Source organism: Macrotis lagotis, chromosome 2 (assembly GCF_037893015.1).
Source record: "Macrotis lagotis isolate mMagLag1 chromosome 2, bilby.v1.9.chrom.fasta, whole genome shotgun sequence".
Taxonomy (NCBI): Eukaryota; Metazoa; Chordata; class Mammalia; order Peramelemorphia; family Peramelidae; genus Macrotis; species Macrotis lagotis.
Window position 1 is genome coordinate 257,799,366 of NC_133659.1, and position 576,716 is coordinate 258,376,081.

At 38.6% G+C, this 576,716-nt stretch overlaps 10 protein-coding genes, 2 long non-coding RNA genes and 2 pseudogenes across 21 annotated transcripts; 3 read left to right on the forward strand and 11 right to left on the reverse strand.

Moving 5' to 3' along the window:
* Positions 1 to 94,127: 94,127 nt before the first annotated feature.
* Positions 94,128 to 94,914, reverse strand: LOC141511637 (insulin-induced gene 2 protein-like; annotated as a pseudogene).
* A 16,730-nt stretch (positions 94,915 to 111,644) lies between these two features.
* LIMA1 (LIM domain and actin binding 1) lies at positions 111,645 to 237,265 on the forward strand. Of its 4 annotated transcripts, XM_074225938.1 has the most exons (13): positions 111,645 to 111,777; positions 123,959 to 124,070; positions 139,601 to 139,710; positions 156,118 to 156,261; positions 172,664 to 172,709; positions 184,937 to 185,398; positions 210,649 to 210,733; positions 211,918 to 212,066; positions 217,628 to 217,735; positions 222,661 to 222,718; positions 224,837 to 224,946; positions 233,341 to 233,474; positions 234,977 to 237,265. In XM_074225938.1, the coding sequence occupies exons 4-13, from the start codon at positions 156,143 to 156,145 to the stop codon at positions 236,031 to 236,033; spliced, it is 2,328 nt and encodes a 775-aa protein (XP_074082039.1). In that variant the 5' UTR covers positions 111,645 to 111,777; positions 123,959 to 124,070; positions 139,601 to 139,710; positions 156,118 to 156,142; the 3' UTR covers positions 236,034 to 237,265. The 4 variants fall into 4 exon arrangements, with proteins under 4 accessions (XP_074082039.1, XP_074082037.1, XP_074082038.1 ...); XM_074225936.1 differs by lacking the exons at positions 123,959 to 124,070; positions 139,601 to 139,710; XM_074225937.1 differs by lacking the exons at positions 111,645 to 111,777; positions 139,601 to 139,710.
* Positions 118,941 to 123,838, reverse strand: LOC141514828 (uncharacterized). Its single transcript, XR_012476124.1, has 3 exons — positions 123,704 to 123,838; positions 122,234 to 122,306; positions 118,941 to 118,998 (listed from the first exon to the last, which is right to left on the reverse strand). It is a non-coding gene; the product is annotated as an uncharacterized LOC141514828 (long non-coding RNA).
* LOC141514827 (uncharacterized) lies at positions 219,167 to 241,969 on the reverse strand. The gene is made up of 2 exons (XR_012476123.1): positions 241,275 to 241,969; positions 219,167 to 219,713 (listed from the first exon to the last, which is right to left on the reverse strand). It is a non-coding gene; the product is annotated as an uncharacterized LOC141514827 (long non-coding RNA).
* Positions 241,970 to 242,252: 283 nt separating this feature from the next.
* On the forward strand, positions 242,253 to 271,238 carry CERS5 (ceramide synthase 5). Of its 2 annotated transcripts, XR_012476126.1 has the most exons (11): positions 242,253 to 242,481; positions 263,378 to 263,483; positions 263,841 to 263,971; positions 264,590 to 264,647; positions 265,197 to 265,247; positions 265,818 to 265,910; positions 267,337 to 267,465; positions 267,558 to 267,664; positions 268,051 to 268,207; positions 269,148 to 269,256; positions 270,390 to 270,476. XR_012476126.1 is itself a non-coding variant. In XM_074225941.1 (10 exons), the coding sequence occupies exons 1-10, from the start codon at positions 242,285 to 242,287 to the stop codon at positions 270,540 to 270,542; spliced, it is 1,182 nt and encodes a 393-aa protein (XP_074082042.1). In that variant the 5' UTR covers positions 242,257 to 242,284; the 3' UTR covers positions 270,543 to 271,238. The 2 variants fall into 2 exon arrangements, 1 of the variants encoding a protein (XP_074082042.1); XM_074225941.1 differs by lacking the exon at positions 269,148 to 269,256 and having other exon boundaries at positions 242,257 to 242,481; positions 270,390 to 271,238.
* Positions 271,239 to 275,690: 4,452 nt separating this feature from the next.
* On the reverse strand, positions 275,691 to 294,805 carry COX14 (cytochrome c oxidase assembly factor COX14). 2 transcript variants are annotated; one of them, XM_074225943.1, is made up of 3 exons: positions 294,706 to 294,804; positions 282,009 to 282,082; positions 275,691 to 276,058 (listed from the first exon to the last, which is right to left on the reverse strand). In XM_074225943.1, exon 3 carries the CDS (start codon positions 276,048 to 276,050, stop codon positions 275,871 to 275,873), a length of 180 nt encoding a protein of 59 aa, XP_074082044.1. In that variant the 5' UTR covers positions 276,051 to 276,058; positions 282,009 to 282,082; positions 294,706 to 294,804; the 3' UTR covers positions 275,691 to 275,870. The 2 variants fall into 2 exon arrangements, with proteins under 2 accessions (XP_074082044.1, XP_074082045.1); XM_074225944.1 differs by lacking the exon at positions 282,009 to 282,082 and having other exon boundaries at positions 294,706 to 294,805.
* Positions 294,806 to 295,993: 1,188 nt separating this feature from the next.
* GPD1 (glycerol-3-phosphate dehydrogenase 1) lies at positions 295,994 to 303,056 on the reverse strand. Its single transcript, XM_074225942.1, has 8 exons — positions 302,948 to 303,056; positions 302,223 to 302,400; positions 301,293 to 301,433; positions 300,813 to 300,951; positions 300,522 to 300,634; positions 299,109 to 299,342; positions 298,706 to 298,812; positions 295,994 to 298,184 (listed from the first exon to the last, which is right to left on the reverse strand). The coding sequence occupies exons 1-8, from the start codon at positions 302,986 to 302,988 to the stop codon at positions 298,088 to 298,090; spliced, it is 1,050 nt and encodes a 349-aa protein (XP_074082043.1). The 5' UTR covers positions 302,989 to 303,056; the 3' UTR covers positions 295,994 to 298,087.
* Positions 303,057 to 305,859: 2,803 nt separating this feature from the next.
* Positions 305,860 to 316,064, reverse strand: SMARCD1 (SWI/SNF related BAF chromatin remodeling complex subunit D1). The gene is made up of 13 exons (XM_074225940.1): positions 315,669 to 316,064; positions 314,752 to 314,939; positions 314,474 to 314,516; positions 314,243 to 314,365; positions 313,657 to 313,779; positions 312,429 to 312,545; positions 310,726 to 310,827; positions 310,403 to 310,564; positions 310,214 to 310,311; positions 309,211 to 309,346; positions 308,527 to 308,649; positions 307,650 to 307,751; positions 305,860 to 307,506 (listed from the first exon to the last, which is right to left on the reverse strand). Exons 1-13 carry the CDS (start codon positions 315,843 to 315,845, stop codon positions 307,453 to 307,455), a joined length of 1,548 nt encoding a protein of 515 aa, XP_074082041.1. The 5' UTR covers positions 315,846 to 316,064; the 3' UTR covers positions 305,860 to 307,452.
* Positions 316,065 to 317,829: 1,765 nt separating this feature from the next.
* ASIC1 (acid sensing ion channel subunit 1) lies at positions 317,830 to 345,904 on the reverse strand. 2 transcript variants are annotated; one of them, XM_074225946.1, is made up of 11 exons: positions 345,535 to 345,904; positions 344,160 to 344,355; positions 324,162 to 324,312; positions 323,129 to 323,256; positions 322,495 to 322,645; positions 321,906 to 321,962; positions 321,040 to 321,193; positions 320,580 to 320,714; positions 320,033 to 320,210; positions 319,779 to 319,883; positions 317,830 to 319,247 (listed from the first exon to the last, which is right to left on the reverse strand). In XM_074225946.1, the coding sequence occupies exons 1-11, from the start codon at positions 345,894 to 345,896 to the stop codon at positions 319,143 to 319,145; spliced, it is 1,722 nt and encodes a 573-aa protein (XP_074082047.1). In that variant the 5' UTR covers positions 345,897 to 345,904; the 3' UTR covers positions 317,830 to 319,142. The 2 variants fall into 2 exon arrangements, with proteins under 2 accessions (XP_074082047.1, XP_074082046.1); XM_074225945.1 differs by lacking the exons at positions 344,160 to 344,355; positions 345,535 to 345,904 and adding an exon at positions 328,536 to 329,348 and having other exon boundaries at positions 320,033 to 320,112; positions 320,623 to 320,714.
* Positions 345,905 to 384,380: 38,476 nt separating this feature from the next.
* RACGAP1 (Rac GTPase activating protein 1) lies at positions 384,381 to 424,242 on the forward strand. 4 transcript variants are annotated; one of them, XM_074225948.1, is made up of 17 exons: positions 384,381 to 384,473; positions 395,045 to 395,133; positions 409,512 to 409,714; positions 410,618 to 410,754; positions 411,608 to 411,677; positions 413,503 to 413,556; positions 414,211 to 414,291; positions 414,711 to 414,828; positions 415,227 to 415,357; positions 416,268 to 416,432; positions 417,638 to 417,733; positions 417,815 to 418,013; positions 418,460 to 418,565; positions 418,748 to 418,880; positions 419,098 to 419,233; positions 419,616 to 419,724; positions 421,801 to 424,242. In XM_074225948.1, the coding sequence occupies exons 2-17, from the start codon at positions 395,049 to 395,051 to the stop codon at positions 421,874 to 421,876; spliced, it is 1,899 nt and encodes a 632-aa protein (XP_074082049.1). In that variant the 5' UTR covers positions 384,381 to 384,473; positions 395,045 to 395,048; the 3' UTR covers positions 421,877 to 424,242. The 4 variants fall into 4 exon arrangements, with proteins under 4 accessions (XP_074082049.1, XP_074082050.1, XP_074082051.1 ...); XM_074225949.1 differs by having other exon boundaries at positions 395,049 to 395,133; XM_074225950.1 differs by lacking the exon at positions 384,381 to 384,473 and adding an exon at positions 384,507 to 384,529.
* Positions 424,243 to 444,304: 20,062 nt separating this feature from the next.
* On the reverse strand, positions 444,305 to 448,804 carry AQP6 (aquaporin 6). The gene is made up of 4 exons (XM_074220753.1): positions 448,001 to 448,804; positions 446,351 to 446,509; positions 445,875 to 445,955; positions 444,305 to 445,138 (listed from the first exon to the last, which is right to left on the reverse strand). The coding sequence occupies exons 1-4, from the start codon at positions 448,361 to 448,363 to the stop codon at positions 444,944 to 444,946; spliced, it is 798 nt and encodes a 265-aa protein (XP_074076854.1). The 5' UTR covers positions 448,364 to 448,804; the 3' UTR covers positions 444,305 to 444,943.
* A 13,769-nt stretch (positions 448,805 to 462,573) lies between these two features.
* Positions 462,574 to 468,908, reverse strand: AQP5 (aquaporin 5). The gene is made up of 4 exons (XM_074225952.1): positions 468,424 to 468,908; positions 467,127 to 467,291; positions 465,899 to 465,982; positions 462,574 to 465,509 (listed from the first exon to the last, which is right to left on the reverse strand). The coding sequence occupies exons 1-4, from the start codon at positions 468,784 to 468,786 to the stop codon at positions 465,324 to 465,326; spliced, it is 798 nt and encodes a 265-aa protein (XP_074082053.1). The 5' UTR covers positions 468,787 to 468,908; the 3' UTR covers positions 462,574 to 465,323.
* AQP2 (aquaporin 2) lies at positions 468,834 to 489,779 on the reverse strand. Its single transcript, XM_074225951.1, has 5 exons — positions 489,361 to 489,779; positions 479,835 to 479,999; positions 479,141 to 479,221; positions 476,363 to 478,560; positions 468,834 to 468,919 (listed from the first exon to the last, which is right to left on the reverse strand). The coding sequence occupies exons 1-4, from the start codon at positions 489,718 to 489,720 to the stop codon at positions 478,351 to 478,353; spliced, it is 816 nt and encodes a 271-aa protein (XP_074082052.1). The 5' UTR covers positions 489,721 to 489,779; the 3' UTR covers positions 468,834 to 468,919; positions 476,363 to 478,350.
* Positions 489,780 to 558,628: 68,849 nt separating this feature from the next.
* Positions 558,629 to 559,356, reverse strand: LOC141512194 (gamma-glutamylcyclotransferase pseudogene; annotated as a pseudogene).
* Positions 559,357 to 576,716: the final 17,360 nt, after the last annotated feature.

Below are 576,716 nucleotides of genomic sequence, written 5' to 3' on the forward strand. Positions count from 1 at the left end.
TTTTTCCAAATTAAATAAATTTTTTAAAAACAAGAATATTTTATTAATGTATAAAAAAGCATTATTTGTACAAAATGAGAATAAATATTAAAAACATTCTTTTTTTGTGAGAGTGGGGTAGGGTCAGATGTCCAAGAGGCAGAGGAGTAGAGTTGGGAGAGTGGGATGCATGAAGGCTCTCTTGATCCAATGGAATGGTATGGGAGGGGGAAATGGGAACTGTGAGTCTTAGCAAATTCACAACTTGGATCACTTTTAGTATCCCAAAATGCATGACAATGTCTCCCCAGTTCCCCAGACCAGGAGTAGGAGAGTACACAACCCAAATCAAAATGCAGAGGGGCAACTGAATTAACCAACATAACAGAGACATAGTAGATTTTCCCAATCCCTCGGGTCAGAAAGGAAAAAGGGAAAGTATACAACATTGATAGAAAAACAAGGCAGATGAATCAGTCAACATGACACAGAGTGAGCAGCTGCACCAGTTTATCAAGACAGAGAAAAAGAGACACAACAAAATGCTGGGTTGGGATTTAGATCTTGCAACCTAGAGAACCAGACAAAAAGAATTTAAGCTACCCCTTTTCTCAAGCTTTAAATTTACTCATGATGTTACAGCCTTAGAAAGGAAAAGATATGCCTATAACTCTGACACAAGTGATAGAGACCTCCTATAATGTACAGGGCAAGTTCACCATAAACACAAAGCCTCTCCAGCATCCCAGAAGAAGAAAGAAGGCTGATTATTTCAGTAAGATGTGCCTCAGATAAGCCGCACTGTCCTGAGTGAGATCTCTGGGATGTCCCACCCAATGGGGGGGGGGGGGGGAAGACCCAAAAGCTACCAGGCAAACTATTGGAAATCCAGAAGAATGTGAACCCAGCCAGGAATTAGCCTCCCTCCACCCCCAAAGGTCAGAAAATGAAAGAATTCATGTAAAAGACCAAATCTGAGCCAGAAGAAATTTTCAGGACAAAAAGGTTTAAGTATTACTGTGATTAACACAAACTAATGGGAAAGAAAGATGAAAAAGCCGATGGTCCAGTGGATAGAGTACTCTGGAGTCAAGAAGATCTGAGTTCAAATTCAGCCTCAGACACTTAATAATTGCATAGCTGTGTGACCTTGGGTGAGTCACTTAACCCCATTGCCTTAAATAAATACAATTGTAAGGAAAAGTTTAAAGTGTTGACCAAAAAAAAAAAAAGGGAGGCAGGGGGGACAGCAAAATAAGAAGTATAGAAGCAAGAAAGGTTACATCTCTTTGATAAAAACTGTTGGGAAAATTGGAAGTTGGTAAGGCAGAAACTAATACCTCACATCTTATATTAAGAAGATCAGGGGTGGCTAGGTGGCACAGTGGATAGAGTACTGGCTCTAGAGTCAGGAGTTCCTGAGTTCAAATACCGCCTCAGACACTTAAAATTACCCAGCTTTGTGGCCTTGGGGAAGCCACTTAACCCCATTGCCTCGAAAAAAACTAAAAAAGAAAAAGATAAGATCAAAGTGGATACAGGATTTTGACATAAAAGACAATATTATAAGCAAACTAGGAGATGAAGGAATAGTTTACCTATCAGATCTATGGAAGCAGTTTATGACCAAAGAAGAGATGGAGAACATCATCATTAAAGACAAACTAGATAATTTTGATTACATCAAATTAAAAAGCTTTTGCACAGACAAAACCACAATAATCAAGATCAAAAGAAAAGCAGTAAATTGGGAAACAGTTTTTACAACTAGCATTTCTGACAAAGGACTCATTTCTAAAATATATAGAGAACAGAGTCAAGTTTATAAAAAAAAAGCTATTCCCCAATTGACAAATCATCAAAGATATGCAGAAGCAATTTACAGATGAGGAAATCAAATTGATCCATAGTTATACAAAAAATTGCTCTAAATCATTACTCATAAGAGAAATGCAAATTAAAGCATCTCTGAGGTACCACCTCATACCTCTCAGACTGGCCAATATAACCAGAAAGGTCAATGACCAATGTTGGAAGGGATGTGGGAAATCTGGGACACTGATACATTCCAACAATGATCATTGTCCTTTGGGGTTAGTGGAGTTGTGAACTCATCCAACCTTTCTGGAGCACAGTCTGGAACTATGCCCAAAGGGTAACAAAAATGTGCATACCCTTTGATCCAGCAATACAACTACCGAGTCCCTCAAGGGATCATGAAAAAGGGTATAAACATCCCTTGTACAAAAATATGCATAGCAGCTCTATTTGTGGTAGCAAAGAGTTGGAAATTGAGTGAATGTCCTTCAATTGGGGAATGGCTGAACAAATTGTGGCATATGTAAGTTATGGAACACTACTGTCTATTAGAAACCAGGAGGGATGGTAATTCAGAGAAGCCTGGAAGGATTTACATGAACTGATGCTGAGTGAGATGAGCAGAACCAGAAGAACAGCAACATGGGGTTGATGATCAACTTTAATGGACTTGCTCATTTCATAAGTGCAACAATCAGGGACAATTTTGGGATATCTGTGATGGAGAATAACATCTGTATCCAGAGAAAAAATTGTGGAGTTTGAACAAAAACCAAAGACTATTACCTGTAAATAATAAAAAAAAAAGCATTATCTTATTGTGCAATCTTGCTATCTCTTATATTTTATTTTTTTTTAAGGATATGATTTCTCTCTCAACACATTCAATTTAGATCAATGTATAGCATGGAAACAAAGTAAAAACAGACTGCCCTCTGTGGGGGGTGGGGGGAGGGAATCCAGATTAGGGGAAAAAATTGTAAAATTCAAAAATAAAGTTATTTTAAACATTAAAAAAAAGAGAGAGGTTACATAGGGAATCATGCTCCTCAGAGCAGGCTGCCTTCCCAAAAGAAGATGAGTAATTCAACTGAGGAGTGAGTTAGCTTTTAAAGGGACAGGTATATGTTGATGGGGGCAGTAACTCACAGAGCTGAGATGAGTTAATCAGCAATCTGTAGATGGATTCATCTCAAGAGAAAGCTCTAATGAATACAGGAAGCTCAGAGGAAGTCATTGCAGCAATAGAACCCCAAGATGTAATAGATTTAAGATTCCATGAGATTACAACAGAATCTGGCACAGAAGCTGGAGGAGGAGAAATCCTAGGAGTCAGTGTACCAGAAGGGGAAGGACTACAAGAGTCCTAAATCCCCCCCCTTTCCAAATAAATGGCTGAAGCTAGTCACTTTCATGCATGGGCTAATTTGTCCTTCAGACAGGAAGATGTGTGAGTGTGACCCTCACTTTAGTGGATCTGTTTTTGAGGTGCAAAATAATGTGTAATAATGCATCAGCTAGTGACCCTATCTCCAATGCATGTGACTACTTATGAATAGTAGTGTCCTCTATTGGCATGTAATGGATTACATGTAATGTTATCTAATAGCATCAAGTGAAATTTGATAGTGAGCAATCAGCAATCACAGCATAACACTTAAACTTCATGTACTTTTTCAGAGGGCAAAAGTTAATGTTAAAGGTGAATCATAATTATGTTTTCAGTTTGTAAAGCTTAGCCTTCTGAGGGAAATAAATCTGATTTCTTCAAAATGGTAGTTATTTCTATTGGCATAATGATCATCTGCTATATGTTGTTATCATAAAACTGTTTAAATGTTTTTTTATTCCTATATAAAAACTGTTTACAAGAAGATAGCAAATAGATGTACAGTATATGCAAAAACATTTCATAAATTCTGGTAAGAAATTGAAGCATTACTTTCAAGGGCCATGAAGCTATATGCTCCTCCAATTTATGTTGTGAATGCCTTACTATATCTTGAACTGTATATATACTATATTACTAATAACCAAAAAACTCTTTCATAGAATTCTGCCATTTCATTATTCTGGGAAATTTTTTGGGTTGGTCCCTATTCCCTTCTGAACCCTCACTTTCTCTTTCATAGGAATTCTTTTGAAGAAAAACTCTTTAGAAGGTGATGAGAATTGGACCTGTGTAGTTAAAAGTAACCTGATCCTTGTCACTTTTTCAAGATATAATTATACCTGTCCAGTAGTTTATAAAACTATGTAGTATAAAACTATAGTTTTATAGTGTAAAACTATAAAACTAATTTTTATGAATAAAATCTGTAATTACCAAGTTTTCAATACTTTGAAAAATCTTCCAAGGCTGAATCTTATGAAAGTAGTTTTCCAAAATAACTTATCAACTTTACTTTAGCTTAGGAAACTTTTGCCATTAAAAGTCATTTTGTTAAACAAATATAATGTTTATGAGCTATAGTATCTTCAGCATAGATACTTTGTGTGTTTTTGTGCTCCAAATAATAGTTCCTGAATTTCACAACAAAGTATTTTTAAAGTGTCTATGTTAGGAAAATGTAACAATAATGTATTATTTTACTTCTTTATTGAAACATTGATCTTAAATTTGAGAATTGAGATCCCAGTTTCCTTTTATTTTGATTGTTTTTATTTGAAAATAAAGTTTTTTGGGTTTAATAGTACATTTTTTATTTTTAACATAGTCCCCATAGAAATCAGACTAATAAACATATGTATAATTTAAGTTCAAATTAAATTTTATATCAAGTCAAATGCAAAAAAAAAAGGAAAGTAATTCTGGGGTGGCTAGGTGGCACAGTGGATAAAGCACTGGCCCTGGAGTCAGGAGTACCTGGGTTCAAATCTGGTCTCAGACACTTAATAATTACCTAGCTGTGTGGCCTTGGGCAAGCCTTGCAAAAAAAAAAAAACCCCTAAAAAAGAAAAAAAAAAGAAAGTAATGCTGAGGCAGCTAGGTGGCACAGTGAGTAGACCACCAGCCCTGGAGTCAGGAGGACCTTAATTCAAATGGGATCTCAGACACTAGATACTAGCTGTGTGGTCTTGGGCAAGTCACTTAAGCCCATTGCCCCACAAAAACAAACAAACAAAAAGTAAAGCTACCTGTTGTTTGTTTTACATTACTATGTAACACTCCCTCCCTCAAGTTTATACCAACACTGACAATTTGGGTCCCCAAGTGATATGTTGCAGTTTTAAGGACTCTGGGGGGAATCCTGTAGTGGCTAATGCTCCCAATGCCAGTTTATGAGCCTTCACTGGTGTTTTTCATCTTATATCAGACAGTTCAATAAAAGTATTTACTCAAATGTCATAACAATTATTAAAAAGCATTTTCCCCAAATCAGGTGAGAGCCCTCCCACCCTCACTCATAGAGCTCATGGAGTAAATGGGGAGAGAAGAATGATCACAAATTTAAAGGATAATATTAATGAGGCAAGAGGAAGGACTAAGGCAATTCACAACTCTGACACTTCAAGGCTTCAATGCCCTTTCTCTCCTTAGAAGTGGTACAAGAGGCTCAGCTGGGTCAGTTTCTTGAAGAGAACATCTCTTAACTGGGACAGGGTGCTGGGTACAGTTTGTAGGATATAATTTCTTGGCTAAATGGGTCAATCAGCTACTCTACTGAGTCAAGTAGATTCCTCAAGTGCTCAGTTCATTCCTTTGGAGGGCCAGCAAGAGCTGCTCTGGACTGGGTACCCTGGCCACCAGAGTGGCTGATGAGGAGCCAGGCTAAGTCAGTCTGCTAGGCCAGGCAGGAGGGCACACTGCCTTTGGGTAATATGGAGGTTGAAGGTTCCTGGGCCCCTGGGCTCTTCTCAACATCCACCATCTCTACTGGATGGATAAATCTACTGAATTCACTGGGCTCACCTTTCGATGAACAGCTCCAAGCATTTCCCCACATGGTTAGGTAGCTGCACTGCACTATTTTCTGTTAGAGGTTCCAGTGATTTTGCTGTTTTTGTTTGCAGTTGGAGAGCTACTGTGCTCTTTCAGTTCCAGTAATGACCTTTAGCTGATTGGTAGAAACTTTTCCTCTCAGACTCCTTTAAAGGCTCATCTGTTTGTTATCTCCAGAAATGAAATGAAAGAGTTACAGCCTAACCTATTCAATAATCTTTCTTGGGTCAGCCACCTGGATTTAATGGTAACCTGTCCGAGTTACACTTCTCAGATTTCTTCTATGACTTTAAGCAGATGACTAGCTAAGTAGAAAGGCTCTAAAGGCAAGAGTTCTTTGATACTTTCTATAAATAGGTGGGGTAGCTGAAAAACTCTGCATTTGGAGTTAGGAAGATCTGAGTTCAAATCCAACCTTACACACTTACTAGCTGTGTGACTCAAGGCAAATATTTAACATCTGCCTGCCTCAGTTCCCTCATTTGCAAAAAGGAAGATATTAATAGCTCCTATTTCATAGGGATATTTTTTGGGGGGAGGTTTTTTCAAGGCAAATGGGGTTAAGTGGCTTGCCCAAGGTCACACAGCTAGGTAATTACTAAGTGTCTGGGGCCAGATTTGAACCCAGGTACTCCTGACTCCAGGGCCGGTGCTCTATTCACTGTGCCACCTAACCACAATCCTCAAATAAGATCATTTCTGTAGAGTGCATAGCACATAGCAGATGCTTGATAAATGTTTTTTGTTTTGTCAGACCCTTCCTAAGGTGTGGAAAATTTAGATTGCACCTAAAGGCTTTCCCTTTTATATTTTAGTGAGTTTTTTTTAATCTCTTAGACCTTCAACATTTGAAGTCTCATTTAGGCACTCTGTTACATCAGTAATGCTCCACTCTATGCACCAGGTTCAAAAGTTCTTAGATAGGGCCTGTCTCTCCTTTGGGTGGATAAGGAGAGAAAGTATGAAACAGTGGTGTTTGATGCTCAAGAGAGAAAAAAGTTTTGAAAGAGCTGGTGACTGTGATGGAGAATCAACCAGAAATTAATAAAAAAAAAAAGCTTTCTCCTTATAGTGAGGACAAAGATTAATTTTAGGAAAAATGAGGTAGGGGAAAAGATGAAAGAGATTGATGAAGATTGTTTTCAGAGAAGGGAATTTCAGTATTCAAGTTTATGGAAGGCAAATGATTTTGAATAATGCATAGCAGTCTAAGATGTTATCATCCTTTGATGTAGGAGAGGGGGAGTAAGAGAATTAATAATAAGGTATGAGTTAATAATGGTCATAAATATGATATCTTTATGTTTTTCGTATTTGTCATTCATAATATTGATATAGCACTTTATTACATCTATACACAACAGTTTGTTCTTCTAGTTATTCCTCTACCTTAGGTTGTTTCTAACTTTTTGATATTAAAAAGTAACTATAAAGCTCTTCACACATAAAGACTAAGCATTTTTCTCATACCCTTTGGCTAGATACCTCAATAGTGGGAATTCTATGATCAGTTTTATGACTTTTGTTATGGATGGCCAAATCATACCAGTTTGTAGTATCAACAGCAATGAATGAGCTATTTGTTTTCCTGCAGCCAGCATTGTTTTATTGATCTTATTTATTTCTGCCAGCTTGATAAATGTGAGGGGAATCTCATAGTTGTTTTTAACTTTAATTTCTTTTGTTATTAATATAGTTGAACATTTTTCAGATTAATATTTTATTTCCTCTTTTGTGATTTGTCTGTTCATCTGTTCATTTCTTCCATTTGTTCAATAAATAATAATTTATCTACTCTCTATATTTGGATTAAATAAATTCTTTCATTTTCCTTTAAGATTTTGTGGTCCTTTAATGTTTGAATTCATTGATTTAGCTGAAGTTTATTATGGTGTATGATAGATCCAAATCTATTTGTGACCATTTTGCTAGTCATTTTCCCTAACAGTAGTTATTAAATAATGATTGCTTCCCTCATTGCTTGATATCTGTATCCATATCAACACAAAGTTATATTTCATTCTAGTTTGGGAATGCATATTCTCTTCTGTTGATATATTTTCCTATATTTTATCCAATGCCAGATACATTTTAAAATCTTACAGACCAAATCCCCCTTCTTCAGGAACCAATTATTTTTATATAAATTACATTATCATTTTATCCAATTTTGAAGTATAAATCATTGATTACATCAATTAAATGATTTGGGGAATATTGGCATTTTTTTCTATATCCTCCTTTCCTGTCCATGTGGAAAGTGCCTGGAATTGTTTAGGAATTTTCTTCTGTCAATTTCTGTAAAGAAAGTTTTATAATTTTCTTTATAATGATCTCACACATAAACCTGGGTAGAATAACACCAAATAATTTATCTTTTTTTTTAATTACTGTATAACCCCCAGTCAGGATGCCCCAAGATAGCAGCTTGAAACTAGGAAACTCCTGTAGCTTTTTATAAAACAACTTTAAAATCAAGTGACAGAAACCACAAAAAAAAAAAAAAACCAACCAGAGAGAGCAAAATAAGTTCTCAATTCAAGATATCAAAGGCAAGCATAGGCAGGAGCTGGAAAGTCAACCAGAGGTTTAGCCATGACAGACCTCAGGTATAGGCTCAAACAAGCCAGCAATGTAGCAGATCAGAAGGGAGGGTCCCAACCCCAGCTAGGAAGACAAAGTGTGAGCCCCAGGAATACTGAGGCAACAGGTGGGATTCTGTTAGTCTACCCTAACAGGGAACAAACATTAAGAACTGAAACAGCATAGGCAACAGCAATAGACAAGTGGTAAGCCAAAGACTAGACCCTTGGCCTCAGCACAAAAAATTTGGGATTACCCTTTGATCTAATTTAGCCTGGGTTCTAAATCCTGAATCCCTAAGTCTCTCTCCATATCCTTGATACTCTCTTCAATAAGATGTAAACAAAAGAATGAAAAGGCCATGGAGGTCCAATTTCTTGAAGAACATGTGGTCTCAAAGGGGAGGGCCCTAAGGTTCTTATCCTTGCCACATGGTTTCCCACTGGACACTAAGAGAAAGTCACCAAGCCCACATAGACTTCAATAAAGCAAAGAGCCATCTAAACATTTGTTGAACTGTTTCTGTTGTAGCATCAGCATATATTTTTGTAACTTTTTTTATACTGCTGATTTTTAAAATGAGATTGAAATTTATCTTCAATTTGCTCATTATCTTTCAGATTAATTTTAATTCTAAGTTTTTGATTTTCTCTTTTTAAAAATTTCTGTCTTAGTTATGAGATCAGCAGAACCCAGATATATTCAGTACTGATGAACAAATGTCCAACCAACCCATCTTTCATAGCATATACAGCATATGAGAAAGTAGAGGAGTGCACAACCATATAAAGATCCAAGAAGTTTATAAAATCTCAACTTGGGCAGACTGGGATTTATTTCCCCATTTGCCTTGTGTTTCTTTTGTGTGGCCTTGGTTGCTAATCTTCTGTATGGAGATCTACATTTTCCTATGTGACTATATTAGTTAACAAACTGGGCCTTGCATTTTAGATAGGGTGGATCAATTCTGGTCTATACAATAAGCAATAATAATTCCAGAAGACTAGTAATTAATTAATCATACAACCTCTTCAAAAGAGTTGATGGTTTAAAATTGCAGAATAGAGCAAACATTTTCTTATTTTATTTATTTTTTGATTACATCTTGAATTCCAAATTGTCTCCTTCTCTCTCTCCTAACTCTGAATTAGGGAAGGCCAATACTTATATCAGTTCTTTGGAAAAGGATAGCATTTTCCTTCATAAGTACTTTGTAGTTGATTTAAATGGTCATATTGCACAAAAAGCTTAATTTTTCAGTTATTCCAACAATATTACTGTTACTGCATACAATTTTCTCATGGTTCTACTCATTTCACTCTGCATTATTTCATGTTTTTCTAAAACCAACCTGTTCATCATTTGTTACAGCATAGTATAATTCCATCAGCTTCATATACTATAAGTTATTCAGTCATTCTATTAATTAATGAGCATTCCCTCCCTTTCCAGTTCTTTGCCAAAAGAGAGAGAACTGTTATTTTTAGAACATATAGGTTCTTTTCCTTTATCCTTAACAATCTTAAGGAAAAGACCTAATAGTGTTATTTCTAGGTTAAAGGATATATACAGTTTTTATAACTCTTTGCTCTCTAAGAGATACACATTTTAAGACATAACCAATATGTAGTATGTCTATTCTGTATTTGTGTCTGTGGTGTCATAACAAGCTGAAACATTTATTTTCAGAGGAAAATTTGGGAGAGGGAGCTGATGAATCATTTAAAAAACAGAGAACTGAACACAGATAAGTTTGGTGTTAGAACTGATTTGATAAATTTGAAATACTAAAAATAAAACCCAAGATGTACATATTAGTTTTCTGTTATTCTTTGTATAAGGAAAGGTTTATGATTGTCAATATTTAGCTCATAGCAATAAAAAAATTAAAATAATTTTTAAAAGAAAAAAGCCTCAGTAGAAGATGCTGACTATGTCTAAAGAACATTTTTTTATGTTCAGAATAAGAGGAAATAAATATAATGGGAATAATCAAGTGAACAATCATTTCCTGTTTCATCTGTATGATCCTGGGCAAATTCCAGTAGGGCAGATTACAGAGCAGTCCTTTGACTTTTGTGGTGGCAGCAAGAAGTCAGGTTAGGAGTCAGGTTAGGAAGAAGTGCCACTAAGTCAATTAGAGCTACCTGCTTAGCAGACTTTAAATCGAGACAACTACTACTCCCTTTTTCTTCTCTCTCTGGAGCATGTGTCCTCTCAAAGCAGGTCCTATCAGGGCTTCTCTCCCCTCTCCTGAGAGTGATATCATTTACAGCTCTTCAGACAAATCAACTGAGGCATTTGCTTCCTAGGCAAGCATGAGCCTAAGTCTTAGGTCTCTAACTATCAAGCTTTATGTTTTGGAGTTCTTCCCCTTCTAAGCATAGATGAACAAATAACAATCCTAAGATGGATGTTTCTATCCTGGGAAATAACCTTGTAAGCCTTAGACAGTGGGAACTCCATTAATCAGTGCTGATTGCCTTGCAGAAGGTTCATTCTCTAATACTTTTCTTGGAGAAGATGACAACAAAGAAATGATTAGCTCAAATATGACCTGGCTGGCCAGGAGACATGTTCCCAAGGTGAATGGGAAATGTTTATTAAACAATCACATTAGCACCCTATATTTAATATCTCAAAGATCAACTTCCTATGAGAAAATAATAAATAATATAGGTTGCTCTATGAAAAACTTAGTCTGATCAAGACAGGGATCCAAGACAATTCCATAAGCCCCATAATGAAAAATTTTATGCACCTTCAGATGGAGAACTAATATACTCTGAGTATAGATTGAAGCATACTTTTTTTTTTTAACTTTATTTCTCCTGGGGTTTTTTGTATATGTGTTTTTTTATGCAACATATTTAATATGGAAATTTATTTCATCAGTATTTATCAGTATATATCAGTATATCAGTATATATCAGTATATCAGTATATATCAGTATTTAGATTAATTTATGGTATTAAAAATCAACTGGAAGAAAGAGTTATATATATAGATCTAAGGGACAATACTGGAGATAGCTCATATAGAGTATATCTTGCATCCAACTGCATATGTTTATTTCTTTATATTCATTACTGCATTTGAATCATGGTCTGTTTCATTATTTTGTTATATTTATTTACTTAAATTATTATTTATGATTGTATGAGAGCAACATCTGCCTATCCATTGCTTTGCTTATCTTTTTCAGCATTGCATTTGTGTGGAGGAAATAATAGTTGTCATATACCTGAACAAAGGTGGCATGGTAGATATTCTGTGTTATATACTATTTGGCTCTTTTTTTTTTTCATATACACTAATAATTACACTTGTGTTGGCTCTATAGGCCTATTGGTACTGTTAAAGCTAACTAGCTTGGTATTTTTCTTTGCTACTAATGATTATTTCCTTGGGTACCATGGATCTGCTTGTACTTTTGGAGTGTTGGATGTCCTCCAAGTAACTTAGAATTTGATTGCCGTCAATTGATGCTGTGTATAATTCTATAGTATATTTGATGCATTTACTGTTAATGCACATTTGTTTCAATGCTACAGTGGGGAAAATTGTTTGATAGGCCAGAATAGCTATTCTTGTTAAAGTGTTGGTGTTTACTTTTATGCTCATCCTGTATAATTATAATTATAAATATACCCCAGCTGATTTTTGCAAAGTACTACAAATTTATAGATTAGGGATGAATATATAGCCCTAGTTTTCTAGACTTCTCATCAGGAAAACAAGACTACGGAGAAAAGATATTAAAAGTTATCAAAAAGTTCACAAGTTTGTAACATGTTTGAAACATTGATTTCTGGAGCTATTTTTGAAGGTTCTGTGAGAGAAAAGATGGAAGCCAAGACAAGCAGCCATTTTTTTTTTTTATTCACCACTCCACCAGAGAAAGCATAGACAGGGAATCAAACTGGGAATTTAATATCTGTCTACCAGCTCCCCTGTCTCTTCCTCTGGAACCCACTGAATTCTGGTGGCAAATAAAGGAAACCAGTTAAGAAGCAACTTCTGAACAGGTGAGGAATTACTGGTGAGAAGGCTGAACAGCTGAAGGGAATTTGACTTTTCCCCTCACTTACTTGTTAAAGAGGGTTTAACTCAAAATTAATGTCTCCATTGAACTAGAAGATGATTTCTTTTCCCTTTGGGAGAGGATCGTATTTCCCTTAACTCTGGCAGCTGTTTCCTTACAAAAACATTTGTTCTTCAGTTGTCTACCATCATCACTATCATTTCTGAACCTGTTCTGTCCTATATTAAAAAAAATCAGTAGGAGATAATTTGAGAAGATATTTTTAGATGCCTAGCTCACTGAACAAGGCTGAAGGTAAAAGGGAAGGAAAAACAGAAACTGACTCCATTTGGAAATTCTTTTTTTTTTAACATGGTACAAAAGACAACTTTATTTGGATTGAAGGTAATAATATTTGGTTTTTGTTTAAACTCCACAGTTCTTTCTTTTTTATACAGAGGATATTCTACATAGCAGATACCCTAAAATTGTCCTTGATTATCTCATGGATGAAATGAGCAAGTCCATCAAGGTTGATCATTGCCCCCATGTTGCTGTTATGGTGTACAATATTCTTCTGGTTCTTCTCATCTCACTCAGCATCAGTTCATGCTAGTCTTCCCAGGTTTCTCTGAATTCCCATTCCTCATGGTTTCTAATAGAACAATAGTGTTACATCAGGTACATATACCATAATTTGTTCAGCCATTCACCAATTGATGGACATTCACTTGATTTTCAATTCTTTTCTACCACAAACAGCTGCTACCAATATTTTTGTTTTTACCTTTGATGTTTTTACCCTTTTTCATGATTTCTTCAGGATATAGAACCAGAAGAGATATTGCTGAATGAAAGGATATGCACATTTTTATTGCCCTTTGCACATAATTCCAAATTGCTCTCCAGAAAGGTTGGATCAGTCAGGCTTATCTTTTGACAGAGCAATCCAACAACTAGGTCTGTATCACAAAATATATTTTATAAAAGGAAAAGGGCCTAGAGATAAACAAATATTAATAGCAACTCTTTTCTTTTTTTTTAAATTTTTTTTAATTTAAATTTATTTTTATTAAAGATATTATTTGAGTTTTACATTTTTCCCCCAATCTTGCTTCCCTCCCCCCTCCCCCTCACAGAAAGCACTCTGTCAGTCTTTACTTTGTTTCCATGTTGTACCTTGATCCAAATTGGGTGTGATGAGAGAGAAATCATAGCCTTAAAGAGAAGAGAATTCTAAGAGGTAACAAGATCAGACAATAAGCTATCTGATTTTTTTCTAAATTAAAGGGAATAGTCCTTGTACTTTGTTCAAACTCCACAGCTCCTTATCTGGATACAGATGGCACTCTCCTTTGGAGACAGCCCAAAATTGTTCCCAATTGTTGCACTGATGGAATGAGCAAGTCCTTCAAGGTTGAACATCACTCCCATGTTGCTGTTAGGGTGTACAGTGTTTTTCTGGTTCTGCTCATCTCACTCAACATCAGTCCATGCAAATCCCTCCAGGTTTCCCTGAAATCCTGTCCCTCCTGGTTTCTAATAGAACAATAGTGTTCCATGACATACATACACCACAGTTTGCTAAGCCATTCCCCAATTGAAGGACATTTACTGAATTTCCAATTCTTTGCCACCACAAACAGGGCTGCTATAGATATTTTTGTACAAGTAATGTTTTTACCCTTTTTCCTCATCTCTTTAGGGTATAGACCAGGTAGTGGTATTGCTGGGTCAAAGGGTATGCACATTTTTGTTGCCCTTTGGGCATAGTTCCATCCATTTGGAAATTCTAAACACAATAGAGGCATGTTAAATTCAGGCCTCTGGACACGAGCAACTTTGTACAAATGCAGTTCTATATGCAAAGGAGAATTACTCATATTCATGCCTCATCCAGTGTTCTTTCCCTTTTTGTGGCATGGATCAAATTCTTTGGCAGTCTGGAAAAGTCTATAGATCCCTTCTTAGAATGTTTTTTAAAATCCATAGAGTTGCAAGGAAGTCATAGAAAGAGCTGTCAAGTAGGGGCGGCTAGGTGGCACAGTGGATAGAGCACCGGCCTTGGAGTCAGGAGTACCTGGGTTCAAATCCATCCTCAGACACTTAATAATTACCTAGCTGTGTGGCCTTGGGCAAGCTGCTTAATCCCATTGCCTTGAAAAATCAAAAAAAAAAAGAGCTGTTAAAATATTTTTAAAACAAGTTTATGCATCACAGGTTAAGAACTCCTGTCAAAGATAAGTCTCTGAGGGGAACAGGAGAAGAGCCAGACCCAGGAAAGGGAAATTTGTGAAACCCGTAGGAAATCTAGATACTAAGCTTACAGCTGTAAAAGAAACATTTCTTTAATTCCACAAATTTCCTAAATACTTTACAAATGAGATCAGCCTATGCCTATGGTTGGAACTCAGGTCTCCAATCCTCCTCCTGCTTACCACCCCTTTTATCTTTGATAACAATGGAATCACTCCTTAAAAGTAAATACATTATCTAAAATAGGGCTTCTTAAGTTGAGGTCTAAGAGTTTGCAAAAAAAATAATTTTATAACAGTATTTCAAGTTTCCTTTGTAATTCTGTATTTTATTTTAACATTTTAAAACATTATTCTAAAATGGGTTTCATAGGCTTCAACAGATTGCCAAAGGAGTCCATGACACAAAAAAAATTGTGAACTTCTACCCTAAATTCTAAGTAAGAACCAACCTCATCATATCCCTTATGATATTACATATGAAGACTTCAACTGTTAAAAATAAATTCTAAAATTAAATTGTAAGCTAGTGATGGCTTTGAGTTTGAGCTGTCCTCTAGCTCAGATTTTGTTGATGGAGGAAATTTTGTCTTATTCACTTTTCTTGTAATTTTATGACTCAAATGTATAATTTTAAATATTTCTGTTCTTATTCATTTACATTTTTCTTTTCTGATATTTTTAAATATATTTTTTATTTTGCTTCATATTTTGTTTTGAGTCTTGACAATTTGAACATATGCCTCAAGGCAGTTAAGAGGTTATACTTATTAGGGACTGTTATGTATGGGATTACTGTAAAATTATCATCACCAGGTATGTTTGAACATCAGTCTTGTTTTACTAAGTGCCACAGGAGTGGGAGTGGATCAAAGGACTGGTGATGATATTTAAGCACTTGTATTCTGGTGAACAAACGGAGCACTTGGAAATTTTGATGGATGGATTACTTGTCTCCTTTGTTTTCTTTGTCTCCCACACCTCCAATGCTCACCTAGGGAATATTGAAAGAGTCCAAAAGTGGGATTCAACATAAGAGTCCAGAAAAGGGACTCAAGATATGGCATCCAACAGGGACTAAACATATGGTGCAGAAACCCAGGACAATAAAGGCAAAGTTATCTTAGTAAAGTCCAGAATAAGGACACAGCTGATACAAGCAAGAGAACCAGGTGACATCCCAGTATTCCCAGAGTGGAGAACTCTGGAGAAAGTAACAGGTTGATTTGTTACTTAGTGGCTGATTTTAAACAAAGAAGAACCAGCGAAAATGAAAAAACAATTAAGTATTTAACTTTGACTATTGTTTACAAAATGCAACAACTCCAAATTGTACAGTCAACATCTCAAGTAATTTCAAATGCTTTCTCTCATTCTCTGCCATTCCCACCCTCTGCAGAGGGAGGGGGGAAGGAGAAGGGAAATCTTCCTTTTTGGAACTTCGAAACTCAAGCCAATGTCTCAAAAAGCTTATTTTAGAAATCAAAGGGGGGGGGGTGAAGCTAGGTGGTGCAGTGGATAGAGCACCGGCCCTGGAGTCAGGAGTACAAATCTGGCCTCAGACACTTAGTAATTACCTAGCTGTGTGGCCTTGGGCAAGCCACTTAACCCAATTTGCCTTGCAAATATCTATATCTACATCTACATCTTTATCATCTATATCTATATCTATATCTATATCATCTATATCTATATCATCTATATGGAGAGAGAGAGAAAGAGAGAGAGAAAGAGAGAGAGAGAGAGAGAAATTAAGGGACCCCCATACCTTCTTCCTGGTTTGGGGAGGAGAGGGGGGTTGGGCAATGATTGTTTTTCAATAGGTTATTTATGTGGAAGCTTTGTGGTTCAATTAGTTAAGAAAAAAGGGGAAGATTTTTTTCTGGGATTGGAAAATGTGGATTTTGTCTTTCATATGAAGTCTGTGGCTATGGCTTATATTTCTGTTGACTGGTCTTGATTGGTTATGTGTGTATGTGTGTATTTGAACACCAATAGGACATTTTTACATCTCTCCACTGGCCTAGAGAGGTGGGAAAATGTTTCTCTATTTTGAAATTTTGGTGCTGGCTAAGGTGTCCAACAATCTCACTATGATAAGTTTGAAATACAAAAGAATTGTTTTCTGTGTTGAGAGTGTGTTAGTATCTAAACTCTGAAATAGGTAAATTTAAGTGTTACTCCTTTTAGTTTGAATTTTGAATTTGATTGCTTTGAAAGGTTTCTGGTGGCAAAAGAAAAACTTTGTAATCTTTGTCCGTTTGTAAGTTGGGGATAAAATGTATTTCAAGGAATTTGGGAATATTGGTTTTACTATTGTTTAATTGACATTTGTGGTACTATTTTTGAACTTTTGTTTACAATTTATGTGGCAATTCATTATGTAATAATTTTGTTTCAGAAACAAGAAGGGGGATATGTTAGGCACTGTTGTGTGTGGGATTACTGTAAATTATCATCACCTGGTATCTTTGACCATCAGAGCCTTGTTTTACTAAGTGCCATGGGAGTGGAAGTGGATCAAGGGACTGGAGAGGATATTTAAGCACTTGTATTCTGGAGCACTTGGAGATCTTGATGGAGTATTTGTCTCCTTAGTCTTCTTTGTCTACTGCCCCTCCAATGCTCACCTGGGGAAGATTGAAAGAGTCCAGAAGTGGGACTCAGCAGAAGAGTCCAGGAACGGGAGTCAACATATGGTGTCCAACAGGGATTAAACATATACCTACATTTTCCCAATGGAAAATGGAGCAAGTAGTATTAGGATTGAAGTATTATGAAATATTCATTAAACTTGAAAGACTTTTTAACACTTTAAAATGTTAAGAACTCTGAAACCCAAATAAAAATTTCAGTGGAGTAAACATGTGGCACTTTTGGTACATGTGTATATATCTCCATGAGAAATTAAGTCTCAGGCATGTCATGAGTGATTATGATTAGGTAAGAGACACATGTAGTTCTCTATTTGTCTTTTGAAGTTTCAAAGAATGAAGATTATGTTGATATATGCAGAATAGCTATTGGCTAAAAGAGGCCAATAGATCCCTATCAATAAGCCACAACTTGGCAAGTCAGAAGAGCTTTGATTTAAATAAATGACAGTATGATGGCTAAGTGTGTTGCCAAAATTTCCAACAAGATGATAGAATCTTGTTGAGAAAACACATGGTCAGAGTTAACAGACTGATAGAAAAACCAATCCTTACAAAGTTGCTGAAAAACAACAACTTACCTATCTGCAGAATAGTCACAGCAAGTGGAGGGAGTCCTAGCAAGATAAATGATAGCAATGAAGAGGTAACTAGCCTTTCTGATGAGCAGGTAGAGAGAAGTGATGGATAGAGTCTGTACTATGGCTATGTAGAACTTCATTTTTTATATACAGTCTAATACCTCTTCTTTATTTTGGAGCCTTCCAAATGCTGATCTAGCTCTGGCAATATCTGTATAAACCCAATCATCTTTGTGTACATCCCTGGCAAGTAGACTGCCAGGGAAAGCAGACTCCACAGCATTGAAATTTTCCCCATTTCCTGTGACCAATATATACTGATGGTGCAGTGCTGGCTGGTTCTCTAAGAGGTCTGGAGGACCTCTATTTTCTCCATGGTGATTGTCAAGTCAAAATTAACACAAGTGGCAATGAATCAATCCCTACTCTGTTGCATCTCAGCCTCAGGACTGAGTGAACAATCATCTACAAACAAAAAGTCACATACCAACCATCTATGTTCATCTTGGCTTGCAACCTTTTCAAGTTAAAAAGTTTATTATCAGTGTGGTTAGCTGATCTTGATGCCATTTTTGTCCTCATTGAAGTTGTCTGATAATATTATGGAAAACATCATGCTAAAAAACATAGGAGCAAGCATACGACTCTGCTTCACTCTACTGGTGACTGGGAAAGTGTAGGAACATTGTTCTTCATCCAGAGCTCATGAGAGAATGCCATCATGAAACTAGTAAACTTCTCCAGAAAACCAAATTTTGCCATGCTCTTTCTTAAGCCCTCACTACTGACAGTACCAAAGACTTTGATCAGGTCAATGAACATTGAGTACAAACCTCTGCTCTGTTTCTGGCATTTCTCCTGGAGTTGTTGAGTAGCAAATACCATATAGATTATTCCTCAACCCTTTCTGAAGGAGATGACCATCTTCCATGTGAAGAATCAGTTGATTAAGGAGGACTCTGGCAAGAATCTTGCCAGCAATGATTAAGGGGACATTCCTATGATTGTCACAGAACAGTCTGTTTTTTTTTCTTTATTAGAGAAGAACAATGGAGGCATCCTTGATCTCCTAAGAAATAACTTCCTCTTGCTATATAAGCCAGAAATTTTCAGTCAAATTCTGTAAAAGCAATAAACCCTCTGTCTTGTAGATCTCTGGGGAATAGAATCAGTGCAAGATGTTTTGCCTCTTGAGAGGAGCCTGATGACATTCAATCCCTCCTCTTCAGTTGAAGCTGAGAGGGCAGCTAGAGAGGGCAACAGGAGGCATATGGTCATTTACTTTGCGTTGGTTGATGACTGTGTATAAAACACCATTTCTTCAGGATCATGTCCTTATCATTGTTCAGTGTGACTTTGTTGGTCCTGAGTAGCTGAGATGAACCAGAAGTGCTTGGTCCAAAAGAGTCTTCAGGCATTCATAGAAATGTTTTGGATTGTTGCTATCAGCATAAAATTGAATCTCATCTGCCTACTTACTGAGCCAAGAGTCTTACATCTCTCTAAGCTTCATTGGTATTTTACTTTTTTTTTTTAGGTTTTTGCAAGGCAATGGGGTTAAGTGGCTTGCCCAAGGCCACACAGCTAGGTAATTATCGAGACCGGATTTGAACCCAGGTACTCCTGACTCCAGGGCCGATGCTTTATCCACTGTGCCACCTAGCCACCCGGTATTTTACTTTTAATGAAGTTAAATACTGCCTTCTTGGAGAGAAATGAGCCATCCAACTGGTAAACTCTTATTCCTCATTAGCAGCTTCTGAATTTCCCCATTATTTCCATCAAATCAGTCCTGATGTTTGCTATGGTTCTGGCATATGCAGACGCTGTACATCAAATCTCTGAATGTTACTCATCCCTTTTATGTTCCTCTGTTGCTAACTGGGTGCTGTCTCAGTTTTCTCTGCAGGTCAGCAATGACCTGTTCACATGAGGATAAGTGCTCTAATATGTTAACACTGAGTCTCCTGACAGTCTTGCTTTAAGGCTACCACTTTTTTTGTTTTTAGGATTTTTGCAAGGCAAATGGGATTAAGTGGCTTGCCTAAGGCCACACAGCTAGGTAATTATTAAGTGTCTGAGACTGGATTTGAACCCAGGTACTCCTGACTCCAGGGCCAGTGCTTTATCCACTTTGCCACCTAGCTGCCCCTGAGGCTACCACTTTTATTCAATGAGACAACACAAAATCCAGTAATTGTTGCAATTTAGTAGGCACTACATCCAAATAGAAGCCCTAGGTGAAACAAGACTAGCAAATGAAGGCTATCTTACTGAAGTTGGAGTTGTATATACATTTTTCTGGAGTAGCCACTGTGATGAGGAGCATTGTAAAGCTGGCATAGGTTTTACAAATAAATCTAATTTAGTCAGCAAGCTAGTATATGCCTCTCAAAAGGAGTGAGTGACATTTTCATGACAAAGCAATTGCCACTTGCAAGAAATTGCCAAGTCATCATCCTTGGTGCCTATGCTTCCACCATAATAAACCCGATGAGGTCAAAGCAAAACTTTGTGAAGAACTAGAGACCCTCATCATCAGAATGTTGAAAGAGAACAAGCTTGTGGTTCTGAGTGACTTTAAAACATCAGAGTATATGGAAGGAATCCATGGGAGGAAAGGAGTCCAAAAAGTCACTTATTGCTAAAGATTTCTGTGTCTCATGAGTTTCTCATCTCCAACACTCTGTCTCCTACTTATCTAACTATAAGACAACATTATGGATGTACCCTGAAAGCAAATACTGCAACTTAGACTGCGTCATTGTAATGAGAAGAGACAGGAAGGATGTGAGAGTGACAAAGGCAATGTGTTGGACTGATCACAAACTCAGCTTTTCCAAGTTAAACATAAAGTTAATAGACTTTAGTAAAAGGGATTGCCCACCATTTATACAAATGCTGGTACCTGTGAAAAGTAAAGGATATGATTTATACTATGATCTGACAACCTAGACTCAAAGAAGAAGTGCACTTAAGAAATTTAAGCCCAGTTAAGCCCAGGTAAGAAAAAGTGAGCCGGAAGTTATCTACCTCTTTAAGGCCAATTGAGTGAGAGAAACTTTTCCTGATATGATGGTAAATAATTTTGATGCATCTTCCTCCCCAATTCTTACTGTCAAAGGGACTAAGGAATTGCAGTGGAATCCCAAAGCACTTTGTTTTCCAGTGCACATATTATCCACCTGAAGTCTTTTCAGTTCTTATAGTTTGGAGAGAGGGAGTTCCAAGTATAATTAGAGACTCCTCTGCTGAGCTAGACTTATGTCTAAGTCCTCTGCAAAAAGTAATAGGAAATTACTCAATATCCAATGTAAATCAAGTATAAATTAGCTACTAATTTCCTCTTCTCAAAAGAAATAGTGGTTGAGATACTCAGAAAACTAGAAAATATGCATTGACAAAAGCTTAAAACTTAAAACCATAGCTTCTATTTTACTATATCAGTTCATAAATACTTAAAATATTAAAATGTATGATACTTATTAGGACTTTAAAAAGTTATTTCACCTTTACCTCTTCTCTGTGTTTTCTGATCCTCAAGATCCATATCTTCTGGTAACCAGGGTAGGGCTAGAGTTTGCCATCTCATTATCATCTTCTTTTGTGAGAAGGATATAGTTTCAGAAAGTATCTCCCACAGTGCAGCCAGTATTGACTGAGGGATCTAGGAATCCTCAACCATTTGAATTCACAAACCTGTCTCTCAGGCCAAGAAACTTTCATTTCTATTTAAATTTTTTCAACTATGCTTGGAAGAAAGAAAATCCAAAATCATCCAGGGGTCTAAGTTCCAATTGCAGGCTTGCCTAAACAATCAGGTATGCTAGTTGCTAGGAACAAACAGCTGCTATTGCTATTATTTTCAGAGAGAGAGAGGAGTGAAAAGAACCCTCTCCCACCCTTAGAGGAGTTTCCAAAGAGAATTCTATGCTACAAGTACTGGAAAGACTAAAAAAAATGAGAGTAGAAGGGATTTTCCCCCCTTCTTTTTAAAGTATATTAACTGGTGAACTCTTCTTGGTTCAGTAATCACTTCCCTTGATGCACCTCTTTCCTCTTTACTACCATCAGAAGTAAGCAATTATTGCACCATCTGGAAGCTCAAAGTCCTTTAGTTATGTACCTCATGGAAATGACTTGGGGAATCATAGTGTGTGAGAATTGGGAGGAGGACAGTGTCAGTTGATTACCTTCATTATATGAAAACAAAAGTTCCCTACCTCAGCTAAGAGTGACAGGTCTGGACTATTAAGTGGTATAGGCAAGTCAGAAGGTCTTCATAGCTATATATAAAGGACCATTTTAAAATATTTGCTGAGTGGAATAAAAGCCTGATTAAGATGAAAGTGTTAGGCAGCTAGGTGGTACAGTGGATAGAACACTGGTCCTGGAATCAGGAGGACCTGAGTTCAAATTTGACCTCAGATACTTAATATTTGCCTAGTTGTGTGACCTTGGGCAAGTCATTTAACCTCATTGCCTTAAGTAAATAAAAATTTTTAAAAAAGAGATAAAAGTGTTAAAAATGTGTTGTGTGATCTGATGGCCTCTTGGTCCTGGGTCTCTTTCAAAGAATTATAATATTGACTTGAGGTAGGGAAAAATTAAAAAAAAACAAACTAAAAAAGGACAGCTAGGTGGCACAGTGAGTGGATAGAGGTACCAGCCCTGAAATCAGGAGGACTTAAATTCAAATCTGACCTCAGATACTTAATACTTATCTGTGTGATCTTGAGCAAGTCACTTAACCCTACTGCCTTGCAAAAACAACAAAAGAATTGAAGTGGCAGAAGTAGTATAAAGAAATGGAGCTTCAAGCCTCATGGAAAGTGATATAAGGGCACTATGAAACCATAAATAGACTGAAGAGAGAACAAACAAGGCATCAGCCACAAAGAAAAAGAGTTCTAAAAGGGAAAAAACTAGGGATGGCCAAGGGAATTCCACACCTAAGAACAGACAATACAAAATAGCACACTCAGATTTGCTGTTTTTTGCTACTCTGAGTCAAATGAACCCTACAGGTCTAAAGAGGGACACTGACTATCTGGAAATCCTAAATTCCTTGCTAGCTTAGGCAGGACTCAGCCCCAAGATGGCACTGCGTCTTTGGTGGAATTCTATAGATGCTTTGAGGAGGAAAATTTTCTTGACTATTGTATACCTTATCAGCAAGGAGGATGATGGAAAATGATTTTTTTCTTAGCATGAAGGAGGGACTAAAAGATGATGGGAGAATGAAGTTTTGGTAGAAGGGGTAAAGCACAATCACTTTGGAGCTCCTTAGGGAAAGGAGAGAGGACATGCAGATGCACACCAGTACCAGCAGTCAGTCAAGTACAAATTAAGGGCACAGAAACTCTAATCTGACTGTAATCATGAGTAGTTGGACTCTTGTCTGGCTCCCAACTAGCTTAAGGAGTGATCTATTAAAGCAGAATTTGGTTGTTCCTGCTGCTACTAGTAACTGCTGAATTTATCTCATTTACCCTCCCCTTCTCCTATCTCATGTGGCTCAGTAAACTGGCATTTTTTTACCCTTAAATCTTACTAGTATTTTTATGATATGTTTTGTCTCCAGAAAAAAAAAAATGATTGAGTATTGTCATAATTGAGTGAACCACATACACTGGAGTTCCCAATGGGGAACTAGATTGAACCATGACCCTATATTGCTCCTACTCAAGTTATAAAGATGGATTTTACTATCTATTGAATTGAGTACAAATGTTCCATACCTTGTTTAGTTTCATGCTTATCTAGAAATTGATAATACCTAGATAATGCTTAGAAGTTGAATAGGAAAAACATGAGCTTTATTAATTATTGAGAAACTTCCAAGATTGAACTTGGTCCATATGAGTTCATAATTTAGTAATAAACCACAGAATAGATTAAAGGTAAAATATTCAATTGAACTATCCTCTCCTTACTGGCATTCTTTCTTTTCTTCCATAACTCTTCACTTTCATGGTTCTCTTCTTATGCTCTTATTTCTTCTTCATTCCTTTTTTCTGTTTGTTTTGTTTTAGTTAACTTCTTCCTTCTGCCCTTATCAAGGACAGGTACTTTTTTTTTTCCTGTGGCAGCAGGAATGCTGATCAGCAAGTTTCCTTCCCCACGCCCCCACCCCACCCCAGGCCAGTGTTAGAGTAAGGGCTTCCTTGAGATTTATGAAAGCTTCAAGACATTTGCCTTGCTTGAACATTAGGTGCTAAAGATATAACAAAAGTTGAAAGGGCAAAGGAAAAATTGCACATGCATTGATCTTTAGCCTCAAAAAGTCTCCCTGAGATTTTTCAGTCACATGCCAAAGTAGAGAAGAAGCAAAAGGAATTTACTCATCCTAAACCTGTCTACAGATTAGAGTGGGGAAGAGATGAAAATATATTCATCTTGCTGCACCCAGTAGTGAAGATTTTGGTCCTTCTATAATGGTTATTAATTAGTACAAAAGTCTTAAAAAATCACCCAGGTTACCCTTTTCCATGTTGGTAAAGTATGGAAGAACTGAAAAGGTTTTGATGTGTGCACAAGTCATTATTGGCTCAGGGCAATCTTACAAAAGAGCAAATATTAAGATAGAAGTTACAGTACTATATAACAGTTCTAGATGATGACATCAGAAGCAGAGAATGCCAAAGGGGAACCATGGGTAGAATACAGTAGCTGTAAGACACAGCCAGTTTCTAGAAGATGGAGTTACACAAGGTTTTCTAGCCATGACACAACCCTTCCTTATCTCAAAGAATGATCATGAAGTGTTCCTTTTCTTATAAACATGGGAGTCTGGTTTAGGTTCATTGTGGAGATAAAATGAGGCACTTATAAATCACTGATCATTTAACGAAGGAGGTTTACATGGTCCTAACAAAGCAAGAATATACAAGAATCATATACAATTATTCTTAGTTTCTCTGGACACCTCCTTCCCACCTCCATCTGGAAAAGCCCCTGATCAATAGATCATCAGAGTATGGAGGCTTGTGTAGTCTTAGCACCTATCAAGTCTGAGAGCCAGTAGATGGATAAGGGAGGACCAATCAGGTTCCAAGGACAACTTTGTTCTGAACCTAAACCATGTTGGCTATGGGTGGGGAACTATTGAGAAAGAGGCTACGTTAGGGAATCTGAGGCTAATCAGGCCACTTGATCTTTTAGGTAATAAAGGTTGTGAGTAGGAAGAAAGAAGTTTCATTAGGGAAATTCTGGTCCCATCACACCTCCACTGTCTAGAGGTCAAGTCTGTTATAGTTTTATCCCTCTCCAAGATCCTCTGGTAGCTTTAGGGGGTTGAAAGGGTCTAATTTCCCTGCCACTGGCTCTAGCCTCCACCAATTATATTCCTCAATTCTGGGGGTCCCCTGGCATCCCAGTTCCATTTAGACATTTAATAGTCAGATTCATTTTTATAAAGGATTATTTACTTTAAAGGCATAATGAAAGCAAACATACAAACATTTCCACCTACTCCCAGTACCTGTAAAAGAGTGAATAATTCTACCTTACATCACCTTATTGGGGGGAAGGGGAAATGAAGGGGGAATAAAGGGAAAATAAGTTCACAACTTTAGTTACTACACAGCATTACCCCCTCCAAGTTCTAAATCCAAAGTCCCCTTAAGCTTGACTTCCAGAATCTTGAGTTCAAAAGGCTTTCTTGCTGGGTTTGAAGTAAGAATTCCTGCTTCCAAAGTCACCACAGCATGAGCCCCTTGTGCCTAAAACAAAAAAAAAGGACAAATAAAAACAGACCCAAACCCCAAAAATCAATTCTTATGCCTAAAAGGGCTTTATGATACCATGCTGTGTTTACACAGGCCCCTCAGACCTCTGTTTGGCAGAGAATGTATTGAATGATGACTTGATTTATATTTTCATAATGTTGAAAACCCCTAAATACAGAATCTGGAGGGAGATGCAGGGGATACCAAAAGTGAGCGGGGTCCATACTGAGTATTCCCTAGGTTGTATACTTTTCTTTCTCTTTTTCCTCTCTCATATTAATCTCATCTATCACCATGTTATCATCTATTACATGGGTGATTCTCAAATCTGTATCTCCATCCATGATCTCTCTCCTGAGCTCTCAGAATTCATTGAAATCAGTTTGCCAGCTGCCTCTAAGAAATCAACATGCATAATACTGCAAGCTCAATATGTATAAAGTTAAATTTATTGTCTTCACTCCTAAACTTGTTCTCTCTGTTCTCTTTACTACTCCTTTTGAGGCAATCTTATTCTCCCAATTATTTAGGCTTAAAATCTTAGAATCAACTCTGACTCTTGTCTCTTGTTCTCCATAAATGACCAGTGGTGAGAGCTAAGTGAGGGGAAAATGAGGAAAATTTTTTAAATGGTGACATTTTGAGCTAAACTTTCAAAGAAGGCAGTGAGTAAATAAAGGCAGTGAGAGAGTGCATTTCAGCCAAGGAGAGACAGAGTCATAGCTTACTGGGCAGTTTTTCTGGAAAAGTATATAAAAATAACATGAAATAAAATTAGAAAGATAAATGACCCCTTTCTACCTTTTCAGTCTTCTTATACCTTATACTTCTCCCCCAGCTCTGCAATCCAGTAACATTAACCCTGGATATTTTCACTGGCTGTACAAATTGCCTAGAATTTTCTCTGTCCTTGTCTAAGTTTCTTGGCCTTCCTTCACTTCTCAGCGAAAAGTCCCACCTTCCAAATTAAGTCTTTCCCATTTCTCCTTAATCCTGGTTCCATACTTTTAACTTATCTCTAATTTATTATGCATAGATCTTACTTGTCCATGACCATTTTCTTGACATCTTCCTGATTTGACTGAACTGAGTTGTCACTAGTGCTCTAGGTACATGTCTCCATGCTTGGTACATGGATGCTTAATAAATGTTGATTTGACTTGGAACTAGATTGTAGAGGACTTTAAATATCAGATTGAGTAAATTTGAGCTTTATCCTAGTGACTACTGAAGATTTCTTCACTCTTCCTCTTACCATTTCTGCCTATCATCATGGTGGACTTTGAGAAGAGGGAGGAATCATTTAAGTTTCCCCTCTTATCAAATTGGAAAGGAAAGGGAGAGGCAAGAATCTCAACATTTACTATCACTAACATAAAAGGTCCTTTATGTAGTTAAACTAACTTGTGTCCCTACTTAACCAATCCATTTTGCCTTATCTCCCATTGTTCCCAGTATCTATTATAAACCTTAAAAATATAGGGTTAAAATATACCTTACACATGAAGTTTAGTTCTCTAGAATTTACCATAAAACTAGATTCCTGTAAAAGGGGGGGTGGGGGGAAGGAAGAGATGGGGAGAGAGAGGGAGGAAGGGAGAGAGGGGAGAGGGAAAGGGAGGAATATCCAAATACAAAGGATGGGGGAAATCATTGGGAGACCTGTCTTTGAAGGTAACACCAGATTAAGTTGCCCAATTGCTCCTCAAAGATTATCATCATCCTTATATAGTACTATCAAATAATTTGTTATTTCTTCCTAGACTTAAAGAATCATGAAAGCAGGACATGGCTTCCAGCTTCCTGATGATTTGTCTTCCAGAGTTTGTTATTAACATAATCTTGATTTACCTACTGGTAGATGAAGGCTGAGTATTGTCTAAAGAAATCATCTATTTACCAGAAATCTAGATTGAGAAATTCATTATATTTTGCCACTATATTTCAGACAAAATGAACTAGCAGTTTCCTGAACAGCTTTTGTTTATGCAGTGTTCTCTGACTAAATTGTCTTTTTCTTATAATTCCCTATAATAATAATACAATAATACAAGGTTCAAATCAAAAGCTACCTTTTCCATGCTAAGCTTTCCATGAGTCTCCTTGGGGATAAAAAAAAAAGACTCCTTCCTTTTCCTGATTGCACTTTTACTCATTCTCCTGACTCATTGATTGACTCACTCCTGGAGATGGGGGAGTTGATTTATGTCTTGCTCTCCATTGTCACTTCTGAGTTCTTCCTCTATCACCATCAGGTAGTAATCTCTCCATTTCTATCAGTCTACAAGATGCTCCTCTTCTTTCTTCAAAGACCTTGTACTGGGGTAACTAGGTGGCACAGTGGATAGAGCACCAGCCCTGGAGTACCTGAGTTCAAATTGGGCCTCAGACACTGAATAATTACCTAGCTGTGTGATCTTGGGCAAGTCACTTACCCCCCCCCCCCCATTGCCTTGCAAAAACAAAGAAAAAAACAAAGACCTTGTACTTGGTGGTTCATATTGTCTACTCTGTAAATTGTCTCTCATGCTGAGGGACTTCACTTATATATTGATACTCCCTCAAATACCAAATACCATAATCTCATAGTTTCTCAATTTATTTCCTCCTGAGAAGTACCTCTCGGGGTGTGTTGGAGTCAGCTCAAATAGCTCTGGAGAGCCAATGGATAAGTTTTCTATGTGATCAATTACGTACATCTCAGAAATAAGCAAATGTTACAAAATTAGAGCTTGATTTATTTTTTGTTGTTGTCTAGATTTCAAGTGATGGAGAAAATGTTAATAATGCAAATTAAACTTAAAAGTGTGTCTCAGGAGAGGCTAGGTGGTGCAGTAGATGGAGCACTGGCCCTGGAGTCAGGAGTACCTGAGTTTAAATCTGACCTCAGACACTTAATAACTACCTAGCTGTGTGGCCTTGGGCAAGCCACTTAACCCCATTTACCTTGCAAAAACCTAAAAAAAAAGTGTCACAAGTACTTTTTTTCCTGAACACTGGTTATTAAATATTTATTAGCCAATGGCTAACTCCATCCCATCTCAGCTACACAGAGAATAATCTATTGTCATTCTTCCTCTCCTTTAACCTTGAAACCTTAATATCTGTTTTTACTTCTTTTTTTAACACTAGGGAGATCTAGCCAAAGAAAAATCAGGAGGAATCTGATAGTAAGGAGGAGAAAACCCAGGAAAGAGAGAGAGAATCGAGAAGAAGGGGTTAACAATGCCCAAGACTGCATAAAGGTCAAGATGAGACATGATGAAAAGACCATCAGATTTAGCAATTAAGGGATCACAAGTGTGTGTATGTGGGGGGGGGGAGATGGAGGGAGGGAGGATCAGGAGTAGCAGAGCAATTTCAGATGGGTGATAAAGTTAGAAGGAAAATTACCAAGGGTTGAGAAATAAGTGAGAGAAAAGTAAATGAAGCAACTCAAATATACAAATTTTTTTCCCCTAGGAATTTGGTTATAAAAGAGAAGAAATATAGGACAATACCTTGAGGACATTATAAGTCAAATGAAGGTTGATTTTGTTGTTTTTAAGAATGAGGGGAAACTGGCATATTTGTAGACAGCAAAAAAGGAACCTAGAAGATAAAGACTGAAAGAAAGAGAGAAGATATTAGTGAAGGAAATCTGCTGGAGAAGATAAAGATAAGGATTGTGAATAAGAGCTGACCCTGAGGAGAAAAGCCAACTTCATCATCAGAGACAGGAGCAAAGACAAATTGAATGGGAAATGAAGCCAAAGAGTTTTGAAATATGGAAAAGTGAGAGTGGACAGTCAAAAACCTCAGTTTTCTTAGTCAAGTATGAAGTGAGATATTAAAGCATGCTACCCATCTCTCAATAGAAAGCTATTAGACTGAAGTTACAGAAACATATACACATACAAGTATATCTATACCTATGTGTATAGATGTGTACATAGATAATAATTATTTTCATATATTGTGTTTGTGTGTGAATATATATATATATATATATATGTATATACATATATTTAGATAGATCTACATATACACAAAAACACATACAACCAGTTTGGGGAATTTGTTTTTCTTGACTATGCATATTTATCAGCCAATGGCTTTGTTTATTTTTTTGCCCAAAGATGTGGTGGGGAAAGAGAAAATCTATTTTTGTTCACTAAAAAATAAAATCTTTTAAAAAGACCTTTATAGATTATTAGTTCATATTAATAAGTTGAAACTATACGCAAATTTCTCTCCCCTTCCAACTCTCCTACTTCTTTCACAAATTTGTTTTTCTTATCAATTTGTAAACATTTTACAAATTAAATTTTACCAATTTTAAAAACTTATTTACTTGCCTTTTCTAACCTCTTGCCTTGACAACTACTTTCTTTCTCTTTGAGACTCTTGGGTCCTTATGTTGCCAGAGTATTTGGGGTGGGGGAAATTTGAGGGGGTAGCTATGGTCCATTTGAGTAAAGAACTCACCAACACTCTGATTCAGGGAGGTAAGACTTTAATTAACAAGTACTGCAAAAATTTCTCAGATTACTAAAAAGTGCTCACAAATTACCAAAAAAATTCACAAACGTTAACAGCAAAGACAGTTAAGAAAGGGAAAAGAGGGAGTGGAAAGGAAATAGCCACAAGACTTAACTAGGCTCAGATCCAGGTGGATCCAGTTTGGAGGAGGTTGGCCAATCCTTTATAGGGAGCTTAGCATCACTTCCTGTGAAGGGAGGAGTCGGGGGAGGGGGATCAAGGGGTAACTCACTTGGATGACTTGTAATGCTAAGTGCGAGACAGGTGAAGGAGGGATATGGGGGAAGGGGCTAAAACTGTTTTCTATTATCTTGGTGAGATCACATTTGAAAAGAGATTAAGGTGTGGCTAGGTTGTGCAGTGGATAGAGCACTGACCTTGGAGTCAGGAGTATCTGGGTTCAAATCCGGTCTCAGACACTTAATAATTACCTAGCCGTGTGGCCTTGGGCAAGCCACTTAACCACAGTGCCTTGAAAAACCTAAAAAAAAAAAAAGAGAGAGAGAGATTAAATAGAAAATATCAGATAAGCACAGAGTTCCTCAACAGTACAGGGACAAATATTTCTCTAATATTTCTCCCTCAACACCTATTCTTTAAGACTCCTTTATCTGCCTTGATCCAGCTCATCTCCAACCTTTTCTCTCGAAATAAAACTTGGACCTTTAAATTTCTCCTTCAAGTTTTCCCAAATTTCTCCCAAACTTTTCCTTCCTAGTTTCAAGTCCAAATTCCTCCAAATCACCTTCACAATTTCCTCCTCTTTATTCAACTCTAATCCTTTTCTCTTTCTCTATTCCTACAACTTTCTTATTGTAGGAGAAAAATCTACTGTTCTCCTCACTAGAAGTTTTCAAGCAAAAGTTGGATAGCCAATTGAAGGGGATCTTGTAGGAAATATTTCTATTTAGTTAGAATGGCTTCTCAGGTCCCTTCCAATTTGGGGATCTAAAATTCAATGCAAATTTTACTTTGTTGTAGCTTGAGTATATATGCTTTTTAATGGTGTGCAGAATAAAGAGTGAAAGCTTAGAGAGCAGGAGAACTAGCTATACTTTTTTTGACTTATGCTTCCAATTCCTTACTTTCTCTGTAAGTCACCACCCTACACTCTACCTCTCAGGGAAAAGAGTTTCCCTAAACCTGATTGGAAAACACAAAGAGCCTTGAATTACCTGAAACAGTTGACTTCAGATGAGTTAACAACAACCTTTTCCCCAAGTCTAGAGTCTGGTATAGGCTCAGGCATTTTCTAGGTTTCTTTTGGTCCAGATTTACTTGTTCTTTGTTCTTAGGAAGTTATAAAATATAAATGAGTTATATCTCTTTTTGATCTAACTTAAAACTTCCAAACTGGGAATGTTCTAAAAGTTATAAAAACCCATTTCTTTCCTTGAGTACAGCACCACCATCATTCACCTGTCTTAGGGCTCTGACTAAGAGGAATAAATCTAGAGCTAGAAGTTTCTTCAGAGGTCACCTACTTCCACATTTTACATGCAAGGAAACCCAGAGAGATGAAGGGACTTGCTTAAGGTCTTTGTGGCCTACCAAGTGAACAGACAGAAAGTGTGCAGAACTAAATTCAAATCTGACTCCAAATCCAGTACTCTTTTTCTTCACAATGGCCACTTATCACAGAACCTGAAACAAAAGTAGGTGTTTAATAAATGCTCTTTATATCTATCCATCCATCCATTTCTGTTTACATCTTTGACAGTCCCAACCAACTCAGCAAAGTTGTTTTTTTTTTTTAGGTTTGGTTTTTTTTTTTTGCAAGGCAAATGGGGTTAAGTGGCTTGCCCAAGGCCACACGGCTAGGTAATTATTAAGTGTCTGAGACCGGATTTGAACCCAGGTACTCCTGACTCCAGGGCCAGTGCTTTATCCACTGTGCCACCTAGACACCCCTAAAGTTGTTTTTTTATAACAAAAATAAACATTTAAGCAAAACTAGATTGCACAGTGACTACAATGACTGGATTTTACCCCTACTCAAACAAATACAAATCATTACAGTAATAACAAGGTATTGGATAAGCCAGTTTCTTTGAGAAGAAAATGGAAAGAGTTTATTAATGAACAGGAATTAGAAAAATTCCCCAAAGAGAGAATAAAAGGTTTGAGGAAAGAAGCAAAAGACAGAGATATAGAATTCACAGACTTGTGCCTGTCTTCCCACAGCTCTACCTGACTTGCACTTATCCCCAGTTACATGGTCCTAATATAGAGTGACATCATTTTCCTCTCCTTGTACCAGTGGCTTCATAATTGCATTGCTTGAGCATGAAGCCTGAGAGGGACACCCTCCCACTATTGAGGCTCCACTGGTCTCCCCATATCCTTTTTGGCATCAAGACTTTGTTGAAGTTTATGATATCATCTCATTCTCACAAGACTTCAGTTTTCCTTTTTCTTTGTATCATTGACCCTATTTGAGAACAAAGGACACACAACAAGATAAAAAAGACAGACTGTCCTTTCAGATAGTCACAACTTTTTTAGTCCTTGACTTACAGTGCCCTAAAGATTTCTGCCCTGAATCTCAAGGATCCAATGTTCATTCCAAATCTTTGACCAAGGAAGTCCTACAAGTTCATTATGTCTTGACTTACTTTGCCTTTTTTTTTTTTTAAAGCTTAATGATAGAGGCAGCTAGGTGGTACAGTGGACAGAGCACTGGCTCTGGAGTCAGAAGGACCTGAGTTCAAATGTCATGTCAGACACTTAATAATTACTAAGTTGTATGACCTTGGGCAAATCCCATTGCCTTACCAAAAAAAAGTTTAATGATACCTTTTGTCTTTATCATATAATCTGAATCCTTTCCATATGTTTTCTTCTGGACTTTCTTTTAGATTATTTGCGTTCCCAACACAGTACTAGGTCATATAGTAAGTGCCTAATAAATGTCTATCCATCTATATACTTACCTAACCTACTTAATATGTATTCTATTTATACTGAAAAAGGTTAACTAGAGTTTGACTTTAATAAGAGACACAAGGGATAGTAGCATATGTTTATTTGTTCACTAGGACCCCAGTCAATCAAGCATGAAAGGGAGCTCAGTAGAACTGGGTTGAAAAAAGACTTTTGATGGGAGCATATTTATACATTGGCAGAGACAGAAGGTGGGGTCTTTAGTAGATGGAACTTTCATTACTTGTCCACCAAAGAAGTTCCCAGAAGTGTTTCTAGTCATGTCCATCAAGGGCAGAAGGATATTTATCAATAATATAATTTCAGAATAGGTCCCTCCTTACTCCTAGGCCTTGAGGTTTTTCATTTATGCTAAAAGATCTTCACTATGTTGGGGGAAGGTCTTATTTTGATGCGATCTAGGGAGACTGGAAGGCTAGCTTTTTTTTTTTAAACTTCACCTATACAAATGATAATTTGTTAATAAAGGCTCTCTAAAAACTGAGTTCACCTCTTCTTTTATTTAATGTTATTTTATTTTTTCAAATACATGGAAAGATAGTTTTCAACATTCATCTTTTTATAAGCTTTTGAGTTCCATATTTTTCTACCTCCCTCACCTCCCTACTCATGATAACAAGTAATATGATATGTTATGTATAAATAATCATGTTTAACATATACATTTCCATATTAGTCTTGTAGTAAAAGAAGAATCAGAACTAAAGAGGGAAAAACTAAAACAAAAAAAATTGTTTTAAAAAGTAAGTTCATGGGTGGCTAGGTGGTGCAGTGGATAGAGCACTGGCCCTGGAGTCAGGAAGCCATTTAACCTCATTGCCTTGCAAAAAAAAAAAAATCTAAATCTAAAAATAGTAAGTTCACGTTTTCTAATTTAACCTAAATAGGTGAATTTCCAGTCATTTGTGTTCTTATTTTAAAAGGGCAAAACTCAATCTTCATACTGTACATATTTTCAACAACTTCAAGCCTTCTCTTGTAACAAAATTAGTAAGTAAAACTATATCACACAGTGATCTGTGGAACATTTCATACCTATACCTTTCTACCTCTGTCCTAAAAGATAGAATATTTCAAATTGTGATGCAAGGGAGCACTGGATTTGGAATCAAATCTGAATTTGATTTTGTCACTTATAATTTTTAGATCCCATAGACCTTCGATATGTCCCTTAACTTCTCCAGGTTTTCTTATATGTAAAATTCTCATTCTCTCTCCATATTCTCATTCGCATTAGACTAGGTAACCTTTGAGATAGAGCTTAAGGATTACAAAATGTATATTAGATATATTTGTTTAAAATGAAATATTTTGGGGCAGCTAGGTAGCACAGTGGATAGAGCACCAGCCCTGAAGTCAGAAGGACCTGAGTTCAAAGCTGGACTCAGTCACTTAATAATTACCTAGCTATGTGACCTTGGGCAAGTCACTTAACCCCATTGCTTTATAAAAAAAAACTTAAAAAAAATGAAATTTTTTTTGTCTACCCTTTGACTTAGCAGTGCCACAGCTAGGTCTATATTATGGAAGAAAAGAACATATATGGATAGGGTCATTTATAACAGCTCTTTTCTGATGGTGAGGAGCTGGAGACTGAGGGATGCCCATCAGCTGGGCAATGGTTGAACAAACTGTGGTATGTGATTGAGATGAAATGCCGTTCAGATATGGGAAATGATGAACAGGATGCTCTCAGTAAACAACTTACATGAGCAGATACAATGGGAATGTATTGTACACAAAGTATCAGGCTTATCAGCTGTGAATGACCCATCTTTTCTCAGCAATACTGTGACCTAAGAGAATTCTGAAGGACTTATAATAAAGATATTATCCAACCCAAAGAGCCGATGGTATCTGAATACAGACTGAAGCATACTTTTTTTTCCACTTTATTTTTCCTGGTTTCTCTTTTGTTTGGGGAAAGTGGGGGTGATTATGTTTACTTTTACAACATAACTGTTGTAATTTTTTTTATGTCTACACATTTTTAACCTATATCAAGTAACTTGCTTTCTCAATGAGGAGGCGTGGCGTGGGAGCAAGGGAGAGAATTTGAAACTCAAGATTTTGGAAGTGAATTCTGAAACTTGATTTTGCATGTAACTTGGGGAAAAAATAAAATAAAACTAAAAAAAAAAAAAGAAATGTATTGCCCCTGTCTATAGGCAGAGGCTGGTATGTTTTAAAAGTGAATTCAGAATTACCTAGGAACAACTTTGAAAAGCCCTTTATCAATCTAATGTTCTATGGTTCTTTTATCCCAAATGTTAAGTATTCTTTCCCTTCTCTAAATTCTTATTATACTTATAGTCTTGTACCACTCTGAAAGAACTCTCTTTCCTAGTGTTTTGTTATTTGTTTGTCTTATCTTCACAATTACTTTGTAAATTCTAAGAGGAGGAAATGTCCTTGGCCCTAGTCTCCTCTCTCTACATTCTTTCCCTTGTAGATCTCATAGACTTCTCAAACCTAAATAGTACTTTTCCCAGTTCCTAGAATATATTCCCTCTTCAAATCCTTACTCCCTTCCAAAGCTCCTGCCCAGCATTTGTGACTGCACAGACCTCAGCTCAAGTCAGTCTTTCCTATTCTCACCTAGCCACTAATACCCTATATTTCTGTATATTAAGAACAATTTCCCTAAAGGGAGGGAAAGAATATGAGACTTAGAACAGTGCCTGGTCCAAAATAATAACTTAATATTTGCATACTGATTGACTTACATATATCTTCACCTTGAGTATCTTCCAATACTTGGTAATTACTGATTTCTGTATAAATCATACCTGGACACATTGGTGGTACCTCAAACTCTATATGTACAAGACTGAAATACTGATTTTCCTCTCAAATATTTGCCTCTGCTCTTTCTCATATCTTCTCTATTTCTAATTATCTTCCCAGCTATGATTCTCAAAATTATCTTGGAATCTTCTTTCCACTTTATCCTTTATCCAAGTGTTGATCCTGTCTTCTCAATAGACTTCCCACTCTTTGTTTCCACTTCAACCTGTTTAATTCAGGCTAGAACTTATCTCCATATAGATTATGTCAATAGTTGCTATGTACTTTTTCCCTGCTATCATTCTATGTCCTCTCTAATTACTGCTGCCTTAGCTATCTTCCTAATATAGTACTTTGATCTCCTCACTGGTGAGTCAGTCAGTCAGTAAACATTTATTAAATACCTTCTACATAGTAGGCACGGTGCTAAGAGCTGAGGATATAGAGAAAGGCAAAAAATGGTCCCTGCTTTCAAGGAGTACATGAGTTTAATAAGGGAAAAAATATCCAAACAACTATGTACAAACAAGCTATGTATATAGGAAAGCACTCCAGAAATGTGAGATGTTGTTGGATGGTTAGCTGTGAATGACATACCTTTTCTCAGCAATGTTGTGAACCAAGAGAACTCTGAAGGACTTATGGTAAAGAATACTATTGGGGGCAGCTAGATGATGTAATAGATAGAACACCAACCCTGGAGTCAGGAGGACCTGAGTTCAAATCCTACCTCAGATACTTATCATTTAGCTGTCTTTACTTGGGCAAGTCACTTTACCCTATTGTTTTGCAAAAAAAAAAATACTATCCACCCCAAAGAGAGAACTGATGGTGTCTGAATACAGATCGATGCATACTTTTTTTTTTACAGCATTTTTCTTAAGGTTTCTTTTTTCTTGGGGGAAGGGGGATGCGTGATTATTGTGGTAATTTTTTCATGACTACATGAAAGGTAAGTTTATTTGAATGAATAACCTATATCAAATAACTTGCTTTCTCTGTGAGGGGGATTGTTGGGGTAGGAGGAAGGGAGAGAATTTGAAATTCAAGGTTTTAAAAGTGAGTGTTGAAACTTGTTTTTGCATGAGATGGGGAAAAATAAAGTAGAATTAAATTAAATTGTTTAAAAAGACAGAAATCTGAGCTGTTACTATCATTCTTTTTTATTTTTATTTATTTATTATTTTTGCAAGACAATGGGGTTAAGTGGCTTGCCCAGGGACACACAGCTAGGTAATTATTAAGTGTCTGAGGTTGGATTTGAACTCAGGTACTCCTGACTCCAGGGCTGGTGCTCTATCCACTGTACCACCTAGCTGCCCCTGTTATGATCATTCAAAATCTTTAGCTCCTCCCTTGATCAACCAAATATAGTCTAAACATTGATCTTGTCATTCAATGTGCTCTATAATCTAGAGCTAACCTACATTGCCAACCTTCCTAAATATCTCTTCACCTAACATACTAACCATACTTGACGACTTTGTGACAGACCATTTCCTGTTCTAGTTCTTGTCCTGCTCTCTTCACTCTTAGTATATTTGTTTACCTTATCCCCAGTGCTTTGAATGGTTTACCTTGTCTTCAGTGCCTTGAATGGACTATACCCTTTTTCCTTATTTTTCCCTTTTGAAGTCTCTTCCTGCTTTCAATGGTGACATCTCTTTTCCTGTGAGAGGACTCCAACCCTCTGATGAAACATATTCTCTCTCTCCTCAAATTTTTAAAAATTTTAAACATAAAGAAGAAAAACATTTCTATGTATACAATTCAAAAAGAGAATTGTATGTGAAACTGTGGATCTCAGTTTCATTTCACTTTATTTTTTAAAACTATATAATAAATTCCAGACATTCTCCAAACTGTCCTACTTGTCTGTGCTGCCTCCTGAGTTTCTATTTGTTTTTTTTTCTTTTTTCTTCTTTTATTTGTTTTAAGAAAATGTTATGAGTTGTACGTGTATAACCTATATCAGATTACTCACTGTCAAGGGGAGGGAAGAGGGAAGGGAAGGAGGGAAAGAGAAAAATTTGGAACTCAAAATCTTACCAAAAATTAGTATTGAAAACTCTCTTGGAAACTAATTGGAAAAAATAAAGAAAAATTTAAAAATAGTAACAATAAAAGAAGGAAAATATTATAATAGTCTTTTTTTTTTGAGGGGACATCTGTATTATAATCTTTATCTCCACACTCAATCCAATGGGGAAAATGAGAGAAAGAAAAAAAACCCTCTTGCAACAAGTATCATAATCAAGCAAAATGAATCCATATAGTGGTCATATTCAAAAATCCATCAGAATATTATGCTTCATCATGGGTCCTATGCAGACATAGTTGATCATTTTATCAAACAAAATTTTAAATCTTTTAAGTTTTGCTATACAATACCACTTTGTTTTTAATATTAAACCATTCTGACACTGGTCACTTCACCCTAATAGTTCATACAAATGGGATTCTCTACAGTACTTTTTTGGAATTTCTTATGGCATAATACTATTCAATTACATTCATAAAACTTTTTTTTCAACTGCTCAGTCATTTCACAATTATTTAAGAGAAAAACTCTTTAAATATTTAAGAGACCAGGCACTTCACCCTCCCTCCTCCCCTTAAATCCAAGGTCTTTTCTTTCCCTTTTAATCTCCTTTAAGAATCAGGAAGTTTATTCTGCTTGAGACTATTCTCTCCCTGGTATTATCCTCTCTCTTAATACCCTCTGATTCTCCACTTATTTCCTTGTTCAATTTGATCTATACATGCATATATGCTCAATATGTTTTTAGTCCATTTCAGATAATGAAGTTCATCTACTGCTGATACCCCTATCTCTTTTTCTGTGATTATATACTTTTCTTCTCACACAATCTAATGTTGAGAAACATGAGTTCCTCCAGATCTTCCTCTTTTCTACCTTAGAGTATTTCTTTTATTTTCCCTTTTCTTTCCCCTCTTAAATTTTTAGACCAGATCCAATACACTCCAGGTTCTAAATTCCATCAATACTCTTTGAAGTTTTTAAGGTCTAAAAGGGAAAGTTTTTTCTTTTTTCCCTATTAGAATGCTGGCACTACACTCTTCTAAACATTCAAATAAACTTAACTTTCTATTGTTCTTTTGACTCTTGTGTTTATATATCAGAGTTTGCATTCAGCTCAGGTGATTTCATGAGAAAGCTTAAAAATCCTCTATTTCACTAAAGCTATATTTCTTCCCCATACTCACCATATCATGGTAATGCTTAGTTGTTAAACCATAATTTTTGTCTTCTGTGATATCTCATTCCACATACTCCTCTTATTTTAGGTAGAAAGAAGACCTTCTACGGTTCTGATTGTGGTTCCTTGTTACTTAAACTCATTTCTTTATAGATATTTGCATAGTATTTTTTCTGGATTTTATCTTGAAATTCTTAAATTTGGGGGGAACTTGGAAATCAGTGAATTCTTTTTATCTTATTTTTTGCCCTCTGGTTCTATAGGTTTAGGATGTTTTTATTTATAATTTTTTTTAATTATAATGACCTTACTTTAAAAAATCATGGGTTTCAATAATTCTTAAATTTTTTCTTTTTGATTTGTTTTTGAAGCCAATTTTTGATATTAGATATTTCATATTTTCTTCTATTTTTCAATCTTTGTATTTTATTCTACTACTTCTTTCTGTTTCAACGAGTCATTGATTTCTGTTTTTCTATTCTAGTTTTCAGGAGTTTGTTACTTTAGTAAGTTTTATCCTTTTTCTATTCTAATCTACTTATTCTCCTAATTCTTTCCTCCAGAATTTTTGTTTCATTTTATAACTCTTGCTTCATTCCTTCTAAGTATTCATGTAATACTTATGGAAAATCCAATTTTTTTCTCCCTGGTCTCTAAATATAATTATAATCAACCTCTTTTTCCTTCTAGTCTGGATTTTGGGGTTTTTCTAGATCTGTAGTAGTCAGACTCTTGTTCATTTTACTTATCTCATATTTATGCCAGAACCAGACTCTTCCCCAGGCTGCATTTTTGGGTGGGATAGAATTTCTTGGTAGGACTCTAGTTTCTTTCTTGTCTTTTTTCTTTTCTTTTTTTTTTTTAGGTTTTTGCAAGGCTTTGCAAGGGTTAAGTGACACACAGCTAGGTAATTAGTGTCTGAGACTGAATTTGAACTCAGGACTTCCTGACTCCAGGTGCTCAATTCACTGCACCACCTAGCTGCCCCTTTTTCTTTTTCTTTTTGACAGGCAATAGGGTGAAGTGACTTTCCCAAGGTCACACAGCTAGGTAATTAAGTGTTTGAAGTCAAATTTGAACTCAGGTCCTCCTGACTCCAGGGCTGATATTTTATCCACTGAGTCACCTAGCTGCCCCCAACCCTTGGTTCTTACACTGACCTCTTCCTTCCCTGATTTCTGGATTTTTCTCATATGCTTATGCTTTATTAATATATAATGAAAAGCTTAATGAATCTGACTGGCTGTACAGTCATTAATTTCATTGTCACTTTTGACTTTTAAAAAACAACTACATCATACACAAACTGGTGTTTTTATAATTCTACCCCACTTTAGTCTTCAGTTTCTAAACATTTCTTTATATGCAATTGAAGGCAGCTGTCTTATTGATCTATGTATACTGAGTAGGAAGAAATCGAGACTGCCAAATGATTTGTATACAATGGCTCAGTTAATATGCCATGACTTAAAGGAATAGGTCCTGTAAAAAGAAAGTGTTCGTGGTTGTAGACCACATTCCAAACCTGGTTCAATCATATGGAAAATGCTTGCTTATATGATAGAGGGTCTCAGGTGTAGAAATGTGGAAATATTGCCACCAGACGCAATACCATACCTGAGTCAGCAACTCAATAACATATCTTATTGATAGTGTTCCCTTTAAAGTCATCATTGTATTAAGGACCTCTCCTCATTTTATACAATGCACATTTGTGATTAAAGTATGCAGGCTTTGGGGGCAACAAAGATAGATAATCCACAAGTCTCTGTCTCTTTCTTGTGAACAAAACATAACCAATTAGAGTCAGAGTTCCCAGCCCACCAAATCTCAGTGACACATTTAAGGTCAAGTTTGTTGTCATTAAGATCTCTGCTTACTTCTGTTTTTCTGTGTAAACTCTGTGTACAGATGTTTGAGGCTTAGGAGTTTTACTACTAATTTCTTTCAAGGATTTTGTGCCCTTGAAAAACAAATGTAAGGGGCGACTAGGTGGCACAGTGGATAAAGCACCGGCCCTGAAGTCAGGAGTACCTGGGTTCAAATCTGGTCTCAGACACTTGATAATAATTACCTAGCTGTGTGGCCTTGGGCAAGCCACTTAACCCCATTTACCCTACAAAAACCTAAAAAACAAAACAAATGTAACTTTTTCTTACTTCATTGTAATGATTCTCTATGGTATAAAGCTTGGGGAATATATGCAACAGCTTCTGTCAGGTGTACTCTATTTCTAACTAGGAATCTGTCATCTCTCTATTCCAAATCCCATTTTCAGATACCACCTTCTTGGCTAACTGGTCATTTCAGAAAATAATTTTTCTCTTCTGTATTCCTTGCCTTTAATGAACAGCAGTGAGGAAAACACAACCTGTGCCCATATAATCATAGGTTTCTTGGCAAGAATTTTAAAAATCAGCAATCCTTTTTAGATGTTTTCTGGCAATATAATTTGTACCTACACAAATCACCAGAAGTAGCTAATTGTCATCCATTTTGATAAGTCTTAAGAGGTTTTATTTTATATCTTGAATACATTCTATAGAAAAACCTATGACCTCTCTATTGTTCTTATAAAGAGCTGCAGCAGTACATTGGATTATCATCAACTAATGACTATATTGTTTTGTTTCTGTCAAAACTCCTCTGGTCTGATATAATAGGTAGTTGGTAAACTTTCTTCAATTTCTCCCTCAAAGTTCTCTCTCTCTACTGACACCAAAGAGTAAGTCAATAGGTTGGTACAGAAGTAGTTATCACCCAAATACCAACAAGTTTAATGGATAGTCTGTGTCATTCCTAGTGTACCCATGTACTAGAAATGCAACATTTTGATTCTCCTAAGACTTTTGTTCATGTCTTAGGGCAGCTAACATGTCATTGTAATAATAAAACTCCCCTTTAGGGACTGCAAGGTGGTGTTCTTCATTTCTTAATTCCATTCAAAGCTAATACTTCCTTGGGCAACTTATTCTCTAAGTCTCCATCTTAGGACTAGATACTGGAATTGACAAATATTTTACTCACAACACAAGTAGCCATAGAAACTTTCTGGTTCCTGGTTGGGTAAGCCTGGCATGACTGGTGAAATGATCAGTCATCACTAATGTATGATTTATGTTTTTACAATCTTTTTCTACAGATAGTGCAGACAAGTTCCAAATGGTAGTTAGTGCTTAGAGTCTCCAAATATGTTTCATGATTTAGTACCATTTTTCTTGGAACCTTTGAGTTCATCTCACACTTCTTAGTGACTTTTACTGCTATGCAGGACCAAATGTATTTGTTATTTGATTTAATATTCTTTCTTGTCTCAAGTATCCAAAGTCATCATATAATGCTTTTGTATTCATAGAATGAAATGTATTGCATAGTACCAAATACTTCCTAGAACTATATTGGGATCATTTTATAATTTAGTTCAGTATTCCATGATGCCATTGTCTCAAAAGTAAAATGCCTTCTATAGAAAGGAATGTGATATCTGCAATTTTGTTTCTTTGTTTCTTGACTTAGCTGTCTCAATCCTTCATCAATCTTCTCTTGCTGCCAGTTATCTACAGACAACTGAGACAGAGGATTAGTTTAAGGAAGCAAGGTTCACCTATCCTACTGGTGTTCTGGGTATTAGAACTCTCATATTTTCAGTTGCACTTTCCTTTGATAGCCTGAAGACATCACAAATAGCTTTCACTCCTTCCCTAGTTTTTATGTCATGTGTTATAAGTAGTTGAGTTCACATTAGTCTTCCCTTAAAGGTATCAAATATTCAATTAATTAGTGGTTGACTAGTATTGTTTCCCATCCCTGATAAAATATGCCCTGGTCAGGGCACCAGCCCTGGAGTCAGGAGGTCCTGAGTTCAAATCCAGTCTCAGACACTTAATAATTACTTAAATGTCTGACCTTGAACAAGTCACTTAACCCCATTGCCTTGCAAAAACAAAATTAAAAAAAATTTTAAAAATATGTCCTAGTCAAGATTTGTCAGGGGAGAACTTTTGGTAAAGATGGCAATGTGATGGAGTCTTTAGGGACTGAAATTTTCCATATTTTAGTAAGATTCTTAAAAATGTACCAGAAATAATAATGATAAATAAAAAGAAAAGAAAAGAAAAAGTGGTCCAGGACAATATGAAGAGGGATCCAGAAGCCAGTGGAAATTCTAAGCAAAAACAAGCCAGGTGAGGCAGAAATGGCAGTGCCCAGGCAGGAGACAGACCTACTACTCAGGACCATCACCCAGGCTGGTTGCCCAGTCAGCACCTAATCATCAAAGCACCTGGGGTCTTGAAGAAGGATCCCTATGAACCAATCAGCAAATCCAGTTGGGGCTTATCAGGACTATAGTAAAGAATGATGTAAGCTCTTTGTTCAGGATTTGTGCAAGAAGGAAAAGAAGAAGGAAGTGAAGCCAAAACCTGAGTCATAACAATAGGAAACAGCTGAAAGTAAGGTAGTTCTACAGACAGTAGGACTCAGACATAGCCACCACATGCAGAAATCAGACTAAAGAGGACCAGGCACTATCTCATCCTTTATACAGGAAGTTCAAAGAGCAGACTCTTGGGTCAGAACCCAAGTGTTTGCATGTAGAAATCTTAGAGCATGTAGCTTGGGGTTTAGGCCTGCATCTAGGTCTGTCAGGGCAAGGAGCATGTGCAAGGAGCAAATCTGCAAAGTATTACTCTAGTACACAGACCCCAGCTGGGAAGTGCAGCTGTGGAGTGATTGGGAAGTGGAACAGAGGCAAGTCTTCCATCACTCTGAACTAACATAGACTTTCAGCACATTAACAATAGTGGAAGTCAATATTTCTTTGCTAGAGCTTCAGCCAAGGCTGAGCCTGAAGCTGTTGCCTAGATGCTAAACCAGCACTGGGAGCCTGGAAAATTCAGATTGGGAGGGTAGCAATCTTATCATACCATAGATCAGACTGCTTAGGGCACAGAAGGTTAGCAGGCCTGAGCCAACACTAAGGTCAATGAAGAACATAAAACTCAATAACTAGAGAAAACAGGGGCAGGATCTTAGATAATACAGATAAGGACTAAGCAGAGTCCCAACATTCAGAAGTATATAGAATCCAACACTGACACACAGTCATATTACTGAAAATAAGACCAAAAATGAGTACATAAAAGAAAAGCAGCGAGAAACCGTATGTCTCCAGGGATACCTCAAGACAAAACCAGAGAATAACTACAATATGTATAGGGAGAACCTTTAGCAAAAACACAGCTCAGTCAAATGGACAATTCATGAAAGATAGGAGGCAAAAGTTTAAAAATGATATTATAAATGAAATGAAAAAATGCAGAAGTATTAATTAGAAAAATATGGGAGTGTTAGAAGTAGAATAGACTAGAAGAATAAGTGGTGCTCAGAAGTAAAATAAACAACTTAGAACAAATGGTGCAGAAACTTCCTGAAAATTATAAACAGCCAAGCAGAAATCAATGGCCATGAGACAAGACATATGAGAACAAAAATCAAAGGACTAAAAAATAAAAGAAAATGTAAAATATCTTTGATCAAAATCAACTGACCTGGAAAACAGGTCAAGAGAGAAAATCTAAGAAGCATTAGACTGCTTGAAAACCACAAGTCTTCACCCAAAAGTTTGAAAACTATATTTTAAGAAATCATAAAGTTGCCTGTACCCAGAGAACAAAGTTGAAAAGGAAAGTATCTACTGATCACTTCCTAAAAAAATAAAATGAGAAGAACCAGAAGTATCAGAGTCAAAATCTAGACCTTCCAGATAGAAGAAATAATACAATAAGCTGTTAGAAATAGAGTTTAAAATACCAAGTCACAGTCAGAATCATATAAGACTTAACAACCACTACTAAAAAGAACAGGAGAACTTAGAATATAATTTTTTAAAAGGCAAAAGATAAAGGCTTATGATGGAATAATTTACCCAGAAAAAAATTGATTATAATCTTATAGGGAAGGAAATGAATTAGAGAATTTCCAAGTGTTTCCAATGAAAAGACCAGTACTTGATATCAACTCTGGAAAAAAATGTAAATACATTGGTGATTGCTGTTTGTCTCTTTTTCTGGAAGTGGATTATGATGTTAAGAAGGTAACACCATGACTTGCAAGTGAATTGGATTTAAGTGAGCAAGGCCTATGCAAAGTCAACAGCCTCATTTTCTCCTCCAGAACCATCTGCCTCCAGTGGCCAGATATAGATCAGGATGACTGAAGATAGTCCCCAAATACATTGGAAAGTAATATACAAGAATAAAATGTTTACATTTTAATAGAAAGAAACCTCTCAAAACCTTGGTGTCATTAAGAGTGATTAAGGGAGGGGGGCGGAGCCAAGATGGTGACAAGAGAGGAAAGTCTCTTAGGTGCGCTCTCATAAAACTTATAAACTAAGGACTCTAACTAAATTTTTGAGAGACAGAACTCACAGAGGGACCCAGTGAGGCAGTTCTCCTACTCAAGGTAACCTGGAAAAGAGCAGAAAGGCTCTGCTCCCCAGGGTTGAAGGGGTGGCCCACCAGAGGGGTGGCCTGCCAGAGCGAAAGAACTCCAGCCTCCCGGAGGCATCCCCAGGGCACTGGGAGCCACAGCTGACAGCAGCGGGGGAGTTTCCTGAGTTACACCCCGGGGAGCAACGAGCACAACCTGGGGGAACAGCTGGGGGACCTCTGCCAGAGTGAGCACATGAAGCCCAGCCCTCAGGGCCTACAGCAAGCAGCAGCCCAGATCCAGGAAACAGAAGCAGGCAGAGCTGGTAAGCAGGAGCCCCCAGGGCATGAGCCCATTGAGCTGAGGGAGGGGAGTGAAGAGAGAGAGACTGCACAGCTCTGTCCTCTGTCCCTGGAACAGGACTCTGGGGTTCTGACCACATTCAGATCCTGATTGCAGTCTAGGCCCCCCCACAGAACAGCAGGGCCCCCCCACCTCAGCCCCGTGGCAGAGGGGGGTGCTTATGGTCATTCACAGACCAGAAGGGAGGACAGAGCCTCACACACTGAGACCCTTGTGGGAATGTCCCCAAAGCTCAAGAAGCACCCCAAAACCAGACTTAGGCTGGGAAAATGAGCAAGCAGAGAAAAAAGAGAAACACCATTGATAAATATTTTGCCTGTGAGCCCAAGAAGGAGCAAAACACTCAGTCTGAAGATGAGAAGTACAAGCTCCTGCATCTAAAGACTCCAAGAAAAACAGAAATTGGGCTCAGGCTATGACAGAGCTCAAAAAAGAATTTGAAAATCAAATGAGGGAGTTAGAAGAAAAACTGGGAAAAGAAATGAGAGAGATGCAGGAAAAACATGAAAATGAAGTCAGCAGGTTAGCCAAGGAAATCCAAAAAAATGCTGAAGAAAATAGCATGTTAAAAACCAGCTTAGGTCAAATGGATAAAACAATTCAAAAAGTTATTGAGGAGAAGAATGCTTTAAAAATCAAAATTGCCAGATGGAAAAAGAGATAAGAAAGCTCTCTGAGGAAAACAAATCCTTCAGACAAAGAATAGAACTCAGGAAGATTGCTGAATTTATGAGAAATCAGGACTCAATACTTCAAAACCAAAAGAATGAAAAATTAGAAGAAAATGTGAAACTCTCATTGAAAAAACAACTGATATAGAAAACAAATTTAGAAAAGATAATTTAAAAATTATTGGAATGCCTGAAACTCATGATCAGGAAAAGAGCCTTGACATCATCTTCAAAGAATTATTACAAGAAAATTGCCCTGATATTCTAGAAGCAGAGGGCAAAAGAGAAATAGAAAGAATCCAACGATCCCCCCCGAGAAAGAGATCCCAAAAAACTAACCCCCAGGAATATTATAGCCAAGTTCCAGAACTCCCAAGTCAAAGAAAAAATATTACAAGCAGCCAGAAGGACACAATTCAAATAGCGTGCAGCTGCAATCAGGATCTCACAGTACTTAGCAGAAACTACATTAAAAGTTCGTAGGGCTTGGAATATAATATACCAGAAGGCAAAAGAGCTTAGAATGCAACTGAGAATCAACTACCCAGCAAAAATGAATGACCTCTTCCAGGGAAAAAGATGGACTTTCAATGAACCAGGGGAATTTCACATGTTCCTGTTGGAATGACCAGAGCTGAACAGAAGGTTTGATCTTCAAATACAGGACTCAGGTGAACATAGAGATTGGAGGAGAAGGGGAAAATATGAGGGACTTAATGATGATGAACTGCATATATTCCTGTATAGAAAAATGACACTGATAATACTCATATGAACCTTCTCAGTTAATAGAGCAAGTAGAAGGAGCTTTTATAGTTGAAACACAGGAGAAAGTTGAATTTGAAGATAAAATATGGTGTAAAAATGGAGTCAATAGAAAAAAGAGAAATGTAATGGGAGAAAAAAAAAGGAGAGGGGGAAATAGGCCAAGATATTTCATATAATAATATTTTTCTTTATTACAATGAGCTATTGCAATGATATGGAAGGGGGGGAAGGCAAGGGTGAATGAGGGAATCTTCGCTCTCATCAGAGGTGGCTAGGAGAGGAAACAGCATATGTACTCAATGGGGTATAGACATCTGGAGTAAGAAGGAGAGAGGGGGGACAGGGGGAAGAGATGAGATGTGAATGAAGGAGGATGTACCATGGCAGGAGAGTGGTCAGATATAACACATTTTCCTTTTTATTTCTTGCAAGGGGCTAGGATTGGATGGCCTGTCTGGGACCATAGGGCCAGGTGAATGCTGGGCCTAAGGGGTGGTAGGGGGGCTCGGGGTCTCTTGGCCCCAGGACCAGGGATCTGTCTGCTGTGCCACTCAGCTACCCTACACAACAGTCAGAGTGAAAGGAGAGAGAAAATATAGTACATGGTAGTGGAGAAATACGAAAGGAGAGAGTTGCGATCAGTAATGGCAACAGTGGAAAAATAAGGAAGTAACTTTTGTGATGGACTTATCATAAAGAGTGTGATCCACTCCTGACAGAGCTGGTGGTGTTGGAACACAGACTGAAGCACATTTTTTATTATTATTATTATTTTTTTGGGGGGTGCAGAGCAAATGGGGCTGGGTTGCCTGCCTGGGGCCGCATAGCAGGGTGATCTTTGGGTGTCTGAGGCTAGATTCGGACCTGGGTGCTCCTGGTTCAAGGGCAACTCTGGGTGAGGGGCATGAGAGAATCTTAATCTTTGAAATCAAGCCTGAAGAATTAAAGCTAGTCTTTTTGAGCCTAAGAGAACCCTAGACAGTTCCTGGGTCATAAGAAACAATTCTTAATTTGGCATGTAAGTGTTGAGTCCCTTTCTGGACTCCCTTAAACCTTTACCCTGGCGAACATTGAAGGGGTGGGAGACAAGAGAGACAAGTTCTCCCTGTACATCAAGATCTCCATTTATTTCCCAAAATACAAGTACTTAAATATCCTCTCCAGTCCCTGGTCCACTCCCACTCCTATGGCACTTAGTTAAACAAGGCTCTAGTGCTCAAGGACACCAGGTAATAAAGGCTCACAGCACTCCCACAGATAACAGTCCCTAACATATAAGGCTCTTCATAATCTGGTTCCAATACACCTTCCCATGGACACTTTTTCAACATACCATGATGAGCCACTTAAAGTCAGACCTGGGTTCAGATCCTTCCACTGAACAGTTTATTTGTACAAAATTTCCCTCCTCTTAAATTTACTTGCTCTTGGGTAAATTGCCCAGAGCCTTAGTGTCCTAATCTACAAAATGAGGGGATTGGATTAAGTAACCTAAAAAAGCAGCCCTTTCTAACTCTAAATCTGTGATCCCATGATCCATCATCATTTCACATTATTCATAACAGACTGTATGATTCAGTCAAATTGAATTCTTAATTATTCCCTGATCTTATCCTGTTGTCATCTCTCTCTGAATTTTTGTGTACTCTCTCACCTCTGGGGACCCCTAACTCCCTCCATGGTTTAATTCAAGTTCTACCCCCTATATGAAAGATGATTTTCCTTATTACCAAAATTGTTAATGCTCCTTATCTTCAAGCCCAATGAAATGATTTTGTATTTATTTTCCCGTTAATTGTTTTTTAAAATTAATATTGAATTAGACTTGAGAGATCCTAAGTTTTGGTTCCAGCAAAGTATGTGCCACTACCGTAATAGTAGTAATTATAACAATTCCTAGCAACATCATAGGGTACAAGAATATTAATGATTAAGGATAAAAGATAACAAATGAGACCAAATAGCAGTTGCAGTCAGATGTAGTGCCAACTAATGACTTCCTTGTTTCTCTCTTCTTCACAGAGCTTCATACTGGGTCCCAAGAATAACAGGCAAAAAGAGAGAGAGAGAAGAAGAGCAATAATCCCCTCTAAGAAATTGCTTCTATATTAAAAATGCTAAATCCTAAGTCAGCCTGTGGGCCATCTAGGCAATTCTTAAAAGAGCTTACTGACTCACCCCTCCCACTTTTTGCAATTTTGTTTTTCAAATGGTTGATTTTTAACTGTGTTGTGAAGCAGCCAGAATGATGAAAGGGGATTGGTATCCTTTCTAAGGAAAACCTGCTTCATATCTACTTCTCTGGGGCAAGGGAGGGGAAAGAAGAACAAGTTTAGTACCACCCTTGGGCCCTGAGCAAGGAAGGGCCATTCAAAAAGGACTCTTGAAAAAGACATAGACATAATATCTTTATATCATTATATAGAAGATCAATGTCAGGTGTCTGAGCTTGGATTAAAAGTTTTGCTCTGACTCCAAGGCCAGTGCTCTCTCCACTGTACCCCCTAGCTTACCAGTTTGCATCAGCTAACTGAAGAAAGAGAAAGAAATCTTTTCTTATAATAAAGAATCAATAGGGATTTAAAGAATTCCAAGATAAATTGGGGCAGCTAGGTGGCATAGCAGATAGAGTTCCAGGCTTGGAATGGAAGACCTATATAACACTGTTTGCCTTAGTTCTCTGATCTTTAAAATAAGCTGTGAAAGGAAATGGAAAACCACTCTTAGCATATTTGTCAAGAAGACCCCAAAAGGGCTTACAAAGAGTCAGATACATCTAAACAATAACAGATTTGCTTTTGGAATTGAATAAATCCAAAGAATAATTCCAAAATAAATCCAAGAGAATGTAAATAAGTCCATTGGCACCTTATTGAAAGGAACAAGAATAGTTGAATATGTCTAAGTGGCTGAGTTTGTCCCAATATGAATTCCTTGCTTTGGATCTGCTTATTGGATGTCTCCAAAGGTTAACTTTCACTGATGGGGTCTGCTCCTAAGACAAACTGGTTAAATGGATGGATTATTTTGGAAGAAGCCACTTATTTGCAATGACATAAAAGGAAATTATCTCATCTTCCTGGCTCTTTCACCTTCTTCCTTTTTCACCTTTCTTCTGGAGCTATGCTAAGAGTAAAGTATAGTAGTTTAAGGAAGAGAAGGTTCTCCCACTTCACAGGACTATTTAATGTCAACTTTGAAAAGCACGTGGCAGAGGTGGACCAAATGAGAGTTCCTGAACAATTCAAGTTCCTGAATCCCAGTTTTCTGGGGATTTTCTGAGTTTCCCCCTCTAGGAGCCCAAAGTTAAAAAAAATCTAATAATCTAATCTTCTAGTCAAAGAATGGGGAGTTTCCCTGAAGCAGTCAAATTCAAGAAGTTGGAAATCTGGCCTCCTCTCAAGGGGAATTTCCTAAGTGGTATGCCTCTTGGAAGAAGAAGGTTGCACACTTCCTCCTACTCCACCCTTACTCTGTGCTGGAAGACACATAAATAGCACTCTTAAATAAAGCTGGGTTAATGAAGAACAATGGACTTAGACTTTGCACTCCAGAGTTAGAATAATTCAGATAATGCAGGTTCAATGGTTAGGGGCTATCTGTCTAGCAGTACCAAAATGAATTATCTTTCTGCACAGACTAAGCCTTCATGAAAGAAATGCTCCCTGGAAGTCAAGGTGTTGTTTGTTTGGCAGTTAAATGTGTTTTCCTTCTGGGAAAAACACAGAATAGAAATGAGGACCCTAGAATAAAGGCTACAGAGACAAATGGAGAAGTAGAGGCACACAAAGAGATAGAAAGGAAAAGAAGGAAAAAAAGGGGGGGGAGAGCAGGGAGGATCACCAGCAACAGTAGTATTTATGACCTTCTGTGAATTGCATTTGTTATGTTGCATACTTGTTTAAGAATTGATGAGCCTATTACCCGCATCTGTTTAGATCTAGACAGACAAAAACTATATTCAGAAATTTTCTTAGAGTAACCTCTCCATGGGACCACAATAAACCAAATATATTAGACTGGAGGGTCAGCTGCCATGATCAGAGCAGTCAATATGGGCTTGGACTTTAAGGCTCTGGAGAACAAAATACATTTATTTGTGTAAAAGCAGAGTCCCCTCGGTGATGGGATATTTGTTCTTCATTCGCAAAGAAGACCATGACATTAGGGGACATGATGCCATGACAAGCATGCAAACTGGATTTGAGTGAGGGGGATGCTGTACTAAGTCATCAGCCTTACTTTCTCATCAGAACTATCTGGGTCCAGTGGTCGAATACAAATCAGGGGACCTGGAGAAGGTTGTGTATGCTAGGCAATCAGGGTTAAGTGACTTGCCCAAGATCACAAAGCTAGTAGGTATCAATGTCAGGTGTCTGAGGTTGGATTAAAGGTCTTGTCTCCTGACTCCAAGGCCAGTGCTCTCTCCACTGTACCCCCTAGCTTCCCAGCATTGGGCCAGGAGTCAGGAGTCAGGAGTCAGTTCAAATGTGGCCTCAGACACTTACTAGCTGTATGACTCTGGGCAGATCACTAAAACCTATTGGACTCAATCTTCACTGTAAATTTTCTGAGGCCAGAGACTATTCCAGTGTTATTATTATTGATGGATTTTTTTTTTACTTGTCTGCTTTTATTTTTTTTATTTTTTTGTCTTTTAATTAGATGTTTGTTGATTTGAATGGTTCCTAGGTGGGGTTGCTTGTCCAAAAGATAAGACAAAAAGGTTCTTTTGCAGACTTCAATTTGAAACCTTCCCAGCTAAAGTTACCACCATCCACTAACAAAAAACACCTTCCCTCAAACACTATTTACTTAAGCTGTGACTCAGGATAATTTTGTAATCACTTTATTTCTCTGGCAGGAAACTCCACCTCTAAGGAGTGCCAAGGACATCATCATTCTAGTTTAAATACTAAAAAATCAAAACCCAAGGTATAGAAATCAATGACTAATTATGAAGCCAGAGGACAGAAAGGAGCTGAATTAGTGTGAAATTAAATCACACTGATGATTCTGCATTCAAGAATCTCAGGAGAAAATCATATCATTATTAGTCATTTCAAATTCTTTGTTGAACCCATTTTGAGATTTTCTTGGCCAAGATATTGAAGTGGTTTGCCATTACTTCTCCAGCTCATTTTACTGATGACAAAATTGAGGCGAACAAGGTTAAGTGACTTTGCATAGGGACCCAGAGTTATTAAGTGAGTTGGATTTGATTTCAGGTCTTTTATAACTCCAGGCCCAGCACTATATCTACATTTGCTATTGGGTAGCTAGGTGGCCTAGTGGATACATTTTGTGATAGCAATAATCATCATAATCATGTATATGCTTCTATTGATATTAGACTGCTTCCAAATATCTGACTGAAATAACTGGATTGAGTGAATTCCTAATATTTAGCTAGTTTTCTGTCAGTTAAATATTGGATGTTGTGCCATGCTCTTTGTATATTTAATTCTGCATTTTTTAAAATGGATATTACTTCAAGAAAATATTATAGCTCTAAAAGATACTCTTCAATGACTCTTAAAGATGTTGTAGCAGCTGCTGATTAGAAACATCTTCAAGCTCATAGTAAAATAGCATTAGTCCACCTGAAGAGTAAAGAAAGTTTGGCTGAAAATTAAAAAACAAAACCAAAAAACCCCACAAATACCAAGAACTAATAGAGTATTGCTCCAAATCAGCCTAATTAATCCCCCAAAACAAAAATAAAAACCAAAAAAACCAAAGACTTGCAGAGGGATCTGGCAACTGGAAGAATTGTTTCAATTCTTCTACCTTCATAATATTTCTCATATCTGCCCCTTTCTCTCCTCTTTCCCTTTGCCCTGTCTGCCACCACCCTGGGGCTCACTCTCACCAGAACTTTTACAATAGCCTACTGGTGAATCTACCTTCTCAAGTCTGTCCCCATTCCAGTCTATCCCCCCAGTAACTAAAATGATTTTCTTAAAGTACTGGTGATGATAATTGTCTTTCATTCTTGAAGATCATGGCTTCAAGGATGCAATGCCATGGCAAGTACATGAACTGGATTTGAGTGAGGAGTTGCTGTATTAGACACCAGCCTCACTTCTCCTCAGAGTCATCTGGGTTCAGTGGTCAGATATGAATCAGGATGACTGGAGATAGCACTGGATGTGGGGCAATCAGGATTAAGTGACTTGCTCAAGGTCACACAGCTAGTACGTGGCAAGTGTCTGAGGTTGAATTTGAACTCCAGTTGTCCTGACTCCAAATCCAGTGTTCTATCCACTGCATCCCCCTAGCTTCCCCTAAAGTGCAAGTAAGTCTATGGTTATCCCCTGCCCCACTCAGTAAACTCTAGTTCTTTATCACTTTTAGGATCAGATTTTAAATCCTCTATTAAATATTCAAATCCTTTTATAATCTGCTCCAACCATGTACAACTTTTTCCAGTTTTTCTATACTTTATACCTATTGCACACTCTGTGATTTATTGTCCCCAGACTCTTGTTTTTCCTCAAGCAAATCACTACCTCTTGATTTGGGGCATTTTACCTACTCACTTCCTTTAAATTCCAGTTAAAATCCTACCTTCTATTACAAGAAGCCTTTCCAGAGCATTCTTAATTATAGTGCCTTCCTTCTGTTGGTTATTTCAAAAAGTCCTCTGTAGAGTTTATCTGCCAAAACCTATTTTTTGCATGTTATCTCCCCTATAGGGTAAGAAAATAGGAATTGTCTTTTGCCTTTATTTGTATCCTTATCATAGTGCCTGGAACATAGTAGGATTTTAATAAATTCACTGACTGGTTGACTCTGTCAGGTTTATTTGAGACCAGAAAAAAAAAAGTTGCTAACCAGTTCAACAAATAAAACATACTTGTCATGGCAAGGCAATACAAAGTCTGGAGTAATAAATATTAGGCAAAAAAAAGTTAATTTTTACTCTTGAAACTTTTTTTTTATTTGAAACCATACCAAAACAATTGTCAGAAGTCCTGGTAAGACTATAAAATCTGGGTATCTTCATCATGCTCTAATACAACTTCCTCCAATGTTTTGGGGATATTTTCACTTCTAATAGTTCTCAAAGTTTTGTTTTCATTGAGAGAATGATGAATTCTGAGAAACATATTGATATACAAAGAAGCAAATTTCTCAGAATTATACAAATTTCCAAATAAATATGAGATACTATAATTCAATCTTGCACCATGTTACACTTCACAAAAGGTTAAGAAATGTGTCTTAGGGGGCGACTAGGTGGCCCAGTGGATACAGTATGGGCCCTGGAGTCAGGAGTACCTGAGTTCAAATCCAGCCTCAGACAATAATTACCTAGCTGTGTGGCCTTGGGCAAGCCACTTAACCCCATTGCCTAGCAAAAAACAAAAACAAAAAACAACAACAACAACAAACAACAACAAACCAAACAAACAAAAAAGAAATGTGTCATGAGGATGGAGATAAACATGCTTCAATGTCCCAGGGAGCTAACTGATTTAAACCCCACAGAAAATTTACTCTTCAATATTATACTTAATATTCAAAGTGATATATGATTTCATGATGATGAATTAAATAAATGTCAAAATTCTATGAACTCAATGCCAAATCATATAAAAACAAATGATTACAACATAAAGACAGTCCTGTCAAAAATTGTTTTCCATTAAAAATGCTAAAAATGGATAATCTAATTTTTACTTTATCCCAGGTAATTTGTTCATCTCTGGTTTTGTTTAATTGATTAACTTCTAGCCTGCAACTCCAATCTTTTCCCTATTTCCTCTCTCTGGGAAGGTTGCTAATGGCACAGTGGATAGAGGATTGAGTCAGGAGTCAAAAAGATCTGAGTTCAAGTTCTGCTTTAGACAGCTGTGTGACCCTGGGCAAATCATTTAATCTCTATTTGCCTCAGTTTCCTCAACTTTAAAATGGAGATCATGATAGCACCTACGTTCTAGCATTGTTGTGAGATATTTGTTTTTAAAAAAGTCATTTACTACAGTAGCTGCCCCTGTATACAAATGCTTTTTTCTCTCTCCTTCCCCACTGCCCTCTACAGACCTTTGCAAAAATTATCTCTGTCTCATAGACTGTCTTTCTTCAAAGCTTACCTGATCCCACTTGATAGTTACTAAGCAGAAAATATTATGCATAGGTCATATTTTTATGTGATATACATACAACATATGTAAATATAAAAATCTAATTTTTTTAGGTCCATGCCTTCTTCATGCCACCACCACCACCACATCACTACTACCATCCATATCATAGACTATAAGCTACTTAAAGAGAAAGACAATTTCATTTTTTGCCTTTATACCCCAGTACTTAGGATCATCCCTGGAATATTTAATAGATACTTAATAGTGATATTGATTATGCTGTACATTCATTTATGCTTTTTTCCTTATTGGGTAAACGTTTTCAAAGCAGGAACTGGGTAGTCTCTACTGTCTGCCTCCAAGCACTGAAAATCACCTGCTTCCTGACTCTAGAGTGAAGTTTGGGTCATCCCATATCATATTTCACCTTCCTAAGCATAATTTCTGGTATTGTCATGATGCTATGACTTATCATCAACCTCTGCTTCCAATAATTTTGCTCCAAGCCATATCTGATTAGGAGAAATATTTTTCTTTCTCTCTTAGGGGAGGAGACAAATGACAATAGCTGATGGAATGGTGAGTGGGGAAGTACTTGTTTTCATCACATTGCAAAGAGTGAGAGGTCATGGAAAAAACAGGGCTGAGCTGTCTTGCAAACCAAGACTTGTCCCTAAACAGTTGTAACTTGCACTTACCCCACCTCTCTTTCTTGGCTTACTCTGTTCCTTTTTCCTTCAGAATTATTCTATCTTCTAGGTTTTGGGTCCTGATTGTGCCCTTTAACTGTCTTATATAATAATAGAAAAATTAAAGAATCCAAACTTTGGAACTCTCCTCCTCTATTGTTTGCTTTTGCTAGAACCATAATATAATGTAAATCTGAATTATATGCTGGAGAAGTTACTAATTCAGTCATTTTTTTTGTTTTTTATGCCAATATATCCTTCAATATAGTACCTGCATCCCTTCTCATTTCTAAAGTGGCTCTAGAGACAGCCACTCTACTGACTATCAAGTACAAGGAGGGAAAGGACTTGGTGCCTTTGTTTTAATAACCTCCATTGCTAACAGTGCATTATACACACAATCCTTCAGGACATCTGGGATCTATGGGTATCATTTAGGAAATACAGGAAAGTCCTCCATGTATATCACCAACTGTGACTTATGATCTAAAGAAAGAGTCCTTAGTCTCACATAGTAGTAACTTGCCCAATGTCACAAAGCTAATGAATGTCAGATTCAAACTGAAGTAGGCCTGATTCCAAATCCCTGTTCACCATATCTGCATCTTTGTTATTTTTCTATCATTTCAGTCATGTCCAAGTCACTATGACCCTATTTGGGGTTTTCTTGGTAAAGATATGAGTGGTTTACCATTTCCTTCTCCAATTCATTTTACAGATGAGGAACTGAGGCAAATGGATTAAGTGACTGCCCAACATCACACAACTTGAAAGTATCTGAGGTCAGATTTGAACTCAGGTTTTCCTGACTCCAACCTGGAGTATCAGACAGAGGGCCAGATTCCTGACTCCAGGTCTGGTACTCTATGCATTGTACCATCCAGGTGCCCTTCTGTATCTGCACTTATAAGGTATTAGTAATTAAGATACTTAAATAATTAAAGGTTTATTGAGCTGAATTTTTTTAAATATTCTCTCTTCTTGGTACTTATTAAACCCACCCTTAAAAGGAATATTTGGTTAACAGGGTCAAAATACTAGAACTAAGAGTCCAGGTTTCCCTTTTCATCATGGCCTTTGAATCTTTGTGTGACCTCAGTTCACACTCATTTCAATCCAAGTAATATCTTTCTCTGTATCCCTAAGTAAACAAAATCATTAACTCATAGCATCTGAGAATTGGAAGAGACCATAGGGATATCCTAATCCAACTGCCCATCCCAATGAAGTAATCCTCTCTCTACACAATATCTCTGACAGATGGTCACTCAGTCTGTAAATCCAAAAAAAGAAAATGCCTCTCTCTTTTAAAAAAATACTTTTATGTGCAAACAATTTTATTATTCTGTCCCTCTATCCCTTTCCCCTTCCCCCAACAATACACACATTGAGGATTATTTTTTTTTAAGTTTTTGCTAGGCAATGGGGTTAAGTGGCTTGCCCAAGGCCACACAGCTAGGTAATTATTAAATGTCTGAGACTGGATTTGAACCCAGGTACTCCTGACTCCAGGGCCAATGCTTTATCCACTATGCCACCTAGCCGCCCTGAGGATTATTTTTTAAAAAATAAGAATTCTTAATACAGAGTTGAATCATTTAGCCAAATAAGTTCCCTCTTTAACCATATGTGAAAATGTACATCTCTTTTATCATCGTGTTAAGAGTTGAATGGTAAAAAAATAAAAAAAAAAGAGTTGACTGGTGGGTCTATACACTGAAGAGATGATGAAAAGGGTAAAAACATTACTGATACAAAAATATTTATAGCAGCCCTGTTTGTGGTGGCAAAGAATTGGAAATCAAGTAAATGTCCTTCAATTGGGGAATGGCTTAGCAAACTGTGGTGTATGTATGTCATGGAACACTATTGTTCTATTAGAAACCAGGAGGGACGGAATTTCAGGGAAGCCTGGAGGTATTTGCATGAACTGATGCTGAGTGAGATGAGCAGAACCAGAAAAACACTGTACACCCTAACAGCAACATGGGGGTGATGATCAACCTTGAAGGACCTGCTCATTCCATCAGTACAACAATCGGAAACAATTTTGGGCTGTCTTCAAAGGAGAGTGCCATCTGTATCCAGATAAGGAGCTGTGAAGTTTGAACAAAGTGCAAGGACTATTCCCTTTAATTTAGAAAAAAATAGATATCTTATTGTCTGATCTTGTTACTTCTTAGACTTCTCTAAGGATATGATTTCTCTCTCATCACACCCAATTTGGATCAAGGTACAATATGGAAACAAAATAAAGACTGACAGAGTGCTTTCCATGGGGGGTGGGGGGTGGGGGGAGGGAAGCAAGATTAGGGGGAAATTGTAAAACTCAAATAATATCTTTAATAAAAATAAATTTAAAAAAAGAGTTGAATGGTGAATTTCCTCTTTAGTCTTTAGGACTTGTGATTTGCCATTTCAATGATTGGAGTTCTAAAATATTTCAAGTTTTTCTCTGTATTGTCTTTATCATTGTATAATAATATATCATTGTTGTATTTCAGCTCACTCTGTTCTGTATCATTTCCTAGAGGTTGTCCTATTTTCCTCCAAAATTGTCCATTTTATCATTTCTTATGGTATAATGATATTTCATCATATTTATATACCATAACTTGTTTAGCCATTTCCCATTAGAAAGATACTGCTTTAGTATCAATTTTTTTGCTACTGTGAAATTTGTTTTAGACTTATAGATCCTTTCCCTCTTGTTTTTTGGAGGTGTAAGTATTTAGTGCTATATCTGGGGAAAAGGGTATGTACAATTTGGTAGCTTTCTGGGCTTACTTCCAGATTGCTTTCCAGAGTTCATTCCTTTTTTAACAGCACTGTTAGAAAGTTATGAAAAAAATGACAAAATAAGAAATATGTACTGTATTAAAGCCAAAGATGAATAGATAACCTTCAGTGTCTCATACTCAGAAACCAAAACAAATAAGTCAAGCAACTCTATAAAGATAAGCCAAACATTTTCTTAAGAAGAGATCTACCTCCACCAAAAAACTTTATACCAACAAAAGACAATCCAATGAGCTTTGGAATTGGTTTTCAACTGGCCATAATTTAAGGGCAAAGAATTGACACACACACCCCCCCCAGATAGAGTCTGTAAATTAGAGCTTGGTTCTGGCTATTCTATTGAATCTTCAGAATCTCCCATAACATCTAAAATTTTGGAATAAATAATTTGTCTTCCAGATGAAATTGGTTCCTATGGGACTCCATAGGGTCAGGTGCAATTGTGGACCTTCTCTCACTTCTTAAACAAACTTCATACAAGTTCTCATTTCAGAATGGTTTAGCACAACCCAAATAGAACACAATTCATCTAACAATCTTGGTTTTAGTTTTTAGAATCTGTCAGCTGCAAATTTTTGACCATTATAATTTCAAGAACTTTCTGTTCCTTTGTACTTCATTTGTTCCAGAATCATTTTTCAACAATCTAGAAAAAAAATCTAGCAAATGTTCTTTTTTAGAGTACATTTTAAAGCAGACCTAAAATGAAATTAGGGACAATCAAATCCCAACTCCACCAATAACTAGTTTTTGTCACTTTAAACTTCTCTGACCTCCAATTTTCTAGCCTGAAAAATGAAGAAAATTCTTACCCTATCTTGTTGAATTGCTGAGAGGATGAAAGATGATGAATGTGATAGCACAAAATTTTCCTTTAAAATTTCATCATATTTCATTGGATTTAAAGCTGGAAAGAATTTTAGAGATTATCTACTCCAGAGACTCTGGCCTGGAGTCTGCAAGGGAATTGTGTGAATTGATATTGCATGAATTTGGGTTTCTTAAATTTAGATAACTGTTTCATTATAACTGGTTTTCTTTGCATTTCCATGTATTTCATGCCATTTAAAAGTATTATTCTGAGAAGGGGCCGATAGGTTTTACCAGTCAGCAGATATGGAAGAGTCACCATGATATGGAAAAGGTTTTACCAGTCACCATGATATGGAAAAGGTTTAGGACCCTAATCTAATCTACCCTTTTCCTTTTATAGCAGAAGAAACAGAGGCCTAGAGAGGTTTGAACACTTGCTGAAAGTCAAACTTATATTTGGCATATTAGTTATATTTTAGTATGTCATATAGAAGTGGTACAATTAGAATTCAAGTCCAGATTCACTGACCTGGAGTTTATTGCTGCTTGAATCATAGTTATATATTCTGGGTGATACAAGTAAAATCTCATTTTAAAATGACTCAAGGAACTTTCATGACAGTTGTAATGGAATTTTACCCAAAGTGAATATTTTATTAGAAATCACATTTTCAACTGTATACAAATCAAACTGAGTTAATGCCTAGTGTCACTCTAATACAGGTTTGTGTAGCTTTTCTTTCCATGGAGTAAGAAGTGGGGGGTGACTCTTCACTCAAAAAAAAAAATAGTTAGACAGAGGGCCACAGTAGTAAGAAATTACTTAAAATGTTGATACTATTGCTAAGATTCTAATACAAACAAACAAATAAAAAGCCATCAAAGTGAAGTTGAATGCCATCATTTACTTTCTGAAAGCTCTTTCATCTTGGACAATGGTGAGATCAAAGCAATCCATAGTCATATGAAAAATTGCTCTAAATCATTACTTATTAGAGGAAATGCAAATTAAACTTCTCTGAGGTACCACCTCACACCTCTTAGATTGGTCAATATGACCAGAAAGGATAATGATCATTGTTGGAAGGGTTGTTGCCCAACATCACAGAACTTGAAAGTATCTGAAGGACACTATTACATTGTTGGTGGAGCTGTGAACTCATCCAACCTTTCTGGAGAGCAATTTGGAACTACGCCCAAAGGGCAACAAAGATGTGTATACCCTTTGATCCAGCAATACCACTACTTGGTCTATACCCTGAAGAGATTATGAAAAAGGATAAAAACATCACTTGTACAAAAATATTCATAGCAGCCCTGTTTATGGTGGCAAAGAATTGGAAATCAAGTAAATGTCCTTCAATTGGAGAATGGCTTAGCAAACTGTGGTATATCTATGTCATGGAATACTATTGTTCTATTAGAAACCAGAAGGGATGGGAATTCAGGGAAGCCTGGAGGGATTTGCATGAACAAGATGAACAGAACCAGAAAAACACTGTACACCCTAACAATCTTGATGGACTCACTCATTCTGTCAATGCAACAGTTAGGGACAATTTGGGGCTGTCTGCAGTGGAGAGTGCCATCTGTATCCAGAGAAAGAAATGTGGAGTTTGAACAAAGACCAAGGACTATTAACTTTAACTTAGAAAAAAAACTGATATCTTATTGTCTGATCTTGCTATCTCTTATACTTTATGTTTCTTCCTTCAGGATATGATTTCTCTCTCATCACATTCAATTTGGATCAATGTATACCATGGAAACAATGTAAAGACTGGCAAATTGCCTTCTGTGGGGGGGGTGGGAGGAGGGAAGTAAGATTAGGGGAAAAATTGTAAAACTCAGAATAAATAAAATCTTTAAGTAATATATATATATATATATATATATATATATATATATATATATATATATACTATAGTAGATAAGAATGCAAAGTTTCACCTGATATAAGGGTTGAAAATGTAACATCTAAGTATTTAAAGAATCCTTTGAGAAGGGAACAATCTGACCAAAAAAAATAAAATAAAATAAAGGGACAGCTAAGTGGCACAGTGGATAGAGCATCAGCCCTGGAGTCAGGAGGACTTGATTTCAAATTTCATCTCAGACACTTAATACTTACTTAGCTGGCATGATATTTGACCCCATTGCCTTGGAAAAAATTAGAAAAAAGAACCCAAAGTTGAATGAAGCCAAGATTGACTAAGGCTCTTCCTTAAAATGAAGGTTTGGGGAGGAACCAAACTATCAAAGAAATGAGTTACAGGAATAGAATGAACTTCCAGGTTTCAATGAACATTTGGACTGCTACACTGTGAGATAAGCTTTGTAGCTGATGTGGACAGTTGAGTGGGAATGTAAGAAGCAAGTTCAGACTATTAGAAGCAAAACAGTACAGTATTCTAGGGTGATAATGGGGATGTGGGTGGGGAATATTTTAACAAGCTCTATTGGGACAAAACCAAACTTAACAGTTTTAACAAATGAATTTCAAATAGCTTAATTCACTGGTAAGAGACTAAAATGCAGAAGCAGTCAATTGACAAGCATCATTGAAACACTAGGCATCAGAGAGACAGAGAAGAAGCCAAAAGCCCCAAATAAAACATTTTCAGACCCGGCCAATGTGTGGATTTGTTTAATGCAACTATGTTTATTTGTTACAATGGAGGGCTTTGATTATTTAGGGGAAGGAGGAAGAAACATTAAGGGAGGGAAGGAAGGATTCAGTGATAGTGACACACACAAAAATAAGGAAAATGAATGTCAGTGACTCATTTTAAAATAAACAGAAGAGAGCAGAAGTAAATTCAGAAGGGAACAAAGACAAGCAGGGAATGAACTATCAAGTTAAATTCAAAATATAATTTTAGAAAGCAACTCATATATAATAGAAATACCTGATTTTATATGCAGTCCTCATTTTCTGTCCTAGAAATATGTTCATAACAAATAAAAATGGTAAAGAAAAAAAGGAATCTATGTTCTATGTTATCCTCCAGATTTACAACACTACTTTTGGTAGTTTTTTTTTCCCTAACAGGGAAAAAAACCCACTTAGGATTGATGGGGAATTGCTCTCCCAATCCCACTCCTTGACTAGGTAGTCCAGATAATTTACCCAGTACTAGAGAGGTTTGAGGTCCAGGTATATTCAACTACATCATGACTCTGAACCCTTGCAAATCTTCCACTTCCAACTAGACCCAGAAACTCTTTTCTGCATCCATAACCTCATCCAGGAAATCCTGAGTGGTTCTCTTCAAATACCACTGGCTCTTTAAGACACTTTGTGCCTGGATGCATATGTAGGCTCCTTCCCCCCACCCCCAACCTTCAGGGGATTGTCTGTTTCTCTCTGCAGTCTTTCCATTCCTGTTTTTCTGTAGTCTTCTCTCTATGCCCCTTTAATCTTTCTGCAGGGGAACCTTGTAAGGTTTATGCTCCAGGATGGTAGCTTGAATGTAGTATGAACTAACTATGAATCAGTAATTGTCAATCTTCATCAATTTGATGTCAAAGGGACCTGGAGCATGAAAATAATGAAATATTATCATATCATAAGAAACAATGAGAAACAGAAAGATAAGCTTCCTATGCACCAAAATATTCAGACAAGGTAAACTGGAGTCTATGAATAAAATGGAATATAATTGTGCCCTAAGAAATTCAAATAAATACAGAAAGATTTGATGGCTCTTTATGAACTGATGCAGAATGAACAGGAATATGAGAATAGTATAAGATCAACCTTAATGGATTTGTTCATACCAACAGGCCAACAATCAGGCACAATTTGGGGATATCTGCAATAGAGAATGCCATCTGTATCCTGAGAAAGAATTGTGGAATTTGAACAAAGACCAAAGACCTTTAATTAAAAAAAATGTTATCTATTATGTAATTCTAATTCTAAACATACTATATGTTTCTCCCTTAAGGATATGATTTCTCTCTCATCTCATTCAACTTAGATCAATGCATGCTATGGGAATGATGTAAAGACTAACAAACTGTCTTCTGTGGGGGGGGTGGGGGGAGAGAAACAAGATTGGGGGGAAAATTGTAAAATTCAAAATAAATACAATTCTAAAATTAAAAAAAAGACTACAATATTATAAAGGAAACATTAAAAGCCAAACTCTGGATGATCATAATGTCCAAATCTTGGACCCAGACATTAAGTAATAAAACATATCTCCATCTTTTTGATAGCAAGGTGCTAAATTCAGTAATTGTCTATTGAGTTAGCTTTAATAGTTTTTCTTTTTCATAGGATAGTGGTTATTGAAATTAGGGTTTGTGTGTGAATGAGAAGGACTATGAGATAAACACTGAAGACTTAGTAATCGTATTTTTTGTTTTGTTTGGTTTTGGTTTTGGAACTTCCATTAGTTGAATAATCCACTCCTTTGTAACACTCACTTAGAATGCCATAAAAATCAACTTGTTTGGGGACAAAACTCTTATAAAAGTATAAACAGCAAATAATAGAGCAAAGTAGTTATGCTAGTTGACTAGGCAACAATGAAGCAAGGAAGAAACAGTGGAGAGTGGAATCATGTCTTAAGGAGGTAGTAAGCCAGTCAATGCTCTCTCTCTTCATAATTATATTTAGTTGGAATGATAAGACCTTTCCTTGCCATGTGCTGGTGAGATCCTCTCCTTTCTGCTGAGATAAAAGATGCTCCAGTTTTCCTTGTCCCACAAAATTCCCACCTCTCAGATCCTTTAGTTTTGAATTCTAGCTAGAAATTTTAGAAAAATGTATTTCCCATTAGACTCTTTGCTAATAAGGAGCAATTTTTTTTAAAAAGGGATGGGGGAGAGGGATGAATATGAGGAACTCAGAGAAACATGAGAGGTATGTAGTAATTTATACAAAAGAAATAAAACAGAATCAAGAACACAACATATACAATGATTACAATAATTTAAAAGAAAACAACACTAATATCAGTTGGTCAATAAATATTTATTAAGTTCTATGGGACAGGCACTATGATAAGCTCTGAGGATGCGAAAAAGAGCCAAAAGACAGTCCCTGCCTTTAAGAAGTCCACAATCAAATGAGAGGAAGGTGGGAATAATAAAATACAGCTGAAATCAAAATGTACGGACCATTATTGTTTCTTGAGTTGATATGATGAAGCACAAAACCGTCCTCTGCTAAATGTTGCATACATTAATGGGAATTGTTTTCACATGACTTATTTTTCCTTTGTTGCAAGAGAGGATTTTGTGGTGGAGGTTGTGGTAGGGTGTTTACTTGGGAAATGATTGTTCTGTAAAAACAAAGGCCATCAATAGAATTTTGGTCTTTTTCAGTATTTAACACAGTAGTTCCTGTCCTACTTGTCTATGTTCCTCCTTTTCCTTCTGCTCTCTTTTGTGACTTTAAAAAATGTTTCATTTCTACTCTTTTCTTTCTTGTTTGTTTTTTGAAGAGAGATTCATTGCTTTTAGCACAGTACCTGGAACATTAGTAAGGCACTTAATAAATATTGATTGATTAATTGATTTGCTAACTCTACTCTCTTAAGTCTCACAAATCTCCCCCTCCTATAAAAATAAGATAAAATGAACACCCTGACTTATAATAAACATATGTAGTCAAACAAAACAAATCTATATGTTGGCTGTGACTTGAGAATGTAAAGTTTATTCTAGTCTAGTCTATGATCTTTCTGCCAAAAGATGGCTAACATGATTCATCTTCATTCTTCTGGAGTCATGATTAGTCTTTGCATTGATCAGAGTTCTTAAGTCTTTCAAAGTTATTTTCCTTTACAATATTATAGCCATTGTATAAATTGTCCTCCTAGTTCTACTCACTTTACTCAGCATCAGTTTATATAAACCCTTCTGGGTATCTATGAATCTCTGTCTTTTGTCATATATTGTTGCTGTTGTGTCATTTTTTTAGTCATGTCTGACTCTTCATGAATCCATTTGAGTTATCTTGGCAGAAATACTTGCTGTGGTTTGCCATTTCCTTTTCCAGCTCATTTAAAGATGAAGAAACTAAAGCAAATAAAGGTAAATGACTTGCCCAGGGTTCCATAGATAGTAACTGTTTGAGACCCAATTTGAACTCAGGAAGATGTCTTCCTAACTCTAGGCTTGGCACGATATCCATTGTGCCACTCACCTATCCTTTATCATATGTTACAGGAAAATAATATTCCATTACCTTCAAATACCATAATTTCTTTAAGCACTCTCCATAATAAGCTAGAGTTCTAAGCTTTGAACTATTTGAACTATTACTATGAAATCAAAAGATGACATATATGGAGCAAAGTTGCAAGTTTGAACTGATAACAGTCCATTGACATATTCAGTCCAGTGCCAAGTTAGACAATGCTTGCCAGAAATTGGCAACTAAGTAGCCAACTATGAATTAATCATTAGATACCAGTCAGGGAAGAGTGGAGTGAATATAGAAGCCCTGTCCCAGAGGTCACATAACACCAAAGCTATGGTGAGTGAAGAAGGTGTGAAAGCTATCTATATAACATCCTGAGAACCTTGGCTGTAGGAAAAAAGATAGGACAATGGAAAGTTTGTGACTTCCAGCAGACAGCATGCCAGCTGGACCTCATTTTAATGAACTGGCTTTCTTTGTTTCAGTTGTCTGTAGATAACTATCAGGGAGATCTGATTCAATTCAATAAACATATAAATGCCTACTATGTGCTAAGCACTTAAGACTCCAAAAAGAGGCAAAAGACAATCCCTGGCCTAGAGGAGATTACAATCTAATGGGGGAAATAATGTGTAATATGCATATATATATATATATATATATACACATATATATACACACACATATACACACACACACATATACTTGCATATGTATATGTGTATGTGCAAAGAAACTAGATATAGAAAATAAAGCTATACACAGGAAATTATTATAAGAGGCAAAACACTGGTGTTCAGAGAAGCTTCTTGTTAAAGGTAAAATTATATTTGGAATTTAAAGGAAACCTGGAAGGTCAGTATTTAGAGCAGAGGAGGAAGAGTCAGAGTTAAATCTATAACTGTGCAATGGAATATGTGTATTCGTATATCATTAATTTAATATATGATACTAGGAAGAAAATTAATACTACCCAAACCAAAATGCTCTATGGTCATTTTCCCTTATGGCTTTAGACATTTGAATTGTGATAAGACCCTAGAGCTAGTAAAAAAAGCCCCTAAAAAAACAGATTTCAGGAAAGGGCAGAGCCAAGATGGTGACTTGGAGTAGAAAGTCCCAGGAAACTCTCTTCCAAAATGCTCTAAATCCCTCAAAATTAGGACTCTATCCAATTCTAGAGCAGTAGAACCCACAGAAAGACAGAGTGAAACAATTTTCCAGTCCAAGATATCTTGGAAGATCCGAGGGAAAGGCCCATTCTGCTGGGGTCAGAAGGGACCACAGTGTAGCCAGGGCTGTGCTATGCTGGAGCAATGAACTCCAGCATTCCAGGAACAGCTTAGGTTCCTGGAGGTGCCTAGGTTTGTGGCAACAGGAATGGTCTCCAGATCTTTCAACCTAGGAATCACCAAGGACAATTTGGAATTGGAATTGAACAATTGGAAAAATTCTTCAGCACCATAGTGAGCTCGGGGTCCAGGCCAGCCAGCTCTCAGCACAGAATGGCCCTGGGAACCAGAAGCAGGCCTGCAGAGCCACAGAGCAGGGAGTCACCCAACAGCTGCTTCCACAGTACTCAGCCCATGGATGATAAGAGGTGAGGGGATACTGTTGAGGTCTCTCCTCTGTCTCTGGGATAGGACTCTTTTGCTTTGTCCATATTCAGACCCTGATCACAGTCTGGGGCTCCCTATTGCCATAGCAGATCAGGGACCCTATGCACAACTCTAGAGCAGGAAAACAGTCTGAGACTCTCATAAGACACTGAAGGAATTGAGGTCATCGGGGACTGTCACAAAAACACTCAAAAGCTTGGGAAGTATGTTAGAACCAGGACATAGACTGGGGAAATGAGTGAACAGAAAAAAAAAGAATCTGCCAATAATTACTTTGGTCCCATGGAGGATCAAAATACACTCAGAAGATGGCAAAGTCAAAGCTTCTACATCCAAAACCTCTAAGAAAATTAGGAATTGGTCTCAATCTCTGGAAGAGCTCAAAAAGATTTTGAAAAATATTTTTCATTTTTCATTTCAGATGACTACAGATATAATTGAGGAATGTGAGGCACGCAAAGAAAAATACTAATAACATGCCAGTCTAAGTATTGGCAAACCTTTTAAATTTGTTGGGATTTTCTGTCTTTGAAAGGAGATAAAAGCAAAAGCCACATTTTTGTCTTGAGAAACCACTTCACAAGGATATATCCAATCAAGAATCATAAACTTTCAATGGTTATTAAAATATTATTGTAACAGATAATGATAGACAATTCCTTCAGTGGGTGATAAGCAAAAGAGATTGCTTACTTGTAGTGTAAATTCTATCTGAGTTAGAGATTGACACAGAAAGACATTTCAAATGGAAAAAAGACTGTCTAAATTCTTTAATCCAGTAATACCACTATATCTTAAAAAGATTTAAAAAGGAAGGGGGGAAGGATCTTCCTCCATAAAAAATATTTAAAGCAACTCCTTTTGTGGTAATTGAGAATTGGAGACTTAGGGGATGTCCATCAATTGAGGAATGGCTAAACAAGCTGTGTTTTGGTGGAACTTTATTGGCTATAACAAATGACAAAACAGCATGATTTCAGAAAAACCTGGAAAAACTTACATTAACTAATGCAAAATAAAAGTGAGCAGAACTGATGCAAAATAAAGTGAGAATGTTGTAATAACAGCAATATTGTACAATAAAGAGTTGTGAATGACAACTATTCTCAGCAATACAATGTTCCAGTATTTGTATAAACTATCAGATTGCTTGCTGTCTCAGGGGAGGGGGAAACAGTAAGGGATGGGGGAAGGGAGGCAGGGAGGGATAAAATTTGGAACTCAGAACTTAAAAAAAATCAATAATAATTTTTTAAAACTGTTTTAATATGTAATTGGGGAAAATATTATTTGAAAAAATGCTGTAACCCAATGACCAATTCAAGTATGGAAAGAAGACTAAACCCAGAGGCAACAGTTTTTGAACTTCAGTCATAACCCATAGAGCATAGTAAAGATGCTTGTCAGTCCAAGACCTTCACAGATTCAGATTTAAGGGTACAGTACAATAGGTTTGATGAGGACTAGGACCAACTCATACCATCAATTAGTTGAAAGCAGGTCACAAGAGATTTAGGTCTATGTGCTTAGTGACCAGATAAATGTATGATGTTATTGGGGAACCTGGGGAAAAAATGACCCTCCTTGTAGTGAGATGATAATGCTAATTTGTGCTAATTGATGTGACTTGCATACTCATTAATATCAACTAATTACTGCCTAATGCTTTTGTTTTAGTATTTTCTTGTTCATGTTTATTTTTTTAAATATTAGTATCATATATTTATTGTAAACAAGGCAGCATGGTGTAGTGTCTAGAGAATTAGCTCCAGAACCAGGAAGACCTGGGTTTAAATCCCAGCTCTAAAACATTCTGGCTGTGTGACATTGAACAGGTCCCTAAACCTTTCAGACCTTTTCTTTTTCTTTTTTTCTTTTTTGCATGGCAATGGAATTAAGTGACTTGCTCAAGGTCACACTGCTAGGTAATTATTACATGTCTGAGACAGGCTTTGAACTCAGGTCCTCATGACTCCAGGGCCAGTGCTCTATTCACTTTACCACCTAGCTGCCCCCCTTCCAAAGAGATCATAAAAAAAACTATGCATATCCTTTGATCAATCAATATCACTACTAGGTCTATATCCCAAAAAGATCATAAGAAAGGTGAAAAAACACTAATGTACAAAAATATTTATAGCAGCTTTTTTTGCAGTGGCAAAGAATTGGAAATTGAAGGTCTGCCCAATAATTGGGGAATGACTGAACAAATTGTGGTACATGAATGTGATAGGACACTAGTATTCTATAAGAAATCATGAGGAATAGAATTTCTGGAAAGATTTAAATGAAGGGAGGGGTAGCCAAGATGGCTACAAGAGAGGATCCTGTCTTAGGCGCTTTTTTTATGAGAATAAAACTTCTAACTAAAATTTCCAGAGACAGAACCCACAGAGGGACCCAGTGAGGCAGTTCTCCTACTCAAGGTAACCTGGAAAAGAGCAGAAAGGCCCTACTCCCCAGGGTTGCAGGGGCAGCCCACCAGAGGGGTGGCCCGCAAGAGCGAAAGAACTTCAGCCTCCCAGAGGCAGTCCCAGGGCACTGGGAGCAGCAGCTCACAGCAGCAGGGGAGTTTCCTGACCTACACCCCAAGGAGTACAGGCACAAATTGGGGGAACAGCTGGGGGAACCTTTGCCAGAGTGAGCACATGAAGCCCAGCCCTCAGAACACACAACAAGCAGTGTGACCAAGGCAGTCCAGATCCAGGAAACAGAAGCAGGCAGAGCTGGAAAGCAGGTGCCCCAAGGGCATGAGTGCAGAGCCTAGGGAGGGAGCAGAGAGAGATTGCAGAGCTCTGTCCTCTGTCCCTGGAACAGGACTCTGGGGCTCTAACCCCATTCAGATCCTGATTGCAGTCTAGGCCCCCCCATAGAACAGTAGGGCCCCCCCACCTCTGCCCTGTGGCAGAGGGGGGCACATATGGTCATTCACAGACCAGCAGGGAGGACAGAGCCTCACACACTGAGACCCTTGAGGGAATGTCCCAAAAGCTCAGGAAGCACCCCCAAAACAGGGTAAGGCTGGGAAAATGAGCAAGCAGAGAAACAAGAGGAACCCCATTGAGAAATATTTTGCCTGTGAGCCCAAGAAGGAACCCAATCGAAGATGAGGAAACACAAGCTCCTGCATCTAAAGACTCCAGGAACAGAAATTGGGCTCAGGCTATGACAGAGCTCAGAAAAGACTTTGAAAATCAAATAAGGGAGATAGAAGGAAAACTGGGAAAAGAAATGAGAGATGCAGGACAAACATGAAAATGAAGTCAGCAGCTTAGTCAAGGAAATCCAAAAAAAAAGCTGAAGAAAATAGTATGCTAAAAACCAGCTTAGGTCAAATGGATAAAACAGTTCAAAAAGTTATGGAGGAGAAGAATGGGCCAGATGGAAAAGGAGATAAGAAAGCTCTCTCTCTGAGGAAAAAAAATCCTTCAGACAAAGAATAGAACTCAGGGAGATTGAGGAATTTACGAGAAATCAGGACTCAATACTTCAAAACCAAAAGAATGAAAAATTAGAAGAAAATGTGATACATATTGAAAAAACAACTGATATGGAAAACAGATTTAGGAAAGATAATTTAAAAATTATTGGAATACCTGAAAGTCATGATCAGGAAAAGAGCTTTGACATCATTTTCAAAGAATTACTACAGGAAAATTGCCCTGATATCCTAGAAGCAGAGAACAAAATAGAAATGGAGAGAATGCACAGATCCCCCAGAGAAAGAGATCCCAAAAAACCAACCCCTAGGAATATTATAGCCAAGTTCCAGAACTCCCAAGTCAAAGAGAAAATATTACAAGCAACCAGAAAGACACAATTCAAATACTGTGGAGCTGCAATCAGGATCTCACAGGACTTAGCAGAAACTACATTAACAGCTTGTAGGGCTTGGAATATAATATACCGGAAGGCAAAAGAGCTTAGAATGCAACTGAGAATCAACTACCCAGCAAAACTGAATATCCTCTTCCAGGGAAAAAGATGGACTTTCAGTGAACCAGGGGAATTTCAAATGTTCCTGTTGGAATGGCCAGAAGGTTTGATCTTCAAATACAGAACTCAGGTGAAGCATAGAGATTGGAGGAGAAGGGGAAAATATGAGGGACTTAATGATGATGAACTGCAAGTATTCCTGCATAGAAAAATGACACTAATAATACTCATATGAACCTTCTCAATTAACAGAGCAGGTAGAAAGAGCTTTTATAGATGAGGCACAGGAGAAAGCTGAATTTGAAGATAAAATATGGTATAAAAATGGAGTCAATAGCAAAAAAGGGAAATGCAATGGGAGAAAGAAAAAGAAGAGCGGGAATAGCCCAAGATACTTCATATAATAATATTTTTCTTTATTACAATGAGCTATTGCAATGATATGGAAGGGGGAGGCAAGGGGGAATGAGGGAATCTTCATTCTCATTAGAGGTGGCTAAGAGAGGAAACAGCATATATACTCAATGGGGTATAGACATCTGGAGTAAGAAGGAGGGGAGGGGATGGGGGAAGGGGTGGGACGTGAATCACGGAGGAGAGGATGGACCATGCGGGGGAGAGTGGTCAGATATAACATTTTTCTTTTTTACTTCTTGCAAGGGACTGGGATTGGATAGGAGGGAGTTGCTATCAGCACTGGCAACAGTGGAAAAATATGGAAGTAACTTTTGTGATGGACTTATCATAAAGAATGTGATCCACCCATGACAGAGTTGGTGGTGTTGGAACACAGACTGAAGCACATTTTTTATTACTATTATTTGGGGGGTGGGTACAGGGCAAATGGGGCTGAGTGGCCTGCCTGGGGCTGCATAGCAGGTGCTCATTGGGTGTCTGAGGCTGGATTTGGACCTGGGTGCTCCTGGCTCAAGGGCCAGTGCTCTGTCCATCACCCAGCTGTCCCTACTATTTGCATGTCACACAGATGGGTGGTTGTTGGGTGTATGGGGCTGGATATGGGCTTGGGTGCCCCTGGCTCCAGGGCTGGTGCTCTGTCCACTGCACCACCTGGCCATACCTACAATTATTACTATTATTTTTTTTATTTTAATTTCTTTTGTCTCCCCTTTATCGCTCAAGTAAGTCTATATTTTTTGGGGGAAGGGGTATTTTGTTTACTCTTAAACAAGAATATTTTATTAATATATAAAAAACATTATTTATATAAAATGAGAATAAATAAATATTAAATAATCAAAAAAAAGATTTACATGCACTGATGCTGAGTGAAGGGAGCAGAACCAGGAGAACATTGTCTTCTTAAAAAATGAAGAGCAAATTACATCGTGATGATCAACTATGATAGACTTAGCATTCAACAGCAGAACATTGCTCAAAGATAATTCTAAAGGACTTGTGATAGAAAATACCATCTAAAATCAAGTGAATGTCCATCAAGTGAGGAATGGCTTAATAAACTGTGGAATATGTATATTATGGAACATTATTCTTTTATTAGAAAATAGGAGGGATGGGAATTCAGGGAAGCCTGGAAGAATTTGCATGAACTGATGCTAAGTGAGATGAGCAGAACCAGAAAAACACTGTATACCCTAACAGCAACATGGGGGCGATGATCAACCTTAATGGATTTACTCATTCCATCAGTGCAAGTCAGGCACTGAGATGGGGTACCTGTGATGGAGAATACCATCTGTATCTAGAGAAAGAATTGTGGAGTTTAAACAAAGACCTTTAATTTAAAAAATTATCTTATTATATAATTTTGCTATTTCTTATACTTGATTTTTTTCCTTAAGGATATAATTTCTCTCTCATCACATTCAACTTAGATCAATGTATACCATGAAAATAATGTAAAAATTAACAGAGTGCCTTCTGTGGGGAGTGGGGAGAGGGAAGGGGAAAAATTGTAAAATTCAAAATTAACTAATGAATGAAAAAAAAGAAAATACCATCTACATTCAGAGGAAAGAACTATGGAGTCTGAATGCAGATATGATATTTTCAAATTTAAAATTTGTTTCAGGCTTTATGTTTTTTTCCCCCCTCTGGTGGTTTTTTTCTCCCTTTTGTTCTGATTCTTCTCTTGTAGCATGACCAATATGGAAATATGTTTAATATAGTTATAGCCTATATCTGATTGTTTGCTGTCAAGAGAAAAGGGGAAGGGAGAGAGGTGTGAAACTCAGGATCTTGGAGGAAGATGTATGTTGAGGATTATTTTTGCATGTAGTAAGAAAATTAAATAAATAATTTTATTTAAAAAAAAGAAATGAGAAGCAAGCTAAATGATCAGAAAGGGAAGAGATCTATGGTACAAACAAGAGGGGAGGAGATAAGGAAAGAATTGTTGTCCTTCCATTAGCTTCCCCATTGCTGTTACTGCTATGTAGATTGCCATATACACAATTTGTAGATTAAAAGCTAAGATAAAGAGAGAAAAGACAAATAACATGAGGTTACTAAAAATCACTCCAGAATGGAAATGGCTGTTTTGTTTGCTAATGATAATAATGAAATCTGTACTTCCTTGTATCTTACCTAGTTCTGACTCATCACTGTGCTAGATTACATTTCTCATTCTTTCTTCTTTTTTTTTTTATTTTTGGCAAGGCAATCAAGGTTAAGTGACTTGTCCAGAGTCACACAGCTAATAAGTGTCAAGTGTCTGATGCCAGATTTGACCTCAGATCTTGCTGAACTCTGATGCAGGAAGTTATAGACATAGAAGATTTGTAACTGGAAACAGATTTTGTAATCCTATAAAGGATTGACAGTATAAACTGTTAAATTTTGTAAAAATATTATCTGCTCCTGTGATATAAATGGACTATTATTGTTCCATTAAATGTAAATGTAAATGTAAGTATAAAGTCTCCTCATTCTCACCCCCCCACACACTTCCAACCTTTTATCTGGTTTCAATCACATAGAAGGGGAGGGATTTACCCTTTGCCCACAGTCTCCTGACCCTTCTATAACAAGAGAGTGGGCAAGATAATAAAAGCTTGGACTGGACTCCCCTCAAGGTGGGCAGACTCTCCCAGTCTCAGCCCAGTCAGCATCTCTCCCTGGCTATCTCTTTCTTTCTCTGTCTCTGTCTCTCTCTCCTCAAACAAACCTCACCTAGCCTTTTGTAAGTCACTCCTGTCCTCAAAGTGTGTGCAGCTTCTCCAGGAGGAGAAAAGATTTTAATTTATACACTTTGCAGGCTTGAATAATGATCATGAACAGTTTTAAAATCCCAGGGCTACATGTGAATTCTTTCACCATTCAAGGTCTCTCAATCTTAATTTGGTGACACCAACTCCCAGCAACTACTTCAGGGCCAGTTTCTAACCCCTGTACCATCTGTCTTTCAAAAAGCATTTATTTTCTCTATTTGTTTTCTTTAAAATATCTCTTTTTGTATGTGTTTGTATCTGTCCTAGAGAGAATTAAGTGTAGTTGAATAAGGACATAGCTGAAATTTTAAGATGAACTAAAAAAATGTTATTGATACAAACTATTATGGCTCCCCCAAAGTAGGGGAAAATTCAATTAATCTGGACCATCTTGGGTTTCCTTGGGCACAAAATAAGCAAATAGTGTTCTGGTAAAAGAGGCATAATAAGTAGAATCAGGAGGAAGTCAATTTGTGAAAGTACCTTAATGTAAATTCCCTTCTCCACCACCTTTCCCAGGAAGGTTTAAAGAGCTTTGTTCCTCACTTTAATCTCCCACAAAAGGCCTCTGAGTTACCCCCCCCCAAAAAAAATTATAAAGCCAAAAAGGGAAGAACTGGGAAAGTGAGGCCCTCACAAGGGTGGGGTCATCAAATGCTTAGGGATTCTCTTAAGGCAAATTTCTACTCTTAATCGATGTGAGAATTCCTCAGAGAATGGAGGCAATTAGTCATGTTTCATCTCCTCCCTTTCTCTTCATCTCCAAACCCCTTGACATCACCCCTTTGTCTTTCCTTCTTTCTCTCAGTCTCTGATAATGATTGCTCTCACTTCTGCCAAGACCAATTTCTCAACTTCTCTAAGTGATTACCCCATTCAATGATTTCCCTCTTCCTAATCTTTAACCTCTCACTCTACTTCTTTCTTCCCTTGCCTTGCCAGTCTCCCCTGTCTTTAAAAAAAACAAACAACAATATTTCACTAGACCCTACCATCCTATATTTCTATCATTCTATACTTCTCTTTCTTCCTTAATTAGTAAAGAAGTTGCCTGTATTTCATCCCCTCTCACTCCTTATTCCAATGTAGTCTGGCCTGGTTTCTGCCCTCATTACTCAACTAAATCTGCTCTTTCAAAGTTATCAGTACTCTCTTAATTATAAAATTTTATGGTCTTTTCTCAGTCCTCATTCTTCTTCACCTAGTATTTTATTTTTTTTTTTTTTATTTAAGGCAATGGGATTAGGTGACTTGCTAGGAAATTAAGTGTCTGAGGCAGGATTTGAACTTACTGTGCCACCAAGCTGCCTCTTCACCTAGTATTTTAAACTATTGACCATACTCTCCTCCCTTCTCTGGTCCTATGCCTTTTTCTCTCTCTCTTCCTATATTTTATATTGTGTTTATCTTATCAATTCTCATTGGTTTCATTGTCACTTCTGTGCAAATTTATATATCCACTCCAGTCTTTCTCTGGAGCCTTGGTTCTTCATCATCAACTGCCTATTGTTCATTTCACATTGGATGTCCCAGAGATATTTCAGTCTGAACATGTCTAAAATAATCAATAAGCATTTATCAGGTATCTACTAGGTGCTAGGTACTATGCTGGGGATATAAAAAAAAAGACAAAAGACAGTTCCTCAAGGATCTCACAGTCTAATGGGAGAGATAACATGAAAATAACTATATACCAAAAAGGTGAATTATACATAGGATAAATTGGAGATAATCAATAGGAGGGCATTAGTATTAAGGAGGATCAGGAAGAAGTTCTTGTAAGTGAGAACTTAGCTGAGACTTGAAACTCTGAAAGCCAGGAAGCAGAGAAGGGGAAAGAATGTAACATCTTCCCCCCAAAAAAACCTTTCTACTTTCAAATTTCTCTATTTATCTGTTGATGAATTGTTCTTCCAATCTCTGAGCTTCATAATCTCCTTAATTTTTCAATTTTCCCTATATCACATATCCAGTCAGCTGCCAAAGCTTGTCATTTCCACCTTGACAACATCTCTTGCATTCATCCCTTTCTTTATTCATACAGTTTCCACCTCAGTTCAGATCTCTCACTATCTCATCTCCTTGACACAGCTGCCAAAAGCAACCATTTCACCCCTTTGTTCAAAAAACCCAAGTGGCTCCTATATTGCCTATAGGATAAAAAATAAATTCCCCCGTTCAACTTTTAAGACCTTTCCCTACATAACCCCAGACTATCACTCTACCCTTATTATAAATTAATCTCCTCATACTCTAAGATCCAGCCAAACTGGCTTTCTCTCTATCTTATTATGCTATCTCCTTTCTTGGAATCTTGGCTTGAACTGTTCTCCTCCCTTATCACTACCTCCTTGTGACACTCTTTTCCTTCAGGAAACAGTTAAAGTACCACCCTATCTTAAAATTCATTCTCTTTATATTTATTCTTTACATGTTTGTAATAGGGATGGAGCACACGCAATGTTCTCCCTCCCATTAGAATATAAATTTCTTAAGAGCAGAAATTCTTTCATTCTTTGTCTAGGGATGTTTTCAGGACAGCCAAGGCAGAGGGTACAATGAATAGAGCACCAATTCGGGAGTCAGGAGGACTTGAGTTCAAATCTGCCTTCAGATATGTGACATGGTCTAGCTGTGTGACCTTGGGCAAGTCACTTAACTCCATTATCTCACATCCAGGGCCATCTCCAGTCATCCTGATTCATATCTGACCATTGAACCCAGAGAAAAGGAGCATCCCCTCACCCAAATCCAATGCACTTGCTTGTTATGGCATGTCTCTAATATCATGGTCTTCTTCAAGGACAAACAACAAAAAGGGAGGTTTTCATTTTTTTCTCCTTATATCTTCAGAGCCCAGTACTCAGTGATTGTCCTATAGTAGGTGCTTAATAAATACTTGTTGATTAATTGATTTTAACACTGTGTTTGACAAAAACTTTAAATTGTTTTGAGCAGAGTATGAGAAAACTTTTTAAAAGTTAGTCAAGAAAAATAGCTTTTTAGTGTTTTAAAAGAAGTGTTGATCTGGCTTTTAATTTTTTATATAAATGGGGCAGTTTATTTTATATCAGTTGATTTCTATCAATGATATCATCCTTACATGAACAGATGACAGATCCCCATTCCACACAGATGCTGTGCAAAGAGTTCTGCCAAGAAAATTGATCTGCAAAGTCATCAGTGAGGTCATCCAAATTCTTTGCCTGATCCCTGACTACCATGAATGATCCATGAAAGGCAAGGAAACAGCAAGTAAATAGATAAAAGAGATCTTGAGAACTGTGTGCTAGAAGGGACAGAAGATCCTCACCTAAGCCTCCAATTATCTAAATGATTTAAAAAGCCAGAGTTAAACTGACACAGTCCACCTCTCCTAGGTCCTTTCTTTCTGAAAGTCTCCTTACTCCTACCCCCTTACTAAATTAACCAAGTCTCTCCCACCTCACATTTAAAACCCAATCACATGATTGAGAGCTAGATCACACCTGGAGTCCTACTCACCAGCTGCTCTGTTTATCCAACATGCACAGAGGAGGAAGAGAAAGGTAGGTGGGGCAGAGACAAAGAACAACAAGGAAAACTTTTCCTAGTCTCAGGTCATTTTTTTTTTCTGCCTTTAAAGAGAATTCAATGAAAGGTAACTGGGTTCTAAGGACTAAGAAAGATTAGAGAAGCAAGAAATTTTGGAATTTTTGTGCTAAAAGAAAACTTAGGGATCAGATCCTATTGTTTAAAGCAATTCTTTTGGAAGCCTTAATCCTAATCAAAAGATCTTCAATGGTTCTGTAAAAAAAAAAAAAGAGTGCCTCTTGTATTTTCCCCCCTTTTTAATTATTTCCTTTTTATCCTATATTTGACTTGTTTGTACATTTGTATTAATTGGTGTTCTCCCTCATTAGGTTGTGAATTCTTTGGGGGCAAGGACTGTCTTTTGCCTCTTTTTTGTCTCTCTCTCTCTCTCCCCCCCTCCCCCTCCCCCTCCCCCCAGCACATAATAGGCACTAAATTAATGTTTATTGACTGACTGGTGTGAATTTTTAAGGTGATCAGTGTTACTGAGTTTAAATCTAGGAGAAAATTATGAAATTCAAAACCTTACCAAAAAAAATGATTGTTGAGTTTAAATCTAACTTTGAGGTGATAGGTACTGTTTGCACTCCCCTTGCCTCTTGTATTACTAGAACAACAACTCTTGATACACAATTGGCTCTTAATAAATGTTTATTCTTTCATTAAAAAAGGTTCAATCTTAAGTCTGCAATTTTGACCTTCCCTTCCTTGTGTTGTCCATTTCATTATCACCAACAAATTAACTTTTCTTTATCTGGAGACAAAATTTAGGCCTCTGTCAAATTATAGCTCCCAGAAATTTTACCTCAAATGGCAAAATTTCACTACTCCCAGTTTAGGACTAGGTTATTATTGTTTTTCTTATATCACACTGTTAACAAGGAGAACATAAGTACATTTTATTTATCCTTCATTTATAAATTAAGTATAAACACAGTTTGGAGTTTTACACATATAGTGAATATATGACAATTGACTGAAGACCTTAGACTGCAAGTAAATCTCCAGATCAACATATTCCTATTGCTCATTAACCCCTAAAGCAAAATGAAATCTTTAAATCTAATATCTATTGTTACTAAGTTGGTTCAACAATGTAACTTTAATGAATCCTATTTATTAACAGGAATAATTTCATAATTTTCATAAGTGCTAATCAAATAATCTCAGGTGAAATTCATTCTTCAAATAAATTAGTAAGTTTCCATACTTTGGCTGGTAGTGATTCTAGTTTCTCAGACTTTAATAATTTAGAATTTTAAAACAAGCTATCAGCAGGGTTGATAGGATCTTAGGGCCTTAGTAGAAAGTCCCAGGATAAGGATAAATTAAAAGGGTCTTTGCTATCTTTTCTCCCAACCAAAAGTTATTCTATTATTGTCAATTTTGGAACAAAATATACCCTATTAAATATTTAACATTTTTCAAATATTTGGTCACTTACTTTTTAACAAATCAATTCATAATCTAACAGCATACTGATTAAAAGAGAAGTTACTGAGGAAGCTAGGTGACTTAGTGGATAGAGCACCAGCCCTGGAGTCGGGAAGACCTGAGTTAAAATGCAGCCTCAGACACTTAATAATTATCTAAGTGACCTTGGGCAAATCAATTAACCTCACTATCTTGCAAAACCAGAAAAAAAAAGAGAAGTTACTTTTCTGACACAATGATATGTTAATGGTATAAATAACAAATAAACAGGGTTTAAATAGAAATGGAAATTCCCAATGGTAGATGCCAGTTGGCTAGGCAGTGATGAGAAACAGTAGAGCTGAAACATCTAAGCAAAAGATAAATTTTGTACAGGTAGAGATCATTCTCTAAGTGGGTCAGTGAGACAGACAAGGCTCTTGACATTCATGATTGTATTTAGTTGGGTGTAGTATAGGATAGCCTATTCTTGCCATCAGATCACTACTGTTTGGTGTCTACCCTGATCCTTCTTTTCTTTGTGAGCAAATGTTCCTGGATTTACCCTGTAATTCATGGCTTCCACCTCCCAACATCATTTAGTCCCTCCTTCCATCCAAGAATAACTTCACTTCCCTTTGCTAATACAAGAGTTTTTTTCTTTGTAACCCGAGCTACTTAAAACAGTCTTACACTGAGCAAGCATTTAATAATTCTTCTTAATTTCCAGATGAGGGGCTATGATTTAGAATTAACAGGGACCTTAAAGGTCATGTTAAGCATAACATCCTCAATCTACATGTGAAGAAACTGAGATGAACACAAGTCCTATGAAATGATATCCAGGAAACTTTTCATTGTATACCATGGCATGCTGCATTTCTACCTTTTTGTTTTTTTATGGCTCTTTGAACATGGGCAAGTTACTTTTCTTTCTCTGGAGGCAATCAGGATTAAATAACTTGCCTAGGGTCATGCAGCTCGTAGGTGTCTGAGGCTGGATTTGAACTCAGGTTCTCCTGACTCCAGAGCTGCTGCTCTATTTACAATGCCACCTAACTGCCGTGGCAAGTCACTCTCCAAGTCACTCCAGAGGTGTCAAATTTTTTTACTCTCTGAGCCCACAAAATTCTTAGCACAAGCAAATTAAAATTTAATTGGAGAGGCAGCTAGATGGCACAATGGACAGAGCATTAGTCCTGGAGATAGGCAGACGTGAGTTCAGATCCAGCCTCAGATACTTAATAATTACCTAGCTGTGTGAACTAGGACAAGTCACTTAACCCCATTGCCAAAAAAAAAAAAGAAACAAAAAATGCAATTGGGAAATGTTTGATACAATAAATGAAAAAAAAACACAAAAATATAGATATATTAGTCTGCATATTTGTATTTTTAAAATTAATATGCTTCTGGAGGGTCCATTTATATTTGAGTTTGATATCTCTACTCAAGGCAACTCTCTGACTATACAATCCAAAGAAAATAGAGAGAATTTGCTTATCTAAGAGTTCTCTGTGGTTGTTCAGTTGTGTCCAACTTTTCCTGATCCCATAGGCCATAAGACACCAGGACTTTCTTTGTATTATCCTGTACTATCTCTCCAAGTCCTGTACATGCTCATGTCCATTTTTCCAAGATACTCTCTATCCCTTTTTCTTTTGCCTTCAATGTTTCCTAACATTAAGGGTCTTTTCCAGTGAGTCTTGCCTTCTCATTATATGGTTAAAATATTTAAACTTCTCAGTTGTTCAGTCATTTTCATCACATCTGATTCTTCTTGACCCATTAGGGTCACACAACCAGTAAGTGTAACTTAGGTCTTCCTGACTCCAGATCTAACACTATGGCACCACCCAGGCCTCAGTGTCCTCTTCTCTAAAATGGAGGAGTTTGAAATAGGTCCTCTTGTTTAAAAATTAATTTATTTTCAGTTCCAAGTTCTCCCCCTCTTTCCATTCTCTTCCTTCACCCAATGAAAAAAGGAAGAAACATGATACCCCTTATACTTATGAAATCATGCAAAACATATTTCTGCATTAGTCATATTCTAGGGGGAAAAGCAAAAAATTATGTTTCAGTCTGTAATCTGAGTTAATCAGTTCTCTATGTAGAGGCGGATAACATTTTTCCTTTTCTTTTCCTTTTTAAATTTAAATTTATTTTTTAATCCGGCTACATGCAAAGATAGTTTTCAATATTCATTTTTTGGTAAGATTCAGAGTTTCACATTTTTCTCCCTCTTTTCCTTCCTTCCTTCCCTTGACAGCAAATAGTCTGATATAGATTATAAACATTTTATGTTTATATGTTATATATTATATATAAAAATATTTATGTTTATATGTTTAACAGGTTTAACTAAGTTAAGTATATTTCCATATTAGTCATGTTGTGAAAGACAAATCAGAAGAAAAGAGAACTAAAATATCATGAGAAATTAAAATAACTATAAAGCATAAAACAAATGTTTTAAATGGAAAATAGAGTGCTTTGGTCTGCATTCAAATGCCATAGTTCTTTTTTTGGTTGTGGATGATATTTTCCAACGCAAGTCCTTTTGAAATGTCTTTGATTATTGTACTGCTGATCAGAGTGAAGTTTATTATATCTGATCATCACACAATGTTGCTGCTAATGTGTACAATGTTCTTCTGGTTCTGCTTACTTCACTCAGCATCAGTTCATGTAAGTCTTTCTAGATTTTTCTGAAGTCCACGCATTCATGATTTCTTTTAGAACAATAATACTCCATCACATTCACATACCACAATTTGTTCAGCCATGCTCCCATTCATGGGCATTCCTTCATTTCCAATTCTTTGCTACTATAAAGAGAACTGCTATATATATTTTTGCACATGTGAGTCTTTCCTCCTTTGCTGATAGCATTTTTCATCATGAATCCTTTGATGTTGTGGTGAATCATTGTCTTGATCCAAGTTACTATTGTATCAGTCAAAGTAACTAAGTCTTTCACAGTTGATTATCATTACAATATTGATGATACTGTGTTCTCCTGCTCACTTCATTCTCATCTGTTCTTCCCAGGATTTTCTGAAACAATCCCCTTGAACATTTTTTATGGTATAATAGTATTCCATTATATTCATATACCATAACTTGTTCAATTATTCCTCAACTGAATTCCCCTCAATGTCCAATTCTTTGCCATCAAAGTGGCATTTGGATCCTTTTCCTTTTTTTCTCTCTGATCTCCTTGAAATAGATGGGTTTTGGGATTATAGAAATATAGACCTTGAAATAGATGGGTTTCAGAATTATTTAAGTGACACAATGAGTCAAGAAGTTCAAATTTGATCTCAGACAGTTGTATGATTCTGGGCAAATCACTTAACCCTTTTTGCCTTAGTTCCTCCTCTGTAAAAGGAAATGGCAAACTACTCCAGTATCTTTGCCAAGAAAACTCCAAATGGGGTCATAAAGAATTGGACAGGTCTGAAAAACAACTGAAAAAAAAATCCTTTTCACCTCGAAAATTTTATGACCTTGGATCAGTCTTTCAAGACTAGGGGAATTGGAGGGGATAAGGAGGATAGTGATATAAGTAAAGATTAGTGGGTCAAAAAGCCCAGAGCAAGATTACAGTGTCCTTTATTTTCTTACTAAAGTGCTTACTAAAAAATAAAGTCTAAAGTCTTTAGTCTAACATTCAAAAATCCTTCATCTAACGCCAATATTCTTTTACAACTTTCATCATGGACCCACCTCATCTAACACTGTAGTTAATTAGTTCCATAAAAAGGAAAAGATCACTTTATTTCCCTGTAACTTTGTTTCTCCAAAGTTCATAGCAGGGAGGGAGAGTGAAGGGGCCAAAGTGAGCTGAGGCAAAGAGGGCATTCATAGGAGGTAGGGAGTAAACTGGCAGGAGAGAATCATGCAGGGAAGGACAATGGAAGTAGGTAGTAAAACTTAGACAAGGCTGAATTGTTTGGAACATTGGGATAGTTATTGAAATGAATAAGGGTGGGTGGGGGAGGGGTGCAGCACTTTTTGACTAAGCAGCGGCCAGCCTAATCTCAGGTGATCAGATTAAGGGTGGTGGGTGGTAGTGGGGGCAGTTTGAAGCAGAGAAGGGGGAATTGTTGAGATGTATCAGTGATATTATTGTGAAGCATTACATTGTTAGAATTGCATGCTCTGTCTTTCTTTGCCTTTCTTCACATACACAGAGTCCCGCCAAACTGAAGACCAGTCACTGTCTCCTGTGGGCTGCTTGCCCACTGTCTCATAGTAAGTGGCAGTGTTGAGACTATTCCATTCAAACCAATTCAAAGAGCATTGAAGAGAACCCAAATCTTGTGTAGGCAGTATATTTAAACACTAGCTGAGTCATCTCCTTTCATGCTGACTACCTCTAGTTCCAACTAGGAAGTCTCCATACTTCAGGTTAGCGTCCTCTAAAGGCAGTGATCAGGGCAACCAGATGATTAAGTAGATTGAACACCTGGCCTAGAGTCAGGAAGACTCAAATCCAGCCTCAGACACTTACACTGGGTAAGTCATTCGATTCTGTTCCCTCTGTTTCCTCCCCTATAAATGGAAAGAAGAAAAATGGCAAACCACTCTAGTGATTCTTAGTCACGAAAACCCCAAATAGGATCACAGAGAGTTGGATACACTGAAAACAACAGTACAACTATAGGAAACACTGTTTGGAGAACTCTACCAAAAAACAAAAATGATAGTGAAGTAATCTTTAAAACCAAACCACAGCATAAGGTAAATAAATTCTTAAAAAACAAAACAAAATAAAACAAATGAACAACAATAGTTGGACCAGGATAAAGGAGTAAGCAAAGGCTCCAGGGCCATAGCCACTAGCCAATGTATTGGAGTGTTTTGCTTGACTGTACTATTTATTACAAAAGTGAGTTCTAGGGACGGCTAGGTGGCGCAGTGGATAGAGCACTAGCCTTGGAGTCAGAAGTACCTGAGTTCAGGTCCTGCCTCAGACACTTAATAATTATCTAATTACCTAGCTGTGTGGCCTTGGGCAAGCCACTTAACCCCATTTGCCTTGCAAAAACCTAAAAAAAAAAGTGAGTTCTAGGGGTGGCTAGGTGGTGCATCGGATAGAGCATTGGCCCTGGAGTCAGGAGTACCTGAGTTCAAGTGCCCCCTCAGACACTTAATAATTGCCAACTGTGTGGCCTTGGGCAAGTCACTTAGCTCCATTTGCCTTGCAAAAACCTAAAAAAAGTGAGTTCTATTTAAGAGGAGCTAAAGGGAGATAGGGAGGGTCATAGGGAAGTGACAATAGTATAAACAAAGAAAAGAACATCTAGTGAACATTTTAAAAGAGAAAAAATTAAAAGAAATAATCTGAACATAGGGTTCTCCTGATTTCAACCTATTGCAAGAAGAGGTATTTACCATTACTTTTAGAGGTTGCCCACCAGGACAGTACTTTTAGATTAGGGTTAGCCACATCATTATTCAGTCATTTTTGAAGTTTCACCTTTAAACACAAGGAACTGAGAATGACATTAATATTTAACTTTGTTACATTAGTAAAGGGAAAGGAAGTCCAGGTGGCTCTGGTTGTTTAGCTTTATCTGGGAGATAGAGGAGCAAACCTTTTCCAAGAGTAATAAACAGCACAACTAACTGAAATCTCTTCCTGGTCTTTGGGCTACAAAGAGGGCCAAAGGACTGATGCATGCAATAAGGTAACATCCATTAGGACTTTACAGAAAGGATAAAAGCATACTTAATTAGAACCTGGAGTATGTGGAGGACGGGGTAGATTTTCCAATCTAAAACCCATGGAGGGATAAAGTTTCAAGTAAGAAAAATGAAAAAAAAATAGGTAAAAGCAACTCAAAATAAAAATGTATTTATAGATGGACTGAAAATTCAGTAACTTGCCTTTCTGTTTTAGGCTGGTCCTGGCAAACTCATTAAGATTCCAAAGAACACAAAAAGTATCATGAGTTTCAATCCTGCTCTGAATTTGACTAATGGAATCATCCATTTAACCTCTTAAATCAGAAATGACCCCTTTAGCAGACTGGAAAACCCTATGTTTTGATTCTCAGAATAATCTTTTTTAAACACATAAAATAAAATATATAGGATTACAGAGGAAATCAATTATAATGAAATACAGTTATCAAAACATTTTTTAAAAAACGTTCAGGATCCCAGGTTAAGAATCTCTGTTCTTAAGCAGAAACTGTCTCTTCATCTGTGAATTGGGGATAATATTGCCAGGATTACCTACCTCCCAGGTCATGTTGAGAATTAGATGAGATAATTAAGTGTTTTGCAATCTTTTAACATAGACTGGGTACATGTCACCATTATTATTGTACTATTGTTCCAGAGAGTTCAAGAAAGAGATCATAGCTTCAACAAAGAGTCATTCACACAGTTTGTAATCATCCTTGGCACCTCCACAGATACATCAACACATTGACTCACTTGTACACCTTCACCTAATCTCAAATGGAAGCAATAGTTTTAAGGATCCTTAGAGAGCAATCTACCATAGTCAAAATAAGGTGCCTCTGGTAAAGTCATTTGGGAGAAAAAGCTCAAAAGTGCAGGGTGTCCCAAGATACTCTCTACTTTTGTCTCTGGGCACTACTATAAGGTGACCTCATTCTTAATCCCTTATCTGCCTCAGTACCCACTTTATGAATGAGTCATTTCACGAATGGTAATAATAATGTCTGGTATTTGTATAGCACTCCTGTCATTTTTTAAAATTCAGTTTTATTTTATTTTTAGTAACAAATTCCTCCTCCTTTTCTCCCCCCACCTATTAAGGATACAAGAAAAACAAAATCCACTACAAATATATATAGTAAAGCAAAACAAATTCCCAATTTAGTCCAGTCTAAAATAAAATAAAATAAAATTGCTTTAAGCTGCAGTTTAAATTCATAATTTCTCTATCTGGAGGTGAATAGCCTATTATTGTCATAAGTCCTTTGAATCTGTGGTTTGTCATTGTACTGGCATGAAAATTTCAATTCCTCATCTAATAATACAGGTCTAACAATTGATTTGTAGTTTATAGCCTTAGAGGACACTAAGAGGTTAATGACTTACCCTTCATGGAATGTGTTAAGGGACAGGACTTTCACTCAGATTGCTGACATTAGCCTTACATCCAACATGCCAGTTTACTTCTTGTTAGGCACATGGTAAATAACATAAGACTATCTATGCAACAATTATCTTTGTAAATAAGGTACACCCATCTTATTATCTCTTGCCAGCTGTAAAATGGGAGCATTAATGTTCATCTAATTCAAACAGGTGAGATAAGGTTTAAGAATGGTGATCATTCAATGTTTGTACTGTGCTTTGAAAGTCTAGATAGGTCATTCTTTGGAAATAGGGGGCTTAGGAATATCTCCAATCAAATCACACCTTGGACATGAGTCCCTTAACTTCTATGATCCTACAACTTATTATATCTCCTAATCATTAAGCATCTACATGAAGCAAAGGGAAAAGAAATTTATTACACTTAGAAAATCACATTCTTCTGAAGTATCATCTTCAAAGTACAAAAGAAAAGAGAATAACTGGTAAATGATAGGCACAAAGTTCACTATATATCAGGAGTATGCAGAGGAAGAGTGCTGAATTTGGGATTGGAGGACCTGGATTCAAATTCACGCTTTGTCATTTATTATCTCGACCTCTTTGAGCCTTAGTTTCCTCATCTGTAAACTGAGCAGATTGATCCAGATGGCTTATGAGCATCAAAGATTCATAGCACTTTCTTATAAATTGCAAGAGGAAACCAAAGGAAAAATTTTTGCCTTGTTTAGGGGGGAAAGCATACTCACTCTAGTTGGACAGAACTATTGTCCCAGCAAATAGAGGGAAAGGAGTTGGTAAAGGGTACCATCCCCCTCTCCTCTTCCCCTCTCTCCTTTCTGGTAATTTAAGATGACAGACACTGATAATAAAGTGTCTTTGAATGAAAAAGTCACAGTTAGGCAGTGAGTAGTTAAAATTACCTGAGCACAAAGAAGGATAGAGAAAGACTGAAGGGTGCTATCAGGTCAACCTTCCGGCTACAGCAACCTACTGTTCTTAATTACTTTCCCTAGAGAGCCTTTTACCATCAAGTGACATTTGCTGTATAAACATCTGAGGTGGGATTGGACACTCTGACCACATGATCCTTAGCAGGCCTAGGATGCCCACTTCCTGCTGAACTAGTTTCTTATCCTTGAGTGTGACCCTTGCCTCTGCTTCTGCTTGTACCTCAGATGCTCCCTTGAGTTCTATGTATCTCTAAGCTTCTCCCTGCTTTAGCACAGAAAAGAAAGCAAGGAAGCAGAACAGTGAGACATTTCCTAGAGAGGTGTGTTGCCAGAAAGCTCATGTTTCATGGAGGATGACTGGATGTGACAGGAAAGTGTACCCAGATACTTCAATATTCTTCCTTTGTACTATTATATTTTTAAAACTTGTTTGTTGCTGCAAAAAAAGTATTTTATCTGAATTAATACATTAGAAATTAATTAGAATGGGGCAGCTAGGTAGCGCAGTGGATAGAACACTGGCCCTGTATTCAGGAGGATCTGAGTTCAAATCCAGCCTCAGACACTTAATAATTACCTAGCTGTGTGACCTTGGGCAAGTCAGTTAACCCCATTGCCTTGCAAAAAAAAAAAAATGAAAGAAAGAAATCAATTAATCTAACCAGAACCAGAAGGATTTGTGAAGTTTAGGAGGACTGGAGCCTGTGTGTCCAAGTAAGATCCTCAAAGGGATCAGAAGAGAAATACAGCCAGCTCTGACTCTAAGATCCCATGACTTATGCCAACAACAAGGAGGGGTAGAGGGTGTGGAACAAAAGCACTTCCCTTTTTTTTTTTAAAGAATCAAAAGTCGGAAATTTCATTCCTTGATTTATGGTATTTGTCAGGCAGATTGTTTTTTTTTTCCCAAAGAACAATGGGATTTATTTTGGTTTACTTCTAAGGACCTTTTAAAAATGTTTTCTCTAACAGGATAGAATTTGGATTATCCTAAAGACCTCACATGCCAACCCTGATTTTCCTCTCCCCTTATATTTTGAGAGTATGGAATAATAATCAAATATAAGTGTGACTGATTCCTGGTAAAAGCACAAAATCCTTTACAATACTTTATAATCTAAAAATATTATCAAAAACAGGTTAAGGCTATATTTTTTTAATACATGGGAAGAACATCTTACTTAGAACATAAATTCCCTTGGGTATTAGAAGTATCAGTAAGATTTTTTTCTACCTGTGTGAAATTGTAGCTTTCAAAAGATTTTTATTACAGAATAAGGAAATAATCTTGACTGAAAATTATCAGTATGGTCAGTGTTAAAAGTTTGAGGGCTCTCCCCCAGCCTTTTCATAAAAAGAACCTGGGATCCCCCCCCCCCCTTTTAAGTCAAGTTATTCTTCTGTGTAAAAGTCCAAATAGGGAATATTTAGGTTAGGAAAAAAGTTAGGGGCAGCTAGGTAGTGCAGTGGATAGAACACCAGCCCTGTAATCAGAAGAACCTGAGTTTAAATACTATCTCAGCCACTTAACAATTACTTAGCTGTGTGACCTTGAGCAAGTCACTTAACCCCATTGCCTTGCAAAAAAAGGAAAAAAGCTGATTAACTTCAATAGCTAAGTCAAGAACTTACTCTATTTCAGTCATGTGCCATTATCAGAATGCTTCCTTCCTAAGATCAACTTCTTTGAAAAGTATTATGTACCATAGACCCTCATCATTTTTTACTCTCACCTAGATATATTCTCCTAATTGACCTCCTAGTTTCAAGTTTCTTACCGCTCCAATCCATCCAACACATTGTTGTTTGTACCTGTATATTGTTTTTCCCATTACATTTCATGCTCCTCAAGGGCAGGGAAAAATCTTTTGCCTTTCTTTGGATCCCTAGAGCTTAACACAGTACTTCACAACAGTAGGCTTTTAATAAATGCTTTTTGACTGACTTTTTTCCAAAGCAATTTTTTTAAAGAACATATCTAACCATATGCCTCTCCCACTCAGCCAATCCTAGGGATGACTTTTTGCCTGTCTCCTAAAATATAAATTACTTTGCTTAGCTTTTAAAGTCCCACTTGATCTGGCTTCAATCTAACATTCCAGTCTCATTGGACATTAGTCCTTTTCCTGTACTCTGCAATCCAGTCAAAACTAGCCTTCTGTTTCTTTCACACAGAACACTTGTCTTTGCACTGACCCTCCTCCACTCCTGGAGTTACTCTCCTCTTTCCTATTCCTTCTCTTTTTAAAGAGACTTCTTTTTAAGAGATTTCTCAGGCTCTTTCTTCTACAGGAATACTTTTCTAATCCTGCAACTGCTAGGGCCCTCTCTTCCAAACTATCTCTCAGTTAACCTCTTTCTATTTATTTGTATTTATTCATTCTATATTTATTCTTTATATATTTATATATGTATTTGCTGTCTTCAATCTGAGAATGAAAGCTGTTGGGAAACAGGAATCATTTCATTTTTTATATTTTTATTCCCAAGGTCAGTGCACAGGCCTGCCACACAGTAAGCCCTTGTTTATTTGAACTAACAATTTACCAGGTTCCCCAGGCAATAATGTGAGACTACTGATCTGCTTCATTAGAAAAAAATTTTTTTTAAATGATGGGGTCTAAACTACTCCATTTGACTTTGGTACCTTGAATAGTGAAAATACTCTTGATTAAATAAAAAATCAAGAGTGAGTGTGAAAGGGGCCTATATACTTCCATGAATCAATCAAAGCCATCATGTGAGAGGATGAGTTAGGCTGATGTAATTTGTATAAAAGGGAGAAGCTATCTCAAAATCTGGGAGTCTTGTTTCAAGGGGGTTGGAGGAAACATGGGGCAAAAAGAGGACTGAGTAGTGACAGAAAGGTGATATATCAAGAGTTATTGACTCAACAGGCATCTCAGAAAAGAGGGATTAGGTTGTAGGAAATTTCCTAAAAAGATGAGTTCCTCTCCCTAACAATCTCTTCCCGTTCATATCTATTCACAGACATTTTATATAATCCAGTTTCCTATATGTCCCAATTACCTAAGTGTTTCTGGTAAATGGAATTTTATTTCAACCACAAAAAGGACAGAGGTTAACTAGAAAAAAAAAGTATAAATTTAAGTTTAGGCAAAGAGCCCAACCTTTGCTTGGGTCTTTAAGACTGAACTCAGAGATTATGATTGAACTCAGAACTTGTCATCTAAACTGAGCTCCCTAGATCAAAGAAGAGGAAACTAAATGCATCTTATAGGACATTATGGTTCCCCTAAGTTTAAAATAAGTTGCCTTTAATTTATACCTTTAATTTAATTGTCATATTACATTTGTTTGTGAATATATCTTCCCCACCTAGAACTCATAACCTAAGAGTAATGATTGCTAGGATATATAGAGTGTCTGCAATGTGCCAATCACTTTACAAATATAATCTCTTTTTTAAAAATATTTTTAATTGATATTTTATTTTTCCAAATTCATGTTATGAAAATTTTTCAACATTCATCCATAAGCCTATGCATATTTTTAAGTTACAAAATTTCTTTGCACCCTCCCTTCATATCCTCTTCTCCTCAGTGGAGAAAAGTCAGTTCTCTCTCTGTCTCTGTCTCTGTCTGTCTCTCTCTCTGATATTGTACAAACTGTGTTACATATAGTCCATATTGTGTTAAACATGTTTATAGATTAATCATTTTCAGTATGAGGAATTAGGATTAAGGGAAAGAAATACATAAGAGATATTTTTTTTAAAGTGAATGTAGTGTTCATCAGATTCTGAAGGATTTTTTTTGTTTTTTTTTCTTCCTCTGGATGGGGATAGCATAGCCCATAGGTAGTCTAATAGGCTTGTCCTAGCTCTCTGAACTGCTGATTACAGCTGCATCCATCAGAGTTGATCAACTCACAATGTCATTGTTAATGTGTACATTGTTCTCTTGGTTCAGTTCCCTTCAATCAGCATCTGATCCTGTAAGTCATTCCATGCTTCTCTAGAGTCCAACCATTTATAGTTTCTTATAGAAAAATAATATTCTATAATATTCATATACCATACTTGTTTAGCCATTCCCCAACTGATGGGTATCCCCTCAATTTCCAATTCTTTGCCACTACAAAAAGAGCTGCTATGAATATTTTGTGGACTATTCTCATTTTTTAATGATTTCTTCTGGATTCAGGCCTAGAATTAGAATTTTTGGGTCAAAGGGTATTAACAGTTTTATTACTGTTTGGGCATAGTTCCATATTGTTTACCAGAATCCATTCACAACTCCACCAGCAATGCATTGATGTCCTAATTCTCTCACAATTTCTCCAACATTGTCATTTATTCTATTATATCTCCAACGTTTGTCATCTTATCCAATTTGACAGGTATGAAGTGATAGCTCAGTTGTTTTAATTAGCATTTTTCTGATCAATAATTATTTGGAGCATTTTTATATGATTATATATAGCTTTAATTTCACCATTTGAAAACTGTCTAGTCATATCCTCTGACCATTTATCAATTGGCAAATGTCTTTCAACCTTATACATTTGATGCAGTTCTCTATTTTAGAAATGAAACCTTTAGTAGAACTATTATGAAAATTGTTTCCCAGCTTTCTGCTTTCCTTCTAATTGTGGCAACATTGATTTTATTAGTGTAAAAACTTCTTAATTTAATATAGTCAAAATCATTCATTTTGCAGTTTATAATGTACTCTATTTCTTGTCCCCTTTCTATAGATCTGATAGGTATTTCTTGCTCTATTAATTTATCCAAGGTGTTACCCTTTATGTCTAAATCCTGTATCCATTTTGACTTTATTTTCATATAGGGTGTGAGATGTGGGTCTATGCCTAATTTTTTTTATATTTAATATGTATTGCTTTTAAATGCAAGCTTTAAAATACATCAGAGATCTTATAACTTATTAGCAAAGATTTTATAGTGCTTACAAAATTGTATGTAAAATATATATTTCTTTATTCTAAATTAACAACAGCTTCTTGAAGATAGAATAGTAATTTATAGTAGCCTAGACATGCTACTGTAGCAAAGGCTGAGTCCACATGTTCAGTATGAGTTCTATTTTTTAGGATATCATAACTACCAGCCTTAAAATGTGAAAGCAGATTAAAATTAGGCATAAAAGGTCTCAGTCTGGTAATAAGTTCTTTAAACTAAAGTTTATTTTTAAAAATCTATTTAATATCAGGGAAGAATGTGGGTATATGTGTATCTATATACATACACACACACACACATATATATACACACATCTATACATACATATGTATACTATTTTGAAATAAATCTCCTCATGTAGCAAAAAATTATCAAATTTAAATATGAAATTTGGAAATAAATTAACTGATAATATGCTTAAAACTATTCTTAAGTGACTATAATCTTAAAAAGCATATTTAAAATGCATAGAACTTTTAAACAAGACCTTTAATATGCATAAAACTCTCAATACATATTAACCAATATAATGGAATTCTTCACTATTGGGTATATTAGCACATAAAAAAACTACATGCCCCAATTACATATAATGAGGCTACAAATCCAAGGGTTCCAATGACTAGTCAACTAAGCCAAAGTGGTTTGTTACCTAAAATTTCCAGAACCCCAAAATATCATTAGAATCTTCATTTCTACAGATTTTGGGGGGGGGGTTGTTATGTATGCAAAAGAATTAAGAAGTGCTAAATTCCTTGTGACTATTAAAAAGTCACTATAAACATTGCGCAGTTGTAGGAAGCCATTTCTCCCCAAAATTCACATTCATTTATTCTAATTTTGCTCATTCATGACCCTTATTTTTACCTACTCTTAAACTCTCCTAAACCTCAACTGAAAAACAGTAATGCTGATAATCTCTCATGAACTTCACATACAATACTAGTAACATTTGTCTGAATTGGTGTTTGTTTTTTGGATCCTCTCCAGTATTGCAGGTAGATACATATATTTTAAAACATTTCACAAAAAAGTTCATTTTTGTCACAAAAGACAAAAAATTCAAATACTCTAGGCTTTTGTTTACAAATTAAACTAGAACCCAACCACAAAGTAGGGTATCCATAACTCACACTGCTGTTCATAGAAAAATAAAGGGCAAGAAAATAAAAAATAAAAGAGAAAATATCAGTTGTTCAAGTGAATTCCTGGCTTTCTTCTTTATGTTATGTAATTTTGATAATTTTTTTAAAAAATGAACATACTAATTTTCTGCATGACAATAATAGAATGTTTTGGCACATAAACATTGTGATACAATATATGTTTAAAAAAATTTAAATTCATCTATTAACCAAAATTCTTGCTTGTGGTGCATCATCATTTTTTACAGTTACTTAAATCAAATACACAAAGGTTTGTAACTGATTTACACAAGTAGCAATCACAGATTGCAGAAATGTATACCACTGAAGGGATAAACTGCATCTTAGCAATTTTACAGTCCAAAGTTTTCTTGGTATCTCTATCATTTTACATGCTTCTTTAAATCTTGTGGAGGGGAGGTTCTGTACAAAAACATACTTTTCCTTTCTTCATTCTTGATGAGATTTTTCAGCAGTGACTTTACATTCATACATAGCCAGTTGTAGACCAATATTTCCCATTGTAATGCCACCAGCAAAAAATATACATGGTAAGAACGAACATAAAGAAAATCTGGAGATGTATATTGATAAACCCCATTATAGACTAGTAGTTGAGTGACCAAAGTTTCCAAGAAAGCAATTCCTACTCCAAGGCCAAAACCACTTGGTGACCTATCAAAAGTCCACCACAGACCAATGGATAGTGCAGCTAGTGTGAGAGACAACTGTATATTGTTGTCAAAATCTACTTTAGCGCTGGCATGATTTATACCAACAAAGACTGCTACATATCGCATTACACTGGACCACTCTTTTAAATTTATGTGGCTCTCCCAGATGCCTGTCAATGCAGGGGTATAATAACCCAATCACAGCTGAAGCTGTGCCACAGCATGGTGGTACCCACCATGCTGAAGAAAAGATGCTTGCAATCACATCAGGTGGAAAGAGTGTGACATTTCTCTGAATCTGAAGTAGATTTAATACTAATGCAAGGAACACTCCAGTCAAAAACAAAACTATTCCACGAATCACCAAGTTCATACTCCGAGTAGTTAAAGAAGCAATGTAAGGCCCACACTTTGGAAGCACAGATGATGTTGTCTCTCGCTCTGCCATGGTTTCATAAGTTCAATAACTTCAAACAATCACAGTAGTCAAAAGACTCTTCATCAGTACTTAATCTCATTTTAAATTAGAATCTACCAAAAGTCCTCAGCTTCCGCCATCTTCCCTGGCCGCACCACCCCCCATCGCCACTACCAGTCGCCACTCCCACCCGCCGCCGGGCTCCCCTGAGCTCCTCCCCCTTCTCCTCAATGCCTAGTTTTTAACCATACTATTTTCTAGTTTTCCCAACAATTTTTATCAAATACTGAATTCTTATCCCAGAGGTTGATGTCTTTGGGGTTTGTTAAATATTAAATTGCTGTAGTCATTTACTGCAGTTTCTTTTAAACCTATACTAATCCACTGATTCATTACTCTTTTTCTTAACTAGTACCAGGCAGTTTTGATAACTGTCACTTTATAGTATAGTTTTTTAGAGCTAGTAGAGCTAGGCCACCTTCCTTTACATTTTTTTTTCATCAGTTCTCTTGCTGTTCTGGACCTTTTGTTACCCCAGATGAATTTTGTTACTATTTTTTCTAGCTCAGTAAAATAATTATTTGTTAGTTTGATTGGTATGGAACTGAATAAGTAATTTAATTTTGGCAGAATTGTCATTTTTATTATATTAGCTCTACCTAACCTTGAGCAATTGACATTTTTTAATTATTTAGATCTGATTTTATTTGGGTGAGAAGTATTTTATAATTGTGTTCATATAGTTTTTGTGTTTCTTTTGGGAGGTAGATTCCCAACTATTTAATGTTGTCTACAGTTACTTTAAATGGAATTTCTTGCTCTTGGACTTTGTTGTTCATATATAGAATGCTGATGATTTATGCAGGTTTATTTTATATCTTTCTACTTTACTGAATTTGTTGATTGTTTCAAATTTTTTAGATGATTTACTCAGGTTCTCTAAGTATACCATCATATCATCTTCAAAGAGTAAAAGCATTGCTTCCTCATTGCCAATTCCGATTCCTTCAATTTCTTTTTCTTCTCTTATTGCTAAAGCTAATATTTCTAATATTTTATTGAATTGTAATGGTGATAATGGGCATCCTTGTTTCACCCCTGATCTTATTGGAAATGCTCTGAGTTTATCTCTCTCTTTTTTTAAGGTTTTTGCAAGGCAAATGGGATTAAGTGGCAGCTAGGTAAATTTTTAAGTGTCTCAGGTCAGATTTGAACCCAGGCACTCCCCACTCCAGGGCTGGTGCTTTATCCACTGTGCCACCTAGCCGCCTCCAGTTTATCTCAATTACATATAATTGTTGATGGTTTTAGATAGATTCTATTTATTATTTTGAGGAAAACTCCATTTATTCTTAAACTTTCTAGTATTTTTAATAGAAATGGATGCTATATTTTATCAAAGACTTTTTGAGATAATCATATGATTTCTATTGGGTTTGCTATTGAGATGTTCAATTATGATGAGCGTTTTTCCTAATATTAACCCATCCTTGCCTACCTGGTATAAATCCTACATGATACAAATCCTACTTAATCATGGCATGTTATCTAGTAATAACTTGCTATGATCTCATTGCTAAAATTTTATTTAAGATTGTTACATCAATGTCCATTAGGGAGATTGGTCTATAATTTTCTTTTTCTGTTTTGGTTCTTCCTGGTTTAGTCATCAGCACCATGTTGTGTCATAAAAGGAATCAGGCAGAACTCCTTCTTCTCCTATTTCTTTAAATAGTATGTTAATTGATCCTTAAATGTTTGGTAGAATTCACTTATAAATCCATCTGGACCCAGAGGTGTTTTCTTAGGGGGTTTATTGATGGAGTCTTCAATTTATTTTTCTCAAATGGGGTTATTTAAGTATGCTATTTCTTCTGTTGATCTGGATAGTTTGTATTTTTGTAAATATTTATCCATTTCATTCAGGTTATCAAATTTTTTGGCATACAGTTCAACAAAGGAGCTTTGAATTATCTCTTTAATTTCCTTCTCATTGTTGGTTAGTTCACCTTTTTCATTTTTGATATTGGTAATTTGGTTATTTTCTTTTTTAAACCAAATTAAACAAAGGTTTATCTATTTTATTGGCCTTTTCACAAAACTAACTCTTAGTTTATTAGATCAATGATTTTCTTTCTTCAATTTTTATTAATCTCTCCCTTGATTTTCAGAATTTCTAATTTGATATTTAATTAGGGTTCTTTTATTTGCTCTTTTTCTAGCTATTTTAGTTGTACACCCAATTCATTGATCTCCTCTTTCTCTATTTTAATCATGTAAGCATTTAGAGATATAAAGTTTCCCCCTCAAAACTACCTTGGCTTCATCCCATAAATTTTGGTATAATGACTCATTATTATCATTTTCTTGGATCAAATTATTGATTATTCTATGATTTGCTGTTTGATCCACTCATTATTTAAAATTAAGTTATTTAGTTTCCAATTAGTTTTTGGTTTATCTTCCCATGACTCTTTATTATGTGTAATTTTTATAAATATTTTATAAGTAATTTATAAATTATTTGAGAAATATGCATTTATTATTTCTTTCTTTCTGTATTTGATTATAAGGTTTTTATGCCCATGGTCAGTTTTGGTATTGGTGTTATGTACTGCTGAGAAAAAGGTATATTCTTTTTTATCCTCATTAAATTTTCTCCAGAGGTCTATCATATCTAAGCTTTCTAAGATTTCATTCACCTTCTTAACTTTCTTTTTTTTTTTTAAATTTTGTGGTTAGATTTTTCTAGGTCTGAGAGAGGGAAGTTGAGATCCTGCATTATTAAAGTTTTGCTGTCTATATTTCCTTGTAATTCACCCAGCTTTTCCTCTAGGAATTTGGATGCTATATCACCAGGTGCATGCATGTTTTTATAATCATATAGCTTCATTAACTTTGGGGCCTATTAAGAAGATGTTTTCTTCCTTATCCCTTTTAATGATTTATATTTTTGCTTTTGCTTTATCTGAGATCAGGATTGCTACCTGTTTTTTTACTTCAGCTGAAGCATAATACATTTTGCTCCATCCTTTTACCTTTACCCTGTGTGTATCTCTCTGTTTCAAATGTGTTTCTTGTAAACAACACATTGCAGAATTCTGGTTTTTAATCCATTCTGCTATCCACTTATGTTTTATGGGACAATTCATCCCATTCATATTTACAGTTAAAATTACTAATTCTTTATTTCCTTCAATGCTATATTTCCCCATTTATACTTTTATCTTTCCTTTCCTCTTATTCCTCCTCACCAAATGTTCACTCCCTTTCCCCTTTAACTTTTCTTTTAAAATTTAACTTTTAATTTATTTTCACTTATACTTTCACCTTCCCTTTTATCACCCCCTCCCCTTCCCTGTAGAGTAGGATGGATTTTTAAACCCAATTTAGAATATATCTTATCTCTGGGCCAAATCTATTAAATAGAATTTACTCAGTGTTCACATCTTCCCTTCTTTCCCTCTAAAATTATAAATCTTTGTGCCTCTTCACTTGGTATTATTTATCTCTCAACTATTAATCAGTTACCATCAATCACAGCTTTATTAATTGATTAGTTAATAAGCTCAATGTGTTATCAAAGTACCATCACAGATTAATTGCTTGCTTGATTGTTTGATAAGCAGTATTGCCTCAGAGTCACTAAGTACCCTCCCCTCTTCTGTTTCATGAGAAGTATACTTTTCAAGGTCTTCATTTACTTCAAATTATAATCATTTTTTTACCCCTTTTTAAATACCCTCCAAGGACACATAATTCTCCTGAACCAAATTATCATCCAAAGTCAAATCATTTCATGAACTATTTGTACCCCTCCCCCCAAGCATTTTTTCCCACAATTCTCACCCAACCCCCCCTTCCTACCCAGGGTACTTAACCCTTTGTTAAGTAAAGTATGGACTAAATTCAACCTTGATTTAATTAACTATAAGAATCCCAAAGGGTTCTAAGTATAGGGAATCTCTTAATGTCTCATTTAAGAACTTTAGAATTGATTGTAGGTTATAGGAGACACTAACTCAGGACCACCTATGAAGCCTTCATCAGGGAAAGTGCTAAATTTTGCAAGCTCAGCAGAATTAGAATAGGTCAAAGGAAACTGAGACACTTAAGGTTAAAGTAAACACCCTTGCTTTTCATCAGGTCTTTTTGTCTCAAATATAGTGTCATCTTGCACCTCTTCAATGGAGAGACAAGATCCAACCATACCCATATCCTCTAAGTCTAGTCTCTTCAATTATATTCGACCCTTTAATTATCCTAAGAGAACTACAATTCTCAAGAGTCATAAATGTTATATCTTCTATTTTAGGGTTGTGTACAATTTGATGGTCTTGACTAACATTTGTTATGTTTTATTTTGTTTTGTTCTTCCCCTTTTCATTTACCTTTTTTATATATCTCTTGAGTTGTGTATTTGGCAATTGAATTCTCTGTTTAGTTCTGGTCTTTTTGTCAGTAAATTTTGGAAGTCCTCTATTTCATTGAACATCCTTCTTTTACCCTGACAATATTTGCTGAATTTTGCAGGCTAGTAAATTCTTGGTTGTAATCCCAGGTCCTTTATCCTTTGATATAATGTATTCCAGGTCCTCCATCCTTCAATGTTGAGACTGTAAGTCATGTGTAAGTCTGATTGTATTTCTTTTGTATTTAAATTGTTTCCTTTTTTGGTGGCTTGAAGAATTTCCTCCTTTATTTGAGAATTCTGGAATTTGACCATAATAGCCCTTGGAGTTTTTTATCCAGGGGTCTCTTTCTGCAGGGGTTCTGTGTATTCTTTCAATGGCTATATTGTCTTCTTTTTTTCTAGTAAATTTGGCTAGTTTTCCCTGATAATTTCCTACATGATGTTTTCCAGGTTCTTTTTTTTTTGATCTGGTAGTCTGATGATTCATAAATTATCTCTTCTGGATCTATTTTGCAGGTTATTTGTTTTTTCTAAAGGGTACTTTACATTTTCTTCAATTTTTTTTTCAGCCTTTTTATTTTGTTTTATGGAATCTTGTAGTTTCATGGATTCATTGGTTTCTATTTGCTCAATTCTAATTGGGGGGGGGGGGATTATTTTCTTCAATTAGCTTTTGTGTTTCCTTTTCCAGTTGGTTATTTTTACATTTAATGAAGTTGATTTCTTTGATCAATTTTTCATAATTTTCCCACATGACTTTCATTTCTTTTTTCCCATTTTTCTTCTTCCTCTCTTCTTTATTTTTAAAATTCTTTTTTAAGCTCTTCTATGAGCTTTTATATTTGATTCTAATTCCATTGCCTCTTTTGAGACTTCACCTGTGAGTAATTTTTCACTGATTTCTTCTTCCAACATGGTATTGTTATCACCTTTATCTGCATATTAGCTTTCTATGGTGAGCATTCTTTTAGCTTTTTTGCTCATCATTGTTGTTTGAGTTCTGCTCCTGAGTATAGGGAATATAGATCTAAACTTTTTTATTCTGGATTTGGGGTCTGATTCCCAGCTTGTTGTTGTTAAAGATGTTGCCTATGTAGTCTAGGCCTTATCCTTGCAGAGGTTTATTCCCTCCTTTATGTCTGGTTTGTTCCCAACCTAGTCCTGTCTTTTGCCCTGGTCTTTCCAGGGTTTAGACTTTGTTTGGTGTTGGGACCCTCCCTGTTGGCTTGCTATCTAGCTGCCCGGACCTATGCTATTGTCATACTGTCAGGACCTGGACTGCACTGTGGTTTAAAGCATCCTGCTGGCTTTCTCCCTCTCCAGGTTCACTTGGCTTTACTTTCCCCCTTTTCCCTCAAAGAGGTGGACCTTCACTGAAGATCCTCCACAATGTCTACTATTGAAACCTTTGGATCTTCCCTTTTTCTTAGTGGGATCTGTAGCTTTAATGTCAGGGTAAAGGCTTCATTTATCTTTGGTAGGAAAAGCTCTGGGAGCATGTTAGCTTCATGCCAACACCTTGGCTCCATCCCAGAAGTCTACTAATATAGTTTCATTTGGTCCTCTCAACTATGATGGTAGATAAGTGCTATGATCACCTTCACTTCACAGTTGAGGAAATTCAGAACAGAGATTAAGTGACTTACCTTGATCACACAGCTAGTGATAGAGGCTGTATTTGAATTTGGTTCTTCCTGTGTCTAGGCCAAGTATTTTATCTACTGTGCTACCTAGCAACCTAATATCTAGCAAGTATCCCCTGTTAACAAAGAATTTAAAAGGAAAAAAAAGGAGTCATTTAGCAAATTGATTATCCTTGATGCCTTTTTCATATGAGAACACATCTGAAGCAATCACAGAGTGGGAGGTGTGTGTTTTGTGAACTACATGTGAACAAGGTCATATATCAATAAAAAAAAAACCAGTGTAACCAGGTGCAACATTTAACTTATACTGATTATTTGGAAAATTGAAGATTTCAAGTTTCTAGTGAATAGAAGCCTTCTATCCAAGGTTCTAAGAAAAATAACTTGGGAACTCAAACCCAATTTCAGTGACAGTTTGGGCCTCCTACAAAAACGAGCATGTGCGTACCCACACATCCTCACCATTACTACCAACAGCAGATGCTCACAAACTTTGAAGGACCAGAGAATTTGGCATTTCATTGGCATTCTAACCATGTATACAAGATAACAATAGCCATCCAATTGATAGTAATGTCTACATGGGATCTGAGGACATATTGGACAAAATAAGGAAAACTTGAACCAGTGCAGCAGAAAAGCCTATCCACACCACAACTAAACAGTAATTTTGAGGACTTCAGTTCTAGGAATTCTGAGAACCATGAGGTACCTTTTTTTTTTTTTTTTTTTTTTTTTTTTAGGTTTTTGCAAGGCAAACAGTGTTAAGTGGCTTGCCCAAGGCCACACAGCTAGGTAGTTATTAAGTGTCTGAGACCGGATTTGAACCCAGGTACTCCTGACTCCAAGGCTGCTGCTTTATCCACTACGCCACCTAGCCACCTAGCCACCCCCATGAGTTACCTTTTAAACAGCAAGAATGTATGTATTGGTAGGAGATTGTGTCACAGACTTTTGTATTGTTACTATGCCACCTTAGTGGTATAAAATCTAATTTCATCTGTGATTACAATGGGAAGAACACTAGTTCATGAACTGAAGAATTAGAAAGCTACACTAACCCCTCAGGGATACTAGGAACCTGAGGGGAGATAGCAGCCATTCTCCTAGGGACCTGACATGCCCGTGGAAGTGAATGTAGGAAAAAGAGCTCCAAAGAAACTAGAGGATGTTAGCAAAATTAACTAATATACAGATATATCTGATAGTATATTCTAAATTCATACTCTCTCACCTTTGCAGTAGAGGATATTTTCTCTTTTCTGAGATAAGTTTAGTTATTATCATTTTATGTAATTAAGTTTTGGGTCTTGTCATTTCACAATCCTTAATTGCAAACTGCCATTCATCCTAGCTGAAGGCTATAGTTATAATTAATAATACAATTAATAGTACTTAGTAACCCAAGAGATTTTTGTACTTTTGCAACAGAACTTTGATTACATGCCCAGAGATGAAATTTCCTTTACCAATGTGGATTGCCATCTCTTTTGTAACAGTCTTAGAGAGGTAACTGGAACTCTGAGGTTAAATGATTTGTCCAGGGGTCATATAACCAGTAAGTGTTGGAGGTGGGCCATGAACCCAGTTCTTACTGGTTCCAGGACCAACTTCCCATACACTGTGATATGTTTTCATACACAATTCAATTCAATTCAATGCCTTTTTTCTTTCTCAAACTTTTATCAAAGGTGTCCTCAATGCAACTGTGTTAAGCAATGGGGACAAAGAGGCAAAAGACCATCTTTACCCTCAAAGAGCTTGCAGTGTAATGGAGAAGGTGACATATAAGAGGAAGCTGAGGGTCAGCTAAGTGGCACAGTGGATAGAGCACCAGCTCTGGAGTCAGGGTACCTGAGCTCAAATCCAGCCTCAGACACTTAATAATTACCTAGCTGTGTGGCCTTGGGCAAGCCACTTAACCCCATTGCCTTGCAAAAAAACCCAAAACCTAAAAAAAAAAGAGGAAGCTGAAAATGGAGGTGGAGATGGGGAGGGTGGGACATAGTACCGGGGAATATGATGTTCAAATCAAACATAGCCAAGTGCACATCCAGTTAACTAGTGTCATTTATGGGGTTGCTCATCAAGTACAGTTTTATTTATTTATTTTGTGGATGGGGGAGAGATGAGGTCCACTTCAGTAAAAATATGCTTGGGAGAAAACTCAAGAAAATTTTTTTTGCTATTTTGAATTTTGAACTGAATTTTAATTTGACTTTGCTTTTCATGCTGGAAATTTTTTCTTTTTTATTCTAATTTTGAATTTTGTTTCTTCACTGGAATTTTTTTCCAGTTCATATTTTGATGCATTTAAAAAATTAATGTAAAATTTTCCCATTGGCTTTTGCCCCATGATATTAACTTCACTCCTAATCTATCCATTATATTTCATGGTAATATGAATGCATATATACTTGGTTTGTATTTTATTAGTTTGTTCTATAAATGTGTCTCTTCAGTGGCTTCCTTTTGGATTTCCTATCACTTAATTAGGGCAGAGACTTAAGGAGTGTATCCCCCCCCAAAAAACAGAGAGGACAACAAATAATGTAGACTGACTGGTTATCTCAAGAATTACTAGGCTGCTATACCTGTTTGGGGTCATCTCCATGTTAGACATGTAAAAACTTGACCAAATATATTGATTTTGTTTTAAAGTGTGATGAACACAAAGAGTACAGAAAGAAAAACATTAAGGCATAGTAGAAAGTTAACTGAATTATGAATAAGGAGACTTGGGCTTCTGCTCCAATTCCACTACTAAATAGTTGTGTGACCTAAGTCACTAAATAGCTGTGTGACCCTGGGCAAGTCACTTAACCCTGATTGCCTTAGTTTCCTCATCTATAAAAAAGGAAATGACAAATTACTTTAGTATCTTTGCTAAGAAAACCCCATATCCATGTGATGGTTGTTTTTTTTTAATTAACCCAATTATCTTCTGGAAGATTAGTAGTTGTAATAAATATTACCTATCAGCTTTGCCCTCTCCTTCTACTTTCCTCCATCTTCTATTGAGGGTTTTCAAAAAAAAAAAGCTATGTTATTTTTTAGGAATAAGTTCCCCTCTCTCAATCTCAAGACTCTCATTCAAAAATTTTTATAAAAGTCATGACAAATAACCATTGTTTGTTTGCAGCATTTACAAAGCTTACACAAAAATAAACTTTTAAAGGAAGTCTTTTAATTGCATATTGTGGCATGGCAAAGTTACTAGATTTCCTTTTATTTTTCCCCCCTGCCCATCCCTGGGATCTCAGAACCATAATGAAAAGGAAATCATATGTTCAATGGGAAATAGGTGTGGGCTCAAAAAACCAAGTGCTCAGTAAAGGGGAAGAGGGAGAAAAGAAATAAGTATATTCATTCATGTGGATCCTCATCCCCTTTTCTTTAATCTCTTTGGGGTATAAGCCTTTCTCAGGTCCGTTCCTTGATAGGTTAGGTTCTAGTCTGTCTGAAAATGAGACACTTGGAGATCATTCAACAGTTAACAAAAGTAGATTTACTAAGCCTCTATAGAAGTAGGATATACATCAAGAATAGGCATTAAGAAGTCATTGAGTTAATTGAGCTCTTCTAAGCTTCTATCCACATTCACCAGAAAAGCATCTAAAGGGCCCCTCCACCTCCAGGGCTCCTTTGTATTCAAAGATGAAGAAGTGACATCAGCTATCTGAGGATTAGTTCCCTGAGCCAACCAAATCTCCAAGAATGTCTCTGTACTTTTAACAGAAGAAGGGGTTAGGATATTGTTCCTACCAGAGGCTAATAGTGGTATCATTGGATCAAAGGTTATATATAGTTTAGTAATTTTTTTGCACAAAGTTCCAAATTGTTTTCCAGAATGATTGAACCAATTCACAACCTCATCACTAAGAAGTCTGCAAAATAGGCTTTCAACCAACCTTAGATATCTCATCACACATGTCTGTCCCTCCACCTTCTCTTCAGTCCCCAGTTCATTAATTATCACACACTGCTCTCTCAGACTTGCTTTTCTTGGTTCCCAATTTTCAGCAACATCACATGGCTTTTTGTTGAGAAATAAAAATCTACCAAATCCTCTTTCCTCTGACAAAATGTAATCTTCAGGCCTCTGTTAGCTCCCTTCCAGAAGCTGCTGTCTCTCCCAAAATGCTGAGGACCTGAAGAGCTTGAAGTTTAGGAGTGATAGCATTCCCTAGCCTACCTCCCCACTCCCACCCCAGTCCTCCAACTCTCTCTGCCCTATCTCTTAAGGGAGTCAGAACATTTATGGTCTCTTCCAATGTCCACAACTTCTGTGGCCTTGGGTCTCTGAGTCTCAGTTTCTTTATCTGTAAAAAGAGGACAATAAACTATCTTGCCTACCTCACAAGCATGTTCCAATGATCAGATGAAAAGATTCCATCTCAACTCCTTCCCTCCCCAAGGCTCAAGCTCTGAAATTCTTTACATTCCTAAACTTCCCTTCAGTTTAGATTTTTTTCTCTTAAATTCTTTTCATCTTCTGGTATTCATTGAGACTCAGCTCCCCACTCCCTCTCTCTCAAACCCCAGATAACAGTGTAACCCTTGCCTTCCTGTTAATACTGAATTTACTTACTTTCATGCCCTGGGATCCAAGAAAGAGGAGTAAGCATATTTATTACTTGAAACCAATATTTCTATTCCTTTCCCATGCTGCCTTCATTTAGTTATCTCTCCTTTGAGATTCTTATCATCCACATTTATTACCCTTTGCTAGTCCCATTGGTCTCTAGGTCATTCTCTCTCCTTTTTCATGGAGTTCTGTACTTGTCTCTCTTCACTCTAACCCCCACCCTTATAGTAAAGGTCTTAGATATATTTATATTCCCACAAATACTCTGACCTCTCAGATCAGTGATGCCCTCAACTCCTATGACAATTACCTAAGCCATTATCCATAACAGTTCATGATTGCATATACTTTCACCATTACTTAGTCCTCTTAAGCCTATTCTTCAACTTTGCAATGACCTCAAGTCCTTCCATCCCTTAGTGTTTTTCCAGGTCATTATTATTGTTTTTTTATTCACTTTCCTCCCTTCCCAATCTTTACCCCATACTATAGTTAATCAGTGTAATTTTGATACTGTCCTATGGTCTAGAATTACTTGCCCTATTATTTATGCTTTGCTAAATCATTTACCTCCTCTAACCCTATTTACAAACTGATAAATAATATTACAAGAAGTTACATATGGCATACCCTCTGGGACTACTTACCCTTCATTAGTTGTATCCTTCCTGGGATAACTACCCCAGGTTCAATGGACTCTGTGACTCTCTACTCCTAAAACTATAGCTCACAATCCCCATCACTGTGATTACTTTCAATGATTTAAAACAATGACAACATAGTATGAAAAGTAGTAATACATAGCTCCAAATCTGGGGTTTAGCCTCCTACAAATATAGTCACTGAGGAAAATGGACACATATAGAGTATACTAGTAGAGAGAGAAATCCATTTAGCGAATTCATATGAAAGAGGCAATTCAAACTCCACACTTCAAGGCACTGATTTTTTCTTTCTTTCTTGTGTCATCCTTAAGCTGTTCCCTCTAGACAAAGGATATCTACTGTTCAGTTTGTTCTCCTGGGCTCCCTGATCCTGTTCTTTTTTTTTTCTGGGGGGGGGAAACAGGGCAAGGGGGTTAAGTGACTTGCCCAAGGTCACACAGCTAAGTAAGTATTAAGTATCTGAGGATGGATTCCTCCTGACTCCAGGACCTGTGCTCTGTCCACTATTCCTCTTCACAATTCAATTTGAGGTCCAAACTAGGTTCTCTGGTCCTCTTATCCATTGGGTGCAATGTCTCCTTCTAGGTGAATTGCTCTTCTACAAGATTGAAATGGAGAAGATAAAAATATGTTTCCACTATCCCATGATGTTCTCTGGAAAAGGATGAATACTGAGAAAACACCATCATATTTGGGAATTATGAGATCACCGTTTACTTTGGAAAGAACAATTTCAGTTGAATAAGAGGAGAAGCCACATTACAAGGTGCTCAGGAGCAGAAGAGGCCAAGAAATAGACAGCCCTCCCCCCCAGGAATTTGGTCTTAAAGGAGAAAAATAGGATGCTAACTTGAGGGAATGCTAGTGTATCAAGGTTCTGCTGTCAACCATACTTACTTGTAGCTACTGTGTGGTTAATTCACCCCTGAGATAATGAACATGATCTATCATATTCATTCTCATCAAGCAAATATAAAATGTGTGCCACCTTTTAAAGATGTGTATATATCATAGGTACTCATATAGTTTCCAATATTTATGTTTGCTTATTTCCCAAATATTCTTCAAAGTATAGCAATTCTCTTTTTGACAGCAATCTGAATTCAAATCTCTCTTCAAGATTTCTCTTCATAGAGGTGGCTAGGTGGCACAGTGGACAGGAGGACCAGCCCTGGATTCAGGAGGACCTGAGTTTAAATACAGCCTCAGACACTGAATAATTACCTAGCTGTGTGGCCTTGGGCAAGATATTTAACCCCATTGCCTTGGGAAAAAAAACCACACACACAAAAAAGATTTCTCTTCATCTTCCTCACTACATAAAGGTAAAAGTGATTCTCTCCAGAAAATAAGTTCTCTTTATCTTTTTCTGTCTTCTCCATAACTGCTATAGTCTTTCTATAATCGACTCCTTATCGGACAGTTAATTTGCTAACCATTCTGAAGCCTCTTAAAGATACAGTATTTATAGTGGCTATGGGAAAGGTTACTGAAGCTTTGGTTACACTAGGATTGAATCAAGGTTCTTTAAGGAATTATGTGAAAATGTTTCTAAGCAGTAAGAGAAAGGAGAGAAAAGGGAGTGACTGAAGGACCAAGCTTAAAGAGGAGACAAAAAGAGTTGGGGATCAAGGGTTCAAAGAAAGGAACTGGATTTGAAGGAAAAGGGCTACCTCTTTTTAAAAAAAAAAGATTTATTGGGGTGGCTAGCTAGGTGGGGCAGTGGATAGAGCACTGGCCTTGGAGTCAGGAGTACCTGAGTTCAAATCCAGCCTCAGACACTTAATTACCTAGCCTTGCAAAAACAAACAAACAAAAAGATTTATCTGTTTTATTCAGTCAGTATTCACCCTCTTGTTCTTCTTGTCCTCATATCCCAGCCTCTTCACCTTCCATTGAGAACTTAAGAAAAACAAAATCTTTTGCAAATAGGTACAGTCAGTCAAAACAAATTTTTGGCCAAGTTCCCTTTCCCTGCAAAATATTTATCTCATTCTGCATTTTGAATACTTTACTTCTGGTTGGTTATTGTGCTGATAAGAGTTCAGCTCAATTGTATTTCATCACGTTTATATACCATAATGAGTTTCATTTTTCCATATTGTGAGGCCAAACCCCTTAGTCTCCCATTCTTTGACATTTCCAAAAGAGCTATAAATAATTTTATACATCTTCCAAGCTTGTTTTGTTTGGGACTAATCTTTCCCTTAATCTACCCTCACTCTAATTTCCCCTCCTCCATATCCCTTTTTCCTCCTGTCATTTTTTTATGTATGTGAATATGTGTTCTGTTTTTTTATTAATTCAGAAGGAATTAGGCTAAAGTGTTAGCCACTCCCTCTCATCTCCTACTTCTTGTTTGTTTAGATGTTTACTTGTTCATCCATGACTATGTAATTTTCCCCTAACCTTCCTTTCCCTTTCCTACTCCCACCCTGGTGTATTCCTCTTCCCCCTCTCCATTTTTCCCCCCTTAAGATCATCAAGATATAACAGAACACTCCCATGTTGTTGTTCAGTCATGTCTGACTCTTTATGACCCCATTTTGGGGTTTTCTTGGCAAAGATACTGTAGTAGTTCCCCATTTCCTTCTCCAGCTAATTTTACAGATGAGAAAATGGAGGCAAAAAAAGGGGGTGTAAGTGATCTACCCAAGAGCTGAGACCAGATTTAAACTCAAGACGAGGAATCTTCTTGACTGCAGGATCCAAGCTCTATCCACTCCACTACTTCGTTGCCCTAATACTCATTGACCTTGTCTAATACAACTCCTCTTTATGCCTTGAGAGTGATGACATATATCAAGTCTCCATATCTGAACTTAAGAAGTTTATTCTTGTTTTGTTCTTTATTATTTTTTTATTTTTATCTTTTATTTCTTTTTGTTTCTTTTAACTCCTGTGTTTGAATTTCAGAGTTTCTCTGCTCATCAGGAATGCTTGAGTCCTCTAATGGGTCTTTAGGTCCACTCACCACTCCACTCCACCTCATCCCACCCAAACACACAGAAACATACACATACTCTCCCTGACTCTCTCTCTCTCTCTCTCTCTCTCTCTCTCTCTCTCTCTCTCTCTCTCCCCAATAGTATTGCACTTAGTTTTCCTGAGTAGGTTATTTTTGACTGGAAGCCTAATATATTCTTGGCTTTATGAAATATCACGTTCCAACTTCTTTGCTTTTTTATTGCAGTGACTGCTAAAGCATAGGTGATCCCAACTGTGGCTTTTTGGTATTCGAATTCTTTCTTTCTGACAGCTTGAAGTATTTTTTTTTTCCTTTGAGCTAGAAGTTCTGGATTTTGGCTACAATGTTCCTGGGAGTTTCATTTTGGAATTTCTTTCAGGAAGTGACCTGTGGAGAGACCTCTTGTTCCATGGGATCAAATATTTGACCCCTTTTTTTTCTTTATGCAATATTCAGGAAATTATATTAACAGTGTTGTTTGCTTTAGATTATTATTTATGACATTCTGCCTATTTCTCAAGTTTTTATCAAAGATGTACTTCATGCATGTGTAGATTATTTTCTATTCATAGAGATGGGAAGGAAAAACATATAAATTGATAATTTCTCATTTTTTCTGTGTTACTTTTATTGGAGTGGTCTTCCAAGTCATTATTTTTACATGGTCACACATATGTATATATTCATACTATACATGTATATACAGTGTATCCATAGTATTTATTACATATGTGCATATATGTGTAAACACATATATACAGAGTAACTTTGCTAACAATGAATCATTTCTTTTGGATAGAGTTCCAGGGAGAAGAAACATAGATTAGGTATTTGGAAGATAGAGGAAATAAATTAACCTTCACTAATTACAACTTGTCTCAGCTCTCCCTATATACCCCTTTTGACCACTGCTTTCCTATAAACTGCAACAGTTCTTTTTTCCTCCTTTACTATAAAAACTTCTTTCCCCATACCTACAACAAAAATCTGTGGCAAATGAGAGTTGCAAAAGTAGGAGGTCCTGGAGAGAAAAGCTCTTCCAACTTCCTGTCAGAACTTCCACACAAGAACTTGGCGCATTAAAAGGAAGGTAGAAAGGGAAAGAAGCAAAATAAAATTAAAGTCATTCAAAAAAAAATCTGAAACCTGTTCTAACTCATTTGGTGCCCTTCTCTCCACCATTACACTGCAAGCTCTTAAAGAGTAGGGCCCCTGTTCATCTCTTTCTTCCAGCACAGCACACAGAGGGCTCTGTTAGATGTCAGTGTTCAACAAACAAGTCTAACAGCTGCTGGGAGTAGCTGCTGTCAACCTGTGGTAGGCAATCTGGGAAGTTTCACAAGCTCTTTGTAGGCCAAAATCCAACTGCACCTGGTGTAGGGAAAAGCCAGGAGCCTATTATGGGCCAAAAGAGGCAATATTTTTTGTTCCTTCTAGAGATGAGATAATAGACTATCAGGGACTAGAAAAAGGCTTAAACATAACAATGTGATGGAGAGAGTATTGGATGGAGAGGGAGAAGTCTTGGGTTCAAATGCAGACAGTGAGGTACAATGGAGAAAGCAGAACTCTGACAGATTTCCCTATACCTTGTGTGACCTGGGTTGATCAATTAAACTATTTAAGACCTCAGCTTCTTCATCTGTAAAATGAAGAGGTTTGGATCAGGAGACTCTCCGTTATTCCTAACACTGATACATTACTATTTGTGTGACTTTGGGCAAGTCTTTTGACCTTCCTGAATCTCAATTTCCTCATCCAAAAAGTGGCCAGAGTAGATGTCTCACGATGTCAACTCTGGGATTTTGTCATAAAGTCCAGCCCTGTTGGTTTCCAGATGATGAAACCGAGCTGGAGACCTGCCCTAGGTCATTCAGCGAGATAATGGAGAAGCGCTTCAAATCGCAAACTATGGTTTTTAGAGGCAGCTAGGATGCACAGTGGGAAAAATGCGGAATTCAATCTAGCCTGGGCTCCTAGCAGTGCGACCCTGTTCTGCTTCCTCCCCCCCCCCCCACCCCGGGGATTTGCAGGGCAGGAACTGGTTCCAGAATACCCCTACTATCTCTATCCACACACACACATCATGCATTTAATGCACACATTTTCTCTCTATATATGTAAAATTGAATCAGGGCAGTCGGGGGAGGGGGAGGCAGAGATGCGCCTCAGCCTTCTGATGGTGAACAGGTGAGGCGCAGGTGAGGCGCAGCTCTGCCTCCCCCTCCCCCACGCCCCTGATTCTATATATAGATGGATAGAGAATAAAGATTTAATGTAAAACGGTGACTTTGTCCCCCTCCCCACGCGCATCACTTAATTAGACACCATTTGCCACAGGAGCCAGAATGTGAGGTTGGACGGGTCCTCTGGGCCCGTGGACAGCTCTGGATAACCAACTGCATGGGGGGTACCGGAGGGGAGCTCCAGGGGCCTGCGGGCGCGCTCGTGCCCGGCCGGGGAGGCGCGGCCCCGGACGCAGCCCCGGGCGTGCGCGCGCGCGCCCGCGCCGGGCAACGTCAAGGGCGCGGGGGGGAGGGCGGCGCGCGCGCGCCCTCGGGCGATGGGCGGGGCCGGGGGCGCGGCCGGGAGCCTGGCTGGGGCGGGGCTGCCGGCGCCGTAGGTGCGGCCGGCCGGGTCGCTACAGGTGCGTCGCGGGAGCCCGAGCTCGGAGGACCCGTAGCGGGGCGGACGGCAGCGCCGAGTCTGAGGCAGCCGGTGGGCCAGGTACACGTCGCTGCTCTCGGAGCCTTTCTCCCCTTAAGCCGAGGGTCGAGGGGGGTCTCTCCTCCTGGGGAGGCCTCGGGGCGGGAGAGGTGCGGGCGAGGCAGGTGCGCCCCTGCTGACTGCGCATGCCCCCCAGGGGGCTGCGGGGAGAGGTGGCCGCTGGATGGGCACTACTGAGGGGAATGGGGGTGGGGAGACTAGGCCAAGCATTCCGTTGTTTGGGGGAGGGGGTTAGGGCCAGAATGACCCGCCCTCATCCTCCACGGATGCCCATTTCCTCCCTCTTCCCTACCTGGAGGGGTTTCAGAAGGAAAGTAGAAGCCGGCCTTGGTAGAATTTTTGAGTTTTGGAATGAGAAGCCGAAGCTTTCCCTCTGACCCCCACCACTCCGTTCCCCCCAGTTTTCTTTACCTACCTCTGTCTTTCTTGTATACCGAATTATCTGGATTTCTCTCTCAGCCTCTCAATGGGGAGGTCTCTAGATGTTTGAGACATCACACCCAGGAAGAGGACGTATATGTGCTAATGTGTGTGTCTTATATGTATATTATATATATAATACTGTGTGTCTTATATATATATTATATATATATATATATATAATACTGAGCATTTCAGAAACATCTATTTAGATATTTAGGTGTTAATATAAGCTAACAGTATACTTTTGGCTACACCTACTAAGCTCAAAGATGTTAGGAGTAAATCATCTGGCACTGTGCTTTTGTCATCTTATCGGTAATAATGCTATAATAAAAAGATACTTATTTTCCTATTCCCCCATTCTTAACTTCCCTAATCTAATAAATTCTCGTTGGTCTCACTTTAAAAAAAAATATGCTTAAGGCAGCAGTGCCTTAAGAGAATGCTATTTTTACCAAAGAAAGGCTTTCTTTGTACGGAACGTATTCCTCATTTCTTTCATTCACTGCATAGTGTTGAAACCAAAAGAGAGACACGTGTAACTTATCATCATTTTATTTACCTTTGGATATTGGTATTAGGTCACTGCTGCTTTAGTGAAGAAGAGAGGTGATGTTTTACTTCCTCTTAGAACATTATTTTCACCTTGTGAATAATAATGGCTATCAAGTCTATTGTCATTTCTATATTTCTTAATTTAACTCTAAATCTGCAAACCTTTTGAGTACAAGAATCTGCTTAATTTGTCTCCATCTCCATCCTTCTGTTGAGCCTATGAGGATTTAGTAAAAGTACAGCAGTACTCATTTTCTTAATTATGCCCTGGAAGTACATGTTACCTGTTGGTCCCAGAATTGTAAACTATCTCTCCCAGAGGAAATGGACTGACAACATTAGTAACTGAAAGGTGGCCGGTGCCATTTTGTGAAAAGGAATTGTTGCCTATTGGTTGCTTCCATTTATGATTTTAACTTTGTATATTTCTGATTTTGATTGAGACTAAATTAAAACTTCTAATCTCATGTCTTAAAAGGAAAACTTTAGAACTGAAATTTAACTAGAAGCTCCATTGAAATTCAATTTTTGACTTGTAGAGAATATCTTTCTTATTGTGACTTAAGTTTCTTCCTTGCTTTATATACTTGTGTTTGTTGGAGTTGCTTTTACAGTTAAAGTTTTGGGGATACCACAATGAACTGTTGACCCTGTTATAGTTGAGAAAATGCTGCTTTCAAGGAAAAGGGCTTTTTTTTTTTAGGTATGCAAAGAATTAATTACTTTCCTGTATGAATGTAATACAGAAAATACATACATGCGTCTTACCAGCTTGCATGAATATTTTGTATTAATAATAAAGTTTAAAGTTGATATAATGAACCTATAGGTTATAAAAATTTAGATAATTTTTTATTTTATAATTTGAACTATGATACTCTTAATTCCATTTCTTCTCTCCCATTTTCTTTTCTAGAAGGAATGTATTTCTACAGAATTTGCATATATGTTAACGATCCTATTTTTTCCAAACACTTTTTAAGTTAAATTCGAATTGTAGTCCTTCTTTTTGTTCTTTCATCAATCTACAATAATGAGCATAGATACTCTGTCAGAAAAAGTACTTTATAAAGACAAGAAAAGATTCAAGTATGATGAATATGATGAGAGATGGAAAGAAAGTATGATGTAGTGAAAAGATGATATATTTGTAACCTGAAGACTTGAGTTTGAATCCCAGTATTTTGTTTATCAGTAAATTGAAATTGTTGGCTGAGATGACTCTTCAGATAACTTTTCAACTCCAAATCTGTAATTCTCTGGTGACAACTACTTAGTTAAATGACCTTCGGGTCACAAGTTAAAAAAAAAAATTTAGCAAGCATGAACATTTTCATATACAAAGTTCTGACTTTCACAAGACCAAGTGACCTTGGATAAATCATTTAAATTCCCAGGGGCCCAGGCAAATCTGTTAGATTATAAACTGCAAAACAATTGCTAATCTGCATTGTTAGAAGTTTGCAATAAAATCACAGATCCAGCAAAAAGGATGTTAGCATTGACACCTACTATCCTGCTTAATTAACATTGTCCCTATCTGAAATTCCTTTTGTTCTTTTGCATATTTTTAGATGTTTCATTGTTGCTCTTTTCTTTCTTTTTCTTATATATTATTATTTCTGTCTCTGCTTTCTTTTCTCTCCTCAAATAATAAATATAATCAAGCAAAAAAAAAATAGGACATTAGTTGTGTCTGAAAATGTTTCATCTCAGAATCCTGTACCCAGAGCCCCTCACTTGTTTCAAGATGTGGGAAGCATTATACATCGTTAGTTTAGAGGTGTGATTGGGCTTTACATTATCAAAGTTTTTAAGATTTTTGAATTTCTTTTCCTTTGCTATATTATTATAGTCATATATATTTTTCTCCTGGTCCTGCTCACTTCACATCAATTCATGTAAATCTTCCCAGGTTTCTCTGACACCATTTCCTCCATCTTTTCTTTCAAGCACAATAATATCATGTTACATTTGTTTTTGATATTTTGTTCAGACATTCCCCAGTTGATGGGCACCCACTTAATTTCCAGTTCTTTGCTACAACAAAAGTACTACTCTAAATATTTTTGTATGTATAGAGTCTTTCCCCTTATCTTTGAAATCTTTGGAGTATATGCCTGATAGTCATATTGCTGGATCAAAAAAAATTTGGAGAATATTGTTATCAACCAGATAATCAGTTGACTGAGAAATATTTCATGATTTCATACTTAAATGCATAAATACTCTGAAATATATCATATAGATGGATTAAAACTATCTCTTTAATGGAATATTTAGTTTTTCTTGATAAACATTTAGTTTTTCTGGATAAAAACATTTTCTTGAGATAATAATTTGAATGTATTAATATGTCAAAAGAGCTATAATTTCATTAATGTAGATACTCCTTACACCATACCTTACATAATATTTGTAAGTTACAGTGACTTAAAAAAATTAATTACTCAATGATCAATCTTCTAGTGATGAACTTCTGGGAACTTAGGAAGATGGGAGTTCATAGTTAAAACCTTTTTCTTCAGAGAGGTAAGACCTGCCAGAGCTTGTGCTGCCTATTGTCATAGCCTGACATGTATGACATAGTAATACTTTGAAAATTCAGAGTAATTTGCAGGATAATAAGAGGCTTCAAGAGGAGTATTTCATTTAGGACTTGGTATCATGTGAAGTTAAAATACTTAATACTTGGTTATTTTTTAAACTCTTAAACTTTATAATTATATAATGAATTATATTAAACTTTTAAAGTCTAAACCCTTTACTTTGAACCAGTTTTGTGGATACATACTTAATAACTATGATCAAATAAATGTAATGGTGTGGTTCAATGGCCAATGGTACTCTTAGTACTGTGACACTGGCACAGTTACTCTGTAATTGGACTCTGAGTCCTCAAGACTCAAGCCAGTGATTGTATTATTGAAGATCTCTATTCCTTTCACAAAAAGGTCATGGTTTAACCAACAAAAAATGCATTATTCTGGTTATTTATATGCTCTCTTTACATTTAAAATCTGTAGACTATTCATTATACGTTGTCATAGTTAGTATGTACCATGATACCAAAACATTTTTTCTTTATCTCTCAAATAATTTGTTTAATCATACTATAAAATGATGAAAATCTAGGCTCAAAAAAGTGCTTTTAGGGGGAAAGAGGAGAAATATAACATTTCTGTTAGCTTTTGTCCCCTCCCTTTGACTCCACACTTTTAAGAGCAAATATGGAATTGTTTATTTTCCTTTTCAGGAGCAAATCTAAAGTTTAGAAAACTTTTCAATCACTGTAATAGTTCTTTTCTTGTAATATAATCTTGGTTTTAGATTTCCAAAATAATTTATACTTTTTCCCCTCCAAAATTGAAGAATAATGTAGTGTAAGACCATGATAATCTAACAGGAACACTTTAAGGATTATATATTACAATTCCATTTGCACTTTTAAAAAATGTATCTTGGAGTTAAAAAATTTGTACAATGGGGAAGAGCTACAGTGAATTCCGGAAAAGCAACATAATACACCATCTACCACAATAAGCCCCAAATGAGTGCATGAAATAAATATGAACTGTCTCTTCACTTTAAAAAGAAAATAATGGAAGGTCTCTTGTGCAATATTGGCTAAGGGATGAGTTCTTTACAAAGATAAAAGTGATTATAGAAGATAGAGATAGTTTCAGTTTTATAAAAGCTTTTGCATTTGTAAAATTGAATATTCCAGGTCGGGGGAAATCTTTATAGCAAATATCTGAAAAACGCTTGATTTACAAGATATTCATGGATTTGATAAAACATACATAAGAACACAGTAAAATTTGCAATATTTCTAAATTCATTGAGTTTGCTTTTACAAAAGATTTTCAATTTTGTGTAATCAAAATTGACCATTTCTTTTATCTCCATCTTTATCTTTATCCCTTGTTTTGAAAAGAATTCTTCTGGTCACAATTGTCCAAAAATATTTCCTTCCATTATCCTTTTTTAAAATGATGCATGACCTTTTTCATTTGGAGTTTATTAGGACATATGGTATAAGATATTGCTCTTTCCATAACACAGTGCTATGCAAATTTTTTTACCTCAAAATGAGACTCGTAAAAGTACAAATGACATTATCCTGAGAATATACTGCTTTTATGGTGATTATAAAGTGCACTTCATGCTCATACTAAGTTTCTTGCATTCTGTGTATATTATTCAATTATAGGAATAAGTAAAAATGAATACCAACCCTGGAGTCAGGAAGATCTGAATCAAATCTAGCCTCAGACACTTACTAGCTGTGTAATCCTGTGCAAGTCACTACTTCCTCACCAAATGATACTTTTAGTACCATGACAGTGGCACCAAAAAAAAAAAAAGGCATAAGCAAAAAGTATTGTGGAAATCTAAAGTGTTCAGAGCATATTAATGATCAGTTTTCAAAAGAGAAGTTTAATTTATCAACAACTTTGAGGGAATACTCAAAAAAACAGGAGAAATGCAAATTAAACAACTCCAAGGTTTTATGTTACATCTATTAGGTTCACAAAGTATCTAAAAAGTAAAAAATGGTCAATTGGCAGGACTATGTGCAAACAGAGACACTATTAAATTATTTTTGATGAAAATATAATTTGGACCAACTATTCTGGAAAATAAATTGGATTTTACCTAAAAAGTCATGAAACTCTTTAAATCCTTTGAATCAACAACACTAGGCTCATATTCTAAGGGGATAAAGTATAGAGGAAAATGTTCCGTAGATACAAAAATATAAGTCCTTTTTTGTTTTTTTTGTAAATACATTTCATTCCTATGTATAGCTTTAACATCACCTAGATTTCCCCTGAATCTCTCTTCCTTTCTTCTTACAGGAGACTTTACTTGTAACAAAGAATTTCCTTTAAAAAAGAAAAGAGGAAGAAACTAAAAAAGTGAAAAATTAGACAAGTACATTCATTCTTTCCACACATGTGGATACTTGCCCCACTTCTGCAAAGGTGTGTTTGGGACTTGTCTTCTATTTCTTCTCTGTGACCACTCTTGGTTTTTGTCATTTACAACATACACTTTTTTTTCTTTGTAAGGGCTTCATATAAGTTTTATTTTTATTGTTGAGATAAATATTTTCTCCCTCCAACCCTTCCCTCTCCCTACCCTAGGTTAGCAAATAATCTGATATAGGTTGTACATGTACAAACATACCACATTAACTTTTGTTTGTTTTTTTTGGTTGCTCTTTGCATTTATGTGTAGTCATTGTGTATTTCTTGGTTCTGTTTACTTCACTGTTTATCAATTCATGCAAATCTTTCCATATTTTTCTATTCATGATATTTATGATTCTTGCAGCACAGTAATATTCCTTAACATTAATATACCCTATAGTTTAGCCATTCCCCCAGTTGATGGGCATTTTACTCATTTATTTTTAGACCTTTGAAATTACAAAAAGCATTTGTATAAAAGATTTTGGTATATTTGGAATTTTTGTTTTGTCACTGACATCCTTGGGGTATATATGCCAAGCCAATGGAATCTCTAGGTTAAAAATAATGATCATTTAATACACTTTTCTACATAATTCCAAATTACTTTCCAGAATGTCTGTACTAATTCATAGCTTCCCCAGCAAAGCATCAGTATTTCTGTCTTCTCTTCCAACATTGACCATTTTTTTTGACATCTTTACTAATTGACTGGAAAAACTTCATAGATGCTTTAATGTGTTTTTCTCCTATTATTAGTGGGTATTTCTCTTATACTGGGGGAACATTCTTTGATAATTGGCTAAGGGAATGCAACTTTTTTTGAGGGCACCTTTATGGGGGAAATAGCTTTTGGATGTATACCTTTCTGGTGAGGGTGCTTGTGTGTGTGTGTGTCTGTGTAAGAGGATGCATATATTTATTAATATATATATATATTTTGAATGAACAGTTGTTTTGTAGTAGCAAAGAAGGGAAAACAAAGGAGCTGCCTATCAATTGAGGAATAACTGATAAAAATGATTTATAAATATAATGGAATATTATTGTTCAATAAAAATAGTGATTATGAAGAAAAGCTTGGGAAGACTTGTATGAACTCACATAGAGAAGTGAGCAGAACTATATGAGTAATTTACATGGTGAACATAATAATAATAATAATATTGAAAAACTTCAAAACTTTGATTAGTGCAGTGACTGACCAGTCATGGCTTCAGATGAATTATGGTGAAACATGGCTCTTCTTTGGTAGAGAAGTGGTGAACTAGAGACATGAAATGAGGCATTAAGTTTTCACATGTGACTAAGGTATTAATTTGTTTTGCTTGACTGAATTTTTTTTTTTTTTTTAGATTTTTCAAGGCAATGAATGGGGTTAAGTGGCTTGCTCAAGGCCACACGGCTAGGTAATTATTAAGTGTCTGAGGTCGGATTTGAACCCAGGTACTCCTGACTCCGAGGCCGGTGCTCTATCCATTGTGCCACCTAGCTGCCCCCAACTGAATTTATTTCTTACAAGGGAGGAAAGTTCTCTGGGACTCAGGAAAAGTGACAGTGATATTAAACTACAAAAAAAGGTGGGGGAAGGCAATTAATAATTTTTAAAAGAACACTTGATTTAGAATGAGAATACTAGTGTTTCTACAACTTACTATTTCTGAGAACTGGAACCTATTTGACTCAATTTAATTGTCAAATAAGGAATGGACAAAGATGGTCTCTCAAGTCCCATTAGATCTTACAGCAGGAAAAAAATTTTTTTATGGAATATTTGATCAGTAACATAATGAAGTCTGGGTCTCCTGATTTGAATCATTTCAGTGAGGTATAAATTTTTTGTTACTTTTAAAGTCTGAGGAATTAAGGGTCAGGTTCAGGTTTGCTGCTACTTTCAGTTGGACTTAAGTCATTCTTGTTACATGTTACAGCCTCTGAGCAGCACTTCACTGATAGAGGGTTACTGTTGGGCAGCACATCTAGTAACCATGCATTTTTTGGTGGATGCTCCAAGAATGTTTGAAGGAGACAAAGGGAAGATGGATTATAAGAAAGGAAGGAGACAAAGCCTGGCACTGCTAAGGGCTTTACAATTATCTCATTTCATTAGAAGTTACTCATCCAAGTTCCCCATTTATACTTTATTTTAGTGAACATGATCAGAAGAGGCTGGTAAATGAACCCATGAGTCTTATTTGAATCAGAGAGATATGAGGGTTTTCCCTCATTACTTAATAGTGTCCCTTTTCTCCCTCAAAAAAGTTTTCATTTAAATATCTTAGGTGTTTGTTGTGTAGTCTTCTAAAATATTTTTTTCTTGAAATTGTTTTCCTAATTTGTGTGATTTATGTTTTCTCCTAATTAATTAACAAATATTTAGCATTGACTGTTCAACAACTTAAACATTTACTAGGATAGGAATATAAAGATACAAAAATAAAGATACATTAATGCAGTGTTTAAATTGTTGATGACTTAAAAAGGAAAAACAAGATATTTTTAAATATGCAAAAGGCATTAAGGGACTAGACTAGGATAGTGATAGTGGTTTTAATAGAGAGATGAATGCAAGAAGATAGAAGTAAACTTGGCAAATGATTGGATATGATTGAAGTAAATGCAAGCTTAAATAAAAAGTCAAATATGGAAAATTTAAAATATTTATTTTCCATTTACATGCAAAGATAGTTTTTAACATTCATCCTTTTGCAGGCTGTTGAGTTCTACATTTTTCTGCCATCTCCCCCTCTTCCCATGGCAGCAAACAATTTGATATAGGTTGTATATTTACATTTTTAACATATGGATTAGTCATTTTGTGAAAGAAGAATTGGAACTGATGAGAAGAAACCGAAAAAGAAAAAATATGACAAATATTAAGGAAAGGTATAGAAAATGTCATATTTGAAGAGGGGAGAACTTTTTTTTTGCCTACAGCGGTCATGAAAAGCTTTCATGGAGGTGATGGTATCCCTGAATTAGACCTTGAAGTAAGGGAGGAATTTTAAGAGGCAGAGAGGACCTATAGGAATCATAGAGGATGAATTGAGCAAAGGCATGGAGACAAAGTCAGTGAGTAGTCTGGTCTGACCGGAACATAGAATTTTTAAAAGATAATTTGCAAGAGACAGTTTTCTAGGTTGGTGGGAACCAGATTGTGGATAGCCTTGAATATTGGGCTAAATTTATACTCCTATTTAGCTGGCACTGCTGAGCTTCCGAAGATTTTTTGAACAGAGGAATGCATTAGATTACTGTTGTGTTTTTTTTTATGGTGAAGAAGAATGTAAGAGACTGTAATTACTATTGTAATAGTAAGTAGGCCTAGAGCAGTGAAGGATGCAGTTGAATAATAAGATTTGATCTTATTCAAGCAACCAGAATTAACACATGTGAAACAAACAGTGTAGTCCCAGCAGAAGACATTTATATATGGTGTGTTAGGAATACTATAGGGGACAGGCATCTCAAATTCTAAATTTGAACTTCATCAGTACTCCATTCCAGATCCCCCATGTTATATAGGGCCTTTAAGTCAGATAAATATACAACAGGATTTTTGCTTGTTTTGTAAGTAACCAGAGTAACTAGTTTTTCAGTAACTAGAGCTAGAAATAAAAAGGATTTTCTAGTTAATCAGAAGATGTGATTACAATTTCTTAGTATTCTACTTGATTTAAATGTTACTGGAACTAGGTTCACATAATCGTTTTTCAATTGTATTTACTCTGATTTGAAAAATGTGTAGGAAAAATGAATACTTTTAAAGATATTTTTAGTACCATTTTTTTGTCTAGCATTTAGGAGATGAAATATCAAATTGTTTTAAGATAGTAATTTTAGAACTAGAAAGGATCATTAGAGATAATCAAGTACAATCCTTTGATTTTAAAAATAAACTGATTTTTTCATAGCTGTCAGTCCTTACAAAATATATGACCACAATGCTGACTTTTTTAAAAAAAGTAATGCTTCTGTACTGTGGATCTTTTCTGAGGTTGTTATATAATACTTTTGTTTCAAGCCCTGTTTTGAACTTTTAACTACATTTGTCTTCAATTGGAGCAATTATTGTATATTTACTACTAACATTATTATTATGTTCACCCTTGTGTTAAACTTAACAGGTAAACATTTTCTTTTGTTTAAAGGGGTGATTAAGTTTGTGCAAGCTCTGAAACCAACAAGTGAGCTAAAATTTCAGACAGCAGTTGAAGCCAGTCCTTTCCTGGAAATGGTCTGAAGTGAAACTAAGAAGCCTTATACTTGGAGAGAACTTAATTATTAATCAGAAAGACCTGTATAGAAAGGTGACAGTATCATTAGGGAAGTAGCTTGTTAATCTATCCTTTGTGCTTTTGAAATTGTAAGTTTAAGAATCTAAGCTAGTTACCCTGTCAGTCTACCAATAGACATTTCTATAACTGTGACTGATGAACTTGACAAGTGAGAATTCTAGATTAATGCTTCAAAATTTCTTCAAATATTTGTTGAGTACTTACTGTGCCCAGAGCGTTTTCTATCTGACACATTGTTTTTTTGCAGGACATGGTGCAAAGGTTAAGAGAACTGGTCCTGCAAATTTACATGTGGTTTGTGTCATGACTTCAGTAATTTGTAAATTACCTGCCATTCTTTTCTTGGAGACCTCAATTTTCTTTTTTAATCCATTATCCTTACTCCTAAATAAGTATAGTTATTTATCTTGCTATGTTGTCTGTATTGAAAGACATTCATTAAAGCCTAAAAACTATTTGAATTGTCCTTGCCCTAACAGTAAATTTTTAGTTAATTATCAACTCTCAGGAAAAACACCTAAGTCACCTTTACAAATAGCATTATTTAAAAGTGAGGTGGAGTTAAAATTAATTTCTAGATAACTTGGATTGCCCTTGATATTTCTTAGTATTAAATGGACTAGAAAGATTTAGTTAATTCCTAGGTTCTGGGATGTCTTAGGCAGTAATCTTAAATTTAGTATTTTAGGTAATTAAGTGTTTCACTTGTGCAAATGATATGAATACTAATTATAAAATAGTAATGCAAAATCTGATTTTTTTTTTAAGCAGAAAAGATATAAGAAGTTACAAGGTAGGGGCAGCTAGGTGGCGTAGTGGATAAAACACCAGCCTTGGAGTCAGGAGTACCTGGGTTCAAATGTGGTCTCAGACACTTAATAATTACCTAGCTGTGTGGCCTTGGGCAAGCCACTTAACCCTATTTGCCTTGCAAAAACCTAAAAAACAAAACAAAACAAAAAAGAAGTTACAAGGTAGACTGTAAGTAGAGTTGTAATAAGAAATTTTCAATTTGGAAGTTTTTACAAAGAGATTGGGTTATACTTTTTTATTTATCTCTTATAAGCTACAATTTGAGGTAGATTTAAGCTTTTTTTGATCCAGAGTCACATTAACATTTTGTGACCCAAAAAATTTATCAAATATGGTAAATTATTTACATCTACTGGAAATTAGGTTGCATGTGTACACATGCATACAAACACACACACATAGCATATGTAATCACACACTCTTCAGCTGCCTAGGAATGTACCCCTGGCCTAAGATGGGCATGGGGGCTTGTTTGTCCTGAGTCTACAAGAGTTCTGGATGCCCTAGTTCTAAGTCCTTGATATTTTGGGACCTTTGAGAAGTTAGTGCAATTTTTTTTTTAAATTTAAGGTGATGGAGTTAAGTGACTTGCCCAAGGTCACATAGCTAGGCAATTAGTAAGTGTCTGAGGCTGGGTTTGAACTCAATTCCTCCTGCCTCCAGGGCTCTATCCACTGCCTTACTTAGCTGCCCCCAAAGATAAGATACTCCTAAGCCAACTCTAGCTTTTTGCAACTCTAGTTGCAACCAGGAGCTTGTTTTGGAATATGAAGCCCAAAACCTGTATTCATGAGATTTTGGACCCCCTAATTGATTCTTTTTGGGGGGGGGTTGCAAGGCAAATGAGGTTAAGTGACTTACCCAAGGTCACACAGCTAGGTAATAAGTGAGGCTAGATTTGAACTCAGGTACTCCTGATTCCAGGGCCAGTGCTCTATCCAGTGTGCCACCTAGCCACTTCCCTAATTGATTCCTAAATGGTTCACTCCTCTAGACATGGATGTCTAGAGTCTGGACTGGCAGCAAATAACATGATTCATCTTTATATAGCATTTCACAGTTTACCTCACAATGACCCTATTAGGTAGATACTTACACTTATTATTATCATCATAGGATCATGAATACTGGAAAGGACTTTTAGTGATCATGTTATCCTGATGTCTCATTTTTAAATATGAGGAAATGGAGGCCTAAGAGAGGAAGTGACCGATCCAATCCCACATAGGTCAGTAAGTAGCAAAACTGGGATTTGAATGTGGGCCTACTTGTGTCAAATTTGGTGCTCTTTCCACAACCATGTTGCCTTTTGTTTATACACATGAAAACTAAGGATCATGCAATCACATAATTTGAATACTGGAAGTGATCTCAGTGTCATCTGGTCTAACCCATACATAAAAAAAAATCTTTACTACAAAATACCCAACAAATGAGGTGGGCCACTCCATTTTCATACATTTCTAATTTGGGGGAAGTTTCTCCTGATGTTAGGCCTAAATTGGCTTCTTTACAATTTCCATCCACTACTCCTGGTTCTGATTCTGGAACCAAACAGAAGAAATTTAATCTCTTCTCCAGGCTAAAACATCCTCAGTTTCTTCACCTAGTTCTTATATTAAATACATTTGCCATCTTGGTTGTTCTCCTCTGAGTAACTCTTTAGCTTATGAACTCCTTTAATCAGAACTAAATATAATATTCCAGATGAGGTCTGATGACAGCAGAATACAGTGGGAATTTCATTTCCCTATACCTAGAAATTATACTTCTTTCTAGAGCCTAAGGTTGTGTTAGCTGTTTTGGCTAATGAATCACTCTACTAACTCATTGATCTTACAATTCATTAATCCTTTTGATCTTTTTTTCAGAACTGTTAGTTGACTTGGCTTCCATCATCCTTTTAATTTGTGAAGCTTTTTGTATCCAGGTGTGAGATTTTACATTTACTCTTATTGAATTTCATCTTTTTATATTCAGCTCAGTGCTTTAACCAGTCAGGCATGCTTTTGAATTTTGCCATCCAGTACTTTAGCTATACTTCCTAATTTGTCCTCATCTGCATATTTTGACGAGCATGCAATCACTTCATCCAGTTTATTGATAAAAATGTTAAATAGGGGGGCAGAGCCAAGATGGCTACAAGAAAGGATCAAGTCTTAGGTGCTCTTTGATAAAACTTCTAAACTAAGGACTCTAACTAAACTTTCGAGAGACAGAACCCACAGAGGGACCCAGAGAGGCAGTTCTCCTACTCAAGGTAACCTGGAAAAGAGCAGAAAGGCTCTGCTCCCCAGGGTCAGAGGGGTGGCCTGCCAGAGGGGCGGCCCACCAGAGCAAAAGAACTTCAGCTTCCTGGAGGCAGCCCCAGGGAGCTGGGAGCCCTGGCTCACAGCATGGGGGAGTCTCCTGAGCTACACCCTGGTGAGCACTGGGCACAAATTGGGTAAACAGCAGGGGACCTCTGCCAGAGCAAGCACGTGGAGCCCAGCCCTCAGGGCACACAGCTAACAAGTGGTCTTTTTGGCAGCCCAGATCCAGGAACAGAAGGAGGCCAACCCGGTAAGCAGGAGCCTCCAGGGCATGAGCCCATTGAGCTGAGGGAGGGGAGTGAAGAGAGACTGCAGAGCTCTGTCCTCTGCCCCTGGAACAGGACTCTGGGGCTTTGAACACATTCAGATCCTGATTGCAGTCTAGGCCCCCACACAGAACAGCAGCTGCCCCCTCCACCTCAGGCCCGTGGCAGACTGGAGTGCATATGGTTATTCACACACCAGGAGGGAGGATAGAGCCTCACACACTGAGACCCTTGTGGGAGTGCCCCCAAAAGCTCAGGAAGCACCCCCAAAACAGGCTTAGGCTGGGAAAATGAGCAAGCAGAGAAAAAAAGAGGAACACCATTGAGAAATACATTATCTATGATCCCAAGAAGGATCAATATACTCACTCTGAAGATGAGGAAACACAAGCTCCTGAATCTAAAGACTCCCAGAAAAACAGAAACTGGGATCAGGCTATGACAGAGCTCAAAAAAGACTTTGAAAATCAAATGAGGGAGTTAGAAGAAAAACTGGGAAAAGAAATGAGAGAGATGCAGGAAAAACATGAAAATGAAGTCAGCAGCTTAGTCAAGAAAATCCAAAAAAATGCTGAAGAAAACAGCATGCTAAAAACCAGCTTAGGTCGAATGGATAAAACAGTTCAAAAAGTTATTGAGGAGAAAAAATGCCTTAAAAAGCAAAATTGGCCAGATGGAAAAAGAGATAATAAAATTCTCTGGCCAATCTTTCAGACAAAGAATTGAATTCAGGGAGATTGATGAATTTACCAGAAATCAGGAATCAATACTTCAAAACCAAAAAAATGAAAAATTAGAAGAAAATGTGAAATATCTCATTGAAAAAACAACTGATATGGAAAACAGACTTAGGAAAGATAATTTAAAAATTATTGGAATATCTGAAAGCCATGATCAGGAAAAGAGCCTTGACATCATTTTCAAAGAATTACTACAGGAAAATTTCCCTGATATTCTAGAAGCAGAGGGCAAAAGAGAAATAGAAAGAATCCAACGATCCCCCCCGAGAAAGAGATCCCAAAAAACCAACCCCTAGGAATATTATAGCCAAGTTCCAGAACTCCCAAGTCAAAGAGAAAATATTACAAGCAGGCAGAAGGACAGAGTTCAAATATCGTGGAGCTGCAGTCAGGATCACACAGGACTTAGCAGCAACCACACTGGAAATTCGTAGGGCTTGGAATATAATATAGCAGAAGGCAAAAGAGCTTAGAATGCAGCCAAGAATAAACTACCCAGCAAGGTTGAATGTCCTCTTCCAGGGAAAAAGATGGACTTTCAATGAACCAGGGGGATTTCAAATGTTCCTTTTGGAATGGCCAGAGCTGAACAGAAGGTTTGATCTTCAGATACAGGACTCAGGTGAAGCATGGAGATTGGAGGAGAGGGGGAAAATATGAGGGACTTAATGATGATGAACTGCATGTATTCCTGCATAGAAAAATGACACTGATAATACTCATATGAACCTTCTCAGCTAATAGAGCAGGTAGAGGGAGCTTTTATAGTTGAATCACAGGAGAAAGCTGAATTCGAAGATAAAATATGGTGTAAAAATGGAGTCAATAGAAAAAAAAGGGAAATGTAATGGGAGAAAGAAAAAGGAGAGGGGGAATAGGCCAAGATATTTCATATAATAAGATTTTTCTTTTATTACAATGAGCTATTGCAATTATATGGAAGGGGAGAGGCAAGGGGGAATGAGGGAACCTTTGCTCTCATCAGAGGTGGCTAGGAGAGAAAACAGCATGCATACTCAATGGGGTATAGGCATCTGGAGCAAGAAGGAGGGGGGAGCAGGGGGGAGGGGTGGGGATGTGAATAAAGGAGGAGAGGATGGACCATGGGGGAGAGTGGTCAGATATAACACATTTTCTTTTTTACTTCTTGCAAGGGGCTGGGATTGGAAGGCCTGTCCAGGACCATAAGGCCAGGTGGATTCTGGGCCTAAGGGGTGGTATGGGGGCTCAGGGCCTTTTGGCCCCAGGCCAGGGATCTGTCTGCTGCACCACTCAGCTACCCTACAGCAGAGTCAGAGTGAAAGGAGAGAGAAAATATAGTACATGGTAGTGGAGAAATAAGAAAAGAGGGAGTTGCGATCAGCAATGGCAATGTTGGAAAAATATGGAAGTAACTTTTGCGATGGACTTACCATAAAGAATGCGATCCACCCATGACAGAGTTGTTGGTGTTGGAACAAAGACTGAAGCACATTTTTATTATTATTATTATTTGGGGGAGGGTGCAGGGCAAATGGGGCTGGGTGGCCTGCCTGGGGCCACATAGCAGGGTGATCTTTGGGTGTCTGAGGCCGGATTTGGACCTGGGTGCCCCTGGCTCAAGGGCCAATGCTCTGTCTGCCACCCAGCCACCCCTACTATTATAACTTTTATTTTATTTTGGGTCTTTTTTTTTCTTCTTTTTGGTTTTTGCAGGGCAGTGGGGATCAGGTGGCTTGCATGTTACACGGCTGGGTGATTGTTGGGTCTATGGGGCTGGATGTGGGCTCGGGTGCTCGTGGCTCCAGGGCTGGTGCTTTGTCCATTGCGCCACCTGGCCATACCTACAATTATTACTATTTTTTATTTTAATTTTTTTTCCTCTCCCCTTTACTTTATCGCTCAAGCAAGTCTATATTCATGGGGGGAGGGGGTATTTCATTTACTCTTAAACAAGAATATTTTGTTAATGTAAAAGAAAATTTGTACAAAATGAGAATAAAAAAATTTAAAAAAACTCAAAAAAATGTTAAATAATTCTGATTTCTGGGACCCATCACCGAATCCCTCCCGCCATCATGACCTTGAAACATTTCTTTTCTGAATTCATCCAGTTGTCTGTCCATCTAATTTATATTTATCTTCTCTATGAGAATAGTATGAGAACCTTTATCAAAAGCTTTGCTTAATTTCTAAATAAACTATATTCATAGCATACTATTCAAATACAATTATATAATTCATTCAAAAAAGAAAACGACTTATAATCTTTACTGGTTCTTTCTTTTTTGTCTTTTTAAAATGTATTTTTTTATTGTCATGAACTTGACAAACATTAATTTTTCCCCATAGAAAAAAGGAGCAGAAAGGGTGCTGTCTGTGAAACTGAGTGTTTATCACAAAAATAGCATGGAAATTTTTTTTAAAACTATTCTTTTAGTTCCACAATATTAATAACATTTTATTTAGCCTAAGAAAAGTCTTTTCTAGACAGTTTTCTTAGAAACTGATTAAAAGATTAAGATCAAAGACCAAAAACCTAGGAATTAGAATGGATCTCCAAATGTAGAATTAAGTAAGAGTAGCTTAGTCTTTTTGATCTCCATTTCCTTGCAGAATTAGGGGTTTGATCAGTGGAGGAGGTACTTTTGATTACTTCAATTTCTTGTGACGAATTAAAAAGGAATGGATAGCACCTGAAGGGAATGGTCAAAGAGGGATGATTGTAGCTGGATGATTCTCTCTGGATGTTCTAAAATGTTTAATCTACTATTGTTATTGTTTTATTAGATAAAATAGAATGTGAACACAGTTCTGCATGTTTTATCATTTTGTGACTTTCTCGATGTTCAACAAGCCAATAAATTGTCCTGTGTTAGGGAAAGTACTGGGGGCATTCAAAGTGTGGCAGATTATATCAGTTTGGACATTTTTTAAAGTTCTAAATATGTGGATTTATAATAATATTAATTTAAAAATTTTTTATTTATATATTTTAAATTAAATTTTTAAAAAAATCTGCTTATTGGGGTAGCTAGGTGGCACAGTGGATATAGTACAGGCCCTGGAGTCAGGAGTACCTGAATTCAAATCCAGCCTCAGACACTTAATAATTACCTAGCTGTGTGGCCTTGGTCATGCCACTTAACCCCATTTGCCTTGCAAAAACTTAAAAAAAAAATCTGCTTATTCTTCCTATTCCACCCCCCCACACACACACATACACCTTGAGAAAGGGGAGAAAAGTCCTATTAAAATATGTAGACATGTAGAATCAAATCAAATAAAACAAATCCCTGAATTGACCGTGTTACAAATACATATACACATACATACATACATACATACATAAATATATACATATCTCAATCTTTACTCTGAATTTATCACCTTTCTGTAGAAGGTAAGTAGCATGTTTCTTTATGAGGTGTCTGGAATGGTGGTTGGTCATTGCATTACTAAGAATTTCTAAGTCTTTCAAAGTTGTTTTTACAGTATTGTTACAAAATTGAATTATTCTCCTGGTTCTGCTCATTTCATTCTACATAAGTTCATATAAGTCTTTATGGTTTCCTGAAATCATCCACTTCATTTCTTCTAATATAAATGAATTCCACCATAGAATAATGTTGAATTAATTTTTACAATTTCCTAGCATATTTGTGTCTAAAAGTACAATAGTGCTATTTTTCTTTGACAAGATTAGCATTTTTTAATATTTCAAATTTTGCATGGTAATTTCAGTACTATCCCATGTGTCTGTCACCTTCTGAGCTTCTTTTTGCTCTCTTTGTTAATTATTTATTAGTAATTCTTGAACAATATTTTCTTGCAGTACAACTATCTTTACTCCCTCCCACCAAAAAAGCTCTCTGCCTTGTAACAAGTATAAGCACATGAAACAAAGTTTTATATTGGCCTTATCTAAAAATGCATATCTCATTCTGCATCTCTAGTTCATAATATTTCTACCATGAAGTAGAAAATGTGATTCATCATATGGATTCATTCTGGACTTATTATTAATTGTTGTTGTGTTAATCATAGTCTTTCACCATTATTTCACTATTACATACAATTTCACAGTGTTTCATAGTTAACAGTATTGCTATCATTGTATAAATTGTTCTCCTGCATCTGCTTTTGCTTTTTTGACTTTTCATCAATTTATATATATTCTCTCAGGTTTCTTTGAATCTATCCTTTTCATCATTTCCTCATACCAGTAAGATTTTTGAAATCACACCTTCCCTTTTTAGATTTTTTTAAAGTGATTCCTTTAATGATCCATTCTAGAATTTTCCCTGGAACAAAGAAATCAAACTTATGGGTCTATAGTTTGCAGGTGCTTCTCTCTTTTGAAAATTGGGACACTTCTGTCTTTTCCCCATCTTATGGTGTCTCTTCCCATTTTCCATGATCTTTCAGATGTCATTGAGACTGACCTAGCAGTTACATCTATAAATTCTTTTAGGACACAAGGATATATAGTTCATCTGGACCAGATGACTTGAATTTATTAAGGACAGTTAGATGTGCTTTTACTATTTTATTTTGAATATCATTTTTATCTTAAATTTCTATTAGTCACTTTGTTCTCTTCATTTCCAGTGCATAGTTACCTTTCTTGACAGAGGAACTAGAAGTAAAATAATAATTGGGCAGCAATGCCTTCTGTATCATCCCAAGTAAAGGTCTTGTACTTTTTCTGGGCCTCCTTTTTTTCTCCAAATAACAAAAACAAATCCTACAAAAGTTAAAAAAAATTTTTTTTAAGTCCCTCACTAGTCTCATTGTTATCTTTAGCATTCCTGATGGATTCAACAAAGAGTTGTCAAGTGCCAGTGTATAAGTTTACTTACTTAGTATTTCTGTTCTGGTAAGTACTAATAGGAAATATATGCATAGTTAAACTAGTCCATGGCAGGAATAGATTCAGAAACCATCTCTCGATTCTCTCATGTAATTATAATTTTTGAAGCCTTATAATTCATAATTACCTCTTTATCAGAGTAAAAATTTTATGCCATTAGATGTAATTTTTGTCAGTATGAGTAGTTTGTTTCCTGGGAGAAATTTCTTCTGTCAGTCCTGATCAGTTATTTCTCTGCTATTTATAGTTTTAGAAAGTTGCTCAGGGATTCCAAGAAGCTAAGTGGTTTGCCTAGGATTTGTAGCAGGAATTTGAAGCTGGATCTCCCTGACCCAGAGTCAATTCTGTGCACCAGGCCATGCAACCTCTGTATATGCTTTGCTAGTAATGGATAAAATGCCAAATTTTTTAGGGTTGAAACACAATTTCTCATTGGATACTTTTTGATACATTTACATATTTTCATGCAGTGTCTTGAAACTATTGAGCCTGGGAACAATAAGAATGAAGTGAATGTGGCTTTGTTCATTATGACTCATCTGTACCTCAATGTTTCGCAGCTGTGATTTGAGAAACATTAGGTAAACCTACATGTCAAACAATTTAACAAAATTTTCTAGCTCACTGTCACAGGTTTATTAATGTTTCACATTCCAGCTACTTTCTATAGTTATTCATAACTTGGATATATTGATTTGGGCCATCTAACAAAATTAGAATTTTATTGGTATCTTTTGTTTTTATATAACCTCCCAGAGATATTAAAACTGTTGTTGTAGATGGAATTTTTAAAGCTAGCATTTTCAGAGTTCAGACTCAGTGTTGGGATGAATTGACTTAAATCACTGAACATTTAACAAAAGAGATTTACTGTAGGGGCGGCTAGGTGGCATAGTGGATAAAGCACTGGCCCTGGAGTCAGGAGTACCTGGGTTCAAATCCGGTCTCAGACACTTAAAAATTACCTAGCTGTGTGGCCTTGGGCAAGCCACTTAACCCCGTCTACCTTACAAAAAAAAAAAACCTAAAAAAAAAAGATTTACTGTACCTGAACACAGCAATGATAATAAAGCAAGTTCATAACTTATCTTCAGTTTTGGTAGAAATGACCTCCTCACATCTTCATGGAAACATCTGATCAACAGGTCTTTGGAATATGATGACTTCATATAGTCTTACCTTAGTTATCAAATCTCAGATGTCCTGTTTAAATTTGATTGGCACCTTTTGTCCTTCAAACATGAAGTTCCATTAGGGAATGTGAGGTCAGTCAAAAGTTGTATGAAAGAATTCAGGGAAGCTGTGGTAAGAAGACACTGATCCTAGCATTCAGGTGAAGCATAAAGAGTGTGGACAGGAAGGGCAAATCCTGAGGGACTTAGTAATGTTGAACTGCTTATATTCCTGCATGGGAAGATGATGGTGATAACTCTCATGAACCTCCTCATTTATTAGTGAAATTAGAAGGAACATATATAGACAAGGCACAAGTAGGAATGAATTTCAAGGTAATAATATATTGAAAGTAATTGAATTAATGGGGGTAGAAAGGAATGTTCTGGGAGAAAGGGAAAGGAGAGGTAGAATGGAATAAGTTATTTCACATAAAAGAGGCAAGGAAAGTTTTTGTAGTGGAGTGGAAGAGGGGGGAGGTGAGAGGGAGGGAGTGAGCCTTACACTCTTTAGAAGTGGCTCAGAGAGGCAATAGCACACACTCAATTGGGTATAGAAATTGTATCTTACCCTAGGGGAAAATAGGAGAGGAAAGGGATGGGAAAGAGGGGACAGGGGAAAGGAGTGGAGTGTAGGTGATAGAAGAGAGGGGAAATTGTGGGAGAGGGTAGTCAGATACAACACACTTGAGGAGGGACAGGGTGAAAGGAGAGAAAGAATAGTATAAATGAGGGTGGGGAGAATAGGAGGGAAGAGAATACAGCTAGCAGTAGCAACTGTGGGGAAAAAATATTGAAGCACTTTCTCTGATGGACTTAGGGTAAAGAATGCTACCCATTTCATAGACAAAGCTGGTGGTGAATGAATACAGATTGAAGCATACTTTTTTCCTCTCACTTTATTTTTCTCAATGTTTCTCTTTGTCAGATGGGGTTATGTTTACTTTTACAACATGACTATTGAAGTAATGTTTTTCATGGCTACACTTTTTAAAAAAAATTTATTTGTTTAAGGCAATGGGGTTATGTGACTTGTCCAAGGTCACACAGCTAGGCAATTATTAAGTGTCTTCAGGTCACATTTGAACTCAGGTCCTCCCGACTCCAGGGCAGGCGCTCTATCCACTGCGCCACCCAGCTACCCCCCATAGCTACACATTTTTTAACGTATACCAAGTAACTTGTTTTCTCAATGGGGGAGTGGGGTTTGGGGAAGGAAGAGGATTTGGAATTCAAGGTTTTGGAAGCAAATGTAGTTGGGGGGAATTTAAAATTAAAATAAAATAAGAAAGATATCACTCCTATCACAACTATGCTCTTTGGGTTACCATGAATAACAAGCCTATTTTCATCTTAAACCATTTTTTTCCCTGTACCTTCCATCTTCTTGCATTTATTAAAACCTGACTCCTGAAGACAGCTTCCCTTGTCACCCTTTTCAGCACTGGTTATGTTTTTCATAGCCCCAAACTCACTATTAAGGTGAAAGAGTTTGAATACTAGACTTTCCTAGCTCCATCATTTTGTAATTTTGCTACCATTTAGAGTCACTCAATTCATAGTTATCACCCAATCAAGATTCTGGTGGCTGCTATCTACTGAGCACCTGAATACTCTCCATCTTTTCTCAGTTCATTTCCTGACTCAAATTCTTTGTGTCCTCCCAATTCCTGCCCTCATGCTGAATTATTTCAGAATACATGTTGATGTTTATTTGACACCCTGGTTTCTCAGCTTACTCGTTTTATATGAATTATCCTTCTACCCTTTCTCAGTTGTCATATCCTTGATCTTGTTATTACTTAGAAATGATCCTCTTAGGGGAAGCTCGGTGGCACAGTGGATAGAGCACCGGCCCTGGAGTCGGGAGTACCTGGGTTCATATCTGGTCTCAGACACTTGATAATAATTACCTAGCTGTGTGGCCTTGGGCAAACCACTTAACCCCATGCAAAAACCTAAAAAAAATGATCCTCTTCTATGGTCATGAATTGAGAAAATCCTATTTCTAAACATAATTTGTTGTTAGTCCACTATTTCTCTCTCTCTCTCTGAACTATATATAAACCTCGTTCTTCATTCTCCCCATGACCTCCATTCCATTTAGTCCTCAGTTCTTTTCTATATTCTCACCTCTGCACTGACTACACACGCCTCTTTTACCAGTTCAACTCAACACTGTTCTCTTCAGTGCCTTGCCCCCCTCTTGCCAGTCTTGCCCTGACAAATCTCCCTCTTGGATTATTCTACTGCTGAATGAATCTGGAAAAAAATTAAAACCTTGTTGAGTCAGGGTCCACTACAAGTTTGTTACATAATCTCAATTGGGCCCTCACTTTGGCAAGGCAGTAGTTTTATACCTCTCTAATCAATTCACTCTCCTACTCACCAGAATGCCTTATGCACGCTTTGTCATCTCTCCTCAAACATTCCACAGTGTTCTCCCCATCCCATATTTTCAACTGAGAACCTTTGCTTATATTTCACTGAAATACTTGAGTTCACTCTTCAAAAATATTCCCTCTTGTATCCTATTGTCTTATATCACTTAGATGTCACCTCTCCTCTGTCACATATGAAGAGGTGGGCCCTTCTTACCAAGGCTATCCATTCCTCATTGTTCTTTGCTGCATCTTCATCTAGGTCCTTCTCATGGTGCAGGAGTTTCAGTGAAGGAGCAGAGTGACCCTGAATTCAGATAATTACAAGAGGAAAAGAACAAATGCTTATAAAGACTGGTGTGGGGCCCCAGTTGCTCTTAGTTGAGGGCAGCACACAATGGGATAGCTTCCAGATGTGGAACCATGCAATGACCTACAGGTTCTTAGGTCTCAGACATCTATAGCATTATACTCATTAGACAGACCCCAACTAGCAGCCACATGTGAATTGAGAAATGAGGGGTCAGGACTTATGGAACTCAACTCTAGCTGCCATACAGCAAGGGGAAGATTGGTAATGCCCATTATCTTAGTTAATTAGCCTTAGCATACATACGTTTTGAGAAGTTGGGACCCATGAGTCAAAAAAGTTTGTATTGATTTATACCCATAGGTGACATTATAATGTCCATCCTCAAATACAAAATCCTCTGTTTGACATTCAGAGCCTTTCATGAATTGCCCCCCTTTTCTTTGATTCAGTGACATTAGCCACCTTACTGTTTTTCCTCACAAGATGTTTCCATCTCCCCTGCATTTTCTCCAGTTGTCCCCATTCCTAGAATTCTCTTTTCCCTTGTGTCTGTCTGCCTTTTGGACTCCCTGGTTTTCTTCAAGACCCAATTCAAATCTCCCCTGATCTCTTTTTGCAAGTGCTTTCCCTCTGTTAATTGCCTACAATTTATCTTGGATATGTCTTGTTTGCACACACTTTGCATAGTATTTCCTCCCTTCCACTGGGGAGTTCTTTTGAGAGCTGTCTTTGTTTAGTGTTGCCTGCCCCATAGGAGACACTTAATAAATATTGACTAACAAAGAGTAAAAAACCTTTCCGTTTAATAAAACTAAACATCACACTGAGACAGTCTGATATCATCTGCCATCCATATGAGTAAGGAAGGTAGATGAATAAACAGAGCCCTTGTAAGGGAGTTCAGAGAAAAGTCAAATGCCTCCACTCCCAAGGAGCTCCCATTCTAACAGGGGAAACAACCCAGGGGAAACGAAAAAGGCCCATGAATCAGTTGACAGCACCAGAAGCTTGGGTTATTGGTTATTCAGTAGCTTTAACTTTATTTAGCACTTAGAGGAAAAGTGCTCAGGCAGCATCTCCACAAAGATTACAGAAAATTATTGTGCTGAGTCATGGCTATTTTGGGGCTCTTGGGATCCTATGCCTGTCTTTTTTTTATACTTAAAAATTTTATTTATTTTGAGTTTTATAATTTTTTCCCTAATCTTCCCTCCCCCACTTCCCACAGAAGGCAATTTGCCAATCTTTACATTGTTTCCATGGTATACATTGCTCCAAATTGAATGTTGATGAGAGAGAAATCCTATCCTTAAGGAAGAAACAAAGTATAAGAGATAGCAAGATCAGACGATAAAATATCAGTTTTGTTTTCTAAATTGAAGTTAATAATCCTTGTTCTTTGTTCAAATTCCATAGTTCTTTTTCTGGATACAGATGGCACTCCATTGCAGACAGCCTCAAATTGTCCCTGATTATTGTACTGATGGAATGAGTGAGTCCATCAAGGTTGATCATCGCCCCCATGTTGCTGTTAGGATGTACAGTGTTTTTCTGGTTCTGCTCATCTCACTCAGCATCAGTTCATGCAAATCCCTCCAGGCTTCCCTGAATTTCCATCCCTCCTGGTTGCTAATAGAAAAATAGTGTTTCATGACATACATATGTCACAGTTTGCTAAGTCATTCCCCTATTGAAGGACTTTTACTTGATTTCCAATTCTTTACCATCACAAACAGGGCTGCTATGAATATTTTTGTACAAGTGATGTTTTTACCCTTTTTCATCATCTCTTTAGGGTATAGACCCAGTAGTAGTATTGCTGAATCAAAGGGTATGCTGTGCCTTTCTATTAATGGCATTTGGTGAGCAGTCATTGCTAGTGATATTGAAGAAGGTAGTTCCCCTCTCCACAATTCTTTCTCCCCTCTCCACAATTCTTTCTCCCCTCAATGATGACTGCACTGGAAGCAAGGGTGGTGATTGAAGAGGGCATGTGGGTGCCCATGCTAGTCCTAAGGCTTGTGGCTTCTGGGTCCCTAGCTTACTCTTATCAGGGTCCATCAGAGATACCTTCTCATGTCTCTTCTTTGGCTTCAAGCTTGACTATTATAATTTCATATCATGTTTCAGTTGTTGTTCTTTCCATCTTTCTAAGAATAGTCTTTGTGGGCGTGGGGGGGATGTTTTGGTTACTTTGTTTTTCATTACTTCATATAAGACTCATCATGTCAAACAACACAGTAAATAATATTCCATTACATTTATGTATGCAGTTAATGTAACTATTCCCCAATCAATGGGCATCTGCTTGAGTTTTTTTGATGTTAGAGTATTGCCATAAATGTTTTGGTATATATGGGAACCTTTATTTTGTCATAAATTTCCTCAGGACATATTCCCAGCTATAAAATCTCTGGGTCACAGGTTTCAGATTTTTTAATCACTTTCCTTTTTTTTTACTTTTTTTTTTTAGGTTTTTGCAAGGCAAATGGAGTTAAGTGGCTTGCCCAAGGCCACACAGCTAGGTGATTATTAAGTGTCTAAGACTGGATTTGAACCCAGGTACTCCTGACTCCAAGGCTGGTGCTTTATCCATTATGCCACCTAGCCGCCCCTTTAATCACTTTCTTTCAGTAATTCCAAATTGTTTTCCAGCAGTGCCCATTTTCTCACAACTCTTTCACTATTGACTTTTCCATATCTTGTCATCTTTGCCAAAGTATTCTTTGATATACTTAGGGTAGCTGGGTAGCCCACTGGATAGAGTGTTGGGCATGGAGTCAGTAAAATCCAAGTTCAGATTCATCTTCAGATACTTACTAGTTGAATGACCTAGGCAAGTCATTTAGCATCTGTTAGTCAGTTTCCTCATCTGCAAAATGAACGTATTTAATGGCATCTACAATCCTAGGGCTATTGTGAGTCTCAAATAAAATAATCAATATTAAGTGCTTATCACTGCTTGACACATAGCAAGCACCATATAAATGTTAAGTTGTTGGGGGGTTTTTTCAAGTCAATGGATTTGAGTGACTTGCCCAAGGTCACCCAGCTAAGTAATTATAAAGTGTCTGAAGTCAGATTTGAACTCAAGTCCTCCTGACTCCAGGGCTGTTCCTCTATCCACTGTGTCATCTAGCAGCCCTCTTATTATTATTCTGTTATTGAGAATATGTGAGCTATTTATTGATATCCTTGGTCTAAATTTTTTTGTTCCCTATGTGTCTTAGCCTTATCAGCAATATTTAATAAAAAAAAATTTCCCCAGTGACATGGACGATTTTTATACTAGGAAAAGCTATTGGTGTATAGGATTATATTGATATCAACTGGTATAAAATTATAATTTAATTGATTTAGTAGTTAAGTTTTTTTAATAACTTTCATTAATTTGAAGCCCTGTGAATTTAAATGATTAAATTCAAATGAAGCTAATGCTTTTCTTTTACCTCTGCTTACCATTTAGCTCTACTACCAATGGAACCAAAGGAAATTATTAGTGTTTGTAAGAAATACCTCCGTAAAGGTTCAGAGGGAGTCTATTAATCCAGTCTAGATTGATGGGATTCAATTTAATTCCACTTGTTTTTGTTCCTATTGTTACTTTTCCCACAAATGAGCTTACTTTGGCACTATAAGCAAACCAGGCCTGCTTTGTATTCTGGAGCTCCTTTGGTTTGTGAGTGCCTATTGTTTTGAAGACCAATGCTTTCAAAAACATAGGAGAGGCAAACAGGTAAGTTCAGAAACCCAGAAGTGAGTGTTGGCCATGAAAAAAAATGTTAGGAAGAAGACTTGCAAATGAAACTAAAAGTTTCATGAAGTTTCTAGCTTGCTAGGATAAGTTGTCTAGTCAAGGAAAAATTATCTTCTCAGTGCTGTATTTGACAAGAAAATCATTCTAATTGATCAGTCACTTAAACCTGATTTACTAGGTAAACATTGGTGAAAAGTCACTTACCTTCATTTTTTTTGTTTGTTTTTTGAAGGCATTGGGGTTAAGTGACTTGTCCAATGTCACAATGTCACACAGCTAGGTAATTATTAAGTGTCTGAGGTCAAATTTGAACTCAGGTCCTCCTGACTCCAGGGCTGGTGCTCTCTCCACTGCGCCACCTAGCTACCCTACATTGTTCTTGTAAGAACTAGCAAAAAATAGGGTTAATATGCCAAGTTTCCCATTCCAGTAATTTATGTTGATTTCTGGAAGACTTGGAATCTGAAAGAGCAGTAGTTGAGGAATATTGGATATGTTGCTTTCTTCTTTAACCTCTTGTCTCTTTAGTTGGAGATTATTGGAGATAGTTGAAAATTAAACATTCAAAAGATGGAAATTAGTCAAAGTTGGGATTGTGGAAAGAGGAGTATGCTAATAAACTGAATTGGTCAACTATTCTGGAAAACAGTTTGGAGTTAAGAAAATAACAGAGAAAAGGTCTAGCCTTTAAAGTTCCCACTGTTAGAGATACATCCCAAGGAGATCAGTGACCTAAAAAAAAAAATCATGCATCAAAGTAATATAGCATGCTTTCTTTAGTTGCAAATAATTGGAAACAAAGAAGTTATTGTGGTACATGAATAAAAGGTGATCAGGTGGTGTGATGGATGTAATGCCAGACCTGTAGGAAGAAAGTCTCATCTTTCTGAGTTAAAATCTGACCTGAGATACTTCGTAGCTGTGTGACCCTGGGCAAGTCACTTACTTAATTCCATTTGCTTCAGGTTCCTCATCTGTCAAAGGAATTAGAGAAGGAAGTGGCAAATGACTCCTCTATCTTTGTCCAAAATGGAAGCACGGAGTGTCAGACATGACTGGAAGCGTTCAACACCAGGTAGCATGGTAGATAGAGCCCCTGCATGTAAATGAGGTTTCAGACACTTCCTAGCCATGTGATGTTGGGCAAGTCCTTTAACCTCTGTTTGCCTCAATTTTTTCAACTGTAAAATGGGGATGATAAAAGCACCTTCCTCCAGAGTTTTTTTGTAAGGAACACAGGGTCTCTTATATAGTACTAGGTGCTCAATAAATAATCCATCCTTCCTTCTTCCTTCCTCTCATTAAATCCAAATTCTTCTGCTTCACTTTTAAGGTTGTTTCCTCTTCCACTTCCATTTTAATGGCCCTATTTCTCCCTTTTGTCTGTCTAATTTGTATTGCTTCCTCAAAATCGAAGTTAAAACACTTGTTTCATGAAGCCTTTTCCTGGTTATTTCAATTCATGTGTTTCTCTTTGAAAGTAAAGACCTTGGGGGCAGCTAGGTGGCACAGTGGATGGAGCACCTTCCCTGGAATCAGGAGTACCTGAGTTCAAATATGGCCTCATCCAGTTAATAACTTCCTAGCTGTGTGACCTTGGTCAAGTCACTTTATCCCATTGCCTTGCAAGCAAACAATAACAACAACAAAAAGTAAAGACCTTGGGATAAGATTTCTATTTCATGTTTTTTTTCTCTCCTTTCACTCTGACTGTGCTGTAGGGTAGCTGAGTGGCACAGCAGACAGATCCCTGGTCCTGGGGACAAGAGACCCCGAGACCCCCTACCACCCCTTAGGCCCAGCATCCACCTGGCATTATGGTCCTGGACAGTCCATCCAATCCCAGCCCCTTGCAAGAAGTAAAAAAGAAAATGTGTTATATCTGACCACTCTCCCCCCCATGGTCCATCCTCTCCTCCATCACTTACATCCCCCCCTTCCCCCTCTCTCCCCTTTTCTTCTTACTCCAGATGCCTATACCCCATTGAGTATATATGCTGTTTCCTCTCTTAGCCACCTCTAATGAGAGTGAAGATTCCCTCATTCCCCTTGCCTTCCCCTGCCATATCATTGGAATAGCTCATTGTAATAAAGAAAAATCTTATTATATGAGATATCTTGTGGCCTATTCCCCCCCCTCCTTTTTTTCTTCCATTACATTTCCCTTTTTTCTATTGACTCCATTTTTACACCACATTTTATCTTCAGCTTTCTTCTGTGCTTCAACTATAAAAGCTCCTTCTACCTGCTCTATTAACTGAGAAGGTTCATATGAGTATTGTCAGTGTCATTTTTCTATGCAGGAATACATGCAGTTCATCATCATTAAGTCCTTAATATTTTCCCCTTCTCCTCCAATCTCTGTGCTTCACCTGAGTCCTGTATTTGGAGATCAAACCTTCTGTTCAACTCTGGCCATTCTAACAGGAACATTTGAAATTCCCCTGGTTCATTGAAAGTCCATCTTTTTCCCTGGAAGAGGACATTCAGTTTTGCTGGGTAGTTGATTCTTGGTTGCATTCCAAGCTCTTTTTGCCTTCTGGTATATTACATTCCAAGCCCTATGAGCTTCCAATGTAGTTGCTGCTAAGTCCTGTGTGATCCTGACTGATATTTGACATGACATCCTGACATGATATTTGAATTGTGTCCTTCTGGCTGCTTGTAATGTTTTCTCTTTGACTTGGGAGTTCTGGAACTTGGCTGTAATATTCCTAGGGGGTTGGTTTTTTGGGATCTCTTTCTCAGGGGGATCAGTGGATTCTCTCCGTTTCTGTTTTGCCCTCTGCTTCTAGGATATCAGGGCAATTTCCTTGTAGTAATTCTTTGAAAATAGTGTCAAGGCTCTTTTCCTGATCATGACTTTCAGGTAATCCAATAATTTTTAAATTATCTTTTCTAAATCTGTTTTCCATATCAGTTGTTTTTTTCAATGAGATGTTTCACATTTTCTTCTAATTTTTCATTTTTTTGATTTTGAAGTAATGAGTCCTGATTTCTTGTAAATTTATCAATCTCCCTGAGTTCTATTCTTTGTCTGAAGTATTTGTTTTCCTCAGAGAGTTTTCTTATCTCTTTCTTCCATCTGGCCAATTTTGCTTTTTAAAGCATTCTTCTCCTCAATAACTTTTTGAACTGTTTTATCCATTTGACCTAAGCTGGTTTTTAGCATGCTATTTTCTTCAGCATTTTTTTGGATTTTTCTTGACTAAGTTGCTGACTTCATTTTCATATTTTTCCTGCATCTCTCTCCTTTCTTTTCCCAGTTTTTCTTCTAACTCCCTCATTTGATTTTCAAAGTCTTTTTTGAGCTCTGTCATAGCCTGAGCCCAATTTCTATTTTTCTTGGAGTCTTTTAGATGCAGGAGCTTGTGCTTCCTCATCTTCAGACTGAGTATATTGATCCTTCTTGGGATCATAGATAATGTATTTCACAATGGTGTTCCTCTTGTTTCTCTGCTTGCTCATTTTCCCAGCCTAAGCCTGTTTTGGGGTGCTTCCTGAGCTTTTGGGACACTCCCACAAGGGTTTCAGTGTGTGTGTGAGCCTCTGTCCTCCCTTCTGGTCTTTGAATGACCATACGCACCCCCCTCTGCTACTGGGCTGAGGTGGAGGGAGCCCCTGCTCTTCTATGGGGGGGCCTAGACTGCGATCAGAGTCTGAATGTGTTCAGAGCCCCAGAGTCCTGTTCCAGAGACAGAGGACAGCTCTGCAGTCTCTCTTCACTCCCCTCCCTCAGGTCAATGGGCTCATGTCCTGGGGGCTCCTGCTTACCGGCTCCACCTGCTTCTGTTTCTGGATCTGGGCTGCCTAAAGACCAAGCTGCTCGCTGTGTGCCCTGAAGGCTGGGCTCCACGTGCTCACTCTGGCAGAGGTCCCCCTGCTGTTTGCCCAATTTGTGCCCAGTGCCCCCCAGGGCTCAGGAAACTCCCCAACTGCTGTGAGCTACGCCTCCCAGTGCCCTGGGGCTGCCTCTGTGAGGCTGAAGTTCTTTTGCTCTGGTGGGCCGCTCCTCTGAACCCGGGGAGCAGAACCTTTCTGCTCTCTTCCAGGTTATCTTGAGTAGGAGAACTACCTCACTGGGTCCCTCTGTGGGTTCTGTCTCTTGGAAATTTAGTTAGAGTCCTTAGTTTTGAAGATTTATGAGAGAACACCTAAGACATGGTCTGCTCTTGTCGCCATCTTGGCTCCGCCCTCTATTTCATATTTTGCCTTTCATACTGTGAGGGAAGTTAATTCAAACCAGATCAACAGATATTTATTAAAGGCCAATACTATTCTTGGCATTGTGCTAAATTCTGAAGGTAGAAGGAAGTCAAGTCCCTGCCTTCAAGGTGTTCATAGTTTAAATGGGGAGCCAAATGAAATAAAGGTATAATAATATATAATATAACATAACATAACATAACATAACATAACATAATATAAGATCCCATTTTGTTCCTTCTCCAGAAGATTGTTCTTTCCATCATCTCTACTCTCTTTCTCTAATCTTCTGTCTCTCCCTGTCTTCTGACTGTTTACAGTTTACAAATAATACTTGTGTCTCCCCCCATACTTAAAAATCTCTTTTCAGCTAAATTTTCTAAGAAAGATAAACTCTAAACTCTAGAGTTAAGAGGGATTCGGAAAGGCTTCTTGAGAAGGTAAGATTTTAGCTAAGACTTATAGGAAACCAGGAAACAATAGGAGTGAGAGAATACTAGGCATTGAGAAAACCAATGAAAATGCCCTGATGGGGGAGAAAGGAGCTTGTGTCAGGAACTGCAAGAAAGCCAATGTCATTGTATCAGGAAGTATGAATAAGAGATTTGAGTAGGAGAAGACTGGAAAGATGGGAAGAACTTTAAAACTAAACAGAGAATTTTTGCTTCTAGAGGTAAAAAAAGGGCATTACTGAAGTTTTTTTGAATGGGGGAGTTAATAGTAACGTGATCAGATGTGCATTTTTAAAAAAACATTTTGGTAGCTTAGCGGTAGATAGACTGATATGAGGCTTTCTCTCCTGAGTCAGGAAAACAAACCAGAAGGCTATTGTCCATATATGTGACATGATGAATGCTAGTACTGGTTTTGGTAGCAGATTCAAAGGAGAGAAGGGCTATATATACATATACATACATACATATATATATACATATATATATATATATATATATGAAATATTACACAGGAAGAATCAATAGGGCTTGATTGGACATAGGGGTGGAGACATGAAAATGAGGAGACAACACCTAGGGATTCTGAACCTTAGTGTCTGAGAGGATGGGTGATATTCTGACAGAATTAGGGAATTTAGGAAGAGAGGAGATTTTGTGAGGGAATTTGATTTTAGTTTTAGACATGTTGGGTGTAAGATGTCTATAAGACATCTCAGTTTGCAATGTCCAGGAGATGTGAGACTGGAGGTCAGGAAAGAGGTTAGGATTGGATAAATAGATCTGAGACTCATTTGCATAGAAATAAAGAAATATAGATGATTTTTTTTATATTTTATTTTTTCAAATAATGTAGAAACAATTTTTCACAATCATTTAAAAAAAAAATTTGAGTCCCAAATTCTCTCCTTCCCTTCTTTTCCCCCTTCTTGAGAAGGCAAGCAATTTAATATAGACTATATGTGTATAGTCATGCAAAACATTACTCAGCAAACCCTTCCTCCTTTGGGTTCATATTATTCAGATTTGTTGCCCATACCAGATTCTGATATCTATTAATACCCATGATATACATTCTTCTCCAACACGTGCCCTCATACAAGTGAACTTATACATATATTTGTGTGTGTGTGTATGTGTAGAGAGAGAGATTCCCCTCTTATACCCTAACTTCACAGTTCCTTATTCAATTCCCTTGACTTACTCCTCTTCCCCCTCAGCTACATATTGATTTGGTCAAACTTTTGAGCTTCCCATCACCCAAGTGTCGTATTTTCATATTCATAAACTCAATTATTTTATCTGATCATAACCATTTATCATTTGTTTTTTCTCTCTGCTTTATGACCTTTAAGCTCTTTTCTTTGTTCTCACCATGATCTCCAGTCCCGCTGACCCTCAACTTTTTCTCTCCATAATCCCTATACTGACTAGAATTTCTTCTCTTCCCTAACTCAACTTCTTGTAGAGTCAGTTCAGTGCTATGTTATCCTCTTGCTTGCCTCTTTGTTCTATAACTGGTCACACATTTTGCTAAACTAGTATCTGCTTATCTGCAACATCTGTTGCTTTTATTCCTATTCAATTTCTGATGAATTTAGTTGGAAAAAGTTACAAAACCTTGCTGACTGAATCCACTACAAATTTATGTCACATAATTTCAACTGGGCCATCATTGCAACAATGAACTCACTTTATACTTTCCCAATCTGAATTGATATTCCCATTACCCACAGCTGTTATTCCACACTTTTTCATCTCTCTTTAAAGCTCCTGTTCATTTTTGTCCTACCCCTGAGGATATCACCAGATATTTCACTGAAAAAATGGAGGTCATTTGAGTTTCATCTCACTTTACTTGGTCATCTCTCCTTACTCTTTCCTCCATACTTGTCTCATGAAGAGGTGGACCTTCTTAGGAAAGCAAACTTCTCTACATGAGAAATGATCCCATTCTGTTCCTTCTCCAGAAGATTGTTCTTTCCATCATCTCTACTCTCTTTCTCTAATCTTCTGTCTCTCCCTGTCTTCTGACTGTTTACAGTTTACAAATAATACTTGTGTCTCCCCCATACTTAAAAATCTCTTTTCAGCTAAATGTTCTAAGAAAGATATTGGCTGCTTCCATTGCCTTTCCTTTCTCTTCTAAACTGAAATCTGGCTTCTGATCTCATCATTTGACTGAAACTGCTTTTCCAGTCTCACCATTAATATAATTATCAAATGCAAAGGAATTTTCTCAAGCCCCATCTTCCTTTATATCCCTGAAACTTTTTTTAAGTTGTTTTTTTTTTTTTGCAAGGCAATGGGGTCAAGTGGCTTGCCCAAGGCTGAAGGCTAGGTAATTGTTAAGTGTCTGAGGCTGGATTTGAACTCCTGACTCCAGGGCCGGTGCTCTATCCACTGCACCACCTAGCCTTCCCATCCTTGAAACTTTTAATGCTGTATATGCTCTTCTCTAGTTTTTCGTGATAATTGTTCTCTCCTTTTCTGCTAACTGTCCAATTATTCTTTCTCATTTCCTTTGATTATTCTTCTTTTAAGTTAGACTCATTAAACAGGGATGTTCTCCAAGTTTATGCCTTATGCCTTCTTTTCTTCTTCCTCTGCATCATATCATTTGGTACAAATTATTAGCTCCAATGAATGCAGTTGTCATTTCTATCCAGATTTAGTTCCTAGTTTATATATCAGCTCTAATCTCTCACTTGAGGTCTAGTCTCATATCATCTGCCTTTTGAATGTCACAAATTGATGTCCTAGAGGCATGTCAAACTTAAAACAGAGCTCATTATATTTCCTCTTGCATCCTTTCTTCCCAATTTCACTTTTATTATTCATAAGAATCACTACTCTCCCAGACACCCATCAGTTTTCTTATACTTTACTTCTTAATATACTGGCCTTCTGGTAGTCCATCTCTCATCTCCAGGCCTTTTCTCTGGTGTGCTCTCCCTCTTTCACCTCAACTACTGACCTTCAAGTCCCAGCTAAATCTTCACCTTCTACAACAGGGGCAGGGAACTGTCTGACCCTTGGGCCATTATAAGGCCCTTAAAATCATTTGATCTGACACTACCAAGGTCAGATCAAATGGGACTGTAAATTCAATAAATCCAGGAGATTTGGGGGTGAATTAATCAAATGTTTGACCATCTATAGCCCTAGATTATAAATATCCAAATTGCCCTTGACAGAAAAAAGATTCCCCACCTGTTGTAAGGAAGCCTTCCTTAGCCCTTCTTAATTTGTTAATATTTCCTATTTACCCATTATCTAAGCTTGCTTTGTGTCCATTTGTTTGCACAAAGTCTCTTCCTTTAGATGGCATACTCTTTGAGGGCAGGGACTTGATTCTCTTTGTGTGTGTGTGTGTGTGTGTGTGTGTGTGTCCATTGTGCCTGGGACAAAGTAGATGCTTAATCAATATTTATTGTTTACTTGATTGGTTCATGATCACCCACACTCAACTCACTTGTCTAATCTGTAACCAAGACTTGTTTTTAATTTCAGTGTTTCTCATCTTATGTCCCCATCACCCTTCACTTACCCACCATTCAAGGCTCTTATTGCCCCCTTATTCCTCCCTACTTTTGTTCACCCTTCATTCAGCTGCTCAAGTGAAAGCTGTAGATCTGACCTGTTTACCTCCAAGATCCAACAGAAAACAATGTTTTGCATTTCAAACCCTTTCCAACCTTACCCCCTTATACCTAAAAACCTTGTACTTTTCTCCCCCTCCCACTTCTACACTGGCCTGGCCTGCTTTCTGTTTTTCTCCCATTGTTGCCAGAGAGCCATCTCTGTTATTCATTTGGGTGAAGAAATTATTGAACCCTTGACTCAGGGAGGTAGGAAAGGCTTAAATTTTAATGTGTACATAAAGAGATAATTTATTATAATGAAAAGGGACTAATAATACTTTGGAAAATATTCAAGAATTAGAAGAACTAGATTCAAATTCTGCCTCTGGATTCTGGAAGAGTAGCAGGAAAAGTACTAAGAACTGTTCACCAAAACTCATGCAAACTTTTTCTATTATATACCAGATTAAATCCCCAAGGAAAAAAATCACAGTGAATCACTCTTCTATCCTAGGTTAGTATAGGGAGACAAAGAGGTCTGTGGGTACTGTTTGGGTACTTGACTGGAAGCATGCCTTGGAACTGGGTCTAAGGGCAAGATGACATCCCAGATTCAAACCATGGTATGCAGGGTTTAAGAAAAGATGCCAAATGACAGTTGTGTCAAGCTCTGTATAGTTTTGGGTCAAAAAAACTCAACTGTGGGTGAACTGAAATAGAGACCTGTATGGATAGCCAATAGGAATGGTTACAGTCCCTAGTCTGTGTGTTAAGCAAGGAGGAAGTTCAGAAACAAGAAACAGCAATATGGCTTGCTGAACAGGTTCTTTCTCAGATCTAGTTACTAGCTCAATCTACATCTGGCAGAAGGAATAAGGAAAGCAAGAATCCTAGACTAAAGGAAAGCCTAAAAATCCTGTCATTTTGAACCAAGAGAGTTTTCTAGCTGACTGATAATGATACAATATAGTAGCTGTCTACTCTTGTTCAGACCCAAATCTAAGTAAGGAACTTGATTAGGGAAAGGTAATCAGTAATCAAGAATTTACCCTGGACCAAACCATTTTGGGAACAGTAAAAGCTTGTAGGTCCCTAGCCTAAAACTGTCCCTGAGTTCCTAAAATAACCTAATACTAATAACCAGAACTCCCAAGTGATTAGCATTGTGATCAATCCCAGACCATCCCTCCAGAAGTTCATAGGCCCTAGCCCTTAAATGCAAAGTCAGAAAATATACTGGATGAGAAAATGAAAAAGAATCTCACCATAAAGGACTATTATATACCAAAAGGGCAATAAAAATGTGCATACCCTTTGATCCAGCAATATCTCTACTGGATCTGAATCTTGAAGAGATCATGGAAAGGGGGGAAATTCTCACATGTTCAAAAATAGTCATAGCAGCCCTTTTTGTAGTAGCAAAGAATTGAAAATTGAAGGGTCGCCCATCAATTTGGGAGTTGCTGAACAAATTGTGTTATGGATATGTGATGGAACACTATTGTTCTATAAGAAATCAGGAGGGATGGGATTTCAGAAAAGCCTGGAAAGACTTGCGTGAATTGATGCTGAGTGAGATGTGCAGAACCACAAGAACATTATATACCTTTACAGCAACATGGGGTGATCAACTGTGATGGACTTACTTGTTCACTTCAGCACTCCAATAATCAAAGACAATTTTAAAAGACTTGTGTTGTAAAATATGGCATCTGCCTCATAGTTTGTTTCCCACATGAGAATTACCCCCACTCAATCCTGCCTACAATACTGGCATTTTGGGCTCAAACTTTGCCTTTCAAGTTGGGATTGGGACCCTCACTGCTGACCTGTTGGCCTGCTGATCTGGGACTTGAGTTGCAGTATGGTGAAAAGCCTCTCCCTGGCTTTCCAGTTCTCCCACCTATGTGGGATATATATATATATATATATATATATATATATATATATATATATATATATATATATGTATATATACTCTTTTTTGTCTATGTGAGATAAGACTTTTTTCTGAGGTTCCTCCAATTCTCTTGAGTTGTGAAATTGCTTCACTTTTTTTTGTGGGTTCTGTCGCTTTAGGGTATATTTAGAGGCTTCAGCCAAAGTTGTTTTGGGAAAAGCTCTGGGAGCTTACTGTCTTCACACCATCATTTTGGTGTGAAGTCTAGTCCATACTGGCTACTTGATGCTTAATTTTTCTGTACTCCAGACAACTTTCTTAAGATTAAAAGTGGAAGAAGAACAAATATTAATTTGCATTGGTAGTGGGAGTCCCTTCATTGGGAGTTCATTTGCCAGTGAAATCTCCAAACCAAAAGGAAATGTTAAATTAGCTCTTTAAACTGTCACTTTACATCCCTTTATAATGAGCTTGAAATACCAATAAAACCCCTGTTATTCCCTCCCCCCATATTAACTGCATCCCAGTCACAACTTTTATAAACCCTGTTTCTATACAGTTCACTATTTTTTTGTAAGACAATGGGGTTAAATGACTTGCCTAAGGTTACATAGCTAGGTAATTATTAAGTGTCTGATGCCAGATTTGAACTTGGGACCTCCCAACTCCAGGGCGGGTGCTCTATCTACTGCACCACCTAGCCGCCCCTATACAGTTTACTTTTTAACCCAAATGTAGCATAGACATAGCTCATGATTGTTGAGTTTTTTTTTGAAAAATCTATTTATGCCATTCAGTAAAAGTAACTCATTCATATAGCACAGAAAAAATTTATAAAAGTTTTTCCTCACATCAACTCTGTCACGTATGTACAAGTATATTATCTTCTTTTTTCCAGATGAAGAAACCTCAGTTCAAGTTAAATTACCTACTCAGGATCACATAGCTATTGTCAAAGTGAGGCTTTCAAGACTATATTTCTCCTAACAATGTTTTTTTTTTCACTGAACCATGTTGCTTCTTAATGAAGATTTATGAAAATTCAATATCTTTTTCCTTTAATCTGAAAATTTGGTAAACTTGCTACCTATTAACTTCATTCAAGTCTTTCATAAATATGTTAAATAGACCATTAAAGAGAACATACCCTAATATTTTTTTGTTCCAGATGTTCAACCCGTTCTAAACTTAACACTATCATCTAGTCCATTTCTGTCTATCTTTTACATGAATATAAATTTGAGACTTTGTCCTCATTATCCTTGAGAGACTTGGTTAAATATTCTATCCTCCAGAAGGCAGCATGAGTGTTGGAGTCAGGAAGACCTGGATTCACAGCTGTCTTTGTCATATGCTATGTTCATGGACAGATCACTTGATCTTTCTAAACTTCAGTTTTGTCATCTTTAAAGTATGGATGATAAATACTAATTCCTGTGTTATGTACCCCACAGTTTTTGTGAACTTCATGTGAGATACTTTATGTAAAACCTTAAGGTGTTACAAAATCAGATATAGCATGTCAATTGACTGATCTCTGCTAGTAATCCTATCAAAAAAAATAACAATAACATAAATTATCCTTAATCTACCTTGACTTTTAGTGATAACTTTTTAAATATTTGAAAATCATTTCCTGATAAAATTCTAATATGTATTATTAAAAGGAGAAAGTCAAGTTCACTACTCATATTTTGATTTATCTGCCTGCTAACCTTTTGGAAAGTGGAACATTTTCCTATTTCTACATTCAAAATATCTATCACTACAGGTTATTATGCTGGACTAAATCATTCAGTACTCCAAAATATGTGTACAATCAGTTTAGGCATAGTGACTTAAGATCTTGGAGGTAACTGGGTGCTCTTTTATTATCTCATTTATCTTGCCTTTTATTTTGTTGTCATTAGCCCTCAGGGTATTCTCTTTGGTTGAGAAAACAAGTTCATTACCTCTACCTTTTCTCCAAGTAAATAGCCTGGTTACTTAACATCACTCAGATTTATGTAGGTGAATTACTGTGAGAAAGTCAGTTAACCCCTCAGTGCCTCAGTTTCTTTATCTATAAAATGAAATTAATACTTGAACCATTTAAATCAGGTACATAGGTGTACCATTTAAGGTAAATATCAATAAAAAGCTTTATAAATATAAGTAATTGCTGTTGGGTTTTTTCTTTGTTTCATTCTTATGCCCTACCCTCAATATAATCTTAAAAAGTTTTCTAATCCTTAGCCTTTAAGACAAGTCTCATACAACATTTTAGATCACTTACTATTAATGCTCAAAAATATCACTGGTCTTCTATTTCTTTCAAGTTAAGCAATTCCATCTCTTTCATGTATCCTTTTAAGACTTGAGCTCCTCAGAATTATCTTCCTATTCATATACTCTGTTTTCTTTAGATATAGCTCTTTTTTTTCTTTTTAAAATAATTTGTATTTCTATTACCAGAATTTTGGTTTTAAGAGTTTTCTATTCCTTTAGCTTATTGGTTTAAATTGAGTTGAATTCCCTTTTACAGTCTCAGAACAGGGGATTTAAGCCTGTTTCCTCATTGGTAAAGTGTGTGATATAATGAATCATACTGTGTAGTTCATAGATTTGTGATAGGGTAAATTATCAAATGTTACTGAATGAGCTATTATTATTTGTAAAGTCTATTGCCCTCTAATATAAGAAATAATAATGCAGAGTTCATGGCATAGCACTTGAAGAGAGAATTTTATATTAGAAGTCATAATTACATTTTACATAATTATATAATTACATACTAATTTGCACATTTTTTTAGAAAATTAATTGAACTGGCAAGTTAAGTTGTAGAAGACTTGATTTTGATGCTCTACTACTTGCTACCCTGCTGAACTTGGGCAAGTTAGTCACGTAATCCCTCTGAGCTTCAACTTCCTAAACAGTAAAAAAGGATCAACAATATTCATACCTACTCTCCTTTGTTAGGATCAAATGAGAAATGTATGTGAAATTGCTTTGAATATCATGAGTATCATATCAAGTGCCATATAAATATAAGCTCTTCACATTTTAATACTGGTCTCCTTTAAACAAAATATTTCTCAGTATGTCATGAATACAGATTGAAGCATATTTTTATATTTTTCTTTATTTCTTTTGCAACATGGCTAATATAGAAATGTTTGCTTGACTGCACATGTATAAGCTATATCAAATTGTTTGCCTTCTTAAGGAGGGAAAAGGCAGAGAAAGAGAGAAAGTTTGGAACTCAAAATTTTTTAAAAACTAAAGTTTTATTACATGTAATTGAGAAAAAATAAAAAAAATAGTAAAAAAAAAATTAAGGTCATTCTTATGAGTTTCCTGTTAAGATGACTGCTTGAATGAAGACAGGCACCTCTGTTCTCATATACCTACTCCAGCAAAATACTAAAAGTTGTGCTAGATTAAATAATAATCAAAAAATTAAAAGAGAAACTACAATAAATGCCTTATCAGTACAGAATTTTACCAAATTACAGGTAGAAGCAAAAAGACAATCAGAAAGGAGGCAGGCCACAGAAGGTTCCATCGTACATCTTTTTTCCTCTTGGACTCATGTCTGTGGGATCATTCTTTTTATTTTGTTTGTTTTTGTATTTTTTCAAGGCAATGGGGTTAAAGTGACTTACCCAAGGTCACACAGCTAAGCAAGTATTAAGTGTTTGAGATCACATTTGAACTCGTGTCCTGACTCCAGGGCTCTATCCACTCTACCACCTAGCTACTAAGGGTCATTCTTCTTTTGGGTTGGACTTTGGGGTGTTTCTGATCTCTAGTATTTCTCAAAGTGGTCAGTATCATCTTCTGTTTGCTCATATCTCCAACTTTCATTTCTGAATTGGAGCTTTGTACACATTTCTTCTCTTTTGTCACCTTTTTAAATGGAGTGAGGGGCCTGCAGAGTAGAGGAAGGGTGGCATTGTCATAGTTCAGTCATTTCAAACACCTCAGACTCTTTGTTGACCATTTCCTTTTTCAGTTCATTTTACAGATGAGGAAACTGAGGCAAACAGTTTTAAGTGACTTGAACAGTTTCACACAACGTGTCTGAGGTCAATTTTGAACCTAGGAAGATGTGTCTTCCTGACTTCCAGGCCAGGCACACTATCTTTATTCTCTGCACCACCTAGCTGCCTCATTTGATGGACGAAAATAAATAATTAACAACCACGAACACAAATGGAGTGAATTCTTTTTTTTAATTTTAATTAAAGATTTTATTTTGAATTTTACAGTTTTTCCCCTAATCTTACTTCCCTCCCCCTACCCCCCCCCCCACAGGAAACAATTTGTCAGTCTTTACATGTTTCCATGTTGTACATTGATCCAAATTGAGTATCATGAGAGAGAAATCATACCATGAAGGAAGAAACAAAGTATAAGAAATAACAAGATCAGACAATAAGATATCAGTTTTTTTCCTAAATTAAAGGGAATAGTCCTTTGATTTTGTCCAAACTCCACAGTTCTTTACAGATGGTATTCTCCATTGCAGATAGCCCCAAATTGTCCCTGATTGTTGCACTGATGGAATGAGCAAGTCCATCAAGGTTGATCATCACCCCCTTGTTGCTGTTAGGTATACATTGTTTTTCTGGTTCTGCTCATCTCACTCAGTATCAGTTCATGCAAATCCCTCCAGGCTTCCCTGAAATACCATCCCTCCTGGTTTCTAATAGAACAATAGTGTTCCATGACATACATATACCACAGTTTACTAAGCCATTCCCCAATTGAAGGACATTTACTTAATTTCCAATTCTTTGCTACAAAAAACAGGGGTGCTATGAATATTTTTGTATGAGTGATGTTTTTACCCCTTTTCATCATCTCTTCGGGGTATAGACCCAGTAGTGGTATTGCTGGATCAAAGGGTATGCACATTTTTGTTGCCTTCTGGGAGTAGATCTAAATTTCTCTCCAGAAAGGTTGGATGACTTCACAGCTCCACCAACAGTGTAATAGTGTCCCAGATTTCCCACAACCCTTCCAACAATGATCATTATCCTTTCCTGGTCTTATTGGCCAGTTTGAGAGGTGTGAGGTGGTACCCCAGAGAAGCTTTAATTTGCATTTTTCTAATAAGTAATGATTTAGAGCAATTTTTCATATAACTGTGGCTTGCTTTGATCTCCTCATCTGTAAATTGCCTTTGCATATCCTTTGACCATTTGTCAATTGGGGAATGGCTTTTTTTTTTGAAATATGACTCAGTTCTCTGTATATTTTAGAAATGAGTCCTTTGTCAGGAACATTAGTTGTAAAAATAGTTTCTCAGTTTACTACATTTCTTTTGATCTTGTTTACAGTGGTTTTATCTGTGCAAAAGCTTTTTAATTTAATGTAATCAAAATCATCGTTTGTTTTTAGTGATATTCTCCATCTTATAAACTGCTCCCCTTTCCATAGATCTGACAGGTAAACTAGTCCTTGATCTTCTAATTTGCTTATAGTATTGGTTTTTTTTTTTATGTCTAAATCCTGTATCCATTTGGATCTTATCTTGGTATAGGTGTTGGTCTAATCTAAGTTTCTTCCATACTAACTTCCAATTTTCCCAGCAGTTTTTATCAAAGAGAGAGCTTTTATTCCAATAGCTGGGCTCTTTGGGTTTATCAAACAGCAAGATTACTATAATCATTTTCTGCCATTGCACCTAGTCTATTCCACTAGTCCACCATTCTATTTCTTAGCCAATACCAGACAGTTTTGATGACTGATACTTTATAATATAATTTTAGATCTGGTAGGGCTAAGCCCCCTTCTTTTGCACTTTTTTTTCATTAAATCCCTGGAAATTAGTGACTTTTTATTTCCGAATGGAATGAATTCTTACACAGAATGAAGGAGAGGGATAGCCCAGTGGATTAGAAAGTTGGATCCAATAGCAACAAAAGGTCAAGAGTCTCAAGGGAAGTTGTTATGTGGGAGGAAATGAGAAGAAAAGAAGCCTAGCAGGACCAGCTTTTTTAACTGTACCATAAAGGAGAAACCATCAAAACTTATTTGGTGCTTGTTTTAAAACAATTGAAAAGTTGGTCAACACCACCTAAAAAAAGAGAGGTGGAGGGGCTTTGGGAAAAGAGACACACTAATATATTGCTTGATAGAGATTAGAATAGAATAAGGATCCTCCCAGCTCTAAAACTGTGAGTAGATTGGATTTATGAATACATAGAACAGTAGAACAGTGTGATGTTATCACATTGTCTCAATCTTTATTAATATACATCTAAAATAATTCAGCTTTAGAAAGGAATTGTCAGTACTTGAAGTGACTATAAACTAGGATTCTATCCTGCTAAATAATTGTGTTCTACTTGGTATCAAGAGTAATAAAGTACTTAAATTTGATCTTAAGTTTTGCAAAACAAGGGAACCAGTGAATCTTTACTAATCTCACCTCATTGTGACAAAAGTTGAAACTCCCAACTTTTATTTGGAAGATTTTGGTGATTTACTAGTACAGAAATTAAACTTATTTTAAAAAAGTAATCAGAAATGAACCTGTTGCTGGAGGGGGGGGTCAGTTCTTCTATATTTGCTTTCAGTTACATTGGACACATTTAATTCATTGAGGAATAGTAGAAGGATTTCTAGAAAGTATTGCCATGGTAGCCATTATAGAACTTTTATCAGCTAAATGAAAAATAAATGTTTTCCTTGATTTTTTTAAACAAAGGAAAAAGAATACTCTAACTAAGGTTTATGATATTAACAAGCATATGTAGAACTTATATACCTATATTAAAAATATAGAATTCCTGGAGACCTTAGTGAGGAAAAGGCATACAAAAAGGAACCTAAATGTAAGTTCAGTATCTTACCTTACCTTAATGACACCTTTTTTTTTTGAGATGCTGATTATAGAAATACCACTTTGACAATGAATATAAGGAGAGAGAGCACAATCAATATTTGCATGAGGGACCAATCATAGAATCGTTGAACGTTTGAGCCAGAAGTAAGCATCTAATTCAATCCTCTTATTTTATAGATGCATAAATAGACTGGAAAGAAGTAAACTGATTTGTCCAATATCACATAACCAGTTAGTAAGTGCCAAGGTGACTACTAATATTACTACTTGCTCACATTTATGTAGTACTTTAGGGGTCCCAAAGATCTATTCATTCATTCATACATGCATGCATATACACATGTATATACATGTAGACTCACACACATATACATTCACACACATACTTACATTAAGCATCCTAACTCTTTGTCCAGTGTTCTTTCAAGTATGTTGTCCTGTTTCCTTCAAGTAAATCCTTGGTGATATTGTTATATTGATCATCTAATGTTCCTTATTCCAGGGGAATTTCAGCATCTTCAGACAAGATGAACCCAGCTCCATTTAGTAGGCGACAATGGACTTCACAGTCTCTGAGAATCACTGCCAAGGAACTTTCTCTTGTTAATAAGAACAAGTCATCTGCTATTGTAGAAATATTCTCCAAGTAAGTATTGTAATCATCCAGAAGTACTGTTTTTTTTTAGAGCAAATATTACTACTTGTTAAGAGAATAAGGGATCAAGAAGCATATTATTTAAGAGTAAAGATGCTAACCCTAAGGATTAGATCTACAAAGAAGCATATAATAGAAGATATAGTGATGAGTTTACCACTCAAGTTTCATATATAAAAAACCTGAGAGCAGTTATAAAGCAAAATATCAATAAATACAAAGCTTTCTACAGATGTGCAGAGAGGAGTGGAAGAAATGATAGGTATAAAGGTACAGAGAGATTAGGATTAACAAATGGTATATTTATGATGGAAAGCAGATTGGCTAGAGTGGAAAGTCATTTTTAAGGAATATTGAAATTGGAGAGATTTTGGAGATTGGAGAGAGTTTGAAGGCAGTGCTTAATGATTAAAAGGCCATAGGGTGGGGCGGCTAGGTGGCATAGTGGATAAAGTCAGGAGTACCTGGGTTCAAATCCGGTCTTAGACACTTAATAATTACCTATCTGTGTGGCCTTGGGCAAGCCACTTAACCCCATTTGCCTTGCAAAAACCTAAAAAAAAATAAAGCAAAACAAAAGACCATAGGGTGGCTAGGTGGTGCAGTGGATAGAGCACCAGCCCTGAAGTCAGGAGTACCTGAGTTCAAATCCAGCCTCGGACACTTAATAGTTACCTAGCTGTGTGACCTTCGGCAAGCCACTTAACCCCATCTGCCTTGCAAAACCTAAAAAAACAAAAATGATAAAAAGGCCATAAATAGAGGCCAAGTCTAGATTTTTTTTTTATCCTAGGCAATATGAAACTTTAGGGACCATTTAGGATTAGGAAAGTGAAATGGCAAATGGAGATTATTTGAGGAAGATTATTCTTAAAGTCATGTGTAGGTTCAGAACAGACAGAAACTGAAGTTTGCTTAGAGGCAGTTATATTCCACATGTGAGTCGATTGGAGTAGTGACTATAAAAATGAAAGGAAGGGGTGATTCAGAAGAGATTTTTACATATACATACATACATACATACATATATATATATATGTATGTATGTATATAGGAAGAGAGGGGAGGAGCAAAAACTGTGGACCCGGGAGACTAGAAGTACTAGAAGTTAATGATCCTTAGAAAAGTCAATCAGTAAGCATTTATTAAATGTGTTCTGGGTCTTAGGCATTTTGCTAAGTGTTAATAAAAGTCAAAATTCCTACCTAATGGAAAAAGGAATGTGTATTTTTTTGTAGGTGTGTGTTAGACCTACAGACATACACATGAACACATTTTGAATTTACAGGGTGGTTGTGGAATCAGGAAAGGCCTCCTGTATAAGGTAGCGTTTGAACTGAGTCTTGAAAGAACCCAGAAATTTTGAGAAGTAGAGGAAAAAGAGAGTATATTCCAGATATGAGGAACATCCATTAAAATGGCAGAAGTGAAAGGTAGACCATTAGGGATCAGGAATGGGAAGTAGAGCAGGGTGGCTTGATCATATGGAGAAGGGAAAGTGTATTAGAAGATTTGAAAAGAATCAGCTTGTGAAGAGTTTTAAATGCTAAACAAAGAAGTTTGTTTATTTGATGCTTGAGCAAAGAGACCCACTAGAGTTTGTAAGGAGGTGCAGGAAGGTGTTGAATAAATAGATCATACTTTAGGAAAATTATATGGCAGTTCTCTGTAGGATATGTTGGATTTGGGAGAGACTTGAAACAGGGAGACCATGTAGAAAACTATTGCAGTAGTCTAGGGGAGAGGCAATAAAGGCCTAAATTAGGATTGTGGTGCTGTGAGTAATAAGGAAGAAATATATAAGAGATATTGTAAAAATAGAAAGGACAAGTTGACTGGGTAAGTTGACTGTAACAGTTGACTCTAAGTGAGAGAGAATACTTGAGAATAACACTGAAGTTGAGAACTTGGGGGACTAGGATGATAGTATCCTCGATGGTAGTAAAGAAGTTCAGAGGAGGGAGGAATAATGAGTTTTGTTTTGGACATACTGATTTTGAGATGCCTCTGATAAATCTATTTTGATGTCTATGTAAGTGATGTGGGACTAGAATTCAAGAGAGGGTTTAGAGATGTTTAAGTAGAGAGTCATCTGCATAGAAGGAAATCTTAAGGGTATCTTAACTTTAGGGGTCATTTTAATCATGAAATTTAGAGAGGCGTTAGAGATAATTTTGAATTTATCTAACACTGAACTTAATACTACAAGTTGAATTCACCATTTTATCTCCATTATGGATTGTGAAAAAGACAACAAATATTTCTTTTCTTTTTTAAAAAAAAAAGGAATTATATTTTCCTATTAAATATAAAAACAACTCTTTTTTTGCCATTTTTTTTTGCAAGGCAAACGGGGTTAAGTGGCTTGCCCAAGGCCACACAGCTGGGTAATTATTAAGTGTCTGAGACCAGAATTGAACCCAGGTACTCCTGACTCTAGGGCCAGTGCTTTATCCACTACACCACCTAGCTGCCCCTAAAACAACTCTTTTTAATTGATATTTTTCTAATTATACGTTATGAAAGTTTTTCAACATCTATCCACATGCATATTTTGAAGTTACATAATTTCCTTCCACCCTTCCTTCCCATCCCCCTTTCCTCAGAAGCGAACAGTCAGGTGAATATTATATATAGAAATTTGTGTTTAACATGATAAAAACAATTCTTAACATTTATATTTTATAAATTTTTGAGTTCTATATTTCTTTCCCTACCTCGTTCTTCATTGAGAAGGCAAGCAATTTGATATAGGTTATACATGTGCATTCATGCAAAACATTTCCATGTTAGTTACATTGTAAAGGAAGATATAGGCCAAAAAAAAAAGTTTTTAAAAAATATGCTTCGATTTGCATTCAGAGTCCATCATTTCTTTCCCTGGAGGTAGATAACATCTTTCATCATTGTCCTTCAGAATTGTCTTGGATCATTTTATTGCTGAGAATAGCTAAGTCTTTCAGAATTGCTCTTCATACAATATTGCTGCTACTGTGAACACTGGACAACAAGTATTTCAAATGACAAATTCTGAATCTTTGAATCAGGAGGACTTACTAGAGTGTTAATTTGTAATTGGTGAGGAGGAAAGAAAGAACCTAAAGTTCAAGAAAACAGTAATTAATTATAGGGAAGATGGTTGAAATTATCTAATGAAATTCTGAATAAATCTGTCTCTGTAGGGGCCTTCAAATAAACAATATGGCTAATCTTCAAATATTTGAAGAGGGAATGACTTACCCTTCTCTCCCATTCTTTTTTCCAAGTGTAATATTCCAGTTCCTTTTAGGTGATCTTTATAAGTTATGATCCCCCCACTTCTTTGGACATGCTTCAATTTGTCAGTGTCTTTATTATAAATATTCCAAGAATGTTATGGTTCATTTGCAGTTGGGATTAACAGCAGCAGTTGTAAAAAATTAAGTGATTGAAGGATAATAGGTAATAGCCGGTGAATCATGAAAAAAGCAGATATATTCTGGGATCTACCTGATACAAACTAGTCACTTGGTTCAGGCTTGGAATTAGAATAAAATGAAACATTTGTAGACCATGTAGGGTTAGTCTCAAGATTGAAATGAAATGAGACATTTATGGATTATAATAGTTCATTTAAGAAAATTGTACTTGTATAATCGTATTTTATATATTTCAATATTAGTTGTGAAAGAGGAATTAGAACTAAAGGAAAAAAATGAGAAAGAAAAATATAAAAGAAGTTTTAAAAAGAATAGTATGTTTTGCTCTGCATTCAGACTCCATAGTTTTTTCTCTGAATGTGGATGACATTTTCCATAATAGGTCTTTCAGAATTATCCTTGATGCAGCTGGGAAGAGCTGCATCCATCATAGTTAATCATCTTACAATGTTGTCAATATGTACAGTGTTCTCTTGGTTCTGCTCATTTCATTCAGCATCAATTCATGCAAGTCTTTCCATGTGTCTCTAAAGTCTAACCACTCAATTTTTTTACCAGAATAGTACTCCAAAATATTCATATACCATAACTTGTTCAACCACACTCCAATTGCTGGGCATCCCCTCACGTTTCCAGTTCTTAGCAAAAAAAACCAAACAAACAAAAAACAGCTTTTTTTGTAGAGGCATTTTTTTTTATGATCTCTTTGGAATATAGAGCCAGTAGTGGTGTTGCTGGATCAAAGGATATACACAATTTTATTGCCCTCTGGGCATAATCCAAATTGCTCTCCAGAATGCTTGGATCAGTTCACAACTCCCCAACAATGCATTGATGTCCCAATTTTCCCACATCTTCTTCAACATTGATCATTTTCCTTTTTTTGTCATCTTAGGCAATCCAATAGTTGTGAGGTGGGATATAGATCATATCCCAAAGAGAGCATTTTAAAAATATAACTGTAGTTTTAATTTCTTCATCTGAAAACGGTTGTTCATATACTTGGAACATTTATCAATTGGAGAATGACTTGTAATTTTAGAAATTTGATTCGGTTCTCTCTCTCTATTTTATAAATGGGTCCTTTATCAGACACACCAGCTGTGAAAATTGTTTCCCGGCCTTCTGCATTCCTTCTAATCTTGGTTGCATTGGTTTTATTTGTAAAAAAAAAATGTTTTTAATTTAATATATTCAAAATTATCCATTTTGCAATTTATAATGTTCTTTATCTCTTGTCTGGTCACAAATTCCTCCCCATTCCACAAATATGACAGACTTGTTCTCCTTGTTCTCCTAATTGGCTTATGTATCATATCATCTGTGTCTAAATCCTATAGTAAATTTTTTAAAATTTTTTATTTTTAAGGCAATGAGGTCAAGTGATTTGCTCAAATTCACACAGCTGAGCAATTATTATTTTTCTGAGGTTGGATTTGAATTCAGGTTCTCCTGACTCCAGGGTCAGCACTCTATCCACTGTTCCACCTAGCTGCTCCCCCCATAGCCATTTCAACCTTATTTTGATATGAGGTATGAGATGTGGATCTCTGCCTAGTTTTTGCCATACTATTTTTCATTTTTCCCCCTGCAGTTTTTGTCAAATAGTGAATTCTTATCCCAGAAACTAGAATTTTGTGGGTTTATCAAACAGTAGATTGCTATAAACATTTACCACTTTTTCTTATGCTCATCTAATTCACTGATCCACTTCTCTGTTTCTTAACCAATACCAGACAATTTTGGTGACTGCCTCTATAATAATATAGTTTTAGACTTGGTACAGTTAAAGATATATTTTGAAGATATTTCAAGATAATTCAGATGATTCCCTTTCCTTCTCCCAATGAGAAGGCAAGGAAAATAAAACCTATTACAAATATGTATAGCCATGCAGAATAAATTTCCACATTTGTCATTTCAATTATATTTTCTTTTTTTTAAATAAATTTTATTGAAATGGCTTTCTCCATCACCAAAATTTCAATAGTATTCATCCTCCAACCTCTTCCACACAGATTGTAAATGAGTTTTATTAAAAGGGTAAAAAGGACAAAGAAAAGTTAGCCAAATGTATCTGGGTACTTATCAACTCAAAACACACACACACACACACCAAAGACCTCCCATCACTGCAAAGTGGTAGGATAAAGGAGTTTTCTTTTAGGATGTGTTTTCCTGTTTAATTTTGCCACCTTTACTATTATTGCTTTGAGATGGTTCTTAATGTGAATTTTTAGTAGTTTTCAAAGCTGCTTCACAAAGGTATAGACAGGTACAGTGAGACTGGCTTCCCTTATGTAAAGTATTCTCTATGTTCACCTAACCTCTTGAGAAAAAGAAAAAACAGGAGAGAAATAGGGAGACAATCTTAGCAAAGCCTCACAGATAAGTGTCCAAAGTAGCCTCACCATCAAAAGCACTATCAGCATCTCTACTTGTCACTGGTGGGCTATAGAGTCTGAGTGGACACTGATTGTGTGGGGTTTCTAGATGGCAATAAAAGTGTCCCCCTGCTTAACCCATAAAAGCAAAGGTCACCAGAGGAACTGTACTTGGGACACTGCTCTAGCTCCATCTATCCTGCAAATTCTGATTCTCTATTGCTTTGTATCAAATAGCCAGATACATGAGGTCAAGTTCCACATCTTCTAATTGTGGACTATAAAGGAAGCACAAAAAAATATTCTTAAGATGAAATGGGAGGGAAAAAGAAAACACAAAGACTTCATTAGAATGCCCTTCACTTCCATTCCTCTCTGGGTCACTCGAAGCGCACATGGTGGCACCATCGACCAAAGTGAAGCCTGAAGATGGGACTTCCTGATCTTTCTGCTGACTTCTTGCTTTACACTCTTTGTGCTCTTCTTCTTTTTCTTACTCTTCTGAAGGTTTTCCACTTCTTTCTGCACCTTTTTTGGAACTGAGTTGTAACTTGATTTCCATGTTGTGAAGGTAGAAGTCACCAGTGAACATTCCTTATTTTTGGAATTTGACATTGCAATTGCTGTAAGATATCATTGGCAGAATCATTGTGGTTTTGACTGTCACTGTGATCACTGCTGCTATCATGTTTGTCCTTATTGCTGTCATCTGAATTGTCACTATTGCTATCATCACTATTGTTGTCTTTACTGTAACTAGTTTGGTAGGCAGATGGAATGTCAGGACACCTAAGAGCATTATCCAGTTCTTCAAAGTGTCTTGGGACAAACTGGGGGTGGCAAAGGAAGCACCATGAATTCGTCATCAGCACTTTGGTCATGTCCACTGTTGTCTGTGTCACTTGAAACTGATGTGGTAGCATCTGTGGCCAACATGGAGACTGAGGGTGATGATGCTTTATTACCTTCAGGCTGATTTCTTGATTCCTTCTCCTTTAATTTCTCCCATTTCCCACTTTTTGTCTTCTCTCTACAATTTGTCTCTAGGAGAGATCAAACATAGCTGCCAAGCAAGCTAAGAACATGAAGGTAAGAACTGTATACTGCTACTTGCTAGCAGGCTCACTCTGATGTCCTTCCAGGAGGTTTCTCAACCAGGAGTACAGCTCCAGTTGGAATCTTTACTCTGAACAGGAATCGCCGCAAAGATATTTTCTAGGGATTAAAAAAAAAAAGATAAGTTGCTTTTCCTAGTTGAAGAGAAGAAATAAAATAAATATGATAGTACTTGCCAGGTCAGGGTTCTTAGGGATTGGATAAAGTTTTGAACTGTTTCATAGACTGCCTTGCTTTTGAGATCACCTTTACAACTGTCTTCAATTCTGTTAATGTATTACTAATAAAAAAAACCTTTTACAGAACAACATTTGATCATTGACATACAAAACAATGACAAATACTACTTTGAATGGATGATAACTAATTTATATAACCAAAAATCTCCTGAGTATAAATTTTGATCAGAGGAGCCTTCTTTTGAAATTATTTAGTTTATCTCTGAATAGTTTAGATTATCTCTAGTATGTTAGTTCCATTTGTACAAAAAAAAAGATTAAAGATTTAATTTCTGAAGTGAAGAAATTTTAAAATGTTTGTTTTTCTTGGGTTAGTTATTTTTATTTTTCCTATTCTGGAGTCTTATTTAGTCTTCCATTTGGGGGCTTCATTTGACTTTTTCTGAATAGTAGGGAATCCTACAACCTCAAAACTCACCAACCCAATTCTAATCTCCCCCATTCAGAGAATTAGACCTTACTTAGGCTGTAATTTATCAGGCTATGACTTAAGTCTGGTTCCAGACTTTTCTTTCATTACTTATTCTAAATCTCACCCAAATAATAGGGAATTTGATCTTATTCCTGTAGCATTTAATGTTGCAATCTTTCACAAGCTTTGTCTAAATATTCATGATCATACTTTCTTTAAACACAGAATGAGTTCACCTATACCAAACAAGTTGTCAAACATCAGTATAAAGAAAAGATTAAACATAACATATACAATTTGAATTAAATATGTTACTTAGAAAGCAGTTGAACAGTTTTGGACAGAAAGCAGTGAGGCTCATGAGAGTGGTTGAACTCCAGGTATTTAACTGATGTTTGAGAGACCTTAGACCTAGAAAAAAGGTAAGGAAAAAGTCCTTGACTCCAGATACTAGGGTTGAACCAATTTCTCCTGCTTTTCAGATCTTGATCAGTGATTTCCTTGGAATTTCTAACCAGGGACAGGGTCTGTTGCTCAGATGCAAAACTGGGACAGCAACTTATTGATTCAGACCAGAAGAGCAGTGGTCAGACTTTACCTTGGAAATTGGGGGCTTCAAAGCATTCCAGATGAAAAGACAGAAGTTCAGCAGAAAAATCTGAAATACAAACACAAGAGTGAAGGGAAGAAGAGAAAGATAAACATGAGCATAAGGGACTAAAAGATAAACTGACTACATTCTAATATGGGGAGATAATACATGTATCCCCTCAGAACAATATCATTATCAGGGATCATAGAGAGAGTATTATTAGACAGAGGACCTTGGGAGGATTTTGCTTATATTTTGAAGATCTTAGAGGAAAACTGGAAAGGGAGGGATTGGGGGGAGGGGAAAGAATAGGGAAAATTCTCATGTCTTAAGGTTCCAAAAGTGGAAGTCTATACAAAAAAGGAAGAAGGTGGGGAATGGTTAACATGTAATATTTACTATCATTTGAACTGGTGAAAGGAGGAAAAATGTATCCATACACATATTATACCCACCCCCAGAGAAGGGTATAGAAATACATTTCACTCAGTAGATAAACAGAAAAGGGGAAAAATAAGAATAAGGAGGAGGGATCATCAATCTCAAATGCTCTCTTAAGGAAGGGATGGGGGGCAGCTATGTAGCAAAGTAGATAGAACACTGGCTTCAGACACCTTTGGCAAGCCACTTAACCCCATTGTCTTGCAAAAACCAAAAATTAAAAAAAAATTAAATTTTTAAAAAGGGGATGAAAAAAACTATAAGAGAACAGGGTAGGAGGCAGTGCAACCTTGGCAGTTATAATTACAAGGTTATAATTTTGAATTGAGATAAATTCATCATAAAATATATAATAAAAAATTTATCTGTTACAAGAAAGTCATTTGAAACAGAAAGATATACAGAGAATGAAAATAAAAGGTTAGAATAATTTATATTTTGCTTTAGCTGAAATAAGAAAGGCAGGGGTAGCAATCATTATTTCAGATAAAACAATAGCAAAAATAGACCTCATTAAAAGATAAACAGGAAAATTTTATTGAAGGATACCACAATGAATTAATATCAATAATAAACACATATGCAACAAATAGCATAAAATCTAAATACTTAAATGAAAAGTTAAATGTTGTCAGGAGAAATTGATAGTTAAATTATAATAGGGAATCTCAATTTAGTCCCTCTCAGTTCTAGATAAGTCTAATTATTGAAATAACAAAAGGACCTCAGTAGAATATTGGAAAATTTAGATATGAAAGACAATGAGATAATATTGTATGAGAATAGAAAGAAGTATACCTGTTTCTGTGTATTGTACCTTCACAAAAATTGACCCTATAGCAGAAATTTTTAATTCATCTCTTGTGAAAGAGGAATTAGAACTAAGGGGAAAGAAGAAACCATAAGAAAGGAAAAACATAAAAGAAGTTTTTAAAAAATGAACATAGTATGCTTTGCTCTGTATTCAGACTCCATAGTTTTTTCCTCTGGGTGGCATTGTCCATAACAGTTCTCTCAAGATTGTCCTTGATCTCTTTAATTCATCTTTTATAATTAATTAAATTAAGAATAATTCCAGGACTACGTAAATTGAAAAAAATTAACATTAGAAGGAATCCTAGCAGGTTTCTTCTGTGATACAAAATATTGTATTAATGGATATGCAGGGAAAGTCAAAATAGAGGAAAAAACTCTATAATCATATTATTATTTAATCTTTGTGTAAAAAATTTTAAATAAATTATAAGGAGACTAATTAGCAACAATATCACAAAGTCTGCTTATTATAAATAGGTTAGATGTATACCAAGAATGCAGAGTTAGTTCAGTATTAGGAAAAATTATAAACATACTTGACCATATTAATTACAAGAACAACAAAAATCATGTTCATATAATAGAGAAAAGGCTTTTGATAAGATACAGTACCTTTTCCTGCTAAAAACACTAGAAAGTACAAGAATGACTTCTCTAAAATGATAAGCAGTACCTATATAAAATGAACAGCCAGTATTATTTGTATGATAAGCTAAAAAACCTTTCCAGTATGATCAGAGGTATAGCAAGGATGTTCATTGTCACATTACTATTTTTTATTGATTTAATGTTTATTTATTCTCATTTTGTACAAATAATGTTTTTTATCCATTAATGAAATATTCTTGTTTAAGAGTAAACAAAATACCCCTCCCCCCAAAAAATATGGACTCGCTTGAGTGATAAAGTAAAGAGGAGAGAAAAAAAATTAAAATAAAAAAATAGTAATAATTGGGGTGGCTAGATGGCGCAGTCGACAGAGCACTGGCCCTGGAGCCAGGAGCACCCAAGCCCATATCCGGCCCCGTACACCCAATAATCACTCAGCTGTGTGACATGCAAGCCACCCTAGCCCCACTGTCCTGCAAAAACCAAAAAAAGAAGAAAAAATCAAAATAAAATAAAATGGTAATAATAGTAGGGGTAGCTGGATGGTGGACAGAGCATTGGCCCTTGAGCCAGGAGCACCCAGATCCCAATCCAGCCTCAGACATCCAAGGATCACCCTGCTATGCAGCCCCAGGCAGGCCACCCAGCCCCATTTGCCCTGCACCCCCCCAAAAAAAATAATAAAAAAATGTGCTTGAGTCTTTGTTCCAACACCAACAACTCTGTCATAAATGGATCACATTCTTTATGATAAGTCCATGGCAAAAGTTACTTCCCTATTTTTCCACCATTTCCATTGCTGATCGCAACTCCCTCCTTTCGTATTTCTCCACTACCACGTACTATATTTTCTCTTTCCTTTCACTCTGACTTTGCTATAGGGTAGCTGAGTGGCCCAGCAGACAGATCCCTGGCCCTGGAGCCAAGAGGCCCCGAGCCCCCTTACCACCCCTTAGGCCCAGCATCCACCTGGCCCTATAGTCCCGGACAGGTCATCCAATCCCAGCCCCTTGCAAGAAGTAAAAGAGAAAATGCGTTACATCTGACCACTCTTCCCCCATGGTCCATACTCTCCTCCATCACTCACATCCCCACCCCTTCCCCCTGTCCTCCACCTCCTTCTTATTACAGATGTTGATACCCCATTGAGTATATATGCTGTTTCCTCTCATAGCCACCTCTAATGAGAGCAAAGATTCCCTCATTCCCCCTTGCCTTCCCCCCTTCCATAATATTGCAATAGTTCATTGTGATAAAGAAAAATTTTATATGAAATATCTTGGCCAATTACCCCTCTCCTTTTTCTTTCTCCCATTACATTTCCCTTTTTCCTATTGATTCCATTTTTACACCATATTTTTATCTTCAAATTCAGCTTTCTCCTGTGCTTCAACTATAAAAGCTCCTTCTACCTGCTCTATTAACTGAGAAGGTTCATATGAGTATTATCAGTGTCATTTTTCTATATGGGAATACATGCAGTTCATCATCATTAAGTCCCTCATATTTTCCCCTTCTCCTCCAATCTCTATGCTTCACCTGAGTCCTGTATTTGAAGATCAAACCTTCTGTTCCATCTTTTTTTCTTGAAAGAAGACATTCATTTTTGCTGGGTAGTGGATTCTCAGTTGCATTCCAAGCTCTTTTGCCTTCCAGTATATTATATTCCAAGCCCTACGAGCTTTTAATGTAGTTGTTGCTAAGTCCTCTGTGGTTCTGACTGCAGCTCCACGATATTTGAATTGTGTCCTTCTGGCTGCTTGTAATATTTTCTCTTTGACTTGGGAGTTCTGGAACTTGGCTATAATATTCCTAGGGGTTGGTTTTTTGGGATCTCTTTCTCGGGGGGATCGGTGGATTCTCTTGATTTCTATTTTGCCCTCTGCTTCTAGGATATCAGGGCAATTTTCTTGTAGTAATTCTTTGAAAATGATGTCAAGGGTCTTTTCCTGATCATGACTTTCAGGTATTCCAATAATTTTTAAATTATCTTTCCTAAATCTGTTTTCCATATCAGTTGTTTTTTCAATGAGATGTTTCACATTGTCTTCAAATTTTTCATTCTTTTGGTTTTGAAGTATTGAGTCCTGATTTCTCATAAATTCATCAGTCTTCTGAGTTCTATTCTTTGTCTGAATGATTTGTTTTCCTCAGAGAGCTTTCTTATGTCTTTTTCCATCTGGCCAATTTTACTTTTTAAAGCATTCTTCTCCTCAATAACTTTTTGAACTGTTTTATCCATTTGATCTAAGCTGGTTTTTAGCATGCTATTTTCTTCAGCATTTTTTTTTGGATTTCCTTGACTATGCTGATGACTTCATTTTCATGTTTTTCCTGCATCTCCTTTCTTTTCCCAGTTTTTCTTCTAACTCCCTCATTTCATTTTCAAAGTCTTTTTTGAGCTCTGTCATATCCTGAGCCCAATTTCTGTTTTTCTTGGAGTCTTTAGATGCAGGAGCTTATGCTTCCTCATCTTCAGACTGTGTGTTTTGATCCTTCTTGGGCTCATATGTGAAATATTTCTCAATGGTGTTCCTCTTTTTTCTCTGCTTGCTCATTTTCCCAGCCTAATCCTGGTTTTGGGATGCTTCCTGAGCTTTTGGGACACTCCCACCAGGGTCTCAGTGTGTGAGGCTCTGTCCTCCCTCCTGGTCTGTGAATGACCATATGCACCCCCCTCTGCCGCAGGGCTGAGGTGGAGAGGGTCCCTGCTGTTCTATGGGGGGGGCCTAGACTGCGATCAGGATTTGAATGTGGTCAGAGCCCTAGATTCTTGTTCCAGGGGCAGAGCTCTGCAGTCTATCTCTCTTCACTCCCCTCCCTAGGTTCAATGGGCTCATGCCCTGGGGGCTCCTGCTTACTGGGTCCGCCTGCTTCTGTTTTCTTCCTTGGCCATGCTGCTGCTCCCTGCTTGCTGTGTGCCCTGAGGGCTGGGCTTCACATCCTCTATCTGGCAGAGGTGTCCCCCCCAATAGCTGTTCTCCGAATTTGTGCCTGGTGCTCCCCAGGGCATAGGTCAGTAAACTCCCCTGCTGCTGTGAGCCACGGCTCCCAGTACCCTGGGACTGCCTCTGAGAGGCTGAAGTTCTTTCGCTCTGGCGGGCCGCCCCTCCAACCCCGGGGAGCAGAGCCTTTCTGCTCTTTTCCAGGTTACCTTGAGTAGGAGAACTGCCTCACCGGGTCCCTCTGTGTCTCTCGAAAATTTAATTAGTCCTTAGTTTCAAAGTTTTATGAGAGAGCACCTAAGAGACTTTCCTCTCTTGTCGCCATCTTCCACATTACTATTTAATACATAGAACTAAAAATGCTAATTCTAGCAATAAAAGAAGAAAAAGAAATTAAGGGAATAAGAAGAAATAGGAAACATGGTTGTCACTTAGGAGATGATGTGCTGCTTTACTTGGAGAATTTTAGAGAATCAACTTAAAAACTAACTGAAATAATAAATTACTTTTACAGAGTTTTGAACAATAAAATAAACTCCCATAAGTCATCAGCATTCTGTACATTTCCAACAAATTTCTGTACATTTCCAGCAGGAAGAGATAGAAAGAAAAATTACATATAAAGTGATTATAAAAAGTATAACATATTTGAGAATCTGTGAAGACAGGTTTCTTTTTGGTTTGGTCAGAGACAAAGGTGCTGCTTATTCCAGTTCTTGCTTCGTGCAAACAGTCTCATCTCCATGACCACTCTTTGCCCTGGTATGCAGTGAGCCTTAGGTTGACACTGTAGCAACAAGTCAACAAGTCACTTGCTTCTAGGTATAGGTCTCCTCCTCGTTCCATGTTAGATCTGTACTCCTTTGCCCTCAGTGACAAAACTGTCTTTCCTGTAGAGAAGGGTACAAATCAGTGGTCAGGTTCAGCAAGATGTGAGCAGTGATAGGACAAAGGTACAAGGGAATTTCAAGGAGAGGATTGATTTGAACTGGTTCACTAAGGGACCAAGCCTAGGTAGAGAAGAGAGTATAGCCAAAGCAAAGGTGATGGTTCAGGAAAATATCGAGGGCTAGAGGGATTGGAAATTTTGGTGAGAACAAACAATGAGTAGACAGATAAGTGATTATGAAAAAACCACCTAGGTGATGCCTCAGTTTTCTCAACTATAAAATGGAGATAGTTACTATATCTCGTGATTGTCGTGAAGATAAAATGACATAATATTTTTAAAAGTGCTTAATTCAGAATTGTAGCTATGATCGTGATATGCATACTATTGTGCTCCAGTGAAGAAAATGAGGAGAGGGATGGTTTCAGAAAAAAAAAATATGACAAGATATATATGAACTGCAACAAAGTGAAATGAGAAGACTTTGGAGGTCAATGTGCACAGTAACAGCAATGTTGTAATGATAATCAGCTGTGAAAGACTTGGCTCCTCTGGTCAATACATTAGTCAAGACAATTGTAAAAGACTCATGATGAAAAAATAGTATCTACCATAGAGAACTACTAATAAACCCTAAATACAAATTGAAGTTTAATTTTCTCATTTTATTTTTCTTACTTTTTTGAAATATGGCTAATATGGAAATCTGTTTTGTTTAATTTCACATGTATAATGAATATCATATTCCTTGCCTTCTCAAAAGATGTGTAAAGAGGTGTCAAGGAAGGAGATAATTTAAAAAGAAAAGAATGCTAAAAATAAATAAAACATTTTTTAAACTGCTTATTTCAGTACCGGTTCCTAGTTAGGTCTTTAATAAATGTTTTTTTTTTTTTTTAAGAAAGATTATGGAAGTATAAAGGAATTTCAGAGTTCTTGTAAATGGAAGTGCAACATTTTATCAGCAACAGTCTCACAAGGGATATGGTCAGTTTTATGTGTAGCTGAGGCAGAATGATGGAGTAAGTTATGGAAGTTGAGTAGATTGATAAAATTTTAGGTTTGAGAGTGTGAGAAAGTATTACTATAAAGTTGAAAATCTCCCCTAATATGAAAGTAGGAGTTAAAGTAAGGAGGGAGACTGTAAACAATTCATTGAGAAAAAAGGAAGAATGAATTTGGTGTCAGGAGATAATAGCCACCAGGTCTGGGTTAGTTGATAAATTTGAATAGTAAAAACCTCCAAGAAGAGACAATAGCTAAGTAATAATTGTAGAGAAAGAGTCTGGAAGTGTTATTCCAACTCCCCTTCCAAGGACAAATTTTTTGGAGGATGGGTATGAGAAGCAAATGCAACCTCTACCAGAAAGGATGGTGAGGAATGCAGTATCATTGATGGGGTTAGATGTGGGAGATGAATGTAATATCAGTAAATGTCAAGAGAAAGAAGTTAAGGAACATGAGAGAAAGTGCTCTAAAATGAAGGTAAGTTTGTTCATTATAAGTGATAATTTTTGAGAGGACAAGTAGAAGAGATGGATTGATTTGGAGAGGGACATGGGTGGGAATAAGATTGAAATGGAAGGAGATGAAAGAGTAGACAATAGAGTTGGGAAAGGACTGTTTCCTCTTTGGTAGTTTGGGATTGAGAATATCACAGAGAATAAGAAAGTAAGAGAGGTTGGGAGTTTCCTACCTCTTGAGGAATGAATGAATCCAGGCAGAGTATCAGTGGTAGAGGAACTCTATTATTGAATGCAACTGAATAGAATCTTCAAGGTAGCTTAACCCTAAGGACTTTCTATTTGGTAAATAGTTCTTATGATCTATTTGGAGACTAGAAACCTAAGCAGATTCTGGCTGTTAGTCTGATTCCTGGAATACTCCTGCTGTCTGAGCAGTAGCCTCAGACAGCCTAACTATTGAACAGTTGACAGTGACTGGGTTCTGGATGAGTAGGAGTTGGCAGATTTTTGAATAATGAGGATTGTGGCTTTAAGAGATCAATGTCCTACCAATTTTGGACTCAAGACCCCCCAGTAAGCTTGTTTTAGTCTATTACACTTGTTTCGAGGTTCACATTTGATCTTCTTTATTTTCCTTGAACATCCCAACTGGCCTTGGAATTCTAGTTAGCTTTTTTACTAAGGGTGTTCAATATTCAAACTTAACATACCTAGTTCAATCTGGACCAGACTGCATCTACCTTAGCATTGATTTAATCTGGTATCAGACACCTCAAAACTCTCAACCTGAGATGAAGTCATCACACACATGTCCCCTGGCATTTGAATTATGCCCCAGCTGGCTTTCTTAGAGACCAGCAGGGTGGAGTAGAAAGTGCCAGGTGACAGAGATCAAGAATCTGGTAGGTTTAGGTTCCACCTTTTATGTTTCCTGTACCTGTGATCATTCTTGGAACTTAGGTAACTTATCTGTTAAATGAGAGGTTGAGTAATTTGGTGTCCCTTCTAGGTTGTGACCTATGAAACTGTTATTGATTTTATGACATCTTATTTTTTCTTCTGAAGGTACCAGAAAGCAGCTGAAGAAGCTAATGCAGATAAGAAGAAAAATGTAAGTATTCAAAAACTTAGAATAATTTCTCATATAATAACAATAAAAAAGCCTATGTCACTGTGCTACAGCCAAAAACTATTAGCTTCTTCAGCTCCTGTCAGCTAAATTTTTTAATTTGTTAGCTATTTACTCAGGAAAACTTGACTTTTTAAAACCTCACTTTTTCAGTGAAATCTTGCTTTTGATTCACTTTTTTGGGGGGGGGGATTCCCTGAAAGAGGGTGAAAGTCAAGTGATGTACATGAGATCATCAAGGTAATGTAGTGATTGTGCTCCAATTTTTTTCTGCTCTTGTCATCTTTTCCTTTAACCTCAAAATGTAAATGCTCCCTTCCATGTTTTTAACCTGTTGGCATCTTGGTATTTTCTTTGATTCTGTGATTTAATTCTTTAAATCATCATTTCCCAAACTTTTCTAGAGTTTTGAAATACATTGAGGAAATCCATAAATGCTACATGTAGGTGGAATGGAAAAGGAGCTTGGATATGGAATATCTTTGGAATAACCAGCAAAATATAGGAAACAAAATCTATTTTATGCTGAACTATTGTCTTGTAAAAAGTTGTTGAAATATTTTATTAAATATATTTAGATTTTAATATTTTAGAGGGAGAAAGTGTCACTAACACTGAAGTTTTTTTTCTTCAAGTGCTCAGAGGTCATTTAGTACAACTTGTACCTGAACAAGAATCTCTTCTAAAAAAACAGAATATTTATGTTGTAGCCAGCTAGGTGGATAGCCAGATCTGAAGTTAGACTGAGTTCAAATCCACTATCAGAACCTTACTAGTTTTGTGCTTTGGGAAAGACACTTAACCTCTAATTGATTCAGTTTCCTCAACTACAAAATGGAATAAATTAAAATAACACTTCCCAGGGATGTTATGAGGAACAAATGAGAATTGTAAAACTTTTAGGACAGTGTCCATAGTGAGTGCTATGTAAATGTTATCTATTATTATTTAGAATATTTATCTTGACCCCTAATCTAGTTAAAGATTCATAATGTGTAAGGATCCATAAGAACTTCTCATAGATTTATTGCTCTTAAAGAAAGGAATTGTATGATACAAATTGAAGATGGACTGGTCCCATTAGAATAATGAAGGATGATAGGTAGACAACCATGGTTCTCCTTTGGTACTCTTGGATACAACATGAGGTAGGTTACCATAAAATCACTGTACTGAAGATTAGACTATTAAGAGACAGGTTTGTATATGCCGTATTGTCACCAGTCTGTTGCCAAAAAATCATATCCTAATGCTTTGCCCCACACTGCTGGAGCACCATGATGCCTTACTAATAATGGAGGGACCCACATTCATAAGGCCAAGGACTCCCCATAGCCTCCAGGTCATTACCAGAAGTCCTGTTTCTTATTCAGTCAGGCCACTGGAAAAGACTGTGAGAATGTCTGCCCAACATTCCCCTTACTGTAATAAACTTATTGTGCTAGTCATGCCATCATATTATATGATATGGTCCTTCTTGATTATGAAGGACTATAATCCCTACCCTCAGGATGCAGGGAGAAAGTAAAGAATGCCTCCAGCACAGTGGACTTTTGGGAGGAGCGGGTGGGGCAAGCGTGAATAGATTTCAGTTTCCAGCACTACAGGTCTGTTTTTGAGTATGCTGCATTTATTTTCCTCAGATTCCTTGTCATGGGATGTGTTCGTCTAACTGAATACTTTTTAGAATTCAAGTTTCTAACTTTTGACTTGTATGAAAATAAGACTGGGAATGACAACTGACACACTTGATAACAGTCAAGATGTGAAAGGGTCTTAATAGGCTGAAGTATTAGGTTGAACCTAAGGAGGATGAAACTCAGTAAGGATAAATGTAAAGTCTTATTCTTGAATACAGAAAGTCAACTTTACAACTTCATACAGCTGGTATGATAAAACAACCATTATTCTGAAAAGGTTCTGGGGATTTTAGTGGATTGTAAGCTCAATACGGGTCAGAAGGGTGATCAAAAAAGCTAATGCAGTCTCTTGCTCCATTTAGGGGGAATAGCTTCCAAGAATAGGAGGGGGGAAGGGATAATAATCCAGCTGTGCTCAACCTTTGTGGTTACCATGGCTTATGGAAGACATCGATAAACTGGAGAGCCTCTGGAGGAAGACAACCAGGTTGGTGAAGGGCCTTAAGGACAATTAGAATTGTCCATAAGTATAAATGGATTGCCTCAAAAATGCTAGCTTTCCCTTCAAACAGAGACTGCAAGGCTCCTTATGGGGGGCAGGGGGGGAACTTGTAGTAAATTGTGGGGAGTCTATGGATAGCCATTGAAGTCTTTCCAATTTCTGTGATTCATAGGATCACAGACATAGAACTGAAAGGGAAATTAAAACCCAACTGCTCATTTATAGACAAATGAAACCCAGAAAGGTTAATTAACTTGCTTTGGCCACAGAGCTATCAGGCAATGGAGTCAGGGTTTAAAACACAGGTTGTCTTAACTCTAACACTCTTTTGGATATGAAGCCAGTAAATGATGGTTTAACTGAGTGAACTCTGAAATACTGTATCTTGTGATGAATGGAAGTTGGCATCAGGGTTAGGCTGGATAGAAAGGAGAATCACTTGTTTCATGTCATATTAAAATTTTACTGCATTTTCAAGATACGTTTGTAAAAGATACTAGCACTGTATTCAGTAAACACATTAAATGATTGTGAAGCACTGTGCTAAGAGATATAGGAGTAAAGAAATAAGTATAGCAATGTAACATGTACAGGAGTAATTCAAATGTAGAATATTATCAAAAAAGAAATGAATTAGTTTGTCATGATATCAGTAAACATTTTTGAAATGCTACCTTTGTTAAGTCACATTGCTTAATATCGAGGGAAGAAAGGTAAAGGATAAGCTCAGTCTAAAGAAGCTAATCATGTACAAACAAGCTATATACAATTTATCTGGATGAAACCAGGCTGTCTCTCTCACAGATTTTCTTTCCCTAAATGCTAATAAACCATTTCTTTAAAAATACATCCTAGGGGCAGCTAGGTGGCACAGTGGATAAAGCACCAGCCCTGGAGTCAGGAGTACCTGGGTTCAAATCTGGGCTCAGACCCTTAATAATTACCTAGCTGTGTGGCCTTAGGCAAGCCACTTAACCCCATTTGCCTTGCAAAGTCCTAAAAAAAACATACATCCTAGACTTTTGCGAAATCAGAAGGTGGGGGCGGAGCCAAGATGGCAACAAGAGAGGATCATCTCTTAGGTGCTCTCTCTTAAAACTTATAAGTTAAGGACTCTAACTAAATTTTTGAGAGACAGAACCCACAGAGGGACTCAGTGAAGCAGTTCTCCAACTCAAGGTAACCTGGAAAAGAGCAGAAAGGCTCTGCTCCCCTAGGGTTGGAGGGGCGGCCCACCAGAGGGGTAGCCTGCCAGACCAAAGGAACTTCAACCTCCTGGAGACAGCCCCAGGGTGCAGTGGGGAGTTTCCTGATCTACACCCTGGGGAGCACCAGGCACAACTTGGGGGAACAGCGGGGGAGCTCTGCCAGAGTGAGCACGTGAAGCCCAGCCTTCAGGGCACAAAGCAAGCAGTGTGGCCACTGTGGCCCAGATCCAGGAACCAGAAGCAGGCAGAGCCAGTAAACAGGAGCCCCCAAGGCATGAGTGCAGAGCCTAGGGAGGTAGTGGAGAGAGACTGTGGAGCTATGTCCTCTACCCCTGGAACAGGACTCTGGGGTTCTGACCACATTCAGATCCTGATCACAGTCTGCCCCCCCACCTCAGTCCCATGGCAGAGGAGGGGCGCTTATGGTCATTCACAGACCAGGAGGGAGGACAGAGCCTCACACACTGAGATCCTTGTGGGGGGTGCCTCAAAAGCTCAGGAAGCACCCCCAAAACCAGGCTCAGGCTGGGAAAATGAGTAAGCAGAGAAAAAAGAGGAACACCATTGAGAAATACTTTGCCTATGATCCCAAGAAGGATCAAAACACTAAATCTGAAGGAGAAGAAGTCCAAGCTCCTGCATCTAAAGAATCCAAGAAAAACAGAAATTGGGCTCAGGCTATGACAGAACTCAAAAAAGACTTTGAAAATCAAGTGAGGGAGATAGAAGAAAAATTGGGAAAAGAAATGAGAAAGATGCAGGAAAAACATGAAAATGAAGTCAGCAGGGGCGGCTAGGTGATGCAGTGAATAGAGCACTGGCCTTGGAGTCAGGAGTACCTGGGTTCAAATCCGACCTCAGACACTTAATAATTACCTAGCTGTGTGGCCTTGGGCAAGCCACTTAACCCCATTGCCTTGCAAAAACCTAAAAAAAAAAAAGTTATTGAGGAGAAGAATGCTTTAAAAAGCAGAATGGGCCAGATGGAAAAAGAGATAAGAAAGCTCTCTGAGGAAAACAAATCCTTCAGACAAAGAATAGAACTCAGGGAGATTGCTGATTTTACGAGTAATCAGAACTCAATACTTCAAAACCAAAAGAATGAAAAATTAGAAGAAAATGTGAAACATCTCATTGGAAAAAACAACTGATATGGAAAACATTTAGGAAAGATAATTTAAAAATTATTGGAATACCTGAAAGTCATGATCAGGAAAAGACCCTTGACATCATTTTTCCAAGAATTACTACAGGAAAATTGCCCTGATATCCTAGAAGCCGAGAGCAAAATAGAAAGGGAGAGAATCCATCGGTCTCCCTGAGAAAGAGATCCAAAAAAAACAACCCCCAGGAATATTATAGCCAAGTTCCAGAACTCCCAAGTCAAAGAGAAAATATTACCAGAAGGACACAATTCAAATACCATGGAGCTGCAGTCAGGATCACACAGGACTTAGCAGCAACTACATTGGAAGCTCATAGGGCTTGGAATATAATATACCAGAAGGCAAAAGAGCTTAGAATGCAACTGAGAATCAACTACCCAGCAAAACTGAATGCCCTCTTCCAGGGAAAAAGATGAACCAGGGGAATTTCAAATGTTCTTATTGGAATGGCCAGAGCTGAACAGAAAGTTTGATCTTCAAATACAGGACTTAGGTGAAGCATAGAGATTGGAGGAGAAGGGGAAAATATGAGGGACTTAATGATGATAAACTGCATGTATTCCTGTATAGAAATATGATAGTGATAATACTCATATGAACCTTCTCAGTTAATAGAGCAGGTAGAAGGAGCTTTTATAGATGAAGCACAGGAAAAAGCTGAATTTGAAGATAAAATGTGGTGTAAAAATGGAGTCAATAGAAAAAAGGGAAATGTAATTGGAGAAAGAAAAAGGAGAGGGGGAATAAGCCAAGATATTTCATATAATAAGATTTTTCTTCATTACAATGAGCTATTGCAATGATATGGAAGGGGGGAAGGCAAGGGGGAATGAGGGAATCTTCACTCTCATCAGAGTTGGCTAGGAGAGGAAACAGCATATATACTCAATGGGGTATAGACATCTGGAGTAAGAAGGAGAGAGGGGGGGACAGAGGGAAGGGGTGCGGATGTGAATGATGGAGGAGAGGGTGGCCCATGGGGGGAGAGTGGTCAGATATAATATTTTCTTTTTTTACTTCTTGCAAGGGGCTGGGATTGGATGACCTTTCCAGGACCATAGGGCCAGGTGGATGCTGGGCCTAAGGGGTGGTATAGGGGCTGGGGGCCTCTTGGCTTCAGGGCTGGGGATCTGTCTGCTGGGCCACTCAGCTACCCTACAGCTGAGTCAGAGTGAAATGAGAGAGAAAATATAGTACATGGTAGTGGAGAAGTACTAAAGGAGGGAGTTGCGATCAGCAATGGCAACAGTGGAAAAATATGGAAGTAACTTTTGTGATGGACTTATCATAAAGAATGTGATCCACCCGCGACAGAGTTGGTGGGGTTGGAACACAGACTGAAGCACATTTTTTATTATTATTATGGGGGAGGGGTGCAGGGCAAATGGGGCTGGGTGGCCTGCCTGGAGCTGCATAGGTGCTTGATTGTTGGGTGTCTGAGGCCGGATTTGGACCTGGATGCTGCTCCCTCAAGGGCCAGTGCTCTGTCTGCCACCTGGCCGCCCCTACTATTATTGCTATTTTGTTTTATTTTAGGTCTTTTTTTTTCTTTTTTTGGTTTTTGCAGGGCAGTGGGGTTGGGGTGGCTTGCATGGGGTCATGTAGCTGGGTGATTGTTGGATGTCTGGGGTCAGATTTGGGCTTGTATGCTCTTGGCTCCAGGGCTGGTGCTCAGTCCACTGAGCCACCTGGCCATACCTACAATTATTACTATTATTTTTTTTAAATTTTAATTTTAATTTTTTTCTCTCCCCTTTACTTTATCACTCAAGTGAGTCTTCATTTTGGGGGGAGGGAGTATTTTGTTTATTCTTAAACAAGAATATTTTATTAATGTATAAAAAAATTATTTGTACAAAATGAGAATAAATAAATTTAAAAATAAAAGAAATCAGAAGGTGAACATGCCCTGATTTGAAAGAGAAAAAGAAGTGAGACAGCTAGACAGATAGATGGCCAAACGCACCAAGATTGACTGAAATCTTAAAATCATAGATTGGTATATTTGACTTGGGTTTCTGATAAGATTTTAGAATACCTTTAAATTTTTTTTATTTATTTAAGGCATTGGGGTTAAATGATTTGCCCAAGGTCACACAGCTAGGTGTACAGGACTTAGATTTGAACTCAGGTACTCCTGACTCCAGGGCCGGTGCTCTATCCACTGCTCCACCTAACCGCCTCTAGAACACATTTTTAAAGAGATGGTTTGTGAGAATTAAGAAAGGGATGTGATTTCTTCCTGTCAGCACAGTTTCATCAAGAACAGGAAGTGCCTAACAAAATTTATTACCCTTTCTGGTTTTGTTTTTCTTTCTAAAATTGGTAGATGGTAGCTCATCAAGGGAATGCTTTAGACAGACATGATATAACTGGATTTAAGTAAGCCATATAAAACAAAATATCTCACATTATCCTTGTAGACAAGGTAGAGATATGTAGCCTAATATCTAAAGAAGGATGACCATACAGAGGAGGTATCTATGGATAATTTTACAGGTGACAGAATGGATAGAGTATAGGACTTGGGAGTAAGAAAGACCTGAGTTCAGCTTGGTCCCAGATACCAGCTGTAACCCTGGACAAATCACTCAATCTCTATTAATCTGTTTATAGCATCAATTTCCCAAGGTTATTGTGAGGGTGAAATAAGAAATTTGTTTCCCCTCCCCAAAAAAATTACAAAATTAAAGTGTGCCATAAATAATCATCATCATAATGATTATGATGATAATTATTACAATTTGAGAAACAGCCTGGCAATAAAAATTTGCATACACTTTGATCCAGCAATACCACTACCAGATCTGTATCTCAAAGAAATCACAAGAAAGGGTCAAAACCCACATGTACAAAAATGTTTATAGCATCTCTTTTTGGAAAATTGGAAATTGAAGAGATGTCTATCAATTGGGGAATGGTTGAAATTGTGTTATATGAATGTGATGGGGTACTATTGTTCTGTAAGAAATGATGAGTGGCTAAAACAAAAAACAAAACAAAAGGTGGCTAGGTGGTGCAGTAAATAGGGCACCGGCCTTGGTGTCTGGAGTACCTGGGTTCAAATCTGGCCTCAGACACTTAATAATTACCTAGCCATGTGGCCTTGGGCAAGCCACTTAACCCCATTGCCTTGAAAAAATCTAAAACAAAAAACAAAACAAACAAAAAAAAGAATTCATGAGTGGCCAGACTTCAGAAAAGCCTGGAAAGACTTGCATGAACTGTTGCTTGGTGAAGTGAGCAGAACTAGGGGACATTGTACACAATAACAGCAACATTGTGTAAGGATCAACTATGTTGAACTTGCTCATCGCAGCAGTACAATAATCAAAGACAGTTACAAAGGACTTGTGATGGTAAATACCATCCATATTCCAGAGAAAGAGCTATGGAGTCTGAATGCAGACCAAAGCTTACTACTTTCAGTTTTTTAAATTTGTTTTGTGTTTTATTTTTTCCATCTTAGTGTTTTTTTTTCTGATTCTCCTTTTGCAACATGATTAATATGGAAATATTTAAGCATGGTTATACATGAATAGCCTATCTTAGACTGTTCTGTCAGGGGCAGGAGGGGGAAAATGTGAAACTGAAAACCTTACAAAAACTATCTTTACATATAATTGGAAAAATAAATTTAAAAAATTTTTTAATTAATTTAAATTAATTTTTAAATTTTAGGTTTTTAAAAATAATTTAATAATTTAATTTAAAATTTAAATTTTAAAAAGAGAAAGAAAAAACTGAGCCTGAAGAAGAGGAATCATTGAAGGGTTGACCTGGGAGAAAGAGTTCAGGCTTGTTTTACTTGACCCCAGAAGTCAGAAGTTGTAGATTTAGATTTCAGCTCTGTATTTGTAAACATTTTCTAATGGACTGCTTCAGAAGATACTTGGTTTCCAGGTTGTAGAAGTGTGTCAAGCATAAGCTGAACAATCTTTTTGGGGGATGTTTTAGAGGGTATGCCTAAACAGATTGGTTGAATATGGACAAGAGAGCCTCCGAGGTCCTTCTGGATTCTAGAAAAATAGTGGATTGAGAATTGGTTGAATAGTCAGACAAAAAAAAAATGGCCATTACTCATTTGAGATCAACTGGGGAGGGAGATTCTTTTCTGCTTGAAAGATCCCCCTCCTCTTTTAGATCTGGTTAATGCTATCTCACTGTACACCTGTTATGTCTTCCCTGTAGAAAGCAAGGATTGTTCCCTTTTTTGTTTTTCTGCTTTGAACAGTCAGTGCCTGTCATATACAACAGATGATGAGAGCTCACATTTATAGAGTATTTTCTGGGCGTATAATGTAACCATCTGGGGCAGCTAGGTGGTGCAGTGGATAGAGCACTGGCCTTGGAGTCAGGAGGACTAAATTGGAATCTGGCCTCAGATACTTGACTCTCACTTGCTGTATGACATTGGACAGGTCACTTAACCCTGATTGCCTTGCATCCAGGGTCATCTCCAGTTGTTTTAATTCATATCTGACCACTGGACTCAGTTGGCTCAGGAGGAGAAAGTGAGGCTGGTGACTTAGCACAGCACTCCCTCACTCAAATCCAAATCATGTGCTTGTCATAGCATCATCTCCCTGATGTCATGGTCTTTTTCAAAAATGAAGGACAAAAGGGGGCGGCTAGGTGGTGTAGTGGATAAAGCACCGGCCCTGGAGTCAGGAGTACCTGGGTTCAAATCCAGTCTCAGACACTTAATAATTACCTAGATGTGTGGCCTTGGGCAAGCCACTTTACCCCATTTGCCTTGCAAAAACCTTAAAAAAAAATGAAGGACAAACATTAATGTAATTATCCTGAGAGATTAGGTGATATTACTGTCCCCATTTTACAGATGAATTCCCTGACTAGGGTCACATACCTATTAAGTGTTTGAGATTGGATTTGAATTCAGGTTTAATTAATTTAAAGTCAGGCCTCCACCTTTTGGCTACCATCTGCCCAAGTGCTTAATAAATCTTCATTGAATTAAGGAGAGTGCCCTAAAGAGTTCCTTGTCTCTGTACTATTCAACATCCTTTCCAATGACTTGACTGAATCAAAAATTGACAAACATTTCTTTAAGTGTAGGTAAAATATACATAAAAGATAGACAGTGGAACCAGGAGTGTTATGCTAAGCATATTTACAGGTGAAATAAGACTTGGCAGACAATTGATTCAATGGGGGACTTAAAGTCTTCCAAAGGTCTGTAATGATGGGCTAAATCTTTATGATGTAACTTCATAGTAATAAATGTGAAAGCTTTCATGAGACTTCAGAGAAACAACTGTATAAATGCCAAATGAGAATTTTGGGGCTAAACAATAGCTGGAAAGAAAAGTCTGAAGATTTTAATGGATCACAATTCAAAAGAAGTCAGTAGTGGTATATATGTCAGACAAGATACATTCTCAGGACTGATTAAGAAAGGCATAATTTAGAGAACAAGAGACATGATTGTTCTACTTTACTCTTTATAAGTATTTAAGGGTTTGTTTGTTTTTTAAATTTTAAGAAGGATTAGATAAGTTAGAACACATCTAGTGAAAGGCCACTAGGTTCTGAGGCCTGGAGACTGCCATAGTTGAAGAAATTAGTAAATTTTGCCTAAAGAAGAGAGGGCTTATGGGGCAGCTAGGTGGTACAGCAGATAGAACAGGAAGATCTGAGTTCAAATCCGGTCTCACACTTGATACTTACTAGCTGTATGACTTTGGGCAAATCACATAATCCCATTGTCTCACAACCCCCCCCCCAAAAAAAAAAAAAATTGAGGGCTCAGTGAGGCCAGGATAGCTTTCTTTAAGTTTTGTGAACACTATAATATGGGAGAATTACACTTATTCTTTTGGGCCTCTGAAGCAGAATTAGAAGCAATGGTATGACTTACAGAGAATCAAATTTTTGGTTTGGTTTAAAAAAAAAACCCCTTCCTTTTAGAACAGTGTTTTTCCTTCACTTGTAGTCTTTGATCAGAGGTAGAATACAGCATTTTCCTTGTTAAGGAATTCCTGTTTTGTTATGGGTTAGATTAGATGATCCCCCTTAGGGGATCTGTGATTCCTTGATACATAGTAGAATATGGTAGGGACAAAGAAAAGATCCCAATAAAATATCATAGAAAAAAATTTTGGAGGAAGAACTTACCTTTCAGCTAAGGGCATCAAGGAAATCTTCATCAAGAAAATAGCTTCTGAGCTGGGCCTTGAATATTTTTGCACCTGGGATAAAGAAGTTAGTTATGGGCATGGAAGATAGCTTATGTGAATGTATAGAGGGAAAAAGAGTATAGGATAAAATAGGGCAATAGCTAGTGGTCTAGTTTGATTGGATGTTAATGTAGATTTAATAGTATAAGATGAAAAAAGATTTAAAAGATTGATTGGAGTCAGGTTTGTGAAAGACAGTAATAGCAATAATAATAGTGTACAGCAGTTGACATCTTTGTAAGAGCAATAGGTTTAAGATTTGCAGTGTATATTATTTTAGGTTAAGAAGTTCGTATTTTTTCCTATAGGTAGCAAGGAGCTACCAAAAAGTTTTTGATCAGCATTATGACCTGTCAGACCTGTATACTAAGCAGATTATGTTGACTTTTCTGTGAAAATTGAATTGGATAAGTGATTGACTCTAGATAGGGAGACCAGTTACAAGAATTTTTTTTCCTTTGGTTTTTGCAAGGCAGTGGGGTAAAGTGACTTGCCCAAAGTCACACAGCTGGGTAATTATTAAGTGTCTGAGGTCACATTTAAACTCAGGTCTTCCTAACTCCAAGGCCAGTGCTCTATCCACTGTGCTACCTACCTAGCTGCCCCCAGTTATAAGACTCTTAATATTGTCCTGGGGAAAAGTGAAGAGGTCCTCTGCTAAAGCAGATGAATGGGAACAAAAGGAAGAGAATATAGAGATAGAATGACAACAACACAATTTTACACATGGCTTTAGCTTATTTGATCTTCACAAGATGAAGGTACTGTTAGGAACTAGACTTCAGACTTGGCAATTAATTGGATGAGGAGGTGGATCTGAGGGAGAGGAAAAAGTTGAGCTTTAAGAGATCCAGGCTGATCAAAGTAGTTCTAGCACCAGAGATGGAAGACTCAGGGAAAAGTTGGATACGTAGATCTGGGGGATTTTCTTTATAAAAGTGACAAGTGCAACCTGAGACTTGATGAGGTAAATAAGGCAGAGAGAGATTAGAGATTAGAAAAATCATATTAATTTATGCAAGCATAAATTTCTAAGCTGTTTTAGCTCATTAGTACTATCTGGAATGAGCTGGGTGTGCCTTTGGCCACCCCCTATCTCTGTTCTGTAAATCCTTACTTTAAACTCTTACTAATTTAGACATAATGTTGCAAGCTTCCTGCATTTGGATATTCCTTTTCCCTTAATTCTTAGAATGAAAAACCTCTGTTTCCAAGGGTAACTAGCATTAGCTCTGGGCTTTCCTTTCTTCCCATTTTGCCCTTATAAGTCTCTCCTGTTTTATCACTTCCTGCTTGAGCCTCCGATTTCTTTCTCTTCCCCTCCCAGCCCTGGGGTGTAGGCTTTCTCCATGTGCCCAGTTGTAACTGTTCACAGCTGTCTGAGACAGCAGTGAATGAGGAGCAGCACAGAGTCTTAACTTTCATTTTACAGAGAATATGTTTGATGCTTCTGCAGACAGGTTGTAACTAGCAATCTTTTCTCTTTCTTCTAGAACACTGAGAATTTGCCCCAGCATTTTAGAAAGGGGACTCTGAGTGTGTTAAAGAAAAAGTGGGAGAATCCTGAGCTGGGAACAGAGCCTCAGCCAGAACCTCTACGGAACAACACTGCTGAGGTGAGGCTAAAGGGTGACCATCACTGGATTCCAGTGGAAAACAACACTTCTTCGGTATCTGAGACGACCCAAACAGAAGGGATTGATACCAGATCTAGATTTCAGTCCCCTTCTGAAGTCCTGATCCAGCCTCGTTATCCCAGCAATCACAGTGAAGAGTTTAAAGTCCATTTACTAGGACCTGGCAAAATGGAAAACTGCCTGAGAGAATCCAAGCAAGAAATAGGAAAACCTGAAGTCAGTGAGAACCCAGATGCTGCAGGCAAAATAGAGAAATATAGCGTCCCACTCAACAGACTTAAGATGATGTTTGAGACGGGAGATACAGCTCAGAAAAAGGTAAGGACGGGACCAACTTAAACTTTTGAGCCATCTACTTTTCCTAGTGCATTTAGAAAATCAATAGATTAAGTATATATGGGCTATTATAATTGATATATTTTTTTTTTGCTTTGAGGGTAGTAAATTCATTGAGGGTTTCAGTTACACCTTAATTTCACAGTTGGTTATAATAGGATTTTTTTTTTCCAGGCTAATCCACAGGAATGGAATAAGGTGTGGAATAAGCTAAAAATTGTGTCTTGTGCTTTTCCTTTTATTTTTTCTTTCTGTGTCTTTGTCTTTTTAAGCCTTGATTGCGAAATCATGGTTAAGATTCTCTTCTTTGACATAGCTACAGATGAAGTGTTATGCTAAAGTTTCAGCATTATGACTGAGGGTTGGTTGTCTCTTTTCCAGCTGAATCCCTTCTTTTAAACGTCCTCCTTTGTGCTCTCAACAAATGTTTTCTATCAGCTAAAATCCTTTCCCAGGGAAAAAAAAATAAGTTAAGATGGTAAGCCTAGCCTTTGCCTTCACTAGTTTTGACTTGCAAATACATAGGGCTTGCATTTTCCTACAACTGCTAATGAAATTTGATCCTGCATGTGGACTGCAGACTAGGTCCCTAGAGGGAATTAACTAGAAAATGAGTTGCATATGCCAGTGACTTATAACATAGTCTAGGGGCCTCAGACTTTGTAGATTTTTCCAGTTTTCTCATAGTTTCCTACATATTTGGTTGTTTCAATGGAGTGGTTTGTTACAACATTCATTATGATTAAATAAACAGATTTGATGGTAAGCCATTACTTACTTTACATACCATTTAAATAGGAAGGCTGATGTATGAAGCTCAATATTTAGCCTGAATATCTATTTACAAACTGTTTTTGTGAGGAAGTTTTTTCTACTTGAACTAAAAAATGAGCAGTGAGTACTTTTCTTAAGGCCTGGAAGACCAAATAGAGTGTGAACAAGCTGATCTCTTTTGGGAACTTCGAAAGAACAGCACTCTTCAAATTTGATCCTTTGAAAAGTTCTTAAATAAAATTTGGGAAAATAGCTGTGAGGAAGAAGGAAGATTTCAAAAAAGAAAAAGGTGTTCAAATTTTAAAAGTCAGGTTAGTTTTCTCGTTTGGATAAAAATTGGCTTTCTGTTTACCTTAGCATTGACACAAGTTGTCATTAATGCTGCCTTGCAACAATTTTTATTTTTTATTTTTTTCAAAATGAAGCATGTATTGCCAAAGGCCTTTTTTCCTACTTAAATTATGTTCCCACCCAGTTTCATACTTTAGGCCTGCCAAATCCCCATTTTTCTTCACAGGCTTCATCAAGAGAAAAAGGAATTTAAATGAAAGGAGAAAAATTTCAGAAATCTAAAATGGGGGTTTTAGGACTTTGTTGAACTCAAAGCAGCATTGTAAGTCACCACCTCACAGACCCTCTTAGGGGCAGAAGAGCTGATGTCATACTGACAACATACAATGCAGATACAGAGAGGAAGGCCTGAATGCATGTTGGAACTGATCTAAGGTAGAAAATGACTGGGAGGAGGGATACAGCACAGGCAGGCAAGGTCCAAAGAGTAACTTTGTTTTTTTCTTCATTGCCTATTTTCCCCCATGTTGTTGACCAGAAAGTGATGGGCCAGAACAAGCTTGTTTGTATTCTTGGTCAGAGTAGGGCTCTGGCATACATTTAATAAGAGCCTAACCAGAAGCAAATGGTGTTGGAGTATCTGGTGGTGTCAAGATGTTTGAGAAGTGCTGACATTTGACTGCAAACTTTTTGTTTTAAAGAGTTGTAACAGAGGGGCAGCTAGGTGGCATAGTGGATAAAGCACTGGCCCTGGAGTCAGGAGTACCTGGGTTCAAATCTGGTCTCAGATGCTTAGTAATTACTTAGCTGTGTGGCCTTGGGCAAGCCACTTAACCCTGTTTGCCTTGCAAGAACCTAAAAATAAAAAAAAGAGTTGTAACAGGTAATTGATTGTATAGGGCCTTCAGATAAGAACTACACTTGGCCTTATTGAGGTTTACAGCTGTTGAAATAATTACCATTTTTAGCCTCTAAAGTGGACTAGAGAAAAATTAAACTAATAAAACTATATGTAGTATCTAATTATCTCCATGTAATTATTACTAGCATTGATTCAGCTTTAACCTAGCAGAAAGTTTTTTCTGGACATGTAAAAAACTCATAGAAATGTGGTGTAGTATTTATGGGATAATAGGAACTCTTTTTGGAATGTAGATTCTACTTTATACATTCTAAGAAGCTGTGATGAAAGCTGTCATTAATTCTTCAATTAGTGAACTTAAAGAACATTAAGTACAAATTACAGAAATATAGTTCTGTGGTTGCTCTTCGAGGAATGTTAGCCAATCTTAGTTATTCTTGGTTTGGGGGCAGCAAGAATATAGATAATGGAAATATTTAGTTAATCCAAATTCTAGTATTTTATCAGAGTTACTAAATTGGTCTAATCTTACTCTGTTAGTGGAGGTGTTGTTAAATTTTGTACTGAATATAAAGAAAATCCCTTTGTGAAATTCCTTTTTAGTTAAATTTAACTTTTTAAAGTCACAGTTAAACCCAGTATCGATCATCTTATCATATATATGTTAAAATGACTATGTATGTATACTAGACTGATCAAAGCAACTTATAGTCATTACTAGAAAATAATGCAAATAATATGTTCTGTTGACAGTGAGATTTGCTTTTATAAAGATAGATACAAAAATATATCTGTAACCTCTAGGATTCTTTCCACCCTGAGATTCTATATCTATGTGTGTATGTATACACATACCCACAGAAAAGGTGATTTTAATATATCTTAACTTCTGTAGACATTCCATTCCTATCCAACTTCATTGGCTAAATTTACTGATTTATTGATTTATATGTCTTTAAACATGTGATATTAAAGAATTCTGTTAAACAAAAGCCCAAATTTGTGTTTGGAAAAATTGATAGGCTCTTCACAGTTTTAGTTTTTATATAAGTTTAATATTGTGTTCAAGACTTTATTAAAATGTTTTACTTTTTTGTTAAATTTTGAGTTTTTCACCAAATACTACTTACTTGTCTTCAGGAAATAAAGACTGGGTAAGATAGATGGCTGAATGGATAGAGTGTTAAACCTAGAGTCAGGAAGACCCAAGTTCAAAAATGAGCTCAGTTACATAATAGTTGTGTGATCTTGGGCAAGTCACTTTACCTCTGCCTGGAAGACTGTTAGATAGCTAGCTCAGTGGATAGGGTACTGAGCTTAGAGTCGGGCTGAATTCATATTGCCTAGTTGTATGACCCTAGGCAAGTCACTTACCTCTGTTTGCCTCAGTTTTCTCATTTGTAAAACAAGCTGGAGAAGGAAATGGCAAACCACTCTATTACTTTTGTCAAGAAAACCCAGGAGTATGATCCATGGAGATATGAAGACTTGGACACAAGTGAACAGCAGCAGTGACAACAGGAGAGATGACTAGACAAATAAATAGATAAAGATGCTTGGTATATGTTTACTATGCTGAGTACTAGAAAAGATAGTGCCTGTGCTAAAGAGGATTACAGTCCAGTGGAGGGAGAACACATGCAGATAACACATACAAATAGACTATAAAAAAAATGGGGAATAATCAACAGAAGGAAAACATTAGAATTACAAGAGTTGGGAAAGGCTTCCTGTAGAAAGTAGGATTTATAGCTGGGATTTAAAGGAAGTCAGGAGGTAAAGATGAGGAGGGAGAATATTCTAGGTATGGGGGGGGACAGCTGGGGAAAATAACTAGAGTCAGGATATGGAGTGTGAGGCACAGCAAGGAGGCCTATGTCTCTAGACTGAAGAATATATAGTTGGGGTTGAGGGGCAAGGAAACTGGAAAGGTTGTAGGAGAAGGGGACATATTATGAAAGACTTTAAAAACCAAATAGAGGATTTACATTTGAATCTCATAAGTGATAGAAAACCACTGGAATTTTTGGAGTAGGATGGTCAGTCTTGTGCTTACAGAAGATGAATAGATGATAGACTTAGTTCATGTAGACCAGCCAGCAGGCCAGGGCCAACATATAGTGATCAAGACCTGCACCAAAGTGCCATCAGGATCAGAGAGCTGTATCCAAGAGATGTTATGAAATTAAAACCAAAAGGACTTGACAAGAAAGTGGATATAGAAGGTGAAAGAGAATGAGGAATTAAGAATGACCCCATGCCCTCGACAGTAAGAGGCAAGTGTGGAAGTAGGGAGAAGAGTTTGATGTGGAAGAAAGAAGTTGAGTTTAAGATGTCTGTGAGGTGTCTCCTAAGCAGCTGGAGATGGGAGATGGACTGGATAAGGAAATCTGAGAATCATACATGTCAAGATCATAATTTGATCCATTGGAGCTGATGAGATCATCAGACAAAATCCTGTAGCAGCATAACTGAAGAATGTTCAACATAGTGTCTTGGGAGAACTCACAGTAACAGACATGACTTGGATAAAGATCTAGCCAAGCGTCTGAGAAGGAGCAGTCAAATGGAGAGGAGAACCAGGAGGAAAGACTCTAAGCAGAGAGAAGAGGATGTCAAAGAAAGAGGAGGGTCATTAGTATCGAAGTCTGAGGAGAGGTCAAGAAAGATGAAACCCAAGAAAAGGCCATTTGATTTGGCAATTAAAAGATCTTTAGTTACTTCAAAGAGAGCAATTTCAGTTGAATGATGAGGTCAGGAGTCAGACTTAAGAAAGTGAGAGGAGAGGAAGTGGACCCAGTTAGTGGAGAAGGCCTTCACAAAAGAGAGCAGAAATATTGAAAGATAGTGGAGTAGAAGGATCAAGAGAAAGTCTTTTTAAGGGGAGACATGAGCATGTTGAAAGTAGTAGGGAAGGGAAAGATTGAAGATATATAAGAAAATCAGGATAATAGAGAAAACAATCTGTTGGAGAAGATAGGATGGAATAGGATCATTTGTGCATGCCAGCAGGTCAGCTTTGGAAATAAGTGCAGCCTTTTCATATGAGACAAGAGTGAAGAAGAAGACAGGGCAGAAGACGTGTGAGTGAAGAACAGGGAACTCTCAGAAAATTGTTTCAATTTTTTTCAGTAGAATATGAAGCAAGCTTTTCAGCTCTGAGGGTTGAGGGGAGGGGGAACAATGAGAGATTTGAGGAGGGATTAAAAAGGTTTGGAAGAAGCACAGAGAGGGAAAGGGAAACAGAGAACCATTTCATTTTTGTCTTTAGGACTCCAAGAATTGATGGATTTTTTAAAATCACATAAACATGAAATGAGGAATAAAATAATTTGTTACTGAAACTGTAGTATAAACAGTAACTTGCATTTTAGTATAAATATTGTGGTATATATTATTTTGACATATAGATACTTTGCAACAGATATTCAAACAAGTTCCAAGTTCATTGCTTGAAAAAATGAATTTATCAGTTAACAGAAAGATAAGGCTTGTCTTTTAAATTTTACATTATAATGTAAATACTGTCCTTTTTTGCATTTCTATGTAAAATTTTATTTTTTCAACCACATGCAAAAAATTTTTAACATTTATTTTTTAATATTCTTTTTTTTAAGGCAGTGGGGTTAAGTGACTTGCCCAAGGTCACACAGCTAGGCTTATTTAGTGCCTGAGGCCGGTTTTGAACTCAGGTCATCCTGACTCCAGGGCCGGTGCTCTATCCACTGTGTCATCTAGTTGCCCCTAACATTTATTTTTTTATAAGGTTTTCAGTTCCACATTTTTCTCCCTCCTTTCCTTCCTCTGACTTCCCCTTGACAGTAATCTAATATAGGTTATACATGTATAATTATGTCAAACATTTCCATATTAGTCATGCTGTAACACTGACTTTGTATGATGAGAATCTTCTTGTCTCTACACTTTTAACTTTAATTATTTTGATATATCTGCTATCTTCATTCTGCATTTCTTCAGACAACTGCTTTTCTTGACTTCTTTCTGTTCATTCTTTGCTTAGTAGTAATTTTTATTACATTCACATACTATGATTTGTTCAGTTGTTTTTTTTTTGTTTTTTTTTTAGGATTTCTGCAAGGCAAATGGGGTTAAGTGGCTTGCCCAAGGCCACACAGCTAGGTAATTATTAAATGTCTGAGACCGGATTTGAACCCAGGTACTCCTGACTCCAGGGCCGGTGCTTTATCCACTACGCCACCTAGCCACCCCTGATTTGTTCAGTTTTACCAAGATTTAGGCTGATAATTTATTTCCAGTTTTTTATTAAAAGTAGTACTACTATATAAGCACTGTTGAGCATATAGATATTTTCTTACTGTCCACTACCTTCATGTGATATAGTCCCAGTAATGAATTTCTGAGTCAAAGGGTGTGAACTCTTGACTAGGGTTTTTTTTTTTATATAATTTCAAGTGTTTTTTTGAAAGGAGTAGAACCAGTTCAGAATTCTTCAGCCTTGAATACCTTCCAGTAGCCCTATCCACAAGGAATTTCTCCCTCTTTTGGCAATTCGCTAGCATGAAAAATGTGAGGGTAATACCTTAGAGTTATTTTAATTTTACTTTTTTCTTATTATTATATTCGTTGATTATTAAATTATCAATAATTTGTTATTGTGGTGATTTTTCTGATATTTAATTTTCATTTTTTCTTATTTTTTGGATCTTATATACTCTTTTCTGATATTTTAAAATTATTCATATTCTGTGACCATTTCATGTTGCATTTGAACAAAGTAAAACTAAAATTAATGATAGAAAAATATTTACTTTGTAAAATATTTGAGCTCTTTGAGGTAATGAACTAGGAATGGTAGGTAGTAGTGTGTCAAGAGACAGTTTAATCATTTTGGGGGGTAAAGTTCCCAAATGTAAAGATTGATCTTCAATAGATTTGAGAAAGGAAAAAAACAAAAACACAAAGGAAATTCTTAACAATGCTTACTAGTGTAAATTTTTGGAAAGCAATAGGGCTACATACATTAAAGTTACAAAATTAATCATGACCTTTGAGCATTTCTGCTTCTAGGACTTTATCCTAAAGAAAATCTGAAACTAAAAAATAGGTTATGTTTACAAAATTCATAATATTCCTCTTTTGAATTGAGGCAAGAGATAGGAAATTGAGTTCAGGAACTAGCTATTGATCTAATTTGTCTAGAATGTAGAGTTCAAGAGGGGAATATTATTAATTTTGTAAATATAGCTATTTTTCAGTTTCAGATTTTCTTTAGGATAAAGTCCTAGAAGCAGAAATGCTCAAAGGTCATGATTAATTTTGTTAACTTTAATGTATGTTGCCCTATTGCTTTCCAAAAATTTGCACTAGTAAGCATTGTTTTTTAAATTTTTATTTATTTAAGACTGTGGGGTTAAGTGACTTGCTCATAGTCACACAGCTAGGCAGTTTTTGCCTGGGACCAGATTTGAACTCAGTTCCTCCTGACTCCAGGGCCGGTGCTGTATCTACTGTGCCACCTAGTTGTCCTACTAGTAAGTTTTGGTAAGAATTTCTTTTGTGTTCTTGTTTTTTTCCTTTCTCAATTCTATTGAAGATCAGTCTTTCCATTTGGGAACTTTACCCCCCAAAGATTAAACTATCATAACTCTTGACCCACTACTACCATTCCTAGTTCTATACTTCACAGAGCTCAAAAAAAAAAAAGGATCCATATGTGCAAAAATATTTATTTAAATTTTTTCCTTGGCTACAAATGATTGAAAAATGGGGTGACTATCATTTGGGGAATAGCTGTACAAGTTATGGTATACAAATGTGATGATATTATGTGCTATAAGAAGTGATTAAGGGGGCGGCTAGGTGGCGTAGTGGATAAAGCACCAACCTTGGAGTCAGGAGTACCTGGGTTCAAATCCGGTCTCAGACACTTAATAATTACCTAGCTGTGTGGCCTTGGACTAGCCACTTAACCCCATTTGCCTTGCCAAAAACCTAAAAAAAAAAAGTGATTAAGGAAATTTTTTCAAAAAAATGAGGAGACATATATAATCTGATGCAAAGTGAGCAGGATCAAGAAAAAATGTATATGCTAACAGTATTGTAAAGATAAACAACTTCTAAAGAGTTATGAATTCTGTTCAATACAATGACCAGCCATAAAACCAAAAGATTCATTGATAAGACCTGCAGTTTACCTCCAGAGAGAAAGAGCTAGTAGACTGAGTCAGGGAATTTATTTTGTGATGGGTTTAGTTTTTCTTGTCTTCTCAAGACTAAAAAAAAATGAAATTATTTTAAAGAAATTTTTTCATTGTATTAACTTATAAAAGTTAATTTTTCTACCTTTATGATCTTGACTTAAATCATTTTAAATATGAGGAGGAATTTTGGACTCCAGAGTTGTTTGAATTGACAGTCTTGTAGCAGTAAATTTTCCATAACAATATATACTATTTTCTTAAATACAAATAAATCACCATCAAAGATTCTATGGTTTTATAATATAAGATAAAAATGGGATGATTCAAATTTATATTATCTACAAATTTCTTAAGTATTTCTTTTAGATAAAAATGCTGAGAGGGACAAAACTTATGGAATATACAACTCTGTAGCACTTCACTAAAGCTCTTTTTCCAAGTTTCCTTACAACATTGCAAAACATTTCTTTTTAATTGGAGCCAGATCAGGAAATAATGACAGACTTTCTTTTCCTTTTAACATAAGAACGTCTATTTTAAGTATAGCTGTTGGGTCAGGTGAAGGCTGGTGATTTGAACAAGCAAATATAGCCAAATGTTATCTTAGGGATGGATAGATGCACAAGGACAATTGTCTGAAAGTAGGTACTAATTTTAGATCAATTCAAAATGAGACAGGGAGGATGGCAGGTAGCACTTTAAAAGGTCAAAACTGATTCCAGGATCTGCAGTGTAAATAGCAATTTATTGGAGCTTTGGAAAGTTTTTAAAAGATTTAGAATTAGATTTAGAATTTATGAGAAAAACTAATGTTCAAAGCCAGAAAATCTGGTTCCATTAGGTATCTAGAAAATGAGGCAGGAACTCATTTATTAAAGAACTTGTGGACAAAGAAGGAGTTTTTATTACAAAAGGCTGAATGTTGAAGAGACCTTAGGAACCACTTTCTTTTCTTTTCTTTCTTTCTTTATTTTATGGCAATGAAATTAAGTGACTTGCCCAAGGTCATACAGCTAGGTAGTTATTAAGTGTCTGAGGCCAAATTTAAACTCGGGTACTTCTGACTCCAGGGCTGATACTCTATCCACTTCACCACCTAGCTGCCCCTGAAACCATTTTATTTTAATGATGGTGAAATTGAGGCCAGAGAAATGAAGTGATTAGTATGTAAGTAGTAAGAAGAAGAGTTGTGATTCAGAACTTCTGAATCCATGTGGGCTACAAAGGAAGTTAGTTACTAGGAAAATGAGTTTTCGGATCAAAGGAGAATTAATACCGCGCAACATGAAATTGAGCTGCTGAACCATCTTTGGTTCCTTCTGCTCTGAAGACAGTCCACAGGATTGATCTCCACATGGGGGATGGGGGGTGGCAGTGGAGGGGCTTGTAAAGGACTTCAGCTATGAAGGTTAAGGTACACAGAGGAAAGGAGATAGTCAACCTATTAGGAAGTTGTTTGTTCAATTAAATTTGGGCCCACATAATAACCCCCATTTTACCACATTATTCTCAAGCATGAAATGAGAGACTTTATCAAGTGTTTTGCTAGAATCAAGATAATAATTATAATAATAAAAATAATAACAAGCCTTTATATAGCTCTTTAAGTCTATACATGTTGTCTCACTTGATCGTCACAATAAACCTGTGAGGTCTCCTCATTTTATGGAAGAAGAAACTGAGACTGATGAGGTAAAACGACTTTCCCAGGTGAATTATGGTATTCATATAATTTTTTCTATTCACCTTCTTTCTTTAGGAATTAAGTTAGTTTGGCCAGATTTATTTTTCCTAAATGTTTTTAAGGTTCTTGTCTTCTTACTTCCTGTACCCTCTTCTGATAGTGGATTAGAATACTTTGGAGTTTAGACCCTCTCAAATACCAAAGGGGTAAATTGTGGAGAAAATGGACAAGAGATGAGATGTGAGAATGATGACAAATGTATTTTCTTCTGTTTTATGCTATTAATTTGACTAATACTATTGGCAGTAAGTTATATGTAGAGAGTCCTAGAAGCTGCAGGCTGTGGTATGGAAGGACTGTTAGGGAATCTCTAGAGAGTTTATATTTAAAGAAAAGGACAGGAAGGAAAAATCTTTCCAGGTATAAAATGAGCAGCCATAAAACTGACCCTTCACAGGGAGGCTAGGTGGTGCAGTGACAAAGCACCGGCCCTGGAGTCAGGAGTACCTGGGTTCAAATCCAGTCCCAGACACTTAATAATTACCTAGTTGTGTGGCCTTGGGCAAGCCACTTAACCCCATTTGCCTTGCAAAAAAAAAACAACTGACCCTTCAATTCCAAGTTGAAGTAATATCTGAATTCTTTAGAAGAGGGAAGTCAATGACACAGAATGTGAAAATAGAGCTAGAGAAATAACACCGAAGCTCCACAAACAGCACATTCTTTAAGCCCTATATACATGGCTACCTTCCACAAAAGGTGAACATCTGAAGTCTTGCCTTTAATATGAAGGTCAAGATTCTTTTTCTGTTACGGGAGAAGCAAATGGAATAACTTTTCATATCCTGAAAAACTTCTGATTTTTCACAGTGATCATTTTTCAGTACAGCTCTTGGAATTTCCTACATTTTGCTGACCAGCAAAATGTGGTTGTGCAGTGTCCTGCCAAACTTACCCTCTTCCCTCTGCCTATTATTGCCATTCCCAAGGAGACACAAGATTTAATTTCCAAAGAAGAATTCTGATTTCCAGTCCAATTCCAGGTTCATCTGTGAACATGGCAGCTATTAATATAGTTGAGCTGAATGTGATATGGCAGAATTAGAGTATCTGCAAGTGATTTTGAGTTTCATATCATTTTGGTTGACATGGTTAGGAAAATTGGGTGAATTATACATACAAATAACTACATTTTCTATCATTGTCACTTGAAGATTAATCTTATTCCTAAGATTTTTCTCTTATAATTTCTAAAATGGTGTTTCTGCTCTTGATAACCAAGGCACACTTCAGTTTAGAAGACAAACTAATTTGCAAAACATTAGTGTTATACCATGTCTTAGAGAAGTTTAAAGAACAAATGCAATTTAATTACCACCATGAAGAAGCCAAAGGAGTCCAGAAACTTCTTGGGCTAGAAAATACTTAATTCTTTGGTAAGGAAAAAGACTCAGGAAACTAAAGGTAAGTGCAAATTTAGAATAGAAGTTTATTCACAGACCCTTAGGGAAAAGAAAAAAAAAAACTGAAAAGCTGTATTAACTCCCCCAAACCCAAAATAGCTGTTTAAAAATGAACCTGAGGAAAACTTGATCTGAGTTTTCTCTAAGCTAGATCATACTAGAAGCATTTGTAGACATAACTGGAAGTAGACAGTAAATATTCTTAAAATGAGACAACTCTGCTGACGTTATATTAGTGGACGTTTCTCAAAGGATCATAAAGATCTAAAGCTGGAATATGGAAATATGTTTTGCATAACTTCACATGTAAAATCTGTATAAAATTGCTTGCCTTTCTCAAGGAGAGGGGGGAGAGACTGGAGAAAGAATTTGGAAGTCAGATTTTTTTAAAACTTTTTTTACATATAATTGAGAATATTTGACGAAACAAAATTTTTTTAAGAAAGATTTTATTTACTTTGAGTTTTACAATTTTTCCCCAAATCTTGCTTCCCTCCCCCCACCCCCCCCACAGAAGACAGTCTGTTAGTCTTTACATTATTTCCATTGATCTAAGTTGAATGTGATGAGAGAGAAATCATATCCTTAAGGAAAAGTAAAGTATAAGAGATAGCAAAATTACATAATAATTTTTTTTCTAAGTTAAAGGTAACAGCCTTCGGTCTCTGTTTAAAAAACAAAATATTTTTTAAAGATCTAAAGTTAAAAGGAACCTTAGGCCATCTAGTCCAGTTGCTTCATTTTACAGACAAGGAAATTAAATCACAGTTTTATCAAAAGCTTGAAGGAAGTTAATGATGATAGGGGAGAGAGTTCAAGTTTTTGAGGCAATCAGGTTAAGTGATTTGCCCAATATTACATAACTAATAAGTATCTGAGGCTGAATTTGAACTTTGGTCCTTATGACTCCAGGGCCAGGGCTATAGAGTCCAATGAGTGACCTAGCTGCCCCCCCCCTTTTGGAGGCAGTTGGGGTTGTGTCTTATCCAAGGTCCCAGAGTTATTAGCAATCCTTATAGGCAGGATTTTTTTGGACCCAGTCTACTAGTTTCTGAGCCATTACTATTTTATGTGATTGTTATTGAGTTGTTTTGTATGATTATAAATTGCCTCATTAATTTTAAAGTCCAAATCTTTAAGACATAAGATATAATGTATTGCATAATTGGATTATAAATAATTAGAAACATTACATTTAGGCTCTTTTCACTAAGCACTCAGTGTATGATAGATAGTAGTAGTTAAGAAGATGGAGTCAAGATAAATAGTTGTTTTGACCATATGTTTTTGCAAGAAATCCACCCTGGAAATGGTAAAATTTAAAAAGTTCTCTGGGATTAAAATTTTAAATGTGTCAGAGGAAATTCTTAAAAGAATGGAACCATAGACCCCCCCCAAAAAAAAACTGATTAGGAAAACAAACAGCTATTGACATAGATACCTATTTTCTCATTTCTATAAAACTCTCTGAAAGCAATCCTTGCACATATTGAGGGCAGGATGTATCCTTGAAGAAAATATAAGAAAAAATAGGAAAACTTTTGCAAATGATATTTTTTAATTTAGTGTTTTTACATTACATTCATTTCTGAATATATCTGTTCTTTTCCCCCTACTCAATGAGAAACAAATAATTTTTAAAAAGAGAGAAAAAGGAAGTTCAGTAAAATTGACATAAAAAATCAATTTTATAGCCATACTCTCCACCTCTTCATATAAAGGAGGGATGTACATTTTGTCATTATAATTGTACAGCTTTCAAATTTTTTTCAGATATTTACATTTCTATTGTTGTAATAATTCAGTATATTGTTTTCTTGGTTCTACTTCATTCTGTATCAGTCCAAATAAATTTTCCCATCCTTTTCTGAATTCTTCATATTCATAATTTCTTTTTTGTCTTTTGTTTTTGGCAAAGCAATGGGTTTTAAGTGACTTGTCCAAGGTCACACAGCTGGGTAATTATTAAGTGTCTGAGGTTACATTTAAACTCCAGAGTCAGTGCTTTAACACTGTGCCACCTAGCGGCCCCTCTATTCATAATTTCTTATGACATAGTTATATTTATATATCAGAATTTGTGTATCCATTACCCAAGTGACAGACAAAAATATTCTACATCACTACTGATATGAAAAATTCAAATTAAAACAATCTTAAGGCTCTGCCAAACCCCCATCAAATTAGCAACAGTAAAATAAAATAGCTGTTTGAAGTGTGCTTAATAAGGTAGACAACATGCAGACAATTATGTATATATAAAATACATTTGTAGTAAAGTGTGGATTATCTCAGAGAAATGTCTTTCAAGATTAAAGTGGACCTGGAATGACTTCATGCAGATAGTAAGAATTTATCTCAAACTTGAAAGAAGCTAATGATGAAGGGGGAGAGAATTCCAGTTTTTGAGGCAATCAGGTTAAGTGCTTTGCCCAGTGTCACACAACTAATAAGTATCTGAGGCTAAATTTGAACTCAGGTCCTTCTATCTCCAGGGCCAGTCAGTGCTCTATACAATGAAACACCTAGCTGCCTCTCTTCCTGCTGCCCTTTTTTGAGGACAGTTGGGGTAAAGTGACTTACCCAAGGTCATAAAGCTAAAGTCTGAGGCTTGATTTGAACTTGGATCCTCCTGACAATAGAGATTCTATACAACATGCCACCTGTGCCATTGATTTTTCAGGGTAAAAATGTATTTGTCAAGAAAATACACAATTAAATATAGTATAAAGAACTATTAGTTCATTCATTCTGCATGCCATTACTAGGTCTCTACACAAGTCAAAGAAAAAGGAGGTGGGGCAATGCCAAGATGGCGACAGGACCCTCTCCTAGGGTGTTCTCTCCATAATATTTCAAAAATCATAAAATTATGACTCTAAATTTTCTAGAGACAGAACCCACAGAAAGATCCAGTGAGGCAATTCCCCAGATCAAGGTAACCTAGAAAATAGTGGAAAGGCTCTGTTCCACAGGGTAAGAGGGGCAGCTACCAGAGTGAAGGAATTTCAGCCACCTGGAGGCAGCCCCAGGGTGCCTGGGAGCCATGACTCATGGCAGTGGGGGCAGTTTCCTGACATACACCCCAGGGAGCACCAGGCACTACTTGGAAGATCAGTGGGGCACCTCTGCCAGAGTGAACACATGAAAGCCAGCCCTCAGGGCACTCAGCCCAGACCCAGGAAGCAGGCAGAGCCACTAAGCAGGAGCCCCCTAGGCACCTGAGCCTTGAATGCTCAGCTTACCAAAGGGAGGGGAGTGGAGAGAGACTTCTGAGATTTTTCCTCTGTCCCTGGAACAGGACTATGGGGCTCTGACCACATTCAGATCCTGATCACAGTCTAGGTCCCCCCACAGAATAGCAGCACCCCCCAGCCCCATGTCAGAGGGGGTGTGCTTGTGGCCATTCACAGACCAGGAGGGAAGACAGAGCTTCACACACTGAGATATTTGTGGGATGGTGTCCCAATAATACTCAGACGTTCAGGAAATACTCCAAGACCAGACACAAGCTGGTAAACAGAAAAAAGAGGAACACCATCAAGAAATACATTGTCTATGATCCCAAGAAGGATAAAACACTCAATCTGAAGATAAGGAAGCACAAGCTCCTGCATCTAAAGATTCCAAGAAAAACAGAAATTGGGCTCAGGCTATGACAGAGCTCAAAAAAGACTTTGAAAATCAAGTGAGGAAGATAGAAGAAAAATTGGGAAAAGAAATGAGAGATGAGGCGGCTAGGTGGCGTGGTGGATAAAGCACCAGCCTTGGAGTCAGGAGTACCTGAGTTCAAATCCAGTCTCAGATACTTAATAATTACCAAGCAAGCCACTTAATAACCCCATTTACCTTGCAAAAACCTAAAAAAAAACAAAACAAAACAAAAAAAATGAGATATGCAGGAAAAACATGAAAATGAAGTCAGCAGCTTAGTCAAGGAAATCCAAAAAAATGCTGAAGAAAATAACATGCTAAAAACCAGCATAAGTCAAATGGATAAAACAGTTCAAAAAGTTGTTGAGGAGAAGAATGCTTTAAAAAGCAAAATTGGCCATATGGAAAAGGAGATAAGAAAGCTCTCTGAGGAAAACAAATCCTTCAGACAAAGAATAGAACTGAGGGAGGTTGCTGATTTTATGAGAAATCAGGACACAATACTTCAAAACGAAAGAATGAAAAATTAGAAGAAAATATGAAACATCTCATTGGAAAAAACAACTGATATGGAAAACATTTAGGAAAGATAATTTAAAAATTATTGGAATACCTGAAAGTCATGATCAGGAAAAGACCCTTGACATCATTTTTCCAAGAATTACTACAGGAAAATTGCCCTGATATCCTAGAAGCCAAGAGCAAAATAGAAAGGGAGAGAATCCATCGATCTCTCCGAGAAAGAGATCCAAAAAAAAACAACCCCCAGGAATATTATAGCCAAGTTCCAGAACTCCCAAGTCAAAGAGAAAATATTACAAACAACCAGAAGGACACAATTCAAATATCGTGGAGCTGCAGTCAGGATCACACAGGACTTAGCAGCAACTACATTAAAAGCTTGTAGGGCTGGAAATATAATATACCAAAAGGCAAAAGAGCTTAGAATGCAACTGAGAATCAATTACCCATCAAAACTGAATGTCCTCTTCCAGGGGAAAAAGATGGACTTTCAGTGAACCAGGGGAATTTCAAATGTTCTTGTTGGAATGGCCAGAGCTGAACAGAAGGTTTGATCTTCAAATATAGCACTTAGGTGAAGCATAGAGATTGGAGAAGGGGAAAATATGAGGGACTTAATGATGATGAACTGCATGTATTCCTGCATAGAAAAATGACACTGATAATACTCATGTGAACCTGAGCAGGTAGAGGGAGCTTTTATAGTTGAAGCACAGGAGAAAGCTGAATTTGAAGATAAAATGTGGTGTAAAAATGGAGTCAATAGAAAAAAGGGAAATGTAATGGGAGAAAGAAAAAGGACAGGGGGAATAGGCCAAGATATTTCATATAAGATTTTTCTTTATTACAATGAGCTATTGCAATGATATGGAAGGGGAGAAGGCAAGGGGGAATGAGGGAATCTTCACTCTCATCAGAGGTGGCTAGGGGAAGAAACAGCATATATATATTCAATGGGGTATAGGCATCTGGAGTAAGGGGTGGGACAGGGGGAAGGGGGGAGATGTGAGTGATAGAGGAGAGGATGGATCATGGGGGGAGAGTGGTCAGATATAACACATTTTCCCTTTTACTTCTTGCAAGGGGCTAGGATTGGATGACCTGTCTGGGACCATAGGGCCAGGTGGATGCTGGGCCTAAGGGGTCGTATGGGGGCTCGGGGCCTCTTGGTCCCAGGGCCAGGGATCTGTCCACTGGGCCACTCAGCTACCCTACAGCAGAGTCAGAGTGAAAGGAGAGAGAAAATATAGTACATGGTAGTGGAGAAATACGAATGGAAGGAGTTGCGGAAAGTGCTGCACAGAAAAGCTTGTGGCAGTGTCCCCTTTACCCTGGGAGCAGACCTCAAACTTTTAACATTAAAAAGTGTTTTCAAGAGGCAGTAAGAATAGACAGCTTTTTTCAAGGAATTTGACTGGGAAAAGTGGGAGAGGATAAAGCTAGGGAAGTTAGAATTCAATGGAAAGTTTTTAAAGAGGGGAAGGGGCGACTAGGTGGTGCAGTGGATAAAGCACCGGCCCTGGAGTCAGGAGTACCTGGGTTCAGATCTGGTCTCAGACACTTAATAATTACCTAGCTGTGTGGCCTTGGGCAGGCCACTTAACCCCATTTGCCTTGCAAAAACCTGAAAAAAAAGTTATGAAAAAAAGAGTTGGAAAAATGAAACAGAAGAAAAAAATCTGACAATACACAATTACTTTGCTCCTATGGAGGATCAGAATTCACACTGGAAGAGTCAAAGCTTCTAAATCCAAAGAATCCAAGAAAAATGTAAATTGGTCTCAGGCTATGGAAGAGCTCAAAAAAGATTTTGAAAATCAAGTAAGGGAGGTAGAGGGAAAATTGGGAAGAGAAATGAGTGATGCAGGAAAATCATGAGAAACCAAGTCAGCAACTTGGTGAGGGGTGATAAAAAATACTGAAGTAAAGAAAATCTTAAAAACCAATTTGGGATGGGGCAGCTAGGTGGATAAAGCATTGGCCCTGGAGTCAGGAGTACCTGGGTTCAAATCCAGTCTCAAACACTTAATAATTACCTAGCTGTGTGGCCTTGGCCAAGCCACTTAACCCCATTTGCCTTGCAAAAAAAAAACCTAAAAAAACAATTTGGGGACAGCTAGGTGGCACAGTGGATGGAGCACCAGCCCTGGAGTCAGGAGAACCTGAGTTCAAATCTAATCTCAGACAATTATCTGGCTGTGTGACCTTTAGCAAGTCACTTAAACCCCATTGCCTTGCCAAAAAAAAAAACCATTTGGGTCAAATGGGAAAAGTCCAAAAGGCCAATGAGGAAGAGAATGCCTTAAAAAGCACAATTGACCAGGTGGAAAAGGAGATACAAAAGCTCTCTGAATAAAATAATTCTTTAAAATATCAAATGGATGAGGGAAGCTGATGACTTTGTGAGAAATCAAGAAGCAACAAAACCAAACCAAAATAATAAAAAAACTAGAAGAAAATGTGAATAACTTATTGGAAAAACAGTTGGCCTAGAAAACAGATCCAGGAGAGATACTTTAAAAATTATTGGACTATTTGAAAGTCATGACCAAAATAAGAACCTAGATATCATTTTTCAAGAAGTAATCCAGGAAAACTATCCTGAATTTGAAAGACTACCGAGGGGCAGCTAGGTGGCATAGTGGATAAAGCACCAGCCCTGGAGTCAGGAGTACCTGGGTTCAAATCCAGTCTCAGACACTTAATAATTACCTAGCTGTGTGGCCTTGGGCAAGCCACTTTAACCCCATTTGCCTTGCAAAAAAAAAAAAACTACTGAACACCACCTGAAAGAGATCCCAAAATGAAAACTGCCCAGGAATATTATAGGCAAATTTCAGAATTCCCTAATCAAGGAGAAAATATTCCAAGCAGCCAGAAAGAAACAATTCAAATATCATGGAGCTACAGATTGGATAACACAAAATTTATTAAAGCTGCTACTTTAAGGGCTCATAGAGCTTGGAATGTGATGTTCTGGAAGGCAAAAAAACTTGGATCACAGCCAAGAATCAACTACCCAGCATAACTGGACATACTCTTTTAGGGAAAATGATAAACATTCAATGAAATGAACTTTGAAACTTTGCTGATGAAGTGACTGGAGCCAAACATAAAATTTGATCTTCAAGTACAGGATTCAGGTGAAACATAGAAATAGACAGGAAGGCAAATAATGAGAGATTTAATGATGTTGAACTGCTTGTATTCCTGCATGAGAAGATGATATATATTACTCTTGAACCTTTGCATTTATTAGGTCAGTTAGAAGGAGCATATTTAATGATGTTTTCCATCTCTTCCTTGGTCATAAATTTCTTCCCTTTCCATAGATCTGACAGGTAAACTATTCCTTGATCTCCTAGTTTGCTTATAATACTGTTTTTTATGTCAAAATTCTATATCCATTTTGATCTTATCTTGGTATAGGGTATGAAGTGTTGGTCTAATCCAAATTTCTGCCCTACTAACTTCCAGTTTTCCCAGTTTTTAATTGAAGAGAGTTTTATCCCAAAAACTGAACTCTTTGGGTTTATCAAACAGCAGATTACTATAATCATTTCCTACTATTGCACCTAGTTGATTCCATTGATCCAACACTCTTATTTCTTAGCTAATATCAAGTAGTTTTGATGATTGATGCTTTATATTAAAATTTTAGATCTGGTAGGGCTAAGCCACCTTCTTCTGTACTTCTTTTTCATTAAATCCCTGGAAATTTTGAATTTACTTAAAATATTTTCTAACTCATTAAAGTAAGTTTTTGGAATTTGGTAGAGCACTAAATAAAGTAGTTTAATTTAGGTAGAATTGTCATTTTTATTTTATTATCTTGGCCTGTCCATGAGCAGTTGATATTTATCCAGTTATTTAAATCTGATTTTATTCATGTGAGAAATGTTTTGTAATTGTTTTCATAAAGTTTGAGTCTGCCTTGACAGGTAGACTTCCAAGTATTTTATATTGTCTGAAGTTACTTTGAATGGGATTGCTTTCTAGCTCTTTCTGCTGTATCTTGTTAGTCATATATAGAAATGTTGAGGATTTTTGAGGGTTTATTTTATAACCCATGACTTTGCTAAAGTTGCTAATTATTTTTAGTAGATTTTTAGATGACTTTTTGGATTCTCTAGGTATACAGCTAGGTAATTATTAAATGTCTGAGACCAGATTGGAACTCAGGTCCTCCTGACTCCAGGGTCTGTGCTCTATCTACTGTGCCATCTAGCTACTCCTGATACCATCTTTCAAGAAATTCTCAAGGATGACTGCCCTAACAGCCTGGAACCTGAGGGAAGAATAGAAATGCAAAGAATCTACTAATCGTCTCTTAAAAGAATTCCACTATGAAAATTCGGTGAGATATTACAATCAAATTCCAGAGTTTCCAGTCAAGGAGGAAATATTTCAAGCAGCCAGCAAGAAACAATTTAAGCATCAAGGAACTATAATAGGGATAAAACAGGATTTACCAGCTTCTATATTAAATGACTGGAGAGCTTAGAGAATATGATATTGCAGAGGGCAAAGGAACTGAGATTACAGCCAAAAATCACCTCCTCAGCAAAACTAAGTATAATTCTTCATGGGGAAAAAAAATGAATCTTCAATGAAATAGAGAACTTTAAAGTGTTCCTGATGAAAAACCAAAGCTGAATAGAAAAGTTATCACTTGGATACAAGAGAAGCATAAGAAGTGAAATAGGAAAGAAAAATCATGCAAAAATAAAAAATTAAGGAGAAGAATGTAATAAATTAGTAGCATACTAAACATATATACTCCAACTAGTTTAGCATCAAAATAATTAAAGAAAAAGTTAAATGTTACAGAATAGAAATATAGTAAAACTATAATATTGGGAAACCTCAATTTATCCCTCTCAGATCTAGATAAATCAAACTAAAAAACCTTTTATTGGTGAAAGTCTAAATATAATTTTAAGAAAGTTAGGTATAAAGGACATCTGGATGTTACTAAATGAGAATAAGAGAAAAGTATTTTTCTCAGCTATGCATGGAACCATTTTTTAATTGATATTTTATTTTATTTTTCCAAATATGTTATGAAAGTTTTTCAACATTCAACCACATATATATGCATTTTCTTAGGTTTTTGCAAGGCAATGGGGTTAAGTGACTTACCCAAGGTCACACAGTGAGGTAATTATTAAGTATCTGGGATTTGAACTCAGGTCCTCTAGACCCCAGGGTTTGTGCTCTATTCACTGTGCCACCTAGCTACCTCCATATGTATTTTCTTCAGTTAAATAATTTACTTCCACCTTCTGGTGGAATATTCTGGTGAATATTATATATACATATTTGAGTTTATCATGTTTACAGATTAATCATTGTATGAAGAATTAGGATGGGGGGGAGAAAATCTTGAGATAAGAAAGAAAACAAGAAATTAAAAAAAAGTATAGTGTTCAGTCTGATTGTGTAGGGTTTTTTGGTTTGGTTTTGTTTTTTGTTTTTTGTTTTTCTTCCTCTGGATGTGGATAGCAGGTCTCCTAGAGAGGAGCTGCAACCATCAAGGGCTGATCAACTCACAGTGTTGTTGATAGTATGTACAATGTTCCCTTGGTTCTACTCCCTTTACTCAGCATCAGTTTCTGTAATTCATTCCAGTGCATGGAACCTTTAACAAAAACTGTGTATTAGGACATAACAACCTCAAAAATGCAGGAGAACAGAAATATTAAGTGTATCTTTTCTGAATTATGACACTAAAATTATGTTCAATAAAGGGCTGCTAAGGAAATTTTTGAAAATTCACTGGATATTACCTTAATTCCTTTTTCTAACCAAAATTTTATTTTTCCAATCACATGCTATGGTAGTTTTTCAATATTCATCCATTTGCAAATTTATGAGTTACTCAGTTTTCTACCACCCTCCCTCCTCCCCACATGGTGACAAATAATCTAGTAAAAGTTATACATGTAAATTTGTGTTTAACATATTTACATATCAGTCATTTTGTGTAAAACTAAAAGGAAAGAAAGAAAACCCATGAGATAGGAAGGAAAAAAATATAAGAGAAGTCTTCAAAAAGTAAACATGGAATGCATTTCAGATTCTGCGAGTTTTTATTCTGGATTTGAATAACATTGCCCATAGCAGGTCTCTTGGAGTTGTCCTTGATCTCTGAATTGCTGAGTGGAGCTGTATCTATCATTGTTGATCATCTCACTATATTGTTGTTAATGTGTACAATGATCTCTTGATTCTGCTTCCTTCACTCAGCATCAGTTCATGTAATTCTTTCCATACTTTTCTAAAGTCCAACCACTCATGATTTCTTATAGAACAATAGTATTCCATTATTTTAATTCTAAAGAATGGGGTAGATCAAAGAACAAATCATAGGAAAAAATCAGTAACTTCATTAAAAATGATGACACCATAAAACGAAACAAAATTTCACTTTCATTGATAAGAGAAAGATCAGTAAGTCTGGCAAGCAGCTAAAAAACTGGCAAACCTGAAATTTAAAAAAAAATGTAATTAAACAGCTAAATCAAAGTTTAAAAGGTCAAGGAAAAGATTAATAAAATTGAAAGCAAAAAGACATTGAATTAATAATTAAAATAATGAGTTGTTTTGAGGAGGGGAGCATCTATCATTAGCTACCAAACTCAGACTTGAATAGGAAAAAAATCTGACTGAATTCCCTTAGGAGAATTTGCATAGTATTTTCAATGATTCCAAACAATTTACTACCATAAAAGATCACCTCTTCAGTTCTGGTCTTCTGGTGATGTTATTTTGTTGTGAATGAATCTTAGAAGAATCAGAATTACAGATAACCTGAAGTTCATTGGAAAGACCCATAGTGAATATAAGCAGTTAGGACCTTATGGTTAAGAGGTGGCTGTAAGTGCTTTATAAAGGAACCATTCATGAATAATTCCAGAAAGTACATTGGTATTCTTAAGACATTGAGACAGAAGCCAGCAGCATAGTAAGTATTTTTCTTATAAAAGATTTTTGAAAGAATGATAATCTCACAAGATAAAGTATGGAGGAATTTTTAAGTCTGCATTGGTGGAAAAGCACCCACACTAATCAATAAGCATTTCTTGTTTTTTTTTTTGCAAGGCAATGAGGGGTTAAGTGACTTGCCCAAGGTCACACAGGTAATTATGGTCTGAGGCCAGGTTTGAACTCCGGTCCTCCTGACTCCAGGATCAGTGCTGTATCTACTACACCACCTAGATGCCCTTCAATAAACATATCTTAAGCGTTTAATATCATTCAAGCTTTGTGATGGTGATGCAAAGAATAAATGATAAAAATGTTTTTATGGAATTTATATTTAATGGCAGAAACAACATATACAAATAAAAAAAGTAGATAAATAGTAACTTTCTGGGGAAAAGCAATAACATTAAGTGGAACCAGAAATAGCCTCCTCCAGAAGTTTTTAAGAGGCAGAGGTGATATCAAGGATACAAACAAGTATCACAAGAATTATAAAATATGTGGAAGGGAGTAAAGTATAAATAGACTGGGAAGGGAAGGCCCTAGGTTATAGAGAACTTTAAAAACCAAATCAAGATTTTCTGTTAGATTTTATTGAATAGGGGAATGATATGGTCAAACTTGATCTTTAGGAAAATCATTTCACAGCTGTGTGAAAGACTGGAATGGGAAAAGTCTTGAGGTAAGAAAATAATTATGAGATCATAAAAGGAAAGGAAAGGGATACAGGGGAGATGATGGAAGTAGAAATGACAAGATTTAGCAATTGTTTGGATCTCTGCAGTGAAGTGAGAGTCAGGAGCTGAAAATAACACACTAAGGAACCTGAGTAATTGGGAGAATGATTGTCTTCAATAGTAAAAAGGAAGTATAGAAGAGGTGAGAATTTTGGGGGAAAAATAATGAATTATTTTTGACCAAACTCGAGATGTTGAATTTGAGATAACCAATTGGTTGTGCCTAAGAGGCAGTTGGTGATATGGAAGAGGAAATCAGGAAAATAGACTATTTAGAGCTGGAAGTCAAATCCATTACTAATAACAAAATGAAATAATAGTTACATCAATGTATTTTTTCCCATTACCTTGAGAGAAAAATTTCTTTAAAAATAATTTATTTTAGCTTCTTAAATCTTGCTTGAGAGATCAAGGTTGTAAATTTTATTAATAGCTACTGATAAGTGTTTCCTTTTGGTAGAGAGATGGAGGTGGATAGCAGTAAAGGGAAACAATTAGTATGGGATGCTGTGTATACTTTATCAATGATCTTGACCATTGAGTTTTCTTTTCTTTGTTTCAGAGAAGGTGTAGGGTCAGGAAGACCTCCAAAAAAAATAATTTTAACTATAAATGACACCAATAAAACTTTGCTCCCTGTTCTTTAAAAAAAAAATGAAATGCTGTAACTTTCAGGGCTCATTGGGGACTTGCTAATTAATTTTGGAAGCTATCTGCTCAGGGTATCTAGGGCTAGAAGCCTGTCATATGCTGGTTAACTTTCATTACTAGTGGTAGCAATTGATTAGGCAGGGCACTGACCGAAGTTTTAGGGAACTGGTGGTAGAATAGATTATTTACTTTATATAGTTGCCTTCTAGTGCTGAATGTCATTTTTAAAAATATTTTATTAGTTTTCCAATTATATACAATAGTAGTTTCTACCTATCATTTTTTGTAAGGTTTTGAATTTTACAATTTTTCCCCTACCCTTCCTTCCCTCACCCCATCCCCCACAGAAGGCAGTCTGATAATTTTTACATTGTTTCCATGCTATATATTGATCAAAATTGAATGTGTTGAGAGAGAAATCATATCCTTGAGGAGAAAATAAAGTATTAGAGATAGCAAAATTATGTTGTTCATAAGACACTTAAAAAATTGAAGGTAATAGACTTTGGTCTTTGTTTAAACTCCACAGTTCTTTCTCTGGATACAGGTGGTATTCTCCATCACAGGTACCCTAAAATTGTCCCTTATTAGTGCATTGATGAAATGAGCAAGTCCATTAAGGTTGATCATCACCCCCATGTTGCTGTACAATGTTCTTCTGATTCTGCTCATCTCACTCAGCATCAGTTCATGAAAGTTTTTCTAGGCTTCTCTGAAATCCCATCCCTTGGGGCAGCTAGGTGGTGCAGAGGATAGAGTACCAGTCCTGGAGTCAGGAGGACCTGAGTTCAAATTTGGCCTCAGACACACCTAGCTGTGTGACCTTGGGCAAGTCACTTAACCCCACTGCCTTGCAAAAACCAAAAAAAAATCCCATCCCTCTTGGTTTCTAATAGAACAATAGCATTCCATAATGTACATATATCACAATTTGTTCAGTCATTTCCCAATTGATGGTCATTCACTTGATTTTCAATTCTCTGCTACCACAAACAGGGCTGCTATGAATATTTTTGTACAAGTGATATTGTTTTTACCTTTTTTCATGATCTTTTCAGGCTATAGACCCAGTAGTGGTTTTGTTGGATCAAAGGGTATGCCCATTTTCATTGCCTTTTGAGCATAATTCTAGATTGCTTTTTCAGAAAGGTTGGATAGTTCACAGCTCCACCAACAATGTTGAATGTCATTTTCAAGGACCAAAAGAACTAAAATAAATTTTCTTAGATTCCTGTGTATATTCTGGTTTACTGTAAGGCAACCATGATAATTGTTTTTTCTCAAAGTCAATCTCACATTTAATTCTTGCTAGGTTTCTAGAACAGAAGGAACTTGACCAGCAGCATATGTATTTTTCTGAACATTGCATCAGTAATTTCTCATCTCTTCTGCAAAACTCATTGGTGCATTTTATTTTATAAATAGATTCTTTGGGACCAAAGCAGAAGTGCTGGTGGAAGAAGGATCTCTGAAAACTGCCTTTCTCTAGAAGACTTAGAAACTGGCCCTGGTAAGAAGACAGTACCATGTGTGTGTGAGTTGTTCAGGAAGTTCTAAATAGTAGTAAGACATTCAGAACTTCTGGCTAGTACTGTCAGGGGAAAATGGTAGTTTTAAAAAAAGTTGACATTTATATAGTGCTCTGTGTTTTGCAAAATGCCTTATATAAGTTTATCATTTGAAAAGTCCAGTGTGAAAGTTTAGGGTGACAGGGATATAGATCTTTATATAAAAATGCTGCCTTTGTAGTTAATATTTCTCTCCACAGTTGATTTCTTTATATTTTCATTTAAAAATTTTTCTCCCTTAATTGCCCTGCTTTTTTTTTTTTTAACATTTTTGCAAGGCAGTGGGGTTAAAGTGGCTTTCCCAAGGCCACACAGGTAATTATTAAGTGTCTGAGGCCAGATTTGAACTCAGGTACTACTGACTCCAGGGCCGGTGCTCTATCCACAGCACCATCTAGCTGCCCTGCCCTGCCTTTTTTTTTTTAACAATGTGTGCCAAAATTTTGAATTGTGAATGCTATATGGCAGTGTTGGGCCTAGCTTCAAAGGACTTGACCTCCAAAATATTCATGAATTTTCAGTCTCTAATGAATTTCCTTAGTAATTTAATGTGAATTGTATTTTATGTAATGAACCTTTAAGGTAAGCATTATTAAAAACTTGCTAAAATTTAATGGAGCATTTGAAATAAAATGTTTTTTTTATAATTTGCAAGGTAAGGTCTCTCCAAAGAAATGATTATTAAATGGTTTTCATTGATCAGTAAAAGGCAGAATGTTATGTAAGTGAAGCTTATATTAAAAACTTGCTTTTTAATGTTAAGTGGGTGAATGGAATTTTTTGTGAGCTGTTAGTATTTTCCTGTTTCTTTTCTTTATACCTTTAATAGAGAAAATTGATAATTTTATATAATAAGATCTCAGAATTTGGAATTTTGAATTTGGGGGCAGCTAGGTTGGCACAGTGGATAGAGCACTGGACCTGGAGTCAGGAGGACCTGAGTTCAAATCCAGTATCAGACATTTAATAATATTTTAATAATAATTTAATAATGCCTTGGGCAAGTCACTGAATCCCATTGCCCCTTAAATAAATTTAAAAGACAACAGAAAAGAACTTTAGATTTACCACTAAGTATGTATTATTTTACCCTTTAAAAAGAATGCTATTTATTTGTCTTTTCCAGGTTATTTGTCATCATCAACTTTTAGTTCAGAGAAAAGTGAGAGTAAAAAAAGTCTGGAGATCCCTCGACTTTCTGAAACATCAATAAAAGATAGGATGGCCAAATACCAGGCAGCTGTGTCCAAGCAAGGCAATTCCACAAACTATATGGTGTGTATTTTACATTGTTTATCTTTTCAGCCGTTTAATATTGAGTTAATATTATTACTAATTAATTAATATTCAGCAAATATTTGAGTTCTGGAGCTGGGAAACTCTTTAAACAAACAAAAACCATCTTTGTTGTGCTTGCTAAACCAATTTGAAGGAAATCACCTCAGGAAAACTACTTTATTTTTGTCATAACCATTGTGAAGTTGTATATTTTATCTTATTATCCATTTTGATGTAGGCATTTAAGGCACCCATTTCCTGGGTCTCCGTCTTACAGTGATTACTTTTTCCACCTCAAGTCTGGCTTGCTATTTTGTGTCTACAGTCTTGAACTTACACTTAACTTATATATTGTGACCTTGCCTTTGAACTTTCCTAGATTCTGCATCCAATATCTTCTTTGAAAGTTTTCTTGAATATTCTGATGAGCTATCTTATCTGATACTTTATCAGGTTCCTTGTGACCCATGGTAATTTTGTATAAGGAATGGGAAAAGATGAATCATAAAATAGGAAACATTTTTAAGGAAAGGTGGAGTACATATTTCATGTAATATTTTGTTATTGGTATAGTTTGTCTTTACATTATACACTCTATCCTTCCTCTTATCTCTCCTAGAAAACCAATTCTTATAATTAAGGGAATTGTGAAAATTGTAAGAACCATACTGACTCCATCAACTAACTAGATTCTGGATTTAGTTAGCTCAGTTCTCTTTCTAATCCATTATGAGTCTAATCTAGTTTCTTTCTTGTCAGAAACTTTATTCAGTTATGGAAATTATGAGAAAACTTTATAGCATTGTTTTAACCTAACTCTGCATTGCTGGAAAGCTGAGCTACCTTTACTGTTGATTCTAGATAAGAACCTAGGCTTTGCTGATCCAAAACCCAGTCAGATCTGAAGATTGATACAAGGAATTTTCTCAAAATTATATGCAATCCATAAGACTTTATCTAAATACTGGCCCTGTACTTGTCAATCAGTTTCCTTTTTCCTTGTTTCTTTTGGAATACGGATACTTTGGGGAGTGGGAAAGAGGGGTCAAACCTCTTTTTTTGATTTCAGGAAATTGAACCTGTTTGCTCTACCCCCCCCACCCCTGAGAAAGCTTCTAATTTTTCCTTTAATTAGAAGCTCACCCCTTCAGCAGCTGCCAACCTGATCAGTTAGCAGCCATCAATATTGAGGCTAGACCCTCTACCAACAAAAAGATTGACTTGCACAAAGCTCATATGATGGTTAGAATTTTTTTTAGTAATAAAATATTTTTTAAACATAATATGATTCCATATTTAATAGTCAAAAACCATAACTTTTATATGTACTGGGAAACCAAAAAATTCATGTGACTTGCTTTATTGTGATATTTACTTTATTGTGGTGATCAGGAACTGAACCCACACTATCTCTCTGTTATGGCTGCACATCTATTTTGGAAAATAATTTGGAATTATGCAAATAAGGTGATTAAAACATCCATATCCTTTGACCCAGAGACTCATTGGTAGCATATACCCTAAGGAGAAGTCATTGATAAGAAACAGAAAAACTATTTATAGCATCACTTTTTGTGAGGGAAAAGAACTTGTAATCAGGAAGATGCCCATCTATTGGGGTAATGGTTAAACAAATTGTGGTTCTTGAATATAAGGAAGTATTACTATGATGTAAGAAATATCAAATATACAGATAATTATGGAATGGTTTACATGAATTGATGCAAAATGAAGTAAGTGTAGTCAAAATAATATATTTAATGACTACAATAAAGTAAATGAAATGAACAACTACTATAAACAATAAAAAGTTAATGTTACACAATTATAAAGAAACAAGAATGGCTCAAAAGAAAGATATAAAAAGATCACTCCCCCACTCCTTTGCAGAGGTGGGAGGCATATGGATGTAGAACATTGAACATATTTTCAGATTTTTGTCAGTGTGTTGATGGGGTGTTGCTGATTTTTTTCCCCCTCTTCCTTTCTTTTTACTTTAAAAAAATTATATGGTAAGACTTTCTTGGAGGAGGAGGGACAATGGAGGAAATTTAGCTATATATAAAAAAGATAACTTTTTTTAAAAAGTTCTCTGTTATAAGGGATGATTCTCTGAGGAGAAGTGGGCAGATCGTTTAGAAAAAGTAGAGGAAATTTAGGCAATAAGAAATCAATAAACATATTTAGTTTATGAATCAGTCAGTAAATCTTTATTAAACACCCACTGTGTGCCAGGGAGTAGGCAGTATTAGATGTTTAGGATACTAGAAGAGGCAGAAGACAGATAGCACTTACCCTCCAGGAGCTCAGGGTCTAATGAAAGAAATAGCAAACATGTCTGCAAAGCAAGCTGTGTGCAGAATAAATAGAAAATAACTAACAAGGGGATGATACTGGAAATAAGAGGGGTTGGAAAGGGACTTAAGGGAGGTCAAGAAGTCAGAATAGAGCAGGTGGAGCAGTCTGAGCATGAAGAAGAGACAGAAAAAAATGCCAACAGCCCAGAGATAAGCATCTCTTGAAATCCAGGAGGCCTGCAGCACTAGTTCCAAAAGCTAGAAAAGTGAGAGAGGGCTAGGTTAGGAATCAAGTTGGACACCAACCAGAGCATTTTGTTGGGGACAATGAGCATAATGTCTGGGGACATTTAAGAAGCCCACAGTGTTTATAGAAAAGGGGGTAGAGGTGTTAAATGATTGATTGGACCTGCTCTTTAGGAAAATCACTTTGGTGGCTGAATGGCGAGATACTTGGAGCAAGCAGATCCACCAGCAGGCCAAGATGATGAGGGTCTATATGAGAGGAGGTGCAGTGTCCGAAGACAGAAGCTACATTGAAGACATGTTCAAGAAATTGGGGAGCTTTGGGAACAGATTGGATCTAGAGAGTGAATGATGATCCACCCTTAGGTTGTAAGCCAGAGGCCAGTGAGGATGGTGGTGCTCTCTAGAGAATGAAGTACCAGACACTGGGCTAGATGCTAGGAATTTAAGTACAAGGAACAAAACAATCCAGACTCACAATATTATTCATATAGTATTAGACAAGTGGTACACACATAGATATATCATAAATACTAAGTTATAAAATATGAATATGAACAAATTAGTTAAATACTAGGAGAGAGGGAACTAGACATCAGAAAGGCAGATGATGTGCCTTAAAGGAAGAAAGGGATTCATGACTTGAAGGAAAGGTGTCTCAAATATCCAGAGATAAGAGAGTATCCTAAAGGATAGGACATCAATTCAGATCTCAAAGGTATTTGTTATCATAGTATTCTCCAAACTTTTTTTTCATATCATACCCTGTCACTAAAAAGTTTTTGTTGAAGCCTGCTCCAAATCTATATAGTTAGAAATTGTATTTCTAAATGTATATCTATGTAACACATATCTATAGGGATTGAAGTTTATATATAATGTAAATTATATATATATATATATATATATATATATATATATATAAAATAGGAATTGAAATAAATGTGATTGTACACATAAACATACTCATAATTTGTTCATTGTGAAACAGACATTTTAAAAGGATTAGCAAATGCTGAAATATAGTGAATACAAAAATTCAGTGAAATTTACTGAGTAAAGGAATGACATGATCAAATCTGTAAAAAATTTTAAATATCAATTTGGCAGCTGTATGGAAGGTAGATTGGAATGAAGAAAAACTTTAAGCAGGGAGTTCAGTTAGGAGGCCAATGCAATACTCCAAAGGAGAAATGTTGAGGATGTGAATTAGGGTGATGGTTGTTTGAGAGGAGATTAAGGACAGGAATATGAGAACAATTGTAAAGGCAGAATCAAAAAGACTTGGCTATGTTTAGGGTGAGAGAGTGTGAGGAATCAGGGAGGGTACCAAAGTTAAGAAAGATGGTGATATCTTTGTCAAAAGTTCAGATTACTTTTTTTTGGGGGGGGGATAACATAATGAGATTTTGATGCTAATTACAGCTCATCATTCCTGCTCATCCTGTTCAACTCATTCTGTCCCATCAAAAATTAAAAGGGATATGGGTTTCTTACTCAGCATCCAGTGCTCCAAGAAATTACCCTCCATGGGTAATCTGGGGAACAACAAAATGTTACTCAGTAGATTTTGATTACACAACTGCTGGTATGTGTAGTCCCATTAGGGTTTTTGTTTTGTTTTGTTTTTTAAGGTTTTTGCAAGGCAATGGGGTTAAGTGGCTTGCCCAAGGCCACACAACTAGGTCCCATTAGATTTTAACAGCCCTAACACTCAGAGCTAAAGAAAAGAGGTTGATTGCTTACCAGTCATGGAACCAGCAGGTGAAAAGAGAAGAAGATGATTGGGTGATACTGGGTGAAGGGAAGAAGGGGAGATTTCCAGAAGATAAACGTCCATGGTTATCATAGGAGAGTGAGATTAGTCCTATATTCCTACTCCCTAATTGGTTGCCCCTTGGGGTCAAGACCTAATAATGGGGGCGGCTGGGTGGTACAGTGGATAGAGCATGGCCCTGGAGTCAGGAGTACCTGAGTTCAAATCCAGCCTCAGACACTTAATTAGATAATTATTATCTAGCTGTGTGGCCTTGGGCAAGCCACTTAACCTCATTTGCCTTGCAAAAATCTTAAAAAAAAAAAAAGGCTTAATAATGAGGATATAAGTCCCCTACTTGAGGGACTTCACCATTTTATCAAGTCGGACTATTTATATGGGAACACTAGGAAGTTAGTGGGACCTGAATTAATTTTTTTTATTTAAAACATTTTTGGGGGGGTGGCTAGGTGGTACAGTGGATAGAGAAAAGGCTTAATAATGAGGATATAAGTCCCCTACTTGAGGGACTTCACCATTTTATCAAGTCGGACTATTTATATGGGAACACTAGGAAGTTAGTGGGACCTGAATTAATTTTTTTTATTTAAAACATTTTTGGGGGGTGGCTAGGTGGTACAGTGGATAGAGCACCAGCCTTGGAGTCAGGAGTACCTGGGTTCAAATCTGACCTCAGACACTTAATAATTACCTAGCCGTGTGGCCTTGGGCAAGCCACTTAACCCCATTGCCTTGAAAAATCTAAAAAAAATTTAAAAAGTTTGTTTTACAGTATCAGTATACATTCACACATCAACCCTGTCTCTCTTTCCAGGCCAGTCGTTTATGTATATGGTTAGTACATTTATTGATTGTTGGCATTGGCATCTCCTTTCTTTGCACTTGAATGGTCTTTTCTGACAAAATTCACAAGCTTCACATTGCTACAAATTCTGCTGCCAAGAGTGTGAATCACAAGATCTTTGTGTGTATGTGTTGATGTGTTTGTGTTCTAGTGAGCATCCTATTTAGACCATTTTTTACAAACTCTTAATTCTGAGATTTCCACAAAGCTGCTTTTGTAAATTCACTAATTTGTGGGTTTTACTTGTGAGAGTCAGGGGGCTGGGTGTGACTTGAAGCTGCTTGAAGGATTTTTTGCTTTTGTTTTTTAACATCACAAGTTTCTTTTGAGTGACTTGAAAGGAAAAAAAACATTAAGAATATTTTTAAATACTTAAGTTATTTTTCTTTCATAGAATGAGATAAGAAATACTGGTAATGAAATCAAAACCCATAAATTGGAGCAAAAAGAGAATGTTCCCCCAGGTCCTGAAGACGGTATCTCCCATCAAGAAGGAGACACGGTAGGTGGAATTGTCTTATGTTCAGTTGTCAAGGAAGCATATGTGTTCTAGGTTACACATTAAAATATGAAAAAACTGAAACACTGTTGAAGGATTGTGTCTGAGAATTTGGTTGCAGCTGCCTATATAAATCATCATTTTTTCAAGTTATAATACTTAAGTTGGTTATATCTGAAACTTGGTAATAAATTATCCTCTTAAAATTGAGCAAATAAAATGAGCATATATTGAAAACTCTCAGCTAAAGGTTCAAAAAAATCTTCTGTTTTAAAAGATCTTAAGTCTTCATAGGAAATTGATAATTTCTTTAAATTGTTCATCTCCTAAATGTTTGGAGTGCCTATTTTTTCTAGTCACTTCTCTCTAAGATTAATATCATTAGTTTTATTTAACTTATCATTTTGTCTTCTATACTCTCAGCACATAACAAATTTGAAATGAGATGAGGAAAGGACTTAACCATATTAAAGAAGTTGGTTAGTCTTATGAGAAAAATCATTAAATTATTTCCCTTGGTACCATTTTTTCCCAACCTGACTAGATTGTGAAGGTTCTAAAATTTAGTCTGAGTGTTCATGTTAGAGGGAGCTTTAGGGATCATCTAGTCTGATCCCCTTCATTTTATAGATACTGAAATTGAAACCCAGAGAGTGGGAAGGAACTTGAGCTGTGAGCATTTTCATACTTCCATCTTGCTTTCACACATATTAATACTGGAATGCTGAACTAAACTACATCATCAGAAAATTTTAACCTTAACTTATTATAATGAAACATTAGTTCAGTTGATTAACCAAAGGGAGTAGACAAGGAGACAGTGGTAAAAATAATGCAAATTAGCCCTAATCACATATCATCTGTTTTCTATTCTCCCTTTTTTCAATGTATCATGAAAAGCACCGTGTTGGCCTAGTTGTAAAATACAGTAATGTGCTTGTACTGTTTAAAAAAAAGAAAATACATATTGACCAAGCTTATGCTGTAGTTTTATAAACATTCAGCAGCCTGAGAATTTTTCATTCTTCCTTTTTTGACCATCTGCCCCAAATTCTATTTACAGCCACATAAGCTATATTTCAACTTTTAATTTGTTACAAAAAAGGATGCTGATCTTGGAATAAAGGGTGAAGCAGAGCATTTAATTCTTTACTTGTTTCTTTCTCCTGAGTGAATCAACATCTTGCTGTAATAAAAATGTTTAAACAAAACTCTTCTGTCTTGACATTTTCTGCAGGGAAATCATATACTTGGATATATGCTATGATATCAAGGATTGATATTAAGGTTTTGCTGCAGGATTAAGATCAAATTAAAGGAATAAAAGAATACTGTTAGGTGGATATAGCTTTTGATTAGCCAAAATCAAAAAGTTGTCTACTATTTTTGTATTCCCTAATTGAAGAATGAACAATTACACTGTGAAATCCTGTCTCAATCAGCAAAAACAACTTTAATGTCTTGTTTACATTTATTTGTAACTCTTGATAAGTGAAATGCCCACCTAAGTTACACTCAGAGGTCAAGTCCCCTGGAGGTTGAGTACCCTATGCCAGATTCAGGAGCTGGTAGTCCTAAAATCTAGAATTTGTCAACCCCCACTGATGATTTTATCTTCTGAAAGCCATATGACAATTGTTTCATTGTAATAATGGCATTAATGAAATCACATTAGGAAGACTCCCCTCATAAACTTCACTCTCCTACAGGCATACGTGCCATCAAAGGGAAGGATGACCAGATATAGAAACTTTGAATATTTCCCCATAGGACTGGGGAACCTACTTTTAAGAGTAGTTAAATACTTTGCTGTTGCAGGGCTCCTTGTGTTCTTTTGTGAGTTCTCTGGGCTGCTCCTTGCTGAGCTAGACATTTTGGTGGAACCAGTTTTCAGCAGAGCTTGCTGGGCCTGCTGTCTCACTGTCAGATGGCCATCGCTTCCATCATCTCCATCTTCTGAACAAACAGATATTGCTGTGTTCTTTCAGAAAGAAATAGAATATTTTAGAATTAGAACAGAAATTCTTCAGTTCCATCAGAGTTTTGGCTCTCAAGACAACAGGATCCCAACTGCAGGCACCAAATTTCCCCTCCCCCTTCTTCTTTCATTCTTCTCCCTCCCCTCCCCTTCCCTTCTTTCTTTACCCTTCTCATCATCTCCTCTCTTTCCTCCTTGCTGTCCCCCCTACACATTTTTCTCCATAGAAGGTTGAGATTCAGGGGTTCAGGAAACAGTGTTCTTGAATTCCTCTCAGGCTAAATTCAAGCACATGTTGCCTACAGCCATTTACTCCTACTGCAGGAGGATACATCCATTTAACATGAGGGACAAAAGAATTGTCTTACTGTACTGTAGGGGCAGTTCAGATTATGTAAAGCAAATTTGAGTTAGACCCAGTCAGCATGATTTTGTGGCTTTCTCCACCTCCATTCAGCAGTATATGAATAAGAGTGAGGGTGGCAAATGGTGAAAATAATCTAAGCTTACTTTGGCAAGACATGATAAAAAGGTGATTAAAAAAATGAGCAAGGGATTTGAGAACAGAGAGTTGAACTGAATCATAAGGGGTGAAGATAGGAAAGGAAGCAGAGTTGAAACCTGTGCAAAATTGGAGGGATTAGAGGTCATCATGAGGACAGAGAACAAGATTAGGTGTTTGTAAGGTATTTCAAAAGGTGAAATATTAAAAGGTCATGATCAGATAAAGGAATTTCTGAGTTTATGAGTATGGAAGTATCCCTTCCTCATCACTGGGAATAGAGGCACAGTACCCCTGCAATCTGGAAAATTGACAAAGTGTTTTGGCCCTCCCCAGAAAAAGAAAGAAAAGTCTGATTTTTTTCTTTTTCTTTTATGGGGTATTTACAGTACCTTGTTAAATTTGTGTTAAATATTTGGTGTTAAATATTTGCCTCTGTTGTTTGCTGGTTTTTGTGTGTTGTCTGTAGGTTCTGCAAAACTTCCCCAAAATTCCTATTTAATTTCTTTTGCTGACCTGCAATATAGCAAAACCTTTATGGGGAAAGTTTCAATGTAAAAGGAATAAATATAAACACTTGTGGGTAGTGGCAAGATCAAAGGAATGACTAAGCTAAGTTGGAGTGGAGAACCAGGTCATGAAGATTGAGGATAGATCGAAGAAATAGAAAATTAAGGTGTTTGAGGGAGTCTCAATATGTATATTGTAGTCCCCTAGAATTTGAATGCTAGAATTAGGGAGGAAAAAAAAACTGAGCTAGACTCAGAACTCATTCAGGATTTAGAGGATATCCTAGGGGTTGATAAATAGTAGTCACTAGGATTTGGAATGGGTGATAAAATTGAATAGCATAGTCTCAAAAGAGTTTGTTGAGTGATGGTGGTAGAGTGATGATGGAAAATGAGTATCCCAATTGTCCCACCATGACCACTGATTTAGGGAGATTGAATGAAAAAGTATAACCAGTGCTGGAATGGGTAGCTAAGAATGTGGTGTTACCAAGAGAGATCCAAATCTCAGTGATGGAGGGAAAGAAAAAGTAAAAGGTTAATGATGAAGGAAAGTTTGATAAATTATAAAATAGACATTCCAGAATGCTTAATGAAAGGAGCTAGACTGAGAGATAGGGGGATGGGGGTGGAGGAGGGAGAAGAAGAGTTGAAGTGAATAGGAATAGGCAGTGAGGGTTTGTGCTGGGGTTTCTAGGCTATCGGACAAAACGTAAGGATCCTGGGCAAGCTGTATGGACTTAGACCATAATTGAACAAAGTAATCTAGCTAGAACTGTTTAAGAATAAAATACAACAAAATTAAAATGTAGAAGACTCTGTGAGGTTATCCCAATATCCTTATCTCTGAAGTCCTGTGGCATCTCTTTTAACTAAAGAGTTCTCTGTTTAGCTCTAGGTGCATTGCTAGATAAATAGCAGCATTCTTCCTTGGCAGTATCCATCATATTCATGTCAGCTTCCCTACTTGTAATGGACAAAGGTAGTACCTAGCCATACACCCATGTAAAAGTTATCTCATAGTAAGCTGACCATTTAGAGTCTGAACATTTTTTTCAGTGCCAAAATTTGCACAGCAGATTCCTCCCAGGACATCTTCCCAGGTGGAGATTCTGAAGTGCAGTGCTCTAGGACCCCTCAGAAAATGGTCAAGAATCTTCCTGCTTTACTCATCTTACAATCAAGTCCTCCAAGGGCTGAGGACTTGCTGCAAAGCTAGTTCCTTCAGGTCACTGTCTCTCTACAGGGTGTGTCTGGCTCCCTTTAGAAGCAGCTGGGGGGTTCAGTATATAGAATGTGGACCTAAAGTCAGCCACTAGCTCTGAGATCCAGGCATGCCACTGGAAAACCTCTCTTTGTCTTTGTTTTCTCAACTAGAAGATGGGGATGATAGTATTAGCACCTGCCATCCCAGCTTGTAGTGAAAATTGAATGAGGTGATATTTGGAAAGTGGCTTCTTCTCTTTAAGGCCAAAGAGGGCTTGTAGGCATTCTCAGCCAGGCCAGGTCAGTCAAAATCTGCGACTTGTCATATAGACAAGAATAAACTAACAAAAACATTGAAGGGATGAATACTTTTAATTATAGTTGGGGAATTAGGGATAGCAAACAGGAATGTTTCTGATATTAAACAATTTTATTCTCACTTTTGGAGAGACCCGTGTAACCTTTCTCATTCACTCCATCCCTTCCTGGTGTTGTGGCTTAAAGGAGATGATGTATACTTCTGGCAGCTGACTGCAATCTGTTTCTAACTTTTTTGTGTAATTGAAATGCACATTAATGGTCTCATAAATTATATTTTGCTGCCTTATTTAAATGCTCAGCTGTTCTGTTCTGTTACTTTCCCTCAGGCAGTTGTGACTTACTGGAGTCAGCAGGTTTTAATAGCAGCTCCCTCTTTATTTTTAATGTGATTCATAATTTTCTTTTGTTGTAGATTCCAGCAACTGAAAACATCCTGACATTCCATTCCAACCTGACTGAAGATGGCTCCTGTAAGCATTCTCTCTTAGATTTTGCAGTTTGGGCACCAGACTGGAGCCAGGATTATCCATATTATTCATTGGCTTCATAAAGTAGCAGCTGGTCTCTTGCCTACAATGTGATTAGTTGATCAAATAACAGAATTGTAGGGAGTAACTCCTGAGAAATACCTCATGCTTAATTCATGAGGAAGGGAACAGTTGTTTAAATTGAGCTTATCTTGAAGGATGAAAGAAATACTTTTGTTCTGTTATCATTAAAATCTCCCTTTTTGGTGACAAATATTTTGATGATTATGAAATAGTTTTTCTTTTCAAATTTTTCCTAGAAATAGTATTTCATTTGGAAATGATAGAGTTTTTAAATAATCTTTAGCTTAGTTGTCTAAATGTATTCTCTCACCTCCAAATCATTTGTAAGGTTTTTGTTGTTGAAGGGCTGTTTTAATTAAAACCTATTCTGATTTTTGTGTGTTAGTCATTCTGAAACTAAACTCCAAGAAATGAAAAACTTTTTGGCTAGATTTACTGCTTCTACTCCATCCCTTGATTCTGATTTTTCTAAGGTATAAAATACTTAAGTTGCCCAGTTTTAATGAGTATAGTCGACACAGAATATTCCATAAAGAAAGGGAGAATCATAAAAGTTCAGAGACAGTTTTGATTAAATAATACTTAAAAGTTTTTCCACAAACAAAACAAGTGCAACTAAAAGTGAAAGAAAATTCAACTGCCAAAAAATTGACTTTGCATCGAGTTACACTAATATAGATCTTATTTTTAAGATATATATAAGGAATTTATTAAAATTCATAAGAATGATAGTTATTCCTCCAATTGATAGATGGTCAAAAGATATGAATAGACAGTTTTCTTTATTTTGGGCGGGGGGGTTGGAAAGGGAATTGGGTTAAATGACTTGCTCAAGGTTTCTCAGCTAGGTAATTATTGAGTATATCTAAGGCTGCATTTGAACTTGGGTTCTCCTGACTCCAAGACTGGTGCTCTATCCACTGCACCCCCTAGCTGCTCCAAATAGGTAGTTTTCAAAAGAAGAAATCCAACAGCTATATGAAAAAATGTTCCAATCACTAATAGAGAAATTAAAATTTAAACAACTCTGAGATTCTACCTAACATTTATCAGCAAAGGTGACAAATTTAGCAAAGATGACAAAAAGGAAAATAACAATTGTTGGAGGGGCTTCAGGGAAAAGAGCACATTAATACATTGTTGGTAGAGCTGTGAACATATGTCATTTTGGAAAATACATTGGAATTCTGCTTCAAAATTACTAAGCTCTTCTTACCCTAGGTCAAAACCTAGTAATAATAGTTCTAGGCCTATACGCCCCCCCCCAAAAAAGAAAAAATGACTCATTGTATATAAATATTGTATATAAATATTTTGAGGGTACAAAGATCATCAATCATTGTGGGAATGGTTGAAGAAATTGATAGATGAATATAATGGAATGTTTCTTGTGCTATAAGAAATAATGAACAGTTTCAGAGAAACCGAGGAAACCTTACACAAATTGAAGGAGAGTAAAGCGGGAACCTAGAGGTTATAATAATAGCAACACTGTTTTAAAAAAAAAGAACAGCTTTGAAAGACTTAAAAACTTTGAATAATTGGAATTAGAAGTGAAAGAAAATGGAATTTTGTTAATTAAAAAAGATAAAATTCAAAACAACAATGGTTGTAGTGAAGCAAGGAAAGATTTGTGTGAACTGATGAAGCAGATTGAAGGAACCAGAAGATCAATTTAGATGGTAACAAAAACTATTCAACTTTAAAAATCTTAACACCCTGATCATTTTGGCATTGACCAGTCACCATTTAGATGACTGATAATGAAGCATGTCTAGCAGAGAAAGTGGTAGACTCAAGATGCAGTGAGACATACATTTTTGGACATAGCCAATGTGGAAATTTGTTTTGCTTGATTATGCTTATTTGTTATAAGGATTTTGTCTCTTTTTTCCAGTTAGGAAGAGGAACAGATGGGAAGGAGAGGAAAATAAATGTTAGTTGAAAAAAATGAAGATTAAATAAAATTTACATTAAAAACCCAGAGAAAAATTAAAATGAAAACATTTTATTTCCTGTCCTTCGTAATTGGACTAGGTAACTCCCAGAGTGAAAGTGAAATACAAAAGCCTGCACATTTCAAACAGCAAAGTCCTGACTCCAGAGCTGCTAGCTATACAGAAAATTCTCTACCTAAAGCAACAAAGGTATAGTAACCATTTATTGTAACATATTGTAAGATATTGTAACATTAAGTAAAACTATTCTTTAACTGCAATCTCTGAAGGGTGAATTTATTTTCTCATAATAATGTCACATTAAAAAAGTGTATTTTGTAGTGATACCAAGTTCTAAAGAAGAATATTTTTAATCTAATCTCGTTATCTTCTGCCCAGTTGTGGTGTAAGTGCTGAGAGCTGGAAGTATGTCATAAGCTTAATTAATATAAAAAAAGTCTTAAAATTATTTAAGTGGAGTTTCTGATTATCTTGTTTTGAAAACAGTCCTCACTCTCTAGGCATCCTTAAATTTGAGGTCTATTTTTTGATCTGTAGAAGATTCCAAATTTAAAATTGAGTCACTTTTTTCCTTAATAGGTCATTACCATTGCAGGAAATATAACAGCACTGCACTCAGATATTTGTTGCGGAAGGGAACCAGTGTAGTGACTAGCTCAGCAACAGATATTATTTTATTCAGCACATTCACTGAATACCTGTTATGTGCAGAGCCTGACAGGTAGAAAGTGTGCTAAGCACAGACTCATCCTCTTTGTAGTCTCAAGATACTGTCCTGGCCTATAATTTAGAAGCTGGCCCAGCACCTCTTGGGGCCTTTAAAGCTTGTCCTAGCCTGGCTCCTTCCCCCTTCCTGTCTTCTTATGCTAACCTCTGTGATGAAGTTAGCCTAGCCTTGCTGTTCCTCAAGCAAGACACACCAAGGTAGGTCAGTCAGTAAATGGTAAGCAGTAAAGGCTCTGCTTTCCAGGAGCTCACAGTCTCGTGGGTGAGCCAACACGAAAACAGTTACCTCCAGACAAATTATTGAGGTGAGTAAAATACCAAAGATAGTTTTATTTTTCTTATTTCTAGTTCACAGGCCATGAAATCTATCTATGGATCTCTTGGCTTCATGGACCCTAGGTTAAGAATCCCTGCCTTAGAGCAGAGGTCAAATAGGCTCAAATAGAAACAGATCCCTGCAACCATGACTTGGAAAACTTTATCTATGTAATATATTTTGTTAAAACATTTCCCAATTTCATTTTAATCTAGTTGTTGAAATTTGATAACCCCTTCTCTCCATTTTACCATCCCCTTCAATAATCAGATTTCTTAGGTGCTAACTAGGAAGAAATTGACTTTAATTCCAAGTTATCAAAAATAATTACATTGTCTTCTGCCAAAGAAATGATGACCCCAGTTATTGCTTCATAGCCGTGTGTCTTCTCCTCCTAGCATCAGCCCTCCAAAAGGATATGATTTAGTGTGATTCTCCTATTACAAAAAAATTCTAGCAAAAACATCTCACTAAATTGTGTACCCTTGGATTAGACAGGTAAGTGCCTCAAAACAAACTGGTTTCTCAACCCAGCCCTATTCCTCCACACCTTTTAGTACTGATCCTGAGTAGAGACTCTTTTTCTCTGCTTCTCCAATATTCCTAAATCTGGTCATATGAAATAAATTTGGCCAGAGCCTACACTTTGCTTTGGGACTTTCTATAATACTGTGGAGAAGAGATAGGTTACGACTGGCTGCCCTTCACCAAGACATGTTAATACTTGTTTTGTGGGTCTGTTCTCAAGCTTGGGGTTCTATATTCAGACTAGATTGAAGCAGTCTAGCTACAAAAGTATAAAGCCTCCTAATATAAATATGATGTGAACCTATTTAAAGCTGCTAGTGCTACTTAGCATGATTAACATTTATTACTTTATGGACAACAACCAATTTTTTTCATCACAGCTTCTTTTTGTAGTCATAACACAGCTAAGAATATTGATACTATAGTGTTTGTTGAAGACCCTTTTGATTCCTGAATTTTCTTTTGTCTATGGAACTTCATGTAATTAAAAGGAAAGTTTTTTTGTCAAGAAAAATTTTTCTAATATTCCAAAGTTATCCTTGATTGTTATTTTATTTAGGATCTTATTTGATATCTTAATTAAAGAAAAAAATTATATTTTTTCCTCTTAAGGATTTGGAAGCATTTGTCAACATTCTATGACTCATTTATATAGAGAAGTTACTCATCATTGAAAGGTCACAGGTTCAGTCTTTTTAAGGACTATAAGTTTTCTCCTTTTCTGTGACCACTCTTTCTCCAGATAATATTTTTGAAAAAGCATACCAGTGATCACATGGGGAAACAGGAAGCATGTATCATGATAGATTCACATAGCTCTATCACTGCTATTGGAAAAACAAATGTACACCCAAACATAGCAGTTATTATTCATCTGTATGTGACATTATTTATGACCATTAATTATGTACTTAGTACTTCACATAATCCCAAAGTGTTTTCTATGTTTTGGAGTTTGGAACAATGGAACACAAGAAATTAATAAGTTAAGAAATTAATGTAGTTTCTCTAAAGCCAAACAGAAGAATGATGACAAAGTGTAGGGTTAGGCATGATATAATGAAAAATTCACTGACTCTGGAATCAAGATTGGGGTTCAGATTCTATCTCTCATATTAAAAGAGTACCTGAGACATTAGTGGTTCAGTGGATAGAATGCTAGGTGTGGAGCCAGGAAGACTGGATTTCATCTAGCTTCAAACACTTATTAGCTGTGTGACTCTGGGAAAGTCATTTAACCCTGTTTTGATTCAGTTTCCTCAAATGTAAAAGAAAGAAAAACAATACTACCTATCACAAGATTGTTGTGAAGATCAAATTGAGATGCTGTATACATGTTTTATTCTTTTTATCTCCCTTTCTTCTTCCCCCTTCCCTTTCTAGATCTATGATCCTATGGTCTTTTTCTTCCCACAAAGAAAAAATATTTTATTTTTGTATCTAGGCTGTATAGAATATTCATCTGGAAGTCAGAATTTGATGTTTTTAATTAGTTCTCTTAACTATGTGAACTGATGAAGTCACTTTTGTTGTGCTTTCTGTATATATAAAATAAGCATTATAATACAGTTTCTTACCTGCTGTTGTAAAAGTAAAGAAAATAATATTTAACATGAACTGTGTCTTAAAGATTTTTTGCTATACAGAAGAGGAAAAAGCAATAGTGTTATAGGCGTATAAATATTCATCATGACTTCGGAGTATTGATTATGTTCACTGTTATCCAAGTGGATATAGTTGTGATTAGGGAAAGTGGCTAACCTGGGTCAAAGACAAAGAACTGGAAGCAACAGCAGCATCAGCAACCAAGTCTACTGACCAGAAATTGACCCATGTGGCACATGGGCAAGTCAGAATACTCTGAACTCTATGAAAAGTACTAGGAACTCTTACAAAGAAAACCCCTCTAAACTCCAGATATTGTACCCTGATTGCTACAAATTTAGGCAGTGATTAATAGTTCCTCAGTTAAGTGTGCTTTCTGGCTATAGAAAGAAAGTCTGGATTAAGTCAGCTTTTCCATGTTAAAAGTATTTGGTGGGGCAGCTAGGTGGCACAATGAATAGAGTACTGGCCCAGGAGTCAGGAGGACCTGAGTTGAAATCTGACCTCAGACACTTAATTACCTAGCTGTGTGACCTTGGGCAAGACATTTAACCCCTCTGCCTCACAAAAAAAAAAGTATTTGGTGATGGGAAGAAATGATTTTTCACTCCTATAAAAGCATTAAAAAGAAAGTTCTAGAAAGATGTGGGAGATAGTATGATGTGCACTGTTAAGAAGGTACTGCCCAAAAGGATGTCTTCTCATAAAAGCTACATCTCTTTAAATAGTATATTATGAATGATTCGAATGAGAACATACTTAGTTATGAGGCTTTGTTTTTAAAACGAGGAAAAAATGTTATTCCTAGTTGAGTTCCTACCTTCATGTATTTAGCATAGTTGCAAGCAAAGGGCTCCCAGTGCACCAGATGCTGTGTATTCATTGAAGGTTATTACTATTTGTCTCTTCCAGCTTCTGTTTCCTGCTCCTGGTACCTAATTTCTGTTCCTGCCTTCTGCTTTCCTCCTAATGTGAGCTCAACTTGCAACTTTCTCTCAGGTTCTCCTTTCTATTAATTGTGCTTTAACCTCTGCCTATAGGAGTATTTTCTGTATGTGTATATTTGTAAAGAGAAGTATTGCTGCAGCTTTAAACATACTACTATTTCTTCATCTTTATATATATGTATATATAATCCTTTCCCCCTACTCTGGCTTCACTAGTACTATTTATTACCTATTCTGTTGTTTATAGGCACTTGAATTATTTTCAGGATAATGACTGTGCCCAAGAATAACAATATTTACAAATCCTATAATTGAAAAAGTAGTTTTGGTTTGTATTTGACTTGTAATCTTTTGTTCTGTGACTATTACAGTATGCATATTATCATTTAGATGCAGCTTTTCAGTAGTCTCAATGCTACCATACCTTCATAAATAAGAATTTACTTACTTATTAAACATCAGGAACCAGCCTTTTCTGTGTAAACCTAACTTGAAGATATGCATAGGACTCTTACTTATATGTCAAATCTAGTTAGTATGAAAAAAATTCTAAGCCCCAATTGATACTAACAGTATCTGCTGAGAGTAATCTCAGCAGTGTAAAATAATTATACAAAATGGTGATATTCCCTTTTTGTTTGTTGCTTAATTTCTTAGAAAATACTGTTGGGGGCAGCTAGGTGGTGCAGTGGAAAGAGTACCAGCGCTGGAGTCAGGAGTACCTGAGTTCAAATCGGGCCTCAGACACGTAATAATTACCTAGCTGTGTGGCCTTGGGCAAACCACTTAACCCCATTGCCTAGCAAAAACCAAAAGAAAAAAAAATTCTCTGTCCCATCCCCTTTTTAAAGAAATTGTTGCTGGTGGAAAGTAGGTTAGCTTCTTCATTATTATATCACTCAAATCCAATTTGAATGTTTACCACTAATTATTATATTACCCTTTTACCTCTTCCCTTTTTAATCCTTCATTTTCTTTTAATTGACATAGTCCTTTCTCCATTCCTTCCTGTTGTAATTGTAATTTGATAACTATGAGCATAGTTTAAAGTTCAATTTTTTAAAAATGTTATGTCCTGCCCATAGCCCAGTTTATTTTGAACCCTATTCTATTTGTTCAGGTTATTGTAAGGATAAAGATTTAAAATTAAATTTTCTTTGTGGCTTTTTTTTGACAGTTTACTTAGTTATGTTTTCTACCAAGATCACATTCTAGTCATCTTGATAACAGTTATGTCTGAAGTTGTTCTAGCCAGATCTTTCTACATCTACCACTCACAGAAAGAAGCATTTATATTTGGGGTGTACCATACCCCCTGATTGGTTTCTATGTGGCCACTTCCTATAATATAATCTTTGACATAATTTTAAAAATGTCTATGAGGTGGTAGTTCAAATCCAGGCTTTGATACCTAATATTTTACATTCTCCAGAAGCAGAAAATAATAAGTTAACCCTTCCTTGAATGTGTGTGATACCATGTCCACTTTACCTTCCTTGTTGCACAAGAAGATAAATGTGTTTTACCTTTTCAAGTATTTTAATGAGGTAATGAATTTTCTATTAGGTACATTCCCTCCTTTCTCCTTCCCTCTTCCCCTCCCCCTCTCCCCCCATCCCACACTCTATAGCATTTTAAATTTCAGTACTTTTAGAAATCTTATGGTAGGTCATGGTCACACAGTCCTGTAGCCCCTGGGAAAGTATGAACTTTGAGTTTAGGGGTTCTGAGCTGTAATACAAAGCTAGTTATGTCTAAACTAAGTCTGGTGAGCCGTTCAGGACCATAAAGCCACCCAAGGAGAGTAGAGCCACTACAGGGTGGAAACTTGGAGCAGATTAAAGCTTCTGTTTAGGAAAGCAGCAGTTCCATCCTGGATGAGATAGAGACTAGCCTCAAAAAAAATTTTTCTTAATTTTTTTAAACCTTATAGAACTTAAGAGTTCTTTTAGCTTATGCCTGCTTCTGGACCATAATGACCTGATTATGAAGTTTCTGACTATTTTACTTTGTTGTATTTGTATGAAGAGATATTTGAAAGTGGTTGGTTTGGGGTGGTTTTTTTTTTAAGTTTTATTGCCAATTTGGTTGAGTAGTTCTTGTCCAGTAAATTATGAACAAATAGAATAAAAGATACTTTATAAAGTATCTTTTCCTAATTTCCAAAGTTAAATGGTATTTTTGGCTTTACTTTAAAGGTTCTTGTTCTTCCTTGTACTTGACATTTGAGGCAAATACCTTCTTTTCTTTGTCAAATCAGTCAATCAATAAACATTTATGAAGCACCTAATATGTCCCAAGCACTGGGCTAAGCAAAAGAAGATAAAAGATAGTCCTTGCTTTCAAGGAATTTAGGATCTAATAGGAGAAACAGCCTGTGAACAAATATAAAGCAAGTTATATACAAGACAAATAGGAAATAATTAAAAGAGGGAAGGTACTAGAATCAAGAGAGGTTGGGGAAGGCTTTCTGTAGAAGGCAGGATTTTAGTTGGCACTTAAAGCCAAGGTGGTCAGTAGTCAGCAGAGGAGAGAGAGCATTCCAGGTATGGAGAACACCCATAGACAGTGTGGAGCCAAGAGATGGCGCATTGTGTTTTTCAAACTGCCAGGAGGTAGGAGAGGGCTAGGTTGTAAAGGGCTTTGAATGCCAAACAAAGCATTCTGTATTGTTTCAAGAAGCAATAGAAAGATGGAGTATACTGAGTAGGGGGTTGACATGAACAAACCTTCACTTTAGGAAAATCACTCTGGTGGCTGAATGGAGAGGGGTGAGACTTAAAGCAGGCAATTACATAATCGAGTTGAGTTAGAGGAGAGGGGCATGCATTCAAGTGATGTTTCAAGTTGAAATCAACAGGCCTTGGATGGGGGGGGGGTGGATAGTGAGGAATCCAGGGTGACTCCTAAATTGTTAGTATGAGGGATTGGGAGGATGGTGTTGCCCTCTACAGTACAAAGGAAGACTGGGGATGAGGAGGATGGGGGGGGTGGGGGAAGATAATAGGTTCTATCTTGGATTTCTGTTTCAAGATGTTTGAAAGGCAGTTAGTTGAAGATTTGAGACTGGAGGTTAGCAGAGAATTGAGAATTGGGGGCAAGATAGGTAGATTTGAGAATTCTCAGCAAAAAAGAAATCCATGATAGCTAATGAGAATCACCAAGAGAAGTATTTTAGAGGGCTAGGAGGAGAGAGCCCAGGACAGAAACCTGAGGGACAACTACTATTAGAGGAAACGATCTGGAAGAGGAGCCAACAAAGGAGTCAGAGAAGGGGACTTCAGATAGGTAGGAGAACCAGGAGTCTTAAAAATATACAGAAAGATAGTGTCAAAGAGGAGAGAGTAATCATCGGGGAGGAGAATGAGGATTGATAATAGGTCATTGGATCTGGCAACTAAGAGATAAGTTTCAGTGGAATGATAAAGTTTAAAAGGAAAAGCAAGTTGTACATAATAGATTTGTAATTTCGTGTACAAATTTTTTTTTTCTATTTTGCTATGTCATCAAAATGCTTGTCTTATTGCTTAAGTTCAGGATAAGATAAATGAAATTTTTTCTTTTTCTGGGACAGTGAGGTTAAGTGATTTGCCCAGGGTCACACACAATAAGTCTCTGAAGCTGGGTTTGAATTAGGTCCTCTTGACCCCAGGGCTGGTATTCTATCCACTGTACCACCTAACTGCTCCATAAATGAATTAAAAAAAAAAGAGAAGATGGAGAAAAAATGTATATACCTATTATAGACAACTTTTTTGAGTTTAGCCACACAGGGTAGAAGAGAAATAGGAGAGTAATTTTCAGGGATGTAAGGATCAAGGAGAGACATTGGCATGTTTGTAGGTAATAGCAAATAATTCATAAAGTGGGAGAGGTTGAAAATAAGTGAAAGGAGGAGGATGACAGAGGGGGCAATCTGTTGGAGATGAAATGGAAAGGGATCTCTTCAGTATATAAAGGGGATTAGCCTTAGTATGGAGTAAAACCATTATGTAGCCTAGCAATAAGGCAAGGTTTTCAAGTGAGAGAATGGGGAGAAGGGGGAGCTAAGGGAAATTTGAGGAGGGATTAAAAAGGGCCATTGTGGAGAGCCGAATGTCGATAGTGAGTTAATAGGGCAAGTATGATAGGCAATAGCCATATGTTGATATATTCTCCTAATCTCATCTTCTTTACACTCCCCTCCACAATATTCTGTGTGCATTTTTGGATAGTGGCTCATCCCTCTTGGATTTCCAGACTTCAGTTGTGCTCTGCATCTGCTCCAAGTTAAAGATAACTAGGCATTTTGGGAGAGAAAGACAGAAGAAGCTCTTGCTATTAAGAAGTTAGATAATAGACCTAGAAAGGGTTAAAGTCATCTTCTAACAAGAGGTGTGGTTTGGGACTTCATCTTGGTAGGATGCCAACAAAATATTTATCACTTAGACTAGCTTAATTTATTCTTTCCCTGTTACTTAGAAATTCCAGCTGCCTGCAAAAGAACCCTGTGTTGAATGTCAGAAAACAGTGTACCCAATGGAGCGCCTCTTGGCCAACCAGCAGGTGTTTCACATCAGCTGTTTCCGTTGTTTTTATTGCAACAACAAACTCAGGTAAGCCAGATAAAAGCAAGTCTGTCCCATTCCCCCACTCCCAACCCCCATGTAATTTTCCTTTTCACTAGATGGTGACTTTTGAAAATGATGGTAATGAATGGTGCTGTGCTTCCTTTGTTTGAAGGCACTTTAAAAAAGTGAAAAACATCATGCAGATGTGTGAAGATGATATTAAAATTGTATAATGACAGTGGAATTTGAAACTTTTATATGTAAATAACCATAATTTAACACTAAAGGTAATTTCTATTATAGTCAGTCCCAGGCCACCTAATGGTATAGCATAAAATGAAAAAACTGGAAGGGATTTCAAGATTCAGCCCCATTTAATCTAACCACTTGCTTCAAAGGAGGTAGTTATATTTGTGGTTAAAAATTTGGGAAGGTGTATATTAAATCAAAGTAATCCTTTAAGCCTTCTTTTAAAAAATGATATCTCTCTTCCTCTTCCCCCTTTCCCTGTATTATGAAAAGATCTAGGAAGTGTCTAGGGAATAAGAACATACCATATTCTTTAGAAGCCCAGTTCATGTCAATTACTTTTATTAGTCTTATCTCATGATAAAATAAATGTACTTTATATGCATGAACGTATAAACATTAGCCATTTCTTAACCTTTTCTCTTCCAAAGTAAATAACTTCTCATTTGTTTCTAAAATATCTTTTTTATAAACCTTTATTGTAATTTTTCCCCCTGTGGAATCAGTTTCTTTGTTCCCTTTAAAATGGAATGCTCCAAAATAGATATCAATATTTCTAAGAGGATCTGTCTATAGCATTGAATTACTTCCTTGATCTTGTCATATTGCTGTGGACCACAGTTTCAGGTCAATCAATCAATAATATTTACTAAGTTCATATTTTTAGATAGAACACAATACTAGTTCTTGGGGGGAGTACCAAAAAAATTATATGATTTATTGTTTTCAAGGAGTTACCTAATACAAGCTTTCCCAATAGTCTTAATATTATCTCTGCTGAGATGAAGACCCAAAGAACAAGATTTGATGCTACTAAGACTTTTAGGATACCCTATTATAAATAGGAGATGAGAAGAAACAAACTGAAGGTGATATTAAAAAAGAATCTTACAATATACATGCTTTAATTACATATTATGCTTTTTAGGAAATTTTGAGTGAACAGATTAATAAGCAGAAATAATTAGAAAGACTTCTGAAGTACTTGTTTAAAAAAGTAAACTTTTTGAAAGAATTATGTAGCCTAGCAAGCATATTTCAGGTTCAATGATAATATTACAAAGATTCAGAAGTGTGAAAAAGAACAAATTGTGTACAGCATACAAAAAATACATTAGAGTTAGACTCCAAGGTAACTGAAATAGCCTTTTGATACTTTTCAAAATATGACCTTTGAATGTGTCCCAACATTTCTTCATCCAGTTCATTTTTAAAATCTTGTATAGAAGGCTAGTATGGGCTTCTGTCTAAGTATCTTTACAGTAAACTAACTTTATGCTGCTTTTAATTACTAACAGTTTAGGAACATATGCATCCTTACATGGGAGAATCTATTGCAAGCCCCACTTCAATCAACTCTTTAAATCTAAAGGCAACTATGATGAAGGTTTTGGATATAAACCACACAAGGATCTATGGGCAAGCAAAATTGAAACTGAAGAGTCTCTAGAGAGACCAGGCCAACTCTTAAGTCCAACTGAGAATCCTCAGAACCCAGGAGTTGAGGATGCTCCTATTGCTAAGGTGGGTGTATTGACTGCAAGTATGGAAGCCAAGGCCATGAGTCAGCCAGAAAAGGAAGATAAACCAGCGGAAACAAAGAAGTTGAGGATTGCTTGGCCACCTCCAGCAGACCTTGGCAGTTCAGGAAGTATTTTGGAAGAAGGGATCAGAATGTTGAAGCCCAAATGGCCTCCTGAGGATGACTTCAGCAAGCCAGATACTCCAGAAGATGTGGACCTGGATTTGAAAAAGCTAAGAAGATCATCTTCACTGAAAGAACGAAGTCGCCCCTTCACAGTGGCAGCCTCATTTCGGGCTACATCTGTCAAAAGCCCAGAAATCCTGACTCCACCTTTTAGGAGAGACCGGAGTGTGCAAGGACAGGGTGAAAAGCTGGAGGAGGGAATCATGACAGATAAAAAACAAATAAAGAAAGGCAACCTCAAGGAGAATGGGAATGTGGAGAAAGCTGACTGGAAAAACAAAGAACCTTTAGAAGAGAGAAGGAAGAGTAGGGAGAGTTCTGATGTTGAGGAACAGGATGATAATTTTGTGGAGAATGGTCAAGTAGTTGGTGCAGACATGCATGAAGTTGTAAACAGTGACCATCAGTCCTCCCTAAAGCCAAAATCCCCAAATTGTTCCAGCTATGTGGATCATAGATCAATCATGCAATTTGCATCTTTTCAGAATCGAAAATCTCAGGATGTGGGATTCTGGGAAGAAGAAATACAAGAGCTGTCAGTGGAAGAGCAAATAAAGAGAAATCGTCATTATGATGATGATGATGATGATGATGATAACGATGACAACGACAATGACGATGATGATGAAAAACAAGTTGGCCTTTAACTAGAAAACTTGCAAGATTCTGGACCTTAAATTGGTGATAATAATAAGCAGCTGCCATCTGTGAAAGTGAGCTTTAAATTGCATATCAACAGATTATCTTAGAATGGTAATTTATATGGAAGTAAATTTGGTGTGAAAATGCAGTGGATGGCATTTCCAGCTTTACACAGTACCTCTTCTTAAATTACTAGCTTAGGCAGGGTTGTCCTGCTTCAGATAAAACTTATATTGCTACCCAAATGAAAATAAATGCAAGAGATCTTGATACTTAAATCCTTTGATTTTAGGCAAAGATTATAAATGCATTGAATATTTTGAAGTTGAAGTCTTGTGCATTCAAGGACAAAAATTACACTTAAGTGATTCTCTTCAGAATTTTTTTTATGTTCCCCCAAAACAGCCAGATTTCAATGACACACTATTACTACTGCCTACACTAACAGACTAGGGACAAGTTAGAAGGGACTTAAAGGCCTAACAATTATAACTGAATGCACTTTAGTATAAAGGGCACAAATAGTATATTTTCTAATGAAAACAAATTTAATTGCTTAGTATTCAACCAAATGATCAAATTAAAAAATTTTTCTTCCTTAAATCAGTAAAAAAAAAAAAATACTGTCTTGTATCCTCCAAACCACATACAATAATGAAATTGTTAGGTTATAATACCAGCAATCTTTGTGGATTATCTTTTGAGAAAATTGACATCCATCCTTAGGCAACAATGATTGGGGTGGGGGGGTGTCTAGCTATCACCCAAATAAAATAACAGCATTTGCCAAGGAATTTTGATATCTCTGCAAGAAACTCGATGTCCTTTCTTTTTAGTATTCATGTTCCCTGTAATTTACTTAATGTGATAGTATTTTTGAGACTCTTTAAAATACTGGACTTCTGTTCACCAGAAACTTCGGTTTTAATATCTAATTAGCTCTGAAATGTATGTTATGTTAAAGTGTAAAACTAGATCGACTGTTGTCCTTTTTCCTAGGAAATCTGTTTCTAGTGTTAAGATTGTTGAACACTTCAAATGTGATTACATTTATTTTACATAATTTATATTCTAGCTTTGGGGCAGTGAGGGTTTAAAATGTGGGCTCTTTTATACTGTTATCTTTAGAAATTTAGCTCTGATTATATTTTTTAGAGATGTAAAATATTCTGCTTTCTTACCAATATCTCTCATAATGAAACATTTTTATCCAATAAAGCTTTCCATTTAAAACTGATTCCCTTTTTTTCTTTTTTTTTTTTTTTTAAGATTTTTCAAGGCAGTGGGGTTAAGTGGCTTGCCCAAGGCCACAAGGCTAGGTAATTATTAAGTGTCTGAGGTCAGATTTGAACCCAGGTACTCCTGACTCCAAGGCCGGTGCTCTATTCACTGTGCCACCTAGCCACCTGATTCTTTTCTTTTTCAAATCTCTTGCATTGTTAGGATCTAAATCATTATTCTTTCAAAGAGGCAAAAACAGAAATCTTGAGTTATCATAAAAGTGATGGGCATCTTCCAACCAGTAGGTGGTGGTAATGGGCTGTTCTTAAATGACAGCAAGCGAATGAAGCTACATTTCATAGAACAACATCCACTTGTTACAGCACTTTTAAAATAGGCTTTTTTGCCCTGGGTTTATAAATGTTCTTTAAATCATTCCTTATGTGTTGTATCCTTTGTGATGGCCTAGTTGCTTTTTGCAAAGGCTTTGGTACTTTCCACATCTTGTAAACAAAATATAAATACTATAAGTCTCTGGACTGCTGCTCAGCAGAATTGCATTCCTAATTTTTTTTTCCCCCAGTAGGTACTAAAGCTATAAATAAACTCAAAAATACTTGCTCACATTGTTTAAGTTTCTTCAGCCTAACTACTCAAGCATTAACCCACTGATTATCATAACTTAATAAAGAAAAATTAAAAGTGAGAATTCATTATTCATCATCCACAAATATTCATGAAGAATTTCATTATACTAGAATCATTTTACCCTAGAGACTCGGGGGTCATCAGAGGAGGCATCTAGTCTACTTCACTGATCTATGAATCTATAAAATCTTTGATGTATGTGATCTTTTAGCCTCTGCTTAAAACTTTGCCAAGAATGGGGAACCTGAATTATCTCATTTGAAGTATTAAGTCAAGTCCTTGGTAAACCTTAAAGCTAGTTCTATGTAGCAGTTACATTTATGAAATGAACTTATTAGGAATTTCTAATATTGAACTGAATTGTGACTCATACCTTTATTTCTTCCTTCTGGAACCAAGCAGAATCAATCTATTCTCTCTTCCCAAAGCAAACCCTATATTTGCTAACTCTGAATTGATATTTAGTCAAAGCAAAGCCCTGCTTTCTGCCCTCTCAAAGCTAACATGCTTACTCTCACCCTCCCTTCCCCACACACTGAAATACATAGGACAAAAGAATTAAGTTGACATGTCACATGAGGCTGTTGTGTGAACAAGGTACAGAACAGTTGGTTGTTGGTAGCCAGATGTTGAGGAAGAGAGGATGGAGGCTATTTGCATCAGGAGTAAGCCTGTCTTAGCTCAAGTACCACGATGGCCTCATCACCAGTTTGGCATTGGCTAATTCCTTCTAGTGGGCAGCTAGGTACAGTGGATAGAGTGCTGGGCGTGGGGTTAGATTTATCATCTTATGTTAAAATCTAGCCTCAGACACTTGCTGTGTGACCCTGAGCAAGTCACTAACCTTGTTCCCCTCAGTGTCTACATCTGTAAAATGAGCTGAAGAAGGAAATGACAAACTGCTACTGTTTTTTCTATGAAAACCCCAAATGGAGTCATGAGTCAAATGATGACAGTAATAACTGCTAGTATCCAATTTAATGGTTGCTGAGTGGCTGTTTAGACTTTGGAAACCATTGACTAGGTGCTTGAAAATTAGGCTGAAATTTTAACAGCTGACATTTGGAAAGGACAAATTCAGCTGGCAGCACACTATGCCTTTTCACTGGCTGTGTCGCTCTTGGCTGGACTGCTTTCCCTCAACTCTGCCTCCCAGGTCTTCCCTAGTGCTAGCTCCATTGCTCTTAGATTGCCTTTATATTCTGAATAGACTTAGTAGTTTGCATTGTGTCTCCTCCATTAGAATGTGAACTTCTTGAGGCCAGAGAATCAAGTTTTTGCCTATTTCTGTATCCTCCATGCTTAACATCTATTAAGTGCCTGGCACTTACTTACATAATAAATCCTTGAAGCACGGCATGGACCATGTACACACTGAAAAAACACCAAATAGTATTTCCATAGTGTTTCCATCCAATGGAAAGCCTGGTAATTCCAAATGAATAGGGGGAAAAAAGGCAAACTGAACAGATAATATTGTAGTCTGTTTTCTTCCAAACCTGGCAAGTGATATCAATCTTAAATGTCAGGTGTTTTCAATCTGGTGATCTGAGCTTTTATGTTGATAAAGCAGGAGGGGCCTCCAGCTCGTGACTAGAAGTCTACCCCGAAGGTAAGGTGACAGTCCTTCCTGGTCAAATCACTTCCTGTAGTTCAAAAGGAAGGTAATGTCAACAAATTTGATTGTTTTCAGAAAGCAATGTGTCTCCAACTAAAATGTATTTTCTTTGAGATGTGGTGTAGAAGCACTAGTTAGGATTGTGTGTCTTCTTGTTCTAGAGAGGTAATGTGGAAAAATCCCTGAAATGGCAGAGTTAACAGCCGTGACTTTAAATCCTAAATCTTCCACTGAACTGTGTGACTGAGCAGGTTGCTTGGCCATTCTAATCGTCAGCAGCTTGTTAAAAGTATAAAATGTTCACTATGTAAATTTTGTTTCCAGAAAAGCATATAAAGGTAAAGCACTGTATAAATGATCCAGAGTTAATATTTTTTTTAGGGTACTTTGAGGCTCAGATATTTTACCACTAGACAAGAGATAGGATTTGCTGCCGTATTTGAAGTAGTTTTGAAATAGAGTATTTTCAGTCTATTCAGAAAGAGGAAAACCAACCTTAGCTAAAACTCTGAGATAAAATAACCATTTTCAGCTTTGCTTTGCTACAATCACATTGTGCTGAACCCTTCTCTGATGTTGGTTATAAAGTTACCCTATATCTCCTTTTGTTAGGGATACAGATTTAGTTCTTTCAATCTGCTTTCAGATCAATCTAGCCAGCTTCTTATGGTAATTAACCTTCTAGGTCTAGGCTATAGCTAAGTGTTTATTAAACAGGTATAAAGTTCCCAGGGCAATCAGGGCCTCCAGTGCTCATCTTTTGTTCCTGTGACAGTTTGAGAGCTTAGCCAATTAACAAGTGTCACTCCCCCCCCCCTTCTCATTTAAGCTTTAGAACCGTAAACTGAAGTATCTAAGTGTTGCAATTATAGATACAATGCCATTTTAAACATCAACAGGTGATTTATTTAGTTCTTTAGGCTACTGTCTACTTTTCTCAGTTCACTCTGATTTCGGTCAAAAAGCATTTATGAATCCTCTGCTGATAGGCACTGGAGACAACATTCAAGTTTCTGTCCTCAAGAAGCTCAAAGGGATTTAACATAGCCACAGATGATACATTTGAAATAAATATGCCCAATAATTTCACAGTAATTTCTGGAGAAAGAGGCAAGCTTCCCTCCCAAGATGATCACTTAGTTTTTAGAAAGGGATATTTACTAAAATGTCACCCCCAAGTCTGTGTGACACTTCCTCCCGCAAGAACATCCTACAAAATTCCAGAAGAAAGTGGATTCAGGCTCAGAGAGCTCTTGTTGCACATCAGTAATTCAGGACCCGAAGGAATCTAGGTGATGAAATGGCTAAAACACTGGGCACGAACCAGCTGTGTGACCCTGAGCAAATCTCTTAACCCCTTTTGTCTCAGTTTCCTCATCTATAAAATGAACTATAGAAGGAAATGGCAAATCACTCCAGTATCTTTGCAAATGTTATCTCAAATGGGTCACATACGAACAAAACTATCTCAAGTCTTGGTTGTTGTTAGTCTTTCTCCCATTAAAGAAATTCGCCTTAGGTATAATTAATCTTTGTCCACTGATCCTTGGCTCCCATTGCTGAACACTGACCAGCTGACCCAGGGGTGCCGTAGGAAGTCCTATATCCTTTGAACTGAACCTGGAAGACCTTCCAGCCAAATTCGAAAGGGAAAGGAGGAAGAGCTACCCATTTGGAACAGATCTCGTCCGGCCATTTCATTAAATGGCATCAAAGACTTCATTCTTAGTCATGAGGCCTATGATTGATCAGTTCTTACCTTAAGATATCAAATCTAAAAGTAGATGAGGTGATCAACTAGTTGTTATTAATTGATCTCCCATCCTCGCTTTTCTATCATTTGGCAGTCTGGCCACCCTCCTCTTGCTCTGGGTTTTTCTAGGACTATAGTTCCTTGGTTCTCAGCTCTCTGCCTCCTCGGCTCCAGCTGTCTGTCTGCGGCACTCCCGCAGTCCCGTCCCTGTCCTCCACCTGGGGAAGGCCTTGGGTCGCGGCCAGTCAGCAGGCTGCCCCGCGGGCCCGGGCCTCCTCAGCGGCCTCCTGGCCTCCAGCCCCGCTCCCGAGCGGGTCTTCCCCGGGCTGCCCCGGGGGCGGCAAGCGCCCGTCCGAGCCGGGCGTCCGTTCGGCACCGGCTCGGGGCCCCGCGGCCCGCGGCCCGTGTCGCGTTGGGCTCGGGGCGCGCGGGGCGGAACTCGTGGACCGAGGGGTCATTTCCGTTACACGGATCCCGCCCCCGCGGGGTCGGGGCGAAGGGCACCCGGGCTGCTTCCAGGTCGCTCCGGGGCCGCCGCAGACGGCTCTGGGGGGGGGGGGGCCGGAGCCGGGAGGCGGGGGGGTGGGGAGCCCCGAGCTTCCCGGACCCGGTCTGGGAGCCGCGGCCCCGGAGGGAGGGGCCCGGGGGGCAGGGGCGGGGCCCGGGGGTGAAAGGGAGAAATGCGGGCCCTGGGGGAGCGAGCTCCGCGGGGCCGCGGGGAGGGGGCGGGGCTCCGGGCAGCGCCGGGGCCTCGGGATTGGCCGGGGAGTCCGCGAGGGGGCGGGGCCGCGGGCCGCCCGGGCCGCCGCGAGCTCGGAGGCGCGGCCGGGGAGGCGCGGCGGGCGGGGCGGGCCGGGCCGGGGCGGGGCTGGGGGCATGGCCCAGGGGGGCGGCCGGCCCTCGGGGCGGGGCAAGGCCGGAAGGGGGCGGGTCTCCGCCCGGGCCCCGCCCCGCGGCCGCCTCCCCGCTAGTTCGGTTGGTTCTGGCTGCGGCGGCGGCCGCGGGGCGGGGGAAAGATGGCGACGGCGGCGGTGGCGGGGGCCCTGGGCCTGCTGTGGGACTGGCTGTGGAGCGAGAGCTTCTGGCTGCCGCGGAACGTGAGCTGGGCCGACCTGGAGCGGCCCGGCGCCGGCGGCTTCCCGCGAGCCCGCCACGTCCTGTCCGCCTTCCCGCTGGCGGCCGGCATCTTCTCCGTGCGCCTCCTCTTCGAGCGGTGAGAGGCGGCGCCCGCGGGGCACAGGGCGGGGGGCGCGGGGCCGGGGCCGGGGCCGGGGCCGCGGCCGCGCCTGGCAGGCGGGGGAGCGCGGCGCGGGCGGGCCGCGGCCGGAGGCAGGGAGGGCCGGGCTCCCCGCACGTGCTCCCCCGGGGCGGATGCTGGGGGAGAGGCGCGAGGCCGCCGCGGGCCCCGGAGCTGCCCCTGACGGCCGGCGGGAGCGGGGCCGGCGCCTCGGGCTCGGCCTTGGGATCTGGCCTGGTGCTTGGACGCGCAAACCCTCGCCTTCCTCCAGAATCCCGCATCCTAGCTTGCTGTGAATTGGGGTGCATGGGCCGAAGGAGAGTGCGCCCCAAGGACCGCCGGCCCCTGCTCGGAAAAGGAGGCAGATCTCCCCAGACACCCACCTTCACCCCTTGAAAGCGGTGGGGACGGAGCCCCGGGGCTCCCCACTTGGGGGTCGGCGGACTCCAGCCCAGGGGATGCTTTTGGTTCCCTTTTATCTCGCCCTCGGGAAAGGTGGAGGTACCCTCTGGAAGGGGGGATGTGTGTATCCCGCAGGAGAACCTTCTTCCCAGTTGCTCTCTGAAGACTTGGATGACTAAATAAATGTCCTTGGTAATGGTTATTATTTGTCACCAACGTGAGCCTTTGTGAAGAGCAACACTAGCTTATTTATAGTACATTGTTTTAGCACAAATAGATAGACATTTTACAACGTGGAAAGGGGTATTAAAACATCTGTCCTTCCTACAAAGAGCTGACTTTTGAGTAGAGAAAATGGCAAGAGTTTGAGTAAGCAGTGAAGTTTGCTTTTAATGAAAACAACTGAACAAAGGAAACGGGAAGATCTGATGTTTTCTCCTGGATCCCTAGAAGGTAGTTTTTGGGGGCTTTAAATTTAAAACACCATCTATTTTAATAGGTAATATTTCCCTAAAGGATATCTGCAAACTTAGAATATTAAGGAATTCTCTCCAGTAACCTAGACTCTATTGTGCTTAGAGGGAAAAAACTCTGAAGGCTACGAAAAGATTAACTGAAACCACAGGAGGGGGAAAAATCCAGATGTCAGATTGAAAGAAGGCCAGGTAGGCAGTTTAGTCTGGTGCTCTTGGAAAAAGTAAGCTCTAATAGGGAAGGGGGGTATCTGCTTTTACATGACAGTTATGTATGTTGGGGGAAGATTTCCTGGTGTCATTGGTGAGAAGTCAGTCTTGATTATAAACCTCCTATAACTGCTAGTTGGAGCAGTGGATAGAGCAACTCCTCTTCCAAACCCTCGAAAGTCAATACCTGAGTTCAAATGCTGCCCCCCTGACACTTTTTTGCATGACCTGGGCAAATTAGCTAACCCCATTGTCTTTAAAAAAAGAAAAGTTCCTTGACAACAGGAACTATCTTGCTATTTATGTCCTCAGCACAATGCTTTGCACTTAATAAATACTTTTTTAATTCATTCTTATATTTACTCTTATAATCTTATATACATCTACCTGAATTTGGAAGATTCTCCATCAAGTGTTATACGCAAATAGAAAGGGGGTCACTAAACTATATAAAGATCCCTAAGAATTGCATATTAAACTTTGAAAACCACATATTAACATTATGTTCTATTGAATTTTAATCCTATTTGAGTTGCATTGAGATGTTTGGCACCTCTATTCTAGATGACTGTAGATGCTACATCTTATCTGAACAGATTCTAAAAAATTCTTTATCTTTGGCTAAAGAATTATTTCTGAGAATTTTATGGGGCTATGGGCACTAAGCTGCTCATTGTGAAATGAATAGCTTTAATACTGTCCAGGTTTTGAAAGGATTGAAATACTAGACTGAAGAATACTAACTACTGGGGTGGATATTTCCCAGCTAATGAGGATTAGGACCCTTGGCCTTGTTTGGAGCTGATAACTCTTTAGGCTCAGAGAAAGACCTGTTGTCCTTTCCACATTGGGACCTGCTCTACAAATTAGAAGACTGCATTCTTGGGTGATTCTCTTGATAGTCTTCTTTCCTATGAAGAAATGATAAAAACTACTCCTCCTTTGGGGAACCAGAGGGAGGAAGAAGAGCCTGATGATTGGGTGAAGTGTTAAAATGATGAGCTGCTTTTCTCAGAAGGAAAGGGCAAGATGGAAAGTGAGGTTTCCTTTCTGGGCTTTAATTGATTAAGCTGCTTGGCTCCTAAGGTCTCTTTGATCTAACATCTTGTGTGACTGGGGACAGGGCTCTGTCTTTTGCCTAGTAAAACACTCACATTTGTGTTTGAATGGAGAGGGAATGGACTTTGATCCTTGTCTCTTTGGCACCCTGGCTAAGGTTTATGGTCTGATTCAGAGGGGAGAAATCTTTCCCTTAAACTTCCTGGTGACATTTAGACATGAGTCTATTTTTCCTTTTTTTTAAATTTCTTTCTCTTCCACCTTTGTAACAATAGTTCACATTTAAATAGCACTTTACAATTTACAAAGGGCTCTTTCTCCTCACATATCTCAATGAGTTAATTATACAGTAAAAATATTCCCATTTTATAGATAAGAAAACCAAAACGAAGTTATGCGAGCAAATAAGTGACTGCCAGAATTCAAATTGCCAAAATTCAAATTCAGATTCCTGTCTGATTAGGAGACCATTTTCTAGAGGAAATTTAGAGAGGAGAAAACAGTTGTCATCCTTTGATTTTTCTTTCTTTTCTTTTTGGCATTTTCATTGACCTGTGACCTGACTCAGATCTGAGTTCACAGAGGTGGAGTTGTTTCAGCCTCAATTTTCTTGTTAGATGTTATCTAGAGAAAGTTGATTTGGGAGTTATATGGGGTTCAAGACCCAATGTTGCCATCAGATATCCTGCATTTATTGTGAATGCTGTGGAGCAGAGAGGGCCTTTGTGATACTCAAGGGAAATTGCTCTGTGAATGGCACATGAGATTGTGTTGCAACTATCACTGTTCTTTCTTCCTGTTCCTTCTTTTGTTGTCCCAAAGCAGACTCCCCTTCATCAGTACTCTTTTTAGGAACTATCTTCAGTTGTCGTGAAACTTGCAGCGGGGGTGGGGGGTGGGGGGTGTAACTCAGAATCTTTTTTTGCAGCTTGTTTTTCAGACCTTTCTTTTCTTTTTCTCTTTGGCCTCATCGACTACTGCAACCTGGTTTTCTCTCTGTTATCCCCCGCTTCAGTAGAGGAAGTACTTTTTTCCCCCCTCTTCCTGACAAACTTAATGTAATTCTCGGTCCCAAAAACATGTCATCTCCCAGACTCCATACAATGCAGCCGGATCCTCTTGAATTCAGCCTTAGTAGGTCACCCACACTGAGGAGAGATGCAGGGGAGTGGCTGTTGATTGATTTAAGAGGGCCAGAAGCATACTTGCATTGCTAAAGTAGTTCTGTTGGGCTGGTAGTTTTTGAGTTGTAAATTACATAGATAAATCTCATTTGCTTATCCAGCTGAGCTAGATTGGAGGAGACTGTCCCTAGCACAGCCCTTATCTGGAAGGTGTAGTTCATTAATTGACTACAAATGGTTAAAAAAAACATTCTCCCAGCCTTTCCAAAAGAACTTTTTCCTATCTTTTCTCTGCAGTGGATATAAAGACTCTGCAAATGGTCTGTATGATGTCATGCAGGAGGTTAAATTTCAGGCTCTCCCTAGAGACAATGGATTCAATCAGTGAAAGAAAGCAGAGGCAAGAAGTGTATCCAAATGAAATCTCTCAGCTACTTCCTGTTGCAGAAAGATGGTTCTCGATGAGGAGATGTTGGTTTAGTGGTGAGATTAAGAAACCTGCAGTAAATGAATTTTTTCTTTTAAAATTACATGCTTGATAATTAATGAATACAAACACCCCAATATGCAACAACAACAAAAAGAGGATTGTGTAAGTTCCTGTGAACTTTCTGTCATTATCTTTTTTATTGTGAACTTAATCAGCAATAAATGCAAATAAATAGAATTGCATATGAAAACCTGAACTTTTGTTACCTACAGTTTGTTTTTTAAAGTTTGTATTAAATTTAACAAAAGTGACAAAATCATCTCATTGCTTTTGCCCATTTCCGAATTTTTTATTCTTTTTAAATATTTCATCGATGTGTCTTAAAAATTTTGTTGCATCCATGACACTTCCCACTAACTAAAATAGAAGCCCTCTTTTATGAGACATATATATTGTCACACAAAAGACATCAACACATTCACTATGTCTGAAAGTGAATGAGGCAAGTCTATCACTTGCTTTGATTGGAGTTCTGAAGTCTTTCAGTGTTTTTTTCTTTATGTTCTTGTGATCATTGTGTAAATTGACTCTTAGTATTGCTTGTTACAAATTCAAACTATGATTCTACCCAATTTCCTCTGAATTCTTTTTTTTTGTGATTCTCCATATTCTATTACATTCAAAGGTCATAATTCATTTAGTTTTATTGTCCCCAATTAATTGATATCTATTTATTTCCAGGTCTTTGCTATTACAAAACATGGTGCTATAAACATTTTTTATACATAAATGTCCTTTCTCTTGGTCTCAGATTTTGGGAGGGACCTAACAGTAGCATTGCTAGATCAAAGGATATAGTTTCAAATTGTTTTCCAGAAATGACTGAACAAATCCGTGACTCATAAGAGCTTATAGAATTCCTCTTTCTCTGTTCTTTCAATAATATATGTAGATCTTTCCTCCCATTAATTACAAAATTAATTATATAATGCTTTAGAATTTAAAATTTTGATCACAATATCCATGTGAAGTGATTAGTGCAAGAGTTACCTCTATTTTACAGATGAAGAAACTAAGGGCTATATAGCCAGAAAGCTAGTATTCAATCCATGTTTTTCCTGACTACAATTTTTTTAAATTATAAACTTTGTTGGTGTTCAGTTGAGTCTGACTTTCATGATCCCATTTGGGGATTATTTGATGGCAAAGATACTAGAGTTGTTTGTTATTTTACAGATGAGGGGAAAAGGCAAACAGGGTTAAGTGACTTGTCCAGGATTACATTGATGCTTAGTGTCTGTGTTTGAATTTGAAGACAGGAAAATATCTTCTTGATTCTAGGCCCAGTACTCTAGCCATCATGCCACCTAGCTGCATTATAAACTTTTAATCATCAACAAACATTCTATTCTATTATAAAGGCAAAGGGGATTTTTTTAAAATTTAGCAAAGTTATAACAAAATTGCTTTTTGTATTTGTATCTTTTTTGTATCATTTGACTAATTCACTCTACCCTAAACCCCCTCCCCACCCCAGACACTGTATTTCTAATGCTGTAAACAAATTGACCTTGTTGGAAAATGTGTATCTGATTCTGGACCTATTCTTTCTACTTTCCACTGTGTGATTCTTGCGTTGTCTCCTGGGGCTGCAAACCGGAGATGGAAGTGTGAGGGCTGCACTCTGTCTTTGTATTCCTGAGACCTAGCACAGTGGCTTCCACACAAATATTGAATAGAATTGAATGCCTATCTTTTTAAAACAAAACAAAACAAAACATTTGCTTGCCTAAGGAATTTTGAGTCAAGTCAACTACTTTCCAAGGAATTCACTTGATTTCATTCACCGCTACAATTTACCTAGGTACATTCTCTGTGAAAGAGTTATCTGGCTGTTCCTAGCCTTGGGCAATCAAGGAGTCCTAGAAACCCAGAAGTACAGAGAAAGCAGGGGCTGTAAATTAGGCTGGCATAATGAGTAGAATACAGGGCTAGAAGTCCGACCTGACTCCTACCTAGTCCTAGTTTTTTTTTTTTTGTTTGTTTGTTTTGTTTTTTTGCTGACCCCAGTGTTACAGTGGGCAAGCCACTTGTATTTATCCCCTCTGCATTTTATCTCGTTTTCCTCAATGGCACTTGGACTGAGGAGTTGTGACCCTGACTCTAGTTTTCTAAGCCTCACTGCCTTTAAGAAGCTTCTTCTTTTTGAGGTAACAGGGATGAATTGTTGGAGAAATGTCTTCTTTCCTCTCCCCCTTGAGACTAGGGCTTAGGGGTGAAGAGTGGATACAGTCTAGGATCTTAGGATCTTCAGGGATGTTACACAAAAGGGAGACATTTGGGAGCCTTCCTCTATTCTGTTAGGGTCCTGAATTAACTTCGGGCAAAAACTACTCAACTTCCCATTCTGGAGGACCAAACTCTCCAGGAATGTTGAAGTGGGGTGCCATTTGCCATTTCTTTTGTTCTTTTTTTCGTTCTTTTTTAATTTTTAGGGTTTTTGCAAGGCAAATGGAGTTAAGTGGCTTGCCCAAGGCCACACAGCTAGGTAATTATTTATGTGTATTAGGTCAGATTTGAACTCAAGTACTCCGGACTCCAGTGCTCTATCCACTGCATCACCCAACCACCCCATTTCTTTTGTTCTTAATCCAGAGTCATTGTTTTTGGACTGTTGACTGTAGAGCCCTGGGGAACCATTGCCATTTTGCTAAAAGCAACTACTTTAGAAGTATTCCATTGCCTACAGAAGAAAACATAGTCTCTGTAACCTAGTGTTTAAATCCTTCCTTGAAACTGATAGGTTACTCTCTGCCTTATTTTATGTTTATTCCCACTTGTGCATTCTACTGTCCATCCAAAGTAGACTCCTATTTTCCAGTTTTGTTCAGCCCTTTCTTTCGCTCTGTTTTGGGAATGCAATTCTTCCTTGTTTCTACCCATTGAATTCCTACTCTTCTCTCCAGAACCTTAGCACTTGCTTTTCCACCTGACCCCAGCTCCAATGAGCTTCTTACAGTACTGTGTTGATGGCTTCTCAACCCTTATCACTTTGAATTTATGTGATCATGGACACATGCACACATTTCATTTTTGACTGAGTACTTCTCGAGGTTCCTTGACTGTGGTTAGGACTTAATGAACTTACAATTTGAATGGAGAAGAGAAAACAATTATTTAAGAAAGGTTCAGAGGTGGTAGAGTTTGCTCTTCATTTTACCGATGAGAGCAGCTTGTCTGCTTGGGTCTGTACACCAAATGCCCAATGGTACTTTCCATCTTACTCAGATACTATAATTTTTGTAGGAATTTTTCTGATTAACTTGATTTTACATCATACTAAAACAAAGTAACAAACAGTTCTTTTTTACATGTGCTCTTCTGTCAGGAAACTCTGACTATATTAGTTACTATATATTCAATTACACAAAATATTTTTTAAATGGCTTGTGGTTCTAGAAAAGATACAGTTTGTCTTACTAATATCTTGGCTTAATAATGTATTTTTATTTTTTTAATCTTCTTTAATTTATGTACCCATTACTAAAATATTCTTGTCTAAGAGTAAAGAGTAAACATAATACGCCGTCCCCCACAAAAATATAAAACCTCATGAGAAATAAAGGGAAAAAAATGTGTTTCACTCTATTCCAATACCATCAGCTCTGTCTCAGGTGGATCACATTCTTTATCATAAGTCCATTATAGAAATTACTTTCATATTTTCCCATTGTTACTGATTGTAATTCCCTCCTTCCATTCTTCCCCACTATTATATTTTCTATTTTATTTTCTCTCCTTTCACTCTGTCTTTCAAAAATGTGCTATGGGGCAGCCAAGTGGCCTAGTGGATAGAGCCAAGATGCCCCAAGCCCACATACCACACCAGAGACCCAGCAACCACCTGGCCCAGTGGTCCTGGACAGGCCACCCAATCCTACTACCTTGCAAAAAGTAAAAAAGAAAATGTGTTATATCTGACTATATCCTCTCCTATGATCTACCCTTTCCTCTATCACCCACATCCCCCCTCCCCTTCCTCTGTCCCCAGTCTCTCCTTTTTCTTTTATATGTCTATACCCTATTGAGCCTGTATGCTGTTTCCTCTCTGAGCCATTTTCAATGAGGATGAAGGGATTCCCCCTTGCCTTCCCCCCTTCCATACCATTGCAAAAGCTACAAGAAATATCTTTTATATGAAATATCTTAACCTATTCTACCTCTCCTTTCTCTTACTCCCAGTACATTTTTCCCTTTCACCCATTCACTCCATTTTTACAATATATCTTCAAATTCAGCTTTCTCCTGTGTCTCATCTATAAAAGCTCCTTCTACCTGTTCTATTAAATGATGTTTATATGAATATTATCAGTATCATCTTTCCATGCAAGAATACATGTAGTTCATCATCATCATTAAGTCCCTCATAATTTACCCTTCTCATCCACCCTCTCTATACTTCACCTGAGTGCTGTACTTGAAGATCAAACTTTCTTTTCAGCTCTGGTCGTTTCAACCAGAACATTTGAAATTCCCGTTTGATTGAAAGCCCATCTTTTCCCCTGGAAAAGGATGTTCAGTTTTGCTGGGTATGGCTTAATAAGCCAGTTTGGCTTAATAAATAGGAATCAGTTATTCACATTTGGGTTCTTCTACACATCTACATATGTTTTTTTCCAAAAAAAAAAAAACCTTGCCCTTGGCAGTTTTATAAATTTTATTTATTCCTGTGAAATTTGACACAGTGCAGTCTGTTATAATAGCCAAGCAGCCACCCTTTTGAGGGTTTATCTCTATACAAGTACCTTGGGAGGTACTTGCTGAGTGTCACTGAGTTCCTTGAAGTCTATTCTGAATATTTGTATCAGACTGAGATTCCCTGAAAGAATAATTCACCCCTCAAAAGCTTTCTATCGAATGAAAAGACATTTTAATAGTCTGTAAATTGCCCCTGTGATATGGTAGCCTTTTCATAATCAGTCTGGTCAGTCAGTGCCCCATGTGCCTATGGGGAAAGCCAATACTTTGAAACCAGCTCCTGGTGCTGTTGGTTCACTACTGATGTGGTCCCTCCACCACTTGGCCTCTTTCACATGTTAGCTGAGGTTTCTTTCAAGCAGTGTTATTTGTATTTGTATGTTTGGGATTCATTGCCAAAATATTGAATGAGACATTAAAAAATAGGTGGTCTGCTTCATGCTGTACCTGTTGTAACCACCTCATCACAAAGTTAGTAGCAGAGTTAGATTTTACCCAGTTCTTTCTTCACCTTAAATCCAATGTTCTTTTCAGCTGAGTCCAGTAAGGGGACTTGGAGTCTACATCTCCAGGAGATAAATAGGTTTGAATCTTGATTCTTACTTTTAATAGCTGTCACCCAAGACTGGTTACAACTTCACTCAATCTGTTTGTTCTAGCATAAAAGCATAGAACTATAGCTTTAGGGTTGGAGGGAATCTAAGAGATAATCCAGCCCACCCTTTCACTTTTTAGATGGGGAATATGAAGATTATAATATAATGAAGGTGATAATAATATTGGAGTACTCAGTTCACAGGATTGTCATGCTTTTCTGTGGTGTTTGGATAGAATATATTGAAGAATAAGGAGGCAGAATTTTTTATTAACAAACATAAATTTACCAAAAAGAGGCAGCTAGGTATCGAAATGGATATAGCACCAGCCCTGGAATCAGGAGGACCTGAGTTTAAATTCAGCCTCAGACACTTAATAATTACCTAGCTGTGTGACCTTGGGAAAGTCATTTAACTCCATTGCCTTGCAAAAACAAAAGCAAATAAACAAATATAAATTAATCACTTAAAATCATAGCTCATTTAACATTTAGCCTCATTAATTAGTTCTATAAAAATTATATGAAGCATAATGGGACATTTAGCTCCTTAGGTACAACAGTATAAATGTGCTCTCCCTCTTCTGTGATTTGGGGGTGTGGAAGTCTTGGCTTGAAATCTGCCTATTAGAATCACAAAGCCATCTAATCTCAACTCCTTCATTTTACTGATGACAAAACTGAGACCCAATCAAATTAAGTAACTTGCCTGGGTCACTTATTGGCAGATGCTATAGCAGTGGTAGCATTCCTGGTAGTCCTCTCACTAAATAATGCTCTTTTTCATGTATCACCCTGTGTCTACTATCTGAAGTCACACTAGTGGTAAGTAAAGAGCACTCAATAAGGCTAGTCTCACATGTAGATAAAGGGACCTGCATCAAGTTTCTAATTTCTATGCTTACCCCAACCACCCTATCTACCACACATCATGTTCTGGTTTTGAAGGGTCAAGAATAGGTCAATGCTTTAACTAGTCCTGAAAAGTTGCTGCAAAACTTTTTCTTGGGTTTGTCAATAGAGATTATCTCCATCTCTTGGTGCTGCCTAAGAGAGATTGTTATATTTTAAGAGACTACTTTTTGGGGAGTAAGTGGGAAATGGTTCTGTACTTTAATTGGTTGTGGGATTGTTATCAATTCCATTTGAAGTCTTAGAGGGCTACCAGGAATTAAGTGATTAGTTTTCTGTTTTGTTGGACTTTTCAGAACCCCATTTGGGGTTTTCTAAGTAGGGATACTGGAGTGATTTACCATTTCTTTCTCCAGCCTCATTTGACAGACGAGGAAACTGAGGCAAACTTGGGTTAAGTGCCCAAGTAAGTGTCTGAGGCCAGATTCGAATTTAGGGAGAGGAGTTTGATTTCAGGCCTGGAGCTCTATCTGCTGTGCTGCCTAATACTCCTAGAGTATATAGCCAAAATGAATCTTTCCAGCTCTCTATTCATACTATACCTCACAGGACATCTAGAATGAATTGTAGGAAGTTTGAAATGAAGAAATATTTTATTAGGCACCTTGTAAAAGCACTGTAGCATTTTCTAACAATTAAAACTGCTTGAACATGGAATGAACTGTCACTAAAAGGATTCAAACCATGGGTGAATGCACACCAGTTGGTGTTGTAGAAAGATGTTCAGGATTGTATATTGGAAAATGTCGTGGAGTTTTAGCTTTAGGAACCCCAGATTCCAATCCCAGTTGTACTATTAATTCATTAGTTGGATCTATAAAATGAAGGGATTGGACTAGGTATCCTTAAAGGTTCCTTCCAGTTCTAACACTGATTTTGAGTCTTGCCTCCATCATGTGATGATTTCTACTCTATGCTTTCTAAAGGAAGATGCACCAACTTAGCCCATGCTTTTTGGGAAGCTCAAACATAAATGGCAGCTTTGCAACTGGAATAAAAATGAAGCTGTTATTGACAGGGAATTAGGTTAGATGATGCTAACTAACTGGAAGATATATGAGTCAATAATTCAAACCAGAGATTTTTGATGGCGCACCCATTCCATTCAAAAAACACGTTGGAACACACCACTATATACATGTTTTTGTTTATAAGTTATAGCTATATACTGCTGTGCTAATGTATCGCCTAAATTATAGAACACATACATAACACAAATAGAAATGAGATCAAGATTAAATAAATTATGTTTTTAAGTAATTGATTTTTTTTAAACCACACCTGTGATTTATTCAGTCTTGGGAATTCAAATGAGAACCTTCCTCCTAGTGACTGGCCAGGATCAGGGCTGAAATTCTAGCCTTCTGCCTTCTATGGCTATCTGAAGTGGCCAATTCCTTTGGAAACAGTGTGATTAAATAAGAGTCATTGTTTTTGAAATCTTGGTGTGACACTGTGTGATACTGTGACTGGAAGGTTGGACTTTCAGTTTTAATGGCAGTCATACCCCGAAAAGATAGCTTGACATAGGTAAACAGACCCAAACAGGGAAGGTGCATTGCTGGCAGCAAATGTGCTTGATTAAAATAATTTGAAGGTGTGGAGTTTTTATATTTTTTACAAATGGGTTTAAAAACTTGTCATTTAGAATATTTTAATCAGTTTAGAAAATTCTGTTGCTGAGGATTTTTTAAAAGATTTTATTTATTTTGAGTTTTACAATTTTCCCTCCATTCTTGCTTCCCTCCCCCCAACCCCCACAGAAGGCATTCTGTTAATGTTTACATTGATCTCAGTTGAATGTGATGACAGAGAAATCATATCCCTAAGGAAGAAATATAAATTATGAGATAGTAAAATCACATTATAATATAATGCCTTTTCCCCCCCTAATTTGACGGTAATAGTCTTTGGTCTTTGTTCAAAGTCCATAATATTTTTTCTGGATACAGATGGTATTCTCCATTGCAGACAGCTCAAAATCGTCCCTGGTTGTTGCACTGAAGAGATGAGCAAGTCCATCAGGGTTGATCATCACCCCCATGTTGCTGTTAGGGTGTACAACTTTTTTCTGGTTCTTCTCATCTCCATCAGCATCAGTTCATGCAAATCCCTCCAGGCTTCCCTGAATTCCCATCCCTCCTGGTTTCTAATAGAACAATAGTGTTCCAACACATACACTTACCAGTTTATTAAGCCATTCCCCAATTGAAGGACATTCAACTTAATTTCCAATTTTTTGCCACCACAAACAGGGCTGCTATAAATATTTTCGTACAAGTGATGTTTTAACCCTTTTATAATCATTTTTTCAGGGTATAGACCCAGTAGTGGTATTGCTGGGTGTCAAAGAGTATGCACACTTAGGTTGTCCTTTGGGCAATTGCAAATTGCTCTCCAGAAAGGATGGATGAGTTCACAGCTCCATCAACAACTGAGGGTTTTTTTTAATCATGCTAATTTTAGAATTTTTATAGGGGACACATCTCACTTTGGGCAACAAAAACTAAGTTTTTAAATTATTTGCAAATGATAGCTTTGAACTATTATCTTTTTTTGTTTGTTTGTTTTTGCTAGGCAATGGGGTTAAGTGGCTTCCCCAAGGCCACACAGCTAGGCAATTATTAAGTGTCTGAGGCCATATTTGAACTCCAGGGCCGGTGCTCTATCCACTTTGACACCTAGCCTCCCCAATACCTTATCTAAAAAAAAATGTAAAAGTATATATATATATATATAAATGTAAAAGTATATATATATCTTATCCACAAGGTATATGTGAAAGACATTTAAAATGGAGCCTTTTATTATTTTTAAATATATTGTACCAGCAATATACTGTAGTTTTTTAAATGAACTTCACATATTTTGTATTCTTTTTTCTCTTCTATATTTAATATTTATTCTCATTTTGTACAAATAATGTTTTTTATACATTAATAAAATATTATTGTTTAAGAGTAAACAAAATACCCCCTCCCCCAAAAAATATAGACTCGCTTGAGCAATATAGGGGAGAGAAAAAATTAAAATAAAAAAATAATAGTAGTAATAATTGTAGGTATGACCAGATGGTGCAATGGACGGAGCCCCAGCCCTGGAGCCATGAGCACCCGAGCCCACATCTGGCCCTGTAAACCCAACAATCACCCAGCTGTGTGACATGCAAGCCACCCCAACCCCATGGCCCTGCAAAAACCAAAAAAAAGAAAAAAGACCCAAAGTAAAATAGTAATAATAGTAGGGGTGGCTGGGTGGCAGACAGAGCATTGGCCCTTGAGCCAGGAGCACCTGGGTCCAAATCCGGCTTCAGACACCCAACAATCACCCTGCTAATGTGGCCCCAGGCAGGCCACCCAGCCCCATTTGCCCTGCACCCCCCCCCAAATAATAATAATAATAAATGTGCTTCAGTCTTTGTTCCAACACCAACAACTCTGTCACAGGCGGATCACGTTCTTTATGATAAGTCCATCGCAAAATTTACTTCCATATTTTTCCACTGTTGCCATTGCTGATCACAACTCCCTCCTTTCTTATTTCTCCACTACCATGTACTCTATTTTCTCTCTCCTTTCACTCTGACTCTGCTGTAGGGTAGCTGAGTGGTGTGGCAGACAGATCCCTGGTCCTGGGGCCAAGAAGCCCTGAGCCCCCATACCACCCCTTAGACCCAGAATCCACCTGGCTCTATGGTCCCGGACAGGCCTTCCAATCACAGCACCTTTCAAGAAGTAAAAAAGAAAATGTGTTATATCTGACCATTCTCCCCCATGGTCCATCCTCTCCTCCATCACTCACACCCCCCCCTTCCCCCTGTCCCCCACCCTCTCCTTCTTATTCCAGATGCCTATACCCCACTGAGTATATATGCTGTTTCCTCTCCTAGCCATCTCTGATGAGAGCAAAGGTTCCCTCATTCCCCCTTGCCTTCCCCCCTTCCCTATCATTGCAGTAGTTCATTGTAATAAAAATCTTAATATATGAAATATCTTGGCCTGTTCTCCCTCTCCTTTTTCTTTCTCCCATTACATTTCTCTTTTTTCTGTTGACTCCATTTTTACATCATATTTTCTCTTCAAATTCAGCTTTGCTTGATCTGTAAAAGCTCCTTCTACTTGGCTCTATTAACTGAGAAGGTTCATGTGAGTATTATCAGTGTCATTTTTCTATATGGGAATACATGCAGTTCATCATCATTAAGTCCCTCATATTTTCCCCTTCTCCTCCAATCTCCATGCTTCACCTGGGTCCTGTATTTGAAGATCAAACCTGTTCAGCTCTGGCCATTCTAACAGGAACATTTGAAATTCCCCTGGTTCATTGAAAGTCCATCTTTTTCCCTGGAAGAGGACATTCAGCCTTGCTGGGTAGTTGATTCTTGGCTGCATTCTAAGCTCTTTTGCCTTCTGTTATATTATATTCCAAGCCCTACAAGCTCCCAATGTAGTTGCTGCTAAGTCCTGTGTGATCCTGACTGCAGCTCCACTATATTTGAGTTGGGTCCTTCTGGCTGTTTGTAACATTTTCTCTTTGACTTGGGAGTTCTGGAACTTGGCTATAATATTCCTAGGGGTTGGTTTTTTTGGGATCTCTTTCTCAGGGGGATCGGTGGATTCTCTCCATTTCTACTTTGACCTCTGCTTCTAGGATATCAGGGCAATTTTCCTATAGTAATTCTTTAAAAATGATGTCAAGGCTCTTTTCCTAATCATGACTTTCAGGTATTCCAATAATTTTTAAATTATCTTTCCTAAGTGTTTTCCATATCAGTTGTTTTTTCAATGAGATGTTTCACGTTTTCTTCTAATTTTCCTTCTTTTGGTTTTAAAGTATTGAGTCCTGATTTCTCGTAAATCCATCAATCTCCCTGAGTTCTGTTCTTTGTCTGAAGGATTTTTTTTTTCCTCAGAGAGCTTTCTTATCTCCTTTTCCATCTGGCCAATTTTGCTTTTTAAAGCATTCTTCTCCTCAATAACTTTTTGGACAGTTTTATCCATTTGACCTAAGCTGGTTTTTAGCATGCTATTTTCTTCAGCATTTTTTTGGATTTCCTTGACTAAGCTGCTGACTTCATTTTCATGTTTTCCCAGCATCTCATTTCTTTTCCCAGTTTTTCTTCTAACTCCCTCATTTGATTTTCAAAGTCTTTTTTGAGCTTTGTCATAGCCTGAGCCCAATTTCTATTTTTCTTGGAGTCTTTAGATGCAGGAGCTTGTACTTCCTCATCTTCAGACTGAGTATATTGATCCTTCTTGGGATCATAGATAATGTATTTCACAATGGTGTTCCTCTTGTTTCTCTGCTTGCTCATTTTCCCAGCCTAAGCCTGTTTTGGGGTGCTTCCTGAGCTTTTGGGACACTCCCATAAGGATCTCAGTGTGTGAGGCTCTGTCCTCCCTCCTGGTCTGTGAATGACCATAAGCACCCCCCCCTGCCATAGTGCTGAGGTGGGGGGGGCCTAGACTGCGATCAAGATCTGAATGTGGTCAGAACCCCAGAGTCCTGTTCCAGGGGCAGAGGACAGAGCTCTGCAGTCTCTCTTCACTCCCCTCCCTAGGTTCAATGGGCTCATGCCCTGGGGGCTCCTGCTTACCAGCTCTGCCTGCTTCTGTTTCCTGGAACTCAGCTGCACTGACCAAGCTGCTTGCTGTGTGCCCTGAGGGCTGGGCTTCATGTGCTTCCTCTGGCAGAGGTCCCTTGGCTGTTCCCCCATTTGTGCCTGGTGCTCCCCGGGGCGTAGCTCAGGAAACTCCCCCACTGCTGTGAGCCTCAGCTCCCAGTGCCCTGGGGCTGCCTCTGGGAAGCTGAAGTTCTTTCACTCTGGCAGGCTGCCCCTCCAACCTGGATGAGCAGAGCCTGTCTGCTCTTTTCCAGGTTACCTTGAGTAGGAGAACTGCCTCATTGGGTCCCTCTGTGGGTTCTGTCTCTTAAAAATTTAGTTAGAATTCTTAGTTTCGAACATTTATGAGAGAGCACCTAAGACAGGATCCGCTCTTGTCGCCATCCTGGCTCTGCCCCCATATTCTTTCAAATTGTCTGCTGTATATTAAAAAAAGCTCACTGCAAAATGCTTCAAGGGGGGAAAAAAAGGACAGAAATTCAGAACCTCTCAGAAATATGTACAGCTTTTATATTTTAAAAAGGATCTGAAATATGCATACATGCCTGCATGTGGAACAATACTTTTGCCCCTCAGCTAAAAACCACAGCAAGACTTCTAATTTCTGCATGATCTCCAAAATTAAAAAGTAAAAAAAAATTACTTCTTCACTTTGTAGCAAATCCAGGGTAAACCAGGATTTCTTTTCAAGAATACTTTTAAAGCTACTTCTCCACTTTGTAAGGTCTGGTTGAGTTAGAATTAGATAAATCACAATATGTCTCAGTACATTGAAAGGTAAGAGAGCCACAATATTCTATTGAATATTGTGAAACTAATACTTTTCAGATACCTCAAGTAGCTTATGTGACCAGGAGACTCACATATTTAGTTGGAGTGCCAATGGTATATCATTAAATAGTGAAAAAATTTAATTTTTTTTTGAAAGATAAATGTAAGGAGAAGTTTTTATGTTTTCTTCCTGTATATCCATGCCCCATTTTGGAGATAAGGACCAGAGATTTAGGACTTTAGAGATCATCTAGTTAAATCTCATTTTGACTTTTTTTTTATCCTTCATTTTCAAAGATCACAACATGGAGGAAATGATTCCTTAACAAGCATGTAAATTGGATTTGATTGAGGGTTTGTGCTAAGTCACTTATTTCTCCAGAGCCATCTGGGTTCAATGGCTGAATATGAATCAGGGCAACAGAAGAGGCCCTGGATGGGAGACAGTCAGGTTAAGTCACTTCCCAAGGTCACACACTAAGTGGCAAGTGTCTAGTACTGGATTCTAATTCTCTTCCTGCTGACTCCAAGGCCAGTACTCCATCCACAGTGCCACCTAGCTGTCCTAATTTCACTTTACAGATGAGGAAACAGACCCTGAGAGAAGAAATAACTGGCCTGAACTCAAATTGGTAGTAAATGGTAGAGGCAGGATTTGAACTTGGTCCACCCTCCCATACTGCTTCTTGAACCAACTTATATCTGAAATAAGAACCCCCCTCAACAATATACATAAGTAATCATGAAGGATCACAACTTTGCTTGAAAGTATCTAATTAGGAAACAGCCAATTCCACTTTTAGTAGTTGTAATTGTTAGGGAATTTTTTGCTTATCCTGAACCCACATCTCTCACTCTATACCTTCTACTCTTCAGGCCTTGCCTTTGTCTATCTGTGAGGCCAAACAGAACAAGTCATCTTTATGATAGGCCTCAGATACTTGAACCATACCTATTGTAGCACTTCTGGGTCTTCTCAAAATTAAAAATTCTTAGTTCATTCAACCAATTCATATGTTGTAACTTTAAAAGTATTCCCCATTTTGATTCCCCTAAAGCTGTTTTTAAAATATGCTCAGAACTGAACAAAATATTCTAGATGTGATTTCACTAGAACATAGTCCATTCTATTACAACAGGGATTTAAACTACCCCAAGTTGTGGGAAAATAATCCTTTTAAGAACTCCAAGGATGTTAAATTCAACATATATTCATTAAGCAATTATAATATGCAAGACTTATTAGGTCTTTCAAACTAAAAAGATGGGCCCTCCAGATTCTTCCATCCAAAATTCGTAAAATGTGAGCACTGAAAGGAACCTAGGAAAGAGACTTTAATCTCTTTAAAAATACTTCGAGGGGTGGCTAGGGGGTGCAGTGAATAGAACACCGGCTCTGGAGTCAGGAGTACCCGAGTTCAAATCTGGCCTCATTCACTTAATAATTACCTAACTGTGTGGCCTTGGGCAAGCCACTTCACCCCATTTGCCTTGCAAAAACCTTTAAAAAAAATTCTTCAAGATTACTCCAATTATACAGGATCCTAGATTTAGAACTAAAAGTCATCTTAAAGGTAATTTGGGCCCATCTCCTGGATAGTTTACAGATGAGAAGTAAATTGACTTGCCCAAGGTTCACAAAGATTATTTTTAACAAAATGAGTAGACTCTCAACCATGTGGCTCCCAGTCTAGCCACCTTACCATATCTGACTGGTAGGTACCATTTCTACCCTTACCTTGTTCTGTGATATTTATTGTACTAGATTCTTCTCGCCATTTAGTTTGCTCTTATTTTCCTTACAGAAAGAAAAGATATAATAAGCTTCTACTAAATATTTCTTACTGAATTTAATTGAATTTTTCTCAGATTCAGTACTTTTTCCTTTGCAGAATTAAGGCAGCCTAGTTGGAAGTTGTGTCAGAGATTACCCCCTCAGGCAGGCATTTTGGAATGATTTTTACTACTAGAAATTTTTTTCTTTACATTGAACCAAAATCTTTTCTATGATGGCATCAAATTAAACAAATTTGAATACTCTTTAAATTCTTGAAGATTATTAGCAAATTGTCTACCTTCTGTTGTCTTCTGTTTTATAGATTAAATAAATATCTCTAGTCCAGTTCTTGGTGTTTAGGCTCCTCAACTCTTGGTTATATTCCTGAGATATATTTCAGTTTTTTATTATATTTCCTAAAATGTGATACCTAGAATACCTCGAACAAGGATTTCAGATATCTCTTGACTATAAGGAATGCTGCTGCAATAACATCACTGCTTTAATTCTAGAACCTGTTTCTATTAAAGCAAAGCTTATAAGAAATCCTTAGATCTTTCTCCCACCTCACAAATTTCATACTTGTTCAGTTAATTTCTTTGATCCAAATAAAACAGGTCTTGCCTCATTATTTTTGAAAGGAATGCTAAATGTGAGAAATGGTGATATAGTTTATATAGATTTAGCAAAGCTTTTAACAAAGCATTTCATGTTATTCTTGTAGAGAAGATGGATAAGTATGGTTTAGGCAAAAATACAAATTCAGAATTGGTTGGCCACACTCAAATCTATCTGCTTGCAGTGAGGCAAGACCTGTTTCTATTATTTTTCCCTGTATTTCCCTTTGTTTTTTGTTTTGTTTTGTTTTTTTAATTTTAGGAATTTAATTTAGGAATTTTGTTTTGTTTTGTTTTAATTTTAGGAATTTAATTTAGGAATTTTGTTTTGTTTTTTTTAATTTTAGGAATTTAATTTAGGAATTTAATTTTATTTTGAGTTTTACAATTTTTCCCCCAATCTTGCTCCCCCCCTCCACAGAAGGCAGTTTGTTAGTCTTTAGGTCATTTCCATAGTATGCAATGATCTAAGTTGAATGTGATGAGAGAAGACCTGTTTTTAATGAAGCCATACTGGCTCTTTTTTATCACTGCTTTCATTTCTAGATATTTACCATTTGTTTTCTTGGATTTTCCCAGGAATAAAAGGCAAACATAATATAACCTATGTATATGTGTGCTCTTGTTTTGAACACTGGAAGAGTATTTATTCTCTCTAATCTTATGGTATTTATGTTTTCCATGATCTTTTCAGTTCCATTTACAGTAGCTTAGTAGTCACATCTTCTAGTTTATCTTCATCAAGGACAATTAACTACCATATTCTCTAATGTTCATCTACAAATCCCATTTTTCCTCTTCAATGAAATTATTTCCCTTTGTCTCTCATTACTAAGCTATCTCTCATCATTCCTGGACTGACTTACTCCTTGTCTCTGAACTCTTTGAAAACTGTTTTCCCCAAAGTGTAATGTATGTGTCAAATTCTGCTCAGATTGCCTTTTCTTTCTCTAACAAATTCTAGGATGGAAAGATTACTTTTCCCCAACCCCTCAAGTTTCACGATAGCAACCCTGCTTTCAGGGTAGTGAAAATTAAATCCAGAATAGAATCTTTTTGTTGGTTCCTCTACCTTTTGAAAGATCAGGTTATCACTAGAGTAAATCAAGAAGTTACTACCTGCTTAGATTTTAGCAGAGAAGAGAGCTTCAGTTAGATGTCTGGATAGGTGGAATCCTACCTATTTGTGATCTGTTTCTCAAAGTCCTCATTTTTAAATTTTCTCCTTCTGACCAAGTAGTCTGGCCCAATGACAGAATTACTTTTCTTTTCCTTTCCTTTGAACCTCAATTTTTTCTGTATCATGTTTCTTATCTCTGATTCCTGGATTTCTTCTGAGTAAAGCTTCTTAATATTCTTCCAACTCCTTTTACCTATCTTGTTTCTTTTGAGTGAGATAAACTTGTCCAAAGCAAGCGTTGTCATGGGTTTCATCTTACCAAGTTTGTAAGATACCTATCAGTTCAAATTTACTTTCTTGCATGAGGACTTTCTCTATTTACTGTTCAGTCTTCTTCTACCTGAAGCATGGATCCTCCTTTATGTTATTCTTGACAGATCCAGCCTCTACTTGAAGGCTTCTCATGATGGAGAAATCTCTACCTCTAGAGACATATTTTTTTTTAAATGGTTGCAAGGCTAGAAGATACCTTCATATACTGAGCTATATGATTCCCTGATGTTTCCTTATAGTTTTAATTCTTCCCTATGAGACCAAGTAGAATTAGTCTAATCATACTTTCTATGCCACCACTCCTCTCCAACTCATCATCCCTTGTTCTTTTTCAATCAGTCCACATATAACCTAGTTCTCTCACTGTTCTGGTTGCCCTTCTTTGGTTGTGCTCTGATCGGTCATTGTCCCTTCGAAAGTGAGTACTTCAAATTTGAACACAATGCTCCAGGTGGATTCTGACCAGGGCAGTGTCCAGTAGAATTACAACCCTTTTTTGGATGGAGGTGATAATCATAATCTAGTCAATTAGTAGTGGATTCTGAAATGAAATCCAAAATTTTGCCTCTTGGCACATTGCTAACCCCTGTCAATTACATCCTCTTTCAATCAAGTTCTCTCTTTGCCTGAAGCACATTTAGAATTGGCTTTTGGCTTCCTCATTGCAGGTTTATTGCTAAGCCATGTGCAATTCATCTTGGTATCCATGAGAGTGTTCCCAGCCAGGCACAGCCCAATGCCATTCTTGAGAAGGTGTATACATCCATCACAAAGGTGAGTCGATAGAAATGGGGAAAAGACAACACTCAAGGGAAGTTTCTTCATGGGTGAGAGTAGGAAGAGATGATAGCTCTACTCCTTGCTCTGAGAGATCTCTGAGAGGCTTCCAGAATTATGATATAGAACAGTTGAGGGCAGCAGTAGCAGCAGTCTAGCAATTTCCTGGCTTTCTGAAGAAGGGGAAGGTAAGTGTGGATGGCTTGATCAGGTCCTTCTGATAGAGGATAGTATAAAAATGAGCAAAAAAGATCCTTAGTTGAATAGGGTAGGGAATCCTTCAACTTAGATTAGAGGGCAAAGCTATGGAAAAGTTGAAGAAGGGAATGTTCTGATTATGTCTTTTATTTGCAGTGTCCTGATGGGAAAAGGCTAGAGGGCCTCTCAAAGCAACTGGATTGGGATGTCCGAAAAATCCAAGGCTGGTTCCGACATCGGAGGAACCAAGACAAGCCCCCAACACTCACTAAATTCTGTGAGAGCATGTAGGTGTGCAGGCTGGCAGGGGAAGAGGGGATTATGAGGTGGTGGTTAGTAGTATTGGGCTGATATTTCTCCTCTGTTTCAGGATCCTTGTGGCTGGATCTAAATTACCATTTTAGACTTAGTATAGAAATCCTTAGTGTTAATTTGTAAGTATCTAGGAAGATGAGGCAAGTAAGTCTACCTGAGTACTTGTTAAGTCATATGTAGTTCTAGCCTGTTCTCTGTAGATCTCAAGGCTATGGTGTAGCCATAAATACTGATAGGTATCTGTCATCTTGAAAGGAAACTGTGATTTGGTAGACATTATCCTTGGGGGCAGAGTATATCTTTGGCCATTGACATAGAAAAGAAAAATTAAGCATTATCCCTATCTCCACCCTTCTCTACTGATACCCTTCCACCTATAGAGTCCGTTCAGGAAGAGGCAAAAAATTAAATGATACCTAGTGAAACAGAGGCCAGAGTACAGTAATTTTGTGTCCCTAGCCTGTATTCTTATTCTAGACTTTATCTATAGTCTACCTAGACAGATACCATCCCTCTCTGTATCCCAAATTTCTGAGAAACTTTGTGTTATCTGGACTTGTGTTTAATCTCTGCTCTCTCTCCCTACACAGGTGGAGGTTCACTTTTTATTTATGTATATTCTGCTATGGGATCCAGTTTCTCTGGTCGGTGAGTCTGATCTACCAGGGGTCAGAGTTGAGAGGCTTGGAACCTTGCTCCTTTGTCTCTCTCTGCCCCCTTCCATCACCATAAAGGTCCTAGCCCAGGGGGGAATGCTATACAGATTGTCTTTCCTAAGAAAGCTGTCATGAGGGATCTAAACTTTAGTACTACAAGGTTTCTAAAGTAAGGTGTTCTGAAACTTAGGGACCCTCTCAGAATAACTTTTTTTTTTAATAAATAGAAGAGAATGCTTATTTAGAGATTTAGTGAAAATAAGATGCAATTATCTTCCCCATTGACTTCTCAGACTCCTTGAAATCTAGATTGACCCCAATTTGGAAACTTTTTTTAAGGGTTCCATGAGAAGACAACCTTTGATTTTTTTTTAATCTTCGGCTTTTTGCAAGATATCACCTGCCAATTGAATCAAATGGAATATTTTCCATCCTGCTATTTCCCATATCTAGGTGGAGTTTTGTGGGTAGAACCTGCTTATCTACCTTGACTTTCCCTGAGTTATCCCAAACATGTTCAAGTTCTCTGTTCTTTCCTTAGTCACCCTGGTTCTGGGACACCCGACAGTGCTGGCACAGCTACCCTTATCAGGTAGGAACTAAGACTTCATAGAAAAGCCCTAAAACTTTGAGAATCTCAGGTGAAGGTGGTTCAAAGAGTAAAAGTCAATGACGTTTTCTTTATGATTCATTAAAGGCTTGAAAGACAGATCCACTTGATGATATAGCATTATATGTCTGTAGTGAGTTTATTCTCTTTTGCCCATGGCAGTGACCTCTTGGATGAGCTAGTATCATCAGTATTAACTTGGTGAGGAAATGTAAGGGAACTACTTGAAGACTAGAGAAAGAAACTTACTTATAATACCTTAAACTGTGCCTGGTATTCGGAGTATGGTCTTACTTACTTTTTGCTTTGCCCCAGGATGAGCAGTTAAAAAGGAGAACTGAAATGGATGAAGGCAAAGTTAGAGAGACTAGTCAGAGCTCCAAAAGATTGTTGTCTGTGCCAAATCTAGCATGAAGACCTTGGGGAGTGGTCATTCTGCATATTCTGAGTGGGGTGGATTTTTTTTTTAAAGGAAAGGTTAGAGGTTGGTTAGAGAGAGATGAAACAACTGTGACTAATAGATTTCTGATTAGTTCTCCTTACTTTTTTTAGCCTCTCACATCTGGCCTTTACTACTACTATATCATGGAACTGGCCTTTTATTGGTCTCTTATGTTTTCCCAATTTATAGACATTAAGCGAAAGGTAAGAACATTTATCTCCCATCAAGCTGTTATCTTTGTCCTTCCATTCATCTTGGCAAGTACCCTTCACTGCCCATTGAGGGACCCCCTTTTCCCTGACTAAAGGAATACGTAATAGGTTTAATGGGAAAAGAGTATTGCATAGCATTGTATAGTATTTGTGGATGTATTCAGTTCTGCTTTAGACACTGGGAACAGATCAGTAAATGCTAGACAGTCTGGGGCAGAACTTAAATGAGAGAACAGAAACGTGGTAAGGATTCAGGCCTGGTGTTTGAATGAAAGTTCTACCTGCAATTGGTGATCACTGTTTTGTGCATCTTCTTCTCTACACCTTGATTCCATTAAGAAGCACAAATTGGCAGAACCATCTGTAATCTTAGAGATCATCCAAATCAAAACCCCAATTTTTTTCTAGGTGAGGAACCTGACCTAGAGAGGATCATAAAATGAGAGGTTAGAAATAAAAGTTAAAGATCATCTAAAGAAAGCTCATTTTATACCTTTAACTGATTTTTTTCATGGACAGGAAATTAATTAATGGCAGAGCCTTGAACAATCCATTTCTGACTCCAAGGTCTCTTGTAGTTTTTCACTGCATTAAACTTGCTTTGAGCAAGTTGGTGACAGAGATGGAACCAAGGACTTAAACCCTCTCCAGAAGAGAAGACCCAGATTTAGTTATTAATGTTCTTTGTGTCTTCCTGGAATAATGGATGTGTGGTTCTGCTAATTTGCAGCCAGACTCTCTTCAGGGAGCAGAGGGAGAGTTAGGATAATCCTCTTGGAAACAGATTGATTTGTTTGGGGTTTTTTGAGGCAATGGGGTTAAGTGACTTGCCCAAGGTCACATAGCTAGGTAATTATTAAGTGTCTGAGGATGGATTTAAGCTCAGGTCCTCCTGACTCCAGGGCCACTGCACCACCTAGCTGTCCCTATGGAATTCAGATTGAGACAATAATCAAATGCTTATCTGAAGTTGAAACTTGATGTTTGTTTTGGGTATCCCCCAATCAGCAGGACTCACTGGATTTTCTTCCTTGTACCATTGATCCAAATTCATCTCCCACCCCTTCTCACTTATTTTGAATTATGGCTGTATGTTTTTGGAATTTGGAAGTATTGGTCTCCAGACTGAATGGCAGTTGAGAAATGGATGAACCCAGAATTAGCTTAGCAACACAACCTATGCATCCTTTAGTATCTTGGGGGGAAAAATGAAATGTCTCTCTTTGAGATCATGCTAAGAGATTTTTGGTCTGGGCATTATTAGGGTGGGTCTTGGCCTTGCCATGGCCAAATGCAGGCAGAAGGGAACTCTTTCAGGGAAGGAATGTGGGACACTTTTAAATCCCACTTAAGGCTTTGATTGAGGGCATCTCACCCCAATCCTTGGACCTTACCTCACCCACCTACTACTTCCTAGGATTTCCTAATCATGTTTGTGCATCACCTGGCCACCATTGGACTCATAACCTTCTCCTACATCAACAACATGGTACGGGTGGGAACGCTGGTCATGTGCCTACATGACTCCTCAGACTTCCTGCTCGAGGTGAGACCCCAGTCTCCTCTCTTCTTTGTATTTCCTTTTCCATTTCCCATCAATCCTGATCTCTCCCATTTACTTTTTTCCCTCCTCCCCAGGCAGCCAAATTGGCCAACTATGCCAAGTATCAGCGGCTCTGTGACACCCTGTTTGTGGTGTTCAGTGTCATTTTTGTGATCACTCGCCTTGGTATCTATCCATTCTGGTGAGTGCCTGGGCAGTTAGTATTCCTAACATTTCTAACTGGAGTGCTCACTGGTGTCCTGTTGGCAGCTTAAGGGATAGAATTTGGGGAACCTATTCCTAAGAAAGCCATTGACTCCCGTTAAATATGAGTGTATCTATGCTTTTCAGGACTTCAGCTGCCTTAAGCAATATGATTAGAATTTGGAGTCCAGACCTCAGAATCCCCAGCTTATTTGGTGGCCCTTGCCCATCCTTAACATAGAAACATCCCTTTTGGTAGTGATTTTCATCGAGTACAAAGAATGAGGGGGGTGCAGAGTGGAGAAGAAATAGATCCTGATTCCTAAGGTTTTAGTTCTGTTGCCATCTTCCATGGTCTGACTTCTGACTTCTTCCCCAATTTAGGGTCCTGAACACAACCTTGTTTGAGAGTTGGGAGATCATTGGACCTTATTCTGCCTGGTGGTTCTTCAATGGTTTACTCCTGATCCTACAGGTTCTACACATTGTCTGGTCCTACCTGATTGCTCGAATTGCTTGCAAGGCCCTGGTTCAAGGAAAGGTGAGGGCTAAGGCTGATTCCTACCTCCAGGTCTAGCTGAGAAAATTAGAACTACTTAGAAACATGTTTCCTCCTCTCCCCCTTTTTCCATGATACTTTGTGAACGTTTTCTCCAAATGAGGCAGGGAGTAGTCTGTAGCTTCTCACTTTTTCCATTTCCTTTTAACTTCAAATATTTTACTCCTCCTTCCTCAAAAGTGAAATATGGGGTCAAGAGGAACAAAAATCCATTCTTCTTTCTATGCACTGAAAAATGGATGTAGATCAGGAATATCTAGATGACTTTTTTTTCCCATCCCTTTCCTAGTAAAAAGAATAATTTGGATGTTTTTGATGCCCCAGAATGACTGACTGACTGCAGTGCTTTGAAGTAACCCAGGAAGATAACTGGTTTGATGTCCTAGTAACATCCCAGGAAAAGGTCCTGTGGCCCTTGAGAGAGAGAGAGGGCTCCTCAACAACTGCCTCCTGCTGAATATATTAAAAGCAGAAAGAAAGGGAGCCTTTAAATTTTATTTTAAGGTAATGGGGTTAAGTGACTTGCCCAAAGTCACACATCTAGGCAATTATTCTGAGGCTGGATTTGAGCTCGGGTCCTTCTGACTCCAGGGCTGGTGCTCTATTCACTGTGCCACCTAACACCTGAAAGGGAGCGTTTAAAGAGGCTTTTAACAAATCTTTGAGTTTTGAAGTAGTCAAAAAGGACCCCAGATGGAGCATTTCCATTTCCCAATGCTATGCTGTCATCAAGGAGTGGTAGGTTCCGCTAGAAGGAGGAACCATTTCTAGAATTTGAGAATGAGATTGTGCAGCCATGTCTGTAGTCTCCTGTGTTCATGTCCTTCATGGCTGCTGCTGGTTCTAGAACCTGCTTAATCTCTCTCCTCCAGCTATAGCTATCCAACACCTTTCTTCTCTCTGGCTTCTCTCTCCTGACCAGGTGACCTAGCCAGGAAGGATTAGACCCCGACTCTATATTCTCAACTCTTTTCTCATCTCCTTCCTTTTCTCTGTGCCAAGTGGGAGCTGGAAAGTTTCATCTCCTGCATGTAAGTGCTCTGCTGCTGCTGCTGCTGCTGCTGCTGCTGAATAGATTGTTTCTTTATGTGTATTATTTTCTTTTTTTTTCCCCTTTACACTTTTCTCATCTTCTAAGGGCTTATTCTCACTCCTGACTTTGGAGTGATTTGGGAAGGGGCCACTATTGAGTCTGACTGAAAGAAGTTGTGCAGGTTTTTTTCTGGAAGGCAGCCTTCCTCTACCCATTCTGGGGTCAGTCTGCCCCCTGGTGGAGATTTCATGATGAAAACCAACTGATATGTTTGGATCTCCAAGTCAGATTCTAAATTTTCTATTGGTCAGAAGACTTTCAAGTTGCAAAAATGAGATCATTCTAATCCTAAATTTTTACTCTCAGATTCAGTGTTATCGTTGATAATCAGAGCTTATATTTATGTAGTATTACAAAGTGCGTTCCTCAAAATGACCCGGAGACATAGTAAATTAAGTAGTATTATTCCCCATTACAGATGAAAAAACTGAAGATGACTTGCCTAAGGGTTACAGTGAGTGAAACTGAAACCCAGAGGTAGTAAATTGAAGAGCCAGGAGGCGATTTAGGTATCTGCTATACTCTGTATACTTTTGCCCAAAAAGACAGTCCATGAATTAGAAAGGGTAGCTTAATTATAACAGGTCAGGGAAAAGCAGGAACTCCTAGAAATTACTTGGCCTGGCATCAGCACTTGAAGGACTTAAACAGCTTTGTGAGTGTCCACAAGTACTGGGGAATTCAGGGATGAAGGGTGGGATTAAGCAAGGTCATCAGTTACTTCATGCAATAGTAGTTGAGACCCATGTTTTTGAAGTAGTTTAGGTTTCTCACCTTGGAGTTTGGGGAAATTAGAGGTAAGATTAGATATACCACATGATTTTACCAATTCCTAATGTATGAGAATTTAGCAGTTTTTTGGTAAGGGATGCTGGGATAGACTGAAGTTGGACCTAAAGGATTACATCAGCCTAGACTGCCTTCATATCTTCCTTGGAAAAACTCAGAAGAGGAGGAATTCTGTTTGGCAGGATAGATCCTACAACTCCTAGAGGCAGGAATTGAGATTACTTGGCAGTTTCTATTGCAGCTCTGTTCTCACAGATCTTTCTCTTGCCCCTGGCTACTTAGGTTTCAAAGGATGACCGAAGTGACGTGGAGAGCAGCTCAGAAGAGGAAGATGTTCCTACTGGCAACAGGAAGCATCTCTATGATGGTAGTTCCAGCAATGGTGCCAACCAAGTTAATGGTCATGTGAGAAACAATTGCTGGGCAGAAGAATAGGGTAGACTGCCATAGTGACTCCAGGACACATGAACTTTCAGGGTCACTGGCAACCTGCTCCCATGTCTGTTTCTCCACTCATAGCCCCATTCTTTATGTGGCTATGCAGATCTACCAGGCACTGAGGAGAAAAGAAGCAAACATTTTCACTTTTTAAAAACTCTGCTGTTTTGTATTTAATAACTTTCTTGTCAAGTAATGTTATTTGCTGTATGTTTGTGTGTATGTGTGTGTGTGTCTGTGTGTGTAATGTGCATACATACATATGTATGATTTGATGGGTTGGGGCACAATTCTGGACTGGACTTCCTGAGCTATGCCTCACCCAACTTCAAGTTCTGGCTGCATTTCTGGATCACATTGACTTGGCCATGGATCACCATTTCCACTTTCATTGTTGCTTATGGCTCTGGCCCCTTGGACTTTCTGAATATAGAGCAGCCAATCTCAGCCTGTTTTCTGCACTGGAGCCAGAAAACAGCATGTGCATGACAACAGTTACAATGAGATAGAAGAATTCTAGAAGAATGGCCTCCCTCTTCCCCCAGCAGCAACAGCAGTTGTTGATATCCTGCTCATTACTCAATGGTACTTGGGGTGGGCTGATGTTGGGGGAGGGCAGCAGCAACTGGGGGAGGTGTTACCATTTTATACCATTGTTTACTCTTTTCTGTGATTAAAAGTGCTTCAGCCCTCCTCTACTGTCCTAAAAGTGACTCTTCCTACCTACTTCACTGGATCCATAATCAGATCTGAAGTTAAGAGGTCTAGCTCTTTACAAAATATCTTAAAAGATATGTAAATTCCCCCATAACTTATAAAAATAAGATATCAAATAACATTTTTAAGAATGAAACAGGTTAATTCTGACTAGATGATCTCCTCTTATGTTCACACATACTATATTTATGGTAGAGAGTGCAGGTCACTGCCAAAGGGGATTTTAATGGTCACTTAGCCTAAAACTAAGTCACTTTAGAGAAACTGAGGGCCAGGGCAATGAAAGTGGCTTGTTTAAAGAAGCACAGCTTGAACTAAAACCAAGTTTCCTGACTCCAGAACCAGTGTTCTATACCACACTGAATTGGAGTTGTAATTTCCTTATCTGTGAAGTGAAAGATCATTTGTAAGGTCTCCCCATCTCAAAAACTATGAGGGAGGCCCAATGAGAGAAACGACTCCAATCACTGATCCAGATCTTGAAGCTTTCCCAAGAATGCTGTCCTATCATTTATTTCAGAGTTAGTTATTATGCCAATTGATAAGAATTTGGAAAAATTACTAGACAAAATAAGTTCTTGGACTCTTGGCAGTCCTTTTCCAGCTTGAAAGGACCTATCAATCAAGGCTTGCAGATTGACCTAGGATCCCACCTTTTTGCTATACAATGAGACATCAGAGGCCTGTTTTTTTAAGGCTAAATTCAGAGAAATACCATCAGGTTTTTTTCTTTTAAGTTTTTGGGGTTTTTTAGTAAGGCAGTGCGGTTAAGTGATTTGCCCAAGATCACACAGCTAGGTAATTTAAGTGTCTGAGGCTGGACTTGAACTCAGGTCCCTGACTCCAGGGCTGGTGCTCTATTCACTACACCACCTAGCTGCCCCATACCCTCAGGTTTGCTGCAGAGTATTTTTTTTTTTGATCACAGCTGTCTACTAATCTTTAAGAGTGGATATGACCTGCCTCAGTCAAAAGAATACCCACATTGATGAATGGTAACTTGGACTTGTGAGTTAGTGTTCATCTTACCAGGTAATTCTCCTTGATACTGATGCAGATTTAAAATTAGAATGACTAATGTAGCTATTTCCCTTTGTTTCTACAGAAGTTACTTTGTCAAAGTGAACAAAAAAGGACCTGAAACCTCAGATATGGGAGAATGTATTTTTTTTTTAGGCTTTTGCAAGGCAAATGGCGTTAAGTGGCTTGCCCAAGGCCACACAGCTAGGTGATTATTAAGTGTCTGAGACCGGATTTGAACCCAAGTACTCCTGACTCCGGGGCTGGTGCTTTATCCACTGCGCCACCTAGCCGCCCCTAGGAGAATGTATTTTTAAACAGCTAAGCTTCAATATTGAAATCTGCTTCTTGAACCTGCCAATTTCCAGAATAGTTTATCCAGGTGAAATATATGATCAATGTCTTCAAAAGTTAGAAAAGGTAGTTTCAACTGATTTTAGGTCTTGTAGAAAATCACGAAATCCCATTGTGGTAACAAGTCCTAACTCACACAGGACTGATGAAGCATACATACATATATATGTATATATAGATATATACACACATACATATATGTGCAATATTCCAATATCGTGGTAGTGGGAAAATGGATAAGGATTGAATTCTATTTGGAGAGACTTCTATAGTCTCATGTGAACAGTCTAATTCCCAGTGTGACTGTTTTGCAACTCAGTAACCACTGAAAACCAGTGACTGGCTACATGGCTACAATTTGTCTCTAATGAGTTATCTCAGCATCTAGGTTTTACTGTTTGGTTCTTTTGAGGAAATTTTAATCTGAAACATTCCAGATTTTTTCCACCTCCTCCTGATGTCTGTATCAGGAAGGCCTCAAAAACCAACGGGGAGGGGGCGGCTAGGTGGCGCAGTGGATAAAGCACCAGCCCCGGAGTCAGGAATACCTGGGTTCAAATCCGGTCTCAGACACTTAATAATCACCTAGCTGTGTGGCCTTGGGCAAGCCACTTAACCCCGTTTGCCTTGCAAAAACCTAAAAAACCCCACAAAAACACCAATGGGGAGAGAGGAATGGGTCTGTCCCTGTTGTATTAATATTTTTATATTAAAAATTCAAATGATGAAAAGAAAACAGTTCTACAATAAAATGGGTTCAAGTCAAGCATTCCAAACAGCAATTTTTTGCTTCTGAGAACAAACCATAATCAATAAGTTTCCCTGTAGATTCTGCATCACACAAATGACCTAGTACCTGTTTTTCTCCAGCCAAGAATAATGCTATCTCTCAGTTCCCTTCTGATCAATCTGTAAAGACAGGTTTCCTGAAGGGCACAGTTAATACACAAAAAATTTCCTAAGGCAGGAAATTATGCATACAGTAGGCAGTAAATATTTAATTGACTTGAAAATGAGTAACTAGAGGCAGATATAAGCATACTATCTGGGAACTGATGCAAAGGAGGGAAGTTATATGAGAATAGCCAAGTGACCATCAAGCCATCTTTTATCTTTTTCCTTCTTGGTCAGTAAGAAATTATCTCCCAGGGTAAAGGTAAGCAACCTTGAGTTCATGTTATATGAGGACTGCCTGACTGGAGGAGCTGGAGAAAACTAGGAGGAGGAGACATGAGACTTATTGCCTTCGTATAAAAGAGGGATTCAACTTGTTTTGTTCTGTATAACAGGTGGTAGAGTTGAAGAGAAGTAAAGTTAGGCCCGATGTAAGGAAAAACTTCCTAATAATTAGATCTATGTCAAATTGAAATAATTCTTTGGGAGGTCATAGGATCACAAATTTAGAGTCAGAAAGGGCCTCATGTCATTTAGTCTTGTTTTACAAATGTGGAAAGTTTAGAGGTTGTATCTCTCACACAAAGTAGGAGGGAGGGCCAGCACCTCTGGTGCAAGGGCTTGCTGAGCCCTTTACAGGGCTGCTCATCTGCCTTAGGTATTCAGAACTCTCCCCTGTGGCTCCAAGAAATTCTAGCACCTAGACTGGTCACATTCCAGGGAATTGGTCTTGGCAGATGGGCTGATCCACATTAAGAGTAAACTGACATTTGGTGAGTTACAGGCTGTCTACCCCAAGCATATAAAGCCTTCCTCTGGTGGAATGAGCACATAACAATTTGTTCCACTGGCCATGGAGGTTAAGTGTGAAGCAAGCACAGTGGAGAGCTTCCACTGCATCCTGGAGCCTTGACTTTTGTCTTGCCACTGGACTTGGATGATTCTGGAAGAGACAATGAGGCTGACAACTTTCAAATCTTATTCACAAAACAGTCCCCAAAAGGTCCCAACCATTTTTGAAAACAATTAACAGCAATGCCTGAGTTGTGATTTAAAATCAGGTCCTCTAAGTCCAGAGTCATCACTCTTTTCCATTTCATCATTCTATGGGTTGGGCTCCATAACAGTTTTTATGACCTTTTCTCAACTGATTATTTGGCCTCAAAGGATCCAACTCCTGTGGTATCACATCTACTTATTTACCTCCAAAGAACAGGAGCCAAAGTCAAGCTATCCAAAGGCCTGGATAATAATCTTTGGATTCTGATGAAAGCAAGCAATTTAACTTCCAAGTGCTATGTTTCCTACTTTGAGAAAGAATTTTAATCTGAATCTCAAGGAACCTTATCTATCACATATCCTTGAGGAATATATCTTAAGCTTCAAACTGAATCTTAACAAGTTTGCTTCTGAGTATGGCTATTTGGAAAAAACAAAGCTCAGTATGTCAATCAAGCTAGAGAGTAATTGTGTTCAGATCTGTTCCAATTAACAGTACCTACAAGGAGTACCAATTAAGGGGTTTGGAAACTATAAGGATCAATTAAAAGAATGAAGTTGAGGCAAAAGATATCTTAGACAGGAAGGAAGCATAATCAACTGTCTGATAAGCAAAACTATACAGAAGTTACAGAACTGTGGATTTTGTTTGCAGATAATAATTTCCTTACACTTAAGTTGGATGATGTGGCCTAGACTACTTAGCAAGTTCTCAGGTACTGAAGTTGAAGCAGAGGATGGATAGCATCTATTATGTATATATATTAATGCTTTGGTCAGTTATGAACAAATGATTCTTGTAATCACTGCTTTAGCAGTTTATGAAAAATAAACCCTACCAAATTTCTTTTTAGTTGCCCATATTACTATTTTTTGTACTCTGAACAATTTTATTTAGACAGTAATCAAATAGGAATTCTATTCCTTTATTCTTAGAAGGAGAAGAAAAGTGGGAATGTGGGGAGACTTGGAAGGAAGGAGTCAGCCTATCATTGACAGTCCCTGCAGCAAGCTGCCCATGTTATTTTACAGATAATCAAATTTAAGGGAGATTAGGATACAGTCTCTGCCTAGGACATTGGGATGCTAAGGTTTTTATCCCTGTTATTTCTTATCAAATAGAATAATCCCCAATTCAAATAAACAAATACCACAAGCCTGAAATGGTAAACATAGTGAATGTCTTTATATATCCTTCATTGTCACTCCGCTGCTATGATCCATTGTCACTCAAAGCTCAGTCCAGGGAGCTTGTAGAGACATTCCCAGGGTGGAAGCTGTGGAGAGACCCCAGTTCTTCCAGACCTATGGTCTCTGGAACCTTGGGACAGGATCATCTCTTCAGTCCTGCAGAATGTTCCGAGCCTTCTGTTCTTCAGCTGCCTGGCGCAGACAACTACGACGCTGAAAGTAGCGATAGGCCCGGGCACTACACAGGAAGCCACCATACACAGTGAGCAGCATCATAGAGGCAGAGAAGGCCTTGTAACCAAAGTCAGCTAGCTGTTTAGCTGATGGCATTTTGTCCCCTGCAAAGAAATTGGATTCAGATCCAAATTCTTGAATTTGATACATATTCTCCCCCAAGTGCTCACCTTTCTAGTAAGACTCATCCCAGCAATAAACAATATATTTCCTATATAAAAAGGTTTAGGTGAGTATGAGAAAGTGGGAATTCCCAGTACAAAGAAGCAAACAAAAAAAAAAATAAAGAGCTGAATTAGACCAGACTGACAATCAATTATCAGTTATGTTAATGAATATGGACAAAGCCAATGACAGAATGCCAAAATTGTTTCCCTTGGTTTGGGGTGCATGATCTAATTTTTTTTTTTAATTTTTAGGAGATCAGCTTTCTTAATTTTGTTTGACTAAGGTTAATAATCAAATCTGCATGCCCTGAACTCATGACAGATCAAATGGCAAGTAGAAGATAGGTATAGGTATAAAAAAATTAACACTCACTATGGTGTCACGTTAAGAGGGTCCCAAATACTCCTAGAACATGATCAACAAATGCTTCATAATATGAACTGTAATTTTTGACCTATATTTATCTACCCTTTGAAATGCTGTTTCTTTAAGAAAAGATATTCCACTACTGTTCTATAAGAAATGATGAAGAGGTGTATTTCAGAAAAACCTGGAAAGACTGACATGATTGAAGAACCAGGAGAACACTGTACACAGTAACAGCAACATTGTGTGACAATCAACTATGATGGACTTTTAGCTCCTCTCAGCAGTTCAATGATCAAGAACAATCCTAAAAGACGTGCTATAGAAAATGCCTTCCACATCCAAAGAAAGAATTATGGAGTCTGATTGCAAACCAAAGTATACTATTTTTCACTCTTTAAAATGTGCTTTATTTTTTTCCCCTTCTGATTCCCACCTGTTGTTCTAATTCTTCTTTCAACATGACTGATATGAAAATGTTTTTAACATGATTGTGCATGTATAACCCATATGAGATTACTTGCTGTCATTGGGGAAAGGAAAGAGAAGGGAAGGGAAAAAAATGTGGAACTCAAAAATCTTACAAAAAGTGAAATGTTGGAAACTATATATGTAATTGGAAAAAAATTTAAAAATAAGGAAATAAGGATATTCTAATTTGAACCTCTGGAACACAAGTACAAGACCTAGACCTCTATTCTCTGCTATCCTGGAAAGGAGGTTTCAATGGCTTCAAGAATTAGCTCTATTTCAGATGGCTTTTAAAACTCTATCTGCAATCCTAATCTTTGTCTTACACTTGGGACATATGTTGTCATCTGCCTGCTGGAGCTGCCACCAAACCTCAATATGTCCAACACTCTTCTCATTATCTCTCCTTCCTCCAGACTTGCCTATTTCTCATGAGGATACCTACATTCTTTTAGTCTCTCACTCAGGTTCATGAACTGAATCATCCTCAATCTTTTCTCAGGCATTTATTAAACAGCTACCAGAAGTCGGCACTGTGCTAGAAACTGGGGGCACAAAGACAAAAAAATCATGTAGTCCCTACTCCTGAAGACTCTATATGACAGACAGCAGGGCACAATGACTAGAAAACAATGTAGAAGTTCTGGTTCTAAGTTCAAGTCCTGACTATTGACATGTGCCCCCAGGCAACCCCCAAAAAATATTGAAGAAAATAATATGTTAAAAAACAGTTTAGGCCTAATGGAAAAAGCAAAACAAAAGGCAAATGAGGAGAAGAATGCCTTAAAAAGCAGAATTGGTCAGCTGGAAAAGGAAAGAAGAAAGCTCTCTGAAAAAAATAACTCCTTCAAATGCAAAACAGAACTAAAGGAAGCTGATGACTTTGCAAGAAAGCAGGAAGAAATAAAATTCTTCCAAAAAAAGCCACAAATTAGAAGAAAATGTGAAATATCTCATTGGAAAAACAACCGAACTCGAAAACAGATCCAGAAGAAATAATTTCAAAATTATTGGGCTATATCTGAAAAGCCCTGACCAGGAGAAGAGCCTAGACTTCATTTTTCAAGAAATAATACAGCAAAATTGCCCTGAGATCCTAGAAGCAGAGAGTAAAAATAGAAATCGAGTAAATTCACCAGTCACCCCCTGAAAGAGATCCCAAAAGAAAAACTTCCAGGAATATTATAGCCAAATTCCAAAACTCCCAAATCAAAGAGAAAATTCTAAAAGCTACCAGAAACAAACAATTCAACTACTCCATAGTCAGGATTACACAGGATCTGGCAGCATCTACATTAAGGGCTTGTAGGGATTGGAATATGATATTCCAGGAGGCAAAAGATCTTGGTTTACAATCAAGAATCAACTACCCAGCAAAACTGAACATCCTCTTTCAGGGGAAAAGATGGATTTTCAATGAAACAGGGGACTTTCAAACTTTCCTTTTGAGATGACCAGAGCTGAACAGAAAGTTTGCTCTCCAAATACAGGACTCTGGTGAACCATAGAGGAAGTGGAAGAGAGAAACTATGAAGAACTTGATGATGTTGAACTGTTTGTACTCCTGCATGGGAAGAAGATATTGATAACTCATATGAACTTTCTCATTTATAAGAGCTGTAAGAAGGAGTATATAGGGGTGGCTAGGTGGCGCAGTGGATAGAGCACCGGCCCTGGAGTCAGGAGTACCTGAGTTCAAGTCAAGCCTCAGACACTTAATTACCTAGCTGTGTGGCCTTGGGCAAGCCACTTAACCCCATTGCCTTGCAAAAAAAACCCCAAAACCCTAAAAAAATAGAAGGCACATATATAGATAGGACATAGGAAGGAGCAAAATATAATGGTTATGATGTGGTAAAGGGATGGAGTCAGTGGTGATGGGGGAAAGTACTGGGAGGAAGGAAAAGGAGATGAAGAAGAAGCTGAGAGATTTCAAATGAGTCAAGCAAAAGCTTTTTCAATTTGGGGGGGGAAGGCAAGGGGGAATGAGTGAGCCTTCATTTTCATCAGAAATGTCTCAGGGAGGAAATGACATACACACTTAATAGGGTGAGGAAATCTATCTTGCCCTGGAGAAGGATGGGAGGAAAGGGATGGGATGAGGGGGAATGAGGGGATAGGTGATAGAAGAGAGGGAAGATTGAGGGAGAGGGTACTCAGATTCAACACACTTTTGGACAGGGTTAAGATGAAAAAGAATAGAATAAATGAGAGTGGGGAGGCATAGAGTGGAGGTACAGCTAGTAATAGCAACTGTGGGAAAAATATTGAAGCAACTTCTCTGGTGGACTTATGATAAAGAAAGCAACTCACCCCAGAGACAGAGCCATTGAAATCTGAACAAAAACTGAAGTACAATGTTTTTTCTCTCTCTATTCTTGAGGCTGCTCATCTTCTTGGGGGGGGGGGTATGTTTATTCTTATGCTTTATAACATTCAACTTACATCAATGTATGGCATGGAAATAATGTAAAGACTGTCAGACAGCCTTCTGTGGCGGGGAGGGAAAGGAGGAGGGGAGAGAAATTATAGAATTCAGAGCCTTGCAAAAAATTATGGGTACACATTACTATTGCATATAATGGGAAAACAAATAAAATGTTGAGATATTAAAAAAAAAAGAGAAAATATCTGAGTTGAATTTATAACCAAATGAGAAACAGAAGTGATTCTTTAATTTTGATGACATGAAACTACTGGCTTTGACATGGACAAAATTAATGCAATTAGGATAAGAAGGGTAGTACTGAATAGGGGAAAAAACACCTTTGTTTCAAATTTCTCTGATAAGATCCTGATATCCAAAAAAGAAAGACTTGTCAAGTTATTTCCTCATAAATCTAAGTGGTCAAAAGACATGAATATACAGTTTTCAAAAGAACTGCCAACTATTAATATAAAAAAACTCTAGATTATTAATACAAAAAATATATATAAATAACCCCTCACACTCAGCAAATTGACAATGATGACAATGGATGGGAATAGTCAATGTTGGAGAAATTTTGGAAAAATAAGCACACTAATAATACACTGTTGGAACTATGACTGGTCCAGTCTTTCTGGAAATCAATTTGAAATTCTGCATGTGAAGAAGTTAAAATTTACATCGTTAGGCTTATACTCCAAGGAGGTCACTGACAAAAGGTTTTATAACAGCACTTTTTGTGGGAGCAAAAAAATGGAAACAAAATAGATGTCTATTAATTAGGAAATGGGTAGAAAATTTGTGGTACATGTGTTACATGAATGTACTGGAGAATTACTGTTATAAGAAGCAAAGATAAATAGAGAAACAGAGACTTAAATGAACAGTTATAAGTAAGTAAAGTCAAGTAAAAGTAATACATTAATTCAGGTTAAGTGGGGGAAAAAAAAACAATCAAAAACGAATGCTGCAAAACTGCAAAGAACAGGGGTGGCTAGGTGGCGCAGTGGATAAAGCACTGGCCCTGGAGTCAGGAGTACCTGGGTTCAAATCTGGTCTCAGACACTTAATAATTACCTAGCTGTGTGGCCATGCAAGCCACTTAACTCCATTTGCCTTGCAAAAACCTAAAATAAACAAACAAAAAAAAAAAAAACTGCAAAGAACAAGCTGGGTCTCAACATTTCCCTTCACTTCTTTGCAAAGATAAGGAAGTCCACAGAAGTAGAGAATTGAATACAATGTCAGATTTCGGGGAGGGAATGTACTGATCAGTTTTGCTGATTTTTTTTTTACCTTTCTCTTTCATTTTTTAAATTCTTTTTTATGCAAAGCCAAGAAAAATCATACACAATGATTATTGTGTAGTCCACTATAAATAATATATAGTGGAAATAACTATATTAAAAAAAATCAAGTTAATTTGCAAAATAATAAAGAAGCAGTATGACTCTAAAGAGATATGAGAAGATACTCCCACCCTCCAAAATGTGGTATAATACACATATTTTTAGATTGTTTCCTATGTATTGTCTGCTGATTTTTGCCCTTTCTTCTGTTTAAAAATATTGTTCTTCATATGCGATAGTCCTCTGAGAGCATAATGGATACTGAGGGAAATTAAAAATATATATAGACACTAATAACTTATTTTATTTTTTTTTAGATTTTGGCAAAGCAAATGGGGTTAAGTGGCTTGCCCAAGGCCACACAGTTAGGTAATTATTAAGTGTCTGAGGCCGAATTTGAACCCAGGTACTCCTGACTCCAGTGCCTGTGCTTTATCCACTGCACCACCTAGCTACCCACTAATAACTTATTTTTAAAAAATTCTTTGTTAAAAGGGATATTCTGAGGAAGTGTTATTGAAGGAGCAAAAGGGGAAATCTAGAAGATTTAAAAGCAAAAGATCAATAAAAATATATTTTTAAAAATGCAAATCAAAAGAACCTTGAGGTTCACTCACACACATCAAATTGCCAAAATATGACAAAAATGAGAACAGTCAATGTTGGGGGACAGGGGAGATTGGAAAGATAAACTAATGACTTCTGGTAAAGCTGTGAACTTATTCTACAATTCTAGAAAGCAATTTGGAATTAAGAGTGACTAACATGTCCATGTCTTCTGACCTAGAGATTTCACTTTTAGTCACATAATACCCTAGGGATACTGATAATAAAAATAGTTATAGTTGAACTATGTTCTAACGAAGTTCTGGTACATGACTGTAACAGAGTATCACTGTGCCATAAGAAATGATAGATGATTAATACAAAGATTCATAGGAAGACTTACATATAGCAATGAAAAGTGAAATAAGTAAAACTAGGAAAACCACATACAAAGGATTGCAACAATATAAATGGTTACTGTGAAATTATAATGACCAAGCTTGGTGCCAAAGATTTATGACAGTGCCCTTCAGGGTACTTTTATAGAGGTGGAGGACTACTGGATATGGAATTAGAGGTATCAGATTCTTTTTAACATCTTAGTTTAGTTCTGCTGAAAAGATTTTTCCTCTTATTTAAAAATATTTATAAGGGACATCTCTCTGGACAGTTGGGGGGGTAGAGGTGAGTAGGTAATGCAATAAAAATTTATTTTAAAGAACTTACTGTGTTAGGGGGCCTAGAAGGAGACACAAAGAACACTCTCTTGATGAGTTCTATATGCTAATAGATTATTCAACCTGAAAAAGAGAAGACTAATGTGAGATTATCGCTTCTCGGCCTTTTGGCTAAGATCAAGTGAAGACTAACATGAGATTAAATAATTACTAGTCTTGATTCTCTTTTCCACACTCTTCTCATCAATTATCACTTTCTGATTTTTCTTTTCTTTTTTTCAAAAGCTTGTGTCAGGGGCAGCTATGTGGCCCAGTGGATAGAGCACCAGCCCTGGAGTCAGGAAGACCTGAGTTCAAACCTGGTCTCAGACACTTAATAATTACCTAGCTGTGTGACCATAGGCAAGTCACTTAACCCCATTGCCTTGCAAAAACTTAAAAAAAAAAAAAAGCTTGTGAGAAGGGCTGACTTTCAATTGATTCATGTGAGGGAGCTGTTCCACTATGCACCAAACCCTGATCCAGGAGCAGATCATCTACGAATGATTTAGCACCAGGTGCCCCATGAACATGCGCTATGCTCCAGTTGATTTTCAATGAAACCCTTTCCATTGGTTCCCTTTTATCCATCTCATTAAAAACTCTTATCATGCTCCTACCTTTTTCCTTCCAGATGTGGTCCTCAAGAAAGCTAATAGGAAGCCAGGTGGTGAGGTGTACAGAACACAGGTTTGGGAATCAGGAGGACCTGAGTTCAAATCCTAGCTCAGACACTTAATTACCTAGCTATATGTCCTTGGGCAAGTCACTTAACCCCATTGCCTTAAAAAAAGAAAGAAAGATAATAGGATCTTACACAGGAGATAATGGAAGTACAGTGTTTTCCATTTTGTCCCAGGAATTTCCCTGAAGATTCACAATGATTCTAGGTATGCTGCTGGTATGTATTTGTACATATGGGCCCTTTTCCTCTTTAATCTCTTTGGGATATGGACCTAGAGCAGTATCACTAGGTCATAGGATATACAATTTAATAGCTTTTTGAGCCCAGTTTCAAATTGTTCTCCAAACTAGTTCATAGCTCTACTAATGGTGGATGAACAGTGGATACTACCAGAGCCTGGGGTTTACTTAAATGATCCATTACAGAAAAGAACAATGTCAGCTTTGGGCAGAAAAATATAAGATAATCCTATGCATGGTTTCATAGATAAATGAAAAATTTGGAGGTAATCCTGGATTATGAAGTGAAGGTCCCTCCTTTGGGGGAAAGGGTAGCAGGATTGCTAGATGATTTGATGGAAAGGTTAGATAGTTAAGAAGTGTTTCCCACGTGGAAAGACTTACACGAACTAATGCTGAGTGAAGTAAGCAGAACCAGGAGAACGTTCTACACCTTAAGAGCAACACTGTTCGAAGATCAACCTTTGATGACTTAGTTCTTCTCAGAAATACAGTGATCAAAGTCAATTCTAATTGTCTAATGTGATGGAAAATGCCATCCACATCCAAAGAAAGAACTATGGAATCTGAATGCAGATCAAAGTGTACTATCTTCACCTTTAAAAAATTGTTTTTGCTTTTTTCCTTCTTGCAGTTTTCCCTTTTGTTCTGATTCTTCTTTCATAGCATGACTAATATGGAAATAAATATAAAATAACTGTACATGTATAACCTAAATCAGATTACCCACTATGCTAGATGGGGGGGGAGGAAAAATGTCACAAAAATGTATATTTACATATAAATGGAAAAATAAATTTTATCTTTAAAATAATTACCTTTACATATAATTGGAAAAATAAATTTTTAAAAGGTAAATAGTTTTTCATAAATTGTCTTCAGATCAAAAGATAGGACAAATGACATGGGGAACATAAGGGGGGGGGTGGTGTTAGAGAGGTCTATTTGTCTACCAAAAGGGTAGTCATTGCCACCATTCTTAAGTATAGGATCTGTGTGGAAAGAAAAAGGCAATGGTCTGTTTCTCATGTTCTAGACTAGAGGTTAGCATGAAACAGTTGTCACAATTTCCAAGTTCTCGTGACAAAAGAAAAAGTATTAACAGATTTGTAAAAGTCTGAGAGACCTAAATCTGGAGATGAGGCTTACAAAGTGGCTGGAGGAAAAATAATGTTCTCTGTCCCATAGTATGAGATCAGGAACAAGGAGTAGAAAGGTTTTTATCAAGTCTACAAATTACTAGCTACACTGCCTACAATAAGCAGGAGTCCCTAAGAATGTCTCAATTTGTCATTTAGTTGGTGGCATGGGAATAGAAAGGAAAGTGTGTTTAAGTGGGTCCAAATGGTAGGAATGGTGGGAAATCTCATGACATTGGACATACTGGAACTTGGATTTTTTTTTTGATGGTCTTGTTGTGCAGATGAGATGAACAAACAATTATGAGACAAGTGAAGATAGTATGATTGTAAAGAAATGTTATCAACATATGAAACAAGGGTAGATCTAAAAGGAAAGTCTTCCTTTAATATTTGGGAAAAACACCCTTTTGTTCTTCTGATTCTTCTTTTACAGCATGACTAAATGGGAAATATTTTTAACATGATTGTACATGTATAACTTATATCAGACTGCTTTCTAATCTGGGGGAGGCAAGGCTGGGAGTAAGAAACCTTCACAAAAATGAATGTTGAAAATTATCTTTACAAATAATTGAAAAATAAATAAATTTATTAAAAATATTTGGGAAAACAGGTAAGGAGATTTCCTGTGAAATTCAAATGCAGGCAAGCTGATGTCCCTTGACAGAAAGGAATTGGGAGTCTTGGTAGAACAGAATGGAGAAAAAGACAAAGGAAAATGAATAACAGTAAACCCCATAGCAGAAGAGGGTAATAACACAAATATGGTACCTGGGTTAAAAACAACAAAGTGGTGAGAAATTACAAGGGAATTGATAAATCAAGGTGGTTCTACAATTTCTCATCTCAGTCAATTTTGTCTTCTTACTTGACCAAAAGAATTAGCAATACTGCAAGGGAAAATGCTTTTTTAAAGAAGAAATTCAATGAGAGGAGCGATTCCTTTTTTTGACATCTTGAGAAAGGAAATACTGAGAGACCAAAAGGAGTAGTTGGCTTTGTACCAAATCTGAAATGGAGGCACCAACTTCATTCAGAGTGGATGACTACAAGGAAGAAGGGAAGGAATCTCAGCTATGCTCAGAGGGTCAAGTTCCTTACTGAATTGAGGCATACTGCTCTATTACCATGCTAGGCCCTCAGTGGACAGAATTTGAATCAATTAAGAAATGACTTCCTGGGGAAAGTAAATCTAAATTCCTTATGGAAAGCTGTATATTTTGGCATGAAATTTACATTAAAAAGTCCTTTCCCACTAATTTACAACTGTACAGAGGAGTAGTAGAAAGGCATATTCATTACAGAGGAAGCCAACAGAAAAGAGTATATCTTTTCAAGATAGTAAGTTCCATAGACCTCAATGATGTGCAAAACCTCATTCAAGGAGAGCAAGTCAACTTTTATCAGCTTGACAGTGGATTGTCCAAGCAATCCCAGTTATGAATAGGAAAATTCAGTTTCCAGTCCCCAATAGTAAACTGTATATCAGACTGTGGAATCTGTATAACAGTCATCTGGCATCATCATGGAAGGAAATTGTCCAGCAAGTCACTGGCTTAAGGGGTTGGTTTATTCCCGGGTAGGCTTAATCTCTAAAGCACTGCTTATCCTGTAGGCACTTGTTTCTTTTAAAGACCTGGCTTTTCACAAGAGTGGCTCACTTATTTTATGGATCTCCAATTTGTAGGGCTAAGAAAGGACTTTGGGAAAGCTAGGTGGCACAGTGGATAGAGCACCAGCCCTGAAGTCAGACCTAAGTTCAAATCTGACCTCAGACACAATAATTACTTAGTTGTATGACCTTGGGCAAGTCACTTAACCCCACTCTTGCAAAAATCAAAAAACAAAAAATACTTTTAAGTTTCTTCTTTTTCTTAGCCAATTCATTCTTATAGAAGTGAGTGGATAATCTATTATTTGACCCTTCTACAAAAGTTTTCAATAGATTATAGATAAAGCATTTAGGAAGTGTTTTCTTTGTGCCAGGCATGGCAGTTTTGATGTCTAGGAGCAGATTTCCTACTAGGGTACAGAGTATAAGGGACCTATTCTCTTCAGTCTCTAGGTTTAGTTAAGAGGAATATTTTTAAATTTCCAAAAATTTTTCCACCAATGTTTTCAGTTGTTTTCCCTTCCAAATGTTTATATAATTGTACCTGGAACCAGTAAACTTCCAGTCAGTAATCCCTGTCCATCAGCATTTAGGCGGTCTGGTTCTGCTAATTCATTGTTAGCAAGCCTATGTCTGGGCCAAATCTCTCCACATAGGGGGCAGAGAGCAGAAGAACTAACTGATCATAAAACAATATTCATGTGATGGCAGGACAACTTGCAAGAGTCAGTCTAAATCCCTTTGAGAAGGATTATGAATTGTTAATCATTGACTAAGCTCTTCTCTGAACTTCTTTGGATCTTCAGAAAGGGTGGCACCAGGATTTCTAAACAAGTAGTATCATTGACAATGCAGGGAACAGTTCCTATCCAAGAAGGGGTGTTTCAGAAACACGTGCATAGAGACTTTCATAGCTTGAATTTACTGATCACTTCAACTTTTTTTGGAAAAAGTAGAGGAAAAAAAATCAACCCTACCTTGTTTCCTCTTCCAAACTTTGGCTGAGATACAGAGATAATCTTTGAACATTAAGTTTCATGTCTATGATTATGATTCCCTTATCTTTTAGACCAAGTCTCAGATTAGTCTGCAGACTATCAATAGTAATCTAGAAGACAGAAGCCTGGGTCCCGTGGGAGGGTTAGTTAGCTCTGTTACTTCCTGACATGGTGAGGGAGGGAAAATTGAAGAGAATTTGAAGGCTAGGAGGTAGAATGGAGAGAAATGAAGGGGCCATAGGAGCAAAGGAAACAGAGATTCAAAGACCCAAGAGAGGTCTTAAGGGGACTATGAAGGAGAAAATAAAGAGGGTTATAGCTGGTCAAAAGGTATGAGAGAGGCAGAGGAAAGTAAGGATCTGGAATTCAAGCAGTCTTTGCTACAATGAGCTAGCAAATACTTTCTTCTTTTAAAATGTATCTGATTGGGGGTGGCTAGGTGGCCCAGTGGATAAAGCACTGGCCTTGGAGTCAGGAGTACCTGGGTTCAAATCTGGTCTCAGACACTTAATAATTACCTAGCTGTGTGGCCTTGGGCAAGCCACTTAACCCCATTTGCCTTGCAAAAATAAATAAACAAACAAATAAATAAATAATGAATAAGTGAAATGCATCTGATTGCTATGGACAATGCTATCCACATCCAGAGAAAAAACCATGGAGTCTGAATGCCACAATGTTCACTTTTTTTTATGTTCACTTTTTTAAAACTACTTTTTATGCTTTTACTTTCTCATTTTTTTCTTTCCCCTTAATTCTAATTCCTCTTTCACAAATGACAAATATGGAAATATGTTAAACAATACCGTACATGTTTAACTTTTACCAGACTGTTCACTGCCATGGGGAAGGAAGGGCAGGTAGAAGAAAAATATGGAACTCATAAATCTGCAAATGGATAAATGTTGAAAAACTATCACTGCATGTAATTGGAAAAATAAAATAAAATTTCAGTTTTAATAAATGAGATGTATCTGATTCTTCTAAAAACCCCCAATAATCCCTGAGTTCAAATCCAGCCTCAGACTTAACTGCCTAGCTGTGTGTCCTTGGGCAAGTCACTTAGCCCCATTGCCTTATATAAATTATTTTTTTTTAAAAAGCCATGTCATTTTATCTAAGTCAAACGAACATACATTTTTGGCCACTGCCAACTGGAATCATCCATAGCATCCCCATTCCACATGAGTGGAGAAAGATTAAATATTTTAGAGATGACTTTGCATGAAGCTATCAATTCTGGCTAGAAATTTTTTTTTAAACCATTTGTGTCAATGGAATCCCAAGGGTAGTTTTACTCCATTGACTATACTCCTAGTTGAGTCTATCCACATAAAAGAAGCTATCTATACATAGTAGTCTGGAGACTTTCCCTTGAAATATTCTTTCCTCAGAATCTTCCCAGGTATCTAGGCTTTCTTTCTCACTAATGCTAACAGCACTAAATCTCAAACAATTAAATAGTCAAGTTCAAAGAGAAAACTCTATATTCACCGTTTTTGTTAAAAGTTTTCAGGTCTTAAGAAGGCATGACTTTTAGAGGAAAAAAAATGATTTTTAGCATCTTCAGAGATCAGGATTGAGACAGCATAGCAAAGTCTAGTGAAAGGTAAGAAATCTTACCTTAGTGGCATCTCTGAAAATTCACCTGTGCTGCCAGTCTCAAGGATCCCCAAAGGAGTTCAAATTATCTTACTCCTGACACCCAATTATTGGGAAAGTTCTCAAGTTGGGTCTTGAGGAGCCCAGAGAGAATCATACCCACTAGCTGGGTCCATAGACTGAAGGTCAGTAACTTCAGAGACCAGATGAAAAGGAAATACTAAGGGGCAACTAGGTGGTGCAGTAGATAGAGTACAGGCCCTGGAGTCAGGAGGACCTGAATTCAAATCTGAACCCAGGCACTTAATAATTACCTTTCTGCATGACCTTGGGCAAGTCATTTAATCCCCCAAAACCAAAAAAAAAAATACTAAGCTTATTCAAAACTTATTCAAAACCGCTAAGTGAAAAATGACTCCCTGAACAAGTATTTTGTTTGGTTTAATAAAGTTAATGCTATAAAGCTGTCTTTTTTTTTTTTAACAGAGATTACCTTATAAGAAGCATACAGCAACAGAAAGAAATGAACTCAGTAAGGGTATACATTTATGAGGCACCATTGGATTGCCTATTCTTAGATCAACAGTGCTTTGTTTTTGACCTCTTCAGGTCCCATTTTAAGAATACAACTGATAAGCCTCACACCTCCCAAAATGAGCAACCAGGATGGTAAGAGAATCATACCACATGAAGATGAGTTTGAAGGAACCAAAATTCTCAAAATTTAACCTAAATTCACTTACCTTACCTCCTACTTATTATTACTGATAATAACATTTTATATGTACATATATATAATTTCAAGGTCTGCAAATAACTTTACAAATATCACTTGTTCCTCACAACCTTGTAAGGTAAATACATTATTATCCCCATTTTATAGAAGAGGAATTAAAGTTGAAAGATATTTAGTAACTTGCACAGGATCACACAACTAGTTTCCACAGAAACTATTCACTTCAGATCTTTCTGACACCACATCCAGTGCTCTATTGACTGTGCTCCACAGCAATTTCCCTATTGTCTACAAAATGAAGTCCACATAATGCCTACTATTTCCGTAAAGAATCCTGTATTCTGGGGGGCAGCTAGGTGGCATAGTGGATAAAGCACTGGCTTTGGAGTCAGGAGTACCTGGGTTCAAATCTGGTCTCAGACACTTAATAATTACCTAGCTGTGTGGCCTTGGGCAAGCCACTTAACCCCCATTTGCCTTGCAAAAACCTAAAAAAAAAATCAATGGGAAGAATCCTGTATTCTGGTCAAACTGGTGTGTTCATTGCTCTCTGAAGACAATTATCAAATTCCTAACTCTGCTCCCCACTACCAGGGGACTGCCTCCACAGATGACTACTCCCTATCAAGCCTTCACAGCCCAGCTCAGGTGGTTTTTTTTAAATCACCTACTGTGAGGCCCCAACCATCCAGTCTAAGGCCATTACTCCTCCCTCTGAAATCCTATAGTAATGGAATGACATGTTAAGACAACTAGATTTAGAGTTAAGAAACCTAAATTCTTATCCCAACTCTATCACTTTATTAGCTCTATGACCTTTCTAAACTATCTGAACTGGTTTCCACATAGGTAAAATGGGAATATTCTTATCTTGTGTCATGAAGACTTGGGCCCAAATCCCACCAACAATAACAAAAGAGGTTCTGGAGATTTGGAAAGAGAAGTGAGGAATGGATCTCATTCATGTAAGGACATGGGAAATTTTATTCTTTATGATATGCAGCTTAAATTCCCTGGCTCCAAAGCTGGGGGATGGGAACAATAGGACCCCTCTTTATCTGAAAAGTCTCTGGAACAGGTAAGAGAGGGTGGGAACTACATCATGACCACAAAAGGAATCAATCAGGCTATTTGGGTGTTATAAATAAAGTACCACCATATGCCTATAAAAATGAATTTACTAATAATAAAGGGTTCTTTTTATTTTTTAAGTGTTTTTGCAAGGCAATGGAGTTAAGTGGCTTGCCCAAGATCACACAGTTACATAATTATTAAGTGTCTGGGATCATATTTGAACTCAAGTCCTCCAGACTCCAGGGCCGCTGTTCTATTCACTGAGTCACCTAACCACCTCAAAGTGCTCTTTTTATACTAAAAATAAATGGTCCTTCTGTAAATTGAGATTCAAATCTAGATTTGATTTTGTTGAAGTCTGTCCTGAAAATAAATCAGATTGAGTCTCTGTTCTTTTATTAGAATAATTGTGGTAAATCAGAACAAGTGAAGAATAAACATTTGCTATTCAGCATTAAAGCAAGAAAAAATATGCTAGAAAATATAGAGACCAGAAAAACCTGAGTCAAAAAACTCCAGGTTCAGAAATTTATTAATGGTATGACTTTACTTCTGCTTGCCTCCGTTCCCTATCTGTAAAGGGAAAAATAAAATAATAGCATCCACCTACCAGGGGTTGTGAGGATCACAGGATTATCAAGTGCTTAACATAGTGCCTGGTATAGGGTAGGCACTATATGAATGATTAACTATTGTTCCTATTATTATTTCCACACTGAATAACTTTATAATGGGCTTTAGATATGATTAATATAAAATGCCAAAAAGTGTTAAGATGAATGACTTTCCAACATAGATAATTTGGAAATACTGAGATGACCAGTTTGGGAATGGGTTTTGTTTCATGTTTCAAATCATTAATATTGTCTATTATGATGTTTCAAAATTTTCTTATATTCTAAGATTTCATAAAGCATTATATCAAGTATGTTGTTAGAAAAGCAGCTTCTCTTTTAATTTGGATGTTGCTCGCTTATGAAATGAATTATTAAAAGATGTCAAAAATGTTTAAAAGCTTTTATTTTATCAGCCCTGCTGACCATGTGTTACAATATTCCAAAATACTGAAAAGTTAAGAAATTAAAAACTTACAGGTTTGCCTATATAAAGAGGAAATTTCAGCAAAATCATTTGGTTATTACTTATGAAAATTATGAATTTATTAAGTTTTTAGGGGTTAATGTCATAATGTTAAAACTCATCAAGTATTTATATGAGTTATTATGTATCTTTTAAACAAATTAATTTGTGTACCTGTTGAATCTAGAAAAAAAAGCATCTACTTAAAATGAGTGCTGGTAGCCCTGGTATAGAATTACATCCTTAAAGTATCTCTTCCTTCCTAAGGCAAATTACTGAAAAAAAAATTTTTTTTTGCTTTTTGCAAGGCAAATGGGGGTTAAGTGGCTTGCCCAAGGCCACACAGCTAGGTAATTATTAAGTGTCTGAGACCAGATTTGAACCCAGGTACTCCTGACTCCAGGGCCGGTGCTTTATCCACTGTGCCACCTAGCTGCCCCATGAAAAGAAATTTTAAGAAAAGCAACAAGATCAGATGATTACGTGTCAAATGTAAATTATTCTAATGGGATATGCAGGCCTTGAGCGTGCTATAAAAACAAATTCTAAAAATTGGGTTCAGGATTTTACATACAAAATTTCATTAATATTTGTAAAGAAGATAGAAACAGTGATATGTAATAACTGAAATTTTCTGACATTTCAGGTGTTTCATGGGTTCCTAATATGTTCTTCTTATACCTCTATTGCTAATAAGAGTAGAAGCATGACCAAATTATTGGAAAAAGCAAATCTAAGAGGTTATGCTAAATTGTATTGTCTTGTTACTAATAGATTTGGAAAAAGCACTTAGGAATCTCTGCAAGTGACTTGGAATCTGGGAAGACTATCCAGAACTGCCCTGGGATTGAGACCTATTTCAGGATGTCCAAGATGTTTCCAGAGACCAGACAAATGTATGGGATGTCTGGGATTCGAGATGAAATGTGCTGATTAACCGAATATTGGGAGTACGTTACCACGTTACTAGGACTGCTGATGTTATCATTATTATATTACTTTGGTCTTCTGTGTTATACTTCTGTTCACTGATTTTTCTTGGTTACTGCTATCATAGAAATCTGCTCTCTAAAAGACAGTAGGCCGTGTGCCCTCTAAATGACTTGATCTGCATTAGGCCTTACTTTATAGGGACAATTTGACAAGATTTGACTCCTTGGGGAAATATATGAGATTGTTATCTATTATCTAGGTTTATTCAATCTTGTGACATTGATGGAAACATGGAATTATGATTTGTTATTCTTATGGTCATAGTACACTTATTTTCTATTGAGTTGAAAGGACATGAGGGCTTATGGTCATTAATTTTGTACAAGGAGCAGATTAGGATGATGCAATTGAGAATAAAGGAATGATATAAGACCAAAGGTGGTGGGGAAACATATAAAACATATATATATTTTGCTTTACTATTCAGTTTTTTACATATATATATATATATATAATTATATGGCTAGCACCAAATGGAAGAATTGTTGAAAGTTATACTGATTCAGTGACCCATTTTTCACAGACCTGTTTGTTGACATATTGGAGAAGGTGCCACACAGACTGAAGCTTTTATTTTATATATTATTTATTAGGTACCAGAACACCAGTTAAACATCAAGTAGCTTCATATACCCAACAATCAGGGAAGTGCTACAATCAACTCTTTTTATTGACATGGTTCCATCCTAATTGTCTTTATCTCTGTTATCAGTACAAGCTGGCTTCACCTTGAATCCCTTGTTGCTCTCCAGGGATTAATTAGCCTTTGCTACCTAGACAACTTTTAATAAATTCTTTCTAATTCATTCTGAGTTTTATCTTGTTAAGCCAAGCAAAAACTCAGAGGATTTTCCTTTAAAAAAACAAACAAACAAGGTATACTGTGGAGCAATGTGATTAAATAAAACTCAGTTCTATCCCCGAAAATAAAGATAAAACACAGAATTTTTTTAATGGTAAAATATGTAAAAAAGGACATGAGGAAATTATGAGGGAAAGAAGAGATGTGTTAGGTGGCAAGAAGTAACAAGTTAGATAACCCAAGAGCTGATATCCTGAAGATGAAAGGGGGCAAATGAGAAAGTCCTCAGTGTTCCTATGTAAGTAGGGTGTATCCTGGGAGAATATGAACAAAAAGTCACAAAGGATAAAAATGGGTGGACACCCTCATTTTTGGAGAGACTATAGGAAGTCATGAAATCCTTGAAAGCAGAGTCTCCCTTTCTTCCCCCCCCCCCCCTTTCCTTTCTTGGGTTAAGGGACTGTGTTTCTTTATATGCCCAGCACTTAGCAACGGGCCAGGAGGCACAGAGTATACCTTGGTAAATGAGAATTGACTGATAAAGCCGAAAATCTATTTCAGTATTTGAATAAGTGCTATAAGACAGGTAGAAGGCAGAAGTAGTCCCAGAAGGCTTCATGTAAGGACTAGCTCTGAACTATGAGAGATGACCAGGATTTTGACTGGTCCTCCCTAGCTTCCTTTTTAAGTTCAACTAAAAATCCCGCCTTCTACAAAAATTCTTTTCTATGACTAATCTGTAAACATGTTAAACACAAACATATATGTACAATGTTCACCAGACTGTTCACTGTTGAGGAGAGAGGGGGTGGGAAGGAAAAGTGGAAGGAAATTATGTAACTTATGCATATATCTATGGATGAATATTGAAAAAGTGGCATAACAGAACTGGAAAAATAAAATATAAAATTGAGGCAAAAAAGAATTTTTTCCTAAGTTTTATAATTCTAGTGCTTTCCCTCATTTAAAGCTGATCCTGTTTATCCTGTATATATTTGTTTTTAAATATTTATTTGCATGTTGTCTCTCCTATCACCTTAGCACACTGCCTAGCAAATAGTTGCTTAATATATGTTTACTGAAGGGGCGGCTAGGTGGGGCAGTGGCCCTGGAGTCAGGAGGACCTGAGTTCAAATCCGCCCTCAGACACTTCATAATGACCTAGCTGTGTGGCCTTGGGCAAGTCACTTAACCCCATTGTCTTGCAAAAAAAACCCCTTAAAAATCAATCAATCAATAAATAAATGTTTGCTGGCTGGGCAAGATAAGAAAGTGAAGCTGAGCATAATGAAAGCAAAGGGAAGATCCTGTATCAAGGCAGGATAACAAGCCTGGACGTATTGGAGGGGAGAAGGGTGTTGTCTGGGCCCGGTTTGAGGCATTAGGCCTTGGAAACCGGTCTGAGAAAACGAAGGCTCTTCAGGGGGCCCCGTGGCCGGCAGGGATGCAGGGGTCGCGCATTCGGAAAACTAATGAGCAAGGAGTAACTGGGAGCTGTTGACCCCGGCGGGAGGGCGAAGAGCTGGGGGCGGCGCGTGTCCCCCGCCCGTGCCCCCTGCCCGGGTCCGGGCCCTCCCTCCCTCCTTCTCCAACCTTTAGGTCCACCCTTCACCAAGGTTTGGGAAAGAACCAGGCCTTTTGTCACGTCGAGGTCCGGGGAGGCAAGTGAGCCCGGAGCCCCCGGCTCGGCTCCGCCACCCTCCATGGGCTTTGCCTCTCCCTCCCCACAGGTCCTCCTTCATACCTGGCCCTCACCACTCGGACCGCCGCGTCCTTCCACTCCGCTTGGAAGTCCGCCACGGCGCCGCTTCCGGCCCCAAAGGACGATGGACCGGAACCATAGAGATGCAGCGGGGAAGCCGCGGGAGGGGAACTCCCGTAGGAACTTCCGGCCTCAGGCGGAAGGGAGCCGTCTAACTTCCCGAAGCCAGTGGTTGTATACTTCCGCCCTCTGAGGAGGAACCTCTACGAACAACCTACGAATTTCCGGTTCACCGAGCCAATCATTAACGCCCCGAAAGTCTCTGACGCAATTGTGGTCTTTTCTCTTTAGGACTCCCTTATGGGAGTCCGAGAGGTCGCTAATCGAAAATCCAATCCCAAACACGCGGATATGGTGATGTCACTAGTCGTCAGGCAGATCTTTTTCTAGAAAGATTCGATTTGAAGCCGTCAGGGCGCCCCCTGGTGCTTCATCCTGCATTTTTCAGGCCAGGAACCCAAGGCAAGTAAAGTATTGACCCGGACCCTGCAAAGAAATATGACCACATATGGCAATGGTCATAATATTGGTCATAGGACGTGCGAATTGGAAAGCCAAAGGCATCCTGTTGTTAAAACTGGCGCTGATCCCTAAAGCTCTGGGCATTTGTTTGAAAGAATCATGAGGATTTAGAGAAGCACTTGAAGACTTGAACTCTTGCCGTTGACCCTGGCCCTTCTCTCCGGGCTTGTTTCCATAGCTCTCCTATGGCCACACATTTAAAGCCAAAGCCAATCTAGCCCAAACTTTTCACTTTGTGGTAATAATTAAAATAATAATAAATAATGAGGATTATGGTATTAACTACAATATTAATGATGATGATGATGACAAGAACAACAATAATGATGATGATGATAACAATATAATGATAAGAACTACCATAAAATAATAATAATGTTTATTAAGGTTTGCAAATACCATTTACTTTTATCCTAACACGATCCTGGAGAAAACCAAAGCAGTTTGTCAAGTGTCCCTCAGCCAGGAAATGTTCCAGGGTGCTTTGAACTTGGGCTGCCATCCCTCTCTCCTCTGGACCACTTAGTTGCATAGGAAAGAGGCCCAAAGAGGGTGATTTGAAGCTTGGACTTCAAATCCACCATTCTTTCCACTGCATAGACCAATGACCTAGAATAATAAGGGGGCAAGCGACTCTTGGAATGAATGACAAATCCAATGGTAGAATGGTAAAGACGGCATTTCCCTCACCCTATAGAAAAATAAGGTTGGAGGACAGAAGAGCACACATACACACACTCACATGAACTCAGTTCAGAAAAGAATCTGACTTTATTGTAGAAATAAGGATGTTTGACTCAAAGGACTCAATGAGAAGTGGGAATCTGTTCAGTGTCAGTAAATTATATTCCTGAATTTTGGACCTATTTCTAAGTGATGGGGTGGGGGTGGGTTCTCTGGTCTTTTCCCCAACTCAGCTTCCTGGAGATGGAGAGTGATATGACAGTGGCTCTCAGGAAGACCTGGAAGGCTGACCCTGATCCTTTAGTAATCCTATCTCCCATCTCAGTTATCCAAGAGCTTAGTAGCCCTTCAAAGCTACCCAAGACTTCCAGAAATCTGCAGTTCTGATATTGGTTGCTACCCAAGACTTGCTGAAGCCTGTTCTTACTGGCATTGCTTGGGGGAGGTCCAAGTCCCTGGTTTCAGAGGTATTTAATCCCTGATTTGGGAGATAGAGGCGGACTCTAGTTCTTGTTAGTGGACCATAAACGTGCCACTCACTGACTAGTGTCCCCTCTGCTGGCTGGACAGAGCTCCAGAAGACTATTAATAGCCCAGACCCAGGCTGCTGACCTGCTCACATTCCTGCTGCTGCCACCTAATCCTTGACCAAGCCTAGGGCCAAGAATAGTCCTCTCCTCTCCCTCTCCCTTCTCCTCCCCATTCCCTTTCCTTCACTTAAGTCTCTCTCCTTGTTTGCTCCTTTTTGTCAACCAGTCTTGTGAAATAGCTGTGAATGTTTCATTCACCCCCTGGGCCATGCATGGGGCAATGTGGACAGGTACTCCTGAAAACACTCCTAGCTTTTGAAGAGGGCCCTCTCAAACCAAGACTCCTGCTCCCCTTCACCCCCTTCTAATTCTGCAAGGACCAAAATGTGGTATAGGAGATATCCCTTTTCCCCAAACTGTTTCCCCACCCCTGTTCCATGAGACTTTTTTCTTCCCTTCACCTCACCCACAAAAGACAGAAGAGAAACCAGCCCTTACTCAACAGAACACCTTTCCCACTCCCCATTAATGATCAGCAGCTCCTCCTTTTGCTTGGTAGAATTGAAACTGAGGAGCAATTATTTTAGGAAATGGAGGGGTGGCATTTGGAGAGTGATGTCCCTTTGGGGAAGTCATATCCTCAGCTGAAGACTGGTGGGGAGGAAAGGCAGGGAGTGGTAAATTAAAAGGTCAGAATGAAAGCTACTCTGAAAAGGTACCTAGAAGGTGCCTAGTCAGCAGATTAAGTTCCTGATACCCAGGAGAGAGGGTGAGTGAGCCCAGGGACGGGGAGGAGGGAGGGAGGAGAAAAGTCACCAGAAAGGTCAGCCCTGTAGGAGAGGAGCTGGCAAAGCCATCGAGAGTGCCAAGCTCAAAAAGCCAAGCACCAGGAAGGCCCCAGGGCCTCTGATGCCAGTGGAGCTGATTCTGATGCCAGGGGAGGAGGGGAATGGACATGCTCAGAGGCTTCTGAGGCCAGAGATGTTGCTAGGAGAGGCTGAAGGGATGTTGAGATCTCTGTATTTTGTTACAAACACAGAAATCCATTGACACAGGGCAGTGACCCTGGTGATATCAAAGCCAAGGGGGTTCAAGAGACTCTTATCTTCCTCCTCTTCCCTCTGTCCCTCCCCCAAGCTGAACCCATCTCCTAGACCCCCTTGGCCCAGCTTCCTCCCTTCCACAAAACTTCAACACTCCTAGCTGCCTCATTGGCCACTCCATGGAGCATGGGGACTGGAGGACAGCATTAGTAGCTTTGGGCATAATTTTTGTAGGTCAGCAAAATGTAGCAGCCATCCTGGTCCCCTATTTACCAGAGAGCACTGAGCTTCATTTCCCCCATCCCCAAAGAGAAAAGAAAGGACCCCCTCCTCAAGAGAGGAAGGGGAGGAGGGGAAGACACAAAAAGTCAGGACTTTCCCAGCTAAGATGAGGTAAGTAACTGGGGCTTGATTTGGTCTCCAGATGGGAGGTTTCCAGGGATTCTTAAGCCTCAAGGCTTCATGTACCCCAGGCAATGAAAGGGCTGAGCTGAGGATGAACAACTGTGAAATCTTGGGCAAGTTCTCAGAGCCGATCAGGTTCAAGGAAGCTGGGGGTCTTCAGGACCCCAGCCCTGGGGCCACTCACATGTGTTCTGGGTGGTTCTGGAGGCAGTGGATGAATTTCTGGATGGGGTGACCTTCATAACAGACCTGGTACACTGCCATAAACAAGGGGAATCTGGGAAGAGCAGGACAGAAAGAGCGATTCACTGGCTCAGCTTCTGAGTCCTGATGTCCCCCAGTATTCCTCTGCCTTGGGGTGAAAGGCTCCCTCACCATGGTCCTTCTTGCCCTCCCGTTGTTCCTGTCACCACAACCTTTGCTCTCCTGACCAGGTAGCCCTCATACCCACTCCTTGTCACCTTTGTCTAGGCAGCTCCTCCTACCAGAGACAGAGCCACAGCCAACTGTCTCTTTCTCCTCTATTGACCAGCCCCTTTCCAAACCCTTTTCAGAATTCTCCACCTCCAGGAAGTTTTCCCAGACTCAGCTCTCATCATACCAGCATCCCTCTACCAGAGTTTGCTTATGCGTATGACAGACATGATGTGTGTGTGCTTTCAGAGTGAACCCTGAGAAGAGGGACCCTGTTCCATGCAAGGATAGGTGGGAGAGCCCACACAATCAATGCCTGGCTGCCAAAGCCCTGTCCCTGGGCCTCTCAGAGCTTCTGTCCTGGTCCAGGGCGCCTACACTCACTTGTCCACCAGGCCTTTGTGTTTCAGAATGCTGTGTAGCTCCCGAGCTGTCTGTGGCCCCTGCAGCTTCTGCCCATTCAGCAGCTCCTTTTCCAGTTGTTCGATAGACTGCAAAGGAGATGGGGAGGGGGGGAAGGTAGGGAGCAGAGGATCTTAGTAGTTGGGGACAGGGGGAGCCTGAAATCTCAGATAGGGAATAGGAGTACTGGGGAGGAATTCTGGGAGGGGATAAGAACATTCACAGCAGATGCTTAGCTGGTGTCTTCTCCCTGGTAGCCTTCCTCGAGCCTCTTTTGGTCCTCCCAAGCCCTCATGTCCCAGAAGCCTTTCCAACCTCTCTCCTCTTCCCCACTGCCCTCTCAGATCCTCTCTGCTGTCTTCCACCCCACCTCTTCAGTCCCTACCTTTCCAGTTCGGGCAAAGGCTTCAGCCACTTTTCGGTTCCGACCTCCATAACAGGTGGTAATAAGATCAGCAACCCCACAGCTTTCCAGGAAGGTAGCTGAGGAGACTGAGCCCTTGCAGAAGAGTTTGGCGAATGCGATCATTTCCATGAGTCCCAGCCGGATCACAGCAGCCTTTGTGTTGTCCCCAAAGCCCAGGCCATCACAGAAGCCAGCTCCAACAGCAACCACATTCTTTATGGGGAAGAGGGGGAGGCAAGATAGTTCCTAGGGAGGATCTTAAGGGCCACATCTCCTCCCTTAACCCCATATGCTCTCTTTCTAGATCTCGGGGGTGGGGGTGGGATCTGAGAATCGTGTCCGGGAATTCTTAAACGGGTCTATCAACTTGTATTTTTTTTTTTTTTTTAGATTTTTCAAGGCAATGGGGTTAAGTGGCTTGCCCAAGGCCACAGGGCTAGGTAATTATTAAGTGTCTGAGGTCAGATTTGAACCCAGGTACTCCTGACTCCAAGGCTGGTGCTCTATCCACTGAGGCACCTAGCTGCTCCTCATCTTGTATTTAAAAAATATTTTCATAACTCTGTTTCAACATAATTGATATTCCCTGTAAATTTTATTTTATATTTTATTATATGCATTTATAAACATTATTTTGGGAAGGGTCCCATAGGATTCACCAGACTGCCAAAGGGATCCATGCCAAAAAGGTTAATAACCTCTAAAGTAGAGGTTTCTGCTTTTTCACTAACAAGGGCAATGTGGAAGAGTAGCAACTGGGGGGTTCTAACCTATTTCCAAAATACTATACACTGCCCTCCCTCTGAGTACAAAGACTGCTCCTTTTCCCTGGGACTGCCTTTGTCACCTCACCTAGGTGACAGCAGATAAGAGATGAAGTTGGGAAGACCTGAGTTCAAATCCAGCCTAACTAGCTGTGTGGGCAATTCACCTTCATCTGTTTGCTTCAGCTTCCTCATCTGTAAAACAGTAACAATCACAGCCCCTACCTTGAAGGGGTGTTGTGATGACCAAATGAGATATCTTAGTCTAAGTGAGTAGTTGCTTGTTCCTCTCCCAGAACCAATCCTATTTCAAACCTCCTTCTTCTAGAAATGTTACCCTGATTAATTCTTGCCTCTAGCATTATTTCTAGATCTCTTTCTAAGCTGCTCCTTATTCTTTTATCAGTAGGTCTGCCTACTTGGTGTCTCCCTGTCTCTGCCACCAGACTGAGGTGTGAAGGGAGGTGTTTTTCAGTTCGTGGTGGGTAGCGGGAGGATCTGAATCTCCGCACCCCCCCCACCGCCAGTTGCCTCTATAGGTTGCAGCCCCTGCGGTGGTGTCCGGGCAGTCTCCGTCTCTCCCTGGAGTCCAACAGAGCCCTAAATCCTCCCCCTCACCCCCCCTCACCTTGAGGGCCCCACAGATCTCTACTGTGTCCACTTCTGGCACCACAGTTATTCGGAAATTCGGTGTTTGCAACAGCTCCTTCAGCAGCTGCCCTTGGGCCGGGTCCTTGCAGCCTAAAGGGAAGGGGTGAGGCTGTTCTCCCTTATTTCTGCTTCAGACAGAAGGTAATCTTTCTTCTCCCCTTGCCCTACAGAACCCTCTAGTCTCCCCCTTTCAGTATCTTTGTGGGGGAAAAACAAGAAAAAAGAGATGGCTTGGGTTATGGTGATGATAGGGACAAGGAGGTCTCACCAATGGTGGTTTCACAGAATTTCTCTTCAGCCACCTCATTGGCAATATTGGCCCCCATCAGCACACTAATGGGGATGCCCAGTCGTTCCTGGATCACCTCAGAGATCAACTTCAGCCCATCAGGGCCCTCATCCACACCCTGGACATAGAATGGGACTCAGGGCTAGCTTTTGTCTGTTCTTTTCTTCCCATCTCTCCCTGTCCCCATCTCTTTGTCTACCATCCCAATCTCCATACATGGAGACCCATCTCCTTTAAAACTGTCAATTGGTGGCCTGCTTCCTGCTTAAGATCTTCCTCCCAACCCAGCTCAGGAACCAGATAGACTTCTTTCCTTATATCCCACAGTGCCCCAAACCAACACCCCACTCCCCTCCGCTATTTCTCTGGAGTTAATTCTTCAAATTGCTGCTCTGGTTCTCATTCCTCACCATAGCCATTCCTCTCCCTCTCCCCTCCCCCCCTTCCCACCCTAGGCACCTTGATAAGAGACACCCCAATGGTATTTCCCTTCAGATGACCCTTGAGCTGGTCACAGATTTTGCCAATGAATTGATGGGGCACCACAAAAATGAGGATGTCTGCATCCGCTGCAGCCCGGATCACATCTGGGACAGCCACCTATAGGAGTGGTTGAGTAGTGCTGATAGGACTATTTTGGGGGTGGGGCGGGTGGTGGTAGAAGGGAGCAGGGAAATGGGGACATGGGGGCAGAATCGGATTTCATAGAAGCTATTAGACTTAAAAGAGAGAGGTCATTTTCCCAACTTCCCTCCCCCAACAGCTCCAGCTATTTTGTGGGGTAAAAATTCTTGAAAACAACTTCTGAAACTCTCAACTTGCTCCCAAGCCTCGCCTATTGGACGTGACAGGTAACCAAAGGAGTTTGGGATGATCTGGATGGATCGACTTGGATGAGTTTCAGGGCTAAAAATGAGCCCTGGACAACATGTCCTCCCCCTTTTCGGGGGAAAGTGAAAGACAAATGAGTTTGGCCCTACTCCTGTCGTCCATGGAGCGGTCTCCAAGGTCAGCCACTGGGTGAATGAGTAACAGGATGAAAGGCAAGGGCACTATCCTGGACCCCAGAGTCTGGAAGCCTGTCCTTCGTTGCCACAGAGATGACTTGCTTCTAAACCTCCCCTTTTTCCCTCATCCAGCCTGGAACTACCTTATGGAAAGTGAGGACTACAATTCTGTTTCTTCTCTGGTCCTGAGAAACTCCAGATCAGTGTCAGAGGGACTAATACCCCTTAGATTAATTAGGTTAGGCTTTGTGCAGACCCCAGTCACCTGGAATTAGGTTTAGTTTCCCTCAGATGGCCTCTTAATTTAGGGTTTGGAGTGTTACCCCATACACTCTCCACCATCATTCTCCCTACCCCCACTCATCTTTTAAGGGGACCTCACCACATTGGGTGGCAGCTTGTGCCCAGGAAGATATTTGACATTCTCATGCTTCGTGTTGATGATCTCTGTTAGCTTTTGGCCCGATATTTCCTCCTCAAACACCCACATGGTGACCTGAGAGTCAAACTGTGCCAGCTGGGCCACATTGCTACCCACAATCTTGGCGATAGCTGAGCCCCTGAGGAATAGTGGTAAAAGAGGGGGGATATAGTGAGATTGGTGGTAAGGGAATAGTTTCTAGGATCTGAGTAGCCTGAGGAGACAGAGGGAACAGCCAAGACCTATCCTTAGACTGACAGATTGAACCCACTTTCCTGTCATATCTCGATCCCTCTGCCAAGGAATAATGGGGTATCTAAGACTCCAAATAGTTTGGAATACTAATGAGATTTAGTCCTACTCCCTGGCGATGAGACCTAGGTTTCAGATTCATACCACATCCTGTTATTAGGAAAAGTACCTATCAGCCCAACACAACTTAAGTCAATCGGGTTTTGCTGGAGATGAAAAATCAAGGTGGCTTCTTTTCTTCAGGGGTATTGGTACAATTGGAAAAAGGGGGTGCAATCCTGAAGCCCTTTCCTCCTGCTCTTGTTCAAAATAAGGATATAGAGCAGCTAGTATTTCCTACTTCTCCTCTCAGACCCCTGATACTGACCCCTTCTGATGATCATTTTGTTCCCCTCCCTTTCTCCCCACCATAGCCCTCCAAAATGACCTCTTACCAGTTCCCCGAGCCCACAATGCAGACCTTCTTGCCAGCCATAGTCCTGCCTCTCTGCCTGGGCCTGCTCTGTACCACACTGCCCTGCTTCTCCGTCTGCTTGGAGTATTTAACTGTGGCACATTGGGGAAGCCAAGCTCCACCCCTAAAGAGGGGGTGGGAGTGAAGGAGTGTCCAGCAGAGACAGGGAGGAACAGATGAAGAGAGATGGGGACAGGGAATCAGGAGAGAGAACGATCTCAATCTTTCTCTACCCCTCAGCAGGCACCTTCTGGGTTGCTTCCCTAGGAGAGCACAATAGGTGAGGAAGGCAGGCTGTCTTTCCCATCTGCAGACCTAAGAACTACTGCCTTTTCAAAGTGCCAGGCCTGTTGCGCAGCAGTAACCAACACCTCATTATGATCCCTACAATTTTACAGCCAGGGAACCCCAAAATGAAAGGATCCCCCCCCCACATAACCTAGCACAAAAATAGGGAGCTTGAGAATGAAAGCTCATCAATCAATACACTAAAGCCCAACTGAGCCTCCAATAGTCATTCTGGGTCCCCCACTTCAGGTTCTTTTGACTCAGATAAGTGAATTTTCAAGGACTGAGGGTGGGTGAGACAAGTTTGTTAAGAACAGACTACCTTATGAGGGGCAGGGGTGGAGTTTCTCTCACTTTGGGATGACAGTGGAAAGATTGTGAGGAAGACTGGGCAGGGGGTCAACCAATTTGCAGCCTTTCCCCTTGTCTCCAATTCCCCCCCCACCTTCTCAAGCATTTATAGGGAACAGAGATGAGATCAATAGATGGGATACCCTTCCCCTGCTACAATCAGTTGCAGGCATTGACAATACTGCCACACTGTTCCTAGAGTGTGTGAAGGGGTGGTAGGAGAAACGGCAAGAATGCTCATGTGGTCATGTTTGGTGAAGAGAGCAAAGGTTCCCAAGCCGCCTTGGAGAGCAGGGTGGGAGTACTGCCTGTGCACTTTGGCCTAAAAGGCTGACATCAACCCAGCCTAAGGCTGGGTGCTCACATGGCCAGCTCCTGCTCTGGCAGCTGCTGGTGGATAACAACTGGGCTAGAGGGGAGCCCCCGCTACCTGGGGGGTAAGAGCATGTCCATGGAGGCAAAGGTTCACAGATGGGTCATTCTGGATTCCAGAGGATTCCAGGGCTATGGAGGATAGTCCGGGGCCTGCAGGCACTGCTCTGGCCAGGACAGAACTCACTCCAGGATGACCGTGTTTCCCTGGTTATCATCCCTCTTCAGAACACACTCAAGGCCAGCTTCTTCCCACAGCTCCACCCCCTCTTCCCCTGGCACAGAGAGTACTGACTGGCAGCAAGACTGAGGACTAGAAGCACTGCAAGCAAAGTCAGAATAACCCTACCCCCTGGAATGCCTCATTTCCTTCACAGGGTCAGAGGACACCACAGATTTAAGTGAATCTCATGATGTGTATGCATTCTACTTCTATCAAACCACCAGAGGTGGGACTGGCAATGCAATAGCTGGAAAAAAAAGGTCTGAGTTCAAGTCTGGCCTCAGATCCTTATTAGTCATGACTCAACATCTGCTAGCCTCACTTTCCTCAACTGTAAAATGAAGCTCATGGCACCTTCCTCACAGAGCTGTTGTGAGGATCAAAGGAGATATTTTATAAAAAAAAAAGGCTCAGCTCACAGCTCTGTGCTTGTTCCCTTCACTTGATTTTATTGCCAAGATTCTCTAATTTGACTCCTTTCTTCTCCCACCTCTCAAGGAGGGGCAGGGATAAAAAAAAAAAACTAAGGCATCTAGAGAAAAGTCAGAACTGGCCCACAATCCCAATCCTGGTTTATATAAATACTGTCCAGTATATAAGACCCTGCCCTGTTCCAAGGTCACTAACTCCTCCCCCCAAGGTGCCTCCCCATTCAGATCTTTTAAATTTCAAAGCTTTGGACTAGGAACAATATAATAATCTAACCCCATTTTAATTGTACTAATAAACTCTCTACCATTAGAGAAATAACAAGTTACTTAACTTTCGGATGTGGTTTTGAAGACACAATTATACCATTCCCTTTCTCCCTCTAGGATCAAACTGACTGGTAGAAGGAAAGCCTGAGACAATCTGCCAGACAAATAATTAAGGTAGATTGTAAGGAATGTCAATGTGGGTTAATATACTTTGGAGATTAAACACTCCTGAGGGAATCCTTCTTGCTCTTGAGTGGTTGGTTCACTTAGTAGTTTTTTTATTAAAACAGTAAGAGCTCACTACTTCCAACACTTAATGTGAACTGTATCCTCTGGGCCTTTAAAAAGAGAATCCTGAAGGACAAGGAAAGCTCACAGGAAGAAGCGGCAGAGAAGCAGCCTTATTAAAATAACCTGCCAGCAAAATTCATCAAGCAATGATATTCCTCTCCCCCAGGATGGTTAATTCCCAGAGTCGGAGCTCCAGTGTCCTAGAGAATCAAAGGTTTTAGACAAAGCTAGGGAAGGTTAAGGTAGAAAGCCAAACGGTGGGGAGGGACTGGAGCTGGCTCAAGCTGTAGGACTTCCCAGTGCTGAAAACCACAGGGAAGATGGGTTTGAGGGGAGGCCCCTATGATCCAGTAACAGGAATTACCCCCTGCCAAAATTTCCTTCTTTATCTGAAAACTAATCCCGATCAGTACTGAAAGCCTCAGTTTTATTTTAGTCTTATAGTACCCAGATTCCCTTTTCCTGTAGAATAATCTGTGAACCCCCCCCCCCAAAAGAGGCTATGAATATGGTAACTAGTAGCAGATTGATTGATGATTGTCCACCCTTCTCGAAGAAAACCATAACATCAGAGAAATGACGCCAGTGACGTGCAAGTGACCTGGGTTTGAGTGAGGGGTAGTAGCCAGAGGACATTAGAGTTCTCTATCAAGAAAAGGAAACCCATCCTTCAGAAGATGCTTTTATTAAAACTGGGTGACATCTATAAGGGGACAGTACAAAAAAAATTTTGGTCCATGAAAAAACATAATATTCAGTTAATAAAAAGTTATCTGCAACAGGGACACTGCCAAAGTGGTGGAGGAAGGCCGGTGTCTGAGCTTCCTTCACACAGTCCTGGCCAGGAGTGGGGCCAGGGCTCAGCTGCCCTCCCCCAAAAAGAGGTTTGTGAGGTGTCATTGTAGTAGTGTAAGGGAAGCTTTTCAAAGGGACAGTAGGAAGATTCCGCTGCTACACGATGTGGAGCAGGCACAGAGGAGGGTATACTCGCAGGAGCCTGAGGAGGGGTGGGGAGGCAGGAGTCTGTCAGTTCTGTGGGGTTTTGGAGCTGATGCCAAACCCAACGCCCCTTCTGCACCTGGCTCTCTCCCACCCTGCTGTGTTGAGTCTGCGAGCCTGAGATATGCTAACTTAAGGGAAAAATTCAACCTGGAAAAGGAATATGGGGCTTTCCTGGAAGGATGCAAAACCATCTCAGCTCCACTAGGCCAGACCCCTGGCCCTGCTGCTTACCTGAGGGGCTGAAGGATTTCAGTTGGGATAGGGATAGAGAGAGTCACAAACCCAACAAAGAGCCGCTCTCTAGCCCTTGGCTCTCCTCATTCCCCAATGCCCCAGGACCCACTATGGGGGTGCTAAGTAAAGGGGCAAGGGACGGGGATACAGATGGCCCAGGGCTTTTATTCATTGGGTTTGAGGGGGTCTCTCTCTACTGGGGGAAAAGGTGGACTGGGAGGGTTGGCGGCCACATTTCCAAGCAACAGCTGGAAGGAATAGATGCCTTTGCTGGCAGTGACAAACACACAAGGGAATGGATGTGGGGAAAGGCAGGGCTCCCAGCCCAAATGCCCTGGCTTAGGAGGAATCCTAAGAAAAAGCAGCAGCTATAGGGAGTGTGCCAGGTGGGAGCAGCAGTCAGGGAACAAACTCTAATACTGATGTGAGTCCCATATGGGGGACTCAGGGAAGAGCAAAGCCAGCAGGCCATCCTAGGGCTCAAGTAGGGCAAGTGGTCTAAAGGTTCCCTTGGGTCCCAGAACATCCCATTAAGTTAAGAGTTTGTATCAAACTGATGAAAGAAAATGGGATCCTATAAAGGGACAACCAAAACCAACTCATTTACAGAATGCCCCCGGGTGCAGACCTGGGAAAAGGGCTATATTCCTTAATCCTGGGTCTCATAAGGGCAAGATGAGTTTAGTTGTTTCCCTTGAAGATCACTTGGCCTTAGGCCCAATCCATTCAGAGCATTGATTACCACTATTAAGTTCTCTCACTAATACTAACTAGAGGTCCTATGTAGACCAAGAAAAGGGAGAGGCACATGGGAGTTTTGTGAGGCGAAGGGGAGTTGGAGAGACTGGGGAGAAGGGAATATTTGTCTCGAGACAGAAATGTGGGACCCTCTTCATCTTGGTGTCATCCTTCAACCAGCAGCTTCCCCTGGGGGAACCCCAAGCAAGACTAGGGCAGGTGCTATGGGGAGGCATGAGAGCCTAAATGAAGTATTGGTGTGGCCGGGCTGAGGATAGAGGAAGGACCTTATGTATTTCGGATGCCCAGAGCCTGCTCCAGTTCCTGCCGTCTTTGTTGCACCTGGGAGGGGGAAAGGAAAGGAAAGCTGGGGCAAGCAGGCCTTACAGGCTGGGATCTGACATCCCTAACTTCCAATTAGGAAGCAAACAGGCCCAAACCCCTTGCTCTCTATCAGACCTCTTCTGATCTTCTCAGGTACCTACCTTAGAGTAGAAATATCTGCACACAGCCTCCTGAGCCCATGGCTGGAAGTAGAATTCAGCTCGGCGCTCCTCCTCTGGGTTACCCACCACATCAGTCATGGTCTACAGAAGTGAAGAAGGGCAGACTCATTCTTATTCTAAGCATCAGCCCAGACCTGGATTGCTGTGACAGTCTCACAGGTATTCATTCTCCTTGACATCAGTCTAGATGAAACACTCTTAAATGCTATTCATCATGTTATTACCTTATTCAAATATCTGTAATGGCTCTTTATTTCCAATTATACCATCTAAACATCAAAGGATCTCTCTATAACCTGCCCACATTGTTTTAGACAGGTTTATCTCTGAACTATCCCACAAATCCAACAATGGTCATACTTGGTTCATAGACCATGCTCTTCCATCCTCCCAATTCAAATTCTGCTTATCCTGTTAAAACCCAGTCCAACTTTCATCTTTTCCATGAAGCATTTCCTAACTTAATCTCTTCCTTGATCTCATTCTCTTCTGTATTCCTAGGACAATTTACATTTATATAAAGCTTTAAGGTTTTCAAAGTGCTTCACTCACAACTATCTCTACTACTTAATCATATACTGTTTTGCACTGTTTGTTGCCATTTCCTTACACGTATTAGTCTTGTCTCTCAACTTAGGGCAAGGACATTGAATACTTCTGGATCATCAGTAGCACCTGGCAGTGCTGATTTCACAGCAGAAAACTCAGTAATATCGGTTGATTGTTTGAACTTCCATTTCCCTGACTAAAATTAAAGAGCATGGAATCCTTAGGAATCTGGCTCCCACAGCTACCTTTTCTATTTCTATCCCAGCAAAAATGAGGCATATTTGCAACTCTGCTCTGAATATATTACCTTCAGATCCCGGCACTGGGACTGAAGCCAATCGTTGATGAAGCCCTGGGGGTCTCTTGCAAAACTCAGCATGAACTCTCTCTGGGTTTTCAGCTGGTTGATGGTCTCTATTGTCTCATGGATCTAAAGATAAGGATATGGTTAAAACAGTCTGAATTTAGGAAAACCATAGCATTTTCTTCTTACAAATACCACCTTTCATTTGTATTAATTTTGATAGCTTACAAAATGCTTTCATATACAGTATCTCCTTTTGATTTGAAACAGACAAATTGGACAGATGGTATGTGTACCACTTTACAGATTTAGAAAATTGAGGAACAGAGGTGTATAGTCACCCGTGCAAGGCCAGACATTCCACAAGTAGCAAAATAGGCATGACTGCCCAGGTCTTCTGACCTTAGTTCAGAATTCTTTTTCCTATACTATAATTGCTCTCCTATGGTTAAGGTTAGGTGCTCCCTTCAAGGTTCCTTTGGGCTACTCCAAACTCTGGCAAAATCTTCTTTAGAGAAATCATTCACAAATAACCTTGTACATAGTCAACCACTCTTGTCTCAAAAAAGTCTGGGGGCAGAAAATTCTGCAGAGTGGGACCTTGTGGTCTATAAAGAGGCAAAACGGCATAGCAACTTTGACGAGGAAAACCTACAGCCCCCAAACTACCTGTGCAGAAGGTCTTACCTTGTTGTCTAGAGCAGCAATTTCCTGCTGGCTTGCAGTAGATAGCAGGAAGGAGTTCATTTGGGTCTTAAGGGTATCATCCACTTCCACATCAATGTCATAACAGGCAGTCTTCTTCTGATCATTGGGGTCAACACTAGTGAAGAAATCATAGGGGTGTGGTGAAGGGAATACTTCCAAAAATTCACTTATTGAGATTCAGAAAGATGCTCCCAATTCTAGCTTAGAATAGTCTAGCTTCTAGTGATCCAATTCACATAACTCAGACATTGTCTACAGAACCTTGAGTTACATACTATGTAACGGTAGTATTTCTCTTCCCCAATGGAGGAGAATAGAGCCAAACACTGAAGCAATGAAACCTAGAAAATAGTCCCAGGCTCAACTATAGAAAGAAGTCACTCTAAGGCTTTTAGACTCTGGAGAAGCCTTCCTCATTCAACCTCTGCCCAAGAATAAAAGAAGGAAATGAAGAAAAGTGCAAAACTTCAGCTCCTGCCTTCTCATTACTGGAAAAAGGTGGCTCAAATCCTTCCTTCCTCCTACCCTCCAGTCCCTTACTCCTCAACAAAGAAATGTCTTGTTGCTGGGGGTGATGATCAACCTTGATGGACTTGCTCATTCCATCAGTGCAACAATCAGGGACAATTTTGAGCTATCTGCGATGGAGAATACCATCTGTATCCAGAGAAAGAACTGTGGAGTTTGAACAAAGATCAAAGACTATTACCTTCAATTTAGGAAAAAAAAACACATTATTGTATTTATGTAATTTTGCTACCTCTTATACTTTATTTTTCTTCCTTAAGGATATGATTTCTCTCTCATTATATTCAACTTAGATCAATGTATACCATAGAAACAATGTGAAGACTAACAGACTGCCTTGAGGGGGAGTAGGGGATGGGGTGGAGGGAAGCAAGAATGGGGGGAAATTGTAAAAACTCAAAATAAATAAAATCTTTCTTAAAAAAAATAAGTCTTGTTGCAACCATGCTCCTACCTGATGACATGATTAATGATGATGGGCTCTGGTGGCATTAGCAAGGCATGGAGCCGCTGGGGGATCTCTGAGAACTTCATCCGTTGTGACTCAAATATCTATAGGAAAAAGCAATTTAAGACTGAGGATATATAGGGCTCCTGTCAGGATATAGTGAACTCTTAACTGAAGAGCAGAACCCTCACTCACCTGCTGCAGGTACTTATCACAAATAACGAACTCCCGTTCATGAGGGTCCTGAAGTTTATGAGTCTTGATGTACTGCCACAGTGCTTGGATAATCACTGGACGAGTCTGGGTGTGGATACCCAGAAGCCGGGCCAGGCGGGGGTCCAATTTAAACTGAGGAGGCTACAGAGATACAACAGTATTGGGAAAGTGTGGTGGCAGTAAGCTACATCTGAACTGTACTTTCAAGGACTTGAGAAAGATGGGTGGGGAAGAGATGATTCCTAGTTTAACTAGAACTTATCACAGATAGGGATGAAAAGCAGGACTCATTTCCACAATACCTGGTAATCTAGCATCAGCAAAACAGTGCAACGAACATTTACATCTCCTGGCCGCTTCACCTGGAAGCCATCTGTCTCCTGGGTGGTAGCAGTCCTGTGCCACTAGAGAGAGAAATATTTCAGGGGCTGCTCTCCCAAAGGAAAAAGAGTGGTGGTGGGAGAGGACACCTTTTTTGCTGAAATTTGATTAATGCCTTTTGAATTTCTTTTATATCAGTCATTTCCCAGAAAACTTCTTTTGTTAATAAATATACTGAAATTATTCTTTTTTGTGTTGTTGAAAGGGAATGGAGGGCAATAAAAAAATACTTTTATTTGATTCTGAAACATTTTTGGCAACATATTTCATTTTTAATTTGGTCTGGCTGACTTATTAAAATTAGTTTATATTGTTTGAGCAAAACGCCAGATAAATGAAATTTTCATTCCCAAACAGAAAAAACACTGTCAATCAGCTGCAGATAAGTAGATTTCTGTTGATTCCATGCCTTGCTTATTGACAGCAAGACAATGTATGTTCTATCTCCCAAGCTTCTGGTACTTGGCTATGCAACTTCAATTGATATTCACTCACTGATGAAGAGCCTGAGACCCTTAATGATACCAGCTCTATCTTTTCCTCCTTATAGCCAAAGAAAGACAGCCAATCTAAGAAGTTCAAGATAGAAGAGAGTAGGGAGCTAACTGTGTTCTGGCAAAGAATGAAGTGAAATAGTAGAAAAAGAATTGGCATCAGTTAAGACCTGGATTTAAGTCTCATCTTCTTCGGCACATACCAGACATGTGATGCTCAGTGAGTCATTTAGCTTCTCACTGCTCCAAGCAATTCTCTAAGACTCAAAGTTTCAGAGTTTGCACTAATCAACATTAGCAGAGGCAGTGCCCCTCACCAGCTTTCCACAGCAATGAAGTCACAGATCCAGTTTAAAAAAAAAAAAGAAGTGGTAGAAGACTCCATGGATGTGATGAGCCACCTATTCTGATGTTGACTTGGTGTATATCCAAGGGAATAACCATGTTTCTAACTTGATCTATATTACAACTTACAACTAGGCACATAATAAATGATCTTTTATCATAATCACTTATTGTCTGCAGAATTAGAACCCCCCTGCAGTAACACCTAGAAAGGACCAGGGGCTAATGTGGAAGGCCCAGAAATGAGAAAGATGTTATCTAGTGGGGAAAAAAATCACTTTAAAGGTACATGCAAGGCCACAAGTTATTGCAACTTCCCCCAGGAAGAAGTATAAATGGGTTTTAAAGTGATACATGATCTCCCAGGTGGCAAGCAGGATGGGGAGCTGACCTTAGACACGGGCATAATCAAGAGGCCCCAGCTAGGATTTCGGGGCAGGGGGAGGGAGAAGGGGGAGAGAAAGAGGAGAAGAGGGGAGGGGAGAAGGAGGAGGCAAAACTTTTATATGCTTTAAGAGGTCCTATTAGCAAAGAGGCAAAATGTCAAAGGTGTCTTCTAGCCTTGGGATGAACAAGCTCTCCTAGCTCAAACTAAACCAGATGGTGCCCCCTGGAGGCCAATGAACAAACTATAAAGAATAAATATTTGGTGTGGAGATAAGGTATACTTGGAATAATCTCTTGAATTTATCTTGGACTTACATTTCTCTTCCACTACCTTAAGTATTGGTTCCCACTTCCCTCAGCCCCATCCATGTCAGAACCTGGACAAATGAACTACTCACTTCCACCAGGTGGTTATCTGGCCCGTATAAATCTTTGTCCAGCTCAATCACCAAAGACTTAAAGAAGGAGGAGAATTTACGCTTCTGTTTGGTAGCATCATATTTAGACAAAGCTGACTGAAGAAGAGCAGAGGAGAAAAGCCATATTAGGGAAGAAAAACTAGAAAATGTCCAAAACAAGGCCTATGGCCAAAGAACCCACAGTGATACTGGGACGAGTTCAAGCCAAATGGAATCAGAAATGATTTCCAAATATTTTTATTGGGGAATGGCAGGTTGATGTCTTGGGCAACAAACCAGTCAGAGTGACATTGAAACCTTGGAAAAACAATGTGTAACATATACATGGTCTTTTATTCACCCACCCCACTCCCAAGGGAAAAATACTTCTGGGAATGAGGCAAGGAATTCAAATATCCACATTAAGGAACAGAATAAATTTGAGGAGAATAAAGTCTGACTGTTGGGAAAAGTGAATCATGAGCAATAGCAGCAAGAACAAAAACGATTTTACTGGGACAGAATGACAACAAAAGCAGATGGAATGCACTTATGTATATGGGAAGGAAGCTCTGATACAGAGCTCCAGTTCTCCGAGCAAAATTCACTCAAAATAGCTTGGCTATAAGCAGTCTCCGTGGCTAAAAACAGGCTAAGAGGTAAACGATGGAAGGTAATGAGGAAAAAGTAAGCTTCCCCAAGTAGCAAGTAGAGGTCTAGGGGCAAAAGCCCCTGAGCTGTCTGTCATTCAGCATGAAATAACGAACAGCACGTCAGAGAAATCTGCCTTTTCTAAATTGTGATGTGTTCTCAGCAACAGCAGAGAGAAGGGAGATCACACAGTGGGAATTAAGGATCTTAAGGATTCAGACAGGAAGTCATGGCCTGAAATGCCATATGGGGGAAAACCTGCAAACTCACTTGATAAATAAGCCCAAACCAAGGTAATCAGCAGAAACCTGGGAAACCATTAATGGCCAGAACGAGCCGAGGGGGGAAGTGAACAGCAAATCAGATCACAGGACAATAGTGTTCTCAACACGATATGGCAGTGAAGGCCAAAGCTGTGGGAGCTGCACACAAAGAGCCATTGTCTTCCAACGCAAGGAGCCGAACGTCCCTCTCCCTGCTGCTCTGGAAAGGAGTTGTGAGCACCATTCAGGGTCCCTCCAGACCAGAAAGACACTGCTCCACCCCCAGTCCCTACCAGTGTGAACTTCACACTCACATCCTCAAGGAGCCGACCTTCCACCCGAAGCTCCCAGGAAGCCACAGTTCCTTCCCCATCTTCAGCATCTGATTTAGCTGGATTGAAAGTATTCGAAATAAAAATACGAAGTTTCCGTTTTTGCTGAAGGGGGTGGAAACAAAGATTAGTATAGAACTTTAAAAACAAAGATTAGGATAGAGCTTTGAACACAATACTTTAACCTAGCCATTTAATTCTATCAAACCAAACTGCTGTCTGCCCAGTCCTTTGAGGTGGGATAGCGATTCCAACTAGGAGGAGTGAATGGGCAACCAGCCCTGAGTGCATAAGTAATGATGCAAGACAAACAAGGATATTCACAGTGCCAACTGGGTTCCTGGGTGAAGAAAGCAATTACAACAGTGACATGGAAAGTACAACGATTTCTGGGGAAATAATGGGCCGTCCTCTCCTTTTCCTATTCTGGCATTTCTAATAAAATTAGTCATTAGGGAAAAAGGGAAACTTAAATGACTGGGAGAACTCTTAATTTCTCGTTCTTAAGATTGCTGAAGATTCCTGAATCCCTCTCTCTCTTGGCTCTTTGCCTAGGAGTTTCCTGTACCTTGATAGGTCGTTTCAAGGCCTCCTGGATATCTAGCCGTTTCCTCATGATGGTCTGATCCAGTTTCCTTTCAAAAGCTAAGAGATCCATATAGGCCTGGGATTCTGGTACCAGCTCACGAATCTAAAGGGCAATAATATATTGTCAGGTATATACAATTAGCTTTCTAATTCATGGGTGCTAGGGGCCCTAGGAGAGACCAAGGATGGTAGGAAGGCATGCTGGACTCACCCTTTGAGGTAGAATTTTGTCAGCCATCTTCTTTTTCTTTGCACTGTTCAGAATAAACATTGGTATTAGGCTGGGATGGAACTGACCAGAACTTGAAAATGGGGAGGATAGCACCCCCATATGAGTAAGAAAGAGGAAAGGGGAAACCCAGGGGCTGAAAAGCTTCTTTCAGACCAGAAAAAAAAAATCCCTCATCCCGTGACAAGAAAAGAATGCTGTTACAAAAGTTTGTTGACACACTCCCCAGTTTCTGCTTTTACCGGTCCCAGAAATCTTACTTGTGATTTCTATTCTGGACTGCCTGCTGCTGGACCTGTGGAATCTGCTGAGGAGCTGGTCTCTTTCGGGACTGATCTATTCCTGACTGGGCCAGACCAGGTCGAACTGAAGGGTTCCCCCCATAGCCAGGAGGTCCCATAGAAGGTCCCTGAGGTGTCATACGGCTCCCTGGCAACATGCCCGGACGCTGCAGATAGGAAACAACGTAGAGATGTTATAGTTATTTGAGCTGTGAGAGCGGGAGTGGGATGTTAAAAGGAATATTGTGTTACCTTGGTGAAAAATTAAGGGGAAAATGGGAAAAGAACCTAGAACTTTCTATGAACACGGGTTAACTGGTGCTTCCATCACCAGGGATCCTGGCTCGGAGAAGTGGACTGCCCAAAAGTCCAAGAAAAGGGATAAGATCAAGGTAAAATTTTATGCAGCCTAAGCGCAAAGTACCATTTCAGGTTCTCTCTGGCCGCCTTTAGTGGCCGAGGGTGGCTTCTTGCTGCTCTGGGACTGCCTCGTTACTTTCCCTTACTTCTCCATGTTCTGTCTGGGGGTCTCTCTGACCCCCATCCCTCGGGTCATCCTCAGGACGCCTGGACCCCCCGCCTCCCGACTGTCTTCCCCCTCTTCTCGTCTCTAATTCCTGCCCTTCCAACTAAACAGAACCGGAGCCTTCCCGCTCCATCTGCCTTTATTATCCCACTCCGAAGGCTTCCGGGGAAACACAAGGCGGCCTCCAAGCGCGGGGCACCCCCGTGCCCACCTCCCCAGCGCCCAGCGGGGTACAAAGCGGCCCCGCCCCCTTCACTCGCCTTCCTCTCCCATTAGCCGCCCCCCCCCGCCCTCGCTGCCACTCACCCGCGGGTCCCGCCCCCGGGCCGCGCGCCCCTCCTCCTGCCCCCTCTTCCCCGCCCCCACTCACCGGATAGGCTGCTCCGGGCATCGGGGAGCGGTAGAGCCCTTGGCCGGGGGCCGGGCCCATTCGCACCGGGGGCCCCGGGGTACCCCCCGGGCCCAGAGCGGCCGCCGCGCCCGCCCCCGACGCGGCTCCGGCGCCGCCGCTCGGAGCCACCGACTGGAAACCAGCCCGGGCCGCCATCTTCCCCCGGAGCCGCCGCCGCCGCCGCCGCCGCACAAAGAACCGGAAGCGGAACTCCCCCCCGGCTCGGCCCCGCTCCCGCCCCGCCCCCCCCGCCCCGCTGCGACCCCGGCTCCGGAGCCAGCCCTGGCTTCGGCCCGGGCGGGGGGGCTCCGGACGGCGAGAGCGCGGGCTGGAAGGGGAGGTGGAGACGCGGGCCGGGCGCGGGCGCCCCTCCCCCTCCGGCGTCCTCGCGCGGGGCGGAGACACCAGCGAGGAGCGCCGGCGGGGCGGAGCGGCGCCCCCTGCCGGCCGGAGGGCGCCGGCCTGGGCTTCCGCCGAGCGGGCCGCGGGGGGGGGGGGCTCCGCGGGGGTCCGGCGCCACACCCCGGGGGCTTATGGGCCCGACGCGGCTGCGGCCCGGCGGGGGGCGGGGCCTCCACGTCATCACGAGGGGACGGAGCTTCGGGGACCCCGCCCAGTGGGGATTAGCGCCAGACTGCTGGCTCCCCTGGGGGCTCACTCCCACCGCAGCTTGCTGGAAAACGGAAAACTCATCCACAGAATTACTGATGCTTCAGTGGGAAACTCATACAGTCGTGTGTATGTGCGTGTGTGTATGTGTGTGTATGTCTGTCTGTATATGTGTGTCTGTCTGTGTCTGCATGTATGTGTCTGTATGTGTGTGTATGTGTGTCTATGTGTGTATGTGTCTGTGTGTCTGTGTGTGCGTGCATCTGTGTGTGTATGTCTGTGTCTGTGTGTATGTGTGTGCGTGCATCTGTGTGTATGTCTGTGTCTGTGTGTCTGTGTGTGTCTGTGTATGTGTATGTCTGTGTGTCTGTGTCTGTATGTGTGTGTGTTTGTCTGTTTGTGTGTGTGTCTGTGTGTGTGTCTGTGTGTGTTTGTGTGTGTGTGTGTGTGTGTGTTTGTGTCTCTGTGTGTGTGTGTGTGTGTGTGTGTGTGAAGCAGTCCTAGCTCGGCGGAATAAAGATCTTTGGTCTAAAAAAATAAAATAAAGCTCTGGCCTAGAAAGGGCCATGCAAGGTCCTTTCCCTTCTGGCACGCTGATGACAAACCCAGCAGAGTTCTAAGCCCTGAGGATAGTGCCAGGTGTGTTGAACACATATTTGTTGAACCAATTAGTGAATAATTAATACAACATTGTGAGGGAATATGGTTGAAACCCAGTTTATTAGACCAGAGGAGAGCATCACCCACAATCCTGCTTGCTGCCACCAGTGCTACTTGGAGCAGACTCCCTCATTTCTTTGTTGAAGTGACCACCAGGAGCCCGGTGTTTATGGACTCCCGGCAATATCTCCCTCTCTGATCCCTACCAGGGGGATGCAGAGGAGGGAACAAGTATCTCCTGGAATTATGTTATAGGACTCATCCTCAGGGAGCAAGAGGTCTTTAGGATGGAAGGGATGTTTCCGGATCAAATGAGAAAGTCTAAGAAAGATGAATGGAAGGACCAAACTTCTATTCTCACCCTATTTCTAGGGGAAGGATGGGGAGATAGTATAGCCTGAGCTCCCAACTCTTGCTCTAGTCCTATTTCATTACCAACTCCAGCCTTGCCCCTAAAATCAGAGCAATAGAAGTATAGACTTGGACCCCAGGGAAGGAAAGAGAGAATGGGTATTCAGTAGTGGGCAGAATTTGACCCTAGTCAACATTGCCTTGGGGATAAGGGTCTTAGATACTATTCTTAACCACATACATATATACATATATATGCATATATATGTGTATGTATGTATATATGTATGTATATCTCAGTGGCTACCCTTAGAAGGTGTGGATTGTTTCATACTGTCTGATACCTTAACTCCTTGCTCCAGGTACTCCATCTATACCTCTCCTTTGGCTTGAGGCTAAGAGGGAATGACCATCCTCTGAGCTAAGTACCAATTTTCTACATCCAACCCTTTGCCCAGGAGGAAAGTCCCAGCCAGAACAGGGATAATGGAACCAAAGAGAAGGAAAGAAGAGGCCTTAAGGCGACAGCAAGGGCAGAGAGTGCTCTGAGCGTAGGAAGGTTGAGTGGACCAGGGCAGGCCAGAAAGAGGCAGAGCTTGTGATTCACAGCTTCCTTTATGTCCAAGACAGTGAGAGAGTTACAATGCGTACGTCGTCTCCTTGTGCTTCTCAGGGGGATGTGTGTACACAGTACAGACACCGGAGGAGAGAGTCCAACACTTTATACAGGTGAAGGCATTCAGAGGGGTTGGTAGTAGGGTGGTCAGAGAGACACAGAAGGAGATTTGGGAGGAAGTAGGAATGGGACTTGGAAACACAGGGGATAGGGATGGGCAGAGACAGACAGGGACTTAAGGAAAGGAGTATATACAGAGTTATAGCAATATAGAGTCTGTATCATATAGAAATAGAAAATGCAGATGAAGTCATAGAAAGAAACAAATGGAAGAGGACAAAGACTGGGGGAAGTTCCATAAGAAAATTTATGGATGTGGTCCCATGCAAGGGACCCCTGGAGGGAGGAACTGGGAGTTAGGAGAGAAATAGGTACCAGTTCCCCTCTCCTTGAGTTGGGAATCAAGTGCCTACATCATTTTCATGGGATGAGGAGGAGGGATCCCATTCAAAAATTTCTCTGATTGGGGGTTTGGACCAGGGCATGTTAGGATGAAACCTCTGTCTCATCTGTCCCAAGTACCTCAGGGAACATCATACATTCCTTGACTTCTGAGGGGCATCCAATAAGTGTAAGGGAAAGGAGGGCCGGGGCCTCAGTTCCTGCCCTTGTGATTTACAATTGGAGGGGGGGACACTGTACTGAAAGGGTCTCTTAAGGCTAGGGAAGCCCTCCTCCCCCATTAGCCCTCCCTCCTAAGGTACATTCTCTGTCTAGGGCCCAATTCAAGACCCCCAAGGAGTCTTTACACTCATGACCTCCCTGCTGGGAGAGAGCTTCGGTGAATGGCAGAAGCAGGATGAGGATGGATGTTCAAACAGACATGGGTCAGGCTAGGAGCAGGGGGAGGCAGCATAGGGCAAAGAGGGACAGCCTGGGGTCCCTTGCCCTTTCTCTTTGTAGTTTATTTCTGTTGTTATTTGTTTTGTTAAAAATAAAAATGTATGGGTGTGGTAGGCAAGGGAGTAGAGAAGAGCACTGGATTCAGGACCCCCTTCTGCCAGTTCTAGGAGGGAAAGACTTGGAAGGGAGTCGGGAGCTGCCCTTGGAGTGGGTGGGGCAGTGGTAAGCCCCCGGGCAGGTGAGCAGCTTTATCTCCCAGGTCTTCCTTGCCCTCCTCTTCCCTCCCAGGCCTTTGGTATGATGGCTGGCAGGGCTCAGCAGGTAAAGTCCTCAAAGGTGCCTCGGGTTGGATGGTGAGGTAGGATGTTGGCGGCATATGTCATCCCAGCAGGATGGCCCCGGAGGCTCTCACAGGGGTTCTGGGGAGGGGGGAATGGGTGGAGAAAGAGCAGGAAAAGAATGACTAGAAAGGCAAACAAAAAGCCCGATATATTGGATATATTGGACGTGGGTTGGTGAAGAGTCATGGCAAAGAAATACTAATCATTTTTTACTTCTCTGCCCTTCACCCTCTATATCTATCCAAACAACTGAATCTTATTGATCCTTCTTTCAGAAAGGTTTTTCTCCCCCAACATACATTTCTATGGCTACTATTCCAGTCATAACTCCATTGCCTTATTCCTAAATTACTACAGTAGTCCCTGAGATGATCCCCCTGGTATCTGCCTCTTCTCATTAATTTTACATACCCATATAATTTAAAGTCTTTGAGGGCAGAAATTATTTTTAATTTTTGCCTTTGTTTCCCCTAATACATACCACATTACCTTGCCTATCATAGACAGATATTGTTGGGATCCCAATGAGCCCAGTGGGGAATGAGAGAATGAAATAGAATAGAAGAAGTTTTTGGTATGTATCAGTATCAGTGGGGGGCAATCTCTTACATGTCGCTTGACATCATCCAGGCTAAGGGCTACACCCTTGTCTGCACTGTTCCTTTTAGATTCCTTTTGGCACCTACCCCGACGACACAGCTTGTGCTTAATCACCTGGATGGAAGAAAGAACTTCGGTGGGGATAGGGTCAAGCCAAAACCACCCACTTTGGATCCCCCAACACATCCTCCCCTACCAAGTCCCCTCCTAGTCTCTAGCATCCCCAAGCCCATTCCTTTTCCCATCTATTGCTCCCTTCTCACCTCATAAGCATAGTCGAAGAGTTCCAGAACAGTCAGGATGCTTGCTCCAATGAACAATCCCATCTGACCCCCAATGTCACCTAAATAGGGAGGCCACCAAGTCCATAGAGTCCGTGGAAAAGCAGTGGGATAAGGCCCAGGGTTATTGGATTTGGGCAGAGTGGGTTGAATCAGGAGGCTATCAGTGGAATTGGAGAGGGGTCCATGGATTTGGGAAAGGGTCAATAGTGTTGGAGACACATTGCTGGAGTTGGGACAGAGGCTGGCAATTAAGAGCATGCAAGTTCAATATAACATTAAAGTCAACTTTTAGTGTATCTGCCCCAGCAAAAAAGCTCCCAGGTAATATCTATTTTACCTCATGAGAATAGGTATTCATAGCTTGCCCTTACCGTACTCATAATAACCAACAATCCACATGTTAAGAAAATAAAGGTTAGAACTACTTGTGATAATATTACAATCAGTAAGGATAGGGACATGTCCAGGAGGTCCAGGAGAGCCCAGTGAGGATGGTTTCAATTGGTTTGAATTCCCCATTTAAGACCTTGGGTGACAAGACCAGGTGTTAATTCCCCCCAGTAGCTCACCCAGGAGTCCTGCAATCTCATAGGCTTTTTTTTGTTCAATGGTCTCATAGTTCAAGACTTCAAAAAAGATGTCCAGCACCAGGATGTTTTCCCTGCAGTGGAGTAAGCAAAGGAGTGACAAAGGGAAGGGAATAAAGAATTAGCATGAATGATGTCCTTCCTGTTTTCCTGCTCTTTCCAACTCCACATCCTCTCCACTTTTCAACTTCCCAACTCTCAAATAACTCCTTTGATCTTTCCTAAGTGTGCTCAGCTTCTCCTACAGATAGCAGGATCTGATATTTCAGTTCCATTCTCCAAAGAAGCTCCCTTTTGCCTAGTGCTGACCCCAGCCACCTTTTGTTTCACACTCTGGTCTATCTTCACACCTCACACCCACCTCTCAGTCCCAGCTCTAATCCCAGCTAAGACTCTCACCCAATGTACTGCTCCGACTTGTTGAACTTTTTGGCCAAATACTTGGCTGAGGCCTTGCTGGGAATCTTGACCATGGACAGCTCCTTCCCATAGCGAGTCAGGTTACAGGGCATTTCACACACACAATAATCCTGGTCCTTCTCCACCAGGAAATCTGAGATAGGGATCCAGGGGACAGGAGGAAGTGGAGTGAACTAAGGCACTAGAAACCACTGACCCCATTCTAGGAAACAGTTTTCCCCACTCTCTCCCAAACAGACATGCACAAGCTATTTGATGACTGAGCAAAACTATGACTGGAGCAAAATTTGTCATTAGAAACCTCATCGTCTCCTACTCCTCAAGTCTCCTCCCCTTCTCTGTCTCCCTAATTCTAAACCTATCCTCCTTGTTCAGCACCCTGTCCTATTCTTCCATCCTGGTTCATCCATTTGCAATATTTACCAGTCTTGGATCTCATCCTCTTTGGAACCAAGCTGTCAATTGACTAATTTTATAAGTGCCAACTCACCTTCTAATAGGAGCCAATGAAAAAGGAAGAAGAAGCTCTCTCAGTTTAACAGATGCATTTTAATAGGGAGCTTAAATTTATTTTCTAACTTTTCATGACCCTGATGTTTGGAATTTCAAGTCAAAAATTAGGGGGATGGTAGAATTTAGTATGGGAATATTTGGAGGCAAGAGAACCTGAAATTAATTTTGCCTTCAAATAAGGGTAAATCTTGCTCCCCTGTTTTCTTTTCAAGATATTTTTCCTTTGAAATTTCAGTGGCAATCCAGGACCTTTCCTAGGTCACTGTATGAGAATAAAGGATTTGAAAGAAAGGAAGAAGAACCTTATTTCTTAGCAGTGGGGATAAGCTCACCCAAAGCAGGATCTGCACACTCCTTATATTGCTCAGGTGTGCAGTATGGAGCATCACCTACAAAGGAGAGAAATTGAGGGAGGGGGAGAGGGAAGAACAAATGAAAGGTAGAAAATAGACTCTTCCTATACAATCTCAAGTGGTCCATAACCTTGATCCCTTCTCCTTTCCCTCATACTAGGCAGAATTGGAAGGATAGTCAAATGGGAACAGAAACAGATCTAGAAATAGGGATGGGAGGGAAGGGGGAAGAGCCATATGGTATCTCCATAAGTCTGCAATGGAGATATCTGGGGAAGGAAGCAGAGACCATAGAATCCAGTTAGCTGGGGAAAATACATGTTATTCATATATATGTATTGAATAAGAGCACTAGTGAATAAGTTAATGGAGAATATTGAGGAGTTATGGGCAGGAGTAGTTAAGGAAGAGTCATAGGGAACTAGAGAGAATGTACAAGGAAAGCTATGGGCCTTCAGAGAGTAGCTGGACAAGAAGCTATGAAACAATCAGTGAGGGAAAACAATTTCAGATTCTTCTAGGTGCAGTCAGTGAGTGTAAGAAAAGGAAATTGGGGCTAGGGGCAGACCTGGCATGTGCACCATGCGGCAGTTGCAGTTCTCCACTAGATAACGCGTTTCACAGTCAATTCGACAAGCTGTGATGCTGTATGAGTCAAAGAAATCTGAGTCCATGGTAACAGCTTTACAAGTACCCCAAGGTGGAGGCAAATAGATGAGCTGTAGGGAAAGTAGAGAAACAAAGACTAATGGAGGAAAGGGTAAATCACTAGAAATGCCCCCTAACTAATGTTGAGAATTCAGAAATCAAGTATTTTTCCACTTTTTGATAATCTTCCTTAAGCCTGGATATTTCTTTACTAATTTTTCATGACCTGTATGGCTAACTTCCATTCTAAATTCTTGGCCCCAATTCATGCCTTTATTTGGTTCCTTCCTCCAACCAAACTTCTACTCTTTCCCTGGTTTCCAGTTCTAATTGCTTTCCAGGTCCCAGATCCCAACCTATAGACTGCTTTCTAGTTTTAGGGGGTTTGGGGTTTTTTTTTTGCAAGGCAATGAGGTTAAGTGGCTTGCCCAAGGCCACACAGATAGGTAATTATTAAGTGTCTGAGGCTGGATTTGAACTCAGGTCCTCCTGACTCCAGGGCTGGCATTCTATCCACTGTGCCCACCTAGACTGCTTTCTAATAAAGGTCTTACCCGTTGCTCCTGGCAAGCCACAAAGGTCTGGAACCCAGGAGCCACACCAAAGCCTAGTTGGTCAATGAAAGGAGGTTCATCCTGACTGTGTATCTGTACCTTGATCCCAGCCTCAAAGGAAGTTTCATCTGCAATAGTAATGGTAGGAAGAATGCTTATAAAAGAATACTTCTAACCTGACTTCCTGGCATAGTTTGCCCCGTCCTTCTGAATCCTGGAAGTCATTCTAACTTAAAACTTTGAAACTGGGTGTCCTGGCGCTAGAATACTTATAAGGGAAGAGAGGTGGAGGGAAAATGTGGTTACCTGGATGGAGTGACAGTTAAGACCCTCAAGTTTCTAGTTTCTCCTGGAATCAAAGGTTCATTGGATCTAAAAATACCTTACTTGTCTCCATCTTCTTTAACTCATCTGTAATTCTCTTGCTGTCTCTCTCTCTCTCTCTCTGTGTGTGTGTGTGTGTGTGTGTGTGTGTGTCTGTCTGTCTGTCTGTCTGTCTCTTTCTCTTTTATCTTTCTTTTTTCTCTCTATTTATTTTTCCCCTACCCCCCATCTCTGTCTGTCTGTCTCCATCCCTGTCTCTCACTCCCGTCTATCTGACTCTCTGTCTCTGTCTCTATCTCTCTCTTTCTCCCTTCTATCTGTCCCAAGGCCCCTAAGAGCAGATGGCAGGCAGCCTGAGAGAAGATGGGAGTTATTTATAGAGCTTAGTGGCGGTTCCTGATAGAAAATGATGACTGGTTACCTTGGAGAGGAACTGAGCCAGGATGGAGAGAGAGGAAAGAAGGGACAGATAGGCAGGCAGACAGACACTGCATGTCAAAGAAACAAAGATACAGAAAAATATACAAAGTGAAAAAGGAACTTCCCTACTGAGGATGCTATAGCTCAAACTTTAGTCCACTTAGGACTGTAACCCAGGGAGGCATAATGTTCAGGGCTTAGGTTTTGAAGAGAGCAAGTGCTATGATGAAAGAGGACTAGGAAAATGATACCCTGAGTAGTGAAGATAGTGGCAATTGAGTGCCCATACCTGTTTCTCCCCAGACTGGCAGGTACTCATCCTGTTGGATGTCCAACATTATCTCTAGCCCATTGCCTGTCCCACCCTTCATAGTCTTGAGTAGTGGTCGCCCATCCTGGCCTGCATTGAATGTGTAGCATTTTCCATAGCGTGTAAAGACCTGGTAGGAGGCAGAGAGACAAAATCTGAGCCTGAGACTCTTCCCCTTTACAACCTTCTTGTCCCCAAATACTAAGACAAATTATCCTGGATTTGCCCAGACTCCTGATCCCTAGAACTATTTTAATCCTCCTGGAATTAGCCTCCTATCTAGATCCCAAACCTTCTTGCCCATACCCACAACACAAAATATTACCTGCTTTATAAAGTGACACTGCCATTCCCTTGGAATAAGGTTCCCCTCAAGTCCCAGTCCTTCAACCTCAAATCACATTCCTCCCGTAGCCCCACAACCTTGTATCATTTGGCCAATAGCTAAACTTTCTGCTCTTCTCCCATTATCAGCTCCTTAATCAATTTATCTCACTATCAATTACAGCACAAACCATGTTTATCAATATTTCCATACCCCTCACTGTACCTTGGGCCTATTGCCCAAGGACTCACCAGGTCCTATATTAATATGCCAATCACAATCTTTTGATGCCTTTGGCCCAAATCTAGCCTCCGCAATGGAGAGAGATCTCCTTAGCCATCCCATGCTTCATCTTTCCCAAGTAACTCTCCTTGTTTTTATGCTTCTCTCATTACAGAAAGATGTAGGGACAGAAACAGAATCAATATGCTGACCTTGGTCTAGATTTACTTTTTTTTTGGTACCTCAGTTCTTCCCCATTACCTCCTAAGAAGGTACTAAGTGCAACTAAACAAAGAACACTTGAATAATCATTTCCAAAGAGAGTCCAGAAGAAACCTCTGCTTACAGACAGAAAGGTCCTCATCCTACAGTTGGTCTTCTCAATGTTTATTCTATAGTCCCCAATAATAATTCCTTTTGAACCTCTCAGGAGAGAGGAAATGTAATCTAGTGGAGAGTGCTGGAGGGAGTATCTTTGCATTTGAGTCCTAAAGAGCTGGGCTCAAATCCCACTTCTGACATTTATTAGCTATGTGACCATAGGCAAATCATAATCTCCCAATGTCCCAGTTTCCTCATCTATAAAATGGGGATAAAAATACTCCTAGTCCTTAGTTCACAAAGTTGTTGTGATCAAGTGAGATAATGTATGGAAAGAATTTTACAAACTTTAAGCATCTAATAAATGTCCATAATTATCAAACCATTGTTCCCACAGCATTAATTAAGAATAACAGTTTTCTGGGGCAGCTAGGTGGTGCAGTAGACAGAGCACTGGCCCTGGAGTCAGGAGTACCTGAGTTCCAATCTGACCTCAGATACTTAATTACCTAGCTGTGTGGCCTTGGGCAAGCCACTTTACCCCATTGCTTTGCAAAAAAAAACTAAAAAAAAAAAAGATCAACACTTTTCTACAAAACTGGGGATATGTGGTTTTAGTCACAGTTACTGTTACCCTTGAAAAGTGCCATGTCCCCAAAGAAAATTATGGAATTAATATAGACCAAGAGTTTTTAACGTGTGTGTTTGTGTGTGTGTGTGTGTGTGTGTGTCTTTGTGATACACCCTTTTCCAAGCCTAGTGAAGCCTATAGCTATAGACTCCTCAGAATAATGTTTGTTTAATTTTCTTTTGTTTTTTTCTGGAATAATGTCTATAAATGCATAAAACAAAATACAGAGGGTTATAAAAGAAACAAATTAATATTAAATACTGTTGTGAAATTTCATATAATATATATATACACACGCACATATATATATATATATATATTTATATATATACATATATATATATATATATATATATTTAAAGTTCAAAGACCCCAGATTAAGAATCTCATGTAAAGAGAAAACTCAGGGGAAAAAATGAGAAACAATGAGTATAGTAGAGTTAGGGGAAAAAAGGAGGAAGAACACTATTTCTTTGATGATTCCTTATTCCTACCCTCAGAAGAGTTTGGGGTCCCAGAATCCAATGAGCCATGAGACACGCATGCTGCCTCTTTTCCACTACTAGGAAATATTCTTTTCCCCCCTTCATTATATGGATCAAGTTCATCTAGCATAACCACTGGATCTGAGCTCCTAAATTCTTGTCTCAATTCCAAATCAAAGCCTATTGACTTCCCAATGAGACCTTAATAGAACACAATAGTAACCTGAAGTCTCCATCCTTTCAGGGAGATTATTAGGTACTGCTAAGGCATTGTGATATCCTAGAAAAAACAACAGAAGTGGAGCCAGAAGACCTGAGTTCAACACTTAGTTCTGTCATTTACTTTTATGATCTTGAATGTGACATTTTCCCTCCCTAGGTCCTAGTTTCTTCATCTATAAAATGGGTGGGGGGAGGGCAGAGAGAGGGCAAGGAAATCAAAATTCCATATGTATCAAAACATTCATATGAGCACTCTTTTTGGTAGCAAGGAACTAAAAACAAAGGGGATACCCATCAATTGGGAAACGTCTGAAAAAAAAACATGGAACATGTAGTAATATAACGTTCCTGTGCTGTAAGATATGACAAATATAAAAAAAGTCAGAGAAGTGTGGAGATGTGTTTGGAATGAAGTAGTAAAAAATGAACAGAGCAAGGAGATTAATATACTTAAAAACTAATCATGTAAAGATTACTAAAAAGAAGTTGAACTTCACAAAATGAAATAACGAAACATACCTCCTTCCTTACAGCAGAGAGATGGGGGACTATCAGGACAGAAAACTGTATATAGTCTCTTTATCATATGTTTTTGTCTAATTGTTTTTCTTTGTAACAAAGGAAGTTCATTCTAAAACAAGTGATGAGAAATAATTGGATAAGGAGACAAGAGACAACAATAAAATACATTTTAAAAATAAAAAATAAGAATTAGATGGTTTCTAAGGATGTTTTGAAGCATTTTAAAATATTATATGATTCAGGTAAAAGTGTCATATATTAATTTTTTTCATTCATTTATTTAGTCAATATTTGAATAACTAATATGTCCTACAGGCGATTTCAGGGAAGTAAAATATATCATTAGTTGAGGAAATAAAGGGACTAAATGGGGGTGGAAGATGGGAAAGAAAGGAGATCTGAGCTGAGAATCTTGAGCCCTAATGGCCCTGGTTATGCCTAAACTTTCTACCATCACAACTATGACATACTGGTGCCACCTGGTGGTTCCAGATGAGAAGAGCCAGCTTATCTCTGGACACTGAACCTTTCTCCCCAAAGTTTCATTTTCCTGTTCCTAATGTTTCTATCTTCCTAGGATCTTTTATTTATTCCTATGAACCTGGGAGCACATTGTCTACACTTCTACCAGGTCTCCACTCTTTTTTCTGTAACAGAGTCTATCCATCCCTTCTTCTGCCAAGGTTTTGAAGCTAGACTTGAAACAAAACAAATGTTTTGAGAAGTCAAATTCTTGGTGTTTCGGAGAGAAGACAGGTGGCAAGGGAACTTCTGACCATACCAATTGTATAGACTTTGGAATTTTTAGGCAAGATTGGAGTTTGGGATTCCTCCTGTGAGTGGGACCCCAATAATCTGGATGTTTCCTAGTACCTAATATTAACGACCCTTTCCTGATGGATTCAGAATAGCTGCAGATGGAGGAAAGCCAGGCACAGGAAGATCATATCCCATTACAGCTCACCTATACTCTTGACCTTGTGAGATGCACACACACACACACACACACACTCTCTCTCTCTCTCTCTCTCTCTCTCTCTCTCTCACACATACACACAATCTGGGAGACATAGAAGATAGAGAAGAACTGGGGTAGAAAGGGAAGAATATATCTCTGAATAGGCATGAAAAACCAAGAATTCATTATCTCTACCATAAGGAAGGGGGTGGGGGTAACATTCTCTGGCCACTCCTCCCTCTCTCTACCTCTCCCTTGTAATAAGATTCTGGCAGAAGTTCCTGATTCCTCTTCTTTCCTGTCCCTCTATCTTCCAGATTCCCGGGTACTGACCAAACCTCAGAGGATCCCAACCTCAGATCTCTTCTTTGGTCCTTCTTTTAAGCCCACCTCTGTTGTTCCCTTCTCAGCTCTCCATTCTCAACCCCTGCCCCAAAGTCTCTGAAGCAGATCTATCTTTTAAAGATGGGTTAGAGGGGGAAGCTTGCAAAGGTCTTTTAAAAGAGACCAACCCATTCTCTTGGGGGAAGGGCATTGTGGAGGGGAGTTCAGATGCCACCTGGAGCAGAAGCTGTTGGGATGATGTTGATGCCCCTGGAGTTAATGGTCAGGCTGACCCCCATGTTTTCTGGGTTGTTAGGGATGAAGGGGGATGACTCTGACTCACCACAGAAAAGTTGTGGGGGCCACAAGGGCCCCCTCGATAAGAGCAGTAGAGTAGCATGTCCTCCAGCCGGTGGCAGGAGCGATTGTAGAAACGGTGCAAGTTGAAAGGCTCCCCAGAGAAGGCATCAGGGCCTGGTGGAGCAAGGGGCACACCAGGGTCTTCCCCATCCTCCAGCCCAAGCAGTGGGGCCAGGTAGAGCAGGTCAGGATAGCTGAGCTGGGACAACCGTACAGCATTGGTGTTGCAAAAGGTAACAGCTGGAAAGGCCAGCTCAGAAGTAGACACCTCATCCAGCAATGTCACATGTGGGTAGCTTCGGTAATAGGTCACCCGATCTCCCACCTGGTACAAAAAGGTGCCCAAAGCCAGGGCAAAGGCCACAGCCCATAATGCCTGGCGTGGCCCTAAGCCCCCTGACACAAAAACATGGCTGGCACCATGGAGGGTACAGCTGTTGGCAAAGGCCACCAAATCCATGGCTAAGCCTTCCTCTTCCTCCTTTGTCTCTTTCTCTTCCTCCTCCTCCTCTTCTGACTCAGATTCAGACTCCTCTTGCTGATGTTGGTTGGGGCCCCAGCTGTCTCTTACAGCCCCCGGGTCCTCACCCGAGGAGAAGGACAGAGAGCAGAAAATCTGGATGGGCATCTTTGGAAGAACAAGGAAGGGAGAAGGCAGAATGATGTCTCTGGGACTAAAAGGATGGGAGAAGAAAAAGGAAGGAGCAAGAACAGAATGGGGTAAGATGCCCAGGCCTGGGCTAGCAAGCAATGCCAGCCAGTCGTGCCCCAAAGCAGTTCAGCTGTCTGTGCCTGAGTCCTTAGTGGGGAGTGTAGAGGGAGAAGAGGGAGGGAACATGGGGTGGAGCTGGGAAAGAGGCAGAGCCGTTCAGTCATCTATGCTTCTGAATAATTGATGGCCTATAAGAAGGGGAGGTGGAGAGGAGTGGAAAAGGACCCCCCCCCACTCCTGCCCCACCAGCTTTAGCTAAGGATTGAAGAATGGGATGGGAGAAGGCCACTTACAACTCCAATTCTCCCACACAGATGAGAAATCCTACAGAATTCCAATTGCTTAAACTAGTGACCAATACTCCTTGTTTCTACCTCCCCCATGAAATATAGAAGGTAAAACCTGGTCCAATAATTACCTCTATCTTTGATCTAAGCCACAATAACTGACTCAGCAAATCCCTCTTTCCCTTCCCTTCACTCCTCCTCAAGCATGTATACCCCAGGTTCTGATTTAAATCACTCTCCCTCCCCATACCAGTCATTTCCTGGACCCTCATCCTGATCTAGTCTCTCCTCTGAGTCTAGTTTCTTTTAAAACCATAGCACTTAACTAACCTCTTCCTATAGCTAGGAAGCTAACCTATGTCTCTTCTTCTAACTCCCCTCCTATTTCTCTAATCCCTCTAGCCCTTCTACTAGATTCCTATTCCTCTCCTCATCCATCCCACAACAAATACAATTGATGCCTCCCCCCCCTCCTTTCCCCACTCTCCCCTTTCCCTCTGTGGCTTTTATGGCAGCCCAAAGATCCATTAGCAGAAGTCTTTCAGTGACCACAGACTCATTTGCAGCTATTTCCCGGCATGGGGGTGGGATGAGGGTGAGACCATAACCCCTCAATCACCTAAGAAGTTTCCTGGCTGCTCTTCCACCTCTCTTTGCCTGCACCATCTTCTCCCCCTCAGCATCTCCTGCCTCTCCTTCCCCCACCCCCCATACTCCTACTGCCTTTCAGACATCAGTTCTAGAAATCTTATCCTAACCTGTGGGGCCAAGGTCAGGCTGAGAGATCTGAGAACCAAGGGTTCCTATCTGTTCGTCTTCCATCTCATCCTTTAGCCCTTTCCTCATTCTCTTGGGCCTTTAGATCTTTGAGCACTCATCCTCTCAGGCTGCTAGACCAATATATTAAGCCCTATCCTTCCAGGGGGCTCTTAGGTCCTATAAACCTTCAACCTACTCTCTTCTAGCCCTCTATGCCCCCCCAGTCCCTCAGTGAGGCTCTGGTTACTTCAGGCCAGTGGAGAGGAACTTGAGCTGCCAACTCTAGTCTTCATTGCTAGGACAGTGATGGAGGGTGGAGGGGAGAGTGAAGAGAAAGAGAAATAGGGTTAACCCTTGTTCTGCTGTGTCAATGTGAAAAAGAGGCAGATGCTAGAAGAATCCTCAGTTCTGTTCTGCCTGATGAGGAATCTTGTTTACACCATAGCTCCAATCCAGGCTCTTCCCTTCCCTCTGCTCCTCCCTCCTTCCTTTGTAACCCTTTATTTCTTCCAGTTACATCCAGAATTTTGCCAGGCTATTGAAGAGAAGATGGGAAGGTTGGGAGGGATAGAAAGGAACCAAACTCCTAGGGATTCTCTGTGCTGGATGGTGACTAGGATTTAGGATGTCTGAATTCTACCATAGACAATGACTCTTAGCTTTAGTTTCCTTGCTGTGAAGGGAGGATATAATGGAGGAGAAGACAAAAATATTAAAGCAAGAGATGCAGCAAGAACTTCAGATATGTGGAGAAATACACAGAAATGCAAAAAGAGAAACAGAGAAATCGACACATGGAGATGGAACTAGAAAGCTACACTAGTTCTAGAAAGAGCTAGGAATAGAAACATGGAGAATCACAGACACCAAAAAAATACAAAAAGCTAAAGAAGTAGAAATAAAAAGAGACAGTGAGAAAGAAGTTCCTGGTGAAAGAAAGAGATCTCATTCGGATATTCTATAAACCATCACCACTGAGGGATTCAGGTTGTTCTTTCTAAATATATACATATTACATATACATACATATATATATGATATTGCACAACAATTAATAAATAGTAGATTTTCTAGTCATTTTCAGAGTGTGTTTTTTTTTCTCATCTAAACTCTAAACTCCTTGAAGGCAGCCATAGACTATTTTGTCTCTCCCTCATTCTCCCTTCTAGTGCTCTGCAAAAGTCCAATACCCATATAGAGCTGGGGCAAGTGCTTATGTCCTCTGTGGTCACTAGAGAGCACTGTGTCCCCCCCACTCTCCACCCCAGTCACTCCTACCTCCTGGGTTTCTAGAGCAGAGCTAGGAGAATTTGGCACTGGGATTTTATTGTTATGAGTCCGGACTAAATGAAAAAAAAAAATATATATATATATACCAGGGAGGAAGAGAAGCTGGATTCTTGTACATAGACATATATACACAGAAAATATAATTGAAAGACTTTGATGTGTATGATAACTTATAAACTTATGGAACACCATATAAGTCATTTAATCTCTCTGGGTCTCAGTTTCCCTATCTGGAAAAAAAGACTCCCTCTGAGGTCCTTTCAGCTGTAGATTCTATGATCCTTCTTTATGTATAGAGGTATATATTCATACAAAATCTCAGTGACACACAGAGACACAAAAAATATTCATATATTCTTCCCCAGTTATATATACCCTCACAAGTTTCTCTTATCATATATGCAAAGGTTCCCTGGCAGTCAAAACATATTAAGAGCACATGGATAGGGGCATCATCACTCATTAAGTACCTCATTTGTCTGGCTTCAAAGCTCCTTTCTCATCCCAGAGAGAATATACCAATGGTTTGGAAAACATTTACATTTAAAGACCTTGATGGATCTTAAGCAAATGAGTCATACTTCTTAACCCATTCCCTAGAGAGTAGCCTTAAACAAAGGAAATGGAATCTGGGGAGTAGCCTGTGGGATGGTATGATTATGATGAACCCTATTCACACCCTGGTGGTTGTTCAAGGGGACTCTTTTTTTGAGACTTAAATGCTCAAAAGGCATGGCCATTGGGGTCATGTTATGGAATGATAAAGATGAAGTTTAGCTTGGTATATATTTGATATATATCTTCAGGCTGGCTTTCTGTTAATGATCCTTCTAAATTTGCTTTGTGGACATAGTTCTGAAGGACCCAGGGTCACCTCTCTACCATGATAAGACACTGGAAGACTTAGTGGAGGAGTCTGTGTTATGGGAAAAAGAGCCAAGTGGTGGGTAGAAGGATATAAATCTTGGGAATGAAAGAAAGTTTAAGAGATGAATTTAAATATTGCATTTATATCACACGCTTCATTACAGAAATCCCCAGATGTGCATAGACAGGGACCCTGCACACATTGATGGGTGTTCCTTGCTGTCTCCTTTCTCCTGCAGCACAGAGAGGTGCTGAACCTTGGCAATGAATATTGCAACAGGAATCCAACTAGGAAGTAGGTGGGATCAGAGCAAGAAATACTGGAGAACAGAGTAGGGAGATGAGACGTGACAAGCAGAGGAGGAGAGGTTAGCTGCAGAGAATAGAATCCAGAAATTCCAACACCCAGCTTCATTCTCAACTTATCCTTGAATTCAACGTGTATTGAAACTACTTCCCCAATGCTATATCACCTGCTTAGGTCATTCCCCAGAGTACTGGTCCAAAGGAACTGGAAAATCCCCAGAAACAGGAGAGGGGCATCAACAATGTGCCCCACAATATTCTGAGAGCTTTACAAATGTTATCTCATTTGATCTATTTTGTGCATGTCCACATACATATAAGCATATACACATATATATATTTTACACACATAAACAAATACATACACACATTCCATTCTCAATTCAGGGAAAGAAAAAGGATAAATGAGGGAGGAGTAAAGGCAATTGTATGGAAGAAGAGGGGTCCTAGGAATTCTCTTCTAGAGAGGTTTACCGAAGAGATGAATTAAGATGGGGTAAATGAAATAAAGTATATTGCTATTACTGGATATTTGAGTCTCTCATTCCCAGGATTCAGATGCCATTTCTGCTATTTCAACTTCATCTCCACACTTAGGCTTATCCCCATTCTTAGGATTTAGGTCTTGTTACTTTAACTCATATTTGTTACTTAGTTTTCTTCTCCTCATCTCTATCCCTAATACTTAGCATACAATTTCTCCTCTCCCAGAGTCCCTGACATTTGAAAATGTTTTCAGGGGAATCATTTCAGGAGCCTTAGCAGCAATCCCTATCTACATGAAGAAAATCCCTGGACACTCCATTAAGCGCTGTCCCTCTTTCCCCCTCTAAGCCCTTAGTCCATAGCTATAGTCTTGACCATATAAGTCGCATCCTTCAGGGATAGATAACCCTGGACCCAGGCTAGGACAGCCACAGAGGCCCAGGACCCAAAGCTGCTCCTCCCCCTGCCTGTTTCCTGGCTCCTACCCCCAGAGGCACTTAGTTACTTATATATCAATTCCCTATTACTTTAGCCAACAGTCTGGCGATCAATTAGCTTAGAGCAGCCACTTAGCAGACTGCAGCCTGGGAAGTAGGAAACTGGAAAGAGAAGGGGAAAATATCCTGCCCTCAGGATCTCCTTGCTTGCCACTAATGCGACTCCTCTGCCCCAAATTTTCCCTCCTCCCACATCAGTGAGAGGATAGCTCAGGATCCTGAAGGCAGAACACTTGTCCTCTCCAGATAAAGTAGTTCAAGTACTCCTGGCCATCTCTGTAGAAAGCTGGGCTCAGAATTCCACTCTTGTGACTGACCTGCAGGCACATATCAATGTGGCACATGCATTCTTCCTCCTTATCTGCCTACTTCTCTGTCCTATAGCCATTTGGAATTCTGTTTCTTTGCCTCCATCTCCCACAACCCTGGAGGTTCTACTGGAGGGCAACAGATTCCTGCTAGGAGCCCCATAGGTCAAGCATTCACCACTGCAGTCCAAGCTCTGACACAAGCCCAGCTGGGGCTCTTGACCCAGGCTTTGGGAAAGGGTGGGACAAGATCCTCAAGGGAGAGAAGAACAACTCGGATGAGTGTGCTAAAGAAGAGGACTTAATGAAACATAGTGGAAGTAAGGGGCTTTGGGGAGGGGGTTGCCCATAGGTACATATTAAACCTTGGCTAACCCTGAGTTACTTTATCCTACCTCATTTTTCACTGGCCTGAATGCTTTATCTTTTTTTTTTAACCCCTTTCTTCTTTCTGCCCCAGTTCTTCTCCCTTACAATTACTTCTCTGTCCTTCTGCTAGTCCTTTTCTGGCCCAAGGTCCCTATTCCCCTCCTGCCATGGCTCTGTGAAAGGTTCTGAACCCAGTTTCAATAGATGAGAGGTGGAGGCTGGGGAGGAAGGGAAGGGCATCCATGTAAACTGGACACTTATTTATGATCCCCCCCCCATTCCTACGTTGTTCAGCATTCCATCCACATCAGGCTCTCCCTCTGCCAGGGACAAATAAGGTGCAGCTGGGAGCTGAGGCCCTGGCTGCAGCTGCTCCCCGCTCCCCATGCCACACCCCCTCCCCCCACATCAGCATGCAGCTGCTTCTCGACAACACCCCTTCCCTGCCCAAGGCCCCAGCCCCTCACCCAGGGTAAGAGTAGCCTTGGAGGCAGGGAGCACAGACCCCTGACCAGTCAGTCTATAGTCTATAAGGAAAGGAGGCCAAGAGAATTAGAGAACTTGGATTAGGCTTTTGAGTTCACCTTTGGGAGAAGTGGAAATGGAAAGTGGAGAATGAAATTGATGAAATTTCTGCACATTCATAGGGACCCTTTCCTTTACCTTACTCCTGACCTTGCCTGACCCTTGAGATCTCCCAGCTCATGATTTCTCTCTAGATCTGCTGAGGCTCTATGTATATATCTACTCTTCCAAGATGGTTTGACCTCTGCCAGGGATGATCACAGATAAAGAGGCGGCAGTCCAAGTGTCCTAGAGCTCATGAATCATCTCTTCAAAACCAGGGGAGCAGGGGCTGATTTGCATCTGGAATTTTGCAGCTTCCACTCTCCAAATGAATGAGAGCAGAAGTGGACACAGAGCTCCAGGAAACTGAGGTATTTACTCTTAGTTGGGAACTTTGAGAGGTGTAGAAGTGGAGTCAGAAAGACCTGAGATTAAATATAACCTCAAACACTTTCTTGATGAGTGTCCCTGGGCAAGTCATTGCTTCAGTGCTATTTGCCTCAGTTTTCTCCTCTGTAAAATGGGTTGGAGAAGAAAACAGCAAATCATTCTAGCATGTTTGCCAAGAAAACCCCAAAAGAGATCACAAAGAGTCAAACACAATTAAAAACAATTGAACTGAAAATAATTCCATGTGCTTGGAAGGTCAGAGGGAGCCAAGAAATCAAGGGAGAACCACTTGTATGAGAGGGGACAGCATAGAGTGATCTTTGGAGGTACCTCTGAGAATATACATACATACATATACAGATATATATATATATATATATATATATATATATATACATATATATATATGGAGAGAGCGAGAGTGAGAGCGAGAGCGAGAGCGAGAGCGAGAGCGAGAGCGAGAGCGAGAGCGAGAGAGAGAGAGAGAGAGTAAGCAAAGGAATTCAAGAATTCAAGGATTTGAGGTTGGGCTAGCCTGTTTCAGAGATCCAAGTTGCCAGAAGGGAGCTTCTGGTTATATAATTTTGTATTTTGTGCATTTGGGATAATCCCAAAGGAGTTAAGAGAGGATGAATGCTGAGAGACCCAAGTCAAGTCAGGTCACAGTTTCAATTCAATGTTAATGTCAAACAAACCTTAATCATTCCATGATAGCTCCAAACTAGGAAGTGCTGTTATATACTCCATTTCATTCCTGAGACCTTCTTTGGATCTGTAGCCTGAATCTATTCACTCCACTTATGCCCTTGGGGTCATCACAAAGAAAGAAGCTCTGAGATTCCCTGAACACTTATACTTTTCTTTTATCACTGCTCAGAATTTTCCTCAGACAATATGAACTCATTACATTGCAGCATTCCCACTGTTATGGACCAATTATTTCTCAGTATAACCATTGGTAAACCTCATTTAGACCAACTGAAACTCAATGTCATTTCTTATATGTTGTTGCATCTCCTCTTTATACTTCAATACACATCCAGATAATACCAATCCATCATCCCTTCAAATCATCTAACCAAATGGAAGGTCATGGTCATGGCACCTTCAGTCTATAACTGTCCAAGGATGACTCTCTCTTTAACCCAAATACCCAAGGACTCAATTCTGAGATCATAATCAGGAAGAAAAGCTTCGATGATACTCGTACCCTTTGGGGGATGGAAAGAAAACTGAACTTGGAGTCAGAAGAAATATTTTCAAGCTCTCAAAACACCATTTACTAGCTGTACATCTTATGCAAATCACTCACTTCCTCTAAGTCTGTCTTCTCATTTGCAAAAATGAGGGATAACAGTTACACTGCCTGTCTCACAGAATTATGGTGAGAATAAAGGAAATAAAGTATATAAAATACTTTACACATTTATAGAAATGCTATGTTGACTTTGTTTTTGGTCTGTGGGTGGTGGGAAGGAATTCCTCCACAAAAGAAGATTGGTAACTCAGCTAAATCTTATAGTTTTAGGAAGTTTCTTGGAGAACTAAGAAATTTAGCAACTTGTCCAGCTTGACTGACACAGCCATGTTGTCAAAAGCAGGAACTGAACCCAGGTGATGCCAAGCTAACTCTAACCACTATACCATTCTGCCTCTCAAATGCAAGCTATTGTTTTTAGTTTTGGGTAAGGGAGATCGAAGAAAGAGAGAAGGAAGTTGAATCTCAGACAAATTTCAGAATTCTCACAAATATGGTGAAGGAAAAGGAACACCCATCTTTGGCTCATTTCACTTGAAAAAGCTTTGAAAGACTGGCAAAACTCCATACAACATCATTGTGGTTGGGACTTAGAGAAGGAAAAGAGAGATATTCCCAATCTGCTAGCTCCTTGCAAAGAAAAAAAAAACCATTTCCACTGTATGTTTTATTATTTTCAGTTCTTCAGACATGGTAGATTGGGGTGGATGGGGACCAGAGTCTGAGAATGTTGATGGTAGGACAGAAGACAAGGCAGGAGAGGATCCAAGGTTTGGATCAACTGGGGTATCTCAGGGCAGAGATTTTAGAAAAATAATACCCCTCCAACTGGCAGTGGAATCAGTGATTCTAACATCAATAATATAGTCCAGTGAATAGAACTCTGGACTGGGAGACAGATGATCAGGATTCTAATCCTGAATTTTGCAACTAGTTGGATGTCTGACCTTAGATAATTTGGAGTCATTTTCAAATCTTACTCCTTGGAGACAATTTATGTAGTGGATAAAGTACTGGATTCAGAGTTCAGGAAGACCTGAATTTTAAATCTGTCTCAACATTTATAATTGTGTAATCTTTTGGGTACATCACTTCACCTTTCTCAGGCTTAGTTTCCACATCTGTAAAATGGAGGTAACAATAGCAGCTACATTCCAGGGTTGTTGTGGAGACAAAATGAGATAATATATGACTATATTTTGCATTAAATAAAATATAAATATTTTCCTATCCCTCCAAATTCCATAAGTTGCCAAGTCTTATTTCTTATCCCCTTCTCGCCATTGTCATGGCCAACACCTAGTTTAGGCTCTCATCATTGCTCCTCTAGACTATTGCAATAGCCTTCTAATTGATCTCCCTGTTTTTAGTGTCTCCTTTCTCCAATCCATGTTCCATACGGTTGCCAAAATAATCTATCTAAGATCATGTAATTCCTGTGCTCAAGAGTCCTGAGTGGCTCCCTATTTCTTTGGAATAAAATGCAAACTTTGCAGTATTTAAACACTTACACAATCTGTTTCTTTCTTTCCAGACTAACTCTACATTGCTCCACTATAAACAATCTACATTCTAGCCAAAAGGACCACTTGATTTTCTGTGAACTTGGCATTCTATCTTTCCTTCCCTCCCCCATGCTTTTGCAGTTTTCTGAGCCTCTTTCACTATTGCCTCTTACACTCTTACATTTTGGGGTTCAGTTCATGCACTTTTTGCTATGGGAAGCCTTTCTTTGATTCCCCCCCCACACACACACACTAGATACCAATAGCACTAGTTAGTACTCTTCTCTCCTCAAAATTTTATCTGTGTACAGGTCACATCCCTCGTAAATTGTAAGCTGCTTGAGGGTGGAGGCTGTTTTTCACTTTTGTCTTTCTGTTCCCAGCACCCATCATATTAACTTATACCTAGCTTGACCCAAATGCTTGGTGAATGGAATGGAATCGAATATCTTTGTGTTTCAGTTTCAACATTTGTATCTAATATATTATCAGAGATACCTAGAACCTACTTCATAGGTTGTCATAGCATTCAGTGACATGTTTTGTATTAGTAATAATAATTAATAATAATAATATCCCAAATCAAATACAAAACTTGTATTCCCGAGCATTCAACTAGGGACATATGCCTTGAGGCAGATATGTCTCTAGGCTGGCAATATAGTGTTATGAAAAGAATATTGAAATTGAAGTCAGGACAACTTGGTTTATATCCTAGCTCTAAAATTTATTGGTTATGTGTCTTTGAGTAAATCATATCACTGGCTCTGGAGTCAGGAGGATCTGAGTTCAAATCCAGCCTTAGACACTTAATACTTACTTAGCTGTGTGACCTTGGGTAAATCACTTAACCTACTGCCTTGCAAAAACATGTCACTTCTCTGAAGTGACTCCTTATCTCTCAAATGGGAATAGTAAATGAATCACAAATTAATTGAACCAAACTTGATTGACTATTGCTTCTGGTTAATAGGGCACAGTATCATGAACAAAGCACTCTGAGTGGACTTCTAAGGTCCTTTCCAGCTCAGAACCCAAGATCCTAGTACAGAACCCCTCTCCCTTTAACTCCTGATTAGGCAGCTAGATGCTGATGAAATGGCTACAGTGATGGACCTGGAGTCAAGAAGACAAATTCAAATGTTGCCTTCAACTGTATGACCTTTGTCAAGTCATTCCACCACTGACTGCCTCAGTTTCTCCATATGTAAAAATGGAAATAATCACAACACCTATGTCCCACAATTGTGAGGATCAGATGAAATAATAACTGTATAATTAGCATAGTTCCCGTTGCATATAAATGTGGATTCAGAGCTACTATGAATTGCGAATGACTCCATTTTATTCACAAAATCAATTAACTGCTAAACTTTTATATCCTAAGTTTGTATAATCTATTTAAACTTGGGCAACTTAGCTACTACTTAATTCAACAATTAAATTCTGTTAAATCATTTCAAACTATCAATATACTTGGAAACTGCATGCCTCAAGGAAACCTGTGTTAAAATCTGGTCTCAGAAACTTGCAAACTGTGTGACCCTGAGCAAATCACTTCCCTTCTGTTTGCCTCAGTTTCCTTGTCTGTAAAAATGATATGATAATAGCAACTACCTCTCAGGATTACGGTGAGAATAAAATGATATATTAATTGTTCATTATTCCATTTGAGCATAGTGCCTGGGACATGGTAAGTACTATATAAATATCAGTTATTATTATTATTAAATAATTTATTGGTTTTGAGTGCAATTGATATAATGCTATTTGATAGATGAAGTGATATATACATATATAAATAACTGAATTAATGTTTCTTGATTTGAAAAAATTTGTGTTATATTTTTAAAATTCTTAAGACTGTTGATGTTATTGTTGAGCTTCTAATTTTTCACGTATTATGCTTTTTGGGACATCATTGCATGAAATCTGTTGCTACTATGAGAAGAATGATACATGGAGAATAATTGAATTGTAACATTAGTTGGGTGGCATGGTGTATAGAATACAAGGCTTCAAGTCAAGAAGACTTTTATATATATGCTTGAGTCTGGGCTCAGATGCTTTCTAACCATTTTGATCCTAGGTACTTAACCCTATTTGCTGCAGTTTCCTCATCTGCAAAATGAGCTACCTAAAGGATATGGCAAATGCTCTAGCATTCTTGCCAAGAAAATTTCAAAATGGGGTTATGAAGAGTTGGACATGACTGAAATGATTAAACAACAAAAACATTAAAAACATTTACTTCTCTATTAATCCAGATGTTGTTAGATTATGAATGGAGCAGGTGGAGAATGGTGATCACAAACTGTAAAGTATTTAATTAGGTATATTTTGCTTTAAAGTGGATAACAACAACAACAACAATAATAATAATAATAATAATAATAATAATAATAATGAGGAGGAGGAGGAGGAGGAGGAGGAGGAGGAGGATGATAACTTCCAGTTTGGAAAAAATAGTACTACAGACTTCTTAAGTTGTCTTCTCTGTGAAGTTCCTTAAGAATTTCTACTTGGGCAGGGTCATAAGATTTTTATCTATTCTGTGAAAGAAGATGTAAAAATAATGAAGTGGTTTGGTAAGGAACTAAGAAAACCCCTGGCCAAAATGAGAGGACTTGCAAGTTTGCTTAGAGTAAAGAGGGGGTTTTATAGAAAAGATTGTTTCATTATCACTTATGAAATTGTACTTGTGGCAGCTAGATGGCACAGTGGATAGAGCTGGGATTAAAGTCAGGAAGACTTATTTCTATGAGTTCAAATCTGAACTCCAACACTTACTAGCTGCGTGACCCCGGACATGTCACTTAACCTTATTTGTCTCAGTTTCTCATCTGTAAAATGAGCTGGACAAGGAAATGGCAAATGACTCTAATATCTTTGCCAAGAAAACTCCAAATGAGGTCATAAAGAGTCAGACAACTAAAACATTAGAATAATCTGTTTAAAAAAATAGTATGCATTGAAATTCTCTTTTGAACTAATTTAGTAACAATAGACCTTAGATTCAAAGATTTTATTTTGCCTTAGGGATTAATAGGCCATATGAATTTGTGGTCAACTCCATATCCTGAATAAATAAATGAATGAGTTATTCAGCCAGCCATCCCCTTGCAAATATTTATATATTCACAAATAAGATTAGGTCCTTAAAGTATCTCATTTTTTGGGATGATTTTATATACATATACATATACATATATAATATATATATATGTGTGTGTATGTGTGTATACATCTATCATATACACATATAAATATAGGTGTTTGCATGTGCATATATGTATATATATATTTATACACACATATATTATTAACAACCACCTTTGGAGATAGATAGATATCTTCAAAAGATGGGCAGAAGATAAAGATGTAAAAGTTTTGAATTTTTAATAAAGTAGTAAACCGAGAAAGCAACAAATTAGACTATTGTCTCTAAGAACTAGGATACATATTTGGCTTCCAAATGTTTCAAATGAGATTTATGGGCTTTGAGTATGCTTTAGTAATATATTCTCAAAATTGGATTAAGGATTTTACATGTAAAATTGCATCAATAATTGTAAAGAAAGTTTTAAATCATGTTCTTTTCTAATTTTGAAATCATTCTCTGAAAATATTAAGAGACAGAAGGGTATATTTTCCAAGACAAACCCTCATGGATCCTTATGAAGATTATTCCTTCAGTCTCTTAATGGCATTGTCCATAACTGGTACAGGGTTCTAGTAAAGATAGTAAGAGCTAATGGTAAATAAAAACTGAAATTTTCTGAACTATGAACAAACAACTATGAAACAAATGAACTATGGTTCTATTTGATGTTCTAAAATTCTGTTGTTAATAGGATTAACTCCACAATGTTTAAACTGGTTTTCTCTACTTGAATTAATTATTGGAAAAACAAATTTAGGAGGTTATACTAAATTATATTGAGGATTATTACTAGAAGATTTTAGCCATATTATATAGGAAATCTCTGTAAGTAATCCTGAACCAGCAAAGTGTATCTACTAGGAGGTATCCCCTTCAGAGCTGCCAGGAGAACAAGACCTATTCCAGAATTTCCAAAGGAAGATGTTTCCAGGGACCAAATGACTACATAGGATAGTGGGACAGCAGTAACTCAAAATGTAGCCTCTAATCACATGGATCTGGGGAAGTGGGCTAATTTAGTAGTAATGATCATTATTGTAGTACTTTCGCTTTAACTTTTCATGATATTTATGTTTGCTTTTAGGAGGGTAAATCTAAATTCCTTTATAGGTTTTTTTTTTGTTTGTTTTTAATTTTGCAGTTTAGGAAGAAAGGTCACTTCTCTCATAGCTTTTGTTGAAATGAAAGCTTCCCTTGAGGCAGATATATCTCTAGGTTGGCAATATGATTTATATTAACCTCACCTAACTAAAACTTTGACATATGAAAATAAGTCATTTTACATCTCTTAGGTAGAAACCAAAGGAAACTTTGAACTTCCTAAAGCAATTTAGTTATTTGTCAACTAACTACCCATCTAAATGGTAACATGTAACTCTCCCCTCTCAGTCAGTTCATTAAAAACCCTCTAAACTAGTAATTTAATCTGTAACCTGATTTAGTTTCATGAGGTTTGGTTTTCAAGGGATGTATGAGATTATGACTCTAAATTGGTTCAACTATCAGGACATAAAGAATGGGATTATGATTTTTTTGTGTGTATGGGTGTGATACACATGAGCAAAGTGTTCCTTAGTTTAAGTTTAATTCTCTTGACTTAACACCCTGAGACTAAAAAAAATTCTTTGTGCTCTCCTCAGTATTGCTGATTGCCTCCACCTTTGTATTACTGACTGGATTTCTGTGTCATTCCTTAGAAATCCTAACCTCCAAAAACACCCCTGACCATCTCATATAAATCAATCTATTTATACAAATTTGATCCATGGTCCCTCTTAGTCAGAATACTATGCTTATATAGCACTATATGGGGGAATAATGGATCTAGAGCTACGCCATTTTGAGAATTACTCCATTTTGTTTACCCATATATGTCTACTCTCCCATTCATTCCTGCAACGTAAGCAATCCAAAATAGTATGTGCCATGGTACTGTGTTGTACAGCCTGTTCTGATGGACTAGCTCCCCACATCCTGTCACATAGAAACCCCTAACCATGAAACTGGGTAAAAGGGATATTTCACTAGATTAGCCTTAAACCCAAGCAACAAGGACCTTTTAGCCCATCCCTACTCTTTTCTAGCCCTATAAAAGACTGCTTCCTCTCTGAAAGCTGTGACCCTATGTAAACCAGAAAGCCAGCCTCACTGGCAATAAACTTTGCTTTGGTTTACAAATTTCTGGTTCAGTTTACTTGATTTTTTTTCCCCATCCCTCCATAGAAGTGCTCTATAAATGTTAGCTGTCATTCTTATTATTGATTCAGGCCTAACAGAAAAAATTGGAAGAACTAGAACCTCATCTGGACTGTGATCCAGAGGCCTTTCCTATGTCCTTTAACCTCCTACTCCTGACTTCCACCCTGGAAGGGGAGGCTATTGCAGCTAAGGAGATAACCCAATTGGATGGTGAAAGAGGTTCCTTCCTTCCCCTGTTTCCTTGATGGCAGCAACCTGGTACAGGTAAGACCCTAATCTGACATTTCTGTTCCATAGCAATGGGAGATAGAGGCTGGACTGGGGCATAGTCAGGGTTGGGTAGGGCCAAGGCAGCATGAGGGGGATGGTGAAGAGTGCGTGGGATTGGCAGCTCCTAGAGTCAAGAAATGTAAAAACTGAAGGGTTCACTCATCCAAAGATACCATCCTCCAAGTGCTAAGCAACACTGCCCTCCCACTCCGAACAATGAGCAAACACTGTGCTCCCAAAGCAGCCAAGGAACACCCCTCCCCACTCTAAGTAAATCATTTCCACGATGAATCCTAAGTCTAGCCCTTCCCACAATTAAAGGAACCCACCTGACTGACTCCCACACACTCCCAAGCAAACAACACTTCCCTCACCACTTTGAAGTCATCAGCACTGCAGACTTCACCCCGAAAGTGACAGGACAGCAACATGTCATGGATGTCATGTCCAGCTCGGTCATAGAACTCCAGCATGTTGAAGGGTTTGGGTTTAAAGTTTCGGAAGTTGGCCTTGTCCTGTAGCATTTCCAATTGTTTTTCATCTGCCATCTGTGTATCTGGGATTTCATACCTGGGCCAAAGAGAGGGGTTGCAAGTAAGTCTAAATCTCTCCAGTCTTTTTTATTCCATGACTGGAAAAAAGGTGACCCAGACTATGGAGACAGAAGGTTGGGAAGCAACAGGTAAAAGGGGTGGGATGGAATATGATCAGGATGGGGGCAGAAAACATACTGGGGTAAGGGTTCCATTCAGACCCTGGATTTAATGGGGGTGGTGGAATGAAAATGGGGAATTCAACATCCTAGGATCACAGGCTTGGAGTTGTAAGGGACATATAGTCAACTGGTCCATTCCATCATTTCAAATAAGAAAGCCAGAGAAGTTAAGAGATTTGCCCAGGTCACAAAGGTTGTAAATAGCTGAGCTAGGATTCATAGCAAGTCCTTTTAACTCCAAATACAACACTCTTTCCCCTCGCACCATTATGATCACCCAGAATACTCCCTGACTACTCAGAAACAATGAAAAGTGATATTCTCAGGTTCAGTCAATTGTTCAGCGACTATGCTCAGGGTAGCACCTGTGACTTCTAGGTGAGTTGAGAGCTCTCAAATACAGAAACATAAAGAGCACAAGGCACACGACTTCAGGGGACTGTGCCAATAGATTAACAAGCAGAGGAGCTGAAGAGAAGGGACATGACCTATGTCATTAACTAATATTCTTTGCCCCAGTGAATGTGGGGTTATGGACACACACAGTCTTAGCAGGTTTTTCATCATTCTTAAAGATTCTTTAGTTACCAGGTAAAAGATTGGGCTTTGTCCAAAGGAAAGGAAGTCATAGTCAGGCTCTGTAAGCCAGAGGCACAGCGAGTGGCAATTGTCATTGTGGTGTTTGTGTGTGTGTGTGTGTGTGTGTGTGTATAGGAAGGGATGGGGTAGCCTGAGTTTCAAGCAGAGATAAGCAACACTAAAGAGAATTTAGCTTTTAGAGGGAGAGACTTAATGAAAACTAGGTGTAAATAAAGTCTAAACACCACTAAGGGTGGTGTCATCCAAGCTGAATTAGGAGGATCTAGGGAAATGGTGATGGGGGTACTCAGATACAGTCAGAGCTAAGGGTATAAATCCTGAGGTGAGGTTAATCCTAGAGGAGCAGGGCCTGGAGAGAAGAAATGTCTGAGGTGGGCAAGAGAAGAAGAAGAAAGGGACCAGGTTGGGGGGGGGGGGGGTTGGAGGGTGCCCACCTGTTGTTGAGCAGGGCTAGCAGCTCACCAGCATGGTACAGGTCATTCTTGGAGACTCGGCTGAAGCGAAATTCATTAAGGTTGCACAGGGTGATGGCAGGAAAGGTGAGGTGTGAGGCCGCCACTTCGTCCAGTTTGGTGACATGGTGGTAGTGGAAGTAAAACTGTACGCGCTCTGTACACACACAGAGCAGCACCGCCAAGGAGCCCAGGAAGCACAGGGCCCACAGGGCCCGTTTCAGGGAGAGCCGTTCATAGGAGAAGATATGGGCCAGGCCGTGTAAGGTGGAACTGCTGGCAAAGGCCTGGATGCTGACAGGCTGGACACCACCCACCTCTTCCTCATCTGCCTTCAGCTCCATCCTGCCCAGGGAATATCCTGAGAAGTGGAGAAGAGGGTTTGTCTTCCTCTATGGAAGATGGGGGTGGGGAGGAGATGAGAAGAGGAGAGGGCTAGCTAACAAGTATTTCTCTCACTACCCTTGGAAACTCCCTCCAGAATGAACAGACTTCAGTGCAGGGAATTTCCCAGACCTGATTAACCCAAGGTTTGGAGCCTCTCTGCCCAGAATGAGGGTTCCTCCAAAGGTGGGGTAGCCTGGGACGGTCTCTCCTGCTGTGGTCAGTTTAGGAGGAGGGGTTTCTCTACAAACGTGCTGACCCCAGAACAGGAGGTCTCCGAGAAGCAAGCAATCCGGGGCAGGAGGGAGTTGTTCCCCACCACTTAGGGACAGGTCCCCCAAACACCCCTCCCCAAGGAAAAAGCTTCCCCCATCGCCCGAGAGCTGACCCCAGTGCTGAAGGCTCCTTTTTAATACGGATGTCACAGGGGCCAGTCCTCCCCCCCCAAGAACTAATTCAGGGTCAAGGCATCCCAGAGGCGGGGGGAAGGGGGGCTGCCTTCTTACCTGCAAGTCCCTGCCTTTCTGTGGGGGGGCAGCCCGGGTGGAGGGATGGGGGCGCGGTTCCCCCTGCCCCAGAACCCCCACCCCGTGGCTTCTCGCCGCAGCGAGGTCTTCCGCCGGCCCCACACCCCCGCGCGATCTCCTCAGCCTCCGCGCCGCCCTAGGAGCCCGGGCCGGGGCGTGCGACACGCGTGGGGGACCCACCTGGGGGAGTTCCGGAGCGCAGCGGTGGGCGGCGGGTGCTGGATGGCCGGGGCCGGCCGCCTGCTCAGCGCCGAGCCCGCGCGGGGCTCATGGCCGGGAGCGGGAGAGCCGCGGCCGCCGCGCCTGGCCGAGCCCTGCAGGGAGCGGCCGCCCGCCCGCCCGCCGCCCGCCTCGCCGCCCGCCTGCTCCGCCCGGCCGCCGGCTGCGCTGGGCTGGGCTGGGCTCGGCTCGGCTCGGCGCGGGGCTCTCAGCTGAGGGAGCTGCAGGGATCCATGGTCCGGCCCGGGCGGGGGGAGGCGGGGGGCGGGCGGCGCGCGGGGGGCGGGGGGGCGCGTGCGCCTGCGTGCTGGAGGGCGGCTGAGGGTGTCTGTGCGGGGCGCCGCGGGCGCGGGGGGCCCGAGGTGCGGGGGGAGGCCGGGCCGCGGGGCTGGGGGCCGCCGCGGCTCGGTGGTCTGGCCCCGGCCGCCGCGCACACACGCGCGCACACACCACACACACACACACGCGCGGTCACATTGGACAAAGACCGGAGGACAGGCGCACACTGGCACCCACGACGCCCGCGCGAGCCCCCGAGACCACAGGCACGACCCAGGCACGGACACCCGTGCGCGGGGACGCAGGCACCGACAGAAACTCCCGCACAGTTTCGTGCACGCAGTCCCATCTGTGTCGCTGCGCCCCTGAAGGTCCTCGTCCAGGCGCCACGCGTGCTCGCAGATTGACTGATCCATTCATTCACCCACTCTTACATATTTGCACACAGACACGGGACATGCGCAAACACACATGCCCTCGATTCTCTGACCCTATTTCATAGCCCCGACCTTTCTTTAAGAAGTTCACCCCGTTCTAGCTAAAGCAAAAATCGGGGAAAAGGGGACGGGTCCCTGAGTCTCCCCTCTAGAAGGCTGGAGGAAAGAGAGGAGTGCAGGAGATGGTCAAGCTGAGGGAGCTTGGGCAAAGGATGCGAGCAAAGAATGAAGAAAGGGAAGGAAGAGGGGAGAGAAAAACAAGAGTGTAGAGGAGGAACGTGAGGGTGGGGGAGGGATGGAGAACAGAATTGGGGAGGTTTGGGGGTTGCCGAGGAACTCGGAGCTACTTCAGAGTGCAGCGGTAGGCGAGCATACTCACCGTGCATGGGTCTGCCCTTCACAATCCTCCCTGCATCAGATGCCTCGCTGGGCTCTCCCCATCTAATTAACAGGAAAGGAGCAATCAAGGCGAAGGTGTTAATTTGCTGATGCTCATTAGGAGCTCTTAGCACTGAAGCTGCTGAGGTCCTGATGTTTTTAGATTATTGGGAAAGAAGGTAGTGATGGGCAGAGGGAGGAGGTTAGAGTTGGGGAAAGTGGAGGAGAGTCAGTCCGTATCCTTGAGGTGGAATTCGGTTTCTAGGTTTCCACACAAAAAGCTAGAGCCGAAACTCAAGAGAGGATGGAAAAGGAGAGGCCCCATGGGGAAGAAGGAAGAAAAAAGAGAAATGGGAAGATTGCAATTAGAAAAATAAGACAGTCCATTTGGGAAAGAAGCCAAGGCAGGAGAAAGGGGGGGGGGTGAGAGGTGGGAGTGGAAAAAGATTCAGAAACAATGAAGAGACAGGCTAGGGACTGGGGGGGGGCGGGGGGGGCGGGGAGAAGAGGCCAGAGAGCTCAGTGGCCAGATAGAGGAACCTGGAGCAGGGAAGATCATACCTCCTTGTCCAGTAACACCTAGAAACTCTTTGGTAGATGAGGCCTTTTGGTAGGTAGAGTCTATGGGCAGCCACTGGATGGCAGCAATCACCATAAGACTTAGAAATCTTAGTGGGGCAATACTGGGTTAGAATTCTGCAGGATGAGATCTTTTAGAAGGTGCAAGAGTATCTGAATTCCTGGATCCTAAAGCTTCTTGGAGATGAACCCATCTCCAGACATTTGTAATTTTCTCATAGACCCAACCCTAACAGAATTGAGTGATATATAAAATTCCTTTCAAGTGACTTTCAATAATGGGCTACAAATTGTTTTAAATAAAATGAATATTATCTAGGAAGCCTTTTTAGGGAGGAGGGGATGGTGAAATGAGAGTTTGTAAGGAGGTCAAGATCAATTCTGAGTCACCATGCAATAGTAGTAGTATGAATCCAAGTAGGACCAGCTCTTATCCATTCTATCCAGGTGAGAAAGAGATTCTTCTAGAGATCTCCAGGGGGAAGAATCTGAGACCTCCTTCTGTGGCAGATTTTCAGTTTTATAACCTCAGCTTTTAGAAAGGTCTTTATTTTATTTTATGTTTTCCAAATACATACAAATTCATCTTTTTGTAAGCTTTTGAGTTCCACATTTTTCTACTATCCTCCCCCCTCCCCATGACAACAAGCAATCTGATATAGGTTATTTCTATATTAATGGTTATTTCCATATTATTTCCAAATTATTTCCATATTAACTATGTTATAAAAAAAAGAATCAGAGAGGGGAGGCTAGGTGGCACAGTGGATAAGCACTGGCCCTGGAGTCAGGGGTACCTGGGTTCAAATGCTATCTCAGACACTTAATAATTACCTAGCTGTGTGGCCTTGGGCAAGCCACTTAACCCTATTTGCCTTGCAAAAAAAAAACTAAAAAAAAAAGAATCAGAACCAAAGCCCCCCCCCCTTTTCACATGGGAAACCATGTGAAAGAAAAAACATTAAATAAGTTTTAAAAAGTGGAAATAGCATATTTTGATCTACTCAAAATAGTTAATAGACAACACATTGTTGCTGTTCATATATACAATGTTCAAGGAAGACTTTTTTTTTTGGTTTTACTTAAATCCCTCACACAACATTTTAAGACAGTTTCTTTTCAGTCCACATGGAAATGAATTCTGTCTTGACTTTTGTAGCACAAAAACTAGCTAACTGCTCAGGGATTCTTCTTCTTTCCTCCCTCCTCTTCTGTCCCAGGTCTTTTTCTCTTCCATGTTAAAGGATCCAGAGCTTCCCTAATTCTCTTCCATAGTAGTCCCCCCTGCATTCAATGTCTACTCATTCCCTTGAATTCATTTTATTTCACCTCCAAAAATTCTGTTAGAGGCATGAACCTAGAGATCAAGTCAATCAATAAAGTTCACAGTTCAGTGCTGTGGATATAAAGGTAAAAAGAGCTCAAAGAGCTCAGACCTGTCTAATAAGAGATAGTGTGCTTACTACTATGTCCAAATAAACGATTATACAGAATAAATTGGAAATAATCAACCAAAAGGAGGTGCTAGAATGAAGGGAAATCAGGAAAGGCTTCTTGTTAATGGCTCAAATTCTATTTAATTCAATAAATCATTATATAAAAGCAAACTAGTGCTGAAAAGTTGGGTGTGTGTGTTTTTAAACTCCTCATCTAGTTCTCCATCTACTCTGGACCCAGAAATTACGCTACCACTTTACATAAATTAAGCATCTAGGACCTCAGAAATGGGGAGAGAGGGAAGTATAGGTTATCCAGGGTTGGGAGAGGATCTTCAGTTCTGATTTCCAATTCTTCTCCTCCCCTTCCATCGTCAGTGGTCCCTCTCCCCCCAAGCGTGAAATCACAGGCTGCCCAATCTGTCTGCATTGACTTAATCTGCCAGCTCAGCAAATGCAGAGACTATTAAGGAGTTAATTAGTGGGCTGGTAGGAGGGGGCTGCAGGATCAAGAAACAGATTAGTTATGATGGGCACACCAGTTCTACCTCTTTCATACCAGATATACCACCTTCCAGTGACAAAGGGTAGTAGAAACAGGATTATGGGTTTTGGAAGAAGCCTCTAATCTCCAACATGGATGAACTAAAACCAGATTAATCCTGTGCCTAGGACTCTTCTTCTTCCTCTTCTCTCTCTTACATTCATTCTTCCTTTTCTACATTTCCCTATTCCAGGATCTCTGATTTAGAAAAAAATCCCACCATCCTTTAACTCTACTTTTAACCTCTTCCTATCTCCTCTTTTTGCTACTCTTCCTCTCTCCCTCTTCGGCATCCTGTTCTTTCCTTTCTTTTTTTCCCCTTGTCCTTCTTCCTTCCCCAGCTCCTTCCTCAGCTCTTTCTAACTCTGCTCTTTTCTGCTTTCCCTCTCTTCTCTTTCCCCTTCAAATTCCATATGCCTTTCCCCTCTCTGCTTTTTCTCTTCCATTTAGTGCCCCTCTTCACTCTCTTTTCTTTCTCCCTAATCTCCTACATCTTCCCACACCTCTCTACCTCTAATTTTGGTCTCAGTAAATTTGCTTTACAAATTGGTCAACAAGTCTGTGACTATATATTGGTACCACTGCCTGTATTTGAACAGTGTTATGTCCATGTTCTCTGTACATATAATTGTGTGATGGAGGCTCTGTGTATTTATTATTTATATATGTTTCCATTGTTTGCTATGTTTCTATATACTTATTTCTCACTATATCTGTCTATTTTCTGTGTTCCTGATTTCAATGTCTGTATTTCTTTCTGCATCTCCCTCTCTCTCTTCTCTTTCAAGGGTCTATCCATGGCAATCGTGTCCTCTACCACAACCACCAAGTGGAGACAGATGGTTATTGTTCTCATGCCACATTCTCTGATTTGTGGCCTCAACATGTCATTTGTATTACAACAGTTTCTGGGGTGGGGTAGAGGGAAGGTGGAGGTGATAGAACAGCAAAGAAGTAAAAATAAAGAGATTATACTATAGAGACAGGCCAGAAGAGATAGACAAAAAAAAAACAAGAGACAGAAAATTAGTCAGAATGAGAGACAGAGAAATAGGCTAAAAAGAACAGAAAGTAAACAAGAGGGGAAAGGGATTGAGATATAGGGGGGAAATGAAAGAGATATAAGATCAGTGTTGAGGGAGAGGAATAGGGCAAGAAACACAAAGACACAGAGAATTTGGGTCAGACTACTTCAGGAAGTCTTCCCTGACTTATGGATGATTTTCCCTTCTTCCTCCTAGACACTACCCTTTAACCACCACCCTCTTCTCCATTCATGGTCCAGGTAACAACTATATCCACCACCCCCTAATTCTCTTTTCCTTGTTGGTCTGCATCTTTCTTATTCTATCTCCTCCATAAACCTGAATATCTCCCCATTGTAGACACTGTGTCTTATGTCTCTCTGAATAAGAGATGGGATGGGGGCAGAGGGGACAGCAATAAAAGAGGAAAGGACTTTACATTTAGAGATATTCGATCAATAGACCCATTGGATTAGCTCTGCATGACCCTTGAACATAGTAGGTGCTAGGTAAATATTTGGTGAGGATAACAAGGACTCCTGAGGACTAGGTTGATCCTGGAAATGCTTTAGGCCTGAGAATTCTGCCTTCTCCCCACAGTGGTGTGGGGAGCATTCCCTGAATCTACCTGTCTTTTGCCTAGGAATTCCTTATAACCCAGTCTACTAACTAGAGCTTCTCCAGTTAACACATATGTAAAGGTGAACCCTTTGAGAAACCTGCTGGTCTTTCACCGGTTTTCACCCTATTCTGACCCCCTACCTTCCCTCTTTTGAAGGCAAGCAATCTTGGTGCCCTCGGCCAGGCTCTAGAGCCAGAGGAGGCTGCATCCAGTGAATAATTCATGGAGCTGGGAGGCCTGTTATCTCCTCTGCCGAGTCCCACACAAGGGCCCCTGGGCTAGGCTGCCATCCCCGCCTCGCCTCCCTCGGCTCCATGCTTTATCTCCGAGCCCAGCTTGTAATGCAGCCCGCCATATCACAGGCAGTTGGGGAGATTAATTTTCTGGTTTTGCATGGGATGGGGCAGGATGGGGAGGGGGGTGAAGTAAGGAAATGGGAGCAATGAAGAGGTGGTGGGATGCAGAAACTGGGATCGTTTTGATTTCAGACTTCAGCTGCTTAATCCTTTCCTAGGTCTACAAAAAGGAGAGGAAGAGAGTGTTTGAAGCCAAATTTCAGCAACAGAAGCCCCAAAAGAGGAAGGGAGGTGAGGGCTGAACAGACACGAGAGGCTGTTTAGATGCTTCTACAAAGGGAAGATACACTCCAATACAGGGCTATCAGTTTTTCTGAACTCAAGCCTAGAATCATGCAAGCAGTCTTTGGAAAGGATTCAGGAATAATCTTGAACATGATTATGCACACCAGTACATGTATGTACAGATTTACGCACACAAATATGCATGCATTTTTACTCATACCAAGAAGGGACGATTAGAATTATTTTGTCACCAATTATGCTCTACATATTCCTGCAGTTAGCCTTGTTTCCACATACAACAGTGTGTTTATGTGTACATAAATAATTAACTTGATTTATGTAGTGATCTCTAGTTCTATGTGCGTACTCATGCTGCTCCCTCCCCTTTAACCCAGACAGGTGATTGATCCTCTTTCTCATGCCACATTCTATGATTTTGTAGAATCACATTTCATTTGGGCTTGAATAGCTTCTGTGGGGAAGGGGGTGAGAGCAGGAAGAAGTGGAGGAAAGGGAAATATCAAGACTGAAATAAAAGAGAGAAACTAAAATCTGGCTCCTTATGGAAATGTTAGAGTAAGTTACTCAGATCTAGGAGTGGCTCCACGGAGGGGTTTTGCTGGGTGGGATACTTATGCTCAAACAAAACAAGGGAGCATATGTCTGCACAAATTAAAGGGCAAATTTCTGACAAATCTGGTGATGTAAAAGGTCTTAGATAAGTCCAGTTCCTCTGAGAAAGATCTCAGCAATGATAGGAAAATGAACCAGATGGAGGAAGGATTTAATTTTAAAAAAATAATAAAAATAAAAGGAGAGAGAGAGAGAGAGAGAGAAAGAGAGAGACAAATATCAAATATCAATAAACTCTTCTACCCAGTATAGGAATGGGAAAACTCTTCTGGAAGATCTGAAACCAGCATGATCTACCATTAATGGTGGCTGATGTTAAAAGGATTTTGATTCCAGACACAGAACTTGACAAAGCCATTTCTCAAAGGAGATGATTGTCCAAGGGGACTATCAAGTTGTTCCAGGAGGTTTGAAACCAGCTCCATGTCCACTGCCTGGTCAGGGTCACCCCCATGAGGCCAACATCCTAATCAGTGACTGTAGAAAGAGACAGACATGGGGTGGAAGATAAAAGGTATATCTGGCCACCAGGAAAAAGAGGTGTGATAGGGATTGCCAAGGTTTAAAGCAAAAGGCTGGGCATGGTGGCGGATCTTGAGGATAAGCTCCTGATTCCAGGCTAATAAAGTGAAAGAAAGGAGGATTACGACTTGCCATTCCCCACCTCCTCCCTTTGCCCTCTGCACCCCTGCAACCCCCCACCCCCATCCCAGAACTATGGCAGGGCCCCAGCAACATTATTCTGTTTTCAATGGGGCCAGAAGTGTGGAGCCTTCCCATCCAATAGTGTAGGGGGAGGGTAGAGCCTCAAAGTCCCAATGAGGAAATGAGGTTGAAGATACAAAGCAGAAATACTAGGTGCTAAAAGAAGCAGAAAAAGTACATCTAGAAGAGAGTAATTCCACAATAAGTATAAACTATGTCCTGCATCCCAGATCTGTGATTTTGGCATTGCTTCAAGTGACTAGGAATGAGCAGGACAAGCTTGACTACATGGTCACAAGTGCCAGGGACCTCTGGGCTTGGAAAACTATTCATCTGAACCCAGAAGTAAAGAGGCCCTATTCCTCCCTAAGCAAATGAAATCCTTAAATCCCACTTTTATCTTTCTTTCAAAAAGGTTAATATTTTTAGATGATTCTTCCAATTTCATTTTCTCATCCTCTTGTCTCATAACTCCTTGCTCTAAGAACTGGCAAGAGAGGCAAAATACATTTTTTAGTAATGCATGAAATTAAGATCTGGTCTGTATCTTTTGTAACTGCAAAAAATAAGAGTTAAAACAAATAAAAAAAGAAAGAAAAAAAATATTCTCTAATCTTACAGGTCCCAGTCAAACCTTCAGACTCTTTCCTGGAGTTTCCCTGCTTTTCTCCCTCCTTTCCAGAGTGGAATTAAATTGCCATGTGGAGGGTATTGGGGATGGAACATGTGAGTGTGTTGGTGAGGGGTAGGGGGTAGGTGTTTGTGGAAGGTGGATTTAGAGATGGAAAAACCAATACCTGAAAAAGTCTAGTAGACAAAATAGGTTTTGATTACAAGAAAAAAATTGATTGCTTGTTTTTTCACTATCCCTAAACTGATTGGCTACTGAAGTATCGTGCCTCTGTTTCTTTCCTATCTCTATTCTTCCCCAGTAAATCCTATGATTTAATTTAAGGGGGAAAAAAAATCTTGTTATTTCTATGTCTAACATCTCAGACATCTGACCCATTCTCCATTCACACAGTGAACACACCAGTTCAACCCTGATCACTTCACTACAGGACTATTACAAGAATGGCTTGATTATAAGAACTTCAAGAATAAGGACTTATGTGAGAGGCTCTGTGCAAGGTTGATATCAGGGGATAGAAAAAGAAAGAAAGAAAGAAAGAAAGAAAGAAAGAAAGAAAGAAAGAAAGAAAGAAAGAAAGAAAGGAAGGAAGGAAGGAAGGAAGGAAGGAAGGAAGGAAGGAAGGAAGGAAGAAAGAAAGAAAGAAAGAAAGAAAGAAAGAAAGAAAGAAAGAAAGAAAGAAAGAAAGAAAGAAAGAAAGAAAGAAAAGAGAAAGTCAGAAAGAGACAGATGGAGAGAAAGAGATAGTCAGAGAGACAAACAGTTGGAGAGAAAGAAAGAGAAAGAAAGAGAGAGAGCAAGACAGAGAGAGAAAGAGAAGGAAGGAAGGAAGAAAGAAAGAGAGAGAAAGAAAAGAGAAAGGAAGGAAGGAAGAGAGAATGACAGGAAGGAAGAAAGAAAAAGAGAGAGAAAGAAAGGAGAGAGAGAGAGAAACAAAGAAGAGAGAAACAGAGAGAGAGAGAGAGAGAAGAAAAGAGGGAGGGAAGGAAGGAAGGAAGGAAGGAAGGAAGGAAGGAGGAAGGAAGGAAGGAAGGAACATTCACTGATATCCTATTGGGAGACATAACAAGTATGTATATGCATACATAGATTTAATATATCAAAAATAAATATAAAATCATGAGATAGTTAAATACAAATTAGACATGGAAGAAAGGAAAGACCAATTTCTGCAGTAAAGTTTTATTATAGAAGACACTCTAGACGATTCTCATTGGAAGAGAAGGACTACTGGATAGTGATGAGAGAGTCAGAGGAGATGGAGTGACTTGTTTGAGGAGCAAGGAGCAGGACAATTTGACTGGGTCTTAGAATAAGGGAGGGGAAGGGAATAAAATATTTATATAGAGCCTTCTATTTGCCAGACTTTCTGTTAAGCACTTTTACAAATATTACAAACATGAGCCTCCATACCCAAACCAGGGAAATATAAGGTAAGGGGGGAAAAAACCCTAAAGATTAATATTTCTAATAAATATTTCTGCAAAAAATTGAATCAAATACTACCAAAGGGTAATATATTAAACAGATTATACTTTATGAACAGGTTAGATTTCTACTAGAAAAACATGGTTGAATTAACATTGACAAATCTATAAACATGACAGACCATAATAATGATGAAACAAAGTAACAATCATATCAATAGAAGCAGAAAAAACTCTTGATAAAAGTACCATACACCAAAAAGCATAGGAATAAATGATACTTTTCTTAAAATGTTAAAATGTATACATCTGAATCTAAGTGCTAGCATTATCTGTTATAAAGAAATGCTAGAGGTGTTTTCAATGAGATTAAGGGTAAAGCAAGGATGGCCATTATCACCACTATTATCTGATACAATTCTAGCAACATTAAAATAAGAAAAGATAAAGAAATTGAGTGAATAAGTATAAGGCAAAAAAGAAACAAAATTATCATCATTGGAACATGATAAAATGGTCTATTTAGAGGATGCTAGAGATTCATCTAAAAATTAATTGAAACTAAAACTTCAGGAAAGAAGTAGCATATAAAACAGACCCACAAATCATCAGCCTTTCTATATTTACTAAGAAGATGCAGCTGGGAGTGAAAGAAAAAGAAGCTTCATTCAAAATATTTACATAATCTACATAAAATATCTGGGAATCAACCTTCTAAGACATGCTTAAGACTATATGAATTCAATCACAAAATAGTCTTTAGAAACTAAAGGGTTTAAATAACTGGGAAGATAGTAATTGCTCATAGCTGGTCAGTGCCAATGAAATAATGAGATGATACTATGTAAATTAATTTACAGACTTCTGAGCCATAGAAATCAAACATTCAAGGGAGTTACTTTATAAAAATTAGTCCAATAATAAAATTCTTTTAGAGGAACAAATAGCCATAAAACTCAAGGGAAAAAATAAAAATAGTAAAAAATGAAAGGAGGCTAATATTACCAGAGCTTGAACAATACTACGAAGTGATAACTGTCAAAATTATTGGATGCCTTTAAAAAAAATAGAAAAAGTAGACCAAAAGAATATGTAAGATAAATAAAATCCAGAAGCACTTGAACTTAATAACATAGTGATCAATAAACCCAAAGACACTCAGAGACAACTGGAATAAGAAATCTGTATTTGATAAAACTTGATAAAAGCTACTTGATAAAAACTTCTTGTAAAATCAGAAAGTTATCAGATTTTTAGAAAGCAGAAATTAGGTTTATAGTTTAGATCATTATTTCATATTATACTATAATAAGCTTTAGAGGAATACTTGACACAAATTAGAAAAGGTCATACAAACAGAAGAGATGATATTCTCTTTTTTAAAAAATTCAATTTGGGGAGGAGCCAAGATGGCGGCATGAAGGCAGAATTCCCTGACAACTCCAACCCCCCAACCCCCCCCCCCCCAAACAAACAAATGAAGGCTCTAGCCAAAATTTGGAGGGGCAGAACCCACAGAAAGACTGAGTGATACATTTTCTCAATCCAAGATAACTTAGAACGTCCATGGGAAAGATGTGTTTCACCAGGACCAAGGACTGGAAAAAAAGCCAAGGCACAGCCCAGCCCAGTGCAGCCCAGACATCACTGGCAACAGCTAGAAGGGGTGGGGAGAGAACTCAGCTGCATCTGGAGCATGGAATGAGGAGCACCGGCTGCAGAATCTTCAGCGAGAATTGGGAGAAAGCAGCCTGCACTCCCCAGAGACGGTAAGGGAAGTCTGCAGAGATTTCTCTGGTAGGAGTAGGACTCTGCCATTTGCCTACACTCAGAGTTTGCTGTTTGGGCTTCCATACTAAGATAGCTGAATCTGCCTTATAGCCTCAGGGCAGAGGGAAGTACAGGGTCATCTACATATCAAAGCACAGGCTAGAGAGCTTAAGACCTTGGAGGATAAAGGTCCCAGTCAGGTGTCCCCCCAAAAAAAAACAACCCCAAAGCCTTGGAAGTGCTGTAAATTAGCCTTAGACTGAGGAAATGAGTAAACAACAGAAAAAGAAGGATCTGACCATAGAGAAATCACTTCAGTACCATGGAAGATTGAAACACATACTCCTCAGATGATGACAAAATCGAAGCTTCTGTATCCAAAACCTCCAAGAGAAATAGAAAATGGAGGGCGGCTAGGTGGCAGTGGATAAAGCACTGGCCCTGGAGTCAGGAGTACCTGGGTTCAAATCCGGTCTCAGACACTTAATAATTACCTAGCTGTGTGGCCTTGGGCAAGCCACTTAACCCCATTGCCTTGCAAAAACCTAAAAAAAAAAAAAAAGAAATAGAAAATGGGCTCAGAATGTGGATGAGCTCAAAAAAGACTTTGAAAAGCAATTAAGGGAGGTGGAGGAAAATTTGGGAGGAAAAATGAGAGTGATACAGAAAAAATCATGAAAACCAAATCAAAAGCTTGTTGAAAGAGATACAAAAAAATACTGAAGAAAATAATAATGTTAAAAATCAGTTTAGGCCTAATGGAAAAAGCAAAACAAAAGACAAATGAGGAGAAGAATGCCTTAGAAAGCAGAATTGGCCAGCTAGAAAAGGAGATAAAAAAGCTCTCTGAAGAAAATAACTCCTTCTAGCTGTGTGGCCTTGGGCAAGCCACTTAACCCCATTTGCCTTGCCAAAAAAAAAAAAAGAAAAAAGAAAAAAAAAGAAAATAACTCCTTCAAATGCAAAATGGAACTAAAGGAAGCTGATGACTTTGCAAGAAAGCAGGAAGAAATAAAACTCTTCCAAATAAGCCAAAAATTAGAAGAAAATGTGAAATATCTCATTGGAAAAACAACTGACCTTGAAAACAAATCCAGAAGAAATAATTTGAAAATTATTGGACTATCTGAAAGCCATAACCAGGAGAAGAGCCTAGACTTCAGTTTTCAAGAAAAAATACAGCAAAATTGCCCTGAGATCCTAGAAGCAGAGGGCAAAATAGAAATCAAGAGAATTCACCAGTCACCCCCTGAAAGGGATCCCAAAGGAAAGCTTCCAGGAATATTATAACCAATTCCAAAACTCCCAAATCAAAGAGAAAATTCTAAAAGCTGCCAGAAACAGACAATTCAACTACTGAGGCTCCATAGTCAGTATTACACAGGATCTGGCAGCATCTGCATTATGGGCTTGTAGGTATTGGAATATGATATTCCAGAACGCAAAAGCTCTTGCTTTACAACTGAGAATCAACTACCCAGCAAAACTGAACATCCTCTTTCAGGGGAAAAGATGGATTTTCAATGAAACAGGGGACTTTCAAACTTTCCTAACAAGACAACCAGAGCTGAGCAGAAAGTTTGATCTCCAAGTACAGGACACTGGTGAACCATAGAGGGAGTGGAAGAAAGGAACTATGAGGAACTTGACGATGCTGAACTGTTTGTATTCCTGCACAGGAAGAAGATATGGATAACTCATATGAATTTTCTCATTTATAAGAACTGTTGGAAGGAGCATAGATAGATAGGACATAGGAAGGAGCGGAATATAATGGTATGATGTGGTAAAGGTATGGAGTCAATGGATGATGGGGGAAAGTACTGGGAGGAAGGAAAAGCTGAGAGATTTCACATAAGAGTAAAAAAAAAAGCTTTTTCAATGGAGGGGAGGCGGGGGGGGGGGGGCAAGGGGGAATTAGCGAGCCTTCATTCTCATCAGAAATGGCTCAGGGAGGAAATGACATGCACACTTAATAGGGTGAAGAAATCTGTCTTGCCCTGGAGAAGGATGGGAGGAAAGGGATGGGATGAGGGGGAATGGGGAAATAGGTGATAGAAGAGAGGGAAAATTGAGGGAGAGGGTACTCAAATGCAACAAACTTTTGGACAGGGCCAGGATGAAAGGAGAGAGAGAGAACAGAATAAAATGAAGAGTAGGGAGAAATAGAGTGGAGGTTCAGCTAGTTATAGCAACTGTGGGAAAAATATTGAAGCAGCTTCTCTGGTGGACTTATGATAGGGAAAGCAACTCACCCCAGAGACAAAGCCATTGAAATCTGAACACAGACTAAAGTACATTTTTTTTTCTTTTCTCTCTCTCTCTCTCTATTCTTGACGTTTCCCATGTTCTTGTGGGGGGGGGGAGGTTTATGTTTATTCTTATGTTTACTCTTATAACATTCAATTTACATCAATGTATGACATAGAAACAATGTAGAGACTGTCAGACAGCCTTGGGGGGGGGGGGAATTGTACAATTCAGAGCCTTGCAAAAAATGATGGGTACATATCACTATTGTATACAATTGGAAAACAAATAAAATGTTTTAAAAATTCAATTTAATTTTGAATTTTGTCTCAGTTACAAAGATGGTTTTCAACATTCATCCTTTTTCAAGTTTTGAGTTTCTCATTTCTCTACTACCCTCCCTTCTCTCCCCCTTTCCCATGTCAGGGGTTGTACATGTACAATCATGTTTAATATATTTCCATATTAGTCATGTTGTGAAAGATGAATTAGAACTAAGGGGAAAAAACATGAGAAAGAAAGGAAGAAAAAATATTAAAGAATTTTTAATAGTGAACTTAGTGTGCTTAGTTCTGCATTCATATTCCATAGTTTTTTCTTCTGAATGTGGATGGCATTTTCCATAATAGATATCTCAGGATTGTCCTTCATCACTGAACTGCTAAGAGAAGTTGATCCATCTCACAATGTTGTGTTAATGTGTATAATGTTCTGATGCTGCTCATTGCGCTTAGCATCAGCTCAGAGAGCTTTCCTTTACAACTCTGGAGGAGAAAGAATTCTCAAGTAAGTGAAAGAGATGATCTTAAAAGCTAAAAATAGATAAAGACAAATAGATGGTGTAATGTATACTTTGATGTATTTGAATAAAAGACCTGAGTTCAAATCTGCCTCAGATACTTAATGTATATGTATAATCTTTAAAAAGGCACTTAACCTCTCTTAGTCTCAGTTTCCTCATCTATAAAGTGAAGATAATAAAACTATGATTGATGTGAGGATCAAATGAAATACAATATATGGAAAGTCCTTTTCAAAAGCTAAAGTTATTTAAAATTTTTGCACAAGATAAAAGAAAATTAGTTGGGTCAAAAATTTTTGCTGCAAACATGCCCTTATCAGGCTTGTGTGGCCTCAAGTGATTTAATCTATAAGAATTTAGAATATTTTTTCATTTGACTATAAATGACTTGGATATCTTCTGTAAACTGCCTTTTGCATAACCTTTAAATATCAGTTGAGGAAGGGCTGTCATTATAAATTTGACTTAGTTCTTCTACACTCAGAATATATTTGAAAAATTAGTTTTTTATCAGAGAAACTTGCTGTGAAAATTTTGGACATTACACTATTGTCTATGGTACTTTTTAACAAAATGTAGCTACCTTGATTTTTTTTAATTAAGTCTCTTTTAATTAAGTCTATTTTTGCCTTTGCTTTGCTTAAAATCATAATTGTCACCCCTGCCTTTTTTACTTCAGCTAAAGCATAATAAAGTCTATTCCATTTTTATTCTGACTCTATGTTTCTCTTTTTATTTCAAGTTTACCTCCTATATAACATTGGTTGGATTCTAGTTTCTAATCCATTCTGGTATTCACTTCTGCTTTATGGGTTAGCTCATCATCCCCTTAATATTCATAGTTATGATTACTGGTTCTCTTCATCCTATTTTCTTGTGTTTATCCTTTTTTCTTTTTCTTTTGTCCCTGTTTTGCAGAAGCAAAAAACCTCTGCCTTCCTTAATCTGCCCTCACTTTTTTCATCCCTCCCCCTCTTCCCTGCCCTTATTTCTTATTTTCCTTTCCCCTCTTATTTCCCTATGGGCTAAGATAGATTTCTATCCGTGTGTGTGTGTGTGTGTGTGTGTGTGTGTGTGTGTGTGTGTGTGTGTGTGTGTGTGTTTGTGTGTGTGTGTGTGTGTGTGTTTTCTTCCCTTTTTCCCTTTTTGAACCAATTCTCATAAGAGTGAGTTTAAGGATTGCCTGCCACCCCAATCCCTAATTTTTTTTCTCCACTATTAAAAGGAGTCTTCCTTAAGAACTTCTTTTATGTGAGGAATTTTTCCTAGTCTACCTTTCCCTTCCCCCTTCTCCAGGTGCATCCCTCTTCCTCTCTCCTACATTTTTTGAAGGGGAGAGATCATCCCAACACGATCAACTCACATTCATGTCCTATTTCAATGTAGATTCCTTCTAAAGGCCCTAATAATGATAAAGTTCTTAGGAGTTAACATAAATCATTTTCACATATGGAAATGTAAACAGTTTAACTTTATCGAGTCCCTTATGATTACTCTTTCATGATTGCAAATTTGTTTGTTTCTTTCGAGTCATCTGTTTGAATGTCAAATTTTCTATTCCACTCTGGTTTTTTTCCTCAGAAATAATTGGAAGCCCTCTATTTCATTAAATATGCATTCACCCCCCACTCCCTACCCCAGAAGAATTATACTCAGTTTTGTTGGGTAGATTATTCTTATTTATAATCCTATATCCTTCCCCTTCCAGAATATCATATTCTAATATTTCTCCTTGAATGTGGAAGCTGCTAAATCTTGTTCAGTCTTTACTGTGGTATCACAATTTAAATTATTTCTTTTTGGCTTTTTTGTAGTATTTTCTCCTTGATCTAGGTGTTCTGGAATTTGACTATAAAATTCCTGGGAGTTTTCAGTTTGGGATCTTTTTCAGGATGTGATTGGTGAATTTTTTTCAATTTATACTTTACTTTCCAAAGCTAAGATATTGGGCTAGTTTTTCTTGAATTGTATTTCCTATGGTCTTTTAAAAATTCTGACTTTGTCTACTAATTCTTAAATTAACTCTCTTTGATCTATTTTCTTGGGTTATTGTTTTTCCAATGAGATATTTCACATTTTCTGTGTTTGGACTTTTGTTTTATTGTTTCTTAAAGTGACTTGCCAAATTCTAATTTTTAAGGATTTTTTTTCAGTTTTTCCTAATTGACTTATTTTGTCTTAAAAGGAATTCTTTTTCTTCAGTGAATTTTTGTTAGACCAATGCTATTTTTTAAGATGTTAATCTCTTCACAATTTTTTATGCCTCTCATCATACTATTAATCTTTTTCAAAATTTTCTTGCATCACTATCATTTTTTCCACATTTTTTCTCTTTCACTCTTATCTTTCTTTAATGCTTCTAGAAATTCTTGCTGGCCTTGAGCTCAATCAGCATTTTTCTTTGAGTCTTTGCTTAAAATTATTTTTATATTCTTGTATTCTTTTAAGTCTTTGTCCTGTCTGCCACAGCAGTCTATTTTTATGGTCAAGTTCTTTTTTTGTTTACTCATTTTCCCAGTATTTCTTCACTTGAAATTTTTGTGTTAAAGTTGGGCTCTGCTCTCCCAGGAATGGGAAAGCACTGGGCCAAGCTTCTAGCCTTTTGTGCTGCTGTTTTCAAAGCTAGTTCTTGGGCACTGCAAGTTTTCATTTCTGATAAGATGGTGGTCTTTATTCAGGAAGGGCCCCTGCAAGAGGAAGTAACAATGCTCCTCTTGGTCCTGGAACTGAGACCAGGTCCTTGGCTACCTTGTGCCAATCCATAAGTGTTCCTCTCCATCTTGGAACTGTATATGAGTAATAGATTTGCCAAACAGTGCCAGCTTTACCCAGGACCAGAAAAGGGTCCCTAGTAATCTCTTTCTGATCTGGTGTCTAACTCCCTTACTGTCTCTGGACTAAGAGTTCCCAAAATTGCTGCTGAAACTATCTCCAGGGTCTACCATAGTCTTCCCTTGCTCCTGGCCTTTGCCCACTCTAGTGTTACAGACTTCACCTGCTGACCTATTAATTTTCTGCAATTATGTCTGCAGAATGTGGCTGCAAAAATGTCTCCCTCTGAGCCTTTGTTATCTCTTTCATTCCAGAAAGTTAATTGTGATATTATTTCCAAGTTGTTTGGAGGGGAATGTTGGGAGAGGTCAACTTGGTCCTGACTGTACTCTGTTCTCATGGCTTTGTCCCTGCATGATACCTTTTAATACCCTTTCTCTAGTATTTCCACACTATCTAACAGATACCATATTAAAACTCCCTGTCTCTCTTGGGCTCTCATTCTTTCTTCTTCAATTCTTTCCCTTTTTCCCCTTCCTAATTGCCCACCATTTGCTATTATTATTTAGCTTAACTGTCTCCTGCAATTAAATGGTTTAGGAATGATCTAGGAATAATCTAAGCCAACCTTTATTTAAATCCAGAATAAATTAAACACCTACTATATATAAAGGCACTATGTTAGGAAAAGTAAAGCAACTTAGGGTTAGGAGGCAAATTTTGTTTGGCTCTATTTGGTAACAAAATTATATGGTGATTTGAGGGAGGGTCTAGGTTTAGAATGGATTGGAGAGTACGTTAGTGAAAGAACTTATTTCTAGCCCATTCTCAGAAGCTCTATGAATTTGCTCCTTGGACATTAGCTCAGTTGGCAGGCACAGGTTATTGATTCTTGGGACTAATATAAAGGATGGGGGAATAATATATCCAAAATATAATCTTGTAACTTTCCGAACTTCACTTTTCATTTCTTCTGACTTTGTCATTTCATTTCCCTCATGCCCTCCTGAAAAATGAGATGAAGTTAGAGAATAAGGGCATATAAGTATTTGTAGTAAGTGTCCTTCTACCTTCTTTGATTTATTTCAGCTTTTCCAGCAGTTTTGGAGGAGAGGAGCTGAGTATAGGTGAATTTATTTTTATGACCAGTGGAAGAACCTGGACAAGAAAAAGAGAGAATAAGTAAAGATAATGACTCAAATTACAGGAAAAGAGAGGAGAGTTAGTGTCCAGAAGAGGTGATAATCTACTATACTGATTGATAGCAAGTTTAGTATGTATGTCCACATCCCCCCCCCCTCTTTCTCTCACCACCTTCTTTACCCTGCTTTCACAGTTATGGGAAGTAGGGAAGAAAGAGATAGAGATTAGAGAAAACATAGAGAGCTCCCAATATGAGATTGACAGACACAGAAATAGAAAGATACTTACATTACAAACAAGGCAGAAATGAATGGATTATTTCCCCTAAATTTCTTTCCCACTTTAGAAGTACTTTAACCCCAGAAGTACCTTAATTTCCAGGAAGTCTGGGAGGGATTTATGTAGGGCTCTAGGAAAGGTAGGACCAACTGAAGGAGAAAGTTGCTCTTAGATAATTATGGCTCAGATTTGAGCCCTTTGGGTATCCTTTTCTGTGTATAATTGACAGTTTATTTTTCATGCCCTATTGCCTTGGTTCTGGCTCTCAAATTGAATATAGCTCATCTGTCTTCAATGTAGATATGGATTATACTCATAAAGTATTTGATTGGGAGAACAGAGCAGGACTCTATGTCTCTTCACCTTTGGGGGATTGTTCTTTCCCTCTCACCTCACTGTATAATCCATACATCGTCCACTTTGAGAGCAATGGACAAACAATAAGATGTTCCACACTAATAGGTGGTGGGATAATATTGGCTTTGGCATAAGGAGGAAATAAGGAAGGATGGTAATGGGGAAGATGCAAAAATAGCCTCTTAGTGTGTCTAATAGTAGCCAACTCTAGTATAGGGAGGGAGAGGGAATAAAAAGGACAAAAAAAGAAATTTATGATAATTTTGTTGTATATTTGGAAGGAATATCATGTTGTACATGATAGATTTGTAGTTTCATTTATAATCATCTTTTTTATTGTACTATTTTGTAGAAATCCTTGTTTTGTTCCATGAATTGAAAATAAAATAAATTTTAAAAAAAGAATAACCTCTATGGAGATGATTTTGCTAATGAAGTCGATGACTTTCATAATGGAAGAGAACCAAAATAATATCATTATACTGGGGTCAATGTTCGGTGTGTCCAATTGTACCCATCAAACCAATACAATCTTGGAAGGTTCTTCTACAGACAGGCCCATATGAACATTTGGAATGGAGATGTCTCTAAACTTGTGCATCTCATGTTTCTTTTGAACTATGAGAATTCCATTTGGCTTATAGAACACAGTGTCTTCTTTGATGAGGTCTCATCATGTTGGGCAGTCATGAACCTGGTCTCTCATGTCACTTAATCAATTCCAGTGTCCTTGAGAGTGTCCTTGTATCACTTCTTCTGACCTCCATACAAGCATTTGTCTTATGTGAGTTCTCTGTAGAAATAGTCTTTTAGGCAAGCATACTTTTGGCATTCAGATTGGAGAAGATATGATGTATTCAAGAGTTTTAAGAGTTGGGATTCCTGGGTTCCCAAATGGCTATGGTCTTAGGCTTCCCTACATATTCTGGTTAGATCCCTCAAACTGACAGCTCTCTTCCATCAAGACTCCCCCAGAGAGACTAAAATCAAATATTTCCACTCCCCTGTTCAGGCAGCCTTATTGCCATTGACAATAAATGTATTGCTGTAATTTTTTCTCATTTTGCTGGGATAGGCTCCATTCTGACCTCCCTAATAGCTTTAAAGGTTTTACAGAGGCACAAGGGATAAGAAGGGAGGTAGTGAGAAAAAGAGGAGGGAGGTGAAGGTTTTGAAGACTGATTCAAATTAAGCTGGGGGGAAAAAAAGACCACAGACTGCAGAGAAGAGAAGCCTAGAAAGAGGAACACCGTATCTCATGAAGGTGGTGTTTGGGAGAATATCAGGATGCCCACATTCTCATGTATGGCCCTGCCTTTGTCTCAGAAAACCAGGAGACAGTGTTTCTGGTACCTCTAGCAGTCATTCTTATTAAGACTGGGTATTCCCTTAGGGGAACCATATGGTTTTCTGTTCCTGGGGAATTAAAAGTCTATTTGGGAAAGTAGCACATCCATCCTGTGCACGAACACAATGAAAGGACAGAACTAGGGGCAACTGGACAGATCCCGTCATCCTGACCTCTTCTCCACCATGCCTACCATCAATACTGTGTATTTGGGTAATGGGACAGGGCAGGGGAAGGATTGAAGGAAGTGAAACTGGATGTGTTCAGGTGAGGAAGGCTTCAGGGAGGAGCTTTATAGGTTCATAAGCAGGAAAAGTCAAGGATAGGCATGGAGGAGGAGGAAGTATCTCATAGGGCAAATAGGGGGGAAGTATTTGTGACATAAGAGATAATACACAATGGAGATTAGCAATTTACCTCAGTGAAACTATCTTGCTGTGTGGAAAAATCACAGAATATAAGAGGAGAGTGAATAATTCTTTTTCCTATGGGGATGTCTGCCTGACTTTAGATCTACAGACCTACTATTAGCCATCATCAACATCACCCAGAGGACACCCACCCAACCCCTTGTTGTTCTAAAAGTCCCTTTTATTAATCTGGGAGCCTATTGTTCAATGGAGCCTTTATCTCTGCCCAAATTAGGCACTCTGAATTATCACAATTCAGAAAGGCACTAAAATGTTAGAGGAGAGTGAATGGGAACAAAGCAGTCTTGAGCCAGGGGGATAGTAACTATTCATAATAAAAACCTAATATATAAGAGACAGTAGCAGGGGGAGAGGTAGGGAAAAAGGGAAGAAAGGGACAGAAAAGAAGAGAGTGAAGAAACTCTCTAGAGCCAGTGTGTCAAATGACCAATTAGCAACGGAGAGTCAGATCTTGGGCTAGGTGAAGGAACAGGATGTCCATAGAGAGCAGTGAGACATGTATCTCAGAATATGAATCTCTGGAGTCTTAGGGATGTGACCCCCCACATACTTTAATTTGGTAAGATATTCTTCTTGGGGCAGGAATGGAGGGCTTCTGTGGGAGGTTACTGGGTGTCTCCACATGCACAAACAGGAGACTTCATTTCTTAATCTACGTATCTCAAATCAATCAAATGAACCTGGTCCTCAGACATTTTCTTTGACTCCTACTTACTTGTCTTCAACCTAATTCTCACTGTTCAACTAAATGAATGTCCTGAAATGCATTGAGATGAATGCTCACTCCCCATAAACACAGTCCCCCAATTGTTTCCAAATAGACTACTCACATTCCCTCTTCTCCACTTAGCTCACACGGTTCCCACCCACCTTTCCATTTGTCCAAAGTCTTACCCTTCCTTCAATGTCCAGCTTAAATTCAATGCAATTTAACAAACATTTATTAAGTACCTACTGTGTATAAGAAATTATGCTAAACTTTAGGAGTAGAGAGACAGGCTTGACATGGTCAGTGCTCTCAAAGAAGAGAAAGGGACAGGTATACAAGTAGATATAATACAATAAAAAGTAGGTGTGATAAACCTAAAGACTCCTGCTTTTGGATATTTGACAAAAACTGATGGGAAAACTGGAAAACAATAGGACATAAACTTCTCATATCTTGTACCAAGATAAGGTCCAAATAGGTGGTACATGATTTAGACATAAAGGATGACACCATAAGTAAATTAGAAGAGCAAGGAATAATCTACCTCTCATATCTATGGAGAGGGGAAGTAAACAAGAGAAAAGAGCATTATGAAGAAGATAATTTTGTTTATGCGGAATTTTGCACAAACAAAACCAATAAAGCTAAGCTTAGAAGGAAAGCAGAAATCTGGGAAACAATTCTTACAGTTAGTGTTTCTGATAAAGGACTCATTTCTAAAATTCATAGAGGACAGAATCAAATTTATAAGACTAAAAATCATTCCCCAATTGATAAATGATCAAAAGATATGAACAGACAGTTCTCAGATAAAGAAATTAAGGCTATCTATAGTAATTTGAAAAAAATGCTCTAAATCATTATTGATTACAGAAATGCAAAGGAAAATGACCAAGATTGTAGGGTATGTGGGAAAACTGGGGTACTGGGATACTGGGATCACAAAAAAGGGAAAAAATCTCATGTACCAAAAAATTTATAACAACTCTTTTTGTGGTGACAAAGAATTGGAAATTGAGGGGATGCCCATTAATAAGGGAATGGCTGAACAAATTGTGGCATCTGAATGTGATGGAGTACTATTATTCTATAAGAAACCATGAGGGACAGGACTTCAGAAAAGCCTGGAAAAATTTGCATGAACTGTTGCTGAATGAAGTAAACAGAACCAGATGAACATTGTATATACTAATAGCAACACTGTGTAATGATCAACTATGATAGACTTGTTTATCTCAGCAGTACAATAATTAAAGACAATCTTTAAGGATTTGAGATGGAAAATACTATCCATATCCAGAGATGGAACTATGGAGTCTGAATGTAGATCAAAGTTTACTCTTTACAATTTAAAAAATTTGTTTTATGTATTATGCTTTTTCCCTCTCTTGATTTTTTCCTTTCTGATTTGATTATTCTTTCACAACATGATCAATATGGAAATATATTTAACAGCTGTATATGTATAACCTATATTGGATTGTTTTCTGTCTGGGGAGGGGGGCAGGGAGTTGAAAATGTGAAGCTCAAAATCTTACCAAAAAATAATTGCTGAGGAACAGCTAGGTAATGTGGTGGATAGAGCACCAAGTCTGGAGACAGGAGGATCTGAGTTCAAATGTGGCCTCAGACACTTGATAATTACCTAGTTGTGTGACCCTGGGCAAGTCACTTAACCCCATTACCTTGCAAATAAAAATGAATGCTAAAATTTTCATGACATATAATTGGGGAAAAATCAAATACTATTTAAAATAGTAGGTGTTTTAATGAGCATAATGGAGAGGTCTGGGTTAAGTCTTAGGAAGAATTTGAGAAAGAAAAGATGATTTTCTTCTGGAAAGGTTAGAAAAAGCTTCATAGAGCTGGTCATTAGAGTTGAGTCTTGAAGTGGGAAGAGGCTTCCTTCTAGACATCTGTATGAGAATGGGAAATGAGGGCTAGGCTGGTTTCACTAGGATATAGAATACAAGCATATCTAAAAAATGTTGTGCTTTTGATTCTAGACACATACACCTCCCCCAACAAAGTGAATATCACACGAATTTTTTGGTTCTCCAGTACTTATAAAAGTTATAATACACTATAGCATAGTTTATTAGGTGTGTAATAGTATTACATCTAAAAAAAAGTACATACCTCAATTAAAATATTTATTGCTAAAAATGCTAACAGTCATTTGAACTTTCAGCAAGTCATAAAGATTCATGTTTTGATTCTGATGACTATTGGTAGCTGAAGGCTGGAGTAGCTGTATCAATTTCTTAAGTGAATAATAAAGTTTGCTGTATCAATTGATTCTTCCTTTCACTTGAACATTTAGAGATGTTGGTCTAATTTCAATATTGTATTTCAGGGAATAGGGAGACCTAAAGAGAAGGAGATTTTTGCCAGTTGATGGAGTGGTCAGAATATACCCAACATTTATCAATTAAGTTTGCTGTCATATATGAATGAGGTTCATGGCATATCAAAACAATTACAAGAGTAATATCAAAGACCACTGATCAGAACTCTAACAGATATAATAATAATGAAAAGTTTGAAATATTGCAAGAATTACCAAACTGTGACTCAGAGTCACAATGTGAGCATGTGCTCTTGAAAAATGGTGCCAATAGATTTGCCTGATGTAGTGTTACCAGAAACTTTCCACTTTTAAAAAAATAAAATAAAATAAAATAAAACCCCTGCAATCTCTGTAAAGCACAAAAAAGCAAAGTATAATAAAACAAGGTATGCCTATATATGAAAAGCAATTAGTATGACATAAGGCTTGTCACATATGTCAGAGTCAGATTGTGAAGAGCCTTGAAGGTTGGAGATATTGGTTTTAGTTGGTAGACATGAAGGAACCTCATGTCTGCATACATGAACATGAACATAGCAGCTCATTAGGAAAAATTACTCAGGTAGCAGCATAATAGATGAATCCAAGGAGAGATGCAAAGGCAGTTAGAAGGTTAATACAATAATCTATAACTAGAATGGTTGCATTGGGAGTAGAGAGAAAAAATGCTAGGACATGGCAAATGATTGTTTAATATGAAGGAAGAAAAAAAGAGTCAATTCTAAAGTTACATCTTTGGGAGACTCAAAGAACAGTGATACCATTAATAGGTAATCAACCAAAAAAGCATTTATTAAGCAGAATTGGGGCAATGTTTACACTGGGGACATAAAACAAAGAAATGAAACAATCCCTACTCATGGTGGGGGGCTCACATTCTAATGAGGGAGATAATAGTACTTTTTAAAATATGTTAATTTCCCTCCACCCTCCTCTTTGTAGAGAGCAATCTAATAATTTTTTGCATAAGTGAGGTGAGGAAGAGTAAATATAATATAGAATAAATATAAAGTGAATAAACACAATTACACAGTAGTTTAGGAGGAAGAGCACTAGTGGTTGGAGAGATTCAGAAAATTCTTCAGGCAGAAATAAGGAGATAGTTAATTCTAGGACCATGGGAAGTTGTTCAGGCATTCCTGATTTTTAAGTTCCATGACCATAGCATGCCAAAGCTGTCCAGGGGTTTTCTTGGCAAAGTTACTGGAGTGATTTGCTATTTCCCTGTCCAGTGGATTAAGGTAAATAGAGGTTAAATGACTAGCCAGATGTCACAAAGTTAAGTGCCTGAGGTAGGACTTAAACTCAGATCTTCCTGACTCCAGGTGTAGTGTTTTATAAACTAAGCCACTTTAGCTGCCACCAAGGAGATCATTCTAGGAATGTGGGATAAATCAGTACATAAGTAAGTTGGTGGGAGATAAAGTACCTGTGTGAAAAACAGAGAGAGGCAAGTATAGTTTTGCAGTATACAGAATAAGGGTGATGGTAGAGAAAAAGTGGGAAATATACTAATGAGGGTGGAAAGATAGGTTGGGGCCAGGTCATAAAGGGCTTTTAAAGCTAAACAGAGGAGTTTGTCGTGGCAATAGGGAGCTACTGGAGTTGATCGAGTGAGGAATCACATAGTCATATTTGTGCTTAAGGAAAATTACTTTGGCAGCAGTGATTAAAAAAGATTAGAGTCTTGAGGTTGAGAGCTCAATTACTAGACTGTTGCAATAATCTAGGGGAGAGGTGATGAGGACTTGAACCAAAGAGGTAATGTGAGTGAAGAAAGGAGTCAGATGAGAGAGATGTTGTGGAGGAAGAAATGAAAAGCTTTACTGAAGTTTTTCCATATGTGAAGGTGAGGAAGAGTAAAGAGTTGAGGATAATGCTGGGGAAATGATGGTACTTCCTACTCTTTTAAAAAAAATTTTCTTAATGTATTTATTTATTTTCCAACTATATTTAAAGATAATTTTCAACAATCATTTTTTTGTGTACTTTTTTTAGGTTTTTTTTCAAGGCAATGGGGTTAAGTGGCTTGCCCAAGGCCACATAGCTAGGTAATTATTAAGTGTCTGAGGCTGGATTTGAACCCAGGTACTCCTGACTCCATGACTGGTGCTTTATTCACTGTGCCACCTAGACGCCCCAACAATAATTTTTTTGGTAAGATTTTGAGTTCCACATTTTTCTCTCTCCCTCCCTTCCCTCCACCCTCCTCTTTGTAGAGAGCAATCTAATATAGGTATAGCTATGTTAAACATATTTCCATATTGATCATATTGTGAAAAAAGAATCAAAACAAAAAGAAAAAAATATGAGAGGGGGAAAAACCCCTAAAGCAAATTTTAAAAATTGAAAAGAGGGGAAATTAGGTGGTGTAGTGGATAGAGAACCAGCCTTGGAGTCAGGAGGACCTGAGTTCAAATTTGACCTCAGATATTTTTCCCCCCTTCTATTCTTTTGTTTTGTTTTGTTTTTATATTTAATATTTAGTTATTCTCATTTTTACAAATAATGTTTTTATACATTAATAAAATATTCTTGTATAAGAGTAAACAAAATACCCTTCCCCAAAAAATATAGACTCATTTGAGCAATAAAGGGGAGAGAAAAACATTAAAATTAAAAAAATAATAGTAATAATTGTAGGTAAGGCCAGGTGGTGCAATGGACTGAGCACCAGCCCTGGAGCCATGAGCACCCGAGCCCACATCTGGCCCCATACACCCAACAATCACCCAGCCATGTGACATGCAAGCCACCCCAACCCCACTGCCCTGCAAAAAACAAAAAAAGACCCAAAATAAAATAAAATAAAATAAAATAAAATAGTAATAATAGTAGGGGTGGCTGGGTGGCAGACAGAGCATTGGCCCTTGAGCCAGGAGCACCCAGGTCCAAATCCGGCCTCAGACAACCAACTATCACCCTGCTATGCAGCCCCAGGCAGGCCACTCAGCCCCATTTGCCCTGCACCTCCCCCCCAATAATAATAATAATAATAATAATAATAATAATAATAATAATAATAAATGTGCTTCAGTCTTTGTTCCAACACCAACAACTCTGTCGTGGATGGATCACATTCTTTATGGTAATTCCATGGCAAAAGTTACTTCCATATTTTTCCACCGTTGCCATTGCTGATCGCAACTCCCTCCTTTTGTATTTCTCCATTATCATGTACTATATTTTCTTTCTCCTTTCACTCTGACTCTGCTGTAGAAAGCTGAGTGGCACAGCAGACAGATCCCTGGCCCTAGGGCCAAGAGGCCCCAAGCCCCCATACCACCCCTTAGGCCCAGCATCCACCTGACCCTATGGTCCCAGACAGGCCTTCCAATCCCAGCCCCTTGCAAGAAGTAAAAAAGAAAATGGCCCATCCTTTCCTCTATCACTCACATCACCCCCCTTCCCCCTGCCCCCCATCTCTTTCTTACTCCAGATGTCTATACCCCATTGAGTATATATGCTTTTTCCTTTCCTAGCCACCTCTGATGAGAGCAAAGATTCCCTCATTCCCCTGTGCATATCATTGCAATAGCTCATTGTAATAAAGAAAAATCATATTATATGAAATATCTTGGACTATTCCCCCCTCCTTTATCTTTCTCCCATTACATTTCCCTTTTTTCTATTGACTCCATTTTTACACCATATTTTATCTTCAAATTCAGCTTCTCCTGTGCTTCATCTATAAAACCTCCTTCTACCTGCTCTATTAACTGAGAAGGTTCATATGAGTATTATCAGTGTCATTTTTCTATGCAGGAATATATGTAGTTCATCATCATTAAGTCCCTCATATTTTCCTCTTCTCCTCCAATCTTCATGCTTCACCTGAGTCCTGTATTTGAAGATCAAACCTTCTGTTCAGCTCTGGCCATTCTAACAGGAACATTTGAAATTCCCCTGGTTCATTGAAAGTCCATCTTTTTCCCTGGAAGAGGGCATTCAGTTTTGCTGGGTAGTTGATTCTTGGTTGCATTCTAAGCTCTTTTGCCTTCTGGTATATTATATTCCAAGCCCTACGAGCTTCCAATGTAGTTGCTGCTAAGTCCTGTGTGATCCTGACTGCAGCTCCACAGTATTTGAATTGTGTCCTTCTGGCTGCTTATAATATTTTCTCTTTGACTTGGGAGTTCTGGAACTTGGCTATAATATTCCTAGGGGTTGTTTTTTTTTTGGATCTCTTTCTTGGGTGGGTGGGGGGATCGGTGGATTCTCTCCATTTCTATTTTGCCCTCTGCTTCTAGGATATCAGGGCAATTTTCCTGTAGTAATTCTTTGAAAATGATGTCAAGGCTCTTTTCCTAATCATGACTTTCAGGTATTCCAATAATTTTTAAATTATCTTTTCTAAATCTGTTTTCCATATCAGTTGTTTTTTCAATGAGATGTTTCACATTTTCTTCTAATTTTTCATTTTTTTGGTTTTGAAGTATTGAGTCCTGGTTTCTCATAAATTCATCAATCTCCCTGAGTTCTATTCTTTGTTTGAAGGATTTATTTTCCTCAGAGAGTTTTCTTATCTCTTTTTCCATCTGGCCAATTTTGCTTTTTAAAGCATTCTTCTCCTCAATAACTTTTTGAACTGTTTTATCCCTTTGACCTAAGCTGGTTTTTAGCATGCTATTTTCTTCAGCATTTTTTTGGATTTCCTTGACTAAACTGCTGACTTCATTTTCATGTTTTCCCTGCATCTCTCTCATTTCTTTTCCCAGTTTTTCTTCTAACTCCCTCATTTTATTTTCAAAGTTTTTTTGAGCTCTGTCATAGCCTGAGCCCAATTTCTGTTTTTCTTGGAGTCTTTAGATGCAGGAGCTTGTGCTTCTTCACCTTCAGACTGAGTGTTTTGATCCTTCTTGGGCTCATATGCAAAATATTTCTCAATGGTGTTCCTCTTTTTTCTCTGCTTGCTCATTTTCCCAGCCTAAGCCTGTTTTTTGGGGGTGCTTCCTGAGCTTTTGGGACACTCCCACAAGGATCTCAGTGTGTGAGGCTCTGTCCTCCCTCCTGGTCTGTGAATGACCATATGCTCCCCCCTCTGCCACAGGCCTGAGGTGTAGGGGGGGGCTGCTATTCTATAGGGGGATCTAGACTTCGATCAGGATCTGAATGTGGTCAGAGCCCCAGAGCTCTGCAGTCTTTCTCTCTTCAATCCCCTCCCTAGGTTCAATGGGCTCATGCCCTGGGGGCTCCTGCTTACCAACTCAGGCTGATTCTCTGTTTCCTGGATCTGGGCTTCAGTGGCCATGCTGCTGGCTGTGTGCTCTGAGGGCTGGGCTTCACGTACTTGCTCTGGTAGAGGTCCCCCGCTGTTCCCCCAATTTGTGCCCAGTGCTCCCCGGGGCATAGGTCAGCTGAGGCTCCCAGCACCCTGGGGCTGCCTCCAGGAGAATGAAGTTCTTTTGCTCTGGCAGGCCCCCACTCTGGGGGGGCCACCCCTCCGACCCTAGGTAGCAGAGCCTTTCTGCTCTTTTCCAAGTTACCTTAAGTAGGAGTACTGCCTCACTGGGTCCCTCTGAGGTTTCTGTCTCTTGAAAATTTAGTTAGAGTCCTTAGTTTTGAAGATTTATAAGAGTGCATAAGACAGGATCCGTTCTTGTTGCCATCTTGGCTCCACCCCCAACCTCATATACTTAATAATTACTTAGTTAGGTGACCTTAGGCAAGTCACTTAACCCCATTGGTTTGCAACCTCCCCTCACCCAAAGTAAAATAAAAATTGAAGAGTAAGCTTTGGTCTCTATTTAGACTCTATAGTTTCTTTTCCGGATATGGATGATATTTTCCATTACAAGTCCTTTAGAATTGTCTGATTACTGTAAAGCTAAGAGGAGCAAGTCCATCATAATTGATCATCACACAATGTAATTGTTACAATGTTCTTCTGGTTCTGCTCTCTTCATTCAACATCAGTCTCAGACTTTTCTGAAGTTTGGCTGATCATGATTTCTTACAGAACAATAATACTAGGATAGTGGTACCTTCAACAGAAACAGGACAATGTGGAAGTTGGGAAGGTTTGGAAAGGTAGAAGGAAGATAATAAATTTACTTTTGAAAATGTTGGGTTTACTATATCTTTGGGACCTCCAGTTTTAAATGTCCATTAGGCAATTTGTGATGTAGGACTGAAGCTCAGGGCAGAAACTGGTATTGGATATTTATGCATCTGTGAATTATCTATATAGAAATGATGGGGGCCATTGACATAGTAGTTATGCTTTGGGACATTGATGAGTCTGGAGGAGAGAGTGAGGTTGATGACTTCACACAATTCTTTCTGTCTTAAATTCACTTCAGTTACAAGTCAAGACAGGTGCTAGAGAGAGAGAGAGAGAGAGAGAGAGAGAGAGAGAGAGAGAGGAGAGGAAAGAAGAAGAGAAGTGAGGAAAAGAGAAGAGGAGAGAAGAGGGAAAAAGAGGAGGACTTAGCATAGAACCTTGGGTTGTACCATGGCTGATGAACCAACAAAAGAATCTGAGAAAAACTGATTAAATAGGTGGGAGGAAAACCAGAAGAGTGTCAGGAAAACCTAGAGAGAGAATAAATAGGAGGAGGGAGTGATCAACAGTGTTCAATACAGAGAGGTTGAGAGGTCTGAGAAAAGATGATTGGATTTGACAATTAAGAGATCAATAACTTTGGAGAGAGCAATTTCAACTGAATAATGAGGCCAAGAAAGACTTTTTCAAGGAGTTTGGCTAATCAAGGAAAGAAAGATATAGGACAATAGTCTGAGGGGATTACAGGTAAGGAAGGATCTTTAATTAAAGATGAGGGGAGATTTAAGGATGTTTGAAGACAACAAGGAAAGAACTGATAGGTTGAGGTTGAAGGTTTGAGAAATGGAGAAATTGAGGTTGGAGAAGGGCAAGTTGTAAAGGGAAGACAAGGAACCAGTTTTGGGCATAATGAATTTGAAGAGCTGATAGGGCATCCTAATACATACACCTAACATTTAATTGGAAATATAGGATTTGAGGTGGAATCAAAGATTTGTTAAATACCAGCATAGGCATATTGAACCCTATTCCATATACTAGTGGAACACCGAATAGGTTATTTATTTTCTACATATATAGAAATGGTGGGGGGGGCATTGGCATAATAGTTATGCTTTCGGACATTGATGAGTGTGGAGGAGAGTGAGGATGATGACTTTGCACAACTCTTTCTGTCTTCAATTCAGACTTATCTTTCTTCATGCAGTGGTTAAGTTATGTTACCTTATATTACTATTTATCTTTTTATGGATCTGCCTTGTCTCCCCTAACTGGAACTGTAGGTTCCTCTAGGATAGAGACCATGATCTATATTTAACACTTCTTTGTCTCTTACACACACAGTGCCAAATACAGAATAGACAATTCGTTTTTGTTTTTTGATCATGCTAATCTGGCTATAGCCCCAATTCTGGGAAATATTACTGTGTGAGGTGGAGCAGGTCACTTTTCTTTCCTGGGTTCTCAGTTTCCTCAACTGCACAATGAAGAACTGGATCAGATGATCTCTGTAAAAAATTATTTTAGCTTTAAAATTTCATTAAGAAGACAAAACTGGAATATTATACTCCATGAGTTTTGATTCTTCCTACAATCCCTTTAGTGATGTAAGACTTTTCCAGTTTACACTGCAAGCTAGGGTGGGAGGAAATCTCTGCCAAAAATATCATTTCAATCTCAGCCTCATTGGATCTTCAAGGGTTTAAAGAGGGAGGAAATTCACAGAATCATCAGATTTAGAGTTGGATGAGATTACCTGTTTCAACCACTTAATTTTACAGATGAGGATACTGTGGCTTAGACAATTCAGACAGTTGGTAAGTAAGCAGAGCTAGGATGTAAACCCAGTCAAAACTAGGTGCACTTTCCAATATACCCCTTGAGAGAACAAGGAGTGAGAGAAAGGGGAAAGAGGCCATCCCTAGGTTGGTGGAGGACTGTGGCAAGTCACATTGTAAGGGTCATCATACATGCAGTATAACCTTTTTATTCCAGAGTTATTTGGAGAAGATGAGTCAAGGGTAGCTTTAAAGAAATTTCTTCTGAATATGCAATATCCTAGTATTAATTAAATACAAATTAGACTCTATTCATTTGGCTCCCACATTGAAGGAGTTTCCAGGATATTCACAGAGAGTGTGCTGGGAGAAGGAAATGAAGATCTCAGGAAGAACTGGTATCTGAGGCTGAATATTAAATGCTGTGGTGAACAGAGATTATGCTTGAAGACAGGAAGATCTAGGATTCAAATCCTGCCTCAGACAATAGTTGTGAGTTCCTGTTTAGACATTTGTAAAATGAAAGGGTTAGATTGGATGGCTAGAAAGGTCCCTTCCAACTCTAAATTTATGATCCTATAATCCTGTGAAATGAGGAAAGGAGGAAGAAAGACTGTAAGGAAAACAGCAACTGGGGGGATAGAATCAAGGTGGCAACATGAAGGCAGGAATTCCTGGAAACTTATTCCCCAAAATACTCCAAAAGCCATCAAATTATGACTCTAGTCAAAATTTAGAGGGGCAGAACCCACAGAAAGATGGAGTGATACAATTTCCCAGTCTAAGACAATTTAAAAGTTCCACAAGAAAGGTCTGTTTCACCAGGACTGGGGGTTGGAAAAAGCCACAGAGCAGCCACAGAGCAGCTAGGCTGGAGCAAACCAGCTCCAGCCTTCCAGGAACAGACTGTGGAGTTTCTGGGTCCCTGGGAGTGCCTAGGTCCATGGCAGAGGGGGTTGCTTCTAGATCTCTTGGGACAGCTCAAAGGGGTAATTAGAGAACTCTGATGCACCAGAGTGAGTGTCGAGTGAAGTGCCTGCCTCAGAGCAGCCCTGTAGTGAGAATCTGCAGCAGGTATCAGTGTAGCCACCCAATATGCAGCCCATAGAGTGTAATGGGGTTGGAGGAGACTGCAGAGGTATTTCTGCTCTCCCTGGGGCAGGACTCAGCTGTTTATCCACACCCAAATCCAGGTTACAGTTTAGGCTCCCATACCACCATAGCCGAGCAGGGACCATCCTCACAGCTCCAGGGCAGAGGGAGGGCCTGTGGTCATCCACATACTAGAGCATAGGCAAGAGCGCAGTCAGAGTCTAGAAGACCTTGGAGGAATTGAGGATACTGTGGAGTGTACCCAAACCCCGCCAAAACCTTGGAAGTGCAGTAAATCAGTCATAGGCTGAGAAAATGAGCAAACAACAGAAAAAGAAGAATCTGACCATAGAAAATTACTTTGGTCCCATGGAGGATCAAAATATACACTCAGAAGATGACAAAATTGAAGCTTCTGTATTCAAAGCCTCCAGGAGAAATAGAAAATGGGCTCAGGCAATAGAAGAGGTCAAAAAAGACTTTAAAAAGCAATTATGGGAAGGAGAGGAAAAATTGAGAGTGATGCAGATAAATCATGAAAACCAAGTCAGTATCTTGGTGAAAGAAATACAAAAAAACCCCCAACAAACCGAAGAAAATAACATGTTAAAAACCAGTTTAGATCAAATGGAAAAAAAACAACCCAAAAAAGCAAATGAGGAGAAGGATGCCTTAAAAAGCAGGATTGGCCAACTGAAAAAGGAGATGAAAAAGCTCTCTGAAGAAAATAACTCCTTCAAATGCAGAATGGAACTAAAGGAAGCCAATGACTTTGGGAGAAATCAGGAAGCAATAAAACAATACTAAAAGAACTAAAAGAAGAAAATATGAAATATCTCATTGGAAAAACAACTGACCTCAAAAAACAGATCCAGGAGAGATAATTTAAAAATTATTGGACTACCTTAAAATCACAATCAGGAAAAGAGCCTAGAACTCATTTTTCAAGAAGTAATTCAGCAAAATTGCCCTGAGATCCTAGATGCAGAGGGTAAAATAGAAATTGAGGGAATTTACTGATCACCTCCTGAAAGAGATCCCCAAAGAGAAACTCCCAGGAATATTATAGCCAAATTCCAAAATTCCCAAGTCAAAGAGAAAATACTAAAAGCTTCCAGAAACAAACAATTCAACTCCTGTGGCTCTATAGTCAGGATTATACAGGATCTGGAAACTCTTAGGGCTTGAAAAATGATATTCTAGAAGGTGAAACATCTTGGTTTATAACCGAGAATCAACTGCCCAGCAAAATCGAACATCCTCTTTCAGGGGAAAAGGTGAACTTTCAATGAAACAGGGGAATTTCAAACTTTCCTATTGAAACAACCAGAGCTGAACAGAAAGTTTGATCTCTAAGTACAAGACTCAGGTTCAGCATAGAGGGGGTTGAACAAGTAGGATTAATTATGAGGAACTTAATGATGAACTGTTTGTATTCCTGCATGGGAAGAAGATACTGATAACTTACATGGACCTTCTCATTTATAAAAGCAGTTAGAGGGAGCATATGTAGACAAGGCACAGGAGGGATTCGAATATAATGATATAATAGAAAGATGGAGTCAATGGGTGATAAAGGAAAGTACTGGGAGGAAGGGAAAGGAGAGGAAGAAGGGGCTAAGATATTTCATATAAAAGAGTCAAAAAAGTTTTTGCAATGGAGTGGAACAGGGGAAGGTGAGGGGGAATGAATGAGCCTTCATTCTCATCAGAAATGGCTCAGAGAGGAAATAACATACACACTTAATAGGGTATAGAAATCTATCTTATCCTAGAGAAAAAAATGAGAGTATGGGATAAAGGGGAATGGGGGAGGGGAGGGAGGAATAGGTGATCAAAGAGAGGAAAGATCGTGGGAGAGGGTACTCAGATACAACACGTTTCTGAATGGGACAGGGTGAAAGGAGAGAGAGAGAGAGAGAATAGAATAAATGAGAGTAGGAAGGAGTTGAGTTGAAGGAAATACAACTAGTAATAGCAACTGTGGGAAAAATATTGAAGCCATTGAAGGCAACTCATCCCAGAGACAGAGTTGTTGGAATCTGAACACAGACTGAAGTACACTTTTTTCTTTCTCTATTTTTGAGGTTTCTCTATCTTTTTTGGGGGGAAGGGGGCTTTATGTTTATTCTCACAACAAGATTATTGTAAAATATAAAATAAATAAACCAAATTGTCACTCAAAAAAATAAAAACAACAAAACAGAGAAAGATGAAGAACAGTCAAAGTCAGTAAGCAAGAAAGAAACTGGAAGACAGAGGAGGAGCAGGTGAGGAGAAATGAGCTTTGACCCTAGTAGGGCCAGGAAATCTCTGGGTGTTATACTGCTGTCCATTCCTGAAAGATGGGAATAGATCAAATTTATCACTCCAAGTCACAAGGTGAAATCTGAGGCTGCTGGCAACTAGGAAAGCCCAGTGGACTAAAGGGTCTAGAAAGCCCAGGGAGCAGCCAGGCAGAGCAGCAGCCACTGGCACACTAGGCAATCACCTGCATCGGCCTATTAGCATAAATCCCATTAGCAGTTTCCTGGCAGAAGCTCAGTCTGGGTGAGGGGGAGATGGGTGGGAGCACAAGCCAGACAAATGATGACTACAATAATGGGACAGAGGCCAGAGTCCAAGGTTTTCTTCCCTCATCATGCCAAGCTCCTCCTGGAAATGTTGGGAGGTTTGTACTTCTGGATCCCATCCCATCAAGCTGGAGGCTTGGAGGAAAAGATGTCAGAAACTTCCCACTCTTGCCTTTGCTTGAAAGACTAAATGGTCAGTACAGAAAGTTAAATGGTATTGCCTGGGATAAAGGTGACCTCAGCTATGTCCATTTAGTAGTTATACTTAAGAGGTCTTCCTTTTCTCTTTCCACAATTTGTTCCAAAATAAAGTGAGATTTTTTGGGGGTAGGGGCAGATGTGCAGGGTAGTGATAGAAGATTTCTCATTGGATTAATAATTAAATTGCCATTTCTAAGCTCTACCCAATTATCCATGTCATTATTTACCCACTTCATCCTTAATTCCTTGACATTCCACTTCTCTTTATCAAATTATCTACTTATCAGCACCAAACATTTTCCTTAAGAGACACCCCTTCCAGGAAGCCCATTATTAGAAGGTCTCTGGTTATGCCATTAATCCTTTATTACAGTAACTTCTACTCCTTTCTACTTTTTTTCTTTCCCACCCTCTCTTACATTCCTTCTATTCATTTGTACTTTTTGTTTCTAATTTTTGCTTCTTGTATTTCATTGTCAATGATGACATTCGTTTTATCTTCTCCATAAGACTGGGTAGGTAATTCCTAGGTCAGGAAATCCTAGAATCCTGGGATAGGTCTCTCTAGAGGTGGTCTGGAATGGGGCTGAATAACTGTGCTTAAGAGTAAATTTTGCTTTGTACAGTCATTGAGCTATAGATTGTTAGATTTAGGTTTGGAAACTTTAATTGAATTTCCTTATTTTTGTTGTAAGCTGTGGCCATTCAATCATGTCTGACTCTTTATGACTCCCATTTGGGGTGTTCTTGGCAAAGATACTGGAGTGATTGGCCATTTCCTTCTCCATCCCATTTAGTTGATGAGGAAATTAAAGCAAATTGGGTTAAGTGAGTTGGCCAGGGTCACACAGCTAGCAAGTGTCTGAAGCTGACACCTAATTGCCCCTTCCTTATTTTATATATACAAGAATAGTAGGTGGTACAGGGTACTGACCTTAGAGTCAGGAGGATGGGAGTTTGAATCCAACCTGGTTCACTTGCTCCTTACTAGCTGTGTGACCTTGGGTAAGTCACTTAACCCTGATTTTCTTCAATTCAGATCTATCTTGAGGAATCCTGATTCATATCTGGCTACTGAACCCAGATGGCTCCAGAGGAGAAAGTGAGACTGGTCACTTAGTACAGCATCCACTTCACTGAAATCCAATTCATGTGCCGGTCTTGGCATCACCTCCCTGATGTTGTGGCCTTTGAAATGAAGGACAAACATTATAAGAATACTGACCCACAGAGGTAAACTTCTTTTAAGATTAGATTATAAATAAGATTTTGTTTTGTTTTGTTTAGAAGTATTAGAATGTTGACCCTTACTAAGTTTGTAGTTACCTAAAACTGTTTTTTTTTAATGTTCATTGTTGATTTTTGGAAACTTAAAGCAGGACCTTTTTTTTTTAAGTTTCATTTTTAGTTTCAATCTCAGGCTTGTGGCCTGTTAGCTTCTAGAATCTAAAAAATAAATAAATAAAAGCAACTTTGGAGAGAGCAATTTGGATGATGAAGTCAGAAACCAGACTGTAGAGAGTTAAGAAGAGAGTGAGAGGAAAGGGAGGGAGCCTCCTCAAGGAATTCATTTTGATATCAAAGATAAGGGATGACAGCCGGGATGGAATGATCAAGTAATGGTTTTTGGAGGATGGGAAGACTCAGGCATGCTTGTAAGCAATAGGGAATCAGCCAGGAGAAAGAAGTCTGAAGATAATATACAGAGGGGAAGATAAGAGAGACAATCTGCTGGAGGAGATTGGAATGAAAAAAGAGAAGTTTGCCTTGGCAAGAAAGACAGGGGAAGAGCGGCTAGGTGGCACAGTGGATAGAGCGCCGGCCCTGGAGTCAGAAGTACCTGAGTTCAAATTCTGCCTCAGACACTTAATAATGACCTAGCTGTGTGGCCTTGGGCAAGCCTTGCAAAAAAAAAAACCAAACTAACAAAAAAAACCCCTTAAAAACAAAAACAACAAGAAAAGAAAGACCGGGAAGGCAGAAATGGTGTCAAAAGTATTCTGGGAGATTTAAGTTGACCTTTCTGGTGAAGAAGATATGTGGAGAGGTAGAAGAAAGGTGACTTGGTGGGCATTTAAATATAAGCAAAGTTTCCCAGAAGTTAGGTCTGTTCAGGGAGTGCTATTTGTGAATGAAAGCTCTACAGGCTTAGGCCCGCATTTTCCCCATTTTACAGATAGAGCTTTCCAACCTAGGTTTGAATTCTGCATGACCCTGAATAAATCGTTTAATCACTCTGGGCCTCTGTTTCGGCATCTGTGAAATGATGCTCTGAGCCTAAATCTATATCTAGGATCTAGGATCTAATCAAAACCTGAGGAAGCGCACAGGCCGAAGCTCAGTAGGCCCTTGCCCTCAATCAATATGGCGCCCTCAACGGCTTCTATAGGGAAGACCATAGCTAAGATGGCTGCCGGCCGGCTTCATCGGAGCATTGTACGCAGGCCCCGCGAGCCTTCGTCGTTTCTGCGTGCGTGCGTGCGTGCGCGAGCGCGTATTGTGCGGGAGGAATTTTCCGCTCTCTGATTGGTCCTTGGCGGATTTCAAATCCGAGCGGGTGCCGCGGCGTCCGGCGGACGGTTGGGTGAGACGCCGGTGGGAGGCCGGAGAGAGCGGACTCGGGGGCCCGCGAACCTCCCGTCAGTCTCCATTCAGGTGGGACCGGGCTCGTCGGGAAGGGCCTCTCCGCACGGGGCTTTGTGATACGGGCGGTTTGTAGTGGGGGGGTGTAAAAGTAAACGGAGGGGTGGGGAGGAGGGAGTCTCGGGGCAGAATGGGGGGGCGAGGAGTGAGAAACGGCGTTCCCCCGCCCGCCGGCTTTTGGAGGCGAGTGCGCATGCGTGCGGCGGGCTGGGCCGGGGGCGGCCGCGGCTTTAGTGGAGCTCGGCCCGGTCGGTCCGGCAGTCGGGAGGAACCGAGACCCCGGGAGGGCGCCGGGGTTCTTTGTGCCGCCCCGGACCTCGGAGGCGGCGGTGGTGGACGGTTGTCCGAGCCCGGCCCTGGAGTCAGGAGGACCTGAGTTCAAATCCAGCCTCAGACACTTAATTACCTAGCTGTGTGGCCTTGGGCAAGCCACTTAACCCTATTGCCTTGCAAAAAATCCTAAAAAAAGTCATCATCATCTTTGTGGCCTTGGCTAAGCCACTTAACAAAAAAACTAAAAAAAATGTTCCCCCACCACGCCCCCGGGGGATAGAAGGCGCTGTACGTTCTAGCCCAGCATTCTGGTGGGGTGGCAGTTGTGGGGCACCCCCAGGGTTCTTTTTTTTTGTTTGTTTTTTCTCTTTGAATAGGGTTGGGGGGGAGAAAAACTCTTTAAGTGACTGAAGGCTATTTGGAGAATGCTTAGGGTGAAGTAACCTTGATTTCTCAGTTGAATATTTTAGAGTTTAGTTTAGAAGAAAGTTGGATTCGAGTCCAGGTTCAAGTCCTGAGACTGCCATTTATTTATTTCCTCTGTCATCCTGGGTGTCACCAAGAATTTGTGGGAGAGAGCATGATACAACAATCCAAGGCAATCTATACTGGTGGGAGTTTATCTTAAAGGGTGGTCCAGGAACTTTCACTGAGAAGACTTGAATGGGATTAAGGTATGGGAGAAGAGCAGGAATTTCATGTCTATATATAAGTTTTTCCAAACAATGGTAATTTATTCTTTTGTTCCCTAGAACGAAATAATTTTCCTCTCGCCTATATGTACCTCTACTAACCGAGGTGTAAAGTGGGGGGGGACTGGCTATGGCGGAATGAAGTAAAGAATGTGAATTTTGTGGGGAGAAATTATATATTGAAATGCTTTGGTGTAGAAAGTTTTGCACGAACAGTACTTTTGTCGTGAAATTGTTTTTCTGAGTATAAAATGGCACTCCTAGGAATCTACTGCGGGCCCCCCCCCCCCCCCCCCCCCCCCCGCGCCCGGCAACACAGTTGCTTATCCGTGATTTTCAGAAAATTTTCTAGGGATTCTTCATGTTTCTTTTGTAAACTACCCCTCCCCCACCAGCTAAACAGGCAACCCCTGCATTGCTATATCTAGTAATGTGACACTCTTACACATATTTAAAATTTAAAAACAACCGATTTGTGAATCTGTTAATAATGTTGGGGCTGGAGGAGGTTAGGGATTGAGAAGGTGGAGGATAGAAACCTTATCTAGTATACCCTGCAGTTAGATCTATAATAGTCTGTTATTCTTCAAGAGGATGTCTGTCTCTTGACTGGATGATTGAAATTAAATTGGGGCCTCAAAGCAATCACATCAAGCTGATACTCTTGCATTTTGATGTTAAATTGCTCCCTTAGGGATACTCACAGATTGGGAATCTGTGAGATTGTGACTTCTGTGCTTCTAGGGCTTCCCATCAATAACAACTGAGATTTTCTAGCACCATTTTGTGTAGAGTTTTCCACAAACTGATTTTCTAACTACACAAAGGTACTATTTTCATCCACCCTGAAAGGCAAGTCACCTCTATACTGAAAGGGACGACTTGTTTTACAGCCACTTAAACATTGCACTATAATGTGTTTTGGTTTTTGTTTCCATTTTACACACACATCTTGGAAATCATTTTGTGTATTTATTGGGGGAGGGAGTGGCTGAGAAATGAAATACTATTGACTGGGGTGAAAATAATAACCAACAGGAGAATTAAAACCATTTCAGCTATACTTACAGGACATGGATAAATTTGAGTTTTTCTCATTTAGAATTTGGCTTTAATATCAGGGTTAATGCTGATGGCAGAAATAATCCATAAGTAATTCCTGAGTTATTCTGTACAATGTTAATTTTAAAGGTGATAGTTTCGTGACAGAGTGGAGAATATTATTTTGCTAGTATAATTTTGGGATTCCTTTAAACCTTTGTGAGATGAAGAGTTAAATTTACTGATGCCTCTCCTTCCAGAGACTTAGTCTTATCTTTGCCAATGTGTCTGAGAGCCTTGTCAGGTCAGATGTGAATATCCATTCTTTTATTCTAGCACAATTTAGTTTTAGGGCTAGTCTTAGAATGCCTGTCTATAACTCTCCTGTTGTTTTTGATGTCAGATCTTCCTTCTCCCTTTGTAAAAATACTCTGGGAATTAAGAGCCTTGTATATACTGGGACAGAATGAAGTAGGCAGAATCACAAAAACTATGACTGCAATAATATAAACAAAGAAACCCATTCAGAGGAAGCCCAACCTATAACTGTCGTAGTCAATCTTAGCCCTGAGAAGAATCTTTCTTTTACTTGGAGAGCTGTGTGATTGGGTGTAAATGGTTTCATTTTCTGTCAGAAGTGGGTGTATCAGATGGTCTGTCTTCACTAGACTAGGGATGGCTCACTGAGTTGGGAGGGGTAGGGGATATCTGGAAGTGAAGGTGGTATTAAAACAAAAACTATCAATAATATGTTAATCTTTTATTAACAAAGATTTTGGAAAATGTAGGGAATAGTTCATTAAAAACCAACAAACTTACCAACAAGTGCATGTAATATGTACTGTATGGTTCTCCACCTCTGCAAACAAGTGAAGGAGGCACATTTTTCTCAGTTATTCTTCAGAGCCAGGTTTGGTCATTTTATTTAATACGTAGTACTTTTCTGAAGTGAGTTAAATTTTTAATTTAGAAGTTTTTGAGAATTTTGGGATACGCCTTTTGATAACTTGACAAATCATCAAAGCATAACAGTAGGACTGAGAGTCATTGTTTAAAATGTAAGTAGTGTTTGTATTACCATCAATACATTAGTTCTTACCAAATAGTAATATACTACCAAATTGGAAACTGTTGGCAGTGGTAATGTGCAAACAAATATTTTTGTGTGTCTGTTTTAGCAGGGAGACATGGTATGTGAACTTCTTGAGAAGCTATGGATACTATTGGGGGAATAAGATCTCACTAAGAAAAAAAAGTTAGGTAACAATAAGAAAAGTTAAATAAATAACAATACAAAACCTTTTTTTATTTTTTTAGGTTTTTTTGCAAGGTAAATGGGATTAAGTGGCTTGCCCAAGGCCACACAGCTAGGTAATTATTAAGTGTCTGAGGTCAGATTTGAACTCAGGTACTCCTGACTCCAGGGCCGGTACTTTATCCACTGCGCCACCTAGCTGCCTCCAGATGACTAATATTTTAGGAAAATCAATCTGAGATGTGTACAGGATAGATTCGAAGAGGCAGAAGGAGACATTTGGAAAAAATACACAAGACTTGGAGAAATCAAAAATAAATACTCAGTTTTGAGTCTAGAATAATTGTGACTTAATTGATCTAAGAGCTAGCATTTATATAATGCATTCTTTATACACATTATTTCATTGATCTTTCCAACAATCTTATGAGCTATGTGCTATTAGTGTTCATTCTTACACATAAGTAACTGAAGCTTAGGAAGGTTAAGTGATTTGCCTCAGGTCACACAACTGAGTCTTAAGTCCCTCTATCTACTGCACTAAGATAAAGCTTAGATTTCCTCTGACTTCCATCTGATTTTATGATTTTGACTAGAAATGAAGAAGTCAGTTCAGGGGACTGCTTAGAAATAGAGTAGTGAAGAAATAGTGCCTTTTTGGAGCAAGGAAGGAAAGGAATACTTCTAATTAGACTAAGATTGACTTGGAGATGACAACTGAGCTTCAAATGAAAACACTTGGTGAGCTCACCTTTAGGAATTGAAACTTGAGAATGAAGATTTTGAAATTATTTGCAAAGTAGTGACAGCTGAACATGAGTGAATGAGTTTCTTAAGGGGGTAGAGGTAGTAGAGAATAATTATAGCTCACATCTACAGAAGTTTAGAGAGTACTTTGCAAGTTCTCATTTGTCTTTCTCAACACTGTGAGGTAGAAAGCATTTAGATGCTTTAGTTTAGGAAACTGAGCTTAGATTACATGATTTTCCCAGAGGATTTGAGATAGGGTTTTGAACTCAGTTCTTGACCACTAACAACCACTGTTCAAACCAGAGGCTTATGTATTGAACTTTTGAGAACATCTGATGTAGGGAAGTATGAACAGGAAGAAAGAACAATAATTCACTTTCTATATGTTTATAACCTTGTACTCTCTACTTCTAAAAAATGATTTGAATATTGTAGCTTAACAAAGCTGAGGGTTCCATCTTTTTCTCTATGAAAAAAAGTTTTATGGACATGATAATAGGAGAAATAGAGACAGTTTTGACTGAGTAGTAGTTTGATCTCTCTCATTTTATGGATAAGAAAATGCCCTGGAGAAAGGAATATACATCAAGAAAAATGTGGAGGGGGTGGCTAGGTGGCACAATGGATAAAGCACTGCCCTGGAGTCAGGAGTACCTGGGTTCAAATCTGGCCTCAGACACTTAATAATTACCTAGCTGTGTGGCTTTGGGTAAGCCACTTAACCCCATTTGCCTTGCAAAAACCTAAAAAAAAAAAATGAAAGGCAGAAGGAACAAAGAAATAGAAAAAGGCATTTTAAATTTCATTTTTATTGATGCCTTTTGAGGTACTCCTCACCTACCTAGGGAACCATTCTTTGGAACTCAGGATCTAAGTTCAGATTCCGCCGGTCACTTAATAATTACCTAGTTGTTGTGACCTTGGGCAAGTCACTTAACCCTGGGGGTGGGGGGAGATGTAGTTCATCAAAACCAAGATTTCTGGCCCATTAGGCACTTAAATGTTTACTGACCTGACAGATGATAATATAATATAGGCACTATTCCATTTCCATAGTGTGGAATAGTCCCCCACCCTCTGGCAGGGGATGGCCCAATTGGGGGAACCATAGTTCCACATCTTTGTTGTGAAGGGAGGTATAATTTTTTTTTCCAACATCTCCAGGGTCAAACTTAGTATGATTACACAGTATTCAGTATCTTTTTGTTTATTCCATTTATATTTTGTAGTCATTCTCTATGTTTTTCCTGATTCTGTTCATGTACCATTACTTGATTAATCATTTTCACAATCAGTAGACAAGTATCTTTGTTTCTAATGCTTTGCTTCCTCAAAAAGTGCTGAAGTGAATATTTTGATATAGGTATATATTAGACCTTTTGTTTTTTGACCTTCTTGGAATATATATGCCTAGGAAGGAGAATCTCTGGGTCAAAAAATAAGGAGTTTTTAGCATCATTTCAAATTGCATTATTCTAGAATGATCACGGCTCTGCCAACAGTATATTAGTGTGCCTGTCTTCCTTTAGCTAAGGGGGCTTTTTTAAAATGATGAAGAATCAAGAAATTTTATTGTCAATTAAGAAATTCATTCTAAGAAGTATTTGGTATTTGATTAAACCAATTGGGAAATTGCTTCTCCCAGTAAAAATGATATACTAAATCAGTACCCTTGTCTTTCATATTAAATTTCTTGGATTTTTTTTTTTCCAAATTGGGTTTCACTGCCTTGGTCCTTAAGTACTCAAGATGATAGACTTTGATATCTCACATCAAAGCTTCTAAGCAATGACTTCCATTTCTACTGGGACCCAAAAGAAATCTTGTAATTTTAATTTGCTTCTGAGCCTTATGCCTATGCTTATGCTATATTTTAAATTATTATTTTGCTCTGTCTTGTCATATTGGGGATTGTAGGATTGCTTGTTGATTTAACAAAACTACCTCCTGAAATGCTATTGATTCTGCTCTTAGTTTTGTTCTTTACAACGAATATCTTTATAATCTGTTGGCTTGGTTGCTTAGCAGCTTGCTGTGAATATGCAACATGGAATGTGTAGTTTTCCATTTGGAAAAATCTCAGTTGCTGACCCTGAATTACATAGATTACTAAGTATACATATAAATTAGATATTTCTTTAGTACTAGAATAATCATTATGCAAGTACAAGTGAATAATTTTATTGGATTTACTGGACCATGGTGGAGTTCCCTATTCTCATTGGTAGTCTTTTTTTTTTTTTTGCCCTGTCCCTTCCAAGCTAAACTTTCATTACTTTAGGAAAGTCTATAAGAGTGACTATATATTTTATATTTTATGTTCCTTGTAAGTACATTTTTTGAAAATGGGACTTCAGTTTATTATTTCTGCTGTTTGACAATTTCCATCGGTCAGTTGAAATCTTTGGTTGTTTGACTGTTAAATGAAGATTTTTTTTCAAAAGTGCAATTCTCCTTGGCAAAGACTTCTTTGAAGCAGAACTACTTATAAGAACAATGTTTTAATGTAGTATCAGCAGGTCTTTGAGGGAAATAGGAGGCCTCTGAGATTCTTTATATAGAACACAGTAGCAAATGATTTTTCCTTTGCCCTTCTCACTGTGAAGGTGGTGTATTGTCTCTCTGATGCCAGGATGTGGTACAACATAATCCTTTCCCTATACTTAGTATAAATTTATTAACCATAGTCCCCAAACGCAGTCCAGCAGAGAGACCTGCATTACAGAAATAATTCTTGCACTGCTGAGCTGGCGATTTCCCACTTAATCACTCCTGTGACGTCATTGGCAGTCTTGGTAGAAAATATGCTGACCATGTCCTGCATTTTAAAAAGCTGGTTACTACAGGGGCACTAACTAAAAAGAAATGTAAGCTTTTTAGAGAATGTTAAAAGATATCCAAAAGTCTAGAAAGATAAAATAGTAAAAAATATTAGACCTGATTTAAAAACCCACATTTTGTATCTGCCTAATAATCATTTAGATGTGGTATCTGTTTTGAATTTTAGGTGGCTGATATGGAGGAAAGTCTTATCAAAAGACTTTCTGATAATTTTTAAATCAGTTTTGAAAACATAATGAAATTCAGTTTCAAAACTTTCTTGTTTGTATCCCTCTGAAATTTGTGTTTTGTGTATTTTTAAAATGTTTCATTGGCACTTTTTTTTGTTTTACATCACTGAACAACAGCCCCTCTGAGATCTCCACATTAACCCTCAGCTTTTCCTTGTAACAAATAAATTAAAGTTAAGTACACAATGATGGAATGCAAACTTAATCAGTTTTTTTTGTTATGTGTGGTTGATTATTGAGTTGATCAAGTTGTCAATTCTTTCATTGTTTTTCTTTAGAATATTTAAGTCCTTATATAAGCAATTCTCATGGTTTTGTTCATCTTACTATGTATCAGTTCATGAAAATCTTTCCAGCTTTCTTTGAATTTATCTTTTTTATCATTTGTTACTTCACAAAGATATTCAATTACATTTTTATAAGCCCACTCAATAACTCAATAAACATTTTTAAATCATCCATGTGCTAAGAATGTGCAAATGAGGAAGACAAAGTGCCTGCTTGTAAGAAGTTCATAGTTTGTTAACAACCAAGTATAAACAAGATTATATATATATATATAATTAGAGATAATCTCAGAGGGCAGTCAAAGCATTAATGGAGAAAAGGAAGGACCAATCGAAGTAGGTTGGATTTTAACTGAGACTAGAGGGAAGTGGAGATGAGGAATGAGAGAAATTTAGACATGAGGAATAACTAGTGATAGGAAATGGAGTGTTTTGTGGAAGGAATAGCTAGGAGACTAGTGTCACTGAGTTGTAGAACATATGGAGAAGATTAATTGGATAAATGCAAATTAAAACAACTCTTAAGAAATCATCTCACACCCTCAGATTAGCCTGTATAGCAGAAAAGGGAAATGATAAATATTGGAGGGAATGTTGGGAAACTAGGACACTAATGTACTGTTGGTGGAGTTGTGAACTGGAGCAATTTGGAATTATACCCTAAAGGTTATAAAACTGTATCCTTTGATCCAGCAATACCACTATTTGGTCTGTATCCCAAAAAGTTCATAAAAAAAGAGGAAAAGACTCAATTGGGAATGAATAAATTAGCTGTGGTGTGTGAATGTAATAGAATATTTTTGTTCTATAAGAAATGATGAGCAGGTGGATTTCCAAAAAACCTGGAAAGGTTTACGTGAACTGTTGCCAAGTGAAGTGAGCAGAACCAGGAGAACATTGTATATAGTAACAGCAACACTGTGTAATGATCAACGGTGCTAGATTTAGTTCTTAGCAGTGCAGTGATTAAAGACAGCTCTTAAAAGACTTCAGAGAATGAATTATGGAATCTGATTGTAGATCAAAGTCTACTATATTCTCTTTTAAAATTTGTTTAATTTTTTTCTCATGGTTTCCCCTTTTGCTATGATTCTCCTTTCACAGCATAATTAATATGGAAGTATGTGTGTGCATTTATTCCATATAATTTGGAAACATGATTGTGCATTTATAACCTATATCTGATTACTTGCTGTATTAGGGCCAGGGGGAGGGAAAGGTAGCAGAGAGAAAACTGTGTGGAGGGGGACTAAGAAGCCTGAAAAAGTATAAAAGATCAGGGTGAACTTTAAAAGCCAAGTAGAAGATTTCATAGTTGATTCTGGAGCCAATAAGGAACTCCTGGAATTTTTCTAATAGAAGGGTGACATGACCAGACCTACACTTCTGGAAGATCAATTTAACAGCTCATTGGAGAGGATAGACCAACCAGACCACTGTTACAATAGTTACAGCAACTTCTTGGTAATAGTGAAGTTTTGAGAATGACATGTTTAGCTAAGATTTGTCCCAACTATTACCCAAGTAATAAATAATCAATATTTCTGACTTTTTATTGTAATAGAAAGTGTTACTTCGAATATTTTTACTCATACACTTCCCTCTTTTTTTGACCTCCTTTGTGATAAATGTCATTCAGACAATAAACATTTATTAATTGCTTACAAATGTCAGACAATATACTAAAGTGCTGGGGAGACAAAGGCTAGAATAATTGTTGACCTCAAGGATCTCACATTGAAATGGGGGATAAAAAACCAAAAATGACTGTGCATATAAAATATATATAGAACAAATGTAAAATAATCTCATACGGGAAGTTACTAATATATGAGCAGACAAGGAAGAGGCCTCCTGTAATAGATGGCTATGAACTAAGCCTTATAGGAAGCCAGAGAAAACATTCCATGCATGGAGTTCAGACAGTGCAGAGGCAGTTGAGTGTTATATTCAAGGAACAGCAAGTAGCAGGCCAGTGTAGCTTGATTGTAGAATGAGTGATGGGAACAGAGTATTAAGCAGAATGGAAGGGTAGGAAGGAGTCAAGTTATGAAGAGCTTTAAATGCTTTCTATTTGATCCTGGAGGTGATAGGATGCAGCTGGAGTTTATTGAGTAGGGGAGGGAGTGACACTAGACCTACTCTTTAAGAAAATTGCTTTGGCATTTGAGTGGTAGATAGAGTAAAGTGGGGAAGAAACATGATGGAGAGCATTTGAAAGACTGTTGCAACAATCTAGATAAGAGATGATGAAGGCCTTTAGGGTTGGGGCTGTGCAGAGGGAATGGGAAGTAATAAGGAGAAGTTATTTTGGTAATACTGAATGTATTGCATATATGAAGTGAATGAGTGCTTTTATACCAACTGCTGCCCATCCCCCTTACCTCAACACTTTTCCCTTTCACCTCTGCCTCTCGGTTTGCCTAGCTGTCTTCAAGATCCAGCACAGAGCCCACTATCTGCAAGAGTGCAAGTCAGTCACTTACTTATTGTAGCACATAAAATAAATGCTAGCTTACTTTTGACCCATAGTATTTCTTTAGTATGTTTAACTTATTTCTCTAACTTTTGTTTCTGATTCGGGGCCTGGTTAGGGGCCAGATTCCGCATAGCATCCTCACTCCAACCCTCTCTCAAATGGGATGATCAATTTCCAGGTGATTTGTACTGGCATCTTTTGGCCCTCCCATTTTTCTGGAGTAGAACCTATAGTTTCAGGACCTTTCTTGGAGCATTTTCTGTCAGAGGACTACTAGTTTCTGAACTTTCTCTTCACTCTGCCCCACACAGCTTTGCAGTTTACCTGGCAAGGTCTTTTGGTTAGAGGACTAGCCTATTTATTTATGCTTGTCTGAATACCTGAAAGCAGATTTGTGGCTGACCCTTTTTTTCAGTCTTAGGTGGGATGAAGGTGCTTTTTAATGTTTCTTTTTGTAGTTAATTGATGATCACTCAATCTAGCATCCTTTTTAGCTCTTTGATATAGTTTATATAGGGAGAACTGGATTTCTCTGATTTTTGACACATTTGCCATCTTTATTGTCAGTAGTCCCTCTTAGTTTTGTTCTTATTTATTAAAGATCACATAAAGTGCCACTTGTGTTCCTGGAATTCTTGTAGTATCTTCATTAGGCATATCTAGATATTTGAGACACATTGAATTTCACGTCTGAGAATGAGGCAAGGCTTCTAACATTTTTTTATTTCTTGGCAGAAAGATGGAGACTGTGGTGCTGAATCTGCGGAATTCGTTTGAGCAGATTGTACGCCTGGCGGAGATTCTCAATGAAGGAAATGAACTCGGTAAGTCATTCTGAGCTGGTCTGTGTAAAGAGGAAAACAGATTTTTAGAATTGGTTTTTTTTTGTGACAGAACTAAAGTGTGTTCTAGTCTTAGAACAGTTTTTAATAGAATAGCCAAAAAGACCTAGATTTTTTCCCCTCTTCCTCCATGTTTAAAGTTTAATTTGTGCTTATTCTGAGCTTAGCATTTTTTGTAACCCTTGCTTTCAAATGGGTTTTCTTAGGAGAGTTCAATTCTGCTAAGAAATTGTTTTAAGTTGCTAGTCTTGTATTCACAAAATTTCTAGGAGGGGTACCACCTGCTTAAAGTTTAGAATAGCTTGTCTTTAGTATTTCATCTTGAACTTATCCATTCAATGCTTCTACTCTAGAAGATAATGTGATAGAATTTTTCTGCCCCCCCTTTTTTTTAAAAAAAAAAAAAGGAATACTTGTTTCCTTCGTTTCAATTTGGATAGAGGGGCTGTCCCAGTATCATCTGGGAGACATGAAAGGAAGACAAGGTACCTAAGAGAAAAGGTGACAGGACATAGATTAGTAAGAAAGGAATAAAGGTCTATTTGCCCTAAATAAGCCATATACATTTCATTATTTTTTTCTGTTTTGCTTTTCCTTGTAGTTTTGTTCAATATAAAAGTAAATAAAGGCAGTGAACTCAGCTTTTTACTTTTTAAATATTTCATCTCTTGACTTTTTCCTAGACTTTTGAAAATAATATCTGGCCTGGAGGTACGCTCTTTATCCATCTTTTGTGTTCTAAGCAAAGACAAATCTCTTTTTCCCTTAGTTCATCAAAGACAAATGGAATATTTCAATTTTTAAAGACATTGTATTCATTTTCTAATAGACATCTTCCTTTTCTTAGCCATCAAGCCATCCCTTTTTACAAGTGATAAAAAAGAAGAGGGAGAGAAACAGTTAAACTACAAAATCTGACATATATGCAGTGTTTCATACCTTTAGTCTTCCCTCAAATCTACAAAGGAAAGGGGAGGTGCATTTTCTGTTCTCTTCATCTGAATTGAGCTTGATCATTTATGGTTTTTTTCCCTTTCCTGTTTTCATTTACATAGTCATTATTTTGTTTATTATTTTTAAGTTCTGCTTATTTTATCAGTTTATGTAAGTTTTTCCTATATTTCCCTGATTTTTTCATATTCCTTGTTCCTTTTAACACTTTTTCCATCATTTTATGTGACATAACTTGTCAAACTTTGTTTCTTTCTAGTTTTTTCCCATCATAAAACATGCTACTATAAATGTTTTGTTCTTTGTGGGTGTTTTCTTTTTGCATTTGACCTCTTGGAGTAAACTTGTATGATTTCTGAGTTAGAAGGACATTTTAATTACTGTTCAGATTGATGGACTCCTTCACAACCCCACTAATGATGCTTATCTTTCTATAACCTTTCCAGTGTTTACTTATTCCCATCTTTTCATCATCTTTGCCAGTTTGCTGGGTATGAAGTGAAATTTCATAGGCATAGGCAGTGATCTGGACCTTTAATTTCATTAACGTGAAAGAATTCTAGGTAAGAAACTCCCTCTATTAATGCAGGATGACACCTTCTCTGCAACTTCCATTTTCCTGGTGAGTGTATATGATCATGAATCATGTGATGCCAAGACCTCAGAAGAACTAAAGTCACAAATTACCTAGATTTTAATGAAAAGAAACAAGATGAATATAAGCACATTATAGTGCATTTCTTAAATAAATATTTGAAAAGTGATCTAAAAGTCATCAAGAACTTGTATGATCAGAAAGAAACAAAGAAACAAGCCTTAAAGATAATAAGAAAACCAAAGAACATGGAGAAGTATACAAATGAGAAACAAAGAAGGGATTGTTCTCTATAACCCAGGGCAAGAGAATCAGTACAAATAGAATCACAGAAACAGCTGGACAATTAAGTGGACTTCATCTTCTGCTTCTAAAATTTGTGTTAAAAAAGTAAAAATAATTTTAATATTGTTATAAAACTATGTAACTGGTACATAAAAGCTTCATCATACCCTTTAAAAAAATAAACACTGAGTGATTATTTGACATGCTCAGAATCCTACAGCCAATATGTGTCAAGGCAGGTTCTACATCCAGGCTGTCTTGTGGGTTTTGTATTATTATTAGTGTTGGAACTTCTAAGTGTTTCCATTTCTTCTTTTGAGAACCTAGCCTTTGATCACTTATATGTTTGCTATTTTTCTTTTTCTTTTTCTTTTTTTGTTTTTTTACAAGGCAGTGGGGTTAAGTGACTTGCCCAGGGTCACACAGCTAGTTATTAAGTGTGAGTCCTGACTCCAGGACTGGTGCTCTATCCACTGTGCCCCCTAACTGCGATCACTTAATATGTTAAGAGAATGGTTCTTATCTTAGTGTGTATATATATATATATATATATATATATATATATATATATATATATATATATATATATATATATTTGAATTACCCCATATCATAGATATTTGATACAAAGATTTTTTTCTCCCAATTAATTCATTTATTCTGGTTGATTTGTTTAAACCAAAGCTTTTTATTTTTATGTACTTCAAATGATGTTTTATCTTTTGTTTTGTTAAAAAAAATTTTTCCTTGATTTGATCTAGTTGACTTTCCTAAGGTATGACTTTAATACTCCAGTTGCATATCCATTTTGACCTGATTATGGTTTGAGGCATATGATGCTGGTCTAGCTTATTAACTCACTTTTCCTTTTTCTCAATTGTCATATGTCCTTGAGAAGGTGGGAATTTTACTCAAGAGAAAAAAGACAAAGATATAAAAATGCAAATATCCATGTATGTCCAAACCCTAATGGTAGTATACCTTCCTGGCATAGCCTTTGGTTGTGGGCCATAAGGTCATCCTCTGGGCTGCTAGGTCATTTCACTGCATACTGGAACCTTGTCATTTCCCTCTTGTGCCACTTCTCTCAAAAACTTTGGGGACTATAAGAACAGTGAGATTAGTTTAGTCACTGGAAAGCATTTGAAAGTTTTTGAGCAGGAGAATAAACTGAACCCATCTATAATTCTGCCAGTGGTGTTTTGGATGGATTGTAGGAGGGAGAAAATCAAGTAGGCCAGTTGTGAGCTATTGTTAATAAACTTAAGAGGTCAGGAGGCCCTAAATGAACTAAGATGATGGTGGTAGGAGTTTGGAAACGAATGAATGTGAGAGATTTCCAAGGTACATACCATTGACTTGGTGAGGAGAGCATTAATAAAGAGAAAAGCACTACATACATTCACCAGAATGTTTATATAATCAGCACTTTTTTGGGGAACAAACACTGGAAATAAAGTATTTGCCCATTGATTAGAGAATGGTTTGAAATGCAACTGAATTGCTGTTCTGTAAGAAACAACAAATATGATGATTCCTTTGCCAGAAGTGAGAGGCCCACAGATACAATACAGTGTGTGTGTGTGTGTGTGTGTGTGTGTGTGTGTGTGTGTGTATTAAGGTTTTTTTCAAGTATTTATTATTTTTGCTGATTTTTTTTCCTCCTTTTTCTTTTTTTAAAAATATTCTTTTTTTTGTATGGTATAGCTCTGGGAAGGGAAGGAACATGGGGGGTAATTTAGACAAAATAAAAGGGGGGAGGGAGATATGAGTGAACAGTGACCTATATGATATTGGTACTTAAGAGTATTTTCCATCTTTTCTGTTTGTTTCCCATTCTGTAATATCATGCAAAAGGGCTTTTATTTGCTTTTCTAAGGTTCTAGTTTTTAAAACATTTTGAAAATAAATGCAAAGTAGCTTATCCTCAGAGGCATCTTTTTTTAATAAGGAGATTTATTTATTTTGAATTTTACAATTTTTCCCCTAATCTCGGGTCCCTCTCCCCACCCCCCATAGAGAAGGCGGACTACATTGTTTCCATTGTATATGTTGAATAACGTATAAGTTGAATGTGATGAGAGAAGTCATATCCTCAAGGAAGAAAAATGAAGTATAAGAGATAGCTACATTACATAATAAGATATATTTTTTTCACATTAAAGGTCTTTGGTCTTCAAACTCCACAATTCTTTCTCTTGATACAGATGGTATTTTCTATCGCTGATACCCCAAAATTGTGCCTGATTGTTACACTGAGGGAATGAACAACTTTGTGAAAGTTGATCGTCACCCCCATGTTCCTGTTAGGGTGTACAATGTTCTTCTGGTTCTGCTCATCTTGCTAAGCATCAGTTCATGCAAATCTTTCCAGGCTTCCTTCCCTGAATTCCCATCCCTCCTAGTTTCTAATAGAACAATAGTGTTCCATAACATACATATACCACAGTTTAAGCCATTCCCCAATTGATGGATGTTCACTCAGTTTCCAATTCTTTGCCACCACAAACAGGGCTGCTATGAATATTTTTGTACAAGTGATATTTTTATCCTTTTTCATGATCTCTTCAGGCTACAGACCTAGCAATGGTATTGCTGGATCAAAGGGTATGCACATTTTTATTGCCCTTTGGGCATAATTCCAAATTACTTTCCAGAAAGGTTGTATCAGCTCCACCAACAAGTGGATTTCCCACAACATTGATCATTGTCCTTTCTGGTCATATTGACCAGTCTGAGAGGTGTGAAGTGGGTGGTACCTCAGAGACAGAGGTGCCCTTTCTTTGAATGTTCATTTATTTAAATCCCTACTACTTATTAACTGCAATCTTTGGAAAGTCGCTTTATATTAGATTTCAATTTCTCTAAAGTGAGGGCATTAAAACTAGATAGATTTGGAAGGAACCATAGAGATTAAGAATTGATGAATTTAGCATTCCCTTAGAGTATTTACAAAGGAGTTTATTAGTTCATTATGCATGTATTAGGCTCTTACCAAGTCTATACAAGGTACTGTAGAAGGGACAAAAAAATAACGTGGGATGTGTTTCTGTCCTCAGGAAGATTATGTGGTTAAGAAAGCAAGATAGACCCAGTACTTGAGGCAGTGTGTCACCAGTTGCCGAAAGTGAGAGTATTTACTTTTTCTTTTAATTGTATGTTTATTTTTCTCTGAGGTTTACTGTTATTGATGAGGAATTTAGTGTGGATACTTGATTGGCTTTAGCTTTACTAGAGCTTAGACCTAGTTAACTCAAGCAGGCTATGAACCCCAGTTTGTAACACAGCAGAGACTACGTACTACTTAACAATGCACAGCTTAGAAGTCCTTTTTTTTTCCCATTGTAGAATTATATACAGTGGTGTAGAGAATTTGTTTTTGGTTGTAAGCAGATTTACTCTTTTTTTAGGATTAAGTTCCAGGTACTTGAACTTTTTCTTTCCATTGAAAGCTTTGGATTTTGGCTATGACATTTCCAGGAATTTTCCTTTTGCAATTTCTTTTGGGAGCTTACTAGAATATTTTTTCATTTTGTTCTTTGATTCTAATAGAGCTTAGAAGTTTTATTTGTTTGACTTGTTGAAATGTGCTCACATTTGTTTGGTCATTTTTTTAGAGTCTGCTGATCATTTTTTCTCTCCCTTTGATCTATTTTATAGGTCAGTTTCCTTCTCTAGTAAAAAGATACCTTACATTTTCTTTTATATTTTCCTCTCAGTTGTTTTTACTTTGTTCTGATATTTCTTGTTGCCTTATTGATTGATTGTTCCATTCTGTTTTTTAGGGATTTTCCATCTTTAGTTATTCTCCTTTAAATTTTTCATTCTCAAACTCATCTCATTTCTTGCTTTTCTTTATCTTCCTACAAATCTTGTTTTTGAGTTATGATTTTTCTTTTTCCTCCAAAGCTCTGTCTCTCATTCCTCATATTCAAACTGTTGCCTAGTACCTGTTGATTTTACTGTTTCAGTATCTCTCAAATACACCCTCTTTCTCTCTTTTGACACTGCCTCTGAATGCAGGTCCTCACCCTCACCTTCACACATCTGGATTATTGAAATTATTCAAACTTCTCTTCATTCCATTCCATACTCCATTCAACCACTTAGGTTATTTTTCTGAAATGAAGGTCTAATCTTGTCACATCCCTACTTGTTAAGCTCCAGGGGCAAATGCAAAATGTTCTTTTTCACATTCACAACCCAGCCCCTTTCTGCCTTTTCAGTCTTTTTTTACCCCTTACTCACAGACAGGTACTTTCCTCTCCCTCTTCCTCTACTCTGACTGCTTACACCCTAGTGAGTCCCAACTAAAATTCCACCTTCTTGATTCATAATTCTAATGTTTTTCTTCTAATTATTTCCTGTGTTTCCTATATGTAGCTCACTTGGTGTACATTTATTTGCATGTTGTCTGTAAGCTCCTTGAGGGCAGGGGCCATCTTTTTTTTTATTTATTTAAGGCAGTGGGGTCAAGTAACTTGCCTGAGGTCACACAGCTGGGCAATTAAGTGTCTGAGGCTGGATTTGAACTCTCCTACTCCTGACTCCAGGGTTGGTGATATATCCACTGCACCACATAACTGTACCTAGGGACCATCTTTTGCCCCTTCTTGTATCCTCAGCCCACAGTACCTAACACATACTAGGAGTTTAACAAATGTTTATTGAATTGTGTGTTTGCGTTTTTCTGGATTTACCTCTTAATCTGCTCTTAACTTTTGGTGTTTTTTCATTGTAGTTGACAGCTTCTCTTGTTTTCAGTGTCAGTATTTGATTTGCAGTTTTGTGTTCAAGCCAGACTTCTTTGATATAGGCTGTTTGTTCCTGTGCCCTCTATACCTGGATAGTTTTTTCTGAACTCCACACTGCCTCAATTGCTAGTTTCTCTCAGTCTGCAGGTTCACTGCGGAGTATGACCCTGACTACTCTATCTTTCTTTTTATATGAGTCTTAGTTATTTGTTGTCTTTGTTCTCTGCTTTTTATATGTTTGGGATTTTTTACTGGTCTTATATCTCCTTGTTCAGGTCTCCCATTGCTCCACCACATGATCTGAATTGGCCTTCTCTCCTTCTGGGTCTCCAAGTTCACTGAAGGGTGCAAGCCAGGCCATCTCTCCTTGTGCAGATTTCTATTCCTGGTTTTTGTTCTAACAGGCCAGAGCCAAGATCTGGCATCAAGTCTGACCAATTCTTTAAAGCTGTTATTGGTTTGCTTTATTCCATCTCAAGAGCACAGACTGGTTTCAGATCTCTTTGGAGTTAGCTTCCCTAACTGTTGTCTTGCCAATGAGAACTTGTTTGCTTGCATTCTCCCTGATTGTCCTGGTAAGGTACCTTTTATTTACATGCATTTGCTTTAGACATCTTTTGAGTTTTGGATTGAATGAAGGAATTTCTGCCCTCTCCCTTTCCCCCCAGTTCCTTTTTCATTCATCTTTCTGTGTCCCTTTATGTAAGACAGATGGACTTCTCTGACTTTTCATGTGATCTTACCTGAAAATGTCATGTTTTTTTAATTCAAGTAGTTTGGTTTAATTTTTCCTTAGAATATTTATAACTTTAAGACAAGCAGCTGTAATAATACAATTGATAAAGAACTGACTTTGTAATTAGGAAGATATAGGTTCAAATTTCATTTCTGAAAACTTTGATTGGGCAAGTTACTAATCCTTGTTGGTGTGCCCAAATAACTTTTTTTTAGTTGTTTGTTTGGGGTTTTTTGCAAGGCAGTGGGGTTAAGTGGCTTGCCCAAGGCCATACTACTAGGTAATTATTAAGCATCTGAGGCTGGATTTGGACTCAGGTATTCCTGACTCCAGGGCCTGTGCTCTATCCACTTCACCACCTAGCTGCCCCCCAAATAACTTTTTTTTAAAATTATTTATTTAAGGCAGTGGGGTTAAGTGACTTGCCCAAGGTCACTCAGCTAGGCAATTATTAAGGATCTGAGGCTGCATTTGAACTCAGGTCCTCCTTATTCTAGGGCCAGTGCTCTGTCCACTGTGCCACTTAGCTGCCCCCTCATGCCATTATTCTTTTATTTTTTAATTTATTTTTTTATTCTCATTTTGTACAAATGTTTTTTTTACATTAATAAAATATTCTTGTTTACAAGTAAACAAAATACCCCTCCCCCCATGAATGTAGATAGACTTGCTTGGGTGAAAAAAGTAAAGGGGAGAGAAAAAAATTAAAATTAAAAAAAATAATAGTAATAATTGTAGGTATGGCCAGGTGTTGCAATGGACGAAGCACCAGCCCTGGAGCCACGAGCACCCGAGTCCACATCCAGCCTTGTAAACCCAATAATCACCCAGCCATGTGACATGCAAGCCACCCGATCCCCACTGCCCTGCAAAAACCAAAAAGAAGGGAAAAAAAGGCCCAAAATAAAATAAAATAGTAATAATAGTAGGGGTGGCTGGGTGGCAGACAGAGCACTGGCCCTTGAGCCAGGAGCACCTGGGTCTGAATCTGGCCCCAGACACCCAAAGATCACCCTGCTATGTGGCCCCAGGCAGGCCACCCAGCCCCACTTGCCCTGCACCCTCCCCCAAATAATAACAAAAAATGTGCTTCAGTCTTTATTCCAACACCAACAACTCTGTCATGGGTGGATCACATTCTTTATAAGTCCATCACAAAAGTTACTTCCATATTTTTCCACCGTTGCCATTGCTGATCGCAACTCCCTCCTTTCTTATTTCTCTACTACCATGTACTCTATTTTCTCTCTCCTTTCACTCTGACTCTGCTGTAGGGTCACTGAGTGGCACAGCAGACAGATCCCTGGTCCTGGGGCCAAGAAGCCCTGAGCCCCCATACCACCCCTTAGGTGCAGAATCCACCTGGCCCTGTGGTCCTGGGCAGGCCTTCCAATCCCAGCCCCTTGCAAGAAGTAAAAAAGAAAATGGGTTATATCTGACTACTGTCCCCCCATGGTCCATCCTCTCCTCCTTTATTCACATCCCCACCCATTCCCCCTGCTCCCCCCTCCTTCTTACTCCAGATGTCTATACCCCATTGAGTATATATGCTGTTTCCTCTCCTAGCCATCTCTGATGAGAGCAAAGGTTCCCTCATTCCCCCTTGCCTCCCCCCTTCCATATCATTGCAATAGCTCATTGTAATAAAAAAAAATTATTTTGGGAAATATCTTGGCCGATTCCCCCTGTCCTTTTTCTTTATCCCATTACATTTCTCTTTTTTCTATTGACTCCATTTTTACACCCTATTTTATCTTCAAATTCAGCTTTCTCCTGTGCTTCAACTATAAAAGCTCCCTCTACCTGCTCTATTAACTGAGATGGTTCATATGAATATTATCAGTATCATTTTTCTATACATGCAGTTCATCCTCATTAAGTCCCTCATATTTCCCCCCTCTCCTCCAATCTCCATGCTTCACCTGAGTCCTGTATCTGAAGCTCAAACCTTCTGTTCAGCTCTGGCCATTCCAAAAGGAACCTTTGAAATTCCCCTGGTTCATTGAAAGTCCATCTTTTTCCCTGGAAGAGGACATTCAGCCTTGCTGGGTAGTTCATTCTTGGCTGCATTCTAAGCTCTTTTGCCTTCTGGTATATTGTATTCCAAGCCCTACGAGCTTCCAGTGTAGTTGGTGCTATGTCCTGTGTGATCCTGACTGCAGCTCCACGATATTTGAACTGTGTCCTTCTGGCTGCTTGTAATATTTTCTCCTTGACTTGGTAGTTCTGGAACTTGGCTATAATATTCCTGGGGTTGGTTTTTTGGGATCTCTTTCTCGGGGGGGCGGGGATCGGTGGATTCTCTCCATTTCTATTTTGCCCTCTGCTTCTAGAATATCAGGGCAATTTCCCTGTAGTAATTCTTTGAAAATGATGTCAAGGCTCTTTTCCTGATCATGACTTTCAGGTATTCCAATAATTTTTAAATTATCTTTCCTAAGTCTGTTTTCCATATCAGTTGTTTTTTCAATGAGATATTTCACATTTTCTTCCAATTTTTCATTTTTTTTTTTTTTTTTGGTTTTGAAGTATTGATTCCTGATTTCTGGTAAATTCCTCAATCTCCCTGAATTCTATAGGATTTGTTCTCCTCAGAGAGTTTTCTTATCTCTTTTTCCATCTGGCCAATTTTGCTTTTTAAAGCATTCTTCTCCTCAATAATTTTTTGAACTGTTTTATTCATTTGACCTAAGCTGGTTTTTAGCATGCTATTTTCTTCAGCATTTTTTTGTATTTCCTTGACTAAGCTGCTGACTTCATTTTCATGTTTTTCCTGCATCTCTCTCCTTTCTTTTCCCAGTTTTTCTTCCAACTCCCTCATTTGATTTTCAAAGTCTTTTTTGAGCTCTGTCATAGCCTGAGCCCAATTTCTGTTTTTCTTGGAGTCTTTAGATGCAGGAGCTTGTGCTTCCTCATCTTTAGACCGAGTATTTTGATCCTTCTTGGGCTCATTTGCAAAATATTTCTCAATGGTCTTCCTCTTGTTTCTTTGCTTGCTCATTTTCCCAGCCCAAGCCTGTTTTTTGGGGTGCTTCCTGGGCTTTTGGGACTCTCCCACAAGGGTCTCAGTGTGTGAGGCTCTGTCCTCCCTCCTGGTCTGTGAATGACCGTAAGCGCCCCACTCTACCATGGGGCCGAGGTGGGGGGGGGCCTAGACTGCTATCAGGATCAGAATGTGGTCAGAGCCCCAGAGTCCTGTTCCAGGGGCAGAGGACAGAGCTCTGCAGTCTCTCTTCACTCCCCTCCCTCAGCCCAGTGAGCTCATGCCCTGGGGGCTCCTGCTTCTGTTTCCGGTCTAGGCTGCCAAAAGACCAAGCTGCTCTCTGTGTGCCCTGAGGGCTGGGCTCCACGTGCTCACTCTGGCAGAGGTCCCTCGGTGTTCCCCCACTTTGTGCCCGGTGCTCCCTGGGGTGCAGCTCAGGAGACTTCCCCTCTGCTGTGAGCCGTGGCTCCCAGTGCCCTGGGGCTGCCTCTGTGGTTGAAGTTCTTTTGCTCTGGCGGGCCACCCCTCTGACCCTGGGGAGCAGAGCCTTTCTGCTCTTTTCCAGGTTACCTTGAGTAGGAAAACTGCCTCACTGGGTCCCTTTGTGGGTTCTGTCTCTCGAAAGTTTAGAGTCCTTAGTTTGAGTTTTTATCAGAGAGCTCTTAAGACTGGATCCCCTCATGTCGCCATCTTGGCTCCGCCCCCCCCCCCCCCCAATAACTTTCTAAGTGAGAATTATCTTAAACTTTCTTGGACCTCTTTGGTAGTGAAAATGTTTTTTTTCCCCTCCCTCAACCAACTATCCAGACTCCCTGAAATCTATCCACTGACTCTTTGGGAATTGGTGGATTCCCTGTTAATAATTCATTTGCTCTAAGACCTTAAATTGCAGGGGAAGTATAGAATTTTTCACTAAGAATTCCTTGTTCTATGGAAATCCATAGGTTTGGTTCAACATCCTACCCCCCCAAAAAAACCCTACTAAAATAAAATTTTAAAAATCAGTATTCAAATAATTATTTTTAATGAATGGCTGTAAGAGCCTTGTAGTCAGTTTTAAAAAATTTTCCTTTAAAGTAAACAAACATTTCTAACACTAAAATGTTCTTCCAGGTCCTCATTGTGGTATACAAGTATCCTAGGATTTTGAATGTTATGCCAGTAGAATTCCATTTCTTTTTTTTTCCCAAATCCCTTTGTTAAGGTAATAGGGTTATTAAATGACTTGCCCAAGGCAACACAGATAGGTAATTATTAAGTACCTGATTTCAGATTTGAACTCAGATCCTCTGACTCTAGGATTGTGCTCTATCTGTATCACTGCCCCTAGAATTCCATTTCTAATAGCACCTTCTAAATTGGAAAGACAAATGAATACATGCCTAGCAATGGCACCGTATTTATTTGTCAGAGGACCAGCTTAGTAGATAAATTTCAACATTGGGTTGGCCATAAGCAGAGTGAATTTTAAGTGCCATGATACTTTTTAGCTTTTACAAAGTAATATTTATGCCAAAATCACAAATATACAATCTTATTCTCCAGGTATAGAGGAAGAAAAGTCCACCTACTTACTTCCCCCTTCTGCTACCTCCATCTCTGGAGAGGATTCTGACTCCAAGGTCACCATGATCTCCCAGTCCAATGTGCATCACCTCTGGCATGTAAAATGGAAAAGTATAAGTGACAAAATAGAAGTAGGAAGCTTGGAGCCAAGCAGTAAAAGAGAGAAGGAAGCAAGAGAAAGAAGACCTTCCCCTTTCACCAGTTTAGTTCATGGAGCCTATGCTGTGGACACATCAGGAAAGAGAGGGGAAAAAATGTTCACCTCAGTTCTTGAACAGATATTATAATTTGCAGTAGTGAATAATATTTCCCAGATCTAAATTATCGACTCTTAAAAAGCCAAACTTATTAGAACATGAAAATTACCAGTTTTTAAATCTATTCAAATGTCTGGAATTTGCTACCTAAAGTGACAATAGCACACTTTCTCATTAATCGTTACCTTTCTTGCTTGGATAGAGTTAGGGACTAAAGCTCTTGATTTCGTTGGTTCACCTCTGGTGTGAGAACTCTGTATTTATGAATGAAGTTTGGTGTGTTCTTCGACTTAGAGAGTCACCCAGTGAGTGTGTGGCAGAGGTAGGGAGAACCAGTACTCTTCCTTTACCCTATCTCCCTTTTCTTTGAGATTACCTTTCATTTACATTGTAAAGATCTTGTAGTTCATTAGTGGTTACACCTTGTCTTTAGAATGCATGCTTCTTGAAGGCTAGGATATTCTATTTTTTTTACCCCCAGAAGTTGCATAGTTCCTGACACTTGGTAAATTGCTTGTTGTTGCTGTTTGTTTCTGTCATACCTCACTCTTCATGACTCCATTTGGGGTTTTCTTGGCAAAGATACTGGAGTGGTTTTTGTTTTCCTCTCCAACTCATTTTACAGGGGAAATACCAAGGCAAATAGGATTAATTGACTTGACCAGGATCACACAGCTAGTAAATGTTGGAGACACAGAATTTTAACTCGGGTCTTCTGACTCCAGGCCCAGCATTCATCTACTTGTCATCCACTGACCACCCTTTCTGACTTCAAGGTCAGCTCTCCATCCCCAAGCTTTGCTGACCTGGTAATTCCTTGATGTTTTTTTAAACATTTTCAAATGTTTTTCAAATGTATTTAAAGCAAGGAACTATTAAAATTTCCTTATGCTTCTATAGTTTATATTTGTCACTTCCTAGTGATTTACTCAGCACTATTCTCCTAGAATCTTTATAACAGTGAAATATATAGTTAAGCTAGACAAACACATTGACTGTGTCTGATAATGTATGCTTCATTATATACCATTAGTCTTCTCTTTGCTGATAGAAGGGAAATGTTTTACCTTCAGTCCTCAGAAGATTGGTGTCTCTATTGATAAGAGTTGATTCCCTTTAGCCTTGTTTTCCTTCATGTGTTTGTCATTGTTTTGTTCTTTTTTTTTGTTTGCTATACGCTCATTAGCTCATGCAAGTCTTCCCAAGTTTCTCTTGTTCTTTTTTTTTGCCACATATTATAGTGTGATAATCTATTGTACTCATATGCCACAATATCTTCACTTTTTTTTCCTACTACATAAAGCTCCATGCTTTTGAAGTTCAGTTCAGATTAAAGGGTTTCTGAGGAACCTACTAATTTAGTCTGAATTTGGCTTAATTTCAGTCATAAAACTACACATTGGCAAGTTGACTAGTGCCAAAATTGCATGCTTGGATTTTCATCAGGGAGAAGTATTTAAAGGTAGGTTTGAAGTTAATATCAGGCAGATATTTCAAGTGAAGAATAGATGAATAATTCTTAACTGTAACCAAATTGAGGCACTTCCTTCTTGCAGGCTTTCAGATAGACTCCATGATTTGGAGTCTTGGCCCATGATTTGCCCAAAATAGGTAGAATCTTCTTCAGTAACTTTGCCATTGAACGTTTACATACCCTTCAGGGCAGTGTTAAACAGTTAAAGCAAATTGACTCTTTACTTTTGAATCAATATTTGTATAATTATCTAGATAAGTGGAATTGCAGGTCTGGATGTATATAATATTAATCTATATTTACTGAAGCATATTACAGCAGTTACTTTTGAATTTGCTGTTTAGTGTCTCCCTGGTGCAGCAATGCGTGACTGTAAAAGAGTCTGTTTTTGTTTTATAGCTGTAACTGTCCTGGTATATGACAGATGCCCCAAAGGTGTTTCCTTTTGATTGCATTCTGTTCCGGAATTTTAGTGTCACATCTGGAGCCAGGTGACTAATGAGTAGCTTATTCTATAACAGATGCCACTGGCCAAAGCAAAAGTAAGTGGCCTATTAAACCAGGAACCTCTCCCTATGAAATATGTAAGCCCTCAAATATGAAAGTATGGAGCAGAAAGCATCAATCCAAAATCTGTAGTTGGAACCAGGTTGTGTTCAGCTGGTCTTTTAATGATTCATTTAGAATAAATCTAATCATTTGACTTGTTTATTAGAGTTTATTCTCTCTGAATTATTGATGTTTTCCCCATTTCCTCAGAATTTATCCAGTTGGCAAAGAATTTTGAAGACTTTCGAAAGAAATGGCAAAGGACAGAGCATGAATTGGGACAATACAAGGATCTTCTGATGAAAGCAGAGACAGAACGTAATGCTCTAGATGTGAAACTGAAACATGCACGAAATCAAGTAGATGTGGAGATTAAAAGAAGGCAGAGAGCAGAAGCTGACTGTGAAAAGTTGGTGTGTATTGTTTCTTGACCTATAACCCCAATTAGCAACCAAGACAGGATCCTTTTCAGTGTGTTTTTTGTGACGGGCTAGAAACATCACTTTTACATGGGAGGTCTCCAAGCTTTCTGCAAAAGATAGTTCCAAATTACATGCCCTGGTATAGAATGTTGGTTCTCTCTTTATATGCTCCAAACATCAAAAATGCCTTCTAGGATTAGGTTTTTTTTTGTTGGTTTTTTTTTTTTGTAGTTACTTGGTCACTGTAAAAGAGGACTATTAGTACTTTTAGACTTTCTGCATCACTGTTCTCTGCTCCAGAACAGAGGGTTAGAAGTGTTCAACCAGTTGAACAGTGTGACTGACAGAGCACTAGCACTTTGTACTAGGATGGGTCCTGATATAGTGGTGCAGTGTCAGGTCTCTGGTAAGAGACACTAATCCATCTTGATGCAGTGCCTGAGATGCCTGGATAAGTTCAAATTATCTGGTTACACTATGTTACATCTTACATCCATTTTAAATGCATTTTTCTCCACTATTTAGAAAGGTAGATTGTGCCTGCATTAACCTATAGAAGAAGCCAATAATTGTCCTATAAGATGCTGTTAAAATGTTTGCTATCACAAATCTATTTGAGGTCCTTCATTTTAAATTACACTACTTGCAGCAGGATAATCCAGAGGTCTTGCAGCAGAAACCCTACTATTCTAAATGGAATTTGTTTTACCACTCACAAACTGGAGACAATCTAGGCTTGATGTGAATTAATATGCTATTGGTGTAGTAGCATTCCTGAAGGCCCATTTGCATAATGCTGTATTTTAATGTCTTCTGCTCTGCCTGTCCCATAAATCTGAGGTGAAGCTTTCTCCCCTGGCTAGTTACGATGTTTTACTCTGCTGTGGTCTGTAGGAACGACAGATTCAGCTGATTCGGGAGCTGCTCATGTGTGATGCATCTGGCAGTATTCAACTAAGCGAGGAACAAAAATCAGCTCTGGCTTTCCTCAACAGGGGCCAGCAATCCAGCGGCAATGCTGGGAACAAAAGGTGGGGAACAGCATCTGTTGTTGTTTGATCAGGAGCAACACAGCTGTCTGAAATTCTTATTATCTGAACTTGTGAATATCCTGCTTCTGGACTGTGCTGAATAAAGCAGGAAAGCTGTCTGAGGAGAGGAGGGTGGGAAAGGAAGGCTTGGAGGTCAACCTTTTCTTTTTTGTATAGCTTTGTCTTGCCACTGGCAAAATTCTGATGATGGAGCTAAATTGCACATCAATAAGTAATTCTGCACATTTTAAGTAGAAGTGACAGTTCAGGAATCCTTTGTGTTTATTCTCCAAAGAGTTATTATGGCTCCTCTGGTTTAGAAAGCCATCTTGTGAGCCAAGGCCAGGCAATTCTGGTTCAGCTAATTCGATATTTAAATAGTTTCAGCCAGACTTTAATTTAACACCCCAGTAAAATAAATGGGTAAAAGTCAGAGCTTTAGGTATAATTGTGTTTCAGGTCCCAGTTGTCTTATGGAGAGATAGTTAAAACTAAAAATATGTATGAACTTAATTTCTTAGAAAACTAGTGCTAGGGTAAATCTGTGTTATGTTGAACACAGATTCGTTTTAGATCAAATTTCATTTCATCCTACTTGTCACAGATTTTTGAGTTGCTTGTGGTAAAAACACAGCTTGGGAGGTGGAGCATCTTACTTTGTCTGCAATTCAGAGCCAGCTTTGTTAGGCCCATTAAAGAAAAAAATCACTGCCAGAATTTGCCCTTGTAGTTGTTCCCATATGAAACAGACCACTCTGTATTTAGTGTGACCTGACTGGTGGAATTCACTGAATGTTAGAATTTACCTTCGACTGCTTTCTGTGACCAATATTCTGTTGTTTCATCATTTTAGACTGTCAACCATTGATGAGTCGGGCTCCATTTTATCTGATATCAGCTTTGACAAGACTGATGAATCCCTGGTAATGAAGCTTTGATAAAGCTCTGGATTGTCTATTTTTCTTCTCCTTCCCTTATGATCTCTCTCTCTGTCTCTCTCTCATACACACACGCACACACACAGACTATCTCTCTCACTTTTGCTCTCAGTGTTTCATTGGTTTCGACACTGAAATTTATAATGTTCTGACTGATCAAGGCCTCAGCTAGAATATTTAAAGAAGACAAAATTTCCAAACATGTTCTGCTTCCTTTGTAATCTGATGAATGTGCAAATGAAATGAAATTTTTATTAAGTGTGCATGTCTAAATCCTGTGCTAAGCATTCAACATATAAATATAAAAAGTTAGACCTTATTCTTGAGTTTATTCTCTTAATTGGGATAAACTATAAATGAAAAATCACCAGAATGAATGGATAAGCCCCAAAATCATAAGGATTCAGCAGGTGACAGGACCTGTGGGTCTGAGGACTTGGTACAGGAATGCAGAGGATAAAGGAGGACTCAAAATCAAATGATAAACTTTGGACCATCATTCCAGAAGGAATATAATTGGTGACTCATCTTATTCAAGCCATGTAAGCAGTTAGGCAGCTTGGGTGTAATAGGGTGCTCCTAGTGATTGGTCTTTCTGCTCTCAATTTATCCCACATATGTTTTTTTGGATGATTAGACTTAATGTTTTTAAGTGTGGGACTTCAGAAGAAAGTACCTTATATATATTACAATTAGAAGGAAAGTAATATATTGAAAATAGTTCACATATGATGTATGATGCAGTTTGACAACTACCATATGATGCATTTGTGGAAAATGTTTTATGATCAGAAGAGAACTGTCAATTCTATTGGTTTGAGTTTCTCTCCAAAAGAATATCAAGTGAAATAGTGAGAGTTTCTAAGGTACCAAAATGCTAAAATACTTCCAAATATGGTAGGAAGAACTACTTCAAATACAGTATACTTAATTGGGGGAAAGAGTCACTTTTTTAAAATGAGAAAAATTAATTAAATCTAGGAGGCTTGTCAAAATTTTCAGGGTATTATGAATTCTAAATTTATAGACTGACTTTTGATTCATTATAATTATATTCACATTAACTCAAACTGAATCCAAGCAACCAGTGGCCAAGGTTTCCGACTATGAGCTGTAGATTTTTATCTCATTAGCTGAAATAGTTATTCTTTGTTTAAATTTCCCAAGTGAAAGTTTTCTTCTTAGGAATTATTCTTAGTAGTAGTAATAGGGTAATATAAAACAATTTACTTATCTATATAAGACATAGAATTAGTATAGATGGAAAAATAAGGTAACCATTAAGTGAAAACTTTAGTAAGAATCTTTTTTAATAAAAAGGTTGAATTCTGAATTCAAATAATTATCATTTTTAGGCATAAGAAAGATACCTAATTCAGTGACCTGTAGCTTAGGCTAGATTGTTCTTAAGTTGCAGCCTTAGCAAAATGATTTTTAAAAAAATGTCTTCTGAGGGTTGGGAATGGTATTTCTCATGGTTAGCTTAGTGAAGCTTTCTGCAGATTCCTAGATTCTTGGCAGAAGAATTAGGAATTAAAATTAAGAGAAAAATTTTGATCTCTGGTTGAAAGCATTGTTACATTTTATAAAGGAATAGTATAAAGATGCTATAGAGGCAGCTAGTTGGTTAAGTGGATAGAGTGCTGGACCCAGTGTCAGGAAGACCAGAATTCAAGTTTGGTTTCAGATGTGACCCTGTTGAATCTGTAAGCAAGTTGGGTTGGGACAAAAGTTTTCTGTAAACTTGAATGTGTTTCAGTGCAGACCTAATCAAACAAAGAAATTAATAAGATAATGCAATTTCCAACAGGATTGGGATTCTTCTATGGTGAAGACCTTAAGACTGAAGAAGAGAGAAAAGAGGGTATGTAGGGTTCCTAATCAAAGAAGTAGAAAAAAATTCAACTACAGTGTCAAGATCCTAATATGCTGGTTCTATAGTTGACTAAACTGAGCCAGCGGTGAGGAGGGGGTATGAAACACATCAGTGTATTGTGACTTGTTCTATTATTGGGCGGCCAGGTTATCAGCCCTATTTCTTGACTTAGATTTTATCAACTTCCGTTCTTAGAAGAAAAGAGAACATAATTTGTATCTGTCTTCAGATGTTATGTTAATTTTTATGGGAGAAATTTTGCTACTCTGAGAAAAGCTTAAAGTGGGAGGGGGGAAAGAAGAAAGTGGGTGTATATGTAGGTATTTGTGTATGTGCACTGGAGCCTCTTGGGGCTATTGATTTTGTTCCAAAATCTGCACGTCCTTAGATAGGATTGCAAGCCTAGTTTAACTAAGACTGTCATTTAAATTCTCAAAGCTTACTCTTAATGTATTTCAGGACTCTAAAGCAATTTTGTGTGTTTGTCGTAGAAATGAAAGTGTAGAGTATGAAGGGCATATTTTCTTCTTTCTCTTTATCTAGTTACTTTCATAGAGTTTGGCCAGTTTAGTCACTTTATCTCTTAAGTTTCCCAAGTTTATTGCTCCACCTTAACATTATCACTCTTTGTCCCATCTCTAGCGTTCCAACAGCAGACAGTTTATAGAAGGTCCACCAGGACCAATAAAGAAAACTCGTTCCATTGGTTCTACAGTAGATCAGGTGAGAAAAGTATAGCTGGGACAGTTGTAGTCATGAACATCAAGAGATTTGGGGTCTCAAGCACTTAAAATTAAGGGTCAGTATACCTTTGAGATCTGGTTGATGATGCAGAATTTTTCTATACAATATAATTTGTCACTTCTATGATGAATGAGATTATTCCACATTTTAAAACTGATTTGAACAGTTTGTCTTATATTTGATTCTAAGTAGTTTGAATATGTGCTACTATAACCAAATTTTCCATTTTAAAGTATGAGATTGTAAATTAAGAAGAAATTCATTTGGTACCCTGAACCCTCATCAGAATTTAAAGGGTTTGTTACCGTCAAAAGGGGATATGCGGGAGAAATCTCATTCTCTCTGCTGTTTGTTTCTTGTAGTATATTTACTCTTTCTTATTGTTCGATTTCTCTCAGGGGAATGAATCCATAGTTGCAAAAACCACAGTCACTGTTCCCAATGATGGTGGCCCTATTGAAGCAGTATCCACTATTGAAACTGTGCCACATTGGTCAAGGAGCCAGAAGAAAACAGGTGATTTCAGTTTATAGGTACAGTGCATATGTAAGGAAATAGTAACCTTTGGGAGAATCATGTTCTTAGAATAAACTCGTAGAATAAACTTAGAATAAACTATGTATAAAAGGTTATTTCTGATTCATGAAGAAAAATAGAAAACTTTTAGATTGATAAAACACTATTAATTATTCAATTTTAGATCACTAGTTGTGATATTTATTATTGGCTTCATATCTTTGACTTAGATCAGTTCTTACCTTGACAGTGGGACTTTTTACTAGTTGTAGTTTGTAAATTAGCTTACTAAGTAAATTAAAACTTTGCCTGGTTTTCATGCTTCTTAGGTCCATCTGAATAATTAGCATAGACTAAAAAGTATGAAGTCTGAGTTGTCTAAGTTTCTTGTGTTTTAGGCACTTTACAGTCTTGGAACAGTGACTCTACACTGGCTAGCAGGCAGCAGGAGTCCAGGCCAGAGACAGACAGTTCAAATACTCCACAAAGTAATGGAGGCATGCGCTTGCATGAATTTGTTTCTAAGACGGTAAGTCTGTGAATATTTAAGAAAAAAAATTGTGCACTTTAAATTTGAAGTGTTTTCTTTTATCCTCTTATTTAATCTTCACCACAACTAACCCAGCTTATGCAATGAGATCCAGAGAGAATGTCCTAGTATCATACAATTTAGTAAATGGAGTAGCTGGGATTGGAGCTCAGATCCTTTTTGCTCTTTAAAATGTTATATTGAATTTTATTTTATTTTATTTTTTTAGGTTTTAACAAGGCAAATGGGGTTAAGTGACTTGCCCAAGGCCACACAGCTAGGTAATTATTAAGTGTCTGAGGCCGAATTTGAACTCAGGTATTCCAGACTCCAGGGCTGGTGCTCTAGCCACTGCACCACCTAGCTGCCCCATATTGAATTGTTTCTTTGAGTCTGCACCACATGTTCCTGTCATCCATTGTAATAAGCATAGTCAAGCAAAAGAAATGAACATATTGGGTCTGTTTGAAAATGTATGTCTCACTCTGGTGGTATTCTATCTCTGATTTGAAATGAGATGATTGGTCATTGTGTCAATCATAGTTATTAAGTCTTACATACAATTGACCTACTTTTTAACAATGGTATCGGGGGCAGCTAGGTGCAGTGAATATAGCACTAGTCATGGAGTCAGGAGGATCTGAGTTCAAATTTGGCCTCAGACATTTAATTTCCTGCCTGTGAGACCTTGGGCAAGTCATTTAACCCCATGGCCTTAAATAAATAATTTTTTTAAATAGTGTCATTATTTAAATTATTCTCCTGGTTCTTCCCACTTCACTCTTGATCTGCTCAGACAGACTTTCCCAGGTTTTTTCTGAATTTGTTCCTTTTTTGTTATTTTGTGTATCACCCTCTTTTTTTTCTGTCAGTTTTTATTATCTTCTCTCTATGCCTGTTATCACCCTAGGTTATTAAACCAGAGTCATGCGTTCCTTGTGGAAAGAGGATAAAATTTGGTAAATTGTCCCTGAAGTGCCGAGACTGTCGCGTGGTGACTCATCCAGAATGCCGGGAGCGTTGCCCCCTTCCTTGCATTCCAACATTGATAGGCACGCCTGTCAGAATTGGAGAGGTAAAACTTGCTATTGGAACTATTCACTGACTATAGACCCTGTATAATTTTTGAAGGAGTTAATGGCAGACTTCACAGAATCATAGAATTATATAAGAGAATTGTGTGCTTTGTCTTCTGAATACACTAATTAGGACTGCAGGGCTTCTAATAAAATTCTCTTTGGTCTTTCTAAAAAACTGGGGAAGAAGGGAGCCTTTAAAAGCTATTTCTTGTTTGGGGGATCCTTTTGCATTTTATAAAGTTATTTGTATTTCAGAAACTCTGGGAGTAGAACAGGTTGGATATAAGGAATGATCATGAAAGCTGTCAAAAAATGAAATGGATTATCACAGGAAGTAGTGGATTACTCCTCAAAAGTTTTCAAGTAAAGACTGGAAGACTACTTACTGGGGATATTATAGAGAATATTCTGTACTGTTAAAGGTTTGACCAGATAACCTTAGAGGTCCCTTCCAACTCTTGAACATTGTTATTCTTTAAAATTTGGGGGAAGAGAGAAGGCTGAGTATCAGACCATGTTGGAGTTTGAAGCTATTGATTCTATGGGTTTCTAAGATGCTAAGCAAATGTGCATCTGTCAGAGCTTCTCTTTTATAGATTCACTAGATTTCTTAGCTCCTTGGTGTTGATTAGTTCTTTGCAAACATATTAAGCTTAATTAGTTTTAATTGTTGTATAGAAACTCCCTAGTCAGGAATGCTTGGTAGAATTGCTCCTTCTTTGCTAGAATACTCTTTCTTCCTTTACATTGAACCTTTTTCAGCATTATATCTTTCTCTTGAAAATGACCTGCTCTTGGTTGTTAAATGGCGCTGGAAGTGTATGGGGTATTGGGGCAGATAGGTAGCACAGTGGATAGAACATTGGCCCTGGAGTCAGGAACCTGGGTTCAAATACTACCTCAGACACTTAATAATTACCTAGCTGTATGCACTTAACTCCATTGCCTTGCAAAAAAACAAAACCAAAAAAAAAGATATTTATATACATACAACATAGCATGCAAAAATATCCATGTCCTTGTATACCTAAAAATATAATACATTGATACATACATGTATATTTGATAATATATTCTTTGGAGATATGATAGACAATAATCCAGACTAAGAGTCTTCTAGTGGTGACTCAGTATATAAAGTTTTCAGACCATACCTTCTAGACTTCAGTGATGTATAATTGCATATTTTCCTTTTTTTAAGGGAACTCTAACAGACTTTGTGTCCCTGACTTCACCAATGATACCCTCCATTATTGTCCATTGTGTAAATGAGATTGAACAACGAGGATTGAATGAGGTAAGATTTAAGACAGGATTGTGGTTGTCCTATGCAAATAGAACTTTTTTAAATCAAGGGTCCTCTGATTTATATATTTAGGCAGGTCTCTATAGGATCTCAGGTTGTGACCGGACGATAAAAGAGTTGAAAGAGAAGTTCCTTCGAGCAAAAGCTGTGCCCCTTCTTAGCAAAGTAGATGACATCCATGCTATATGTGGCCTCCTTAAAGACTTTCTTAGAAACCTCAAGGAACCCCTTCTGACCTTTCGGTTAAATAAGACCTTTATGGAAGCAGCAGGTAAGGACTAATTTCAGAAAAATATCTTCTTTCTGATGATTTCTGTTCTAAATTATTCAAGATGTCTCCTTTAATATCAGGATAAAAAAAAGAATCTGCAGATATTCGTTCTTAAAGGGGTTTTTGGTTTTTTGGGGGGGTTTTTTGGTTTTTTTTGTTTTGTTTTGTTTTGTTTTTTTTTAGTACTTCACAGTTGACCACTGTGTGGTCTTAAATCATGAACTAAGTACTTTCTTAGCTAAAGAGCTGATTTCTTTTTAAGTTCTTACTTCTAATATTGAGCTGTTGGTCAGTATCCTGCTTGTTAATGAAACCTGAGGCTGGTGTAGCCATGAATCTAATCAAAATTGTACTGTATAGATGAGACTTTGTAGTCAATAACCCAGGTGCCTGCTGTCTGGGGAAAGGAGTTTCTAGGTTTCTGAGTACTTTCTTTTCATTTATAGAAATCACAGATGAGGGCAACAGCATAGCTGCCATGTACCAGGCTATTGGTGAACTCCCTCAGGCCAACAGGGACACATTAGCTTTTCTCATGATACACTTGCAGAGGTCAGTACAAATGTGTCTTTGGTAGCAATCTTTTTCTGAAGATTATAGAATTTACCAGTGGGAAAGATGATTTGGACTAGCTGATGTGGGGAGTCATGATTTATTTTCAGTTGGGATCTGTATTTTGATGTTTCTTTAAGAGAAATAGCATACTTTCTGACTTAACATTCTTTTTTATCTAGAGTCGCTCAGAGCTTAAGCACTAAAATGGATGTTGCCAATTTGGCCAAAGTCTTTGGTCCAACGATAGTTGCTCATGCAGTACCCAATCCTGACCCTATGACAATACTACAGGATACCAAACGTCAACCCAAGGTAGTCAGGGATATGATGTTCATAAAAATCTATTGTATGATCAACTAGCTTTGCTTTTTAAGGCAATAATTCACAAAAGATTCAAATTATAAGAACATTCACAACTACATGGGAATGTTCAAATATTGTGCCATGACTTAAAAGAGGAGAACAGGTACTTTTGAGGTATTAAGGAGATGATAGATAAACTCTGATTGTGATGATGTTGTTTTTTTAGGTGATAGAGCGCCTGCTTTCTCTGCCACTGGAATACTGGAGTCAGTTCATGATGGTAGAACAGGAGAATATTGACCCAATGAATGCTATTGAAAACTACCATACCTCTTCCACACCAAAGACCCCTGATGTTAAAGGTGAGACTTTCAGAATTCTTGGTTCAGATCTTCCAGTGTTACTCTGAAAGAACTGAATCTTATTGGATTAAGGCCCATCGTTAACTTTAGTAGTATGCTCTCCCCCCATTTTTCTTAAAGCTGACAATACTTTTTAGGGAGCAATAACTTCTTTAATTAAACAGATATACATCTCTGGTATTGCAGGGTTACTAGAGATCTAAGTAAGCCATTCATTATGTGATCCAGAAACCTGTATAGGACAAAGATTTTCATACATTTTCTAGGATTATGGTCTAGGAATTGACCATCTAGCTGCCCCATTATGAGATGAATCTGGATGAATTTTTACCTCTTCTCTAGAATTCCTCTTTTCACATGTCACTATTTTTTGTTCTTGAAGTGAGTTTATTAGGGCCTCTGACTACTCCTGAGCAGCAACTTACCAAGACTCCTTCATCCAGTTCACTGTCACAGAGAGTTCGTTCTACTATCAGTAAGAATACTCCTAAGTAAGTAGGCTTTGGCTTCTCAGGATTGTTTAAATTACTTTTCTTATGTTGACTAGTTCATAAGCAAAATAAGACTTTCAAAAATTTCTCCATTAAATAGTCAACAAACTTAAACAATTTTTATTTGTAAATTTTTATTGATACGTTTTTGTTGTGATAACATTTATTTCTTTCCCTGTAATTAATATCAACAATCATGTTGATCATGTCTGACAAGAAAAATATATATACTATCTTTTATACCCATGATTTCCCACCTCTGCAGTGAAGAAAGAAGTGTATTTTTGAATCTGATCCAAGATCAAGCTGGTCATTAGAATTGCTCAACTTTCAGGGTTGGGGGGGTGGTTTTTATTTATTTTTTTTCTGTTTACATTGTTGTAAATATTGAACTTTCCTGGCTCAGCTTACTTCATTGGGCATCCTTTTGTCTGTTCATGTTTTCCTGAATTCTTTATATTCATCATTTCTTACAGTGCAGTAGCATTTCATCAATGTTCACAAATACTTTGTTTAGCCATTCTTTAATAGATGGGTAATTGTTCTTTAATACAAAAGTGCTGCTCTGAATATTTTGGAATTTATGGGATCTTTGTCTTTGACCTGTTGGGGGTATATGCCTAGCAGTGGAATCCCTGGGGCAGAGAATATTGGCATTTTAGTCATTTTCATGGCATAGTTCCAAATCATTTTCCAAATGAGTGAGGAATCAGTCATCCAAAAAACATTTACTTGGCATCTGTACTTAGTCCTAGGTTTCTTTAGAACACAGAAAAAAGGAAGCAGTTCTTGCCCTGCCCTCAAATAACTTACATTTATTCTTTTGGGATTCTACTATGATATACAGGTTGTTCCAAAAATCTTAGTGTACTACTTGTAAGACTACTTGTAAGATTTTTTGGAACACTCAGTATGCCATATACAAAGTATAATTTGGGGGAGGAGGCACTAATAACTGGAGAAATAAGGAAAGGTCTTATGTAGGAGGTAGTGTTTGAGTTGAGCTTTGGAGGAAGCAATTTTCAAAATAAGAAATGAAAACTCTCAAATAACCACATGGAAAAATGTTCCAATTCACTAAGAAGAAAAAATAGTAAAGAAAAATTTGCATAACAACCCATTTAAAAATCTACCAATTTTCTTGACATTAACAACACATGTAGAATATACTTGATGATCTTGACTAAAGTATATTCAGGTTCCCCTCATTTCTCCCCATCCCCACCCCAAAAGGCTTTCACAAGTGATGTTCCAAAATAGAGACCACATATTTACTATCATGCATGTAGATAATTAAAAGGTGTAGAGACTAAAGGATCTCACTATTTTTAAAGTTTTTATTTAAACTGCCTTAAAGGTTCTCTTAAAACCTGTTTCCCATGCAGTGGTTATAAGATTTCTTGAAAGCTATGCCTGAAAATTGTTCAGTCCTTAGATTATTTATATTAGAGAAAGCATATAACCCATTGAAATGTGCTTGCTTATGGATATTTGCCTATATCCATAAAGAAAAAATTCATTGCAGAGTCCAAATTGTAGAGGAGCTCTCCAAAAATGATGAGGTTCTCCACCTGCTTCTGTTCATGGATGACATTGTGCTGGTTGTATCATGCCCCTGAATGCCGCATCCCAAGAAACATGGTAGAACATTGGACTTGGAATCAGAAACACTTGGATTTGAATCAATGCAATCACTGGTTCATTTGAGTGTTACTTGAATTTTGGTGTTTCTTACTGCATTGTTTGTGTTGTAGTCATCTTGTAATTGTTCTGGTTCTGTAGCAACATGTTTTGTAGTAGTAAAGCTGGAAACAAAGTAAGTGCCTGATAATTGGGTAATGGCTGAGCAAATTGTAGTATGTGAATGTAGAGTAGAATGTAATGGTATTTGAGTAAATGGAAAGACAAGGCTCTGTAACTAACATGAAGAAATTGGGAAAACTGTAGGAGGATTTGTTTGGACCAATGTAGAATGAGGAAAATGGCATATACAATGAGGTAAATTTATAGTTAAGGTCCTTTTGTCTGTCTCTATCTCTGTTGTGTATTCTCTAATGTAATTCCATTTTATTTTAGGTTTGGAAGCAAAAGCAAGTCTGCTACTACCCTGAGACATCAGGGCAACTTTTTTGCCTCTCCAATGCTCAAGTGAAGTCATTCTGGCTTTGTTTCTTCCCTGGCGTTTACATTCTGCAAGAAAATCCAACCTGTTCCAAATCCAACTATTTGGCAGCCTCTTCTACTTGCTACACCATATCATTCTACAGACTTTTGATTAAATTTAATTGTGCATGGTGTTTTTATTTAAACATTGTATATACATACCCACATAGCTATTCTCAATTGAAGTAGTAACAACTAATATTAGTAGTTCCTGTTAACTTATAAGTGAGAGAAGATCTGTACAGGGATGGTGCTTGGAAGGATTTTTAGAAAATACTAGATTTCTTTTCTTTTTTAAGCTTCCTCTTGACTTGAAATTAAAATGCCTCCTATGAAATAACCCAGTTGTCCCAAAGACTTTTTAAAAAGTCTTGTGGGTAGTGGCAAGAATCCCATTTTTTTGGCAACTCTATGTGAGGGAGAGAGGTGGAGATAAAGAACTATAAGATATCAGCTTCTGCAAACATTAACATTTTCTTTACTGCTATACTGACTCTATTATGAACATGATAGTTTTGTATGCCAATTAAAAATATAGTATACTTGGCTTAAGCGAAATTGATTAGCTCTTGATATTAAGTGGGCACAGCCTTGTAAATATGATATTGAAACTTATATTTATGTCTGGTCCATGACTGGAAGTTTCCATTAGTTGGAGTTAAAGCCAGTCTGTTTTTAAAAAAATGAATTTCTACTAGTATTTGACTTTTACCTTGTATAGAGAGACCTTAGTTCTAGAGATTGTTAAACTTTCTATTGAGTATCCTATGTGGTGGTCAAGGGAGTAGAATTTAAAGTGAGCATTAGCATAGCTTTATATGGCAGAGTAAGCACTGGTCATTTTTCTCTTTGCACTTTGGATGCTGGCATTTGCCCCTGGAACATGTGTATATATATATCCCCAGGGTTTTTCTTCAAAAGACCTATCCCAATATTTGTAAAAATGTTTTCTTTTGTATCCATATCTTGGAAACTGTACTGACCCTTTTCTGTTAAACTCAGTATTTGGAATGATAACTTTGAAAAAAGTAAACTGCTTTTTCATTATGAAAATGGAGTTTGTTTATTTTCCTAGTGAATACCTTCAAAGATCCCTTTTTCTTTATTTTTTTCAATTACATGCCAAGGTTTATGAGTTCTGCTTTTTTTTTTACCACCCTCCCTTCTCCCCTGGTGTTGTACATGTACAATGGTGTTAACATATTTCCATATTAGTCATGTTGTGAAAACGGAATTAGAACCCAGTTCCTTGAGCTGGTGGTACTAGGTGGATAGAGATCTGATCTAGAGTCAGAAGAATGGGGGTTTAAATCCAGCCTCAGACAGCTGACACTTCTCTGTGTGACCTTGAGCAAGTCACTTCAACTTGATTGCCACTCCCCCGGGACATCTCAAGCCATCCTGATAAATAGCAGGCTATTGGATCCAGATAACTCTGAAGGGAAATATGAGACGGGTGACTTAGCACAGCACCCTCAAATCCAATTCATGTGATTGTCATGATATCACCTCCCTGATGTCTTGGTTTTCAAGAAATAGAACAAGCATCATCATCATCATCATCATAATCAGAACTAAAGAAATAGACATAAAAGAAAAAAATGAACATAGAATGCTCTGCATTCAGACTAAAGTTATTTGTTTTTGTTTTTTCTGGATGTAGATGTCATTTTCCATAACATGTCTCTCAGGGATTTCTTTGGTCATTGAACTATTGAAAGGAGCTACAACCATTGTAGATGATCCATCTCATGTTAATGTGTACAATGTTTTCCTGGTTCTGCTCACTTCACCCAGCATCAGTTCATGAAAGTTTTCAGTCTTTAATGAAGTCCAGCTGCTCATGATTCCTTATCCGATCAGTAGTACTCAATATTCATAGACCATAACTTAGTCATTTCCTAACTGAAGGTAAATTTCTTTTTAATTAATTTAATCTTTTTTTTAAAATCACATTCATTTCCATATATATTCCTCCCTCTTTCCTCCAACAGTGAGCCACTTCTTGTAACAAAGCTTAAAAAGATCACTCAGCATAATTAACCAAGTCAGCCAAGCTGTATGTTTGTTCCACACACTATTCAGGACCAGCTGGTCATCCTTACACAGCATTCAGTTTTTTTCTTGATGTGTTTTTTACATTGTTATGGTCATGTGTTTCTTTTTACTCTATAGTGTATCAATTCAATCAGTCTGCTCTGAATTCTCCATATTCATTTTTTTTTTGGTGTGGCTGTATTACATTTGTGTACTACAATTTGTTTAATCATTCTTGAGTTGGACAGCTATGTTGATTCCAATTCTTTGTCACCACAAAGAGTGCTACTCTGTTTTCTGATGTTACTTATTTTCTTGTCTAAAAGCCTTTTTATATAAAAGATCTCTACATTTTGTCCTGAATCTGTTAATAGGATCCACTTTTATTTGTTTAAAACTGGATTTTATTATTTCCTTTCCTATATCAACTATTAAGTTATTTACTTCATTATTTGGTGACTCATTAAAATTCAAATTTGACATGTTTCATGATTGAACTTAGTTTTGCCTTGCTCTTTGGAGGAACAACTTTCATTTTGAAAAGAAAACCTTTGAGCAAATCTCAAAGGAGCTGGAATGATGCAGATCAAAAAAAAAGTCCATAAATCTTGCCACCTGAAACATCATTCCTGCTAAAAGTGACTGGAATAAGCTGGGATGATTAACTGAGGGCACCTGTGCTTGAAACCCTGGACCAGTGAACAGAATGTATCTTGAGATTGAACGTAAACAGTTGCAGACTTAATATGTAACTGTGGAGAAAAGAAGCAGCCTTCTGACTCTTTTCCCAGGAGGTGGTAACTCTCGCAGCATGAGAGGCATCTGCCTTAGTGAATTGATAACAGACATGCTCCAGCTCCCCACTGTATCTGTACTAGTTGTTCCCCTCCCCCTCTCATCCTAAGTACTGTTTTTTTCCCTTTTGTCTTAGCTAGCAAAGAGATTTGGCCAGGGTCCACAGTTGCTGTTCTGTGGTATCTCCCCAAGGTGCATTTTAAGTCACTAATGTAGAAGAAGTAAATGGATTGTGTAATGTTAGTGAAGGCAAGACTACCCTATCTGGAAACTTGATGGCCCATTAACCAAAAGGGAAATGGACCTGTATGTCAATTGTTGGCATCAGTTGCTCAACTTTTGAGTTAGGCAGCAGCCTTAGCTATGAAAATATTTTTTTCTCATTATATTAGCAAAGAATTAGAAACATAGATATGTACTCTGGCTCTGGAAAAGAGTTGGGAATATGTACACCTCTACTGCAGAGGTGGGGTGACAATGGGTATGAAATAGTCTATAATGTCTGATCTGATTGATGCATTGTTTAGTTTTGCTGAATTACCTTTTCAGTCTTTTGCAGTAAGGATTGGTTCACTGGAAATGGTGGGAAAAGGAATATATTTTAAAATGAGCGTGATATAAAGACAGTGAAACAAAATTTTACACAATGTGGAGCAGATACTTTTAAGGGCTTGCTTGACTGAAAATTATGCATTTGTTAATATGAGATCATGATGGGAGTCCAGTTTTTTTTTTTAGGTGTCTAAAATATACCCTGTTGATACTTCCTGTTACCATAACTTGATTGCAGGTTTGCTTTTCAGTTGTATCTTTTTAATAGGATCTTGAAAGCATTGCTTTCTATTACCTCTGTTCTCTGGTAGCAATCCTAACACAACTGAGTTTGTCAATCATGTGACTGAGTGGGCATTATGTAGTTTGATTCAGCAGTGGGGTTTGCTTTCATTAGTTTTGTTATTTACTTTGCTCCTTGGAGAAACTAGCCTTATTGGGTCCTGTTCTTATAGTCAAGGCCTTTTCTAAAAAAAAAAAAAAAAAAAAATGGAAAGAGACAGGGATTTTGTTCCCTTGGTCAACAGTTTTGAGTTTTGGAACCAGTGAAGTCAAACTGAACTGTATGGTATTCTGGTTAATTTGCCATGGAGTGGGTGAGTTTTGACCAAAGTGTAAAACCCCAGACCTCTGGGTTATTGTAGAGCTATATTCTTAAATTGTTAGGATGTGAATTGAGCTGCATCTGTAACTCACATTGCTGAGTGAGTATGTTGAACAGATGGAAGAATTGCTATATTTCTTTTCATGGGGCAGAACCAGTCTCAATCTTTATGTGCTTTTAAGTATTTTGGGGACCCATTGCTATAATTGCAACAGAGAAGGGGAGAGATTCTGAGATTCACTTTTATCTTCGAGTCTGAGCTTGTCAGAAAATAACAGTCCCGGTTTAATGCCAATTGGGCACAGAGTAGGCTTTTGATATCTGATTTTATTGTAATGTGGTATGATGATTCAGGCTGCAGCCTTTGGAACAAGCTTTTAAGCAACCATAGTTTGGGAACATTACTCATTGTGATTTTAGTATAAATAGGTCAAGTAGAAAAGCCACTTAACCTAAGCATTTAGTGTGTGGTTGGGATGAAGTGGGTTTTTTTTTAAATGTTCCTTGTAGCTAGTGTGTTTTGTAAATAAATGGGAGTAGCCTAATTTGTCTAATTTATTAGGTACTTAGACCTCATTGCTGTATTTGTTGATGGTTTCTATTCATTTAACCAAGAAAAAGATAAGCTTGATGTTGGAATAACCTTGTAATCTATGAGAGTTTGTCCTTTCCATATGGTCACAGGGTCTTAAAAGGAGCTGGGACATGCTTTTCAGGGACTTCAACAAACTTTTTCTCTTAGACACTTTTCACCACCCCTCACCTCTCACCAATTTCTGATACATATTTCATGACATTTCTTCTTCCTTAACTCCCACAGTTAAGATAAAGGGTAATTATTGCACTTCTAAGAATTAAAAGATGTGTTTCAGTCTTTGACCGCCAAGTAAAAACCACACACCCTTCTCTGTATCTGGGTCAGTGAATTTAATATTCTCTTTTTTAGAAAACAGTTGTTTCAGTAAATTGAAGGCTAAGTGTGAGCTACTCATACAGTGTTAGTGAATGCTGCCTGTTCCACACAGAAAAGAAAAAGGTCAAATTAAGCCAAGACTATTAGAAAACAATAAATTATTGTTATTGTCACTGTATGGTTTTCATGGCTTCTTCCTCTGTAGGGACAAACTCCATTCCATGAGAGACTTTGGTTAAAGTGCGTGAGAGGGAGCAGAGAAAACTAGCTGTTTGGCATTTAATTAGCAGGTCTAAAAGCTGTTAAGTCTGGCATTATTACATTTTCACTGCTAGCCAAATGGAGTAATTTGTCATCCCTACTGTTCATTCAAAACTTTGTGTAGTTAGTTGTTCTGTACTATGGTAGGCACTGTGGGACCAATACAGAAAGGTGGTATAAAATAATGCTTTCTCAGGCTATAGTATAAATTATACAGAAATGATCCCATTCAGGGAGGGAGTCACAACTATTAGTTGTACCCGAGTTATTATTTATAGTTTGATAACCCATAACTATGTGAGTGTTTTATTAGATCAGAATACTATAAATTTAGGGAAGGGACCTTATGGATCAACTGATCTAAAGTGGCAGAGTGACTTGTCTAGGGTTCTCTCCTGATTCACTGAACAGGTATTTAAATTTCAATTCCTAGGCAGAGAGGATAGTCATTGAATCTGTGATCTCATTGTATAGCATAACCATACCTTTTTAATTCTCTTCAGTCAAGTCCTCCGATAAATCCAATATACAGAGTACTTTCTATCTCTTGGCATTGTGGACATTGTCCTTACTATACTGGTTCTCTTATATATACAATTCTTAAGAAGCCTGGGATTATTAAAAGGTAGTGCTTTATCTTTAAGACAATCCAGCTCTCTTCTCTCCTATTCAATCTTGGTCTTGGCTCATTTGTCCAGCTATAGTGACTCTGGATATATTGTATATAGAGAGACAAAAATGAGACCAACCCTAGTTGCTTATTTTCTAAGAGAAGGGAGAGGAAGGGATCAGCCTTGTAGCCTTACAAATACAAAGTAATTTGAGAAGGGAACATTAAAAACTTAGGGAGAAGGGGTGGAGATTAGGGAAGTAACTGATACTTGACATCTGCCTTGAAAAAGTTTAAGTGACAGTGGTTAATAAAGGCCCGTTTTAGTTTTTGTCCAAGGTGTTATCTTTATCCCTCCCTTCCTCTCCTGACAATCAGAGGAATGTTTTAATCAGAAGAGAACTGGGGGGCAGAGGCAGAGAAAGAAGTCAACTTTGGAAGAGGGAGAATGGTTATTAGAATTCTTGGAGAAGATGAAGAAAGGGAGCACTTTTCTGGGAATGGGACCCTGCTTGTGCCAGTACAGAGAGGTAAGTGATAGGAATATCAAGTTTAGGGAATAGCTATGGACCAGCCAAACTGGATCTACATGAGGCAGAATTATTGTGGAATAAGGCTTAACTGGTGCCAGATTGTAAAGGGCCCTTATTACTAGACTGAAGAGTAGAATGGAGCTTTACCATCAATTAAGGGACAAAACAACATATAGAAGTGAGGTGAAAGATCTAAAAAACTCCTGAAATAGTCTTAGAGACAACCTGCACTCACTTTCCACAAGTGTGAAGTTGACCATGGGTGGTAAGACCAGAACCAGAACCATTTTAATATTGGAAAATTATTGCAATACAGGCCTATTGTTGACAGTAAATAAAACTAAAGATTGGGTTCATTGTCAGTGTTGTCTCCCTGACGTGCTATTTTTTAAAATAGATTAATTTTTGTTTTCACGAAATAGACATTTCCCAAGAAATTCACCTATAAAAGAGCATTCTTTAAAATTTTAAAGCTTTGTTAATCAAAAGGAGTTATGAAGCAATATTAAGTGCCTATCTTATACCAGGTAGGTAATAAGTGCCAGACTATAGCACTGGAGATAAACGGAAATTATAGTCCCCCACTTGAGGGCTTAACATTCTTATAGGGGGAAGGGTGTGCATAAAAAAGGTGCTTCAAAACACAGTCCAGGAAGGAATGAAGCACAGTTGGAGGAGGCACAACCCTAAATGGAGGCTTCCAAAGGAAAAAAAGAAGGGCCAGCATGGCAGAAGGATTTTGTAGGGCACAAGAAACAAAGTTCTAGGGTGAAACAGCAGCTGAATTAATATGGTGTAGGTCATGGAGAAATGTAGATTTTTTAAATATTGATGATACACTAACATCAATTTTATTTAACCAGAGTTTTTTTGACCATATCCTTGACTTTCTTAGTATCATTTTTAGAAGTCTTCTCATGTTTCTCTGATTTACTCTTGTCTTTTCTTATGGCTCAGTAATATTGTTAATGACAAAAGGCCATAATTTGTTCCCTGATGGGAATTTTTTCCAGATTTTTATCACAATAAAATAATTTTCAAAAAAATATTTTTACAATACCATAATGTTCCCCATTAGGTCACTTGCTCTTAGGAGTCACTTCATATAATTTTTTTAAAGAAAAAAGTAACATCATCATAGTTGATAACTAAAAAAATCTGAAAATATGTACAATGTATATTTTTTTCATCCTTTTGCCACTGCAAGGGGTAGGGTGGGAGCATCTTCAGTCTCTTCCAGCCATTTGTATTCTTTATAATTTGCAACATTCATAGTCAATGGTTTTGGGCTTAATCTATATTGTAGCCATGCTGTTGTTTCCTTGCATCTACTTATTTTACTTTTCATCTCTTCATACATGATCATATTCATTGTTTTTAGTAGCACAGTAATACTCCATTACATTCAGGTACTACAATTTATTTTGCCAATCCTTGGGAAGTATTTCAATTCCTATTTTTCTAATGATGGTATTAGTTTTATGAAAACTATTTCTTTTGACTACTTGTTTCCTCTAAGTAGTGGCTGGGCTTATTCTGATAATGGTTATTTGACATTGGGACTGAGCTCCAAGGGAGACTGTAGTCTCTTTTAAACAAACATATAGCAATAACAAATGATGATCTTATCTGGGTACAGCCCTTTATGAAGACAGGGAGATGTTTATAGTACCTTTTTGGCAGTAGGAGTCCATGGTCACTTCTGTGAGCCCTGGATGCTACCCAGGCTAGAACCAAGTGTATATGAGTCTCAGCCAAAGCCATCAGGCTGCTTCTAGAACGTGTCAGCGGATTAACTTATTGGCTTTCCCCTTGAGTGGCATTAGCTCTTGCCCCGTCTCATGCTCACCATCTGGCTTTGAGTAAGAAGTCTTTGAGTGATCTCTCTTCAGTAGCTTACTCTGTTGCCAGGGTTTTCTGAGGACTGTTGAACTATCTAAAGAGATGCAGCCTGAATTAAGAACAAAATGAAGGGGTCAGGAAAGTCTGTTTTTGTTTCTATTCCGTGTCTTCCCCCCCACACACACACACACACATTGCTTCTGACAATGGGAGGCATATTTTAGTCATTAGAAGAAGGCTGGGGGCCCAAGGGAAAGGGAAGAACCCAGCCAGGAGGCTGAATAGAGGAGGTTAGGTTAGTGGGTGAGAAGTCTGTTTGCTGTGTAAGCTTCTAACAAACCAATCTGTCAATAGACAGCAGACAAAAAACAGACAGATTTTTAAGATGAAACAGCTCCTACCCTAGAGAGCTCTGCCTCTGTGAATGATGTTGGCTCAGTTTTCCTCATTTAAGAATGGGAGAGGGAAAAGAAAGCTCAGATTATTTCTCCTCGCTCCAAAGCAAAGCCTAAGGGGTGGAGGTGACGTCAATGAAAATTCTCCATTCTCCAAAAGGGCTGGTTGCTCTCTCCTCCCAGGTTAATCCACGTTGACTGAGGCTAAATGCTTGCCACTGGACGGAGTCCAACCTCTCAGCAGAGCATCCTCACTGTAGTGATACAGCTGCTGGCATTCAAGGGCTAAGCCTTTTCCAGCTGCTTGCTTTAACAGGCACTGCCCGCAGCCAGCAGCTTAACCGAGCTGCCTAAACCCGATTAGAAGGAAATAGCTAATCTTTTCATCTTCTGACAACGGTGCTGGAGGTCTCTGGAAGATGACTTGGGGGTGGGGGGTGGGGGAGGCAGGCCTTTACCCTCTCACAAAAAGGAAGCTTCCCCAGAACCTGAGAATTGTGGTCCCTGGCTTAGCTGGTTTTCTTACCTTTGTCCTAGAAAGCAGGGTTATCTGTTGTCTCTTCTGAGCAAAGCACTGCAGCAGATGGATTCCACATCAGGAAGGAGAGTGTGCTGAGCCAGCAGCCAAAAAAGAAAGCTGTCTAAAGTAAGATAGGGCTCAGGTAATTGGAAACTCCAACAACTGAGCTGAGTTTCCCTGGGAAATAGAGACTGAAGAGCTGGAGGATGTCTTCTCCCCCTTCCCCCCATTCATATCCTTAGAGAAGAAATAAGGGCTGGGACCCAGAGATCCTCTATTTGGACTTGGTCCATGGTTCAACCTCAAGTTTAAAATTTTTTCCTACCCTCTTACCTTTTGTCTTCAATTCAGACAAGTGGTTGCCTATTTTCTGATTGGAGATTTCCACTGTTGGGAAAATTTAACTGAAATAACCAAGCATTCCATTCCATTTTTGGAAAGTTGTAATTAGAAAATTATATTATGCTTAAATCTCACTATTAACTTCTACCTTTTTATTTTTGTTTTTTCCTTTGGAGGTAAGAAAGCAAATTCTGTCCTTTTTGTTCCCCCATTTGACAGTCATTTAGATACTTGAAGATAGCAATCATGTTTCTACTCCTCCCTCCAAAAAGAAACCTTTTCTAACTAAGCATACCTAGTTTCTTTCATCAGTCTTCATGTAGGCATTGGTTTTCACTGACCTCCTCTGCCATAAATTCCTCTTATTTTACACACACGCCCTGAACACAAATTTAGGATAAGATCCAGGTATGATCTGGTTAATCTTACTATCTCACCTCCCACTTTTCTAATGTTTTGAACATTAAATCTAAGATTGTTAGCCTTTTGTTCAACATTAGTGTTGACATACTGAAGTAGTTTGTAGTCTTGAAACCTCAAGATCTTTTTCAAAAGATACTGTTAAACCAATTTTGACACTTGATTTTTTAAAAATCTGGGTTTTTTGGGCTAGACTTTTGATTTTCTTTGTAGCGGGAACTTCAAGTGAAAAAACTCCCTTAAGACAGATTAACTCCTACTTTCCAGTTCCAGAATATAATAACCTGTCCAAAGAGGAGAACCAGTCTATCTACCCTTGTTCTGGCAATGCATTGGAATCAGGATAGGGAGAGAAATCTCAGAACTTCCCACAGTTCAGAAAAGTCTCTCCATCTAAACTTCACTTGCTTTGCAATTATATCCATAATCTTTGTGGAAAATCCCCTCCTGACTTGCTTTTGATGTGTGGAAACAATGGAGGTTATGGATAGTATGAATTAGAATTTCAAATTTGTCTCTAAATTTTAGAATGAGGGGCTACCCTTTAAATCATGTAAAAGGAAATACTTTTTTGAATAGCAATCATAAATTTAACTTGCATTCTGAGAGAATAAACTTTGAGTCTAGAAGACTAAAGAAAAAATTTAATCAAAGCAATAAAGAATGTTATCTTCACTTGTTCATAGGAATGGGAGGACATCTCAATCCTTTTCAAAACTGACATTCTGTGATACTACTGTTAGTACTTGGCTAAGTGAATTATTGTTTTCCTATGGGTTAAAGGTGATGCTTCGGCAGTGTCATAGTGTAATGCTCAGTCTTCTTATTCAAGGGTACCTTTCTCAAGGATAGTTTCTTCTATTTGGAGTATCCCACTTGCCTTTTTAGTTGTATCCTCACCCATTGTCTATTTGATTTCAACTATCACCACTATTATTTTTCCTTGAAAGAAATCATTGTCCTGTTGATTAGCCTTCGTTGATTAGAAGGCTCCAGGCAGGAGACCTTTCCTCCAACTGGAGAAAAGAGAAAATTCATCTTTTTGTTTTAATATTTTAGTTTATTTCTTTTCAAATTATGGGCAAAATTTTCAGCATTTATCTTTTTTCCTAAGCTTTTGAGTTCCACATTTTCCTATCTCCTTCCCTTCCCTCCCCCTTCCCCAAGATCTAGCAAATAATTTAATGTAGGTTATGCATATACAATCATGAAAAACTCAGTCTTATTGGTAATCTCAACTGCTTCTAATAGAAAAGCAGGGGCAATTTTTTTATATAGCCTGGTGCCACCATCTGTTTAGCTCTTTCATTTAGAAGACCTGGGCAAGTGAAGTGATGTCTGTCAGTCTTCTCCCTGTCCCCAACTAAGGATATAGGCTTATTGAATTATTTTGCCTCCTCCCCCAAACCAGTGTCTCTCTCATTACCTAATTCCGCTGGAACTCTAAAACATCATTTTTCATTCCCTTCCTATTCTGCTTAACTTCAGCCTTTTAATTAAAGCTACTGGACTCCCCACTCTCATCAATCCTCCCCTCTCCCCTCCCCCCAGTTCTTTTGATAAATGCCTCTGGCTGCACCTCAACCCAGATGCCTCTTGCTGAGAAGTGATTATCAGCCTCTACTGTGCTGACCCCCTGCAGCCCAAGGCAAGTATGACTTGAGCCACTGCTTCATCTTGATTAGCCCCTGGCTTTTTCCAAGAGCTTGAGCTAAACTGTAGCTTAAGTTCATCCTTCTGCTCAATGGGGTCAGCTCATGGGCCTGACAATCCCCAGGCTTTCTGGAGCTGCCTCTAGCTTTGGTGTCGAAGTGACTGGGACATGTCCTCCCAGCTCCCCCCTTCTTCTGGCATCTATCGTCTTAGTGTTTACAGCTCTGACCAGTCAGCCCAGTTCGTTTTTGTAGTTCAGTCAAATAGTGTCAGTGTGAGTTTTTCTGGTTTTGGCTTTTGCTGCTCAGACTGTCAGATCTGGAAGGGACCTGTGGCAGGAACAATTTTTGTCATGTGAATTTTTCCTTAAAAGTTATTGAAACTGCAGCCTTCTACTCTTAATTGACTCCAAGGATCATGACTCAGATCTTCAACACAGCTTCTTGGTGGCTCAGATACAAAAAAAAATTAGAAATGCCAGAGAGCTAGAGCAGCCCTCGGTGGCAATAGTTAACCCAGCTTGGGGGAAGGAGGGAACGGATCATGTCCAATTAGAGGAGAGCCCAGCAGAATGGGCATTTGGATAGCTAACTGTAGGCCCAATGGAACCTTTTGTTTAATGTAATCTGGAGCTGAGGGGGTCCTTCCATGTCCCAGTACAATAACCAGGCAACTTCCTTAAGGGAGTGATTGGAGGACCAGGGGATGCTGCATTGTAGGCATAAGAGGGAAAATGAAACTGTTTACCCAACTTATTTGAAGAAAGAGGGTGGGAGTTGCCGTCCTTCAGCAGATGTTTCTTAAGAGGAAAAAATGTGGAATTCTTCCCTTTTCTGTGCCCCATATAGGAGCCCTGGATGGGGGGCCTGGGGCCTGCTTTAAGCGGAGGCACAGGTCATTTTTCAGGATCTACTGGCAATGGAACAGGCTAAATGCAAGAGGATAATGACATTATAACCTAACTCCAGATGACCTTGACCCATGATGATACTACTGGAAATGTCAACTGTGTTGAATCCCTGGTATTTCTGATTCTGCTTCTTCTCAGTCATCTCACATCCAGAGGCTCATCACCTACCACATAGAGCTAGAGAATGGTTAGGGATAGAGTAGAAGGTCTTTAAAGTGTAGAATTCATTGTCTTTGGTCCACTCAATATTCTCTCATTGCAGGGAGTTTAATTGGGGGTTTTGGGGAGCGCTATCTGTATTTTAATTTTTTTTCCACTGCTGCTATGCCAGTTGAAGCATTCCTAAAATCAGGGCTATTGACAGCTCTAAAACCATATAAGTGATACGTCCTCTAGAACTGAAGTAAGCAACCATTCAGTCTGAAATACTCCTGAGTACAGCTCCAATCAGATTAAAATGTAATTGGAAGACATTTAACAAAATAAATAAAAACAATAAAACCTACATAATGTTACATTTTAAAGCATATTAGGAATTATAAAATTTCCAGTTTTTCAAACCTCCATTCCATTGTTGGAGTTTGGGGTTTTGGTTTTTTGGTTTGCTTTTGTTTTTCCCAAACTGGTCTTTGTGACTTTAGTCAAGCTCTTTTGGCCCCAGGCCTTACTGTAACTTGTCAAAGCTCTAACTCAGTTCCATTATTTCTCTCCATAATTCTGCTGACAGTCTCCTCTTCAATAAAATTTTCCCAAATCCTACCATATCACTTGTACAAACATGCATTTATTTGGATATACTTTGAATGTCTTTTCTTCTCTTCTGCCTTGAAGCAGATTGAAGAAGATAAGAAAAAATAATAACTGGACCACCTCTCACATAATCATAGGCATAAGGCCTCATGACTTGTTCACTAGCAGCAGGACCATGGGATCTATCTCCTTGCCTTCAGGTGTACCTCCTCCAGGAAACCTAGCCATTGTCATGACCATTCTGGATCTCAATTCCCTTTTAAAAGTAAAGCTGTTGGGATAACTAGATGGTGAAGTGGAAAGTACACCACTTCTGGAATCAGGAGGACCCCAATTCAAATTTGGCCTCAGACTTTTGACTCTATCTGGGTGACCTTGGGCAAATCACTTAACCCTTGATTACCTCACAAAAACAAAATAAAGCTTTCCTTGCTTTGATTCTTCACTTACTCAGCTGGTGAGGTCCCTCATTTCAAGGCACCATGGCCTTGACCACCTCTGCAACTTGTTCCTTTCTAATGGTCTCTGTTGTAGTAGGCACAGTTACTTTAAACCTGTAGAGAGAAGGCTAAAATTGGATTTATGTTTGGCAATCAAAAAAAAAATTGGCTCCTATCTGGGCCAAACTGCTTCATTTTTGGGGTCTTAGTTTGCTCACATATGTAAAATAATGGAGTTGGGCAAGATGATGAGATCCCTTTCAACCCTGAATCTGCAGTCATTTGCCTGCACTACAGAAATCATCAGCATAGAAAACTAATTGTATTAATCACCATGGCACCCATTCCAAATCCAATCCCCTTCCCTCCCCCTCACCAGTTGAGTTATGAATTGCAATTGCAGATGGCTCTACTGATTGAAGACAACACTCAGCAGGGAGAGGGGCCATATCAGATTACACACCATTAATTAAAAACTTCCCTGATGAAAGGAGGGAGTGCACACAAAGGACCTATGCTTCTGGGGAGCTTAGTCCTCTCTGAGTCTGGCACCATCCTTCTAGGAATACTTGTTAAATTGTTCTTTCCCTTCAACAATGGTTATGGAGTTTTAAGATTAGAAGGAACCTTGAGTTATCTCATCCAGTCCCCTGCTTCCTGAAAGATCTATATTTCTTCCCAAAAGTTTAAACTGTTTGGTCTCCAGAGAAGTCTGTATAATCTTTGGTTACCTATCCCACTGAGAGATCCTTCCTTAAAAGCTATAGCAATTATAGAACTAGAAAAAAAATAACAATTCATCTGGAAGTCCCAAAGGTCAAGAATATCAAGGGAATTGATGAAAAAAATGTAAAGGAAGGTAGTCTGGCTGTACTTGAGTTAAAAGTATTTTATAAAGTGATAACCAAAACTACTTGATATTGTATAAAAAATAGTGGTGGATCCATAGAATAAGTTAGGCACACAAGGCATAGTAGTAATATGACTATGGTAGTCTACTGTTTGATAAACCCTAAGACTTCAGTTTCTGGGATAAGAACTCACAATCTGACAAAACTTGCTGGAAAAACTGGAAAATATGGGGCAGAAACTAGGCATAGACCAACATAAGATGAGGTCAAAATGAGTACATGTTAGACATAAAGGGTGATACTAAAAATTCAATTAGGAGAGCAAGGAATAGTTTACCAGTTCAGATCCATGGAAATGGGATGAGTTTATGACCAAACAAGAGAGTGTTACAAAAATGTAAAATGGATAATTTTGATTACATTAAATTTAAAAAATTTTGCACAAAAAACTCCAATACAATCAAAATTAGAAGGAAAGTAGAAAGCTGGGAAACAATTTTTATAGCCTCTGTTTCTGATAAAAGCCTTACTTGTAAAATATGTAGAGAACTTAGTCATATTTATAAGAACAGTCATTCCCCAAATGATAAATGATCAAAGGTTTTGAAGTTTTCAGATGAAAAAATTAAAACTATCTATAGTCATATGAAAAAAATGCTCTAAATCACTATTGATTACAGAAATTCAAAGGTACCATTTCACACCTATCGTATTGGCTAATATGACAGAAAAGGAAACTGATTAATGTTGAAGGAGATGTGAGAAAACTGATATACTACTAGGTCTGTATCATTAAAAAGGGGAAAGGACCCACATGTACACAAATATACTTGTTCTTTGTGGGAGCAAAGAACTGGAAATTAAGAAGATTTTCATCAACTTGGGAATGACTGAACAAGCAGTGGTTTATGGAATGTAATGGAATACTATTGTGTTATAAAGAATGATGAGTAGCTGGAGTTCACAAAAACCTGGAAAGACTTACATGAATTAATGCTGAGTGAAATGAGCAGAACCAGGAGAACATTGTATGATGATCAACTATGATAGACTTAGTTCTCAGCCATACAATGAATCAATACAATTCCAAAAGAATTGTGATGGAAAATTGCTACTTATAACCAGGAAAACAACTATAGTGCTGAATGCAGATGGAAACATTACTATTTTCACTTTAAAAAAAATTTTTTTTGTTCTTTCTCATACTTTCCCCTTTGTTCATATTCTTTCTCAACATGAGTAATTTGGAAATATATTTAACAAGATTGTGCATATATAACCTATATCAAATGGCTTGCTCAGGGAGAAAAATTTAGAACTCAAAATCTTATAAAAATGAATGTTGTAGGGGCGGCTAGGTGGCACAGTGGATAAAGCACTGGCCCTGGAGTCAGGAGTACCTGGGTTCAAATCTGGTCTGAGACACTTAATAATTACCTAGCTGTGTGGCCTTGGGCAAGCCACTTAACCCCATTTGCCTTGCAAAAAACCTAAAAAGAATGAATGTTGAAAACTATATGTAATTGGAAAAAATAAAGTACATTTAAAAAATGATGTCAGAAACCTAAAAAGCTGGAGCAAGTGGAATGGATGACTAAGATTAACCTAAATCCTGTTGTAGGTTGTTGCCTCTTTGTCTTTCTTTAGTGGAATTTAAATACTTTGAAGGAAAAAAACACTGGAAAAATAACTTCTTTTAAAAAATCCCATTGGATGACTAGAAAGGATAATGATCATTGTTGGAAGACTTGTGGGAAATCTGGGACACTATTACACTGTTAGTGGAGCTGTGAACTCATCCAACCTTTCTGGAGAGAAATTTGGAAATACTCCCAAAGGGCAACAAAAATGCACATACCCTTTGATCCAGCAATACCACTACTGGGTCTATATCTGAAGAGATGGTGGAAAAGGGTAAAAACATCACTTGTACAAAAATATTCATAGCAGCCCTGTGGAAATCAAGTAAATGTCCTTCAATTGGGGAATGGTTTAGCAACTTGTGGTATATGTTTGTCATGGAACACTATTGTTCTATTAGAAACCAGGAGGGATGGGAATTCAGGGAATTCAGGGATTTGCATGAACTGATGCTGAGTGAGATGAGCAGAACCAGAAAAACCCTGTACACCCTAACAGCAACATGGGGGTGATAATCAACCTTGATGGATTTGCCCATTCGATCAGTGCAACAACCAGGCACAATTTGGGGCTATCTGTGATGGAGAATATCATCTGTATCCAGATAAAGAGCCGTGGAGTTTGAAGAAGAACTATTGCCTTTAATTTAGGGGGAAAAAAAACAGATATCTTATTGTCTGGTCTTGTTATCTCTTATACTTTTTGTTTCTTCCATAAGGATGTGATTTCTCTTTCATCACACTCAATTTGGATCAATGTACAACATGGAAACAAAGTAAAGACTGACAGATTGCTTTCCGTGGGGGTGGGGGAAGGGAAGTAAGATTGGGGGAAAAATTGTAAAACTCAAATAAAATCTTTAATAAAAGAAAAAAACAAAAAATAACAATAAAATTCAATTGGGAAAAGTATATGATGTCCTCTCTCACCTCTCACCCTCTTCCATACCCCAGTATGAGATTCAGTTATCATTTTGGCCTCATGTTGAATTGACAATTCTCTTATTGCCCTTAAGATTTTTTAAAATTAAGTTGTGGCATGTGATTGTAATGGAATATTATTGTGCTATAAGAAATGATAGGATGATTTCAGAAAAACATAGAAAGACATGAATTGATGCATAGTGGAATGAGCAGAACCAGGAGAACATTGTACAAAATGATTTAGCTGTTCTCAGTAATACAATGAACCTGGATAACCCCAAAGGACTAATGATGAAACATACTATCCAGAGAAAGAACTAATATTGTTGAATATAGATTGAAGCATGCAGTTTTTCATTTCTTGTTTTCTTTTGTTCAGATCTTCTCATACACAACGATTAATGTGGAAATGTTTTGCATGATTACACATGTATATTATTTATCTGATTGCTTATTGTCTCAGGGGGTGGGAGGGATGAATTTAGAAATCAAAATTTTAAATAAAAATGTTAAAAAAATTAAAAATTGGGGTGGCTAGGTGGCGTAGTGTATAAAGCACCGGCATTGGAGTCAGGAGTACCTGGGTTCAAATCCGGTCTCAGACACTTAATAATTACCTAGCTGTGTGGCCTTGGGCAAGCCACTTAACCCCATTTGCCTTGCAAAAATCTAAAAAAAATTAAAAACATAAATATTTGGGGCAGCTAGGTGGTACAGTGGATAGAGCACTGGCCCTGGAGTCAGGAATACCTGGGTTCAAATCCGGCCTCAGATGCTTAATAATTACCTAGCTGTGTGACCTTGGGCAAGCCACTTAACCCCATTGCCTTGCAAAAAAAAAAAAAAACCTTAAAAAATAAATATTTGTATGTCTGATTTACCTTCCAGATTCTCCTGCAAAGTTAAACTTAACCTCATGTCCTTTTCTCTCCTCTGTAGTCCTCCATATTTCTCAGCCTTTTGCTCCTCCCTTTTCTTCTGGTTCAACTCCACTTAGAAGAATTCTGAGCCAAGAACAAGGAATATTTAATCTATAATTGAAACTATGTGAATTTTATGAAGTTGTTTACACATTGTGTTCTCCTTTTGCACTCCCAATCTAAAATAGGAGGGGAAACTGGCTTATAAAGATGGAAGAGAATGAACTTGGTTAATCACCCATCTTTTGGGTCCTTTCTAGTCTTGAATCCTGTGAAAATTTTCTTCTAAGGTAAAAGGTAGGTTTCTATTTACTTCCCTGCAATTTCTGAATATGTATAAATTTACACTTAAAAGCTTGTAAGCTATTTGCTAGTAAGGATAAGTATTACAATTTCAAATATGTACTGGATGACTGGCACTTAAGTGGCTATGTCATCATTATTGCCCTTTGACTCCTTTTGTCTTTTTGTCACCCCCCCCACTCCCTTCCAAATGGATCTGGCTACCAGTGTTCCAGTGGCAGGGTATTATGGCATGGGTGTGAGCTTTAGGGAATAGTTTATGAATTTGTCTAATAATCCTTTCTCATGTCCAGAAGTTAAGAAAGGAACAGGAACCTAAGGAAGTCAAGACCACCATTTGCTGAGAGAAGACAAAGCTTCTTTCTGCTTCCCCACTCCTTTTTACCAAGAAGTCCTATCTCCCATCTGCTCCCATTTATTACCAACTATAATTGCATTCACACCTAATAACCATTTAGTGGAGTTATTTAGCTAGCTGTTAAAATTTATTTTTCTCTTGCTTGTCATGTCTCATCAAGTCCTCCCCACTTTGCAAAAGAACCCTTGTAATAAATATAGCTAAGCAAAGAAATTTGATGGATTGACTATGTTTGACATTGTGTGTTTCATTCCCAACCCATAGTCTTCTACATCTACTGAGAGGAGGAATATTGGTTCCATCAGGGTTTTTAGATGATAAGGTCAAAATGGGTGCAGAATTTAGACATAAAAGGTTATATTATAAACAAATTAGGAGAACAAAGAACAGTTTACCTAACAGATCTATGGAAAGGGGAACAGTTTATTACCAAAATAAAGATAGAGAACATTATAAAAAAAACAACCTGGATAATTTGGATTACATTAAATTAAAAAATTTTTGCACAAACAAAACTACTGCAACCAAAAGTAAAAGGAATGTAGTAAGTTGGAATACAATTATTACAATTAGTGTTTCTGACAAAGGACTCATTTCTAATAATATATAGAGAAGTCAGTCAAATTTATTTTAAAAACCAAGTCATTTCCCCATAGTCATATGAAAAATTGCTCTAAATCATTATTGATTAGAGAAATGCAAATTAAAGCATCTATGAGGTACCACCTCACACCTCTCAAATTGGCCAACTTGATTAGAAAGGAAAATGATCAATGTTGGAGGGGATGTGGGAAATCTGGGACACTAATGTATTGTTAGTGGAGTTGTGACCTGATCTGTTTCTAGAGAGCAATTTGGAATTATGTCCAAAGGGTAATAAAAATGTGCAAACCCTTTGATCCAACAATACCATCACTGGGTCTGTATCCTGAAGAGATCATGAAAAAGGGTGAAAATCCTATATATACAAAAATATTCATAGCAGCTCTTTTTGTAGTGGCAAAGAATTGGAGACTGAGGGGATGCACATCATTTGGGGAATGGCTAAGCAAATTGTGATATATGAATGTGGTGGAACACTATTGGTCTATTAGAAATCATGAGGGATGAGATTTCAGAAAAACCTGAAAAAAAGTTGTATGAGCTGATGCTGAGTGAAATGAGCAGAACCAGAAGAACATTATATACACTAACAACAACATGGGGGTTAGAAAATACTATCCATTTCCAGAGAAGGAACTGTGGAGTTTAAATAAAGACCAAAGCTTATTATCTTCAATTTTTAAAACTTGTTTTATGTATTATATCATTTTTTTCTCTAATATTTTTTTTCTTCCCTGTGGATCTGATTATTCTCTCACAACATGATCAATATAGATTTATTGTTTAGCATAGTTATAAATGCAGAGCCTATATCAGACTGCTTCCTGACAGGGTGAGGAGGATGGAAAGAGAGGAAGGGAGAAAAATGTAAAACTCAGCCTTGCAAAAAAAGATTGCTAAAAGCTACAATTTTATGTAGTTGGAAAGACAAATAAATAGTATAAGAAGTATCTACTATTTCCAGGTTTCTAAGGGATTTGGTTCTATTCTCAGCCCTCAATTCATGACCTTCCTTTCCTCCCTGACATTTGTAAAGCTGTTCAAAGTGTGTGTGTGTGTGTGTGTGTGTGTGTGTTAGGGCATGGAGATATATGTAATCAATCTCCCTCCCAAGTTCCAGACTGGGATTTGCAATTGCCTATTAGATATCTCCAACTGAATATGCTGTAAGAACCTGAAACTCAATATGATCGAGAGAGATTTAGAATAAAAAGATATAAATAATACAATCAGACACCAAGATTACAACACAGTGGAGATACAAGGAGAGATATTATTTAATATTTATAAATGACCATTTTTTATGGCAGCAAATTTCACCTTATGGTATATAACATTTGTTTTGTAGCAAATAAAACCATGTTACAAGTGAAAGCTTGAGGGAGTACCATTTTACAACCTTGCCCAAGGTGCCATAAAAGTTTGTCTTGCCTGGTCCTCACCCAGACCTACTTCTGACTTCCTTTATTAATGTACCCCATCACCCAATAAATTTATTCTATCTAGAATCTTCTAGGGAAGGTCAGTGAAGGTTCTTTTTCCTACCATCCTTCAAATTCCCCACCCCCTTGAAATCCACTTCCACATCAGAACAGGACAGAAGCCCTCTCTCTGAACAAGCGTCCCCCCAGATTCTCTTGACCAGGGGCTCATACTTCTGACACAATGGCACTGGCCTCAGGGTCATCTTTGAAACTTCCTTCTCTTACCATATAATGAGTTAGTTATCAGATCCTGTCAGTTCTGCATCCAAAATATCTATAATGAGTTTCTCTATTTCCATTTCTACTGCCTTAGTACAATCCTTTACCACTTACCTAGATCATGCCAATATCTTCCTAACTGGTCTCCATGGCTTCCAATCTCTATCTTTTCCACTCCTTTTTATACATACTCTCTTACCATTTTTCTGTTACTCCCAATCTGCCCCATCCCCAGGACCTTTATACCAGCATTCTACAAGGCCCTAGAGCCTTGGAATAGAATTTGCTATATGTAACTTGCCTCAGCCCCATCTCATTGCTCCAGGTTGTGCAAGGCTAAGGCACAGTGTCTAGCAGAGAGTCAGCCATAATAAATGCCTTTTCTTTCATTCTTTCATAGTTAAACTCTAGACAAATTAGGCTACTTGCTATTCCCAGGCTTTTATGGAACCAACCTTTAGGGTTTGTACTTTATTTCTGAAATATCCTCTCTATCAATTCACTTGCTGCCTATTCTCTGAGCTCCAGTTCAAATACTACCTTTTCCATAAATGTTTCTCCAATATCTTTCCTAAAGTAGGAAAGGATACATCCTTGAATCTCACATAGTCCCTAATACCTTTCCTATATTTTGGTCTTATTCTATTCTGTATTATAGTTACCTCTATTTTTTTAAACTACTTCTACTAAATTAAGTTTTTTGGAAAGTAGAAACTGTATCTTATTGTTTTAACTTTCTCACTGATAGCACAAGTCCTTTATATAATAAATGTTTTATACATATTTGTTACATTGAATTAATTCAAAAGTCTCTACTCCCCCCCTAGGTTCTAGGTCAAATGATGATTGTGAGTGGTCAAGGTTCCCTTGCTTCTCACAGAAAATAATAGATGAAGGTGATCTGACCCACTCTGGGATTTTTTTTGGTAGTTATTGTCTTTCATAATTGAAGATCATGGCATCAAATGAATGATAGTATGACTTACACATTATGTTGATTATAGTGAGGGGAATATTATGCTAGACGTCCTTCTCACTGCCTTTTCCATTACTGTCCTCATGCTGTGACCTGATTTAGAAGGAAACAGGACTTCTGGTGATGGCCTGGGTGCTGTGGGAGTCCTTAACCTTTAAGATATGGGTCCTTCCCATATCAGGGAGGCATCACATTATTTCAAAAATTCTGGGCAGAACACAGGTATGGTGATTTTTGACTATCATAAGGTATAGCTAACCTTAGTAGTCTCATGTTGATGTAATCATCAGTACAGTACATTTCCAATTTTTTGACAATGAAGTAGAACTAACCTGTCTCTTGATAGTCTAATCATCAGTAAGGTGATCGAATTGTTCTACCCAGCTCTGCAACCATACTTCCCCCCAGAACCAAAAGACTTTGATTTTCCAGAAATTGGGTCATAGGAATAACGCTGCTGGATCATTGGTTGATATTGATTATGGTCGAAACTATGATGGTATCTGATCATCTTCAAACCTCTGACTTTTGTTCTTGATTAATGAAAACATTCTTGACAAATGCTTCCTGCTAAGGTCCATCTTGTCTCATCCAAAATTTACCTCTCGAGGTACAATACAAATACCCCTGGCCAAGTCTCTTAAGCAAGGCCCCTTCTGAAAACCAACAAAATAGAACTGGGGGAAATGAGAAAATAAGGGCAAGAGTCTCCTGGCTCTGTTGAGGAAATGAGGCAGGATGTTGAAGAAAACTCATCATGCTGGAACTCCAAAAGGGTGGTGGACCAAGGGTGAGTCAAGAGGAGTGAGAGGGCTAGGATCCTTTGGCCAGTCTTTTCCAGGAAAGTTTGTGACAATCTATTTCCTCTTTTCCCTGTCTTCCTTCAACCCTTCTTGACCAAGGTGCCCCAGATTTCCTTAGCCAGGTGCTCTTCTCATTTGATATGCTGCCACTAGCCCTAAACATTCTTGATTGACACTTCATGCTCCTATTACAGCCACCACTACAGGGTACAAACTGGATCTTAAGAACTCTATATCAACCTATATCAGATTATTCACTGACAAGGGGAGAAGGGAGAGAAAGGAGGGAAGGAGAAAAATGTGGAGCTCAAAATCTCACAAAAAAAAATGAATGTTAAAAACTATCTTTACATGTAATTGGAAAAAATAAATTAAAAAATTAAACTTAAAAAAACCCTCTATACCAAGTTGGGTAATTCAGTGTTCCCTGAAGTGGGCTCTGGGTCCTTCTTTTGAGGTACCATTTCCTCAGCTTCCATGGTGCCTGTTAAAATGGCTAGCCTCTGAGCCAGAGTCTTGGTGTTTGGGAACAAGATGAAGTTGTAGATGAGAGATGCCAGAACAGCTCCTGTCAGTGGTCCTATCCAGAAAATCTGCAGGTAAAGAGAAGAATGGATCCATAAGAATATGAGCCATCCAGGGAATGGGGATGTCTTTGAGCTCCAATCTCTATTTTTGACCTGCTCTTAAATTATTAACAATTAACCCTATAGGTGTGGACAGGTGAGCCAGCCCTGGAGATTCCAAGACCCAGAATAGAAAACTCAAGTGTTCCAGTTCCTAATCTCATGAACCTTCTCCAAAGCCTCACCAAATGAATGGAAGAGTCTTCCTTCAAGTGTTGGAACAGAGGAGGCATAGGGCACAAAAATAAGTGGTTGGATATTAGGGGTGCCATTTTCCTTTCTAGTTCTTTTGCCCCTCCCTCCAACTCTACAGCCAAGAATTTGATTTATTTTATGTTTCTGCATCTTTAAGTTTAGAAACCAGTCTGGCTATAAAAATTGGTTAAGGAAACAACTAAATGTTTGAAGCTATAAACCAGGGACAAAAACAGGTTCAACTACTTGTTCATCTTGTCTACTTCCTAGCAGGCCCAGCCCAGGTCAGGGGACAAAGTCCTAGAGGTTGGCCAAAGAGGAAAACCTAACTCATTTGGGAAACCTTTGACTTTCTCCTTCTAGGACCAAGGAAATGAATCAAAGACTTCATGTGCTTTTTCTCTCCCTTTCTGTTTCCAGTTTCCTAACAAACCCCTGGGCAAGTAGAACACTTTGCTCTTCCTCTTGCCCTCTCTGGGGCATTCCCTTCCCTTCCCCATGACCTCACCCAATGGACAGAGAACTTGCCAACGATGACAGCTGGGCCAAAGGATCGAGCTGGGTTCATGGAGCAACCAGTGAAGTAGATCTGAGAGAAAACAAAGATGGTGGGGAGAGCAGTGGAGGGAGGAGAGTGAGGAGATGAGGTTCTCTGGTGGTCAGACTAGGGGAAATCTGTCACCAGCCCATTCTCTAGTGTGGATGATCATCTCATTGCCCAGATTATTTATTCCTTGAAAGCAGAGGGGGTTGTAGCTGTTGGAAACCTAAGACCACTTTGAGGTGGAAGTCCTGAGACCTAAATGGGATTTTCCTGGATCTCTAAAGCATTTTGTTTCTCTGATCTTTTCTTCCACTTCCCTCACCCCACGCACCACCCCCATCCCACCACCAAGGAAAGCTAGTATCAGACAAAGTAGGTCTTTCAACTCTCCCTCATCCCTTCCTCTTTCCTTGTCCTCTTCAGGGTTTAAATCATCTTACCCCAATTAAGTGACCCAAAGCCACAGAGATCCCAATTATGGCAGCAGGAGAGCCTGGGCTCTGGCGACTGTCAGTGGAAGCCAGGACACAGAGCACCAGCTGTAAGGTCAGGACCAACTCTACAGCAACAGCCTGGCCTGAGGAAACGCTGTTCCGGACCTGAAGGACAAGGGACAGGGGATCTGGGTGCCCAGGGGACTTGTATACAATCATACTCCTCCCTGTGTATCAATGAACATTTTTTTTGCAATATATATATATATGTATATATATATATATATATATTATAATACTATCTCTTGTTACTACATTCTATTTCATATAGTGGTCTGAGGAATCAGGGAAGTGAGACCCAAGTACAGGAGGAAATGGAAGTCATATATATCACTCCATGCTGTGTAATAGTAGAATGAATAAAGAAAGACACAGGAGAAAAGAGGTTGATTCCACTGTAACATTAGGCAAATCAGATAATTTCTCTCTCGGCCTCAGTTTCCTCAACTCTACAATGGAAATAATACTCTTAAAGCAGAAGGATTAAAGATGAATGAAACTTTATCCTTCTAAGGGAAGGTGAAAACATCTGACTATCTTCCCTAGTGTTTACCCACTTCTGTTAATCTGATCACCAGGAACAGTGACCTTACAGAGAAGGTAACTGAGACCCAGAGAGAAGTAGTAATAGACTCAAAGTTACATAGCTGATTCTTATTGGATCTGGGATTAGAACTTTGCCTGCCTCACAGGCTTGTTTTGAGAATTAAATAAACTAATGAGCATGAAAGATTTTTCATTATACAAATAGGTGAATTTATTCTCATCTCCACCTCCAATATACTCTGAACCACCACGGCTAATGAAGCCAAAAAGGTCTCAGTTTGGATTTGGAGGAGGAGATCTAGGAAGGAAGCTGGGTTCCAAATAAGATGGAGACCTGAACTTGAAGAGATCATTAAGAGGAATTAAGCTTGACAAAAGGACTTTGGGGCAATAGTTAAAGAGGGAAGCTTGGAGAAGGAAAAGGAAGGAGGTTTATACTATGAGGGACATGAGCTGAGAAAATAGGGGGGAGGGGGGAGAAAGAGTAGGAGGGAAAGCAGATTTGAATCATGAACAAACTTGAGACTAATTGATATAATGGGGAAGGGTCTCCAACATTCCCCATTCATATATATATATATATATATATATATATATATATATATATATATATATATATATATCTCCTTGGTCTTTTTGTCCTTTTTCTCTTCCTTTATATCCTTCTCCATGTTTCTCTTTAATAGAAATTCTCCCAACTTTTCATCCTCTCCATTCCCACTTCCAACCCCACATCTTCATCATTATATCTCCCACAAGGTTGGCCTCAGATCTTATACAAAAATATTCCATTCAACAAAAATTTACTTCTCTATGCCTCAAGTTTCATTATCTATAAAAGGAGGGATTTGCATTAGATGACTTCTAAGATCCCTTTATAACAAATTATTTTATCCCATGATTTGATTCTTCTACCCCTCCCTCAAACCCTATTAAATTTCCTGAACTGTTCCCTTCCCATCCCCCATCTCCTTCTACTATTTATGTCTCAGCTCCCTCACCCCTGTATATCTCTTCCTCATTTCCTCATTTCTTTGATTAGATACCTACCACATTCACTCCAAGGCTTCCTCGCATGTCTCCTGGGGTGACTCCATAAAGTACAGCAGCTCCTGTAATGGCCCCGGCCAGCTGGGCTATCACATAGGCCATGGCTCTTGGCAGGGAAATATTGGAACCCACCAGGAAAGCCAGAGTCACAGCTGGATTGACATGGGCCCCACTCACTTTCCAGGTAACTTGAATGGCCATGGCTGTGGCCAGATTGAAAGTGATGGCTACTTGCAGTACAGAGGGCATTGCTGAGGGCCAGCGCAAAGCAGAACCCACACCAAAGAAAACATAGAGCCCTGTTGCCAGGAACTCAGCAAACAGTGCCCGGCTAATTGCTGCCCAGAGCCGGCAGACCAACATTCTCACCCTGAATGGATTCTCCACCTCCTTCCCTAGCCTTTTCCCCACCTTAATCCCTCTGTTTCACTTTCTCAGTATCCTCAACCTCTTCTTGGCCTCCCACTTTGTTCACTATCTTTTTTTTGCTCCTTTTCTCTCACTTTCTTCACAGTATCTCTTTGTCTCCTTATCTCTCAGTTTCTTCACCTATCTCTTTGCTTCCTATCTCTCACTTTGGTCACTTTATCTTTTTGTCTCCCTATCTCTCATTTTCTTCACTTTTTCTCTTTTGTCTCCCAATCTCTCACTTTTTCACTGTGTCTCTATTTCTCTTCTGCCTTCATTCAGTCTTTCTCTAGTTCTGCTTTCTGTGCCTCTCCAGCTTCTTCTCAGTCCGGCTTGACTTCTGATTTAATCTTTTCCTTCTTGTTCTCTCTGTCTGTCTGTCTCCCTTTGGAGGAGTGTTCTGGTCAGACTGGCTGGGAGCTGGGTGACTGGTCTTTTTGAATGTGGGAAGTCATGGTATTCATAAGGTATGTGGTATTCCCATAACTGCCCCTCCCAATATGCTCACCTGATCCTGGGGCCTATCAGATTTACAGATCAGGTGCAGAATGCTGAGATCAAACTCAGCTCAAAGTTTTCTTAGTCTTGACTTAATCCAACTCAACTGGGTTGGGGTCCTGATAAGAAAATCAGGGGCTAGGGGGAATGTGGATGCTATGCATGAACAGAAAAATATAGCAAATTCTGAGCATGCAATAACTGGGCGAGTAATTATGAGAATCAATGCCATGTTTTCTGAACTGAAAGACTAGAATGATTGAATAGGAGGCTGAGAGGACAACATCTAGTACTGAATGTAAAAAGGTAAAGGACAGGCTTTTGGTAGATACATTTGGTTCAGGAGGCTGGCCTAGCAGGGCTTTGAAGATGCTCCATAGTCTTTCAGTTCTTCTTTCCTATCCCACCCAAGAATGTTGACGTCTAGAACAAGTCAATTCACTTACCCTAGGACAGTGGTAGGAATGCATACAGGAGGGAGAGGAGCTCCTTATCTCTGACTCTTGGCTTCCCTGGGTTCCTTCAAATCCCAGCTAAAATAGAATATCTAGCATATTTTAGGGAATTATTAAATGGTTACTGGCTGACTGAAGTTTGGAGGGGGCATTGAAGGTCATGAGAACTTTGCTCCACCTAACCTCTTGTCTTCCTGGCACCTAGCCATGCCCAGGCAGAATTATTATGGTTTTTTCTCCCACTGGCAAGGGAATAAGGTCTTTTGCCTGCTGAGGTCATGTGGGCAGTTGACTGCTCTTTATTCCACCTCAGTTGTCTCCACTCCTATTACCTCTAGTATTTATTTAGCCAGCCTCACCACCATCAGCAAGACCCAGAGTCTTCTTGTAAACAGCAAAATGGTAGCTAAGGTACCACTCTTGGCTGCCCACACATATCTTTCTCCCTAACCAGACTGACTAGTTGTATAATTGTGGAGTCTATACAGCAGTGTGTTTCCCAACTCTTTTTCCTATTTCATTGAGGAATTGAGCTTATGCTTGGAATTGAGAAACCTGGATAAGACAGGATGACTGGAAAGCTACCCCATGGAAGAGGGGCATTAAGGTTGAAGCAGTAGAGCTCAGAAAAGTGGGACACAGAGAAAAATTAAAAGGAGAGAGAACTGAGGATCTCCTTCACATTCATTATAGATCTTGCTAGGAAAGTGGAGACCAAATATTGGGGAAAGTGAAAGAGAGGGAGACAGAGACAAACAGAGAGAGACAGACAGACAGGGACAGAGAGAGGAGAGTTGAGAGACAGAGACAGACACACACACACACAGAGACAGAGACAGAGAGAGAAGAGAATATATCTGTATGTATGCATGTGACAAGTGAATTATACATGTATGATTTACAACAGTGTTTAGTATAAGTTCTTAGAAAGAATGTGTGTCCATGTGCTTCTGTGAGTCCAAGTGACCCCATGAGTATGGATCTAAGTTTATATTTATCAATTATCAATTGTGTGTGAATTGATTCTATCCCTTCCTGTCTTCTCCAGTAGATTGCTGCCATTATAATTGTCTCTAATTAGTCTTCAGTCTTCATATCTACTTAGCACCTATGCACACACTCCAAGTTTCCCCTATCTTTATTTTTTTTTTAGGTTTTTGCAAGGCAAATGGGGTTAAGTGGCTTGCCCAAGGCCACACAGCTAGGTAATTATTAAGTGTCTGAGACCAAATTTGAACCCAGGTACTCCTGACTCCAGGGCCAGTGCTTTATCCACTGTGCCTCCTAGCCGCCCCTTCCCCTATCTTTAAAAACTTTCCATTGAATCCTAACTTCCCTAGCTTCATCCTCTCCCACTTTTCCCAGTCAAATTCCTTGAAAAAAGCTGTCTATTCTTATTGCCTCTATTTCCTCTCCTCTTACAGTTGGTAATTTGATTTCTGGCTTTATTATTCAATGGAAACTGGTCTCTGCAAAGTTAACAATGATTTCTCAATTACTAAATCTCATGACCTTTTCTCAATCCTTAGCCTTCTTTAAATATATCTGTGTATGTATATATGGCTATATTTAAATATTTCCCAATTGCATGTAAAATTTTTTAATTTATTTTTGAAAATTTTGAGTTTCAATTTATTTCCTTTCCTCTCACACCTCCCCCACCTATTCAGAAGTCAAGCAATATGATTATATTATTATCATGTGATCATTCATGTGAAGGCATGCAAAACATATTTTCATATTAGCCATGTTGCAGGAGAAACACACACACAAAAAAAGAAAGTTTAAAAAAATATGCTTTCAGAGTTCATCAATTTCCTCTCTGAAGTGGAGAGCATTTTTCATCAAGGGTCCTTCGGAATTGTCTTGCATCAGCAGCGTGATCAGAATAGCTAATCCTTAGCCTTCTTGACCTCTGCAGCATTTGACACTGTTGCCCATCTTCTCCTGCATCCTCTTTCCTCTGGGTTTTTGTGACACTGCTCTTTCCTGCTTTTTTCTCTGTTTGATAGATCCTTTTCATCATCAGTGTCATGCCTTGGGGTCCTACTATCCTGATTGATGATTGTTTCACCTAATCTACTAATTCTGGCAAGACTCAGACAGACTTTACTTAACTTTCTACTTCCAGGCTACCTTCTCTTCTGCCTCATCCCTCTTTTTCCACCTGTCTTAGCCCCTCTTTCTCCAGTTATGAAACCATCTTCCAATGAACTCAGCTATTATTCCTAGATAGGGTACTTGAAATTGCCCTCCTATGTGCCTTACTCACTATCCCTTTGAGTTTTTTTTTCCTTTTGGTTTTTGCAAGGCAATGGGGTTAAGTGACTTGCCCAAGGTCACACAGCTAGGTCACATTTGAATTCAGGTCCTCCTGACTCCAGGGTCAGTGCTCTATCCATTGTACCACCTAGTTGCCCCATCCCTTTGATTTTCAAGAAATGCCCCTCCCTTAACTGATTAATCCAAGAATAGTACTTGGAGCAATGCTTAATGCTTTTAAAAATTAATTCATCAATCCATTAAATATGATTAAACTCTAAGCCTCTGTTCTGAGCCCCCTTCTCTTTTCTCTCCTCTTTTCTCAATGGGGAATATCAATAGCTTCCATGGTTTCAGTGACCATTGCTGAATTGAACCTATTAAGATGAAAATCAACGGGGATACATGTCTTGTTCTTCGGTACCAAAAAAAAACCAACCAAAAAACAAAACCCAAGTCTACAAACATAAGATGGAGGCAGCATGGATAGATAGCAATTATTCTGAAAGCAACCTGAAGGTCTTAGAGCATAGCAAAAGTAGACAGCAGCCAAAATAGCTTATGTAATTTTGTACTGTGATAGGAAGAACATAACTTCCAGGAACATGGAAGTGATAATCTCACTGTACTCTGTTCTTGTTTGACCTCATCTGGTATGTTGTGTTCAGTCTGGGACACCATGGTTTAAGAAAGGTTTGAGGTCCACCACACTGATGGTCAAGGGCCTTGTGTTCATGATTTGAGGATCTACTGAAAGACCTAGACTTGGAGAAAAGAAGACTCAGATGGGACATTACAACTATGTTAAAGTATTTGAAGAGCTGTCATGTAGATGAGACAAAATTAGGAGCAATATGTAGAAGTTGCAGAGAAACTAATTTAAGCTTGATAGCAAGAAAAACTCCCTGACATCGAAGGCTATTCCCAAAAGGACTGTCTTGCCTCTTGAGGTGGTGGATTTCCTCACCACAAAGGTTTTCTGGCCAAGTTGGATTGCCAGTTGTCAAGAATATCCTTTTTTTTTTTCTTTTTGGGACTTGCCCAAGTCATTTGGCTTATAGGTATCTGGGTCTGGATTTGAACTCCTGACTCTACGGTTGGTGCTCTATTCATTGCATCACCTAACTGCCCCAGGTACAGCTTTTTGAATGGTTTAACCCAGGTGGCTGCTGAGGTCTGTTCTAACTCTAAAATGTATTCAATGATTCTCTGCATGATAGCCTTGCCTTTTCAAACTGGATGCCCCAGAGATATCTCGAACTCAACATGTCCAAAACAGAACTCATTATCTTTATTTTCAAATCCATCTCTCTTCTGAAATTCCTCATTCCTGTTGAGGATACTACTATCCTTCCAGACACATAAGATTGAAATCTCAGTGTTGTCTTAGACTCTTCCCTATCACTCACCCCAAATAGATAATCAGTTGCCAAATCTTGTTATTTCTGTTTCCATAACATTTCTCAAATATGTCTTCATCTTTCCACTTAGACTGCTGCCTTGCTAGTTTTGGGCCCACACCATCCTTTGCCAGGACTATTGCAATAGACTGTTTCAAGTCTCTTTGCACTTTAATCCATCTTCTACCAAGCTGATTTTGATTTTCTCTCTGTCTCTCTGTCTCTGTCTCTCTCTCTCCCTCTTCCTTCCTTCCTTCCTTCCTTCCTTCCTTCCTTCCTTCCTTCCTTCCTTCCTTCCTTCCTTCCTTCCTTCCTTCCTTCCTTCCTTTCCTCCTTTCTCAATCAGAGTTAAGTCAGGGTCACACAACTAATAAGTGTCTTAGTCTGGATTTGAAATTAGATCTTCCTGGCTTCAGGAGTCAGGACTCTATCTATTTCACCTAGATACCCCCAAAATTTATTTTTTCTAGAGCTCAGATATGACTATCTCATCCCATTGTTTTCTCTTCCCCACAATAAATTCTAGTGGTTCCCTATTACATCTAGGATCAATTCTACACATATCTGGTTGCTGTAGCCTCGGCCCTTCTTACTCATGACTCTCCTCCACAAACTCTCTGGTCCTACATACCTACCTATCTCTTGCCTTTGCATTGGCTAATTTCCCATGCCTGGAATGCTTTCTCTAATCATCTGATATTGTTTGTCCTTTGTTCTCAAAGAAGACCAGGACATCAGAGAGGTAATGTATGGTGATATATGTTAATTGGAAATAAATGAGGGGTGCTATGCTAAGTCACCAGCCTCACTTTCTCCTCCAGAGACATTTGAGTCCAGTGTCCAGATATGGATCAGGACAAATGCAGATGGCCCTGGATGCAAGACAATCAGGGTTAAGTGATTTGCCCAAGGTCATACAGCTAGTATCAAATGTCTGAGATCTGATTTAAAGATGCTCTATCCAGTGCATAACTTGGTGGCCCTCCCTAAATCACCTAGGATGCAGATGGTGGCAAAGAGGATAGAGTACTAAGCTTAGAGTCAGGAAGATCTAAGTTCAAATCTGAACTCTGAACCTTACTAACTGTTTGACCCTGGGTAAGTTACTTAACTGCTATTTTCCTTAGGTTTCTCAACTGTAAAATGGAGATAATAACAGGACCTACCTCCTAAGTTTGTTGTGAGGATCAAATGAGATAATCAGTCTTCCCTGATTCCTTCAGTTGCTTCTATGTGCTGTCCTCTCCATTATAATAGAAGGTTACATCAGAAAATGATAGACTATCAAGTAACTCAGTTAAAGCTGCATATTCAGTGGATTTTCTTTTTATTTAATTTTATTTATTTATTTTCATTCATATGTACATGCATATTTCCAAGTAACAAAATTTCCCTTCACCCTCCCTTACCACCCACTTCCCCTCAGCAGAGAATAGTCAGGTTAGTAATTCACATACATATTTCATTAAACATGTTTACAAATTAGTAATTTTTGGCACGAGGAATTAGAATTAAGGAAAAGAGATACATAAGAGAGAGTTTTAATAAAGTCTTCATCAGATTCGGAAGGGGGTGTTTTTTTTTTCCTGTGTGTTGTTTTGTTTTTCTTCTTCTGGTTGGGGATAATATAATCCATAACCAGTCAGATACAGTTGTCCTGGCTTTCTGGACTGCTCAGAGGAGTTGCTTCCATCAGTGTTGTTCATTTCATAATGTTGTTGATGTGTACATTGTCCTCTTGGTTCTACCATTCAGTAGACTTTCAAGGTCAAAACAACTTATGCTCATGCTCTGTTCCAAGTATATGGCTTGGGATTTAGGCAGCTTAAGTAACTATGAATATGTGACAGTAAGATGTATGCTTGTCTAGGTGAGCTTGAGACTGAATTTCAAATTTCTGGCTGCCTCTTCTGCTTTTTAACTTATAATTCCTGTTATAATCTACTGGGCGACTTCATCAGAAAATAAAGCAATTTTCAGAACTGCTGATTAAGTAATTTACATTTCACCTCATGTTTGTACTGTCTAAGCAACTCACTGGCCCAAGTTGATAGAAGCCAGGTTTGGGTTTATCCTCTTAATGTTGTCTTTTCTAAGAGTGTTGGAGAAATAACCAAGGACCTCTCCCTGCCTCCATTCATTCAGCTCTGATCTACAGACCTCTCAATCTTGTAAGGTGACTGTCACATCTAGACACTATCTTGAAGTATGTATTAACTTAAAATCAGGAACAAAGACAAAAGAAGAGTTCCAGTTGCAAGTTCACCTGGTGAAGTTGCTATTCTAGTAGCTGTGTGATTCTGGGGTGGAGAAAGGCCAACCTCTTCTTCCAATTCTTGAAATTTTTTTTTTAGGTTTTTTTTTTTGTAAGGCAAATGGGGTTAAGTGGCTTGCCCAAGGCCACACAGCTAGGTCATTATTAAGTGTCTGAGATCAGATTTGAACCCAGGTACTCCCGACTACAGGGGCGGTGCTTTATCCACTGCGCCACCTAGCCGCCCCTTTGGATGTCTTAGAGTTAGTAGTAACTTTAAAACCTGGAGAGGCTGAGTCTGAATCTGTCTTATTAGAACTAATACAACATCTAGACCTTCTACTGCTGTTCTGGGGAAGAGGAAGACCAAGGGACCACTTGAGGTTCACTATGTTATACTAAAATGCAAAGTTCTCTTAGCACTGGGTCACTACATGGTCAGAAGCAAGCTCCAAAGTTCCCACATGGTGGACCAGAACCAAGAAAGACAACTGTGGGAATTGTCCATATGGTGGCTTCTATAGGCCAATTCAGCTTCCGTTACCTTTGGTATACAGCCTCTATTAAAAACACTATTTTTTATGCCCACAGGACTATAAAACTATGTAAACACTCCAGCACAGCAATTCCACTACTAGGTGTGTATCCTAAAAAAAAAAAAAAAAGCTAAAGGACTTGTATGTACAATACTTATAGCAGTTTTTTTCTGGTGGCAAAGAATTGGAAATTGAGGGGATGACTATTTATTGGGGAATGGCTGAACAAGTTGTGGTATTGATTGTGATGGGATACTATTGTGCTATAAGAAACAATGAGCAGTTGGATTTCAGAGAAACCTGGAAAGACTTACATGAACTAATGAAAAGTGAAATGAGCATAACCAGAATATTATACATAGTAAAAACATAGTATGATGATCCTCTGTGAATGACAGCTATTCTCAGCAATCCATTGATTCAAGACAATTCTGAAGGACTAATGTTGAAAAATATTATCCATCCCCTGAGAAAGAACTGATGGAGCCTGAATATAAATCAAAGCATACTTTTTAAACTTCATTTTTCTTTATTTTTTATTTGTGTTTTCTTTCACAACATGACTAATATAAAAATATGTTTTGCTTGACTACATGTGTATAACCATATCAAATTGCTTACCTCCTTATGAGTGGGATGAGGAAGGAAGAGAATTTGGAACTCAAAATTTTAAGAGTTCAATGTTAAAAATTATTTTTAAATGTAATTGGGAAAAATAAAATTCTAAATTAATAATTTTTAAAAGCAATGTTTTTGCTATTTTAAAATTTTTATAGAACAGTGTATTTGAGTAATTGTGGACAAAAGAACAATTTTGAAGATTTTTATAAAATGAGGAAGAATAAAATGAGTAGATCAGGAGAATAATTTATATGACAACAGCACTATAAAAACAATCAACTTTGAAACCTGTGAGAATAATGATCAATATAATGAGCACCCAGGATTTCAGAGGACTGAATATGAAACATACTATCTACCTCCTGACAGGTGATAGAATTAGGATACAGGATGAGGCATTTATATTTTTTTATTCAGTTAGAGAATTTGTTTTTCTTTAATATTACTAATTGATATGAGTAAATTATTTTTCTTCTCTCTCTTTGTAAATGGGGTGGGTGATAGAAGGGAGAGAAAAGAGATTTCTGCTAATTAAAAAACAAAACTTTAGAGAGGTGAGGGGTGATGCTACAGATGTGGAATATTGTATATACTTTCAGATGAGATCATTGCATTATTGTTATTATTTAGTTGTTTCAGTCATGTCCATCTCTCAATGAACCCCATTGGATTTTGTTGCAGAGATACTGGAATGGTTTTCCATTTCCTTCTTCAACTCATTTTACAGATGAGGAAACTGAGATGAACAGGGTTTACTGACAAGGGTCACACAGCTGGTGTCTGAGGCTGAATTTGAATTCACAAAGATGAGTCTTTTTGGTTCCAGGCCTAATCCACTTAGTTTCCCCTATTGTATTATTCATTTAATTTAATTGTTTTATTTTGGTACAAGAGAACTTGTAGGGAAATGTTTGTAATGTAAAAACAACTCATGTCAATAAAACGTTTTTTCAAAAGATGAATGAATAAATTAAAATGGCATTTATCGTGCATTTGCTATATACAAAGCAGTGGGTTAAATGTTGAGGATACATAAAGGAAGATAAGACAGAACCTTCTATTGGGGAATGACTGAAAAAGTTGGGGTATATGATTGCGATTGGATACTATTGTACTATAAGAAATGATGAGCAGGTGGATTTCAGAGAAACCTGGAAAGATTTACATGAACTGATGAAGAGTGAAATGAGTATAACCAGGAGAACTAGGAACTACCATTCTAATGGGGGAGACAATACATAATGATAGGCTTCAGCTGCAAATCAGATGAACAGATCTCATGGTCCTTAGGATACAGAAGCAAAGCAGAGGGTAATGCCCCCTTTTTTAATGTTATTTCCACAGATAAAATCATATCTGTTTCTGAAGTAGAACCATTTGATAGTCCCCAAAATTTTCTTTTCTGAGTCTGATAACCTTGTAGCATCTAGAGGACCAGTGACCAGACTGCATTTCCAAAGGGTTTGCTTTCCAGGATGAGAATGGTTAGGGCTTGTCTGATAGCATTGCTTTTATTTATTTATTTAGAATTTTACAATTTTTCCCCTAATCTCCCTTCCCTCCCCCCCAGAAGGCAGTCTATTAGTCTTTACATTGTTTCCATGCTATACATTGATCTAAGTTGAATGTGATAAGAAAGAAATCATATCCTTAAGGAAGAAAAATAAAGTTTAAGAGATAGCAAAATTATATAATAAGATAATGGCTTTTTTAATAGTCTTTGGTTCTTGTTCAAACTCCACAATTCTTTCTCTGGATACAGTTGGTATTCTCCATCACAGATATCCCAAAATTGTGCCTGATTGTTTCACTGATGGAGTGAGCAAGTCCATTAAGACTGATCATCACCCCCATGTTGCTGTTATGGTGTATAGTGTTCTGGTTCTGCTCATCTCGCTCAGCATCAGCTCATTCTTTTCTAGCATTGCTTCTCTAAAGTTCTGGGGACCCTGAACCCAGGCTCTGATTCTAGGGAGGATGGTTGTCAAGGTGGTGGAGGAATTTGATTTGCCTGGGTCTCCTCTCATCTCTCCTTCAGAACCTCTGCTGCTTTAACTAGATTGGTCTGCCTTTGCAGGGTGTGTGTGGTTGTTGGTTGGCAGTTGGTGGGGATGACTGGCCCCTTCTCCACAGGAGACTCTTGCTTGGATGATGGCTATGGGAGACTGGACTGGAAATTGGGTCAATTGTGGGGGATAGGGGAAGAAGGTGCCACTCCCAGGGTTCCTAATTTATAAGCTAGTTAATGGCAGTAGGAAAGTTTAAAATGCTCCAATTCTTGAGTATTTTATTAGTTGAACTAATGTTTTAAGACCTGAGTTTGTAGTGTAGGAAGTTGTCATTTGCTAGTAGGGCTTTAACCACCAGGTGGTGTATTTTGAGGTATTCTGTAGGTGCTAAATTTTTGCAGCCTAGAATGATGTGCTTTCTAGATTCTACTGTTTCCTAGCATAAACTCCACTGATCATTGAATCTGGTCCCTTAAGGATAATTTTTACATGATGTGTAAACATGTGAGAGTATGTGTATGTGAACTCTGGAGGACATCTGTATAGGACTTCTATATGTATGTTTGTTGTCTAAGAGGCTGTAGGATCATGAGTGGTACATCATCACCCTCTGCTGGTATGAAGGCCCCTCTTCACCCACTTTTAACCTAGAACTGATTCTCCATTCTTCTTTCTCTGCCCTATACATCCACATCATTCTACCTTGCAGGATACCTGCTCCTGCTGAAGGAAACATTTTCTTTTTTTTCTTTTAAAATTTTTTTCTTATTTTTTTCCCCCAGTTACATGCAAAAACAAATTTCAACATTCACTTCCAAAACCTTGAGTTTTGAATTCTATCCCTTACTCCCATCCCACTCTCCCTCATTGAGAAAGCAAGTTACTTGGTATAGGTTAAAAATGTTTAGTCATGAAAACATTACCACAACAGTTATATTGTAAAAGTAAGCATAACTTCCCCCCCCAAAAAAAGAGGAACCTCAAGAAAAATAAAGTGAAAAGAAAAAAAAAACCTACTTCACTCTGTATTCAGACATCATTAGCTCTGTCTTTGGAAATGGATAGTGAAGGAAACATTTTCAAGTAAATTACTCCCTTCATCGTGCTCCTCCATCAGTCCATCCTCAGTCTATTTATAAAATGAGAGAAGGTTTGATTAGGAGACTGATGATGATAATGATGATAATGATAACTAGCATTTCTAAGGTGCTTTAATATTTGAACAAGACTACATATATTAACTCATTTTGTCTTCACAAAAAGTAGGTGTTAACATTATCTCCGTTTTCCAGATTAATAAAGTAAGACTGAAAGAAGCAGTTAGGCGGTAGAGTGGATAATCACTGGACCTGAGATAGAAATACCTGAATTCAAATTTGCCTTCAAGCACTTCCTAGCTAAATAATTAGGCAAATTGACCTCTTCCTGTCCCAATTTTCTCATCTATAAAATCAAGATAATGATAGCACCTTCACCTCAATGTTATTATGAGGTTAAAATGAGATAATATTGTAAAATGTTACAGAAAACTAGCTATTATTATTAATGATTTGCTTAAGGTCAAATAAATAAGAATTTGAACTCATCTTGTTGATTCCAAGTCCAAATGCAACATATCTATTGTACTACCCAACAACCAAGAGTAATACTCATGAAGGAGAGTGGAAGGAAGAACTATGTTTGAGCCAGGGCTTAACTATTTGCTCCCCTATGTGAGGTAACCACTAAGCCTCCTCCCAGTCAGGGATGGGCTAGAGCCAGCTGCTTTCCTGAGCAGATTGTTAAATTTTCATTGTAGTATTTTGGCAAATGTTACAAATCAGGGTTTGATCTATTGTTCAGTTGATTATCTGGCCTTAAGAAAGTGACAGAGAAAATGTTAATCCAACATTTATTATATTATATATATATATATGTATATTTATATGTATATATATATATGTATACATACAGTTAATGTAACACTGAATAGTGTGGCATAAAGCATATCCTCCCCCAAAAAATCCAGCACACCCTTGCTTTTAGCTCTAAAACCCATGAGTCTTGATCCCCCAAACAGCCTGACAGTGAGTGCTGGCAACTATGACAGATTTTTCAGTGGACAAGATCGACATCTGCTGGCCAGAATACATATAAACACAGACATTACATGTAAGGGATTCCTTTGTATTTTGAATTAGAAAGGAATTGACAGAGAAGGAAATTGAGACCCAGAGAGATAAAGTGACCTCCTCTTGGTTGCATTAATGGCAAGTCAAATTTGAACTCAGGTCTTTCTATCTCCAGATCCAGTGATCTATCATCTATTACCACCTAACTGCTTCTTTCAGTCTTACTTTCTTAATCTGAAAAATAGGGATAATGATAACACCTACTTTGTGAAGACAAAATGAGGTAATATATGTAAGGTCTTCTTCAAATCTTAAAGCACCTTAGAAGTGCTAACTATCATCATCATCATTAGTCCCCTAGTCAAACCTTCTCTCATTTTATAAATAGGCTGAGGATGGACAGGAGCAGGTATGAAGGGATCCAAAGGGAATTGAAAATGTTTCCTTCACTACCCAACCCACTTTCCCTGACCGCAAAGGCAATGCTTTATCTCATTGTTCTTGGTGTTCTATCTGTTCATTATTCTATACTTTTATCTCATTTGATCTTCAAAATAGCCCCCTGAAGTAGGCAGGACAAGCATTATTCTCATTTTACAGATGAGGAAAATGAAATTCAGAAAGAGGAATTGGAAGAGAGACAATCTCTATCATGCCTTCCTTCCACCAATGTTGTCATCGGACCATCCTAACCTCTTTCTACTATGGTCCCTAACATCGCCACACTTCCTTCTTCCCCTCACCCATAGTTAAAAACTGGAGCAAAGGACAGAGAGACCATGATGCATAGAGGATCTGTGTCAAGGTGCATGTTGAGAAAATCAAGGCTCAGACAAATGACCCTTCATCCATTCCCTTACCCCTAAGCAGGACTGGCCTTCCAACCAGATGGCCAGTTGTTTCCACTCTGAAATGCACCCCCTCAAGAATTGCTTTCTAGGTTTACCTTCTCATAAGCTGGACTCTTCTCTCCCTTTTTCAGCCCATCTCTACTATCACTAGCTTTTCTAGTACAGTGGAAAGAGTTCTAAATCAAGTTCTAAAGTCATTTTGAGTGCCACCTTATAAGAATTATTTAGCTTGTAGAAGCCTCAGTTCCTCATCTATATGTGACCCAGGTGTAGATTGTGGGTGTACTTGATGCAAATATCATGTGAAATTTTGGAGCTGCAGGCTTTCAAGCAGCCCACGCCAACTTGTGTCCTACCTACCTTATTTAACTCTACAGAAAGACTTATTAATCACTGAGGGAGTAGAATATTTTCCTACGCCAGATGGCACTATACCCAAGCCACCAACCAGTAGTCTTGTCAAGGTCTCTCTGACACAAGAGGAGAATATTCATTCTGATGCACATGTTCAAGCTTTCCAACCTCACCAAGTTGCAAGGGAAAGAAACGCTATCTGAATTCTAGGCTAAGGATTATTAAATTAGAAAAATCTGTAATAAGTCTAGTCCTACCCTACCCCCTTCCCATACATACATACATTTTTTTAGCTGTCTTGATCCTATATACTTGTACACTTTATTTATATTTATTACCTTCTCATAAGCTGGACTCTATTACTATTATTACATAGGCCTCTGTAAGTCACACAGCTTATTTAACACAGAAAGAAGACAAGAGGGGAAAATTCATTTTTAGCAGTCTTATATGTTCTAGAAACACTTTCCAAACCTGCAGGAAAGGAGAACAGTACCTACCAAGAGATAAGACTGGTTTCCAACTTCACAGGCAGCAGATGAGGTTTTCAAAAGCTTTGTTTCTCCATCTCTTGGACCCACTTTTCTGCACTGGTCTATGTCTGGCTACTTTTCCTCCTCCCCCTTGGTGTTCTAATCAGTTCTAATCCAACCTCAGCCCTCTTGCCACTGCTCCCGGGACAGAATTCAGTCACAATTTGTAGTTACCACTTGGATCTCTTTCCATTTTCCCTTTCTTAGTCAAGGACCAAAGCCCTAGAATTGTCTGTGTGTGTGTGTGTGTGTGTGTGTGTGTGTGTGTGTGTGTGTGTGTGTGTGTGTGTGTGTGTGTGTGTGTGTGTGTGTGTGTGTGTGTGTGTATCTCATTCTTTCTCTCTTTCATCCTGTCTTTCTTTCCACCAGGTACAGGATGGCTTGGCAGTAAGTTTTTCTAAAGGGCAAAGAAGGAAGGAGAGATTTCACTACCCATCTCCTATTCACAAAAATTTCTAGTCTAGAGTATGTGCTTTCTGAGGCACATTGTCTTCAAGCAAGGAAGGCATTGTTCTGCCTCAAGCAGGAGTTTCTACTCTTTTCTCATGGCTGTGGTCCTCAGAGTTCTGTTCCCCAAATTAGCCTTGGAGTAAGAAATAAATTGGAGGAAGGATAAGAGTGTATGAGAGCAAGTTGTATGTATAAAATGAGGGATTTGGACTATCTTTTAAAGTGTTCTATGATCTACGTAAGTGAAGGCTATAGTTGAAACCCAAGTTATCAGTGAGGTTGAACATAAGTGTTTCCTCTTCTCTGTATCAGACCTTCCTCTTCCTATCTTAGCACAATCCAGGTTATTCTGTCTTTAGCTTTGTTGGAGAAGAGGAAACTGAACATCTCATTTTCTTCCTGGTCTTCTCTTGGAGTCCTTTCCATTTTCTCCCAACTCCCCCATTAGTTCATTTAACTCTGAAGTCTTCATCACTTTAAGTCTCACTCCTTTCCTTAAGCAAAGGGAACAGACTGGGCGTCCCAGGGCTGATCTATGTTTGAGCTGCTTGATGAGGGGCTCATTGACTGTCAAGCCACATAGACTAGCATAATAAATGTTCTAAGTGGCCCCTCATCATGCACTGGTTAGAGGCAGAAAGGCATCCGAGAGACTGAATCAGAAACGGGGAAAGACAAAGAAACCTAAGCAGAGAGGCAGAGAAGGAGAGAAACCAATGAGGCAGAAAGAATAAGATAGACAGAGAGACAGAAATAGACAGAGGGAAAGAGAGACAGAGAAAGAGAGAAACTGAGAGGCAGAAAGAAAAAGATAGACAGAGAGACAGAGACAGACAGAGGGACAGATAGAAATAAAAAAAAGGGACAGAGAGACAAAAAGAGAGAAACCAGAGAGACAGAAAGACAGAGACAGACAGAAATAGATTACAGAGACTGAAACAAAGCACAGAGAAACAGTCTCAAGGAGGGGGTAGAACCAAAAAAACTAGAGACCAGGATAGAATGATAGAAAAAAATATATAAACATTAATAGACACAAAGACAGGAAATGGGGGGGAAGCAACCAGAATCAGAAAAGGATAGCCACCAGAAATAGGCAAAGTGCCCCCCCCAAAAGCTAAAGAAGCCCAGAAAATGGGCAATTCAAGGGAGTGTTTCATTCCTGGGAGCCAAGTCATTCCTTAGGCATCTCAAGGGTCTGCCTAAGTTGATGGCTACCTGCTCCTTGACTGCCCAGCCCTGGCACACCCTGAGGCTATTGCCACGTCCCCTGGAAAATGATAAGACTTGAGATGGCTTTGAAGGGAATCACACTCAGGCTGAATTCAAAAGTTTTGAAAATTAGGGGTAGGGAAGGGAATAACGCAGAAATTCTGAAGTCTCTTTATGTGCCCTCAATTGTATTTCTATTTGTCTTTTTCTAGATCTTAACTATTACATTTCTGTATCTGTCCTTTTCTCTCTCAATGTCTCAGTCCTCTCTGGGTCTTTGCAGATCTTGCTACACACACACACACACACACACACACACACACACACACTTGTCTGTCTACATAATATAACTACCTTTTAATACTCTTGGTTTTTCGTTTTGCTATCTGAAAAACTACTAGTCAGCTGGTGGTTGGTTGGATAGCATGCTGGGCCTGGAGTAAGGATGAGCTGAGTTCAAGTCCAACATCAGATGTTGATTAACTGTGTGACTCCTGGCAAGTAACTTAAGACCTTTGATGGCCCAGTTTCCTCAAAGTAAAAAATGAGGATAAAAATAGCACCTATCACAGCATTTCTTTGAGAATGAAATGAGATAATATTTGTAAAACATTTGGTATAATGTGTGATACCTACTATATAAATCCTTATTCTCTTCCTCCTTTTCCTTATCTGTCCAAGGAGTTGTCTTTTCCTTTCCCTCTCAGGGAAAATGGCCTTAAATAGGGAAAGATAGGAGTCAGATCAGGGTTATTAATGATTTATTGGGGGATGAATAGCCTCCCCCAAATACTACTATTCATTCCCAGCCCCCTACTCTTTGGCCTAGTTGATTGAAAATAAATTAGGGGTCTTTCAGTGAAGCAGTCTGTCTCTCCTAGAGGAGCTATGAAGCATTGAAAGGAGGAAGGGAGAGTCCTTGCCAGTCCTTGGAATTCCTGTCTCTCTGGCTTTGGGGTAGAACTGGAGAGGAATTGGGCTCAGGTCAGACTATTGATTATAGAACTTGGCCCTGTTTGGCAGAACATTCAGCAGGATGGGTTCTAGGCCCTGGATTCCACAGGTTCTAGACTCTAAGCCCTGCTGTTGGTCTCTGGAGGTATCATTTCTGAGGTCCAAGTTTCAGTGCCTGCCTATCTATCCCTGAGAGAAAACTCTTCATAGAGAGGTACCTTTCCCTCACAGTTCCATGACTTCCCAGTAGCAGGTCCTAGTTCCCAACTCTAACTGGGTAACCATGGAGACTGTTTCCCCCAACCCAGAAAGCTTGTCTATGAAAGAAGGAAACTTTGCTGTTATTTTTGTCCTTCCCCCCCACCCCGCCCCAATGCTTTAGCATTGTCTCCCCACACAGTTAGGTACATGTATGTCAATGACAGGTAAGCTCCATAGTCTTCTTTCGTTCCTCCCGGTGCTCTTCCCAGTCTTCCTCTGGCTCATATGTACCCTTGACGATGGCAATTCGGTCACTCCTACTCATGGAGTTAGGTACCAGCAGGTAGAAGTAGAGGATGGCAGCCACGACAGCCCCGGTGATGGGCCCCACCCAGAACACCTGGGGAAGAGAGTAACCAGGGCAAGGTCATAGAAGTCAAACACTTCAGGCCCAAATATTAAGAAATCCACCCATAAAGACCTGTATAAAGAACCTTGCAGAGGTTCAACAGAGTTAGAGTCCCCTCACCCCCACCCCACCCTGCCTCAGGATAGGTCATAAAAACCTTAAAGAAAAATTGACCACGCAAGTCCTCCTCCCTCCCCCTGCCCCCGGGGCAGTCCGTATTATTTGCCAACAAGTTAGCTCCTTCCTACCCTTCCACATCTCCATTCTAAATTCTCTAACAGCCCTTTCCCCTACATTCTGAGGGAAGAGCCTTGCACTATTTAATCTGAAGTAATTTAATCCCCATTTATTAGGGGTAAGGCGTTGGTTGTTTGTCCTACCCAGTGAGCTGGACTGAATCTCTTCATGATGACAGCTGGTCCAAAAGATCGAGCAGGGTTCATAGAGCACCCCGTGAAATAGATCTGTGGGAGAGGATTGCAACCAGTGTGATTATCCGAGAAAATCCAAGATTTTTCTTCCTTTTCCCCCTTGGCTCCCTTCCTCTGCCCTCAACAAATCATGGACACTGATATGGAATTTTAAAGGACAAAGAAAACTTGCCATATAATCCAACTCCTTTATCTGTCAAATAAAGAAACTGAAGCAGAAAGGTGATCTGCATATTAAGAGTAGAGCTAGTATTAGGCCCTAATTTTCTTAAATCTCAACTCAGTGATCTTTTCACATCATCAATCTGCCTAATTATTCCTGGATTAATTGTTTTTTCTATTCTTCTAACTTATTCTTCTTTCTTTCTTTTATGCAAAGCAATGATGTTAAGTGACTTGCCCAAGGTCACATAACTAATAATGTTTGTCCATGAATGACAGCGGGGAAGTGATACCATGACAAGCACATGAATTGTATTTGAATAGGGGGGGTGCTGGGCTAAGTCACCAGCCTCATTTTCTTCTCTAGAGTCATCAAGGATGACTGGAGATGGCTCTGGATTCAAGGCAACCATGGTTAAATGACTTGCCTAGGGTCACACAACTAGCTAGTGTCAGTTGTCTGAGGTCAAATTTGAACATAGCTAAACAGGGGCCGAATTTGAACTCAGGTTCTCCTGACTCCAGGACCAGTTCTCTATCTACAGTCACCTAACTACCTCTTCTAACTTGATTCTTGACTTTTCCTTCTTTCCCAGCTTCCAGCCCCCTTCAAACATATCCTACTAGAGGAGCAAGATCAGAACTGGGGCTTGAAACACTTGAAGTTCAACTAGAAACTCAGGTACATCTGGACTTGTCTTTTTTTTAAGGTTTTTGCAAGGCATTGGGGTTAAGTGACTTGCCCAAGGCCACACAGCTAGGTGATTATTAAGTATCTGAGGTCGGATTTGAACTCGGTACTCCAGACTCCATAGCTGGTGCTCTATCCACTGCTCCACCTAGCCGCCCCTGGACCTGTCTTTTTAAAAGGACAGTTCAACAGTCCCTTGGGCCCCTTGTCTCTCCCAAAGGGACTGCCAATGAGATTCCCATCTCTCCTCCCTAGGCAATGGGCACGCCTCTTTCTTTTTGTTGTTCCCACTCTATCCCCCCAAATTGAAGCTCCTTTGCTCACCCCAACCAGGTGTCCCAATGTGACAGATAAGCCAATGGAGAGAGCTGGAGAGCCCAAAGGGTCAGTGCGTCGGGTGTCAGTGGAGGAGAAGATACAGAGTGCCAACTGGAAGGTCAGAATCATCTCTACCACCACAGCCTGGCCCGGAGTTGTGTTGTTGTTGAGCTGCAGGGGAGGAGAGAAATTGTGAGGGGTCACTGAATAAAAGAGATGCCCCAAGTCCTTTGGTTTTCATGATTACTTTGACCAATTTACTCTCCACCTTCTTGGCTCTCTGCCTCTTCCTAAGACCTTAGGCTAGGAGATGTTAGCTGAATCTTATTTTTTTTTAGGGTTTTTTTTTTTGCAAGGCAAATGGGGTTAAGTGGCTTGCCCAAAGCCACACAGCTAGATAATCATTAAGTGTCTGAGACCAGATTTGAACCCAGGTACTCCTGACTCTAAGGCTGGAGCTTTATCCACTATGCCACCTAGCCGCCCCTTAAGCCACCTAGCCGCCCTCTTCCAAGGGTATTTAGTTCCCTCTCCCTCATATGAGGAGCTGCCTATCTCCTCCCACCCCCACTCCCACTGCACAGGACTGGTCAAATGCCATTGCCAACCCCAAACCTGTCTCTCCAGTGGGGCAGACTCTGCCCCACAATAGCCAAGAAAATCCTCCTTTGTATTCAATGGATTAATGAGTCCAGAGCATAAGGGACATCTAGGACCAGATTTGAGGTTAGGGGAAAAAGGCTTCTGTCAAGACTGCTGGGGTTGGAGGGTTAGGAAAAAGGAGTATTCAGAGAGCAGAAAGAACACAGGATCTGGGTAAAGAGTCTGGGAAGTGGGGTCCAGGAAAAAAGTTTGAATGAGGGCTGTGGTCAAGAATTTGGGTTGAAAGGTAAGAGGATGGTACAGGGAAAAAAAATTTAAAAAGCAGTCAGAAGAACAGGAAAAGGGCAGAAGTGAGGAGAGAGAGGAGGAGAGAAGAAAAGAGAAGTGAAGAGAAAAGAGGGGGACAAGTGGAAAGGGGATAGGGCTTGGGGACAGGAGCTTCACCAAGGATTTATTGGCACAGGTTGAAGTCCCTGATTCTACTGCTCAGTAATGGTAATCCTCTTACCCATTTTCTAAATGGGAAACTGAGGCCTATATTAGAGTCTAAATCCAGAAACCCCCTCTGGAGAAGGGGTGGAGAGAAAAAAAGACTCCATGATTTGATATTCCCTTCCCCCTAAGACCTCCTTCCCATCTCCTATCCCTTTTCCCATTCCCCCCATCCCCCAATTGAATTGGCTCTAGGCCAAGGACTCACAGCATTGACAGCTAGATTGCCTCGAGCATTGTCAGGAGCGAGTCCGTAAAGGATGCCGGCCCCAGCAATGGCACCCACCAGCTGAGCGACCACATAGAAGATAGTTCGGAACAGAGAAATCTGGTTGCCCACAAAGAGGGCCAGGGTAATGGCAGGGTTAATGTGCCCACCACTCACAGGTCCCAAGGTTTGGGCCAAGGTGCCAATAGCCAAGCCAAAGGCTAAGGCGATCTGCAAGATGCTGGGTAGTGCTGAGGGCCACTTCAGGGCTGAGCCCAAGCCGAAGAAGACAAAGATGAGGGTGGCAAGGAACTCGGCAAACACAGCCTTCAGGAATGCCACAGAGCAGACCTCCTTCTTCATAGTGGCTGAAGGCACCCTCCCTGGCAGTCCTGAGGGAGCTCACTGGTGGTAGGATCACTGCCCTCCAGTTGCTATGCCGAATCCAACCTTGCTGGTCTCCTACTCTCTCTTTCTTCCTCCAGGCTGCTTGGCACTGGAGGTGAAGGAGGAGGAGAGGAATATATAGGAGGCGGGAGTCCAGGTAGGGGGTAAAGGGGGGTGGGGTGGTAGAACTGGGCGGCTCCTCCACCCTGGGGCTGTGAAGTGGGGAAAAAGTTTCCATTTAGGGCTGACTCCTAGCTCCCTCCCACCTGCCTGGATTCAGAGATAACTTTCACCCATCCACCACGGACAGGGAGCTGGTGACCAGTCCTGCTAGCTTACACATGCGATTGTATAAGGGGAGTGTGGGCTGCTCTCTGATGCCCAGCTCCCACCACCACATCAAGGCTCCATGCCTTCTCTCCCCTCCCCTCAATTCTTACCTCCTTTATCTTCAATCTCTTTCAACCTTACTCTTTCTTCCCCCCTTCCTCTCTACTCTCCTTGAATTCTCCCTGTCTTGTTTCTCAACCTCTTTATCATCATTCTCCATCAGTCTTCATCTCTTGCCTCTGCAGTATCTCCTCAGCGTGGCTTTTTCTCTTTATAGGCCAGCACACTCTTGGACTCTTCCTTAAGATTCAGCCTTTCTGTCCTTCCCAATCTTCTCACCTACCTGAGTTGGCTCATGCAATGTGATTGGCAAGGAGAGACAGAGAATCCTTTTTTTTTTTTGCAAGGCAAATAGGGTTAAGTGGCTTGCCCAAGGCCACACGGCTAGGTCATTAATAAGTGTCTGAGGTCAGATTTGAACTCAGGTACTCCTGACTCCAGGCCCGTGTTCTATCCGCTGCATCACCTGAACCGCCTGATATAGAAAATCTTTCTGGCCCATTCATCATCTGTCCTTTTGCAGGCCCCAGGGGTCCCTGACTTTGCTTCCTCTCTCTCCCATCCTGGGCATAGGAAGAGTGGGGCTTCAGAGGTTTTATTTTTCCCTCAAGGGGTTGAAATTGGCACAAGGGAACACTGGCAAGATTGGGCACTGTGCCCACCAGCTACTTGGCAAGTCTACCTCCCTATGGTGTGCTGACTAAATAGGACTCTTTGTCCCATGAGTAGGAGAGTTGTTAACCCCATGGGAGGGTTTGGCTTCCCTAAGGTATGGGTTGAGGTGTTTCCCCCAGTGTCCCCTATGGAGGATAGGAAAGGGATTGGTTCCAGTCGTTCTCAATACCGATTCTCCCTTTCCCCCCTTCATGGGTGGGTTGGGACTAGGAAGTCAGGACTTTGAGATTCTTTTCCACTATTCACTGGGAGGAGTGGGTGGCCTTTTCTCTCCCTCAGGCTCCTTTTCATTCTAGAAAGAAGGCTTATGGGGGGGAGGGCGGGGAAATGGGAGAGAAAGAGGTGACCTTGATGGTTTAATTGTTCTGTTTATGAGTAGGATTTAGAGGAAGGAGCTTGGGGGTTAGAGATTGGGAGACAATCTCTCTGTGTGAATTAGTGAGTGTCTGTGTAGGTCCCAGAATGAGTGGTTTGTTGTTGCTGTTGGTGTGTTTGTCTAAGAACTGATGGGGTGGAAGAGAAACAGCAGGACTGGGAACCAACCTGGATTTGGATCCAGATATTTATTATTGGCTTGAATCACCCTGTCTATACCTTAACCCTTCTTCCCCCTCCCCACCTTCAACCTCTTCTTAGTTTCGAATCATTTCTCTTCCCCTTTTGGTTACTCAGGTTTCCCTCTTGGTTCAGTTGTTTCTTTCCTTTCCTTCTCCCCTTGGATAGGCAATGTTGCTTAGTAGAAGGAGCATTCCAGTTGGAATCTGGAAGCTATGAATTCAAATCCTGATGTTGTCTCCTGTCACTAAGCGACTGTAGGCAAGTCACTTAACTCTGAACCTCAGTTCCTTCATCTATTAAAAAAAAGGGGATAGTAATTCTTACACTATCTACTTCAGAGGCTTGTTATGAGGAAATCAACAACTCAAACCTTGAATGTGAGTTATTACTCAGTTTCTCAATCCACTCAGATTCTTACTTCTTCTCTTAGTGGGAAGGAAGGGGGTGCCCTTAGTGGGCTACTGACTTCCGAAGTCTTCCTTTCTTCTCACCTTTAATCTCATTCTCGTTTTCCCTCTTCCCTTTATAATACCTTTTTTTCCTCCTTTTTCTCCCTCTCAGTCTTCTCAGTTTCCTTTTGTCTCCCTCAGTTGCTAATCTCTCGTTCTCCTTCCCTGAATCATTTCTTCTCTTTAACCTTCCCATCTTTCTCTCTCTCCTGGTTTTCCCTTTTCTCTCATTTCTGCCCTCTCACGCCATTTCTTTCCGTTTCTTCTGATCTTCTCCCATTTCCCCCACTTTACCAATCTCAAATTTCTAATTACCCCCCTCCTCTAAATTCCCCCAAAGGACAGACTTTTTCGGCAGTCACTCAGAAATGTTAGAATTCCATTTGTTCCTTCTCCAACCTTCCTTTCCCCATTTTCTTTTCCTCTTGCCTTTTTCCCTCCTCCTTACCAAAGGTGAGGCATGTAGAGAATGAAGTTCTAGTGTGTGTACCCTGCTCACTAGTATTTAGAGAAGGGGGTTGGGGTGGGGATGGGCAGGGAATCCAGCCAGAAATGAAGTGTTGGAAGGATAGGCCCTGTACTGGTGTGGGGGAATGTCATTAAAGTTCTTTAGCTTATGTGATAGGGCTTCTTCCTACTCTCTGACTATACTCTCCCAATAACATGGTGGATTGTGGTCTGAGCTTCCCCTCAACTCTGAAATTCTCTATTATCTCATGATATCAGGATAGGGGGATAAGATGATTCAGAAGAATGAGAACCTGCTTCCCACAGGTGGTAAATTGGAGAATGCAAAAGAAAAGAGCCAGCCTTGGCAGAGGAGGTATAGGTCTCTTTGACTATTTGGCTTTCAGGCCATTGTATAGATGGGGGTTGGGAGTGGAGATGGAGAGAGGGAGGTCGGGGGAGGGAGGGAGCCTGGGAGCAAACATTCGGCAGAGAAAAGGCCAAGGAAAACATGGGTCCATGAAACCCCACTATTGTTCCTACTCTCCTGGCATTTCCGGCTCGTGTTGCTTCCTTCCCCACCCCCACTTCCCCGTCATCCCTCCTTGTGCCAAGAGACTGCCTGGTGAAGCTGATAGCTGGTCTCAAGAAGGTTATAGGGGACATTGAGTCATCAAAGACTTCTTCAATTGCTCAAAGCATGTACCTATCCTGATCTCAAAGCAGGAATCCTCAGGATTTGGATTCCTTAACTCCCCCAATTCCTCTTGTAAGTGCCCCGTCTAGGAACTAGGAAGACCCTTAGTCAGTACAGGGCACAATCCCCTAATGCACCAGCTGTTTCCCCTGTGCTCTGGCTCATTTAGAATTCTCTAAGCTCTTCTCCCTCCCCAACTTTCCTCCTTTTCTCCCTCAGGGTCAGACATATGGGTGAGGCTCTAGGGCATCTCTTGTATTCCACAGGAGGGAAGAATCTCTGGGGAGGAAACAAGGTGAGAATCATTTGATCTCTATCCTATAGTGTTGGCTCCCTTAGGTTCTACAGTGAGAGAAGTAGAGAAGATAAGCAAATTTCTCATGATCATTTAGTAAGAGTCAGTAAAAGGTGAAACCTCCTAGGCCTGGAATCTTTTCTTCAGAAGACTCTTTGATTCAATTCAATTCAATTCTACAAGGCTTTATTAAATTCCTACTAAGTGGGAGTCTTTATGTTAGGTTCTGAGGACAATAAAGACAAAAATGAAATCAATCCCTCCGGTGGAGATTTAGGCTCTGTGTCTCCTAGGGAGAGTTCATATGATATTATGATCCCAAATCACCCCAAAAGTAAGCTCTACTATCTTGTGGAGATCTTTATGGCCTTCAGCAATGTGCCCTTCCCTATCCAGCCTTATTCCTATTCAGACTGGGATAAGAGATAGCCTCTTTAGTGAGATAGGAAGGCTTCAGACTACCTCAGAATTTATCACATGATGTTAAACACTATAAGAAACCTTAGGCACCCCTTAGTCCTATCCTCTCCCCTTCCCCTGACCAGTTTACAGATAAAGGCCCTGAAAAAGGAAGGGCAAGATTTTAGAATTGGAGGGCACCTGCAAGAATTTTGGAAATGAAGGAACTGAGGCTTAAAGGAGGAATATGACTTGCCTAGCAAATAGAAAAATTAAGATTAGAATCCACATTTTCTGGACTCTGTTCTTTTCCTCCCTTTATACCACTATCTGGCATGTACAATAGACCAACTGTATTACTCTACCACAATAGAATTAGAATTTCAGAGCTGGCAGATATCCAGAATACCACCTGGTCCAAAACTCTCATTTTGCAGGTGAGGAAACTAAAGCCTGGAGAGGGTGAATAATTTGTCTGAGAACATATTGCAACTTAGCAGAGGCCTGGGAGCTGGGGGGCCCTGGGTTCTAATAGTGACTGTGGTAATGAAAAGCTCCCAACTCATCCCTAGGCCTCCAGGAGGATGTCTCCTTCCATGATTGATGCAGGGGGAGAGGAGACTCCTCCAGCTCCTCATTTCACTGCCTCTGATTCTCATTCCTTCCATAAATGTCCTTAAAAAAATGCCAACCATGCCACCCACAAAATTTGGGGAATATAGTAATGAGGTCAGGTCTCCCAGAGTGTGGTAGGACATTCCTTCAGCAAATTGGCTAGTGACCCACAGGGACTGAACTTTTCCAAGTTGGGAGCAGGACCAGTACTCATCAATAGATCAAAAAGGCATCTCTGAAGGGATTGCCATGAGAGTAGAAGGGAAAAAATATAAATAATATTTGATCCTCACAACAGCTCTGTGACTTGGGAGTTATTATTTTATCCCCATTTTACAGATGAAGAAACTAAGGCAAACAAAGGTTAGGTGATTTGTCCAAAGTCACACAGATGGTGAGTATCCACCCAACTCCAGGCCCAATCCTCTATGTGCTCAGGTTAGGGAGTGAAATACAAACAAAAGAAAGGAGTTTCTGACCTCAAAGAATTAATAATCTAGCTGGAGATAGTGTCCTAAGCATATGAAAGGTTTCAGATGATAACTCAAAACACCTGTAGGTTCAAAAAGGAACAGTCTCTCCTGTTCATCATCAGATGTATTTTACCTCTCAATAATCCTCAGGGTACAAACATTTTAGGCTCTGTGTCTCTGTGTCAAACTGAATGATCCCTCAAAGCAGAGAACTCATTTCTTCTCTGATTTCCTTCAGGCTTCAGTTTAAACCTTGCCTTGTACAAGAACCTTTCCTGAGCCCCTAAATGCTAGTACTTTCCCACTATTTATCTATTTATCTGACCTACATTTTGATTGTACATAGTGATCTGCGAGTTATCTCCTTGATTATATTTGTATTTCTGAAGAACACAGATTGATCCCCCCCTTCCCTTTCTTCTCTTTCTGTTTCCCCCTTCCCTTTTTCCTCTTTTCCTTTCTCCCTTTCTTTTTTCTCTCCCCTCTCCTCACTTTCTTTCCCCCTTCCCTTTCTTCCCTTTTTTTAAAAATCCCTTCTTTTTCTTCCCTTTCCCTAATTCTACAGCTTTAGCATAGTGCTGATATACAGTAGGTATTTAATAAAAGTTTATTGACTGAATGACTGCCTTTGCATTTGAGTTTTCAAGTTAAGCTAATTCTGGGATTCTGGAGGTTCTAAGACCTCCACAGACACCCAGCCCCTTCTCACTCCTATCTCCCTTCTGGACAATTCAGTTCAATGATTGAATTCACCCTTTTGTGGTGCACCTTCTAACGTGTGGGTGTCTGAACACTGTGCCCCGATTGCCTCTTCTATATTAGTTGGTTATTAGTTTATTTTGGGGAAAGAATCTGTCTTCAAACAGTGGTCAGGTGATCCTTTTTCTGGGATATGTCTGACCCAGAGGGAAGAGTGGAAGGGAGTGAGAGAGAAGGAAGAAAGTGGGGAAGAGAAAAGAGAAAGGAGAGAGTTTAGAGAATTCTAAATGACCCGGCACACAGGGAGAACAGCTGGCCTGTTTAGGGGCTTGGGGGGCGGGGCAGAGTAGAAATGGAGATTGGTGCAGTGGGATTAGCTATCAACTAATAATGCCCAACCTGCCCAAAGGTCTTTCCTAGTTTCAAGATGTTATTTTTTACAAGATGAATTGGGGATTGAAGATTTCTGTTTTCTGAGATTTGTACTTCAAAGATGGGTTGAATTAGATGACTCCTAAGGTCTTTCCAATTTTCATATTCTCTGCTCCTGTTTTGACCTCCTCCTTGACTACTTGCTAGGAAGGAAGGGTGGGAGCAGAAGTCAGAAGTCTAGGCTTGGACCAAACTTGGTCTTAGCTGTGTCAGCACTTAGGAAAGTCCCCATCAATTTAGTGGACCCATGGACAGGACACCTGGAACCCAATAGGGTTGGGAGCCCCAAGGGAAGAACATCTAGAACTCGACTGCCTTCTTAGTGCTACTCAGTCATTCAGCAAATTAGGTAGCACACCCAACACCCCCGGTGAAGATGAGATCACACTGACTTCTACTTGACCTCACCCTCTCCAAGGAGTTTGAATTCATAAGGGTACTTGGAGATTGAGATAACTGCCCAGAGCTGAAGGGCATGTCTCCCCATCTCTGCCCCTGGGCAGCCAGTTCTTGTGTGTGTGTGTGTGTGTGTGTGTGTGTGTGGCGGGGGTGTCAATGGTGTCTATAATGCGGCTTCCAGTTCACAAGTGAACCCTCTGAAGTGGGTATATAATGAGCATGTGAGGAACCAATGATCAGGTCATTTATTCTCATCTTGTCCTAAGGAACCCTGACAACCAGAGTCCTTTATCGGACTCTGAGGGGAGGTATTTCCAGAGGGAGATGGAATCCCAGTCTATCATACCTGGAAAGAACTTTGTTAGGTAATCTAATCAAGGATCTAAGAAGATAAAATGACTTACGTCAGAGGGGGAAAAAATGATAAAAGAAAGATTTCCTATGAGGGTGGAATAGATGGGTGGGAAGGGTCTGGTCAGAGCTGATAGGAGAAAAGGTAAGGACACCTAATAACTGGGGGGGGGGGGGTAGAAACAGTCTGTGTGCAGATCAAAAGTCTGACAAATTGGGTCAGAGTAAGAGTGAGAGGTGGTCAGCACATTGGTCTGGTTGAAATTAGGTAAGTGAGGTCATACAGTAGAGATAACATTGACTTTTGATAACCTCGGATTTGAGATCTGAGGTTATACCCCTTTTCTGAGATTTTTTTGACCAATGTCCCCATTTTCCTCATCTTTATTTTTTGTTTGTTTTTTTTAGGTTTTTGCAAGGCAAATGGGGTTAAGTGGCTTGCCCAAGGTCACACAGCTAGGTAATCATTAAGTGTCTGAGGTTAGATTTGAACTCAGGTCCTCCTGACTCCAGGACTGGTGCTCTATCCACTGTGCCATCTAGCCGCCCCTTTCCTCATCTTTAAATGAGGGGTTTGAACCAGATGATCTCTGAAGCCCTTACCAGTTCTAGAGTCATGAGTCTCTGAATGGAGAATTCAAGGGACATACAGAACATACAGAACAATAGCTACCTTGCTCCACCTTGGACCCCAGGACCTTGGAGTCTTTTCTCAAATAAGATCCCAGTCCTGGCCTCAGAAGATGATCTTGGAGAATGAGGCCCGTGCCATGATGCTCTTTCCCTTGAGAAATGGGGCGAACCCGGGAAGATGGGGCTGAAAGAGAGGGATTGAGATGGAGAGAGATAGGAGTAGAAGCCATTGCTGAGTGGAATGGGCCACTGGGCTCCTGTGTGGGGAGGCTGATGGTTTGGGGGATGGAGGGGGTAGGTAAGTAGGGAGGGATGGGAGGAACAGGAAGGTGGTGCTTGGTGGCAGGAGAGTGTGAGCTGGACTGGAGAGTTTCCTTGTGAAGTGTCCCCTTTCAAGAAGTGTCTCCTTGCAAAGCTTCCCTCCTCCTTCACCACCCTTCCTCCCCCAAGACAAAGGCCAAGGGGCCACAAAAATGCTTTTGTTCTCACCGAAGCTTGAGTTTCATCTCTGGGATTGGAGACCTCGGTGATGAACACACTCAAGCATTCTTATACCCCACCCTCAGAAAAAGCTTCCATCTAACCCCTTAAATGAAACTGACTGCCAAGTGCAGGGAACCCTAGAAGTCTGGGATATCCTTAGTTTCTTCCCATCCTTCCAGTGCCTTTCTGTGTCCAGGGGGCCAGGTTCTTAGTGCTGGCTGAATGCCAGCTTTGTGGTTGGGCTTTGAGTAGCCAGAACCAGAAGTTCCAGCAGGTGGGTGACCCAACCCAGAAGGTTCATGTTCAGGACTTGGGATAAGTCAGAAGAATCTTCTAGGTCAAGTGGGCAGGGATTGAAGGCCTTCTTCCAATTTATTTCAGTTCTCACTGGATTCAAGACCACCCCGCCCCAGCCCACCCCAAGTAGATCTCTAACTTGTCCCCACCTTCTTGGCCTGTCCAACCTCTTCCTGCCTCATCCACCCCATTCAGCACCATTTAACCTCTAGTAGGTGCCCCTCTTTGGATTACATAAAACATAAAGAATTCTAGGCTGGGGAATCTGATTTATTGCAGGTGATCAGTATGAACCCAAAGAGAATAGTCAAAAGTCTGGTGATACCAGGGGAGATTAGACAAGTCAAGGAAAGAGGGAGGGATCCTTGGCTTTCTGGAACTTTAAAAATCATCCTCAAAGATGCCCATGTAAGCATGCCTACTAACTATAGGGCACACCCAAATATACCTGGGTGCACATATGCATTCACAGTAATGCACACATACAGTTCAGCACAGTCACATGTGTGTGCAAACACAGCAACGTGCCTGTGCAAATACAAATATACACTGATAAATAATCTGCATGTGCAAACACTTCTATTGATACATATAAACATGTGTAACCCCAGATATACAAACCCACTGGCATATAGTGACTTATGTTCTACCATAAGATATATTAGCTGCCCTGTGGCTCTTAGCTCTAGTTAAGGGAATCTGAATGCCTTGAGAACTGAGGGAAGGAGGTGAATCTGGGGATTCTGAGACATCTTAAGAAAAGCAGGGAGATTTATAGAAATAAGCGGGATTGATTCTGCCTTCCAGGGTCAAGTGAGGGAATCTAACAAACTCCTTCTTCACTTATAATTCAACAATTCTTGCTGTTTCTGTCTGCTGACATCATCCCTTGTCCCAGTCCTCCTTTTTATCAGTACCTGCTGCTCCCCTCCCCCTAATATGTATCCTGTGCAGGGATGACCCACTGCATCAAATGGACAGGAAATGGTTTCTGATCCTGTACTGGGGCCAACTTCCATCCTTGGAAGGATGAGAATGTAGATTGAGAGCAGGCGGATTATCTCCTGTCTGGATATGGAAGAGAGGCACAGTTGTGTGTGGATGGGAGACCCCCTCCAGTCTAGGGCAAAAGCTCTGACCCCCACAATCAACAGCTCCAGGTCCCCCTGGCTGCTCTATCTCTGGGGTTCATTTTCTTTGCCCCAGAGACCTGGTGGGGTCAGGGAGTGTGGGGGTGCCAAAGGAACATTAGGCTTTGCTGCCTCGAGGCAGGCTCTGGGGGGAGTGGAGTTCCACAGATTGCCTCCTCCTCACTTCCCTTTCCTCCCAGTCTACATCTGGCTCCTTCCCCTTCAGAGTGGCCAGCCTTTCTGAGAGGCTTTTTGCATGAGGAAACAGGAGGTAATTATAGATGAGTGAACCCAGGATGGCACCAATCAGAGGTCCAATCCAGAAGACCTAGGAGAAGATGAAGAGAAGAATGTGTTTAGGAATTGTTGAACCAACAGAAGGGGGTAGTTCTATGATTCTAAGTCATTTTTTTTTATTTTAGGTTTATTATTTTTTTTGCAAGGCAAATGGGTTCAAGTGGCTTGCCCAAGGTCACACAGCTAGGTAATTATTAAGTGTCTGAGACTGGATTTGAACCCAGGTATTCCTGACTCCAGGACTGGTGCTTTATCCACTACGCCACCTAGCCGCCCGATTCTAAGTCATTTCTAAGGGAAATTATAGGAATTCTAGACTATCTTGGATCTTCCCTACTCTCTTCTCAGGAACTCCCAGAACTCACTGGAAAGAGTCTCCATTTTGGGGCCAAACTGAATACTCAGAGCTTCACTCCTTTAATGACTGACACATCTGAACCTTCTACCTTCAAGAACCATCAAAGTCCCTTAGACAGTCTGGACCCTCTACCATTTTGGTGGTATCTAACTCCTTTGGGATAGCCCTGATATTAATCTTTTAATGCTGAACCCACTCCCTTCAATCTCACTCTGGGATCTTTTGTGGGGAGGGGAGAGGTTTCAGCTATTACCCAGTGGTCATCAAACTTGCCCACGACGACTGCAGGGCCCAGAGAACGGGCTGGATTCATGGAACAACCAGTATAGTGGATCTGGGGAAGAAAAAAAATCATGGACAATTATCAGTAAGGAGGGAGCAGGATTTTAAATAGGTGCTATAAGGCAACAAGCCTGAGGATTTTATCTCATATTCAACCTGGGGTTCACGTTCAGGGTTGTATTCTCACAACTAGGATCCTCCCTCCTCCCCTGTACTGTTTTCCCCACCATCACTTTACCTCCAGGCCTAGACAGATATATGTGTATATAGTACATAGGGCAAGATAAAGGTTAAAGATTTCATTATATGAAATCAGTTGTTGACTGGGAGCTGGCATGTAAAGAGAGCTGGACTTTTAGAAAGGAGAAAAAGTTTTAATCCTTCCACATGTTCAACACTCCTGTGACCCCAATCCATATGTTATTATAAAATCAGCACTACTGTGCCTTCCTCAGGTCTGCAGTAAAGAACCAAAGGGATGGGTACGTAACATACTTTGTAAACCTTAAGGTGCAAGTTATAATGCCAGTTTTTCTTAAGTCATCATTATTAATGGGGGGGGCACAGTACTTATTAAGGGATGACAGTGGGAATCATGTCTTCTCCTTGGGAAGGGTGTCTCTGGGTTTTCCCTCTTAGGAGGTTTGAATTGGGCTTTGACCTACCCCCAGAAGGTGACCCAAAGCCACTGAGAAGCCAATGGAGAGGGCTGGAGAGCCAATGTTGTCCTCTCGACGATCATCAGTGGAGGCAAAGATACAAAGGACCAACTGCAGGGTCAAGAAGAGCTCCACAGTGACCGCTTGGCCTGCAGTTGTATTGTTACTGAGCTGGAAAAAGAAAGCAGGGAGGGGTAAAGGTAACCTGAAGGAAGCAGGAGATGGGTAAGCACCCTTTCCTCCTTCCCCTCCTTCCCTCCCTCTCTCCCTTCCTCTCTTCTCTCTTTCCTTTCTTCCTTTCAAGAAGTTCACAGGGCTTCATAGCTGGAAGGGACCTGAGACTTCTGGACCTCATTTTACAAATAAAGAAACGAAAATGTAGAGATATTTTGTGGTTTGACCAAGGTCATAGAGCTAATAAATGGAAAAATAATAGCACTAACATTTATTTAACATTTTACATCTTGCAAAGTACTTTACACATGATTTCATTTTATCTCTCAAATAATCATGTGAAGTAGATGCTATTGTCATTATTACCATTTTACAAATGAGAGAAACTAAGATTGAATGATATTAAATTGCTCAAGATCATACTGCTAATAAGTATCTGAAGTATCTGAATTAGGATTTGAACTCAAATATTCCTTATTTCAACCCAATACTCTATTCACTGTGCCACCTAGATGCTTCAAAGGAATAGGTATATAACCTATCTAGTTCTCTTTTCACTAGATACCATATTCCTCTCTCTGCCCCACTACCATTCTACATGGGGATGATATAGAATAATACATTCCTAGGGTTACTTGCCATCCGAGTCCCAATATCATAATTTCTTCCTACCCTGTGTCCCTACCTGGAGCTTGGAAAGTAAAGATGGACCTAGATGAAGGAATAACCTGTGAGGAGAAGTGTTCTAGGAACAGACATTATCTAGGCTTTAGAAGACAATGGGGGGGGGGGGAAGAAAAGAATATACAGGCATACCTCATTTCATTGCACTTTGTAAATTATATTTTTCACAAATTGAAGGTTTATGACAACCCTGCATCAAACTAGTCTAGAGGTGCCATTTTTCCAACAGATTGTGCTCATATTGTGTCTCTGTGTCACATTTTGATAATACTCATATCATTACAAACTTTTAAATTATTTTTATTATATTGGTTATGGTGATCTATGATTAGTGAACTTGTAGTTGTTTTAGAACACCATGAATCAGGGTCGAATAAAACAGAAAACATAATCAATTAATGTGTGTGTTCTGACTGCTCCACTGGACATGTTGACCCTATCTTTCTTCTCAGGTCTCCTTATTCTCTGAGATACAGTAATATTGAAATTAAGCCAATTAATAACTCTACAATGGCCTCGAGGTGTTCAAGTGAGTCAACATATGTGATGAACTTTATTGTTGTCTTATTTTTAAGAAATTCCCACAGTCTCTAGCAACTACCACCCTGTAGTAGCCATCAACATCAAGACAAGACCCTCCACCAGCAAGAAGATTTTGCTTCTCTGAAGGCTTAGATGATGGTTAGCATTTTTCTGGCAATAAAATATTTTAAGGTATATACACATTGTTTTCTTAGAAATAATACTATTACTATTAATAGACTATGGTGTGGCATAAACACAACTTTTATAATACACTGGAAAACCAAAAAATTCAAATGACTTGCTTTCTTGCTGTGGTCTGGAAATGAACTCATAATATCTTCAAGGTATGCCTATATTGGCATTATGAAACAGGTTCAGGCTTCTGGTAGGATATCTTTATTATAAGAGAAGCAAATGGAATAGAGAAGAAAGTTAGGTTAGACAGCAGAAGTCAGAAGATTCTATGTAGCATTTTCTTCTGGGATTTACTTTTGAGAGGGAAGTTGAGTTTTAGAAATTTAGAAGCTGAGGGCAGTTAGGTGGCGTAGTGGATAAAGCACCGGCCCTGGAGTCAGGAGTACCTGGGTTCAAATCTGATCTCAGACACTTAATAATTACCTAGCTGTGTGGCCTTGGGCAAGCCACTTAACCCCATTTGCCTTGCAAAAACTTAAAAAAAAAAAGAAGTTTAGGAGCTGAGCCAATACTTTTTAAGACTTATAGCTTCTAACATTTGTACAAAAATATTCATAGCAGCCCTGTTTGTGGTGGCAAAAAATTGGAAATTGAGTGAATGTCCATCAATTGGGTAATAGCTAAACAAATTTTGGTATATGTATGTGATGGAACACTATTGTTCTATTAGAAACCAGGAGGGATGGGAATTCAGGGAAGTCCGGAAGGATGTGCATGAACTGATGCTGAGTGAGTGGCTTGCCCAAGGCCACATAGCTAGGTAATTATTAAGTGTTTGAAGCTGGATTTGAACTCAGATACTCCTGACTCCAGGGCTGGTGCTCTATCCACTGTGCCACCTTGCTGCCCCTTAATTTAAATTTCTTAAAAAAAGATATCTTATTTAATTTTGCTATCTCATATATTTTTTCCCCTTAAGGCTAGGATCTCTCTCTCTCAGCACATTTAATTTTGATCAGTGTATAGCATAGAAACAATGTAAAGACTATCAGACTGCCTTCGGGGGGGGGAGTGGGGAGAGAAGTGAGAGGGGAAAAAATTGTAAAATTCAAAAATAAATTAATTTTTAAAAAAGGTTAAAAAACCTACAAAAAACTAAATATATTTTTTAAAAAAGAATTATAGCTTTTTAATAAGTATAGCTCTTTTCCCAAAATTTGGCAACACTGATTGGCACTTTGGGTTCTCAGGTTAGGGAAGTTTTCTATAGTTTTTGAAGGTTATTACCAACTCTTTAAATCTTTCCCTTAACCAAGAGTTTACTCTAGTACTATATGTCTTTATTTCCTAGGGTTGGTTCCTTCATGTGGTCCTGGCCTATACCAATACTCCCTCTCTGAGCCTCAGTTTCCCTAATTATGCCTTTCTCCTCAATATAACTTCTGATATCTCACTCTTGGGTCAGGTTGGGTGGGAGCAAGCAGAGCAGCCTTAGGCAGAAGAGCTAAAGGTTGATTTCATAACTAGCCACACCTAATGCCTAGCCTAGTTTTTTGTCACTAATTTTGCCAAGCCTCTCCCTGCCCCCAGGTATTGGGCATTGGTCTGGTTGGAACAGCTGCCAGTAAGAGGCCCCCATACTTTCTCTCCAGGTCTCAACCTGTTTTTTCTTCTTTTCTTCCTTATCCAGTAGTTCCTGGATTATAGTGGTCTACCTGGGCTTCTGAGGCCTTTCTAGAATCAAAGTTTAATTTCTCCCATTATTATTGATGATCAGAGTCACTGATCATCACAGGGTATTCCTAGACCTCTTCAGAATCTTTGGATCCCTTATCTTACCTTGGGTCAGGATAGCCTCTGAGCCATTCCAGCTGTGTGAAGTTCCCCCTAACTTTTTTTTTGTTTTGTTTTTACAAGGCAATGACTTGTCTAAGATCACACAGTTGGGTAATTATTAGGTGTCTGAGGCTGAATTTGAACTCAGGTCTTCCTGACTCCAGGGCCAGTACTCTATCCATTGTACCCCTTCCCCTAACTTTTAATACTTTTAGTGAAGTTGATTCCACCACCTCTCCCTGATTGGAGAAGCCTAATCTGTTAGTTCTCTAACAAATACACTAAATTTCTCCTTTGTTGTAAATCAATTACAATATAAGCAAACATATATTAAATACTGATATAAATGTGAGTTATTAGCCTTATTATTACTGTTATTGTTATTATTATGTGCAAAGAACTTGGTTAGACTCCTGGAGATACAATGATGAAAAACATCTCAGTCCCTGCCTTTAAATAGTTCCTGCAATACATATAATAGACACTTAATAAATCCTTACTGAACTTGGAAAACTTTCACTTTAACTTTAGACATACACAAATAAATATAATGATAATGTTATAACCATCCTTCTCCTCAGCATCTTAAGAGTTGGAGAACATACTTAACCCATTATTATTCCAATCTCTTTTCCTGATAAGAAGTCCTGCCTAAGATCACCCCCTGGATGGCAATCATCCTCCTTCACAGTGATTTCCATCTTGAAGGAAAAATATTTTCCCTACTTCCCAAGGTCCACATTCAAAAAAGAGGGAGGATCAAGTGAGTGTAAGGGAAGGGGGAAACATAGAATCAGGCAATTTAAAATTTAAAAGCATCCCATTATTGGTGATACAGTGGATACACCGGACCCAAAGTCAGAAAGACCTGAGTTCAAATTTGACCTCAGATCACAGCTCACTAGAAAGCAAGTCATAACTTTCATCTGTGTCAGTTTCTTCATCTATAAAAATGGGAATAACAGGAATTTCTAACTTTCAAGATTGTTGTGGGGATCAAATAAAAAAATGTAATGTGCTCTGCAAATCTTAAAATGCTATATATTAGCTATTAATATTATCTAGTCCATCTATATCCAAGAAGGAATTCCTAGGCCAACATGCCTGACAAATGATCATCCAATCTTTGCTTGGATATTTCCAGTAAGAGCTCCTCACTTTTCCCTTCCTGGGTCACCCTGAAACTGTGAGCTAATTGTTAGGAAGTTTGTCTTCCAACCTTTGCTTCTTTGCTGCTTCCACTCTTTGCTTCTAGTTCTTCCCCCCACCCCCCCCAGGGGCCAAACATCACTAGTCTAGTCCATCGTCCCTTCAAACACTTCAAGAAGACAGCTATTATATCCCCTCTGAGCCTTTTCTTCTTCAGGCTAAGTAGCCTCAATTTCTTCAGCTAATCTCCACATGTCATGAATTTAAGACCTTTTGCGGTCTGAACTGTGCTCTGGAACCCCCTCTAGCTTATCAGCCTTCTTCCAAAACTCTGGAGCCCAGAACTAAACCCAATTAGATACCTAGATAGTATTGAACAAGAGCAGAGTATAGGGGACTTATTGTTTCCTTACTCTTGTTAGCTATGTCCTTCCATGCAGTCCAACATTTCACTAACTTTTAGGGCTATCAATCATGTTTCAAAAATCTGTTTTGATATCTGTTATTTTTATATCACTTCTGTTTTTCAGAGGTTATTTTCTTCCTCTTCCCCTCCCAGAGAGATTTTTTTTTGGGGGGGGGAGAGGGAGAGAGAAAGAGAGAGAGAGAGAGAGAGAGAGAGAGAGAGAGAGAGAGAGAGAGAAACAGTTTCAAAAAATTAATCAACCCACCACTGATGAAAATAATGTCCCATAGACATAGTCCTCTATCTCTACAAAGAAGGAAGACAGAAGGAAGACAGATGCATTTTCTTATCTCTTTTGGGGAGCCAAAGTGGGTCATTATAATCTTAGTTTCTTTCTTTTCTTTTCCTTTCCTTTCTTTTTTTCTACTTTCTTCTTTCCTTCCCTCCTTCCCTCTTCTTTCTTTCTTTCTTTCTTTCTTTCTTTCTTTCCTCCCTTTCTCTCTCTCTCTCTCTCCCCTGTTTCCATTTATAACCATATCACATTATTAACTCATGCCTCCCTATAACTTTCAAAGTCAACTTCTTAAACCTAAGTGTTCCTTTTTTCCCTTTTGAATTTTATCTTATTAGATATGGCCTAATTTTCTAAGCCATAATGAACATTTTATTTTGTTTTGTTTTTTTTAAGTTTTTTTGCAAGGCAAATGGGGTTAAGTGGCTTGCCCAAAGCCACACGGCTAGGTAATTATTAAGTGTCTGAGACCAGATTTGAACCCAGGTACTCCTGACTCCAGGGCTAGTGCTTTATCCACTGCGCCACCTAGCTGCCCCATATAATGAACATTTTAGATACTATCATTCACAATATTAGTTATCTTTCCTGACTTTGTGTTCTCTGTAAATGATATCTGGATGGGATGAACTTTCTTAGGGTCCAGTCTTGCTAATATTTCTGGGAAACATCTCATGTATCTCCTTTAAGAATGCAGAGAGAACCAAAAAGCAGATCCCATTATCACCGTCTGGGAGAAAATGAGGCAAAGAAGCAGAATCTAAGTGACCAGGACCTTGTTCACTGCTGTTCTCTATGATTAACGGGGAGGCTGGGATGTGAAATAGTGAGGGAGTTATGTATCCCACAGATAACTGTGGACATAGAATTCAAACCTCTCAGTTTACAGAAGAAAACTAAGGAGCAGAGAGGTGAATGGGTTAACTGAAGTTCACATAAGAACTAAATAACAGGGTGGCTAGGTGGTGCAGTGAATAGAGCACTGGAGTCAGGAGTACCTGGGTTCAAATCTGATCTCAGACACTTAATAATTACCTAGCCGTGTGGCTTTGGGCAAGCCACTTAACCCCACAGCCTTGAAAAATCTAAAAAAAGAACAACAAAAAAAAAGAAGTAAACAACTGAATTGACTCCAGACCAAGACTCTTCCCATTGTGTCAATGAATTACTTTAAGACTGTGTTGGATACTATTGATAAAGCCTTTGGAACTTGGGGATCTGGCCACGGTGGAGAGCTGGAGAGTCAGAGATTATATCCCATTAGTTAAAGTTGTGGCCACTTTAGGAGGGTAGCAAATGTGACTGACTGATGTACCTAAGGTTCTTGCAGTGTTGACTCTCTCCCAGTCAGCTGAAGAATGGATCACTGCATTATAATAGCTGACATTTTTACATATCTTTAAGGCTTTTAGTGAGTTTTCTTTACAACCACTCTGTGAGATAGGTAGTTATACTCAATTTTTACAGATGAGGAATTCACAGAATTTCAATTACTTTTCAAAGATAATGCTAGCTGTAATCATGTGAAGACATAGATGTGAAACTCTAAGACTAGAGCTCTTTATAATGTATCAGAGTAGCTCTCATGGAATTGTGCTTGCAATTCCTAGCTATTATTTATTCAAAGACCTTCTCTAGGACCTCTCTAAGGCTGTGGCTAGAACTGATGCTCAGGCTTTTGAGGTCTCCCAGATGATGATGAGCAGAGTTTGTTTTAGCTATACAAGAAAATTCTCTTCCCCACAAACACTACATTCCAGTAGCATCAGATACACAAGAACAGTTTGCGTTTCTTCTTAGTTCTAACTTTGCAAGAAGTTGTAGGGCATAATGAAAATAGTTAGAGGACCTATTCTGGATTCTGCCACTAACTAACCTCACTGGGCTTCAGTTTCTTCATTTCTTTTTTTTTTTCTGTATAGGTTTTTGCAAGGCAATGGGGTTAAATAACTTGCCCAAAGTCACACGGCTAGGTAATTATTAAGTGTCTGAAGTCTGGATTTGAACTCAGGTCCTCCTGATTGCAGAGATGGTGCTCTATTCACTGTGCCACCTAGCTGCCCCCAGTTTCCTCATTTCTAAAATAATATTAGATTATATTTTCCATAATGCTTTAAATAATAATGGCTAGTATTTATATAGCATTTTGTAAATACAATTCTCACAACACTCCTGGAAGGCAAATGCTATTATTAGGCAAAGTGACTTGCAGTTAATTAGTATCTGAGACTGGATTTGAACTCAAGTCTTCTTGATTTTAGGATCAGATTAAGTATTTAAGAATTTACTTTTTGGTAGATTACCTCACCTGATCCTTGAGGGGAAATTTATAAAGCACTTAATATGGATTAAATCATTTGATCATAACAACAATTCAATGAGGTAGACTCCACTGGAATTATCATTTAAGTTTTATAGAGGAGGAAACTGAGGCACAAAGAAGTAAAGTCATTTGACCATGGCCTTGTAGCTAGTATCAGAGAAGGCTTCAAAACCAGATCTCTGATAAATTCAAGGTCCCTGGTGTCTCCACTATGCTGAATTGGCTAGGATTCCAGTTATTAATCTGCTATCTTGATCTAACTGCCCCAATAGCAATTCTGTGAGATAGGCAGGATAAGTATTATTAGTTTCATTTGCTAAATGAAGAAACTGAGACTGGAGGAGATTTAGTGAGTTGCCTAGGGTCATAAGGAATTATCCATATAGCTCTAGTAAGAAATTAGTTCTCCCACAAGATTAGTTACTCTTTCCTGTGCATCTAGTGCAATGGGTGGCCCCAACCTAAGTTCTGCTAATAGACCTATTCATAGGAAGGTGGGAGGAGGGATGATGGATACTGATAGACAGAAATAGAAGGATAGTGACAAAAGATGGAATTAGGGAAACAAGGAAAAGGAGAGGAAGAGCTATAAGTGGGGAGTTTGGTAGATTCCCTCGCCTGACCGACCCTTGAGGGGAGAATCAGAGTCCCTGGATTTCCAGTTGTTCCTATAATGCCCTACCCCTAACCCCCACTACTCCTCATTAGGATTGTTCAGACCCCACAGACCTATATCCTCCTCCTTTGGTTCCAAGTGAAGTAGAACTTGAACCCAGCTCTCCAGTTTAGTTTGCCTGATACTTTTTCTGTTACAACAGTTTTTTTTTTTTTTTTTTTTTAGGTTTTTGGAAGGCAAATGGGGTTAAGTGGCTTGCCCAAGGCCACAAAGCTAGGTAATTAAGTGTCTGAGATCGGATTTGAACCCAGGTACTCCTGACTCCAGGGCGGGTGCTTTATCCACTGTGCCACCTAGCCACCCCTACAACAGGATTTTTTAACTGAGATATGTGAGCTTAAGTTTAAGAAAAAATTTTTAATAACTGTGTTTCAATATAACTAGGGTTTTTTTGTATTTTTATTTATGAATTTAAAAACCTTTAAAGTCAGATAAGCTTCACTGGACTGATAAGGGAGTTTGGGACAGTAAGAAGAAAAAGAAAAAGAAAAAGGGGGGAGGGGTTGTTAAGAGCCTTGATTTCTAATGTTTGTCCTTGGAGGACAAAATTTCTGAATTTATATACCTATCATTATCCTCAGTCTGTTCTTAAGGATAAGTTAGACTTCTGAGAGTTTTTAAGTACATTTTTAACCCTGATTCTGATTTTGATTAGACTCCACCTGGAGTTGAATTTCACCTCCAATCCCCAACATTCCTCACTAAATAGAGATTGTCCTGGTTATTTTTCCTTTCCATTAAAACAACAATAACAAACCTAGTGTCCCAGATTCAAACCCAAATTCTAAATCTTAGACCATCTTATCCTAATACTCAGCAAAAGATGTTCCTGGACCTTTTCTATTACTGAAGATTGGAAATAATAACAATCCCCAATAATACAATGTTTTCTGACTCACCAAAGTCAATATCTTAATTTTATAGAGAAAATATGTTTAGAGAAACAAAGTAACTAGCCCAGAGTCACATAGCTAATAGTAACAGCTAACATCTATAAAGCCCTTTGAAATTTATAAAGCATGTAATATTGATTAAATCATTTGATCATAACAATTCAATGAGGTAGACTACTGGAATTATCATTTAAATTTTATAGAGGAGGAAGCTGAGGCACAAAGAAGTAAAATGATTTGAACATGGCCTTGTAGCTAGTGAGTATCAGAGAAGTATTTGAAACCAACTCTCTGATAAATTCAAGGTCCCTGGTATTTTCACTATTCGGAACTGGCTAGAATTCCAGTTAAGTGAAATCCTTGACTTGAAACTCTAGTGCCATTTCTATCATATAGTGAGATCCCCTGGCCTGAGGGGCAAGACATCTGGATTACTCACCTCATTGATGGCCAGATTCTTCCGAATATCAGGTGGGGTGAGCTCATGGAGAAGGGCAGCTCCAGCTACTGCCCCCAGGATCTGAGCAGCCACGTAGAAGGTAGCCCGGAGGAAGGAGACGTGGCAACCCACCAGACAGGCTACAGTCACAGCCGGGTTAATGTGGGCTCCGCTCACATGGCCTAAGGTTTGCACCAGGGTTCCAATGGCCAGACCAAAGGCAAGGGAGATCTGCAGGACAGAAGGCTGAGCATGAGGCCAGTCGAGAGCTGACCCCAGGCCAAAGAAGACAAAAAGAAGTGTGGCCACGAATTCTGCACAGACAGCCCGAGAGAAGGCTAAGGAACGCAATTCCCACATCCTTTGGGCTAGGGCCCCAGATGGAGACTGGGAGAGACACAGGACTCAAGATGTTTTGGGGGCAGTCTCTGGAGAAAGTTGGGATGGGGGTATTTATAGGGCCATCTAAGACACAGGCATGGGCACGGGGAAAACCTGAGGGGCGGGAAATAATGCTGGTACCCAATAATCTTGCTTTTTGATAGCCACCTTCACCCCCACCTCTTGATTGCTGCCAGCATGGTTATCACCCCATCTTAGCCTTCACAGCTGACTAAAGTTCCCCATTAATAAGTCCTAGATCACTGTAATATCTCCTGCTTTTCCTTGTTTGTTCTCCTCTCCTGCCCTGGATGGCCTCTGGCCCTTCCTCTCTGGGCACTCCCTCCTCCCCACATACATACCAGTGAAGGAGAAACTCTGGAGGTCATTCAAATCAATTTAATTCAACATATTTTTAAAAAGCAAGTGCTACATTCATGGTCCTGTACCAGGCTCTGGAGATGTAAAGACAAAAACAACAGTCTCTTTGGGTTATTTAATAGCACACATTTAAAGTTTTCAAAGTGACTTTTATTATTTCATTCTATATATATACAGATAAGTAAATCAGGAATGAGAAAACTCTACTAAGTTAGGGGAGCTGGGAAAGACTCCTAAAAAAGAGGAAACTAATGGAAGAAAGAGGATCCAGGAAGACTTCTGTTCCTCCCCACCCTTAGCCCTTTCTGACAGGACAAAAACTGAAGAAGTCAAGTAGAAAGAGGACGGAGAAAAAGTCACTGTATTTAGCTGTTAATAGATCTTCAGGAACCTCAGGAAGAATAACCTCAATAGAGTAGTTAGGTTAGAAGCCAGATGGCAAAGAATTGATAAATGAGTGGAAGGTAGAGAAATGGAGGGAATGAGTGAAAATGGCCCTTGCTTATGGTTCGACTCAGAAAGGGAGAGGAATTATACAAGGTGGTAGAGTCAAGTAAAGGTTTTTAGTTTTGTTTTGTTTTAAGGATGGGAGAGATCTGGGCTTGTTTACGGGCAACAAGGAAAGTGAATAAGAATGTATTGAAGATGAGAGAGGGAATATTCCAAAGGGCAAACTTCCAGAGAGTTGGGGATCAAGAGAGGAGAGGCTGGGGAAAAGAATAAAAGTAGAAGGATTGACCTTGGCAAGGAGCTACACCTTCGTTAGAGATTAGAGCAAAGTAGGGTAGAATTGGGAATGATGGAAAGTGGGTTTTGAGGTATAAAACAGAGAAGGAGCTTGAGATGGATGAAGCAGCTGTGGACCTCTTTTGAAAGGGTATAATAAAGGATGGTATAAGAGAGGTTGAGGAGAGAAGAATTTGGAACAGCCCCTAAGTAAAGTGTATTAGATAATTAGGAAGGAATAAAAGGATTGCTTTTGATTGTGAGGATGCAGTTGAGAAGAGATAACATAAATTTATAATGGATCCAGCTTGTACTATTATGCAACTTTCTCTAGCAGTATTCAATGGCAGTGAATAGGAAAAGAGAAGGGTAATGTTTAGGTAACCAAGGGTTGGTGTTTGTCAAGGTGTGACTGGCAATAGGACAAAGGGGCAAGAGATACAGGAGAGTACACAACAATAACTAAAATGAATGGATATTTCATAGTATGAGTCCCATATAAATCAATCCAATTTTCTTTTTTGTCAGTGTTTGCACTTTTCTTTTTAACATTCACTTTTAAATTTTGTATTCTAAATTCTTTCCCTCCCCTTTCCCTTACTCTCTGAGAAGGCTAGCAATATATTCATTTGAAATTATGCAAAACTTATTTCTATACCGGTCATGTTGCCAAAAAAAGCAAAAAAAATAAAGTGAAAAAATTCTTCAATATGTACTCAGGGTTCATCAGTTCTTTCTCTGGAGGTGGATAGCATTTTTCATCATGAATCCTTTGGAAATGTCATAGATCATTGTATTGCAGATCCACATATTCAAAGGAAATGAAGTTTAAAGTCAGTAAAAGCAAAACTAATATGATGAATTTTCTCCAATTGACAATGAATACAGTGCAGTTATTATTTAAAAGATCTGTAAAAATGAGGTCAATTTAGCTTGCTGAATCTCAAATCTTGACTTGGGTACAACCTATCATCATTATCATCAGCTCTTTTTAAGCTCTTGACACAGATGAATTGTGTAATCTATAGCATTTCAATATGAAGTACATAAATTCAAAACTAAACAATCTTTTATAAAAAGTATGATAATATGTGTTTTATTTCAATGTCATTGATCTTGATAAGTATAATTGTATCAGGGGTTATCCATTGGAACATATCCATACAGGACTGGGTCTATCTCTTGGTTCCTTCAGGTGATCATATGAGCTTACCACCTTACTACAGGCTACATATGACTAACATGGGGTGATCCTTTAGTCTCTGTTTTGGCAAAAAAAAAAGATAATTGAGCTAAGAAGAGCTGCCTGTTCTTTGGGCCACAAGGAGAGATGTTTCTGGTCCCTTCTAAAGTACCCTCTTTGTTGGGATAAAGGTATTATCAGCTCTCCCTTGGACTTTTATGGGGGAGCTTCTCTCCTTCTGCCCCAACCCAGTATTAATGGCAACCCACAGCTTAAACACATTGCAATAGTAAACAATATGAGCTTGACTAGATAAACAGAACTTCAGGGTCATCCCTGGATTGTTGCCTTTTCTGTTTTGAGTGTCTTTCCCTACATATTAGTCTCTGAATAACAATCCTGAGAAATGGAGGTTTCTAGTTTTCAAAGCTATCCTGTAAGTTTGAGAGATAAAAAGCCATTGAACTGGACTATCCAGATGGAAGTGTTCCCTCCATGGAGAAGATGGCCATTGATAGGAAGATGAATCTCACATGCCTGACTGGGTAGAAGATATGGACCTTGAGTTGCCACTCATATATAGATCTACTGTGAATATTGAAATAACTATTCAGCAGTTCCACAAGAGATTTAAATAGTGGTGAGACATTCCAGTGTATATTTTAATACACATGTTATTTGTCTTATGGCACATATTTTAAATAATTGTAAATAAGCACTTATAGACCTTTGTAGTTTAAGCATCTCTTTTCTTATAGAGGAAATAGATCTTTATTCTATTCCTGATACATTATACATTTAAATAATTTTTCTTTTTTTTTTTTTGCAAGGCAAACAGGGTTAAGTGGCTTGCCCAAGACCACACAGCTAGGTAATTATTAAGTGTCTGAGACCAGATTTGAACCCAGGTACTCCTGACTCCAGGGCCGGTGCTTTATCCACTGTGCCACCTAGCTGCCCCTAAATAATTTTTCTAAAAGGGACCATGCTAATTCTTTTTTGGGTAAACTTTAGATGTGCCATATCTAAGTTTTTTAAAAGAGAGATTTTTTTTTTCATAAGATTCCCAGTTTGGGGCAAATGTGAGTAGGAAAAAAGCTCAAATCTTTCTTTTTTTTAGAGTTAGCCTCATTCAAGACTGAATTTGGTCTCCTGGTGTCTAAAGCCAGAACCCTACATGTGAGAAGAATGTGATACTATAAGTTGGTTTGCAAGAAACCTATAACTTTTTTAAAAAAATGAAAGTAAGTCCAGAGCAATTATGGATAAGTATTTTAAGTTTTAGGTTTTTGCAAGGCAAACAGGGTTAAGTGGCTTGCCCAAGGCCACACAGCTAGGTAATTATTAAGTGTCTGAGACCGGATTTGAACCCAGGTACTCCTGACTCCAGGGCCGGTGCTTTATCCAGTACGCCACCTAGCTACCCCTAAAGTTAATGATCTTTGATTTTTATTTCTAATTAAACAAGTTTTAGTGATAAATTTTTTACATTTCATTAATTCTCCCTTGCATTCCTCCCTTTCCCCCTCTTGTCTTTATTTTTTTTTTTTAGGTTTTTGCAAGGCAAACGGGGTTAAGTGGCTTGCCCAAGGCCATACAGCTTGTCTTTAATTTTTAAAAAGTGAAATAATATCTTTGTGATGAGCCTTTCCTTGGGACTCCACTATTCTGATTAGCAATTACGGCCCATTATATCAGACTGCTTGCTTCAAACACACTTCACTTTATTTTCTCATCATCTCTTCAATCATTTTGCTGCCTGGACCTGGAGGATTTAACCTTTACAATTGCATTACTCTCTTCCTGTGCCCCCTTAAATCCTAATTGATGATAGTCTCAGATAGCTGCTTCAATAATGCCTTACTTTACTTCCAAGTAATTGTCTTGCTTTTTTGCTACCATGTGCATACCCTTCTTTATTCACCATTTCCTCCCTTTCTCCTCACTTTCTAGTTATGAAACTATAATCAAATCAATAAAGCCACTGCTACTGATAAGAACATATACTTATAACTTCTTTATGACTCCCCTAACTACCCTTTTAACTCTTTAATACAAAATACCACTTCCTGACGAAGAGACCCTTAAATATACTGATTCCCTCCATTGAAATGTAGGTTCCTTGACTGCAAACATGAACTTATCTTGTTTCTTAGCATAGTACTTGGTACCTAATAACTAGTTAACACTTTTTTATTCATTCATAAAGACATTATCAATTTGAGAAAATCTATTGTAAAAGTTGAAACTAAAAGAAGTATTCCAGAGTTTTGGAGTCAAACGTAGTTACATGTAGCCTATATGGAATGACCTCATTTTCTCTTCCTGGATTATACGATAATTAAGGAGAATGTTCTAATATTTCCTTATCAATGCTAAAATTGCTATCAATTAGCTCTGAGACCTCATCTCAGTGTATTAAATATTATTTAAGAAGCTAGAGAAATCCTCTTGCCTATAAGCATTGTTCATTTAGCTATGTATAAAAATATTTTAAATAAATATTAAAGTTTCTGCTGATAAAATTGATCAGTAGTATGATGTATAATAAAATGAAGATCTAACTAATTATTTGTAATGTTTTAACTATGAGAAATATTCCCAGAGTTGCCTCTAAACATCTCTCTTGATTTCTCTTCACTTCTGGAACATCATCTCCCTATTTCAGTCTCTGGATAGTAGTCAGAGTTTTTTAAAATTTTCCTTTTTTGATGTTTCTATACAAGATAAAAATTAAAAGTTCAATCAGATAAAAAGTTCTCTTAATTTGTTTTCTTTCTGTACCTTATTCAGTCTCTCATCGGTCATAAAGGTTACAATTTCTTTAGCATGTCAATTTCTTAAGATTCTATTACCTTGGGGTGGCTAGGTGGCGCAGTGGATAAAGCACCGGCCCTGGAGTCAGGAGTATCTGGGTTCAAATCCAATCTCAGACACTTAATAATTACCTAGCTGTGTGGCCTTGGGCAAGCCACTTAACCCCATTTGCCTTGCAAAAACCTAAAAAAAAAAAAAAGATTCTATTATCCACTTAAAAATTTTTTTTTATTTTAAACTTAAGCGCAAAAACCCCTTGGCATTTCCAAATACATAGCAAAACATAACAGTATTTTCTATAAAGACCTTGAATCTCCATTTTATGCTGCTTGTTTAATACATAAACAGATATATGTCTATACATGTATTGTATAAATATTTATACACACATATATATTTATCTTTGTGTGAATATATATAAAGACACTTGTAATGGAGGTATGGCACATGCACCTATGGCATCATCTCTTTTTGTGCAGAGGCTCAAAACCTTGATTCCAGAAGAATTATGATGATGCATAAAGAAAATTTCTTGGGGACATTGTGTGTCCTGTGAAGATTTCCTGTAACTGATTCTGAACAACTAACATATATGTATTGAATAGGTAGACCACCGATTGGCTACAGAAGCATTCAAGAAAACTTATCAGAGTAAGCAACATCTTATTTTGTCTCACTCATTCTTGAGGGATCTCAGAGACCCTTTTAGTTATGGAGTCCAGGGAGAGAGCATGGCTGGCACATAATAAGCACTTGATAAATGCTAATTAGCTGATCAATTGTAAGACCATGTGTAAGACCATGTCTTTTGCCATTTAGAATATTGCAGTCCAAGATCTCCTCTCCTTTTAAGTAGATGCTACCAGGTCTTGTTCTGAATGCTTGCAGTATTTTCTTTGACTTGGGAATTCTGGATCTTATTTATGAAATTCCTGGACCTTTTCCTTTTTGGGATCCTTTCAGGAGATTATTGGCAGATTATTTCTATTTTTATTTCACCCTTTGGTTCTAATAGACCTCAGCAGTTTTCATTGCTGAAATGTGGTGTCTAGGCATTTGTTTTTAATTGTAGTTTTCAGAAAGTCCACTGAGTCTTAAATTCTTTCTACTTGACATGTTTTTCAGGTCAGTTGTTTTGATGTCACATTTCTTCTATTTTTTCCCCCAGTCTTTGTTATTGTATTCTGACACTTCTTGCCACTTCATGGAGTCATTTTTTTCTTTTTGGTTTATTCTAGTTTTCAGGGAGTTCATTTCTTGAGTAAGTTTTATTTTCTTCTAAATGACCTATTCTCTATCTCTTGCTCTATTTATTCTAGGAATTCATATAAGTCCTTATGGAAAATGCATTTTTTTTCTTTGAGTCTTTGCTTGCAATTTTTATAGTTACTTGCTTTTTTTTTTTTAGATTTTTCAAGGTAATGGGGTTAAGTGGCTTGCCCAAGGTCACACAGCTAGGTAATTATTAAGTATCTGAGGTTGGATTTGAACCCAGATACTCCTGACTCCAAGGCTGGTGCTCTATCCACTGCACCACCTATCCGCCCCTTAGTTGCTTGCTTTTTGGTATCTCTATATTTACAATGATTTCTCATATTGATTAATATCTTCTATGTTTTGCTTATTTCTCCAGCTTTAGTTCTTGAAAGGAGTCTTTGTGCCAAGGTTAGGTTCTTCCCTATGCTGAGCTTTTGGGTAGGTTGGTCAATACTACCCAGTTTCCTAGATCTCCCTGAGTTCCTACGTTGACCTTCACTTCCAGCAGTTAGATCCTTGCCCCCTTTGCCCTACTTTGGATCTTTAAGGTTCAGAGAATTGCATGTTTAAGACCATCTCCAGTATACTGAAAGATCTGTTAGGGACCTTAGTGCTGAAGGGTCAGGGATATTCTGGTCTGAGTATTAATGCATCATACTGGTCTTCCAAAATCCTCACCTTGATAAATGGCTCAGAAAGAGATGTGAAATTGGCAACTTTGCACAGTCCTGTCTCACTTAAATCCAATTCACTTACAAGTCATGACATCACCTTCCCAATGTCACAGTCCTCTTCAAGATCAAAAGATAAGGGCAGCTAGATGGCACAATGGATAGAATACTGGCCCTGGAGTCAGGAGGACCCGAGTTCAAATGTGGTCTCAGATACTTAATTATCTAGCTGTGTGATTTTGGGCAAGTCACTTAGTCCTATTGCCTTTTAAAAAAGAAAAAGAACAAAGGACAAACAACAACAACTTGTAAGTCATAGTAGCTGCCCTACTGGAGACCCAATTGGTCATTTCCATTTGGACAACACAGCCCCTTCTTTCCTTCCTACCTTCCTGATGTTATAGTAATCAGAGAATGAAGGATAAACAACAAACATTATCCTGGTGTTTTCTGGAAATTTTGGAGATTTTTCAGGGGATTTTCAGCTCTTACTGCCTCTAGATACAGATCTTTGCAGACTACATGTGTCCCTGCCCACAATGGGAGGGTACTGTATAATGATGCTGTCTTTGCTGGCAGGAGTTTTTTATATTTTCTGTGAGCTTTTGGCTGACTTTTTTTTTGTGTGCAATTCTGGATTAAAAGAAGCATTTGTTATAATTTCTTATTGGATTTCTTGATCAATATTCAGTCTGGTTGTAACTTCAGAGTTTTGTTATAGTAATTAAGTGGGAGCTGGGAGGTCAGTCGTCTTCTATTCAAGAAGCCATTTTAATAAGTCAGGATTTTATTACCTTTTAATGATTTAGTAATGGAATCTATGATCTCTGTGGGAGAAGCTATTGAAGGTAATATTACAGAGGCAAAGAGATAATAGAGCCAGTTTAAATAACAGAACTACAGAAAGCCCAAATCTGGAGAATATAATCAGCTATAGAATCATTAGGATTCACAAGAACTTTTTTTTTTAGGTTTTTGCAAGGCAAATGGGGTTAAGTGGCTTGCCCAAGGCCTCACAGCTAGGTAATTATCAATTGTCTGAGACTGGATTTGAACCCAGGTACTCCTGACTCCAGGGCTGGTGCATCACAAGAACTTTTAATGATAGAAATGAAAAATCACTGTGCTTGTATAATGAGAATTTGTCACAGGTCCATGTGTGGTCTACCCTGACTGGAACATATACAATAAACTACTGAGCCTGTTTCTTGACCACTTTTATGGAAACATGCTCAGTTGTAAAGGACTTGATGCTTTGTAATGTCACAGCAAATTCTGAGCAATCCTTAATTTCTCTCCTGTCTACTTCATGATAGCTGAGGGTCCTGGGCAATGTGTCAGTTTAAAATGAGAAACAGCTTCTATTTTCTCTTTTACGTTTTCTTTCTGTACATGTAGTTTAAATAATTCTGGAACTTATTTTTGAGAGATGGAAGAGTATGATGACTTCAAGCAAATGTCAATGGATACATGTCCTACCTAGGCATGCCTGGACTTTAGGCTTCTCACTGCTTCATCTATTTTGTGTTTCCTGAGCCTAGGTGACTGAGTTGTGGTCTTAAGATGAACCCTTAGCATTGGTCCCATACCTTCAAGATGTTCATAGTACCTGGTTATCTGCCTTATTTATTTATTTATTTTTAGGTTTTTTTCAAGACAAATGGGGTTAAGTGGCTTGACCAAGGCCACACAGCTAGGCAATTATTAAGTGTCTGAGACCGGATTTGAACCCAGGTACTCCTGACTCCAGGGCCGGTGCTTTATCCACTGTACCACCTAGCCGCCCCGGGATATATATTTTTAAACTGACTACGCTTAAATAAATGATTGCAAGATCCTCATTCAACCATAAAATTCAAAAAGACAAAATAATGGAATTTATGAAAAGTGGGAACATACTTAATAAATTTACAAAATAAAATTTTATATAATTTTCAATTTTTAAAAAAATGCCAGTCCTGTGAATGAAATAAAAGAAAATAAAGACCTGCTTATTTGTCCATTGACTACAGAAGAATTTTCATTTGGCTTTTGAAAGCTTTTATTGACATATTTTGTTTTTATATCACATTCATTTTGAAATGTATTTGTCCCCTTCACTAATGAGCCGTCTCTTATAATGAAGAATTTTTTTAAAGAGACAGAAAGAAGAGGAAAAAACAGTTCAACAAAGCTAACTAAGCCATCAATGAAGTCGGACAATGTATTGTTGAGTTGCTTCTTCATGACCTCACTGGGGATTTTCTTAGCAAAGATTCTCAAGTGGTTTTTCATTTCCTTTTTCCAGATGAGGAAACTGAGGCAAACAGGGTTAAGTGAATGGGTCAGGGTCATCTAGCTGATAAGTATCCAAGTTTGAATTTGAACTGAGATTTTCCCGACTCCAGACCTTCCTTCTATCCACTGAATCACCCAGATTCCCCTGATAATGAATGTATGCAACTTTTCATATACACAGTCCTCTACCTCTGCAAAGAAAGGGGAGAAATGTTTTTTCCTTTTTTGGGACCAAACTGGATCATTCTAATTGCACATTATTCAGTTTAGGACTTTTTCTACATTTATATAATAGTTTGCATATCTTATTTTGTTTTCTACTTCCTTCACTCACTCTGCATATATATATTCATATATGTTTTTCATGTTTCTCTGAATTCTTCACATTCATTATTTCTTACAGTGAAGTGATATTCCATTATATTTATATATTGAATTTTTTATTTACAGTACATCCTGATCAATGGGAGATCTATTTTATTTCCTATTCTTTGGTCCAGCAAAGTTCTGTATTTTAGCATATATATATATATATAATTTTGTTTTAAATACCTAAATGTTTTAAAAAATGAAAAGGTGATGATCATTTGTTGTGGATAAATATGACACACTGGATCTTACTTTATTTGAATTGGAATAGTTAATCATGTAAAAACAGGCTTGTAATAGTTCATAGAGTTATAATAGCTTGTTTAATATTAATAAAAATTTAAGATCTGATAATTTTAATTTATTTTGGCTAAAACTCCAAAAAGTTTTTTATTTATCAAAAATACAGTTTACCACAATTTAATACATTTTATTTGCGTGATATATATTTTTCTGCTGTTGCTAATATAAAGACAAATATTAATATTGATTAGGGTTTGAAAAAAATTACAAATAGTGATTTCACCACTAAAAAAAATCATGTTTTGAAAAATTTTGAAATGAAAAACAAGTCCATTTATCTCATTAATATTATAGTTATAATTTATATAAATTTGAAAGGAAGGGAATTGGACCTGTGATTTTACTGGTACAGGGAAATCCTATTGATATAACTTTCTCTGATAGTGCAGATTGACAACTGTATAGTAAATTATAATTTTATAGAAAATTACTTGGGGACCCTTACAGATTAAGTGACTTGCCTAAGGTTATATATAAAGGTGGAACCTGAACTCAAATGTTGGTTGAGTTCACTACAAAGTCATGCTATTTAATTTCAACTAGACTATCATTGTAGAAAGGTGATCCCTTTGTTCTTCCCTAATAGATTATTGATCTCTTCTTCACAGCTGCTTTTCAAATCTTTTCTTGGGCTGTTAGATGGCAGAATGAATAGAATGCTAGTCCTAGAGTCAGAAGGACCTGAGTTCAAATTTGACCTCTGCCACTCAATAACTATATAACCCTGAGAGAATCACCTAAACTCGATTGCCTCAAAAGAAAAACCAATAAACACCAAATCTCCTCTTCTTTTATTGTCTCCCATTCTTTCACCTTGCTTCTCAGTACAGGATCTCTTCTCATGCTTTCCTAAGAAAAGAAGTGGGGGGCGAGTTCTATCTTATCATCATCCCAAATTCTTTGCTCTTTTACTCTAGTTTCTCTCCAACCTTATAAATGATTTTTTTTTAAAGTTTTTTTGCAAGGCAGATGGGGTTAAGTGGCTTGCCCAAGGCCACACAGCTAGGTAATTATTAAATGTCTGAGGCCGGATTTGAACTCAGGTCCTCCTGACTCCAGGGCCGGTGCTCTATCCACTGCTCCACCTAGCCACCCCTATAAATGATTTCTTAAAGATCAGATCCAATAGTCTTTTGCCAGATTGGAGCAGGGAGAGCCTGTAGGGAGAAAAACAAATCAGAAGTCCTTATATAGTTCAGGACATTTCTGAATTATTAATTTGATAACGTTCTTCTTCATTCTCATCTTTCTTGACTTCTCTGAAGCATTTGACATGGCTGACTACCTCTTCCTCTTGAATACTTTTCTTCTCTGGGTTTTCATGACACTTTTTTCTTATTCCTTTTACCTATCTAATTGTTCCTCCTTTGCTAAATCCTCATTGTGGTTTCACCCTAAGACTTTGTTCTAGGGCTCTTTTCTCTCTTTAAATGGAACCTTTTGGTTCAGTCATATTTAATTATCATTATACAAAAGTCTTCTAGAGCTGAATACTCAACCCAAATCTTTCCCCTGAATTCCATGCCTGCCTCATTAACTGCTTGTTAGACATTTCAATCTGAGTATCCTGGAGATATTACAAGCTGAACTTTATCTTTTCCCCAAAACCTTGTCTTCTACCTAATTATCCTTATTTCTGCACCACCTTGCTTCCATTTTTTCCATTTGTGACTCAGTATTTTCCTGAACTTTTCACTCTCCTCCCTTATATTCAATCAAATACAGACTTTGCATTTTCTGCTTACATAACACCAAGTTAAGAATCTCTATCTCACACAAAATAAATGCTTAAGACACATTGAGACCCAGATGAGTTCTTCACACAAATATAGACCTAAAAACATTGGAGAAATATTAATTGCTCATAGGCTTTCAAAAATAATAAAACTGGTGAAACTGCCTAAATTGACATAGCTATTTAGAATTATACCAATTGTAATACTAAAGGATTACTTTATAGTTAGAAAAAATATAATAAAATTCAACAAGTTTTAATTGGGAGGTTAAATCTTAAAAATATAGATATAAACACAAAGTATTTTGTGGAATCACGGAATAGAAATTCTTACATTTCACTTTGACTTTACAACTGTCCAAATAATTCTCTCCAGGTCTATATCTTCTGGCAAACTAGGTCAGAAGCTGAGCCTTTCTTGTTGTTAGTAGTAACTTTAATGCAGAAATACTTCCTGTCACTAGTCAATTCCAAGTGACCCAAGATCTCCAAGCTTCTGAACTCACAAAGTTGTCTCTGGACACAACCACTTGGATACCTATATTCAGGAACTAGCCTAATATTGGGATTGAATTTGGGATTTCTTTGGTATAGAGAACTCTATTTATCAATTCAATGTATCAACTTTTCTACAATTTATAGTCATAGAAAGGTTTTGTTTGTTTGTTTTTGTCCAGGCATTTGGGATGAAATGACTTCCCTAAGATCACCCAGTTAGTGGATTTGAACTCAGATAGTCCTGACTTTGGGCTGTGCCTCCTAGTTGCCCCAGTCATAGAAAGTTGATAAGAATACTGAGAAGTTAGGGCACTTGCCCAGGAGTAACATAGGCAATATGTGTCAGAAATTAAACTTAAGTATGGGTCATAGCAAGGAAAGCAAACAAAAGGGAAAAAAAGGCAAAAGTTCTTTTTTTAAAGATCCACTGAGGGGGCAGCTAGGTGGCACAGTAGATAAAGCACCGGCCCTGGAATCAGGAGTACCTGAGTTCAAATCCCATCCCAGACATTTAATAATTACCTAGCTGTGTGGCCTTGGGCAAGCCATTTAATCCCATTTGCCTTGCAAAAATCTAAAAAAAATAAAATAAAGATCCACAAGTCACTTGTTCATTCTGATCAGCAGCCAATAAGAGAATATTTCAGTGACTCATTCAAGGTCACACAGCTAGAGTCTGAGGCAGAATTTAAAGTCCTAACTTCCTGAGGCTATCCACTATGACAAGTTGCCTCTCCCAGATAAAGGATATCCCTTTGATATCTAATTTCCATATTCCTAGGACCTCTCAAAAGTTCTTTGAAATTCTGGATTTTAGGGACAGAAAGTTCTCCAGGTATCAATTCTCAGCAGTATGTCAGACTGCTCCATGGTTCAAATATTAACATCACACATTTTTGACCAGGATCCTAATGTCTGAACTCCCCCCCAATCCCTGGAGACACCTGGGCCAGTGGGCTGGGACATTTCTTTGAGTTAGTGAGCTGTGCAGCCTCAGGGAGGCCAAGATTTCTTGATAACCTGACTCTATGGACTTAAAGTTCCAGTTGAGCCTCCTCCCACTCCTACTACCACGTCCTAAGTTTCATGTCCTTCTATTTTACTATTGGAATAATGCTCCAAGTTCCTGTTTCCCATGTTATTCCTAAGGAAGCCAAGAAAAAACTGACCTCATAGGACAATAGAGAGATGGTCTGTTGAGACCCCTTTCAGAGTAATTTCTCTCTGTCTCCTTTTCTTCTAAACTCAGTGAAAAAAAGCATTTAATAAAATTAAATCATCCACAGCTAGTGTACCTTCAGGATTGTACAATGTGTCTAAGCCTCAGAGATCTATGTTTCGGAAACATGAACTTTTCTATTTCCAGATTACTTTATTTCCTCTTTCCTCATTAACTTACTTGTTGACAGTACTAGTTACTCTCTTGCTCTCTTCACATAGCCTTTCCCTATTCCACCCTCTTTTCATTTCTCTCCCCTCTTTTGTCACAATACTTTATACTCTCCTCTCCTGGAAAGGCTTCTATACTGCTAACTCTATTCTTTTTTTTTGATTATGATCGTGTCTATATCCCAAGTATTTGTCTCATATCCTTCCTTCATCAGACTGAGAGCTCCCTAAGGAGAAAAGTTGTGTTTCCTCTCCTTTCTAGATCATAGATTCTTAAGTTTTGGGGTTTTTTGTGCCATGGACCCTTGTAGTATGTATCTGATGAAGCCAATGGACCTCCTTTTTGAATAATACATAAAATAAAAATAAAACAGGAATGCAAAGGAAAACAATAACATTGAGATGTACTTATTAAGATATTAAAAACAAGTTCATGGATCCCAAGACTAGATCGTTAAGAATTCTTGCTCTAGATAATTGTGTCCATGGCACCAAGGGCAGCTCAGCATTGTACAAAATTATGAATTAGGTCAAATCTTTCCTCTTCATTCCATGACCTTTCTCCCTTTACAAGGTCATTATCTTTTCTCCTTCTGCTGCAAATGGATCTGATGAATTTCATTTGTACTTGGGTGAGAAACCCAAATTGTTTCTTTAAGAGGATTTCTTTTTGTTATATAGAATATTATATATACAAACTTACATTTTGTACAATACAATTAAATTGGATGGAATGAATTTTTTATTTTTCATTTCTCACCAAGTGATTTGCATGATTTATTCAGTATCTGGTTTATCATTCAAAGCTCTATCTCAATGACCCAAGACAGAGCAGGTCAGATTTCCAGGTCAATTCATGGCTGAGGATATGATTTTTAAAGGAAAATAAGAGGAAGAGAATGACATCTGGTACAAGGGGATGAATTCATAGTGGAATTTGAGCATCAGTGGCAGTGGGGGGGGTGTTTTTGGAGGTGGAAGGATTTTTTCCACACACTTTTCCAAATTATTTGCCTGAGGGAAAAATTTATAAATGACAGTGGCCCTGAAAGATTTCTTTTCCCATTTTAGAAGAATATCTGCTCATGGAGTGAAGTTTTAGTGGTGAGGATGGGGTGGGATGTGGGATGGTGTGGGATGAAAAGAGGGAGAAGAAATTACTGAAACTTTCTAGATCATAGACACAGACACAGACAAGGACACACACAAAAAGATGGGCTTTCATTGTCTAACTTTTCTTGGTTATTCCCTTACTCCATTGCATCTAATCCTCCCTATCTTTTTTTTCCTGAATTTTCCCCAAGTCCTTCTCCTCTTCCCTTCAGGGCAGATGTCTCTGGGGCTTAGGGGCAGTGATCAATTTAGATGGGGAATGTCTAGAAAAGTGAGTCCAGAAACCAGTTTTGGCCTCCCTGTCCTCAGGGGAGAACCTTATATAGCTTCACTGTGCTAAAGATAAAAAATAATAGCTAGCATTTATATAGTGTTTAAGTTTGCAAAATGCTTTACTTAACTCATTTAAGCCTCACAACAACCATATGAGATAGTACTATGATTTTCTCTATTTTACAGTTGAGGAAACTAAGCCTGAGAGAGGTTTAAGTGACTTGCCCAGAGTCACATATCTAAAAATGTATCTAAGGCAGGATTTGAACTCCTTATAAAAACAATACCAGGTACATACTAACTTACTGTAAATAGACCTTCTAAGACTCTAAGTTGTTGACCTGCATTGGTAGAAGGAAATTCTTCCCTTGTAAGAAGATGAATGAAATTGCAAGTCCAGTCGGTGTACTTCATGGATGAGGCAGCTTCTGAGAAGGATTTTAGTAACTAGAGGTAAGTCTAGAAGAAAGGAAAGACTGAAGGAGTTTAGGTAAGGGGGTAATGAGGTTCTACACTAGTGGATGAAAGTCAACCAAAAACATACCTAGTAATACTTTACATTTCTCTAGAGGCTTGGGGTTTACATGCTTCACAACTGTAAGACAGGTAATATAAATAAATTTATCTCTTTTAGAGAGGTGACAACAACCTAAGTGGTTCTTTAATTTGCCTTTCATTGCACTTCTAGTTACTGGAAAAAAAAAGAGACATCAAAGATGATTGAGGTATTGAACTTGGGTGACTGGGCAAAGTCTTTTTCTCTGACTTGATTGTAAGTTCCCTGAACATAAAACTACATATTTATCTTTCCCAGGGTATACAAGATGCCCTCAAACCCACATATAGCTGCTTAATTTGTAAAAATCATAAAGTCCCTTCTTTATGTAAGGACTTATTTCTTTAGGTCTTTGACTTTTTTTTTAAGTCAATTTATTTATTTTTCCAACTACATGCAAAGATAGTTTTCAGCAATCATTTTTTGGGTAAGGTTTTTGAGCTTCACATTTTTCTCCATCACTCCTTTCCCTCCTACCTTTCCCCTTATAGAAAGTAATCTAATTCTGGTTATACACATACAACTATGTTAAATATATATTCATATTAATCGTGTTATAAAAGAAGAATCAAATTTAAAAAGGGAAAAACCTCGAGAGGAAAAAAATCATGATACATAAAACAAATTTAAAAAATTGAAAATCATAAACTTTGATCTGCTTTCAGATTCCATAGTTCCTTCTCTGGATGTGTATGGTATTTTCCATCACATGTCCTTGATTTATTGTATGTCTGAGAGCAAAAGAAAGGAAGGTCCTGAGCACTGACTAAATCTTTTATTCTCAATAGATTTGGCCCAAAGAGAGAATTACATACATTCCCAATTGGGTTTAAAATTTTATCCCATTCTATAGGGAAATAGGAGGGAAGAGGCAAGAAAAGGGAAGAAAGGACTGATAAAAGAGAGAAGGAAAGTAAAAGTAAAGTTAAAGTTAAAAAGAAATATGGAAGGGGAAAGGGAAAAGGGCTGATAGAAGGATTGATTACTTTTTTTGTAGTGGCAAATAATTGGAAATTGAGGGGTTGCCCATCCATTGGGGAATGACTGAACAAATTGTGGTATATGTATGTGATGAAACACTATTGTTCTTATAAGAATTCATGAGGTATAGGATTTCAAAAAAGCCCGGAAAGACTTTCATGAATAGAGGCTGAATGAGTTGAGTAGAACCAGAAGAACATTATATACATTAATAGCAACATGGGGTTATAATCAACCATAAGGAACTTGTTCATTTCAGCAGTTCAATAATCAAAGACAATTTTTTAAAATAAATATTTTATTATTTTTCCAACTACAGAAAAATAATCTATTTTTCCAATAGACAGAAAGCAATCTGATAAAGACTTTACATTGATCAAAGACAAATTTAAGAGTTAATTGAAAATACCATTCATATTCAGAGAAGAAACTGTGGAGTTTAAATGAAGACCAACTCTTATTATCTTTAATTTTTTAGTATGTCATTTTTATTAGTATGTCATTTTTTCCCTCTTATATTTTCTTTCTTCCATTTGTATTTGATTCTTCTCTCACAGCATGATCAATATGGATTTCATTCTCTTATACCATCATCAAGATGGATCCTATTGCTTTCAGGGGTGGGAGGGGAGGGAAGGGAGGCAGGTAAACCTCAGGTAAACCTCAAAATCTTGCCAAACAAATGCTTGGTAAAAAACTACCATTGCATATAGTTGGGAAAATGAATAAATAAAATATTAAAAAAAAAGAAAGGACTGATCAAGCAGCATCAATTAGAAGCAAAACATTGGTGAGGAGGAATAAGGGTAAAGGAACAAGAAAAGTACAAACAGGGGAAGATAGCATCTAGGGAAATACAGAGTTAGTAATCATAACTAAAAATGTAAATGGGATGTTTTTCTTTCTTTCTTTCTTTCTTTCTTTCTTTCTTTCTTTCTTTCTTTCTTTCTTTCTCTCTTTCTCTCTTTCTCTTCCCCCTCCCCCTTAGTTCTAAATCCTCTTTTACAACATGACAAATATGGAAATATAATATGGTGTATATGTATGACTTTTATCAGATTATTTGGTGTCATGTGGAGAGGGGAGGGAAAGGAGGGTGGTAGAAAAATGTGGAACTCACAAACTTGCAAATAAATGTTGAAAACTACATTTGCACGTAAACGGAAAAAATTAAATTAACATTTTAAAACAACAAGAGTAGTGAGGAATGGGTCTTCAGAAAACTCTGGAAAGACTTGCATTGAACTGATGCTGAGTGAAGAGAGCAAAACCAGAAGAACAGGACTAGTGAGTGTCTGAGGTCACATTTGAACCCAGGTCTTCCCAACTCTAGGTCCAACATTCTATCCACTGAGTCATCTACCTTCCTATTTCTTCCCATTACTCGCTTTTTCTTTGATGGTGGCTAGCCCTGGGGCAGTAACTCAAAACTATCCCAACCTCTTTTCTTTTTTTTTAGTTTTAGTTTTTTTGTTTTTTTGCTTACCCAAGGCCACATAGCCAGGTAATTAGTGTTGGAGGCCGGATTTGAACTCAGGTACTCCTGACTCCAGAGCTGGTGCTCTATCCACTTTGTCACCTAGCCGCCCCTCAACCTCTTTTTACAATGGGGAATTCATGATTCACTGGCCTCAATGTCTGCCACAAGTGACTTCTGAGGGGACAGAACTAGCCCTACCTGGATGTTGGACCCTTTCTTGCTTCTCAGTTCTTTGAGGAGAAGAGTTCCCTGGTTGAATTCTGCTGTAGCACAGAGTTCCATCAAACTACAATTCTTGCCAGAGAAAGCTTTTGGTGACACCAATAAAGGCAAAATACCATGCCTATTCTCAAGGAACTCACAATCTAATGGGGAAACAACATGCAAACAACTATAAACAAACAAGCTCTATACAGAATAAATAAGAAACAATCAACAGAGGAGAAGTATTAGAACTAAAAGGTATGGGAAAGGATTTTTTGGTAGATGGTAGATTTTAGCTGGAATTTAAAGGAATTCAGGGAAGCAAAAAGACAGAAATGAGGAGGAAGAGTATTCCAGGCAAGGGAGAACAGTCAATAAGAATTCCTGGAGCCAAGATTATATGGTGTCTTGTTCAAGTGACCATATGGAGGACATAACTCTGTGTGTGTGTGTGTGTGTGTGTGTGTGTGTGTGTGTGTGTGTGTGTGTCTGTGTCTGTGTCTGTGTGTCTGTCTGTGAGTCTGTGTCTGTCTGTGGAGAGGGATATAATGTGTCACTAAAAATGTGGGATGGGTGCTAGGAAGGACTTTAAAGGTAACTGGGGCTCAGTGGATAAGGCACTGGCCCTGGAGTCAGGAGTACCTGGATTCAAATATGGTCTCAAATGCTTAATAATTACCTAGTTGTGTGGCCTTGGGCAAGCCACTTAACCCCATTTGCCTTGCAAAAACCTAAAAAAAACCCCCAAAAAACCCCACAAAGGTAACTGGGAGGCACTGGAGTTTATTGAGCAGGGTCAGACTTAAGGTTTCAGAAAATCACCTTGGCAACAAAATGGAGAATGGGTTGGACCAGAGAATAATTATTGCCTTTTTTAAAAAAGTTTTTACAAGGCAATGGGGTTAAGTGACGAACAAGGACACACAGCTAGATAATTATTGTCTGAGGTCAGATTTGAACTCAGGTCCCCCTGACTCCGGGGTCAGGGCTCTATCCATTGCACCACCTAGCTGCCCCACAATTGGCTATTGGAATAATCCATACATAAGGATATAAGGACTTGTACCATGGTGGTGGTAGTATCAGAAGAGAAAAGGGAGCATATATGAGAGATGGCAAAGTTGACAGGTCTTGGAAACAGATTGAATTGAGGGATAAGAGATAGTGAAGAGTTGAAGATGACACTTAGGCTGTGTACCTGAGATGCTGGGAAGATGGTGCTGCCTTTGACAGTAACAGGGAAATTAGGAGGGTGGAAAATTTTATGCAGAAAGATAATGAGTCCAGTTTGAGACAAGTTGAGTGTAAGATGTCTACAGGATATTCAGAGAGGAAAGGAAGTGGAGACTTCTGAGGACAAACTTCTCAAGGTGTTTAACCATAAAAGTCAGGAGAAATTAGAGGGGATGGATGGCTCAAGTGGGGGATTTTTTTTAGGATGAGGGAGACATGAGTTTATGTGTAAGACAGGAAACTGAAACAAGGAAAGACTGAAGATAAGAGAGAGAGAGAATGATAGAGAAGGTAATCTGCTGGGAAAGGTGAAATGAAATGGATCATTCATGAAGGTAGAGGGGTTTATCTTGATCAAGAAAAGGATAGAGTTGGGGATGAAGGAGGAGACAGTGACCAAAGGTAAATGGGTGATAGGAGATAAGAAAGAAAGGAGAAGGTGGCACTTTTAACTAATTACCTCAGTTTTTGGCAAGGTACTCAGCTGATAGGCTGGGGAGAGAGAGAGGCATAAGAAGTTTGAAAAGGGATTAAAAAAATTTGGAAGAACAATGAGTTTTCTCTGAATAACAAAGATTTGGGTTCAAGTTACGCTTCTCACTCATGTCTAGTTATGTATCTGTAGGAAAGTCTTTTATCCTCATAGTGCCTCAAACAATTCTCTAAGAGTATAATTCTATTAAGTTGTTGACTTACTGTCTTGGTGGAGGTAGTTTCCTTGCTGGGGGAGTTCTCTAAAACAATGAAATCACAGTCTAGACTTCTTATCTCCAAATATTCTCAGTCCTTATAAATTGTCAGTGGGTACCTCTGCTTCCTCTCCTCTCTTTATTTTCTTAATTCTCTTCAGTCTGGCTTCTGAACTCATCATCCCACCAAAACTGTTCTCTTCAAAGTTAGTTGCCAAATTTTCCTAGTTGCCAGATTCAATGTTTTTTTTTCTATCCTTATTCTGTTTGACCTCTCTGCAGTCTTTGACACTGTAGATCACTTTCTTCTTTTTGAAATTTTCTTTTCTTTAAGTTTTTGAGACTCAATTCTCTCCTGAATTTTCTCCTAACCTATCTGATCTCTCCTCAGTCTCCTTTGCTAAATATTCATCCAGAAGACTTATATAAACTGATGCAAAGAGAAGTAAGGAGAACCAGAATGCCATATACAGTAACAGCCAAAGTGTATAATACTTAATTGTGAATGAACTTAGTTATTCTAAGTAATACAATGATCCAAGATAATCCCAAAGGAATCATGCTAAAAAAAAATCTACCTCCAGAAAAAAAGTGGACAATTCTGAATGCATGTCAAAGCATACTATTTTTCATTTTATTTTTTGTGAGGTTTTATTTTTTTGGTTTGTGTTTTCTTTCACAACATGACTAATACAGAAATAAGATTTGCATGATTACACATGTATAACCTCTATCAAATTGCTTACTGTGTCAGAGAGGGGGAAGAGGAAGGAAGGAAGGAGAGGAACTTAAATTTTTAAATGAATATTAAAAATTATTTTAAATGTAATTGGGACCACTATTTTTTCAATAATATTTTCCAATTACATTTAAAGATATTTTTAACATTCATTTTTTATAAAATTTTGAGTTCCAAATTTTCTTCCTCCCTCCTTTCTTTCCCTCCTCCCTAAGATAGTAATTTGATATAGGTTATATATGTGCAATCATGTAAAACATTTCCATACTAGTCATTTCGTGAAAGAAGAAACAGAACAAAGGGAAAAGCAAACTATGAAAAAGCAAAGAAAATGGAAATAGTATGGTTCAATCTGCATTCAGACGTCATCGATTCTTTCTCTGGATGTGGACAGCAAAAAATTAGATATTATTCAACATCAATATCTAGGTGGATATCACCTAGAGATACAGGGTCCTTTTTTTTCTCCCTCTTTAATTCAGTGAATGGCACATAGTAGGTTACTTGTTGGATTTAATTGAATTGAATTAATGACCCTAGGAGGCCATCTCATTCCCTGATTTCAGACAAGTTCACCCCAAATAACTTAGCCAAATGACAATGATCTTTCTAAGTATGTCACCCTTCCCCAATTCAATAAACTCCAGGTGCTTCCAGATTTAATATGAAGTCCTCCTTTTTACTTTTAAAGGCTTCACTAGCTCTCCCCTTCTACCTTTCCACTCTTCTTTCACCTTCCTCTTTGATGTACTCTTTGATCCTGTGACATTGGCCTACAAGACACTGTATCTCCAGACTCACGTATTTTATCCTTAACTCTCCACCTCTTGCCTTCAAATCAGGGCTAAAGAACCCAGACCCAATCCCTCCCTAAGTTTAATGTCTTCCCTCAGGATCTGTCTCCAAGTCATTCTTTGTCTATTCTGTTTGCTTATTGTCTCTCCAATTAGACTAGGAGTTCCTTTATAGCTGAGATTGTCTCCTGCCTTTCCTAATACTTAACTGTGTCTACTCCATAGCAGGGACTTAATAAATGACTGTTGACTGACAATATTTTCCTCTTTTAAATGCAAGAAAGGAGGTCTAACTGTTCTAAGCTCTGGCCAAAGTCCTTAAACCCTTCCTTTTGTCTTTCTTGCCTGAGTGAAGAATGTGTATTTGCATCACAAGATTCTAAAGCCAGATGAGAATATAGAAATAACCTAGTTGAATTCTCTCTTTTACAGATGAGGAAACTAAGGCTCAGGGAAGGACTGATCCAAGGTATTAACCAGTAAATACATGTTTCAGAACTCATTTTCTAACTCCAAGTACAATGCATGATCTGCTATGCCAATGCCAATCAAGCAAGGAAACTTATTCAAGGATAGCTCCATTAGTCTTTTTTGCTGCTTGTTCTTGAAGGGTGTCCCAAGTTCTCTGGTTTATCAGAAGAAGGGAATCAGGACAGTTACAAAGGACGGATGGAAAATACTATGCACTTGTAGAGAAAGAACTGGTGGATTCTGAATGCAGATTGAAGCATATTATTTTCATTTTATTTGTGTGTGTGTGTGTGTATGATTTTTCCTTTTAATATGTTTCTTCTTTCACAACTGTGACAAATATGGAAATATATTTTACCTGATTGCACATATTAAATCTCCTTTTTTTAGGTTTTTTTGGTAAGGCAAATGGGGTTAAGTGGCTTGCTTAAGGCCCACAGCTAGGTAATTATTAAGTGTCTGAAGTCAAATTTGAACTCAGGTACTCCTGACTCCAGGGCTGGTGCTCTTCCCATTGAGCCACCAAGCCCCCGCCCCCGCCCCCCACATATTTAATCTTTTTCAAATTGCTTACCATTTCAGGAAGAGAGAAAAGGACCGAGGAAGAGAAATTTGGAACTCAAAATTTTGTAAAAAAGGAATGTTAAAAATTGCCTTTTCATATAATTGGGAAAAAATAAAATATTATATAAAAAAGAAAGCAGTATGGGAAAGAACAACAGATGTTGGAAGATTTTCTCTGAGGATAAAGATTTTGGAAATGGTAAGAAAGAAAACTAGCATATGGACATTTGACATTAATAGATGTGCCCATCCAATTTTTGAACTGACATAGCAGATGGAAGGTGAGTTGGGCTTAGAACTGAATGCAAAGATCCAGAATTCTGAGGGACATTAGAGCTAGCTAATTCAACTTCCTTATTTTATGGATGAGAAAAGCAAGGCCTGGGAAAGTTAAGTGCCTGGCAGATAGGACTCAGAGTTAGGAAGACCTGAATTCAAATTTGGAGTTGTGTTGTATTTGAACAAGTCATTTAAATTCTCCCAGCTTCATCTGCGAAATGGGGACAAAAATGGCACCTATTTCCCAGAGTTATTGTAAAGGTTCAATAGTAAATATTGGTGATGATCTCTGGATCCAGGTCCTCTGGCCTCACAGCTAGTACTATTTCCATCCTGAGAAAGCTAAACTGTGATTACAAAATTATATCTGGCTTTCAATGTACCAAGCTGCTCCTGAAATAAAAGTCCAGCTTTAAATGTTTTTATTTTATTTATTTATTTATTTATTTTTTAGGTTTTTGCTAGGCAGTGGGGTTAAGTGGCTTGCCCAAGGCCACACAGCTTTAAATGTTTTTAAACATCAGTATTCTTCTCATGATTCTCTCTGGCCAGTCTCTGAAGAATAACAATTATAGATGGCCCCAAGATCAATGGAGAGATTTACAGTGGGAGTGAGGAGGCTAAAGTTTATTATCAACAATGACTTGTGCTGGAGTAGTAGAAGACATCTTGGGGAAATGTCTAATCAGAAAGGGAGTTACCAGGTTATGTTCTGAGTGATAGAAAGAAAGATGGAAGACTACAGGGCTATCCTAGACAGAGGCTGCCTCTGCAGCTTGTCTAGGTGAACCTCTTTGGAGATTTATGGAATGACATGATGATATGCACATGCTGAGAAGGTGATCAGGTTGTGATCCATGCCCTTGGGAACTGGGCACTCACTCAAGATCCTATCCTCTTTACCTGGGAGACTTTACCTCCTCACCTCCACCTCATGGCTTATGGGGTTTTCTTCAAGTTCGTTGAAATATTAAAGCATTTAAAATAGGAGTGATGGTCAGTGAGTGGAAAAATCTTAAAACCTATGAAGCTTTCAAGATTGGTTTGAAGAGGTAGTAGGGAGTCACTAAACATTTCAGAACATGGCAAGAAGAGTTTCAAAAGAGGAAGACATTTAGTATTTTCTAGGTGTCTTTCTAGGCATGAACCAGAAGACCCAGGAGAACTTCCCAGAAGGGCTTGAGAAAACTCGAAAATTTTAGGAACAAAAGAAATGTTAATTATTTAGTCAATAACAGTAACTAATTCTATCCAATTCACTCTTTAGTAAGCATTGGAGTGACTTGCCCAAAGTCATGGAGCAAGTTAACAGCCAAAGTAAAATAGAATTTGAGTCTCCTGACTCAACTGGGACTGTTTCCCATCCCATTATATGCTGGGCCCTTCTGCACTCAAAGCAGGTTTGGTACTCACTGACTTTTTCTCCTCTTGAGTTCCTCCATTATGTGAAGTTGGGAAAGCTGAAGCCCTTGCAAGTTCTTGGGTCTCCAATCCTCAATGACAACTTTCTTTGAGCCTCCCTTCCTTGTCTCCTCTCTTTCCCTCTCTTTGCCTCTTGCCTTCTCCTTTCTACCGTTTTTTAAGCCCCCAACTCTCCCAGGGACCTTTGTTCTCAATCTTTGCTTCTGAGCTTAGAGAGGAGAGAAATGCCTTAAAGATGTAAGGACCCAGGAGAAGAACAATATACATTCCAAACTTCATAATGACAATTATTGAGCAAGGGAGGTGATAATGAACTATAAAATATACTGGCTACATATTTATTCATGACTATGACCTTCCTCCCAAAGGTCATTTAAACCTGTTTGACTCCTTGACTCTGAACTCACCCTCTCAGTTGTCACAGCCACCCCCCACCCCAGCCCAGCCCACTAGGCTATTTTAGATGACCTGTACTTGGTGTTCTTTAGTGGGGAACTCGTGGGAGCATTGGGGACCTGAGTGCCTTCAAATAAATACTTTGCCACATTGAGCAGGACAGGAACCAGCATGGTGAGGGTGAAAGAGGGTCAAGAAACATGAGCTCTAGCGTCAGAGTTCTGCTGTTTAGCAGCTATGTGATTTTGCCAAGTTATTTTAAGGACCCAATTCTCTCATTTATAAAATGGGAATGATAATACTTAACATCATTTACTTCACTGGTTGCTTATGGGGATGAAACAAAATGATGGATATCATTTATTATAATTTGGGTGATGGAACAGGCTATTTATGGATGTATCCCTAAAATATGATTAAATTAAACCAAATTAAATCTGATTGAATTCCTTAGTCTGGACCTCAGCTAGGACTTCCATCTACAGGTGAGTAAACCTCTCCTAGTGCCCTCACCTCCCCATCTTCTACTTTAGATTTTCCCCCCAGACAGGAATACTCTCAGATGCTTCCCTTTTTCCTAACCAAATGATTTTCTTCTCCAAGAAGCTTTAATATTTTTGGTTCCATCCATCCCAAGGCCTTCCCCATTCTGTTGGCATTACTGTCTGGCAATATCAGACTAGCTACCCTTAATTTGCTCTTTCTCGGTGTCTGTACATCATCTCCTGTCTCCTCCATCAGCCTAGGCAGCTCCTCTTAAGGGCAAGAATTATCTTCATCTCCCTTCAAATTTGCCCCTGGAACTCAAGACAAGAGTCTAGGGGCACTGGGCTCGGCTCAGGGGTGGCAGTATAGATTAATTGAAGGTTTGAATAGAACACGTTTTTCCCCTGGGTCTGCCACACCTCTTCAATCATCACCTCAGCTCAGTAGGCCGTGATTCCTTAATCTCCTGCCTGATTACCTCAGAATGCCAGCTTCTCATGGGAGCAAGGCCCAGTTGCTTGGTATTTTCCTGGGCACTGGGGGATGCCTAACACAGGTGGGGCACTTAATCCCTTGCTTACTTTGCTGCAATACAATATCAGCCTCCACTTCACGAACTTTGCTGCTACGTCTTCCTGCTACAATGGAAAGGAGAGAACATTCAGTTTTGTTCTTCTTTACTAAGATCCCCTTGAGAATTGTAGCTCCTGACCCTCTTGTACAAAATCCATCTCCACCCCTACTTCCAAGGTCATCATGCCTGGGTCTCTATTTCCAGAAAGAATTCCTCCTAATCTATCAAGAACAAACATTCTCATATCTCCGACACTTACAATCTATATAATTGGACAAGCCACCTATACCTGTATGACTATAGGCATGACCCTGGGTTTTAGTTTCCCTATTTACAAATGAAGAGGTTGAACCATATAATAATAATAATAGATTGATTTATGTATTACTTTAAGGTTTACATAATGCTTTACAAATATCATCTCATGTTATACTCACAAAAATTCTTGGAGGTAGCTGTTTGTATTATTCCTATTTTACAGATGAAGAAATGCGGTAGACAGAAGTGAAGTGACTTGTCCAAGGTTACGCTGCTAAATAAATTTGCCCAGGGTTCTGAGGCATGATTTGAACTCGGGTCTTTCTGATTTCAAGTTCTGTTTATTGCACCACCTAGTTACCTCTTATGATCTCAGAAGTCCCTTCTAGTGATAAATCTTATGATTCAAAGACAATTTTCTAATTCTAAAGTTCTCTAGGGAGTCTTATTATCTTTCACTGAAAGTTAAATCCTCCTGCTTGTCTGGTATCTAATCTAGATCTTTCTTGCAGTAATATTTTTAGCCCATTTGCCCCTTCTGTTCTCTATGGAATTGTAGAATAGCTGGTCAATAGTCTCTTTATATTGTTGTTGGAGACGGCAAGGTGCCTAGAAAACTGAGTCTAGAGCTAGGAACACTCATCTTTCTGTGTTCAAATCTGACCTCATATGCTTATTAGTTATATGATCCTGGATAAGTCACTTAACATTGTTTGTCTCAGTTTCCTCATCTGTAAAATGATCTAGAGAAGGAAATAGCAAACCACTTGTCAAGAAAATCCCAAATGGGATCATAAAGGGTCAGACACAACTAAAAACTACTGAACCACAGCATTTTCCTTTTATTACCCTTTAAATGTTGACAATTGATTACATTAGCTCTCTGTACTTTCTTCTTCAGCTTAAAAAAAGAAAGAAAAGAATGTGGAATATTAGGAAAGAAGAGTTTCTGTGCCAATTTTCTAGGGATTTCATCATTATTTCCCTCATCTTCATTTCCATAAATATCATCAAGAGCTCCTTCAGCATCACCATGATTACCATTACAACCACAAAACTATGATCCTCACCAGTACTATCAATATCACTTTCAAAATCATTAGCCTCACTATCCTAATCATCATTATCACCACTGCTGCTGTCATCTTTACCATGACCATGACCATGAATTTCAACATGAGAATCATAGCTAACCATAATATTATGCTGTCAGTCAGTCATCACTTATCAAGTTCATTGAACTACCAACTGCCAAAGTCTATGAAAGGAGCAGACAGCTTCACCTCACTGAGCATATATTCTAATGACTATTGGAAATATCTTTTGGCATCCTCCCAAATCTTGTCTCCAAAGTCATTTTCTTGGACTGTCCTTCTAACCAAAGTTCTCTTTCTTTGGAGCCAGATTAAGATTCCCCAATAACTCATAATAATGTCTGGTGCCATTCTGAGAAAGAAAAGACTCTTCTCTTGGGGGATTATTATAGTTATCTATACAAATTTCCTTTAATTTGGGGGAAATGAGACCCCTCTTTTCCTGATTTCAGGAAATTGTACTGTTCTCTCTCCCACCTCCTGACTGGGAAAACCTTTAATTTTTCCTACAATTAGAAATCAGGTTAACTAATCTTGTATCCTGGTTTTATACTCCATTAACTGTTTTCCTTTAATTCATATAAATCTGTCTTTCCCTGAATTTGGGACCAAGAACCAAATTGAGAAGATCTGGTCCTGATTTGTTATGCTAATGGAATGCATTCCTAATAAACTGATGTCTTTTGAAGCTCAAACCTTTGTTTCTTCAGTCATTTCAATCTATCCAACATACTCTATATGCACTCTCAAGACTAGTGTCCAGAACAGCCTCCTCCACTGGCCAAGCTCTCTCATCATTTGATAGTTCTTGAAACGATTCCTCCAAGAAGTCTTCTGAAACTGAGTGGAATGGATATGAAAATTTGTTTAAGCCCTACCTTGCCCCAAAGTGAAAACTCATTTCCTGCCTCCTCCCTCCCCTAGGTTCCTTGTTCCATAAAGCAGAGCATTTTTGTGCTCTACTCGTTGATCCAGTCTTGTTTTATTGTTCAATTGCATGTGATCTTCATGTCCATCCATGTGCTCTAATTGTATCTTACATTAAAATCAGGAGATCCAAGGTGTCTCAGTAATTTACTCCATCCCTTCCTCTACCTGTTCACCTCTAATTTTTTCTGGGTCAACGACTTCTCATTATCTCCCTTCACAAACATCTCCCCCTTTTTTTTCATTAAGTCATTCTAACTCTGACTTATAACATCCTTTCTTTTCTCCATTCATTCCTATTCTTCCCCTTCTTCCCAACCAACTCCAGATGGTCTTTTTCCTCTAGGAAGCCTTCATTAAATAAACTCTATCTTATTTCATCACTCCCTGTCACTCTCAACACTAACTCCAATTCAGTACTGCTGCTTCAAATATTGTCCTTGTCTATTTGTATGCCTATTACTCATCTCCCCTGACAGGATGAGATTTCCCTGAGGATAGGGACAGTGCCTTCTCTCCCTCAGTCCCCTATCATTCCCATGCTCCAGATAGGGTTCTCTCTGGCTATATAGAGTGTCCTGAGGGCAACAGATATCATTCAGGTCCATAGTCCATTTTTTATTTGTTCCCAAAACTGTGTAATTCATTCCTGAGTTCTTTGTGAGCTTAAAAAAAGATGAGACAGAATCTGCCTTAAAGGAGATTATCTTTTATCTAGCAATCTAGTAAAGGTGATAAAACATATACAGAAAAATATGTGGCAATACCAATTAAAGTACAATAACTCCATGAGAAAAGGGCAAAGTTCTATTAGACTTGTCAAGTGATAAATCATTTCTAGCTGGGGGAAATCAGAGAAGGCATCTAGAGAAAATGGAATTTTTGTGCTTCTTGAAGGATATCCTTAATTAGACAAACATTTAAATGGAAGATGAAGGATAATGTGATATTTGTACTACATTTGCTATAACAAGGCTTTGCTGCTTAGAGGTAGGTCCCTTTTGAGCCAAGGCAAGGGGAAAGAGGAAGTACCTTGTATCATCAAGTAATATATTCCTTGATATTCTAACCTGGGGTTTCATCAATACATGGATTGGGCACCTGGCTAAGTTGCAGAGGTGGCAATTATTTAGACCATTTGGGGATTTTATTACCATCATCAGGTTCTAAATATTCCCCTTAAGCAGTAAGAGATGACTTTCTGAAGGGCCCAGGGGATAGATGTCATGGCATCAACTATGGGGAGCCTAGGGAACACTGGAAACCACTAAACTATGCAGGTGTGGAAAGTTAAAAAAAGAAAGAAAGAAAGAAAGAAAAGAAAAGAGGAGGGAGTAGGATCAGGAGGTTTAGGAGAAGCAAGACTAGAGGCATAGTCCTTGAGGGGACTACAAATAGCATTCTGGTAGGTTTATCAAGTCACCCTGAAGTCTAGGTTTCTTTTGAGTAGGCTTGGATAGTTTTTGACGCTTCCTACTTGTGAGTTCATTTTGTCCTTCAGGGACTAAGATATATAAACCATTATCATTCTATTCCCTCCATTGTATCTCTAAAGCTCTATGCTTTAGATTTTTTTTCCAGGGCAATTTGTGACATGTGTTACAAGAAGTGCAGAGAACTATGGAACCCACATTCAATTTCAGTGGCCATCCTATAAATATACCCTTCGGTTCGTTCCCCAAAACCAGAATGTGATCTTTATCTAAAAGGATGCTGAGATTCTGTGCAAGAACTCAAACTAAAAAGACATCAAAGATGGGAGAGATTTTATTTGACATAAATATATATGTATCTCCCAAAACTATATAGTAGGCACTACTTAGTGACAAGCAGATAGTAGGCACTTAATACTTGATGAGTTGATTGAAATATATATTGCAATATTTTTATAAGTAATATCTTTAAAATATCATTAATTAATATATTCCATTTATTTGGAATAGAATTTCCCTACCCTGTGTGAGGTACTAAGTGCAAAGGGAGAATACAAAGTTGAATAAGACATAGAGGATATCCTTAAGGAGTTCATAATCTAATGATATTCTTAAAACTCAACAAAATTTAAAAGATCACAGACTCAGTCTCTTAAGAGTCTCTTTGTGTCTTTTAATAATTCATCTACATGCTTGAAGGTATGGAGGTCAACATTTTCATTTGCCAGGGTCATAGGAGGGCCAAAGCTCTCATCCAGCATGAAAAATCTAGAAGAAATGTTTCAAATCAGTGGGCAGGAAGAAGATAGGAAAACCCACCTAGCACCTGATGGGGAAAAAACAGCTATTTTGTAAAACAAGTTGTTTTTTGTTTTGCCAGGTAATGGGGTTAAGTGGCTTGCCCAAGGCCACACAGGTAGGTAATTATTAAGTGTCTTAGGCCTGATTTGAACTCAGGTACTCCTGACTCCAGGACCAGTGCTCTATCCACTGTGCCACCTAGCTGCCCCTAAATAAGTTTTTTTTTTAGGTTTTTTGCAAGGCAAATGGGGTTAAGTGGCTTGCCCAAGGCCACACAGCTAGGTAATTATTAAGTGTCTGACACCGGATTTGACCCCAGGTACTCCTGACTCCAAGGCTGGTGCTTTATCCACTAGCCACCTAGCCGCCCCCCTAAATAAGTTTTTGATGTTATCTTTTGCTTTTACATTTTCTAATGTATTCCTCCTCCTCCCTTTAGGAAAGAAAAAGTTCTGCCATACTCACCAGTCAAAGAAGTCTAATATTAAAATCAGTGTTCCACACCTGTGGACACTATTCCTGCAATGAAGTTGGGAGGAGGTGTTTTCCCATATATCTTCTTTGGGACCAAAGTTTAGTCCTTATCATTGTGCACCATCTAGTTTCAATTATCTTGTTCTTTTGATTTACATTGCTGTAATCATTATATATGTTGTTTTCCAGATTCTGCTTGCATCATTTCATATATTTCCATGCTTCTCTGTAACTCTTGCTTTCATCATTTCTTATAGCACAATAATATTCCATTACATTCATTACATTTCTTTAGCCATGGCCCAATTGATGAACAACTATATTTTTTCTAGTTCCTTGCTACTACAGAAAATATGGCTATAAATATTTTGGTGCCCATGGGGTTCTTTTTTTTCCACTGACCTCTTCAGATCAAATACTTCAAGTAAAATCTCTTCCTCTCTCCCCAACCATAACTATATTTATATTTTCTTTTTTATCCTAATATTTTAATATTAGGATTTAATTTCATGAATTAAATTGCATTTTAGTAACTTCAGGTCACATATCCATTTGGGGTTTGTTGTGGTAAATGGTATGTACCACACATACATATACATATACATATACAATATTTCTCCAAATCAAATTCCTGCCAAACTACTTTCCAGGGGCGGCTAGTTGGCACAGTGGATAGAGTGCTGGCCCTGGAGTCAAGAGTACCTGAGTTCAAATCCAGCCTCAGGCACTTAATAATTACCAAACTGTGTGGCCTTGGGCAGGCCACTTAACCCCACTGCCTTGCAAAAAAAAAATATGAAAGACAGACTACTTTCCAGTTTTCTCAGAAATTATTTTAGAACAGGAAGTTCTTTCTAGGTAATTTATGTTTTCAGGTTTGTCCCACAATTTGTAATTAATATTTTTGCTTCTTTTTTCCCTCAATTATGTTTTCTATTTTTTTAAAGACCAATATAAAATATTGATGATTATTGCTTTTTAATGTTGTTTCCTTCTTCCTTCTTCCTCCTCCATTCCCTACCTTTTAAAAATTATTCCTTTGATAATCTAGATCTTTTGTTCCTCAAAATGAAATTTATTTTTATTTTGTCTTGGTTTGTGAGGTATTACTGTGATAGTTTGATTGACATGTCACTAAATTTGTAAATTAATTTGGGGAGTACTATTATTTTTATTATAGTGGCACAAGCCCAGTCATAAGCACTAAATATCTCTCATTATTTAAGTTATTCTTTATTTTCTCAGGAAAGTTTTGCAATTATAGCTATACAGGTATATAGAAAAAAATTTTTGCTGTATTTTATCTGTACTTTTTTTCCCAGGGAGTAGCTAGGTGGCACAGTGAATAGTTTCAGGTCTGAAGTCAGGAAGACTCATCTTCATGAGTTCAAATCTGGCCTCAGACATTTACAAACTGTGTGATCCTGTGTCAGCAATCTAACCCTATTTGCTTGAATTCCCCATCTGTAAAATGATCTGGCAAAGGAAATGGCAAGCCATTCCTGTATCTTTGCCAAGAAAAACCCAAATTGTGTCAAGAAAAGTTGGACATGATTAAAATGACTAAACAACAACAAAACTATATTTTATTGTATTTTTATAATTTTTACTATATTTTTTAAAAAAGTACCTTGTATGCTAAAACTTTGTAGGGTATCCTTGTTGATTTGACTTTTTTTTTAGCATAAGTGAATATTATACATTTCAAAGACTTTCCTCCCCCCTCTATTGAATGGACTTTGAACTGATTCCCAGATTTTTTTTGCATTTTCAAATTATTTCAAACAAGACTTTCCTTTCTATTAGATCTCCTGAATTTTATTATTGCATAGAGAAGTACTATTAATACTTGTGGGTTCATTCTGTGTCCTCAAATTAGTTGTCCCAATTAGTTTCTTTGCCAATTTTCTAGGATTTTCTGAGTAATTTATCAAGTCATCAACAAATGAGGATTTTTTTCCCTTATCATCTTTGCCTTTAATTTCTTTTGTCTTATTACTAATGTTCTGATGTCTCAAAATGATATTAAATGATATCAGGGAAGGAGATATCCTTGCTTTACTCTAATATTTTTTGGGAAAGCTTCTAGTATTTTCACCATCACATGTAATGTTAGCTTTTAATTTTAAATGGAAACTTTTTTGCTATATTCAAAAAAATGATTATTCTATACTTATTCTTCAGAGGTTATGATTATTGATTTGACTTTTTATAGCATAAATGAATGTTATAATTTTTAAAAAGCTTTATCTGCATCTATTGATATAATCATATCTAACCAACTACTTTAAGATGAAAGGATGGAGTGAGGGCTCTAATAGCCCTTTTGATGAAGGGCAGCTGAATCCTTTTCACTGAATGGAAAAGGTTGCTAACACTTTTAATTTGCTACCATTTGTTTAGATACTGATTTTCTTGATTGGTAGTAGAGGTATATGGAACTACTTCTGATAGCTTTTCACTGTTATTAATGGGCATGTTTTTTATTTTAAATATGGCTAGTTTTTTTGCTTGTGGACATACACAAATGAACACATCCATGCATATGGATTATGTCTATGAAGAAGTTTGAATTATTGTTTATATGTGAATGAAGTATATAATGACAAGTATGTATTTTAAAGTAAATTTGGGTTAATAACTTTAAATAGAAAAAGCTGTTGACAAATTTATTAAAATCCTTTTATAAATCTATTAAAAAGGTTAATCTTTTTTGTTTGTTTGTTTTTGGTGAGGCAATGGGGTTAAGTGACTTGTCACACAGCTAGCTATTAAGTAACAAGTGTCTGAGGCTAGATTTGAACTCAGGTCCTCCTGACTCTAGGATCAGTAATCTTTTCATTGCACCACTTAGTTACCCCTGAGGTTAATCATTTTAAGCTTAAATAAGATCATAGCTTTTGTTTTAACTGTCATGATATTAAAATATAGGATGAGGCACTGAAGTTTCTAGAAAATTGCAATTCACAAATTCTTGTGAAAACCCTGTATATTATCTCTTTGATTGATCTTATAGTAACTATAAAAACTAATAAACTAAGAAAACTTCAGGGGTTCCAAATTATTATATCTGAACAGTGGAGGAATAACCATAAAATTAGTAATCATCAGTCAATCAAAAACTGCTGGATATTATGTGTCAGGCATTGTATTAGTCACTGAGTGCAAATGCAAGAAGTGAAAAGAGAGATGGATAGATGGATGTATGGATGGGTGTGTTGGTGGCTGGTTGACTGGCTGGCTGGATAGATGGATAGGTGAATGGATGGATGGATGGATGGATGGATGGATAGATGGATAGTTGGGTGATGGATCGGTGGGTGAATGGGTGGGTGGACAGATGGGTAGGAAGGAAGAAAGAAAGAAAGAAAAGTTTTGAGGTTTGGAAATAATATCCAGAAAATGAAGTAGAACTCTGGTTCCAGCTAACATAGTGCAAAAGTTTGCCTATCAGGGATTGGAATGTATCCAAGGTTCTGGTAGAAGGAGATGGGGGGAGGAAGGTAAGATGAGAATGGTGTTCAGAGTACAAAAAGTTTGAATTCTAATGAGAGAGCCAAGGAAGTTTATATGAAAATATACAGAATAAATTTAAAAAGAATAAAGAAAATTTACCAAAGTATTTCTTGTTAAAGCCCAAGTTCTGTCAATTTATGCATATGAATACTGGCTTATGAATTGATCCCTAGTATTTATTTATTTTGTATAACTTAAAATTTAAGACTTCAACTATTCTTCTGTATTATTACCCTCCACTATTTTTATAACCTAACTTCTAGAAGGAGCCATTTATACTCATTTCTTCTACTTCATCTACTTTCACTAATTTTTCAATACTCTTACAGTCTGATTTCCAACTTCATCTCTCAACATAAACTCTTTTCTCCATAATTACTAATATTCTCTTAATTGCCATTTGTTCAGTTGTGTCTAACTCTTCATGACCCCATTTGGGTTTTCTTGGCCAAGATTCTGGAGTGGTTTGTTATTTCCTTCTCCAGCTCATTTTACAGATGAGAAACTTAGACAAACAGGGTTAAATGACTTGACTAGGTCCCACACTGAGCAAGTGTCTGAGGTTGGACTTGAACTTGTGAAAAGTCTTCCTTGGTCTCAAGTTCGGTGCTCTATCTACTATATCACTTAATGATTCCTTTAATTGCCATATCCAATGGCCTTTTCTCAGTCTTTGTACTTTTTACCCTTTTATAGTATTTGACACCATTAATCAACCTTCCCTGTATACTCCTCTGGATCTTCATGACATTCCTCTCTTGGCTCTCCTACTAATCAAGACACCCCTCAGTCTCCTTTACTCTATATTAATATTCAATTTCCTAACTATGAGTATACCCCAAGCTCTGTCCTGAGACTTCATCTCTCCTCTATCTATATATACACTCCATCATAGTAATCTCATTAGCTACCATGAGTTCAATTTTTATCTCTATATGGATAACTTTTGGGGTTCAAGAGAAGTCCATCAGATCCCTAGAGTGGAGATGATTGGAAGCAGAGGAGTTTTTCCATAGGAACAAAGTGACACGATGCATAAAGTATTGGACCTGAAATTGGGATAACCTTAGTTAAAATCCAACCTCAGATACTTACAGATGATCCTGTAAACTAAGGATAATGATAATTCTGAGAAGATAACCACCATCTGAAGAATGATTGGCAGTGAACAGGCACAGAACTGATGTAAACATGTGAAATGCCTAATCAGTAGTACTGATTTTTTATGTTATGATGAGATTTAAAAATCAATCTCCTGAGAAACTGTAAAAGTAGTTATAAAATTAGGTTTCTGAATTCTAATTTGTCATTGTATCAATGTGCATTGTATTTTGTGTTTTTAACCTTCCTTTTCTATATAGAAATAAATATTTTCCCCATGATTTTACATTGTCCATTGGATATGCTTCTGGGAAGTATAGAAATGATTCAAAAACCAAACTTTAAACCATTTGTCTCTAGGGTATGAGTATTTCACAAATTGGAGAGTATGAGAAAAAAGAGCCCAACCCTCTTCTCATTAGAAACCAAGATCCTCCCAGGAATGAATCTGGTAAAGACTGGAACGTCTAGAAAAAGGGAGCTCCTTGGAGAGGGAGATGGTGTAATGTATTGGTCTCTTGGGTCTAACAATGGTTCCTTAATTGTAGATGTCAATAAAATTTTAAAAAGAGGAGAAAAAAGATGATGAAGATGTTTTTTTTAGGATTTTTTGCAAGGCAATAGGGTTAAGTGGCTTGCCCAAGGCCACACAGCTAGGTAATTTAGTGTCTGAGGCCGGATTTGAACTCAGGTACTCCTGACTCCAGGGTCAGTGCTCTATCCACTGCACCCCAGCTGCCCCAATGAAGATGATTTTGATGGATCTTAGAAAGATAACCAATCACATGAAAAAATATTTATGAAGTACCTACTAAATCTCAGGTACTGTATTAGATAGTGGTATAAATATAGAAGCAAAATGGTCCTTGCTCTCAAGAATCTCACACAATATCAAGGGTATTAATATGTTCATGTGTAAGTAATTACAAAATATATTCATGGTAAACACTTAGTAATTGCTGTGATCAAGGGGTCCTTGCAATTGGATAGACAAGTCACATAAGGTGTACTTGGGACTATCTTTGAAGAATTCTAAGTTATTTGATTCATGACAGCCTGTGCAAAGGAAAAAATAGGAGACAGAATGTTGTGTATGTAGACTAACAAGTAGCCCATTTGGCTAAAATATAAAGTACACAAAATGGAATAATGTGTAATAAGTCTGGAAAGGTAGGTTGGAGCCAGATTGTAAAGTTCTTCGAGTGTGAAATAAGGGAGGCAAGAGAAAAATCACTACTTATTAATTGAACATTATAGACTTGTGCTTTAAAAATATAACTTTGGAGGAAAGATTGGAGAGATAATTGAGACAAAGAGATCTATTTAGGAGGCTATTACAATAGTTTTGGTAGGAGGTGATAAGAGCTGAATAACACATTTCAGGAAATCATAAAAGAAGACAGAAGGCTAAGTTCAGATTGTCTACCAGAAAGGAATCTCAGTTTTCATTCATTCATAAATATGTTTGTCAAATTCCTTGACTCCCAGACCAAAGAGAAAAGAAAGAACTTGATCATGTACCAAGGAATTCCAGATTCATGCAACACTATGCATCAACAATGGAAAAGAAAGGAAAGGAAAGAACACAATAAGACATACTCATAAAATAAATGGAAGCTTGCTTACAGTCAGAAAAAATTTTCTCTTAAATAATTGAAAATATTCTTACAGGGAACTTAACAGAGTTGATTAGCTCATCATTGCATTCCAAATGAGAAAACCAGAGCTATGCTAAGTCTTAGACAAAGTCAACTGGAGGAAGATTAAACAAGTTTGAACACCTTGAAAAGGCTAAGTGATTATCCATGCCTTCCTTCTGAAAGAGAGAGAATAAAACTTATTGTCCTTTTGGAGTCCCACTCTAAATGTTTATGAGAAAACAAACAGAGACTAATTCTGTATTTGGGGGTGTTTAAAAATAAGCCTTTTATTTATTAGTTAAAATGAAACATCACCCTAAGGGAGGAAAGGAAAGAAAAAGTTTCTTGTAATTGGAGGTAGCTGAAGGTCATTACAATATTGCAATAAAAGACAGAGGGAAATGGACTTCAGAATCTAGCATTTAGCTGAATTTAACAAAGGAAGATTTTTAAAAAGTGATAAAAATATTATAGAGTAAATAGATGATTGATTTGGATTGCAAAGAGAGAAGGTACCTTCTAATGAGAGGGTGGGGTTGGGAAGGGCATTGATTCAGTCAAAACAAACTACCACTATAGATGATTGATACAAAAGAAAAAATAATAAGACTTAGTGACTTGGGTTGGGCTGAAAGAGGGAGGGTAGGGAGGAGACCAGGATTACATTTTTCTAAGTATTATAAACTACTGGTAGCTATAATGTTGATTTCTACTGTTTTTTTCCTTTTGAAGGGGAGGGAGAAGAAAGATATGTTATAAGAGTATTTGAATCAATTCTATTCGACAAGCATTTTTAAAGTACTTTGTGCCATTTACTGTGTTAGATATTTGCGTACAAAGGGTCTAAAAATGAAAAAAAATTAAAGTCCTTGTTCTCAGGGAGATTGCTTTACTTCTTTTTAATTTTTTTTTGTTAGAGGAAAAGAACAAACAACAGAAAATTATATTTCAAATATGAACCATGACATGTATAGCGCATGTACAGAAATTTTCTGACGACAAGAGCAGGCTGGCAGCAAGGAAATTTCTGCATTAGAGTGAGTAAACACTGGAAAGAAGATTGTTCCAAATCTGGTCATTTCATTGAACAGTGGCCCACCCAGGTAGAATGAAAAATAGCTAATTAGCAGTCTTGTAAAACTGTTTTCATGTTCTAATTCGGCTTAAATATTAGCCTCCTAGCAGATTGTAGCCTTTGACACAAAGCAAATTAATCCTGTTAATTCTGTTTAATTTGAGTTGTGACTCTTTATATTTAGCATTCTCTTTTCTGAATAGGAATATGTTACACTTATTCATATTGTTTAGTGAGTATTTTACTCACTATTTTGAGGGAGGCATATATGAACTATAACCTATGCTATAGGTAAAATTATTTCTGGGAGGGTTCAATTGGAACTTTAATGAGCCAATGAGAGGGAGTTAAGAGAGCCCCCACTCAGAGACATGGTTCTGAGGACTGAACCCAATCCAAACTGCATGGGAATTTCTTGGCAAAGATACTGGAGTGATTTTTTTTTTCTCCAGTGGAGTAAGGCAAACAGAGTTTGCTCAGGGGCACACAGCTAAGTAAGTATCAGAAGTCATATTTGAACTCAGGACTTCTTGACTGCAGGCCTCGTTCTCTATCTCTTGAGCCACCTCCTTCTGGGATTACACTACTGAAAACTGGAGAGAAGTAGGAAATAGATAAGGAGTTCAGACTGGCATGAGTGCTTTTAATTATCTAAACATTTGCTGGAACTTTCCCTGCCAAAAGCAAAGAGGCTAACAAATTCTTGGCATGCCTTGGTAATAGTTACATTCTTCCAAAGGTAGTGGGAGCAACAAGAAGAATTGCTAATCTACTCTTGATTGTTACTAATCAGGATAAAGTAGAAAAAGATTGGGAACCTTGATGGAAGTGACTACTCCATTTTTGAATTGATGAAAGAGAAAAAAAGGGACAGCTAACCATGGACTCATGAATTCTAGGGGTAGTGGATTTCAAAGAGTTTAGAGAAAGCAGAGGTAGGATTATCTGACCTAAAATTCTATAGGGAAAATTAACCCAAAAGAATTGGAAAATTCTTTATGATTAAGAACTGAAGATACACATAGAAATAATTCCAAGGAGGAAGAAGCTGCCTAAAGAGACCATCACCCAACTTAAAAAGTGTGGGGGGGAGTATATAAGATGGAGGCAAGGCAAATACTAAAGAATGAATTTAACATTGTGCCACAGATCTTCAAGAATAATGTTAGGACATCATAGAAAAAGAAAGTTGAAGAAAAGGTCCCAGTCCTTTCAGACTTGAAAGCATTACACATCCTTGGTAAAAATCAGATAAATAGATCTATAAATGGAAGAAATCAGATATAAGCCAACTAAACTAGGTCCTTAACTTTACAGATGAGGAAATTGAAGCCCAGGGGTCATGAACAATGTGTCCAAGTCACATAAGAGGTGGAATTTGTTCCCTGGCTCTCTGATATAAGAAGAAAGTGTTTGGGCAGTTAGAGCAGTGGATAAAGGGCTAGAACTGGTGTTAAAAAAGACTTGCATTCAAATCCAGCCTCAGAAACTTACAACCTGTGTGATGACCCTGACATTTAACTTCCATCTGCCTCAATTTCCTCATATGTAAAGTGAAAATGAATAATAGCATCTACCTTTCAGTGATGTTGCAAGGATAAAATAATATTTGAATTTTTAGAAAGTGTTTTTTTTTAGGGTTTTTTTTTTTAACAAGGCAAATGGGGTTAAGTGGCTTGCCCAAGGCCACACAGCTAGGTAATCATTAAGTGTCTGAGACCAGATTTGAACCCAGGTACTCCTGACTCCAAGGCTTTATCCACTACGCCACCTAGCCACCCCTGAAGATGTTTTTTTTTAAGTGTTTTTATCAAGAAAACGAACCTGTGATAACAAGATCTAGTCAGACTTCTTCAAGAACTGATTAATTAAACTAACCTCTTTTCCTTTTGGGGGGTGAATGGTTACTAGAGTAACTGATAAGGGGGGATATATAACTAGATTTTAGCAAAACATCTACAGTCTTTCATGCTATTGAGTTATCCTTTCAATTAATTTCAACTATCTGGAATTCTCTAACTATGCCATCATATCTTTTGCAAAAAATGATAATTTTATTTCCTTTTTGTTTAGCCTTACTTGGATCTTCTGGTTTTGGAAGACTACAAATGTTGTATGGATCAGCAATGTAGGAGTATGCCACTGATATGGAGGCCTGAAAGACAGGACAGAAAACATCAGTGCATTCTAGTTCAGCCCAAGGGACTTTGCCAATGTCTGAAAAAACAGTTTTCCTCTTTTCTCATCTGAAAGGAGCTGAGTCAGATGAAATCCTGTGAAAGGGGTGAAGGGAGCAAGAGCACTGTGGGGAGGATATAACAGCTTTCTCAGGGTTACTAGGCAGAATGAGAGGAGCACAAGAGACCGCCATGTTAGGAGGCCACCTAATGTCATTATGAATGCTCCTGGTGCTCTTCCCATAATCACTGCCTTGACTGAGAGGAAGATACTGAGAAAAAAAGACTGTAGATGAACTATTTGAAGCAGGTCACCTTCAGGTGATCTCTGTCTTCTGTCTAGGAAGAGCCCAGAAAAACAAAGACTGCTATCAAAGAACACATTTCAAATGTATTATTTTGTATTATAGCTATTCATCTTATATTCAACTTGGTGCAGTGAGAAGAATGCTGGTCTTGGAACTAGGAGACCTAGGTTTGAATTCAACCTCTAATATTAGCTTTGTGATTATAGATAATTCATTTAGCTTTTCTGATCCTCAGTGCCTATATAACACAGATAAATGATTCTTGTATTACCTATTTCACAGAATTGTAGATGCATGTATGAAAAGGAACATGACCTATTATTGCTGTTGTTATTTCCTTACTAGTCTAGATGCTCTCTAAGGATAAGGATAATGTTCTAATTAAACTCTGGATCTCTGCTAGTATCTAGAACAATTTTCAGCATTAAATGGATGTCTATCATAGGAATGAATGAACAGCATGCATGAGGATGGAGAGGAGTAGAACTTTTCACCCTCAAGATTTCTTCTGATACCTGCTCCCTGCCAGTTGGTTCCTATCTTCATCCTAACTTTCCAGGAAGTTAGAAGAAGAAGATGGGAATCAAGGGATGATTCAGTTCTTCTTGTTTCAGATTTCTAAGGGTAGATTTTCAATCTTCAGAAATGATACTTTAGGCATCAGATTATAAATCAAAACTCCATTAATCATTCCAACATGCCAAGCCTGCTTGGATAACTAACTGGAGGCCATTTAAGACAAAGGGCTTGGAGTAAGAAGCCTAGATGATGCTCTGAGCTACTCCCTCCTCCAACCTGTCATAAAGATTAGAGGCCTTGATTGGAGCAACTACTTCTAAGGGGTTATCCTGTAGAGGACTGGAATAAATGACTTAAAAAAGGTGAGGGTTGGTCCATAATGTCAAAGATGAAATGATAGACCCAATTATCACTCATTAGCCTTCTATTTTATCTTTTTGTGATGGATGAATATAAAAAATGAAGGATTATTCCCCTGTCTGAATTCCTCTGTGTGTAGAGCAGACTCAGCTATATATCTGTTTTAAGACTATTGATAGCCTACAATAACTCAAGACAACTCCAAAGGACTTATGATGAAGAACGCTATATAACCCCAAAGATGAATACAGATTGTTGCATACATTTTTTACTTTATTTTTCTTGACGTTTATTTTTTAGAGGGAGTGGTCTTGTTTCTTTTACAACATGACTACTATAGAAGTGTTTTTGTGTGGCTACACATTTATAAACTATATCAAATTTCATGCTTTCTCAATGAAGGGGAGGATTGAGAGGGAGGAAGAGAAAATTTGTAACTCAAAGTTTTGGGTTTTTTTTGGCAAGGCAATGGGGTTAAGTGGCTTGCCCAAGGCCACACAGCTCAGTAATTATTAAGTGTCTGAGGCTGGATTTGTGCCGGGTTTTTATTTACAACGCCGGCTTCTTTATGCTAGTCCGTCCTCTTACTCACCAGTCCAACGCGTGATGAGTCTTCGGGGTACCTCCGGCCCCCACTCTTTGATGGGGGAAGAACCAGACAGAGCGCCTGAGGTGGGTAATGAGTCTTTATTCTTCTGTGATCACATTCCCGCTCCCTCCCTACCTCTCAGCAGACACTTTTATCCCCCCTGTCCTCCCTCCCATGAACTCTTAAACAATGAGGGGCCGAGTTCTGTAACATTCCTTTATAAGGGGATTATTTTATCCCTTCTGTCCTCCCTCCCATGAACTCTTAAACAATGAGGGGCCGAGTTCTGTAACATTCCTTTATAAGGGGATTATGTTTCCCCCGCTAAGCGACCACCAAGCCTCTTCCCCCCGCCCCCAACATCTCCCCCTTTCTGTTTTACAAGGTTATCACTTGGTGTGACCTTAAGCGGTGCTGAGGTTAGCCTTAAGCGGTGTCATTTCTACTGGCCTCTGATAGCCGGGGGCGAGGAACCCTGTCTTAGGTCATCTCCTTCAACCCAGGACCTTGCCCGTCCTAGGCGCCCGACACCCTCAGGGCCTGTCTTAGGTGGCTGGGTTAGGAGAGGTTGCCCGTCTTGGGGTTTACCTCGTCTTACCCCTAGGTGTCACATGTCATGCATGGCGGCTAGCCAGACTTGGGGATCCTCCCCCGTCTCTATGGCCATGAAGGCTTTCTGAGTAAGAAGCATATAACCCCTCTGTCGCCTAGCTAGGCGGCAGAAACAGACAACAAGTAGGGTGATTCCCAGAATCAGCGTCCTTGTTCACCCTCAAGGGGGTATCCTCCCGCCATCTGGCAATCCCTCCATGGTATGGGATCCTCGATGTTTTCCCCTGTGGCCACACATGAGGGGCCCCACCGAGGCAGAAGGGAGCCCCATCGATGTATTGGTCACTAGCAGGCGAGGGTAGATCGGGGAGTTCCGTGCTACCGGAAGGGGAGAGGGAATAACTCGGAGTATTCCCCATGTCGGATTTCCTTCAGATGGAGCACCTCCAAGGATCCCTACGATGATCAGAAGGCCTGAAAAAGAAAGAAATTCCTCTCACCCCGTAGGGTTGGGCATTAATCAAGGTCTCTTATCTTGTAAACAGGGAGCCATCTTTCTGGCTCTTCTATCTTATCCTCGGGATGAAATGACAGGTGGCCCTGTCTTCTGTTCTTTACCGTTACAGGGCCATGCCAACCTCCCTCTTCATCTCTCCACATGACTTTAGAGCCTGGTAGGGCCTTGGTGGGAGAGGGCAGGAGTGTTGGTTCTTTCTTAGCATGTCCTTTTGGGGAGAAAAATCTCTGGGCGGCTGTAGTGCCGTCATCCCTGACTTGTAGGAAATTCATGGTAAATAGTACCTGAGACAGGTCTGAATGGGTCAGTGACCTGCCAACTCCCCCTTTCTGTTTAAAGAGCGTAGTTTTGAGTGTGCGATTTGCTCTTTCTACCAAAGCTTGGCCAGTGGGATTGTAAGGGATCCCGGTGGAATGGGAAATGGAAAATTCTTTGCAAAAGGAAGCAAAGGCTCTCGAGGTGTAGGCGGGCCCATTATCGGTTTTGATAGCCGAGGGGACCCCTAAGACAGCCATCTGGGCATATAGATGTGAGAGAACGTGTTTAACCGCTTCTCCTGGCTGTAGAGAGGCGAAGGTGAAGGAGGAGAAGGTGTCCACCGAGACATGGATGTACTTACGACCCAGGTAAGTAATGTCCATCTGCCAAAGAGCATTGGGGCCGTCCCCACGTGGGTTAGACCCCTCTGCGGGGAGGGCTTGTCTAAAGGGAGCACAAGAAGTGCAGGAGCGCACAATTTGGCGAGCCTCCTTCCGGGGAATGCTGTATAGGCACCGGAGCGACCTGGATGACAAGTGATACTTACCATGCGCCAGCTGGGCAGGTGTGGACAGGTTTAACAAGAGAGCCCTATCTGCCTCCGCATTGCCCTGGAATATGGGGCCGGTGGAAGAAACGTGAGAGCGCACGTGAAGAACAAACAGGGGGTGGTTTCTATCACGGAGGGAGGATTGCAGCTGTGTAAGGAGTGGGCTAATGGAAGAAGTCGAGGAAATGAAGGCATCTTCTAAACGAGGGATTAGCATGGCACAATACATACTGTCAGTAATAAGATTAAAAGGGGTGTCTCTGTAGAGACGGAAAGCCTGAAGTATAGCATATAGTTCATTCTTCTGAGTGGAGTCAAAGGGGGTATCAAAAATCCAGGTGGCGGGTCTAGCAGGGTCATGGACCACAGCACGGCCCAACCTGGTAGCGTCAGTGAAGACATTAGGGCCGGTCACTGGTTCTGGGGACACTAGAGGGCACGGGCGGGAAAGGTGCAGTTCAGCGAACACTCTAACCACGGGAGGTGGCGTGAGTCTGGTCTGAGAGAGGGTAGTCAGGACAGTGGCCCAAGCGATAGATCTATCAACTAGTGAGTGGGTCACCTCCTCTGGGAGGGTAAAGTTGAGGACAGGCAAGAGGCCAAAGAGACGCTGGCATCGCTCTGAGGCCTGAAGGCAAAATAAGGCCAGGGCCTCCCACCGGTCCCGGATGATGCTCTTAGTGGTCCGGGGGTATAGCCATTCAAGGCATCCATGTCTCTGGAATAAACATCCCCAGCCCAGGGAACTGTCCCCCAGTGTGTGGAAGAGGACAGGCGACTCCGGGTCGTATTGAACCAAGAAGGAAGAGGTTCTGCGGAAAATTTCCGAGAGCGCCTGTCTTGCCTGGGGGGTCCAACTTCTAGGGGATGACAGATGGGAGTCGCCTTTAAGGACATCATATAGAGGTTGCATTAAGGAGGATGGGAGGGGCATAGCGGGACGCAGCCACTGTATGGCGCCAACAAGCCTCTGAAAATCATTAAGAGTAGTATATCCCTCGATGTTGATCGGAGGAAGTGCCCTACTAATCTTTCCTGGAAAAATCCTATGCCCCAAGTAATCATAGGGGAAATCCATCTGTACCTTTTCCGGGGCTATGTGAAGCCCCTTCTCGCGGAGGACATGGGTGGTGCGTTGCAAGCAAGCCCGAGCCCCCGTCACAGAAGGTGCTGCAATCAAGATATCATCCATGTAATGTATGAGCATGCAATTCGGGAATTCTTTTCTGATAGGATGTAGCAGAGTATCCATGTAAAGCTGGCACAGGGTGGGGCTATTGGCCATTCCCTGCGGTAGGACGGTGAATTGATAACGTTTACTGGGGGCTTGGAAATTGATCGCGGGGAGGGAAAAGGCAAATTTTTCTTTGTCCTCCGGGTGGAGGGGAATGCTATAGAAGCAGTCTTTAACATCAATCACTATAATAGTCCACCCTTGCGGGACTGCAGTGGGCATAGGGAGACCAGGTTGGAGGGTCCCCATGGGTATCATGTTGGCATTTACTGCCCGAAGATCAATCAACATTCTCCAACTCCCCCCTTTCTTTTTTATGACAAAGACGGGGGAGTTATACGGGCTAAGGGACGGTTCCACTTTGTTCTCGTGCAGGAGGGTCATTACTATGTCTGTGAGGGCGATGAGCTTTTCTTTTGTCAGGGGCCACTGCTCAACCCAAATAGGTTTCTTATTAATCCATGTTATTCTGGGGGAAAAGCTCATCTCTAGAGTGGCCCCAATTAATTTCCCCGCAGGCTATCAGGGGTGGCAAGTGTCAGGTTAAGCTGGCTCAAGATATCTCTACCCCATAATGCATAAGGGAAGTCGGGTAGGCACAGTGGGGTGAAGAGTCCAGATTCTTCCAAAGCTGACCACCGTAGGGCGTGTGCTGCTTTCATGGCAGATCTATTGCCCCCCACCCCCGTCACTGCTTGAGGGCTCTGTAGGAGTGGCCACTCGCGCCTCCACTGTCCCCTATTTATGACAGAGCAATCGGATCCAGTGTCAATTATCCCTTCGAGCTTCTGATTTTCCACCGTGACGGTTAACAGTGGTCGCCCAGAGCTGACCGGGTGGACCCAGTTCACATGAGCGGGAGGGGTCCGCAAGGGCAGCGCCTTTCCTACCTCTTGGCCCTGTTTTACCAAGGTGGGAAAGGGGTGGGGGTTTGTGACCCTTACGGATGTGGGACTTCCGGGACCAAAAATGACCTGGGTATGGGTGACTAAGTCCACACATCTCTCAGCCCCTGTGATGAGCGCTGGGAAAATATTTAGCTCAATGGGAATCATCGAGGTTTCCCAAGGCCCGATCTCTCTCTGCTGTGTCCCTTCTCTATAGTCAACCCTCACGGGGATAGTCACAGTAATGGGGCCGCTGTCTTCGAGCACGCGGGGGGGGGGGGGGGGGGGGGCCCCGCGGCCGGGCCCCTCCCTTTCCCTTTTCCCGACTTCCCTTTGGATCGGCAGAACCTGGCTATGTGACCTGGCTTTCCACAGGAATAACAGGTCGGAACTGAAGTGGAGGGGGGCCGCTGCCTGCACTGTGCTTTGAGGTGCCCTGGCTTTCCACACCCAAAACAGGTGGGTCTCACCTGCATACCGTGAAGGGCGGTCAGGAGGCTATCCTCCCGGTTCTCCATGGCAGTCACTAAGGCTTGAATTGAATCCTCGCTGGGCATGTCCAGCAATTTGTCAACAATTTCTTCTAATGAAGCGTCGGGGGGAAGGCTGCTAATGGCTGCGATCCCTTTGGGGCGAAGACCCTCTTTAATCAATTGTCTCATAAGTAGATCAGATCCCGGGGTGTCTCCCATTATACGAGTCACTGTCTCTTTAACCTCGTTCACAAATGAGAGGGGTGTCTGATCTGCTCTCTGCTTCAGCCCAACCAACTTCTGTGTGGCTCTCCCCCCCTTTCATGGCTCCAATCTTATCCCAAGCTGCAACATGTGTTTCTTTAACAGTCTCTAGCTCAAACTGGCCATACTGGGCCTGAACAGCAGGGTCAGTATAGGCTCCAGTTCCACACAGGAGGTCAATGGCTAAATCCAGGGGAGTATAACCCCGGGATTTTGCCAGCTTAGAGGCCTCTCTGCGGGCCTGAGCCTTAAAAGCTAAATATAAGGAGGCATCTAGGCACGCGGCTGCAATTTCGTCAAAGTCAGCAGGGGTCCAAGGGTGCGTAGCAAAGAGGTTTTGCATCAGTCTTTTTACATAAGGGGAGTTTGGGCCGTATTTAGTCACGGCCTCCTTAAGTTCCTTAAGCATCTTAAAAGGGACAGGGCGGTAGTCTCGGGCTCCGGTAAGGGGGTCCGTAAATACCGGGTAGAGGCCCCAGTCATCCCAGTCCACCTCCTCCCCTTTCTCTATTGCTATGGAGGCACTGGTGGCAAGTAGGCCGGATGGGCGGAGCCCTTGAGGGGATCTCTGAAGGGCGGACAAGGAACACGGGGGATTTTTTGCCTCTGTTTCCTGGCTGGGCCGCCAAGCCTGGGGCGCGGCAGCTGTCCAATCAGCGCGGACTTCTCCCTCCTCGTCAGCAGCCTCCCGGTCCCACCTACTCACGCTCCTCTTCCTGCCACCCCTGAGGGCTGTTTGCACCCCTCCCTTCCCGCGCTCGGAAACTTCCGGCCCTGAATCTCTAAGTGTGCCACATTCATCGCCCTCCCCCTTTTCATTCTGTCTCGGTAAGGAGGGGCATGCGGCATTTTCTTCTCCCTGGGGGCCCCTTGTTCCCCCATTGTTTCTTCTAAGTTCCTCCCACGGATACAGGGGAGGGGGTGGCCTTCCCTCTTCCTCTGAGCTCTCTGAATCCGATCCCGCCAACGAGCTACCCACCTGAGTGCTGATTGTTCGTGCCAAAGTCACCTTCTGGGGATGCAGGGCTGCATCCACTATCTTATACACTGTAAAATCCTTGGGGGTTAGTTTTCCCGGGCAGGTGTCATTATAGGAGGCCATCTGCTGCCCTACCACCTTCCATTTATCTAGTTGGATCCCACTATGTTGCACCCAAGGGCAGATGTTCCAGATATTCTCAACAAAAGCACGGCACGTCTTGATAGGTAATTTACGGCCATGCTTAGCGCAGAGTTTATAAAGCTGCGCTGCAACGGCCTCTTTTTCCTCCAGCTCAAAGGCGGGAATACTATTCCGGCCCCCCATGCTGTCTACTAGCCGAGGCTGCAATCCTAACAGGTGGCAGAACTGGAAAGTTCCCGTTCGGCAAAAGAGAAGGAGGAAGCAGGGCACAATCAGACAGGCCAGCACGGCAAGGAGCGTGATTAGAGCAGAAGGAGAAAGGGGAGAGAAAGAAAGCATAGTCAACACAATAGGGGTATGTCCTTCAGGCAATATCTGAGAGTAAACGCCCTCTCCTTCCTCCCGGTCGGAAACGACCGAGGCTGTCTGGAGAATCCGACCAGCGGATTCAGACGTTCCCTAGCAAAATCAGGTCCCGGGTTTCGGCACCACTTGCCGGGTTTTTATTTACAACGCCGGCTTCTTTATGCTAGTCCGTCCTCTTACTCACCAGTCCAACGCGTGATGAGTCTTCGGGGTACCTCCGGCCCCCACTCTTTGATGGGGGAAGAACCAGACAGAGCGCCTGAGGTGGGTAATGAGTCTTTATTCTTCTGTGATCACATTCCCGCTCCCTCCCTACCTCTCAGCAGACACTTTTATCCCCCCTGTCCTCCCTCCCATGAACTCTTAAACAATGAGGGGCCGAGTTCTGTAACATTCCTTTATAAAGGGATTATTTTATCCCTTCTGTCCTCCCTCCCATGAACTCTTAAACAATGAGGGGCCGAGTTCTGTAACATTCCTTTATAAGGGGATTATGTTTCCCCCGCTAAGCGACCACCAAGCCTCTTCCCCCCGCCCCCAACAGATTTGAACTCAGGTACTCCTGACTCCAGGGCCAGTGCTCTATCCACTATGCCACCTAACCGCCCCGAGAACATATTAATAAGGCAAAATAAACTTAAAAGGGTTTCATGTGGGGGGCTGGAACCAGGATGGCAGAGTAAAGGCAAGAATTCCCACAAACTCCCCCCCAGATGACTCCAAAGACCTTTAAATAAAGACTCTAACCAAATTCTAGAGGGGCAGAACTCATAAAAAGACAGTGAAATAACTTTCCAGTCCAAGACAACTTGGAAGATCCACAGGAAAGGTCTATCTGATCCAGAGCAAATGGGCTCCAGCTATTCAGGAACAGACTTCTGGTCAACTGGATCCCTGGGGCAACTGGGTCTGTGATAGCAGTGGTGGTTTTTAGATTTCTCAATCCAAGTGTTGCCAAGTTCAATTGGGAAGAGCAGTGGGGAAAATTCTGCCCCACCAGAATGAGCAGGGACCCCAGTTCAGCTCATACCCCAGAGCAACCCTGGCCCTGGAACCAGAAACTAGGGAGCTGCCCAGGAGTTGCTTTCAGAGTGCTCAACCTATATCAGCAGGGACATTGGGGGTGATTGCAGCATTTTCTCTGCTATCCCTGGGGCAGAACTTTGCTGTTTCACCCATACTCAGATTCAGGCCCTAGTCTCAGGCAAAGGAACTTTACTGCCATAGCAGAGCAGGGACTGTTCTCACAACTCCAGGGCAGAGGAGAGTGCTTGTGGTCATCCACAGTCCAGAGCATAGGTCAGGAGAGCAGTCAAAGCCTCTCATAAGACCTTGGAAGAACTGAGGTTCATGGGGGGATAGCCCTGAAAATAGCTGCAAAAACCCTCAAAAGCTTGGAACAGTGTCCACTACCCTGGAAGCAGAGTTAAATTAATAAGTTAATAAAGGTTTAAAATCAAGTAATAGGCTGGGGAAATGAGCAAACAATAGAAGAAAAAAATCTGACCGAAGACAATTACTTTGGTCTTGTGGAGGATCAAAATACACAATCAGAAGATAACAAAGTCCAAGCTTCTGAATCCAAAGCCTCCAAGAAAAATATGAATTGGTCTCATGTTATGGAAGATCTCAAAAAAAGATTTTGAAAATCAAGTAAGAGAGACAGAGGAAAAATTGGGAAGAGAAATGAGAGCAATGAAGGAAAATTATGAAAAGCAAGTCAGTAACTTGGTGAAAGATTGCAAAAAAAAATACTGAAGAAAATAAGATCTTAAAAACCATTGAAAGGGCGGCTAGGTGGTGCAGTGGATAGAACACCAGCCCTGGAGTCAGGAGGACCTGAGTTCAAATCTGGCCTCAGACACTTAATAATTGCCTAGCTGTGTGGCCTTGGGCAAGCCACTTAACCCCATTGCCTTAAATAATAATAAAAAAAAGTTAAAAAAAAAACAATGGAAAAAGAAATCCAAAAAGTCAATGAGGAAAAGAATGTCTTAAAAAGCAGAATTGGCCAGATGGAAAAGGAGATACAAAAACTCTCTGAAGAAAATAATTCCTTCAAATGTGGAATGGAGCTAAGAGAAGGTGATGACTTTGTGAGAAATCAAGAAACAATAAAATAAAATCAAAAGAATGAAAAACCAGAAGAAAATGTGTAATATCTCATAGGAAAAACAATGACCTAGAAAATAGATCCAGGATAGATAATTTATGATTATTGAACTACCTGAAAGTCATAAACAAAAGACACCCTAGACTTCATTTTTCTTTTTTTTTAATTTTATTTAATATTTATTTATTCTCATTTTGTACAATTTTTTATACATTAATAAAAAATTCTTAAGAGTAAACAAAATAGCTCCCCCCCCCAAAAAATATAGACTTACTTGAACAATAAAGTAAAGGGGAGAGAAAAAAATTAAAAATTAAAATAAAAAAATAATAGTAATAATTGTAGGTATGGCTGGGTGGTGCAGTGGACAGAACACCAGCCCTGGAGCCAGGAGCACCCAAGCCCATATCTGGCCCCATACACCCAACAACAGCTGTGTGAGTTGCAAGCCACCCCAACTCCACTGTCCTGCATAAACCAAAAAAAAAAAAAAGACCTAAAATAAAATAGTAATAATAGTAGGGGCAGCTGGAGAGCACTGGCCCTTGAACCAGGAGCACTCTGGTCTGAATCTGGCCAAAAATCACCCTGCTATGTGGCCCCAGGTAGGCCATTCAGTCCCATTTGCCCTGTACCCCCCCAAAATAATAATAATAATAATAATGAAAAATGTGCTTCAGTCTGTGTTCCAACACCACCAACTTTGTTGTGGGTGGATCACATTCTTAATGATAAGTCCATCACAAAAGTTACTTCCACATTTTTCCACCATTGCCATTGCTGATCACAACTCCCTCCTTTCGTATTTCTCCACTACCATGTACTATATTTTATCTCTCCTTTCACTGACTCTGCTGTAGGGTAGCTGAGTGGTGCAGCAGATAGAACCCCGGCTCTGGGACCAAGAGGCCCTGAGCCCCCATACCACCCCTTAGGCCCAGCTTCTACCTGGCCCTATGGTCCTGGACAGGCCATCCAATCCCAGCCCCTTGCAAGAAGTAAAAAAGAAAATGTTATATCTGACCACTCTCCCCCCATGGTCCATCCTCTCCTCCTTCATTCACATCCCCACCCCTTCCCCCTGTCTCCCCGCTTCTTACTCCAGATGTCTATACCCCATTGCGTATATATATATATATATATATATATATATATATGTGCTGTTTTCTCTCCTAGCCATCTCTGATAAGAGAGAAGATACCCTCATTCACCCTTGCCTTCCCTGCTTCCATATCATTGCAATAGCTCACTGTAATGAAGAAAAATCTTATTATATGAAGTATCTTGGCCTATTCCCCCCTCCTTTTTCTTTCTCCCATTACATTTCCCTTTTTTATATTGACTCCATTTTTACACTATATTTTATCTTTGAATTCAGCTTTGTCCTGTGCTTCATCTATAAAACCTCCTTCTACCTGCTCTATTAACTGAGATGGTTCATATGAATATTATCAGTGTCATTTTTCCATACAGGAATACATGCAGCTCATCATCATTAACTCCCTCATATTTTCCCCTTCTCCTCCAATCTCCATGCTTCACCCGAGTCCTGTATCTGAAGATCAAACCTTCTGTTTAGCTCTGGCCATTCCAACAGGAACATTTGAGATTCTCCTGGTTCATTGAAAGTCCATCTTTTTCCCTGGAAGAGGACATTCAGTTTTTCTGGGTAGTTGATTCTTGGTTGCATACTAAGCTCTTTTGCCTTCTGGTATATTATATTCCAAGCCCTACAAGCTTTTAATATAGTTGCTGCTAAGTCCTGTGAGATCCTGATTGCAGCTCCATGATATTTGAATTGTGTCCTTCCGGCTGCTTGTAATATTTTCTCTTTGACTTGGGAGTTCTGGAACTTGGCTATAATATTCCTGGGGTTGGTTTTTTGGGATCTCTTTCTTGGGGGGAATTGGTGGATTTTCTCCATTTCTATTTTGCCCTCTTCTTCTAGAATATCAGGGCAATTTTCCTGTAGTAATTCTTTGAAAATGATATCAAGGTTCTTTTCCTGATCATGACTTTCAGGCATTCCAATAATTTTTAAATTATCTTTCCTAAATCTGTTTTCCATATCAGTTGTTTTTTCAATGAGATGTTTCACATTTTCTTCTAATTTTTCATTCTTTTGGTTTTGAAGTATTGAGTCCTGATTTCTCGTAAATTCAACAATCTCCCTGAGTTCTATTCTTTGTCTGAAGGATTTGTTTTCCTCAGAGAGATTTCTTATCTCCTTTTCCATCTGGCCCATTCTGCTTTTTAAAGCATGCTTATCCTCAATAACTTTTTGGACTGTTTTATCCATTTGACCTAAGTTGGTTTTTAGCATGCTATTTTCTTCAGCATTTTTTTGGATCTCCTTGACTAAGCTGCTTCCTTCATTTTCATGTTTTCCCTGCATCTCTCTCATTTCTTTTCCCAGTTTTTCTTCTAACTCCCTCATTTGATTTTCAAAGTCTTTTTTGAGCTCTGTCATGGCCTGAGCCCAATTTCTGTTTTTCTTGGAGCCTTTAGATGCAGGAGCTTGTGCTTCCTGAGTGTTTTGATCCTTCTTGGGCTCACAGGCAAAATATTTCTCAGTGGTGTTCCTCTTGTTTCTCTGCTTGCTCATTTTCCCAGCCTTAACCTGTTTTTGGGGTGCTTCCTGAGCTTTTGGGCCACTCCCACAAGGGTCTCAGTGTTGTGAGGCTCTGTCCTCCCTCCTGGTCTGTTAATGATCATATGTACTCCCCCCTGCCATGGGCCTGAGGTGGGGGTATCCTGCTGTTCTATGGGGGGGCCTAGACTGTGATCAGGATCTGAATGTGGTCAGAACCCCAGCATCCTGTTCCAGGGGCAGAGGACAGAGCTTGGCAATCTCTCTTCACTCCCCTCCCTAGATTCAATGGGCTCATGCCTTGGGGGCTCCTGCTTACCAGATCCACCTCCTTCTGTTTCCTGGATCTGGACTGCCATGACCAGGCTGCTCACTGTGTGCCCTGAGGGCTGGGCTTCACACACTTGCTCTGGCAGGGGTCCCCTGCTGTTCTCCCAATTTGTGCTTGGTGCTCCCTGGGTGGTAGGTCAGGAAACTCCCCTGCTGCTGTGAGCTGGGGCTCCCAGCATCCTGGAACTGCCTCCAGGAGGCTGAAGTTCTTTCCCTCTGGCGGGCCACTCCTCTGGCCGGCCGCCCCTCCAACCACGGGGGAGCAGAGCCTTTCTGCTCTTTTCCAGGTTAACTTGAGTAGGAGAACTGCCTCACTCGGTCCCTCTGTGAGTTCTGTCTCTCAAAAATTTAGTTAGAGTCCTTAGTTTAGAAGATTTGTGAGAGAGTGCCTAAGACATGATCCTCTCTTGTTGTCATCTTCGCTCCGTCCTGCTAGACTTCATTTTTCAAGAAACTCTTCTGGAAAATTTGCCCTGATATCTTAGAAGTAGAGGGTAACACTGAAATTGAAAGAATCTACTGATCTGAAAAGTCCTTTGACTTTTCCTTTTGGGCAGCCAGGTCGTACCTTAGTTCCAAGGTCTTCATGGTGCCAAATGGACATGACCAGCATGTTCAATATTGAGAGTTCAACCAGGAGAGAAGAGTAACAGGTTTTATTAACAGGCCACTACATCTCTGCCTTTGCAAGCAGACAGTTCTTTTTATACATGTAAGACCACTCTATCAGCCTTATTTAGGTATGCAAAACAGGATAACTCAAGGATCACTCCCAGGCTTCCTCTTTCACAATAGTTGTTCTCTTTTCTATCAACTTCAAAGGAGTAAGATAATGGTTAAGCAAAGAAGGACCAGAGCTCCTCCCTGAGTACAGAACACACTCAGATATTTGCTGTTATCAGAGCATTTTGACCTTGTGCAAACATCTGGGTCTCATGTTTTCTCAAGAGAACTTCATGGCCAGCATTCTTAATTTTAACCCTTTATACTGATCACCTCCTGAAAGTGATCTCAAAATGAAAAGCGCCAGTAATAGTATAGCCAAATTTCAGAACTCCCTAGTCAAGGAGAAAATATTACAAGCAGCCAGAAAGAAACAATTCTATTGTTGTGGAGCTACAGTCAGAGTAATTTAGCAGCTTTTACATAAAAGACTTAGGTTTTGGAATATAATATTCTGGAATACAAAAGAGCTTGGATGACAACCAAGAATCAACCATCCATCAAAAGTAAACATACCCTTTCAGGGGAAAGATGGACATTCAATGAAACAGGGGACTTTCAAACTTTCCTGATGAAATGGCCAGATTTGAACTGTAAGTTTGATCTTCAAATACAGGATTCAGAGAGGGTGGCCAGGAAGGGTAAATTTTGAGGGTTTTAATGATGTTGAACTGCTTGTATTCCTGCATGGGATACTGATAACTCATATGAACCTTCTCATTTATTAGAGCAGTTTGAAGGAACATTTATAGACATGAAGACATGACAGAAGAGGGAAGTGAATTTGAAGGTATAATATGTTAAAAAGATGAAATTAATGGGTGAGAAAAGAATGTACTGGGGCAAAGGGAAAGGAGAAGTAGAATTGGGCAAGTTACTTCACATAAAAGAGGCAAGGAAAAAGCTTTTGCAATGGAGTGGAAGGGAATGAGTGAGCTTTTACTTTCATCAGAAATGGCTCATAAACACTCAGTTGGGTATAGAAATCCATCTTACCCTAGAAGAAAAAAGGAGAGAAAAAGAATGAGGGAGGGAGTACACAGGGAGGGGAGGGAGGTGTAGGTGACAGAAGAGGAAGACTGTCAAATACAATACACTTTTGAGTAGAGACTGGGTGAAAGGAGAGAAAGAATAGAATAAACGGGTTGGGGGGGACATACAGCTAGTGATGGAAACTGTGGGGAAAAAATATTGAAGCAATTTCTCTGATGGACTTATAAAGAATACTGTCCATCCCAAAGAAAAAGCTAATGGTGTCTGAATGCAGATTGAAGCACAATTTTTTTTTTTCTCACTTTATTTTCTCTTTTTTTGGGGGTGGCAGGGATTGTGTTTACTTTTGTAACATGACTATTATAGCAATGTATTTCATGGCTACACTTTTTTCAATTGATATTTTATTTCATTTCTCCAATTTCATGTTATGAAAGGTTTTCAACAGTCATCCACATGTTTATACAGATTTTTAAGTGTACATGATTTCCTTCTACCTTCCCCTCAGCAGTAAACAAGTCAAGTGAATACACATTTGTGTTTAACATTTTTACAGATTAGTCATTTTCTATATGAGAAATTAAGATTAAGGAAAAAGAAAGAGAACCATGAGACAGGAAAGAAATACATAAGAGAAATTAAAAAAAATAAATGTAGTGTTCATTCAGATTCTGTAGGGTTTTTTCTTTTGTTTTGTTTTATTTTTCTTCCTTTGAATGGGGATAGCATTATCCATAACCTGTTTCCTAGGGTTGTCCTAGATTTCAGAGCCACTGGGAAGAGTTGCATCCATCCAGGTTGATCAACTCACAATGCTGTTGTTAATGTGTACACTATTTTCTTGGTTCTGCTCCCTTCACTGAGCTTCAGTTCTTGTAATTAGTCTGACCATTCATGGTTTCTTATAGAAAAATAGCATTCCATAATGTTCATAAATCATAACTTGTTTAGCCATTCCCCAATTAATTGACATCCCCTCAATTTCTAATTCTTTGCCTCTACAAAAAGAGCTACCATGAATATTTTGAAACATGAGGGACTTTTCCCATTTTTTATGAGTTCTTTTAAATATAGGCATAGTATTGGAATTGCTGGATCAAAGGGTATCATCAATTTTATTGCTCTTTGTTCATAGTCCCATATTGCTTTCCAGAATGGCTAGATCAGTTCCACAACTCCATTGACAATGCATTAATGTCCCAATCCTCCCACAAAGGCTATACATTTTTAACCTACACCAAGTAATTTACTTTCTCAATGGATGGAGTGGGTTAGGAAGAAGGAAGAGAATTTGAAACTCAAGATTTTGGAAGTAAATATAGAAACTTCCATTTGCATGTAACTGGGATGAGATTTTAAATAAAAAATAAACCAAAAAAGAAAAAAAGGATGTTACACATAATTTTTTTTGGAGAGTCAGTTGTTAAGCATTTACCAGCACAACTTTGATCTTGATCCAAATGATTATCATTGACTGCAACAGGAATTTATTAATCTGTGCTATGACCCTGATGTTCCTGATACTATCCCTATTCATCATCACTGTTTTGGATCAGGAGAGCCATTGTTAAAACCAAAATAAAGTTGTACTTTGGAAGGGGAATGACAAAGCCTGAGATTTCTGGCACTTCTCACATTCAGTTAATAATCCTAAAGTTGTTAAGGTGTAGAAGATCCCCTGTAAGGTCACTAGGACTTAGTCACTAATGGGAGTAATGTTAAAGGAGCACCATCCTTTAAATATCTACTTAGAGCCCAAGGCTATAGGTCAGGTATTTAGAAATTCACCATGAGATTAAACATAATTTCTTAGTCACCTAAAGCATAAAATTCCAAAGCTATTGTTCATCCTTCATTGGGCAGGGGGTTTGAAAAGGATCAATGACATCACAAAGTGATAGCTTGACTTGCATGTGAATTGGAGTTAAGCAAGGCACAGTTGCATTCTTCTCAATCTCATTCTGTTTTCCACAGAAGACAAGACAGAGTCAGGATGACCAGTGATGGCCTTTGAGGTCTTCCATGTCTGACCAAGATCTATGCATTCCTCAGTGCCTACTTCAGTTGTCTTCATGGCCATTAGAATAAATTGTCTTCATCTACCTGTTTCACTGGAGGGAAAATCTTCACCTGCTTGAGGTAGACACCTTGCTAATTCACCTACAAGTTTGAGACTTCAATTTACTTTATTTAGCCTATTTGCTGAGACAGTTTTACCAGACTGTGGATATATGGACATATACTGCAGTTTCTTGGAGCCCCAGTCAAGAGTTGGGAGAATCAGGAGGATGAGAAATTCTGAAAAGGGATCAGTAAGCTTCATACCAGATGTCTTCCCTGAGCTACCAAAATTCCAGTGCAGAAATAAAGATCCTCTGGACTGATAGATTTCTTATTGTCATAATGTTATATAGCAGTGTAGCAAATTTGGAGTTGAGGGGAATGGTGCCCAACTGAATCCAAGAATGTATCTTTACCAAGTAGCCTTTCTAAGCTATTGTTGAATAAACTTCCTTTTGTTAAATGTTAGATGGTCTCTGAGTATTTCATTTCATTCCAAGCCTGAACCACCAGATTGGCCTGGGTCAAACCCAACCCAGAACAATAATTAACCTTTGTTTTCTTCTTTCATGGGAAAGGAGCCCAGATTTCAGAAATTCCTATGAGACCTTTATGTGCTCCTCCCACAGATGAACAGGGAGTAAAGAAGAGAGCTGGGGAGCCCAAATGAAGAAGAGGGAGGAGGGAGAACTCAAGGAGATGATCTAGAAGAACCCCAGAATTAAATAGCTGGAAGGCAAAAGACACAATTATTATTTTGAAATCATGTCCATTTATTGTGACAGTCAAAGAAGATTAAATTGGGGTAGAAAGAAGGGTCAAAATCCCATAGGTCAACACTAAGAAAATCTTGTCTTTGGAAAAATGCTGGCAACTCCTTTTTTTCAGCCCTGGGGACCATCATTAGAGTGAGCATGATAATTAGAGTCTTTATTATTGTTGATGTTTTTCTGTTCCTGGAATCTCTTATTATTGTTCCTGGGAAGCTTCTGTCTGAAACAAAGTCCCATTTTTAAAATGTGATATGAGAATTGCGGAATTTTAGAATTGGATGAAACCATTTAGTCCAAGTTAAAAAAAAATATCCTCCTAACCTGTGTTACAAGTTTCCACTTCAGTTTCCACTTGAAAACTGTCACTGAGAAGTCATTACTCCTTTTATTTAATTGAAATTTTATTTTATTTTTTCAATTAAATACAAAGGTTGTTTTTCAATATTCATCTATTTGTGAGTTTATGAGTTCCAAGTTTTTCTACTACCTTCCATTCCTTCCCCTCTCCCCATGGCAGTGAACAATCTGGTAAAAATTGTACACATACAATTGTGTTGAACATATTTCGATATTAGTCATGTTATGAAAGAGGAATTAAAACAAAAGGGAAAGGAAAAACATAAAGAAGTTTTTAAAAAGTAAACATAGTATGTTTTGCTCTGCATTCAATCTCCACAGTTTTTTCTCTAAATGTGAATGACATTGTCTATAGCAGGTTTCTCAGGATTGTCCTTGGTTTCTGAACTGCTGACAGGAGCTGTGTCCATCAGTTAATCATCCCACAATATTGTTGTTAATGTGTACAACATTCTCTTGGTTCTGCTAACTTCACTCAACATCAGTTCATGCAAAGTCTTTCCATGGAGAAGCCATTACTTCTTTTTTTTTCTTTTTAGGTTTTTGCAAGGCAAATGGGGTTAAGTGGCTTGCCCAAGGCCACACAACTAGGTAATTATTAAATGTCTGAGACTGGATTTGAATCCAAGTACTCCTGACTCCAGGGCTGGTGTTTTATCCACTGTGCCACCTAGCCCCCCATAGAAGCCATTACTTTTTTTTTTTTTTAGGTTTTTCTCAAGGCAAATGGGGTTAAGTGGCTTGCCCAAGGCCACGCAACTAGGTAATTATTAAGTGTCTGAGACTGGATTTGAACCCAGGTACTCCTGACTCCAGGGCTGGTGTTTTATCCACTGTGCCACCTAGCCCCCCATAGAAGCCATTACTTTTTGTTTTTTTTTAGGTTTTCTCAAGGCAAATGGGGTTAAGTGGCTTGCCCAAGGCCACACAACTAGGTAATTATTAAGTGTCTGAGACTGGATTTGAACCCAGGTACTCCTGACTCTAGGGCCGGTGCTTTATCCACTGTACCACCTAGCCGCCTGAAGCCATTACTTCTTAAGGCAAATCATTCTACTTGTGGATAGTTTTAATTGTTAGAGGTTTTTGTTGATATTAAATCTAAATTCACTTCTTTATAACTTCTACTTTTGTTCCTAATTCTGCCTGTAAGGGCAAAACTGAGTATCTAATCTGTCACAATGACAACTCTTCAAGTATTTGAATACAATTATCAAATCTCCTTTGAATCTTTTCTTCTCTAGGCTCAATAATAATCAGTTTCTTGAACTGATCCTGATATGACATGGATTTATGATTTTTCTGGGAAATTAGGTATTGCAATGGAGAAAGCACCAGACCTGAAGTTGAGAATTAAAATCCCTTGGCAAGTTACTTAGCCATGTTGGTCTCCTTTCTTCATCTCAAACTCTCTAGCTTGCTCTGTCTCCATCCTGAAGCAATTCTCTGGGAAAATCTTGAAAACAAAGCTTAAATATGATCCATATCCAGGATATCCCAAAGGGAATTTTCAAAGTCCTGTCTAGAAAAGATATTGAACACATAAAATTGATATCAGATTTAGAATAGTTATTTATTCCCTCCATTACAAAAGAAATGTTTAAGATGCAAAAGACTCAAAAGTGTGCATTAACAAATACTTAATACATAAACAATAGCCTATGTCCTTGAACAAGAAAGACACTGTGGGACTGCTTATACAGACATTTCAATTGTATCTCAGATATGTGTTGTACAAGTAATTCTGACCTAGATCTGGTCAGTCAGGCATGATCTTTCAGCCCCTTCATGTTCAGTATGCTCCTTTTGGTCATCTCTTCCTTTGAGAAGTGATATAGTTACAGATAGCATCTCTTGCTAGAAAAATGGAAGGGGCTTAAAAATACAAGAATTCTTGAATAAACTGAGTTCTGTTAAGATATCTTCCAAGACTGGAAACATATCTTTCTCAGGATTTATTCTTCATAACTACAGACTTGTGTTCCAGAGAAAGAAACACCAAATCAGAGGAGGCAGCCAATAATTTGATTTCCAGTGTCAATCTTGCATAAGCAAGGTTTTAGACAACGTGAAGTTGATTTGTGAGCTATGATGGAGAAGCAGATAGGAAAGAAAGAAACACCTTTCCCCCTTGCTGGAAGACCAAGGAAAGGTTGGCAAAGTCCTAAACTGACAAGCTCAACAAGAGGGTAGAGCCTCTCTACAGATCTTTTTATAATCTCCTGAGAGGGGAGCTTCCACTAGACTCTATTCCCATGTTGCCAATCCTTCTTGGCACAATGTTCAAGCCATAGAGACCAATAAGGAACTTGTAGGTTCTGAAAATCCTTTCTTAAGGAACTATAGCTACATGGAAAATGTCTCAGTTCAAAATATTGAAGTTACTTCCCCACAACCCCCAATCACATCCATTACAAATTATTGCAATCATCTATTCTCCTGCTTCTTCTCATCTCACTATCAATTTATTCAAAACTTCTCACGTTCTCTGAAATTATCTATTTTGTTAGTTTTTATCATACACTATATCCCATACCTTTAATTACCACATTTTCCAGTCATTTCCTCATTGATGGACACCCATTTTGTTTCCAGTGTTCCTACAAAAAAGTGTTGCTATAAATATCTGTGCATATTTGAATCCTTTCCCTCTGACTTTGACCTCTTTGGGACATATACCTAGAAGTGATATTGCCAGATCAAAGCATATATTTAATTTAGTGACTTTTAGGGTATGATTCCAAACTTTTCTAGAATAATTGTAACAATTTACAACTATACTTAGAATGCATTAATGTAAAAAAATGCATTAATGTATTTTTCCCCCAAAAAATGCATTAATGTACTTTTTTCCCCTTGGCCCCTCTTACAATTGCCATTTTTATCTTTTGACATCCTTGTAAATCTTATTATATGAGATATGATATCCAAATTCCTTTAATATAATTTTAAAAGATATTAGTGATGTGGATAATTCACTCATAGAATTGTTGAAAGTAGTATTTATCCATTTGAAACTTACATGTTCATATACTGAGTATCCATTACAGAATGGTACCTGCTCTTGTAATGCAGTCATTCCCCTATGTATCTTAGATATCAGGCCTTTATCAGAGATACTTGTGGCAAAAATAACTGCTTCTTCTTATTCTAACTTCATTGATTTTGCTTGGACAATTTTTTTCAACATTCTATAATAATGGAAAATTATCCATTTCATCTTCTCATGATCTATTTTGTATTTAGTTAAAAATTCTACATGTAGCCATAGTTATGAAAGGTGTCTCTTTCCCTTCTCTAGCAAAGTTACAAAATTTGGAGTTTATTACGGTACATAATATATATTAAATTTTGATCTAAACTTAATATCTGCCACACTGCTTTCCAACTTGCTCAGCAGTTTTTAATGAATATAAAATCTTTTCCCCCCAATATTTGTCATATTTGGATTTGTTATTTTATATTCACTTATTTGGGGGTCTTGTTTACCTAATTGATTCCACTGTATAACCTTTTTTATTTTTTATTTTTTTTATTTTTTTTTAGGTTTTTGCAAGGCAAATGGGGTTAAGTGACTTGCCCAAGGCCACACAGCTAGGTAATTATTAAGTGTCTGAGACTGGATTTGAACCCAGGTACTCCTGACTCCAGGGCCGGTGCTTTAACCACTGTGCCACCTTAGCCGCCCCCTGTATAACCTTTTTTTAAAAAAAAATTTTTATTTATTTAAGGTCATAGGGTTAAATGACTTGCCCAAAGTCACACAACAAGGCAATTATTTTGTGTCTGAGCTCACATTTGAATGCAGGTTCTCCTGACTCCAGAGTCAGTGCTTTACCTACCCATTGCACCACCTAGCTGCCCCTCTTTTTTTTTAAAGTTTTAGTGATTACTGTTTTGTAATATAATTTGAGATCTGGTAATACCAAGCTCCCTTCTATCACTAATAGGTTTGTATCCCAAAGAGATTATAAAAAAGAGGGAAAGACCCACATGTAGATAATATTTATAGCAACTCTTTTTGTAGCAGCAAAGAATTGGAAACTGAGGGAATGACCATGACTTGGGGAATTGCTGAACAAATTGTGGAATATGAATGTGATGAAATACTATTGTTTTGTAAGAAATCATGAATAGGTGAACTGATGAACTGATCCTGAGTGAAGTGGGCAGAATCAGGATAACATTGTTCCTAGTAACAACAACATTGTGTGATGATCAACTATGATAGACAAAGACAATTCTAAAAGACTTGTGATGGAAAAATCCCATTCACATTCAGAGAAAGAACTAAGGAATCTGAATGCAGATCAAAGCATACTATTTTCCATTTTCAAAGTTTGTTTTATGCTTTATATCTTTTTTCTTTCTCATGTTTTTCCCTTTTTTTCTGATTTCATAATGTGACTGATATAGAAAAATGTTTAACGTAGTTATACATATATAACCTATATCCAAATACTCATTGCTAAGATCAGGGGGAGGAGAAGGGAAGGGAGGAAGGGAAAAAATGTGGAACTCAAAATCTTACAAAAAAAAGAATGTTGAAAATTATCTTTGCATGTAGTTGGGGAATGAATAAATTTATAGAAAAAAAAAGAAAAGAATTACTAAGCTTCCTTCATCGCTACTCCCCAACCTCATTATATTCTTAAATTCTTGACCTTTTGGTCCTTCAGATTAATTTTTTTCGTTATTTTAACTAACTCGATAAAGTTATCCAAACATCAGCTTGCATTGCCATGAACTCTACAAGTGTGGTGTTGATGTGTGTAATTAGATCTGTGTAGCATCCAGCAGAAATGAGAGCTGAATAAAACCTTCTTGATTATGATAAGGATAAGAAAAATACCTAACCCACTGAAGGGTAGTCACTCAGTAAAAGTTTGATGAATAGAGCCCTTTATACTTTTCAAAGCATTTTCATATATGTGATCTCTTGGATCCACACAGTAGCTTTGTAAGAAATATTATGATCACCTTCACTTACAATAGAGAGTATGGTACAGTGGAAAGAATGCTGATAATTATTTTTCAATTGTAAGTAATTGAACATAAGGTCTTAGAACCTGAGTTCAAATCTTGCTGCTGCTGCTGCTGCTGCTGCTTGGTCCTTATTTCTCCTGAATATTGTCTGATATCTTTCTTCCCTCTCAGCTCCTAAGAGGGAAAACCATCTCCATCTCATCACTTTACTAAAATGATCATCTCTACAAAGTTACTACTAATCCCTTAATCAAATGTCCTTTTCTCAGTTCTCATCTTTAAAAAAAAAGATTTAATACCTTTGACCTCTCTTTGTTTGGATTTTTTTCTTCTTCAGAGTTTTTATGATGCAAACTTCTGCTTCTTTTCTTCTTACATTTATTTTTTTTTTCATAATATTTTACTGGGTCATCATCCACATCTTGTTCTTTTTTAACTGTGAGTGTAACCCAAGGCTCTATCATAAGCTCTTTTCTCTTCTCTCTTTACAATATTTCTCTTGGTGACATCACCAGCTCCCATGGGTTCAATGATCATTTCAATGAGGCAATAGCAACATATAAAAAATGTTTGTCTCTGTTACAAAGTCAGACTAGCAAGATTAGTTTCAAGAAAAAAACACCCTCTGGTTAACAAAGGATGCACTGGATATTTGACATGAAGTTGAAAAGCTTCTTTTGGTTTTTATTTGAGATTTTGGTGGATGCCCCAATTTGGGAAAGATTTGAGTAAAGACTCTAGGAGATTACGCTCCAGAATTTGTTCAGCTAGTGATAACACCACCTTCTGAGACAAGATTAAATTGTTCCTTACCCTGCTATGAAGTGGGCTCATGCTGTTTGAAATAGTGCCAATTGACTGAGATGAAGCCAAATCTATTTAGTCCTTAAGAATGACCCATTAAATCAACTGACCTGGTCACATTTCAGTGTAGGTAAAAATACTTGACTACTGTGTTAGAGGAGGTGGAGTGCAATGAAAAGAGGTGACTTCTCCATGCTGAAGACCTATTTAAGTTTCAATTAAGAAGACATTATGCTGTTGATTGATTTCTGCCACCTCCTCTGGGGATAGGCTTTGAATTCTATTTTTTTTTTTGGAAAAAGATGCCAGTTGAATATGATGCTGCTGGAAAATCTGCTATTTTTGCTCTGCTGATACACAAAGGGTAAAAGCTTGGGTCAATCTTTTTTGAGGGTCTGCAGCTCTAATTCCAGAGGCCCTGTAGTATTCTGGGTCTTAAGATAAAAGTGACAATATCATTCATAACCAAGAGCATCTGGTGAATCTTACTAATCTTTCCTCACTAAATCTTCACTTGGAATCTGAATCCTTTGTGACACTGGTGAATACCACAGATGAGGAAATGAAGGTTCAAAGAAATTACATCGCATGTCTAATAAGGAGCAAAGTCAAGACCCAAATCCAATGTTTTGATGTTAAATCTAATGTTCCTTTTACTACTATCCTATGCTGTTTCCCTGTCAAGGAACAGATTTCTCCTGGGACCCAGAGGCAGTGACATTTATTTTTGAAGCAACAAGGCACCCCCCCCCAAAAGGAACAAAAATTAGTGAGAAGTTATAGCTAGTATGATGCAGTGATCAGGAGCAGAATAGGCTAGCTTTCATCCAACTATTCCAGTAAGAATAAAAAAACAAAGAATTGAAAGACAGAAATCAGATGGCAGCCATCATTGGAGTGAGCCGCATGGTTCTATAAGTGTGCCACTCGTTTGTCAGAGCAATCTCTGAGGTCCTTGAAGAACACAGTGTTTGGTATATAGAAAACATAATGACAGGACCCTAGACCACACAACTCAGAGCCAAAGTTCCACCATTCTTTCCAGAAGCACATAGAATTTGATTCACAAAGTGTCTGATTGTGAGATCAATGAGTAAACAGTAGAAGACACCAATGATAAAGAAATATTATAGATCCTAGGTCACAGAAGGAAAAAAAATTAGTTCTGTAATATCTACAGGTGAGACCTCAAACAAAAATACAACTTGGCCAGAGGATCTACTAGAAGAAAAAATCAACTTAGTATTTTAAAAATTCATGGATGAAAACTGCCTAAACTTATTAGAACCAGAAGACAAAGTGAAAATAGAAACAATCCACATTCATTTCCTGAAAAAAATAGCCAAATGAAAAGTTCTAGGAAGACCATCACCAAAATCCATAGTTTCCAAGTCTGAAACAAAAAAGAGTTCAAAGTAAAGTAGACCTTGGAATATAATATTTCAAAAACAAAATGCTTACAACCAAGAAAAACCTAGCTGACAAAACTCAGTATAATGCTTTAAATTGGAAAAAAATAATCCTTTAATGAGAAAAGGGTATTCTAAGTTTTTCTGATGAAGACAAACAACAACAAATCAACAGAGATGAATAGAAATTTTGAAATGTTTTCACAAGACTCTTCACCATTCTTTCATTACCTAGGTTTGCAATCTTGGTGTCATGCTTATTTCCTCCCTTTTCCTCTACCATCCCCCCAACCCTGTCCCAGTCAACCATATTCAAATAAGTCAACAAATTCTAACAAATCTAACAATATAGAGACAATATTTCTTGAATCCATTCCCTTCTTTTCCCTCATTTGGCCACTACTCTGGTTAAGGCCCTCATCAGCCTTCACTTGTATGTCAATACCCTTCTAATTGACCTCAATTTCCTCATTTGTAAACTAAGAGATTTGAGCTAAATGAACTCTGGATTCCTTCCTATGCTAAATCTGCCAAATCTTTTTTTTTTTAGGTTTTTGCAAGGCAAATAGGGTTAAGTGGCTTGCCCAAGGCCACACAGCTAGGTAATTACTAAGTGCCTGAGGCCGGATTTGAACCCAGGTACTCCTGGCTCCAGGGCCAGTGGTTTATCCACTACACCACCTAGTCGCCCCTATATTGCATTCTTAATGCAATAGTTGTTCTTAAACAATTTGGGATTGTAACATTATTGGGATAGGGAATTCCTGGTAAAGAAAGACCCTCTGCCAACACAAATAGGTGGCTATTCAGCAATCTATAAAGTGTCTGAGGCACTAACAGATTTGATCAGAGTCATACAACCTGTTCTTGTTAGGAATGGAAATTGAACTTTGGGCAGGACACAACCTCCTTTATTTTCTTCATCTGTAAAATGGAGGTGATACTTCTAAAGTAGTTCTTGGAATTGTGATACTCAACTAAGACAGAAACAAGAACTGAAAGGAGATAGGGTGGGTTTGGAGGTAAGAGTAAATGACAGAGTAGGGGTAGAGAGGAAAGAGTAGCAGGAATATAGCCTCATCAATGCCAGAACTGACTTTTGGGAAGGAAAAAGAAAGAAAGTTGATTCAGGTGACTTTCATGGCTGCCAAATATTTCTTATCACTTATATCTTGGAGATTGTCAGTAAGGTGGGAGTGGGAGGGAAGGAAGGAAGTGAAATGGAGAGGTTTTAGGAATGAGGGGAGGGTGGGGGGGGTCAGATGCTGAAAGGAAACACTAGGGAGGAGTTGTTATGTAAACAACCTATGCTTCACTGGGTTGCTAGTGTCAGGTTTCTTGCTGTGTAGTTTCATGTTGAGTTAGGAAGACTGTATGAACAGGACTAGGGGACTAGGGGAGAAAGGAGGTTGTTTTTTTTTTTGGTAACCTGTGGGCTTACCTGAATTTTTTTAGTGGGTCAGGGGAAGGAAAAACATTTTAAGCCCTATGCAAGATGCCTAGTGTCTGGCATACCCAACCTGATGGGGGAAATTGTCCCACTCTGCTAAGTGAAAGTGCAAGAATTCAAGGGGTCAACCATATAACATCTGTATTACTCCTGGATGTGCTTTGTGAGCAATTCGGTGAAAATGAGGCATGCTGGCTCAACCATCTTTGACTTCAACAACCTATGACCTTTTCTCCCTCTCTGTTGAAGCTAGAACACTGGAGATAAATGAATGGACTGTCAGAATGGATTTGATTCTGACTACTTGGAAATCAAGGCTCCAGCCAGGATCCAGGGAGAAAGTATATTCCTACACCCTAAGATCATCTCCCTCTACTTTGTATTGATCAAAAGAATCAGAAACTTGAGTCTTCCTAGATCCTCCTTGCAACAGGCTAGGTGACTTTGGATGAGTCATTCAACATCTTGAATTTCAGTTTCCCAAGCTGGAAAGTGAATGCAAAAACCTTAAAAAAAAAAAAAAGTGGTCATCCCCAGGACCGAAAACAGAGGTCATTATAAAGATTTTAAGAGGCAACTAGAAACAGACAATACCCCACTCGATTTATAATAACTATGAATCTAACAGACCTAGGGACCAGAGACCACATTTTTTAAATCTAGCTGCCTATTCCAACTAGACAGCTTAGGAGTATAGAAGACAGTGTCAGCTTTTGGTGACAGGAAGATAAGAGTTTGAATCCTACCTCAGACCTGTGAAAACCTGAGCATATCACTTAACCACTCTTACTCTCAGGTTTCCCCTCCCTAAAATGATTATATATATATAATAACTATGTCATAGGATTGTTGTGAAGATCAAATGGGATAACACATATAAAGGACTTTGAAAACCTTAAGTCTACAAACAAATAAGTTAATAAATAATATAATTTTATATTCTAAAGAAATAAATTAATATTTTATAATTATTTATAACAAATAATATAATTATAATAAATAATAAGCCTACATATAAAGGCTAACTATTATTATTGTTGTTATTGTTACCCTTTTATATCTTCTCCTGGGTTTGGGGAAAAGGAAATAATGGACCTCCCATGGGGGTGATGGGGCACATAGCCAGGACACTGACAGAATAAGGCAACTGAAGAGGATATGGTGAAGGTCAGGGTTGTTCACCACATGTGAATGTAAGACAGAATTAGGAGGGTGAAGAGGAGTCAGCAGAGAAGGATGCAAAACTGGGAAAATTGTAAATCATTCTAGCAGAAATTAGGTTTAGAAAGTATTTCATACAACAGGTCAAGATAAACTCCAAATAGATAAATAAATAAAATATAAAAAGATGCATCAAAAACAACAAATAAGGGGATTAAGGAAGGAAATATCTTTTGCAACTATGATTTGAAGGAAAAAAATTCAAGAAATAATAGATTTCAGAAAAGCTTAAAAATACAAAAAATACAAATTTGATTATATAAAATTTTAAATGGAAGAGAAACAAGTACTTATGAAAAGTTGTATTAGGTACTATGCTAAATATAAAAAATATAAAATTTAGATAGTCCCTGTCCCTTAGAATAAACAAGCTATATACAGATTAGATGTCTTTGGAGTGGCATTGCTGGATCAAAGAGTAGGCACAGTTTGATTACATAGTCTTTTTTTTAACAGATCATTGACATTCATTTTATTATCAAAATCACCATCAGATGAAAGCAATCTCCAGCTTCCCCACATTTGCTAAACAAAGGGAAACAGCCTCCTTGTCCGGAAAGGCCAATGGGGTGTCCTCTTCTCCTCAGACCACACCTAAAATCATGGCCAATATCCAAAGAAGGATTTCACCAGGTACAAGTCTTATACTGTCTCAAAATTGTTATGCCCGAGCCTTGACCCCAATCCCTATGGAAAGTCAGAAACAAGAGAAGGTCCCAACAGCTGGCAGCATAAGTTATTTGACAATTTGGGATTCATCTTATCAAATATAAAAAACTGCAAAAGTGGCAAAGAGAGACAGTAATGAAAATTAATGATAAGGTCAAAAGTCAGATTAGATAGATATACGTTCTAAAGTTATAATGGACATTTGCTATAGTGATTCATTGATGATGGCTTCAGTTTCTTCAAGGACTTTCACGGGTCCTTGGTAGTGATTTGTTTCGATTTCTTCTAATTTCTTCTGATAATCTGAGGGCAGGTCATTCTGTTTGGCACCCTTGCAGATGACCTTTTTATACTGAGGGGAGGGAGGTGCAGGGACATAATCTCTCATCTGGTAAAACCGGCAGGTTAATACTTTCCCTTCTTGATTGTAAACATCAACTTCTATTGGAATATATGTGCCATCTTCAACTCCTTCTTGTTCATCCAGAGAACTTCTATTTTCCACATGCACATTCCATACGACTCCCCAGACTTCATCTCCGGGGCTCTGAACGATAGTAGCTATGCCACCGTGACAAGTGCTACTCGTCATACCCTGATAATTTCCAAAGTCAAGTTTGAAATCCTGCAGCCGGGCCACGCAGTGGAACCGGGCGGAGGGGCTCCGCAGCCGCAGCCGCGCCCCGAGCAGGTTGCTGCCTAGGCGTAGTAGAGGAAGCGCTCCCCGGGCCCGGCAGCGGCCGGCCCGATTACATAGTCTTCCACTGCATTCAGGACCATCTCCAGTCATCCTGCTTTATATCTTGCCACTGGACCTAGCTGGTTTCTGGAGAAAGGAGTGAGACTGGTGACTCTGCACAGCCCTTTTAAAATCAGTTCACTTGCAAGTCACCTTCCTGATATGACTGGTCCTTTTCAAAGAAAGAAGGACAGGGAGCAACTAGGTGTCTTAGTGAAAAGAGAGAATGAAGGAAAAATAACAATCTATGAATAGTTGCCTCACTGGGGACCCAACTGTCCAGATCCAGTTGAGCAATACTCCTTCCTGGCTTTCTTCCTGCCTCCCTCCCTCCCTGCCTTCTTTTCATCTCTCCCTCCTTCAGTTTCTCCCTCCTCTTCCTCTGATCATATAGGGAATCATACCTTTACCTTAGGATGCTCTATACAAAGGACTATAAATTTTGATTGTTGAAACCTAGCAAGATATCTGTTTTGGTCAGAAATCTTTAGGGTCTATCTCAGAAAAAGAAATTCAACAAGTCATCATTGAACTCCCTAAGAAAAAGCCTGATGGATTCACAAGTGAATTCTACCAAACATTTAAGGAACAATTGGTCCCAATTCTATATAAACTCTTTGGAAAAATAGGGGAAGATGGAACTCTGCCTAACTCTTTCTATGAAACCAATATGGTGCTGATACCTAAACCAGGAAGAGTTAAAACAGAGAAAAAAAATTATAGACCTATCTCCTTGATGAATATAGATGCAAAAATCTTAAATAAAATCTTAGCAAAACAATTACAACAAGTTATCACTGGGATAATACATTATGATCAAGTGGGATTTATTCCAGGAATGCAGGGTTGGTTCAATATTAGGAAAACTGTTAGTACAATCAATTATATCAACAACAAACCTATCAGAAATTGTATGATCATATCAGTAGATGCTGAAAAAGCTTTTGATAAAATACAGCACCTATTCCTACTAAAAACACTAGAGAGTGTAGGTTTAAATGGACAGTTCCTTAGAATAATTAGCAGTATCTATCTGAAACCATCAACAAGCATTATATTCAATAGGGAGAGGCTAGAGGCATTCCCAATAAGATCAGGGGTGAAACAAGGATGCCCATTATCACCACTACTATTCAATATTGTATTAGAAATGTTAGCTTCAGCAATTAGAGAAGAAAAAGAAATGGAAGGAATTAGAGTTGGGAAAGAAGAGACAAAACTCTCACTCTTTGCAGATGACATGATGGTATACCTAGAGAATCCCAAGAATTAATCCAAAAAACTAATGGAAATAATTAGCAATTTTAGCAAAGTTGCAGGATATAAAATAAACCCTCATAAATCCTCAACTTTTCTATACATGACTAGCAAAATACAGCAGGAAGAGCTAGAAAGAGAAATCCCATTCAAAGTAACCTCAGACAATATAAAATACCTGGGAGTCTATTTGCCAAGGCATTCTCAGAAACTTTTTGAAAACAATTATAAAACACTTCTCACACAAATTAAATTAGATCTAAAGAACTGGGCAAACATCAACTGCTCATGGATAGGTGGAGCCAATATAATAATAAAAATGATAATTCTACTAAAATTGAACTACCTGTTTAGTGCCCTGCCAATCAAAATTCCAAAAAATTACTTTAATGAGTTAGAAAAAGTTGTAAGTAAATTCATATGGAGAAATAAAAAAGTCAAGAATTTCCAGGGATTTAATGAAAAAAAAGTACAAAAGAAGGGGGCTTAGCCCTACGTGATCTAAAATTATATTATAGACCATCAGTCATCAAAACTGTCTGATATTGGCTAAGAAATAGAGTGGTGGACCAGTGGAATAGACTAGGTGCAATAGCAGGAAACAATTATAGTAATCTGCTGTTTGATAAACCCAAAGAGTCCAGCTATTGGGATAAAAACTCTCTCTTTTGATAAAAACTGCTGGGAAAATTGGAAGTTGGTATGGAAGAAACTTAGATTAGACCAACACCTCACACCCTATTCCAAGATAAGATCCAAATAGATACAGGATTTAGACATAAAAAAACCAATACTATAAGCAAATTAGAAGATCAAGGACTAGTTTACCTGTCAGATCTATGGAAAGGGGAGCAGTTTATGACTAAGGAAGAGATGGAGAACATCACTAAAAACAAACTAGATGATTTTGATTACATTAAATTAAAAAGTTTTGCACAGATAAAAACACTGCAACCAAGATCAAAAGAAATGTAGTAAACTGGGAAACAATCTTTACAACTAATGTTTCTGACAGAGGACTCATTTCTAAAATATACAGAGAACTGAGTCAAAAAAAAAAAAGCCATTCCTCAGTTGACAAATGGTCAAAGGATATTCAAAGGCAATTTACAGATGAAGAGATCAAGGCAATCCATAATCATATGAAAAATTGCTCTAAATCATTACTTATCAGAGAAATGCAAATTAAAGCTTCTCTGAGGTACCACCTCACACCTCTCAGACTGGCCAATATGACCAGAAATGATAATGATCATTGCTGGAAGGGTTGTGGAAAATCTGGGACACTATTACACTGTTGGTGGAGCTGTGAAGTCATCCAACCTTTCTGGAGAGAAATTTAGATCTACTCCCAAAGGGCAACAAAAATGTGCATACCCTTTGATCCAGCAATACCACTACTGGGTCTATACCCTGAAGAGATGATTAACAAGGGTTAAGAACATCATTTGTACAAAAATATTCATAGCAGCCCTGTTTGTGGTGGCAAAGAATTGGAAATCAAGTAAATGTCCTTCAGTTGGGGAATGGCTTAACAAACTGTGATATATGTATGTCATGGAACACTATTGTTCTATTAGAAACCAGAAGGGACAGGAATTCAGGGAAGCCCGGAGAGATTTGCATGAACTGATGCTGAGCAAGATGAGCAGAACCAGAAAAACACTGTACATCCTAACAGCAACATGGGGGTGATGATCAACCTTGATGGACTTGCTCATTCCATCAGTGCCACAGTCAGGGACAATTTGGGGCTGTCTGCAATGGAGAATATGATCTGTATCCAGATAAAGAACCATGGAGTTTGAACAAAGTTCAAGGACTATTCCCTTTAATTTAGGGGGAAAAAAACCTGTTATCTTACTGTTTGATCTTGTTATCTCTTATACTTTATGTTTCTTCTTTAAGGATATGATTTCTCTTTCATGACACTCAATTTGGATCAAAGTACAACATGGAAACAATGTAAAGACTGACAAATTGCTTTCTGTGGGGGGTGGGGAAGGGAAGTAGATTGGGAAAAAAATTGTAAAACTCAAAATAAATAAAATATTTAATAAAAAAAAAAAAGAAATCCTTAGGGCCTTCCCCTTCCAGACTGATTTCTGTCTGACCTGTGTAAAAGATACCACAAACTGAGACCTGGCTTGAAAAGGCCAAGGTCTACCACTTCTTCCAGGACTATTTCCAGTTGTCCTGATTTATAACTTGACACTGAACCTAGATAGCTTCAGAGGATAAAATGAGGCTGGTAACTTCACACAGCCCTTCCTCATTTAAATTCAATTCACTTGAAAGTCATAACAGCCCCTTCCTGATGTCTTTGTTCCTCTTCAAGAATGAAGGACAAATTGCAACAAACAATAATTAGGCACAATTCCAAAATGTTCTCCAGATTGGTTGGATCAGTTCACAACCCCACCAAAAGTATCAACAACTATTTGAAAACATGCGAGCTCCCCACCAGGAAGGATGGGTTAAATGTTTAAAAACTGGCTTTCAAAAAATAAGTATACAGGGCACAGTTAACTTTAATTTGCATTAATCAATATTTTTTCCATTGCTTTCTTAATTCTAGATAATCAAGAAAACATTAAATCAAGCCTTGATTCATAGCATCTGCTAGTTTCTGAAGTGTCAATGCTCACCTGGAAATTTAATAATTGGTTCTTGCAACTCAGTCTGAGATGGTTCCAGCACATCCCTGGCTGGGCTTCTCTGCCTCTCAAGGGTCTAACCATCTTCTTTATGTCTAAGGTATTTAAATTTGTCACTTCAGAGTTGCCCATGGATGAAGATTGCTACTCTTTTTGACAATAGCTTCAAAATGTACAAAGCTGACTTTGCAGGAGATGATGTTCCTCAGGTTGTCTTCCATTCCATTGTTAGGTACCCTCCTGTGTTGGGAGTATTAATCAGAAAGACAACTCCTTGGGAGACAGAGAAGTATTATGTCCCTAGAAGAACCCTATTGAAAAATAGAATGGTCACCAATTGGGACAGCATGGAGGTAATGAGCTCTATGACCCCTAAAGATGTGAGTTCTATATGACCCCCATGCTACTCATAGAAGCTTCCACGAACTTTAAAGTCAACAGAGAAAAAAGGGCATGGATCAAGTTCTAAATGTACTTTACCCCCAAGCTCTTTGCTATCCTTATTTGTGTTATCCCTGCATATCTTTGATTGTATCACTAGTCTTGTGAAGGACTCAGTTACCTATACAATTGTTACCTACACAATTTATGAAGGTTATGCCCTTTCCCATGCTATCCTCCATCTATAAGATCTTGATTGGGAGTGGCTATTACATCACTACCTCAGCTACGAGGGAAATTTTCCATGACACTAATAGTATTTTTCTAGATCAGAGTTTCTCAAAGTGTGTTTGAGGACTTTTGGGAATCCCTTAAGATTTTTTGGATGGATTTGAGAGGTCAAAATTACATTCATTATTTTCAAAAATATGAATTACCTATTAAAATATTCCTTTTTTCCAAATACATATCTATTTGGAGATATAATTTCTTCATATATTTCACCCAAAACAAATATCATAACAGATTGAATGTAGAAGCAGATTAAGAGAATGTCTCCTTTTAAACTAGATAATAAAGAGATTTGCAAAATTATGTAAGATAATGCCATTTTCTCACTATATTTTTGCTTTGGAAAATAAAGTTATTAATAATTTAAAATGTTATTTATATGTAACCTGGGCTTCTGGGCATTCCCAGTTCTGACATGGAGTCTTCTTGACTGGGAAGGAAGGAATGATGTGCAGCTTTTGAGTATGACAACTTTGTCTAATATGGAGTCCACTGAGTCCCTTACCATATGGATAGAGGTAGTCTTCTTTGAGTGACTGTTCCTTTAAAACATATGCCCTTCAATGATATCTATCTACTGTATCCAGTACCTGTATGCTTTTAATTGAACCAGGGAAAGGAAAGAACTTGCTTTTCTCTGCTTATTTCTCTTATCCCAACTCCAAGAAATCAGTCTGGTGGTGTTTGTTCCTATTTTGTGTTATTTGTCCTCAGTTTCAAGTGCAAGAAGTTATTATTCCCACAGGATCTGGGAATTCAAGCCGTGGTGATCTTGGAACCAAGATTGCAGGCAGGGTGGTACAGTCAACTAGGCCCTCTGAAACCAAACTAAGGTACAAATGTAATATCTTTTTACTCTCCAGAAATTGAGGTGCTACAGGAAGGGAAGAAAGATTATGCCTCCAAATGTTGTGGAATATGTTGAGGGGCTAAGTTTGTATATTTATGCAAACATACATATAAGTATATGCATATATTTACACATATGTATATTTATATCTTTGATAGTAAATATCTTCTTGCAAATAATCCTACATTACACATGTTAATAAATTTATTATTGTTAATAACAAATTAAATTTTCAACATAGTAATGTCAATAGATATTCTCCACACAAATAAAAACTCTTTGGGGGAAATTCTCAATTATTTCTAAGAGTATAAAATGTTTGAGACCAAAAAGTTTCAGAACTGCTACATTAGATGTTGAGAAAGAGATGACCACTGTTGCACCTTGCTCATCTGTGGAAAAGAATTAAAGGCTCCCTGACTGTCAGATTATCACCATTGGCACAGAAACTCAGCTTTCCAGAAACTCTCTTCTGACCATCTTTATTAGATAGTGAATCTTGTGATATCCAAGAAAATACCTTCAACTTAATCATAAAAGATCATGTTGGCATCCATAAGGATCCAACGGCCAATATTGTATTGTTTGATGGTGCCAGCAAGTATTGTTGACAAAATTCAGAAGGAGATTGCTGTCACAACAAAATGGAAATCAAGATCATTGCCTCCCCCTGAGGACAAGTATTCATTCTGTCTGGATTAAAGAGAGGGTAGGTACATGCTAACCCTCCCTGTCTACTTTCCAGCAGATATGGATCATCAAGTGTGATGAATCTGGGCCCTGCACTGTCCTCCACACATACTTTTAAATGGACTGGGGTTTTTTGGTTTTTGTTTTTCTTGTCAAAGGGTGTGACAATAAGTGTTCCAAAAGAGATGAGAATGGCATCACTTTATTTGCTTTTTTTTGTTTGTTTTGTTTTGTTTGGCATTTGACTCATGATTGAAAAATTGGAATGATGACGGCGATGAGCAATCTAAATATGTTGGAGGCAAAGTCCAGAGTTCTACATAGTGCATCTTCAGAATTCTGATTTTGCATTTGTTTTCTTGAATTTAAAAAAAAAGTCATTCCAAACTTTGCATAAATCATTGCTGTTATTTGACTGTATGAAGACTGTCTTGTTCAACAAAAGGAGTTAATTACATAAATTCTGTCAAGGAAGGGAACAAGGGGTAAGGTAATAGGATTGCTTACACATTAATTTTATAATCCTAAAACAAACACCTTTTTTGTATATTCTGTTTTAACTCTTGTTACTATAGAAAGATGCTCAGAGCTATAATGATTCCCTCCTTTTCCCTTTCTGCCCACCCCAAACAAAGAGATGAAAGAATTTCCCAGAAGTTCAATAAGATTGGGATCAGAACATGGGGGAGAACTTTACCTGTTCACCAATTTAAAACCAGTTCAATTAAAAGCATATGTGTTAAAGAAAAATTTTAAATCACAAATAAAGAAAAATGCAAATAAAGACAACTCTGAGGGTTCACCAATTAGATTTTCAAAGATGGCAAAAGAGCAAAATGTCAACTGGGGTTGTGGGAGGACAAATATGCCAATGCATTGCTGGTGAAGCTATGATGTAAGTAGTCCAGTCGTTCTGAAAAGTAATTTGAAACTATAACCCAAAGTCATGATTAGGCATAAACCCCAACATTCCAGATGTGCAAAGGCACAGAAAAGCAAGGTTTGTTGAAACAATGGGCAGAGATGGGTTTACCCTTTAGGATGTGGTCTCAATAAGGAAAAGGATAAATACCTGAGAAATATCAAAGAAAATTTCTTAAAGGACTTTAAGGTTCAATAGAACAATTTGGGATAGGAGTCAGAATTAAAAGGGCCCTAAAATGACAGACTCAAAGTTTATATTTTATCCTACAGGTGATACTGAAATTTTTTTTCTAAAAGGGTAGCTACATGGCCAGAACTGTGCATTAGGAAGAATTTTTTTGGTAGCTGTGTGGAGGTTGGATTGAAGGGAAATGAAAATATAGTCAGAGAGACTAAGAAGCCAAGCATACAAGTGTAGCTCCTTGACTCCCACTGGTATGCTTTCCATTTACACAAAATCAGACTCCATAGCACAATTAACTTTAAAAAATAAAATATTTACTTAATGATAAACCAAAAGCAAAATTAATCATAACTTCACAGTCACTGAAAAAAAGTAGGAATAATAAAACTATCACAGTCCTACCATGGGTTTGAATCAAACACTTCCACCAATGTATTTGATGCCCATGGAAGAGAGTGAGCATATATTTATAAAAACTAGCAGGAAAATACACGATTGAGAAAATCCAGTGCTTAAGTCAACTCACAAATCTGCACAGCAGACCTCAATGTCCTTGGTCTCTTCAGAAACAGCTTGCACCACATGAAGCCATTTCTTTGCTAACTCTTCCCATTCTGGTCCTTAATACTTTATTACTGAACAAATCTGTTCCTCTTCTACTCTCTAGCTAATGAAGTTGTGACAAACTTTAACTCACATTCAGACTTAATAGAGTGTGGAGAAAGCCTTATACTATCATTGTAATAAGCATTTCCCTTAAGCAAGAGAACTGTAAAATCCCAAACTTGGTTCTCCAGACAATATAGACAAGCTTAGGCGCCTCTTCACTCAGTAGGATTCTGCTTTGCCCAATCAGACCTCAGCCAGTTATGTTTCTTCTCAATTAAACAGATGTAAAGACTGATTTTTTTCCCCCTCTGCTGTTTCTTCTTCTCAAACTAGAGAGGACAGTAGAGAATATCCAGGGGCCTCTGAGTTTTCCCCTTCTGAAAATTATAAGCTCAAATGTCAGCTGAATTTATCTGTCTCTTAATGAATTTTCCATCTACTATTCTAGTCATTTCTTTAGCCAATTAGCAAAGCACTACATCTCCTTTAATCAGCAGGCAAGCACTGGTCTTGGAGTCAGGAGGACAGGAGTTCAAATCCAGCCTCAGACACTTAACACTTGCTAAATGCGTGACCTTGGCAAATTACTTAACCGTGATTGCCTTATATTTAGTGCTATTTCTAGTCACCCTGATTCATATCTGGCCACTGGATCCAGATGGCTCTGGAAGAGAAGATGAGGCTGGTGACTTGGTACAGTCCCCGCCCCCCCACCTTAAATCCAATTCATGTGCTTGTGATGGTATCACCTCCTTGATATCAAGATCTTCAAGAATGAAAGACAAATATCATCAAGCAGGTTCCCTGCAAAGCAGCTGACACTTTTCATAACTAGCTACTTCACCACTCCCCCAAAGCTTTAAATCAGAGCTTTCTGCTAGTCAGTGATCTTGTGAGAGAAAACTCACAAAAAAGGAAGGGGAAATAAATATTTATAGAGCACCCTATACTGTACTGTGATAAGCACTTTACAAATGTTATCTTATTTGATCAGAAAGTCTACCTTTCTGTCAGTTACAAACCTAACAATTCTTATTTTATCTTCTCATAATCTCTGAACAGTCGATTTTAAAATGTGTCTGTTACAACCTCTAAAATTCTAAAACTGGCCATTTATCATGATTGCCTTAGACATTTCTCTACCTTCAAATAGGTCTGTCTTCTCAATATATTAATTAGGGAGAGTTTCTATCTGGTCCTTCCAACATCTATTTCTCCTCAAAATTTTATTTGAAAGATTATATTTCTTCACAAGTTGAATTAATCTATTTTTAATATAAAAGTTTCATTTCCCCTCTGTCCCTTTTTTACAATCAAACTATTTACAGATGAAAGGAGAGTTACCATACACAAGACAACCTCAAAGTTCAGGGACAGTGATCATTCTGGAACAGGCTTCCCTCAATCTCTCTATCTCCTCTCTCTCTTCCTCGAAGTCCTCTTAAAACTCTGCTTATGCAACTAGAGAGAATCTTGGAAGAAAAAGATCATCTTGTGTGAACTTTGGAAGATTGGTGTGTTTGACTGAATTGTTCTAGATTTTAATGTAAAGAAAGAGCAACTTGTCTGCTGATAAATACATCAATAAGAACAGAAATAGGAACCAGTTGAGTGAAGAATTGATGCCCCCATAGTTTGCCTTTATTTCTATCCCAAATTCACTTGTATGCCATGCCAGAGAAATTCTTGGGAATGTCTAATCCTAAATCATATTGTTATCTATGACCAAAGGCTTTGAATTCACCCCAATTTTAAGAATCTGAAAGATTTCATCTTAGCCTAAGGGCACCCTGAATTCTTTATAGCTGGGTATGGTGGGCTATGACTATGGTGTAATTAGCCTTCATTTACCTGAAAAAGATCTTAATCCTGTGTCTTAGCACAAAGGATGCAGATATTCAATTTATTTGAATGCTCTAAGAAAATATTGGAACAATTTTATGCATTTTATATGATCTACATATCTTTCTGAGACATCATTTTCAGTTGGCAATAAAACCATGCATCAAAATAAACCATACCTTTGAATCATATCACAAAGTGTTAAAATAAGACTTTTTTAAAGAAAGAATATTTGTCATATTGCTCTCTATAAAATATTATTAATGATAATTTTGTTAGTAAGGCAATATTTGAAATATTTTTAAATGTCCTTAAAATTCATTTTGGTATAGATTTTACAATAAATATAATAATTTAGGGGCAACTAGGTAGCACAGTGGATAGAGCATCATCCCTGGAGTCAGGAGGATCTGAGGTTAAACTGACCTCAAACACTTAATAATTATCTAGCTGTGTGACCTTGGGTGAGTCGCTTAACCCCACTGTCTCTCAAAAACCAAAAAATATATATATTTATAATAATTTAAAATTAAATATAATTAAAATAAATTAGAGAGTGCAGCACTGTATAATAGTGATGATGTCTGTTCTTCATTCTTGAAGAAGACCATGATGACATCAGGGAGTTGATGCTATAACATGCACATGAATTGGATTTCAGTGATGGAGTACTGTACTATGTCACCAGCCTCACTTTTTCTGAAGTCATCTGGGTCCATTGGCCAGATATGAATCAAAATGACTAGAGATGGTCCTGGATATGAGGCAATCAGTCACATAGTTAGAAAGTGTCTAAGACCAGATTTGAACTCAGGTTCTCCTGACTTTAGGGTTGGCCCTCTACCCATTGTGCCATCTAGCTGCCTATAACATAATATATACATATGTAAAATGTAAAATACATATATTTAAGTGAATGCTCAAAAATTTTTGTTGATAAGTTTGGAGGTCACTTCCTTAAAAGATAACAATTGAGGTAGTTCACAGTGGCCCTGAAGAAATGATTCCAGAAATTGGTAACAGAGAGCCAAGTCCAATAGGAACATTCTATCTAGCAGCTCCCATTTACCATTGCCAGAGCAATGTGCTCAGTAGCAATATCACACCCACTCAGCAATGGCATAGCCAGAGTATTTTGGTAATTTGAGTTTCTTCTCCATGTATCTAACTTGGTCACATATGTTCCGTATGAACATGTCCTTCATATATGATCATTATGCAAGCACTCTCTCTACTGATGGTATGTGTATTTTCAGGAGAATGTACCCTCGTTTTATGTTGGAAGATGGAGGTAGGATGTTTACTTTGAGACTTTTCTTACTATGTTATTTGATTAAGTGTCTTCATATTTTATGGCATCATCTCCCTGATGTCATAGTCTAGGGTGGTTTAGTGGATAGAGCATTGGTCTTGGAGTCAGGAGGACTGGTGTCTGAATTCAGCCTCAGACACTTTTTACTAGCTATGTGACCTTGGACAAATCACTTAACCCTAATTACCTCTCCTCCAGGGCCATCCTCAGTTGTCCTAATTCATATCTGGCCCCTGGACCCAGGTGGCTCTAGAGGAGAAAGTGAGACTGGTGACTTAGCACAGCACCCACTTAAATTCAATTCATAGCTTATCATGGTACCACCTCCTTGATGTCATGATCTTCTTTTGAGAATGAAGAACAAACATCATCTTCATATTTTATTAAATTATTCCTGTCCTGACTAGAGAAAAAAGTAAACTCAATCAAAAGGGCTTGTGATCTATGGTTTTGAATGGATTCAGATCCATGGAATACCTTGAATTTGAAGGTAGCTATTCTGGGGGGGTATAAACTACTCTGAGAAGATAGGAAAAACTTTATGTGATCATTTATTATAGTCTCCTTCCCATCTGGGACTTAAAGAGGGTAAGTTATTCAGCTAAGTAATTTCAAATTGGATCAGACAACAAAATCACCATTCAATAAGAAAGTCTTCCAAGGGTTGTTGAGGGGTAGGTGAAGATTCTAAAAATGAAAAACATTATCTTTTGAGGGAACTAAAAAGCCATGACAAACCTGGTTTTGAAAAGATCTTAAATCATGCTATAAGAATTAAGTTTAAAAGCTTCAAGAGCCAACCAGTCTGCAAGTGAGTGTATTTCTTTTACTTTTATTTGCATTTTTTTTTAGGTTTTTTGCAAGGCAATAGGGTTAAGTGGTTTGCCCAAGGCCACACAGCTAGGTGTGGCCTTAAGTGTCTGAGGTCTAATTTGAACTCAGGTACTCCTGACTCCAGGGCCAGTGCTCTATCCACTGCATCACCTAGCCACCCTTTGCATTTCTTTTTATAGTTTTCAAAAACTTTCATTTCTTTGATAGTTTTCAAAAACATTTTACTTTTGTTTCTACACCACTTATATTTCCTCTTGTATCTTTACAGCTACTTCCTCCTTGAGAGTTATCCCTTACAATAAATAATTTTAAAAGAGGAAGAAAAAAGTTCAACAAAGCATCCCAACATGTCAAAAACATTCATTATAAAGAATATTTTATAACTGTTAACCTCCACCTCTTCTAAAAAAGTAAGAGGAAGTATCTTTTCAGATCTCCTCTTTGGGGACAAAGTTGATTAATATGATTTCATTCAATTTCAATTCTTTGGTTGTATTGCTCTTTTTAATTATTTTGTTACAATCTTTGTATGTATCATTTTCCTTTTCTGTTCATTTCACTTCATATCAATTTATCGAATTCTTTCCATAATTCTTGTATTCATTTGATTTTTTCCATTTCTTGCAACATTTCATTATATCCATGTACCACCATTTGTTCATCCATCCTCTAATTGATAGGAATTTACCTTGTTTCCAGTTATTTGCTATAAAAAATATTGCTATAAATATGTTCGTATCTTGCTGCTGTAAATATTTAGGTGTGCAAGGAACCTTTCATTTTGTCATTGACCTTCTTGGAGTATATACCTTGCAGTGGAATTTCTGCACTAAGAGAACAGACAGTTTGATAATTTTATTTACAAAATTCTAAATTATAGTTTGCTTTTCTAATCCCAACCTTTCAACACTAATTATTATCATCTTTTGTCATCTTTGCCAGGTTTTTGATTTTTAAGTGAAACTTGAGGATTTTTAGGAAATTTGTATTTGTCTTATTATTGATTTGGAACATTCTTTCACTTGGTAATTAATAGTTTCCATTCTCTTTTTTTGAGAACCATTTGTTCATATCCTCTGAACAGTTTTTGACTATTGGGGAATGATTTTCGCTTTTATATATTTCTGTTGATTTGTGTGTGTGTGTGTGTGTGTGTGTGTGTGTGTGTGTGTGTGTGTGTGTGTGTTTTAAAAGTCAGACCTCAATGAATTTTTTCCCCCAGTAACTCCTGTTGCTCTTGAATGCTCTTTCTCCATCATCCATTTGGTTAAGAATTAATCTATTACACAAAACTATGAAAGGTATTTGATCAACTTTGCTTCCTTTTTTTAAAAAATGATATAATAATGTTTAGGTCACAAATCCATTTGAATTTACTATTAGATACTATTATATAAAATGTGGATCTAAATCTAATTTCTGCCAGATTACTTTTCAGTTTTCCCAGAAATTCAGAAACATGAAACACCAGGATATAAAGTTTTATCATTTCTGGTTCTTCCTTGTTTGACCTGTCCCATTGATATATTTTTCATTTTTAAACGTTAATTGAATGATTTGGTGATTGTTGTTTATAATAGAGATCTAGAAGTGAGATCTTCTTTCATTTCTATTTTTCCTCTTTATTGCCATAATTTCTCTTAATATTATAGATCTTTTGTTCCCCCAGTGAACTTTGTTATTATTTTGCCTAGCTCTGAAATATAGCCCTTTGGTAGAGTGATTGATATACGGCTAAATCTATAAATTAATTTGAATAGTATTGTAATTTTTATTATATTAGAATAGGCTACAAAGAGTGGTGAATTAAGTATTCCTCCAGCTATTTAAATTGTTCCTCATTTCTTTAAAGAACATTTATAGTTGAAATTATACAAGTATCAAATATACTTTGGTAGACCTCCAAATATTTTATGTATTTTGTAGTTATATTGAGTAGGACTTTCTATTATTGAATTTTGGATTTTATTATTATGTAGAAATACTCTAGATTTTTTGCATTATTTTGTAGCATGCTTATTGAATTATCTCAGTATGTTTCCTTTTCTGATTTACTAGGATTTTCTAAGAAAACCATTACATCATCAGCAAATAGGAATCATGTCTCCTTTAACTGCACTTCTTTCACATTTCTCTTGTATTATTATTGCTAACATTTATATAATTATATCAAACAATAATAGGAAAAGGAGGCATTTTTCCTTTACTCCTCTATTTGTTGGAGAATGTTCTATTTCTCCATTGCTTGTAATACTTGCCTTTGGCTTTAGAAAGATACTTTATATTTGAAAAAATCCTTTTATGCTTGTACTTTGTAGGGTATTTAGTTAAATTTTCCCAAAGAATTTTTATGTATTTATTGAGGTAGTCACATGGGATGATTTGGGTTTTGGTATGATTATATACGTTATTTTCTTAATGTTGAACCATCCTTTTGTGGTAATTAATCTATAATAAAAGAAACTAAGGCAGGGTTCTGAGCCAAAGGTACTTTATTAAAGGGACCATGGTCCCTTCTATTGAAGTGGACCTTAGATATTCTTCAGATCTGAGATGCTCCTTCCTTCCAGGATCTGATTTTTATAGGGTTTCCAAATATGCAAAAGAGGCATGATGAAATATGGAATCTTATTTGTTGATAGACCTTGCTCTTAAGGACCAAAAATGATACCTCAGCAGGGGATTAACAGGTTGGAAAAATCATGGGAGCATCTCCACTGATTAAATGATCACAAGATGGCCATTTACAGCAAATTCCAATATTCATAGTTTCACAGCTTCAGTAGATTCAGTTATTATGGATCACAAATCCTAGATGTAGATGAAAAAAAATTCAATGTATTTAATTTTATATTTCTAAAATTAGCCATGTTCTTAGGTTAACTTTGAAGGAGCTTCTTCCTTCTAGTTTTGTTTCTCAGTACAAATTCAATATTAAATAGAGCTGTAAGATAAAACAATATATTAAAAATATACAATTTACCTGAAACTTCAGAGAATTTTAATTCTTGCATCATGAAGTCCTGAATTAAAAAATAAGTTGCCTCTTTTAATATTATTAGATATTAGATTTCAAATGTTTTTACATGTATTATTCTTAATCCAATTTTTAAAATTGTATCCTATTTTTCATTGTGGTATCTCCCCACCAAACAAATTATCATAATGAAAGAATGTAGGGAGATTTCTTATAAAGTAAATAACCCCATCAATTCATGGTTTCTACTATCTGATTCAAATGACAATTTAAAATGATATATTATCAAGAAGGTACATCTTTTTTTTTAATATTTGCTCTTATCTATGGAATTTGCTATGTGTGGAGAAAGGCAGGGACATAGCATTAGTTCTGTTTGATTTCAGCTATGAGTCATATCTATCATAGCTAGGTTCAGAATTCACTAGGTGGGAAAAAAATCTTATTTTCCAAAATGGGGATAGGTCAAGAGAATCCTACCTTTATCTTCACAAAGATCATCTTCTCAATTTTCCTAGGGACAGATATCCATTTGTAGCCGTAGTGCAGGGGCACGTGGAATTTCCCAAAAATATTGAAGCTGCAGTGATCAATCACTTAAACCTGGGTCCAGGATGTAAAAGTGAAGTCCCAAGAGATTCTTCTTCAAAGAGCAAAATTTCACTCATTTCACTAATTTCAGCCTTAGGGCTAGATGATTGTTATTTTTCTCATATATTAGCCTCAAAATCCCATCTAGAACACTTAAACTATTCATAAATTTCATCTGTTCACAACTATCCTTCCCACCCTCATTGATCTGCAGATAAAACTAAAGGGAGAACATCATATCATTTCTTTTTTTTTATTAAGTTGTTTTTTTTATTAAAGATATTATTTGAGTTTTACAATTTTCCCCCATCTTACTTCCCTCCCTCCACCCCCCATGGAAAGCAATCTGTCAGTCTTTACTTTGTTTCCATTTTGTACATTGATTCAAATTGAGTGTGATGAGAGAGAAATCATATCCTTAAGAAAGAGACAAGAAGTCTAAGAGGTAACAAGATCAGACAATAAGATATGTCTTTTTTTTCTAAATTAAAGGGAATAGTCCTTGGACTTTGTTCAAACTCCACAGCTCTTTATCTGGATACAGGAACATCATATCATTTCTAGAATACAGTGGTATGAGAATGAGATGAGATTTCCCCAGAAGAGTCCATATAGGCAAGTGGTTCATACCTGCGCACAATTTCAAGAACTAAATTAGGCACAATAATAGTTGTGGTTTTTTTTGAAAAGTACTCAAAGAGGGGTCCAAGTTGGTAAGCTGGTGCAAGCTGATTAAAAACCACTTATGTTGGACAAGTGACTGTCATGTTAGCTATCATTGAGTTGGTATCTGCAGTAAGCCACTCTTGCTTAATTAAATCTACCATCCCTTGTGTGCCACAATGACCCCTTCGCCATTATGAACTAAAAAAGTATACCTAATGATTGAAGTTCTGGGGGAAAATAGCTTACCTTCTCAGTTACTCAGGAGCCAAGAGATCTCTTCCTTATCTCACGATTTCTACTTCTTCATCACAAATCCATACACAGAGAATAGTTGGTTCAAAATAATGGCATTAAAAGATATCATTACATGAATTTCCAAGTGATCTCAAATGACATCTACTTTGCTATTCAAATTCATATCTCCATTTTGGGTGGGAGAACTCCTATTCCTTAAATGGCAGTGTGGTCAAGTTTCACAATACCCTATCAACAGGGCTCATCCCAAGGAATCTCGTGAAGATCTCCTTAGAAGACTTCCTCGTGCTTTTCTTCTAATAGTAAGTCATTTACTATTATTTATTATCATTTTTATTATTATTATTATCACTTTTTTTTTTTAGGTTTTTGCAAGGCAAATGGGGTTAAGTGGCTTGCCCAAGGCCACACAGCTAAATGTCTGAGACTGGATTTGAACCCAGGTACTCCTGACTCCAAGGCCAGTGCTTTATCCACTATGCCACCTAGCCTCCCCTATTATTATCACATGGTTTTAAAAAATAAAATATTCTTTAATAATCATATAAAAGCTATATTTATAATGTAAGAGTATTCAGAATGAAAAAAAGAAAGAAACTTTAACAGCTTCTCTAGCCTTCTTGTACTTAAAAAATATATAAATCAGGTGATAACAATTTAGTAAAATACCTTTCAAACTTGTCAATTCATACAAAGTCTTTTATATCTGGCATTTCATGATAATTATAGTAGTTTATGTACTACTTACCACCTACCAGGCTTTCCTATTTTGAAAATTGCTTAAGCCTGTTTTTAGCAATTCTTTAAAATGTTTAGTCTGTGATTTCCCAGTTTTGCTAACATTACAGTCATTTAGAAAAAAAGCAATTATAAATGGGATAAATTTTGTTCACCTTGTATTTCTACAAGGTTGACTTTGTATTACTACAAGGTTGACTTTGTATTCCTACAAGGACACTGTAGTGCTCCTCTTTTACACAAGTCATGTTACTGCACCACAACTATGTGTTTCTCCCAAAAAACCTTAAAGATAGTTGGTTATTATCCCTTTTGTATATTCAAGGACTTATTAGATTCTCTA

What these genes read in the sequence shown, in the direction of transcription:
- LIMA1 (XM_074225938.1), top strand. Translation starts at nt 156,143, where the DNA reads ATGAACCCAGCTCCATTTAGTAGGCGACAATGGACTTCACAGTCTCTG. An exon ending in GCAATTCCACAAACTATATG is followed by an intron (nt 212,067 to 217,627) that starts GTGTGTATTTTA and finishes TTTCTTTCATAG; the next exon opens with AATGAGATAAGAAATACTGG. An exon ending in CTCTACCTAAAGCAACAAAG is followed by an intron (nt 224,947 to 233,340) that starts GTATAGTAACCA and finishes CCTGTTACTTAG; the next exon opens with AAATTCCAGCTGCCTGCAAA.
- RACGAP1 (XM_074225947.1), top strand. An exon ending in GGCAATGCTGGGAACAAAAG is followed by an intron (nt 410,755 to 411,607) that starts GTGGGGAACAGC and finishes TCATCATTTTAG; the next exon opens with ACTGTCAACCATTGATGAGT. An exon ending in CGCCTGTCAGAATTGGAGAG is followed by an intron (nt 416,433 to 417,637) that starts GTAAAACTTGCT and finishes CCTTTTTTTAAG; the next exon opens with GGAACTCTAACAGACTTTGT.
- ASIC1 (XM_074225946.1), bottom strand. Translation starts at nt 345,896, where the DNA reads ATGGAGCTGAAGGCAGATGAGGAAGAGGTGGGTGGTGTCCAGCCTGTC. An exon ending in GTGCTGATGACTTCAAAGTG is followed by an intron (nt 324,313 to 344,159) that starts GTGAGGGAAGTG and finishes GCCTCCTACCAG; the next exon opens with GTCTTTACACGCTATGGAAA. An exon ending in ACCTGGTCTTGTCACCCAAG is followed by an intron (nt 320,211 to 320,579) that starts GTCTTAAATGGG and finishes TTCCACTGATAG; the next exon opens with CCTCCTGATTCAACCCACTC.
- CERS5 (XM_074225941.1), top strand. Translation starts at nt 242,285, where the DNA reads ATGGCGACGGCGGCGGTGGCGGGGGCCCTGGGCCTGCTGTGGGACTGG. An exon ending in TGTATACATCCATCACAAAG is followed by an intron (nt 263,484 to 263,840) that starts GTGAGTCGATAG and finishes TTTTATTTGCAG; the next exon opens with TGTCCTGATGGGAAAAGGCT. An exon ending in CCTCAGACTTCCTGCTCGAG is followed by an intron (nt 267,466 to 267,557) that starts GTGAGACCCCAG and finishes CCTCCTCCCCAG; the next exon opens with GCAGCCAAATTGGCCAACTA.
- AQP6 (XM_074220753.1), bottom strand. Translation starts at nt 448,363, where the DNA reads ATGTTGGTCTGCCGGCTCTGGGCAGCAATTAGCCGGGCACTGTTTGCT. An exon ending in CTTTGGGTCACTTAATTGGG is followed by an intron (nt 445,956 to 446,350) that starts GTAAGATGATTT and finishes GTTTTCTCTCAG; the next exon opens with ATCTACTTCACTGGTTGCTC. An exon ending in GCAAGTTCTCTGTCCATTGG is followed by an intron (nt 445,139 to 445,874) that starts GTGAGGTCATGG and finishes CTTTACCTGCAG; the next exon opens with ATTTTCTGGATAGGACCACT.
- AQP5 (XM_074225952.1), bottom strand. Translation starts at nt 468,786, where the DNA reads ATGAAGAAGGAGGTCTGCTCTGTGGCATTCCTGAAGGCTGTGTTTGCC. An exon ending in GCAATCTAGCTGTCAATGCT is followed by an intron (nt 467,292 to 468,423) that starts GTGAGTCCTTGG and finishes CCTCCCCTGCAG; the next exon opens with CTCAACAACAACACAACTCC. An exon ending in GATTCAGTCCAGCTCACTGG is followed by an intron (nt 465,510 to 465,898) that starts GTAGGACAAACA and finishes TCTCTTCCCCAG; the next exon opens with GTGTTCTGGGTGGGGCCCAT.
- AQP2 (XM_074225951.1), bottom strand. Translation starts at nt 489,720, where the DNA reads ATGTGGGAATTGCGTTCCTTAGCCTTCTCTCGGGCTGTCTGTGCAGAA. An exon ending in AGAATCTGGCCATCAATGAG is followed by an intron (nt 480,000 to 489,360) that starts GTGAGTAATCCA and finishes TTCTTTTTCCAG; the next exon opens with CTCAGTAACAATACAACTGC. An exon ending in CTTTGGGTCACCTTCTGGGG is followed by an intron (nt 479,222 to 479,834) that starts GTAGGTCAAAGC and finishes TTTCTTCCCCAG; the next exon opens with ATCCACTATACTGGTTGTTC.
- SMARCD1 (XM_074225940.1), bottom strand. Translation starts at nt 315,845, where the DNA reads ATGGCGGCCCGGGCTGGTTTCCAGTCGGTGGCTCCGAGCGGCGGCGCC. An exon ending in CCTTGAAACGACCTATCAAG is followed by an intron (nt 313,780 to 314,242) that starts GTACAGGAAACT and finishes CACCCCCTTCAG; the next exon opens with CAAAAACGGAAACTTCGTAT. An exon ending in TTGCTGCTCTAGACAACAAG is followed by an intron (nt 308,650 to 309,210) that starts GTAAGACCTTCT and finishes CCTTATCTTTAG; the next exon opens with ATCCATGAGACAATAGAGAC.
- COX14 (XM_074225944.1), bottom strand. Translation starts at nt 276,050, where the DNA reads ATGCCATCAGCTAAACAGCTAGCTGACTTTGGTTACAAGGCCTTCTCT.
- GPD1 (XM_074225942.1), bottom strand. Translation starts at nt 302,988, where the DNA reads ATGGCTGGCAAGAAGGTCTGCATTGTGGGCTCGGGGAACTG. An exon ending in ATTGTGGGCTCGGGGAACTG is followed by an intron (nt 302,401 to 302,947) that starts GTAAGAGGTCAT and finishes ACTATTCCTCAG; the next exon opens with GGGCTCAGCTATCGCCAAGA. An exon ending in ATTCTGTGAAACCACCATTG is followed by an intron (nt 300,635 to 300,812) that starts GTGAGACCTCCT and finishes CCTTCCCTTTAG; the next exon opens with GCTGCAAGGACCCGGCCCAA.